The sequence below is a fragment of the Puma concolor genome, chromosome A3 (genome assembly GCF_028749965.1).
Source record: "Puma concolor isolate L17-30 chromosome A3, mPumCon1.1.hap2, whole genome shotgun sequence".
In the NCBI taxonomy this organism is placed as follows: Eukaryota; Metazoa; Chordata; class Mammalia; order Carnivora; family Felidae; genus Puma; species Puma concolor.
Genome location: NC_141669.1, coordinates 131,548,671 through 132,125,386, shown reverse-complemented (window position 1 = coordinate 132,125,386; position 576,716 = coordinate 131,548,671). Strand labels below are relative to the sequence as shown.

Sequence of the window (576,716 nt, the reverse complement as noted above, 5' to 3'; positions counted from 1 at the left end):
AACAAATTTCCACATTTCCCCCTCTGTTGAACATTTAAAAATGTCAAAGTCATTCTAGGTCACGAATCCTACAAAAACAGGTGGTGGGCTGAATCTGTCTCATGGGTCACAACTTAGAACCCTGCTCAAAATCACGTATCTGATATTCATTTGAATCTTCTCTGAAATTCCCATAATGGCGAGTGAGACATAAGAGGACTTATGTCACAGGATGGTTATGAAAAGGAAAACCAGTTGAAACACATTCAGTGCTTACTTAGCACACGACCTGGCACAAAGTAGTTATTCAGTTAACGTCAGTTGTGGTTCTTGTCCTTGTCGTCATCATCAGCTTCTCTCTCAATGAGGTCAATTGGTCACCGAGTACCTTGCCTGGCACACAGTAGGCACTCAACAAATGATGGACGGTGTTTTTACTTCAACTGGTTGGAAAACTGTTTCTCAGCCTTCTTTGCAGATCAGACTCAAGTGGGAGGCTATTTTTAAAAACATATGCTGACTTCCACTTCTGGAAATCGTGATGTCAAAATTTGTCCAAGAAATAATCTGAACACTTGTGTGTATGTGTGTGTGTGTGTGTGCGTGTGTGTGTGTGTGTGTGTGTGTGTGTGTGTTTGTTTTTTGGGTTTTTTTTGGGTAAGTTCTAGGGGTGATTCTGATGATTCTAACCAGAAACCTGTGTCTTCGAGGTCACTTAATCTGGACAACAGAGTCAGAAACTCCAATCCCCAAATGGCCCATCTTCTCTGCCTTATTTTGTGGCCACATACAACAGGGCTAGTGCTCAGTCCCCTTTGGAAAGTCCTATTCCATCAGTCAGTCAACAACTGGGGTTAACTGAGCACCTGTTATGTGCCAGATCTCAAGCTAATTGCTGGGGATACAGCAGTGAAGGAAGCAAAGGCCTACAATACAAGGGCCCCTTCTCCTCATCTACCCTTTTCCATGCTGGGTTTTTCTACTTAGCCCTTACACATTTAAATGTATGTTGGCTCTGCCCCATGAGAGGAGGGACCTGATATATTGTCTCCACTGTCCCCTCCCAGCCTAGAGCTGTGCTTAGCACACAGTGAGTGTGACCAATAAAGATTTATTCTAACAGGCAGAACAGGGAACTCCGCACCTCTTCGAGCGCCAAGCCGATGGCCAACCCAAGGTAGAGCGTGTGCTCAGCCTCCTTGGTGCTGGAGTTAAGGGTGGAGCATATTTTCTTGTCCAGCCCCCTCCTGGCTGTTAAATCTGAAATCCCTGCTTTAAGCCATAGTTGATCCATGTGTTCATTCATGACTGGTAAGAGGTATTAAATAGGATGATGCTCAGTATGAGGATGAGGTTTAACAAGTAGCAGTTCTGTTGCTTCATCACCTGCAAATGACTCAACAGAAGACAGTTCTAGAATGTTCTGACAATTCCTAAGGAGACAGACTGAGTAGCAAGTCACACGCATCTCCTAGTCCTCAAGAGAGGATATGCCTGTGAACGTGCATCTGATTATTGGACAAGTACTTCTTGAGCTTCTAGCATATACTAGACGCAGTGCTGGGGCCTCAGGACATGGGGACGATAAAGCCAGGCCTCTGCCTTCATGGAACTTACCGTCTAGGGGTGGGGGTGGGCAGCACGGAGAGATGGATGAGAATCAAGTAAGCCAAGAATGGTAAAATGTCAATGCTGAAAAGAACAAAGCAGAGATACACGGTACTTTCCGGCCAGTAATGGGGACGGGGGTGGGCTTGATATAATCCGAGGCATCACAGTTTCCCTGAGCAGGTGATACTCAGGCCGAGACCCGAACTACGTGAGGTGTTGGCTAAACTGAGCGGACGGAAGAGCTGGGTGACAAGGAGAACAGGACAAAGCCAGAGCACGGGAGGAGAGAGCACTGAGGGTGTCCTGCCAGAAAGGAGCCAGCCTTCCAGGGCGCTGTAGGCGAACTCTGCTCAGACATAACGCGCTCACAAATCCCCTGGGCATCTTGTTAAAATGCAGTCTCTGAGTCAGCAGGGCTGGGGCAGGGCCTGAGAATTTGCATGTGTCCAGTAAGCTCCCAGGAGACGCCAAGGCCGTCGGCCCCCAGACCGCACCGTGAGTACGAAAGTTTTAGGCCATGACTCGATCCTCGGAGCAGGGGTGAGCTTAGGGGAGGGGGTTTTCCTGATATCCCTCTGGACTCTGTGAAAGCATCTGGCAGCCCGGGAACCCTCTGGAAGCCTGTAAGGTTCAGCTGGTGTCGGTACTCCCTCGCTGAGACTTTGCAGACACCTGTATCAGTCCCAATTCTACGTGGCATCCTCACAGAACAGGCTGTCTCCGCCCGGCACAAACTCCCTCACTTGGGTGTTGCAATTCGGAAACTCTGAGGAGTGACCGCACACATGGATTTTTTTTTTCTTTCAACCAAACTAGGCTTGCCATAAAAACGTATGGATACAGATATACGTATACACACACACACATATACACACACGTCTATAGACAGTCTTTGAAATGTAACCATAGCCACACGAAGGACTGAAATGAAATCTTAAAGACACTAAATCATCTCACATTAAATCATCGGAGGATTATGAGGCTGGGATGCTTTTGTTGTTGCCGCAGGTGCCCGGGCAGACCCAGACTTCTCCCTCCAGAGGCCGTGGGATTAGACATCTCAGGACCGCCGGTCCAGTGGGCAGGCGGATGCTGAACCCACCTGGGGAGGCAAGCCCATGAGCCAGGACGGACGAGGCTGGAGAGGCGAGAACCAGGAAAGCAGCTTCCTGCACGCCACCTTCGATGCTCTCTCCCAGGCCCGCTGACTGTCTTTGCAAGACAATCTGGGTGACAAATGTGGGCCCGAGGAACACTGCCCTTGTAAGCAATCCCAGCTGCTCCGAACGAATGTCCCCAAACAAAGGTTGCACGCCACCCCTCCACCATGCTTGCCGCTCAATTTAATGACTCTCCTCGGCAGCTTTAAATCAAAGGTGGCTCCTATTAAGTATAATTACCTTTGCCAGCAGCTTGTAGAACACAGTAAGTGAGGGGCTACTAAGCAGGATGGTTTCTACAGGACATTATATATGCCTTGGGCTAAATCAACAGCGGCCAGGACCCGTAGCTTCGGATACACGTATAACTCAGCCACGAGCAAATGTGTGCTGCTGGTAGAGCATCACATACTCACATAAACACAGCGATTCCTTCGCCTACGTCAGCAGCCCAGAAACACCGCGATGCAGGAGAATAAAGTAGGAGGAAAGGCTTCTCTGAACCTTGAACGCACAGTGCCTGTTTGTTATGTCAGTTTTTCTGCAAGAAGGCAACTTGCCACCCAACCAGCTAGTCTCTGAACAAGTCCCAAATGCAGTAGAAGAAGGCAGGCAGAGTCTCGCTTTCTCAACCGCAGAATGCCCGCATCTGACTCCCTTTCTTACCCCGGGAAAGCGGGGAAGTGACACTACCCCAGCTGGCTTTGACATAGTCATTTTTCTCCCGTTCAACCTCGCCACATCCTTCATTCCTGACGTACAAAAACATTTTTTTAAAAAAAGAAAATCACGGGCATCTTTATCGTTTCAGGCTCGTCAATTCCCATTTTGCCCAATTAATAAATAAATCAACACCTGAAAGGAAAGGAAAGTTGCCAAGGACTTTTGGCCTTCACCGAAAGGAAGCTATGGTGAGCGAGACTTAACAATGTGGTTCTTTCAGTCCGGGGCCTGAAGCTCACCCCCAACTCCACGTTTATTACACAACGTGCCCGGAAGCACGAACATCTCCAAAGACATTATTCTGGTAGTTCTCACGGTTACCTCCATAACCATCACATTAACGAACATTTATTGAGCACTTACTATGTGCCATGTATGCATGAAACTATATACTCAATCTGTATAACCCCCCTGGCAACCCCACATGGTATCAGGATAATTATTTTCAAAACTGAGAACCTAGTGCTTAGAAGGTTAATAGCTTATCTAAGGTCAGACAGAAAGTAAATAACAGCCTCGATTTGAATCTTCATCTGAGTTCAAGGCCATGGGGTGTAACCCTTCAGAGCATATAGCATGAGGCTCTTGACTCTGTTGGCCCGGCATCCAGTCTCCCTTACTTTGGTAATATCACCTTGATTTTGCTTTGGTGACTGGCCACCAGCTGCTCCTGGCTCCTGCAGCACTGGGGGCCTACATGAGCAAGGCCGGCCAGTCAGAGGCCAGTGATTGGTTGGGGGAAGGCTATGCAAACCCATGTGGGCCAACGTAAACCCTGGAGCCTATTCGCTGGGGGTCCTCTGAAGGAAAGCGTTCTTCTGCCAGAATTGCTAAGTCATACGCTGCCAGGTGACCATTGTGACCATCATGTGTGAAAAGGAAGGAAGAGTCTCAGAGATAGACCTGTCCCAATCCCACCCCTTGGGTCTCTGTACCTATAGGTGCCAAGGCTGAGGCTCAGTTGAGTCATGCAGATGAGGTATAATTTATCACCAGTCCATGATTCATTAAAAATCTGGCTGAGTGCACCCTTAGAGGCAAACACTCCTGGGGTTAAATTCTAGTTGCACTATATATTTGCTATGTTAGTGTATCACGTAATAGCTCTGTGCCTCAGTTTTCATGGAAAATGGGGATATGAGCAGTGTGCCTACCTCCTTAGTTTTAAGAGGAAAGCTGAACGAAGTCAGGTATGTGTAAAGGATCCGGGGCAGTGCCTGGCATGGCTTAGTAAATATTAACGAGTCTGATTCTGATTTTTCAGAGAACAAAGCAGAGAAAAGTTTATGGTGAGGAGTGAAAAAGATCCAGTGTAGCCAACTAGGGAAAATCCAAAAACCTTTACAGAAAGTTATTGCCCTAAGAGCTGGGTAGGGGCGAGGATATGCAGGCAAGAAGGGACCTGGGTTCAGGAATGGTTCCTTGGAAGAGGTTATCCATCCTTGATGGAAGTGCCAGGGGCTGCCTGGGATAAAATCTTGACAGATCAACAATTAGACCCAGAAGTAAACACACACACACACACACACACACACACACACACACAGAGAGAGAGAAATGAGCTTGAATTCCTAGTGAGTCATAGATCATCTCCATCCATCCATCCATCCATCCATCCATCCATCCATCCATCCATCCATTTAAGACTCCCTGGCTTTGTTCTGGGTACTCTATCACTAACCTGTCAACACAGAGGCTATGCCTTCGTTATCCTCATAGTCCTGGCACACAGCACAAGGTCTTGAAAACAATAGAAATTAATAAATATCTGCTGAATGAATAAAATAATGACTCTCAAATACATGTATCCCTTTCATGAACTTATCTTCCACGAATCTGATCGATCCAACCAGCCCTCCTTCCCTCGTGTCGTTTCCATGTCTCTTTCAGGTTATTCCCGGATCGAGGTTCGTGCCCTGGAAGACCTACAGGTGGCATCAATGTCCACCAGCGAAGTTTCACGCTCAAGCCCTCACCCCACAAATTCTCCTTTGCTCCTCTGGAAACAAGAACTGCCTTTTATTTTTACTCCATGTTCCTCCCCTAGAAAATTAAAACATCTCAATCCACAAATGGTTTTGCTGAGTGGTTTATCTGTCACAGCTGTTTTCATGATGCAGGAACTCTAGGAAACCCTTCCCCTTACTTTAATTAATTTTTTTTTTCTTTTCGTAAAGAATGTTGTAAGTTTCCGTCGCTACTGTTTTATCTTGGGGGACTCGCCACTAACTCGCCCAAGTCCTTCTCTACTGCAGGAGAGCAGATCACAGTACGTGCCCCAGCATTCAAACCGAAGTTACAACCAAGTATTTCTGTTTGTTTATCGGAGTGCTGGGGCAGACGCAAAAGTTAAACCAGAGCACAAAACTTTTCTTGCGGAGTGGGTGCCCAGGGGAATACGGTCTAAAATGAAAATAAGATCACTGTTTTAAAAAGAAAAAGGAAAAAAAAAAACCCACCTCATACCGTGCATTGTTACACATTTGAAAACATCTCCATGTTCCTTAAATATTCTGCTTAGAGTACTAACAGGTCAGTCCACAGGAAATGCAAGAATACGTTATATTTTAATCAGGGCACATAAAACACTGTCTAGAATGTTATGTTGCCCAGGGGAATGCCGTGAGCAGGGAACGTTTACAAACTCCAGGTCAGTCCCCCCATTACATCACTGTGAAAAAAAGAAATTTATGAGGTTAAATTATATGGATGTTATATATTGGAACTGTTAGCCCATTCCCAAATGAGAATGTTGGCTGAAATAGCCAGATTCCCTGAGAGAAATTTTTAAGTACTTGTATTGTGGATGTTTTTATGGTAACTTTCTACCAAAAAAAAAAAAAAAAAGTGAAGACATATTCTTTGAAGATCATGAAATGAATAAAAAAAAAAAAAAGAGAGAGAGAGAAGCCTCACAACTAAAAAGTCCAAATTCCAAAAGAGAGGGCACCTAAAAGAGTTACTTATGTTCTGCTTGTCCAAAGATAATAACACAGAAGTTACTTTGTGGAACTTACTCGTGATTTATTTCATCCATTCTTCATCTAAGTGATTGGAAACACAGATGTTGACGCCATAACCTTGCTTCCAGTAAATAATTCCTCAAAGGACACACATTTGCTTAACCGTCGTCACAAGATGATAAAACTTATGAAACATTTATGGAAGCAGCAATGCAGTTTTGTTGGTTTATGGGTTTGGCAAGTTTTGAAACTCGGAGCCCCAAATTTTCCACCTTCCCTTTGCCTCCGTAAAGGGACAGTATCTTTGGGGAGGTTCCCGTACCTGGACTGGAGAGACTGCTCCCCCCCTCCCCACCTCGTTCTTTCTTTCTCCATTTGTGGCTGCAATTTGACAGTAAACAGAAGGGCTGTCGTGCCGATCTCAAAGAACAATAATTAAACCAAAGGGACAGCAGACAAAGTGCTCTGTGGGACCAACAGAGGAAGAATAAAAACCCCGCCAGGGAACTGTTTTCTTACGGTTTCGAGCCTGCTTCAGAGATAAGCAAACGTTCACATGTGCAATGTGTGTGCATTCGCGTATCCATTCAACATTTACTGAGAATCTACTATATTCAGCCCTGTGGGTGCAAATCGTGCAGGTATCTAAATATTCCAAAGGCTCCAGGAACCTTGGATGACTCTTCAATTCACTCATTTAGTCATCCGGGTATTCAACAATAACACCCACTGTAAATGAAATGGTCCCCGTGCAGAGCCTACCTTCCTGCATCAGCTACAACTGATACCCTACAAATTTAGTGCTGATTTTCCTGTGCAGGCAAATAGGTGTAACTATGGTTCTGTTTCTCAGAACCCCCAGGGAATTGTCACAGAGAGACCCCTGGGGAAATACACTGTGATGCTGGCTTCATGTTCACGGGGAAAATCCCGAAGAGCTTTGTGGTTGATTCCATTAATAGGTCAGCCTCGGTGTGAGCGTCTGCATTGACGAGGTCCACCACCAACACAAAACTCATGCATAATAAGGTCCTTCTACACTCGCTCTTTACCCCCAGACACACAAACACTCAAAGCATACGTGATCCTGCCATATGTGAAACATACACCCATGACACACACAAAAGACACACAATCACAACTCACCCCCACAAGAAAACACGCTCACAACACACACTTCGACACATGCTAAGGACGATGCTGATCTTGGTTGTGAAAAGCATCTGGTACCAACATCGACCCTCCAGATCCTGAGGTCCTACCTTATTAATATTTCTCCCCCCGAGGACTGAGCAGCTTGCCTCACTACATGTTTGCTAAACTGCATTAAAGGTCAGTCTGACTGCCTAACATGCCACACGGCCAACTGTTACGTGTGTTACGTAACACACTGTTACGGTTCACCTTGTAACACCTCTAAACAAAATCCCAGGGTCCTTCCTTTCCTAACCCAGCCCACCCATGTTTAACACCCCATGGATTCCAGGATCTGGATGGCAATGGTTGTCCGACTCGAAGCTCCATCGATTACACCCCGAGGACAAATGCAATTTCTTTTATGCTATTCACACTTCCCTTTTAACGTCTCTGTGTTCCCCACTCCACCCCAAGACGACGAATGGTCTCATGCTGGATGTACCTGAGATTCAAGCCATGTTGATGGTTGAGTCTCACGCATTATTGGGATTATTGACGTCTTTTATTTATTCAGTTTACTTGCTTCAAGCAGACATTTCACAAGCGCCTACTAGGTGCAAATGAGCCAGTTAAATTTTTGGTAAGGTAAGTGTATATTTCAGGAAAGACGCCAAGAAGTTTCAAAGTAAGAAATACTAGCTGTTTCCATAATGTTTACTTTTCTCAACTGATTCTCTTGCTAAATGCAGTAAAATTCTCACAACTGTTTTTCTCTGCATCAATTATTTATGTGACAATTGTAAAAATTCTTAAGAATATCCAATACAGGATTGTACGTAATAATGAAAACTTTAAAAATATGCTAAATGTCTATTAACAGAGGAGTTGATAAGTGTGTAAAAATACACATTCTTACGGTAGAATATTATAAAGCATATGAAAAGGAATCCACTGTATTTTTAAATCTATTCTCTCTGTCTCCCTCTTTTTTTCTTTAGCTGCCTATCTACATACTTGGATAGAGTCTACACACAGACTTAAAAATCAATGTGCAATACATAGTGTAAAAAATATTTACATAAAAATATTAAACATATACAGAAGGACAATAATGCCCCTCGCTACATATATATGCAGGCAGAATTAGAAATAATGGAGGATATGCCCACCAAAGTCTGAATAGTGCCTGCCTCTGGGGAGAGAGGGAGGGTGGGGGGAAATACTAGTATCTGCTGAGCACTTACTATCATGGAACACTGTTCTAAGTACTTAACAAGGATCTACTTTTTAAAATCCTCATAATGGTGCTTACAAGTCACTGCTCTCCTTTATGCCTATTTACAGGACTGAGGCACAGAAATTTTAAGATTGGTGTTCAAAAGTGATATAACTTTATCTGTAAAGTTTAACTCCTTTCTATCCGAAATTTACTCATCAGGTGAAAAACGCTCATCTTATTATTGACAGCTCTTCCTTTTATTCTCTACAATTGACTATCCCCATCCAATATTAATAATGAAAATGTTTACATTAAAGACAATAAAAGAATATGATTATTTCATTCCATTACTTACTAAAATAACCTCAAATCAGAGAGCGAGGCAGTTTGCCAAACTGTGTTATTACAAGACTTGCTTCAAAATGCCACCGCATTCAAAAATTAAACAACACCACCAACAAACAGATCCACAAAACCTACAACCAACAACAACTACAAATAATTGTTAGGGGTTTCCTTTTTTTCCCCCTAAGAAAGATCCTATCATGATTTCTGTTGTAAGCAACATTTTCCCTCTGAGACCCAAGCCCCTCGACCTTCACAATCATCTCTTTTTCAGATTCTTCAAAGTAATCATTTAAATGCCACCTATAATTAAATACTTACAAGTAAGAAACACCTTCAGAGACCCTGACCATAAATATTATGAGGAGCGCTAAACGGGAAATCTGGGAGGCCAGCTTTTCATTTGCTAAAATAAATAACGGGCCAGCATCATTGCACGTATTCCACATTTTTGATGGCCAGGAGGAGTCATGGGGCCTACAAGAGATTTATGGAGAACAGATGAGCAGCGTCTGATTTCAGGACACATCCGCAAAGATGCTGTAGGAAGTGGACAAGCAAAATCACTTACTGAGACACCCCAGATGGACCGTGTTCGTGGTTTTCATGTTTCTGTGATCGTGGTTTTCATGTTTTTTTCCTCCTTCTGTTTAATCAAACAGGAATGGACTTACGAAATGCCATTGTGGCATGTGGAAAGCTCAAGAGGTTTCAAAAATCATATATATATATGTGTATATATATATATATTTTTTTTTTCATCTTCATAGGCTCAACTTTTAAAGGTGGCGCTTTGGATTTAGATAAGCAGGATGATGCTCTTTATTTATTTATTTTTTTCTGTGCCACAACTGACTGACTTCAACCTGGAAGAAACCCTAAATTTCAGTTCGCGCCCTTAGTCTGCACGTCTCTCTCCCAGCCTGGGGACGTTTGTTTACGTGATGCTCAGCTATTGAGCATTAACTACTGTGAGAAGCAATGAAACACAGTGTCTGAGTACTCGGCCTTTGGTAGGCAGAGCCGGGTTTCAATGTCTTGTTTGGAAGCTTATGTGATCTTCAAGCTATTTGTCATTCGTAATTCTCTCATCTCTTCAATGGGCCCATAATAACACTATCTGGCCTTCAGGATGTCATCGGGAGAGACTTTATGTAGATGGCCTGCATGAAGTCCATGCTCTGTAAATGTTAACTAGTAAGGGTAGACTTTCTGGTTTGGCATCGTGCGGGTCGACAAGCGGTATTTTATGTTGACGGTATGATGTTGACTAGGTTGACGGTCACTGTTGCATTATGACAGCGACAGTTAGGACTGGCATCATCTTCCTCGTCACCGCCATCATCATTTTGGTCCCATTTGCTCACGGAAGCCCAGATGACAGACAGAAAGGGCTCAGAAATCTCATTGTTGGGAGGAACCAGGAAAGAAAAAAGAGGGAATTGATGAAGGAGAAGAGCCATTGAGGAAAGTAGGAGAAACTATGAAACAGAATGAGATGGTGAAGGAGGCACCAAAGAAAAAAAGCTAGGTTTTCTGCCCTCCCATTCTGTAGCGTTTCGGGAATTTCAGAGACTGTAAGAAACAAAAAAATCAAGCTCTGGGCGATTCCTTGTGTTTCCTTCTTGTCTCTTGACTCTGGTATCTAGGGTGCTGGCCAACTCCCGGGCAGACAGGGCCCCTATTCTATATTGGCTGCGTTGCTTGTCTTTCAACTTAGCTGAAGGATTCTCTGGGCTCTGATGTTCCGTGCTATGACTAGGTAGATAGATGAGCGAATGGATGCATTTCTCTGTTGAAAGGCATCAGGGCAAGTGGTCCCCCCATTTCTAAAAACTAGGCGATTGCCACAAGAGACTGAAAGGAGAGAGTGCTTATATATTTTCTGTTGACTAAAAGCCAAAAGTGGATATGGATCCCCTTGGGTAATTTTTTAAATGTTTTGGCATTCCGAATTGGGAGAGAGAGGGAGGGAGGGAGAGAGAGAAAGAGAGTAGAAAAAGGAAGAGGGGGAAGACAGGATCTGGCTTTGGTTTTTACAGCATCCTTCTGGCTGCCATGTGATGTATTAGAGACCAAGGCTTCAGGCAGTTTGACCACGCAGGAGGCTATCTACTTAGATTCCCGCCCCCCATATCCTGCAATTCAAAGCCATGGTGGGTGCTTCAAATACAGATTCAGGGGCCTCTGCCCCATCCTGTGGAATGAGAACTGCTAGGCCCCGGCCTGGGACTCCGCAAGGTTGCACTTTCGCCGGTTTTCCAAGTGATGACGACACCAAGTAAAGGCGAGAACCACCCCTCTATTCCACATGCCAAACCAGAACGTTATTCCCAATTCCTCCGTATCTGCAAAGTTTCCTTCGCCAGTAAAGGCTCTCCAGTGTTTCTCTCTGATGTTCTGACGGGGGGGGGGGGGGGGGGGGGAGTTCCTTCTGGTGTTCAAAGTGTTTTGAAGTTTTACTGAAAGCCTCTGTCTTCCGGGTGTTCCTTTGACCCAGATGCAACTTGGCAGCCTTTGGGCACATCTGGGTCATGAATCCCCTGCCCTGTCCGGGTCCTGGGCAACCACAGGGTCCTCCCAGCTAGTCATTCTGCCCCATCCTCACAGTCTGTGCAACTCCCTGCCCCCAACTATTGCTTTCTCTATATATTTCCTTACAGCGTCTCCCTCTTTAATGTCCTCATGTAATTTTATTTTATAATGAAAATTTATGTCCCCACAGTCCGTGAAAACCCAGCATCATTTGCCGTTAACGATCAGAAAAGGAAAATCCAAGCGTTACTTGAAAAAGTCTCTGAATTCGAGGTCTACCCTCTCTGATAAAGGGGCATGAGACAGCTGTTTAAGGCAGGCTAACACCAACTAAGACTTGCTTCTTGATTAAATCAGAGGGGTTGAAAACAGTGTTGGAAAAGGAACATCATTTGCACTTAGTGCGTGAGTCCGTGCTGCTTAAAACTATTTACCACCAGTGGTACGGCCGCCCATAACGGAGCAGCTCTGGCTTTAAAAGCCTTCAGGAATAGGCTTGCTTTGCTCACTGAAACCCTGCAGAAAGCTCTGGCAGGCCTGGGCAGAGGAGATGGCCATCTGGAGTGACCACTAGAGGAGGCCATGGTACCAGTCAGGGGTCTTGTTTGGCCCCTCCCCACAGAGACGCAATTTTGTCTCCTGGGGTTTTCTCCCTGTGACTGCCAGTCACCATGCCCCCATCATTCATTCTATCAAATCACACTGATTGAGCACCAACTACGTGCCAGGCTTTGTGGACGGGCGGCAGGTAAGACAGAAGGCAGGTCCCTTCACGGTCATGAGCTCAGACTCGCGGTCATGATTATCGAGCACTTACTATGTGTGAAGCACTGTTCTAACTGCTTTGCAGGGGTTCATACTGTGCTCCCCAACAACCCAAGGGGGAGGTTGTATGACCGCTACGTTACCAATAAGGAAATCAAGGCATGGAGAGGTTTATTAACTTGTTACCATAATGACTAAAATGTATTGACCACTTACCTTGTACAGGGCACTTGTGCTAAGCACGCCCTCTGATTTGTCTCGGTGAATCCTTGTAAAAACCCCATGAGATGAGTTCTTCTATCGGGTCTATTCTGCTAATGAGGAAATTGGAAGTCCGGGAGGTAAAAGTGCCTAAGGTCATACAGGGAGGAAGTGACCCTTTGGAGAGAAATCGACTCCAGGGTCACCCCCTTGCCCTGACACTGTGTCATCTGATGGGTATGTGGAGCTGGGGAAAGGCGATTCCAGGACTCCACGAAATGTGCTTGGAAGAGGGCCCTTTCCCCCTCTACAGTCAATTCTAGAATCAATGCACCTTCAAACGTTTTCCCTCGTTTCCAGTCTGGCTCAGAGAATGATAGACTGACAATTTTCAGTAAGAACCTGGTATATAACTACAGGGGAGAAATAAACGAAGGAATGAGGGAATTAGAGTTAATAGGATAAACCCAGGCCAGTATTTCAGACACACCTCTCAGGATACGCCACGGCCACCTGCCATCCTCTGCACATCTTGTCCGACTTTGGACTGAGTCTCTCACCTTCCCCACCATCGGTCGGGTCCAAGATGGCGGCAGCTTTGGACCGGACTGACACAGGGGCCTCCTACACGTCAACCTGCCTGCAGCCTTGCTCTCTGATACATCACACGGCAGCCAGAAGGACGCTGTAAAAACCCAAGCCAGATCCTGTCTCCCAAGCACGCCCGCCCCCCAGGGCACAGCTCCTTAGAGGTCTGGGGTCCTAGAGGCTTGGCGGTGGCCTGTCCTCCTGTGGGGACCCCACACCATTCCTCTAGGCTCCGCCACCCTGGCCACCTTGCTGCCTGCCGGCCCCCGCCTTGCTCCTGGCCCACAAGGTCACACGTGTCCCCAGTGGGCACGGGGGGGGGGGTGGCACTTCTCTCCCCGCGACGTCCCTCAGAACCCAGCTGCAATGTCACTTGCACTGAGAGGCCTTTTCTGGCCCTCCCATCCAAGACGGCGCCCCCTCCCCTGGTGGCCTACGCCCTGCCCGCCTTTGGGCCTCTCTCGGGCACACGCCACACACCGGCATATGACCCCATGCACCCGCTCACTTGTCTGGGATCTCTGTCTGCCACACTAAATGGAAGCTTCAAGAAGGCAGGCCTCTGCCAACTTCCTTCAAGCCTCCGGTTCCAGCACCTCCCGCGGTGCCTGGTGCATAGCAGACCGTCAGTAACATCGGTTAAATAAAGATTTCAAGGCAGGCGGCCCAAACTCCCACCTGCTCTCGCCACCCAGATCCCAAATCCCTTTGTCCTGAGATACACCTTAACAGGCACCAGCCAGCCTCCCTTCTCCCCTCTCCCAGACGCTAATCTGAAGGTGACAATTAAAAAGTGGAGAAGGCGTTACCAGGAAACAGCCTGTAGCCTTCTCCCATTAGCTTAACAACCCCTAAGCTTTGCCGCCTCTCCTGGGGCCTGAGGGGATGAACACAGGTTTGCCCTGGGGGAGGGGCAGTTGCCCAACCCTGGGAGGCTGCGCACCTGGAGGGCAGAGGGAGAGGTCCAGCTCAGGGGTCAGAAATGAGGATTCCCCAGCCCCTCCACCAACATCAGGGACCCTCCCTCTGAGGGTCTTGGCTTAATGAGGAAGGCTACTAACCCATATCGGCAGCAAGCACTGTGTACGAGATGAATACGTACTGTTTACTGCAAAAAGGCGAAATGCCTGCTCTTCGCGCGAAGGCAGATGATGTCATGATGAGCAAAATGCAAGTTCATTACCAAAATCACTGTCTTTTTGTCATTAGTATTTTTTTAACTGATAAATATTCAGAGTGCCGTTCTGATCATGATTGGTACCTAGGTCTGCCAAAAAAAAAAAAATGTTAGATGTGTAAAAGAGATCCTTCTACTCAAAAGTAATTAATTAGTATACAAAGTAGTACACTAATTAAAGTATTTATTCCTTTATTTACAGCCTCATTTATTCATTCATCGGGAAATATTTATTTAGTGCCTAATAGGTACCAAGGACTAATTCAAGAGCCTAGATTTTTTTTTTCCCCCTAGAATCCCTACAGACAAAAAATAACAACAGGAAGCAGGAGCAACATGAGCGTTTAGGAAAAAGATCTTGTGTGCGTGCCAGGGACTGCACCGAGGGTTTTCTCTACGTCGCATTACCTAACCGTCCTGACCACAACGGGAGGCGAGAGATATCCTGTGCCCACTCGACAGATGAGGACTTGGAGGGCAGCAAGGTTAAAGAGCTTCCCTTCAAACACTGCTGGCCAGTTGAATAGGCAAGCCCTGCGACCCCGTCCCCGATCGGCTTGGCTCTTAACATTTGCTTTTCAACAGCCTCCCCCGTTTGGCTGACCAGGCACCGGGCAATCCCTCCATAAAGGCTGGGTTTGTGCTTTTATCTCCATGTGCTGCCTCCATGGTTCTGACCATCCCACTCACCATCACTGAGGGGCCAGGGGGGCAAACTGAACCCAATCCACTGGCCACAACAAGTGCCTATGTTCTGTTGAACACCCAAATGGATCACATCGCTTCCCTTCTGGAAACCCTCCCTCCCCTCACACTGAGACCCACATAGGGAAAGCCACACCAGACCTGCCCCCGCCCACCTCCCCTGCCTCTTTCCTTATACCTCCTCCCCCATTTTAACCTGCCCTGGCCCCACTGGACCCCTACATATTCCTCAAAGAGGCAAGTCAATTCTGGTCATAAGTGCTTACTGCTTCATTTGCCTGAAACATTTCTCCCAGATCTGTGCTCGGCTGGTTCCTCGCTTTTTGTGCAGGGCTGGTCAAGTGTTGGCACCTGAGGAATACCAGCTCTGACCATCCTGTATAAAAAGGCAACCCTCCCATCCCTCTTCATTCCATTAATGCTAGTGGATTTTTATGAAATGCAGTTAGAACTATTTAATGTTGTATTATATATTTATCTGTGTATTAGCTTTCTGGTCTTAAAAGAATTATATCTGTGGGAGGGCATGGGCTTTTCTGCTGTGATACACCAGCCCCTAGATCAATGCCCGGCAGACAGTAGGTGAGCAGGTCAACATCTGTTGAATGAATGAATGCACAAATGCACATCCATACACAAGAAGGAACCCTCGAGAAAGAACCGACTTCATATATGGGAGAGGGCCCGAGATTCTATTTGGAGATGCCACTGAAGGCAGCATCCTCCGTCAATGTTCTCAGTACCCTCCCCGCAGGCTTAGACTTCACAACAGATGCAGGGAAAGAATAATAGGAACGGGGCCCTTCCTTGGCAAATGACTATAGCTATTCCAGATAAAATATCACAATAGATTAAGTGTATGGGCTTTGGAAGCAGGGAGTTTAAAACCCAGCTTGGCCACTGCATGACCTTGAACGGGCTGCTCTGCAGGTTTCTCAGATCGCCATCAGTAATAGGGATTACACTGGCATCTAATGCATAAGAATGTTAGAAGGATAAAACTTGGCTCAGACGTCCCCCCTGGGACAGGTCTCTCCCCTGGCCATCCACACTTGTATTGCCAAACTCCCACTCTTCAACTTTTGCTTTTTTGAAACCACTGTCATCATGGAGTTTCTTTTCTATATGAAATTTATCTTTTTTTTTTTCTTTGTTAATTTACTTGCATGTTCTCCTGCTTCCCCTTCCTGGAGGGTAAGATCCCCTATTCATCCTATTAACTGCCCCTGCCTCCTTCCCCGGGAGGCAGGTGACCAGAACAGAACCTGGCACGTAGTAGGGACTCACGAAATAACTGCTGTTTAAATAAATGAAATATAAGCACTTGGTAAAGTGCTTGGTATATATAATAAGCACCTCCATAGTGGGAGGTATCGTTATTGCCACTGTTGTTATAGTTGTTGCTGCTAGTGTTATAATTACTATCTATTGGGAAAGAAATATTCTTTTGAGCCGGCACGGGGCTCCAACCATTCCCTCTTCATTCTCAGAAAAGGCTAAAACCCTACTCAGTGACTGGATTTCCAGTTTGAAAAACCAAAATGCACCCATGTCTGACTTCTTTCAAGCCCCGGCCTCCTAGTCTCATGATATTTGTTGGTTGCTCATTTCGTTTCTGGTGTAAATGCTTCATGGTCTGGCTATTCAGGGTGAAGATACACTACTGTCAGGTTTGACCCCTAATAGTTTCAGTGCACTTTCTCAGCCCCAGTCTCATATAATCCTTTCAAAAACCCTGGGCCTTAAGAAGAACTATGATTACCCCCATCTTACAGGTTAAAAAGTGGGGGGGGGGGGGGGGGGGACCGAGATTTGAGCGGCTTGCCCAAATCTATAAGGCAAAGAAAAGGAGTAGACCTAAGGATTTGAACTTGGGTCGTTCTGACTCCTGAACTCACGTTCTTACTCCTGAAGCAAGGTTTCTCTCTCGAGCTTGCTCAGGGCCGCACAATGAGAGTGGGCAAAGCTGGAACCATTACCCAAGTCACTTCCTCCTGTTCTAAGGCCCCATCCACAGTCTCATACCTAACCTCAAGAGGGAAAACAAAAAGAAGCACAAAGCCGTGGACCCAACGTCCTAATAAAGGAAACCAGCCGAAGGCAGCTCTCATATAAAACGAGCTTAGAGCTTTTCATTTTGGAATTTCTTCTGTACCAAACGGTACCGAATCTCCCCCGGCCTACGAGAAAGGGGCTTCTAAATACATAGACAATTCTAAGAATCCGATAAATTCAAGTGATTTAAAGTAAGCCCTTTGCAGTTTGTATAGAAATATTTACATGCCGCTGCTCTGGCTTACCCAAGTCACTTCTCCCTTATAGAACACCTTGACCTTCCGTGTCCTTTTTGAATTGTCCGCGTCACCAGATTTCGTGGATTTTTCGTGATGCAGGAAAGCGTTTGGGAAGTTTCTTCCAAATTCATGACAGACAGAATGGCCGCTGACAAGAGCTTTGATCTCCTTCTGCCCTTTGTAACTATTTTCATTGAAAACAATAACTGTGTTCTGCCCACCTTAATATCTAAACTGGGTAACTTCCATAGAAATGACTTAGATGGAGCTTTAAGAAGAAAGCTCAGGGGTGATTTCAGAGTATTCATTCAGTTCTGAAAGCACTCAACTAATTAAGACCCGTGATCTTAATTTCTGGACTAACAGAAACTGCAGAACGATGTCTTTTTTTTTTTTTTTTTTTTTTTAAATCCACCTTAGCATTACGGCAGCTTTATGGAAACATGAGGCTTTTCCTTTAGCATAAATGGACACTACAGCTTTTCAATTAAATTAGTCTTTGGAGAGAGAGAGAGACAAAAGAGCTAAAAAGCTCCTTAAAAATCTTCCCTGCTCTGCAACTTTTCATGTGCCAAGGGGAGATGTGTAGTTAAAATGCACTGTTATTCTCTTCTTACCCTGCCGAACAAAGTTTTCGATCTTGAACCCTGAGCTAGCTAGAATAACCTGTCGAGATTTTACTATAATTTTGTGTGCCCACGTTTGGGTTTCTAAAGCTATTTTGCAAACAGGGACGTGTGCTACGGTGTCCTGTGTCCTGGTCCATCCAGAGAGAACTTTATTAGGTAGACCCTGTTTAAGGTCGAGGAGCAGGTATGACGATACTGAAACTGTTGTTTTTGTTGTTTTTAAACAACACGGATAGAAAGGGAACTCTTAGAAAAATTCAAGACAAATGCTTTCAAATATCCAGGTTTTTTTTTTTTTTCCTGTGTAATTTCTCTAAATTCATTACCTCTAAAAATACCGATATATTAATAACAGCATTATCTGGCCATGCCTCCTGAATTTTAATTTCTAAAATTTTAACCAATTTTAGGCCTCGCTTTGGCATCATGGCGTACTGGAGGATGCCCAGAGGGCATCTTTTTTTTTTTTTTTTCTTTCTGCAGAGGAAATGCAAAAGGTTCAGAGGCAACACATGAAAATTCTACAGAACCATTTTAATGACTTTCAAGTCTCTTCAAATTATTTTATCACTTCACCCACAGAGTTTGCTTTGGAAACAAACATATCAGCAATTCCCACTTGGCCTCTCAGATTCCTATTCTGTGTGTCTGTGATGCAGACAAAGTCTTCAGAGGGGACCTAAGTCCTACACCCTCATGAAGGCCTCCCTGTTGAAGTGAGGGGGGGAAACCACCCCACTGGGGACACTCCAGACTGGTGTCCAAGTCAGATGCCAAACCATGTGTTTACGGAGGCACTTTCCCGTGAGTTCGCATAGTCCGGAAGTGGATATATGGGCTGTGAAAGGACCGAATTTTTATTACCATTTCTTAGAGACCAGTGTTTCTCGAAACTACCTTTCAATTAGCATTGCAACACCTAAAACAAACGAGTGACTGAAAGGTCAGTAATACCAAAAAAAAAAAAAAAAAAAAAAAAAGAAAGAAATGGTAAATCCAGTGAAAATCGGCTTCTATGATACAGGCCGGTAAATATATGGTGTTTTTTTTGTTTGTTTGTTTTGTTTTGTTTTGTTTTTTCTTACTGCAATATCCAGGCAATCAAGCAAACCCTCTCAATGAGGTTGTTTCTTATGTGGCTAGAATGACTAAGCTCATTTATAATCAAAGAGCTGCTCACCAAAGGTCACCCTAAGGAACAGGAGAATTTCTAACTTGAAATGGAATTTATAAAACTCAAAATAATAAAAAAAACTACAAATTGTTACCAATTACTGAAAAATGGATGTAAAAACATCCAGGATGAACAGGCTCTAAGAAGGCAAGAGAATTGAATCTCCCTGATACAGACGACAGGAAAATATACTATGTATTTGTCACGTTAGAAAATGAAAATAAATTTCTCCCACGTAAATAAAAATAGAAGTGCAGTCTCAACTTGCGAAGCAATAAAATTATTTGTGTGCCAAGCTTCTTTTAATACCACTGTAATTTTTTTTTATAAAAGTCGCTCGATTTGATTGTAATTAAATATGTAATGAAAAAGCAGTGCTTCAGGGAAGCGATACAACCCTCTCTGTTAGTTTAATGTATTTCCAACTGACTTTGCATCAAACAAAAATGATACTCTGTGGATGCCTGGTCTTAATATAGAATTTGTTAGGCCATCCTGTGCTTTTTAAAGGGAACTTGGGTGCATGCAGACACGCCTTTGAAATAGTGGCACAGTCTTCCCAGACCTTGACATACCTAAATAAAATTGATGGTAAGCATACAGTGACGGAAGGGAAGATCTAGTCTGGTCATTTAACTCATGTTAGCTAATTACAGACCCCGCACCAACACGAACAGGTTTTCTTCCTGGCTGATTTTCCTAAGCTGAGCTGCAGAGGAGCAGAAGTGTATCGTTTCAATGGCCTTAAATAATGCCACGCGCAGTGCCCCTTTAAAACCTGCTCAAGTGAGAGAAGAATCCCCCAGCCAGTGGGAAGAGAAATAGATGAACCCAGGTACATTATCCGCTTGGAGAAATTCCGTCAAAGGCGTCACCTGGGATGAAACGAAAGCATAAGCCTCTGTTGGAGAATGTGACAAAAGGCAGGGTGCTCCCAGGCACAGACCTGCTACACAGATGCCTAGGAGGTATTTGTTGGATGTGAAGGTTTCCCAAACGGTAGCAACAGAACCGAGGTGACTGGGAGAAAAATCAGTGTAAGGTGGCAGAAAAATAAATGCATGGTAGTTCCGAGGAACGTTTCTACCCTCCTCAAAAGTAGCCTTCAATCTCCAACCCCCAAGCCTCAAGAAGATTTTCATCCTGCAGAAGTTTCTTCAGAGTCCCCTCCCCCTTCCCTACCTTCCACTAGAACTCCCTGTCACTTGCAATCTGCTGATTAGGGCTAATGTATTGTGTCCTGATATGGCAGATTAAAAATGAAATCAATAAATGCCTAAAACAAATGGGCTTTTGAGATGTCCCATTCAATCTGGGTCTTTAAGGGTGAGGTGAGAAGTGAGAGAAGGAAATCAGGAAGGGAGCTGGGGAAGGGACCACTTAAGTAATCAATTTCCATCCAAAACGCTCCGGTGCAGGATGTGGTTTTCCGTGGGACCTGTCCTTCCTTTTTCAGGGATCTGTCTTAAATAACAAGAAGAGCCAGAACAGTTCGAGCTGCTGCGCCCCTCTGGGGGTGTGTGTGTTTATTTTTTCCATTCATCTGTTAAAAACGTACTGTTTGGGTAAGTGAATGGGGTCTATAGCATGTAGTATTTAAATCTGCAAGACGTGAACTTGTCTTTCTGAAGTATGTTTAAATAAAGTGAGAGTGCCAGGGTCCCGACTCTACCCAGATTCCTATTCCCTGGAATCCCATCCCACTTGCCAGTAAATTAAACGTGAACTTCACCATGAGTGGCCTGCCGCCTCCCCACCCTGCTGGTACAGATTGCTAGGACCTCAGTGGGTTCACCCAGGCACCAGCTCTCAGTAGGCTGAAAAGGCTATCGCTGGGGTCAACTCCTGCTCCACTGCAGGATTCAGAACTGTCCCTGATGAATATGTTTCCCATGTAAATAAGCTATGCCATTAAGGTGCAAATTGTAACTTTTAAGTAATGATTGCTAATAGTCTAATGTTTACTGCCACACAAGGACATTCATGAAAACAAAATCTGCATTATTCATCTCCATATTAAATAAACAAAATAAATTGAGGGAGCCTTCTTCCCTGAGAGACTTTCCTCAGATCTGGATTATCAGATAGTTTAGGAGAGTCAGCAAGAAGGAGACATTTAATCTCTTTGGGCTGAAAGAAGCAGAATCCTGCAACTTACGCGTACATTCGATATTCACAAGCCCCAAAGATCGTGCATTCGACTACAATTGGCTGGCATTATATAAAAACAATAGTTCAGGGTGGTAAAATAAAATATACGTAATACACATGTCTGTGTACAGAGGCTATGACAGATTGTAGAAAATAGAAGGGTTTGCAGCGTAAGTCTGCAATTTAAAATTTTTAACTACGCTGAATTCTGCAAAATACAAACAAATCAAAACACTGCTCTGTTTTATTTTACCTCTCTGCCATCTTCTCTATCTGCCCTAAAATGGAGAGGGGGGAAAGATGCTGATAGAAAATCCCACAATATTCTCAGGTAAAAGTGGATGCATTTTAGTGGTGAGGGAAATATACATCCAAGGAAGCCAGCACACACACTAACACATACACAAACCCCTGGGGTACTATAGGCTGTTTTCTGAACTTTTTTTTTCTTGCCCGAAGTAATAGTATGGTGGAAAAGCATAGCTTTAAAAAGCCAGGAAGAATGACATTTCAGAGGGAAACAGAGGGAAATGTTCTGACTTAGCTGTTTCCTTAAAGAGAACTGCCTACCTCACATCCCTTCTTTTAAGGCGGTGGGGGGGGGGGGGGAGGTGGGGTGGGTAGAACAAAACAAATAAAGACCGAGATTCCCCATCACTTATAATATCATCTTGTTCATTCTATCTGCATACCTGCTTTATTAGAAAGTTCTGTAACTGATTCCCTGAACCATGGAACTTAAAACTAATAATGCAAAGAAACCAAATTGCCTCGAACAGTTCTTGGGAAGGAGTTTCAGCTCTGATTCACTCACAGGCTTTTTCTATCTTACATTATTCATTAATCAAGCTAGAAATCAAGCTTTCAACATCAGTCCATGGGAGTAATTACTTACAGTTGTGCATTGCGTTTAATTTCAGGCAGCGATAAAAGTTAGTACGGCCACAATCCTGGAACCCACCTTGTTCTTTTCCCTTCATGACCAACTACCTAAAGAATCCCAAAGTGGCTAACTTTGCTCATGGATCGCCACCTCAGCTACAACGGAAGACAGCACCGATGACTTTGGAGGAAAGAAACACCGCAAAAAGAAAAATCTGTTTTATTCATATGTGAGCAAATAAATACTGTAAGAAGGGCCTCCTTGCATGCAGTAGGAATGATTCCCTTTCAGCTCGACAAGGGTTTCTGCTTTCTTCAGTGAAAATAATAAAGCCATGAAAACAAACATAAAGACACCAGGAATATAATGGGCTAGTGAACTGAAACTGGAGTCATAACTTTCAAACGCACACACACACTACAGTAAATAGACAAGCCAGTTCCAATAGATACCAGCTTAATGAAAAGGATCTAATTTAAATAATGTGATACAGCATTATGTTACTACACCTGGATCCTCATTGATCAGAGGATAATTATAATCAAAGTAGTGCAATTCTGAGCAATGCACTTTTTGTAATGAGCTAACCAAAGGAGACATGTCCAGTCATTCTGGTAATTTAAATTACTGCCTAGTTGTTGATGGCCTTTACCGGAACAACAAGGGGGGAAAAAAAAAGAGTAATTTTCAGGGCAGTATCACTTCTTGCTGGACTGTTGCCCAGAGTTTTCTTTTGGGACAATAAGGACGTTATCTCTAATCATCTAGCTACACGAAAACTTGGGTTGTTAGAGCTAGAAGGAGCACGCTTACTTTTCCTGGGTCTAGAAGGCCAGTGCACACCCCAATGCTGTCAGATTGCAAAACAATCTTAAGTTTTAACAAATAAGCGGTTGAAATGTAGACACGGACAGGAGCAGGAGGGAGAAACGGTTTTCAAAAGAGGTAGCCAGAGTTGCAGAAAAGAACACCTCACTGACGAGGCAAGCTCTACATATATATGGCACTAAGAATATTGCAATTAGTTTGCTCTTTGGGAAACAGTTGGAAAACACACGAATCAAAGCTTTATAAATGATATTTCCGCACGCAATTTGACCCAATCTACGCGTGGTTACGGAAGCAATTCTGCGCTCTGGAGGGAAGATAGCTGGGGATATTTCAAAGCACATGGACTGCCATTCATGCTGGAACCAAGCCATGGTGGAGGATGAACTTGGTGGTCCAGCCTGTTCAGACGCAAACACCCACTTTGCTCAGATTTGCGACTAACTTTGGATTTATTCTAAGGGTGGCTTTATAAAGTTTACAAAAGTGTTCCACTGAACTTCTTCCTAATGTTTCACTCCCGTTACAACAGAAGGAAATGTGTTTTGGGTCTGCCGAACACCAGCCTTCACTGATGTCCCCTAAAGCATGAAAGTAAAGACAGAGAAGGGGGGGGGGGCGGCGGTAAGAACTTCAGCTTTTTGCTAAAGCCCTGATTCAACAGAAGGACACAAAGAAATAAAAACGCCCACATTAAAAGCCAAACAAGATAATAATTGTGCATGTCTGGCTCTGAATCTAGAGGGCAAGGCTTGCGTCACTGGTACTCTGAGTTACCATGGTGAGTGATTTATTGATATATATCAAGAATGAATAGATCAAAGGCAGCGAGATGACAGGTGATCAATCAAATGTCAAATCAAAACTAGCAATCAAGTGGAAAGCTGATTTTTCAGTGGGTGGGTCTGGCAGGAGAAAAATGAACTTTCATATTACACTTCCGAGAAACAAAACCCCAGCATACTATTAAAAAAGCAATTAAGCAACCCAAAAGGAAAAAAAAAATCCTTTAGAAGGTCTATTGTACTGATCCATTAACCTGTTCCTCTTTTGGGGGGAGGGGAAGGGGTTAGTAAGGAAAGATTCAGATGGGATACCCTACAAATCAATTTACAAAGTTTGCAACTCTCTCTGGGCAAAGAAAATCCTGAGCTGTTTCAATGTTCTATTGGGCATTTTCCCTTTTCTTTTCTTTCTTTCTTTCTTTCTTTTTCTTTCTTTCTTTCTTTCTTTTTTTTTTTTTTTTTAAGAGAAAGAGTGATTAGATTTCCAAGCATATTTAGAAAGCACATTGAAAGGTTCATTCCTTTCCTGGGGTGGGTTTTTTCCACCTTGGCGATCAAAGTTAGTCTCCTTGCTTGCCCCAAAGCCAGCCTGCAGCCCAGGGCTCTGGCATGCCTCACACTTCGGCGCCCCAAACCCCAGCGAGCGCAGACGCTGTCCCTCGAGGCCAGAAGCCACTGGCACTGACCACGCGGAGGGATGCGGGGGTGGACGGACTGTCTCCCTACCCCGCACCCCAAATCCACAACCCAACTTTGGCCGGAGAGGCAAGAAACAGACTGGGAGAAAGTTAGGGGTGGGGTAGAGGGTGGAGGAAAAAAAAAGTTTAAGGAGGGAAGGCTTGGTGGGACAGCTTCCCCCCCACCCAAGCGGAGCCTGCAAAGGGGAGGATTTGGGAGATGGGAGAAGGAGAGAGAGGGGATGGGGTTATTCGCGGGGCAGAGAGGGGCGCCCGGCGCGAACTCCCCCCACAGCTCAGGGGGTGGCGTCCTGGGGCACCCGGGGGCTGGGAGGGCGGGCGAGGAGCTCGGTGCGCCCCGCAGCCCCGAAGCGGAGCCGAGTCTCTTACCTGCCGCCCGCTTGGGTGCCTGCTGTTTCCTCCTTGGCATCGCTCTACTTCGCTCCAGTCCCACTTCTGGCGCCCCAGCCCCGAGCCGCGCGCGGGGGCCCGCTGCTCGCTCGCCTCTCTGGGTGTCCTCCGCCTCCTGCCCGGTGGCTCCTAGGGCGTCACTCGGCCTCTGTCCCCCTGGCGATCCCCCCTGCAACTCCTCCACCACGGGCCAGAGACCCCCCTCTCCGGGCGGCAGACACGGGTGGCTTGTGCCGGCTGGTTTGAAGCAGAGGTTGGTTCTGCCGTGTTTGTTTGTTTGTTTGTTTTGGATTTTGTTTTCCTCTCTCTCTCTCTCTCTCTTTTTGTTTTTGCTTTTTTGGAAATTTTTGGTTTTTGGTTTTTTTTTTCTTTTTCTTTTTTTTTTTTTGGTGACTGTTGAGACACTTGATTTCTTTATTAAACATCCAAGACCGGGTTCGGATGGAAGGGACGAGGGGCGCACACGCGCCACACGCACACGCGCGCGTAAAGATAAGGGGGAAAAAGGCAATCCTGGGAAGGTAGTGGTTTCTTCTTCTTTTTCTTCTTCTTCCTCCTCCTCCTCCTCCTCTCCTCCTCCTCCTCCTCCTCCTCCTCCTCCTCCTCCTCCTCCTCCTCCTCCTCGCCGGTCTCTATGGCGGATTCGCGCTGGGGGAGAGAGATCACTCACTGTAGATTTGCGGCCGCTGTCAGATTCCCGTCGGTGAATGATATGCGAGAGGACAGGATCGGGTTTGGGAAAGACAGAAAATCTGGAATTCACTCACTCACTCACACACACTCACACGCACGCAGACACACACACAGACACACACACGCACACACACGCGCACGCACTCGCGCTTCCTCTCACACACTCACACCCCCCACATATGCGCGCACACACACACACACACACGCACGCTCACACACTCACACACTCACACACACAAGACAGGGCGAGGCGATTCCAGCAAACATCGATCCCGCTGAACAAACTGAACATTAACAAACTCCTCCTCCTCCTCGTCTCCCCGCGACCTGATGACAGGGAGAAATTTACTCCCCAGCCGCAGAGCGCCAGGCAGAGGGAGTCTATTAAAGGGACAGTGTCCCGCCGCGGAGAGGAGCTGGGGGCGGGGACCCCGCGCGCCCGCGGCTCCTCGCGGCGCCCCCTTAGCTGGGGCGAGGACTTGCCCCCCCACCCTGGCGCCGGGGACACCGGCGGGGGAGGGGGCAGGACCCGCAGGGTTGCGGGGAGGAAAGGGGGGCAGGGTGAGGGCCAAACTCCGCAGCTGGGAAGGGAGCCGAGGGGCGGGGGGGGGGGGGGGGGGGGGGGCGGGTTAGCCGACCTGCAGGGCCGTTAACAATACTTATTCGGAAGGTGAGAACTTAGGTCGGCTCTGGGCAGGCGGGGAAGGGGGACGGCGCCTTTTCCAGCAATGACCTCCATCCCCCAAGTCTCTTAATCTGACCGCGAAGATGTACTCCCCACCCCCACCCCAAGTTCAACGCCCCCGCCCCTCCCTTCTATTCCGTGGATGGTCAGAAAAGCAAAAAATCTCCATCTGCCTCCTTGATAATTTAATCCCATATTCTCTTTGTTTTGTTTACATAGTATTTATTGAGCACCTACTATGTGTGTGCCTGTTCTGGAGACACAGAAGCTACAGAGAAAGGGAAGATCCTGGCCTCTTAGTGTTTATATTCTGATGGGGGAGCAGAAATGTCACCCTCAGATGTCCAGTCTTTGCATAAATGTCACCTTCTCCCAGAGGTCCATCTTGAAATTTTCACTTGCACGCACACACACACAGTGTCCCATTTCTCTATTTTATTTTTCTCTACTGGTCATATCAATATCACATACATTATATATAGGTTTCTATTTTGTTTATTGTCCTAGTTCTTTTCTTGGAATATAGGCTCTGTTGGGAAGAGGGACTTTGCCTCTTTTGTTCACTGTTCCATCCCCAGTGACGGGAAGGGACAAGACATAGAGTAGGTTCCCAATATAATATTTGTTGAATGAATGAAAAGCAGGCAAATACACAAGGTAACTGCAGAGCGATAAGCTCCACGGACATGTTTAAGTAGGGTCTGTGACAGTGTCTGAAAGGGAGTAGCTTTAGACTCGATGCGGGAGATGTCACTAGAGCTGAGACAGATTCCAGCCAACATGTGACTGTTGAGCCCAGTGTGGGCCAGGCCCCTGCCTAGGTGCTGAGGACAGGTCTGACCTGGACCCTGCCCTCAAGAACTCTCATTCCCATGGGAGAGACGATTAAAGAGGCAAGTGATGTGTGTGGGGCAGGAGGTATACTTAGGAGGGCAATAGACTTGGACTTGGGGGAAGACAGTTTGCTTATGAGGAAGAGCTTCATGGGGAGAGTTAAGTCTAAGCTGCTTCCTAAATATGAAGGAGCGAGGCAGAGTGGAACTCAGACAGCCAAAGCCTTAGAATAAGAAAGCAGGCATTGTCCAGGGCTTCCCCAGACAGGGCTCTGGCTGCCTGCACCCAAATCCCCTGAGGCCCTTGTTAAGATGCACATTCCTAGGCCTTACCCCAGAAGATGATCTAACCCCAGCTCCATTGACACTCAGGGCCATAATTCTTTGTTGTGGAAGCTGTTCTGTGCGATATCAGCGTTTGGCAGGAACCCCTGCCTTTACCCACTAGATGCCGGACCCTTCCACCCCCGTCCTGCCAACCAAATTGTCTCCAGACCTTGTCCAGTGTTCCCCACCACCGCCCCCCCCCCACCACCAGGGGACAAAATCGCCCCCTGGTTGAGGACCACTGCTCTAGACCCTCTGAATCAGAAACTTCTGGAACAGGGCTTAGGGAATCTGTGTTTTGAACAAGTGATTCTCCTGCTCACTCCAGTTTGAGAACTTCTGCTAAAAATAGCCTTTGTTCTTTTGGAGCCAGACATATACAATATGTTTACAATATTGTACTATACAATTGTATACTGTAACATAATACATTATAGATAATATATGTTACAATATACAAGGACAATTGTATATTGTATATACAACTGTATACTGGAACATATATTATCTATAATGTATTATGTTACAATATACAATACGTATACGATATTATATAACTATAAAGCAAGCTCAGGCTTAGGTATTTTATAACTTAGGATTTTAAGGTGCGGCACCGTTACCGTGGTCACTGTGATGAGGTTTCACCTGGGTCTACTCCTCACTACCCGCCCCCCAACCACATACCCATCTCGATCAAGTATAATAGGGATGCCCAGCCCTTAAACCCATCTACCTACTTTGCCCTCTCTTGTGGGGAATGACCTAGGGTGACCTGTTCCACAGATATTTTTCTGAATGGTTCTTTTAGCGGCTGTAGGAAACATAACTTTCCCCATCCTACTAGTCACATGCCATTGTCCCTCTTTGTAAAGGGCTGATTAATCTTTTTTGTTGTCGAACCATTCTTAACATCCACACTTGGGGGGAGGCACATGCTCATTTATCCCTTTCATGTAGGTGACACAAGGTAACTCGCCTGCCCTAAATCACCCAACTGGCCTCCACCCATGACCAACTGTCACCCAATCCCAGCCTAGCCCTTAGGCAACTGAGGCACAGAAAGTCCTACTGCCTAGTTGACACTGTCAGCAAAAGGGTATTAATGCTAATTCATTCTAATTCCCTCTCACACCTTTAAGGAGTGCGAGGGGCCACAGCTTACTGAGTAAAACCCCCAGTCCCGCTGGCCAGGGGCCACAGTTACAGGATCAGGACATACAGACCTAAGGCCTGAGCAGAAGAAAAGACCGCGGCTTCAGCGAGCTCACCGTGAATCCTCCCTGGAGGAGCCCTATGCCTGCTGACTGGGTGTTGGTACTATGTGCAATCATTTAACCAGCGTCTACTGTGTTAGGTGCCTGGCATTGCACCAGGTACAGGAGAGGCTGGAATGTTTAAGATAGGATCCCTGCCTTCAAAAGGCTTCTGTTAAAATGACCTCCCAAAGACTTGGCGTTGGACCCACCCTTGGAGAGGATGAGGGGGGAAATGGGTCAGAGTAACTGACTTTGGGCTACAGAATCTCTCCCCGCCTCTCTCCAGGGTTCGTCTCTTACATTCTTACTTACGTTCTTACTTTAATTTGTATTTTTCGCCCTACTGCTACTGTTGTAGAGTATTTAGCTTAGTTATCAGCAAGGAAGATTTTGTCTACCCCAGGTGGATGCATAACACAATGGTACCCAGATACTGTTCAGTGGCGTAGACATGACATTGGAAAACGTGAATCGCACAGCGAAAAGGTTATTCCCTTTCGTTTCTCTTTCAATCCGAGAACGTCTCAGTTTGGTGCGAGGTGCAACTTTTATGCCTAACAATTGCTGACTTTTATTTCTCAACCAAGAAACCGCAGATCTCAGGCTTAGAAGCTTGGGAGAGGCAAGAGTTACCTGGCTAGACTCTTAAAAAAGTGGTTTGTTTTTATTGAAGTCACCCTAAGTTTTTACTTCTATCTTAGCGAAAGACACTGCTCTCCATTTATGGTAGCGATCTGAAGTTTGATATAATTTATGGGTTTAAAAAATAAATATAGCTAAGGAATGAGGGAAGAAATAAGGGTTCAAGGGGGTGTGGAGATTGCAAAATGCAAAAAAGGTGGTATAGGCCTGACTAGAATTTGCAAAATACTTTGTTAAACCACAGACTCTGGCACTTTTGGAAACTTCTTCCAAGAGCTGGTGGCTTAGAATAATGCTATGTTTGGGTCTCCAGGGAACGTAGCATCCTCAGATCTAACACTCAGACTCTGGGATGTGTAAAGGCATGAACTGATTGGAATGAGGCAAGCGTATCTTCTAGAACACGGATTCCCACACTGGCTCAATGTCAGAATCACCTGGGGATTTTTTTCTTAAGATGAAGCGGGGGCACCACCCTAGAATTACTGAATTAGATCCCAGGGTGGGGCCCGAAAATCTGAAATTTTAAAAGTTCCCAGGTGATATTGATAAGGTGCCAGGCATGGGTACCTTCCCCTTTGCAGAAGCTGAATTTTGTAACAAGTGAATCAAGTTAGTAGAAGTCATTGCACACAAGGAAGAACCAGGGTGTCTGGTCTTGGATTCACACAAAAGGGCGGCTATGGAGCCCTCTCACTGCACCCGCGGACCCTGTGAACGCCCCCCATTAAAAGCACATTTCTATCCTACTGATTTTTGTTGTTGCTAGTTTGCCTGTCTTATCACTGGACTCCAACCCAATGCAATGAAAACCACCACTTGCCACGCACCTACCTTGAGCTTGGCACTTCCTGAATGAGTGGGCACTGGGGCAGCCCGTGGGATTCTGGAGCGGAGGGAGAATGCCTCAGTTAACGCAACACCTCCTATCCCAGCTCCGGGGCTTTTGCGTCTTCTCTTTCCAGAAAGATCCCTCCCCCAGGTCTGTTTTTCCTCCTTACTCTAAACTCAGAGGTCATCTCCTTTTGCCCCGGCCATCTGTGCCTTTCTTTGTCTTATCTTTCATGGCAGTTATGACCATCTGTATCTTCTTCATATATTTGCCTATGTATTATCTGTCTTTCCTAATTAAAATGTAAGTTCTGTTCACCTCTATATCCTCAAGTCCAGCACAGTATTGGTGCTCAGTGAAAATTTGTGGACCGATTGAATGCCAAGTGGAGCATTCTTGCAAAGAAGGATGCACAGAAAAAAAAAAAAAAAAAAAAAAAAGATTTGGGCCCACTGTAGGGCCTTCATTAGACATGGGTATAGAGCATTTCAGCTTGTGCGCCTCTTTGCCAAGTGATGCTGTCCTCCCTTCCCCAACTTCCCTCCCTTTTTCCCCTTTTCTCTCTCTTGTCTATTACCTCCTTCAGATCCCCCCCTTAAATACCACCTCCTTCAGGCAGGCTTCCCGGGTGGGCTCCAAGTGATTCAAACTTCTCTATCCCTGTCTTCTTAAAACAAAGAGTCATTATAGAGTATGATTCCAAATACATGAGTAGACAAACAGACAGAACCAATCTATGCTTGGATATCAGGGTAGCGTTCACCTATGAAAGTGAGCACGAAGAGGCTACTGGGGGTGGGGTGGGCGCTTTCATTGTTCTTAACCAGGATGATTGTTATTGAGTGTGTCCATTCTGTAAAAATTAATTCAGCTGCATGCTTATGATTTATGTGCTTCTATACATGTACATAATGCTTCAATTAAAAAAAAAAAAAGCAGTGTTCTCAAACTTTGCTGTGTATCACAGTCAACTGGGGTGATTTAAAAAACTCAATGCCTAGGTCTTACCCCAGACTCATTACATCAGTCTGTGGGGGCGGGATCCAGCCATCAGTATTTTTAAAGCCCCCAGATGATTCCAACATGCGGCCAAGTTTGAGAGCCAGTGTACCATACGATTTTGCCCTTGAGGATATAATTCATTGCTTTCCTCTTGTGTCATTTAACTCATTCAGGATATCCCTCTTACCAGTACTGTTTTGTAAAAACTTTAAGGTGGCAGTCTTGGGTTATTTTCTTCCTTCCCACGACACCTGGTAAGGCATCATATTGGTGGGGAGAACCAGACAAGAGGAAGTACCAGATGGATCATGGAAAGCAATGGGAAGAAAATAAGGTAGGGGTGTTGGGACAGAGGGTAAGGGGTTGGGGCAGGACGATTTAGAGTGGGAGTCATGGAGAGCCTTTCTGAGAAGGGAACACTGAAACAGAAATCTGGAATACACAAGGCAGCCAACCAGGAGCCAAGGCCTGAAATCAGAAGAGACTTCTGTGTTTCCAGAACACAAAGGATACAGCGATAGGGGTCCAGATTTTGAAAGCCAGCCAGGGAGAGGGGAGCAGAAAGGATGTAGGAGAAGTGGGGTGTGGCTGGGTCACCGGGGATATCATGGGTCCTAATATCAAGTATGGGTTTTATTCTCTGCCGTTGATAAACGCCCGTTCATTCATTTACATCCCGAAACAGCTAGTCCAGTAGAGTGGATTTGTTCAACCAACACGGAAGAGAATCTGTCTCGTTCTGCTTGGTGGGAATTTGCTCTCTGAAACCTGTCAAGGCCGGTGACAGTAGAGTCTGGAGACAGTCAGGCATTGGCAAGCTTGCTTCTAAGGAAATAGCCTCCAAAAGTTGGTGGGCTCTCGTTTTGAAAACTGTTTGGATTTGGCTGGGCGTAGAATTTCACAACAACGATGAAGCACTGTGTGTTTCTCAGGTGGGCCCATTGCGGAGTGGGCGGGCCGGGAGTACAGGAGCCGGTGCATTGAACAGACATCACATTTCTCCCTTGGACGCGGCTACCTGCAGTGGTGACAGTGTTTTTGCTGGCGCGGAAGGATCCAGACCACGTCGCTGGCCCAGTACTCCATTGCTCGACTTCATTAACCACAGGAAGACATTAAGTGAATGTAAGGACCAGAACAGCCTGGAAACCATGTGAGGAGGAGCCTTTAAGTTCTGGGCTCCGGTATATTTTATGCCACCTCGACTATGCATCAAGCTCTCCTTCCTGGACTCATTAGAACTGTGTGCCCAAAAGTACCCCTCAACTCTCAGAAGCAAATAGAGAATGATATAATTCACTCTGAGAACACCTTTCTGTCTTATCCGGAGCATGTCTTATCTATTATGATTAGGCATTAGGCATCCTATTGTCCTGAAAATTTCATGAGATTCTCCCCTTGCTTGCTAGGATTATGTCAAAGTGACTTGTCCTGGATGCTGTTTTCGCCCATTAATACAACTTGTCTCCTCTCCTTAACCATTGCTGGGAAGGCCAACACAGCGAGGGAACCCACAGGCTTAAAATGGTCAAATAGTTCAAGACTGTTGCAAATCCTCTGCTGAGAAGGCCTGTGTTGTCTTGCTTTGGGTTCCCTGAGAAGCAGACCCTGAGATAAAGATTTGAAAGCGAGTAGTCTGTTTGGTACATGAGCTTAGAAAACTCCAGTAGGAAAGGAGGAAAGTGAACACAGTAAGGCTACCAACATGCAGCGTGTGGTCAAGCAGGTGCTCACTGTGGGTAAGAAACCTTAGTCCTGCTGGGGAGTCAGTGGAGCTTAATGTACTTCTGAGATATCCCTCTCGAAGAGCGAGAGAGCTGGGGTATTTGCCCGTCAGTGCCCGCCAGTCTTAGCATAGATGTTGTTCCTGGCCTTCCCTGCAGGCAAAGAGCCACCGGTGCGGGGGGTTCAATGGGGGTGTGAAGAAATGGGCAGGACACCAGGTGGGCACCCAGGAAGAAAGAGAAGTGTAGATTTGGAATCAGACCTGCACTTGAAAAAAATACTTCTGCTACTTACTTGCTAAGACTACAACCTGGGGCAAGTTGTGTAGCCTCTCTGGGCCTCAGTTTTCCCATGTGTGAAATGGGGACAATTAGATGTGCCACCGATTCCATTCAGGGGCACAGAGAGGAATTTTAAACTAATGTAAAATCCACAGCATGACGCCGGCACATAGATAGGACTCCCAGGTCTGTCGCTTTTTCATTATAAGTATTCGTTGACCGACTATTGTTCACAGAGTGCTTTCGGATATAGATATACCTGAGGTCTAATCTAATCTGTGCTGGGGGATAAAGCGAATATCAACTCAATCGTCTCCACGTGCAAGGGCACCAGTTTACGGAAGCCAGTCAGGGAGGTCGGATCCTTACGTGGTGAAGGCAGCAGACCACAGACCCAAGCCACGGGCAGCGGAAACCTGCAGCCAGTGCCTTCCTCTCCCTCCACCTGAATGTCCCCTCCTCCCACTGACATTCACATAGCACCTGCTCCAGGCGAGGCACTGGGCTGGGTACCGGGGATGCGGCAGGGAACAAGGCACCTGTGTGGCTCCTAAGGAACGTAAGAATCTAGGGCAAGAACAGCAAATTACAGTAACGATCGTAAAAGTTGCTAACACTCAGGAAGCGCGTGGTGCTGGGCCCTGTTCTAGGCACTTTCAAACAGGAACCTCTCAATCCCTTAAAACCATTCCATGAGGCCAAGTGCTTTTGTCGTCCCCATTTTTCGTATGAGAAAACCGAGGCACGGAGAGGACAGGCAACTTATCCAAGGTGGTGGAGGCAGCAGGTGGGGAAGCTGGTTCAGACCCTGCAGGTGTGGCTCCAGCCAAGGGCCACCAATGGCCACGCGTGACTCACTCTCGGTGGTGCTGTGGCCTTGTCACGAGCTGATCGTCTCATTACGTTCCCTGTTCTGCTCTGCAGTTTCAGAATTCTTCGACGTTAGCCTGCGTACTTTTCTCCTGCAGAGTGGAGACAGATTCCTGGGCTCCCTGCAGGATCTTGAGGGATCCTGCGTCAGTAAGTTGGTGGGATCTGAGAAAGTGTATTCCGGACAAGCTCCTAAACGGCACCGATGCCGGAGCTCCACGGACCCCATGTTTTGGGCTGCCCGGTTTCCAACAGGGGTGATGTTTTTTTTCCTCCCAGGGGACATGGGACGATGTCCAGAGGTCGTCACAGTCCGGGGGGCGGCTACTGGCACCTCGTGGGTAGAGGCCAGGAGTGCGGCCACATATTCACAGTGCCAAGGCCCCTCGCAGACAAAGCTGATCCAGCCCCAACGCGTCAACTGGGCCGAGGCCGAGAACGCCGGGGTAGGTAGCCCAGCCTCAGCAATTGGGACCTAAAGAGGAGTCGCCCGGGGGTCTCGCTGAAAACACAGATTCTGATCAAACAGGTCTAGAGCGGCACCTGTGAGTCTGCATTTCCAAAAAGCTCAAACAGACACCGCAGACGCTTCTGATCCAGGGAACATGCTCTGAGCAGCAAAACCCAGGATACACCTTGTATAGGCACAGGTCTGGAATCAAAGCTGAGGACACAGCGAACTCCTAAGAAAGAAACCTGAACGCCATCCTAAATTAGTTTGGAATAAAAGGAACTCTGAGTTTCTTTTTTTTTTTTTTTTTAATTTTTTTTTTCAACGTTTATTTATTTTTTTGGGACAGTGAGAGACAGAGGATGAACGGGGGAGGGGCAGAGAGAGAGGGAGACACAGAATCGGAAACAGGCTCCAGGCTCTGAGCCATCAGCCCAGAGCCTGACGCGGGGCTCGAACTCACAGACCGCGAGATCGTGACCTGGCTGAAGTCGGACGCTTAACCGACTGCGCCACCCAGGCGCCCCGGAACTCTGAGTTTCAATAATCCTCTTAAAACTCCCTCTCCCCCCCCCCCCCCCCCCGCTCCCCATAGCAAGATTTTTGGCCTTTAAAAACCTACACGGAGGCAGAAGGGCTCAGAGGAAGGAAGTCTCCATTCCTCTCTTTGAAGCAGTTAGGGGCTGATTTAAAATGAGGAAGGACAGAGCGTGGTCAGAACTGCCTCGCTTCGGTCCCCAAACATCACATCGAGTCTATTGTTGCCCGGGATCGTGGCTTCTTTCCAAGAGCCGCGTGCTGACGGTGGGGTCTGCCTCTGCCTGACTTTCAGGTCTGCAAATGTGAAATGAGAAAGTGGCTGTTTTCAAAATGGTTGCTCTCTTGGGAAAGGGGTATGGGAGAAAATGGACTCTGTGCGTCCAGCCCTCCAGAGATGGCACCCCGGCCCCTGTGATAAATGGCAGCATTAACAAGGTTTGGTTGAGAGGGGACCCACAGATTTATGACTTCCTGTCTCCGCCAGCAGATGTCATTATGGCTGACAGAACAGAAGGCCTTTCAAGAGCTAGCTGGGGTGGAGCTCGGAGGAGGGGAAAAATAAAATAAAATAAAAGGCAGAAGCCAAAACTAGTGTTTGTTCGGTGGTGCTATTGTTGAGACTGTTATTTTAGGGACACGGGGAAGTTCTACATTGTGCCGCACGCCTTGTAATATCTCTGGGGTCCAGCTTTTGAAGATTTAGGCAGAAACTCTCCCAGGAAGCACAAAGTTTAGCTCCGCTCAAAAAAGAAAACCTTGCAGGGTTTCATTCCCGGCCCGTTTGTACCCTTGGATGAAGCAAACGCTGCAGTGAATAAATGTATATTTTACCCTGGACCATCATTTTGATGGGTGTTTCAATATGTTTGTTTTACAAATTCAGCAGCCTGTTCTGAAATTCGTTGCATATACGTATAGTCTGACCCATCTTAAAATGGTTTCTAGGATGTTTCTAGGTATCTCATGTGCCTCAAATTTTGGCTGTATTGAAAAATGGTAGAATGTTGGCACTTCTCATCGGGCCCCAAACCCATATTAACAGGTACGGTAATTACAGGTCAATTTCACATTTTCTCTTAGTAATCTTCATCTGAAGCTTTGCCTTCTGTAGGTAAAGGAAGCGTTTTTCATTTTTTTGTTTTTTCTGATTGATCGTCTTATTTAAAGGACACTTGAATGTATTCTTTGGGCTCAGGTAATCAGTGCCCTAAACTATGGCCCAGAAGGAACAGCTCGGGTGACAGACACGGGGCTGTCTTTAGTCCTGCCTGCAGCAAATCATTCCCCGTCGTGGCCGCATGACAAGTGTCACTTGGCAGAAGTGTAGAATCACGGAGGACTTCATGGAGGACAACCATGGGGTCTCCTTTGCCCCTGGCCTCTTAAAAAACCAAAAACCCATTTCAAGCAAAAATCTGATCGAGGGTCATCTTCTATAATTAATTAATAGCTATCATCTCAGTGTATATATTATAGGGAATATCTGATTTTCGAAATAACTCTACAGGGATGATAACAGCCACTGCTATAGTTCCTTTCGCAAACTACTTTGGAGTGGCGGTTGGTGATGTGTTTAACTAATCCAGGCTCTGGAGACTCACGCTCTAAATTCTTTTTCTAGCTCTTTTCACTCACTACTTGTGTTGTTCTGGGTAAGTTACTTAAGCTGCTTCCTCACCTATAAAAGGTGGACAATAATAGCCCCATCTCTTAGCAAATTTTTAAATGAGGATTGAATGCAGTGTTTGTGAAGTAATTAGCCAAGGGCCTGGGCCAGGATAGGAGCTCAATAAATTAGCTATTGTTATAATGATTAATGTTAAAATATCTCCACTCTTTACTATTTCACAGGTAGACACACAGAGACATAGACTGATTCATTGGCCACCCAGAAAAGAAATCCAATAATTATAACAACATTAATTGTAGCTGTCATATATTGAGTGCATACTAAGTGCCAGATACTGTGCTAAATGCTTTACATGCAAAATCTACTGAAATTAATCCGTACAAAAACTTTTTGGGGCCAAGTATTATCCCTCCCGTTTTACATATAATGAAATTCCGACTGGATCCTTTAAGCCAATGGTTCTCAAACTGCGGTGTGCATCAGAATCACCCCTGCAGGGCTTGTTAAAACAGATCTTGCTGGGTCCCATCCCCAGGGTCTCTGATTCAGTAGGTCTGGGGCGGTATGGGGGGGAGACCCAATGATTTTTATTGTGACAAGTTCCCTGGGTGATATTATTGTTGCTGGGGGCCATATTTGAGAACCGCTTGTTTCATTAACTTGTTCAGGGTTTCACAATGAGTAGGTGGCAGGGTGAGTTTTCAAATTTAAAAATTTGCATACATGGAAAAATGCACTCTTAACAAATACCCATGTGACTTCAAATTTCCTGTTATCCAACTTTGGAATGCACAGCTGATGTGTGAATTCGTGGTGCACAATGGTTTGGATAGCTACTTGTTTGAGTTAAATATCCTGACCCGTGAGGTTTCGCAGCACAAAGCAGTTCACAATACCCTCGGAGGAGAGGATTTCAGGAACATTTTTAGGAGGAGCACCAAGTACTTATATCATCGCCACTTAACCACCCAGACCCTCAGCACCTCTGCTGGGGTGCAGGAGAATGCGAGGGCTGTGACCCACTCCAGCTGGAGAACTCATTACGAGTTTCAAGATGGAGCCCAGCTGAGTAAGCCACACCTGGATGCCATCTGTGCCTGAGAGGCCCAGTGTCCCCTTGGTCTCTGACCTGAGAGGACTCTCAAAAGACAGCCCACCTGGACATCCGAGGGTCCTGGATATGTCTCCACTGAATGTCTAAGACCCAGCCTTTCCCACTGTATAGGTGAGCCTCTCCCAACCAACCAGCCCAGGAGACCACTGGTACAGGCTCCCATCTAGAATAAGAAGAAGATAAGCTCTGGCTCACATGGTAGGGTTTGGGAACATAGAAGAGACACCTCCAGAAGCATCTGGTGAAAGACGGGAATGGAGGCAGAGGATGCAGGCACAAAACCAAGATAAAGCCCAAAGTCCCTCAGTGGGTAAAGTAATCCAGCAAAGGGTCATGGGTACCTTCCTCATTTAGTTGCAAATGAAAAGAAGTGGAGTTCAAACACACAGGCAAGATTCACATCAAGGAATGTAAACACTCAGGGACTTGAATAAAAGAGGTGAACGGAGGAAAATAAGCGGTACCCCTGATGGAGACGGAAACTGGTTGGTGAAATGTGAATTCCTCTTGCCATGGGGCAGGACGGAGGAACAGAGAACGCACTGGATTTCTATCGGGAGCCTGGAGTTTTAGTGCTCTGTAGAGAATGGCCCTGCCAATCTTTGAGGGCCCTTCCTTTACTGACATGGGAAGATACTATTTCCTCATTCTGTCCACTCCCTCCCTCACTCATTCATTCATTCATTCATTCATTCATTCATTCATTCATTCAGAAAATACTTGCTGAGCACATATCATGGAGCAGGTACCCAAGTACCCTTAGAGATATTGGGGGCAGGGATACACGGATCCAAAACCCTGCTCTCATGAACCCTATTGTCTACGGAGAAGAGCAAGATAAAATAAAGGAAGTTACGGTCTCTAATATATCAATTAGGAGGTGAAAAGTGGTATGGAGAAACATGAAGAGAAGGTGATGTGCGTTGTTTCCATCCCCAACAATAATAGCACCATTGATAAGCATGCTTCGCTCACAAAGGATAGAACATGAAGTCAAACTGGCCTAGAGACAAAAGGAAAAATTTCGACTGCACGCAACTCAGAAGTCCAGGGGTTAAGAGCTGTAATGGGCACTGCTGTTGGTCCTCCGTCATTCGCTCCATTCATCCTTTCGGACACAACCCGACTTCCACACCAGTATCTAACTCTTCCCTGTTTAATCTGTGTATTTCTGGAAAGCAGCCCCCCTCCTCCCTGAAAAGCCAGGGCATGAGCCAGTCAGCACGTTCCATTCTCCCCTGATGACAGTGATTGGTTCTCAGGTGGGCAAAGGGTCCAATGAAGCTGAGTTTCTGAAATTTTGCTTGGGATCTTTCACGTAAGATACCACGAGGGGAGAAATGTTACTGGCAGCCATTGTGTAACCATGAGGAGGCCTGCCTCAGAATGTAGTAGAGAGATGGAAAGAAAAAAGCAAAAACACCTAGGTTCTGGATGATACTGTCCATCCATCGGATAACGCACTCTCAAATGAATTATTCGTGTTTCTAGATTTACAGTTAAAAGAGGCAAAAAAGCCCTTTATGGCTTAGAACCATTTAAGTTGGGTTTTCTGTTCTTTTAAATAGAGAGAGTCCTGGAATTAAAACATCTAGTTCAGAAACAGCTACATCCAAGTGCTCATCAATGACCTCAAAGATCTCTGCACAGTTTTCCTTCTGTGTGGGCTTCCCTCTCAGCCTGGCTCTTCCCATGCTGACCACCAGCAACCTCAGGCCCACGTTGTTTTTTCTGGAAATGCCTGGAAGGTTTTGCCCTCATTCTGGCTGAATTAGCTTAGGACATGTATCGATTTCCAGACCAACCACTAGGCCAGGGGGATGGAATACTGCTGACCCTCTCTCGGGGCCAGGGATGCTACCTGGCTCACTAAAATCACATTGTTTGAGAGAATTGGTTCTTCCAAGAAAAATTAAGAAGTTGTTACCAGAAGGGTGAGGCATGGATGCTGGACAATCAGAAGCCATAAAAATTCACTATAATATCTAACTTTTTAAAAAAATGTTTTAATGTTTATTTTTGAGACAGAGAGAAAGACAGGGGCGGGGAGGGGCAGAGAGAGAGGGAGACACAGAATCCGAAGCAGGCTCCAGGCTCGGTGCTGTCAGCACAGAGCCCAATATGGGCCCCGAACCCACAAACTGCGAGATCATGACCTGAGCCAAAGTTGGTGCTTAACTGACTGAGCCACCCAGGTGCCCCTCTAACTTTGGATTTTTGTGCCTCACTTTCCCCATTGGTAAAATGAAGAGTTGAGAGAAAGTGATAACCCACAATGTTTTTTTTTACCACCAAGAACCCTCTTACTTGCTCTCCTCTGCTGCCCATGGTGGAGACCAAATTAAATAAAATTTAAAAGATTTAGTCTATCATTCATCCGTCATCACTGATACATCCATCCACCATTTGACAAACCTTTGTTGACTATCCACTTGGGATCATATTAATCAAAGAGATGGGAAGATCCACTCTCTTCAATGAAATCTGATGGGGGGGGGGGCGGAGCATGTCTGCTGGTGCTTTTCTTTCTGGGCTAAAAAGCCAGAAGCTCGATAGAAGAATGTTTTGTGTTCATCATGTCTCTTCTCTTCTACTTGGAATGGGGCATGTGATGCCTGGAGTTGATACAAAAAATCTTGCAACCAGGGGGTGATATATATCAAGGGTCAGCAAGCTGAGCACAGGAGGGACAGGAGGGACAGGAGGGACAGGGGGACAGTCACAGCGTGGGGCCACAATGGTTTGCACCATCCCGGGGTCTCTATATCAAACCTAGACTCATATGCGTCCAGGTTTCTTACTAGGTGAGATCATTCAAAGCTTCATTGTTTAAACCACAGTTAAAAGTGCTCTGTTCCTTGCAGTTAAATGTGCTCCTAACTGATACACTCAGATCCAACAGGTGCCCCAAGCAGCTTGTGGTATGAAAATGTCCAGTGAAACAATAATTGCAAGTGTCACATGTGTCCTGAAGAAGGAGCACAGAGGAAGCACAGGAAGCCCGGGGAACTGATCATTCAAAGAAACTGCACTTAACAAGTAATAACGTATTTCTACCATGTTAGAGAATTAGATCAGAGGTTGAAAATTGTTCTTCAAGGACCACACAGTTAATATTTCAGCTTTGCAGCCCTGTAGGCCTCTGTTAGAGCTACTCAGTTCTGCTGGTGTTCTGCGACAGCAGCATAGACAATATGGAAATGAGTGGGCGTGGCTGTGCGCCAACAAAACTTTATTGACAAAAACAAGCAGCTGGCGAGATCGGCCTAAGGGCCACACTTCACTTGTTGACTCCTGAACTAGATATACATATCGAGTATTCGATAAAAATGGGCACTCGACTGTGGCTTGTAATACACTCATTAAAATGTGGAAAATCTCTCAAAAGTCTACTTTACATATTTCCCAATGCCAGGTCTTTAAGCTCACACGTCCTGTGACTCAGCGATTCCTCCATCCCGTCTTCCTTTCCTCCCACAAAAGTGAATTGAGGGGCGGGTCCCCTGGACAGCTGCCCGGGGTGCTAATCTATAAAGAGCTTAACGGGGGAAGTTGGGAAAATAAACATTTGCCTTTCTCTGACAGAAAAATAGACCACTGTACGGTGAAACGGGCAAACACACAAAAATATAACATTTGTTAGCCCTGTAATATTTTTGGTGAGGATTTTTGTAACTAACATACGCTGCGAACATACAAAGTAGTTAAGCTCCAAGATGGCAGTCGTGGTTAGCAGAAATTCCGGAAGCACATAATGTGTGGTGTACTGTGATTTACAAGGGATGTGATTTATATTGCAAATATTAAACCTTTTAATATACCTCCCAAGAAGTTTGCTCAGCTCACAAAAGTCACAATAGAACGCCGAAGAAAAACTGAAACTGCCGAAAAGTTGGATATATTTTGTCTACTTCTTTAAAAAATATATTGATTCTGTTTCCACCAATGCAAGCAAATTGTAAGTAGTTCTGATTCTGGTGGGGGGGGGGGAGTCTTAAAAGAAAATCAGATCTTCTCCACCCTCACTAGCAATATCTTGGACAAATTAAAAAAATGTTTTTTAGCGTTTATTTATTTTTGAGAGAGGGAGAGAGACAGAGCGTGAGCCAGGGAGAAGCAGAGAGAGAGAGGAAGACACAGAATCCGAAGCAGGCTTCAGGCTCTGAACTGTCAGCACAGAGCCCGACGCAGGGCTCGAACCCACGGACTGTGAGATCATGACCTGAGCTGAAGTCAGATGCTCAACCGACTAAGCCCCCCAGGTGCCCCAATCTTGGACAAATTTTAAAAGCACAGAGGGTTGAAAAGTCACTGGATTATTGAGCCCTGTGGCTCTCATTAGATTAAGGCCCACGAACTCAACTGCCCGTTGTATCCAGGAAACTTCCAACATGGAATGGGTTGGATCTAAGGAATGGGGAATGGTGGGACTGAGGCATACTGGAGAGTTTATGCCCTGTCAAGAGGAGGCAACCTCTCTACAAAATCCATATAGGATTCCAGTCTGTTGTTTTCCCTGTTAGGAAAAATCTCTAGATCTTTAGAAAATAATTTTTAAAAAGTGTTCAATTTTATAAATTCTGTGCAAACCAAGTAAAACATGGTTGTAGCTCAATCATGCCTTAGACTGTAAGTCTCTCTCCCTTCACACACACACGCACACACATGCGCGCACACAGGCACATCCAGCCACACTCTCTCTTCCAGGCAAAAACCATACATTCCTTCCACACCGTAGTCAGAAGATGCCGGACAATGTTCAGGTTGAGCCATACATCTTAACTGATCGGATTTCTCAACTCTGCTTTTCCCAGACAAGATGAATTGTTGTAGAACAAGGCATCCCTTCCCGTATCTCACGCTCTGGATCTATTAGTGTCGCTATTTATGGAGAGGAGAGAAGAGAGTGATAATTTATACATACATTTGTTTTGTAAAAATTACACTCCAATCCTCTGATTGGCTTGCGTCCCCCAGAATATCACTTCTCTGTGATAGATGGTGTGGCTGCAAGGGGAAATGCTAAATTGGTTAAGAATTTCAAATTTTTATATTGCCGCTATAGCAAACCGTGTCATCTACTGAGCATGATTTTTTTCCCCTTCCCAAAATGTCACAAAAAGCAAAGCGATCACAACAATTTACACATGCCAAACACATTTGTCTGATCAACAACATAGAAAGAACTGCAAAAGAAATACCCCTCCTGTACAGAAACGCAGGGTTTAATCTGGTTTTAATACTGAAATATCATATTTTGAAACATTTTGTTTAGGCAGGAGACAAAGCTGGTATAAAGGAGAGGAGTGACAACAATCCTACTCCAGGCACTTAAAAAGTTGGGAGTTGTGAAGCACTTTGGGAAGAAAAAAATACTACATTTACTCATGTTAAAGAAATGTTTCTGCATTTAGTGTAAAAAAAAAAAAATGCTTCCAAGATGATAATGAGCAAAGCAAGATTTCTAAGTTAGGTGCAATCCTAAACTGAGCTGCTATATGCTGCAGGAAGATACTTTGGGGCACTAAATCGTAAAACAAAGTAATTGAATTGTTTGGTGTAGTGGACTCCAGTTGTTTTTGCTATCTAACTTCTGTTTGTCTTCCTTATTCAGATAACACCACTTGGAGTTCGATTCTCTCCCATGGTCAGCCATGTTGTTTTTGCAGTATTGACCTTTGCGTCAGCTTATGGGATGGACCCTGACTGGCTAAAGCCAATAGTCCTATCCTATTCTATGCCATCTCATCCTACTGGCTACCATGATTTGGTTCATGATGGCAGAAACCCAGTCAGAACAAACGAAACCTGTGTAGAAGTTTTCCAGGGCTTCTGGGAAAAACTAAGGGTCTCTCTCCCCCTTGAGAGCCACTCCTTCTGTGGTCCGCATAGTGTGAAGATATAAAGATGTGAACAGCCTCTTTACTACTAACATGGAAGGCCTTGGAACTGCCCACAGGAACCTGTGTGAGGCCTGAAGAAGTAGGTGATGGCTTCTACCACGGAAGGTAGAAGGCAGAAGGAAATATGGAGAGGAACAGAGCTGGTCCTTGATGATACTACATCAAAGTGTTCCTGAAGCTAGCATCATCCCTGGCCTTTTCAGTGATGCAAGTTTACACATCACATTATTCTTCCAACCATTTTGAGCGGGATTTCCTGCCATTTTCATTAGAGGGGCTTCTAACTCAAATTTTGGTTTTGTCAAATCGATGACAGGTTACTACCCTCTCAGTGAGTTATCCTGGGAAAATGGGGTCATACCATGGGTTTCTGCTTCACTATTTTATTTAGTGTGTTGTTTTCAAATGGATACCTTACCTTCTTAAATCATTTTCCTACTAGTCTCCCTGTCCACACTTTACAACGCACATCAAGTACCGCCTTCCCTATGTATTAATTACTGAGCAAGAATTATAAACACTGGAGTTTTATCTCTGTTGAGGCTGCCCCAAGTAGTGGCTAAGAGCACATGTGTTACATTACACAGACATGATTTTGAACCCTGGCTTTATAATTTACTAGCTATCTGACTTTGGACGATTTACCTAAACTCTCTAAGACATTTCTCCCAACCTGTAAAAATATTGTTAATAATAACATCTTGTCTTAGGCAACTTTGTGAAGATAGAATGAGATAATTCATGTATAACGTTTATCATGGTGCTTGGCACAGAGTAAATGCTCAATAAATGTTGCTGCTGTTGTTATTAGTGTTATTATACTTATCAAGGAATCTACCATATTGAAAGAGCCCAATAAATCTAATCTTCTGTTATTAGAAGATTACTAATACTGGCTATATGAGTTGTTTAAAAATTGATGAATGGATAGTTGAATGAATACATGGTAAATGAAAACATGAATGAATGAATGAATGAATGAATGGGAGCTGGAAACTGAGAGGCAAGGCCACAAAGTTACAGGGCTGGGCCAGGGGATAAGCAGGAGGAGGACAGAATAGAAAGCCACCCTGTGCTTTATGAGAATGCCCTTCCCATGATCTGTGTCCCCGTCAGGTGGAATGTTCTGCAGGGCTGCTCCCTTCATACTCTCATTACTGCAGGTCATTTGTCAGGAGCTTTTTGATGGGCAGCTTTACAGATAGCCATAAAGCAGCACTTATGGCCAAAGTCATCATACTCTGTTGAGCTCTGTGCTTAGGGTGTCCACATAATTTTCTCTTTTTTCTCTGGGTTCCTAGTCACTCAGTGCACAGATGGAATTTAGTATGGATGGCTTAATTCATTCCAGTGGCCCCCCCATAGCCTCTGGGATAAAATTCAAAGGACCTCAAAACCCAAAAGGCCAGTAAGAATAAGTAGGATAATGTGGGCATTTAATGAGTACTTACTTTAGTACAGGCCTAAGACTTGCCAGGTCAAGATAGCTGGCCACTTTGAATGGACCACCCCATCCAACCTTCACAATTGTATATGGCAGCTACACTCATAAGCTCAACATTGCTGATGAAGAAACAGAGACACGTCAAGGTTACATTGCTTATTCAACTTCGCAGGGCTATGGTGTGGCACCGATAGGATTTTATCCTAGCCAGCCAACAGCTGGAACCTCTGCCCAAAGGGCTTTAGTCTTCACTATCATCTACCTTGTGTTGACTCCTACAGCACTTGAAGCTACAAATGCAACTGTCCCTCTCTTGCCTTTAGAGTCCTCCGAAACAAACCCTACTGAAGTGATTTCTTAAAATTCTTCAAATGTGGTGACATTAGAGTTGCTTTGGGATGATTTAAAGAGCTCATATTTATAGATTTATTCAAAGAAGAGGTTTTTAAAATTTCTCTTCTTAGTCCATTATCCTCAGTAGCCAATAGATGAGCACTTGGACTATAGTCTAGACCTGGAATTCAAGGGACTGCATGGCATTCTCGGTGTTAGGCATCTGAACTACCCACCTGGTTCTCACAGCCAAGCTTGGCCAGGCTGGCTTTAGCTGGAGTTCTCTTTTAGACATCCTTTTGTCTCAAGTTGGCCAAGAAGGTACGTAATTTGCAGGGCCCCACCCCCCTACTCCACAGAGCAGATTTAGGTGAGGGATTTGGAGCTGAGAAACAATAAGTTAATAACTAGCACACTGGCAGCTCACCGAAGTTCTCTTAACTCTGGGAAGGGGCTGCAGTCCACGGGGATGGGCCCTTGGCAGTCACTTTTGTGCTGTGTGTATTTGTCCTCTATTGGACAGAGCAAGAACACATGACTCGAGTCAGCCAATCACATTCTGTCTTCCGGGAACGGTCACAGAACCCGAGTCATGTAACAGCTGGGGAGACCATCTTCCACCAAACAGATGTAGCTCAGAGGAAACTTGTCTTTCATGATTATAGTCTAGAGCAAAGCAAGTGAAGTAGAAAGGAAAGGAAAGGAAAGGAGAGTGAGCGAGAGAGAAAATATACCTCGATGGCTTTCTATTTACTGAACCTGTCTCTTGGGAGGGTTGGCTCACACCCTAGTCTTTTAATGCCCTCTGAGATACCCCTACCCTTGTACAAAAGATAAATGGGCATTTTGCATCAGCTAAATAAATTGATTTCTGTTCTTACCCCCTAAAATCACAGATTAATAAGACAACCAAATCTTTACTGCTCAGAGCAGATTCAAACCCTTTTTGAGACAATGTGTCTTAGAAATAACATAAATAACTCCATGGTCAGAAAGATGGTTGGCCAACTTCCTTGACAAAAGGCAAGAAATAAGAAGAGTTATTTATTCAACGTTTTTAGTGACAAATGACAATAAAAATTTCGAAATTGTCTTTCGGCTTCTCATTTCTTTAAAAAAATTATTGCAACTTATAATTGTTAATTTTAGGAAAAATAATGGTAGTGGTCAAGAAAGTTAGAGGAGGAAGAAGGATAGAGACCACCAGAAAGGGGCACCTGGGTGGCTCAGTCAGTTGCGTGTCTGACTCTTGATTTCAGCTCAGGTCATGATAGCAGGGTTGTGGGATCGAGCCCTGCAATGGGCTCTGCACTGAGTGTGGAGCCTGCTTAAGATTCTCTGTCCCCCTCTACCCCTGTGCCCTGCTGGAGCTCTCTCTCTCTCACCCCCTCTCTAAAATAATGATAAGAAGAAGAAGAAGAAGAAGGAGAAGGAGGAGGAGGAGGAGAAGGAGGAGAAGGAGGAGGAGGAGGAGGAGGAGAAGGAGGAGGAGGAGGAGGAGGAGGAGGAGAAGGAGGAGGAGGAGGAGGAGAAGGAGGAGGAGGAGGAGGAGGAGGAGGAGAAGGAGGAGGAGGAGGAGGAGGAGGAGGAGGAGGAGGAGGAGGAGAAGGAGGAGGAGGAGGAGGAGGAGGAGGAGAAGGAGGAGGAGGAAGAAGAGGAGGAGGAGGAGGAAGAGGAGGAGGAGGAGGAGGAGAAGGAGGAGGAGGAGGAGGAGGAGGAGAAGAAATCACCAGAAAAACTAACTGTAATTCAAGAAGACAAATGACCATTTTGATGGGAGTAAGACACACCCCCAGCAAATGCCTCACCTTGAACAAGATGTAATAATGCTTCCTCTGATGGCGACCTCACCCAACAGCTAAAGAGGGAGGAGGGTACGGAATGGGAGAAGGTGAGGGAGCTCTCTGGTTGTTAGAGAGGAAGAAGCCAAGCTCCAATGAGTTTAACAAAAGGGGAAAGACGAGGCTTTTGCTTTGCTTTTGCATCTGGGAAGAGCATGGCTAGAGCCAGCTTTGGGCATGGCTGGATCCAGGCACTTGAATGATGTCACCAGGAATTGCTCTTTGCACCTCTTGGTCCCATGGTTGCTTGTGCTGGCTTCATTCCCAAGCAGGTTTTCTTATGTTTATTTTTTTAAATATAGGGTTGCTAGGTTCAGCAAATAAAAATATAGGACACTCAGGACACATTTCAACTTCAGATAAACAACAAATAATAAACACTTTTAGTTTATATTCCATGCAATATCTGGGATACGCTTATGCTTTAAAGTTATTAGTTCATTTGTGGTGGGGTATCCTGCATTTCACCTGGCAACCCCATTCACACGAGGTGGGAAAGATGGCTGCCAGCACTCCCAGACTTCGACTCCATTAACGTAGCAGCCTCAGTGTAAAGGGGGCTTATATACGCCCCAGGATTGTGTCCCCCTGGGACAATTTGGGTCATGCGCACATCCATGAACCAACTTTGGCGGCTTAAGAGATGGGATGATCTGACGGGCCAGCCATAGCCTGTGGCATGACAATGAAGATGTGGCAAAATAATATTTGTCCACGAAAAAAAAAATATGTAGACTTGTAAATATCACATAAATGAGGCATGGAAATAATCTCAGTTCAAGCCACTCACTTAGCAGATGCAAAAGTGGAGCCCAAATTGCCCTGTTAATTTCTCTGGAGAGCACAGTCATGGGTGACTTTGGACAGGAATACCTGCGTCTCACCTCCTCACCTCCCAAGGTCTTTCCATGTATCCCCGTGGCCAACGTCATTCTGAGAGCCACTGGATAAATCAATTAGCGCTCATCAGGGTTTTCCCCCAATCTTCTCTGTGTACAAAATGAACAGGTAAAAAGGAAATGCTTGTCAAAACAAATCTCTATTTGGTTTTCTCCATCTATGGGACAATTTCTGTAATGTGTCAATCACTTTGTTGCCAAATAGCCCCTCCAACACACAATCCACATTTCCCGATGACACCAGCCTGTCAGTCTCTCACTAAATCAAAGCCAAATTTCATACCAAGCAAAGACCAGTTTGTCAATCATTTTTCCGCCACACGTCCACCAGAATCACCTGACAGCTACAACTTTCTACTCTCAAGTGGAGCGGGCCTAGTTAAGCCTGTTTGTCTGCCCTAATTGAGTTCCTTTCAGGATTGGTAGCTTAGCAACTAATAAGTTATTTTGCTGAGACAACTGGCCTAAATTTCATAGCTTCCTTGACCATTGCTACTTGTTAGAAAATTGTTTCCCCTCAAGTGGCTAAACAGCAGATGCAAGATTTATTTAATACCTAATTGTTCTATTGTTTCTAATTATAAGCACTCTCCTCCTGCTTAAAAGTAAACACAGGATATGTTGTCAAATAGACATAATTTTAAATAATTATAAAATGCCTTGGAATTTTGTTCTGAAATCTCAAATTCCCCATTATCGGTAGCACTAAATGTTGGAAAAAGGGCCAATAAGATAAACACCCAGCGTTTATTAGGTTGTAAATCACCTCACAAGCACCTGCTATAAGCGAGTCACTATGAGGTTATGCAGAGAATATAACAAGGGTTCTTGTCTTAAAGAATTCAGTCGGGGGAGGGCGCCTGGGTGGCTCAGTTGGTTAAGCGTCCGCTTCAGCTCAGGCCATGATCTCAAGGTTCCTGAGTTCCAGCTCCGCGCAGGGCTCTGTGCTGACAGCTCAGAGCCTGGAGCCGGCTTCAGATTCTGTGTCTCCCTCTCTCTCTACCTCTCCCCCACTCACTCTCGCTCGTAAGCTCTCTCTCTCAAAATTAAACGTTAAAAAAATTTTTTTAAAGAATTTAGTTGGGGGAGAGAGTTGGCAACAAATTCTAGATCCATTTAATGAGAATGAACAATGCCCCTATGACGGAACAGGAGGCAATAATAATGGTATTTTTAAAAAGATACCACAATATAGTCATGGTTGGTATAGGAGACCTTGTCATTTCTTTGGTGGTCCAGCTTCTAATTTTCCTTTCTATATTTGGAGGACTCCTCTGTTGCATGTAGAGTATGGGGGAGATCATGCCCTCACTTCCCACATGGAAGCCATTCACTTCACCACCGGTGAATGGTTCCCACTAAAAGAAGGATGTTAGGACTCTTTCCTCCCAGCTGTTCCTGAGTTCTAACCCGATCCTTCACTCACTTTACCATTTGGGGTCTCTCTGATAGACTTCAGAGGAATTTATTTTTTTTAATTTGAGACATTCAGAATTGATTTCTGCTGTGTGTAACCTATAACCCTGAAGTTTTTAATTGGCATAGGCACGAGCTAAAAAGGGTTCTCTGCTCACTCAGGGGCACAATAATTTTGGAAGTCTCCACAGAGTGTAAGGACAGTAAGTACCCTTTGCAGAGGTAGAGAGCAAGCTGTTTTCCACTGAACCCCTGGTACAGAGAAGCAGAAAAAGATCTCGTATGCTGAAAACAAACTTTAAATTGATTTAAAAAAAAAAAAGGCTTTGCTTATCTTCATCGTTTTATTTTGATGGTGACTGGCTAACAATAGCAGTTATTAAAAGTGCTGAATGAAGGAATAAAGCATGACACTAAAAAAAGAATGTCCAGATGAATTTGGCTCAACTGGAAACTCCTAGTAGGTTGGTAAGAAATGAGGCTCTGACATTAGCTTGGGGATTACTGTAAAGAACCTACAACTGCACAGCAGCTCTTTCTAATTTTTATACCGACTTTCAGATACTGTAATGCAGCACATACCCAATTATGCATAAAGTGTTAAATCGCAGCGTTCCAGACTTCTGCAGAGACAAGGAACACATCCAGAACATCACTGGGTGCGTCATCATTCTTGTGGTCTTGCCCAATGGAAGACAGTCTCAATCTGGAAATTTCTTTCTACTAAAAGAGGACTATAACGCTCCCTTTGACTCCCTTAGGAGAGGCAATTGAGCAGAGAGAAGATGTTCAGGGAGAGAGAGAGAAAGGTGCTCACTTTCTCACAGAAACACAGAGAAAAGCCATTCATGCCATGGTAGGCATTTTGCAGAGCATGTTTCGGGATGACTTTTTTTTTTTCAGTTGCACAGCTGTTCTGGACTTTCATTTAAGGTGTGTCCTTCGAGCAACTGCAGGCAGGGAGTTCCCTGATATTAGTAATTGGTCCTCTGAGATTTCAGTGCGGACTGCTCTGGCACGGCAGAAGGATGACTGGATAATGGAGAATTTAAGCCAAAGAACAGGATAATTCCATTAGATATATTTGGATAGTGGTTTGACCCATTGCTTCATGGGGATGAATTGGAAGTGAATATCAGAACTGCACTCTGTGCTGTTTGTGGCATATCCAACTCTTTATTACATCATTTACTCTGTACTAGGCTTTGTTCTGAGCACTTCACGTGCATCGGCTCAATTAGATCCTTGTAACAACTTGCAAAGGCAGGTGTTGAAAGGGAAGTATTGATCAGAGGAGCGAATCTATTGTTTTGGAGAGGGTATTAGGTCTTATTAGCAAAAGTGGAATGTCTGAAGTCACCAAGACCTTGTGGAGAGAAAGACAAAACAAGGGGGAGAAACTCCACAAGATTTACATTCCAGTGATTGCAAAATGGTTTGAGCCAAGGAAAAAGTATGACAGAATGGAGCCAGAGTTCAAGTAAGGTTGCACTCCCTTGCTCCACTTCCAATATCATTGCCACAGGGCTCCTTCCCTGAGTTAATGACACTGCAATAAGAAACACACACACACACACACACACACACACACACACACACACACGAAGAAAAGAGCAGTAAGAGACAGAGCCACACATGATCTAGTTATTTCCTCATTGGGCAAAGGTCCACAGGTGTTTGGCAAAGTTTTGTGCAAGTAAAAATGGGATGACATCGCAAAGAAAATAATTATGAAAACTTGATGGTAGTATGCTCAAGGGGGCTTCTCCATAATAGAGCTGTTGCTTTCCCCACTGACTCTAATACAAGCCAGGGGTGGTCGTAAAACCAAGCTGTGTGTCCTGTTCTCTCTGTTAGACCCAGGGGCGAGCAACATTGAACGGTCACTCCCTTGGTGATCTGGGATAGGATACAGTTGGAGCAATATATATCCTTGACTGTTTTGATCTCTCTTCCTAAATAGCACTGTTCAGACGTAGGCAGAACTTATAAGAAGGGGGGGGGGTCAAGAGTAGGTATTATTAATCTTATTTTACAGATGAGGAAGCTAAGGCTCAAAAAGGCTAAATAATCCCCAGGAACGCACAGCTAGCAGACAGTGGAGCTGGGAGTTGAAATGAGATCAGTCTGGCTCCACAGCTCAAGGTCTTTTCTGTTGTGATGTATACAAGTTTCCTCCAAGTGGGAACAAGTCCTGTGTGCCACAGAGGCAGGAAGCGAAGCAAAATTATATGATACATAATTCTGGATATAACACTACATACTCTTCCCCATCCCCCCCCCCTTTTTTATGACGATGCAATGCCCAGATTTTAGCGGAGAGCATGATTGCTTAGCTTGAGACCAACCCTAGTAGCGTGGTTGTGGCCACGTGAGTGAATTCTGGCCAGTGGGGTGTGAACGGAGGTGATATGTGCTACCTTCAGCTTATGCGCCCTCCCCCCCCGAAAAAAAAAGAATTGGGTAGAATTTCCCTTTCCCTCTTTCTCCTTTTCTTAATGATTATAGGTGGAGAAGCCAGAGATGATTGCCATATGTTAAATATCACGAGAGAGAGAAATATACTTCTATTCTGAAAAAGCACTATGATTTGGGGGTCTCTTTGTTACAGCAGCTTAGACAATATCCTAACTTATAGATGATATCACGTCTCCTCATGGATTTTTACCATTTCCTGATGAGGAACTACACATTCCTATCAAAGGTCATTTACAACTTTTTATAGTTTGATTTAAATATATATGCATATATTAATTATAGTAATATTTAAGTGAAGGGCTTAGACATTTCTATACAATTTTTTATACATTTACTCTCAATTGCTTATGTCGTTTTAATGAAGATTAGAATTCTAAACTACATAGGGGCGCCTGGGTGGCTCAGTCGGTTGAACGTCCGACTTCGGCTCAGGTCACGATCTCACGATCCGTGAGTTCGAGCCCCGCGTCAGGCTCTGTGCTGACAGCTCGGAGCCTGGAGCCTGCTTCGGATTCTGTGTCTCCCTCTCTCTCTGCCCCTCCCCTGCTCATGCTCTGTCTCTCTCTGTCTCAAAAATAAATAAAAACATTTAAAAATCTTTAAAAGAATTCTAAACTACATATATTGCTCTAAATCATTCACAAATATTGCCTTATCTTTGTCCTGGGTAGATCTAATAGACCAGGGTTCAGCAAACTACACCTGCAAACATGGGTCTAAAAGACCAAGGGTCAGCAAACAAATCTGGCCCACCATACGTTTTTGTAAATAAAGTTTTATTGAAACACAGCCATGCCTATTTGTTTACATACTGTCCATGGCTGTTTTTTGCCCTGAGGGCAGAATTGAGTAGTTGCTACAGAAACGGGATGGTCCACAAAGACTAAACCATTTACTCTCTGGCCCTTTCCAGACAAAGTGCTGAAAACTTGCAATAGACAACTATAGCCAGGAATCTGACGTTTGTAGTGGGAAGTCCAGGTAAGTGGTCCCTCTTGCAGAAAGCCCTGATATTTTCCCATCTAGCTCGGATGCACGTTTCCACAGCACTTATTATATCACTTGCTTAAATGTGAAAATCTATCAAGAATTTGCATAAATGGATTGCTGCTCTTACTTTCTGATTTTCCCTTGGTAAAATATCTCTTGGAGGGATTTGTTACTGTTGACCTCGTGTGAACGAAGAAAGGAGCAGAGAAGCAAGGCAAGATGTAACACCAAATGGGAGCAGTTTTCTCGCTCAGACTGTGGGCGCTGGGATTTCAGATGGAAGAGCCCAGCGGGTTTTATGTGGCAGCCCCAGTCTTTGCCTGTGCACCTGTGGCATAAAGGACCTGTTCTCGTTTGGAGGACGGCCATGATGGAATGCGATTCTGCAGAAGTTTGCGAGCACGAAGGGGGTTCATGACTTCAAACTGCTTTCCCCGGTTGGCACAGATTGCAGTATGTGAAGGGATGCGGGTGTGGAAGAGACTCGGGCTGCACTTTCAGGGGCCTGCGGGGCAGGGAGAGGGGGGCTCGGGGGGCTCCCATCCTTTCCGCACCTGGGCTGTGAATCCGAGAGGGCCTGGCGCTGGGGACGCGAGAGGCAAAAGACTGTAAATATTACTCAAATAGAGAAAGCAGAAGGTCAGAAGCAATGGAGCACTGGAAAAGGTTTTCTTTTTGTCCTTCTGCGAGGCAGGGAAGGAGGAGGGAATGGCCTCCCTATCAGCTTACTGGTCACCGTGTTCGCCTACATGCCCCATCTGTGAAGGGGCGCTTGAGGAGCCAGTGACACAGGACGCTGTGCTCCCAGTGGCTACGACACAGGTTAAGCTCTTGCTCATGCTCTCTATCCACCACAGATCAGCTGCAGCCCCTTCCCACTCCCTTGACTCAGACTGAGGGAGAAGCAGAGGGATACAAGAGCCAGCTCTTCAAAGATGTTGCCCAAGTGACAACTGCCATTTTGGCACACATTTGATTGGACAAAGCAAGTCACTTGACCAAGCCTGACGGGAGAGTAGCAGTTTCTCCCCGGGAAGGGCAACACACACTTTTCCTATCACATCCTCCCCCCAGACCTGGGGAATAAGTGCAGAAGGCATGGTGCAGGGAAGGAAGCCGGCACTCGGATAAAGCCCGCCCGGTCTGACATAAATACCAAGATGGCGCACCTCAAGTTTGAGTTCAGATTTTACTCTCCGTCTCTCCCCAGCATTTTAAAACTACACCCCTCCCCCCGTTTTCACAGGTAGTCGTGAAAGACTGAATTAAAATGTTTACTTACATCCTTCCAAGAATTAACATTGCCCACCTTAAAGAGGCTAAACCAGAAAAGCGTTAGCTCTCTGCATCCTGTTCCCTATATTATTTCCTACAGGTTTGATTATGCATGAGAATAGTCAACGGTTTTGAATAGTGATTTTGTGTATGCCAGGCACCGGGCTTTGCATGCCGAATCGCATCGACTCTGCCAAGTGAACCTGTGAGAAATACATCGTTACCCCAGCTTTGTAGATGTTGAACCTGGAGCCCAGAGAGGTTCAATAACTTGCCAGATACGACCCAGCCATTAATTTGGCTGCAACGTGAGCCCTTATCTGCTCGCCCTTAAAGTTTCCTCCCTTCCCTTCATATGTTCTGGAGGAAATACCTGCTGGTTCCCAGTGTGGGAAGAAGATGGGGACAGGCAGAAGAGACTCTGGATGTCCAGGGTGTGACCTTTATTTGTCGTGTGCATTACCTCTGCCACGAGAGTATGCATTGATTAAAAATACTCGGTAACCCAAACGTCATCAGAAAGGTGCGTTTCCTGGGAAGGATGGGTGGTAACGTCACGGAAATCACTCCCAAACTTAAGAGAAATGAGTTTGGGTTCAAAAATAACTTTAGGGGCTTTGTGCCACTGCTCATTTCCATTAGTAAACATAATAAAATATAGCTGTATACCCCACTCCATGTACTACTGTAGAGAGGATAATTACACATACATAGATAACCCGTGTGTAACCTACTTGAACTTACGTAAACATGCATCCAGATTCACCCGCCTGGAAATGGAGGTCGGCATGTAAATCTTGGGCCACCTTCTCGTCAGGTGGTTGCGACAGTTTTGTGGGTAAGAGTATGCTCTTAAATCTAGACTATAGGACAGTGGGAAGGGCACATCGGATGCGTGACTGAGGGTTGTGAAGGTGTTGTTTTTAAAGAGCAAGGACGGTACAAATCTTTTGATTGGGGTGGTCCAAGGCGGGGACCCCTTCTCTGGGTGATTCTCTCTCCCAGCCACGCAGCCCTCCAAACGCGAAACGTAACGGTTGTCCCAGAAGCTCAACATCGCTTGATCGCCCCGTAAATTTTATGACCTTTGCCTATGCCATTCTCCACGTCTCCCTGGCCGCTCCCTACCCCTTTCTCTTGGCTGATCCCCAATCCCTCTTCAGGAATCTGCCTATATCTTTGTAAAGATTTCTCAGTTGCAGCACTCTTACTGTGCTGAGCTGGACAAATCTTTGTTGTTGGGGCCTGGAGCCGGGGTTGGGGGGGGGGGTTGTTGGGTGGGTAGGGGATGCCTGTGCCTCCCAGGATGCTTAGCAGCTCTCTCAGCCTCCACCCACTAGACGCAGATAGCACTTCTCCTCGTTGTGACAACCAAAAATGTCTCCAGACATTGTCAACTGTCTCCCAGGGAGCAAAATTGCCCCTGGTTGAAAACGACTGGGGTGGGGGGGAAGCACTAGCCTTTCTTGGAAGTCTTGTCTCCCTGACTCTGTAAGCTTCATTCTCGTAGGGGGACCGCCACAGCATTCAGAGCTCGGTCTGAGACGTGGGCGTGCTACCTGGGTCCAGCAGGATCTCAGCAAGCAGTTGGCTGACTGAGGATGAAGCACTCGGAAATTTCCTCTGGCTTGGAAAGCGAGGATAACTTTGCTTCACTGAGAGAGCTAGAAAATTCCTTTATGCCCTTACTTTATGTGAAATGTGATTCTCACAGCGCACATCCCTGCAGTCTGATATGTGAAATCACCCATTAGAGAGTGCAGTCTATACTGCTGTTACAACTCTTGGGCTTTCCAGAAAGAAGCCATGAGTCTTGATTTTTTCTCCCCCTAAGGTCTGGCTGAACACCCAGACACTAGTGCAGGAGCGGCCGTAGCCCACAGATTCATTTCCCCCCTGTTTCACTGCGTATGGCCTTAGAAAAATTATTTTTTGAAAAATGACCTAAAGCTTTCCTCAAATCCTCAGGAATGACACCTGAGGGGAGCATCTGAAAGACTTCACATTCATTAACTAAACCTTCTTGTTAGGTTATGTTCCCTGAAATGCATTTGACAGTTAATGAAGTAGAAAAGATGGCAGTCGGAGAAAAAATAAAATTCTGTCAGATTCTGGCGATAGAACAGGGAGGTGAAAAAGCGGGAACCTGGGGGAGGGATTGATAGATCAGCACCCCACACTGTGAGTATTTTATTGCCAGGGACACTGCCTCGGATCAGAGCTGGCTGCAAAGTTAAATTCATGCCTGGCACTCTGTTCAGATCCTGAGACCATACATAAGTCAGCCAAGCTAGATAAGGTGCTTGTCAAGGCCAGAGCGGTAGGGATACGGGGCTGACTGGCAGATATGTGAAACCGTGATCAGAGAAGACAAAGAAGAAGGAGAGACGTGTTCAAAAATATTTGTACTGCTTTCGACACCTTTTCCTGTTTCAGCCGGATTGCAATTTAGCCCAAACCTTGCTTGAATACTCAGAAGGTAAAACCGGCTTGCAGGCAGTCGAGTGAGCAGGCAGACTTTTCTCTGAAAACATTCAGTTTTAAATGACCTCGTGGGATGTTATTCATTTCCCGTTCCCTTCTCATCTGCCTGTGCCCTCTGCCGGGGTTCAGAAAAGGTGGGGCGGTGGGGGGGGGATGCAGAAAGAATGGCAGCACACTGGGGGTACCCCTCTGCAGTTGCCCAAAGTATTATTTGGTTAATTCAGCACAGTCCAGCCTTCCCGAAGTTGGGAAACCTGTTTTCTTCCCTCTGATGTATCACTTAGAAACACCAACTGCAAGGATTTCTTATGTTCTCACAAAAAAGGGAAGGCACAGCTGGTAAATGTTTCACAGATGGCAAAGCTCTTGGCATCTCTCTCAGGAGAGGGCCACCCATGCAGATGGCTCATTATTTTAACATTTGGATTTTCATCTTATTAAAACATCTTTTTTTTTTCCCCTGGTTTTATTTAGCATCATAAATTCTCTTACACTTTAGAAAGCGCCTAAGCGATTTGAGGACGTGCGCTCCGAGGAACATCCTTTGGCTAAAATATAGATTGGTACCATCATTATTCCCAGCTTTGATCTCAATGTGATGGGTTTCAATCTGATTAAAAATTCCAATGGAAGGGAAAGCTCAGAGTAGTGGATTTATCAAGCAAAAGTCCATGAAGTCCATAGAGTAGCTGAATTATTCAGCAGGACGATAAACCGAGTGAAATTGGGGGAAATAGTTTTATTCGATGCATAAAATCCCTATTACTATGCAATATGCATATATAAAAATAGACAAATGCACAGTGGGTGTAGGCTCATAAACACACCCTTTCTACATATGTAGAGAGGCTTCTGCACCATGAAGTGCCACAGCCAAAATTTAAACCAAGCGATGCCAATTCTTGACGGAGCGGATAGGAAAGGGTCAAGATTTCAGAGAGGAGTTCTCTGCCCACTCAGACTTTGGCAAGACCGACGTGCATCTTCTGTATGTCAAGGACCGGGAAAAGTTTTGGTCATCTCAGCATCCTTAACTGTCGCGCTGGGGTGTGGGGAACCACTGGAGATGCAAATGTAAGTGACAAAGCCACGTAATAAGAACAAACCAATCTATTTAATGTGGGGAGATGCTGGCCTAAATACAGGATCAGTCGCTGTGCTCTTGCAAATGGGCCTCATGGAGCCGGGTCTGCGCATGCCGTGTTGTAAATGTTTATTAGCAATGGTACACAATGCACGTTATGGATCCGTGGAGCTCCAAGCTGCCTCACTTTGGGGGTCAAGTGTAAATCCCCGAAATGCTGAGAAAATGTTAATAGTTGCCAGCACCAAGAATATATCGGTGGAGCGTGTACATAGGTGTCATAAATGGAGGCTCTGTTCATCCACTTGAATCACCTCTGGTACCTCTAGCCTGAAGCATTAGCTTGCGTAATGCATACTGTGGAGCTGCTGGCTTTTCCATCAGATGGAAAGGTGGATGGGAAGTGCAGAGGGTGCAGTTTTCAAAAATAAGAACTGGAAAGTGCAATGCCCATTAGGTACATCCAGGAAGCCAGGAGTGGTGGAGAAATGAGAGAAAATAGTTTCCCCTTAGTTCTCCCGAAGCCGGGTGCTTCTGGGGGTGCCATGTTGCTTCACGGCTCGTGGCATCTGTAATCCCAAGAGCGCACGTCCTTGGGTAGAGCCTCCAGCTGGCAAACGTTACCCTCGGCTCCAGGCTCACCCCCTCCGGTCACTCGAAGGCAGTGGCTCTTCAGAAGCCTCGGTCCCCAGATCGGCAGCATCAGCACCACCTGGGTCGCACCCACACCTGCCGAATCAGAAACTCTGCAGGTGGGGCCACCAGCCGGTGTTTCCACCAACCCTCCAGGTGAGGCTGATACACGCTCAAGTTCGAGAAGCACTGCTCCAAGGCATAATAGTTTGTCACTCCACCAGTGCCCAAGAATCTTTTTGGTGACAGGCGTCAAGTGTGATTCCTGTGAAATCCTGGCAGCAGACTACATTTGTCTATTTAACGGCATGCAAAACGCTTGTCAAGAAGGATTCCGGGGGCTCTTTTTGCAAAGGCTTCCTCTTTCCCGCATATACTCTATCCATCTCTTCGGAGACCGCACATGCCTACGAATCCAAGCTCTGAGGTTACAAGCCGTTTTAAAAGCACCCTCCCCCCCCCACCCCCACTCTTCATCTAATATTGGCAAATAAGACAGAGGAACACGGCGCCCGGTTTTCCGAGTCTAGCTGGAAAGACCGACAGATTTCATGACATTTGTCACAGGGTCTAAAACTCCACGTGGGAGAAAATGAGCCCACTTAGTAAAAACATCTCACTGTATCTTTGAGTCAGAATGGAGAAGCATAAAAAGTATTGTTCCTGGAAAATTACAAGGCATTTGGTGTGTGTTTTCAAAAGTGTGATGACTATTCACCAGTCTCTGGTTTAGGTGGCGGAAAGCCCCTCCCCCCCAAACTACCGAGGGACTAGAATACACGTACATCTCGTACATCTCGTGAAGTGGCATAAGAATCAAAGGGGGAATGAGTTTCCTGTGGTGCCGATGAGCTACTTAAAGTAGCTCCCATCCGAGCGCACCTCCTTTTCCTCGTGTGCTTTGAAAACCATTTGAATAATGCACGCTCTTTCAGTTGCATTGTGTGCTCTGAAAGCCATTTAATGAAGGTAGACAGCCTTCCAGAAAGGTGTATTCTTTGACTGATGTAGATACTCCCGGAAAAAACCTTTCCCCAACACGGAAGGCAAGAGGTACTGAGTGAGTGGAAGAAAGAATAGTATCAGAAAGTCTTGTTTCACTCAATCAAATCAGATGGAAGCAACTTGGCTTAAACTTGATCTCTCCTAGGTGAACTCTGTTCTCTGCAGAATATATACCGAAACGCTGCGAGTCAACCAACTTTTAGCCTCTCAGACCATCTTTCCATTGACTTCCACCATAGTATTGAGGTTGCTTTAGCTCTTTCTCATTGATCATCAATTAACAGTGGCTTCCAGCTCCAACCTTTCTGTTACATAGTTAACGATCCGTAAACTGACAAATGGAGGAGGGGAACTCCTATCTAAATCGAAATTTCTTGAAAAGTTACAGACACTTATTTGTACGGGAATATCTCTATCTATTGTTTTAATAAAATGAGATAAATGTGTCTAGTAAGGTTGGCTCTTCATATGCAATTTATTTGATTAATTGAGCCAAGATTACAGAAAAGGGCATTTTGGGCAAGGGATACTTTAAATGTCATTCATCTTGGTAGTCTGAATTAAGAGGTGGTATAGAGAGGCACCGGGGTGGCTCAACTAGTTGAGCGTATGACTCTTGATTTTAGCTCAGGTCGTGATCCCTGGGTCGTGAGATGGAACCCCGTGTCAGGCTTCACATTGGGCATGGAGCCTCCTTAAGATTCTCTCTCTCTCTCTCTCTCTCTCTCTCTCTCTCTCTCTCTCTCTCTCTACCCCTCTACCCCCTTGCTCTCTGTCTCCCTGTCTCTGTCTCTCTTGCTCGCTTGCTCTCAAGTAAATAAATAAATAAGAGCTGGTATGTTGTGACGTTAACAGTGTGAGCCCAGGAGTCGCACGTGGACCCTGTCTTATTCTGCCACTTTCCAGCTGTGTGGCCGGTCCTCTCTGACCCTCAGTTCCTTTCTTTATGACATGATTCAAATAATTTGTTCCATCCCGCAGGATTGCTGTGAAGAGTAATTCACTGCATATATTGTTAACACAACGCTGGGCACGCGGCAAGCACCTGAATAAATGGCCCCTGGAGCTGTTGCTTTTATGAAAAGGCAAAGTCACAGGTATCATGCCCAGGACAAACACGGAGAGTGTCTATAAATGCCCATCTGGAAAACCACGGAAACAATTTGACACCAGTGCGGTATTTTTAAAAATGCCGTTGTTTATCTCTCTAAAGACGGTGCTCAACAGAGTGAGAACAGCAGCAGCCGAGGTGAAGAAATGCCCGGTCACTGTGACATATAGAGTGACCCCCATTTGCAAAAGCAACTCTTTAGTTTCCAAAATCGTTATTAAGCAATAATAATGATGACAATCACATTAATAGCCACTGGCGCTTACACAGCACTTACTATGTGCTGGGCACTGCTGTGCATTCATTACATGCACTCATTCATTCAAAAGCCACAGCAACTCAGTGAGAGAGATACTTATCATGATTTCCATTTTGCAGAAAAGGAAACTAAGATACGCGGAGAGAGAGAAGGACTCTTCCAAGATCCTGCAGCTGGGAGGATTTGAAGCTAAGCCTAAGAGATACAATCCCTTAAAAAGGCAAGAGGGGGAAGGTGCTGTCAGATTTTACAGATGGAGAAACTGAGGCCAGTACTTAGAAGAGTGCTTATTATTTGGAGTAGGTGCTTTTGTCCGTCTACTTGTGCTGCGGTAACACAACATCCCAGACCTGGGCTGGGGGGGGGGGGGGTGGGGGGGGGGCTTAAACAATGGAAGTCAACTTTTTCACAGTTCCTGAGGCTGGAAGTCCAAGATCAGGATGCCAGCAAGGTGGAGGGTTGGTGAATGTCCTCATTCTGGCTTGTAGAAGTCTGCATTCTTGCTGTGTCCTCTCCTGGTGGGGTGAGGGAGGAAGGGGAAGAAGAGAGATCTGCTTCTCCTTATAAGGCAGCAGTCCTATTGAATTGAGGCCCTACCCTCATGAGCTCATATGACTCTAATTGCCTCCCGAAGACCTGTCCAGATGCAGCCACATAGGAGGTTCGGGCCTCAATGAATCTGGGGGGACCTTTTCCGTTCATAGCAATGCTCAGTAAGTAACGATTGAATGATGAATGGTATCCACAGATGGGCATGTTCCTTACAAGGCTCAGTACCAGCATAGCCAAGAACAGAAAACGGGTCATTCTGATGCGTGGTCTAAACAGGAGGCCACACAGCCGAGACTCCCTGAGACAATCTATTTCCAAGGATCCTCTTTATAGTCCTTGTAAATGTGTTTGCACTTATTCCGTATCTGACTGTCTGGGTGTTTGTTGATATACCCATACCAGAGTGCTCCTCTCCAAAGGGTGAGTGTCTCAGAATGTCCCCTGGGTGGGAAATCTCATTTCTTCTCTCCTTCAGTTCTGTTTTTCTTCTTGAGTTTTTGCTTCTTTTCTGCTCCGTGTGCTTCCTTCTGCATTTGCTCTCACTTTCCATGAGCTAATCCATGTAGCTTGTAGCCCAGGAAATACCTCTTGATTAATAGATCTTTATAGAAGGCATTTAGGGCGAAGGAGTAAAAAAAAAAAAAAAAAAAAAAAAATCATAGACTCTGAATCGGATGGAAACCAGGCTTCAAGTAACAGAAACCCTATCTTAACAGATAGGAACAACCAACAAAAGGACCAAGTTGCTTCTATAACTGAAGTCCCAGGGGCCTCTGGGAAGAGCTTTAACCTGGCGCCCAGTCTTTCCCTCTCTGCCCCTGTGTCCTGTGTGTGTTTCCCTGTTCATAGGCAATCTCTCCCTCACAGTGACGTGTCAACGGGGTCCAGAGCTTCAAGTTTGCTCGTTCCTATCCAGCAGGGGTGAGAGGTCTACTTCAAGATAAATTATCAAGATAAACAAAAAGCCCCGGTTTGGATTTCGCTGGCTGAATTAGCCTGATTTGAGGCCACGGGCTCCTGTGCAAACCCAGCCATACGAAGAGGAAGGTGAGATGCCGCGTTAGGGGTCAAAACGTACGTTCCGTACAAAGCCGGACAATAAATATTTCAGGCTTTGTAGGCCACCCTGTCTCTGTTGAAACTGCACAACATGGCCATTGTGGCCTTTGAAAGCAGCCAAAGGAACTCAAACATGAACGCGTGTGTCCAGATTTGGCTTAAACAGATCAGGTCCTAACACTGGAACGGACGCACTCTTTAATGCCAATGGTGTATTTCATGTAAGCCCAATAAATCTTGGGTCCCAGCTGGCCTAGTCCCTTCGCAGAAGCTTATTCAAAGACGCGCAATGTTGCCACATTAGCGATTTTAAGAATCCGCTCTTTTCTCGGGTCTTTCAAAGACACTAAAGGGTAGGGGCGCCTGGGAAGCTGCCGATTAACCATCCGACTCCTGGTTTCAACTCCGGTCATGATCTCACTGTTCAGTTCTTGAGCCCCGCCTCACGCTCTGCACTGACAGTGAGGAGCCTGCTTGGGATTCTCTGTCTCCTTGTCCCTCTCCCTCCGCCCCTGCCCTGTCTCGAAAAATAAAGAAAGAAGCATTTAAAAAAGAAACAAAAGAACCGCATTCCTCACAGCCAGTCTGTCTGCTCTCCAATTGTCTTGGGCTTCAGAATCGCCTGTTTGACAAACGCCCAGCCTCTTATCACCACCAGCTGTGACTCCTTCCTCCGTTTCTCCCCGGAATTCATTTCTTGCCAGGTCTTTCGTGTGCAACCAGCATCCTCTGTCTCTGCCTCTGTCCCTCGCTTTCCGTCCTCCCCCATTTCTAGTTCCTCTGTCTACTCATTTCTCAGGTCTCATTCACAAGGTCTTTGGAATCTGACTGTCAAAGGATTGGGTGGTGGCACAACCAAATAGGAAACACGACTCTGATATGTGAATACAGCTCTGCCTCGTCAGACTTGCCAAAAGGAAACCCATGCTGGTTTAGCTGAAAACTTCAGGAGAGTGGTGATCTCTTGGGCAAGGTGGGGTGAGAAAGGAATGGGAAGTGGGTTTTTATTTAAATCTGAAAACTGTCGTCTCTTGCAAAAATTAAAATGACATGTGAAGGCCAAAGACAGCGTGATAACATTGTATTTGGCAAGTGGGTACACATCGGTACCTTACTTTCTGTACGTTTTAAGCATCTTCTAGTTAAAGGCTCAACTGATTAAATCAAAACGTTGAAGGAAATCGTGCCTGTGAAGGTCCACCAGACCAGTGGGTGTCAAGCTTTAGCATCATTCTCATTACCTGGAGGCCTTGTAAATGCACAGGTTCCTGAGTGCCACCCCAGAATCGCTCATTCGGTGCACCTGAACGAGCATTTTTGCATTCCAAACAAATTCCTAAGTCACGGTGATGCCACAATTTGGAAATCACTTAAGGAGTCAGTAAACTCCTTGAGGGCAAGGATTCCGGGTGTCTTATCCTACTCCGAGGATCCGGCTTGATTCTGGACACTTGGAAAACATCCAATAGATCACTGACACATGTGAATTACACCCCTGAGCTCTCACGTACGAAAAAAGTGGATGAGGTGCACAGCACCCTTCAGTGAGTAGTAGGAAGGATGCTCTTCCGTATCCTCCGCGGCACGTGTGGGTTCAACGGAGAAGGGCCGAGGTTTCTGGGTGGTGCGAGTAGGAGACAACCGAGGAAGGGAGGTGGCTGCCTTTTCAGGAGGATGAGAGAGCAAAGGAAGGGAGAGATGAGGAGGAAGTGCTGTAGGATCCACTCGGACTTTCTCTCGCCGTCCAGAGAGAGCCTGGGCAATCTCACAACGTATGTTCGCAAGCCCTGCTCTTGTCCTCGGGCACCTGCTCCGCGTCTACACGGTGGCTTCCCCAGCCTTCCCCCAGTCTTGACTCTTACCCCCACGCCTCAACTCAAGCGGTGGTTCTTCCAGAACGCCTTCCTTAGCCCCTTGGGCTAGAAGACACGGGCCACATGTTCACGTGGTACATACTCCTTCCTCACAGCCCTTCACGGTTTGCAATCCTGCTTTCCATTTTTTGTGACGAACGGCCACCTCCCCCGTTTGAGTCCAAGTTCATTGGGAGCCAGGACCACATTTATTTTCTTGCGGTTCTATCCCCATCTGATAGCTCGGTATCTGGCCCGTATCCTGTGCTCCATACATTTCTATTGGACGAGTTAATGAGAAGTGAAAACGGGCTCCTTTTCCCAGCCAACTGGCATTATCATCACGTGAGCAAGGTGACCAAGTACAGGCGCTGTCTTTATTTCCATACCCTCTGATTCTTTCAGTCCGGTTTCCCTTGTAAAATGTGCTCTCATCATTTGAAGTGCCCCTCCTGCTTCAGGTTTCTCGGAGGCCTTTACCTCTTCTGCCCCAAATTCAGAGGTTGATAGTGAAAAACTGGACAAGAGTCCATTTCCCATGGGGAAAAGGAGAAGCGAGAATAACAATGCAGGTAGTTCTGAAAGAGGCAAGTGGGTGAGATCCTACTGGAAATCTCCAAGACAAAGGGAGGATGCATACCCCAGAGTGCTAATAACACTCAGAGGGAAGATTCCAGAGCGAGTGAGGCTTTTTTTTTTTTTTTTTTTTACTGTTGAAATATCGGTTTGCTCGGTGTTCTTTTTGGAGGGGAACCTTAACACTAGCTTGAGGAAGCATGTCTTGAGCACCCGTTAAGCCACAAAGGCTGTTGTGCGGAACCAGGGGCTGACGGATTTGGAACGTCTGATCAGCCTGTCACCTTTAAGCCCAGTGGGTTGGGCTCTTTGGTTTTTTGTTTCGTTTTTTAACCATTGCCCAGCTTATGAGTCATTGTTTCTACTTGCTTTAGAAATAGTCATTCTCGACTTTTCCTTTTCCAGGCTGAGTGTGTGGTGGCTCTTTATACAACCTTCCAGTGTTTTATCTACTTAGTGAACATTAATACATATTTGTTTCAAACAACAATTAACTTATAAAGCAGAAAATAAACATGTTTCTGTTATTCAGATATCCTTTTCCTATATTCTTTTATAATGTTAATGCAGATACAAATCTATTATTATTATTATTATTATCATTACAAACATTGTAACACCAAACACATTGTTCTGAAATTAACTCTTTTTATCTTCACAGGTATTTTCACGATTTCTTGGCTGCTTTTATGGGTAACCTTATTCTGGTTGGCACAGGCCAGGTAATCCGTTCCAGACAGTATTAGATGCTTTTCCTAGAAGTGACAGTGTCCTTCCCTTTAATATGAAGTGCTGATAAACATTTTTGAAAATGTAACTTTGTCCAGCCAACAAGCCTGTCTACCTCCTCTTTATCCGTCTGGAAAGCAATGTGCTTTTGGGGGGCTTCTGGGGGGCTCAGTTAAGCATCTGATTCTTGATTTTGACTCAGGTCATGATCTCACCAGTGTTGAGTTCGAGCCCCACATCCAGCTCTATGCTGACAGCGTGGAGCCTGCTTGGGATTCTCTCTGCCCCTACCCTGTTCCTGTGCTCTCTCTCTCTCTCTCTGTCTCTGTCTCTCTCACAATAAACAAACAAACAAACAAACAAACAAACATTAAAAAAAACCCAGCAATGTGCTTGTTGAACACTAGCTGAAGTCACAGCCAAAGGAAATCTTTTATTGAATAGTTACCACTGGCTCCTTGCATATGGAAAGCCAAGAATCATTCGTTTGTTTGTCTGCTTTTTCATCAGACAGTTAGCTGGTTTCTAAGAAGTGTTGTGTGCCTAAACACAGTGGTAAAATACACAGAAAGACGCCTCTGCTCCTAGGGGTAAGAGAGAAACGGTAACAAACAAAAAAAGATAGAGAATTCTTGTGAAGACAAGATGAAACCATCCACGGGAAATTAAAGGAAGGTTTTCCAAAAGAAAGGAATGGTAGGGTAAAGTCTTTGAGGGGAAATAAACATGACGCATTGAAGGGATAGGGCTGGCATACCATGTGCTCTGCAGAAGCGGTATGAGGTGGGACCTGGGAAGGAGCAAGGGCTAAATCACATAAGGTCTTAATAGGTTATGGGAAGGGGTTGATAGTTTATTCCCATGTTATGGGAAGCCAATGAAGGCTTTAACCAGAGGAGCGACGGTATTGAATGTAGGTTTTAGAAACAATCTCTCTGTTGCTGGGTTGGAGTTATGTGCGGTGGATGGGAGGTCAGCAGGTTGGTGCTGGTGTGCAGGCGAGTCAGCCTCCACAGAGGGCTCCATACACCCAGGCAGTGCAGCTCCGAGGGTCAGAAATAAGTGCCCAAGGGACCCAAAGGGGTAGCAGCCGCAACCCCGGACAGGCTGAAATCAACCAGGTAAAAGAGAACCAGGAAACGAAGACAAAGCAACATCAAAGAGCCAAGAGCCAACATTGCAGAGGATGGGACCCTCCAGGCGGCTGAGTCATTAGGGTCAAAGTACCAAAGCGAGCACGAGTAGGATATTGACTTAACAGAGGTCTCTGACCTTCACTGGTCTTTAATCTCCCGGCAGCAAAGACCCTTGAGGTCGTCCCCCCCCTCTTCGACGCATCTCTCTGGGCTTAAAGAAACAAAGCAGGGATTCACAGTGATCTCTGGCCTCTCTGAGGCAGGAAATAATATTCATAAATCTGAGATATCTATGTTTTCTGGCCAGACTGAAGGTCAGCGCTGGGGTTACATCTTCAAAAGTCTTGCTGGGTCAACCTCATGCTGTTTCCAACGGGGCATCCGACATCTGTACCTCATTGGCTCGACTATCTTGGCACTCGTGCTATGAGCCTGGCACCTGGAAACTTGGGTGAAGGACCCAAGGAGGGCAGAAATAGAGGAACTGCTGCTCCTTATGGGAAAAGCTTATTTATTCATCCACGTCCCACTCCTGGAACTAGTAACACAAGGGCTCAGGATACTTGTGCAGTGATGCCCAGGAGACATTTTTTGAGCGCATTTTCCCAATCTTATATACAACACACTATAAAATTATGCACACGTGTCTGTGTGTGTTAACATAGGTGTGTGCCTAGAAGCGTCTGTAAGCAGCGTTGGGGAAGAGGACTTTCATATTTTGCTTTCTGTAAGTTTGTATTAGGTTGCACCCTGGGAACCTGTCAAGGTCTGTAGGTAGAAAGTGACTCAGGATTGGCAATTTCATATGGTTAATCTGAGCAAAGTTAAAGTTTTTGAGAGGCGGTGGAGGGAGGTTGCTAAAATGACAGGTTCTGGAACCAGGGAGAAGGACCTCGAGAGCCAGCTGGGCTTCTCCCCATCTGTCTCACCTTGGGCAAGTTCCATCACATCTTTGTGCCTCAATTTGTTCATTTGAAAAATGGGTATATTAAGAGAACTTTGCTCAGAGTGCTGCTGTGTGAATTACACCAGCTACATGTAAGTACTTAGAGCCGCAAACCTTTAATAGATGGTAATGACTGCTTTCTCAAAGAGCCTATTAGCTTTGAAAACAATTTAAAAAAAAGAAAAACAAATCTGTCTTTAAAAAAAAAGAAAAAAAAAAGGAAAGGATTTGTCCAGAGTATCCTCGAGGAACTCTTTCCTTCTAGTGATGAGAGAAAATTCCAGGTGGGTCTTCTGACAATTGCCTGCGGTGTAGGAAATGCTTCTGGAACCCTTGGCAGTGCTTGGTGGCAGAACGGTGCTCTGGGCGGGCTGCCGGAAGCCCTCCACTGCCTGAATTCCCTCAGGCTTTTCTCAGGTGAGCTGCCCCCCCTCCTTCCACGTTATCTATTTACATGGCATTTTTCTGCCCTTTTAAGTATATCACCAACATCTTTGTAAAGTCATGCATTCCTGTCCCCTTTTTCATCTCTGGGCGCTGCTCTAAATATAACCGCGGAAACAAAACAATGCAGTTCTACAAACAAAGGAGACCCGGCTGGGTAAGCAGGACCCTTTAGTAGGGCTTGACTCCACTGACATTTCTTGTCTCTGCATGTGTTATAAAATAGCCCGTGGCTCTCACAATGGAAAGGGAGGGAGCCCTGATCGAATGGTATGCGCTACTTTAAAAGGGAATTAAAAGCGATGCAAAGGTTGCACTAAACCGCATTAGGCAAGGATATTCCAGAACAAAGTTGCCTGGGTGGTTTCCAGTCTGAATGCACAGGTTCTGAGTCTGCAGTGACTCACCTGCTCACGGAAGAATCGCTCTCCTGGCTAATTGCTTAATCGGTCAGCCATTTGCCCCCCCCCCCCCCCCCCCCCCCCCCCCCCCCCCGTGGAAGGAGTAACAGGACCATGTTTTCAGGGCTGGGAATGGGGAAGAGTGGAAAGGTAATTAGAGGTATTTGGAGACGAGTGTACAAGCGAGAAATGGAACTTAACAAAGAGGGTTGAAGCACTAAAATCTGTGTAATTTTCCATAGAATCACTAAAAGCGATCACAATAAAAATATTTATTCTAGGGGCGCCTGGGTGGCGCAGTCGGTTAAGCGTCCGACTTCAACCAGGTCACGATCTCGCGGTCCGTGAGTTCGAGCCCCGCGTCGGGCTCTGGGCTGATGGCTCGGAGCCTGGAGCCTGTTTCCGATTCTGTGTCTCCCTCTCTCTCTGCCCCTCCCCCGTTCATGCTCTGTCTCTCTCTGTCCCAAAAATAAATAAAAGACGTTGAAAAAAAAATTAAAAAAAAAAAAAAGAAAGAAAAAAAAATATTTATTCTATTTAGAATAGCTGAAAACAACAACGATAATGTTTACTAAGTGCCTACTATGATGTGCCAAACACTGTTGGAGGCAGGAGTTGACAGAGGCAAACAAGACAGCAGAGCCCCGCCCACCTGGTCTTCCGTTCTCGTGGTGAAAGTAAAAAAAAAAACAAAAACAAACCAAAAAACCCATACAAATAAATGAATAATTACGATCAACTCAGCTTCTGCAAATCCTATGGAGGAAACAATTGGAGGAGAAGGGGGTGGGGCGGCGCATTAGAGGTTAACTGAAGGTCAGGGAAGATCTCTTCAGGAGGTGACATTTGAGCTGAGACCTGGGGGGGTGAGCCAGCAGAGGAAAAGCCAGGGCCAGCTTGCCAAGTCCCTAAGAGATCAAATGGCTTGTAGTGGGGAAAGAGGAAGGAGCCCAGCGGCTAACGCAGGCCATTGCATAGCTTACTAGCAGCTTCCCGATTCTCAGAATGAGAAAGGAATTTGTACAAAACCCAAGGCCGACAAGGACCATTTGCTTGCTTTACATCACCCAAGTCTTGGGCAGCAAAGGTAAGGTGAGAACCCAAGCCTTCCAAATTGCCGGCAAAGGACCTTGTTTCTGTATTGTCAGAGTGGAGCGTGTTGAACACCTATGGTCTATATCGGCAGCTTGTTTCCAGTTGTGCCTGTGTAACTTTTCCAGTACACTGGCCTTGGAATAATTTGGGGTTCAAGAACTGACCAACCCCAACTCTACCTCGTCCTGGATCCTCAATGCATCCCTTATCTTTCCTGGGTCTCATCTAAAGAATGGATTGCTGTTATACACAGGTCATCAGGCAGCGTTTAGACCAGTACCCAGCACCGAGAAAACATGTAAAATGTTGACTATCATCACCATTGTTATCATTATTATTTTGTCAATATCTTCTCTGCCACTGTATTAGCGGTCTCCATTATAACAGATTGTAGTGTACATCATTTTACATTTCATCTACCAATGTACAAGGGACTAGAGCCTAACAAATGACTTTATGATTCAAACATTTCCCCATTCATCACAGCACCAGCTATAGATCAAGTATGGTACCGGGTTTAAGGAAAACAAAAAAATCTTAAAGTGATGATTGATCAGTTGGGTCAGGCTCATTGCCAGAGCCCCGGATCTGTGATGTATTGGCTATGTGAAACCAGCACGTTACTTAACTTCTCAGGGTCTCAGGATTCACATCTGAACAAGGGGGATATCTAGCCCACGGCATGGTTCCGATGACACACATGGAATGGTGCGACTCCTGGAGGCACTGACTCTGGAGCCCACGGTACAGACACAGCTCCAGACTGTCAGTTCCTATCGGCCTCAGCCTTCAGGATGCAATAAGTTGAGGAGGTACGAACAACAGCTAAAGAATTTAAGAAGGTTCATTGTCTGTCAAGCATAGTGTGGATGCTAATTCCTGGAAAAGGATCTCACAGAGATTCTGGGGCTGGTTCTGAACGAATGGATGGGGACTTTTGGGATAGATGGTGGGGAGGCACCCCAGATAGCAAAAACAGCCTGTATGAAGGCATGGAAGCTTGACACAAAACAGTTTATCGGGGAAATGCTAACTAACCCGAGACAGCTGTTTTGTGCATCGGAGGCTAGGATAACGGATATTGAGAAGAAAAGCAGAAAAGATCGTAATTCCTTCCTAAAGAATATGTTCCCCCTTCTTCTCACACTCCCCACATTGTCCTGCAGCAGAATCCAGAGCGCTGTCCAAAAAGATGTCTAACGTCTTCCCCCTCCCTCTACCTATTGCGTCTATCTTCCTACCTTTCCTTTCTGGCAACCGCCAGTCCGTTCTCTGTATTTATGAGCCTGTTTCCGGTTTTTCTGTTTGTTTTGTTATTTAGATTCCACATGTACGTGAAATCATACAATATCTGTCTTTTCCTATCTGACTTATTTCACCTAGCCTAACATCTTCAAGGTCCATCTGCATTGTTGCAAATAACAAGATTTCATTCTTTTTTATGGCCGAGTAATATTTCATTATATATACATATATATGATGTATACACATCTATATCATATACATATATATGTCATATATAATACATATACATATAATATTTATATCACATCTTTATCCATTTGTTATTTAGATTCCACATGTAAGTGAAATCATACAATATTTGTCTTTTCCTATCTGACTTATTTCACCTAGCCTAACATCTTCAAGGTCCATCTGCATCGTTGCAAATAACAAGATTTCATTCTTTTTTATGGCCGAGTAATATTTCATTATATATACATATATATGATGTATACACATCTATATCATATACATCTATATGTCATATATATATATATACACATATACATATAATATTTATATCACATCTTTATCCATTCATCGATTGATGGACACAGGTTGCTTCCATATCCTGGCTATTATAAATAATACTGCAGTGAAAATAAGAGTACATATATCCTTTTGATTAATAGTTTCTTTTTTTCTTTTTATTTTTTGTATAATTACACAGAAGTAGAATTGCTAGATCATAAGGTATTTCTATTTTTAGTCTTTGGAGGAACCTCCATACTGTTTTTTTTACAGTGGCCGCACCAGTTTACGTTCCCCCCAGCAGTGCATATGGGTTCTTCTTTCCCCACATCCTTATCAACACTTGTTATTTCTTGTCTTTTTCATAATAGCCATTCTGGCAGGTGTGAGTTGTTCGCTCATTGTGGCTTTGATTTGCATTTCCCTGATGATCAGTGATGTTGCACATCTTTTCATGTGTCTGCTGGCCATCTGGATGTCTTCTTTGGAAAATTGTTCAGGTTCTTTACCCATTTTTTAATTGGATTGTTTGGGTTTGTCTGTTTGGGTTTTTTTTTTTGTTTTTTTTTTTTTGGTGTTGAATTGTATGAGTTCTTTATATATTTTGAATATTAACTCCTATTGGATATATCATTTGAAATATATTCTCACATTCAGTTTTGCCTTTTCATGTTGTTGATGGTTTCCTCTGCTGTGTAAAAGATTTTTAGCTTGATGTAGTTCCGAGTGTTTATTTTTGCTTTATTTCCTTTGCCAGAGGAGACAGACTCAGAAGAATATCACTGAGGCTGATGTCCAGGAGTTTACCACCTATGTTTTCTTTCAGGATTTTTATGGTTCCAGGTTTTACATTTAGGTCTTTAATCCATTTTGAGTTTATCACTTTTTCTTTATTTTTCGTATGGTGTAAGAAAGTGGTCCAGTTTCATTCTTTTGCAGGTAGCTGTCCAGTTTTTCCAACACCATTTATTGAAGAGACTATCTTTTCACCATTAGATATCCTCACCTTCTTTGTTGTAGATTAACTGACCATATAGATGTGGGTCTGTTTCTTGGCTCTCTATTCTGTTCCATTGATCTAGGTGTCTGTTTTTCTGCCAGTACCATACTGTTTTGATTACCATAGCTCTGTAGTAAAGCTTAAAATCTGGGATTGTGATACCTCTAGCTTTGTTCTTTCTCAAGATTGCTTTGGCTAATCGGGGTGTTTTTCAGTTCCACAAATCTTAGGGTTATTTGTTCTAGTTCTGTGACAAATACGATTGGTATTTTGACAGGTGTTGCATTGAATCTGTAGATTGTTTTGGGTAGTATGGACATTTTAACAATATTAACTCTCCCAATTGATGGGCATGTGATATCTTTCTATTTATTTGTGTCGTCTTCAATTGTTGTCATCAATGTCTTATAGTTTTCATAGTATAGGTCTTTCTCTTCCTTGGTTATATTTATTCCTAGGTATGTTATTCTTTTCAAGGCAATGGTAAATGGGATTGTTTTATTAATTTCTCTTCTGTTGGTTGTTAATGTATAGAAATGCAACAGATTTCTGTGTATTATTTTTGTAACCTGCAACATTACGGAATCATTTATTAGTTCAAATAGATTATTGGTAGTGTCTTCAGGATTTTTCCTATATAGTATCATGTCACCTGAAAACAGCGATAGCTTACTTCTTTCTTACCAATGTGGATGCCTCTTAATTCCCTTATTTTATTCCCTTATTTATTTCTTGTCTGACTGCTGTGGCTAGGACTTCCAATACCAAATTGAACACAAATTATGAAAGTGAATATCCTTGTCTTGTTCCTGATCTTAGAGGGAAAGCTTTAAGCTTTTCACCACTGAGTATGATGTTTGTGGTGGGTTTGTCATATATGGCCTTCATTAATATTGAGGGATGTTTTCTTCAAACGTACTTCGTTGAGGCTTTTTACCATGAATGGATGTTGAATTTTGCCAAATGCTTTTTGTGCATCTATTGAGATGATCCTATGATTTTTATCATTCATTTTGTTAATATGGTATATCACATTGATTGATTTGTGAGTATTGAACAAAGATTTTTAATCTTGAGAAAGCCCTTTTGTTCCTTCCCAACAGTTGATATTGAGACACAAAGGTTGCATGATATACGGCCACTTTTGTGGGTGTCAGGTGTCAAAGACCAAGGCAGCAAGTGAGATTCGATTTCCATACCAATCCAGGGAGTGCCAACTCTGACCAGCCTCCCCATCTCCCTCAATAACATGGTGGCATTCAAATGCATCATGCAATGTTTGATGACTAAAATGCTATTTTGAGGGAATCCCAAGAAAATACAACTGTGTTTATAGCCAAAGAAGAAGGCAGAAGGATGTTTTCAGAAACTAAACTGGAGGAAGTTTATCCTCAGGTATAGAAAGGAGAGTCCATCAGTGTTACCACAATTATTCAGGCATGTCAGAATAAAAAAGAACAAAAAAAAATTCCCCTGAACAAGTAGCAAATGACGACTAACACATCCTCACCATGACATAGGCAGGCATTCGGCTGACATGACCCAGTATCCACATATGACACCCTTCTTGAATTTAATGATCCAGTTTAAGGGCTGACAAACATACTATTTTTCCAAGGGGCTAGCAACGGCCCTCCCTTTTCCTCCACCAAAGTAATTATTCCCCCAACTTGAAGCAATAGTAGTGAAAGCACTTTTTGTTTCTCCAATCCTCCAGTCGAACCCCCAGGCTAAGATTTTTTTGTAAGGCATTGTTCATGCACAGTGGCATAGAATTTCATTTGCCGGATTTCAAGTATTAAGAGCACAACACAAAATCTAAGCAATTTTAGACATGTGTCAATCTCAAATAAAAAAGGCTTTGTGCTGGCACAGGATGTCAATGCTTGAATTAAAGAGATGGAGAATTTCCCTGAGCGAGAGCTGTACATGCTGACACAATACATTGTTAAGATTCTGTGTTACGATACAACCAATATGTTTTAATAATTTATTGGTATTTATTTAACACACAATACTGTCATACCGAATCTAAACCAAGAGGTCTAGGTTCCTCATTGATTCGTGTACATGGTTTTATCAGTATCATTAGATGCTTCCTTAGAAAAATCTCTCGTGGGTGATGGAATTACGAAAGGGTGTTTCCAAAACTTCATTAGGATAGCATTCTGATATCCCCTCCTGGAGACCCTCAATGGGAAATGTTGCTGGAAGGATTTAATTCAGTTTTGTCTTTTTTCCAATCTTTATTTATTGGACTTTATCTCCCGACGAAATCACTGCTCTAAAAGTTAAATCTCATTTGAACACTTAGTCAAAATTTAGCCAGCTAAGAGAGTGCCACCACGAAACCTGCTGGATACAGAATCTAGGCTGAATTTTTCTGGACTGCCTTAATCATTAATTCATCGGCCTGAGGATTCATTCATCTTTACCTCACTGTTACTTAATGAGGATAATGGAGAGCATCAAAATCTAAAGGCTCATCCTTTTTTTAAAAGCGACTATTTGATAATTATTAATTAATAACAATGTCAACAATAACCTTAATTTCCAGGTATTTCCCCAGGAGATTTACATCTTAATTATACTTGCCATAAGGACAAATTAACTCCCCCAGAATTAAGCTTTGGTTTACAGTTTGCAAATCACAGGAGCAAGGAGAGGCTCTCTTCATGTAAAAATAATCAGACTTTTTTTTTTTTTTTTTTGAAAAGCCTCAAATGGCAGAGATGAAGAGAGAATAAATACGGCTGATGAGATTTAGTGTGACATCAGTAATTCTCAAAGGGACTCCCACACCATAGAGTGTGCTGGTGTGGATGCTCATCGCTTTTATGGAGGTGACAGGCCTGACCTGTCGGGTACTAGTAACACCCAGGACAGACTAGAAATGTCACAAACCACTAACAGTTACTACACAAGATATAAAAGCATCTGTCTAAAAGGAGTGGCTCTTCAAAACTGGCCTAAACCTGTTCTGAAATTCCTATTTCTTTAACAAGCCCATTGTCTTTCCTTAGGGAACACAGAATTAATTCACCAAAATTAAAAAAAAAAAAATCTCAGTGGCTAAGGTGCTATATAATCAGGACTGTATTTGTTTCTAAAGCTAGTTTGGGTTGAGTTTCTATCACATCGAGATACGACTAGTAGTTCCTCCTCTCAATGTGATAGAAGCTCAACCCAAACTATCTTTAGTATAAAAAAATGGGGATGTTATTGACTCATACACATGAAAAGTCCAGGTACACAAGCTTCAGGCATAGCTGGATCCAGGCGCTCAAATAAATGGTGCTCAAATGATGCTGAGAACCTGTGTCTGTGTCCCTCAGCTTCTCTGTCCCCTGAATTGGCTCCATTTCCAGGAAAGGTAATTTTTCCCTTTACGGGATTCCGAGGAGCACTGCACCTACCTATTATCAACTTTGAATCCAGTGGAATGAGAGCCTCTCTGTTACCGGCTGAATTATGTTCCCCCCAAATCCATAGGTTGAAATCCTAACCCTCAGTACCTCAAAATATGACCTTATTCATAAACAGAGTCATTGTGGATAGGCATGGCCCCTAATCCAATATGCCTGGTAACTTTATACAAAGGGACAATTTGTATATGGGCAAGTACATAGGGAGAATGTCACGTAAAGACTGAGTCACACACCAAGGAGCTACCCGAAGCTAAGAGAGGGGCCTGGAACAGATCCTTCCCTAGCACTTTCCAGGACAGCATGGCTCTACTAACACCTTGATTCTTGACATCGAGTTTCCAGAACCGTGAGATAATAAATTTCTGTCTGTCGGTTAAGCCACTCTGTTTGTGGCGCTTTCTTACAGCAGCCCTAGGGAACCCATACTTTTCTTCTTTCCACTGGCCCCACACCGTGTCCTGAGATTCATTCTGATTGGTTTGATTTGAGACACATCCATCTGTAGGGCCAGGTGGACCAATGAGCAGATCGGACTCTCGTGCCCACTCCTGGGGCTGGGGATGGAGTCAGTCCCACCCTATGTATATGCACCAAGAGTGGGCAGAGGGCTGCTCTCCAAAGAAAGAGCAAAGTGCTACCACCCGAGCAAGGGAGGCAGGCAAAAACAAAAGGTGTCTTCTATAGATGAGTGTATCAGAAAAGAGAAAAAGTGAGGCTCTTTTAACTCAGACTGCTCTTTGCTGGAATAATCAATGTCTCCTGCTCCATAAGCCTAATAAACAGCTGCTCATCAGTCATGTGCATGGTCATCTCCTCCGTGAAGCCCTTCTTGAATTCCTCTGATGAAATTGAGAATTGCTCTGCACAGACCCCCATCTCATAGCTTGGTATGTTGCAACAGTAACACTGGTGATGCACTTTTACCCAGTGTTTATGATGGGCTTGCCATGGCTCTGAAGTGGTTAACTCATTTGATCCTGATCATAATCCAATGAGGTAAATATTCTATTATCCCAATTTACAGGGGAGGAAATTAAGGATCAGAGAAGTTAAGCAACATTCCTGAAGCTAATTTTCTTAGCTACTAGGTGCTAAGTGCCAGAACTAATATTTGAGTCAAATCAATTTAGCTGCTGAATACGTATTCTTTACCAGTTCATTATACTGTGTTAAGTCATTCATTTTCTTTGTTTCTCTTTATAGCTGTCTCCTATGAGACTAGTGAAATTCGACATGATTTTAGGTTTTAAACATTTAATCTTAAAAAAAACACTATTAATAGTTATATGTTTGTTTTCATGGGTATCTTCTCTTTATAAAAAGAGATGCCTTTTTTTAGGGGCACCTGGGTGGTCCTGTCAGCTAAGTGTCTGACTTTGGTTCAGGTCATGATCTCACAGTCCGTGAGTTGGAATCCCACATCAGGCTCTGTGCTGACAGCTCAGAGCCTGGAGCCCGCTTCAGATTCTGTGTCTCCCTCTCTCTTTGCCCCTCCCCCCGTTTGTGCTCTCTCTTTCTCTTTCAAAAATAAATAAACATTAAAAGATTTTTTGTTAAATAATAAGAGCTTCCTTTTAAAAAATTTTAGAGGTGCCATACAATTTCCTTCTTAAGTCAATTTATTTAAATAAAAGATAATTCAAAATATGGTAAGGCCATTAGAGTACACATAGCATGTAAATATGTCAAAAATGTTGGAAGGAGTGTAGAAATGATTCAAGTTCCTAATGTACTAACTAACTACTTAGACTGTGAGATCTTTGAGGAATATATTATCTGATGCATTCGTAGTGGTAATGCTCCATACAGTGTCCAGCACATATCAGATACTTACTAAACACTTGCAGAAACATTTTGTGTTGATTGGGTTACTGGGCACATACAATACAGGACCGACAGGCCTCAGCTGATTCAGTACATTGAGTTATGTGAACTATCAGGAATATCGATAACTGAAATATTGATCATAACTGAAATTCAGCCAAGCACAGTCATGTTGCCAGGTATCTGTCAGCTGTTAACCTAGATAAAGTACAGTGAAAGTTGGGGTCTCAGTTTAATGTGAAGTCAGCAGACAACTTTATTTCTCAGAAGCACCATATGCCTATGCTATATGTATTTTCTGGAAATGAGAGATTTTACAGACACTGGTTATTGTTCGTGATATTCTTCTTTAAAGGACTAACTCTTCTTTCCTTCTCAGAATAACTTCAGGTGAAAGTGTTCAATGAATATGAAGGAGCTGGAGTATGAAAGCAGAAAATCTTTGCCATGTTTAGAATATTCAGCTTTAGTCTGATAGGACTTAAAAAGCAAAAGGATTATTCTTAAACTTCTCCCACAAATACATCTCTTTTTATAGCCACATCCAAACAAAGGCTGGTAACGTGTAATGGATAAGCATGTGAACTTGGAAAAGTTAATTAACTCCCATGTGTCTCCTTTACTTTTCTGTAAAATGTGGATTATAATGGACTTGTTAAAAGGATAAAATGAGTTAATGTATGTAAAGCACTTAGTTTACTATTGGGTAAGCACTTAGTTATAATAGGTGTTGTTATTATTGCTATTAATACTGTTGATTGAAACTCACGTTTTTCTGAGATGTATTAGAAGATCAACGCCACCTATGATGAGATCCTTTTTAATGTCAGGTACTTTAGGGACATTATTTCATTTAATCCTGTTTCACATCAGGTTCCCCAGGAAGCAGACTTTGAGATTAGTGGGGAGGTTCACTAGGAAGTGCTCTTGATGTTAACATCTACAGGAGAAGGGAGGGGGGTTGGATTGGTTAGACAGAGAGCTTGGGCTGGGTACAGTCACAGCAATGGCCTCCACTGATTCCACAGAATGCTCTGAACTGAGACGGTCTTTCAGGGCCATCGTGCGTTGGGGCAGGAGGGGGCTGGCTTTTTTATGGCCTCATCAAACAGTTATTGGAGTAAGGTTGCTACCTAGGAAAGGAGGTCACCTTGGGAGTTTTCTCTCTTCGCTTGAGGCCAATTCCCAGCAAGAGCTCTGAACTGTGAGGTGTCAACACTCCTTGAAGCTGGTGAAATTGGACCTCCAGTCCTAACTGGGGATTCTAGGTGCTGCTGCATGGTGTCCGCTACAGTCCACCTCTTTAGATCAGGTCCACATCTTTATACAACTTCTGGGAGAAGTAGCTCTAGGATTCTGGTGGGCCTCTTTGCCTTGGAAAAACTTTTAAGAGCCACTTTTTTAAAAAAAAGTTTATTTATTTAAGAGGGTCAAGAGGCGGGGCACCTGGGTGGCTCAGTCGGTTAAGTGCCCGACTTCGGCTGTCATGATCTCACGGTCTGTGAGTTCGAGCCCCGCATCAGGCTCTGTGCTGACAGCTCAGAGCCTGGAGCCCGTTTCAGATTCTGTGTCTTCCTCTCTCTCTGCCCCTCCCCTGTTCATGCTCTGTCTCTCTCTGTCTCAAAAATAAATGTTAAAAAAATTAAAAAAAAAAAAAACAAACAGGGTCAAGAGGGGCAGAGAGAGAGGGAGAGGGAGAAAATCCCAAGCAGGATCCACACTGTCAGCACAGAGCCCACTGCAGGGCTCAAAACCATGAACTGTGAGATCATGACCTGCACCGAAGCCAAGAGTCAGATGCTTAACCGACTGAGCCAGGCATCCCCACTGGAGCTGCTTTTCAAGTCACAACTGATCCTCATTGTTATTATCTGTTCTTAGATTCCCTCACTCTCAGCTAGCATCTCTACCAGTCTAAGTGGCTTATCTAGTGTCATGACTCAGACTTCACATTTGAAGGGTCCAAGCCCATGGTCATCATGACCTTCTCAGCCAGGACAGTGACTCCGCTTTTTCTTGTCAGATCCTTGATATAAGAAGCTCAAAGCGCCCAAGTGGAAATCACAACTTAAAGTTCAAGGGACTCTTGCTATGTCCTCTGGTAGGATTGTGTATCAGTGTATCAAACACCATATAAGCCCTCAGTTAGTGTTCTCGGCTAAGGCCCTGTAGGTGGGAAAGGCAAAACCATAACTGGAATATCTGTCTGCTCTAGTGAAAGTGAAATTTTACTTTACTTTACTTTTATTTTATTTTATTTTATTTTATTTTATTGTTTATAAATAGAGAGAAGGCATGAGTGGGGGATAGGTCAGAGGGAGGTGGGGTGGGGGGGAGAGAGAGAGAGAGAGAGAGAGAGAGAGAATCCCAAGCAGACTCCATGCTCAATGTGAAGGCTGACACAGGGCTTGATCCCATGATCATGAGATCATGACTTCAGCCAAAATCAAGAGTTGGATGCTCAACCAACTGAGCCACCTATGCTCTCCAAAAGTGAATTCTTACACAGGGTAGAAAGGCTCTAACGTAGTCAAATTACCACAAAATGTCCAGTAGACTTCTATAAAAGATGGCTCAGAATTGACCTCTCTTCTTGACAGCTTGGCCATTCAGCAGTGGTAAAGGGTAAATTTGCCTTTGTGAGTAGGAGAACAATAGTTGGCACTATGAATGTTCTCCATCCCTGCCACCATGGCTACTCTGTGCATGAGCTCATGTGTCAGTAGTGGGGCCAGTAACAGGCTGGCAGACATCAAATGGCTGGGGCATTCTCTCTACTTAGTTGTTTAATGCTCCCTCTGTAATGGATGCTCTCTGATGGCTGTTATTATATAGTGGGGGCTCTTAAGCTGGGATGACCCTTCAGAGTTGTAGATGGTGGGGGGGGGTGCTTTATATTCTACATTGAACAAGCATTGGTTTCAAGTTGCCCTCAAAAAGAAAGTGTGACCTTGGGTAAGGTGGTTTCAAGTGGTGAATTGGTAAGTGTTTAGCAATTGACAATCTGCAGATAAGAAAAAGCCTGATGAGTAGTGTTTGCTGACGTTTATGATGTAGATAAGGGGTCGGAGAACTGCAGCCCGCTGGCCCACCAACTGATTTTGTAAATAAAGTTTTATTGGAAGATGGCCACATCCATTTGTTTGCATATTGTCTATTCACTTTTTCTACAGTAGGCAGAGGTGACTAATTGCCACAGAGAGTATTGCAAAGTCAGAAATTATTGCTATCTGCCTCTTAAAAAAATTTGCTGACTCCTTGTGTAAATACTCCCACCATGTTTGATTTCAAGCTACCAACTGAACTCAGAGTTGGGGACTGTTGCCCACCGCTGGCCCTCATGAGCCAACACGAGCCAACTGTAGCACACCGCATTGGCTGAGGTCAGTTCCTGGATAGGGCTGAGAGCTGGAGCTTGAAGCTGGCAGTGTGCCCAGCATTGCATTCATTAAAATTCCTGCAACGTCCTTAAAGGAAGAGGCTCTTATTACGACCATTTTTCAGATCAGAAAACTGAGGTTAAAAGTGTTATATCTATTTTGTCCTAAGTTATGAAGATAACAAGTAGTCAAGCCAATGACCAAACACAGATGTGTCACGGCCCCAAAAGATTCTCTACCCTCCTATTCAGCTGGCTCAATTCTACCGTCTGATGCCATCTGTTCACTCACTCACTCATTCATTCATTCATTCGTTCATTCATTCAACTACTGTTTAGTAAATATCTGCTAGGTGCTCGATATTATGATACAGCAAGAAGTAAGATACAAGGGGAAACCCTCTTCTTAGCCAGTGACATTGGGTTTTTGATGTGTTTGCTTATCTGAATATCTGAATCTGTCATCTGAAAGTTATGGACTATTGTAATTTTCACTGATATCTCTCCTTTCTGATTGACTCCCTATTGTACTAATGATCAGTATTATATAAAATGGTACTTCTTGGTCTCATGATTGCTTTACGTTAAATTCTGCTTTCCAGTCAGTTCATGATCCATTAATAATGGTGGCATTTAAGGGACCAACGAATCATGTCTATCTCCCACCAAACTCACAACCAATTAAGATGTTGACACTAGACTTAGAGACGTGAAGATCATGATAGAATGTATCGAAGAATTTGGTTATAGTTGCAACAACAGGTAATTTGTTCAACTAATAATTACTAAGCACCTACTATTTGACAGGTCTTGTTCTAGAACCTGAGAATACAGGAGTGGAAAAGGGAATAAAACCCTGCCTCCAGGAGCTTATATTCTAATGGAATCTAGATTCTCAATACATCTTCAATCTATAGCTTAGAACCCACCTATACTGGAAAATGGGTTTTTAGTGGAACTCACTCAGCTATCTGAGAGAAAGATTGCCTTGCACCTGTTGAACACCACTGGTGGGGAAAGAAAGATGAGTTTCTAGATCTAACCCCAGAAGGCCAGGCCTACCTCTTTACCCATGGGTAAAAACTTCATGGAAGAGGAGAAAGAAGAGAGTACATCCATCCTGGGGGCTAGTTGGTCTACAATAGAGAAGGATAAAGTATAAGCCACGTTTATGAAGATCTTTACCTTAATTTTAATCAATTTAGATGTTGATATAATTGAAGGCATAGAAAAAGATTCTGGAAACATTATTCTAATACCATTTCTTCCAGGGAACAGTAACTCCCTATGGAGACAAGAAGGGAGGGAATAGATTTTTTTATTTTCTATAAAATGGCAGAAATGACGTCTAGTATTTAAATCAACTGACTTGCCTAGAACAGCTGGGAACATAGTAGGTATTCAATAAAGTCTTGTGGGTTTCTTGATTCCCAACATTCCCATTTGTACTTTGGTAAATTTCAGGACTAAAGAATCATTATAAAGGCCAGGCAAGCCTCTTTCTGTTCTGGGTCAAATATAAGAGTCTCACGCTGGTGCTGCTGCTTCTGTTTCTCCTCATCCTCCTCCTCCTCCCCTCCTCCTCCCCCTCCTCCTCCTCCTTCTTCTTTTTAAATAATTATAGTATCAATAATATCACTTAATATTGTGAAGCAAGTGTTTTGTACTTGCCTGAGTAATACCCACTGTGTGCCTTGCTAAAATTACATGGTTCTTTCTGGATGGAAAACACTCTGTTTATAAAATGTCCTATTATCATGCTCGTGATGAATGAGCTGTGTTTATTTGTTTCTTTCCTGGCTGTCTTTAGGAGATGATCTAAGGTTAATGGTGGAAATGCTACCAAAATAAATGGTTTTGTGTAGTCAAATATTTCATCTGAGAACTCTGTTTCAGGAAACTTAGGAAGAAAACAAATGAGTACTTTTGGAGCATTTGAATTCATTCTTTAACTTCAGTGCTGCTAAGGTTTCCAAGATATGTTTAAAAGTGTATTTTCCAAGTTACCCACAAAGTCTACAATGCTTCCACCAACATGTCAATTAGGACATTATACATATTTTCTTCTGGAAAATCCTCAAAAGGATGTAGAAGATGATTTCTGATGTCTCTGTAAAATTGTCCATTTTCCACATGAAGTGGTTCCATAGAATCATAATCTTTCATGAGAGTGATATTCACCAGACCTGGCTTTAAAATTTTTCTTAAATTGACATCTTGTTCTGAAAATAAGCAGATGTAATATTTGCCACTAATCCTTACAAGTTTGGATGGCTTTGAAAAAAAGATGTGGTCTTGTGGGTAAAATATAGGACTTCAGTGTCATCGATTCTGATGCGGGTCAGACTTAGCGAAGAACCATTTGAGGCTTACATGGGGATTTCTCGCACTCTTGGTCAAAGTTCTACATAAATTGCTGCTCCTAAGTGATGTTGTCAAAGTGACGTCATCATCATTTCTTCCCCCCTGGGCTTTGCGATCCTTCCAAGAGGATCCTTCAGGTCCAGCCAAGTACAAAGGACTATTTCTCAGACATCTCGTTCCTGCAAGGATTTACATATTCAGAAATATTTGCAAATGCCAAAGTCATTTTTTTTTTTTTTTGTCTTGCAGACAATATTACTTTGGAGGTAAACAGAAGTTTAAACTTCAACAGTGGACTTAAAATGGCAGCTTACTAAGAGAAGGAGCCTATACTGTAAGAGATTTCTTTAAGATCAAGATTTTTTAGTTAGAAAAAATAAAAGGAAAGAAAAGAGAAGAGAAGAGAAGAAAAGAAAAAAGAAAAAGATTAATGTATACCAAATCCTGGCACGGCAAAGACAGTGAATTTTTCTTCCAAGTCCTTCTGGTGAACTCCAGCATAAGAGGTTATGCATCTGATTCTTGTAAACATTATTGTCTTTTTCTAAACTTTGAATTATGATACCTTTAGGGGAGGGGTCCAAAAGTGACTTAAAGGGAAGGGAAAGACTCATCATCAAGTGAAATTCCAGTGGCAGAGTTTCCAGTGAAAGGGAATTACTGGCTCCTTCAAGGGCTATATTCTATTTTTGTTCCTTAATTTATTATTATTCATTTAATATAAAATGAATTTAATTGCTTTGCATAATCACAAGAGTAACTTTTGCTCTTCTGAGGGTGGAAAATTTAGGCAACAGAAAAGAGAGGAGAAAATGTTTACAATTCCACCTGCCTGTGGATAAGCAAAATTAATTCAGGGTGTCACTTTGCAGATTTATATTTGTTTATTTAATAAAAGATTGATTGATTCATTGATTTTCTGTGGCAGGTGCATTTCTAGGTGTTGGAGATAGAGGCAACTATAAGATGCTGTCTTCATGGAGCTTACATTCTAGAGACAAAGACCAGCAAACAAGTAAATACTTTGATATATGAAATCGAGGCAGGGAGTGATAAGTGCCATTAAGAAATAGCTCCTGGGGGTGGCTCAGTCAGTCAAGTGTCCAACTCTTGATTTCAGATCAGGTCATGATCTCGTGGTCTTGAGATCGAGCCCCACGTTGGGCTCTGCACTGAACGTGGAGTCCACTTGAGACCCTCTTTCTCCCTCTCCCTCTGCCCCTCCTCCCAGCTCTTTCTCTCTCCCATTCTCTCTTTCTCTCTCTCTCAAAAAAAGTTCATAACATAGAAAATGATGGTAGAGTGGTGGGAGAGCGATTTTCAGCTCGAAAGGACTCTTTTGAAGAGGGGACATTTGAATAGAAACCAGAATAGACGAAGCTCTTAGGCTGTGTCAAGAGCTAGGAAAAGCCACTCTGGCAGACAGCAGGTGAAAAGGCAGTAATAAGGAGATTGCAATGGCAGTTCAAGGAAAAGCAAGACAGCTAGTGTGGGGCACAGAGAGTAGGAAGGGGTGGAGTTAGGTGAGAGTCAGAGGCCAGTTCAGATTGGGTACCACAGGAAGTGGTCTGGATTTTATTCCAATCTGACTTGGATTTTTCCTAGGTTAGTTTGGTTGCTGTGTGAAGACTTTAGAGGAGCCGTAAAGGAAGCGGGAGGACTCGTTAGGGAATGTGTGCAATTGGCCACACAATGGGTACATATGTACGGATTGGGGTGGAAGCAATGGCCACCATGACAAGTGGTCATTTGGTGGATTATTGGAGAGCTCTGGATGACAGGATTTGACGGTGCTTTGAATGTAGGGAAGGAGGTAAAGACATTCATCTATGAAGCTATTATAACATCACTTCCTTTACTGAACAGACTGTAGTCCAGCCAGCAATCGAGGTCTCCCTAAACTTCTTCCCGGCCAGATGGTAGTCAATAAACAGCCATCTCCGAGTTTATTTCTCCAATCTCCAGAAGAGAAAAACTCGGACTGTTTTTTATTTGGAAACACTGAAATGACATTCTCGTACCTATAACTACACATATCTGATCACTTCCAAAAGATGTTGCTGAAAACCGAATTGTTGGATCAAAGAGTTATTCACCTTTAAAATTTGGCACACTACTCGACCCTCCGTTCTCCACTCTAAGGCAATCCTGTGACGTGAACACTCCGTTTCACGTTTTAGCAGCGGATGCAATTTGGGCTTGCCCATTCCACTCCGCAATGGTCTTTCTAGATAAAATGGTGCATTGGTACAGCAGGTAGAAAGAAGGACATTTTCTGAGTGATTGTGGAGAGAAGATGATCTCTGGCTTGGAAGCTTTCCCTCTAGCATAGGAAGCCAGGATTTCCTCACCACCTGACTTTGGGTCACTCTTGGCCGCCAAGCTGCTGCTCAAAGCAAGCGTCCTTGTGCAACACCAGTTTGCGCAGTGGTCCTTGACATAGAATGAGCATCACAGAGGCAGCATCAGTTCCAGCTTAGAAGGACAGGAGGGATTTTTTTTGGGGGAAAATGGGACAAAGGGGTACTCGCAAAGACTCCTTTAAAATTTTTTTTTAATGTTAACTTATTTTTGAGAGAGAGAGACAGAGACAGAGTGTGAGCGGGGAAGGGGCAGAGAGAGAGGGAGAAGCAGAATCCGAAGCGGGCTCCAGGCTCCGAGCTGTCAGCACAGAGCCCGATGTGGGGCTTGAACTCACGAACCGCGAGATCATGACCTGAGCCGAAGCGAGACGCTGAACTCACCAAGCCACCCAGGCGCCCCACAAAAACTCCTTTTAAGTGGTTCTCCAGAATAACTAGTACAGCTAAAGAGAAAGAATGTATGTCTGCATCCAGATCTGAGCACTGGCCCCTTACTAGCTCTGTGCTCTTGTCTAGGTGATTTCACTACTCTGGCCCTCACTCTCATTAGCTAAAAAATGAGACTTTGACTCCTACCTTGTGTGGTTAACCAATATAAGGGTGTTTGTCAAACAAGTTAAACTCAGGACATAGGACATACTTTTTGCCGCAACTGTTTACTGTGCACATGCTATGTGCCAACTTATGTACCCAGTGCTTGATATCTATTATCCGTGATCTCATATATTTCTCATGGTAACATCAGCGTGGATGATAATTTATCTCGTATTTCAGATGAGGAGAGTAAAAGTCACAGGGCTAACAAGCGGTAACTCTGGAGCATGAACTCCGGGTGTCTGATTGCAAAGAACCAACCTGTCCCAAGCACATTCTTGGTACTCAGTCTCAATTCTAGCCTTGATGGACTCTGGCAGGGGACATATTGGAGGCTTATCTTTCATCCGGAACTTGGTAGAAATAGCCACAGAGAAAATTGCCTTTGTCCTTGATTTTACCCAACCGCACTATCTGCTTCCTGCTCAGATGTTCCTGGCTGATGGAACTCAAATTTAAAACGATCAGTTAGAGGTAACCATAAAGTCGTGGCAGGGGGTCTGTATCTGGTGGGAGATTTGAGATAATCCGTTGGATTATGGTCAATGATTCAGAGATGTTTTCTCTTCTCCAGCCTTCCCACTTTGACTCACAGGAAAGGAATTTCAGGCCTTTCGGAAAAGCCAAGAGAGCTTCTGCCCTTTCTTCCATCCCATACACGGAGGGAGCCACTTATCTGAATGGTGTGATTAGAGAAGCACGAGCCACTTCTGAGCTGGTCAGCCTGGACCTTGGAGGGTATAGTCTCTGTTATGTGGACACATCTTCTAAGTAGAAAGCAAACCTGGGATGCATCCAGTCCAGACCGTGAGGCCTGCCCACCTCTGATCTCTTGGACTCACTTAGATGGGCAAGGTGCACGTCAGAACTAGGACTCGACCCTGACACTGGGTCACCGTGTGATTTGCACTTCACCATGACAATGCCATGGAAGTCCCACTTCAAAGCCCAAGAAACTCTCCCCGTATCATTTAACGAGGGTAGATTTAGTGTAAAGGAAAAGCAGATCCACCCTTGTCCTTTCCTTATTAATTTAGTTGCTTTGTCCAACTTATTCTTTTTTATTACTAACCTCCATTGGCTCAGATCTGTCAGCTTTCTTTGGAAACAGGGGACAGAGACATGACAGAGACATTCCAGGAAAGTACCTTTCCCAGGATTACAGACCTAGATGCGTGACCAGAGAGCTGGTCTTTGAGATCTATCCAGCAGTGAGAATTAAATAATACAAGTAGTATTCACAGAGACACCCAAAGAATATTCTAGAACAGAAGTCAGCAAATGATGTACCACGGGCCACACGTAGCCTGCGGCTACCTAGTTCTAGAGAATAATTTGTAGATTTGTCTGCTTATTTCTAAAAACAAACAAACAGACCATGCATGGCTGGGTGAGGTTTTCTTCCTACTTAAAAAACAAAAAAAAAAAAAGATAGGTATTAGCATTACAGACAAGTTTAGAGGATATTAAGTCTTGGCTTACTCACGGGGGAGGGGGGCTCAGAGATACTGCAATCTGGCCTGAGTATAATAAACCCCTTTGTTACATTTAAATACCATCATACTATCTTATATACAGCAAAGCATCGGGATGTTTTATAGTAACAATGCGGCAGCACGAAAACCCCAGACAACTCTAAAAAGGCGCTAATTATTATTATTAGTGTTTTGCGCTAACAATAAATGTCAAACGGAACCCTGAAAACAAATAACTACCTGTCACCAAGTGAATGAAAGGCAATTTTAGTAAAGTGAATTAAAACCCCAAACATCACCAAGCCCAACCGGTGAGCAATGCCAAGGCAGCTTAGCAGATGCCTTGGTGAATGCCTTTTCTGGAGCTGCAGGGATAGGATGTCCTTGGGGCAGAGCACTGGGGACCAGTGCCAGCTCATTAGCACCCAGGGCACCTGGAAAGGGGAGGTGGGCCGGGCTGAGAGGAGGGGGCAAGAGCACGTTCAGGCCTTGCGTCCCCGCAGATGGAAATTGGAGACCATTAGGAAAGAGAGAATCTTTATTTATTGGCCGGGCTGCAGCCTGCTTGAGTGTTATCAGTGAAAAATTAAAGTTGGACAGCAGAGCTCAGATTTGTTTTCCTGACATATTTCCCTTAGATTTTTCAAAGTGCATTCTGGGTGTCTCCCAAAGACTATTTTTTAAAAATAAATCGCACATTTTATTTTTTCAAACTTCATTTATCTTTGATATCTGATTGACATATTCAGGACAGTCTAATCCTTTCTGCTGAAGTGAGCTATGACAGGAGCTGCTACAGCAATCAACATCACAGAGCCCTCCCCAGGAACAGGGCTGTGTCTTCCCTTCTGCCAGGAAGAAGAATCTGGCGGGTTCTCTCTAGATGGCCGTGCAGGTGGTGGGATCCGTCCCTTGGGTAGGCAGAGAGAAGAGGCTTAGAGGCTTGAATCGGCTCTAATTACTGCAGAATCATCAGAGAAACCGGGAGCCTCATGAAAGAAGCAAGAGGCTGCGGCTTGTCTCTCTAATTTCCTTACTTTGTTATAACCACTGGGGAAGTGGGAGATACTTAGCCTTGTTACCATGAGCAGCTTTGTTTATTCGATCTGGTCCAGGACTGACTTCTCTCTCTCTCTCTCTCTTCCTCTCCTGACCTTTTCTTTCTCTTTCTTTCTTCTCAGTGTTGGGATTGATAACACAGCCACCCAGTTGTTCTACACTCAAAGTTGAGTCATTCGGAGCAGAAGGCTTCCTCCCACCTTCCCTCTTGGCTGTCCTGCAACCCCTCTCTCAAATCTCGCGGTCACCGGATATGATTTCCTATGCAAACAAACGCACCCACATCTAAGTGCGTGCATGTACACAAACACTCTTTTTTCTTCTTTTCTACACAAACAGTAACATATCATACACACCGTTTTTCACCTTTTTTTTTTTTTTTAATCCTAAAGTCTTTTATCGTGGAGATCATTCCAGATCAGCTAATAAAGAACTTGGTCTTTCAAAAAAACAAAAACAAATGTAATACGCTCCAGTATGTGGTCACAGCATAAATTATTCATTAAGTTTTCTGAACCTGGAGGCATTTAGGGAATTTCCCAACAACCCTGCACTAAATAACCTTCAATACAAGTCATCCCCCACACGTGGGAGGGTGTCTGTGGAATAAATGCCTAGAAGGGGGCTGGCTGGGGCAAAGGGTCAGTGCATTTATAACTGTGATAAATATTGCCAAATTGTCCTCCATAGAGGTTGCAGAATTTGGATTGCTATCCGTCATAAATGAGAAGGCCTATTACCCATACTCTCACCCCCAGAGGGTTTTATCAAACTCTGTGAGGTGTGCAAACTGGGAAAGGAAAAATGGCGTCCTGGTAAAATTTTAACTTGCGTTCCTCTTGAGTCAGGTATTGAATATCTTGTCATAGATAGAGATGATAGAGATAGAGATAGAGATAGAGATAGAGATAGAGATGATAGAGATATAGAGATATAGAGATATAGAGACAGAGATAGAGATATGTAGATAGAGATATATAGATATAGAGATATAGATATAAATATATAGATAGATATAGATTTAGATTTAGATATAGATTTAGATATAGATATAGATATATCTATCCGGAGGAGGCATATCTGAGTTGGTGACATTCAAGCCAGGATGGGCTGAATAAGAAGAAACAAGGATGCAAAGAGCAGAGCAGAACAGCTCCTTTCCATCTTGAATACAGTAGCCCCCCCATCTGTGGGGGATACGTTCTAAGACCATCATGGATGCCTGAAACCATGGATGGGACCAAACTCTATACATACTAGGTTTTCTCCTACGCCTACATGCCTATGATAAAGTTTAATTTGTAAATCAAGCGCAGTAAGGGCTTAACATCAATAACTAATAATTACAAAATAGAACGATATGCTGTAATAAAAGTTATGTGAATATGGCCTTTCTCTTTGTCTCTCAAAATATCTTATTGTACGGTACTCACCCTTCCTGTGATGCCGGGAGACAGTACAAAGCCTACATGATGAGATGAAGTGAGGATGCATGACAGAGGCATTGTGACGTAGTGTCAGGCTACTGTTGAACTTCTTTTCTCTTTTTTTTAATGTTTATTTATTCGAGAGAGAGAGAGAGTGAGCAGGAGACACAATTTGAGGCAGGCTCCAGGCTCCGAGCTGTCAGCACAGAGCCCAACGCAGGGCACAAACCCATTAACCATGAGATCATGACCTGAGCCGGAGTCAGACGCTTAACTGACTGAGCCACCCAGATGGCCCGCCACTGTTGAACTTCTGACGCTTGGTGGGCCAAATACGGTCTCTGTCCCAACTACTCAGCTTTGCTGTTTTAGGGCCAAAGCACCCATAGAAAATATGTAAACCAAAGGGGAGTGGCTGTGTTTCGGTAAAACTTTATTTATGGACCCTGAAATTTAAACTTTTTATAATTTTATGTATCATGATGTATTATTCTTGTTTTTTAAGTCAAACATGAAAAATATAAACAGTATTCTTAGCTCATGGGTTGAACGAAAGCTGATGGTGGGCTAGATTGGCCCACAGGCCATGGTTGCTGGACCCGCGCCCTCGTCGGAAAGCACATGATATAACTGCTTCACCAATAGTAGGTACTGATTCACCACTGAGAAGAGAAAAGAGGCAAGGGGAGGGATGACAGGAAGAGACAGGAAGGAGAAACAAAGAAAGAAAAAGATGCAAATTGCATTAACTTCTAGCTTCGACTTAGATAACTCTTGGTACAGCTCATCAAGATAACAATTTTCTTATTGTTTATTTATGCTTATTTACGTATTTTGAGAAAGAGAGAGAGTGAGTGGGGTAGAGGCAGAGAGAGGGGGAGGGCAGAGGGAGAATCTCAAGCAGGCTCCGTGCGGTCAGCACAGAACCGGACGCGCAGCTCGAACTCACGAACTGTGAGATCATGACCTGAGCCGAAATCAAGTCAGGCACTTAGCCAGCTGAGCCACCCAGGTGCCCCTCATCAAGATAACAATTTAACAGTATGTATACAACGCATTAATAATGTGCCTCACTTTTCTTAGCAAAAATCCACTTTGAGATGTATCCAGAGCAAACGGGCAAATAAACACCCCAAAGTATATATGCCAGGATGTTCGTATACTTTTATTTACAATAAAACAATTCGCACCCCTAACCATGCAGTGAATAGCAGATTGGTTAGATAATATTACCAGGGAAAATCGTGCATCTTTTAAAAATGATTAGGTAAATGTCTACTTAGCGACACGTAAAGGCACTGATGATATACGAAGGGCAAAATGTAGGTCACAAAATAACAGGTTTCATGCGAGCCCACTTTTGTAATACACATAGTTACGTGCCTAAACACGCAAGAAAGCACCAGAAAGTTGCGTAACAAAATATTTATATTGGTGGCTCCTGGATGAAAAGATTAAGAGGTTTATGCATTTTTCTATATTTGCTAAAATTTATATTATTAGAAGATGTTGCTTTTATCAGCGCAAAAAAATGTAGGTTGTAAAAATAGAATAAACAAAGACAATTTGGGAGGATCTCAGCTTTGTGCCTTGTGTAAAAGATTGTGTCTAAAAATATCTTGAAAATACAACTCCCTTCAGATTCTTAGAGTGTCTGGACGCTCTTGAGCGTCCAGTGTCTCCTGAGCTACATATTGAATCTGTGTTTTCTTCTTGTTGGATGGTTACATCCATAACCTCCCTCCCAGCCTGCCTCAGTAACCTGCCATCTGTCTTCTCCCTGACCTGTTGAGGACTCACAAAAACATCAGTTCTCTCAAAAGCGTGGCACTTGGGAGCAACATAGAGGGAGACATGGAATTTTTATTGCTTTTCTTCTGTTTTCCTTTCTCCGGGTCCTCCTTTTTCTCTCTGCCTCTGCCCCAGTGGGGCCAGTGCACGTATTTCCTCCCACACTCAGCCCCCAGAGCCACGCTCTCAACTGTGACAGTGACGGCAGCCATCCTGGTTGTGATTTATCTTCACAAGTTGCCAAATCGCTCTTGGTAGCGTGTCTGTGCTTGGTGAATAATGAGAAAGACCTACCATCCATCTAAGGACAAAACAATGTGAGCAGTTACATTTAAATTTAGCTATTTCTGCCCCCCCCCCCCCCCAATCTCAGCTTACTTCTTCTTTTCTGATCGAAAAAGGCCCAGTTAAGGGCCTTTGTGGTAAATACCCAAGTAATTGTGTCACAAAGGGGGAGGATCATTTTTCACCAGGGTCAACGATCGCTGTGGATGAGCTGCTATCCTGAAGTTGCAAACTGTGCTCCAAGTCTGGTCTCTTAATAGCAATTGCTCTGGACCTTCAGAGGGGACTCATTTCAATGCCTGCCTATTAACTACTGAAGCTCAGGTTATTGCACCAGTTAATACCGTTTGTAAATTGCAAGAAGACACAACCTCTACGTAAGGCAACACCGGGGAGTTGGATATGTCTCCCTGACAAACAATCAGGAAAGGATGAAACACATAAATATAATCTCCACCTGATGTGACAGCACTGAGGTTTGGGGAGAGGGAGCTCTGGGGACGAGCAGACCTGAGTTTGAATCCCTGCTCAGACACTTATTGTCTAGCTGTTTGACTGTGAGCAAATTATGTATTCTCTGCACCTGCTCCCTCATCTACAAAATGGATTATTCACACCTATTGGAGGGATTTTAGGAAGGTATGGCAGATTGTGTTTTCTGAAGACGGCAGTGAAACGATCTCCCGTGCCGTGATTTCTAGAACATACCCACTGTCTTATCCAGAAGTAGAGTCTAATTTTCCTTCCCTTGAGTCTGGGCAGATTTCCGACTCACTTGTCACCAACGGAATGTGGCAGGAATGAATCCGTATGCCTTTTGAGTATGGGTCATAAAAGTTTGCAGTTTCTGCATCGCACTTGGCGTTCACACCTGGACTCTGAGTAAGAAGTCCAAATACCCTGAGTCTGCCATGCCATGAGGAAGCCCATGCAGCCCTGTGGAGAAGCCACGTGTGGTTGTTACTATCCATAAACCCAGCTGAAGTCCCGGCCAGCAACCAGCATTGACCATCAGCCATGGGAGACAAGACACCCAGATAATTTCAGCTCCTAACCACCAGTCACCCCTAGTGTTCCAGCCTTCCTAGTGGATCCCCTAGGCACTGTGAGACAGAGACTAGTCCCCCCTTGTGCCCTATCCAGCTGCCTCACCCACACTGTCTGAGAGCATAGGAGAATGGTTGTGTTAGGCCACCAAATTTGGGGTGATTCGCTCTGTAGCAAGGGTAACAGGAAAACCAAATCCTATACAGCAGGGAGTACATAGTAGGGCTCTTAATGAAAGGCAATTCTAGTCATTGACATCATTTTCTTCTCTAAATTAAACGTTGGGTATGACAGGAGGGGGTAAAATAGCGCTAAGGGACCTCCACCTCTAGGAGATGGAAGGGAGTAAATGCGTTCAGCTTTCACTCACGCACCCACGCGAGTGACAGCTGGAGGTTTACGAGATAGCGAAGTGCCAGGCATGTGGCTGGGTGCGGGGCGATGCCAACAAAGAGGCACCTGGACTCTCCCCACGAGGCGTCCAGTGGGGCAGAAAGATCAGCAAGTGAAGAAATGAATAAGAAAAGGGCAATTCTGTGAAGAAGCCACCTAGGATCATGGGTTAGGGGGTGGGGAAACGACCAGAAGCTTTGACTAGCCACCGGGAGCGCTTGAGAGCTGGTGCCTGTACCAAGTGTCAAGGAAGCTCAAGAAAACTGCCGATTCCCGTGCCTCGTGTTTGCAAGTTCTGCTTCCCTGGGGCTCATGCAGTGGTCTCTCTGCCACCGTTCTGTCGAGGGTTGCACAGGACTAAAAGCTCTTTGAGGCCGGGGCCCCCACCCCTGCTTGGTCACGGCCATGCCCTGCAGCCCAGGGCAGATTTTGTCCCAGGGTAGACATTCATTTCAACAGTTTCAAATGTACTTTTGAACACTTGTCAAGAATCTTCAGAAATTCCATATGAAGAAATACAGGGACACTGTGTCACATATAAAGCCTATGTGCCTATAACGTGTATTCGATATGTAAAGTATTTAATTTAGGAACTACGTAGGTAACATTAACTCCTTGAATTTGGACTCCTTGAACAGAATTCCTTGAATTTTATAACGGACACGTTTTTGTGCCAGTTAAAAATATTAATTTGTCGTTACATAATAACAAAGGCATAAAATCTCCTACAAAGTATGGTGTCACAGATACAAATGAAATTCCATTTAGCACCTTCCTCTCCATGATGCCTCCCCCTTAGTGTGGTAACCTCTGCATCACTTTGCTTTCTCTTGGGATTTTCTGAAGATTTTCATGTACATGTCTGTGCCCACGGAACACACAAAATACTGTTTTGTGCTTTTAGAACCTTGTGGTGGTTAAAAAAGGCCTCCTTTGGTTAAGTCCTGTTTCTGCAACTTGCTTCTTTTCCCCCTCAAAAATCTGTCTTGAGGACTTGTACATGTGGGCCCACAGGGATCCTTCTTATTCTTTTCTTTTTTTTTTTTCTTTTTTTTTTTTAAATTTTTTTTTTCAACGTTTATTTATTTTTGGGACAGAGAGAGACAGAGCATGAACGGGCGAGGGGCAGAGAGAGAGGGAGACACAGAATCGGAAGCAGGCTCCAGGCTCTGAGCCGTCAGCCCAGAGCCTGACGCGGGGCTCGAACTCACGGACCGCGAGATCGTGACCTGGCTGAAGTCGGACGCTCAACCGACTGCGCCACCCAGGCGCCCCTCTCCTTCATACTTTATATAGCCATCGCTTTCTGATGGACATACGGGTTTCTTCCAGTCACTGTACTTCCCCCGAGGAATGCGACTTACATCCTTACACAGGTGCCCTTGTGCCTTGTGTGAAGGTTTCTCTAGGCTCCAAGCAGAGGAGCGAATGGCTTCGTCAAGATCATAGGTAATTTTATGTTAAAGCAACATCAGTATTCTATCCAGTGCCTGAAAGAGCATTCATTTCTCCATACTTTGCCATCTATTAATTTTTTTTAATCAAAATATTGAATGAATGGATGATTAGCATCACAGAAAAATCTAAAACGTCTCGTATGTGTTACTCATGGTCCTTGTCCTGGGCAAGCGTGTCCCTTTTCTCCAGTAAACTGGGGGACGGTGGCAGGGGTGGGGGGGGGGAGGACAAACAGAACCCTTGCCTCATGGATAGAAATATTTCAGAGAGCCAGAAGAACATTCCAAAAAGTAGAAATAGTGGTGTGGGGGCTGCTGAACTGCACGGCTAAGAGCAGGGGAGCGGCTGGAGGGGAGGCACGGTGCAGAAAATCATGACACAGAAACAGAATTGTTTCCTAATAAAAAATCTCTCAAAGTTTTCCACGAGGCCCTGTCAGCAGGTCTTCAAGCAGCACGGCTTATTTTAAATTTTATTTAAATCAACAAATTGTACACACTTGAACATGGAAACAGAATACAAGGAAAACACAAGCTGCCCTAACAGAGCAATGTCTAATAAACATTATGCTACTCAGAGATATTTGCTGTTTAATCACCCCATGAAAGGATGCATTCAGCCAAAAGATGTCAGATAGCATCTTGCTAAAGGCAATGGTGCCAGCTTTCCTGGCTTCTGAGTTCATGAAGCTAATTTTTTTCTCTCTTCTCCCCATTTGCCTCTTGCTTTTTTAGTTTTTTTTTTAACACCAAGATCTGAGAGGCTCTATCTCTTGGCCATTCAGAGGATAAAACATTTGTGCTTTGAGTAAGAAGAATAATATCCATTTATTCCATAGTTTCTTTTTAAAAAAAAATTTTTTTAAAGTAATCTCTACACCCGGCATGGGACTCTAACTCATGACCCCAAGATCAAGAGTCTTACGATCTACCGACTGAGCCAACCAGGCACACCTACTGAATAGTTTCCTTGTCAGGACTGGCTATATGCTTTGTGGGGCCCGGTGCAAGGGAAAATGTGGTGCCCCTTGATCAAAAATTTCAAAATACTGACAACAGAGCATTAAAACCAAGCGTGGGGCCTTTCTGAGTGTGGGTCCAGTACAGCTGCCCGGGTTATGCACCCAGGAAGCCAGCCTTGATTGGTGGCTATCTGGGGGAAGATATCGTTTCTTAGCAGCAGAGTCCTCCCCTGCTTCTCTGCTCCAAGAAAAGGCAACATGACTGGATCAATGAAACCCCATGAGTATGACGGTGGTTGGCCCCTGAAGGTTTTTGAAGGATGGACCAGCTAACTGCTAAGCTGTTGCTGGCTGTTATGCAAGCTGAGAGCTAGGTTACTAGGGGAAATAGAAAATATTTGAAAGGCAGCATTGGGAATTACATAGGCCAGAAGAAAAGGCCAGGAAGACTAGAAAACATGGTCCCCTGAGTAGAACTTTGAGGAAAGAAAGATTTGAAGAGAGATTTTTAAAATGACGTTTCAGTACATGGTATGTTGATGTGATTCCTTCTTTTCCTTAAAAAGGCTTCAGCAAAAGCTACTTAGTCACTAAAGCAATCAGGAAGAATATGGTAATATGCCATGTATGGTCTTGAGGAGGGTGAAAAGGGGAGATCTGAGGCCACTCACTAGAGTATCACTTTATGTGAGTCCCACATAAATGATTTATTTCTCTCGACAAAGCTATAAGAACTTCATTACATAACTTCATGTGCTCATTTCCTATGAAGTGGCTGATTTTCTGAAAAATACTGATTTACAGGATTTCTTGGTAAGGAAACTTGTCCTTTGTCACATGAGTTACAAATATGTTTCCCATTTGCCTTAGTTTTGTTTTGGGCATCTCTCTCCCCATGCAAATTCTTTATAAATATTTGTATTAGTTTGCTAGGGCTGACGTAACAAATTAACCACAACTGGGTGGCTTCAAACAACAAAATTTATTCCCTTACAGTCTGGAGGGTAGAAGTTCCAAATCAAGATGGTGGCAGGGTCATGCTCTCTCCATTGGCTCTTGGGAAAATCCTCCCTTCTTCTTCCAGCTTCTGATGGTTACCAGCAATCCTTGGCGAACGTTGGTGAGGTAGCATCTCCAATGCCTGACTTTGCCTTCACACAGCCTTCTTCCTTGAGCATCTGTGCATCCAAATTCCCTCTTCTTGCGAGGACACTAGTCATTGAGTTAGGGCCCATCTTAATCTCTCACAACCTCACCTCGATGTGATTACATTGGCCAAGAGCAAGAGATTTTTCATTCTGTGGTGAAAAATTCTTCCATATTTTCTAGGACATAACAGGTTCCACTTAGTAAGTTACATTTAAATGCTTGAACATCTAGTGTAAGTTTTAATGGAGTGAGGTAGGATTCCTTTTGTTTGTTTGTTTTCAAATAGCTATTCAGATGTCTTCGCATCACCTACTGAATAATCAATCTTTTCCAAAATGAAGTTAGTGTCGCTCTTTTACGTCATAAATTTCCATAGCTATTTGTGCCTATTTTCTAACTTTATTCTGTTGCATTGATGTGTTTTTTCTGCACCAGAACCATGGTTTCGTCACTGTAGTGTTAGAATATGTTGCTGAATTTCCCCGACACTTTTTATTTATACGCTTTTTATTGAACTTTACAATTAGATCTTCTAGCTCAAAAAAAAGTGATAGCATTTCTACTGAAGCCATGTTAAATATATAGGTTTGCTTGTGAAAATGAAAATCATGCCAATATCCATTTTTTAAAAGTCTTCTTCTAAGTCCCTTAGAAACAATTTAAAGTCATTTTCTTCAAAGTCTGTCCCACTGCTTTTTAAGTTTAATGCTAGAAGGGATTATCTATCAAGAAAGGATATTGACTTCTATCAAAAGCCTTTCAGCATCTATGGTGACACATTTTTCTTTTGATCTATTAATACAGGTTTTCCTAATACTGAATTGTTCCTGAATGTTAAGAAGTCAGGAACTGAATTCTTCCTACACTTACCAGCTTTGTCTCCTTGTGAAAATTCCTCCGTCTTACAGAGACAGTTTTCCGTAAACTGGAAATAGTTGTAGTGCTATCATTTTTGTCTGCTCAGATTTCTTCTCCTTCGTGAAACCAAAAAGGGTTCATCTTCCTTTGGGAAGTCAGCCTTCCCCACTCGCAGTGCATGTGGCACGAGAGAGGCTGACTCCTTCACCAAGCCCAGGGGTGGGCACTTAACCCAGGCACTTCCCCCACCCCAGTGACATGGATTTGTTTAAGGATAACACAAGCCGGGCCAACGGGAGTAGCTCTGGCCTTTTTCTGGAACTTACAGCTTTCGCTGAGCTTCTAGAGTATGAACATGTTCATGGCTGTCTTGTCAACACTTGGGAGAGGGCTTAAGAAACAGAGGAAGTAAAAGCTGAGAACAAATGAGAGGGTGACAGCAAGAGATTTGATGAAATGCGTTGAACACTCAGAACTATCACTCCTGTTTATCGCCTGAGTTTTTACTCAAGCAAGAAGGGGAAGGAGGAGGAGGAGGGGGAGGTGGTGGGGGAGGAGGAAGAGAGAAGAGGAGGAGGAGAGGGGAGGAGAGGAAGAGGAGGACGAACAATAACTAATAATAGTAATAATAATAATTAATACCATAACAATAACTAACATTTACTGAGCTCTTACTATGCACCAGATACTGTTGTGAGCACTTTTCAGGCATTGACTTTTTAAAAAAGTCTTCAAAATAATACAGTGAGGAGCATGTTCTTAGTATTCCATTTTCAGATGAGAAAACAGAGGTCCGAAGAGTAGGAGTGACTTGTTCCATGTCTCAGGGCTAGTAAGAACAGTGCTGGTATTTAAACCCAGGCTGTCTTGTTGCAGCATCTAAATACAGTCTCCGAATTATGATGGTTTGACTAACAATTTTTCGACCTTACAATGGTGCGAAAGCGATACGCATTCAGCAGAAACCAGTTTTGGGAGTCTGAATTTGGACCTTTCCCTGGGCTAGCGGTATGTGAGCTGATCCTCTCCTGTGATACTGGGCAGTGACAGCTCCCCATCAGCCCCATGGTCCCCGGAGTCAACAACCGATACACCGACAGCCATTCTGCACCCATTCACCATTCTGTCTTTCACTTTCGGTACAGTATTCAGGACATCAAGTGAGACAGTCAACACTTGATTATCAAATAGGCTTTGTGTTAGATGATTTTGCCCAACTGGAGGCTAATGTATGTGTTGCGAGCACATTCAAGGCAGGCTAGGCAGAGCTGAGATGGACGGCAGGTTAAGTGTAGTAAATGCACATTGGCCTGACTACATTTTGAACTTCCGATGGGTTTATCAGGAGGTCACCCCATCAGAAGTTGAGGAAGATCTATACTTGTGCTAATAAAAGAGGTTTCTGCTCCAAGTCTGTTTGAGAAGTGCTTCTGTCATCTGCAACAATAACAATGTAATTTTAATTCCATCATCATGATACTTACTTTGAAAAGTTGTTGAGAGCCTTATGGGATTTTGGCTATGTCACTTCACTTGGTTAGTGCCTGGCACAGAACATGTGTCCCAATATTAGATGCTGCTGCTGCACTTTGTCATGGGGTCTCACTGCCCGATCTTCTCAGAGAAGCATAGAGGAGTAAAGACTAGCCTTTTGGAAACCACTTATATTAGTCTTCTTGCCTGGGTTTACAGAAATTGCTGGAAGTGCTAACCCACATTCTTAGAGGGGCCAGGTTCAGGATTTCTGATTTTTAGTACTACTAATGTCTTGGGACAAGTAAGACTTGTTTGTGGGGCTATGTTGTACATTGTAGGATGTTTAATAGCATCCCTGGCCTCTACCCACTAGATGTCAGTAGTACCCCCCAGAGCCCTATGGGACAATCAAAAATATTTCCAGATGCCTCCAAATGTCCCCCCAAAGGGTGAAGTTGTCCCCAGTTGGAAATTACTGATGTAAATGAATGAGGCCTATACTTAGAGTCTGTGAGCCATGGTGCCTGGTTCACATAGAAGATGTTGCTTCTTCTAAAAGGGGGGGGGGGGGGGGGGGGAGTCTCTACTCACCTCCAGCTGATTGTTGCTAAGGAAGAATATGGACCCATTCCTGTCAGATTGTCAGATCACCCAAATTTTCTAGTTTTGAAATTTGCTAGTCTATATATATATATATATATATATATATATATATATACATGTAAATAAAAATATACAAATATATTTTATATAAAAATAAATAAAAATTATGTATATAACATATATAAAATAAAAATTATATTATATATAATAAAAATTATATATATAATACATATTATATATAAAATAAATAGAAATTATATATATTACATATATATAATTTTTTAAAGATTTTTAAATATTTCTCTACAGGGTTTTCATTTTTCTTACTAGAGAATGATATTAGAAATCAAGAGCTGGATACTTGAAAGACACAAATTACCAACAATGGCATAAAAAGAACTAGAAATTCAAAATAACCCTAAATCTATTTAAAAAAAACTTGATTTTATAATTACAGCTCTTCTCATAAAGTCAATTCCAGGCCCAGATGGTTTCACTCATAAATTCCATAAGATATTTTGAGAATAAATACTACTAATATTATACACGCTCAGAAAACAGAGAACATTTGCTACCTCATTTTTTGAGGACATCAATAACATAATGCCAAGAGCAGACAGAGTTACAACACAAGAAAATAACTACAAACGAATACCTCACGAACACAAGCACAAACATTCTTAACCGGTACTTGTAAATAGAATCCATTGTTAGATGTAAAAGAAGTAAAACATCATGACCAAGGAGCACTTAATCCCAGAAAAGCAAAGTTGGTTTACTATTTGAAAACTGATAGAATTCACCATGTAACCGAATAAAGGGGGGAAATACTTCCAGCAGAACAGATGTAGAAATAGTATTTGACTAAAATCAATACGAGTGCATGATAAACATTTCCAGCAAAATATCAGTAGGAAGAACCTTCTCCACCTGAAAAGGGTACCAAGAACAACCGAAAACTTCCACCGTTCGTGCCAAGTGGGGAAGGGCTGAAAACTTTCCCCCCAAGATCAAGAATAAAGCAATGAGGTCTGTTCTACCAGTTCTGTCCTAGTTGTCCTGGAGTCTTAGTGCAATAAGTCAAAGAAAAGTAATAAAAGCCTTTCCTAGGAAGGACAATTTTGAACTGTCTTTATTTGTAGATGGTATAATCATGAACAGAGAAAATCCTAAGAACTTTACAAAAAAGCTACTAGAACTAATTGATGAATTTATCAATGTCACAGGCAACAAGGTTGATATTCAAAAACAGTTGCATTTCTAGATACGATCAACGCAGAATTGGTAAATGATATTTAAAAGTATGATTTACAATAGCATCACAACCTATGAAATATGTAGGAGTATATTTAAAATAATATTTGCAAGAACTGTATGCTGCAAATACAAAATATTGCAGAGAATATTTTAAAAAAAGACCTAAATACATGGAAAGGCACACGTGATCATGGATTAGATGATTCAATATTGTTAAGATGTTAGTTCTCCCTAAAATGGCCCACAGAGTCGATGCAATCCCATTCACAATCTCACCAGGCTTTTGTAGAAATTGATAAACTGATTTAAAAATCTATATGGAAATATCAGAACAGCCTAAATAACCTAGAATAGCCAAAATAATTTTGAAAATGAAGAACAGGGGTGCTTGGGTGGCTCAGTCGGTTAAGCATCCGGCTCTTGGCTTGGGCTCAGGTCATGATCTCACGGTTTGTGAGATCGAGCCCCACATCGGGCTCTGTGCTGACAGCATGCAGCCTGCTTAGGATTCTCTCTCCCTCTCTCTCTGCCCCTCCCTGGTGCTCTCTCTCTCACTCTCTCTCTCTCTCTCTCTCTCTCACACACACACACACAAACACACACACAAAATAAACAAACTTAAAAAAAAAAGAAAATGAAGAACAAACTTGGAAGTCTTACACTATCTGCTTTGAGGACTGTGTGTACAAGTACTATGATCAAGACAGCATGGTATTCACATAAGAATACACATACAGATCAGATGGACTTAAATGCAATCTGAAACCACAACTCTATAGTGCTGCATCACAAGAATCACTAAAATACAGTGACTGACAACAATAAGTGTTGATAAGGATGTGGAACAATTGGAACTCTCAAATTTTAATGCCAGGAGTTTAAAATGGTGCAACCACTTTGAAGAACGTTTTGGCAATTTCCCATTAAATTTAGCTTAGTAGGTGATCCAGGACTTCTACTTCCAAGTATTTACCTAACAGGGAGGAACGTGTATGTCCATACAAAGATGTATATACAAATGCTCACAGCACCTTTACTTATGATCACCTACAAACTAGAAACAATCCTGCTGTCCATCCACAAATGAATGGATAAAAGCACAGCGGTATATCCACGTAACGAACAAATCCATACCACTCAGGATTAAAAAGGAAGAAACTTATTAGACACGGATAGATCTCAAAAACATTATGCTAAGTGAAAAAGTCAAAACAACAAAAAAATACATGCTGAATGATTCCATGAAGTTAATTTCCAGAACAGATAAAAGTATAGTGACAGAAAGCAGTTCAGTGTTTGCCTAGCGTTGTGGAAAGAGCTCAGAGTAAAGGGAATTAATTATAAAGAGGCACCAGGAATTTCTTGGTGTGCTCCAAGTGTTCTATGCCTTTGCTGTTGCGGAGGCATATACATTCTTGAAAACTCATAAAACTGTACACTTAAAATGGGTACATTTTACTGTATATGTATTATGTCCCAGTAAAGTTGATGTAGAGGGAGAAGGTGCTTCGGAGAGAAGCCAACTTGCTCCGATTTTCTCTGTGTTTTCTCTTGGCACATTATATTTTTAGCTGCTTGAAGAAAATGACCAAGAAAAAGATGTTCCATTAGGATACAACCATATTCAAGAGAATATATAGAACTTGAGGGATGCCTACCCAAGAATATACCAATATGGCACTAAAAGCAAGGGTCGGCTATGATGTCACAAAGGGTCTATTTATTTAAATATAATGTATTGTAAGTTGGCTAACATACAGTGTATAGAGTGTGCTCTTGGTTTGGGGAGGGGTAGATTCCCGTGATTCATCACTTTCGTACAACACCCAGTGCTCATCCCAACAAGTGCCCTCCTCAAAGCCCATCACCCGTTTTCCCCTATCCTCTGCCCCTCCCCCCATCAACCCTCAGTTTGTTCTCTGCCTCTAAGAGTTTCTTATGGTTTGCCTCCCTCTCGGTTTGAAACTATTTTTTCCCTTTCCCTTCCCCCATGGTCTTCTGCTAAGTTTCTCAAGTTCTACATACAAGTGACTACTAGGAATTTACCCAAAGGATACAGGAGTGCTGATGCACAGGGGCACATGCACCACAATGTTTATAGCAGCATTTTCAACAATAGCCAAATTATGGAAAGAGCCCAGATGTCCATCAACTGATGAAAGGATAAAGAAGATGTGGTTAATATATACGATGGGATACTACTTGGCGGTGAGAAAGAATGAAATCTTGCCATTTACAACAATGTGGGTGGAACTGGAGGGTATTATGCTGAGCGAAATAAGTTAGTCGGAGAAAGACAGTATGTCTATTTACTGCAGAGGTCACAAAATCTCTCCCTATGGGCTACAGGTAGGTCCGTGGAAGCCCAGATTGGGTGCCCCTTTTGCTCTTTAGAATCTAAATTTTAAAAAAAGATCGTTGCCAACATTCTAATACTGGGAGATTCACACAAAACTCTGCATTTTGGATTTAGCTGGTACAGTTGAGCCCACGTTCTTTCACGGCACATTGAGCTGAGCTGACTACTTACATTGAGACCCGTGTGCTCCAACATACTGCTGCCCAGGGCCCCATGAGGTGGCATGCCTTATTTGTGTCACCAGACAGACCATGGAGCATGCGAATTTGTGCCCCATAAAATCTTCTTGGTGCCATGCTTGGCCTGACACTCAATAAATGCCGGTGAACGATGTGGCCAGATTCTTGGCTGTCAACACCAATGGAAAGGCCTCAAGTTGGCTCAGGGACTTGGGGCCTTGGTCACATAGTCCTCAAGTCTTCAGAAATGGGAGCAAAACCAGTGACATCGTCTTCATCGTCCTGTTCCCTGCTTCTGTTTCCTTTCTTGTTCTTTTCACTTTGGTCATAATTTGTTTTGCTCTCCCTCCCTTCCTCTACCTCTCTACACCCCCTGCTTCTTTCTTTTTCCACTTTTTTGCACAACTGGGATTATAGCATTTAAGAAACAAAAATAAGAATGTTTAAAATTAGATTTAAAGAATTTATAACGGGAAAACTAAAGATCCAACAGACTCGGCTAAAAAGAGATAAACAGGCATAAGTCATTATCCCATGTGGGTTTGTGTTTCCAGGAAAGTAGATACTTTCATGGTGACTAAGTTTTACTGTAACATTACTGTCCTAGGTTTCTTTGAAACCCGCTGAAATGCCAGGTAGAATTTTGTGGGGTGTGCACTTTCCTTCATAGACTAGCCTTTGTTTTTTGCAGATTCCCAAAATATTCATGACCCCAAAGATACAGAAAACACCTCTTTAGCTATTGCTCTCCTGTCTCCGTAGGACAATAATCACTGGGACTAATTTCAGAGTCCCTAATAACATGACGTGTGGAATTTACACTCAACACTAGGAAAACATCGAGAAAATTGCCTACGTGTGTGGAGCAGACTGTATAACTCCATGCCTTCGGTGAAACAAATCGGTGAGGGCTTTGTACATACCTCAGGTTTATCAATGGCATTTTAATTAATGTATACTGAGGAAATAATCAAGAATGTGTTGAAAGATCTAGCCACAAGAATGTTCATTACTGCATTACTTATAACAATGAAAAACTGAAACCATTTATACGTTCAGCAACAATAGACCGTCTAAAAGAGGATAGTGTGTCAACCCAATGGTATACTGTGGCACCTTTAAAAATGGTGTTGAGGGGCGCCTGGGTGGCTCAGTCGGTTGGGCGTCCGACTTCGGCTCAGGTCATGATCTCACAGTATGTGAGTTCGAGCCCCGCATCGGACTCTGTGCTGACTGCTCAGAGCCTGGAGCCTGTTTCGGATTCTGTGTCTCCCTCTCTGTCTGACCCTCCCCCATTCATGCTCTGTCTCTCTCTGTCTCAAAAATGAATAAACGTTAAAAAAAATTTTTTTTAAATAAAAAAAAAATAAAAATGGTGTTGAAAAATATGAGTGATGAGCAAAAAATATCATCCTGTACCAGGAGTCTGCAAACTATGGCCGTGGGACAGATCCTGCCCCATCACTCGTTTTTGTGAATGATTTGGTTGGAACATGGCCACACCCTTTCATTTTCTTACCGTTGATGGCTGGTTTTATAGAAGAGGCTTGCCAGCCTCTCTTTTATATCATTAAGTGAGAAAATAGTGTTATTTCACAGAGAGAAGGAGGGAGGGAGGGAAGAAGGAAGAGAATAGTCAAAATACACTGAAACGGTAAACAGTAGCTAGCATCGCAGGTAATTGGTGGTTTTATCCCTTTGCTTTTCAGTATTCTTCAAAATTTATATACTATTACTTTTGCCATCGCATACAAACGCACTTTTTTTTTTCTTTTACATTGAAAGAACACCATTTAAAACCCCCACTCCATTTTCTCCAGCCTCCCATCCTTGCCCGGTGGTTACAACGGCAGCAGAAGAGTCCAGTTACTTTGTTGAGTGACTGTGAGGCTACCGATCGCCCTGTAACCAGGTCCTGTTCAGTATTCTACCTGGGAGGATATAAGCAACAGGAGAAGGAGGAACAGGGCACCAGTGCTTGGAGAAAATTAAGATCTGCAGACGTGACATTTCCTAGAAATCAGCCTGTCTTGGGTTCTCCCGTAATTATTCACCATTTTGTTTACAAATGGGAAATAGCATTCTCCTGTTCGGTGTCTTCCAAGAGACTGAAGTTAATTTGAAATCATCCTCCAGCAAAAGCACCAATAAAAGCATCTGGAAGGCCCTGATGCCATCCCCTCTGGCTACTGACACGACATTATTGATACACAAATCAAAGCTGACTGCTCTGGTAACATTGAGTCCCCTGGCAGCAAGAGCTTACAACAGAGAAGGTGTTCTTTCTTAAGACAGGGCCAACTTAATACAAGATCTCATTGTAACAGCCTCAGTTGAGGACATTAAAGGGATCCCAAACAGAAATGTTCAATCTCCTTCCATTGTTTTCTCTTAGATAGAAAGGGCCCAGCGCCCCCCCCCCAATATCATAAATAAATAAAAGAAGAAGAAATTCAAACTATGCAAAGAACAGACTCATGAGACGTAAGGGAGGCTACAAACGTAATGTGATTTGAAGCCTGTCACAAGATTTCACCTGGCAGAGGCTGTGCTGGGAAACTTACGCCTGCCTGAAGTTTTCACCATTAGAGACATTTCGTTGAGACACGGTGTGTTTTAAAAGTCTCTGCTCAAATATAGAATTATTGAACTTCTGGATTTAAAAGGTCCTTAGAGGTCATAAATCCATTCCTGAACTGACATGTGAATCCTCTCCCCAGCATCCCTGCTAAGACATTACCCAGCCTTGGAAAGAACTTCTCCCAAGACAGGGAACTCATTACTTAAAAAAAAAAAAAAAAAACAAAACAAAAAACAGCAGGTACTTCATTTTGAGTGGGCTTTAATTATGTCAAAGTCTTCCTCATGGTGAACTAAAATCTGCTTCTCTGTATTTTTTTTTTAAGTTTATTTATCTTTTGAGATAGAGACAGCGTGAGAAGGGCAGGGGCAGAGAAAGAGAGAGGGAGAGAGAGAATCCCAAGGAGGCTCCACACCATTAGCATAGAGCCTGATGCGGGGCTTGGACCCATGAAACTGTGAGATCGTGAGTTGAGCCGAAACCCAGAGTCAGAAACTTAATGGACTGAGCCACCCACATGCCCCTCCTCTGTAATTTTTTATTCTTTGAGCATTAGTGCTGCTTCATTCACTCCAACAAATATTTAATATACATCCTTTCAGACATGGTCAACATAGTGGCATGCCAGATAATCAAGGTTTTCTCATCTCACAGGGCTTATGTTCAGTGACGAAGACAGCTAACACACGAATAAACCAATAAATAGGCAGGATAGCTTCAGACACGGTCAAGACAAAGTAAAGCAATAATGACCAGAGAAATGTGGGGCGAAGCTACTTTGGATGGAGAGTATTGTGGGTGGAATTGTGTCCCCCTTGAAATGATATTAAGGTCCTAATATAAAGTCCTGGTACCTATGGATATGATCTTATTTGGAATATGGCGTTTGTGGACGTAATCAAGCTAAAAGGATGTTCTTACAGGGATGTGACTGGCATCCTCATAAAAAGAGAAGAGATATTTGCTGAGAGGGGACAATGTGAAGGATGTCAACCACTGAAGCTATGAGAAAGATATGGAATAGATCCTCCCTTAGAGCTTTCAGACAGAGCATGGCCCTGCCAACCCTTTGACTTTGAACTTCTTGTTTCCAGAACTGTGAGAGTTTTAAGCCATCCAGTCTGTGGTACTTTGTTGTGGCCACCCTAAGAAATAAGTACAGGGGGGCCAGGGGGGGCCTCACCAAGAGGCAACATTTTGAGCTGATGAGCCAGCTTTAATCAGGAAGAAGACTCTTCTAAGCACAGGAGCCAGGAAAAGCAAGATCCCTGATGTTGGAATGAGCTTGGACTATTCCAGAAACAAGGCCAACGGGACAAGAGCACTGAACAAACCTCGGCAGGTAGGCTGGTGCCAGATGATGGCAGCAGAGGTTCCCAGCCTTCTGTAGGCAAAAATGCAGATGCCCAGGCCCCCATCCCAGGTATTGGCCCATGATGGGTCCGAGCATCAATATTTTTAAAAGCTCTCCAAGTGATTCTAAGAACCAGATCACCAAGTGATTCTGAGAACTTATATAGAGCTTCGTAGGCCTGGTGGGTAGTTGGGAATGTATTCTTTAAGCAATAGGGAAGCTACTGGGTATCTTAGTTCATGTGGAAGCTCTGCTCCTTCGCAGCCTGCCCTCTCCAGTATTTGAAAGCAGCCATTGTATGCTGCTCCCAGCATCCCCCACTCCTTCCCCCTGTCTTCTCTTCTGAATATCACCAGTCCCTAGTATGGTTTGATAAATATCTACTGCAGACCTAGCAGGAAGCCATGAAAGTAGAACGCAGGTATGCTTTAACATGAAGCACACACTTGTCTGTTAGATTAGCTAGTTCAGTGACCCCTGGCATTTTCTTCTGTCCCAGGACGCTTACATTCCCACCTGTCTTCCATATGCAATGTCAACCCTGGAACAGATTTGAACACCTGCCCCCTTCCCCAGCAGAGCCTCGGTTCTGCTTTCCTCCCAGGGGAGAATAACAGAATGGACCGGTACCGAAGAGACCCAAATGCTCAAGACATTTTGAGGTGGAGAAGACAAGAGTCGCCATGATTCATTCAGCAAATTTTGAGGCTGTCTCATAAGCCTTACCTGTTGAGGTGAGATCTCGTTCTGATTAGCAGGGAGTGTCAGCCACTGCTGTTGCTGGGGATGGGGACTGCTAAGGCAGATGGACGTGGCAGAGTCACTGCAGACACACTTCCTCACGTTCTGCGGGTTGAGAAGCAAATTGACCAAGTGATGTCATTCACACAGTGAAAGGTTTTAAACCTCCACACTGCAATTTAGCCCGAAGGTATTTGTGGAAACCCCTTTTCAAACCTACATGTAAGACCACGTTCAGACTGTATGCTTCTTCATGCTTGGTCCTTTCCAGAAATGGGCAAGAATGCTCAATGAACACACTTAGCAGCTCACCAGGCAACAAATACCAAAAGACCAGAGCAACAAATTGCAAAATTGTGAGAAGATGCACTGGCTGCCTGTCTCTTCACCCTGTCTTCTGTGGACCTTTCTTCTGTGAGAGTCCTTGACCATTCATTGCCCATGTCCACAACAGAACGGATTCCGGACAGAAGTAATATGCTTATTAGAGGAGCGCATACTATCTAAGCAGGGTAGGCATTGGTATGGCTCAGCCACCTGTTTACAGCCTGAGTCTATTCTGATTGAGTGTCGTCTTGAGGTAAATACATGTAATGTTACTACTTTTTTCTCAGGGCTCATACAGAGCCCTAATATAGCAATGGAATAGCTGTTTTAAGACTCACATTCTTGGAGGACAATTATTGGGTTGTCTGCCAGGCTTGTCGTGATCACTGTCCTGGTTACCACCCTACTCTGACCCACACTGCTGGACTCACGGGAACCCCTTTATGCAATGACTTTGGCCTCACCCCCATCCGAGCCCCATTGATGGGTTCAGGAGCCAGGGCTGCTCAAAGTCCTATCTCTAAGAACTAGGTTTGGACCCAAAAGAAATTAAATCTCTCTGTCTCTCTTATTTGGTCTCACTCTGTTTTTTTTTTTTCTTCCCCCCTCTCTCTCTTTCTCTTTCTCTCTTTGTAATGCGAAAACTTGTGCAGCAGCCTCCATATTGTCTGGTCTAGAAATTGGGAAGCTGAACATGGCCGCCTGCAATAAAAGAAAAGAATCTATCTGATGCCATTAAGCTGTCTATAATTTACTCCAAATTATACTGAACCAGATGAAATTGCCAATATTTGACCATTTGAAAATTGACCACACTGGATAAAACTGACATGAAGTATATTTCTAGCTGTGCTATGATTCACGGTGGTGTCATCCTCTTCCGTGTTCTCTGATAATTGATTTGTTTTGTTATTGTTTCTTTTTCCTGCAGAACTAAATATTCCGGTATCGCCACACATACTGTGAATCCTTATGGCATACCTGAGCAAGCGGAAACAACAGTTTGGCCTTGGGAGAGGGCTTTGCTAGCCCACACCTACTCTGTGGTGGTTTAAAACTTTTGTTGTGGGCTACTGAACCTGAAAAGTGGGCCTGAAGGGAGGGCCAAACACATTTTAGGTGAAGATCGAGTAGAAGCCATGCTAAAAGCCAACCTTTAAACCACAGTGTGAGGCCCTTCAGCGTATTTAAGAGTCTCCGTGGCGATAGTTTCTCGGGAGCTGGGTAAAACCGGGAAGGTGACAAACTGGACAGCCACACCAACGGATGGAGATACACTTGCGTGCATGCTTACTGCTTAAGATTCAAAATGGTAGAGACCTCTTTTTGAAGGAAAATATGACAATAAATCTATGACAACAAACGGATACTGGTAGGCAATTGAAAGAGATCTGGACGCTGGCTGGAAGTTGAGGTGGCCTTCAACCATGTTAGAAAGTCATCGTTATGATCAAAGAATGCTCTGGTTTTTACATGGTGGTCTATAGAAAGCATAATGCAGCTCTCCTTTTGAAGGCTCTGTGAAAAATAACCACAGAATCATCTTGTCACAAAGTTTTCCCAAGCTTGATTTGTGACTGGTTCTGGGATCCTGCTGCTTTGACAAACTCTTGATCATGTCACCATCATTAGGAATATGCTGTTAGAGCTACGGTTGGGAAACCTAGCCTACCAGCCAATTTCAGCCCACCACCTGATTTTGCACAGCCCAGGAGCTGAGAATCATTGTTATACTTTTAAGTGGTTGAAAATAATCAAAAGAACAATATTTCTTGACATATGAACATTATATGAAATTACAATTTCAGTTCATAGGTAAAGTGGATTGGAATATGCCAACACTAATTTGTTTACATATTGTCTGTGGCTGCGTTCATTGCTAAGACAGAATTGAGCGGTTACAACAGAGACTGTACTGCTTGCAAAACCTAAGAAACTTACTGGCTCTTTACATTAAAAAAAAAAAAAAAAGTGTGTCCATCTCTGTGCTAGAGTACCATAGCCTTTGAGTACCATAGCCTTTGCTTCTGGAGGACTTTTTGAGCAGGATATGGTGGGGGTAACTCAAAGGAGAATACTGGGTCTTCATCGATAAGGAAGAGGCTATGCCTGTTCTGTGCCTGCTTGTTAAGAAATAAATAACAAAAATCTGGGGTGCTGGGGTGGCTCGGTCAGTTGAGCATACGACTCTTGATTTTGGCATAGGTCATCCATGACTCCAGGATTGTGGGATTGAGCTCGACATTGGGCTCTGTGTTGATGGTGTGGAGCCTGCTTGTGATTTTTCTCTCCCCTTCTGCCCACTCCCCTGCATGTGTGCTCTATCGAAAGAAAGAAAGAAAGAAAGAAAGAAAGAAAAAAAAGAAAAGAAAAGAAAAGAAAAGAAAAGAAAAGAAAAGAAAAGAAAAGAAAAGAAAAGAAAAGAAAGAAAGAAAGAAAGAAAAGAAAAAAGAAATCAAAATCTGGCCTGAGATTCACTTTCATTGGAACCTGATTGTGAATTGTGGGAGAAGACTCAGAGCTAACACATTCCTCTAACTGTTGGGAATTAATGATAATGACTATCAGGACTTAATTGCGGAAAGCCCAATTTGCTTAGACACCTTGTAGCAGATATCCTGAGAGGGGCAAAACTGAGAGCTGGAACAAAATATTCATTGGCATTTTAGCACCTAGTTCCAAACCTATCCCGAGACCCTGTGGCTTTACCACCTTTGCACCCCATCAAACATGGAATATCTTTAAAACGAATCTCTTTGGGGGCACCTGGGTGGCTCAGTTGGTTAAGTATCCAACTTCTGCTCAGGCCATGATCTCACCATTCAGGAGTTCGAGCCCTGCGTCGGGCTCTGTGCTGACGGCTCAGAGCCTGGAGCCCGCTTTGGATTCTGTGTCTCCCTCTCTCTCTGTCCCTCCCCCACTCGTGCTCTGTCTCTCTCTCCCTCTTAAAAATAAAATAAAAACATTAAAGAAAAAAAACGAATCCCTTTTGTTTTGCTTAAGCCACATCCAGCAGATTTTTATCATTTGCAACCAAGTAGAATCCTTATTTATACAGTCCTGATGGTCAACAGAAAGGACAAAGACACAAGAGTTGCAGGCATTCATTTTATGGAGCCATAAGATCTTCCTGAATTATTTAGGTAACCGTCCACCAGCACTTATGACCACGTACCTCTCACACTTAACCCAGAAATCTTCGTTATTAAGGTGATGCTTCATAATCTTTGCATCGGGCAACAACATGGCAAAAATACGGATACACCTTAGGTGAGACTGGGGAGTACATAGTGTGTTGATGGGTAATAAGTAACACACCCCAGCTCTTTTAAAGAGAGCACAAGACAACATACATCTAAGACAAACCAAATGCCTCATCTATTATTCACAGATAGTTCCAAAGATTCAGTAGGTGATCGAACTGATCTTCCAAAGATATATCCCGGGTCAGTGCAAATATCATGTGAGAGCCAGTGGTTCACTTTGACTGTCGTTCATTCTTTGTCATGTGTGCCTTCCTTCCTCTCACACCCCACCATCACTGTCCCCACCTCTACTCTAAAGTCACCCCTTCCGGCTTTCCCACCAGTCTCACTGTTCGGTGACAATATCAGGAACTGAACGATGAGAAGACAGCAGGAATGTACTATCTGCAAGGACACGCAGATCAACAAACACCTCCGTGCAAGCCTGTCCCAGTTAGTGGGTAAATGAGTTCCTGCTTTAATTACTGAACAAGAATTGGCAAGAGTCAACGGATAGGCACTCTGTAAGACATGAAATATTCCTAATACTGAACCGAATTGTGTGTCGCTTTCTTTGGACTCCATCATTTTCATCCTCCCTCCGAACAAATCAGAACGGAAGACAGTCTGCTGACCAACAACATGCCATGGAAGGACCATTTGTGAATTTTCCATTGACACAACATTTTGCTCTTTTGTATCCACTTCCAGGGACATTCATCTTTTGATGAACTCCATGGTTCCTCTTGGTAGGAGCACCTAGGAGCCCAGGGAATTCTTTTTCTAGTCTACTCTAGTGGTAGAAACACATCAGTTTCAAAAAGGCTGTGCTACATCGAGCACTCACTTTCCCTGCACTAATTCCAATAAATCCAGGAGAGAGTGTGGCACGAAATGGATGGACCCAGTCCTGACTCAGTATAATGGAGCTTTTATGCTGACATGCTCCATTAGGGACCACCACACACATCTTACTCAATAAACAAGCTTACTGCTCAAGTAATAAAGTCATTTATGGAGAGAAGTCAGCCTAAAGACCAGGACTTATGGGAGGTTCTTAGGAATCATACCAAGTTGGGTTGAAAGAGAATCCCATATATTCAAATCAAGAGATCATCTTTCAAGTGGGAGCCCTAATTTTTATGGTCCTCACCTTACCTTTTCTTCACGGGTTCAGAAAAGAGGGCTCATGTGTACTGTCCCAAATAGGGAAAGGGAATTTGGTGACTTTAAAGTCAATTAAGCCCATCCTGAATTTTAGAGTAGTTTTCTCTGCTTTTTTTCCAAAACATAAGAATTTCTGATCAAACAAGAACTTTTCCACGTTTAATTAGCCCCTTGTGTTCTGAGAAGAAAAGCAAAGGGGAATGTTAGAAAAAGTCTCTTATTGAAAATCACTGTTGCAAGGATTTTAAATTTTTTAGTTCTACTGATTATTAAAAGATGTCACAAAGAAGTGGGCATTTCCTTTTCTCCGAGTTCCCATATGCTCTGTGGTGGAGACTAATTCTGTGTCTTTATCTAGGACCTTGCAAATCCAGGAGCTACAGGAGATGTGTTGATAAGGGGTAAATGTGAGATCAAAGAGAAACTTCTTTTAGAACATGGCTGCCTGGGAAAGAGATTGGAAGTCCCTAATATGCTTTACTGACCCTCACGACATACCACCGGCTCTTAATAGGATGCAAACATGCATATTAACATTGCTGTGTATTTGCATACATATCTCTTCACATACAGGATATAGGACATATACATATATATGCATAGCTATGTACATAAAAATATATATAAACGTGTCTCTATTTAGCAATCTAAATGAGGGTGTAAAGACCTCCGTACTTTTTTTTTTGGCAATTTTAAATATTTTTCTCCTATATTAAGGGCATCACATACATACAGTAAAGTGAACTTCAGGTGTATAAGGTAATGTTTTAGAAGTCTATGCCTGGCTAACCATCACATAGACTGAGATAGAAAGCGCTCTCAGGGCTGAGAATTAACCCCAATTGAGCAGCTGCATCCCACAGAGAGGAGAGCAGTACCACTAGCACTGAGCAGCGCCCCTAATTTCACACCCTAAATGGTTGGTGTTATTATTACAAATCGCTCTGGGAGGTGGAAAATTCCCAGTGACCAAACGCTGGCAGATGTCAACCCAACCGGTAATTCCACCCCCTGCTTCCTGATGGGAAGGGGTTCCTCCCACAGGAGAGTCTGAAAACACCAGCCAGCCCTTTCCTGGCCTCCTTTGCAGCTAGCCCATGTGACTGTTCCGGCCAATGGGGGCCTTCCTCGCACTTAACTTATGCGACTATGTTCCAGCCAATGGGGGCCCCCTTGCAGCTAGCCATGGGACTATGTTCCCCGCAGTGTGGGCTGAGGGAGGTCTCCCAGAGTCTTCTGGTGAAAGAGAGATGCCTGAAGAGAAAGCTCTGTCTCTCTTCAGCCAGGCATCTGTAGACATGGTGCTTCCAGCTGGGGCAGCTGTTCACGAGGGAAGGCGAGGGCAGTGTGCTGAGGACAGCAGGAAGATGGAGGGCAAGCCCTTGAGGATATGGTCAAATCTTGGAAGCAGGGATCAGGAAACTTGTGTAGTGAAGGGTCAGATAAAAAATATTTGGGGCCACACAGTCTTTATTTCATATTCTCCTCCCCTCTCCTTCTTCGACCATCATTCTTAGTTTGGGGGCTGTACAAAAACAGACGATGGGGTGTATTTGACAAACCAGCCATGGTGTTCTCTTTCTCTAGGCCAACCCAGCAACCACCTATCTCTTGAGTTCTTATTAAGGAATATGATTTACAAGACAAACCTGCTGTTTTTAGGCTACTTTAAGCCGGATATTTTGTTACTAAAAAACACCCCCATGATACTGCAATGGACCTACGTTCTCAGACTTGAAGATGTGGCACCTTAAAGAAAAATGAACAATAGGGGCAGAAGTATCTGAGGGGCCACAGGGGAATGTGCCAAAAGTGTATGAGGACTTTGTTCTCATGCTTATTTCTTTATTTTGAGAGCGAGTGTGTGAGCAGGGCAAGTGCAGAGAGAGAGGGAGGGAGGGAGGGAGGGAGGGAGGGAGGGAGGGAGAGAGAGAGAGAGAGAGAGAATCCCAAGCAGGCTCTGTGCTCAGCACACAGCCCACTACGGGGCTCAATGAACCATGAGATCATGACCTACGCTGAAATCAAGAGCCCGATGCTTAACTACCTGAGCCACCCAGGCGCCCCAAGGAGGTGAGAAACTCTTAAGAGCAGAGCCCAAGTACCAGTATTCCCCACCAGCCGAATGATTTATACGGGTTGCAGCTGGCATCTCACCCCCTTCCACACCGTCAGTTATGGTTAATTTCATGTGTCAGCTTGGTGAGGCTCAAGCAAACACTCATTGAGGGGTTGCTCTGGACATATTCCGTAGGCTGGTTAGTATTTGCAATCAGTTGACTTTAAATGAAAGAGACTATGTGCAATCATGTGGGTGGCCCGCCCCTTATCAGTGGAAAGTCTCCAAGGGCAAAACTTGAGGTTTCCCTAAGGGAAGGAGAAATTCTGCCCCCACACTGCAGCATCTGTTCCTGCCTAAGCTCCAGCCTGCTGGCCTCCCTTCTGAATTGTGACCTTGCTAGCCTCCACAATCACGGGAGCTCATTCCTCGAAAGAAATCATAGAAGTACACTTGAAGCTCATTATTCGTGGGTTCAATATTTACAAGTTTGCCTACTTCCTGAAATGTGTTTGTGACCTCAAACTTAACACTCATGCTGCTTTCAGTCAATCGCGACATGCACAGATGGCAAAAGACTGGAGTCCCCTGATGCACGCGTCCCCAGCTGAGGTCCAACAAGGCGGTGTTCTGCCTTCTTGTTTCATACTTCCCTCGTGCTGGAAATAAGCGTCCTTTGGCAATCTATTCAGTGCCACGCTTTTTGCATGTATTGTGCGTTCTGTAGGCGGCTTCGCTGTTTAAAATGACCCCCAAGCATAGAGCCGAAATGCTGTCTGGTTGTTCCCAAGAGCAAAAAGGCTGTGAGGGGGGCTTGCGGAGAAATTGTGCATGTTAAATAACCTTTGTTTGAGCGTGAATTATAGTGCTCTCGGCCACGATTTCGGTGTTAATGAATCAACAATGTGTTGTAAATAAGGTGCCTTTAAACACAAACACACATAAAACAAGGTTATGTGTTGATCGGTTCATGAAACTATTGCGACCAGAGGTGCACAGGAACCTAACTCTGTATCTCCCCTAGGATCGATGTCACTAATGCAGCGTTTGTGGTAACTTTATAGAATATACCTACCACAAATAGAATCTGAGAAACAAATATATACAGTAGTATATATACTACTCTATACCGCCCCCCGCCCCCCACCGCCACCGCCTTACCCATGGTTGTACTTTCTCATGGTCACCCCTGCTCGGGAACCAGGTGATCCCCTTTCTCCTGTCTTGTCAGAAGATCAGTGGTACCTTAATACAGTGTCACACGCTCATGTCACCCACCTCACTTCATCTTAGCCCTTAGGGCATTGTATCCTCTCATGTCATCAGGGGAAGAAGGGTGAGGACAGTACCCATACGATATTTTGAGGGCGAGAGAGAGAGAGAGAGAGAGAGAGAGACTACATTCACATAACTTTCTTACAGCATGTTGTTATAATTATCCTAGTTTATTATTAGTTATTGTTAATCGGCTACTGTGCCTGATTTCTTTTCTTTTTTAAATTTTTTTAACGTTTATTTATTATGGAGAGAGAGAGAGAGAGAAAGACAGACAGAGGATGAGCAGGGGAGGGGCAGAGAAAGGAGGAGACAGAATCCGAAGCAGACTCCAGGCTCCGAGCTGTCAGCACAGAGCCCGACACAGGGTCTGAACTCACACACCACAAGATCATGGCCTGAGCTGAAGGCGGACGCTCGACCCACTGAGCCACCCAGGCGCCCCTACTCGGCCTGATTTCTAAGTCAAGCCTTAACACAGGGGTGTATGTATAGGAAAACATACAGTATGGATAGGGTCTGGTACCATCAGTGGATTCAGGCATCCACCGGGGGTCTTGGAATATATCCTCGCATATGTCTTATGTACATACACACACGTATTTTTCTGGAGAACCCTGATACACCAGCTCATCAAGTGTGGGCTCCCCAAGGGCAGGTTCATCAGAGAACAATGCATTCCCTCCCTCTCGGGATAAAACCTGAGAAACCACATCATGACAGACCATTGAAGCCAGCGGTGATCTGAGCCCTGCAGACCTACTGAGCCTCTCCTCCCTCTGGCCTGGGTCTGGCCTTCAGCTGACCTCAACCACAGTCCCCGTCCACGTGACCCCATTGTCTTCGCCCGTCTCTTAGTCCCCTGCTTTCTGGCTTTCGACTGTCAAACCTCTACGCGCGGCTTCAGCCACATTCCACAACCGTCTGAGTCTCACTAGCCCTGGGCCAGCATCCCTGGGCCAATATTTCTGCAACCTCAGCCCTGTTCTGGCATCCCTGCCCCCTCAGTCCTGTGCCAGCATCCCTGGTGTCCTATAGCCCAGCCCATCTCGAGACATGTTGGTCCATGGTTCCTCTCCCTAGAATGTTCTCTTACCCCATCTTTTCTAGTTAACACTTACTTTTCTTCCATAACCTGGCTCCCACTTCCTGACTCAAGGAAGACTTCCTTGGCCTCCCTCGCCAGGTTCTCTTTGCTGTTTACCTTTCCTCTACAGTACTTGGCACGACTCTCAGTTTTGTCATCTTCCGTTAGTATTCAGTCAGTTCTTAATAATTTTCTTAACGCTTCTGTTCCATGGATCCTTCTGGCAGTTTGGGAAAACCAGAACACTGTTATCAAGTGCGTGGTATAAAATATAGAAGATCACAAAGAAACTTGCATTTCAATATAATTGGTTATCAAAATATTTTCTTAAATGCCGCATGCTAACAGATGTGCTTTCTTATTAAGACATTAAATAACAAGATCTAGTGGAAGGTCTAATAACCACTGTAATTTTGAGCGGTGATAAATACAAGTGATATTTTATAGCATCTGCAACAATTGTAATAAGATACAAAATATGGAATTTAGGGAGCAAAGTGAACAAAGCCACAGAGATTGCTAACTCTATCAGATTGTTGCTTAAATTCTTAATGGAAAGGAATGGTAAACAGTTTTGAAAGTAAAGATAACATTTATTTTTTTTCTTTTTATCCAGCTTCACAGATTCCCTACCCCCTGCTGAATTCCATCTGTGTTCTCTGGATTAGAAAGTCCAGATTTGTGTCTGAATTCTCTACTGGATCCTGAAGCTCCGAAAGGCAGTCCTGTGTGATTTTGCTTACCATTGTACGCAAGTACTTAGGACATAGTAAACACTTAATAAAAAGCTGCTGGAGGGCAAAATGGAAGGAAGAGAGGGACTCCGCGGTATGCTGGGTATGCTCGGCTGAGCAGCCTTTCAGCCAGTGTTTTACAGCTCAAGTCCATTTTTATCTCTTGCAAACAATCTTCCGTGCTCGCTCTCTGCAAACCCACTGGGTTGGCTGTTCGTCCTCTGAACACTCCTATCATGAAGTACTTCCTTTCCACCTCGCTCTTCCGGAAATTGCTGATTTCATTATCTGTCTTCTCACTCATACCTTTTGAACGGGAGCTTTATCAAGGGTAAGAGTCGTGTCTGATTTCACGCTCTGTGTCACCGGCCTTTTTACCAATGCCGGGATCGGGATGCGGTTTTGTACTCAATGAACTTGTAAAATGAAATCAAATCCGGTTCTCTCCTTTTTTCTCCCCCCATAGAAGTGCCCTCTCTGTTCCTCCTCTCATGTCGCGTGGGACCCAGGCTGCTCTGTGACTCGCTCGCCTTGCCTTCCACAGTCCTGCGATTCCTCCTCCGTGGGCCCACGGGTCACGGGTCAGGCAATCCTACATTCGTGCATTGGACTCAGAAACACACTCCATGAGCGGGAACAATAGTACACATTTCATAAACCACAGAATTTGCTTTCTTTTCATCAGTCACTGGGAAACCAGGGACACGTATGTTCTTTGAAATGTGAATAACTTTCCTAAGAATCCCAAAGCAGCATATCTACTTGTATTTATCCCACCCAGCAGAAGAGAGCCAAGATTCGATGGCCCCCAGAAGTCCCCGGCTTGAATGGCTGGGATCAGCAAGACGGGCACAGCCTCTAACCCCCTGCTCCTTCTGTCGCCCTGGAGTTTGCCAGAGGGATGGACACTGGCCGATTGGGACTTAGGCTTATTCTATTTGTCCACAGATTTGTTTGACGAGTCCCTTCGCTGGCCGGAGGAAGAGGAAGAAGAACAAAATACTTTGGAACACGTCTGAAATTAAAGCAGCTGCTGTGGGCAAAGGGTTGCTTATGGACAGAAGATTTCCCAATCTAAACAAACACAAACCTTGCTCACTCACTTTAATTGCTGCATGAATATACCACTTTGGGTTTATCCATTCCCCCGTGCACAGGCATTTAGGTTTTTCTAGCCTCTCAGTATTACAGACAGAGCATATTCATTTTTGCAAGAGCCTCCTTGGGTACGTTTTTTGAGAATTTCCCTAATGATACACACTAGAATAGAATTTCTAGGTCATGGAGTGTGCATATCTTAAACTGCATCAGAGATAGCCAAATTCTCCTCAAAACGCTTGTACCATTCATTTATGCTTCCTTTAGCAATACAGGAAAAAGTGGCTACTGTTCCAAAATGCGATATTATCGGACTTTTTCATTTGAGCGATTTTAGGGGTGCGAGCTGGTAGACAATTGTAATTTTCATGTGCACGTCTCTGACTGGTATCTTCTGGGAACTGTAGCTACCCACAAGTGCTTCTGATGCATTAAGGACATGGTTGTAATTAATCTAACAGCCCTGTAAGGTAAGTATGACTCTGCCATATTTTACAAATTTGCTTTCAACCCCACAGCTAGAATTCAAATCCCGGCTATTTTATTTACTTATTTTTTTAAATGTTTGTTTGTTTGTTTGTTTGTTTATTTATTTATTTATTTATTTATTTATTTATTTTTGAGAGAGAGAGAGAGAGAGAGAGAGAGAGCGCACGTACAAGTGGGGTAGGGGCAGAGAGAGAGAGGGGGAGATACAGAATCTGAAGCAAGCTGCAGGTTCTGAGCTGTCAGCATAGAGCCTGACGTGGGACTTGAACCCAACAACCGTGGGATCGTGACCTGAGCCAAAGTTGGACACTCAACCGACTGAGCCACCCAGGTGCCCCAAATCCTAGCTATTTTAAAGCATACACTTAACTACCCTGTGTTATAGCCACTCCCTCCCTCTACACCAACATGTAGACAGTCGATCATTGCTAAAGACGGAAACTCAGTATATGCCACTGTGGTTGTCACTTAGCACTTCCTCTCCGTGCCCCATCACTGTCGCTAACTTAAAAACCCAGTGAGCCTCTCTTCACAACCCCAGGGCCAACTACAGGTCTATACACACAGTTGGTTCACAGTCTGTGACTTTTATAACAAAGACAATAATGGTGGTAATAAAACCCCAGTGAATTTCACAGACATGATAAGGTGGTGTGGCTTAAACGCTTTCTCTCTTTGTGGAATTAAGCTCCATACAGGTTAGAATCTTGTGAATGCAATGATTCTCCATTCTCCTAGAGTCTTCCTTGGAAGCTGGGACTCTCTTACCCTTTTCCTCCTCCTTTTCTTCCCCATCCCTCAATCTCAGGCCTTCTCTCTGTCTGTCTCTCCCTGTCTCTCTTGTTGCCTCTCTTCTCTTTCTCGATGTCTGATGGAACTCAACTTTTTTTTTTTGTTTCCTTTTTTTGACCTTCAGGAACGAATTTGCTTTGTATATCACTATTGTGAGGACTGGAGGGGTGATATGAGAGTGTTTCTGATAGAGTGAAGGCAATAACCAGATAGAGTTCCTTGGGGGGGATGATTTCGTCAACTGTATTGACTCATTTTTATTTTAAACTGGACACATCTGCTGAGGGACCCGGCAGGGGGGATGTCTCTTTATCATTCGAGACGATCCACGAGACAGGCTTGCATAGACAGAGCGGGGCTTGATTTAGGGCTGTGTCCCAGTTGCCTGAGTGAGGTCTAGGGAATCAGACTTTCCATAATACACCCCGGATTAGTCATTCGGCAAGCAGGTGAATATTTGCTTTTGCAATTGTGCCTCCCTAAATAATCCAGAGAGATATAAAAACAGTGAATTCAGCTGCTCGTGAATAGTATGGATATGTGAGCTTTTGTGTGGTACCAATCCTTAGCAATATTTTTTTGTATTAAATACTATGAATCTACTTCACCTGTCAGCACTATTCAAAACACAGAATGCTGTATGAATAGAAAGGATGTTCTGGGATCTTGCAGATGATTACTGTTGCTAGGAAAACCACTTCCTGATATCTTTGTGCTTGCTGTATGTGTCTCTCTTTGTGTACAGCTTTGCAGTGACAAGCAAATTCATAGCATGGTATTGGGGAGGGATTGGGAAAGTTTAGAAATGTTTAAAGAACACTGCTTAAAGTTAAAAAGGGGATGTCATCTAAAATAATAGTTAAGAGTTCTGCCTGCTTTCATGTGGAGAATTATAGCTCTCAAAGGAGAGCAATGGGGCTGCATTTGTGCTATGGTGGTGCGGACTTCAGGGCCATTCCAGCCGTCATTTTCTGGAACCTCAGAACTGGGTTATGCTTTTTTGGTGCCTGAGGAAATGACCGTCTTTTTCTCCTTGTGAATATTATGCCAATTATTGTCTCTATAGTGTCAGCTCTGCTTAATGTTGCTATTCTACAAGACCGATGGGAGGGAACCACACGCACTCTCTCTGGGACATAGCTGGGAATGAAATCAGAGCCCAGTAAGATAAGCCCATTCATTCATTTGCTCAGGACGGGCATTCTTCCCAACTCTGCAGCAGAGGTGAGATAGGTATTGCTCGTTCTAGAAACCGGAACTTCCTGGGAGACCCAAAAGCAAATATGGCGTCGGTACCCATGCCGGGCACAAAGCCCTCCCCACAACCCATGTAACACGAATACATAAATCATGGCAGTGACATCACATCAAACATCTGCATTCTCGCAAGAGCCCCTCATCGTTTCTGTAGACCATCCACAAATTGAGGGACCCGGGATCAGGTATTTCACCCCTCTGTCCTCGTCTGTAAGATAGAGATAATGTGCTCATCCATTTAATAAGGCCGATGAGGGGACTCAGTGGCAAATGCATGCAAATAACTCATGACAGTGCCTGAAACATGTGAAAGATTTCATTAAGTGTTGCTTTAAAGACCCAGGAGAGAAATAGCATGCCCTAACATCTAGTCTGTTCCTCATGCCATGCTCACTTATGGATCTCACTCTTCTTCACAGACTGATGTTCCAGATGTTGACTTACCATTGTTTTCTTGAAATAGGTCAAAGAAATAATCTCGCCAGCATGGGTTACTGGGTTTTTTAAACCAGTAATGTAATCATCATCATCATCATCATATTTATTAAAAAAATGTTTATTTACTTTGGAGAGAGCAAGAGAGTGAGCGAGCATGCAGGAGAGGGACAGAAAGAGAGGGGAATAGAGGATCCAAAGCAGGCTCTGTGCTGATAGCAGAGAGCCCAATGTGGGGCTTGAACTCACAAACTGCAAGATCATGGGATGCTTAACCGGCTGAGCCTCCGAGGCGCCTGATCATCACCATCATCATCATCTTAACAATGATAAAGTGAACACTCTTCAATTATTCTCTATTAGCCACCCAACTGCACTTTTGTTCTCTCATTTGAGCCACCCCTGTCCCGTCACCTCGACCACACAGGAGTAGGAAAGGAGACACGGAGGCCCAAATAAAGCTGGTGGGTTGCCGAAGGTCCCGGTGAAAACAGGACGAGGCAGCACCACCAACCCACCCACCAGCTGGTTCCACCATGGAGAGCCACCCACGGAGCCATGAGGGAGAAAACCGAGAGAACGGTGTGGGGGATGCTCATATGTTATTTCAGTGATCAGGACCCTCGTGCCTGTCTCTGAGATTCCATCCTGGTTTGTCATGAAAATTATTTTCATATCTTGACTCCAGGAAAGGTTTGAGATAAACTGCTTCTGAAATTGCAACAGGGAACCAGGACGTGTGAATCGGAGACTTTTCTGTCTATGTTTCAGTCCCACAGAGGCCGTGGAACATTCCCATTCCAAGGCCACTGGGAGCCGGGACAGACCATGACATCAGGCAGACTACAGGGTTTTAGGGATACCAAGAAAATGGACTTCTTTTCTAAGGAGCACCCTCTGTGAGCCCCAGCACAGTGTTTCTGCCTTTATGGAATTGAGAATGAGGCCAAAGCCATCAAGTTACAGTCCTCTCTCAGAGGACCCAATCTCCAGTTGATTGGTTAGAGTAGCCTGATCCCTACAGAATCCCATGCAGAGGAAACATGGTTCTGTTGCATCTGGGGCTGCAGAGGGTCTGGAGTGTGCACTGGGGGTGTTGCGGCGTCGCTGAAGGCAAAGATAGAAAGCGAAACAGGAGATGAAGGATTTGTAGAGATAAACACCTTCCTATTTCACTGGGGGCAAGAGGTGACTCTATTCTCCCTGGATCTGAGATAACGGGGTAGGCAGCTCTTGGAGCGTAGCCTTGGATGACACGTGCCAGATACCCTTACGTCCAAAGTGTCACGTTGGGCGTATTTTCTTTATGACTGCTGGGAGAAGCAAGACAAAGCCACCCCAAGCTTCCAGTCCACTGTCAGCACACACAGAGGTAAACGCAAGGCCTCTCATCCAAAGACTCTGCCCCCCCCCCCCCCCCCCCCCCCCGCCCCGTGACTGCCACCCTGGCACTGAAGATAAACTCTGCATGGCTCTTGATGGATGCATCTGCTTGGGGGTGGGTGGGGTCCAGCGACACCAACAGCTCCTGGGCAGGGGTGGGGCTGTGATGGATGGGATCCAGTTTATCTCCTGGCTTCCACTGATCCAGGCTGCCTGGCGAGCCCTCCCCCAGAGTTAATTTGCAATAAAGAGAACAAGGAGTTCCATTACATTCTGTCAATCGCTCATTTGTATTTACAACTAACATTTTTTGAGGACTTCCTATATGCCAGGCCCTATGCTGTGCCTTTTCTATATGTTATCTCCAGCGTGGAAACTGATTTTCTCTTAATGTGTGAACGTTACAATTTAAATATTTGAAGCAAGCCCTCGTGGTTTATTTTTCTACCGCGCTCCATAAAGGTAGATACTTGATTTTTAAATATCAAAATTAATAAAATGCAACCCTGTAATTCTACTCTCAGGGACTTTTCCTAAGAGAGCAAACAACTGTTAGAAAGACGCATAGGATGAGAACTGCAGCAAAATTTACAATTGAGAAAAATTGAAAAATACCCTAAATGCCCATCAATTAAGGATATGTGGGTATCTGTGCGTGTGGGTAAGGATATGTGGGTATATGTACGTGTCGGTGTGTTTATGTGTGTGTAACCAAGTATGTCTATGTGTGCACGTGTATTTGTAAATACATACACATCTGCATGCACATACGTACACACGTGTATATACACAAGCACATGGGTACAAATGTGTGTGCATGTATCTATATGTTGCCGGAGGTATATTGAACGTATTCAAGATACATTTTCGATGAAAAGGCCAAGTTTATCAAAATGCTAGTTCCATATCCTTACAGTACATACGAATGAAAACCCAAGATGGACATGTATATACATAAATTGCTCACAGTTTTTTGGTTTGTTTTTTTTTCCCCCCGGATGGGGGCAGGGAGGGGAATTTATGGGCAAAGACGTCATCTTTCTACTCTATACATTTCTGTATTTTTTAAAAACTAATAAGCATGTATTGATTGTGTAATCAGCTTCCCCCGGATAAAGTTATTTACACCTGGGAGGGAAAGGGAGGCAAGGCACACCACACACACACGTTGTGCAGCCGCGAGACCTCAGCCGTTTAATTACCACCAATCGCGATGAAATAATTTTATTTTCTTCATTTGCCTGATTAATTATTTTTTATCCAGGGCATTCGACACATCGAAATGGTGATTAAATATATAAAAGGAGTCTCGGAAATAAGAGAGCAAGTGACTGAGGTACAATTAAGTACTTTGAGAGGTCAACACACTCATTTTTATAGGCCAACAGTCTAGAAAGGCGACAGCCTTTGGGTAAACACAGAACTCATTTTGATGAAAACAGGATCAACAAAATCCCCTCTGTGGGGCATCAGGACTCTTCTTGAAAGCTCTTACTTCCCTAAACACGCAAATACCTATAATGGGCATTAGGGGCCAGAAAGCCCCAGAAAGACTAGTATGCAAACTCAGAGCAAAGCTCTCTCGGAGCTTTCGAGGCATAGCGGAAGTATATAGATTTGAGTGTCATTAATACTGGAATCAATCTCAATTCCCCCAAATACAAGTTTTAAAACAAAGGACAGGTGCCTTAATCTCTCTGCAACTCAGTTTCCTTATCTTTTTTTTTTTTTTCAACGTTTATTTATTTTTGGGACAGAGAGAGACAGAGCATGAACGGGGGAGGAGCAGAGAGAGAGGGAGACACAGAATCGGAAACAGGCTCCAGGCTCTGAGCCATCAGCCCAGAGCCCGACGCGGGGCTCGAACTCACGGACCGCGAGATCGTGACCTGGCTGAAGTTGGACGCCCAACCGACTGTGCCACCCAGGTGCCCCATCAGTTTCCTTATCTTCAAAATGGGAACAGTACCCATCTCTCTTGGAATGAGACAAATGCATCATGTTTCATACAATAGGCAAGGAACAACGTTAGCAACTTAGTGGAGCTCATACCAGCTCAACAGACATTTACTAAATAGTTATGTTCGCACCATGAACTTTACCAGGTTTGGGAGGATGAAAGAGTTATAAAAATCCACCTCAGACCTCAAGATCTTATAATGCAGAAGGAGGGATTTATTTTCTTCAGCTATAGTTATTTTCTGAGACATACTACCATAACACATTCATAAAGCCTGTGGCAAATAATGCATTACTGCTACCAAAATCCTGAAGTTTGTACATTTCAAGTTTTACAAATTGTCCGTGTCAATTTTGTATAGTTTGCAATTTTTATAAATTTGAGTTTATAAGTTCATACACATGACATGATCAACTCTTTCTTTACCCTTCCTTCCTCCCTCCTTCTTTCTTTTTCTCTTTCTCTTTCTATTCTTACTTTCCTTTCTTTCTTTTCTCTTTCTTTCTTTCTTTCTTTCCTTTCTTTTCTCTTTCTTTCTTTCTCTTTCTCTCTTTCTCTCTTTCTTTGTCTCTCCCTCTCTTCTTTCCTCCCTCCCTCCCTCTCCTTTTCTTCCTCTCTCTCTCTCTCTCTCTCTCTCACAGCTTTATTGAAATAGAAATCTACATATCATACAATTAGCCCGATACACTTTCTTCATTTGGTAGAAAAGGGTAAGTGGTTAAAGAGCTGGCACAGGGAAATGATTTATGACCCCAAGCCTTCCATGCTTGGGCCGTATCCTTACTTGTTATAATGCACCTTTACAAACACCATGTTTAAAAAAACAGCCTTTTTTATTCAGCTGCAGATTATCTATTTGGGGGAGGGGGAGGGTGGAGGGATGGGCATCAGAAATCAGAGTGTATCACTGTAAACGGACATAATCCATCAGGAGTGCTGGGGTAAGAAAAATGACGATGTGATCCACTTATCTAATGGAGTGCTGCACACAGAGACTTTACAAATAGACTCCTTCTCTCTGGGAGCTCTCAAAGAGCATGGATGGAGACAAATACAAGGATCTAATTTATTTGGTAGATAAGAGAATTAATTGCTGTTATCTGCCATAAACACAAACAGGGGTGTGGGATGGGGAAGGCGGCTGCTGCTTTGCTCCTCTGTTGGGGAAAGACTTCCTGGAAGGGGCAGGGCCTCGGGAACCACGTGACTGATGACAGGGGAAGAGAGTGCCCAGTCTGGAGACACAGGGAATTGGGGGCCTCCGAGGGAGGAGGCCATTTCCCTGCCTGCTCTAATGTGTCTGTGTCAAGACGGACACACTGAACGGTGACAGTGAGTAGAGGTGACACTTCCTCTCCATTGTGTGAACCATTTTCATCAAATGGTTGGGGGGACTCGGAAGCATAAGCACATGTGCGTCTCTCTCTTTGTCACTGTCTCATTCTCCCTTTCCTGTAAGAGGGACGCCTAGTAGACGGATACTCTCAGCCCCAGGTCTGTCTAAGGGAGTGAGCCAATGGAAGGAGGATTCAGATGCAGGAAGATGGCAACAATTAAATCAAAGAGCCAGAACCCCACTGGGCACCTGGCGGTGGATGTGAGCAAATCGCTCCATGCTGTGACCGATGAGGCCATATGTTATCTCCAGAAGTGACCCCTCCTTAACAACCAGTCAGGCGGCCTTATGAACAGATTTCCTGACTCGTGTGGAAGTTACCCGTGTGAAGCCTGATACTGAGGAATACAGCCAGCAGTTTAATTTATTCAGGCTCCCGATCGCTCTCAGAAAGAAACAGGTCCCTATCTCAAGGCGCTGCAGAAGATTCACAACCCATGTGTGAAAGGAATGTTAGGTTTCAATAACAAATTAACTTTTACATCAAGCCTTTTTGCTGCTGGCTGGAAGAATTGTTGTCAGGTCATGGTTCCTCAATCAAGTTATAATCGCGGGTCTACGTTCCGAGATATTCACAGGGCAAAGACACCAGGATGTCTCAGACCTGCGCAGTCTTAAGGCGGTAGCCACTAGCCGTGTGCAGCCACGAAACTGAATTAGAATTAACTGAAATCTGAAATTCAGTTCCTCAGTTGCACGAGCCACGTTTCAGGTGTTCAATAAGCACGTTTGGCCAGTGGTTGTCACACTGGACCACGCAGATATAGAACATTTCCACCATAACATTTGCATGATGGTCTACACCGACATCATCTAGCATCTTAAGAATTTTCTGAGCTGCCCTCACTCTCTGCTTTTCAGCCAACGAGGCTGAGATTCAGAGAGCTTATGGGATTTGCCAATGGTCCCTCAGATTCTAGGTAGCAACACTGCGACTCAAACTTCTTCCTGGGGGACCCATAATTCTTTTGCCAGTCCCTTCTCTTTCCCATCACAAGCCTGGGATGGGGGGAGTCTAAAGCTGATCAGAGAATGAGGTAAACTGCCTCTTGAGCCATGTTTCCCATGAACTAGTTATCACATAAACTTCATGCCATCTTAAATTAAGATTTTCAGATACTCAGGGGCACCTGGGTGACCCGTTTCAGATTCTACGTCTCCCCCTCTCTCTGTACCCCCCATCCGCTTGCACTCTCTCTCTCTCTCTCAAAAATAAATAAACACTAAGGTTTTCAGATACTCAAATGTCTAGAATTGTGAACCTCAAAGATTATTCTCTTTATTTCTCCTATTTTCACATTTCTCTGAGGAGTGACGGCCTCCCCGCCTAGCTTGGCTGAAGATAGAAAGGCAAGGCCCCGAATAAAAAGCACATCAATTAATATAACAAAATATTACCCAGACTCCATAGGTCTAAGTGAGAAGGACTGGGTGGATGAAATTAGGTCTTCACCGACCCCATTGCCTCAAATGAGTTCAGCCCTTCCAGTGTAGACAATCACCTTTAACTCTCAGTGGCTTAACCCATACAGTTCATTTCTTTTTTTAATTTTTTTTTTCAACATTTATTTATTTTTGGGACAGAGAGAGACAGAGCATGAACGGGGGAGGGGCAGAGAGAGAGGGAGACACAGAATCGGAAACAGGCTCCAGGCTCTGAGCCATCAGCCCAGAGCCTGACGCGGGGCTCGAACTCCCGGACCGCGAGATCGTGACCTGGCTGAAGTGGGACGCTTAACCGACTGCGCCACCCAGGCGCCCCATCATTTCTTATTCATACAAAGTCCCCTGAAGGTAGAGCACCTCCCGGCTGTGTGACTCTGTGGGTACAAATCATCCCGACCCTGTGACTCTGGCCACCTAACCCGTGGCCTTTCTGCTCACCATCTAAAGGAACGAGAGAGCGTGGGGAATCCCACAGGGACTTTGCATCTCTCAGTCCAGAGTGACTCCTTGACATGTTTCACTCCCAACAGCAATTTCAGTCATATCATCTGCCTCATTGACAAGGCACAGAGAATGGTAGGGGAGGGAAAGGACTGGTGGGTGGTCATGCTTATCTTTGCCACACTGGTGAGTGCAAAAGGTTGACAATAACAAAAATAGCAATACTTGATTGAGTACGTGCCTGTGATCGAATGCTCTGTGTGTAATATCTCATTTAATTCTTACTACAGATGGGAGGTAAGTGTTACTATTCTCTCTCTTAAAGATGAGCACAGAGGAGCTTAGATGGGTTAAGAGACATGGCTCAGGTCAAGTGCATAGCAGATGGCAAAGCCAGAGATTGAACTCAGGTCTGACCAATATCAAAGCTTTGTTAGGACTGGTTAAACATCAGATTTTATTTTTTTAAGAAAAAACTAAAGTTGCACTCTAGAATGGAACTTCAGTAGAACTTTGTGCAAAGATGGAAATGTCACTGCATCTGTGTGAGCCAATATGGTAGCCAGGAGCCACATGTGGGCACTGAGCACTTGAAATGTGACCAGTGTGACCAAGGGACTAAAATTTTAATTTCAATTTAAGTTGCATGGAGATTTAAAAAAACTGAATTGATAGTATTATAATTTAACTTTCCATGTTTAACTGCTCCTTCTTTAAATATAGAGTGAAGTTCTTTGAGGTCAAAGATCATAATTTACTCATCTCTTTATCTCCTTTACGTTAGGAAGAGTGCTTTGCAGATAAAGATTGCTCAGTAAATATTTATAGATTATTTCTTAAGATTAATCCACTGCAGAACTTTATGGCTTGTTAAGAATGCGGATTTACAGTGACCCACTCTACTTGCTTAGAAAGGGTCAATGGACTTTAAAGCTCTCTCTGACCAGCAACTTGCTTCTTCTTTTCATTTCACCTACAAGATTAGCATCAGCAATGAGACATCTTTTGGTATTTTCAGAAGTTGCTTCCAAGGTTTTAAAAAAAATTACTGTTTTTTTTTGGGGGGGGGGCGGGGAGTACTGAGTCCCTCATTTTCCATACTGATTTTTTTAAAAAGGAAAATGAAGACCTAGTTTTAAGTGCTTCTTTCAGACCAAACAGGAACAGAATGAAACGGAGAAACTTAATGGATCTCTTTCTGTGAACAAAATGACAGATAAAATATCTATTTTGCTCACATATTTTTCATTCACAGACAGTTCATTTCAGTAAATATCTTACCACCTGCGCTTGTCTATTTTCCAAGGTTTGGGGGAAATTTCCAGTAAGTTCAGTGGGACTCTATGGTCGGTATTTATGAGGCTGTGCTTAAAGGGAAATTGCATCAGGGATGTCATCAGCTCACTTTTTTCTGTGTTTTTCTTGAATGTATAGTTGGCAAGCTCTCAAAACCCTTATCAGGTCATGATGCAAAGATACATGTGGCCTCTACAGCTGGGTTAATATTTACAAAGCATTCTCTGCTCCCAGCCTTTTTCTTGTATGTCCCTTTCCCATGGTTCCTGCCTTTTCATAGGTCTGTTATATGGAGATTGGAAGAGGCCACGTCTATACTGACAGAGAGTGTTTTCTGTGGCCTCCCTGCAGAGGAGCTCCTCACTGAATCATTAGGACTCAGATGCCAGGTTTCTAAATGCTCTACACCAGGGTTTCTCAGCCTCAGCAGATTTAGCATTGGGGCCACATAATTGTGTTCAGGGGACTGTCTTGTGCTTTGTAGGATGTTTAGCAGCATCCCCAGCTTTGAGGGGTTAGGATGCCAGGAGCATCCCCCCACCCAGTCATGTCAACCAAAATGTCTTCCGATGTTGCCAAATATCCCCTGGGGGGCAACACTCTCCCTCCGCTTCATCCAGGTGACACCTATTTTAGTTGTCAGGTCACGTGTTATCCCCAGGGGATCAGGACATGGGTCATGTCTGTGGTTGTCGCTCTCTTAGGACCTTTGAAGCATATACTCTCAGTTTGTAGCTACCTGCTCCTTAGTGACCATCGCCCCTGGTCCTGAATTATCACTGTGATGCACATGGCAAGGACCCAGTGAAGGTTTTCCACTAAGTAACTTGCTTTGAGAAGTGCCTTATATTTTCAGAGTTCAGCAATACTTTTTGGGTTAGTTTCCTCTCCTCATCACACACAAAGGGTCCTTAGCTCCTGTGCCTTCATAGAATTCACTTGACCCTGGCGTGAAGTTTTTAATGACAAAGATTAGAGGTGAGATGATCACAAACTTTCCTTAACAGGATGATGGATTTAGTGTCATGGCTCCGACCTCTCTTTATGATAGAAGAATCCATTTTCAGTTTAAAATTAGCTTGCAAATCACATTTTCTAGCAGAAGAGCAAGACTGTGGAGCTGCACAGCAAGGGTAGTGCCCAAATGGTCTGGAAAAGACCTCAGACCCTCTGCTGATTTATGCCTTTAACAGATATTTCATATTTGTTGACTGAATGGACAAGCAATAGGCCAGGTTTTGTTGACTGAATGGATAAGCCATAGGCCAGGTTTTCTGCAAAGCTGGAAATATAATAATGAGCAAAAATAAGTATGGTCCCTGCCATCTTGGAATGTGTCTAACTGTAGGATGACGCTAACTAAATAATTATATCATTGAATGTGTAGCTACAAACTGAGATTATATGCTTCAAAGGTTCTAAGAGAGTGACAACCATGGGACGTGACCCATAGAGAGGGATTATGATAAGTTAAAGATTCTGGGGAAAACCCAAAAGGCAGCGGGTTTGGAACACAGAAAACACAGGGCGGGATGTGCATCGGGAGGCCATGTTGATAAAGTTTACATGCTGTGCGTAGATCCCATGAAGCCGGCTGCTCTTTATCAGCAGAAGCTCATTGCTGAACTTTGAGCAGCCAAGTGAAAGATTATATCTGCCCCGTGCAGAGGTCTCACGCTGCAGTTTGGAGAATGAATTGGGAGGTTGTACGCAATGTGGTGGGAGAGAATAAACTCAGGTGGCTGTCCAGGTTAGAGAGGAAAGAACCCAGGCCAGGAGGGTCTCCTGAAGACTGAGAGAGGTACAAGAAGGAGTGTTACTTGGAAGCTGAACCAAACAGGTAAGGTGAAGGATTTGACCAGTAGGTCCCACTGGGGGCAGACCAGTTACAGCTGGTATCTCTCCTGGTGGGTTGAAGTCCTTGTTGAACTAGTGTTCGACATGCTGCCTCTCATCCCTAGGAGGACCAGAGAGGGAATTCAGGAGGAGAAAATGGTTCAGGCTGCCTCTTAAGGTTTTGGCATACAGTATTGGAAGGTTGGGGTCATTTGTCCAGCGAGTGAACGCTAGGGAAGAAACAAGTTTGTGCTAGGACATCATGAGCTTTGTTGAGGTGCCTTTTCAATATTACGGGAAGAAGAAATCTGGTTTGCTGCCTTGCAAGGGAGGAACTTTCCCAAGGATGAGAGGTATTAACTGGGGGTGGTCATTTTGTAGGACATGCATTAGCCATGTAGTACCTAATGTGATATTTGGACTACTGCTAAGCAGGGGCTGATTAGTATTAGCGAATGGCGACAGAATTGTAAAAATGAAAAAGTGACATTTGTCAACCACAGTTTCCTTCCTCGTCCCCATTTCAGCTAGTCCTTGAAAACCCAAAACACATCCTGTGCACAGCTTGCTGCATGGGCACCTGGTGCAAGGAGAGGATGCTGACAATATTAGGAATGTCCCGTCCACTTCTGGACGGAGACAAGCCACTTGTCATGTTACGGCTCACCCAGGACATCTGTAGGAGAGATTCTCCTTTTCTTCACCTTGCATCTGCTCAGTATCTTAATCCCAAATTGTGGGAGTGAAACTCCGGCAACCTTTAAGGATATAATTTGCTTCCTATTACATTATTTCTTCCCGTACAGGAGAGACCAAGTGTTTGTCATTTACGAGTGTCATGTCATTACATTCCATATTGCAGTGTAATGATGTGAAATGATTAAATGACAAAATGCCAGCTCACTGCCAAAAATTTAAAGTGGCATACTTTTATTTGTAGATTGGAAAGCTATTATTAATTCTTATATTGACTTTGCCAGATGAAATGAAGCAAGCAAAACGGTGCATACAGAATTGGGGTGCCATTAGGTGAGGTCCTGAGCCCCAGGGCCAGTGTAAACAGAAAGAGCTCTCCGGTTCTGGCACCTTCTTCAGGCTACACGTCCAGAGCTAAACGTATTGGTTTAGAACAGTCCTGTCACCTGATGAATGTGGAGTGACAGGCATCAAAATACAACCTGACTGGAGTTTTTATTGGAAGAAAAATGGGAACTGAGAACAGGTGGCTAAGAAAATAAAATGGCCTCTCTGTGTTCTGCCCCCTCTTTCATCACTTTTTCTCCACTGGTGCTTATTGGGAAATTGAGTTTTATCCTTTTTTTCTCTTTTAAGGGGGCGGGGAGAGGGGGGAGAGCCTACAAATAGCGTTTCGTTTCCGTCATCAAATCACCAGAAGACTCTGCAGTTGGTAAAATAACAACGTCTCCTCTTTTCTCCCCCTAGGCTATCAAATCACACACGGAGATCTTTGAAGGAGGGTTAAAAAATCACATGCTCAGAACTATATGTTTTTTAAGCTTTTAGAGTTCAAATCTGTATGACCTCGTGTTTGAGGATCTGTGAAGAAATGTGTTCACACCTGCCAATTCTGTCATTTATGCTCTCATTCTAGGAACCCATTTATCAGGCAACTTCAATAGAATGTTCTTGCAACCATAGTCGAGTGACTGTCTTTTGTTTCCTTTTGTTTTCTCTCCTCTGGGCAATTATATATTCCTAGTCTCTGAGGAGACGAGAGAAAAGCCATAGGTCTCAACCTGGCCACGTGTCCCACTGGGTCTTCTACCTAAGCAATGCTCTTGCCTTAGGAACTCTCTGCCTTGACGTGGCAAATGAAATCAAGGTACACAGTGTTATTTTGCTTCATCTTCTTACTACCTGTGGACACTCGCAAGGCTACTCACCTGTGGCACGATCATTTTAAAACAGGAAGGACACCAAACGCTAATGAGCTCCTAGATTTATAGACAATAACTTCAGGCCTGCCAAGGTGGCCAACAATCTTTGCTGTTGCTCCAATGCAGGGGACATGTCGCCTTGTTTCTGGCACATTGGCAGGGGCACAAAGAACACATTCTTCATGGAAAAGGACTGAAGTGGACAGTGGTTCAGGTAACAAAACTGTCAGGAGGCCATTTGACTTGTGGCAAATACTTAAAGGTTTAGTGATTGGAAAAATATCACTCTGTCGGACAGTCCCCTCTGGAGATAATATGGCTTGCCATTTCATTTGGATTTTCAATGAAAAGCCCTGTGTTGCGTTCATCAAAAAGCGCAAAGTGGGCACAAGCTTGTGCCTACAGCACCGTGCTCAGGAAATGCTACCTCTCCTGATCTTTCTGTCCATTGCTTCTTTTGAGGTTTCGCTTTCTACATCTCTCTGGCACCGGCTCGTATTTGGCAGATAGCGAGAACTGAAGGTTCTCTTGGAAGACAATACACGGAAGAGCACTGGAGGATTTTTTTTCCCCTTTATATATAGATGGCTTTGTCATTCTGCCCTAAATCATGAATGCATAAAATAGCTGCCAAGAACAGCTCAAATGGCTGCATCAAGGACCCTGAAATAATAGGCTGGTACCACCCACATCTGCAAAAGAGATCATATTATGCGTGTTCTGACTGGCACACATAGAAGAATGGGTTAACCTAAGACCTCTGTCACATCTCATGGCTTGTGGGTATTGCATATTTTCATGAAGAAATTCTGTTCTCCAGTAAGTCATTCGCTCTCCCTGAAATCACCGAAAACCCGGGCCTTCTCCCTGATGACACCGGTTTTTTTCATTTTCTCATGTATTCAACACCTGCTTAGTTGTTCGTCAAAGTGCTCTAGGTAAGTGGTGAAAAGGACAGATACTGTCCCTGGGGTCATTGAGCTGAGGTCCCAGGAATGACTGAGAGAAAAGGAGCAAATAAGGAAGACAATTTCAGATGGTGAAAGTGTCATGGGAAGGTGATCACACAGAGCAGTGTAACTGCGAGAGAGTTAGGACTGGGCAAATACAGCTGGTATAGTCACAGAAGGCTTCCAAGAGGAGGTGACATTTCAGTTGAGAATGAACGCTGGAGTGGCAGTCACATTAGTCCAGGGAAGCACCTTCCCGGCCATGGGGATGCAGGCATAAAGAAAGACTGTACATTAGGAATGAGCTTGGGCAGGAGGCAGTCAGTGTGGCAAGATAGCACTGAACTGCAGGAACATAAGAACTGAGACCACAGCAGTCAACAGGGGCCCACTTGTGCAAAGACTTGCAAACTTAGGATGCAACCCCAGGCTTGCCTGGCCTTCCCTGGTCTTTTGTTTGTACATTTTGGTTTTGCGCATATATATCACTCCACTTCCACTTTCTGGACAATAAGAAATACCACCACCAATATAGAAAAGTGGTTCTCCAGTGATGTTCTGGGCATAAATAGGCTGCAAAATGTTGACCAAAGTGTAGAACTGAGCTTTGCTACACCGAGGGATACATATACTTATGGCAAATCTGTCAGCTGCAACAAGGGAGTATAAAGGATGCCCACTATCTAGTGGAACAGAGTACAGTTTACACGGATAATAGGAGAGGCCCTTCTCCCTCCTGCTGCCTTGAATGAGGGTGTGCTGCCTAGGGCCATGGCCACCGTCTTCACATCAAGACTGGTAAAGGGAAGATCATCTCAGAAATTCTGAGCCCAACCCCAGATATCCTTGAATACTGAGCCAGGGTCAGCAACCACCTAGGTCCAGACTTCTTGTCATGTGAGAGGGGGAAATCTGACTTGTTTAAATTAACATGGTAAGGAAGAGCCTAGAATTGAGCTCAGCTTGCCAAAGGAAGAGCAAGTGTTGGTTAAAAATATGAGCACTTTGTCTCATGAGTGTGTGAGAGAGCTCAGTGGGGGCCACAAAGAGCCCTACTCAAGCAATTGTCCAAAATCAAGACGGCCTGAGGGCATGGAGAACAATGGTGGTGAGGTAAGGGACCACTGCAGTGATGGTTTAGTTGTAATTACTACTATTTCAGCACAGCTTAGAGGTTTTGCTTTGTTTTTTTGGTCAAAATACAACCCACATTCCAGTGTGTAAAGAATAACAACAACAACAACAAAAAAGTGTTACCCACTGACACAGCCAGATTAGCAGAGAGGAAAGACACTTCCCAAGAAGCAAAATGATAACCTCTGTCTGGCAGGTGACAGGTATTAGTATCAAGATCCTTCTGGAATCGCCATCCTGCCACTGAGGACAATTTATTCAGCCTGCTTCTGCCTGTCCACTCCTGCCCAGCATCAGTGCCAGGCCCTGGTTTGAGTTCCCTGCCTACATCATGGGACATGCCTTCTATTTCTCAAATCCTACTGTCTTCCTCTCCTTACCTCTACGTCCTCAGATTTGTACTGAGTAGTTTGGAAGGGCTGGCTAAAGATAATGATTTGCAAATATGCATGGGTGGGGGTGAGGGCCGTATGAGAAGCAGATGGCTTTCTTTGAGTAAAATTTTGTAAGGAAACCCACTAGATCATAAGTAAAGTGGAAACATCACAGTGAAAACAAAGTGGTGGTCTTACAGTCCCACGGACCCCATCTCCTGTGCTCTGCCAGCAGTCCTTGAGGACAGTGCCCATGCGGCAGAGATTCACCCGATCAAGAGAACTTTCAGGAAGGAATAAAGAGGCTCAGGAAACACCAAGTATGGGAAGGACAAGATGGGTGGCTTGGAAACACACCTGCAAACACGCCATGGTGGAGAAGGTACCTGGTTCCGATGTGGATTAGGTACTGTCTGTGGAGGGTCCAGGTCTTTAGTATGCATCACCCTCACCTCATCTTCATTATACAATGCTGCCTGAGAGATGGAATCTGGTCCCACAAGGGCTGTGTTCAAAGTCTAGCGTGTCCACTTCCCAGTGGGCCACATTCAGCAATCTGTTCAACCTCTTTTGAGTTTTAGCTCCATATCCATGAGTTGGGAATAATCCCCAAGGATACTCAGAGAGTTTAAACCACCCATTCAAGGTCATTCATCATCCAGGGGCTTTGAGTTTCAAATCCTAAGTCCTCTTATTCTTTAAACGACAACAATATCCTGCTACAGATTCAGAAATGACGTGAGTCTTGAGAAAAAGAGGGAGCGGAGAAGGAAGGCAGGGGAGGAAAGAGGGAGAGGGACCCCAGGGAGATGCAGAAGAGCAGGGGAAAGAGGAGAAGGCAGGGAAAGAGGGAGGGAAGAAACAGTGATTCTGCAACCAGAGACAACTAGGCATTTGCCAAAAAAAAAAAAAAAAAAAAATCTGGAATTGGTTTGAAATTTCCACCATTAGTCATTCATTGGATTAAAACAGCTATTCCTTTCCTTTTCCTGATGGGATAATTCTCTTCACGTTGCCAAACTTTTATGATTACCATGAGGTCGATGCTGTGAAATGAAGCAACTTGCAATACAACGAACATGGCGTCATCAAGCAGCTCCCCAGTTCACAAACAAGCGATTGAGATGATGCGCTGCCTCTTGAGTTGATAGTTGGGCAACACAGATTGGACCTGGAGAGTCCCCATCACTGGATGGATGAGAGCAGGGCAAATGAATTCCAATCATATGGCGGAGACCTGCCCTGTGCCTGGGTGGGGCATGCAGGATAGCCAAGGAAGGGAGTGTTCATAAAACCCTGTCGCCAGTTTGCTGATCAGAGTTAATCGCACCAGAGGGCAAGGTCTTGAGGACATAGGACAAAAGACAAATAAGGAATTGATAGGGGTGGTGAGGGTACGAGGCAAGAAGGTCAGGAAATATTTAAACCACAGAAGACCAGAAGCCAGGTCTGCCTCGCACACAAATGAAGAAACCTTACATTGTTCCCTCTTCTGGCTATAAAATGAACTGGGGCGGGGGGGGGCACCTGGGTGGCTCAGTTGGTTGGCTAAGTGTCCGACTCTTGGTTCTGGCTCAGGTCATGATCTTGCGGTTCGTGGGTTCCAGTCCTAACTCGGGCTCTGCACTGACAGTGCAGAGCCTGCTTGGGATTCTCTCTCTCTCTGTCCCTCCCCCACTCGCACTCATGCGTGCGTGCTCTCTCAATAAACAAACAAACACACTTTAAAAAAACAGAAAAAGAAAAGAAAAAGGGACTGGGAACCCTAACCCAATCTCAACCCTGCACACGTGAACTCCTGTTTGGGATGAAGCTGTCAATGGGATCAACACAAACCTGTCCATTCCCAACCATTTTCCTGCATCAAAGAGTCTCCGCAAAGCAGGAGGCCAGGGACTTACAATCCCTCCTTCATAATGAAAATGCCAGGAAGCGGCTGATTCACAAAACCCTCACCAAGGGATGAAGTTGACATGTATTATCTTAACATCTTCAATTTTCTTTCTAAAGAAGCATGGCTCCCTTCACTTTTGAAAGTCATTTTAATGACTACTCTCCCAAAATACTAGATAGAGCCTGACTTTCCAAAATTTATTTTGGAAGAGAGAGGCCTCAAACAAGTAATTCTCAATATTATTAACATTACCACGTTCAGATAAAGCTGGTGACAATAGAAATACTTTTCTACTGGGAGAAATGTTACGTTAAAACTGGAGCTCACATTTGGCCGACTTCGGTGGGTTGACCAAAAATAGAAATTGGCTTACGTATCTTGCCATTTTTAGGTAAGGTGAAGATATGGATTTAGACACTTGATTTTCTTAGCTTAGGGAACACTGTAGGCTAAACTGCTTTGGCCCCGAGGGACTCTTTGCTATTGGCAGCCGTGGGCAGGGTGAGGTTTTTAAAATTCATTTCTGATATCCAGTTGACATGGATTTTTTTAAGTGTTTAAAATTGTACTGGTCACTACTGCAGCCCTCAAAGAATTCTGCTCTCCCTGCCTCCTAGTTCATGCTCTTCCTTCTCATGTCTCCCTAACTTCACACTGAGTTCTCTTTCCCAAGTTGGATGTTTGGCACTAAGCCTAAGCAGGAAAGAAATATGTGAAAAATCTGGAAACAGGGAAAGCCAGGAGCTAGCTACATACAGACATCCCCTCACACCCAGTGGCCTCCCTGGGAAAGAGAAGGAAATGCGTTTGCAATAATCCAAACAGGGTCCTGCTAGAGAGAGGCACGAGTACCTGATGATGGGTACTGTATGGGGGGTGGGGGCAGCAGGGAACGTGGCTAAGTAATGCGGTCAGTTGGGTCACACCCAGATCTTCATAGAATCAGAATGAGATGGAAGCCGATGTTTCATTTTTCATTTGCAGCTTCATTTTGGGGCTGGCATCCCTGTAAAAGGGAGCATGATGAACAGACTGTGTCTCGTCTCCCACCCTGGACTTTTAAGACCTACACAAAGCAGGAAGGGCTACATAGCTCCTAGAAGCTAAACTTCCACACCCCTTGAAGACAAGCCATTTTATCAGGTTTCAGAATGCATTACTAGGCTAAGAAATTTGCTATTAAGGTGATTATGGAAAGACTGATGTGACTTCTGCTTACACAAAAACCATAGTGAAGGGTATAATGAAAAACTTGCTGGATGAGGAGTTTCAAAAAGGGTGAGTTTCTCTTCCCGGCTCTGCAATTTGCCAGCTGTGTGACCTTAGGCAAGTTGCTTCGCTTCTCTGAATCTCCCTCACACATCTGTGATGCAACAATTACGATTGCCATTCTGCCTACATCACAGAGTTTTTGTGAGGATCCAGTGAATTCATGCATAGGAAATTGTTTTGTGAGTCAAAAAGCATTATACTAACACAAATTATTATCAGTAGCTTATATTTTATTTATTTTTCATTCCTGGCTTCATAATTCCTCAGAGAGGAAGACCACAGGGGAACAAGAATATGTATTGCCTTCACAAAGGAAAGATGGAGGGGTGTTATCCCATCAAGGCTCTCTGCCCCGTTGTCCCCACATCCCCAAATTACCTACCACAGTAGCAAGGCAATGACTTAGGAAAGAGATCGGTTTTCAGGGACAATGAGTGAAAGCTGCTTGGCAAGGGGGTGGGGGGCACCATAACCCCTGAAGTGGTTGGGAGATGGAGGCACTCTTAATATCAAGCACAAATCACTCGTACATGTGAGACACTTAAGACGTGGAACTATAAATACTGACCAAGGATGACCAACAAAACATAGGTGAGACTGTCAACAATTTCCATTCACAGAAGAGAAATCCTTTGTGAGGTTGGGAATTCAAGATATAGAATTATGAATAATTGGTGTGTATATGTATATACACATATATATAGCATAGCATATGTGAGATGGTATATAGGAAACACACACACACACACACACACACATATATATATACACACACATATATGTATACGTATGCATATTTGTCCATGTATATATATCCATTTATATCCAAAAATATATATGTATATTATCTATGTTACATACGTACATATATTTGAATCAACAGTTGCCAGATACAAACTCAAGAGCAGGCAGAAGTCAGCAATGGGTATAGTTTCGATCAAGGGCAATCCAGTGGAATGGTTTTCATATTTCAATGAAAAACATTACAGATGATTATTAAAACTCTGGTATTTCAATTTCAGGTTTTCTGGTCTAAGTCCCACCCAACCAAGCAATCTTATCTAATCTAATCCAATCTGACTATGGATTTTGCTAAACTCACTTAACAAGTCATTTTTTAATTTTTACCAAAAAAAGTGATGACTATTAAAATATTAGCATTTCTATCTGAATAACTGATTTTTTAATGCAGAAGAATGGGAGAAAGAAGTAGTCAACTTGCAAGGAAGCTTCTGCTTAAATAAGTGAAATTGGAAGAACTAATTGTGGAAATCTCACACCTTTCAACACTGTGTGCAAACTGCGTATCAATCCTGTTCTGTTGAGCAGGTGCTGTCTGCAGTTTGGTTGGGAGGGCAATGTAAAAATGAACCTTCTAGCTCTAATTTTCTCAAAGTGTGTTTATTCATCTTTCTGGAATCCAGTTAACAGCTCTTTTAGAAATACTGACACAGCTAATTTTGTCTAACGTCATGGACATCTTACCCTCCACGAATATGGTTTCTCCCCATCCAAGAACCAATGGTTTCTTTCTCTGTGACTTGGCTTTTCATGGACCTTCATGGACAGGGATAGGGAATGGCCCGTGAGTAGGAAATTACTAGGGCTGAGTCGGATTGGAGAACTAGGTCTTCAAGATCCCCACCCCCCCGCCCTTTCCCTCGAGTAGATGGTCTGGGCAGAGGTGCCTCTGGAAAGCCTCTGCTGAAGTCCTTCACTAAAGAGACCTCCAAAGGGAGGCTCCTACACTAGCCATAGAGCCCTGCATGAAAGCATGGCCAGCAGGGGCTGATCCTTTATTGCAACTACCTTCAGAGACTCTAATGCCTTGGCTGTGCCCCAAACCTGGAGTGCAGAGGGCAGCTTCCTCCTCTGAGGTCTGCCAGAAAAAAGCCTTTGTAACTAAGTGTCTACGGTCAGGTCTGAAAGATCACATGTAGGTTTTTAACGAGGATCCAGACTCCAAACAAACCACCCTATATTCTTACTATAAATAAACCCCTCTCTTTATTTCACCCAATAGACTGAGCAATTTCTGTTGCTTGCATCCTAATTAATAAACCAAAAATAGATCCCAAAGTGGACCACTGTCAAACAATGAGAGATGGTGAGGGTTGGTGACAAGGTAAGTATAGACACGGGAAAGATGAGTGCCACTGCCCACAAGAGGACATCTGAAGATATCCTGAAGGCTCAGTGTCGGGACAAGAGTTTGAGCCTGGAAAGTATCACTAGCAAGCCAAAGAGCCCAACACAGGAGTAGGAGCTAGACAACAAGAAAAGTGGGCAGTGTGGTCTACCCCTTAGATAACCCGCTGGCATATTCCCTGCCAGAAATTTCTATCGTGTAACAAGAATGATAACAGGTGGGAAGAGGAAGAAGAGAGGGAAGGCTTTGATTCTCTCTCCAAGTTCATCCCCTCCCCCCCACACCCCCGAGTCTCTTTTTTTCTGTTGCCAGATAAGTCCACACCTTGGGTCCTGTGCCTGAACCGCTCTCCCCTCCAGCCCTTGTGTGACTTACGTCCTCGTTTATTCAAATCTCTGATCAAATATCACCTCTTCCAAGGGGCTTTTCCGATGATCTCATCCAGAATGGCAGCTCTACCACCTTTCACTTCCTAAAACTGTTTGTTTATTTTTTCTCTAAAGCACTTATCACTATCTGACACAAAGATCGATTGACTGAAGTTTCTTTGTCTTCCTGTACCTGCGCCAGAACATGAGGTAAGGACTTTGTTCAGTTCGTGAAGCCCTGCATTCTCAGAGCCTACACTAGCTCCTAGGAAAGAGGGGCTACTCCATAAATATTAACCTCATTAGCGTGTCAATGAACGAATGAGCCAATGAATGAAGAAAAGAGTAATGGAGAAAGAAAAAGAGGAGGGTAGGGGAATAAAATATTTTAGGGTCTCTAATTAAAGGAGCAAAAATGGAGTATAAAAACCGAACATATATTAGAAAAATCTGTGTGCCTTACCTTTAAAGTTGACCTCTTTGGTCTGTTTCATTCACTCACTTATTCCTCTGATAAATATTTATCATCTGAACAACCAGGTCACCTTCAGACGTGACCAGAGAAAGCCGGATCTTAAAGGTGAAGACCCAAAGAGGGGATAGTTAGATCAAAGGAAAAGATCCACAATAGGAATCTATAGAGAGCTTTCACACATCAGGCATGTCTGAGTGCAGCTGGGGTGGGAAACATTTTGTTTCCATGAATCAAAACCTACAGTATATTTTCAGATGCAAGAAATAGAGGAAGGGACGGCCATACCACAGTGGCTTATGTCAAGTAATATTAAGTCTCGGGATGGTATAGACACTGTGGGACACAGGAAGGGTAGTTTCTCAAAAAATCAAAATAGAATTAACATATGACCCAGCAATTCCACTTCTGGGTATGTGTATACCCCCCAAAATTGAAAATTGAGTCTCAGAGAGATGTTTGTACACCCATGTTCATGGCGGCATTACTCACGATACTAACATGTCCGAGCAACCCCAGTGTCCACTGATGGACGAATAGATAAGCAAAAGGTGGTATATCCATGCAATGGAATATTATTCAGCCTTGAAAAGGAAGGAGATTCTGCAACATGCTATGACACCAATGACCCCTGAGGACATTTTGCCAAATGAAATAAGCTGGTCACAAAGAGACAAATACCATAGATTTCTCCTGTATGAGATACTTAGAGTAACCAAATTCACAAATACAGAAGTAGAATGGCGGTTGCCAGGGGCCGGAAAGTGGGAAATTAGTGTTTCATGAGTACGGCGTTTGTTTTACAGATGGAAAGAGCTCTGGAGATGGATGGTGTTGGGTGGATGGTTGCACATCATGAATGTATTTCATACCGCTGAACTGTATGCTTAAAATGGTTAAGATGGTAAATTTCACCAAAATAGGTGTATTTGGCCATAATAAAAAATTTGAAAAAATAATGTCCTGTCTGGTGCTGCCACTTTACCGATTGATGTGAACCAATTTCTTGGAATATTCTATTCCTGTCCTTGTGTGTAGCTTGAGACCTCATGGTTACGAGGTGGCCATTGCCCTTCCGGTAGAGGTGACGTCCAAAATATTCAACAAATGGCACAGGTCTGGAGACCCCTGCTGGCCCAGGCTTTCTCCTTTTGGAACCATAGGGAGGTCCAGTGGGCTTGGGCAATGCACTAGACCAAGGCAGGGGCATGTGGGGACTTAGGAAAGTTGCCATTTACCAACATGGAGTATTTCATGGGAATACTTCATGGGAGGATTTCAGCATCGGCACAGCTGTATCACCGTATCTGTGATAGCAGACAAATATCAGTCCTGCCCCTAGAAATCAGGCAGAAGGAGAGGAAAGCAGAAGGGCATGGGGCCCTCTTTTAGCAGGGCTTTGTGGTTTTCTCATTTGGGAAGGAACATTCTCCCTAGAGACGAATACCCAACTCTCAATGGACAAAAATGAGTCACGTGACCACTACCACGAACCGCAAGGGGCAAATATTTGAGTTTTCCAAACCTCTGTAATCAAGGCAGGCAAGGGAAAAGGGAACTGTGTAAATGACTTCTGGAAAACCAAGTCCCAATTTCTGCCGCAGTTTACCATTATAGCTCAGGAAGAACACCAGAAAGGGCCAATTCATCTATCCTAGAGCTGGACAAATTGAGAAGGAGGATTTCAGAAAGCCAAAAGCCCAACTTGAAGTAATGCATTATATTTTCAACACTGAATGTTTGACAATACATTTCACAGCTCATTTCCTGCTACTTGTGAACGCTAGTAAACACTCAGAGAGCGAATTCACATTTTTCATGTCAAATATCCTTACAGAGCTCCCCTCCTCCAGCTTGTCACCAGTTAAACAGACCCTATGAGGACAGTCTGTTCACACTATAATCTTTTGCGACACTAAACCTTAATCTGTCTTACAACGTCTATTGTTTTCCACTAAAAGGTTATTCCAGAAATATTTTATAGTGCACATTCATTCTCTTGGCCAAGAATAAATTGTATGATCAGAGACACTCTAACCAATGCTGAGTCTCCCTTCCCGGCCCAAATTTAAGAATTGCATGCGGATTACTCATTGCCATCTATCTAGCTAATTCAGTGTCATTATTTTTCTTGGGTCTAGGCAGAATTTACCCTTCCCTGAAATGAGCTTATCTCGTAATAAGATATTGGAGGAAGAAGGACTGAACCGGTGGTGGTGAACTCACTGAGGTCCACACATCCATTCCCAGGCCTGGGATTAAGAGGCTGTCAATACCTTCCATTAGAGGCTGAAATCTGGGTTTTAAAAAAAGGATCGCAACATGCTACTTAATTTTTTTATATCATGCCACTGACTTTGCAAAACATGGCCTTCTCTAAATATTTGGTTTTCCTTTAATTCTATCCCCAACGCCCTCAGCCTGCTCCCAGCCTGAATCTTGCTGACTACCCAGGTCACAGTTGATGTGTCTCTTGCCTTTCTCTGTCCCCAGGACTGAGAAAGGAACTTGAACTGCCTAGCCCTCTACTCACGTTTCTAACCTCCTACCAAGTACGCATCATAATGCATATGAAATGTTGTCCAAAAGTAATAGGATACCAGCCACATACGTAATTTGGAATTTTTTAATAGTAGCCATGTTTATTTAAAAAAAAGTAAAAAGAAACAGACAAGCCTAATTTTAATAATATATTTTACTTAACCAAATATGCCCCAAATACAGTAGTTTCCCCCCCCCCCTTATCTGTGGGAGATACTTTCCAAGATTCCCAGTGGATGCCTGAAACCATGAATAGCACTGAACCCTCTATATACTATGTTTTTATACCCATGAGACAGTTTATTTCATTAATTAGGCACACTAAAGAGATTAATAATAATCGATCATAAAAGAGAACAATTATAATATACTGTAGTAAAAGTTATGCGAATGTGGTCTCTCTCCCTCTCCGTCTCTCTCAATATCTTACTGTACTGTACTCACCCTTCCTGTGATGAAATGTGATGATAAAATGCCTACATGAGGAGACAAAGTGAGGTAAGTGACGTAGGCATGTGCCAGAGCATCAGGCTCACTGACCTTTTGACGCTAGTCAGAAGGGGGATCGTCTGCTTCAGGACCACAGTTGACTATGGGTAACAGAAACCACGGAAAGCAAAACCATGGATAAGGGGGGGGGACTACTGTACTATCCTTTCGACATGCAATCAATATAAAAATATTAGTGGGATGTTATACAGCCTTTATGTAAATTCCATGTGCGTTTCAGACTTATGGCACCACTCAGTTCAGACCAGCCATGTTTCAAGTGCTCTATGGTCACATGTGGCTAAGGATTTCTATGCTGAATGGCACTTTCTACGGTATTTGAATTTGTATGTCCATGTGTGTTTCCTTCACGTTGCGCTCAAGAGTGGGGATTACATTTATCTCTCACCATTGTACTCCTAGTGCCAAGTACATAGTGGAAACCTAATAAATGTGTGATGAAAAATAATTGAACAATCTCATCTGCGCCACTATTTAACTGTGTGACTTTGGGCTAGTTGATTTCTCTGGAGCAGTGATTAAAGAGGAGGATGTCCTTATTAAAGAGGAGGATGTCATATTCCATGATTGCCAAGGTCCCCATAAATGGGAACATTCTAGGTCACTTAATTCAGTACCCGCTCCCCCCCCCCCCCCCCCCGACCTAAAGCATCTAAACATATTCCCTTGATTCTCATGAACAGTGTTTTAATGCCAGGACCCACCCAAATTTACCATGCTCCACTTTTCCATATTTTCCCAATTGGTCCTTGGATCTTAGAGACATTTAGGATTGTGATGCTGTTCCCCTTTAAAAATAGTGTTCAGTGTTTTTCTTTGATTATAAAATAAAATACCTTCATAATAGAAAATGTGTACAATAAAGAAAAGTACGCAGCAAATTGCTTGTGTAGCTACTGCACAGAGATAAACACAGTTAACATTTCTGTGTCTCCCCTTCTGGTGTATTTTCTCTATTTATGAGTAACAGTATGTGTATAAATGCACATTTGGCTCTCCCTTTAGCAAAATGGGGGTCATGATGTGTCCTCTTGTTTCAAGTTACCCTTTGTTATTTAACAATATTTGAGGAACACACCCTCAAGTTATCAAAGGTTATCTTGCTGGATACAACATATAGCATCGTAAGACCACACGAAGCACCACCTTGATGACATGAAGGAGCAAGCCAAGTGGGTATCTGGGAGAAGATTGTTCCCAGCGGAGGAGACAGTAAGCGCAAAATCTCAGAGGTAGGAACAAGTCCCACATGCCAGCGTGACTGAAGATGAATGTGCAAGGCAGAAAAAGGCAGAAAAGGAGGTCGGGGCGATTATGCAGTGACTGTGGGATCTGAGGGGTGAGGGAAGCCACTGTAGGGTTTTCCGTGTCCCAAGTGGTGGTGGTGGGGTGGGAGGGTGGTACTGTTCTCTCATAGACAGAGACCAGGGATGCTGCTAGGTATTTTGCAATGTCACGAAGGGCCCCTAACAACAAAGGACTGTCTGTGCCCAAGTGACAATAGTGTTGAGGTCGAGAAATCTGGCTCTGTAGGAAGACAAGAACAGTAATCAGAAGACCAGACTAAGAAATTGTTGAAAAGAAAAATCTAGGCTTGGAGTGGGGTGCTTTGGACCCAGATGGGAGTGCTAGAGGTGCAGATCAGTAGGCAGATTCTGTCCAGACTCTGAAGATGGGGAGTTGCCATGGTTTGGTGATGGACATGCATGGAGAAAGAGGGGAGTGCCAGGGCTGATGCCAGGGCTCGGGGCCTAAGCAGCTGGCAAGATGGAATTTCCATGAAGCAAGATTGGGGAAGAGCTCAAAAGGAGGTTGCGGAAGAAGGTTAGGAGCCTGGATGGTAGAGATTTTAGAGACAGACTCAAGAGGACTTGAAAGTGAGAAGAAGAGAAGAAAGATCAGTGGGGAATGACCTCAAGTATATGGGCTGTGCCATGGGGCAGATAGTAGAGTCATGAATGGAGACAAGGACAGGGTTTTGTCTGTACCTGGAAGATGGTGGGTTTTGGCTTTGGTCATACTTAGTCGGGGCACATCCAAAGGAAGGACAACATCTATTCCATAACCCTCACCTGTCTCTTTGAGCATCAACTAAAATCATGGAGGAAAACCATATTGAAAAGTTAAAGTCTCTTACATACAAAAGTTATCTTCAAAGTTGTATCAGTTAATACGGCTTTGAGTTCCTCTAGCCAATTTCCTGGGAAGCCATAATGTATGTCCTGTCACATTCTGCCCTTCAAGATTCTGATGAGAGTTGACTCTCGGCCATCAGGTAAAAATGCATATTTACTTAGGGTGTTTAAAAATTAAGTTTACAGCAATCGAACTTCCCTTTATTTGGCTTCAGAGCACATTAACATTCTTTGAACTACATGTTAAGAACATTTTAAGGGTTATTTTTACATCAGTAAAAGGCTTTTGGAGCCAGAGAGCACACAGAATGTATCATTCTCAAGCAAGACCAACCCTAGGTATAATGCGGAGACAATTTTCTTCTAAGTGGTTGATAGAGCTTATTATTAATTTTCATTGAGTCATACTAATAACACCATCCTAGTCAGTCTTCATGTTCCTCATTCCCTCTAATTCTTTCAGAATCCTAGGAGGTATGTTCTGTTATTTCCTGCATTTTGCAGATAAAAAAAAAAATGAAGCTCAGAGAAAGGAATCAGCATACTTGGGGACCACTGGGGAGAACAAAGTCACAACACAGGTACAAGATGGATGATGAAGAGATTTTAGAGGTCATTTGTTCACCTGACCCGCCACTTTACAGATGAGCCAAAGGATGTCCACAAGGCTAGCCATACATGACTTCTATCATCACAAGGCAGAAGAGGCCTCCAGCGCCAGAGGCATAAGATAGAATCTGGTGTCCTTGGAATCCATAAGCAGCTTTCTACCAAAGGACATTCATGGAAGGAAGGGAAAGTCAGTCAAATAATGAGGCTGGAGGGTCTGGAAGATCCCAGATAAGTAAACCATGTAAGGCCTACCTTCAATGGCCTAGACTTCATCCTTCACCCCAGTATCTCAAAGTATGTTCTGCCCACACTAGTTCCTTGGGAATTTGCCAAGTGTTCCTTGAATGTGTACAGTGGTTATGAAGATTCAGAAATGCCGGGAACCCCAGAGCTTGGACCGCTGTGCACATCGGGACTCTCAAGGATTTCATGGAACACACAACAGTTCCCCAAACACACCTGCCCAACGAATCTGTGTCCTCCCACAATGTAGGCGGAACCAACAGCCCAGAGAACACCAGTTCCAGAAGTGCTGCCGTGGGGGGCAGTTTTAAATGATTTGAAATGGGGAGTGAGAAATGATGACAGTCACTTTTAGAAAATAGAATTTGGTATAAAAATCTGATTTTTTGTCAGCAGTTTCCTTTTTTTTTTTTTTTTCTGGGTTGCTGTACTGTTTCACACCTGCTATTTGTGGAAGGTGTCTGATAAGAGGTTGTGTGAAACGGTGGGGGAAGCTTTTCCTCCTTTTCTCCTCTTGCAAAGTTTCAGACATTCCTGTTGAAGTCTGTCGGTCTGCCGGTTTGTTTTCCCAATAGAGAGGCGCCAAAGTAGACTCACACTCATTTCTGGAATCCACTCACTGAGGGCTCCATCACACATGGACCGCACTCTGCTTCCCTTCCTCTGCAGGACCTCAGCGCCTGGGACACGGAAGTGGTCTCCTGTGCCCCACACTGGAAGGGAACGTCTATACTTTTACAGCACTTGGCACGCCCTTTTTACTCCTGCCTCTCTTCCTTCTGTCCCCTGGCAATGTAATGTTGCTAAACTACTTAACCTCACGGTTGACAAATGTGAGCACGCCAATGAAGAACCATGACTTGACATCTCCATGTATCTGGCATCTGGCACAGAGCTGCCCTGAACTTTATTTATCCGATGTCTATTTTTGTGGTGGTTTTTTTGTTTGTTTGTTTTTAATTTTAGCTTTGATGAGCTGTGATCGACCTATAAAAATGGTAAGATATTTAAAGTGCACATTACGGAGATTTGGTACACGTGTACATTGTGGAAGGATTCCCCACATCTAGTGAATTAACACACCCGTCACCTCACATCCTTATCTTTGGGTGTGTGGGAGAGGACACCGAAATTCTACTCTCTTAACAAAGTTTAATTACACAACAAGAGTGTTATCAGCTATAGTGACCATGCTTTACATTAGATCCTCAGACCTTAGTCATCTTAGAGCTGAATGTTGGTGCCCTTTTACCAACCTCCCCTGATTTCCCCTACCCCTTAGCCTTTGGCAACCATTTTTCTACTCTATTTCTATTTCTAGGAGTTTGACTTTGTGTTTGTTTGTTTGTTTGTTTGTTTGTTTAAAGATTCCACATATAACTGATACCACCCAGTATTTGTCTTCCTCTGTCTGGCTTATTTCACTTAGCATAATGCACTCAAGGTTCATCCACGTTGTCACTAATGACAAGATTTCCTTCTTTCTCATGGTTGAATAACATTCCATGGTATATATACACCATAGCTTCTTTGTCCACTCATCCATGGAAGACACAGGTTGTTTCCATACCTCAACTCTTGTGAATAATGCTGCAATAAACACGGGAGTGCAAATATCTCCTCAATATGTTGTTTTCCTTTCCTTTGGCTATATACTCAGAAGTGGGGATTGCTGGACCATAGGGTAGTTCTATTTTCAATTTTTTGAGGAAGCTCCATACTGTTTTCCATAGTGGCTGCACCAATTTACATCCCCACCAACAGTGCCCGAGGGTTCCCCTCTCTCCACATTCCTCATCAACACTTGTTATTTCTTGTCTTTTTGATGATAGCCATTCCAACGGGTGTGAGACAATATCTCATTATGGTTTTGATTTGCATTTCCCTAATGATTACTAACGTTGAGCACCTTTTCATGTTCCTGTTGGCCTCCAATGACTCTTTCTGATCGTCTATTACGTGCCAGGTATTTTGATCACTCTGGGTATCTACTAATGAATAAAACCGACAAAGTAACGGTCCCATGGAAATCAGAGTTGAGTGGAGAGAGAAGTAACAAGCAATGAATGAAACATCATATAATGACAAACTCGGACTAGTGCTATAAAGGAACTAAACAGGACACAGAAGGGGGTTGATAATAAGAAGTCTGACTTTATTTTTGATGTTAGGCCACTGACAGCTTTGAAGCTGCACAATTCTGCTCTCCTCCATTTCTCCCTACCCCACAAAAGCTTGGGATCTCCCTCACTGGGCATAGGCAGGAAGTCCAAACCATGTAAACCCAATCCTGCCCCTAATCACCATAACATCCTACGCCGGTCCCCCCATCTGCTTGCAAGACTCTGCTGCTCTCCCCCAAAACCTCACTGTGTGATGAATAACCCTTTCCATAATGTGTCACAGGTGCACCTGTGTGCCATGGCCAGTCTCTTTATCTGAATCAAATTATGGGTGGCAGTTTCAGCCATTCTGTGAGATGACCACAACGGGATTGTTACATGGATAACATAATCCTAACTAATATACTATACTCTACTGTAATACAATATAATAACACTGTAATACAATACATACAATATATTATATTTATAAATCAGTGGTTTTAATTTGTCCATCCCTCTTACTGTGATGGAATAACTTTTTAAAGAGTTCCAAAAATAAATCTTAGGTAGACTTGACATATATAGATTCATATTTATTATATAAAAGCAATATATTCCATATGGAATATATATCCCATCATATATTATTATTCCATATATACCAAAATCTTCCATATATTGCCTTTGAATATTCAGACAGTATATTCAATTTTGTTCAAACTAGGGTCAGCTCTTCAGATAAATAGGCTGTGTGGTCTGGCATGCAGGTTCTCACAGCCCCAAACTCCTACCCCAGGGATACCCACCATTAGACTCACTGTCAAGGACTTTCTGAAGTCATTTGTGGTTTGTATGTATATATGTATGTATTTGGAAACCATTTGTGTTTTAATCACGGGAAGGCATCAAATGTCCTGCAGAAAGGGCAATCCTGAGGAAAACTATGTTAGGAGCAGTGACATCTGGAAAGAACATTCTACCTGGTGTTAGAAAGCCTGGACCAGGGCGCCTGAGTGGCTCAGTCAGTTAAGCATCCAACTTTGGCTCAGATCATGATCTCATGGTTCATGATTTGGAAGCCCTCATCGGGCTTTGTGCTGACACAAAGAGCTGGCAGCTCAGAGCCTGGAGCCTGCTTTGGATTCTGTGTCTCCCTCTCTCTTTGTCCTTCCCCCACTCACACTCAGCGTCTCTCTCTCTCTCTCTTTCTCTCTCAAAAATAAACATTAAATTTTTTTTAAATAAAGAAAGAAAGAAAGAAAGAAAGAAAGCAAGCCAGCCTGGACCGAGGTCCAAGCTCTACTGGCTTCAACCTGTGAGGCTATGAACACTGTGAGGCTATGTTTCTCATGTTCAAAAATTGTGATTTTCTTCTCAGTTTCTTTTCACTTCTGTTTTAGCCTGCCTCATCTGAGTGAATGTAAAATGTGTGTGATCCTGAAAGATCCGATAGGGAAACAAACTATCTCTTTTGTAATCATTATCTAATGTCCCATCAACAACCAAGTTTTCCTGAGGGGTGAGGCAGACAGGTTAGGAGAGTGTCTGTTGGGGCGTAGGGCTCATGCTGTCAACGGGGCAGGAATTTTGGACTGAGAGACCCAGGGGCCAATGCCTGGCTTTGCCAATTCCTCCTTTTCTTTAGGCATAAAACAGGGATTGTTTTTTAAGTTTATTTATTTATTTTGAGAGAGAGGGAGAGAGAATCCCAAGCAGGCTCTGCACGGACAGTGCCCTGACATGGGGCTCAAACTCCTGAACCGTGAGATCATGACCTGAGCTGAAGCCAAGAGCCAGATGCTCAACCAACTGAGCCACCAGGTGCCCAAATAGGGATCTTAATAGTAACTCCCTGATAGCCTTGCGGTGAGCATCAGGTGAGATATTTCAAGAAAAGCTCTGAGTAAACATTCAGTAAATCTCAACTGTCATTATTATTAGCATTTTTATAATCATTTTGATACTTTCTAGAAGGACGGGGAGACATGAGGGAAGTTTCTAGAAGCAGTCCCTAAAACTAACTGCCCGTTTTCCCCAGATCTGACTATCATCCTAACACTCAAAGGTCTCCATGGTAATTTAGAAATGAACCTGGAGAGAGAAAAGTTATTTCAAAATATTTTCTATGAAGTAGTGATATGAGTGTGCAAGGAAAGATTTACTTGAAGGATATTGTTGACGCTTTTTGTAATTTATTTTTAAACTAGGATAAAGCACTTAGCTAAGCAGAAAAGGACTCTCAACGCCAGATATTTGAGTAGTATCTGTGGCGGAGCGGTTATACGCACGATATACAGTCGCTTCATAGTCATGGACTCTTCACTTGAACAGACTGACGTGTTGCTCGCATGATGGACGTGCTGCATACAATGAGCACCAGACACTGTTATTTCTCCCACCCTCGCACCTCAGAACAGGGCATCCGAAGTGTAGGTGAACACAGACCATTTGGGAAATAACTGGTCCGACCCAGTAGTGAAAGTAGCCATTTTGGCAACAGCGAGAGAGGGGTTACTCAGGTGACAGGAGACAATGAGGCTAAAATGTGAATGTAAGATTTCCCCAGTTGTCAACCTGTCAGCATAGGAAATAAAGAAAAATTACAAACACAATCCCAACCTTTTTGATGCTCATCTTTTCAGATTCAGTTTAAAAAAAAAAAAAAAAAAAGCCTTCTGTCCCATCAGTTTAGCTAGAGTAAAGCAACTGAGTTAGGAAGGTTTCCTCTGTTGTTTTGTTTTGTTTTGTTTTGTTTTCCTTCTGGTTTTATTACGACTATATCAGGGGTTAGCCCATTATGGCCTGTGGGCCAAATCAAGCCTGTTTTTTATAAATCAGGTTTTGGGAACATGCCCAAGCTCATTCTTTTATGTGTTGTCCACACCTGCTTTTGTGCGGCCATGGCGGACTTGAACGGTCGTGCCGAGAACTTAAGACTAACAAAGCCTAACGTGTTTCCGTCTGGCCCTTCAAAGAAAATGTTCACTGGCCCCCGATCTGTTGTCATAGGACAATCAAGGTCATTCCCTTTTCTTTGTATGAAGTCCTTACCTGACATAATGGTGCCTCCGGAATAAGTCTAAATTGTAAGCATGGTCTGAAAGATCTACAAACTATCGTCTCTCTACCAAGTTCACTTCATCATCCCTCTCCCACCCCTTAATGCTTTCTACTCCAGACACACGAGACTTCCAGTTCCTCTGAGAAACCTTCACTCCTGTCCCTTTGTATATGTTCTTTCTTCTACCTAGAACATTCTTCCCCACCTTCCCTCACTTTCTTTACCAAGGTTGCTATGTTTGTTTTGTTTTGTTTTGTTTTTGTTTTCTTGGCTGGCAAGGTCTTAAACTGCTCTATTCCCTCTATTTATTCAGGTATGAGTTCTGCTTGACCCTCTCTTGCGGATTGAACGTTCCTTGAGTGGTGATTGTGGAGCTGTGGATTTATTTTTGGTGAGACTTGGGAGCAGAAGCATTTGGGCAGCTGCTCTTGTGAGCACAGACACCCCATATTTTCCCCTGCTGCTCTGAATCAAGTGCCTCCATTTTCTGCTCTTGGCTGCATGTAGATACCTCCCTGGCTGCTGCCTGGTTCAAAATGGCAGGCTGTACGTACGAGTCAACCATTCTGGCCTGGCATGCCAGTGAATTATCTTTCACTCTCCCACCTCTGCCTTTCCCATCTCGGGGCATGGAGCATTCTAATGGAAATCCAGTACCAAGAACAGACTATTTCTTATCCTTAAGTGAGATTACATAGTCCCTTTCTTAAAAAAAAAAAAAAAAAAAAAAAAAGTTTTCTACCATTTCTAGAAATTTAATGCAGAAAGATAGGGCCTGTAGCATTTCCTCAGCCTGTCAACTTGAAAGAGAAGATATTGTTTATCATGTCTCTCCTGCTAGACTATAACCTCCATAAAGGTGTGAACCACCACATCTGTCCTTTACGCCATTGTAGAGTTGGCAGCTATTACAAAATCTAAAAGATGGCAGGTGCTCAATAAATATTTATTGAATGAAAAAAAAGGAGAGTGGCAGATTATTGGTACCTTGTGTTCATTATCAGAAGAATCAGCCACCCACAACACGACTGAGCCTGGAGCCCAGTTTTACAAGATGAGGAAGGAGCAAAGATTCTTAACCAAAATCTCCTTATGGTTTCAATTCCCCTCCATGTCTATCTTTGTTGTAACAGGAAGAGGGTCTCTGGCTTTTAATAGGTGTTCAAGTACCAGTAAGCAATTGAATGACGATCGTTAGGTAAAATCATGAGGGAAGTAAAGGTATAGTCATGTCCCCCTTTCATGACTTTGCCATGACTTTGTAGTAGTGTGAATATCCTTATGTTGATCCCGTTTCAATCAGTGACAAACCAACTCAACTCTCCCCAAGATACACATTGAAGCCCCAAGGAAGCATGTTAATATTGACAACACTATTTCCCCCCATCTCCACAACCACCCTTCAAAACTTGTCTTGTATTCCATTCTCTTGAGCCTCTGTTCTCAGCTAAATAATCCTCTAACACTAATCTCATGTTTTCCTAGATTGTGAATCAGTGTTGCAACACTGGATGATATCTAGGCAATAAATTTGTGGATGCAATTTACCTTAAAAGGAACACATTTATATGATGACAAAATGCATAACCAGCCGTATCACTGGAGCATCAACCCCTTAAGGTATGGCTTCAAATTCAAGTAAGTTTATTTGATTTAAATGGCCGTAGAAGAAACTTAGACAAAAATATTGAGGGGCGGCTAGTATAAGAGGCATGTGGCTACAGGGAAAAAAAATTGGAAAGTAGTTTTCAAAGGACTGGAGCCTTGGAAATACCTCACTAATCATGTTGCCATAATAAAATGATCTCACCACTTAATGCCATACACTTCCCAACTACAAAGTAATATTTTTTCTCTGGGATGTTTCTAGAGTCCTTGTTTTATCCAAAATATATGACTCTGTCCCATGCAACAGTCAGAGCAAATTCAGATGAGCAGCATTTGCCCCTCTACAGATGGTATTTTTTTTTTCTCTGCAACCTCTTGACTGGCCCGAGGCTGGTATCTTTTCCCAAAATGCCAGGCTCAGGTATAAATCAGCGGGGCTATAAAAGGTCATCAAGTTTGTATCACCTCCCTTCATGCATATTTAAAACCCATCCAGGACACATGATTATCCATTTTCTTCTGAAAGAGCTATGGGTATCGAGATAGGCCCTCTCCCTTGTCATTTCTGTGGCTTTTCAGGACATGCTACCGATCCAACATCTCTGGTGGCACGGGGAAAGGCACTTTATCCCGTGCTAATGAGTGTAAGTTTGTTCTGACAAACCCATATCCTCTTACATGATCTTTTTCATGTTTAGCAAAGCCAAATACTTAAAAAAAGGGGAAAAAAAGCACTCAGCTTGACTCCAGCTTCAGCTTTAATGTGTAAAGAGCTTGGAAATCACCATCCCCACCCTTATGGCAAGAAAGAAATGGACAAATTGAAAACCAACCAATGTTTTGGACCCATCAGAGAACTGAATTCGCAGGGCAAACCTACCACCGTAAGATCTGCAGAGACAGGCAAATGCAGAGTCAAAGACGAGGCCTGCTTACCCCCCAAGCAAAAGCTGTGGGAGCCCCAAACTGGTAGGAAGCCTTCAATGGTACTTTTGATGATTTGCTAGAGGCTGAGTATAGAGGGTGAGACATCGTGGGGTTCCAGCCCTAGCGGGAAGGCCACACTGTCATGGGCTTTACTTCTAAGAACCAAATCAAGATGTCTCCTGGCCCTGGCAAGGGGAAGAGAACAACAATCACCGTGAAACAAGCCCAGGAAGTCCTTCAAAACAATGGCTTTCTCTCCAGGAGAAAAGATTTGCCAGAACCCTGTCCCAGCAAGGGATTGGGAATCCCTCCCGCTTGAGCCTGCTCCAGCCCGCTGACAAAACTGGAATGATTTGAGTGACAAAGTGAGTGAAGTAATATTGGATTATAACCCCAAGGATAAAATAATATCCGTTCTGATAAATACATGATTGGGTGGATTAGTATACACATACATACCCACATCCACACATTCATGGGGAAGAATTAACCTGCCTCGTGTGCAGAACAACTCCAACTCACTTAAGTAGATAGATACTCTGCCCTCAAGGAGGTAAAGCAAACCTCCTCACTCCTTGGGCACGGGCTACGCAGAGCAACTTCTCTCCGAAGAACACAGTATGGAAAGCGGGGAGGGAATAACTTTGGAGCCAAGAGACCTGGCCAACACTACGTCAGCCAAGGGTGCAAGGTTAACATCAGTGGCATTAAGTCAGGCCGGTGGTGCGTACCCTCGACTTGAGATAAATGTAGCACTTCACCTCCGTGGCTCTTCCTCCCCCGCACACAAAACACGTCTCATCCCGAGAAAAACATTAAACAAATCTCAACGGGAGGACATTCTGCAAAGTTACCCAACCCGTCTTTCTCGAAACTGCCAGGGTTATCGACAGCAAGCCAAGTCTGAGAAACTGTCACAGCTAAGAGAAACCTAAGGAGACACGGCAATGAGGTGTACCATGGAATCCCAGCTAGGATTCTGGAGTAGAGAAGGACATTAGGTAAAACACGAAACAAAGCAAAAAAAAAAAAAAAAAACAAGGGAACCTGAATAAGCTGGATAAACTAACAAAACTACAGTATTGTAGTTAACAATACTGTATCAATAACGGTTCATTAATTGTGACAAATACACTAATGTAAGATGATAATAAGAAGAGAAACTGGTGTGGGGTCTATATGGGAACACTCTGTACTATCTTTACAATTTTTCCAGAAAAGTTAATTTTATTCTAAAATAAAAAAGTTTATTTATTATTTATTTATTTATTTATTTATTTATTTATTTATTTATTTTTTAATTTTTTAACGTTTATTTTTGAGACAGAGAGAGACAGAGCATGAACAGGGGAGGGTCAGAGAGAGGGAGACACAGAATCCGAAACAGGCTCCAGGCTCTGAGCTGTCAGCACAGAGCCCGACGCGGGGCTCGAACTCACGGACCGCGAGATCATGACCTGAGCCGAAGTCGGCCGCTTAACCGACTGAGCCACCCAGGCTCCCCAAAAGCTTATTTAAAAAAAAAAAAAAAACACAACATTCCCTTTACCCTAGAATCAGCAGCCAATATCTGATAAAAGCAAGTGTCTTATAGTACCAGGCACAACTGGACTTCTCATCATATCCTACCTCATTGCCCATTTTCTGGTTCTTTCTGCAGACTCCAGCTCCTGACCCTAGTTCTGTCTTTTGTTTATGGTTCAAGGAAGGAGGCCCCTAGGACACACACAAGATTCTACTTCATCTATATTTGGGGATGTCTGGTCTGATGTCTCCCCCCACCTCTCCATCAGAATTCTGTGCGGAAGAAGACACTTAAAATGATTATTAGCACAGTGAGGTAGAGCGTATCTGATTTATTAAGGCTCCAAGTCCAGTAATCCTTCCGAAATGCAGTTTTCCAGTCGAAGCTGTGTTGGGGAGCATGGACATTAGAGGGCCGACTCTCCCAACCCTCAAAAAAAATTGCTGAGGGAAAGGAAGAAAGGAGGGTGGGGGGGGGGGGGGAGGGGAGGGGGAGGGGAGTGGGGAAACCAGTTTCCCGTAAGGCAAGGCTGGTAGTTTCCATGATGGTGTTCTGTGCCCATTTATACTTTGTACATTCTCAACAAAACATAAAAGCCTAAACATGTTTCTTTAGGGCAGAACTTCTCAGATCTTTTGATATGCTGATACAAGGAATATCTAATATGGAGATATAGAAGGCAACAGTTCCTAAACTTATTTAATTATGGATTTTTTTGTTGGTGGAGGTGGGGCGACATACCTATTAGCATCACGAGGTTTAACAAAAAGAGAGTTTCAAAAGCACTGTCTTAGAGGCATAAATGACCCTGTGTCCCAGTTACAACATCATCACCAAATATTTGAATGTAAGTCACATGTAAGACCGTGGCACAGGCGTAAGCCTGCTTCTCAGGAGCTACAGAAGTGGATTCTCCCGCCTTGCTCCAATTCCTCCCACGAAGGGTAGATATTCTAAGGGTCAGGTCAGGCAAAGCCGGTGCACAAATTACTTAGTTGTCTTTACTTCATCACCGAAGTCGGCTGGAGATAGAAAAGGTGCAGTTAAATCCCCGAAAGCACCTTCCTGTCCATTGCTTCAGTTTTCCTAATGCTTCTTGGCCCTTTCCTGTCCAACGTGCAGCTGGCCTCCTCCAACGTGGCCTGGCTCCTCTACTCAGTTCTGTACCTCATTTGCAAGTGGATGTTCCAATATTTACGTCCAAAGCTTAGAGAGGGGACCCACGGCCCGTGAAAGCAGACATGGTTAAGTAGACTGCTGCGAAGCCTCGCCGCGACTGACACCTTTGCTCTCTCGGCTTAGTCAGGGACCAGCTGTACCTCTGATGCCCTTAAGGGCTGCGAACGTAAGACGGCAAATGTTCTGTGATACACCATCTTTCTGCTTGGCCTTCCTCCCCTCGCGCCACCCCCAACCATTTCCAAGGGCTTCTTTTTACTTACATTTACTAAGTTAACTCAATTTGTGCTTCCTAATGGACATTGGAAACTTTGTCTAACAAAGCGATTTCCCTCTTGATTGACAATGCATTCTCAATACTATCTAGGCACAAGAGAGAATAGAAATCCTTCTCTATATTAATAATATAGGGAAATCTAAGGCAGAATCTAGATGTAAACTAATAAATTACTATTTTATTGCATGCCCTTTAAACCCTTTAAAATAAATTGGATTGGAATCTCGTCTTTTAGGACAATAATTATTATTTTCCCCCATTGTGCAGAAGGAAGGGAGTCTACAAAAAGTCTATGAGATTTGCCAGTGCGATCCAGCTGTTTTAGACTTAGGTCATTGAACATCAAAAATGGCTGCCTCCCCAAAACAGTGACTTCAACAAATTGTGCTGGGAAAACTGGATGGCTACCTGTACGAAGATGAAATTGAAAGAAGATGAAACTAGACCACTTTCTTACACCATACACAAAAATAAACTCAAAATGGATCAGAGACCTAAATGTGAGACCTGAAATCATAACATTTCTAGAAGAAAACATAGACAGTAATATCTTTGACACCAGCTGTAGACACATCTTTCTAGATGTGTCTTCTTTAGCAAGGGATACAAAAGCAAATTTAAACTATTGGGACTACAACAAAATAAAAATCATTGCCCTGTGAAGGAAACCATCAACAAAACCAAAAAGACAACCTTCTGAATGAGAGAAGATACCTGCAAATCACATATCTGATAAAGCGTTAATATTCAAAATCTGGAAAGAACTTATACAACTCAACACCAAAAAACCAAATAATCCATTTGAAAAGGGGGCAGAAGACATGAATAGACACTTTTCCAAAGAAGACATCCAGATGGCCAACAGACACATGAAAGGATGCTCAACATCACTCATCATGGGGAAATGCAAATCAAAACAACGAGATACCACCTCACACCTGTCAGAATGGCTATTAGCAAAAAGACAAGAAAGGACAAGTGTTGGTAAGGACGTGGAGAAGAAGGAACCCCGTGTGCTACTGGTGGGAATGCAAGCTGGTGTAGCCACTGTGGGAAACATTATGGAGGTTCCTCAAAAAAATTCAAAATAGAACCATATGATCCAGTAATGTCACTACTGGATATTTACCCAAATAAAACAAACACACTAATTCAAAAAAATACATGCACTCCTATTTTTATTGCAGCCATATTTATAATAGCCAATATATGGAAGCAACCCAAGTGTCCATCAATAGACAAATGGAGGGGCGCCTGGGTGGCGCAGTCGGTTGGCGTCTGACTTCAGCCAGGTCACGATCTCGCGGTCCGTGAGTTCGAGCCCCGCGTCGGGCTCTGGGCTGATGGCTCGGAGCCTGGAGCCTGTTTCCGATTCTGTGTCTCCCTCTCTCTCTGCCCCTCCCCTGTTCATGCTCTGTCTCTCTCTGTCCCAAAAATAAATAAACGTTGAAAAAAAAAATAGACAAATGGATAAGGCAGATAGTGTGTGTGTGTGTGTGCGTGTGCGCGTGTATACTAACACGCGCGCACATACACAATGAAATATTACTCCGCCATGAAAGAGAATGAAATCTTGCCATTTGCAACAACATGGATGGATCTAGAGGCTTTGGTGCTAAGTGAAATCAGTCCATCAGAGAGAGACAAATTATTATTTGATGTCACTCATTTAATACTCATGTATTAACAGTGCACTTTTGATGAGCACTGAGTCACGTTTAGAACTGTTGAATCACTATATTGCACACCTGAAACTAACATACCAGTATATGTTCATTATACCTAAACTTTCAAATTAAAGAACAATTTTTTTTTAAATAGCTGCCTCCCTATAGGTGCTTTTGTATTGCCTCTCTGGGGGTTCTGGCAAACAGCATGCTTCATAGAACAGCCCCTTTCGAACTGGGTGGGGACAATTAATACATATTTTGTGGTTCTTTTTTAAAGGAATATATACTATTTTTTCCCCTTCCCTTCCCCCATGGGCATTGAGGAGGGCACCTGTTGGGGTGAGCACTGGGTGTTGTATGTAAGTGATGAATCATGGGAACCTACCCCCAAAACCAAGAGCACACGTTTATAGACACTGTATGCTAGCTAACTTGATGATCAATTGTATATAAAATAAATAAATAAGAAAATGCATTCAGCTTTAAATGAGAAACATAAATGAGGGAATGCATAAATATCTAAACACTGACAACACGATCACTTTATTACTCTCTGATTTCCAGTGTTCTCAAAGTATGTTGCTGCTGCTTGGGGCTGATTTCTAAGTGACATGCAGGTGACCAATGCAAAATTACAGCACTTCCCTGATTTACTAACGCACATTCAGAGGATTTCTGGCGTCGATTTTCTATGCCCATCAGATCTTCTGGACTACTATCCTCTGAGACTTTGGTTCATGGCCTGCTGCAGAAGGGCTCAAAAGACAGCACATTCTGGAGTTCTGATTTCACTCCAATGGGAAGGATGTGGTAATGAAATCTTTTTCTTTTTTAGTCTCTTCTATGCCCATCATGGGGCTCGAACTCACGACCCCGAGCTCAAGAGTCTCATGCTCTGCCGACTGAGCCAGCCAGGCTCTCCTGCAATCATTGCTGCTAAGATGTTTCAGGTGTATTAAATAAGCATATTGATGAACTCCCGTTTTGTCTGAACGGGGCTTGTCATGGTACACTAATTTCAGGGTCTGTGCATCAGGAAGAACCGAGCTTTCTCAGGATGATTTTAAGAATTAATTATTTAGGTTTTGTTTCTACTTCATAATCTCTACAGATTAGTGCATTAGTGCAGATTTGCAAATGTGTCTAATTATCGTTCTTGGTAACACCAAGCATCACATTCTTCAATGTGTTCATTCCAATCTGTGGGAAGGATTGCTGGGCTAGGGCCTCTGTAGGTAAGAAAAAACTTCGTAGGGCCAATTTACTAATAAAACTTGGCATGATGCTTGCTGCAAAGATGCTTCCTGTCAAGGGCTTAATCAGGGAGAATAATCTTGCTCACTGTTGCATCCGGGAAAGTCATTCCATGTGACTTCAGGGACTACTCTCTGGTTAATTCAAGCTAAGCTGAAAGAGAACCCTTCTAGAAAAGTACTCGAAGGGCTGGGGACTGCTTATTTAGGCTGCTTTTCACTAGTTCCACATCAGTGAAACTTCAAGGCAGAATTATACAAACTGTTCTAGATTGAAGTTTTAGGGGGAGCTGGCTGATCATCTTCAACCTCTCCACATCATCTACACATAGCCCTGACCAGTTCAAACTTCAACCTGAAGGCATAGAGCAGCTGCTGCTATATGGACGCTCAATACTTAATGTGTGGTACTCAGACCAGTAGCATTGGAATCACCTGAAAGCTTGTTAGAAAAACACAATCTCAAACCTCATCCCAGACATACGGAATCAGAATCTACATTTGAACAAGATCTCCATGTTACCATAAGCACGTTAAAACTTGAAAAGCACTAGTTTGGAGCATTTACCCCAAGAGATGTCCAAGAAGATTCACTGGGGAATATAAACAATGTAAGAATGTATTTATCTTTGTAAACTAGTATAACCTCTATTTTGTGAGTTTTAGTAATGTGTGTAATATTGTAGAGTAGAACATGAATTAGCCTCATAAATAACACATATTGGCTCCACATGCTCAAAATTTGCTATTATAATCAAAATGCTTACCTTGTACTAGTCTTCCCTGGAGCGTGGTCTGCAGACTACCTTCCTTCATGAGGATCGTCTGAAGGGTGCAAATCAACCATTTAGATCCCTGGGCTCCAGCTGGACTCACTGAAACTATCTCTGTGGGGTGGGCATCAAAAATCACATTCCAGGGGCCCCTGGGGGTTCAGTTGGTTAAGCATTCGACTTAACCCCACATTGTCCCACATTAGGGAGTGAAGAGCCTTCTTGGGATTCTGCCTCTTACTCTCTGCCCCTCCCCCACTCATGCTCACTCTCAAATTAAAAAAAAAAACTTTAAAAACAAAAACAAAAAATAAAGTTTGAAACAAAATCGCATTCCAAGCAATTTTCACTGACAATTCTACTTTGTACTAAAATCTGAGAACCATCATGATAGACCTCCGTTGGAGTGTGATGTTAGATGATGTTGATTTGCTCCCCAAACTTAATTACCACATCCATTGTTTTTTACTTCACCTGACACCCCACCACCAAGGTTTTAATTATCTTTTTATGACACTTATATCATTTGTATATCTTTATATTGTGTCATTAAGCCATTTAATAAAAAATACTGCTACTATGATCTTAGAATATGTTTTAGGCTCTTTAGATATATGTCATCAACAACAACAACAAAAACCCACAAGAATATCTCTACATACCTTCTTTCTCTAGAATTAGTTGATATCAGCGTTTGTGAACTTTCCTTCCATCCTCCAAGACTGACAGAGACGATAGCCAAGACCGATAGGAACTCAGAAACCAACAGTGGTCAGGAGGTTATTCACACAGGTATCATTTATTAACACTCTTCTCCACTGTAGTGAGGGACCACGTGTGGATTCTACAGGTGTCTTAAATTTGAAGTTAACTCTAACCCCATCCCTTATTTGCAGGGAGGCCCAAGAAATAATTTTAGCCAAAGTCACATACCCCTCAACACACTCCTGATTTTCTCATTTGTTTCCCACAAAATTTAAATTTTTTGAAATCTTTATTCATTTTGAGAGGGGGTGGGGTAGGGGCAGAGAGAGGGAGACACAGAATCTGAAGCAGGATCCAGACTCCAAGCTGTCAGCATACAGCCCAACACAAGGCTCGAACGCACGGACCATGAGATCATGACCCGAGCCGAAGTTGGACGCTTACCCACTGAGCCACCCAGGTGTACCTATTTCCCACCAAATTTAACAAGCATGCATACCGTAAGCCAACTCTTCGTGTGCTCCCACTGTGCACTGGACGCACACAGATAAGTAAGGTGCATTGAAGTGCGGTATGAAAGTCACATAACCAGTTAAATATATTACAATGTGTAAAATGAAAATAAAATGAATTTAAGGCAAAAACCTATGGGAATAGTCAATGAGAGAGGAATTCCTTCTTTCTCGGCAAGGTTGCGGGAGGGGGGGTGGGGAAGGAAGGCCACCCGGCACTTGCTAGGCTAAGCTTGAAGGATGAATGGAATTTCACTGGTAAAGAAAGGAGGAATGAAACAGAAAGGAAATTCATTATTTCTAGCCTCAACTCCTGCTGCTTCTCATATCTGTTTTACATAGTTTTCATACCATGCAGTATGGGTGGGCTCATTCTATTGCCGTCATCATTAACATCTCCCTCAACAATATTGTCCGTTTCTTACTATGTACCTTGCACACATCCTCCTATATGTATTTTCTAGTTTGATCCTCAAAACCACCCTTGGATTATGTTCTATCATCACCCCTATTTTACAGATGGGGAAAGAGAGGAACAGAAGGGTAGGTAACTTGCCCAAGGTCACACAGCCCGTAAGACACATGATGGGATTCAGACCTATGTATGTGGACTCGTGATGTCTCTCAAAATGACTTGTTCTTCCTGAATCACTGGCCCCGTTAACGAGACACACATCTATTGGCAGAGCCAAGGGCCATGGTTGTGACACCAGTCCCTGAACGAACTCTTCGGGTGAAGTTAATTCCATGAACAGCTGCCCCTCGTTGACCAGGTTGAAGCGCTCTTCAGAAAGGCGGCTTGTGCTGTATCATTTTTGTTCCTGAACAAGGTGATTTGTTGCAATGCTGCCAATTGCCTAGCAATCAACCGCCAGCTCTGGAAATAAACCCTGCTATTGTTTGGAGAGCAGTAAAAGGGGAGCCCTTGATGGCTGAGAGTTGACAGGGAAACGTGCATCCACCACCGTCTAAATCCAACCTATGTGAAGTTAATCGTCCTTGTGGTGCCTGGATGTTGACCCATCTGGGCTGCGAATTTGGTCCCTGTCCAATGCACTCCTCGGATTATGGATCTGTGTCTCCAGGACTGTGAATATGGTCCTTTTCCCCAGCACTAAATTTCTCCTAAAATTTATTTTCCAAAACATTATTTTTAATGTTAAACAACCCCAAAATGCATTTTTCATGTTTATTGCCAGTGCATAAAATTACAATGCTGTGAACATTTTTAGCAGCATACCAATATCATGATCCATAATTTAAAAGGTGACTTTAGTACGGCAATAAATTTCACGAGACACGGAACCCTCTGCCGAAAGTATACAAATTAGGGGCCAGCCATTCAGCCAGCATTTAGGGGGATGTGGTTAATTGCTATGTTTCCGCCATTAGAGAAAACTGTGGGAGCGACCATTGCTTGCTCCATGGTAGACCTACAGGAATCATGAGGCACGGGCTCTGCAAACCCTCCTTTAGGAAGATGGCGGTGACGTTCAGTACATGCAGCAAGAGTGCGGAAATCAGGGTAAGAGACATATGCCTTCACAGATTTCCCCCATTAAAAAAAAAATCAGCAAACGTACACAGACACACACCCAGACTCTGTTGCATTTACCAGAAGGTGAATGCTGTGTGTCGGAAATGGGGCTATTAGCTCTCGCTGGCTGAGTTTCACAGTTTGAAATTAATTTTTTTTCTGTATTTTCGCCCTCCTGAGGTCCTGACCAATTGCCACTTTGTCGGTGAGCTTTTTTAATTTTCAAGGAAGGTAGGTGGTGTGTGAAACAAATCAATTGCTCCTTCAGAAACCACATCTGTATGGCTTCCTCACTTGAGCTTCTGCCAAGCTGGAGGCAACTCAGATTTTTTTTTTCTCCGAGAGGTACGAGGCCCAATTAGGAAGCCAAGTGAATATGGAAACTGTTTCATCAGGCAAAGAAAGTGCACAAAGATCACTTTCTTAGCAGAGGGTGGCCACTGATGGAGGCTGGGGTAAGATTCTGGAGGATGAGCCGCGTGCCTTGCAAATGGACACCGAGGTCCCTCGTTCCCTCTGCGTGATCACACGAAGGGGCTCGGTGATGGCAGAAAGGTAATTATCAAGTGCAAGGCTCTAATGAAGCCAAGGAAATTAGCACAACCTTACAAGTTGCAGGGCCCAAGCCATGTGATATGCCCACGCAGCCGCGCACACACATGCCTGCCCCAGATTACGTGTTTAAGAAGACTCCCCACATTGGCATCATTACTCTATTTAGGCTAATGACGCCTGAGATAATCAGAGCTATCACTGCTCTGAAAATGATAAGTACCATATAGAAAGGCCCCCCGGGGAAATTTGGCCTGTTAAGGCTTTTCAGGTCTGATGGATTTTTTTAGTCTATCTGCCAGACTGCTTTGAAAGCTAAATAGATGCCCATCAACAGGCTGTCAATGGTCAACAACTTCACATATTTTGCTTGTGTTGACATTTTTGTTTCAATGTAATGGGTTGTTTGCCAGATGGCTGCTGTCCTCATTAGGGTCTCTTAGCACATCAAGTGAGTATTCTTTGGGCTGATTTATGTACAAAATTGGGTGGCCCTTTGTTTCTATTTTCTTTTAAAAGATCTGAATTAATTCATGGGTGTTTTAAGGGATATCTGTCCATGGCTATCAGGAATGTGTATGAATAAGCATACATGATGGGCATTGGCAATATCTTCTCGTCTACTTAGCTGAGAGTAGAAACTGCTGCATCATTTCTCATAAAAATATAAATTCAGGAAAGTTGAACAGTAGTTAGGACATTATGTAGCTGATGGCAATTGAAAGTTCAAACTGCTTAGAAATACTGCATCAAATACTTTTCAGCATCATGGCTTCTGAGGGCTGTAACATTTCTCTTTAGAGTGTCACATTTGGCACTCAAACGAAAGATATTTTGCAAAGATTTAACCACTTCCTGTGGATGAGAGGCAACCAAAAATGCTTTTTCTCCATGGGACCCTCCAAAATGGGCCCCTCCTCTGCTCTCCCTCACAGCAAAACTTCTCAGTAGCGTTCTATGAGGGCTCCCTCCTTCCTTACCTCCTGTGCAGGCTGTTAGGCTCTTGTAAGCCCTCTCCCCACCTACCCTTCTGTGTTCTCAACTCAACTTTCCACAGAGGCTCCCATTCCTATCACCTGATTAAAGCTGGTTTTCTTTGCTAATTCCCACCATGTTTCAGATCTATTACTCAAATCTCATGTTACTTAACACATCAGTAGCATTGCATATGTTGATGCTCACCCCATCCACCCTCCTAAATCTCTCTTCCTATGGTTCGTGTGGCAGCCTCTGGGCATCTCCATTGTCTCCTGTCTTACTTTTTCAGTCTTTTTTTTTTTTTGCCAGTGTTCCATTATCTACTGACTTTACTATGCTGACTTGTTCCATGGTATGGTTCTCAACTTGTCTACTCTTCCTTAGCTGTACTGTTTCCTTAGGCAGCTTCATCTTGTGTTATGGTTTTAAATATCATCTGTGGTCTATGACTTCAAATTGTATCCCAAGTTTTTATTTTTTTTTTCACTGAGTTCCATTCATATGTCCAGCTACATATTTGAGTTTTCTATCTGGATGATATGCATCTCAATCTTAACATGTCTTCATAAAGACTTTCTAAGTGTTCAGCAAAAATGTTTCTCCTACAGGCTCCCATGTCTTGGTAAATGGCAGCATCATCTAACCAGTTTCCCAAGCTGAAGGACTGTGGGCCATCCCTGAATCGTCTCTTGGCCTCATTCCCCACAAGCCACCCATCTGCAAATCTTGTGCCGACAAAATATCCCTCATCTGTTTACTCCTCTCCATGTGTACTACCACCAGCCAAAATTTCACCGTGGGCTTTTGCCACTGGCCTCCTAACTTATTTCTGTCCTTTTACGCTTGTCCCTCCACAACTCACTCTTCGTAGCATCAAAAGTTATGTTCAAAAAAAAAAAAAATTCAAAATGTGAGAGAGGAAGCCATCAAAACCCTAAAGGAGAACGCAGACAGCAAGCTCTTTGTCCTCGGCCAGAGCAACTTCTTATTAGACACATCTTCAGAGGCAAGGGAAACAAAAGCAAAAATGAACTGTTGGGACCTTATCAAGACAAAAAGCTTCTGCACAGTGAAGGAAACAATCAACAAAACTAAAAGGCAGCCTATGGAATGGGAGAAGATATTTGTAAATGACATCTCTGATAAAGGGTTAGTATCCAAAATCTGTAAAGAACTTACCAAACTCAACACCCAAAAAAACAAAAAATCCAGTGAAGAAATGGGCAGAAGACATGAATAGACACTTGTCCAAAGAAGACACCCAGATGGCCCACAGACACATGGAAAGATGCTCAATATCACTCATCACAGGGAAAGACAAATCAAAACCACCATGAGATACCACCTCACACCTGTCAGAGTAACTAAAATTAACTCAGGAAACAATAGGTAGTGGTAAGGATGTGGAGAAAGAGGAACCCTCTTACACTGTTGGTGGGAATGCAAAATGGTGCAGCCACTCTGGAGAACAATATAGAAGTTCCTCAAAAAGTTAACAATAGAACTACCATATGACCCAGCAATTGCACTATCAGGTATTTTCCCAAAGGATACAAAAATGCTGGCTTGAAGGGGCACATGCACCCTGATGTTTATAGCAGTGTTATCAACAATAGTCAAATTATGGAAAGAGCCCAAAGGTCCATTGACTGATGGATGGATACAGAAGATGTGGTGCATATGTATACAATGGAATAGTAGCCATCATGAAGAATTACATTTTGCCATTTGCAACAAAGTAGATGGAACTAGAGTGTATTATGCTAAGCAAAACAAGTCAGCCAAAGAAAGACAAATACCATATGATTTCACTTATATGTGGAACTTAAGAAATAAACCAGATGAACATAGGGGAAGGGAAAAAAAGAGGGAAGCAAACCATTAGAGACTCTTAACAATAGAGAACAAACCGACGGTTGATGGAGGGACGTGGGTGAGGGATGGGCTAGGTGAGTGATGGATACTAAGGAGAGCGCTTGTGATGAGCACTGGGTATTGTGGGTAAGTGATGCATCACTGGGTTCTACTCCTGAAACCAATATTACACTATATGTTAACTAACTAGAATTGAAATACAAATTTAGAAAAAGAAACAATAGAAAGGAAGATTCTGACTGGTGAATGCTTAGAAAAAGGCAACATAACTGCTTCCAAGGGAGGACAGTGAGGAATGACAGAAAAAAAAAAAAAATAGCAGACCATGTTAATTTCCCATCAAGCCCTATCAATGGCTTCACAACACACAAAGGACAAAACCTCAATTCCTTACCATGTCGCCTTGCAGGACTGGGCCATGCTTACCCCTCCATTTCCACTTCCTATTATTTCCCTTCCCCCACAATGTTCTAGAGATGTCCTAGAGATATTCTAGAACCTGCCCAGATTGTTGCTCGTAAGGGCTCCTGCATTTGCTTCCTTTTTTTTTTTTTTTTTTTTTTTCTTAGCCTGGAATGTTCTGTAAGCAGTCTTTATATATCCTGCTCCTTCTTGTACCTCAAGCTTTACCTCAGAGATTCCTGACTACCCTGTCCAGAGTACCCCAGCCCTAGTCACTATCATGTTACCCTGTTTTGATTTCTTCCATCACTTACCACTGTCTGCAATTGTCCTGTTCATGTATTGCCTTTCTGGTTTACAGTCTTGTCTCTTGGAGCTAAAACGGAAGTTCCACGGACACTGTCTTGCTCACTTCTGTATCTCTGACATGTGGACCGGCAACTAGAAGGCTTAAGTGCTTAACAAATACTTATTTGCTAAAGAAATGGGTATACATGTGCAATTTACTACAGACTTACATACATTCTTTGCCAGTTAAAAGAGTTTCGGGTCTTCCTCAACCAAATTAAAAGCTCTTTGAAGGTAAGGACTCAGATAATTCCTCACTAGGATCATTAAAGTACTAATAAATCCTCATTAATAAAATGATATAGAAATAATACCACCTTTTAAGATATTCTTCCCAAAAGACAGTTATATTTCCTAGCTCTCTTCAGTTATACTCAACAAGAGGCACACTGAAAATAAAAATAAAACTGTGTTTATGGGAGAGCTGATATATATTCAAATACATTGAAAATTTAACAGGGGGATTTGTAGCAAAAGAGAAGAAAACAAAGGAATCTGGGGGAAACCAAACAAATCATCCACCAAACGTAGAAAATGCAATTCTGAAGATCATTGTAAACCAACCCATGAAGTCAGGATTGTTAATTACTTTATTTACTCATTCGGAAAATATACAGAGATGTCAAACCACATGATGGGCTTTATCTGGAGGATAGTGACCTCTTGATGCTATTTATGACCTTGGAGGATGACTGACTAATGAAGGAGACAGACGAGTGTTCAGGTAATTATGATCTGGGATGAACAGTAGTAGGATGGATAACCACAGGGATTGGAGAGCCCCAGAAGGCTTCATCCAGACTTGAGGGTCTAAGAGAGCACCCCAGAAGAAGTGGTTCACCCCATAGTGTTAATGCTGTGCTCACCACATTAATGCACTGAAGAATCACCTAGTCAGCTTATTAAGATGCAGATTTGTAACCCCTCCCCAAGATCTTGATGCAAGTGGTCTATACATCACACTTTAAGGATCTATTCTTAATGAGTAGGATGAAGTTCTTTGACATTAAACACTTTTGGTTTTGAGTCTCATCTCTGCTTGCATACTCTGGATGTATGGTAAAATTTCATTCCCTCTTTTACCTCAACTCCCTGACCTATATAGGAACACTCAGCCAACATTAGCAAGTATCACCATCATCAACGTTATCATTAACCTAACAAAGAAAAGGGGAATGTTACAAGCAGAAGAAACAAAATGTAGAAAAGCCAAAGGCGTGTGATAAAACTTACTGTAACTATGGCTGTAATGACCTACATGAGAGACCAAGAATCCCCGCCATTATATACAGTGTGATGTAGTCTAAGCCAATGGCGGAAATCTGGACCACTGCCTCTTTTTGTAAATAAAGTTTTATTGGCACACAGCCTTGCCCATTCATTTATGTATTGCCTATAACGGCTTTGGCACGACAATGGCAGTTGTCGTACAACAGAGATGAGAAGTTGTGACAGAGACCATATGGCTTGCAAAGCCTGAAATATTTACTATCTGGTCCTTTATAGAAAAAATATGTTGAAGCCTGCTCTAGAGGCAGTATGACATGATGCTTACGGGCATGGGCTCTGGAGCCAGACTTCTTGAGTTTGAATCCCAGCTTTGACACTTACTAACTGTGGGACCCTGGGTAAGTGACTTAACTTCTTTGTGTCACAATTTCTTTTTCTAAAAACTAGGAATAATAAAGATACCTTCCTTGTGGTGGTGTTGTGAGGTTTCTAATTAGTTAACACAGCCAAAGTCCTTAGATGAGAGCCTGGCATAAAATAAGCACTCTATAAATATTAGACAGTATTATTAGTAGTAAAGAGTAGGTCTTTATTGACTGACTTAAAACTGGCTAGAATAGGGTATCTCTAGATATTCTGAGCCAAGAAGATGAAGGTAGGACAGACTGACTAATAGACAAAGTGAAGAACTTAGTAACCTAAACAGCTCTGATTGTGCCCTTCTGAGTATTATTTCATATATATATGCATGGAAAGTCAACTAGACCCTCCACAAAGGTCTGGCAACAGATAAGCAGTCTACCCCAAACATGATCTGATTCCATGTATGTGAAGATACCCTTTTATTTATTTATTTTTTTTCACACATAGAATTTTATTCCGTTGGCCTGGCTACCTCCCTGTCTGTTGCCTCAGCTGTGGTGGCATTCTCTTAATAAGTCCTGTGCAAACTCATTTTTCTTCTCTTGATTCCTTTTATCAGTCCTTTCGCATCTTACAAGTCTGTGTCCTATCTTAACATGGCTCTTTTGGAAGGTGGCGTAAACAGATCTGCTGTATAAGAGATGAACGCAAGCACAGTGCTGAAGTCAGACAGAAAGACCTGGGTTTGAATTCCTTCTCTGCCCCTTTCCTGCAGGCTAACTCTTCTCAGCCCCCGTTTAACCACCTGCAAAATGGGGAGTGGAATGATCCCTGCTTCATAGCGCAACACGGGAAGTCAGTCAGATAACGTATGCGCTACACTTGTCCACATGTAAAGAGTTCTCAATAGGTGAGAACTCCAGTGTTGTTTCGCTTTGTTTTGTTTAGGAAAATGCAATACTTTGAAAAATTGTGGTTGGTGCTTTTGAGTAACACTGCAATGAAATGTCTCATTCTGAGTATTCGGCAAGTGAATAGATTCTGCCCTCTTAGGAACACCATATTTTTTCTTCAGGAACATTTAGGTACTTTCTGACTGTTATTAAATTAAAATGTTTATCCCTCAGGAGAGAAAACAATCAACTCCCACACCAATTCTATTTATGAAACGAAATGCTTTGTTTTTTTTTTTTCTACTCAAATCGTACAGTCTCTTTGAAACGGCAAGGTGTTTAGAATAATCTTCACACACACAATGTGTGTGTGTGCGCGCGTGTGTGTGTGTGTGTGTGTGTGTGTGTGTGTGTGTGTGTGTGTGTGTTTATGTGTTTGTTTCAGGGCTAAGTTGATATTTGGGGCTTGTCTTGAGTGCCATTTTTTATCTGTTCTAGGATAGAAGCCAAGACCATGGTGGCGGGGGTGGGGAGTTCTTGGCAGCAGGAGAGCTTCTGAGCCTTTATGGTGTGGGTGCTACAGAGCTATATGGAAGGTGGAAAGCTCAACAAGAGGCAAATAAGACTCAAATTTTCAGACATTTGTTATCTTTCTTGTGGAAAATCAGACATAACCAGACACCAATATTCTAAAATTCAGCTGAACGCACACATCCTTATGAGGTTATGTTCACATCTGTGTGCAAGCCCATTCCTATTCCATATGTTAAGCTGTCCGTCAGTATAAGGTCAATCCTGGGGAGAACCAAGTATCTTTCTTTACTTCTGTTGATGGAACCCACACTTTATAGTCCAGGTGAATGGAAAGACCATTTATTTGAAATCATGAACCATGAACTCGATCCTATTTCTCCTTCAAGACTGACATCAGAGGTGACTTTCTCTGGAAATGTTCTCACGCCCAATCTCACATATAACCTTCATCAGGGTTAGGTCACTTTGCAATTCAATTGCATGTTGTGATGGACCTATTGCATTCAAGCTTTTACTGTTTTGCTATTGTCTTTGGCAGAAGAGACTCTGTGAATCCCCACTGCCCAGCCAGTGCTCAGGAAAAGCTTGGTGGGTGACTGTGGTATGAGCATCAGAGGAAGAAGGAAAGAGAATGTCAAGCAGAGTTTGAGGCATGATTCCTACTAGCATTTTCTGGATAGGGTGACTAACTCATCTCAGTTTGCCAGGGAATTCCTGTTTTAGCAGTGAAAATCCTTAGGCAAACTGGGATTATTAGTCACCCTACTTCTCGATGAGGAATCTTGCATAAGCTGTCAGATCACTCCAGATAACACTTTCTTCTCTTTTATCATCAGAACCATCATCTTCAGAGCTGTCATTTAGTGCTGCCCAAACAAATGGAGTAGCTGTCTATTGACTGTGTCTGGCCAGTCTTCCATTTTTCCCTTCTGGTAACAGCACCCAGATCTCCTTTAGGGGGCCATTCCTTCTCCAAGCTTAGTCTGAATGGTTGCCTCCACCCTTGACTCTAAGCTTGGACACATAACCCAATGACCAGTTGGAGCCATCTATCCCCTTGGCTGCCACGATTAATTAGTTTGTAGATGATCATGTGACCCAAGTTAGGTCAAGGAGACACAATTCTCAGACTTTTGCTAGAAATTCAAAGGGAGATGTGTTCTCGCTTCATCAGGGCTTTCAGCCTGATAGGCTAGAGGTCTGATGTCATAGGGGACAGCCATGTCAGGGAATGGTCTCCTTGAGTGTGAAACCAACCCAGAGAGAAGCAAATCTGAGAGATGGAGAGACACACATCCTGCCGATATCTTTGAGCCATTGGACCAAGCCCTGGCAGATTAGCCCTGGAGATCTTAGTAATAAACATAGACTCTTGTGTTTCAGTTCATCTGATGTGAAACCAAACTTGGGACCAAGGAGTCCCAACACAGCAAATTCACATCAGTACAAGATATTCAAAATCAGATTTTATATATTTCACTTCCTAGTTTCTGAATCTGCTTTAAATTTCTAATATTAAAAAAATCTTTTCTACCCATGATAATACAGTTTTGCATTTTATACTTAGGAGCCAAATGTAGTATGTTCAACAGGGGATGGTAAAGAGTAGTGTCTGCCCCCATCCCCTTCCCACTGAACCCTTAGGGCAACTAGACACAATGCCACAGGCTTTCTATGTATCACTTCGTGTAGGGGCGCCTGGGTGGCGCAGTCGGTTAAGCGTCCGACTTCAGCCAGGTCACGATCTCGCTGTCCGTTGAGTTCGAGCCCCGCGTCAGGCTCTGGGCTGATGGCTCGGAGCCTGGAGACTGTTTCCGATTCTGTGTCTCCCTCTCTCTCTGCCCCTCCCCCGTTCATGCTCTGTCTCTCTCTGTCCCAAAAATAAATAAACGTTGAAAAAAAAATTTTTTTTTAAATAAAAAAATAAAAAAAAAAGAAGTCAAACAACAGCTCCAGCAGGAGGTATTCTTATTGTCCCCATTTAACAGATGAAAACCAGAAGCTCACTAAGGTGAAGTAACTGAATCACCACTACATAGCCAGCAGTCCCAGAACTATAAAGGGAGAGGAAGCATAAAATAATAAACATGTGTTCTTTTATTTATATATTAAACAAATGTTAGTGTCTGCTCTGTGTCAGAAACAGTTATAATGTGCTGAAAATACTGAGGTGAACAAGATAGTCATGGGGATTTGCGTTCTAATGGGGGGACATAATGCACAAGAAGCCACGGGAATATAATATCTGGCCGTTATAAGAGCCAGGAGGAAAATGAAGGGGATTGTGAGTGTCTGTAGAGGGGCGACCACTTCCAGCAGTTTGTCAGGATAGCCTCTCTTAGAAGGTGATGTGTGTATGGAGACCTGAGTGCTGTGGGAGGACTGAAGCGGGGAGGACTGGGGCGGGGAGGACTGGGGCGGGGAGGACTGAAGCAAGGACGGAGGGGAAGGGTTGTGGAGTGCTCCTGGCAGGGGGGGCATGCTACCTACCTGCAGGGCAGTCTCATGGGGCAAAAGAAAGCCTTTACAGGAAAGCCCTTGGTAAATTACAAATGTTATACAGTTGCTCACTTTTTTTTTAACGTTTATTTATGTTCAAAAGAGAGAGAAAGAGAGGGCACGGGGTGGGGAGGGGCAGAGGGAGATGGAGAGAGAGAATCCCAAGCAGGCTCAGCACTGCCAGGGCAGAGTCCCATGTGAGGCTCAATCACAAACCTTGGGATCATGATGTGAGCCAAAATCAAGAGTCAGATGCCTAATGGACTGAACCACCCAGGTTCCCCATACCATTGCTCATTTTTGATCTTCATTTTGAGTCAAACATCAGTGACCCCCCTGCCCCCATTCCTAAAACTCTACATAGGGCTGAGGCTCCGGAAATAAGGCTTGGCTTGTTTTGAGGTCTTCAAACACCATTTCCTTTTGTTGCATTTGACTTCTGTAAGCCAGTTTCCTCATGGGTAAAGAATGAACATAAAGCACTTTGCATGGTGCCTGCATACAACAAGCACTCCATAAATAATTCTTTGCCATTGTATTTAATTTGGGGAATACATGAAAAGGATTCCTGTGGGGAAATGTTCTTTTCTCTTTAACATTTGTCTGTCTCGATAGGTATATCCGTTAGGATTCTTGTTAAGATTCTTTGGCTGATAACAACAGAAATCCACTTGGCTATGTTAAGCCAGAGAGAGAGAAAGAGAGCAAATTTAATGGAAGAGCTTAGATAATGGGCCACAAAATCAAAAGGCAAGCTGGAGAACCAGGTCTCAGAAAGTATAGGAAAGGGGACTGCTCCATACACCTGCAGAGAAGAGACTGATGCCCTGTAGGGCAGTGCCAGTTAAACCAATATTGGAGTCATTTTTTTTCCAGATTCAAATCACAAGGGAATGAAACCATTTGGTTTAGCTTGGGTCACATGCCTATCTGCTGGCCGAGGCATGCTAGAGAAGTTTGGTTGGCTATCCCTCTAGTTCTGTAATCAAAGGCAAAGGGATGGCATCCCAAATACAGAACAGCAGTAGTTATGATTCTGGGCAGGCAGAAAGCATTAATGGCCACTACAATGGGCAGATGCAAACATCGATGGCCAAGGAAGGAAACCGTTTTAAATTGTAAATAATGTACAAGGGCAGAAAATGAAAAAAATATATACTCTAAATTGGTTTTTAGTATCCTTTGCAGAGGAAGTCCTGTATTATCATGAGGGGCATGAGATCTGGTTTCCAACCATTGGGGTTTGAACCCCAACTCCTCTGCTTGCCAGCTCTGTGAATTTGGGTAAGTGACCTCTCCATATCAGTTCCCAAGGCCTCATCTAATCATCGTACTTGCTTTATAACATTGTTATTAGAATTAAACGAGCTCTTTGGGGCACCTCGGTGCCTCAGTAGGTTAAGTGTCCAGCTTCGGCTCAGATCATGATCTCGTGGTTCACGGGTTCAGGCCCCACGTCGGGCTGTGTGCGAACAGCTCAGGGCCCGGAGCCTGCTTCATGGATTCTGTCTCCCTCTCTCTCCACCCCTCCCCTAATCGTACTCTGTCTCTGTCTCTCTGTCTCTCAAAAATAAATAAAACATTAAAAAAAAAAAGAATTAAATGAGCTCATGTATGCAAAGTTCTGAGGAGATGCCCAACATGTGATAAGAAATCAATAAATTTTAGTTATTCTTACAATAATTGATATTATTGAGTTCTATATTTAATGCAATAGGTAGAATTTTGGCATTGTCAGATTAAAATGTGGTTCTGAAGATTATTGACGTGCAGAGATTTGTGTATATTCTGAGGCACAAACTGGCACCTTCACTGTGGTATGGTTTCCTTGCTCTCTAATCCCAGAAAGCGGTTAAACCTTTGTTTCTTTATGAAAAAGACCATAAGGAGAGTGAAATCTCTAGAAGAACTATAAAAGGTAATTTGGAGTCAGGTTGTCTTCAGGAAGTGGCTCTTGATGGAAGTGCATCAAAGAGAAATCCAGGAGCATGGAAAAAAATTCCATTGTCAAGAATCATTGTTAAAACTTGATTTCGTATAATTTGATCTGCTTAAAAAAGGTGATCATATAGCACAGTTAGGAACAGGAAGTCTACCTTCAGCAAAAACAGAAAATGGAAAATGGAGAAGTCAAGGAAGGAAAAACCTTCCCCTGCACTCCCCTCCAGTTTTTGGTTTGTTTCGTTTTGGTTTTTGGTGTTTTTTTTTTGCGTTTTCACATCTTTAGTGCCCACACTTACCTACATTACAGCTTTTCCAGAATTTCTTCCTAGTAGCTTTTCCAAATCCAGATGAGTCTTGTGCTAATCTGGCTTTGTATCCAGAAGCAGGACGATGGATTAAGGTGAGGTTTTCAGGATTCTAGTTTTGGAAATACACATTCTTCCACTTGGATTCCTTCGTGGCGTCAAATGTGAATTCAACACGGGACTTCTGCGGTCGGTCAGGAAATGAACAAGCTCTGTGAAGTTGGAAGGTACTTAGGGAATAAAGAACAGGACTCCATCCTATGGCAGTCCCCTCTCTCCCTCATCTCTCTTTGTCTGCATTTCCTTTTAACATGCCAGTGGTCAAAGTGAATAATGATGTTTTTGTTGTTGTTTAAGAGAAGCCCTTGAAAGCCATTCTGAGACTGAGGTCCAGAAATCTAATCTTTGTTTGATTCTGTGTTTAGTGGGGATTCAAATCCCAACTTAATTTAATCTTTTGACTTATCCTGCAGGTACTGCCTGATTATATTCCATTGCCACCAGTAATAGGATTGCAGGGACAGAATCTTGCTATTAGCACTTTGAGAAACAAAAGCAGAACAGAAACCTTCGCTGGTATTAGTCAATGAAACCTGCCGTAAATGAATGACTACCTCCCCCAGCATTTTCCCCACTGCCTCATTTTAATAAGCTATTGCAAGGATTCATATAGAAAGTTGCAGATCCCATCGATCTTCAGAAAACCTTGAATTTCAACTAAAATGCAGAACCTGAAATCCTCTGCCAATAGATATGTTAAAACAGGAACCCCCCACAACAGACAGGTTGTAGTAATGATTTGTTAGTAATTTTGATGATCTCCTCATATGTCCGTTCTTCTTAGGGTTTTATGATAGTTGGTGAGTTTTAATCAACAGAGAAATAACATAGAGCCTAGTGAAGTGGAAAAGGTTTCCATCTCTGTAATTAGGCTTTGTGGGTTATAGTCTTCTTGCCAGTTGGTGACCATAGATGAGTTAATAACCCCTCTCTGGTTTAGTTTTCTCATCCATGAAATGGGGACAGTGATACTATCTCTCTCAGGGGATTTTTGAAGGATTAAATGAAATAATGCATGGAAAGCCCTTGGAAAATTTGTTAGCTCATAGAAAATAGACAAGAAATAGTACCTATTATAACGATTAAGAAAAGAAAAAGAAAATTCAGAGACGTGGAAGAAAGAAATGTAACACTCCCTGTCAAAGAGCCATGATCGACCATGTTGTGTGCTCTTCCTTTAAGATTCTCCAACTTCATTTTCTATGAGGAAGGTGGAGCGTGTTCTATGGGGGGGGGGGGGGGGGGAAGCAGAGTGGAAAAGCCAGCTGACAAGGAAACATGTAAAAAGGTTCTTAAACTCAATAGTGATCTTTAAAATTTTTTTCAATGTTTACTTATTCTTGAGAGAGGCAGACAGAGCGTGAATGGGGTTGGGGCAGAGAGAGAGAGAGAGACACACAGAATCTGAAGCAGTGTCCAGGCTCCGAGCTGTCAGCACAGAGCCCAACGCGGGGCTTGGACTCACAAACCACAAGACCACAACCTGAGCCAAAGTGGGACACTTAACCTACTGAGCCACCCAGGCACCCCAACAGTGATCTTTAAAACCAAGGAGTATCAGATTTTTACCCGGCAGATGAACAGAGATGAAAACTATGTCAATACGCGTTGCTGTGGAGGGGTGCTGAGATGATATATTTATAACCATAGGGGCCTTCCTTGCATGTAGCAGTGGCCTATTTCAACTGATTTTAGCAAGACGGTAATTTGTCATAATATTATTGGGTCACTCACAGCATTTCTGGGAAAGCTGGGAATGAAGTCCAGGACTAGTGGCCAGCCACATGGCCTCAGGCGACATACACAAGTAGCCCCCAGCACTAGGTGCTGCCATGTGGCCTGTCAATACTCCATGACATTGAGTGCTGTCTCAGCTCCCTGCCAGTGTCCCTCTAAGAACCTGCTCTGAGGCTCAGAACCCGACAGCTACTGGGAGGATGTCCCTGCAGCATTTTGCTTCTTTGCCTCACCAGCTCCCATTCTAATATTGGGCAGGTCTGGGCATCTCAGTGCAAGAGCTGACACAACACCTTGGCTTCAAAGCAACATGGAGACATAAACACGACCATTTCAGCAGCTATAGGGGAAGGCAGCCTCCACCGCAAAACCGAGGGGATTCTTTCAACATAAAAAAGAGTCTATAGTATAAAGGGGAAAATATATTTGCACCATTGAAGGACAGCGTTTTATATTACCCATGAGAGTATAGCGTGGTTTATTCTTTATCTGAAAGCAATTTTGCAGTATGCTTCAAGAGGCTTAAAATCGTTCAGATCCTTTGACTTTCTAATAATCCCACTTCTGGTCATTTATCCAAAAGAAGTTATCAGAGAAGCAAATACTTATGTACAAGGACATTCCCTTGAGAGCTTCATATCTTGATCCAAACAAGTTGACAATCCCTAAATTTTTTAACAATTAGAGGATGATCCAACAATGTTAGGTCTATCATTTTAAATATTATTTAAACTAAGGGGAAAAGTAGGAACCGGGAAAACTCACATTTCCGAAGCAGTTTTGTGCTGGATGCTGTTTTAAGAGCTCCCCATCGTCCAACCCAATGGCACGTTGTCACCAAACTGGCACGTGTTAAGTGCTATTTTCTGAGGCACAGAAGTTAAGTGCTATTTTCAAAGGGAATTGAAGTAAATCGCCTCAGGGGAAGAGGAGAGAGGAAAGGAAGAGGGCTTGTAGAAGTACCTGTTGAATAGCCGTAGAGTTGTTCAAGGTGGTGGGTACACTTCTCTTTGTTTGAGAATCTCCCCAACATGTACCTTTGTTTCAGCAATAGGAAGCAGATTGTCAGGGTCTACTGCAGTGATGCAGTGACATTTCTTTTTTTATTTTTAAGCTTATTTATTTATTTGTTTATTGAGAGAGACAGAGAGACAGGGACAGAGAGAGAGAGAGAGAGAGAGAGAGAGAGAGAGAGAACGAGTGGGGAAAGGGAGAGAGAATCCCAGGCAGGCTCCACACTGTCAGCACAGAATCTGCTGCAGGACCTGAACTCAAACCATGGGATCATGACCTGAGACAAAATCAGACACTCAACTGAATGAACCACCCAGGTGCCCTCTAAACACTAACATTTCTGATCTCCTTTTTGGAGCTGGACTCTTTCCTTCCCATATGCCAACCAGATAATGTTTCTTTTAATCCCCAGCCTCACTCCTCATTCATCACTCTCTATAAAGATGAACTGTTGTTTGCCTTAAAAAAAAATCTATTTTATTTTAAAATGGTTTTATATTTACAGAACAATTGCAACAACGGTATAGAGTTCCTGTCTACCCCACACCTAGTTGAACACCTGACATTAGAATAGTGCATTTTTCACAATGAATAAACCAATAGCAATACACTATTATTAACTAACGTCAATACTATTATTCAGTTTTCCTTAGCTTTTACCTAATGTCCTTTTTCTGTTCCAGGAGCTAACCCAAGATGTCACATAACACTTAGCCATCATGTCTCCTTGGGCTCCTCCTGGCTGGGATAATCAGTCACTTACCATATTTTTGACAACCAGACAGTTTTGAGGAACACCGGTCAAGTATTTTGTAGAATGTTCCCCAGTGAGGATTTGTCTGATGTTTTTCTCATGATTAGACTAGCGTCGGAGATTTTTGGGAAGAAGACCAAAAAGTGCCATTTTCATCACATAATAGTACATCACACAACTTATCAACACAACTTATCACCATTAATATTAACCTAGATCACCTGGCTCAGGTAGTGTTGGTGAGGTGTTTCCAATACAAAGGGACCCTCCATTTTCTATACTGTGCTCTTTGGAAGGAAGTCACTATGCAGCCCTACATCTGAGAAGAGGGGAGTTATGGCCCCTCTCCTTGAAAGCATAGGATTTACATAAATTATCTGGAGTTCTCTCACATGGGATATTTGTCTATTCTTCCCCATTCATTTGTTTATTCAATCATTTATATCAGCAAGACTCATGAATATTCGTATTACACTTTGGGCCAAAACTACTTTTTTGTTGTTGTTGTTGTTCATATTGTTTGCTCTTAAATATCAGTAACAACACTGGATAAAACCATTGTCCAACCCAAACCCTGAGATACCTGAAGGCAGTTAAGAGTCAATATCCAACAAATATTTATTGAGCACCTACCGTGCACCAAAATCACATGGCTTTCTGCAGCAGATAATAATGCAGTTGACCATCAACCTTTTTATTATTATTATTATCTTTTGTCCAAGATCAGGTCTTTAATCTCAGCACGGAGCCAATCTGTCCAACGACCGGCTTCCGTGGCCCTTCCTTTAAAGGCTTCCTTGGGGAAATGTCTCTAACACACATTCATTCACTGGTGTGTTAGTGGGATCAAAAGCTTTCCCTAGTCTGCCATCCAGTACTCTAGGTCAGCAGCCTCTCTCATTCTTCACCATGCAGATTTCTTATCTTTCACCGGCTCCTTAAATGTCTCCCCATTCAACATTGACATTGTTCTTCTGAATAACGCGTAATTGGAGAGAAGATTCTAACGCGTGGACTCGTTCATCTTTCTTCTCCTTCATTTCCAAACTTACACATACCGACTTCCACCACCACTCTCTTCCATTATGCCTCCCATAATCCCAAGCCAGTTTCCTCACCTCTGTTCTTATTCCTCGCCTATTTCCCTGGAGACTAACTCCATTAAATATCCAATTCCTGTTCTTTTAATCCTCTGTCATTGTCAACCTGCCAACACATCCACCTTCATCATTGTTATCAATGCTAACATTTTTTCAGTTCTTAACTATGTGCCAGATATTGTGATGAGCACTTTATAAGTGTTCCATTTAATCCTAACGTCAACCCCATAATGTAAGCAATATCATTAGCCTCGTTTTACAAAACAGGAACTAGGCTCTATGCGATAAAGGGATTTGACCAATACCTTGTCACTGGAAAGTGGCAAAGCCAAGAAGGACCTTACAGCAAGGTTCTGCAGAAATGCTCTGATCTTCCCATTGACTCAAAGGATTGTTTTCTCTGCCTCTCACTGACTTTGTTCTGAGCAAAATATAAAATACACTTCGCACAATTTTCCCCTCCACCATACCACAAACATACTAATTCGTACCTCTCCTTCAAAGAGTCAATGTTCAAGTAAACTTAAAAACAACCATATTAAATCCTCAATCCTCTCCAGAGGGGACGGCGAGGAGGCAGCAAGAACAACAAATAAACCTTGCAAACAAAAATGTGGATTATCCAAAGTCACCAGGCAGTAAGTTTTAAGCCAGGCTAGGTGGGAGAAAACGGTATGCTTAACACATGCATAATGACAAATATCTCAACAAATGACGTCCTCAGGGGTAAGAGTGTGAAAGGTCAGAGGAGGGAAGATATGTATCTTGGGTCCCCAGGATGAATGCAAAGTTAAGAAAACAGGGCTTTGATGTTAGCCTCAAATGCTTTTGATTTCTTTTCTTACCTTTCTTTTTTTTTCTTTCTTTCTTTCTTTTTTTTTTTTTTTTTTTTTTTTTTTTTTTTAATGGACGAAAGAAGCCTTCTAACCAGCGAGGTAAATAGCTCATGGGTTATTTATTTTATCTCTATTCCTAGTTAAATTGAGTTCAAAATAATTAGATAACCCTGGAAAAGCCGCGACTGGTACTGTTAATTCCACCTAATGATTTTCCCGTGTAGTTGCCCAGCGAAAGGGGTTATCTGTGAAAACAAGCTTTAGACTATTAATAGAGTAAAATTACAACTTCAGCAGCTAACCCCAGGTAACATGGTTGTGGTAGGGTATTAAGACTCCGGGTTGGGGGCCAAGTTGCTCACTTCTCCCAAATGACCTTTCTTTTCTTACGCGGAGTTGACGGTTCCATACCAGACCTCACGGTTAACTTGCTCTCGACACCTTACACTATTTGTGGCCTTCATTGAGGGACCTAAGCAAACAAATTAATCACCCTGGCCCATAAAAATGACAGAATTCATATGGTAGCATTCTTCATTCTCTCCAATTTGTTTTCCTGAAATCCCCGCAGCGATTTATTTGCTGAATATGCGAGTTTTTCCCCCTTATGAAAATTACAAATTGTTGTCAAGGTTAACGAGTTAATATTCTCATTCAATATTTATTTTATGGGGAGACGGCAGAAGCACAACTATTCCTGTACTTCTCTCCACTGCAAAGTCTGGTTTCTTAATCAAAATGACAAGGACACTGTCCTTTGTATGATACTTGGAATCATCGAGACTAAAAAATGAGCTTTATTAATCAACAGACCCTGATTAATTATTATAAAGTGTGGTGCCTACATTTCTGTACATTTTAATAATTCCTGCAGAAGGCTAACAATGTCCCTGGAGGCTTGGAGGCTTTGGAGTTTGAATGTTTCTAAGCAATGTCACAATAAATAGTCGAGAGGAACCGTGTTCTTTCTCTAAGCCACTTTGCTTCAAACCGACAAACCAGGGAAAACCTTCTTTTTCCTATTTCCCATCTATAATTCATCATTTGCATACAAAGTAAGGAGCCAAGAGCCAGCAGCTTCATCAGCTTTCAAAATACCAGGGGACAGAGAGGGTGATTTATCGCAGGCCACGTGATCTAGTTCACATAATCAGAATATTTCTGCAGAAAACATCCTGACATGCTTTCTTGATAAGAGTGACCACACAGAAGATCAACGGGAGAAAAGCCAGGGGTCTGAGAACCTCCTGTGAGCTGTGATTCCCGGACCTCCTTTCCCAGACACGCCCAGTCGGAGTCCCTGTCAATAATGGGACATAGCCCATCCCAAAGGCTGCAGGCATACATGCGGTTTTAAGGCTTCTGAACCACTCCTTTAAAGTATCATGCCAAAAAAAAAAAAAAATTAAAATTAAAATAAATTTGAAATAAACATAAAAATAAAATAAAATAAAAAAGCATGAGAAAATCACCTAAAGCCATGGAGATCTTCTCTGTCTTGACTGTGGGGTTACCTCAGGGCATATGTTAGACAAAAGCATGGGCTCATGCCCTTAAGATCTGTGCATTTCACTGTATATCAATTTGAACTCAGTTTACATGTTGGAAAAAAAGAGCTTAGAGGAAATAAGAAGAGAATTAAAACAGCTATGTATCTATGTCTCTAACATCATTATCATCATCATCGAGATATATGTATATGTAAATATATGTACGTGTGTATATAAAGGTATATATATTTGTATGCATGTGCGTGTGTATACATATACCCACAGTCTATGACCCTCCACATTCTCCTGTTTCTTGTTCTCAAAATGGTTCTCAAAATACACAGCATATAATAAACATGCTGGAGCTCCAGCCATTGCATCAACATTCCAAAGGGGGGAAAGGCCAGGAAGCAGGAGAAAAGCAAAGAAGAGTTAGATGTTCCATTTTCATCTTCCACATACAGACCTGCGCTTTCGGCTCATTGGCCACCAGGTGTTACACGGCCCCTGCTGGGATCCAGTATGGTTGGGAGATGCTGCGTCTTCGCCGGGGGCTCACAATGATTTTGATGATTTTGGATACTGGTATCAAAGGAAGTAAGGGAAGATTAGATGTTAGGAAAGCGATGCGATGTGATGAGCCGAGGAGCCGTCTCCACACCAAGGTTCACAGTAGAAACTAAGTTGACTTCAAGAGCATCAGAGATACTATGTTTCTTCTTGCAAATTTGAATATATGGCCTGAGATCTGCACCAGCTTCATCGTTTTGGTTTTTTTTTTTTTTCATGTTTATTTATTTATTCTGAGAGTGAGAGCACGAGCAGGGGAGGGGCAGAGAGAGAGGGAGACACAGAATCCGAAGCAGGCTCCAGGCTCTGAGCTGTCAGCCCAGAGCCCGACGACGCAGGGGGCTTGAACCCACGAACCGTGAGATCATGACCTGAGCTGAAACTAAGAGCCAGATGCTTAACCGACTGAGCCACCCAGGCCCCTAGCTTCCTCTTTTATAACGTAACTCCTTGAGTGGGAGAGACAAGGATGTGGCCACAGACAGAGCTCATGGATTTGGGAAAAGCACACAGACTTTCTTTTCCATGGTGGAGCCCCAGTAACTATTACAATGTGCCGTTTGCAGTTTCAACAGTTACGAATTACTTTCAAAGTTTACCTCTCAGTAAAACTCTTTTTAGACTTCACCAAAGTCCAAATGCCCCCTCTGGAAATCCTACAGGTGACTCCATCACCCAAACCAGATGTTACCATGGTAAAAAAATTGATCCTGAACACCTGGTCTGCACATTCCAAAGAAACACAAGAGGGGGGAAATGTGATTCTACCTCATGATGTTTCTGGAAGGCAGTCCCTCTTCCTTTTTTAAGTCAGGCGTTTCTATCACATGTATGATAGAATCCTTATAAAACATCTATCGGATACCTCCACGGGACTCAAGCAGTGTGAGTTCAGGACACTTGCAGGTGCCCAGGTCAGAGTTTCATGGCTTTTCCTGCACACTTTTGCGATAGAAGCTCAGTGGGCACATCTCAGGGCTCTGGAATCCTGGGCCTCATCACTGTGCTTCCATTTTACCCCGTAAAGTACAAGTTCAAATCACAGATAAGAAGTAAATGAGATTATGATGTTAGCTTTCTCCAGAGATAACAGCAGTCCAGGTCATAAAACTACCATATGGCAGATTTGGCAGTCTTTCCTGAGTGCCATGGATTAATTATCACATAGACAGACTCCAGTCCCCATTTGCAAGCAGCTTGGTCCCCCTGTGGCAGAGATTGGCAACCCGGTGAAGGCGAGAGCTTGTATTATGTTTGGCAGGGACACGATGTGACCTTACTGTGGCCAGTTCTGTCATCTCTTAACATTTCGCTCATGATTAAGTTTATCATTTCAAATAAACACAAAATGTCAGGTCTCTGGGTCTACTTAACATGGAGAGCCAAAATAGACCTCTCTTTGATTTAAAAGGGTCCAGGCCAAGGAACGATCTGATTAGCTCTCCCATCTGACTTTTATTAGAGCTATCAGATAATACAGTGAGGGCAAAATCCTTGCTCCAACTGGCTAGTTGCCACAAACCAGACCTCCACAGGGTATCTGCCATATTTCCCTTGACATCTCTAGGTTTCTGACTCAAAGCGGTGGTCATTGCATTGATCCTCCTGGAGTTTTGCCTTTCATCTTGGCACCTACTCACCCTGAGTCAATTCTGCCCACGTTTATCCTGGTTCTCCATCCGTGGAGGATGCCTGATTGGCCTGGACCTTTCTTCTGTTCTGACTCTCGCTGATGAGGACAGATCAGAGTGCTTGTCAACCTCTGCCCATCTGGGGCTCCGGTAAATATTCCATTCTCTCAACAGACACCTTGCCACCATTTGCCACTGGACACAGGGTGTTGAATGATTTACTTCTCAAGTGCTTCTTCACTCAACTGAAACCGCCAAGCAGAAGGCTTGAGGGGAAATGCTCGGAGTCCGTTTAGCTCTAAAGACGTTGCTGTAGATGAGAGGCAACCAGTTGACATTTGTAATGAAGGTGCTGGAGACTTCCAACACTTCTGCCTTTGGTCCAGTCTCTGGTTTGTTTTGTGATTACATCATGAATAGCTGTGCTAGTCAATATCATATAACTACAGACTCCGTGCAGCTTTTCAGTCTAGAGCAGAAGTCAAAGCCTCTGACTGCGCTGAGCTCATTCATCCGTTCATTTATTCAGTAAGCATTAAAATGCTTGCTCCGGCTCCATCCTGTCATCGTGCCGCTCTTCCTCTTCGTCCTGCAGTCCAGTGGGCCTTCCCTTTGAGCTTTGGACAAGCTGAGGTCCTTCCTCCCCAGGGAGACTTCTGCCCTGTTTCTTAATTCAATGTTTCCCTTCTCCATTCTATTTGACCATAGCTTGCCTGCTTCCCTTTGATTCGTTTTCACATCTCAACTCAAGGGTCCCTTCCTCAGAAAGTAAAAGGGAAATCCCATGGTCCGCCTTCACAACAAGAAGTAGAAGCAGAGAATAAAAACAATGATCACAGTTGTAATTAATAAACTGTGCTGATGACTTATTAAATATTAACCCCCCTCGCCAGCACGTAAGCTTCGTGAAAGTCATGACTCTGTTTTGATTGATGCTGATCCTCGATGGCTAGCCCAGTGTCTTGCCCGAAGTGATGCTCAATAAATATTTGCTTATTGATACACTGAGCACTTACATGTGTCTCCAGGAGGGCTGCTGCTGAAGTGTTGGGAGAAGTGTTCCTGGAGGAGCTCACAGGTAAGGCATGAAGGGAAAACAAAGGATGGCAATCGGTGTAGAAAATACTATAATACATTGCAGGTCCTGCGATGGGTAAAAAAGGTTGGTATTAAAATACGTAGATTTCCAATACCCTTTACCACATTGCTATAACCCTCACTAACACCTTTGAGGGGAAGGTAGATACAGATACAGATTTTTTTTTAAAGCCAATTTTCAATTCATTGAACTTGTCAAACAAATAATACTGTGAAAGCCTAAGTGCTCTTGATTTTCAAGAACCAGGCTTGGTTCAGAGGAAAAGAAGTGGTTTTATCAGAATTCCAAATATCAGTGGAAGAGCTTAAAAGACTGTGGAAATGCTGTTTCATAAGGAAAGCAAACAAGAGAAGCAGCTATATGATGATGTTGTAGTCTTATTATCACCTGGTAAAGAAATTTTCTTTAAAAAATTACACTGGGTGAGAGAAGAGTTTTGTAGAACAGTATCTAAGAAGCAGCCCCAGCCTTTCTCCCCTCATAAAGAACAACCTTTAGTGGGAGAAGTCGGGTGTCGGACAAATTCTCAGATAGGTTTGGAAAATCCTGGGTCATGAGTACTTGTAAGTCACTTCCTCTGGCATAGCCCAGTCAGCCTGTAAGCCACTTAGAAAAGGTCCTCTCCCATTCAACACACTACTACAAAAACATGGGACCAGCAAAACCAATATGGCACCCATGCAGTCTATTAGCAAGGGCTGAGACATGTGTCCAGATGCAGAGTTCCAAGGACAGTGTCATAGAGCACCGATTGTGCCAGCATGGTAATGAGGAAACCAGCCAAGAGTTCCTGGGCTCCCAAGGAGCACAGGGTATACGCTAAGGTGTAGAGAATGGACAAAGAATGCAGAAATGCTAGCTATGAGAAGGAGATTCCAGAACACGATCCCCAAACACCAGATGAAATAACCTATTAGTAGTGGAGACCAGCAGAGCCAGAGGATGGTATGAGCCCTGGACAGTTTCTTCTTCGATGCCAGGATGACTGTCTCGTCAACAGCAATGCTTCAAAAATTATAAAACCCAGGAAGGAGGAGGATAGGTAGAGAATCTTAGATATTACTGGAAATTATTTTGGTGGTGACAGAGGTGATGAGATTAAGAGTTTTCAGCCATTGGTGGAAATCAAGGCACTTGAGTTAAAATTTTATTTTAGTTATAGGAAGATAAGTCTACATTTCTGCAGCATAGATTATGTGACTGTCAACATGTTGAACCTGCTACAATGCAGGTTGCCGAGAGCTAATGAAAGGAATGACCAGGTCTGTCTGTCAGTGAATAGAGGGAAGGTATTTGAGTTGGGTCATGAAACCTAAGTAAGAATGTATCCACTGAAGGTGGTCGGAAGTGAATTCCAGGCAGAGGGCGTAGCGGGTACTCAGGGAAAGGGGCACAGAAGAACACGGCCCAGTCAGGGAGCAGAAAGAAGGTCAGAGTAGCTAGAAAACATCAGCGTTTCTAAAAGAATGAGTCTGGGAAGTTGGGGTGAAGCTAAGTTAAGGAAAATATGCTCAATCCTGCAGCCTCTGAAAATGGAAGTTTTTAAGAAGAGAACGAAGTTGTCAGAGTTTTCCACAATGGGAGGGAAATGGGAATCACTTCTCTAAAGGATAATTTGGCTTTTTCTCTGTCTTAAATGCACATGACTTTGACCAAGGAATTCTGTTCTAGGAATCTGAATTAGAAATGTTAGCTTGCCCATGTCCACAAAGCTGTGTGTGCCTAAAGATGATTACTGCAACAGTGTTTAAAATAGAAAAAAAAAAAAAAAAAAAGCAGGTAGCCCCAATGTTCATTGTAGGGGACTCTGATATAGTGAATGGTGACATATTATACAAAAGTTAAAAGGCGTAAGACTCATTATTCCTGAAATTGAAAGATATCCAAGGTATAATCAAATTCCAGCTTCATCCCTTTAATAACGTATGTTCTTGAGCAATTACTTTAACCTCTATGTGCCTGTTTTCTCCTGTGCAGAACAGGGATAGGAATATGCATATCTCATAGAGTCATCATGAAGATTAAATGAGTTCATACGTATAAAGGGCTTAGAAAAATATCTAATGAATATTAGACACACTATGCATTATTGTTATTATGTATTAAGATAGAAAAATAGCATAGCACAATATGCATAGTGTCATTTCGTTGGGGGTAAAAAGACATAGGAGGGCACCTGGGTGGGGGCACCTGGGTGGCTCAGTTGGTGAAGCAACCGACTTCAGCTCAGGTCATGATTGCACAGGTAGTGAATTAGAACCTCATATGAGGCTCTCTGCTATCAGCACAGAGCCCGCTTCAGATCCTCTCCCCCCCCCCCCACTCTTTCTGCCCACCCTACATGCACTGTGTCTCCCTCTCAAAATAAATAAACATTTAAAAAAACATATGAAACTTAAGTGACTGAAGTATTTCTAATACCTTTTTTTTTTTAAGTAGGTTTCACACCTAACACAGAGCCCAAGGTGGAGCCTGAATTCACAACTCTGAGATCAAGACCTGAGCTGAGATCAAGAGTCGGATGCTTAACTGACTAAGCCACCCAGATGCCCCTATAATACCTTTCTGAAAGAAGGCCAATGGAACTGTTGGCAGGTGATATATCTAGGAGTTGGAACAGATGCTCAAGACTGGCAGGGGAAGGGGGCCAGTTTATCATTTTATTCCCTCCTGTACTGTTTTTAATTTAAAACACATAATATGGAAGCACCTAGGTGGCTCAGCTGGTTAAGCATCCAGCTTTGTCTCAGGTCATGATCTCACATCTGGTGGGTTCGAGCCCCGTGTTGGGCTCTGTGCTGACAGCTCGGAGCCTGGAGCCTGCTTTGGATTCAGTGTCTCCCTCTCTCTCTCTGTTCCTCCCCTGTTCTCTCTCCCTCTCTCAAAAACAAATAAACATTAAAAAGATTTAAAAAATGTTTTAAACAAATAATATGCTTGCATTACTTGTAAAATGACCAAAAAAAAAAAAAAAAACCAAATTAGGGATGATGTTCAAAATATGTATTTACTAAATCATTTGAGGTAGATCTACATGAGATGATGTCAACAAATACAATATTTAATGGAAAACGGTGGCATACAATAAATGTCCTGATCATTAGGATGCTGTAACAGGTTTGGAAATTCTCAAGCTCAAAAAAAAATGACCACGGCCCTGTGTTCCATTCAAAGTGCCACCTTGGAGGTGGAAAGAAAAGGCTTCCAATTATTATTATCATTACTATCAAATATGAACTATAATTATTAAATATTATGTCAATATAATTATCATTATCATTATTATCTTAGCTTCATAATGTACTAGCATAGTGACCTTGGCAGGTTTTATAACTTCTCTGGCTTCTTTTTCCTTTGAGTATAATAATGGTCCTTGGCCCCAGGTAGCAGTGAGGATTAAATGAGATAATGCATGTAAAGCACTTTGCAAAGTGGTTAGCATAGAGTAAGGGCTCAAAATGCATATTAATAATAATAATAATAATAATAATAATAATAATAATAAATCACCTCTTCTTATATATTTTTTAAATTTTTTTAATGTTTATTTATTTTTGAGAAAGAGAGAGAGACAGAGCACAAACAGAGAGAGAGGGAGACACAGAATCCGAAGCAGGCTCCAGGCTCTGAGCTGTCAGCACAGAGCCTGATGCAGGGCTTGAACTCACAAACCATGAGATCATGACCTGAGCCAAAGTCGGACACTTAACTGACTGAACCACCCAGGCACCCCAACACCTCTTCTTATATTAACCATACTCAAGGTCATTTTCCCCCACTGAGGCCATTCTACTGAACCCCATGCAAAGGAAGAACTGATTCAAAGAAGTTTCTAAGAAATTTGAGCTTCTTTCTTATGGACACCATTCTCTACATGGAGAGCTTAACCCTTCTAATAATGGAGATACCTGATTTAAAAAAGAATAGTTAATGAAAAATTGACCTACCACGTTCTAAGCATTTTGAAGCTCAGAAACTCTGGCAGGTGAATATATTTGGATAAAATTCACTTCCAACTCCTGACAAAAACGAAAGCAAATAAAACGACAACAGTTGCTTTCTCTGCCCAAAAGAAAATGTCCCATGTCCCTGTCCTTTGATGAGATGATATCAAGAAGCCATCATTCAGTGCCAATTCATGAGAATCAGCAATGCACTGTAGTAAGATTAAGTCATGGCAGGGATGCAGGACAAGGGTGTAATTAACACTGATGAGTGCTTGGATTTTTTTAAAACCAACATCAGGAAAACCACACAAAACTACAATGTAATGTACAACATTCTCCTGAGCTGGCAGGGGAGTGGACAGCATGACCCACAGGGTCTCTGTTCCAACTCGAATTGCTATTATTCTCTGGGATGTGATGTCTTAATCAGAAACAATAGCTTGTCTAATTGACTAAGGTTGGGGGGAGCCCTGCTACCTCTCGCAGATATCTCAACAGCGAGCGCAGTAAATGAGTAATGCAGTGAAATTAAGAAAGGACAATTCAGACAGTGAGATCAATTAGATTGTGAACAGTCATACAAGCAGAGGCCCAGAAGCTTCTTCACTTGAAGTGCTTAACACTAGAAAGGTGACACAGAGACACTTTCTGCAGAATTATCTTTTATTTGCAAGATTACATGGGCTATTTTTTTTCAAGAGTAATATTGAAGAATGGCTCACATTTATAATGTGCCTCTCACTTAAGGAGTTTAAAAATATTCACATATATTATGTGTATATCTCTAGTTGCCATCACAAAATAATTTATTATAATCCCAAATTTGCAGATGTGGAAATTAAGACAAGAGTGATCTATTATCTCTAAAATACCATATATATTATCATACATAAAGTAAAATATAATATACGAAGTATCTTAAATGAGAAGTAATAGTCCTGGTACAAAACCCTAATGTTCCCTAATATATATGAGGAATATTGCACATAAACCATATAGCGTAGCTATTTTTGTTCAAACCCTTGCTGGCATGTAGCTGGACAAAAGCAGGAGAATCTTCTCTCTGAAAGTCAGTTTGTTAGAGAGGATTTGCTTATGCAGTTTGAATATGGTTTTTCCATAAGTTTGACTGCCAAGTTAGAATGCAGTTTGAAAGCAAAGGATACGGGACTGAGAGCCAAGAGGCCTGCCACTTCCTGACTAGGCATGTGATTTTTTGGACAGGTCACTAAACATCTCTGGAGTGACATTTCCTTAAAGTTTCCACTGCCAAGGACTCCCTTCCTCTCCCCCCTTTCTCTTCCATCCCAAGAAATTCACACTTATCAATTGCACTGCATTTACTCTGTATCAGACCAACCACCCCAACCCCTTATTTATTATTATTTTATTATTATTATTATTATTATTATTATTATTATTATTGCTATTTGCTCATCACCTGCCAATAAGAACCTGATTAGGAGGCAACCGTTATTATTATACTCAAGTGAACCAACAACTTGATCTGTTGCTTTATTCTGGGTAAGATGTACACTAATACTGTAGAATATTAAAATGGGTCCATGCCTCTCCATTCCTCCCTATAGGTCTTCTACAGGTTCAGGAACCCCAAGTCTGGAGCCACCAGACTAGGTTCCTCCAACTCCAATGAACAAAGAAGAGGTGAGAAAGGACAGGGCTGATCTGAGAGCCTTGGTCCTCTCAACAGCTCAGAGCTATTCTGTTTCACTACAATTGCCATTGGTGTGGGATACCTAGAACCAGATTGAGGACCTTCCAACCTTTAGATAGAAACTGGAAATCCCAGCTTCTATGCAAAACGTCATGTTTAAATGTGGGTTACCCTGTATTCATCAAGTCTCAGATGACATCGTTCAAAATGCATCGTAATTTCTGAGGAATTAAGAGGTAAAAAAAAAAATGTTTTCTAGAAGTTTTTAATCATTTTCTTTTAAAATTAATTTTACTTAGAATTTTGAAATTTAATTTAAAATTTTGTAAGACATAATTTCTATGTAAAAGGATCATGGGGCTGAGTATGACCTTTGGGTCACCAGCTGTTGTTATTGTCGTTGTTGTTGTTTTACTTCCGCCTAGTCTCCATGTTCTCCAGTGTCCCTTCTTGCTCTGTTATTCGACTACTCAGTCAAAACACTGAGACGATCATAAACATAAACCTCTTAAAATATAATCTTCCCCAGGAAAACCAGTATGTGAAACAGATCAATCGAGAACTCAGTGAGTCCTAGATAGACGTATCGAACACATCCCACTTTAAATAAGCTCATATAGAGCTAAATAAGAGTTGGTTACAGCTTGATTCATTGACAAAGCTGAATAATGCATAACATTATTATGCTTCATCTAAAATTGATAAAGGATTTATCTATTGTTATTGAGTTACATTTTATATTTTAAAGCCATGATTTGTATTTTCAGGGCTCAAATATTTTCATAGAGTATCAGAAAACTTTTAGCCCCCCAGCCCTCAGCTTGTGTTGCCTCATAGATGAAATGGCCATATGCAAAACACCGGTCTATTTCATCCTTTAAGTGAGGACCCATTACTTGCCAGGAGAGTGTGTGTGTTACGTCACTTTGTCCTCAAATAACACTTTGAGGTAGGTATTACACACGTAGCTTCAGCTTGCTAAGAAGGAAATTTGGACATGATAAAAAGACTCAGAATCATAGCTGATTATGCTGTCCCTCTCTGGTTCCTTCTATACCAGCCCCTCATTTGCAGTGTCTTGGGAGGCTAAGCAGTATACACTACTATCAAGGGTTCTTCTTCCCAAAGCTTCTGGTTGGATTTGGCCAATAGGGAACACCACCAATAAATTAGAGGGGAAAAAAGAGAGAGTGATCTCAGTGTATTTCCCTTTAGCTCCCTCCCTGTGTGGAGCAGAACCCTCTTGAGATAAGGTGGTCATCTCCACATGGCCCTTGGTCTCTTGAGTCTACCCACCTCTCCTTCCTCTTGCCTCTGAGGCACAAGGGTCACAAAAGGGCCTCTCTGTGAGTATTCCTTGGGTCTCCCTCTATCCTGGAGGCTTCTCTATACCTGCCCACAGTTTTGTAAATAGTCCCTTTATTTGACTCTCTTCAAAAATCTGCTTATTTTTGTGAGTGCCAAGCCCAGACAGCTCCAGGAACCAACCAGAGTTTCAAGCCCAGGTCCTAATAACTCAGAATCAAAAATACTTTCCAGCAAACCACAGAGCTTCCCAAATTATCTCCTTAGGAAAGCTCTGAGCCTGTGGTATTACAAGTCTGTTTTTAAAGGGGGGGTGGGGAGGAAACACTTAATAAGATAGATAATTATTTCCTGTCATGTAACATCTTCTTCACTAATGTCAAATACCATTTCTTTGAGAACCATCTAGTACCTTTGAACTGTTCGGAAGAAAAACGCTATGTAATTCCAAGGTATTAATAGCATATCATTTTTGCCTAGTGATAAAAGCCCCAGCGTCACAAGGCTACTATAGGATAAAACCATTTCAACAGGAGAAAATCTTCAGGAAACAGATTCTACTACAAAGACATTCAGTTTGTTTAAAAAGTATAGGTTTGCTGAACTCACAAAGGTGTTAGAGGATTTGCTAATGCAAGGAGGAACACAAGATTACCTGTACGTGGAGAACGGAATGTTCTGTTTCCCCTGTCACAGTCAGCGGTATCATTAATCGCATAGGTAGTCACCTGGAGCTGCTTAGGTGCACCTCAATGTTTGGTTCCTACCGACATTATAAAACAACTTCTCTCAATGCCAATAATATCCCCCTCTTATTGTTTTCAGCCACACGGTTTCTATTTATATTCTAAGTAACTCACCAGGCAATTCTGGGTTCCGGTTTATTTTTCCGTAAAACGAATGATAATACAGTACAAAGCAAAAGAACAAATGCTTTTCATAAACACTTACTTGGACTGGGCCACCGCTAAACTGTGTCTTTGCATTTTCTCAGTGGGCATATTTTATTCAACTTAATATTTACAACATACTATACCAGTACACTTTATTATCCTCGGGTTACAGATGGGAAAACTGAGGCCCAGTGTGTTTACTTATCTTGCGCAAAGTCAGACAGCTCAGAGACAACAGAACGCAGGCCTGAAATCTCCTGCCAAAACACTCAGTTTTACACGGGGTTACACGGTCAAATGCAAACCGAGACGGGATTGCTGCACAGACTTAATGGAGCCAGCCGGGGAGGATGATAAAACTGGAAAGCAGGTACCCCACCTAAAGGGACAGTCAATGTCCAGCTCCAGCTGACCGATCATTCCCGTAAAGAATGCGGACACAGGCTAGCCATGTCTTTGGCTTTTCAAGGGAAGTGAAAATCCTGAATGTTTCTATGTGAATCTCCTGATTTTTATTTTTTTTTTATTTGTTTATTTTGAAAGAGAGTGTGAGCATGAGCAGGGGAGGTGCAGAGAGAGAGGGAGAGAGAATCCCAAGCAGGCTCTGCGCTGTCAGCCCAGAGCCAGATGCGGGGTTCAATCTCATGAACTGTGAGATCATGACCAGAGCCCAAATCAAGAGTCAGATGCTTAGCTGACTGAGCCCCCCAGGTGCCCCTGAATCTCCTGATTTTTTTTTTTCAACGTTTATTTATTTTTGGGACAGAGAGAGACAGAGCATGAACGGGGGAGGGGCAGAGAGAGAGGGAGACACAGAATCGGAAACAGGCTCCAGGCTCTGAGCCATCAGCCCAGAGCCTGACGCGGGGCTCGAACTCCCGGACCGCGAGATCGTGACCTGGCTGAAGTCGGACGCTTAACCGACTGCGCCACCCAGGCGCCCCCCCCTGATTTTTAAATGCAGGTTATCAGCTCATAAAAATAGTTTAAGTGTTCAAGCTAAGCTCACGGACCACAGGTCTGTGTGCTGTGCCTTTCCCTCGACTTCTTGGTGTGCAAAGCCAGGAAGCTCAGCTCTACAGTACCTTGACCATCTTAGCTACTTTCAAGGCCAGGAGCATCACACAGGTCATGGAGTTGGTCATGAGGGTGACCAAGCCATCCTCATTTGCCTGGAACTTTCCTGCTTTCAAAGCCACAGGACCCTCGCCCCAGGAAACCCCAGCCCCAGACAACGTGGGGCCCTTGGCCACCCGGTTAAAGCAGAGAACTGACTTCTGGCATCTGCAGAACTCCAGAAGGTCAAATAACCTGACCTTTAGAATGTGTCCTTTCTGGGGTATCTCACTCTCCTTGGAGGTGCTAATTTGCTAAAGCTTTTGTGTTTCCACTTCAAAAATTAAGCTGCCTCTGAAGTCAGGGTGGAACATTCCCTAGGACAGCCCCCCAAAGCAAGCTTCCCAGAAACTCTCCGCAAATGAGGAGAGGAGGGCACTGGAAGGCAGGCGACGTCCCCGAGAAGGCTTCTGGTTGTTATTTGTCAGAGCATCCTAATTCGAATCCAAATGGGAGCGTGCCATTATCGGGGATTCACACAGCTCCAGGTAAACAGCTAATGAGCAGGCTGCCAGTTCCATTTTTATCAAGAGCCCTCCGAGACTCAACCGTGCCATTTCATAAAATATGCAGATGATAGTGCGCGGAGAAGAGCAAAGGCTTTGAAAATGATTCACACAACCTAAAAATGATGTTGAAAAGGGAGGAATTAAATATTCACAAAGTGAGAGAAATTAAGGCATATTAACGGTTCGAATGTGGAAATGAAATGAATAACACGCACAGAGTTGATGAGAACGGCGTGATTACAGATCTGCCCAAAGTTTCTAATTCTGACACCGTGCGGTGTGGAGGTGCCCGTGTGGCTGGTAAGGGCAACACATGAGGTATGGGACAAGGCTCACGATGCGGACGGATCAGAAGCAAAGCGAGGAAGACACAGCAGTGATTAACATGAGGCTCCGTTCTGTGCTGAGGGTGAACTCCACGTTCACAAAATGAATACTAATTACGAGCACAAAACAGACTTTAAGTTGGCCAGACGCTTGATGTTGAATGTGGCTATTAAGTCCATAATGAGGAAGGCAAGGGAAGGCGTTAAGTCTGGAGGGGCTACATTCGGTGAGGTCACCCTATCCTCCACTTTGAAAAAGGGGACAGAAAGCCAAAACTGTGGCCCATCCAAACTAGAATTAGCAGTAATTATTATATAATATGTAATGATGAGATTTAAATGGCTAACACATTTTCTCTGCTGAGATCATTTAGACATGATTCATACAAATGATGAAATTAATAGATCTTCCCCTTCCAGACTGCCAGGCACCTCAACTAGATTTTTCAACAGAGACGGATCCTAGTGAAATCATATGAATAGAGAGATTTACAGAAATTGCAGGAGGGATTGGTTCGGTGTAGAAGAACACATTGGGATTTAGAGAAATTCACGCATTCCCGTTGGCGATGAGGGCATAGCTCTTGGTCTTTGCTTTTTCTTTTCTTTTTTTTTAATTTTTAAAAATCTACCTGTAGTTTTAAGAGGGGTTTTAGAGGTAAAGATATGAAACCAACATCCTCCGAATAAAGAGACACCACACCGAAGGCTAAACAAATATTTACAGGGCGACAGAGCTGCCCTTCTTGAGTCAAAAATACAAAAGGACACAGTGTGTATACATACAAATACATTTTAAATAGTGATAGGGAGATGACTCAAGAAATGTAAAATTTAACACCTATGGCAAACAATTTAAGAGATGACAGTATTTGCATAGGAGGTATTTTTGATTTCAGTGCACCTAAAATTTTCAAGAGAAAATTAAGGAAAAGGTAAATAAAAAGGAAAGGAAAAGGTAAATAAAAAGGAAAGAAAAAGAAAGCTCAAAGCCATCTTTGATAAAGCATTTCTTTAGCATTTCTGCTTAAAACCCATCGTTGTTATCAGATTTGGGGATTTTTTTTCCCTCCTGCAGAAGTATAAAGCAGTTACGGGGGACATGAGGACTGCCAGAGATCCGCTGTGTTTTCTGAGGGGACAGTTCCCTACTCCTATTCACTGCACAGCACATGAGCAAATTAACAGGCACTTGGGGAGGAAGCCCACAGCACGAGGCTCAGGCATGTAATAATTAACATAGCCTTGCTACCTCCCTGGCATCTTGGGATGAAAATATTAATCATTCACAGCTGTGATCGCCTCAAAATCTCCTATTTTATGGCTTTGACACATCCATGAATAATGCCATTTACTATAATGTGCAGCATATCAGAAAGAATATTTTTACAGTGTGGCTGCTTCTCCAGAATTCCTGGTAAACCCAAAATGAAACCTTGGTTCCCTTCAGCATCTACAGAAAACAGAATGTGACACGGCACTACCGATATATTCTGCTTTACTGATCACCTACTATGTGCCAGAAATTCGGTGTGTTCTTTGTCTAAGCCTTACAATGGCTCTATGAGGGCAGTGCCGTTATTGTGTCCATCCTGTTCATGATGAAATGGGGGCTTGGCAGGTTGAGGTCAAGCAGCCAAAGACATGGAGGCAGGGTATGAACCTCCATCTGCTTTGCTCCAAAGCCTGTGCTCTTCCCACAGCATGGAGTTCAAAGGCAACTTTCGATATAGCCATGACATTGGTTTCCATCATGTCCCAGGCCCCACTGGGTCTCCGGGGGATCGCCCTGGCAATTAATTCATTTAGGGAACCTGTTTGGAATTTTTTCTACTCTGCTTCATCACTTTGAGGACCTTCTTTTTCACTTTTCCTACCCTTGACTTGAGAACGCAGCTCAAGTGCACGCCCTGGCCAATGCATTCTCCACCCCACAGTTGAGACTGACAATTTCCCAGTGAAAATCGAGCCGGGAGCTCCCTTGTCTAGAATCTTGGTACTTTTTCCCTTACACTGAGGACAGTGGTGGGCAATACAGTGCCTACGATGTCCCACGTGATCTTAAACATCCTGTGCCCTGTGCCCCCAGCTTCATATCCTGCTTTCCTCCTTCAAGGTCTTTCACTAACATCCAGCAAAGAAAAAACCATGGGTCTCATTCCGTCTCCAGCCATCCTACATGCTGAGCTGCCTCTACCCAGAACCCCTTGGCTAATTCCTCCTTGTTCTGTCAATCTTCCTTCCCTTACATTTCACAGAGCTCTCAGAGATGACACTTTTAACTCCCTAGTCTACTTGGAGTTTTCTAGATGTTCTCATAACTCTGTGTTCTCTCTGACCATTGTCACGATTAGGATTGTCTTCTGTATGATTGTTTGTGCCATAATATCTGGTCCCCATGGGAGATTTTTAAATTCCATGATGGCAGAGACTATGTTCTCTGGCTTATGCACATAGTAGGTGCTCAATAAATACGTATGAAAGGGAAAGAGGGAGGGAGCAAGAGAGGGGGGAGGGAGGGAGGACTGGCTGAAGCATCTTCGTTTTAACCAGAATCCTTCCTGCTTCCATTTTCTGTGTTGTCTAAGCCCGCACTGGAAGTCCTTCCTTGTTGATGTTCACAGCACTTAACAACAACCAGCAACTATTGCATCGTGACCACTGTTGTTTTATCAGGAGTGGGGAGGCTGAGCTTGTGTCCTTGGAGAATCATCTGACTGCAGGAGCCTTGACTCCCCTGGGGCCCCCATCCCTTCTCCGCACACCTCTCTCAGAGGCTTGTAACTGTGTGCTGCAATTGCTTATGCGCATGGCTGCCTCCCTCCCTCACCAGACCGCAAGCTCCCCACACTCAAGGACTTACCTGGGGCGTATCTGAGTGCCTTCAGGGTCCAGCACAGGAGATACTAGGTACATGGCTGTTAAAAAAAAAAAAAAAAAAAAACAATTCCCGGCATTAATGACGCAGGGAGTCCTTGAATGAACAACTAGAGGAATTAGTAAATTGGTGAGTTAATAAAATAACTCAACACGAAAAAACAGTTATTCACACAAGTATTTCCTAAAGTGGAGTTATTGCCTACCCCGCTGGTGGTACACAAGATAATGTTTAGGGATACGTAAACTAACGTTTCAATTGTAGTTGCTAAGGGACAAAGAAAGAGATGTGACCAAAAAAAAATTAACCTGCACATTAAATCCCTTATATCATTGATACTATTACTTAGGACGATTTAAGTTAAATAAAAATATTAAGCAAATACAGTGGTATTACAGGTGTAGGATATGGCAAAAATCATGAAAATAGTACATAAATGTGTGAGGTTGGGAGCATATGGTTTGAAAATGAATGGGGAAAAAAAAAACCCTAAGATTTCATGAGCTTTTACTATGCTCCAGGTAGTGTTTTATTGTTGTTGTTGTTTAAGTGTTTACTTATTTTTTTTTTAATTTTTTTCTTCAACGTTTTTTATTTATTTTTGGGACAGAGAGAGCCAGAGCATGAACGGGGGAGGGGCAGAGAGAGAGGGAGACACAGAATCGGAAACAGGTTCCAGGCTCCGAGCCATCAGCCCAGAGCCTGACGCGGGGCTCGAACCCACGGACCGCGGGACCGCGAGATCGCGACCTGGCTGAAGTTGGACGCTTAACCAACTGCGCCACCCAGGTGCCCCAAGTGTTTACTTATTTTTGAAAGAGAGAGAGTGTGTGCACGTGTGCGTAGGGGGTAGGCAGAGAGAGAGGGAGACAGAGGGTCTAAAGCAGGCTCCGCACTGACAGCAGTGAGCCTGATGCAGGGCTTGAACCCACAAACTGCAAGATCATGACCTGAGCTGAAGTCAGATGCTTAACTGGCTGAGCCACCCAGGAGCCCCCGTTCCGGGTGGTGGTTTCAGCATTTGACCTGTATTAAACCTTCATAATAGCCCTCTGAGTAAAAACTGTCCCATTTTACAGGTGAGGATAAGGAAACTGAGCTGTAGAGAGGGGCAATCTTTGCCCAGGGTCGTATCACCGATAAGTGTTTGAACCAGGGTTCAAATCCAGGTGGAGCCTGAGGTCTTACGTGCAGTGCTGCTCAGACTCTGTCAGAGAAGGCAGAAAGGAGCCAATGAGCAAACATGTGGGTCAGTGAGTGAAGCACGGGCTAAGGGGTCACAAGAAAGGGAGTAAGTAACCACTGAGCCAAGTGCCTTTCCTGAGCATGACTCTGAACCGGGAAAGATGCCGCAAGGGACCCCGAGTCACCTTTGCTCTGTTTCTGGCCTTTCCGCAGCCACAGCGGTGCAATAGTCACCCCAGACCTCCACGTGGAGGCCAAGTCCTCCAACTACATCTACTTGTGGCTACGAAAGGGGGAAATGCCCCATTTGTCTCCACTGGTGTCTGAGGCCCCTCCCTCTGAGCTCTGATGTCCAACTAAACAGGCGGATGTGAGGCCGACCCACTTGCTCCTGGACGATCCTGCTCGCACCCGCGTGGGAGGGGATGGGAACGGAGGGATCCTCATGGCAGCCGTCATGGCCCAGGGGATAGGACCCGAGGGCCACCCATGCCCACTCAGAAAAACACGTGTCTCTTCTCACTTAATGATTCTCTTAGAGAGTGCAGCATCCTTCCCCATGCACCAGGATCATATTGCCCATGACTTTTCAAGAATCAACCAACTCCTCTTCCCTTTCCAAATCTTCTTCTCATACTTCTCCTGCACCTCATATGTTCCCCCTATAGCTCTTTATGCAAATCCTAAGTCTGAATTCTATCTAGGCCCCTTATTAGCTGTGCATCACCGGGTACCTGAGTTATGGCTCCCCTCCCCAGGTGTTACATGGAAACAATATCAGCCCCCCCTTATCGGGTCTCTGTGAGAGGTGGAATGATCGAACTTAAGTCACGGAAAACATGGTAACTGGCACGTGTTAACACTCAACATACGGTGACTTGAATCCTATAGTGGGGTTGATGGCAATGCCTATGCTCGCGAGAGCAACATTTACTTTTCCAGCTCTACACTTTATTTCGTTGTCCAGGCTTTTTCCACCAGGTGAAAGAAACTTAATTGATTCAGGCTCTCACCTCCTCCCTCTCCTTGAGGTTGAAACTTAAATTCCAGAGACCGGGTTTCTGGTCCCCGGTCACTGTTACCTGTCTGTATGGATATACAACAATGTGTCCCTATTCAGTCTCGAACAGGAGAGTTAAAATTGCCTCTCCTCAGCACAACGCAAGGCCCCGTCAGCAGTCCCCTGTCACTTCCAGGCCATATTCGGATGGATGTACCTTTCTGATTCTCTCCACTTTGCCCTACAGGAGGGGAGAGCTCTGTAGGCTGCATTAGAACTATCTGCACGTCGGGGCCCCTGGGTGGCTCAGTCGGTTGAGCACTTCTTGGGTTCGAGCCCCGCATCCGGCTCTGTGCTGCCAGCTCAGAGCCTGGAGCCCGCTTTGGATTCTGTGTCTCCCTTTCTCTCTGCCCCTCCCCTGCTCATGCTCTGTCTCCGTCTCTCTCAAAAATAAACATTAAAAAAATAATAATAAGGAACTGTCTGCACATCATCCTGCATCAGTCCAGATTTGGAAGCACAAAATATTAACGCACTGAGGCGCGTAACAGTGGATGGAGGAGCGGAGGGTCACCTTCTAGGAATGAGTCCTGAAAAGGTACTGCGGCCCTGGCCTGCGAACGTCAGGAGTATGGAGAATCAGGAAGCTGCCACCAGAGCTACCGGCTTCAAATCCACTTCTTCAGGATTAAGAAGCTGCTTCACCACGGCCAGCTCGGGAGCCACCCCTGCCGCGTCTGCGGTGGCGACAGCGGAGATGCTCTGCCGTCCGCCTCTGACATCCGCGAAATCAGCATCTGGATAAGGGGGCTGCTTTTAAGACGCGCCTGCAAACGGCAACCTTCCCTGACCGTGCCTTCCAGAAGAAACCGCAGAAGCAGGAGGAAGGTAGCACCTGCCTCTTTCCCACCTTCTGTTTATCAGAAAAATGCGAGGTGGAGCAAGGATAAGGAAAGGTGAACCTGCAGACGACTAGCAAAGAATTGTCCCCCCGCCTCTTCGAGGACAGGCCACTAAGACCCTGGGGATGGGACCCTGTGGTGAGCCAATGCCAGAAGAACCATACGGATGTCACAGCAAGTTCTTCACTGGCGTTGAGCAGCTGCATGAGGACAGAGGGCGACCTGGCACCTTCGGTCTTGTTTCCAGTTTTCACAGACTCTGGGTCCGTGAATTTTGTTATGTAAGCCCTTTCCAGTGCCTTCGGCTCTCCATGTTCCCTTTACAGCCACTCACCTGGTGTCATTAGCCCCCATTTTACAGGTGAGGAAACTGAGGCCAATGCGGATGAAGTATTCAGCATCATGTGGTTTTGTTGATGTTAAAACTTCTTCCATTCGGATCGTCCTTTAAAAAAAGATTTCCAAATTACTGATACAAGATTAGACGAGAAAGTAACTTTATTTGGAATGAGGAAATACAGGCTGCCGAATTATAAATGTTAAAGAGCCAAAATCTGGAAAAATAACTCAATATTTTAGTAACTGCCTGACATCTCTAAAAGATTTTTTCCTACATTTTTTGTGTGTGTCATGTTCTTTGTCTTGTCCTGACAGAGATTTTATAAAATATCTTTCTATAGAGGAAATAGAAAAATAACATCATCCTTCCCCAGCATGGTTGATCACAACCTCTTCTATTATTGGTAGTTTATAAATGTTTATGGGAGTTTTATATCTCAGAGGCAATGTCACATACATTTTTAGAATAGTTCTCAGCTTGGGGAAAGCCTCCGTCAAGTTTCTTTCCTACGTAAGCTGTAGGATGTCAGGGATATTCCAAGTTTTTCATGGAATGACTAACCCTAAACACTCTTTGAGTGAACAACCCTCAGTTACCAATTTGTCACTGATGTCCTTATTTTATGGTGTATTCCATATTTTACTGTCTCTTGTTTATGCTGGTATTCTGTGTCATATTAGTAAGGAATTTAAGCAGTGGCATTATGATAGTTTCTTTTAATTTCCCTTAAAAAACAAAAAACTAATGTATGGTGCAATTAGTTTTTTCTTTATTTTTTAAAATTTATTTTGGGAAAAAGAGAGCACGAGCTGGGGAGGGGCAGAGAGAGAAGGAGAGAAAGAATCCCAAACAGCCTCCGCACTGACACGGGCTTGAACCCACAAACTGAGATCATGACCTGAGCCAAAACCAAGAGCCAACAATGGAACTACACCCAGGATGGTGCGTTTATAATTGTGTCTGCTGAAAGAGTGACTATTTTCCTGAGAGAACAGAACTTCCAAGTAGACCATTGACGAGTATCATATTCTCCACTTACTAGTATACATATCTGATGCTCAGAAGAATTTTCCACAGACTAGCGTTCAACTCCTTACCTTCCTAACCATGTTTGTCTTCTACTGACCATTGGCGGTACAGACACCTTAGGCTATCTTCACATCAGAGCGCTGCCATTGGCTTTGTGCCTTCCCACCACAGCACTGGGTTCATTGACACAGTAAGTGTAGGGGTGTTTCTAGAAGCCACTCCAAACCAGGATACTAGCAGGATCTTGACTGATTGGAGGAGCACAAAAATATATCATACCAACCCCCAAGGAAATCTGTCCTCCAAGCACATTTCCTATTACTAGACCTTAAAATACCAATGGTCATTCTGATGCCACTCAACTCAAAGGTTAAGTATGGCTGAGGCGAAGTTGGAGAGGAAAAAGGCAGCATCTTAACCGATTCTGCCCCGAACATTTTACTTGCACAGATGTTATAGATACATATCGCCATGACAACACATTAGAAGGACCCCTCCCAGGGCCTGAAATGTGAGAGTCTCTGAAGCTCAAGCTTGTTTGGCCTCAAGGTACAGCCAAAAACCCAGACCGGGAGCGTCTTTCCGCCATGCCTAAAGACCTCCCTGTTCCAAGAAGCGTCTGCCTAGTCTGGGGACATCTGCTTGCTCTATATTAGCCACAATTAATAATCAGAAGCAGAGACATAGCCACTTAACGTATATCAACCACTCTTCTGGGAGGGAGCTGTCATCCTCTGGTTCCCTTTTCCCGAGATAGGGAAATTGATAGGTCACTAGTGTCTGTGAATAGCACTCAAAAGGTATCATATTTATTCTAGCTTCAGCTTCAAATCAGTGGCTATCTGCATTATGAAGAACATCATTCTATAAAACACATTTGGTCTTCGTTTCACAAATGCTCCTGAAGGGAACATATGGTAATCTGTTTAACTTTGTATTCCACAGAGATATTTAAGCCCCATCCACCAAACTCTCATGCTATTTTTATTATAAAATTCATGTCCGTTTTATACCCTAAATATCCCCCCTTTCTGCTTAGATGGTGAAAACCACCCGAGGCTACAAAACTACCCTGTTTACCATCAAATTCATGAGTCACGCCCTACGGTCATTAAATGGAACAAAAATATTATTGACAAGGGGGTTGACAAGCACATATGGGTGGAGCCCATATTCTTTTGGGTTTCAGGCATGAATGATGTTGAAGTTATTTGTTTTTTTTTTTTTAATCAGAACCCATGCTAACAAAATCTCTCAATTTGATCTTCTGAATTATTTGTCTCCTGCTGGAAGCTAACTCCTGTAAGTTTTTCTCCATTGTCCATTTGTGAGGCTATATTTCCAAGTCTGATTACTTTCCCAGATAGGAATATTGCTTCTCCTTCTTCTATTTCCCCATCCACAGTGTGGTTTAAAGCACTAATTTCACTTCTTAAATATCCCTAAGCTCACTGCCCTTCCCCGCTCCCAATGAGAGTTCACTGCGGGATAGGACAATGGGAACTCGAGGTTTCCCTTCTAATGAGTCATTGATGTTCAAGCTGTAAAACAGAGCTGGTGCTTAACTGGGAGCTGCTTGTCAATGCAAGGAAGAGAGCAGTGTTCCTAAAATTTGGTCTGGGGGAGAAGTCATTTCTCAAAAAAAAAAAAAAAAAATCGATGCAATTCCTTCTCCCAAAGTAGGGGGGAAGTAGGGGAGGAGGGCAGTTCATATAACACGAAACAGCGGCTTGCCTCTCTGTATGCCCATCACCATTTATGAAACATGGTCTATGACCAGGTGATTCTCAGTGGTCAAACATGTTTGGAAAACAGTTCATTTTAAACCCTCATCGGCTTTCATTGATGCACATTAGCATATTGAAGGCTCCAGAAGTCCTTCACTAAAACAAGCAAAATTTAATTTTTTTGTTGTTAATTTCCCAGTTGCCCTTAATCATGTGACTCTCCAACAAAACTAGCCCTCCACAAATCACACTTTGGGTAATGTTGCCGTAATTAATTTTTTTCTGATTTTTAACGGCATATTATGCCTTTAATGAATAGATTTTATTCAATAGAGGAGAATCTCAATAGGTTTCAGATCATTTGATTCAACTCATTTTTTTAAGACTGAGAAAAATGATAGAAGATATGCTTGCATAAAATAATGTGGAAATTTTACGTAAGCTTCAGAATGAAGTATCAGAATTCAGAGTTTGGGTTCTGAAGACCTTGAGTTGCCTTTCTGTAACATTCCCAAATCATAATTCGTGGGCAATTAGCCAAATACTCATTTACTCATTCATTGTTCACTCGTTCATTCTTTTATTTATTGAGCAACTACAACGTGCTAAGCACTGTCGTAGACCCTGAGAGACCATAGATAACTTGCTCATAGGGAGTTTGTAGCCCATTAGGAAACCACATGACCGTAAAAAATAACACAATATCCGTATTTAGTTTTAATTGATGTAAGTTCTACTATAGAAGAGAAGAAACTAGTGCAGTGATAATATATAACAGGAGAACATGACCCAGTTTGGGGGGAAGAGGAAGATGTCAGGGAGGTCTTCCTGGAGGAAGTAACATTAAGCGATTGCCAGAGAGATGATTGGGGATCAGATCAGGATATTCCAGCCCCCAAAACTAGAATCTGTGGAAAGAAATTTCAATTTCAAAGAAATGGAAGAAGGTCATGTGACTGGAACCCAGAGAGAACAAGAGAGAAAGATGAGATGAAGCTAGAGAGGTAGCTTTTGGGGACAGATCTTCTAAGGCCTGGAAAGCCAGTAAATACATATGAGAATGTCAATTCCAACATCAGTGTGAAGCATTATTGATCAAACCTTTCAGTTTCAAGGTAAGACAAAAGGGGGTTCTCGGTTTGGAAAACAAAATGGATTCTATCCTAATCCCTGTAAGTACTATTTAAGCTTACATGCTTAAAAATTCCACCCAAATAAATGGTAAGAATTAAGCAGCCCAGGGACACCTGGCTGGCTCAGTCAGTGGAGCATGAAACTCTTGATCTTGGGGTTGTGAGTTCGAGTCCCAAGTTGGGTGTAGAGATGAAAGAAAGAAAAGAAAAGAAAAGAAAAGAAAAGAAAAGAAAAGAAAAGAAAAGAAAAGAAAAGAAAAGAAAGGAGAATAAAAAAGAAAAGCGAAAAGGAAAAGAAAAGAAGAGAAGAGAAAAGAAAAGAAAAGAAAAAAGAAAGAAAGAAAGAAAGAATAAAAGAGAAAAGAAAAGAGAAGAGGAAAAGAAAAGAAGAGAAGAGAAAAGAAAAGAAAAGAAAAGAAAAGAAAAGAAAAGAAAAGAAAAGAAAAAACAAGAATTAAGCAGCCCCAAATAAAAGAGATCTGAGCTATGCAAGATGAGCCCAGTCAGTTCAAATCCAAAAATTCGTCATGAGAGGAGAATGTTCTGCTGCCTAAGCAAAGGCTGGATCCCATGGAAAAGCAACTACAAGTTCCATTACCCAGTCCATGTGGACCACGGGGTAGCTGTGTCCCCAAATCTACTTTACCTTTTATCTCTCTTGGCTACATCTGAAATATATCGGCTCTAATCCCAGTGAGTGAATGGGGAGAAAAGGTGGGATTTCCATCTCTTTAGTACAATAATCTTCTCAGAACAAGTCATCCTCATAAATAATTCCATATTATTTACATCCAGTCACACTGTCTGGATATCTGGGACTCATTTAATGAAATGGTTAGCTTTAAATATTTCCGGAAGAAGCCTTTTAAAATTCAGAGCATATGTCTTCAAGACTAGAGGTCAGGGTTTGTGATCAAATATTATGCCCTCAGACTTGAAATACTGTGTATGACCTGTGACCAGAAGAAGGACAGCCTCCCAGAAGTTACTAGCTGGTTCTGGGGAGGCAAATGCCTGCTTGAAATCATTTATGATGGATAACAATACTGATAAAATTGCCTTCATTCTCCAAGCCATTCCACTCGTCTCCTTCATCTCTGCAAAACATCATTTCCAAGATACAAGGCACCCACCCACGGGCAAAACCTTGCCTTTCCTACATGCCTCCTTGTCCATATCTGAGTGCAGACTCGAAGCCTTGTTGGACTTATCCCACAAGGTCTACCCACACGCCTCTCCTTCCCAAGGCCAACCAACCCAGACCAGTTTCCATCGCGTCTCCCCAGAGAGGTAATTTGGATGTCACAGAGAGACATACCTTGTAAAGTGGGTCCATAGCTACTCCTAGGGTAATGATAGGACCATGGGGCTTCTCCACCAGAAAGATAAGGGCTCAGATTCAGGTTAAAATCTCAGAGAAGCAACTGTCCTTCTCCAAGCCTTGTTTTCTCCATCTACAAAATGAGCAGGAAACCAGGTTGGGGCTGTACTAGCAAAGGCAGTTATGAGCCTGGGACGTGGAGGCAGATCTGCCTGAGTTCCATTCATGACTCTCCCATGTGATTTTGGGAAAAAAATTGTTGAACCCCTATATACCTCAGTTTCCTCATCTAGAAAATGGGGATAATAATAGTAGGTTGGTTGTGAGGACATAGTGGCACCATACAGGTAAAATCCTTAGGATGGTGTCCAAGTGAGTGCCCAGTGGTTATTATGAACACCAAGACTACTTTAGGTCCCCCAAGGCTCATCCAGATGGCACCTCAGCAGGGACATTCCGGTCCTGCAGGATCATCTCCTAATGCCATGTGCCTCTTGCAAAGTCATGGTCTAGCCCCTGTCTGCTACAGTTGCTAATAGGTGCATCAGCCCCGTTAGCTCTGAATCTCCTCCCCCATCTTGCAAACCCCTTGCTGTACCTTGAGACAGCCCTTTTCACCCCTTTCCGGGCTTGAGAGCTCTTTAAGTCAGAGATGAGGTCTTGTTTTGCGTACATGTAATTGGCAATGACGATTTCTTGGCAACAAACATACGATGCCTTTGTCATGCTGCCAGGCAAAGCCGCATTCGCACCGGGTCCAATCCTCACGTGAAGGAGTCCCACTGCCCTGCCAGGTGGGGAGCCCTCGCCTCTGCTGCAAACCAGCCCCACGCAGAAGGGTGTCAGCGCTCCCTCCCCCGCAGCGCGAAGACCACGGCACCCAATTTCCCCTGGGCATGTAAAGACTCAGGGTCCTAACTTCCCCAAAGCAATCTAAGAGCTGGGGGTGGGGGTGGGGGTGGGGGTGGGGTGGAATTCACATATTGAGATTTTGCTAGTTTTACTAGGTTCTTTTCTCAGATGTACTGGAGTCATGAAACCAAACAAATCAATTTTTTTTAGTAAAGTCAGGTTCTTGCTTTTTGTTTTATTCTTAAAATTTTTTTAAAAACTTAAAAAAAATTTAAATGTTTTCATATTTTATTTTTGAAAGAGACAGAGCATGGGCAAGGGAGGGGCAGAGAGAGAGGGAGACACAGAACCTGAAGCAGGCTCCATCTAGGCTCTGAGCTGTCAGCGCAGAGCCTGACGTGGGACTCGAACTCACAAACTACGAGAGCATGACCAGAGCTGAAGTCCGATGCTTAACTGACTGAGCCACTCAGGTGCTCCTTAAATTGTTTTAATTTGTAATATTTTCTTTTTTGGTGTGGAAAATACAGTGGAAACATCCTCTTACAATGTTAAGGAGCAAGAATTACACTCCCTGGGTGTCCGTCCCAGATTTTATTAGTAACCTCACTCAGATTACTAATCTCCCAAGTTCTTTTCTCGTCTATAAATTGGGTGATAATATTAATTTTTCATAAAATTGTTAATACACACAAATGGTTAGAATACTGCCTGGCACAGGACATTCATCAATTAGTGTGACCTACTAGTACTTGTTACTAGTAACCACGTTACTCTAGAGTTACTAGAGTAACCACGTCTCAAATTAGATCCCCAGCCCCCCCCCCCCACCCGCCAACTTGTTTAAATCACCACTAAGTACGTTCTTGTAAGTTTCCTTTATTGGCTTTGCGCGCCCACGGGCTCGCGTGCGTGCGTGTGTGCGTGTGTGTGCGTGCGTGTGTGTGTGTGTGTGTGTGTGTGTGTGTGTGACCTGCTAGGTGCCAGGCACTGTTCTACCAGGTTGGGAGAGAGATGTAAAGACAGGTCAGATGCCTGTTTTTCTGCAAGGCAAGAAAAAACAGAAAACAAATATATAAACAAGATGATTTGATTTATAGTTACCATGAAGCTCAAAATGCAGGATGAAGTGACGGAAAACCAATAGACGGACAATTTTTGATCATGAAGGGGGGTTCTTTGAGAAGGTGACTTTTACACTGAGATCTGAATAGAACAAAGGAATTCTCATGCAAAACAAAACAAAACAAAAAACACGGGAATAGAAGACAGATGGAAAAAATATGAGTCATCAAGTACTTATCAGAATAATGTCTATCCCACTAATGTAGACCAGAGAGTGGGACGGTGGCCTGTTTCGGTAAATAAGGGTTATTGGGACACAGACGCATCCATGTTTTTATGGGTCATCTACACCACACACATGCTCCAGCTGCACAGTCGAGTAGTTGTGACAGAACCCAGATGGCCCCCCAATCTAAAGGATTCACAATCAGGCATTTATAGCAAAGTGTACTGATCCCTGGTCTAGATTATAAGACCCATGAGAGTAAGCACCACATTCTGCCTGCCTTGCCGCTTTCTTCCCCCCTAGTTGTATCTCACCAGCAGATCCCAGAAAATAGCGGGACAGGCAATAAACGCAGGACATTTTTGTACCCGCATGAATTTTTTCAGAACTCTATTTTAAATGAAATCTCTTGAAATGATAGCTTCAGAGCACACCGTTTTCCTTCGGGAGAACATCGCTGGCTCCCATGTGTCCAGAGAAACAGTAACGAGCCAGTGGCTCAGACAAGAGCCACGCGTTTTATTTCCCCCGATGAATTTCCTGCAAGGTGCTCCCACCGAGACGGGTTCCAGGCTGACGCGGCAGCAGTTCCGTAGAATGTCAGCCGAGCTGGCGAGGATGAGGTGCAAGGAAGTTGCCCTCTTCGCCAGCTTTGCAGGTAACGCACCCTGTGCACGATGTAAATTCAAACCAGCATCCCCCCCTGGTCTCTTCCCACTGGATGATGGTAGCTCCCGTCCTCCGGATTTGACAATGACATCTCCAGACAATGCCAAATGGCCCCAGAGGGTTACGGGGGGGATGGAGTGAGTAAAATCTGCCTCAGCTGAGAAGTACTGGCATCCATTGAAAGTGTCCTCCTCTTTCTATGGGAACTTTTAGACTTTGATAGCAAATCTTCTCAAAAATGCACGCGCAGAGAACCGTAATATTCGATGTTCGATGTTCAGCTTTTCAATTCAAGCCACCTGTGTGCTTTCACATTCACCTAGGTGGGGCGTGGGTGCTAGTTAAAAATGACAATGTTGGGGCGTGCCCGGGTGGCTCAATCAGTTAAGCATCTGAATCTTGATCTCAACTCAGGTCATGATCTCACAGGTTCATGAGTTCAAGCCCTGCATCAGGCTGTATCGGTGCGAAACCTGCTTGGGATTCTCCCTCTCCCTCTCTCTCTGTCCCTCCCCTGCTCACACACACACTCACACTCTCTCTCTCTCTCTCGAATAAATACACTTAAAAAAATGCTTTTTAAATGACAATGTTGGTAATTCACAAAAACTTTATGGAGAATAATTTTCTCTACTAGGGGCATAAATGTTTTTTAATTGTTAAATTTAATCTGAGACGGAGAGTCGCATGTCCTCTTTGGAGATGAGGCGGTGTTGTGGCGGTTGTTTTAAAAACTCTCGTGGATAAATGCAATTGGAGTGCTGTGATTCCCTTCGCGGCTCCTAGATCAGGCATGATAAGAAATCCTTAAATTCTCTCTCTGCTTCTCATAAAACCTGAACTAAATCTACGTGCCGGCCTGCGGCTAGTGCTCCACAAGCTCCAACACCAAGGACAGCTGCACACAGGGACGACCCAGGAGGTGAGCCCAGAAGATGCGCACAGGGACGACCCAGGAGGTGAGCCCAGAAGGGAAGAGAAGAACAGGGAAGTAGAGAGGGTGTTATCTAGGTGGATTCTGCTTTTGTTTTGTTTTGTTTTTCCAACAAAAAAAGCAAACAGCATTAATATGACCTCCTGGGGAAGGAAAATTCAGACCGGGGCCATCTTGGTCTAATAGGACAATGAGCCTAAGCATTCATGGTTGTTTAGGATGTTGTATATTCCCAAAATCAGTAGAATTTTTGATATGGTACACTTCATTATTATATATCAAATAATTTCTGCAATGATCTCCTAATGAAGAATCAATCATAGCTTGTAACCCAGCAACCTATAAATATATATTGTATATATGTATACAGCATATACATATACAAAAACACATATACATAGGCATATATTTCACTCATATCTTGGTTTTAGCTGTGAATCATCAACTTTTTAAAAAAGAGAAGCTTCTCAGGGCACCTGGGTGGCTCAGTCGGTTAAGCATCCAACTCTTGAGTTCGGCTCAGGTCATGATCCCAGGGTCGTGGGATTGAGCCCTGCATCAGGCTTCCTGCTAAGTGTGGAACCTGCTTGGGATTCTCTCTCTCCCTCCCTTTGCCCCTCTCCCTCACTCTTGCTCTAACTAACTAACTAAATAAATAAATAAATAAATAAATAAATAAATGGAAACTTCTCATGAAAAAAGATTTAGATCGCTGGCTTCTCTTCAAAAGATAAAAGATACCACACCCACCTCCTTGAATGCTGACAATCCACGGGAGGTCAACAGCATGGCGTGTGCTCAGCAGTTTGCCACACTCCTCACCACCCCCCAGTATAGATCCTTGCCCATTTCACACACTCAGGTTGGCTACCTGGAACCTGTGGGCAGTTTTGCTTTGCAGCTGCAAGTATAGATTCATTTTATCTTTTTCTTTGGCCTCTTCCTGCAGCCAGGCCAAGTCTCTTTTTACTTTCAAACACGTTTTCTCCAAATGCATTGCTCTCAGAAACATCTGCCCAACTAATCTTACCCAAATTTCTTAGGCCAGCCATTTTCTCCACTCGAACGTATCACATGTCACTTACAGCAGCATTTCCCAAAATGTACACCGTGAAACAATCTGTATTGTGTAGAGAAGATAGAAGAATACTATGATTGAATGAATTAAGCAAATGCAGTAGTATACAATGTTAAGAATCTCTGCAGCTGTACTTTTCAGAGCCTATAAAATGCAAATGTGCTCTATGAGTTTCCAAGGTGGGGCAGGTATGTGAGCAAGTCCTCGTTTGCCACGGAACTCTGGAAAGCTGTGCTCTATTGTCATATTTGCTTGTCTTTAAAAAACTGCATATTCATAGCGTCGAATATTTTTTGCTACTTGTTTTCAACCACAGAGAAATTGCAGAGAAGGGAGGTCTGGACCCCTTGCAAGAGGGGGCAACTTTTTCTCTTGCACGCTAAGATCATGAAAAAGTAAAATGTAACCATCATCAACAGAAACACCTTTGCACAGAAGAGAAATCATTTTAATCACCCCCAAAATAGGAAAAACGGTATCTCCATAAAGGACCACCCTTTTTAAACTGAATATATTTGGCTCACAAAATGTGTGCGATGTTTTTCTTATTTCCTTTATTTCATTGAAGATCTGCAAAAACTTTGTCACCGACTGTCACCAATGTGCAAAACTGAATTTGGGAAACATTGGTCTACATTACATTAAATCTGGCAACAACACCATCTCGAAAGCCACAGTGAAAATAGTTCACACATGAGAGGAGAGAGAGTCAGCTTCCAAGGCAGGGTTTGCTGTGCGGATGTGGAAACACTGAAGCAGGAGGCAGAGAAAACAAGCAGGAGAGCAGGGTGGACTTGGCCTTGGAGTGGCTTTTGCGGATGCCTTTTGCTGACCTGATCTCATGTCGGAATTGCACCGGGGAGGTTTCACAATCTCGCCTCCACTGCAGGGGCTGCCCTTTGTGGCCTGGCATTGGTGGGAATGGGGCAATGCTCAGGATGTCAAGTGAATGACCTTAACAGTTGGGGTCAGAACAAAGAGAAACAGAAGTGGTACTTCACGTGATGAGCCAGTGTAGTCTACAACCTTGAAAACAGGGTATTTAAATCATTTCAAGATGCAAGAAGTTGATGATGCTTATGGTGATTTTAAGGAGTAGCTGTGTAAGACAGCAATACGTCCCAGTTACCCATCGTGTGCATAGGTTTCGCCCTACGACTGGTGGGTTGTTACTTCTTGCTGGAGCACATTTCTTGAATTGTTCAAAGTAGGAACTTTAGGAAAGTCCTAATGTATTTTATAAAGTCGTTATTTTTTTTTTGGTGCCATTGGACCCTTAGCCAGTTGATTAGGATGATAAAACATGGAGCCTCCAAATAATCCATTTCTATTTTTAAGGACTTTTTTTTTCCTTTTTATTGTTTTACAGATTGGTTTCTCCTCAAGAGATTAATAAATCCTTGACGGCAGGAATGGAAACACACATTTTAGGATCCTCACCGCCTGATGCCTACTCAGTCCTCAAACGTCTTTGTGAAAAACAGATGAATGCGAAACTAGGTATCCGATGACGACCAGAAGACCGCATATTCCATTTTATTTTCATTTGGCCCTTTTATTTTGAGGTAATTGCGGACTCCCAGGCAGTTGTAAGAAGTAATTCAGAGAGCTCCCGTGCACCCTTAACCCAGTCTCCCCTAATGGGCACATCTTGCCAAACTGTGGCACAATATCACAATTGACATTGACACTGGCATTGATGCCCTCGACTAGAGAATGTTCCCATGTTCTCAACATTCCAAGGATTCCTCATGTGGCCACTTCTTTTCTGCCTCCAGGGAGAGGTCCAGATTCCCCATTCAGCCTCTGATGACACCAGCACAGGAGGACTAAGATCCTTCATTCCTTCTGGATGAGGGGATTTCTAGCTCCCTACTGGCCTCTGATGATGACACCACAGGGCGAGGGGAGGGACTGATACTGGGGGGCGGTGGTGGTCGTCCTGTCTCTCCCTGGTGTGTCCTCTGATACCAATCAGGTGGGAGTCCTGGGGCACCTCGTTACAGCCTCCTGAAAGGGAAGGATCAGCTTCCCATTAGCCTTTCCCGGTGGGAGTGAGGTTGGAGCCATATTTCTTTCTCTGGCTATTTAAGCGTTTTCTTTCGTCTTAGGCTGCCCTTTTTTTTTTTTTTTTGATCCGTGGGCTAGAGAGAACAGGTTTTTGTTGGGGCACTTTTCTGTGCACCTGTTGGTGTTGCTGGGTTTCTGGCTTCTTTGGCTCCCAGTGTGGGTTGTAGGATGTAAAAAGAAACCCCAGGGAAATCACCACCACGTCGTCCTTGAGCCCAGAGACTCGTGCTGCTCTGCCTCCTTCTCTTTGCTTTCTTCTCTTCAACTCTTAGTGTCTTCTTAATTTGGTTATATATACAATACCCAGGATCTTTACTTGGAATAGGGAAAATTACATATACTCTATCCTTCTGGAAATGAAAGCCTTCACTTTACATTTAAAAAGGGAAATTAAAAAAAAAATTCCTTGACTTATAATACATTTCACTGTTATTCTTAAAGACTGTGTGTATGTTTTATGTAAATGGGCACTTATTCAAATATTATTTTGCTACTCATCCATCTACAAGCAGTTCCAATCAAAATCTAACTGTGAGTCAGGGGAACCCCATAGTCAATTTAATACATAATATAACTTCTATTTCAAAACAAATTCCTACCCATCCTGACTTTCTCACTTGTGTGCATAAGATGTACATATTTACATTTTGATGTATTACTTTTCCAATACCTAGTACCCCTTCTTAGAGACAAATAATTTACTTTGAACTAACTTTCCAGAACATAAAAAAAGAAAGGTCAAAAACCTATAGTTAGACCTGTCTGGATTTGACTTCCACTCTGTTTAGCCACAGTTAACAAAACAAAATCCCCATGGAATACATTTTCTCTAATTTCTCCTGTGAAAACATGCTTTGTCGTTTTCTTTTCCTTTCCTTTCCTTTCCTTTCCTTTCCTTTCCTTTCCTTTCCTTTCCTTTTCTCTTTAAAAGAGAGTTCACAAATGTAAGAAATCACTGAAGCCCTTTCAAAATCAGGAAGGGATTTTCCAAACAGATCCATAGTGATGCTCTCTCATGTAGGAAATAATTTTATTTGAGCCCACAGGGGAGAAACAATCATGGTGAAGGAACCCCTACACTGAAGGTGTTTTGATCACCTCTGCTCCTAGCCAGGACCTGGACTTGACCATTCCTCTGGCTGTTGAAAGGGCAGGGTCTACTGACTGTCAGAGAAAAATACAGAGCTCAAAATATGAGACCTAGAAGGTCATTAATGCCGAGAAACTTACATAGCAGCCTCAGAATGTGGCAGACAAAAAGTGAGGCCCAAGGGTTAAGACAGGAAATTGGGGGCTGAAAATCCCCAATTAATCATAATCATAAAAATTGCAGTTTAAATCCCCAAATACTAGAAACCTAGCTTTTAGTGTCATCAGAGTAAGCAGAAACAGCATATTTTCCCCTATAACACACGCACACATATATACATCATTCATATTATTTTTTTTAACTTCTAAGACACATCCTAGGTCAACATAATTCATAGCTCACTCTTCTCCCTGTTCTTCTTGTCTCTCCATTCACCGTCTTAAATAATAGTCCAACGGATACCCTTAGTGATATCTACAGGAAAGTCAAAATCATCATCCAAGATCACATTCCCTGCTACAGACTGTCTTTACCAAGGTTCCCAGGAAGGACCTGTTATATTTTGAAGGATGGTTCCTAAGAGTTGAAATCAAACTGACAATCCTCTTCCAAGGAACCCTCTCTAACTTGTCATCTCCACTGTCCTACTATGTGCCACAGATTAACTTGTACACACATGTCTCATAGAATTTATTACTTGAGTTGCTTTTGGGCAGGGGGAGACTCTCACGCTTGATGTGATATCTACAAAACCTAACACACTGCCCGACCTATTGTTAGTATATAATATTGCAAGAAACAAAGGAACCTTCTATCAACCGGTATCATTTAGAAAAAACAAAAACAAAAACAAACAAACAATAAAAAAAAAAAACCCAGAAACAGAAAACCTTTAAGAGGCAACACCCTGAAATCATATGACCAAAGTGAAGAATGACAGGCCAGCCACAGTTGCCATGTGTTTCCAAATAGATTCTGGAAAGTTAGAAACAAACTGAACCGTCAACAGGGGAATAGACAAATTAAATGTAGGATATTTATCAGTTTAAAAGGAATGGGCAAGATCAATATGTATCGACGTGGGGGGAGATCTGTGAAAGACAGTTAGTTGAACGAAACAAGCAAGTTGCAGAATGGTTTGTGCATTGTGATACTTTTTATAAAAGTAAAAGAACTTCAGGCGATTCTGTGTGTCTTGTGTAAAAATAACCAATTCTATGTATTTTCTCAGGGAATATAACATAGACATAATTGATTTAAAAACAAAAAATGGTCAAAGGCCATATTTCAAACTCGTTAACGGTGGTTTCTTTGGAGGGAAGGAGGATGGGGATGGGATCAAAGGGGACTGATAATATTCACATTGTTCATTTCTGTTTAGAAGGACAGTTCTTTAATTACATGTATTCCTTGCATATGTAAAATTTTTGCCTCCTATACACTCAAAGTTGGTACCTTGCTGTGCTTAAAACGTTTGCAAATTGTGACCCCCGTGCTCCAGAATATCTTGGTAGGGTTTGTGGATTTTCCCCCCTTCTCTTTCTTCATTAAAAGCTGAGAAAAACATTTGTGAAGGATACTGCTTAGGCCAATCCTCCTCATTCTGGAACAATCTTATTGTTTGTCAACTGCCAGCTTTGACATTCTCTCTCACTTCCCACGGTCTGGCAGCCGAGAAGGAATCTGGAGCCAATTCGATTCTCCCCCTCTGAAGAAACAGCTTAGCAGTCTGCACTGTGTTTGGAGAGAACTAGTGAAATGTGCATTTTTCCCCCTCTATTCTGAATGCCCAAGTGTCTTTGGGAAGATGGGGAAAATCTGCCTCATGGCAGAAATGTGCTATCAGATCTGTAGGAAGGATTAATTTTTGATAAGTCTTGGTATTTGATGGGAGGTATAATGGTACGGCAAAATAGATTCCTGTCTTCACTCCTTACTTCCAAAGTCTGCCATCAAAACCAGGCAACACGGACACAAATATTTCATGACAAATATTGATTGAGTGTTTTATTTCTCAACAATCCTATGAACTAAGTCCTATTATTATCATCCTCACTTTACAGATTAGTAAACTGAGGTTAAGTGAATTGCAGAGGGCTATAAACTTACTATGTGACTGAGTTACAATTCAAACCCTGGCCTTTGGCCTTCTAGCTTAAGAGAGGCTCAGCCCCTTTTCACCACATTTCTATACTGCCTCATGTCAAAGTCTCTCCATGTTAGTGGTTGGCCAACAGAAGATTCTCAATGAACACTTCTTCAATGAATTAATGACTACGTTCCACCTGACAGACACTTGATTCAAGGACATTGTGCAAAACCAAGGGCATGGCCAACCACTCTATGTATATTGACAATAAGTTGGTATTACATTATCTGAAAAAAAATCATCATGGGATTTGGAGACGTAGATACAATCCTAGCCCACTTCACAAACTTTGACAAGTTTCTTAGTCGTTATAAGCCTCAATGTCCATATTTGTAAAAGAGGTGAAGTATGGTCAGCAGGACCCTAAGATGACCCCCAAGATTCCTACCTGCTGGTGTTACCTACCCTGTATCATTCCGTTTCCTGGACTGTGAATGAACCTGTAAACATGATGGGATTTCACTCCTATAATTAGGTCACTAATCAGCTGACTTGGAGTTAATCAGATGGAGATTATCCTGGGGGGGGGGGGGGCTGACCTAACCAGAGGAGCCTTCACAAGAGGATGAAGCTTCAGAGGGATGAGTTCCTACTGGCCCAGAAGTAAGAAAACTGCCATGTTGTGAACAGCCTCTGGGACCCATGTGGAAAGGAACTCCGGGTGACTTCTAGATGACAGAGACAGTAGTCTCTGGATGACAGCTAGCAAGAAAAGGGGAGCATCAGTCATACAACCACAAGGAAATCAACTATACCAACAACCAGTGGGCTTGGATGACCCGGGGACTTGGATGAGAGTCACAGCCTCCACCAACACGTGATTTCAGCCTGCTGAGACCCTGAGCACAAGACCCAGCCAGTCCAAACCCTGGCTCCTGACCCACGGAACTGTGAGATAATAAATGTGTGTTGTTTTAAACTACAGAGTTTGTGTTAATTTTTTATGTAGCAATAGAAAACTAATATAGGCAGTGATACATCACATAATGACATGAAAATTAAATAATATAGGAGAACTGCCTAGCACATATGTGATCACAGTAAATTTGGGCCCCCTTCCCTCTTGGGCAATGTGAGACTGCCTGTTTACTATCCTGAAAGTGAGCATGACAGCCAGAGTTCCAACAACCATCTTGGCGCATGAGGACAAGAACCATATTGGAGATGACGAGCAGAAGTCGAAGGGACCCCGGAGTCACTGCCCCTCACAGAACAACCGTGTTGACCTGGACTTACATGTAGAAAGCACCACCTCTCACAAAGCAGTTTACTCTTTTGGAGTTTCCCGATTACTGCCAGCCCAACCCAATGTGGTTAACAGGTTCTTATCACTGAGGTACGTGACTCAATGTACGGACTCAATCAGACTGTCACCCGAAAAAAAATAGACAGTGCTGACCTTATTGGCAGGAGCAGGATACCCTGGACTTTCTAGAGCAGAGAAACCCAAGTGATGCCAAAGGACGGGGTTGGAGGGGGGAAGCTTATTCCACTTATTGGCCAAGAGAAAAGAGATTTCATCTTTAATTAGAGGAGGTGGGAGTAAAAAATAGGAGAGAAAGAAAGGGAGAGGAGAAAGGCACACAGCACTCCTCGGTACAGCTGCATTCCTCAGGGCCCCCAACCTACTTAAGAACCATCCTTCATCAGTATCATCATTATCTACTCCATCAGGAAGGGGGGCGTCAGCAAAGGAGGATCAGACTCTCTCACGGAGCTCATTTCAATGCTTACATCGCAGGCCTCTCCTTTGCTGGAGAGAATTCCTATTTTATCATTAAAACCGCTGATTGTAACCCTGCTAATATATGAATATTGCTCACACACACAGAAAAGGAGCTAATGCAATCAAACGCAACACTAATATTAAATTACTGTAACTCATTTACCTTGCCCGCGCATCATGATCTCCCCCTCCCCTTGGCAAGAGCTTGTACATGCACACAAAATCTATAAACTCTTTCCAGGAATACAAAAGCATCCTCTATGATGTTGATAAGAAACAGGACAGTCACTCTCTCCTGACATATTTGTTCTTTAAAAACAAATCAATGGCACCGGGATTTGGCACCTGAATGCAGAACAACGACTTGATGAGGCAAAGATTGTCTTCATTAAGGACATTAATATTCATAGGGAGTAGAAAATCTGACACAAGAGAGGACTCACTAACCTTTTCTCATATTAGATTTTTACTTCTTAACACAATTACAGTCCGGCAATGACTTAATTAATGCTGCTTTTCGTCAGCCGCCTTTAAAGAGCTGTCAATTTGGTCCTGCAGAGGCTGTCAGCGAAACAGAAAGACAGTCATCTCGGTGAAAAAGACACAGGAAGAAATTCAAACACTTAATAGTATTCAAAGTGCTAAGCAAAGTCACATATCAACCAGGATTAAGGAGAATTTTTGTCTTTTCTTTCCATCTTGTTTAAGTGAGTCTTGGCAATGGGGCATTGGATCTTGACTGTTGGGTTTGGAAGGTGCAGAGAAAGACAGAGCAAAGGGGTGCAGGTGGAAAGCGAGAACCTTCCTGACTTAAAAATGTGGCACATTCAAGACCTACAGTCGAGGATGAGCTGGGCGATCTGCCCTTTGCCGTCACAGAACGTAGCAAAAGCATATTGTCCAAACACCTCAGTCCCATGTATCTTTGACCCAGATGTCGCAAACAGAAGCTCTACACACCAAACTCTCCCCTGCGTTTTTTCTTGCATCGCACAGTGTTAGACATCATTAAAATAAATCATTGCCCAAGATGTAACATTTCAGGACGCTGGCTTTTCTGCAAAACTTAGGATGTTTAGCGACCCTGTTGGCCGTGACTATGGTGGCCCTCTCCAGCGTTCCCACCACTGCCTCCTCAGGCTGACACCTGTCTCATTCTTCCCTGTCCTTACCACCTGACCCCTCAGGGCACAAGCAGTGGACTCTCTCCCTTTATCCAGTGTGGCTTCGGCTGCTCTCCAAACACAACCTCCATCTTCCCAGACGTCACCGCCTCCGTTCAACCTCAGGATCGTCCGTTTGAACAAATGGTGCTGCTTCTGAGGGTGTTTTCCTCCGGTTATTTCTTGGCCGATATCGTACTCTTGTGACGTGACTGGAGTATACCTCCCAGCTGTGAGCCTATGACTCAGTCACAGCACTATTGACATCTGGAGCCAGAGAATTCTCTACTGCAGGGTCTGTGCTGTTCGTTGGAGGATGGTTAGCAGTGTCCCTGGGCTCCATCCATGAAATGCTAGTAGTAACCTCCCCATCTCCTCAACGTGCCAACCCAAAATGGCTCCAGATGTTGTCCAGGGTCCCCAAGGGGACAAAGTCACCCTCAGCGAAGAATCACTGGCCTACCTGGTCCCTTCTGTATCTTCAGCTTCAAGGCCCCATCCTGAGTGAAGACGGCCCAGATTACTCTAACCCACACTCCCCTCATTATCTGCTAGAGCTATACCTTTGCCTTTCACACACGGCAGGCTGTACTTTCCCTTTGTTGTTGTTCAGTGTCTAGACTAAAAGCAGCATGAGAAGAAAGACTACTACAGGGGCACCTGGGTGGCTCAGTCGGTTGAGTCCAACTTCGGCTCAGGTCATGATCTCACAGTTCGTGGGTTCAAGCCCCACATTGGACTCGCTGCTGTCAGCACAGAGCCCACTTTGGATCCTCTGTCCCCCTCCCTTTCTGCCCTGTCTTGCTTGTGCTCTCTCTCTCTCTCTCAAAAATAAACAAACATTGTTCTTTGTTAAAAAAAAAAAAGACTACTATAAATGTTATTGGAATAACTGGTTCAACATTTCACAATCCACTGTCAGGTTAGTTATGCCTCGTCAGCAATGAATTGTTAGGACAGCCTCCTGGACGGCTTTGGGAGAAAAGGCACAACGTCACTATTCCTTCCCGGAGAAGCTCTCAGTGCGCAGGTCACACCTGCATGACAAGCAGGCGTCCTTGCTTAGGGCTGTGCCGGCCCGCTCTCGGAACAATTAAGTCCCACTTGCTACATCCTGGACCTTGACTTCCAGTTTGGAAAAGGTGAACAATCATGTCGAGGGATGACAGTGTCGTGATGCCTTGATTTTTTCCTCGCCCCAGAGGCTACCAGTATGGGTCTCTAAGAAGACGCAGAAGGAAACTTGCAGAGCTTCTTTACTCTGGGAAGAGTTACTGGAGGCTACAGCCCAGCAGACAGTCCCTGGCCCAGGGGAAAAGATGCGATGGGACTGTGTGGGGCGGCCGCTCCCAGTGCCCTTTGCCGTCAGCGCTGGTTTCTCAAGAACGTGTGGGGAATTTACACAAGGAACAAGGTATCTGACGCAAAGAAATTTCCTGACCCCTTTCCTTTGGTGACTCACTGTTTTTAGACCCTCTGATTCACTGAGATCTTCTTTTTATTAAAATTTATTATTTTTTTTAATTTGAGTATAGTTAACGCACATGTTACATTAGTTTTAGGTGTACCATCTAGCGATTCAACTTCTCTCTACTTAAGCTGTGCTCCCTGAAAGCATAGCCTCCATCTGTCGCCATACAACGCTGTTGCGATAACATTGACTATGTTCCCTACACCACAGCTTTCATTCCCGTGACTCATTTATGCCATAACTGGAAGCCTGTATCTCCCTCTCCCCTTTTTGCCTGTCCCCCAAGCCCTCTTCCCTCTGGCAGCCATCAGTTTGCTCTCTGCATTTCCAGGTCTGATTCTGATTTTTGTTTGTTTATTCATTTGTTTTGTTTTTTACGTTCCATGTCTGAGGGAGATCATAGAGTATTTGTCTTTCTCAGTATGACTTGTTTCTTTTTTTTATTTTTTTAATGCTTACTTATTTTTGAGAGAGAGAGAGAGAGAGAGAGAGCGCGCGCGCTAGCAGGGAAGGGGCAGAGAGAGAGGGAGACACAGAATCCGAAGCAGGCTCCAGGCTCTGAGCTGTCAACACAGAGCCCAAAACAAAGCTCAAACCCATGAGCCATGAGATCATTACCTGAGCCAAAGTCAGACACTTAACCGACTGAGCCACCTACTTGTCTCATGTACCACAATACACTCTAGGTCCACCCAGGTTGTGGCAAAAGGCAAGATCTCATCCTTTTTATGGTGGCATAATATTCCATTATATATATCAATCACATCTTCCTTATCTATTTGTCTATCAATGGGCACTTAGGTTACTTCCATATCTGGACTATTGTAAATAATTCTTCAATAAACATAAGGGTGCATATATCTTTTCGAGTTAGTTTTCTTTGGGTAAATACTCTCACTGAGACATTCTTGTTTGTGATCTCTTGATTGGCCCCAAAGTGGGGGCTCACTGAGAGAGAAGGTCATCCTGGCTGGTGACCCAGAGTCAACATGAGTCCCTAAAAGTCTGATGGAGAAACATCCAGGGCATACCATGGGATTAAGGCTGGAGAGGCCTTGGATCCTATCATTCTGACACAGTAGGGATACTTTACAGAAATCGTGGAGCAAACACTTGAAACCCAAGAGGGCTAAGCCATTGGATTCTGTGGCCCCACAGTACCAACATGGCTGAACTGGCATGAGGTTACTGCTCTTCTCCTTCGTCATACTTGAACCCGGGGAAATCGCATGCACAGGTGGCCCAGAAGATGCGCAGAGGGTGACCTGACCCATATTTATCATTGAAAGAATTCACTCATCTCGGAGGACTTTGTGTTTTCTGGGACTCACACCTGTCATGGGGAAGACTGAGAACACCTTTCAAAGAAAACCTAATTTACTTAAAGAAAAGTGTGTGTGCCCCTTCAACAATCTTTTTGTGTACTATTCCATGGACAGGATGATGGAACAGACAATTTCAGGCCAAGGCACTTTCCTAAGACACCTGTCTGCAGATAACTGATCATGACATACAAGTGTCTCGAACGCCTGGGAAGAGGGATTACAGGCACGCACTGTGATAGGCTGGGGCAGAGATGGATGTTCGCACACCTGTGTTAGGCAAATTCCCCCCTCCTCAAGGAATAAAGAAAGGTTGTCAGATCAAAAAAAGAGAGTCATCTTCCTTCTGGACTCTCCTTACCTTCCCCAACACGGAAGCTGAATCTTACGTCAGGTAAATGGGAAAGAGAATTCTCATTCTATAGAATGGGTTTAAGAAAATGTGGGGAGAGAAATCAATATAAATAGTCATGGGCAATCTCCTGGGTTTGGAGAAATCACTATGAATATCGTAGGCAGTACGCTGGTTTTTGAATGCAGGTAGAATGGAAGAAACTTAAAACGTGGATCTTACTACTAGTTTCATAACCATTAACAATTATTCAGATTGATGCATATCTCTGCAAAGTCAACCGAAAAAGCATTTTACATATCGAATGGTTACAACATCCTAAATTATTTACACATCCTGTCTTACATAGTCCTGCCAATAATCCAACGTGGAAGGAACGACGATTTGCATTTTGTGGGTAGGGAAACTGAGACCCGTTCTCTCTGGCTTTATACTCGCAATAGGTTTATGCGCTTACATTTATGCGATATAATCTCATTTTGCATACACACGAAGGTGCCTACACATGTATGCCTGTATTCACGCTCCCAGATCCTCATGTAGGTTTGCAGATCGCACCCTGGGAGGTCCCAGATAAGGCAGAAAGGCTGGGACTGAATAGTTGAACACTGTGATAATCCTCAGGGTGGCTGCCAACAAGCCTTGATTTAAAAATAAACAAAGCAAAACAAAACACGCAAATACGGTAATGGCAGAATTCTGCATTTATCCCCCCGTCTCCTTCAGAAATTTGGAATCTCGAAACAGAGCCGGGTTTGGCGCTTGGGTGTGTACGATCCTCATCAAAATGCTTAACACAATTCTGTATCAAAAGCAGTCTGCGACAGGATGCATTACATTTAGCTGCACCCGTTCAGGACACTCATCTGAAGCAGTTATTGGAGGCAGAGATAAAAATGAACTTTTCCGGATCAACTTGTGCTAACTCTTACATTCACTTTTAATGAACAGGTCGTACGTGGTTCTAAGGGTGTCTGCATTTTTCTTTAGACCTCATTTCTTCCCTTTGGCTGTAATGAGAAGGGAAGAGAGAAGCAGAGATCAGCTCCGAGTCCTGCAATAGTTCATAAATATCTCTTTAAATATGAAACTGTCTAAACCCTCGGTGGCCATTACTTATTTATCAAGCTTCCGATCCAAACTTCTCTCCATATCATGACCACTGTCTGAACTCACATAATGGTCTTTCAATATGTCAAACACTGAACCATGCTCCTCCGGTCTCCCCACCCTCTCTCGCCCCTTAGCCATCACCTTTCGGTTCGCCCACCTTCTATGTCATATTATGAGCTGGTGCCGTGTTCAATTGCCATTAATTCTGCTCTCATCTGCCCTGGAATCACGGATGGACACAGCAAACCGTCCGTGGAACACGCACACATTCTCAGACTGACAGGCTTTTATCCAAATAGAACCACAAGTATATGATCTGGCATCCGTGAATCAAATAATTGTTTAAAATCATTTTTTTGAAACACGGAAACCTGCGAGGAAGAACATTCTGAAATCATGACGAACACTCTCACCCCAAAATGGCAATGTTAAATATTTTGGTGTGTTTCTTGATGGTCTTTGTCTATGCAGTCTTTTGCACAGTTTAGATTATACAATAGGTAATATTTGAATACCCCCTCTTAGCGGTAAAATAGAAGCTTTCCACATACGAGTAAAAATGTTTCCTACTCTTCGTGAAAGAAAGGGCACAATGAAGATGTACTTCTTAAAATACAAACAAAATAACAGAATTGGGTGGAGTTCTCCTCCCAAAGCTTCATCTTGTGTACTCCAGCTTAATCACAGGTCAGATAACATTCTTCCTACTCTCAGATACAAATATCTGGTATGTTCTGGATTGCCTGTATAGCTGAGGATTGTCCTGATTATTCATTCACATGTAGTATCTCCGATTAACAATCTCTATCAATATTTTGCCTAACTATAAATTCCATGAGGAAAGGGACCACGTTTTTCTTACTTCCCCAGAATATTCTGGGCCTAGCGTGGTACCAGGAATACGGTAGAAGTTTAGGAAGTGTATGTCGAATGAATAGATGATTTGTCTCCTTTTCGTGTCAACTCCTCAGGTGAGAATTAGATGCCAATTAAGGGGCATTTGTGCTAAACTGGGAGAACAGGAGAACAAGGATGTTCCATTTTGTAGTCAACATAGCAAGAGAAAAAAGGAGCTCCTACCTAATGCAGTACTGTTGTTTTTTAATTATTCTGTCTGTTTAGAGAAATAAATTCCAACCCTTTTGTGGGTGGCAATATATTTAATCTCTGAAAGATTGGCTCTACTCACGGAGCCCTTATAAACATGGAAAGCTTTCTCAGTTGTCTTTTGGACAATTCTAAGACATCTTCACGTTGGGTCAATGGTAATATCATCCCAATCATACACCTTTATTCCACAAAGAAGACAGGAAGAAGCCTTATAAAAACAGAAAGGAGAATTAGGTGACATCATGAAATGCTAGACACTCCGTTGAATTCTGTGAGGCGCTTAATAAATCTTTGTGCACGACAAAGATTTTATGCACAGGACTCCAAATGTGGAAAGAAACGTGGGTCTTTCCAAGACATGTTTACCAATGGTGCTTTATTTTCCCCTCTAAAAATAGGGATAAGAATAGTACCTACTCATAGAGTTACTGTGGTGGCAGGTAAATGAACTAATTTCTTAAAGCACTAAGAACACTGCCTGGTACAGAGTAAGTGCCCCAAAATATCAAGCTCCTAACAGACAGTGTCCTTCTTTGTATACATATTTTATCTCTCACTATAAAAGTGAAAATATTTTTATTATAGAAATTTTGGAAAAAACAGAGAAGAGCAAAAAAAAAAAAAAAATCACATTTAACCCTTCACTAAGGGATAACCACTGCTAAGCCCTTTTTATTTCTATACACATAAAATGAGATTCATTGCTTTGAAAGATGGAGCCTGATCTCCTCAGCTGGAATGAGGATGAGAGAGAGATTCGTAGAGATTCGTTTCCAGTGAGCACAAAGTGGAGGAAGTGATGATGGGTGACGTCAGAAGCCGGCTAAGTCGTAAAAGGCATGGCTCCCACAGCATTGGCTCGTTTGGATTGTCACCCTGGGGGAAATAGGTCCCTGTATGGTGAGGACGCTCAGGCAGCTTATGGAGAGGCCCATGGAGGAGGAGCTGAGGTCTCCAACGAGCAACCAGAACCAACCTGCCAGCCGTGGGAGTGACCCTCCTTCCACGACTGACCCCCACCTACTCCCTGACTGTAAGTTCACGAGAGGCTCTGGGCTGAAACCTCTCAGCTGAGCTGTCTACAAGCTCCTGACCCACAAGACCATGGGGTAATAATAAATGTTTATTTTTTTAAGCCACTGCATTTTGGAGCAACTTATAACACAGCATTAGATCGCTTACGCAATGACTATATATGGCCATGTATAATGTCTAGAATTTCTGTTAGTTCTTTTCTTTCCAACCAGCTTCATTCTTCTTTCATAACCTCTCATTATAAATTATATATGTGGCTTTATCATTTTGGATATTTTAACGTATTATTTAAAAATCACTTAGATTGTTCTATTATCTGTAGTTATCGGGAACAAATTCTGTCACTTTTTGTGTGTTGACCTCATGGTGGTTCACATCTTTGTGTTCTTTGGAATTTCTGACTCTGAACCCACTTGGAAGTGAGTGCACAAGGCTCTTTAGTTCCTGGATGTCTCCCTGTGAGTGGATCTCCATGGGGTTCTGTTGGGACCTAACAGCTTCGATCAATTCAGATGTTAATTTCTAGTTTCTGTGTCACGTATTCAACAGACTGTGTGACCAGGGACTCCATATCCATGCACAATGCAGCCTTGGGATTCAGATTTCTCACGGATGACTCAATCTACCTATGACACTGGGTAAATAAAAAGTTTCCTTAAAGTGACCTTGGAAGGTAGGGTAGTTTCTTAAGTTGACTTGTCACTGATGGGTGGCTTCCAACTTAATGCAGGAGGCTCATTTCAGTCTCCTGCCCACCACAAGATCATGAAGCCTCGCTTTCCATTCCCACACGGACATGCAAATCCAAGCATCAGCGTCTTTCCTAGAACGTCCTTGAGGTCACTGCCCCTCCAGACACACAAACACATAACTGTTCTATTCTGTGTTCTCTGAACACCACCTCAGTGGTTCTTCTTAGTGAGCCCACCTTAGCTTCTCCTATCAGAGCACCACAGCGATAGCCTCTTCCCCTTTAAAGTCCTGCCTTTCAAAATATGACACGCACTGACACAACTTCATTTGATTCTATTGATTCAGTCCATTGTATTTAAGCCAAATATAAGCATTCCCAAACATATGTGCTCGCTCTCCAAGGTCTATCCCCCCCCCCAACACTATTTAACTTTCTTCTTTGTCACTTTGCGATGATCGCTACCTAGAATATGGTATATTTTGTTAACATATTAATAACCAAACATTGTGTCGTACATTCTTTACTATTGACCTGGATGCCCTGGTGGATAAGATGACAATGCCATATGTCACGAATTGTGGTTTACCGTTCAACGTAGATTTTAATAATCTACTTCTGGTCCAAGGTGTTTGTGGCAACACCGGGTCGCCTTTCTTTCTTCTTTGGATAAAATGATACTTAGCCCACTCCCAGACATCTCCCGACATGCCAGCTTCCTCCCTGAAGCGCTGCCCCCACAGATGTGCTGTGGGTCTACACTGCATGCAGGAGCACACAATGCGCACGGTGTTCCATTTTCATTGAGAACAGCTGCTCATTTGCTGTGGCGAGGAGAGGCCTCAGGGTTAGAAGGGACCAAACTGCTCAGCCTTTAATGTTTTTGCAAAATTATCTTGTTGACAAGTGCAGCATTATAAATTTGAATCCATTAGCTAAGAGGAGCCATAAATATTTGAATAATGGCCTTCTCAGAGTTTTACCAGTCTATCAAACTTGTCACATGTCCGCTTTTTACATTTTTCCTACTGTCGAAAAGGGCTGAACCGCATCTTCTAGATGGGTTTCTAGACGTGGGCATTTTATCCCTGCTTTCAAAATAGAAACACCTTGCCAAGCAGAAGCTGATTAACAAAACCACGCTAGTATCTGGTGGTGGAGGCAGAGGGCATACCGTCTACGAAAAGTTGCTCTTTCTTGCTGTGCGGTGCTGTCTGGCCCACCAGGGCTCTGTTTCCTCCACTGGCATCCAGGAATGGCTAGATGACACGCTCTAGCCAAGGAAATGTGAGCAGATGTGACGTGAGTCACATCCAGAGAGGGGTTTTTTGTGGCCCATATGTCTTCTCTGTTGTCTTTTTTTTTTTTTTTTCTCGCTAGAAACTGAGGCCCCTGAGGCAGTGAATGATAGAGCCGTAAGCCAGAAGGAACCCTGGATCCCAAACTACTTCCTGGAATAAAGTAATCCGCATGCTGACCAGGAATGCTAACATTAGTCTGCTGCAAGCATAAAAATCCACTGCTGCGGGTGCCTGGGTGACTCAGCGGGTTAAGCATCCGACTTCGGCTCAGGTCATGATCCTGCACTTCCTGAGTTCAAGCCCCGCATTGGGCTCTGTGCTGACAGCTCGGAGCCTGGAGCCTACTTAGGATTCTGTGTCTCCTTCTCTCTCTCTGTCCTTCCCCGGCTCGCACTCTGTCTCTTAAAAATAAATACACATTAAAAAAATTGTAATGCGCTTCTGCCCTAAGCCACAGAAATTTTGAAGTTGGTTTTAACAGCTAGTGATATCCCAACTAATAAAGTGATCTACTAGAAGTTAAAATAGCAAAACTGTTGATTTTTTGTGTGTGCTTCGGAGTTCTAGATTTCTTTGCTGTTGTTGTGTTCAAAAGAGATCTCCTAAATTGTGAAGTAGTGACCCCTGCACATGTTTCCAAAAGGTGGAACCCAGCTTGGCTCTGTGTTGTTTGTAGTCGATCATGAGTCTACCAAGACTATTTGTGTGAACATCATGGCGCCTGGCAAAGGCACCAGGCGGATAGGTATTTAATACGTCGTTCTACCACCAGCTTGTTTGATTTCTAGAAAATTCAGCACAACTCTCAATCACTAGCTCCCAATAATAGCCCTTTAAGGAGTTGTACCTTACACTGTCACACTGGTGGGATTTATGGCAGGTCATTATGTGCATTTCATGGACATTTCTAGGCGTTCTTAAGTCTATCACTAGATTAAACAGCTCACAACAGAACTCCATCCCAAACCCCTCCCAGCCATCACCACTTTAGATAATAACACTTTATTGCTACCCTCTTTACCCGTTTTAAAGTCTAACATTCACTGAGCTTTTACAATGTGCCAAGCACCGTGTTACATGTTCTATAAACATTATTCCTGCTAATCCTTCTAACAACCCTGTAGGATTTATATAATTATCTCCAGGACGCTGAGACTTAGAGAGGTTAACTCACTTGCCAAAAATGACACAGCTGGTAAGTGGCGGAACGTGGATTTCAACCCAGATCTGCCTTGTTCCAAATCCCTGTGTTGTGGGAATCTCATAGAGAACATTTATGAACATCCATATACAAAATTGATTTTATGACCCAGGGTTTCTCAACCTTCGCTTGTTGAACTCTGGGGCCAGATAATTCTTTGTCATAGGGGGCCAGCTTGTGCATTAAAGGATGGTTGACAGCATTCCTGGCCTCTGTCCACTAGAAGCCAGTAGCATCCTCTTCATGTGACAACCATACATTGCCAAATGTCCCTGGGAAACAGTATCCCCCACACTTGAGACCCAGCAGCATAAGCTAGTGTGAGAAATAAATTTTTATCCCCAAAGACAGCGATCCAGTCCCTCTTTTCTGATAAAGAAAATTATGTAAGTGATCATGCCTCCGTCTATGCTGTGGCTTCCAAGAAGTTCAAAGTCAAATTTAAGTTTCAACCACAGCAAATAGGTATTCCCCAAGTCCTGAGCAATCTCCATTCTCATTTTCTGATTCTTGACCTACTCTGTCCTTTCCCCTGTCTTCTTTATTTCTCAACTTCTTTTTCTTCCCCCATCTAGGATGTCTTTCTCTATTTCAAGTTATTGGAAATACTTCACAGAAGATCCAAGGTATAAATTTAAAAAAATGTTACACTGATTTTGAAATCAACTTGCTTAATTATTTGATCCAAACTGAATCTTTCTCGGAATGATAAATATTCTTTTCTTTTTAAATCTTTTCAAGAATTCTCTCTGATATTAAAAAGTCAAAGTTAGAGTAAGAGATTGAACTTTACTGAAACTTTCTAGGTCCCAGAATCATATTTTAAAACAGGTTCAGTCATTATAAAATCATAAAAAGAACAATAGAAGAGCTTTGGAAATATTTTTTTTCAAGTTTTCCCATTGCAAATGCTGAAAATCATTATTCCGTTAAAGCATTTTTATTACTAAGTTAATAAAGAGAAGATATAATAAAATAGATACATTTCTAAGATGCTTTCTGAAATTTTGGTATCACTCATGCTCTAAATTGATGCACAAAGACAGGCTTAGCTAGTTGAGAGGCTCTGCTTTTAGAATTCTACCACATGTTTTTCACAAATGAATTTTCCAGTCTGTCAATTACTGGGGAGATAAAAATTGGGTCCAGAACAAAGGGTGACTCAGAGGCTCATTTGGAAATTTGGGATTTCTGGTTCTGCCTTGACAGATTTGGAAGAAGAGGCAAAACATTTCCTGTAAATACCATCGCTGGGATGGATTTTCACTCTCTCATCCCCCCATCAAACAGAAACCTACATTGTGCCTTGAGTTGAGCCCCAGAGAAATTATCAATATTCACACATCTGGCACAAATCTGTTGGAAGGGGGAAAAAAAACATTATGCCATCTGTATTTCTTTAATCGTTTCATGCAGTAATATTGTCACACAGTCTTGTAAATATAAAGTTATATTACTTCGTGGCTTGTCTGAGGACACTGTTCATCATAAGGGGAGGATGAGGAGATGATGTCACTGCCAGGAAAGAAAAAAAAGAAAGAAAGAAAACTCGCCTTTCCCAATCCCCCACCTTCCCTGCAGTATGGAGGAGCCAAATTTCATCAAATTTGGCACAGTTGTAGGAATTAACATGACTGAAATGTATGCCAGATTTCAAAACAATTTCTAACAGTTTCTGTGAGACCGTGTAAGCAACTGAAAATTGACATGTTGTGTTGTGCCCGAGTCAGCCAACTGCTGTCACTGCATAATTAGATTTTCCTGCATGAGAGGAGAGTTTCCTCTAAAAAATTATGAAATAGGCAGAAGCTAATATAAAGTAGAAGTGGGTCTGTTGCTCACAAAAAGGTAGCCTTCCGCCAAAGAATGACTTTGGGCACGCGCGCGCACAGTCAGGAGAGGCCAGTGGTCCTGGCTTCCTGTGCTTCACATGCATGAAATGCTCTTTGCAAAGGAAGTCGATTTACAGCACAGGCCAGATGGAAGTGCGCCCACTTGGCTACCCAAGGAATGGCTGGAACCCAGAACCCAGAACAGAGTTGGAGCTAATGCATGTGTGGTTACTTCCTTCCGGTACAAAATAATAGATGTGGCAGAGGAAGCCGGGTGTCCCCAGTACTTACTTTACCCTTCTTCAATAGTGAGAGTAGTTTTTGTTTGACAAGGCCACCCAGGTAAAGACTACATTGCCCAGGATCCCTTGCACCCGAGGGTAATCATATAACTAGGTTTGAGTCAATGAGACAAGAGCAGAATGAAAGTCTCCAAACTCTATGTGGTGCCCATAATAGGAAAGGCGGGTTCCCTCTTTCTGCTCCCTTCTTGACGGCAGGGGCATAGGAACAATCATAAGCCATCTTTGACCACAAGGGTGAAATCTATGCCGCATAAAAGAAAGCTACACTTGATGTGCCAGAGCAATGAGATAAAAAGAGCCACATCCCGGGTGCCTGGGTGGCGCAGTCGGTTAAGCGTCCGACTTCAGCCAGGTCACGATCTCGCGGTCCGTGAGTTCGAGCCCCGCGTCGGGCTCTGGGCTGATGGCTCGGAGCCTGGAGACTGTTTCCGATTCTGTGTCTCCCTCTCTCTCTGCCCCTCCCCCGTTCATGCTCTGTCTCTCTCTGTCCCAAAAATAAAAAAATAAAAAAAAAAAAACGTTGAAAAAAAAAAAAGAGCCACATCCCTGATACCTTTGAATCAACACAGAGACCCTGCATGGTCTTCTGGAATGTTCCATGAGAGAGAGAGGCCAGTTACTGCTTTAAGCCATTGTAATTTTTAATCTGTGCTAGGAGCAGACTTTTCTGTATCCTAACCAAGACTGTGCACTTGGAAATGACCTTCAGCGTTCAGAGCTAGGCCCTTGCAGGCAGGAAAGGGTTTGCACTCCTGGACACACGTACCTTTGTGTCCTAATCATCCCCTTCAAAGTAGGTACCTTTCCCCAGATGATCTTATCTCTCTGAAAGGCAAAGTATGACTCAAAATATCATTAATTCATTCATTCATCCGTGATGAGGTGATCACAACCATTATTTTCATTTTACAAAGGAAGAAACGGTGGCACAGGGAATTGAAAGGGCTTCCTCCAAATCAATCGCAGTGTTTACACATCACGTGCTCAAGTGGAACGAGGTCCTAGCATACAAAAAGCATACACAAGGTTTATTAAATGACTAAATCAATGAGTGCCTCCTTAAATAAAGGAGTGGAACCAAGGCTAAAACTCAGCTATGCTGACATCAAAGCTGGTGATTTTAGGTTCGCTTTGCTCCTCGACTATGTGTTGTATGAGGCTTCTTTGAACTGGATTTATGAGGGAGTTTCGGTGATTTTGTGAAGGTACATTAATTAACTTAAAATTTAAGAATCTCACATCAAGATTTACTTATTTCCTGTGGCCAGTAACACAAACCCTTAACTTGAACTGGCTTAATTATTCGTGGGCCTTACTGGCTTACATAACTGGGAAGCCCACCCCCAGCACTCGTGTAGCTCTGGCTGGATCTGAGGCTGGAGTGGAGTCCTCAAATCATGATTCTTGCCATCCCTCAACACAGCTTTTCTCCAAGCTGGCTTCACTCCCAGGTTCCATATGCTGTCACATCCTATGTCTCATCCTGTTTAATTACAACAGAAAGAGCCCCACACGACTTGGTTTGATTGGTTTGATGGGCCTGTTGATCAACCAACAGCTATGTCTATCACCCGATCAACCAGGGCTCTGATTGGCTGGGGCATGGATCTCCGCCTAAATCCCAACCAGGCTGCAGACGCAAAGAGGAGACAAAACATGGTTCTCGAGAGGCCAAAAAGAGTGCTATCCCAAAAGAACAGGAAATGGATATTGGATAAGCAAAAACAAAACTCACTGCAAGTCTTTTACATACTCAAAGCTGTCCCATTATAGGAATCTAAGCTTAGGTTTATTATCCCCTCCCAGCATTGGTCTACTGTTATTTCTCCACCGTATCCATTACTGATTTCTATCTAGTCTTATACCCATACTCAGAAGTAGGTATACACAAACAGTACACACACACACACACACACACACACACACACACACACACACTCCACTCTTTCTTCTGCCCAGTGCTGTTCCAATTCCCCTAAACATCTTTTGTCTTCTGGAGACAGCAGCACTCTCCTTGGTGATCCTGCACCATAATGCTACAGTCAACATCACCAGCATCTACATACCAGGTCTGCCAAAAATTGGTTGTATACTCTCAGCTAAGTAACTTATCCTTTGTAAGCCCTGATATCCTCATCTGAAAATGGAATCACAATCATTCCTACCTCACAGAGTTGCTGTAAGGATTAGACAAGGGGTGCATATAACACTCTTAGCATGGAGTCTAAACTCACAATATATGCTGGTTATTAGAGATGGTAGGTCACAGAGCCCCCTCCCTCCCCCTGCTTAGCCCTCCTTCCTCTAGAAAGTCTTATATCTCTGAACAATCTGGCCTAAAGTGACCCTATTTGAACTCCCATCATATTCACAATTGCCACGTTGGTTATTGGTTCTGAGACAAATACCATCTACACTGGTTATGTCTTCTCAACATCTTAACCCCTGTGCCAGAGGCTGCCCCCATTCTCACACTGGGATTTTCACTTCCTACTGAAGACTGACTTTCACAGTGTATCTGGAGTCAGGCAGACCAGGGTTGAAGTCCCAGCTTTACCCTTTACTAGCTGTGAGATCATGGAGAAATTATTTCACTTAAAAGAACCTCAGTTTTCTCTTCTGCAAAATACAGTTGATGTCAAACATCACAAGGCAATATATACACACTACCGTAGAATGATTCTAGACACACAGTGGGTGCTTAAAAACTGTTATTTTATATTACATGTATTCCTAACCTGCTTCAATGCTTCAATAGCCTACCCTAATCGTCCTAAGAAATAGTCATGAAATGAGTCTATTTGATCAAAATTCCTACTTCTCTTATGTATGATAGGATCAATACTCAGACGTAGTTTGTAGTCTACATGGTCATATTAGCACAGAAGGCACACTCAGATCCTTAACTAAAAAAAAAAAAAAATTACAGCAGTCAAGTTCAGAGCAAGGAAAATGCCAGGGAACTACGAAGGATTGAATTCCTGTTATGAACTTAAAATGCACTGGACATTAATTTCATTATTTCATTTGATCTCCCAAGAATCCTGGAAAACCAACCACCCCAAAAAGGAGTGGCTAAAACAACACTGTGATGTTTTTACAATTTGGTACGTTGCTGTAGTTTCTCTGGTGGTTTTATCTGGCATTCATACAACTGCAGTCAACTAGATGGGAAGGTCTATTGTACTGTTCAAAATGGTTCTACTCAAATGTCCAGCAGGTGCTTCTGACTATCAGCTAGAGAATCTTGGTTCACCTCCTTGTGTTTGCTTGTATAAGCCAGATGGCTTTCTTGTAGTATGGTGGTCTCAGGGTAGAACTCCAACAGGGCAAGTCCCAATGGGCTGGTGCTTACCAAGCCTCAGCTTGCCCAACCCATCACAACGAACAGTGATGTTCCACTAACCAGAGAACATCACATGGCCAAGGCCAGACTTAATCTGGACAGGGATTTTTATTCTGTCTCTTTTTTTTTTTTTTTTTTTTAATTTTCTTTTTTCAACGTTTATTTATTTTTGGGACAGAGAGAGACAGAGCATGAACGGGCGAGGGGCAGAGAGAGAGGGAGACACAGAATCGGAAACAGGCTCCAGGCTCTGAGCCATCAGCCCAGAGCCCGACGCGGGGCTCAAACTCACGGACCGCGAGATCGTGACCGGCTGAAGTCAGACGCTTAACCGACTGCGCCACCCAGGCGCCCCTTATTCTGTCTCTTAATGTGAGGTGTGGCAAATAATCTGAGGCCATTTGGAATCTGTCATGGGGTTCAAACAAAATAGTATGTGGCAACCAAGTGGCAGAGTTTAGAATCAAATTCAGGTCTGAATATGCCTATACTCCTTCTAACATACCGCAATGTCTTGGAATAGGCTGAGAATGATGATTTTCCAGGATAACTGAGATTTATACTTTCCTTACACATATTACATTCCCTGCCATGTAACGGGCATTATTCCAGCTCTGGGGTGGCACAGATATCCAAAAACCTGCCTTCAAAAAGCTAAGATCATGTGACAACATCAGATTAATGGGATGAGGGGAAATTTTAGATTGATGAGTCAGGATAGGCCTCTCATAGCAGGGCTGGAACAAGAATGGAGACATGAAAACAGCCATGGAAAGAGTGCTCAGGAAGGTGATGTTCTCAAGGCAGAAAGAAGCTTGGTGTTGGAAGGACAGAACTGAATGAAACAAAGTGGCTAGAACAGACAGAGCGAGAGGGGGACAGTTGGGAGGAGTTTCGACAGGTGGAAGCAGAGTAGAGCTTCTGACCTCTTGGAGGCCACCGAAAGGAGTTTGGATCTTATTGAATTGGAACAGGAAGCAGTTGGAGCATCAGGAGCAGAGGGTTGATGTGATCTGGTTTACACCTGATCTAGGCAACACTTGATAAGATGCCACGGTTGTGGCTGCTATACAGTGTGTAGATTGCAGAGCAGCAAGGGGGGAAGCAGAGCTCAGTCAGAAGGTTCCATGCAGACGGGGGCAACGAACAGGGAAAGAAGAGGAAGCTCTAGAATATGCTTTGCTATGAGGGTTTATAAGACCTCATGATGAATTATCTTACGGGACGGTGGTAAGTAAAGATAGAGTAAATAAGTAAAGATAAGTAAAATAGAGTTGAAGATGTCGGCAAATGTCATCCACTGGGGCCACAGGCACTGAAGCAAGGGGGAGTCTACTTAATTGTGAAACTGAATGTCTTTCTTTCCTCTTGCCCTCAGAAAGCATGGATGGGAGTCCTTTTGATTACTTTCAAGTTCATACGGACATGGTAAGTAAAAAGGACAAAGCGCTTTGGCGATGTGCAAAGGGAGGAAAGGGGGGCTGGAAATGCACACTTTGGTTGCTGAGAACACTTTGCATCCATTATTCCTAACTATGTTCTCTGACTGGAGCATAGGCATTCACCTGTAAACTGAAAGGTAGTCAGATCTAATGATGAGAAAACAAGAGAGGAACATCACACAAAATTCGTTCTGCTGTTTATACGGACACTTACTGCGTGATCCATCCAAACACAGCACAATAATCACGGCCACTGTACTACTTCTGAATAGAACGGAGACATGTTAGCCTTCCCCTAATCTACCCCGTGATCCCTATAGCTCCCCAAACCTCGATTCAGCCTTTTCTAATTCACAAAGTCTAAAGTTGTCCTTGGCGCCGATGCGAGTGGAGTGAACATCTATCCTTTTATATATATATCTTTTAGCCTCAAAATACCTAAATCAACCCATATCGTTTGGGAGGCAATTGCGCCTTGTCAAGGCAGAAGGCCTGGATCCCCTTCTGGTCTAATAAATTACTTCCTGAGACTTAATTCCCTGTTGCCTGTATATTTTTCCTGCATAAAGCCCCCCAAACGATAAATCGTCTTTCTGTCTTGTCCATCATGTCTGGGCTCATTACTTCACACATCCTAATTACCATCAGCGCACAAAACTCAAGGAAAAAAGATCTGAACAGTGAAATGATATTTTTTTCCCCTAACATGAGTGCAACTTCCTGTGATTAAAGACTATCATAATATAAATGGGTGCTTTGGATGATTTCCATGTAGCTATTTTACATCTTGCAGATATTCTTTTTTTAAAATTTTTTTTTCAATATTTATTTATTTTAGGGACAGAGAGAGACAGAGCATGAACGGGGGAGGAGCAGAGAGAGAGGGAGACACAGAATTGGAAACAGGCTCCAGGCTCTGAGCCATCAGCCCAGAGCCTGACGGGATCTTGCAGATATTCTTAATAGGTCCGGCTACCTAAGGAGGTGGTGGGGGGGGGGGGAGCTCTTTTTGCCTTTAAGACTTCGAAGTCTGATTTTTTAAGTGCACAGATAACTCGAATACCTAAATTGAAAAATGAGAAGACTATCCGTAGGGAAAAATGAGCTTATTTCTGCCTCCCTGAAGTTCATCAAATGTTGTCACATATTTCTCTAACATTTTTGACTTGGTTAAGTGCAAATTTAGGTGAACACACTCTTTTTCCCAGGGTTCATGGCAACAGGAATATAATATGTATTTTTCTCATTAATGAGTGCAGCTCTACAGTGTGAGGGATCTCAGGCAAATTGCGCTTTCTTGAGGCGGAGGACTGGACAGAATGACCTTGCATGTCCATTATTTCATGACTTAGTTTTTTGCTAAGCGGTTAAGCACTCACTTCCCACTCCTTCTTAGGTGTATTTGTGGCATGGAGTAACTTGAAGTCTCCATTCTCAGAATCCAAATCCTCAATCACGGTGCATCTGAATTTCCCCCTAACGATGGGGAAACCCCAAATTAGGAATTAAGCAAGTGGACGAACATTAATAAAGCTCACCTTTAGTTTCACCAATTCAAGTTATGATATCGGAAGATCCAGGAATTATAGTTCACATGATTATTGAAACCTTGCTGTGCATCGAAGTCCAAATCCTTGTTTAGTGTGTGATTTGGGGCAGCAACGTCTAATTTGCCGATAATAGACCAGATCCCTTTGCCAATCTCACTTTTTCTTTCGTGGTTATCACTGATGCCCTATCGTATGGCTTGTGGTTATCAGGGAAAAATTCACAGTAACCCTTAGGCCAAACTGTGAAATAGAAAATCTTTCCCTGAATCTTTGTCTCCGGTCGGCTAGGTGGCCTTGAGCATGAACCTTAACCACTCTGTGCCTCAATTAACTTATCTGGTAAATTATGGAGCTGTAGTAAGGAACGCTTGTAGTAAAATGCTTAGGGAAATACTTGGTAAGTATTAAACATTAGTGCTGTTGGGGCTGCTATTATTATCTCTTTGTTTAGCAAACCTTTTTATCCTTCCTGATTTAGCCAAACCTTGATTTATCCTTCCTGATCCAGCTGTGTAAGCCCTTGACTCCCGTGGGCAAAGGCACTCATTTCTTCTTCTCTACTTCCATCCTTCTCTGAATCCTCAGGTAATTTTGACCATAATTATTTGCTCTCACATCCATCTTCCCCACTGGCCCCTGTCTCCCCGTTCGGTTGGTTTCCTTCCAGTGCAGAAATAGGGTCTTCTGCGCACCCAGCCAAGGTACTAGCAGAAGTCCTTGCACATTTGAAAGAAGGGATGAATTTGCTCTTGGAAAACCTATGGGTTCTAGATATAAATACAAAAATAATAGGGCAGTTTTCTTCGGCTTAACATTTTTCAAGGTTCATTTAGATTAAAACATTCCGTTTTACAAGAATGAGAAAATGAATCCCTTCAATGGTCATCAATGACTGCTCTATTAGGAAAAAAAAAATAGACCCAACTGTACGTCATGTGTCTCCTGATACATGTAATGGATCTTACCTCTAGAATGGTCCTGCACTTTATAAAGAAAGCAAGCCCAGATTACAGCAAGCCTCTATCTATCAATCAACTTATGGAAAATGCAGTGGGCAGAGGAGAGTGTCGTACGATACTATGTTGGTGAAAATAGTAAAATCCAGACTGTGAGGAATTCTACGGGGAAAACTCCACAAGATAAATGACCATATGCATGTTGGGGGGGGAAAAAAAGAAAAGGACAAAGCTGCAGATTTAAAGAGAGTTAAGAGACAAGTCAGGAAATTGCGATATGAATTTTTGAATCCAGACTCAAGTAAATTCTAAAAGCAAATTGAACACTGACTGGATGCATGATAATATAAAGGAATTATTAATTACTTTAAGTGTAATATGGCTATTTTAAGAGCCCCCTTTGTTTTTATTAATTTATGCTGAAATATTTACAGATGAAATAGAAATGTGCCTGGGATTTTCTCCAAAATAATCAGATGGGTGGAAATTCAGATAAAACAAGACAGAGTAAGAAGTGAAGTTTGTTGAAATCGGGTGATAGATGCGTGGAAATTTATGGTCCCATTCTACTCTGTGTTTACACTTCTTACTCATAAAAATAAACTTAAAGAGTAATAATTCCCTGTATGATAAAAGCAGCTTTTACGTTTCTTCTATTTCACCTACGTTGCAAACTCTGACAGTGTTTTTGCTACCCAGGAGACTAGATGCACTTCTTTTCATAGCAGAAGTGTCCAACCGTTATTTATTAGATTGGATTTTCTCGTTTGTGAATCCTCTGGTCATAACATATATTTTCAGCCATGGCTAGATCACCCGAACCACAAAGAGTTATTGTTATAAATTCAGTAGTAAATGTAACACCAATAATTACGTGAACAACAGCTAATAGTGAATGAATGCTTACTCTTTGTCACTCTGGATGTCAATTTACATGGAGTTATCTCACTGACTTCTTGGAGAACTTTATGAGGTGTGGCACATGTCATAGGACACCATGGTGATGGAATTACCAACACAGAAACCGAAGCTTTGTGGGGGTAAAGCTACCCGAAGCCATAATTGCACGGTAAATGTCAGAGCCAAGCCCACACCAGACCTCCCATACCTCAACACCTAAGTCCTTGACCTCTCCTATCTGACATCTTTCCTTCTGCATCTAGTGGGACAGGTGACTCAAAGATAGGAATAAATGATGATCCCTTTTCATAAGAGGCTTTATAGACAGCTGATCTCAAGTCAAGTGGCTGCAGAGAAACAGACAGAAGGGAACATTTTCCTAGATGATTTGAGATGAGCACTAGAGAAGGTGGCTAAGTGCAGACAAGGACAAGAATAACGGGTCTAAGATAGGAAAACAAGACATCCAAAAGCCTAGATCAAAGATTCCCAAGCAGTGGTCCAGCCAAGCTTTTTGTGTGGTCTGCACAAGGTTTAAAGTTTTTTGGACTGACTTTCCAACTTTCAAAGATTTCACATGTAAATCTACACTTCTGGGCTTAAAAAAAAAAGAAAAATCAAGTTTGCTGGGCCCATGTTTCCCCATAGTCATTACAAGTCCTGAAGCAGGGGGGAGAGTTGCTCAAAGTAACGTGTCAGGGAGTAGCATAGAGACGACATTTTAGGGAGAAGATGCTAGAATCAGAAATTATTTTTAGGTCTGGTCAGAAATCATGAGATCCTGGCCAACTTAGAGGTAGAGGGAATCGAAACAAGGCAGGGGGTGGAAATCCATGAAGAGAAGTGGTGACAGGACTTGGAGACAGAATGCCCTAAGAGGCAGAGGTATGTGACTTATACCAAGTCATAACGGGTGCCAGTGTATCCCATCCCCGTGACTGGAACGAATGAGGTCGTAGGAGGGAATTCTGCCACGTCGGGACCATTACATTTTGTGTTAGCATCTGTCAGATGGCGACACAAGAGATCAGCATGGAAACTAAACAATGCAGTATCCGCACTGACATCTTGTAGATCTTAGAAATATGGAAACAGGATTTGAGTAAGAGGCAGGAGATGCAGACTTTGGGACATTGTTCAGTCCTGTACTGACTACTTCAAAAGACACAGACCAAGAGAAGGTCTTCCACTGAAGAGCTCTTACAGTGAGGTCAGAGGAAAGAGATAAATAGCCAGTAGTTAGATGTTCATGACAGCGTACATGTGATGAAGCCCACACAAAGGAATGACTGTGTGTTCGGGGAAAATCTCTTGGAAGTTGCCCTTCTTCTTGAACCTTATCGCAAAGAAAGACTAGATACAGAGCACAAGGATGTGGGATCCATGTAATAAAGTTTGCACTGACTGAACCAACATCTGTTGAGAATATTTGTTGCCCGCTAAGTAAAATACACACACGACGTACCTCTCCATCTGCCTTATTCTTCCTCACGATACTCGGGGATGCTAGGTATCACCTTCTGTACCGCCTATGTGCTTCCTGGCTCGATTCTTGCCTATTTCCCCTGAAAAATACAAGCTCCATGAAAGCAAGGACTTCATCTCTTGTTTCTCAGGCTCTCCTCCAAGCTTAGGATAGCTCTTGAGACACAGTAGGTTCGCAATAAGTAGCATTTGAGAGTGTCCATTTTCACAGAGCCTGAGTTGGACAGAAAATTGAGCAAGTTTGCAAGATGGTGCAACCAGTGTGAGAAGATCAGGGGGCTCGGCAGAGCACGGAGGTGGAGTCCTGATACATCAACTGAAAGAAAAAGCTGCTGTAAGATCTCTACCTCACTGTAAGAGAAACAGGAGAGTTACTCTCTTTGCATGTTTATTAGAGGTCGTACTCAAAGACACACAATCCAAAGCTAAAACAATGATGAAGTTGTGTCCACTTTTTTTTTTTACTTCTATCTCCAGCTAACACACGCCTTATACAAAAAAAAAAAAAAAAACTTGGGGCACCTGGGTGGCTCAGTCGGTTAAGCGTCTGACTTCGGCTCAGGTCATGATCTCACGGTTCGTGAGTTCGAGCCCCGCGTCAGGCTCTGTGCTGACAGCTCAGAGCCTGGAGCCTGCGTCCGATTCTGTGTCTCCCTCTCCTTCTGCCCCTCCCCTGCTCACACACTCTCTCACTCAAAAATAAACAAACATGAAAAAAAAATTTTTTTAAGTTGAAAATTTCCTTTAAAAAAAACTGCCACCCATGATTCTGTCATTCTATTTACTTGTCCCTGATGCCACTTAAATTGGGGTGTGGGGACACAAGCTGGAGACAAGTGCTTATGTCACTGATGAGCTGTACTGAATCATCTCAGCCTTGGTGGAGTTAATTTAAGGCCCAGGATGAAATGTGTGGCGTGTGTGTGTGTGTGTGTGTGTGTGTGTGTGTGTGTTCAGCGGGAGCCCATTCTCACCCTTCTGACGGAGGGCAGTGTCTAGCTAGTTTGCCCTCCCCGAGGGCAGGAAAGCCTTTCCCCTCTCACCTCTGCTAGCCAGTCTGGACATCAGGGCAAACACCCAGAACCCATCTTATCAAACTGCTTCCGTCGCGAAGCAGCAAGAAATTGTCAGATTTAGATGGTGATGCTGACTTCTCAATAGGGGAAAAAAAGGACCTAAATTAGACTTCTATAAAAAGAATATTGCATATTTATTTCCACAATAACACCCAGGAAAAACGTTAGTCAAGAAGCAAGCAATTGGGTGAATAAATAAGCTTGTCTTTGTTCTCATCAATTAAGTTATTACATCAGTTGGAAAACCAGTGAATTATAATACAGATGTTTAATGAAACACTGCTGAGCCTATAAGTCAAACTCCTATTTTGTGGTGTGATTTTGGCTGCATAGTTTTGTGTGTGTTAAACCGTATTTATTAGCTGATACCCATTATTATTTTGAGCAAGGTATAATTCAGTTGTCAGGCTCCATCGCAGGCAAGGAGATTTAATCAGTGAGAGCCGCTTTGCTACTGAGTATAAAACAATGTGGGTTTCATGAAGCAATCACGGCAGTGTGAAAAAATGGGATTAATTAGTATTGTATAAGAACAGGCAGCATGCTCATTAAAACCTTGTGAGGTGGCTCTTGATAAACTACCACTTGATAGGACCGCATTAATGTGACAAGGCAAAGACTTCATTCCCAAATCCTTTCTGATTGTATCTTGCTTTTAAGTTACCTGGAATGACCCTCCTCGGCGGCGGGAATACAAAGATCAAAATGACTGACAGGGATCCTGGAACCACCTGGACCCGGGAAGCCACGCATCGAGGGGGGAAGCTTCAAAGACAACTTTTTTTGAACTCGCAGTCAAACATGAATCAATAGTTGTAAATGAAGCTGCACCCATGGGGGTGGCGGATTTGCATTCGCGCTCGGCAGGTCGGCAGAAACTAATTTGACGATTGGTAACCCGCCCTAATGAAGGCCACGTACAAACCCTCTGCCTGTTTGTTTACGGGGGTGTGGGCGGGCAGTGGCTGGAAATGCATCCGGCCTGAGGAAGGTGGCAGGGGCTCCAGGGAGCCCTGGGGGCCCGGCCAGAGGAAAGGAAGGGGACAGAGAACCTGTTCTTTGCGGCGCCTATTAGTGCCATTGTCTCATTATTTGGATTTCCAAGATGCCTCTCTCAGTTCCTAGAACGAATAGTTATTTTTTGTTGTGTTTTGTTTTCACAGTGAAAGCATCTGCACATGAAAAAAAGCCCTGTGAGAACAATCTGCTTTGGGTAAGGAATACTTTTTTGATGTGCTTTAGACTCGGCTTCTTCTTTGGGCATCCAATTTGATTCTCTTCCAAACGTGGACCAGTTTGGGTTGTATCATCATGCTGCAGTTGGGGTTTTTTTTTTGGGGGGGGGGAATGGGGGCGGGAGGGGTTCTTGAGGCGATGTCCAAGGGTATGCTTTCTCAATAGCTCACCAGATCTATAGTCTCCTCAAAGGATCTTCTCTTAACTGCACCCCCTCCCACCCACCCCCCCGCTCCCATTTTCCCAGTGGCTTTAGCTAACTCTGCCTGCGAGGCGACTCTACACAGAACAGGTATCTGTTGGATGTACTTCCAGACCTGAAAATGCCACTCAGAAACCTCAGCGTCCCTTTTCCTTGCCCTCCCCGACTATTTTATATATATAAAACCTTGTTAAATCTCACCAGCACATTAAATTAATGTTTGCTACCATGAAGCTCAAGTACTCAGCTCACAATTATAGGTTGTTTGCAATTGAACTTGGGCAATTCCACTGCAATCTGCAGATTCAAGGCGCTGGGCAAAAGTCAGGCTACCTGAGCCGCCTAGATGGGATTAAGCACACTGCTTTATCAAGTGATGTGTTGCAATATTATTAATTTAAACCTTAACATCTCATTGTTGTGATCCAAGCTGCATGATGTAATGCAATATGACAGCCATTAAATTAATAGAAAATAGAATTCATCTCTCAAAATTTCACACAAAATAAAGGCACAGAGACAGACAAAAATAAAGGAAGAAAGACAGACAGATAAATACCTTTAATATATATATTTTTTCTGTTTCCAACTGAGTCTGCCTCTACCTGGCAGTGTTAGGAGGACCACAGAGCATCAGCCGTTTGCACAGAGATCCCCGCCATCTTATTTATTCCTCTGGGAGGCAAAGCAGTGAATATATTCCTATTTTGTTCCTTTTCTTTCCAAGAGTGGATCGCGTAGACATAATATGCTGTAGGTGAGAGGGCACGCATCACCGTTTACGCGTGACACAGTAATAGGAAATTTCCGGCCCCTCTTAGCTTGAGGAGGACCTCCCGCAAAGACCCTACGACTCCTTCAGGTAGTAGCCACCTACTTGATTTATAATCCTACAGCGGCGGAAGAGGTTAGCTGAGTAATTTGAATCACTAGATTTTGCTAATGAACTCGGGCCAGAGAGAGAAAGCACTTTACGTGGCAAAGGCTCCATTTCACCTTCCTGACGCTCCACATACTTTATCTCCAAATTTTTACATTATTTATATAGAAAGGGAAATGGTTCTCTCAGAGGAGAATGGGTGGGCAAAGCATCTCTGCTGATAGACTATCTTCTACGATTCACGGCCGCGAGGACGCCCTGTCTCCGTGGGACCAAAATAGGGCTGCCGGATTTAGCAGAGAGACATACAGAAGGCCCAGTTCAATTTGACTGTTTGGTAAACAACAAACAATGCGATATTTTGGACGCACTTCTATGAAAAGTCGCTTGCTGCCTCTCTGCAATTCAACTTGAACGGCGCATCCCGCGTGTTAGCTGGGAGTCTGAACTGAAAGGAGGTGTATTTGCCCCAGCGAGGGCATTGCGGGAACGTCAGGAGAGAATGCCCTACAGAGCTTGGGAAAACTGAACGTATGGAGCAGTCTTCTGGCGTCTGTGGTTCTCAGTGGAGCATTTTTATTTAGCAGATTACTATAGGCTTCACTGAGCTTTGAAATAAACTCTTGAGGGGCGCCTGGGTGGCGCACTCGGTTAAGCGTCCGACTTCAGCCAGGTCACGATCTCGCGGTCCGTGAGTTCGAGCCCCGCGTCAGGCTCTGGGCTGATGGCTCAGAGCCTGGAGCCTGTTTCCGATTCTGTGTCTCCCTCTCTCTCTGCCCCTCCCCCGTTCATGCTCTGTCTCTCTCTGTTCCAAAAATAAATAAACGTTAAAAAAAAAATTAAAAAAAAAAAATGAAATAAACTCTTGGTCACTTTTTTCCCACATGGATAAACAAGCTTTAAATGATGTCGCCTTCATATTAACCTCAAAGAGACTTTCCTACTGTTGCATTTTGTATAAAGGAAATACATAGTGGTTCGCACACCTGGGAGTTCCTGGGACCTTCCCACCAACACCACTGGGTATCTTCATTTATCTCCATAGACCACAGTTTCAAAAGCACTGACCTTGTATATAGCCACAAGAATGGAACACAAGTATTCAAATATCTGTACAAACAGATAGCTGTACGTGTATATGATGCAGTCAAACAATATAGGTACCTTCCTGTCCCCAGCAGCACTATTCGTCACAACCAAAAGGTAGAAACCACCAAAGGGGTCATCAGCTGACGAATGGATAACTAAATTGTGGTCTTTACTTACAACTGAATAGCATTCAACCATTAAAAGGAATGAAGTGCCGATACATGTTATAACGTTGGCTGAGCACTGAAAACATTATGCTAGGTGTTAAGCCAGACATCGAAGGTCACACATATCGTAGGATTTATATGAAACATCCAGAACAGGTAAACCTGTGGAAACACAGGCAGACTAGTTGTCGCCAAGAGCCAGGAAGGAGGTTTGGGGGACAGGGAGAAGGGGCACGGGGTACTGCTAACCTGGGGCACAGGTTTCCTTTCAGGGTGATAAAAATGTTTTCGGATTAAATGTGCTGGTTCGACAACACTGTCACTGTATTAAATGCCACTAAATTGAACAAGCTGAGGGCTGTCGGAGGGGTGTCGAGTGGGAGGATGGGCCAAATGGGGGGTGGGCACGGAGGAGGGCACTTGTTGGGATGAGCACCGGGTGTTGGATGGAAGTGACGAACCGCTAAGTTCTACTCCTGAAACCGATATTGCACCGGATGTTAACTAACTCGGATTTAATGAAAATTTAAACATTTTTAAAACATAAAAAATAAAATGCTTGGTTTTATATTACAGGAATGCCGTCTCAATGAAAATAAGCAAATAATCAAAACATCATTGACTAACAAGAAAATGGGATTTTCTATTTCTGCCTTTTGAACTTCTTACCAGCTACAAAACAAAAAACAAAAACCTTCTCATTTTCCATAAAACTTATTAAATGGAAGACATTTCCACACAAGGTATTAACTAAACTAATATGAACTGAGCCCCTCATAAAAGGGTTACTGGTAGGAGCACCTGGGTGACTCAGTCAGACGTCCAACTCTTGATTTCAGCTCTGTGCGTCATCTCACGGTTCGTGAGTTTGAGCCCTGCGTCGGGCTTTGTGCTGATGGTGCAGAGCCTGCTTCGGATTCTCTCTCTCCCTCTCTCTCTGACCCTTGTACTCTCTCTCTCTCTCTCTCAAAATAAATAAATAAACTTAAAACAAAACAGGTGCTCCATTCTGGGCCTGCTTACTGAGCTGAGCCCTGCTCACCACCCGGGCAGGACACCTACCTGCAGTCCCTTTCGTCACTGTCATACACAGCACCTTTTGCCTATGACAGGCCACGTGCTGTATGGTACTGGGACTGTAATGAATCTCAAGTAATCGTGGGGACAGGATAAATCTCAAGGGGCTTAGAAAACAGCATAACATAGTAACTCAATACACATGCTTCGAGAGCCAGACTCATCGGGTCCCTCGTCGGCTGTGTGACCTCAGGCAATTCCTGAACCCCTGTGACCTCAGTTTCCTTATTTGTAAAACGGGGGGAAATAAGAACATCTACCTCCCAGAGCTGGTAAGGGTGGGGGTGGGGGAGCCGAATCAGTTTAAAGCGTTCCAAACAGTGCCTGGCACTCAACCAGAATGGCTAAAATTACCAACCGGCGCTACTAAATCCTGGTGAGGTTACACAACCAGGATTTTCACACATTCCGGACGGCTGTGTCACACGCACTCTGTCACCGCTGTGGAAAACCATTTAGCGCTTTCTTATGAACTAAATCCACCTACTCTGTGATTCAGCAATTCCACTCCTAGGTCTTCACCCAAAAGAAATGAAAACCCATGTTTATAAAAAGATTTGTACAAGAATGTTCACTGCAGCTTATTCATACTGAAAAAAGGAAAACAACACAGAGACAACTCAAGTGTCCATCAGCAGAAGATTGGACACACAGGGTCTGTGGTCGTATAATGGAATAATACTTAGCACTAAAAAGGAATGAACTAGTGATACACCAAGGAACACAGCGTATTTCCAGACCGTTATGTTCAATGAAAGAATCCAGTCCCTGAAGAGGACATATGCTACATGATTCCATTTTTGTGAACTTCAAAAAACAGTCACGGGGCACCCGGGTGTCTCAGTCAGTTAAGCATCCGACTCTTGATTTCAGCTTAGGTCATAATCTCACAGTTCGTGAGTTCAAGCCCCGCATCGGGCTCTGTGCTAATAGGAGCCTGCTTGGGATTCTCTCTCTCCCTCTCACTCTCTCTCTCTCAGAAATAAATAAAAGCAAAAAGAAACAGCCAAACTAGTCTATGGGGATAGAAATCAGAGTAGTCTTTGCCACTGCACGGCAGAACATGAGGGAACTTTCTAGGGTGATGGTAGTATGTGGTAGGAGGTAGAAAACGTTTTCTGTAAAGGGCCAGAGAGTAAATGTTTTAGCCTTTGAGGTCTACATACAGTCTTTATTGCATATTCTTCTTCTTTTTAAAATAATCCTTTAAAAATGTAAAAATCCCTTCTTAACTGAGAGGCCACACAGAAACACTCCGCCGGCTAGATTTGGCCGCGGGATTGCAGTTTGCTAAATTCTGGTCTATTCGGGGTGTTTGTTACACGGACGTACACATCTGTCAGACTCACTGAGCAGTACGGTTAAGACCTATGCGTTTTCCTATATGTATTCAGCAAAACAGAGAGCAGTGTCCAGAAGTTGAGCTAACATTCACACACTGGCTAATATTATTTCAGCTTCACGTTAAACGATATACTTACTTGTTTTTAATTAGAACAAGAAAACATCGTTCTTCCACTCTGTGAAATCAATTCGAGCAATATATTTAAGGCATCCGTTGTGATTCCCTCAACTGCCTAGACACACGGATCCATCCCCTTCCTACAAAGAGAATTTTATTTATAAGGGCAGTACCTTAAGCCCTGGAACATTCCAACGCAGAGGATATGGTCTCGCATCTCTAGGGGTCTTTGAACCCTTGTCAGGGAAACGGGCATCTGTCATGGACCAAACTGTCTGTCCCACCTGATGCCTACTTGAGAACCACCAGTCCTTCCACAGGACAGCTTCCTACCCAGTTAGAGTCCTTACCAGTGTCAGGGCTGAGGACAGAACGCTTCTGAAGAATTCCCTGTAGTTAAGATCTCCCAGGTAACAATTTGAAGCATTTCCAAAGGCTAAGACACCACCTTGAGAGTATTTTCTATACATTCACACGTCGCTTTTTGCTCCTTGCTGAAGAACGCTCTCTATGGGATCCACCATTCCAAACTGCTGAGCCAAGCAGGATTAGCGACTGTCACAAAGCAAGTTCCACGTGGAGTGGAGAGTCCTCATCTGTTTCCAGCAGCAGAAGTTCTGGTATTGGTGGCAGCGAGAAATAAAAAAGCACTTTGCCAGATGAAGCGTTAAGAAGACACTGGAGCGTGGGCCCACAAAATAAATTATTGCACTTTTTCTTAAAATTCCTATCAGAACCAAAGTTGAACTTGGTGGGGGGAGGGGGGTGGGCTACTGTTAACAATTGGGATGAAGAAGAAATAAACTCCTTCATTAGTGGAGTTAGTTTAATTAAATAATGTTTAAGCATTTGTTATGATAAATACTAATCATCTTTTTTTTATTTTTTAATACTAATCACCTTTTATTTATTTTTTATTTTTTTTTAATACTAATCATCTTTTAACATCGCCACGTGCGATTTGAAGAAAGAGGGGCTGACTGCTGTCCTCGGGGAGCCCACAGTGCCGTGCACAGATGAGGTGGGCACTCTCACCACCATCGTCCCGTCTGTCACCGTCTTGGTGATAAATATTATTTACTTATTATTACATGAAATACTATTTATTTATGCTTGGCCTTGCACTAAACCCTTGAGACACGCTGACCCATTTAACCCTCTCCATAAATAACCCTGGGAAATAGATCCCATTAGTACACCCATTCTACAGATGCACAACTGAGGCTGCTCAGAAAATAAATAGCTTGGGGCACTTGGGTGGCCCTGTCGGTTAAGCGGCCGACTTCGGCCCAGGTCATGATCTCACAGTTCGTGAGTTTGAGCCCCATGTCAGGCTCTATGCTGACAGCTCAGAGCCTGGAGCCTGCTTTGGATTCTGTGTCTCCCTCTCTCTCTGCCCCTCTCCTGCTTGTGCATGCCCTCTCCCTCTCTCTCTCTCTCTCTCTCTGTCAAAAAAAAATTAACATTAAAAAAATTAAAAATAAAAAAAAAATTAAAAATAAAAAGAAGGTAAGGAACTTGGCCAACCTCTGACCCCAGACAGTGATAGAACTTGCCTCAGAACCCAGTTCTAAAACTCCAAACTCTATGCTCTTAACGCATGTCTCTTTCCTGCATCTCCAAAGACAACTGAAAACATAAGCAATGATGGACCAGGAAGTAGTCTCTAAAAGTTCAGAGAAGCATCCAAGAGGACCAAGCACTAGAATGGAAAAACTGTGTGAAGTCAGACCTTGGTTTCACTTGGAAATAGGAGTCATTCCTGAGCAGGCAAAAGTGGGTGAGGCTGGCGTTTCATCAGGAGACCCCCACTTCGCTGGGATAGACTCCTGGAAATGTCAATTAAAAAAACATTAAACTCTCACAAGGGAACTTCAGTCCAATTAAAACAGCTTCAATTCATTTGCTGTCAAGTATTATCTTTTTACAGATACCATGATCTGTTCAAATTGATCAGAACATGATGAATATTTCAAGAAATCACTCTTCCCCGCGGTGGGAACAGCGATATATCATAGAACTTTGGTCAACGACTCATACCACCGTACGGCAAGGGGACACTATGATTTTGCCTGTACATGAAGGCGGGGTACTGTGGCTCAGACACAGGGTGCTGTGTCTTTTATGTGCACGGAGACTGACGGGGAGAGAAAGGGGCAGCAGCAATGAGGAAATGATTCCAAAGGAATAGATCCACTCTAGAAACATCGAACTGGCAACTGCTTGGCAACTGAGGACTGGGTAACCTTCCTGAGCTGCTGTAAGGTGTGTCGTTGGCAAACGAGCTGAGTGCTGGGGCAAGACCCTGCCGGCCCCACCGCTGGGAGGACCGTGGCGGCCGAGGGGCGTCTCCACAGCCTTCCCTGGAGAGAGGGACTCTGGTGAGCGGGAGGAGGAGCGGTTCTCCTTGGCCTCTGTTACTATGGCAACCTTCCCCTTTGTTTCCCTGGATCCAGAGCTGCTGCCTCATTTAGAGACTGGCATCAGGTGAGGCAGCTGCGTGATGACATTAGGAAAATGAGGAAGTGGAAAAACAGCGCTGCTTGAGCAAACGCACATGCACACATCCTGGCACCGGGAAGGCATGGTCAGGACGAGTTTCCAGACCTCTTGCCACTTTCTTTTGAGCCAATCAGCAGCATATGATTGCAATTGCGGCTGAATGATATGCTCGGGGAATTTTCGCTTTATTCTGGCTGTCATTTGGACGGTTGCCTTGGACGCGTTCTTCTGTTGCCCACAATACTTTGCTCTTTCTTACCCCATGGAGGGGTGTCAGTGTCAAGGTCACATCCCCTAACAGGCTTTCCCTGAGCACGCCCCACCCTCTGCCAATGTTCTCTCTCGGCATCCCGAGCAGTGAGCACGGTTCACAAGCCTTTCACTGATGCTCTGTGCGCATCAGTTTTTGCTCTGTCTCCTCGGCTAGATTACAAGCTCCGCGAGGGCAAGGAGGCCGCCATTCTCGCACAAAGTGCCGTCAGACGAAATGCGCCGGGCAAGTGGCCGTGAATGAATATTTGTGAAATAAGTGAAGAATCCACTAACTCCGAAAATGTGATTTCGGATGCTGACATACTAAGAGCTGCGGTAGTGACTTGGAGGCTCTCCATTTGTTTTTCTCTTCAACGAACAATCAACAAGAATCATATTAAGACCAGAGACCATGACCTGAGTTGCGAATCTATTTACTCTCACTGCTGTGTCTGCCTTCACTGCAGAATTTCCCCATGTCTTGAGGCAGCCTGGTTATATATGTACAATGGAATAGTGTAGGGGATGAGAGCATGTAAATTCAAGGGATGGGGGCAGAATGCCTATCAGGTCTTTCTCCACTGGCTTGTGGCCACAAGAAAGGCAGCATCTCGGGACAGAAGCATTCAGAATGCTCAAAGGGTGAGTCCAAGGAAGGAATCTCCACCGTAGGGAGAGAGAGAAGAAAGAAGGGGGGCATAGGTGAGACAGAGAAGAAAACAAGTTCCGCAAATGCACCGCGTCCTTCCCCGATGCACTCACTCTTAGGACCCCCATGGGACCAGTGGCATTTGCCGTCTCCCTGTATAAAAAGTTGATGATGAAATCTATTGGTTGCGGGATGAGTGGGGGCGTGGCATTCCTCCAACTCCATAATGCAATATCGTTCCCAATGTATAATGCACATGAATGAGAAATTGGATGAGTTTTACCAAAAAAAAAAAAGTATATTTCAGTCAACTTTGATGAAACTTACTCTTTCCAAAATAGTGAAGCATTCCGTGAAATAAAACGATTCGGGAAGAATGTATGATAGTTCACACATATGCAAAATCAGTAGCACCACACAAACAGAAACCAAATTAAACAAACAACTAACAAAAGCTAGATGAAAGTATCTGTCAGTTCCACAACAGTGACGTAAAGTTAAGGGATGAACTTCATAGAGAAGCAGAGTATCCTACCTCCCTATGTCTAAAGAATAATTCCTGAAAGGTAGAGGCCATGAGCCATCGGATTCCTGCTAATTTGTCAGTGATTATACTAATGACAAAACCAAAATTATTTCAACGAGTGGAAGACAGGTCTGCCTTACCTGAGAACCCAAAAATGATCTCAAGTAAGATTCTCTACCTCACTGGCTAATGCAGCCAAGGGTCTACACTGTTCCTCTTTGCAAGAGTTTGGGCTCAAAGGTCTGAGATGACTGTGATTAGCCAAGTCCAGGTTTTGAGCCAACAATACTAGGTCTTTGTCCTTGCTCCTGGCCCACAGCTGTTAAATCCTTGGAATTTCATAAGTGATAAGAGTAGTTATAAAGGTGAAAGAGAATCTTTTGTTATTCATAACAAGCCCCTTCCAACCACGCCTGAGTTTATGTTGATGAGGTGACTTTTGGAAAACGCTTAAGGATGGGGGCACCAGTTGCCAGGGGAACCAGCCCTAGTTTAGAGGGTTGAAAGTTTTTGTCCCATCCTCCAACCTTCAGGGGAGGGGAGAGGGGCTGGAGATTGAGTTCAATCTCAATGATTTAATCAATCTCACATACATAATGAAGCCTCCACAAAAACCCTAACTGAAGGTTGGGAAACATGGAGATGCTGGGAAGGTCGAGTGCCCGGAGAAGGCATGGAATCTCCGTCCTCCTTCCCCCACACCTGCCCAATGCATGGCTTCCATTTGGCTATTCCTGTGTTATATTACTTTATTTCACCAAAATCCTGTTCTTTGGGGACAGCTGTCTTCACCCTACAAATAGATCGTACTCAAGTCATATGGTGGCAGCGGGGCAGGAGGTGGGGGGTACGGTTCTCTTTGTTTCAAAGATGGGTGGCCCAGGTCACAGTAAATAGAATTTTCTTCCCCTCTGGCCACAAAGAATATTTTTCAATAGGCACAAGACCCAAGCTGAGTTCTCCTTGAGACTTTTGGCTAGCAAAAGAGACTTCAATCAAAATAATCTGTAGGGTCCAAATCCAGGAATTAATAAAAATGCTATTAATAAATAAGTCATCAAACCTATAGAGCTGTGGTTTTCAACCAGGCATATCTGGGCGGTTTTTGTTGTTTTAAGCACACACCTGGTCTACTCCAAACAAATCAAATGAATCAGTAACTCAAGAAGAGTCTGATGTATCTCTCTAATTAAGAACCTGTTTTATAGAAATACTAGGTTCTTATGAGCAATTAAACAGTTTTTACATTTTATACAGATCCCCAACAATGAATATGTAGAATAAAATGTCAGAATATTCATTTAAGCTTAAATTGCTTAAAAGACATTTGCTAGAGTAAAACTTTATATCACAGAGCTGTTGGTTAGAGGAGCAGGTTAAAGTTAAGAATGTAGGAAAAACTGGGGCGCCTGGGTGGCTCAGTCGGTTAAGCGTCCGACTTCGGCTCACGTCATGATCTCATGGTTTGTGAGTTCAAGCCCCACGTCGGGCTCTGTGCTGACAGCTCAGAGCCTGGAGCCTGCTTCGGATTCTGTCTCCCTCTCTCTCTGCCCCTCCCCAGCTCACACTCTGTCTGTCTACCTCTCTCTCAAAAATGAATATTGAAAAAAAGAGAGAAAGAGAGAACATCTTTTCCTTGAGCTCTGACAAAAATCCTTGTGAGAACTCTTACTGGCCAAACCTGGATCATGTGTCCATCTCTAAAACAATCACTGTGGCCAGAGAATGGATATTCTGACCAGTTTGTGCAGGATATTCACTTCTGGAGGTTTTGGTGCAGGGGTAAAGGTTGGATGAATGGTATAAACTCTACCCAAACCAGATGGGATGGGTTCTCCACTGGACAGAGGGATTCTATTGTCAAAAGGGAAAGAATATTGAGCAGGTAAAACAAAACAGCTGTCTACTAAAACTCAAGTGTGTAATATCCAAAGGGGTTTGTACGAGAATAAGTGTTATTTAGAATACACTGTTGGGGCGCCTGGGTGGCTTAGTGTCTGACTTAGGCTCAGGTCATGAGCTCGCAGTCTGAGTTCGGGTCCCATGTCAAGCTCTGTGCTGACAGCTCAGAGCCTGGAGCCTGCTTCCGATTCTGTGTCTCCCTCTCTCTCTGCTCCTCCCCTGTTCATGCTCTGTCTCTCAGTAATAAATAAAAAACGTTAAAAAAAAAATAATGTAGGAAATAGCCATATTAGCCAGGATTCTTTTGGTTGTAAATGGCAGAAAACCCAAATCAAAGGACTGAGTTTAAAAGGGGAGGACTGATTGACTCATATAGTTGGGAAGTCCAGGGGCAGAGTTAATTTCGGGTACAGCTGGTCCAGAAGTTCAAATGATGGTATCTGGGCTCCCTCTTTTTCTCCATTTTAGCCCTACTTAGTTTTGCTTGGATGGTAGAGGAGATGACCCCACACCCCTTCCTCCCCAGGATCCCTGGCTTGAAGCTCAGAGACCCCCATGGAAAGCAGACCTCTTCTCTTCAATGTCTACTTGCCGTTTCCAGAAAAGACCCTTAGCGGCTCAACTAGTTAACATGATGCCTGGACAAGCAGAGTGATGCAGATAATGAGTCCCCTATTATGAGAGGCCCAATCTGGGTCCCGTGTCACAGAGTGGACAATCATAATTAAAGGCTTAGAGGAATACCTAGCATGAGGAAAGAGAGGCCAACCTACTCCCCGCCTAACGATGCAATGGGATGGTAAGAAAATGAAAGTCAACACATGACTGCGACACTCATACCTAGACTGAGCTCACATTGTTGACATCCCCTCATTCTTCATTATGACCTACCAATGACTTTCCAAATGTCTGAAGTCAATAAGAAATAAATGAATACAATACTTGGCAACAATAACAAAACCTTACTATTGTTCAAGTGCAAATCAACGAGCATGCTACTGGCTTAGAGGGCTGTCTAGGAGAGCTCAGATCCACAAGAACCCTTCCTCAATTAGAAGCGAGTCTTGGAGCATCTGGGTGGCTCAGTCACTTAGATGTCTAACTCTTGATTTTGGCTCAGGTCATGACCTCAGTTCATGAGTTCGAGCCCCCATCAGGCAGTCAGATGACAGTCCAGAACCTGCTCGGGATTCTCTCTCTCCCTCCCTGTCTCTCTCCCTCTCTCTCTCTCTCTCTCGCTCTGCCTCCCCTACTCATGCACACTCTATCAAAATAAGTAAATAAACATTAGAAAAAATATTTTTATTTTTTTAACGTTTATTTATTTTTGAGACAGACAGAGACAGAGCATGAACAGGGGAGGGTCAGAGAGAGAGAGGGAGACACAGAATCTGAAACGGGCTCCAGGCTCCGAGCTGTCAGCACAGAGCCCGACGCGGGGCTCGAACTCACGAACCGCGAGATCATGACTTGAGCCGAAGTTGGACGCTTAACCGACTGAGCCACCCAGGCGCCCCAGGAAAAAATATTTTTTAAAAAGGAAGTGAGTCTTAGAGGGCAGCAAAATTCTCTCCTTCCATTCTAGTGAAGCTACTTTTCTTAATGGTGAACCGAATCAAAGAAAAGGGAGGCATCTCGCTATATCTCAAGTGATTTCTGCCGAATCCAAAATTCTTCGGTGACACCTAGAAGAGTCCGGTAAACCCGCTCTGAAAAAAAATGTCAAATGCTGGTTTCTAAACCAGCTCACACATGGCAATAACATAATTAGTACAAATAGCTACATTTCCATGAAGATTTCCAGTCAAGGAGCTTCGCAAATTAATTCCACTGGAATGATACCCCTTCAAACAACTCCGTCTGTCTTCCATAATCACTACACATACACGGGAAGTGTAACTGGAAAACCACACAATAAGAGTTCCGGATGTACCAGGATTAGGAATAAAGAATACGTCTGAGGGGCACCTGGGTGGCCGGGTCGGTTAAGTGTCTGACTTCAGCTCAGGTCGTGATCTCACAGTTTGTGAGTTCGAGCCTTGCATCGGGCTCTGTGCTGACCGCTCAGAGCCTGGAGCCTGCTTCAGATTCTGGTCTCTCCGTCTCTCACCCTTCCCGGCTCACACTCTATCCCTGTCTCTGTTTTTCTCTCTCTCAAAAATACATAAAAAAAAAAAAAAAAAAAAAAAAAAAAAAAAAAAAAAAAAGAATATGTCTGAAACTGTGGGAAGAATTTTAATATCTCAAACTGTCAGAAAACAGAACCATTTCATCTGATAGGCTATGTTAGGACCTACGGTTGAACATAAGGACAGAAGGACATAAGGCTGACCTGGTATGCAGACAACAATGAAATGGAACTCTTTAGGGGCAGTGGCTCGGTTGGTTAAGCGTCTGACTTTGGCTCAGGTCACGATCCCAGGGTTTGTGAGTTTGAGCCCCGCATCGGGCTGTCAGTGCAAAGTCTGCTTCAGATTCTCTCTCCTTCTCTCTCTGCCCTTCCCCGGCTCGTGCCCACTCTTTCTCTCTCTCTCTCTCTCTCTCTCTCTCAAAAATAAACAAACATTAAAAAAAAAAAAAAAGAAATGGAACTCTTTAGTAAGTGAGCCAACCAGAACTCACACCCTTTATATGAATAAAGTTCCATGAGCTATGGAGCTTTAAATTTCCATGGGCTATAATATTTGCATGAAATCCATGAAACAATGTGTTATGGATTGAAGCTTTCAAAACTGATTCAATCTGATCGGAGGGAAATCTGAATTAAAGGTTTGAACCAGACCGTAAGGCAAACCCCAAATTAATTCAGGGTATGTTAATGCCAACATTTTGTTTTACAAATAAACCAAAGATCTGAATTTTTAAAAGTTAAGTTATTTGCTTTGTAATTCACAACAAGAGAGTACAGTAGCACAACCACCACTTAACAGAGACATTTGGTTGATTTATTCAGCAGGTATTTATTGAACACCTAATATGTACTAGCCTTTCTGTGCTCAGGAGATAGTGACGACCTCAGTAGATTACACCACTGGCCTCAGGAATCCCAAATTCTAATGGAGGGAAACATAAAAATCTGGAAAATAAATAAACGCACACAAAAACTTCAGACTTTAGTTTCTCTGAAAGCAGGGGTTGGCAAACAATGGCCCGCAGACTGTTCCGGTAAATAAAGTTTTATTAGAACACGGTTTATGCATCATCCGTGCTGCTTTTGTGGCACCGTGGAGTGCTGACTAGTTAAGACATACACTGTGTGCTCCACAAAGCCTAAACTATTTGCTGTGTGACCTGTTACAGAAAAAGTTGGCCAGCTCTGTAAAAAAACAGAAAGGGTGCCCTGTAAGGTGACTGGGATGGAACGCGAGTATAAGGTCTGGAAAGGACTCACCCAGGCAGTGGCATCTGAGTCGAGAGCTGAGGAATGGGAAGAAAACAGGGTTTTAGACAAACAGAACAGTATGGAGGTGTGGTAGGTGTTCTTGTTTTATTTTTAGTGAAGTATTTTGCCTTAAAGGTGATGAACATGTCACCGGACGGTAGCTTTAAGAAAATCTCAAATGGTAAAATAAACAAACCCAACACTTTCCACTTGTGCCTTGTGCAAGGTGATAAAAGCATTTTCAAGTTGTCTCTGGATTTGCATTCAAAAGAGGGAAGGGGTCCACAGAGTTCAACAAGCACCTCTGGGAAGAAGGAACTCATTGGTGCCCTCTCCATAACTGCCTCGCCTTGATTTCTGTGGATGAAGGGTCGAGCCTAAACGCATTTCTTCACAAAGTCTTTCTCCTTGCTCGGCCTTGTCTCCAACTGTGATTTCCCTCACCTCCACGTCTTTGTGCTGATAGAACACATCTGCTTAGAACATTGCTGGGCATAGCTTTTCCCAGAAAAGGTATTCCGATATCATCTGGGGAGAAGCAGAGAGTCGAGACCAGGGACTCAGAGTGAGTAAGATAATGAGGGAATCCAGACGTCTACGCGAAAGCTCTTGTTTATTTCCACCCACACGTAAGTGGCCCTTGTCGTGGGAGCATCGGATGCCTTGCTGGCCAGAGATGATTGTTCTCCTTCCGTGATGCTCCACGTCTCCAGGTGGGGCCCTTCTCCGTAAGGTTAAAAAGACCCACTTTACCTTTTGCGTGGTATCTTACACCAACGTCTCTTTAAGTCTCAATTCTCACATTATATTGGAAACTGTTTCAGATGAAAATCCGTACTTAGCAAGCGTGTCCTTGCCTCTGTTAAAAACCTCATGCTCCATTTTCATGATACTTGTGGTGGTTTGGGGTGGATAAATTAAATCTGCTTTTCTCCTGATTGCCGTGCTGGCCTTCTTTGTAACTTCACTTTGTATTCCTTTCTGTTCAATACTTTTCAAAGTACTGAGAGTTTAAAGAGGTACAATAAATCCCAGATCAGTTTTTAATGACCACGGTAAGCCTGCTTGTAATATGTCAGTAAGCTGAACCTAAGAGCCAATGGGGAATAGGCTATTTCTGCCTTAGTAATTGCCTCCACAGAAAGATTTATAATGTCATTATCTGAATCTACAAGAAATAACTCATAGAGCTGAAATACCCTAAAAAAATATTACAATTCTCTTAAAATCTAGTCATTCATAAATGCTAAATCATAAAACTTTTTTCAAGATGTTTTATGTTAAAAGTAAAACCCAGTAAAAATATAAATGCTCGTTTCTTAATCAGATTCCTCATTCTTTATGTATCTGTTTGGAGCTTTGCAGTTTTCTGGGCTATATTTACAAACCTAACATTTGGCTGCCAGAATCTCCAACCACTACGAGAAGCCATGGTGTCTGAAAAGGCATTTCTCGTCACCTTTTTATCTCTGTGTGATAGCAAGGAGGAAGGAGGAAGAGGGTTAGTTAGTGCGGCAATAAAATTAATTTCAGCAATAAAAGTCACCTTTTCCCCTAATTTCCCCATGAAAAAAACCCACACTAAACTTCCTGCCAAATGCACCCCAGAGCTGTGTTAAGCCGTTTCTGCAGCTTTCCTTCCGCGACCTCCTCAACGTTTCCAAATCAAAACAAGATCAGTCATTTCTTTCAAATAGCAGGAAACATCCTCCCCAATTTGTCCAGAGTTGAATAAAAAGCTGGTAGCCACATTTCCTCGTCTCCCTATGCCATAAAATAGAGCAACATTTATACTAATTTCTGCAGTGCAAAAATGTTCTTTGCAGGAGAGAATCTATTACGGTTTTAAAAGGACACTTAAGGTGTTTTTCATAATTTGGAAAATCATATTTTCTCCCTTTAAATACAGTAATTTGGCGCAAACATGAACAGTGAATCGGGCTTTTTTCAGAAATTCCTTCTTTCCTCCCGTTGCCTACTCAAGATTGGGATTTTATTCACATGTTTAATATCTAGAATTGCAGCTAGGCCTTTGAGGGGGGTGGGGATGGAGAGAGAGGGTTATTTACAAGCACATGGGGAAGAAAAAAAACCTTACATCTTTTCTTTGCCATTCTTGTTGCTGCCCCTTGGAGCTGACCACCATTATGCCATTCCTTGGTTATTATTTCCAATTCAACATCTCCGTAAATGGGAAATCAAGCGTCTCGAGGTATCTTTTTTTTTTTAATTTTTTCTATGTTTATTTATTTTTGAGAGAGAGAGAGAGAGACAGAGTGTGAGCGGGGGAGGAGCAGAGAGACAGGGAGACGCAGAATCCGAAGCAGGCTCCAGGCTCCGAGCTGTTAGCACAGAGCCCGACGCGGGGCTCGAACCCACGAACCGCGAGATCCTGACCTGAGCCAAAGTCAGACACTTAACCGACTGAGCCACCCAGGTGCCCCTCTCGAGGTACCTTGATTCAACATATCCCAAATTGAACTAACCTTCTTTCCAGGAAAGTGCCAATCTTAGCCAATGACACTACCTGTCCATCTGTTTCCTAGGAACCATAAACTGAGGCCGAAAGACAAGACCTCTGGTCTTCTATCTCTCACCTCACGCATCCAGATAATTATGGAGAAAATGTCTACCTCCAAATATCTCCCAAATATGAGTATTTTCTTCTACCACCACTACCTTACTAATTTCTCACCTGGGCAACTGCAGCTACCCGCCAACTCATCACCCTGCACGTCACTCCCTTTGGTGTCCACAAGCCACACAAAGGCCAAAGAGGTCTGCGGAAAACTCAGATCTGACCACAAGCCTCTTCAATGGCTTTTTAATACTCTGGGTAAAATCTAAAGTTCTTTTCATGGTTTCCTTCAGAACTTGGTGACTGATGGCCTCTATGACTTCATGACATTGCTTTCTCCACCCTGGAACCCTGCCAGAAGCTGGAATCCTGGCCACTTTTTGGTTCTTGGGGTACATCCATGGTGTCTTATCCTGCTGCCCCACACATGCTATTCCTTTTACCTGGAGTAGCCTTCTCTTAGCCCACCTCCTTCCTCACCAAACTGCTCAGAATGTGGGTCTCGGAGAAGTCTTCCACACTCCATGGTCTAGAAGAGCTTCCCTTGTTGTACATTGTCTTAGCCACCTGCGTCTTTTCTCCTATAGCATTCGCCGCATTTGACGTCATTTGCTAAATGATGGCCCCCTTACCTGGAGGCGCCATGGTGGCAGGGAATATCTCTTTTCTTTAGCACTGTATCCTCAGCCACTAGCAAAGAATACCTTGATAAATATGGGATGGATGAATTAATGTTATTCCATAATTCATCTTTCTATGTCGATCTCTACCCCATCCATTCATCCCCTCAACAAATATTTATTGTAACTTACTTATGCCACGCACCATACTAAGCATTAGGATGAGCGCATAATATACTAGGATAATCAAGACAGAGTTCCTAGTGGAGAAGCAAATTAATTAATTGACTAATTAAATTACATAGTATACATATTACATAAACAATATATATAAATATATATATAATATATATGGTAATTTTAGACAGTTTTGAGAGCTGTGAAAAATATACCAGAATCAAACCACAACACTTCAAGGAGGGGAAATGTGGAGAAGGAATTGGCCACAGACGAATCCAGAGGAGGGAAAGTCCAAGCCAGAGGCTTAGCAAGTAGAGGGTTCCTTGGTAGAAATAAGATTTATGGGATCAAGCAGGACAGTGTGGCTGGGACATTGTAATCTGGGGGCACAGATGCCTAAAATGAGGTGGGGCCAGATCACACAAGACCATGGAAGCTGCGGTGTGGAATGTGGATTTTATTTAAGTGCCACAGGAAACCATCTGGCAGAAGGAAGGAATGACGGGGTTGGATTTTTGTTTCAGAAGAATAAGTCTGTTTCTGCTTTTTGGAATGGGGATTAGATGGGGGCCATGAGTGAAAGCGAAGGTATTCAAGAAGTGGTTTTAATTTGGATGCAAGCTTCAAGACTTCCCATTGTCTATGGGATAAAGCTCCAATTCCATCACGATGGAATGAGATTTTAGGTTCCTTGAGGCCTGGCCCCTGCTACCCCTGTAGGCTTACCTCTACCCACTCCTTGGTGGCCCCTGCACTGTCGCTGGTCAGCACACGGCACCTTGAACCCCCCTTCATATTTTCCCTTTAGCATTTGACATATACCGACTTTTCTTTTTCTAATTTCCCCATAGCATGTGTTTTCTCCCTCAAACCTCATCTTCTACCTGGAGACATCAAAACACTCTTGAAGACCAGAGCAAATTTTCTTCTTCCTGAACAATGGGCCATATCTTTAAAAAAAAAAAAATGTGTATATACTGCTTGCCACTTCTTGGATTATTGCTTTCCAGTATCGTTTACCTCTTGTTTAGTTATCTCACCTTCCCTGTGGGTGCCTATATCCCATTTCCTCAAGCACAGTGCAAAACCCCCAAGGGCAAAGACTTTCCTTATGTTTCTGCAGAAACCTCCCCACAATGGCTGCCATGGCGTCATACCCACAACATGGCACTGTCTGCTGATCTGCTGTGGAGGCAGCGCTAAATGCCCTTGTAAGAACTGAGGGACACATCAAGTTGCCTCATGACTAGGTAAGTAAAGGAGCTGGAAGTTGCAGAGATACACTTCAACAACAACAACAACAACAACAACAACAACTCTGCTTTTCAACAGCTTCTTTCCTGGAAGCCTCTTTCCTATAAAAACCGCCAGCTTTGAGTAGAAAATCGGATATGGAATATGAAAGAAGCTTGATGCGCTGTTGATCATTAGCTCTGAAATTCTAATCTGGCTTGAGATCAGAGATTTGGAACTAAGCCCCACGGAAGGAGCAGCTCAGAGAAGCCCACTAAGGAAAGGTTGCCATGGCCCTGGATAAATTCGGTGCTCACACGATGTGAGATTTGAGGGTGGACTGTGGAGAACAGAACTGAGGCCAGAGGAAGGTAAACCCTGTTGAAAAGAGAGCCATCAACATAGCCCGGCTGTGCTGCATGTCAGAACCGTGAATTAGGTTTGGGGAGAACGGGCCTCTGGCTTCTCATTTCTTGCCATGTGTCTTCACCTACTCAAGCAGGCATTTCACTGACAGGTTAAGACATTTAACACAAAATAACAGAAGGACAAAGGAGCATGGCTGACTGAATCACAGCAGTGGTATTTCTGTTCTCCAAATGTAGTTTCCTGCGTTTGCCATGCTGAAAGTCTGTAAATGGGACCCTGGAAACTCATGGAGAGGAAGGATGAGAGAGATCTAATCAACTGTATGTAGAACAAGGAACTGGTGGCTACTGGGAAAATCTCACTTATTTTCCAAGACTTTTTTCTTTTCTTTTTTTTTTTTTAATTTTTTAACGTTTATTTTTGAGAGAGACAGAGCGTGAGTGGGGAGAGGCAGAGAGAGTGGGGGACACAGCATCCAAAGCAGGCTCCAGGCTCTGAGCTGGCAGCACAGAGCCCGATGCGGGGCTCAAACCCACAAACTGTGAGATCATGACCTGAGCTGAAGTTGGATGCTTAACCGACTGAGCCACCCAGGTGCCCCCCAAGACTTTTTCTAAGAGAAAGAAGAAGGTAATTCAGGAAACATGGATGGAAGGAGGTAGTCACAAACCGCTCCCCTGGGATTAAGAAAGCTAGAAACCCTGGTGACATCCTCTAAATCTAGAGACTTAGAAGACTCTATTAATTGTGCAAACTCCAGAACAATTCACTTGATCTTGACAATATCAACATTGGGGGCTGGATTATCCTACATCGGGGGGGGGGGGCTATCTTGTGCAACATAGGATGTAGGCATCCCTGGTCTCCACTCACTAGAGGCTTGGAGCCCATCCCCAACCAGCTGTGACCAAAAATCTCTCCAGACATTGCAAAGTGCGCCCTGGAGGGGAGGGAGGTGCAAAATCACCTCCCGTTAAAAATCCCTGAGCTACCGTCAGACAGACTTGGGTTTCAGTTTCAAATTTGCCATTTCCGCGTCTGTAAGATGGGAATAAATATCAGCCGCCTTAAAAAGCTGTAGGGAATAGTTAATGGATGAGGTATGTAAACCATGAGCACAGTCAGGCACGTAGTAAGTGCTCAACAAATATCAGCCATCGCTATTCTTGTTACTATTATTTATTGGTCATGGCCCAGGAAGAGAATTCCACACTCTTAACATTAGTTTTGGCTCCTTTAAGCGATGGAAAGAAAAGGGAATTGTTTTTCATGTGATATTACTTCTCGTGCCTGCTAATGAAGAATCATATATATCTCACCATGTAATTTCTCACAGGTGAGCTCAAGGCCCCTGAATTCTCTTAATCTCACACTACAAATAACTTGGGCATCAAGGAAATCTTCCAGTATTTGCCATCAAGGAAAGAAAGAAAGGGTTCATTTTTTTTTCTCATTCAAGTCAATTTCCAAAATGAAACAGTAGACGAAAGTCACGCACACCAATTACCTAATTGTGAAACTGATCTTCACTTAAAGCATCCCTGTTTTTGACATAAATAGTCGTGAAGTGGTAAGTTTTCAGCATGATTGTTAGGCTGATTGCTGAGTGCCAGATATCGGAGGCTAAAGAGGTTTTAGCCTGAAGAATTACTCTAGCATCTTTCGGTTGAGGGAAAATCACTTTAAGTAAATTAAAATAAGCTACGTCCTCTATGTCGGCCCTAGTAATGTCCCACTTGGGTGTGAGAATTTGTGGTCTCGTGGAGGACCAGAAATGGGGGACGAGATGTGGTACAGAGAAGAATCATTTGTTCTTTAGTTCTCCCGTGATTGATTGTGTTTTGTTTTGTTTTTAAACTGAGAAGAGATATGAGTAGAAGAGTAGGAAAGGGTCTCTAACTTTGTAAACAGAGCTTTCTCTTGTATGTGACCTTCACAGTTAAGCCGGCGAACAAGTGGTAAAATGATTCAGGTAAGCCGTGTTTCCATGGAAAACAACTAGATGTATGGAAATTCTACAATGCTTACCAAAAATAATGTATCTGTTCATCAACGTTGTTCATTGGATTGGTAGACTTGTTCTGTAAAGGACCAGACAATAAATATTTTAGATGCTGGGGGCATATACAGTCTCTCTTGCAACTGCCAAATTCTGCTATTACAGCACAAAAGCAGCTATAAAAAAATATGTAAACCATTGTATACAAAAATGTATATAAAATATGTAAAGTGAGGTTGTGTTCCAATAAAACTTTATTTACAGAAACAGGCAGCAGGCTGCATTTGGCCCACAGGCCCTTGTTTGCTGACCCCTGCTGAAGGTAAAACTCCAGAGAATGGCCAACCCCAATGCCACTGGCCTTTGTTATTATATCTGTCCTTTCAGTGCATTTATGACCCTTTTTGTGCAAATACCCTCAGGGAAATGATAAATACACGGCAGCCTTTTCATTTTTGTGTGACTGGACAGAATGATCGAGAAGGCTGCTCATTTTAACAGAATTATTCCAATGTCTTTGCAGACTAAATAAGCCTAGTATGGAACAGCACATTTAATTTAATTTTTCCCCTCCAAAAATAAAAAGCAGTCATATTAAGAAATCCCATCACTCAACACTGAGAGGAAGCTCCTTCAAGTCTTCAGAGCTAAGGTAATTACTGGCAAAGAACCCCTGATGAGAGATCCTTGAGAAATGGAAAATGTACCCAAAGAACTAATAAAACCCCAGTCAACTGCTGTTAGATACCTCTAAACAGAATGCAGGGAGGAGATAAGGGCTACAGGGTTATAGGGTTGCGGGCATCCAGCTCAAACAGAAAGTCAGAGGGAAGGACTTCAAGAGAGTGTTGTGGACAAAGAGCTGGGGGCACAGGAGGGAATTTGCAATTTCCCCCAGGATAGAGGCCTAGAATACAGTTCATAGCCCCAGTGTATGTAGGTTACTGGTACGGGTCAAGAGAGTAGGAGGGCAAGTAAGGGGGAAAATACCATCATCTTGGAATTAGCTATATATGTGGAAATAATTGACAATTTAAAACAGTGTATGGGAAGGAAGGAAGGAAGGAAGGAAGGAAGGAAGGAAGGAAGGCAGGCAGGCAGAGAAAGACAGGAAAGAGGGAAGGAGGGAGGAAAGAAAACAGAGACCAGCAGATGAGCAGCCCATGAAATCAGAACATACAATGGAGAAAAAGTGAACCTAATTAATATGGAAGAATACCGGAAGTCTCCGGGCCCCTGTCCATAAAAGGAAGTAGTTGGGTGCAGGGCTAAATTCACCCTCCAGTAGGAGACCCAGACAGCAGCTCTGTGTGTGGCAGAAATGGGACAATGAGTGATGAGCAGGTCACACACCTGCTACATCAGAAGGGAAACCCTCTAGGTGACATCACGGAGCCTCCTGACTGTCAGAGAAGATAGGAGATTCCCAGATTTTCTCTCAGGAGCATCTCTAGGTGGATCTGTGAGTTTGTCTTTTTTTTCTTTTATTTTTTTTAATGTTTATTTATTTTTGGGAGAGAGAGAGAGAGAAAGAGTGTGAGTTGGGGAGTGGCAGAGAGAGAGGGAGACGCAGAATCCGAAGCAGGCTCCAGGCTCTGAGCTGTCAGCACAGAGCCCGACGCGGGGCTCGACCCCACGATCCGCGAGATCATGACCTGAGCTGAAGTCGGACGCTTAACCGACTGAGCCACCCAGGGGCCCCCCGCCTTTTTTTTTTTAAAGTCAATTTTTATACATAGCCTTTATTCTGACTCGAGACTGTGAAACCCAGAAACCACTGAAGTTCTCAAGAAAGTGTCTGTGGTGGAAGGTGAGATTGTTCACCGGGTACCGGCGTGATCCTTGACACACCCCAGCCTCTTCTGCAGTTAGCTTGGGGCCATGGGACTGTGCTAAGGCCAGTGGATTCTCCTGAAAAGGATGGAAACTGCGTTGAGGTCTGGCACTTTAAAATGAACCATCTGCCCTCTATTGCTCTCTCTTTCCTTGCAATGGTGCCCTCAGAGGATGTGTGTTCCAGATGCATAGCTGAAACATGGAAGCAGCCCAAACCTTGAATCGATATTTGGGGAACATCCATGTAGGCGACTCACTCAACCCCCAACAGACTGTGACACGAGAAAGACACCTTTTTTGTTATTAAGCTACTGAATTTTCAAGGTTATTTGTCACCTTAGCATTGGCAGGCATGCCCCTGATGTCATCCCACTTTGACTAATTGATTGGATCCCAGATGTAGATGACAAAAAGCCCAACTCAGAATGGCTTGAGTCAAAAAAGAATTCAGGCACACCTGACCCAGAGCTTAAACAATGTAAGTAAGAATCACATTCTCCCCAACTCTCGGCTCACCTTTTGGGGTCAGAAGCCTTTGGCTCTCCCCGGCACCTTCAGATCCAATCTCCCCATGGAAACATCTAGAAGAGTAAAGAGTCTCTTTTCTTGTGATACCCACAATGACCTCAGGATTTACCAGCTCAGCTCGCCCTGGACTTGAACTCATCCTTGTGGCTATGAGAATGCAATGTCACAGTCAGCTTAGGCCTGGTGCGTATGCTCTGCCCCTGGAATGAGGGAAGAGCCTGTACCAGGAGGGGGGAGTTTCCCCAAATGTAACACCCCTGTTGCCAGGAGAAAAGGGAAGGAGATATGGAGAGTAAAAATGCAGTCTCCAGTGACCCGAAGAGGGAGGTAGTTGTCACGACTTTTGTATTCAGCGGGAGCCCAAAAGTGCCATTCTCTAACCCCCGTGAGAACATTTAGCTCTCTAAATTTGAAGACTGGGGGATTCCAGTGGCTAGATGATGTTATTTTTAAGGTTATATTAAAAATGTCCCGCAGTATCGGGTGCCTGGGTGGCTCAGCTGGTTAAGTGTCCAACTCTTGATTTCGGCTCAGGTCCCGATCTCACGGTTCATGAGGTCGAGCCCCTCATCAGGCACTTACAGTGTGGAGCCTGCTTGGGATTCTCTCCCTCCCTCTCTCTGCCCCACCCCTGCTCATGCTTTCTCTCTCTCTTTCAAAAGACTAAATTTAACACTTTTTTTAATTAAAAATGTGCACAGCATGACTCACAGGAGCAATGTTATTGTATACCTCAACACTCCTGTTTATCCAAGCATGCCAGCTGATACTCACATCCTCAGTTCTTTAAAACTGCTAGGAATGAGTACTTGAAGGGGGTGCTTGGGTGGCTCAGTCGGTTAAGCGTCTGACTCTTGATTTCGGCTCGGGTCATGATCGCAAGGTTTGTGAATTCAAGCCCCACTTCGGTAATCCCATGCCTGGGATTCTCTGTCTCCCTCGCTACCTCTCTCTCTCAAACATAAATAAACATTAAAAAAAACCCACAAAGAGTAGTTGAGAAACACAGGCTATGATTCAGAGAGATTTTTCTACATCTTAATTCTACCTTTACTGGGCTTTACCTATATGATCTTGGGCACTCTATCAAAATCTCAGAGCCTTCCCTGTCGAGTGGACAGAAGAATGTCTATTGTGCATGGATACTATAAGGATTTAGAATAATGTGTGCAAAGAGCCTGGCAAGGGGCCTGATAAGGTCCCTGCATGAGCAGGGGTGCGGCAGAGATACTGATAAGGTAGTCGATAAAAATTAGTTTTCTTCATGTCTTAGCGTTACCATTATTCTACTTCCATGGTGTCTTGTATGCTATAAACTCTCAATCAATGAACCAGGTATTCCGTTAGTTACTGTTAGTTCTATAAATGTTTGCATTTAGAGAAAACAATTAGTAAACAGATAGAAGAAAATACAAGGAAGGAAGGGAGGGTGCAAAGAAGGGAGAACAGGGAAGAGGAAAGAAAGTGAACAGGTTTCATTCATTCATTAAACATTCTTGAAGGACTACAATGTGCTAGTCGTCATGAAAGCTATACATCGATAACATAGACTTAATCCCTCCCTCCCTGGGGTCTACAGTCTAGCAAGGAAAAAGAGATAATCAGCAATTATACATCAAAATAACAGGGTGTGTATGCATTGAAAAAAGTAAATATTAAGGCGACCAAAAGGATGCAGGATTAGGTAACAGTCGATATGCTTGAGTTCGAATGGTCAAGGAAACTCCTCTAAACAGGTGAAATGAAGCCAAGATCTGAAGATTCAAATTGTAGCAGTTATTATTAGTACTGCTGACACCATTGTTCACTAAACCAAGGGTAAAATCATAGGTACCTAATTCAAAAATATTTGTAAACCTCAATGATATTATTCTGAATTTGTAAACCTCAATGATATTATTCTGAATTAAAATTCAGCTCAGTAATATTTACGCATTCAGTAAGCATTCACCGTGCACCAGTGTGAATAGATTCAGCCACCCGATGGCTGCAACCAACATGAAACAATTCTTATCAACCTCCACAGAAGAACGAATACATGTGCAAACAGTGTAAATCTCTTTATATCTCTGTTATCACCCTCTAAGTTTGTTTCAACCAGACTTCCTTGTTAACATTAAAGTCATTCCTGTCCATCAACAAATGATCATGGAATGATGTCTTTATTTTGTGCATTTTCTGATTCCCTCTGCTAGAATATAAGCTCTCAAAGGGCAATGTGATTTTCCGCATGTTTCCCTACTACATCCCCTGAACCTAGGAAGGCACTTGACACGCGCTAGGCACTCAATAAATTGCTGTTGAGTGAATGAATCAATGCATAGATAACTGTGTTTGCATTTCCCCAAATATATTTGCATTACAACTTGTAATTTCACACTGGGCTTAGTCAATGTCTTTTAACACACTGACACTTACAATCAAGCCTCAGAGTCTTACTTATGCTAACAAATGCTGATTCTTCCTAATATACAGTATTGCTTTTCCCAGCTCTGAATATTAGCTTCTCATTCAATCATTATGACAGATATTTCTGAATAAATAAATAGGGTCCCATGTGTAGCGGCGTCTATTGTAAAACTGATCACTTTGATTCTATTTCATTAGGGGCTGGATACAGGATTAGAAACCTTCTGGGAAATAAAGAGCCATCACAAAAGCATACAAATAATTGTAGGAGTAGAACCACACTCTGACAATGGACATGGGTCTCCCCAGCGCGAAAGCCCCGAAAGGGTCAAAAAAGGAGGGCGTCAGAAGTAGAAAGTGTGCTCAGGACACTTGAGTGGGGGGTCTCTGGAGTGGTGAATGCCCTTAAAGAACCAATCACAGTTGAATTGGCATGTTTAAGTCATTTTGGCAACAAGAACTGCAACCCTGTCTCCTGAATAAGATACTGCTGCTCTAGCAGAACAAAAGAACCATTAATGCCACCAACTAACCCGTGTAATTCTCATTTACACCTCTTTATTACCTTCCATATACTTCGTGAGAAGCATTACACATTCCATTAATTGTTAACATACACGCAAGTCAAGATCTTTTATTATGCGAGGTCATCAGTCAACGATAACAGAGATATTGATGTATTAGGCTCCTCATCAGAAGTTGAGCAACATTTCCGTTCAAGATGATACATGGACCTTTAAAACGTACTCAATAATATTGAGTCTCAGTATTCCATTGCTTTTCTCTGGATGTGCATTTAGACCTTATACATCTATCTACCCACCCATCCCTTCATTACACATTAGGTATTAATTTTCTACTCTTGGGGCCAGGATCATGCCTGTCTTGTTCACTTCTGTGTCCCGAGGGCTAGAACACAGTAGGAGCTCAATAGACTGTTAGGCTTGCAAATAAGTGAGTGAGGATGTGGTTGGCAGAATTCTAAGTCCCCATGACCTGGTGTTACTCCTGTGGTAATGTCCACTTACGTGGCAAAAGAATTTTGCAGGTGTCATTAAGGCTAATCCTCAGTCAATCTTAAGAAGGAGACTTAATCTAATTACATGAGAGTTTTCTATGGCTGAGAATGGAATGGGAAGTCAGTATTTCAAAGCACACTTACTGAGTTTTTTTAAAAGAAAAACAACTATACTGAGTTATAATCAATATACAAAGAACTGCACAAATTCATGTGTACAATTTGATATGTTTGAACATAAGCAAACACCCACAATTCCATCACCACAATCAATCATCAATGACAGACATATCTAATACCTCCTAGAATTCCCTGTGTCCCTCTGTTTTTTTTTTGTTTTTTTTTTTTCTATTTGTAAAAAACACTTAACGGGAGATCTACCCTTTTAACAATACTGTGCTGTTACCTCCAGGCACAGCCTTGTACAGCAGATCTCCAGAACTTCCTCACCCAGCAGAACTGGAACTTTATGTCCATGGAATAACAACTCCTCACTCCCCCCAGCCCCCAGCTTCTGGCAATCACTATTGTAACCTCCACTTTGTCGTGACTTTGACTACTTTAGATACCTCATGTAAGTGCAATAATGCCGTATCTGTCCGGGGACTGGCTTCTTTCATTTAGCGTAATATCCTCCACGTTCATCCATGCTGCAAATGACAAGATTTCCTTCTTTTCATGGCTGAATAATATTCTACTATATCTGTACACTGATGGAGGAAGCAAAGAGAGGACCAGAGAGAGAACCTGGGACTCAGGGTGACCTCTGGCTGAGAGCCAACAAGAAGGCACTACAACCAGTCCTAAAACCCCAAGAAACTGAATTCTGTCACCTACCTGAATCAGCTCTTAAGAGGATTCTCCCCCTGCCCCCCCACCCAGGGCTCCAGAATAAGACCCCAGCCCAGGGCACACCTTGATTCCAATCTTATAAAACCCTAATCGAAGAACCCAGTTGAGCCCATCCAGACTTTTGACTTACAGACCTGTGAAGATAATGCACAGGTGTTCTTTTAAGCCACATTTGTGGTAACTTGTTACACACCACAGATCTCTACTACTGGAGAAATTGGGGGAAAATAATGGTAGTATAACAACATAGTATTTTGATCTCTTGAAAGCTTTACATAAAAATAAATAGAGGGGCACCTGGGTGGCTTAGTCAGTTAAGTGTCTGACTTCGGCTCAGGTCATGACCTCGCAGTTCATGGGTTCCAGCCCTGTGTCGGGCTCTGTGCTGACATCTCAGAGCCTGGAGCCTGTTTCAGATTCTGTGTCTCCCTCTCTCTCTGCCCCTCCCCAACTCATACTCTCTCTCTCTCTCTCTCAAAAATAAATAAACTTTAAAAAACTTTTAATTAAAAATAAAAATGAATCAGACTATAGAAATCACGTATCAGAGTTGGTCAACTGGGAAAGAAAGAAACAAACAAACAAAGAAAAGAAAAAGAAAAGAAAAAAGAAAAGAAATTACCCAAATAGCAAAACCATGAACCACATATACAACAAAAGCAGGTAACAAGGCATTTTAGAAACCCCAAATTTCAAGTAGGAGGGTGGGGACAAGAGCCCTGAGTCTTTGGCGGGTCAGACTCTGCAGAGAAGAAGCAGAGGAAAGAAATGTGGTGTCCGCAGACCTCAGAACAGGAGAAACTCTAGAGAGCCAACAGGAGCTCACTGGAAAGCACAGTGGGCCAGTGTGGGGCAGCAGGCAAAACCGGGAATGCCATGATCCCTCTGAGAGCCAGTGAGTGCCAGAGGCCAGTGTGAGCTCAGAGAGGGAGGTTACCCAGGCCACATGAACCCTCAGTGGCAACCAGCCAAAATCCCCTTCCAGGATTGGGCCCCACCTCAAGGAGAGTCTACTGGGAAGAGGATCAAAACTGAAGGTTCAGATAAAAGTGAGTGTGGGGGAAGGAGGGAGGTTGCAAGAAGAGCCAGAAAAATCTCAGAAAGGAAGCCACCCTACTTACAATGTACCTAAAAACACAGATGGGGAGGCTCTGTGGGATTGGAAAAACTATCCCAAACCACATTTCCTTCTCAAAGTTCAGGACAATTAATTTCATATAAACGTGACAACAGAAAAGTATGGAGGTCAGATCCCTTGCAACATTACAAGAGGGAAAAAAAGAGAACCAAGAACCAGTAACGTTCTTACAGAGATGTGACAATACCAGAAAGAAACGCCCACAAAACGGACCAAACCACAGCCTGCTACACTATACAATAAAATTATACAGTATCTGAGGGGGAAAAAAAACCAACACAGCACAAATCCGAATTAGATAACTCAGAAATGAGGTAAAAGAACACAAACAGTACTTATAAATAAAAAATATCATTTTAGAAAATGAAAACCGAGATATAAAAATATGGAAGATTAGAACAATGAGCACAAAATTTAGCACAATATGTAATGCCTTAAGACAAACAAAAGGCTGAAAAAGAAATTTTTAAAAATTAAAAAGAAACAAAAGGAGATAAAACGTTTAAAAGAGAGGACAAATATTAAAGACAAGCAGAGAAGAAAAAAAAAAAAGGAATGGGAAAGGGGATCCCTGAAGGAGAAAACCAATGTAATAAACAAAACAAATTCCAAAATATATAAGAAAAGCTTCCTAAATTTAAACACCATAGATATTTGAAACTAATTATTGAAGAGGTGCACCATGTACCTGAGAAATAGCGAACTGAAAATCTCCAAGATATACTCAAATAAAATCTGTCGGGCTTTCAAGCAAAAGGAATATCGTTAGAACATTTTAAGCAAAAAAGGAAAGTTATTTACAAAGGACAGAAAATCACTGTCATCAGATTTTTTGACAGTAACACTTAATGCCAGAAGAAAATGAAGTACCATATTTAAGATACTTTAAGGAAAGAAAATGTAAGCTAAAGATTTTATATCTAGCAAAACTGACTTCCACATAGGAAGGGCACAAACTATCATCATGCAGGAACTCGCAGCAAAAATCAGAACCTCTACAAACCACAGAGTTCCAGTGCTTCCCTGTGTGGGGACAAGAGCCACAGTCCTGAGTGGATCGGACTCTGTAGGGAAGAGGCAGAGGAGAGAAATGGGGTGTCTGATGGACGTGAGAATAGAAGAAACCCTTAGTGCTACTTGAAAAATCTAGCAGAAAATGAGCTTCAGACAATCAAAATGACTAGAGGCATCTACAAGAGGACTGGATGGGGATATGAAACATACAATTGCCTGTAGGTTTGAAGATAAAGGAGGGTTAAGGGGTGGAATGTAGTACGCAGAGAACATGTGCTCAGACCCTATGGATATAATATAATAATAATACAAAATAGGTGGGGATATTAAATGGGGAAAACATGTGAAAAATAATTTTAACAGTTTTAAGGAATCATATTGGTTATAGTGGTTTAGTACCGTTATTCCAAGATTGTTGTGTAATCGGACATAAGGAAATGAGTAATTATGAGATATTATCATTTCATCACCCCCTACATCTTTGAGAACCAAAATTCTCCACAAGGAAGAGGAAACGCAGATATAACATAGAAGAGGTTCAGCAAAATCCTGTAGTGCTGAATCTGAATTGGAAGTATCAGTAGAAACTCATATGGTATTTTATCTTCTTCTTGGTTCTTTATTCTGTGAACACCTAACACCAATGACCAGCCAAATAGAAGAAGCATCCCTAGCACACAGGTTGTGGTCTTGAAATACCACTTTTAGAGAGCTGGGGCGGGGAGTAGGGGGTATGGAGGATAGAAGGAAGGCTTCTTCCAGATCTGGAGCAGAAAATGTAGGTGAGTTGAGAACCTCTTACGCCAGAAAGTGAAGGACCTATCAGGGTCACATCAGAAGGACTCAGGACCCGACTGGAAAAGTCTCCCACGGGCAAAAAAGGAATAATTTGAGCTTCATTAAGATAATTGCAAAGGATTGAAACCCATCATATCCCTCATTGTGACATAATGACATTAGTAATAATATAATAGTAATACTAATAATAAAACTAAATGGTCTCCTAACTAAAGGGAGGATGATGGAGAACCTATTTATTATGCCAGAAACTGATAAAGAAGAAGAACGGCACATTCATCTGCCTTTTCTATATAAACTCGCAGTAGCTTCTAGGAACTCAAGTGGAAGATGAGACAAAGTATCTCTTTTTAAAAGTTTTTCAAGTTTTATATATATATATTTATATTTAATATATATATTAAAATATATATACATATAAATAAAATTATATATATACACATACATACATATATATACATATAAATAAGTTATATATATGTATATATACATTATATATGTATGTATGTATGTAAACAAATCAGCATTTTATAAGCCACAGTGAAAAATCCGATGTAAGCATCATTCTTTAGGCTGTGTCAACAGCTGTGACACTAAAGGAAAGATGATGATCACACATTTCATGCCGCCTGATGAATGGACACACCACCCACCAAAAGCCTTGCCAGAGACACCGGACCCAAATCTGACCAAGTCTCTAGATTTAAATGTCAATTTTCAGGAAATACAGTGGACACAGGAACATTCTCAGCTGCACCAAGAAGATGCAATCACAAAATCCAGACTGTGGGAAACTGCAGGTTAAATGGCCTGGGTCCTCCACGAATAAACTGCAGTGAAAATAAAGAAATAGAGAGGGAACCCGTAGATTCAAAGAAACTTAAAAGACATTATGGCACCAACACAAAAAGAGGCAAGGCCTAGGGATAAACACTTGAGTGATAAAAATAATATAAAAACTCAAGGAGATTACCACTGTGAAAGCCAAGATTAGGAATCAGCAAGTTTTCCTGCAGTAAATATTTTTTAGGCATTGAGGGCCGGACAGCCTCTGTTGCCACCCCTCAACCGTGCCTTTATGACGCAAAAGCAGCCAAAGATAGAAAGTAAATGAATGGGCATGACTGTGTTCTAATAAAACTTTATTTACAAAACAGGTGCAGGCCGATCCCTGTTCAAGATCATAGTTACTGTGGGTCAGAGAGAGGGAGTTTGAACTGGGATACAATACATGTATGGGCTTCTGGGGTGACCGGCAGAGTTTTATTTCATGAGCTGAGTGGTTGTTTATTATAAATGTGTTTAGCTTACATTATTGCATTATGCTATATAATTCTTACGTGTGGTTTTGAGTATGTGTTTTATTTTAAAATAAAAAGTAAAATCAAGTGACTCATGTAGACAGTGACTAAAAATCTGCTATTCAGGTTTCCAGTGAAAGATGACAATTACTTGCCCTCCGCGTAATATTTTCTCTTCAAAGAGGCCGAGTGAGCTAATGGTGGCCGAGGTAAAGTGTCTGGGCTGCAGTGACATCGCTAGGATTCGATCCCAGTTTCACTAGGACTGACTGTGATGGTTACGTAGGTGTCACCTTGACTAGGCCACAATACCCAGGTATCTGGTCAAATGCCAGTTTAAATAAATGTCACTGTGGGGCTCCTGGGTGGCTCAGTCGTTTAAGCATCCAACTTCAGCTCAGGTTATGGTCTCACGGTTTGTGAGTTCAAGCCCCACGTCGGGCTCTGTGCTGGCAGCTCAGAGCCTGGAGCCTGCTTTGGATTCTGTGTCTTCCTCTCTCTCTGCCCCTCCCCCATCCATTCTCTCTCTCTCTCTCTCTCTCTCTCTCTCTCTCTCTCTCTCTCTCTCAAATAATAAACATTAAAAAAAATTTTTTTGGGGCGCCTGGGTGGTGCAGTCGGTTAAGCGTCCGACTTCAGCCAGGTCACGATCTTGCAGTCCGTGAGTTCGAGCCCCGCGTCAGGCTCTGGGCTGATGGCTCAGAGCCTGGAGCCTGTTTCCGATTCTGTGTCTCCCTCTCTCTCTGCCCCTCCCCCGTTCATGCTCTGTCTCTCTCTGTCCCAAAAATAAAAAATAAAAATGTTGAAAAAAAAATTAAAAAAAAAAATTTTTTTAATGTCCCTGTGAAGGTATCTTTTAGGTATGCTTAACATTTAAAGCAGTAGACTGAGTAAAGCTGATTACTCTCCATTTGTGGATGGGCCTCACCCAATCAGTTGAAGACCTTAAGAACGAAGACTGAAGTCACCCGAGGCAGAGGGGATTCTTCCTTCAGGTGGCCATCGGACTCCAGCTACAGCATCACCTCTTCCCTGGGCCTGCAGCCTGCCAGCCTGCTCTATCTGTTTCAGACTCAGCCCCACAATCTCTTGGGCTAATTCCTTAAAAATACACTTCCTGTTGGTTCTGTTTCTCTGGAAAGCCATGACTAACACACCGAACTGGGTAACCCTGAATGAGTTACCTACCTCCTCTGTGCTCTGGGTGCTTCATTGCTAAAGTGGGACAATAACTGCAACAAATACCAAACTGTAAAAGGTAGTTTCTTGCCCCACGTGGGAGGAAGACAATTGATATCCCCCCCCCCCCGCCCCGTCCTGACATAATAAAGGGATGCCGGGAGGGGTAGCAGCCACCTCGACCATGAAGATGAAAGCCACATGCTGAGGCGTTGCAGACAAGCAGAAGGAAAGGACCCCGGGACTCTGATGTCACCACTTACCCATCACACCTGGTTGTGGGAGAAAACCGCTAGGTTGAGCCAGAAAACCACAATGGTTCAACTTAACACAGCCAACCCTACCCTTCACCTTTGTAGTCAAGCAGGAAACAACAGACAGAATAATGAGCTAGCATGTTGTATTTAGAGCAAATGCCTAGTCATCATTACCATTCTGGGCCGTCCCTCCATGTTGGACATCCTATCAGGGCTCAGTGACGCTGCAGCCATTCCTCCAGATAATCATCTCAGCCTCAAGTCTAGAGGAACGAAAGCATGTCTCTCCCACAGGCAGCCAACAAAAGTCTCAGTCTTGGTCCTCAATCGTCATAGGAAATGCTGCTCTAGCTTAGACCAGTTAGTGCCCAGGCCTGATGCTGATGGTTGGGGTCAGGGTTGCCTGATTTAGCAAATAAAAACACAGGCTGCCCAGTGAAATGTGAATTTCACATACACAATGAATTGTTTTTAATATAATATGTCCCACGCAGTATTTGGGAGACAGCTGTACTAAAAAATTATGTGCTGTTTATCTGAAATGCAGATTTCACCGGGTATCCCATATTTTCGGATGTCCCTAATTGAGGCCCATCACATCTAAATACTTGAACTGGGAGCTGTGATTCATTCAATGAGATTCTGGGGCTGTCTTACTGAAAGCAGGTGACAGGGCAGAAAACACACACACACACACACACACACACACACACACACACACACACACTCATAGGTGTCCTCTCTAAACATCTCGTGTTTCTAAACAAAACAACTTATAGGAACCACAAGCTGAATATCTATAACCTATAGATCTGGGGAGAGAGGGAGGGCCTGAAAAAGAAGGATGTAAAGCATAAAAAAAAAAAATCCTGCTTGTATCTAAGGTAGATATGATCCAACCACACCGATGTTTATGACAAAAATTTTCTATTTCTTTTCCTCCAGTCATTCAATTGCTGGATGAAACCCCCAATAAGACAGAAAGGAAATCATAGCACAGAGCATAAAGATTCAGAAAGAATATAATTATATGATAGGTGTGTGTGCTGTAAGCTTGCTCATATCTATCTTTCTTAAAAATAGATTGCATAAAGAAAATCTCTGATTTCATTGAAAACAATAATTATGTCAGTTATACCAAGAAAAGGATTACAATACTTAGAATTTGGAATACTCAGTAACTCACAGCTTGGTAGTCTGCATATTTGTTGCAAACCGGAATATTCTGGTATGATAAACAGCAATGTGTATATGTGTGTATGTGTTTGTGTGTGCACATTTATGTACATATATGCATATGGCCTTCGCCTGTGATCCAGTTGGATCTAGAAAAATCCATTTCTGAGATATGATAGGAATGAACAATATCATGTGAGTTTCAATGGTCTGAAATTAGACAGCTCTTAGGATGCCAGGATTCAAGTCCTTTGATTTTATGTAACTGACACCTTCCTCGCAGTACTTTAGTCAAGCAGGCTCTACAACAATTAAATACGAACAAAAGGCACCTAGTACTGACATTACGGCAAATATATATAGGATGTACGCTTATTGTCTCCGCCTGTATAAATTCCACTAACAGCCTAAGCAGAGCCTCAATTCTCTTGTCCTTTGTGCAGACTCAAGCTCTGTGATCACGGGGAGATTAGATGCAGCTCTTTCAAAAATGTGCTGTTTCAAAATGGACAAAAGAATTTGATATATGACAACTGAAAACTGTTTTTGTTCTAAAAAGAAGCTCGAAGGAAATCTGTTTTCAAAACCACCTCATTGAATGGGGAAGATGGCATTATTCACGTATTTCTTCTATGCTTCCATTCATTTATCCTATGTTAACTGAGCAGCTATTTTGCGCCAAGCACTAAGCACTGGGGACACGGGACGGTGTGGGGCATGCTGGCTACCCTTCTGAGAAGAGACGACCCCACCCCAATCTTCCAGGCTGGTCACTTCCACAGCCCCTGAGGTGTTTCACATGTTTTGGCCTCCCGTTCACTGAAAAATGCTAAGAGGAACTTCTTGGAGTGAGGTATGTTTTGCCTTTGTTGTCCAAATGCTAGTATGGTCCCCTCTTGTACACAGCATTATTTTAGATGAGACGCAGGTTCACATTTTAAAAATTTCATTAGCTAGGGGCGCCTGGGTGGCTTGGTCGGTTAGGCGTCCGACTTCAGCTCAGGTCCCGATCTCGCGGGATCTCGCGATCTCGCAGGATCTCGCGATCTCGCGGTCCGTGAGTCCGAGCCCCGCGTCGGGCTCTGGGCTGACGGCTCGGAGCCTGGAGCCTGCTTCGGATTCTGTGTCTCCCTCTCTCTCTGCTCCTCCCCTGTTCATGCTCTGTCTCTCTCTGTCTCAAAAATAAATAAACGTTAAAAATTTCATTAGCTAGATCTAGTTTGTATCGGTGCGTACCTTTTATACCTGTTGCCATTTCTATTTCCTTTTACAATAGATTTCCGTGATTCAAGACAGGGTTAGAGACCAAGGTGAAGTAAAAGATAACACAGGGGGCACGCGGATGGGCAGCCTGACTTTCAGGGACTCACGAGCGGGAAACGCTGTCTTATGTAACTCTGGGGACCCCTGAGAGAATCCTGCTGGAATTTCTCCTGGTGTGTCTGCTGGTGCCGAGATGCCTTTCATTTGCGGACAAAGTCACAAGGTCCTTTGGCAGATATTGCAAGGTAAGATGCAAGGGCGAATACCCCTGGGAGGAAGAGCACATGACGCTTAGAGGACAGCATAAAACTGGGCGACGCCAGGCTTCCTGATGTTTTTAGGGGATGCCACCGGAGACCTGAAAGGTGTCTGGGAAGGGGTGAAAGGGCAAAGAGAAGCAATGGGCAGGTGAGCCCTGGTGAGCACTGAGTGCAATCTTACAGTGATGCTTAGAGCGACCAAAAGGATCTAGAACGTTCTTGATGCTTTATGGAGAGCAAAGTGCTTCGCACACTTCCTTCAATCTCCCTAAATGATAAAACCATGAAGCGGTCGGTACATTGTACATTTGAGGACATATATGACCAGAGTCGTTTAGTAACTTGCCCCAAATCACTCAGCCACGCCAACTTGAATCCAAAAGTCAGTTCTCTAATTACCTAGTCTGTCTTACAGTAAAGGATGTAAAGGAACGTGATTCATCTACTTGATGGACCACTGCAGCCCTTTGCCACTCTCCCGTGCGCCACAGACCAGCAACAGTGGTGTCACCTGGGAGCTTATTAGAAATGCGGCATCTCAGGCCCCACGCCAGACCTGCTGAATCAAAATCCGCATTTCACAGAGCTCCCAGGTGGTCCATGTGCACGTTAAAGTCTGAGAAGCACTGCTGAAACCTTTCCTCCATTCATCCAAGATAGGAAATTGACTTAAAAAAAAAATAACAAAATCAAGAATAAAATCACAGACAGGACGGGTACGAACCTCCACGGACAAGGGCGGGAAGAAGGAGGGAGGGAAGAAACAGAGGGAGGGAAGAAAAGAATGAAAGGACTAATCACCTAGCAATCTGGAAAATATAGACCGTACTTCAGAAAACACTGTGGAAATATCCTCTTCCTCTCCTCATTTTGAGCACCGATGTTTCGTATTTCTCAGGAAAGGGGGCAAAAAGCCAGAGCACACATACACCGTATAGGTGCAGTTTGAATGTGCCACAGAGCCCCCAGCGCCTAATGAAAGCCTTTTAAGTAAATCTCACGGAGCTCTAATCTCGCGGAGCCCATCCGTGTTCTTCTCTGCTGTTCTTATTTAATTTTTAATAAGAACACTTCCATGCGGCTCGAAAGCACGGCTCAATTAAGAAATATTCCTACCAGGCATCTTTGAAATCTTACGGCATTCTCTTCCTTCTGTTTCTTGATGACCCTCGGTTTGGTTGCGGAGGGTGGTTTATGGGGGGGGGGGGGGAGCAACGAAAGCTTATTTTTTAATTGCAAGTTCAATTTCACACTGTTCTTTGTGGGATGGCAAGACTGATTTTCAAAGACAGAACCGCAACTTGTTCATCTGCTGCCAGAAGGCTACAGAGGAATATCTTAGGATTGTATTTTGAAATTTCGAGTGGCATTTTTGATCTGATTCCTTAGGTATTAGATGCCCTTGAAGTTATGTCGAGGTCATGAGAAATAATTCTAAATGAAACAATTGTTTCTGAATCCTATAACCCCAACTACAAGTATCTTAAAGTAATCTAAATTTGAGTCTCTTATAATGCTTAAGGTTTATAACAGAAGAAATACCTGCCTGGGTCTTCCTGGCAAAATTTACCTAGCATTAACGTTTGCTTTCTAAAGACCGGTTTCTAAAGATTTAAATCTAGCCACACATTTTCACTATATGCTCATATTTTTCAGCTGAGAATTCACGGTCTCATCTATATCAGTGTATTTATACATCAAGCACATACACGCATGCACGTGTGTGCGTGCACACAGCAACGATAAATGGTACTGCCCGCGTTGGTTAGTTTCGAAAGCACAAAAGAATAATGTTTAATGTACATAATTATGTATTCATTATTTTCATCTGTAATCCATTCTCTGCCTGACATGTAAGCAATCTTACTAAACTAGGCTTAATATAAATGGGACGATTATATATAGAATCATGAGGGGAGAAAACCAGGTAAAATAGCATTAAGACAGACATCACCATACATCAGAGCTATTGCTCCACTGACCATCAATTTTGACTTTGTCTATCCTCATGGCAAAGACAAAAAGAAAACATACTTTACTCTATGTCTCATACTTCATCATAGGAAAAACCGTACAAATGCATCACAAGTAAAATGTTTTCACGCCCAAAGGAAATTTTCACATGGATCTATATTTTCGGGGCCTCAAGCAACCTAACAGCCAATGTCTTCAAATTCGGCTGCACGAAAGACAAAATACAGCAATAAGGATTTCTGTTTGGACAATCCTTGTAAGAATATCTCACAGAAAAAGGGGATTTCTGTAGGTAGATGAGGTAATGCTATCCAAAGTTTATATAATGGGGAGATGTCACTGATTTTGGAGTAGATCTTACAAAATATTGAATCCTCCCTTCAAACACCAGGGGTACCTGGTAAATTCATCAAGGCCACTTCCCAGTTTAGCGAAAGCGCTAACATTCCAGTTGACTTTGCCAGAGACTCAGTGTCTTTAGGAAGCAAATATTTCAAATGCATGATTAAGCTTCCTGCAGGAAGAATTTAGGAGCTCGAAAGATCATTTAACTCAGACACAAAGCATCTTTTTAAATTTTTTTTTTCAACGTTTATTTATTTTTGGGACAGAGAGAGACAGAGCATGAACGGGGGAGGGGCAGAGAGAGAGGAAGACACAGAATCGGAAACAGGCTCCAGGCTCTGAGCCATCAGCCCAGAGCCCGACGCGGGGCTCGAACTCACGGACCGCGAGATTGTGACCTGGCTGAAGTCGGACGCTTAACCGACTGCGCCACCCAGGCGCCCCACAAAGCATCTTTTTAAAAATAAGTTTACTGACAATGTTTATTACATAAAATTTACCCACTTCAATGATTTTTAGTAAATTTACCAAATTGTGCAACTATCACCATAATCCAGTGACAGAATGTTCATCACCCCAAAAAGATCCCTCATGCGCACGTACAGTTCATCTCTACTCCCTCCCCCTATCCTAGGCAATTGCTAACCTACTTTCTGCCTTTTTTTAATTTGCTCTTTTGGATATTGCATATAAATGAAATCATACAACATGTAGCCCCTCGTGGCTGACTTCCTTCGCTTTGCATGATGTTTTTGAGATTCGACCAAGTCCTAGCATGCATCAGGACTTACTTCCTTTTTACTGCCAGATGATATTCCACTGTGTGGATATACCACATTGTCTCCATTCACCAGTTGCTGGACATCCGGGTTGTTTCTAACTTTAGCCATAGTGACGCTTCCCAGTTTCCAGAGTCGTGCGACATGCCAGAGATAAATTAGGAACAAGTTTTGCCAAGTCATAAATTGTCTTCTGCACACCCCCTGTTTTCCCTCTGCCCCTTAGCTAATGTTTAATCATTGCAAGAGCTGATACTTATTCAAGCCTTAGGATATTTGAAGCTTATTATGAGTTCACACCTGAACCCTTTGGCAATTAATTACTCAAGATCGTGCAGCTGGAGCGCGTAATAGAAGGGCTCGAAACTTAGCCGTTGGACTCTCGAGGCTGCATGTGGTCATGGCACGCCACTGCCTCTTCATATCTCCATGTTGACCTCCCTTCCTCAGGGAAAGTCTCTTCCTGTTCCCCAAACAGCTTAGACTCCTGCTAAAAGTCACGTACACCTCTGTGCTTCTACAGGACATCCTGGTAATTAACATTTCACGGCCCTATTTCCTTCCAGGCTGTAGGTTCCAGGAAGACAGGGACTTAGACTCAGCTCCTTTTTTTCCCCTCTGTTTTACCCTAGCCTTATTCGGGTCCATATAGGCATTCAACAAACATGTGTGAAACAAATGAGTCATTTTTTATTAGCATAACCTCCTAAAGTTCACACCAGGATAAGTTCGATAGTTGCCAAGCATTTCCAAAAAAACAGTATGAGATTTCTACTTTAGTTAGATCATTGAGCATAAGCACTTAAATATTGGAACACATCTGCCACATACAAAACTTTGATTTTGGTATATTTTGAGGATAAGCAGAGCCCTTTAAAGTGAATTAACCAATGGGTTGGTTTCCTTTAATGGGGTTGAAACACCAAAACCATGCCATGATCTTAAGAGAGGATGCTGTCTTTCCTGGTTATCAATAAGAAATGCTTTTCCTATACTCCTCAGTTTTGTGCTATTTGGGCCCCATCATACTTTGTTGGGGGATGGGGGGAACCTGTCCTGTACATTGTATAACACTTAGCAGCATCTCTGGTCTTTACCCACTAGATGCCCGTAGCACCTGCCCTTCACCCCCACCCCAGGTGACAATCAAGAATGTCTGCAGATATTTGCCACATGTCTCCCGGAGGGCAGACTTGCCTCAGTCGGGAACCACCAGTCTTGGCATTTTTCCGAGTATATCACATGTATTAGCTCATCGACTCCTAACAACCCCATGAGGTAGGTATCATCATCATCCCCATTTCAGAGAGTAAAACAAAACAAAACAAAACCAACTTTGCCACTGCAACTTTAAGGAAATTACCCAAGGTCACAGAATTCACTCTCTACTCTACTGCCTGTTGCTGGTTAGAGGGGAACCCTGTGGTCACTCGTAGCTGCATGAAGGCAGGGGACAGCAATAACACATCTGGCTGATTCTAATCCCACTCCATTGCCTTCATATAGTAAATGAGTACATCCATGTTACTGGCTTAGAACATGCCTGGGACACAGTAAGAGCCAGCTCAGTGACAGCTGTTGTAAACATTATTATTCCCTGGGTCTGAGCACGTTGCCGCTCAAATGAAACCTGGGTTTATTAACAAGAGAGAAGCTGGGGCTAGATGTCATTCTAGAACATATTCTATAATAGCATGTGACACTGTCAGCAGCACCCCCATTTTCTAAAGCCAGGGGATCAATTTCATATAATAGCTCTACTAAGATATTGAAACATAAGTAAAATAGGAAGGCAGTTAATAGCCCTCTCATATCTTATATCATTTCAAACTGGAAATCCATCCATCATAAGAACTTAACTGTTTACTGTGAGTTTAGAAGTAATAAAATGTCACAGGCTTTAGGAAGCATTAAAAGCTTGTGCTTTATTCAAAGAATATTCAACATACTTCATCCATTCCTTCTGTTCACGAAGCCAAAAACCGAGGAGAAAATCATGATGCAGATAGAAACAGATGCTATCTCTCCCTAACCACTGGCCCACTAGAGTAAGGACTAGGGACTGAAAATTGTGCCCAAACCAATGAACAAGAATTTACTTATTCATTTAACTACATACATGTATGCAGTTGTCTATACATTGGAATATGTGCGTGTGTGGGTTGAGCTCACACTCTGAATCAGACAGAGTTCAAGATACTGAGGGTAGAGCGGTAAGAAAACCAGGCAAAATTGCCTCCCCTCATGGAGTTTACATAGTAGTGAGAGACAGAAAATGCACAAGATAAGTATAACCACCTAGGTTTTGAACTTGGATGGAAAGAGCCCATTATATTCTGGCTTCCTTCCTTAAATGATATGGAAACAAAAGCTTAGCTGAGGTTAATGAAGGCTGGGAGAATGTTACAGACAACATCAAGCCAAAAAATGCTGATGAACCCCTCATCTTATAAATAAGAAAACTGAGGGGCGCCTGGGTGGCGCAGTCGGTTAAGCGTCCGACTTCAGCCAGGTCACGATCTCGCGATCCGTGAGTTCGAGCCCCGCGTCGGGCTCTGGGCTGATGGCTCAGAGCCTGGAGCCTGTTTCCGATTCTGTGTCTCCCTCTCTCTGCCCCTCCCCCGTTCATGCTCTGTCTCTCTCTGTCCCAAAAATAAATAAACGTTGAAAAAAAATTTTTTTTTAATAAATAAATAAAATAAATAAATAAATAAATAAGAAAACTGAGCCCAAGACAAAAGTGCTTTGCCCACGGTTACCGCGTAGGAACCAGAAATCTTTCTGACACAAAAAACCAAAAACGATGGAAATACTCCAATTGAACTCATTTAAACCAAAAGGAGAGTAATTTGGCTCCTACAGCTGGCATGTCCAATGGGTAAATCTGGGTTTCAGGTAAAATCCAGGGCTTCAGATTATATTGTTGGGACCCTGACTCTCCACACATCTCTCAGTTCTGTTTCCTTCTCTGATGGTTTCACTCTCACCGAAGCTCACCCTGGAAGTTTACAAAAATGACCCCTGGCAGTTCCTGACCACCAGGCAATGTAACATAGTCTCCAAGAGTTCAGCTCGGCAGCTGACAAATTTCAGATCCCAGCTCTATCATTTGCAAGCTGTGTGACCTCACGCATATTCCTTTACCTCCCGGGGCCTCAGTGTTTCCATCTGCGAAATGGGGACAAATATGAGTACATACAAGACAGGGTTGTCGTAAAGACTGAAGGTTGTTGTATGTGAAACTATTCACATAATAGTGCGTTCTTCAAGCAGTGCCTGGCAGACGGTAAGTACTCAGGCATCTATTACTGTTGACAGTTTATCAGTTCCAGTGGGAAGAGCTTCTCCTTTCTCAGTAACTCATACTAGGCAGGAAAGGGAATTCTTCCTGCCCGGGGTTGTGTGCTTGTTCCTGAGCCACTGGAGCTGAGGTGGTAGGACACTCCCACTGGCCAGGCCCGGGTCATGGTCCACACTGCAGCCATGGATGTAGGAAGATGAATGAGTCCTGTAGAATCCCACAAATTGCAAATGGGGGGAAATGGATTCCCCCGAAGAACAGGGGGATGCTAGGCTGACAGGCAAAAGAGCTATTCATTCCAGAGGGCGTTGGACACGTAGGGGACTGAGACATGGGGGGGGGGGGGGGGCGGTGACATGCCAGAAGTTACCAGTGAAAATACACTTCATGTCAATACAAGGATGGATGCCCTGGGAAACAAAACCAAGTTTAACTAACGTTTCCTCTGACGTCGTTGTTTTGGAGGCAACATTTTGGCGGGAGGTGCTAGGGTGTTGACTTTGTGGTTACGTTTCTTTCGGAGAGCTGGCTATTATTTTGCCCATTTTCTCTGTCCAAACTTTTGGGGGGAATTCCTGAAACTTGATTTTATAGCTAACGTGACAAACTGGTTTTTACGTGGGACAAAACTGACTCTCAGATGGCCTCATTTCACCCCACAAATTTTGCCAAAGTGAAAATAAGTTGTCCAGTGTTTAAGAATAGACTTCTGGGGCACCTGGGTGGCTCAGTTGGTCAAGCGTGTGTTTGACTCTTACTTTGGCTCAGGTCATGATCTCACAGTTCATGAGATTTGAGCCCCACGCCGTCAGTGTGGACCCTGCTTGGGATTCTCTCTCTCTCTTCTCTTTGTCTTTCTCTCTTTGCCTCCCTCCCTCCCCCACCTCTCTCCCTGTCTCTCTCAAAATAAATTTTTACAAAAGGATAAAGAGACTTCAAATTAATCACAAATTTCTGGTTCCTCCCTTGACCAATTTAGACACTTGTGCACATTGGGACTGAATTCCCACACGGACATGGATGGAGTTGAGTTGCTCCTTTGGACAAAGTCGGTATATTCTAGTGTCTTGCTGCTCAAAGCGTGACCCATGGGAACTTGTTAGAAAGGCACAATCTCGGGCCCCCATTCTGGATCAGCACGAACAACATCAGGGTAGTTGAAGGCACACTCGAGTGTGGCAAGCACTGTACTGTCTGCATTTGGGCCTCACCCACTTCCCTCATTGACGGTCATGACCAAGAGAGTGGTGGGGCAAGAGGAGGGATGGAGGGCATGAAATGTAAGAAGGCCTCGTTCTCAGGCTCAGGCCAATGCCCCACCTCACGGTGTCCAAACGCAACATTAGCTCACACACCCTGAGAGTGCACATCGCCTTCAGTTGTGTGCCTTAGACACATGTCTTGCCTGACTCCAGTCCAGGCCCCGTAGAGGGCCTTTAACTTAACTGTCAATGGCCTATTTCCATAGTGCTAGGAACAGAAGGCGACACGGAAACATCTAGCACAACTCCATATTTTTGTAATTGGAAAACCTAATGCTGAAAAAACCTGATACCTCGGGGATGCAAATGGCCCCGAGTTGAGCGTCTGATCCATGTCAGAGGAGAAAACCCAGGGGTCCTGTCATTGGGGCCACTTCCTACCACGCCCAGCGGCCCCTCTCCCCTGCTGGCCGCAGCTTCTGGATCCGCTTGTAGAAAAGTGACAAGGTCCTGGAAGTAGGTTAAGGATTGTGAAAGTACCATGGTTATTCCTTAACCAACAGATCATTACAAATGGTTGCTTGTTGATCAATAACCTGGTGGCCTAAGTAACACGAATATCCTTAAAGGAACTTGAGAGGGTATTTTCTTTTACTTGATGAGAAAGTCAATTTTTAAAATAATCAAAGGCAAAGATTTCCTGGGTTCCACACCAAATCCATACAGGGGGTCGGGGGGGGGGGGAATGATAAATTGGCCTTGATCAAAATTAAGCAAGATGCTATGAGGAGAATAAAAAGACAAGCTTTTGACAGAAAAGAAATACTTGGAAATCATGTATCCGATGAAAGGCTTGTATCCAGAGTCCATGAAGAATACCCAAAATGCAATCATCAGAAGGCAGACTAACACAAAAAGTGGGCAAACGATTTCAAGAACTGCTTCACCAAGAAGACATATGGAAGGATTGCAAATCAACATGTGAAAAGTTGTGCTGGTCATTAGGGACCAGAAATTAAAATTTCAAAGAAGTACACAACTGTTTAAATATCTAAAATTATCAAGCTGGCCAAACTAAGTGTTGTTAATGGACTCACACTACGGCTGGTGGGAATACAAAATAACTGAATATCAACTACACCTCAATTTTGAAAAAATATATATACTAAGAGAACAATAACAACAAATATTCTTTACTTTTTTTTTAAATTTTTTAATGCTTACTTATTTTTGAGAGAGACAGACAGACAGACAGAGCATGAGCAGGGGAGGGCCAGAGAGAGGGAGGCACAGAATCTGAAGCAGGCTCCAGGCTCTGAGCTGTCAGCACAGAGCCCGATGTGGGGTTCGAACCCACAAACCACGAGATTGTGACCCGAGCCAGTTGGACGCTTAACCGACTGAGCCACCCAGGCGCCCCATGGCTGTTTTTTAAACACAACATACCACGTATCTACTGCCCAGAGATTTCACATTCACTGTTCCCTCTGCCTGTAATGCTTTTCCCCAGAGATTCGAAAAGCTTGTTTCTCAATACCTTGTCTGTCTTTGCTCAAATGTCACATTCTTTACATATGAGCTTACTTCATCCCTTCCCCAGAGCTCCCTTTTGCTATCCCCAGCTGTATCTTCCTGCTCCCCACTTCGTATCTGGCACCCTATCTATTTTGTGTCTTTATCTACTTAAACACCTGCCTCTGCCCTCAGAATGTAAGCTCTCTGGGAGCCGGGAACTGTTGACTGTTTTTATTCAGGGCTCTATTTCCAGCGCCTGGAATGATGCCCAGCAGGTATTAGAAGCTCAATAGTATTCGCCGAATATTGATCCAGTTAGGTCTTTACCTTTCAGGGGCTCACAGGCACCTTACACTGGCATTTTTGCACCTCCCCGGCAGGTATATATTCTGAGACTCCACTATGAAAAAAAGTCACCGACCGAAATTCTTTTTGAGTTACCAGTTCACACAACGTTCGAAACCCCAGAGTAAATATGTGAGAATAGATGCAACAGCATTTTATAAGCCGCAAATCACTGCATTATTGTTTTAAGTGATCTCTACGTCCAGTGTGGGCCTCAAACTCATGACCTCGAGATCATGACGGAGGTCATGACGGAGCCAGCCAGGTGCCCCAGAACCACACTACATCATTATTAATAACAAGACTTATGTGACTTTTCTGAGTCTGGGGTGACTTAATTCTGAGCAAGTCACTCCTACGTGTCTGGACCTCACTGAACCCACCTGTAAAATAGCAGTTTAAACTCAACAATGTCTAGAATCTTTAGGGCAGTTCAGCTGAGTGCCAGAGGACATAGATGGTTACCAGACAGACCTGGGCTCAAGTCTTGGCCATGCCCAAAACCCCCCACAGGGGCGCCTGGGTGGCGCAGTCGGTTAAGCGTCCGACTTCAGCCAGGTCACGATCTCGCGGTTGGTGAGTTCGAGCCCCGCGTCAGGCTCTGGGCTGATGGCTCAGAGCCTGGAGCCTGTTTCCGATTCTGTGTCTCCCTCTCTCTCTGCCCCTCCCCCGTTCATGCTCTGTCTCTGTCCCAAAAATAAAAATAACAAAAAAAAAAAAAACAAAAAAACAAAAAAACCCCCACAGATCTTGGGAAGTCACTTAACTTCTCTCGGCCTCACTCTCTACATCTGTAAAATGGGGGCCAAAAAAAAAATGTCCCTGCCTCTTTGGAAACCATTAAGAATAAAATGAGAGGGGCTCCTGGGTGACTCAGTTGGTTAAGCATCCGACTCTTGAGTTTGACTCACAGTTCCTGAGATCTAGCCAGTGTCAGGCTCCGCGCTGTTAAAGCGTTAACAGCCTGCTTGGGATTCTCCCTCTCCCTCTCTCTCTGCCCCTTCCCCAATCCCTCACTCTCTCTCTCTCTCTCAAAATAAATAAACTTAAAAAAAAAAAAGAATAAAATGAGATAGTACCTGAAAACCACCAGGCATACCGTAAGTATCCAAAAAGTGATATGTATTATAGCATTGTATTTTCCCTTTTTTCCCATCTTTAACACAATGTCACTTTTATTGGATATTCCAGTCCCTTCTACCTTCTACGAGAATTTTATTTCAATTTTAATTCAAATACTTCTAAATCTTGAAAGGGAATGAATTAAAGCTGCTAGCCAGTAAAACTCAATTCAGTCTAAATGCTCCCAGGTAGAAAGTTTCCAAAAACCATTGAGCCCCACCCACCCATCTGGGCCTGGAGAGTCAGAAAGTTGAACCACATTACATACTGCTCTATTTTAAATGCCACAATGAACGGTACAGGCTTAACTGCAATTAAATAGTCCCTGCTGACCACTGAATATATAGTACATCATGTTCAAGAGAGGCAAAACTGTCAGATTAGTGGAAATTCATTTTGGGATTGCTGGGTAATTTCAAGAGCTGACAGCCAAAGAAAAATCCATGATCCCCTGTGTGTACCAGCATATATCACTCTTTAACAGCAGCTGTTTGGGAACTCATAATGCAGCAGTCTTCCTGATTCCAAAGTTCACTTCCAGAACAAAGTTGGAAAAAAAAATGTGAGTGATGAGATCATTGTTTTAAATGGTAAAAAAAAAGGAGAGAGAGACCCTTCTTGTACCAATCTTAGCTAAACAAATTGGAAGTGGGCTTCTAAAGCTGGCATAGGCTTTGGAAGCCAGTCACTTCTGAGCTGAGGACTGGGGGCTCTCGCCCAGGTAACCGTTCTGGACATTAGTTCCGGACAAGGGTTCTGGACATTGGTTCAGAACTCTAAATGGGACCTAGTTGTTTGGAGTCCTTTACCTGAACGTACATTTTTTTCGGATAGTTTTCTCAAAGTCACTTGGCCCTAGATAGGAGTCTTCAAACTCTCCCCAAGAAGATACTTCCTAGGTGAGAATTTTTTGATGGGCAAAAAACATTTCACTTAGTCGATAAGCCCTGGAGGGCTAACTAACATGTATGAACTGTTCGCTGTGTCCCAGGCACGGTGCTAAAGGCTGTAGCCCTACGGCATTCTTCTAACGCTTCGTTGGAGCTTCTGAAGTCTGCGTTCTTGTACCCACTATGCAGACGAAGAAGCTAAGGCTTGGAGAACATGGCAATAGGACTGTGATCCTAGCACCAGTACACTAGATTGGATTCTAGGCCATCTACTCTAGAGGAGAAGTCCCCAACAGGGGTCATTTCACACACACACACACACACACACACGCCCCAGAGGACATCAGGCAACGTCTGGTCGTTGCAACTGCACGTTGCAAACAAAGGCTGCTGAACATCCTATAATGTGATGGAGAATCATCCAGCCCCGTATCTCAACAGTTCTGGGAAACGTTGCTCTAAGACAGTGATTCTGATGTGTGGCCCCTGGACCATCAGTATGAGCATCGCCTGGGATTTTGCTACAAATGCAAAATATAGGGCTCCACCCCCAGATCCAGTGAGTGGGTTAGCGGCAGCCACTTGCGTTTTCTCGAGCCCTCCAGGCGATTCTGATGTAGACCAAAGTCGAAGAAAACCCCTATTTTAGGGCCATCTGAACATGTGGACTGAGCTCCGCTGCTCACCCTAAAAGCTTACAAAACCTGAAAACCAAACCACAATGACCATCAAGGCCTTTGGTTTGTCGAATGCTACCCCATCAGAATTCTAGATCAGCCAGACCCCCTTCCTTGTTTCTGAGGCTACTATAAGAATGCCACTAGCCTGTCCAGGAGCTTCCCGGTGATGTGCAGAAACCAGACAGAATGCTGGTGAGTTCTTCGGGAGCATCTAGAGTCCCCTTCTCAATGCTTCTCAGGTCACTAAGATACTCTTTTCAGCAACATATCAGTGAACATATATCGGCCCCCCACTTAAGGCAGGTCCTGGGAGAAGTGCTCATACATGCAACGTCTCAATTATTATCGCTAAAAGGGACAATGATGAATACCATTTCTGGAGGACTTTTCATGTGCGAGACACTTTACCTACATGATTTCATTCCTCACTATGGCCTGGAGGTTAGGTTTTATAATCACGCCCATTTTAGAGATGAAGAAACTGAGGCTTATGTTAGGGATGTTCTATTAGATACAGACATGCTCTAACGACAGCTTCTTCCTTGTTCGTAAAATGGAACGTTTAAATTAAAGCAACGCTAACTTCCTTCCACATCTAACCAGTTACGAATCGTGGTGGTAAGAATTGCTCTGTTTTCTCGGGATCAGTGCAATGAACACTGTAACTGTTGCCATTGATGCTTACATTGATTTCATTACCTTGTACTGATATCAATTTCATTGATACAGCATCAGAAACTTTTCCTCGTGCTTTTCCAACCATGATCTCCATCCACTTCACCACTGTTTTGTGAGGGACGTGGAAGACATGTTGACTTCGTGTGATATTTGGCCACTAGAATGGCATGTGGGTAGCGAACATTTATTGTATCTTTGCCACGTGCCTGGCAAGTGCTAAATGCTTTATAATCCTTCTCCTTTACCCTCAGGGTGACCCTCTGAGACGAGCATGACTCTCCCCACTTCGTAGATGAGAAAACCAAGGCGCTGAGAGAAGTCAGGACCCAGGAAGAAAAGCCATCAGTGCTGGACCCGTGTTTGACCCAACACCTGACCACCCCCAAGCCCAAGATCTTAGCCTCAGAGGCACAGAGAGAGCTGGGACATCCCTAATGAAATTTATCACGATGGAGCCTAGAATGAAGTCCAAGCCCCTGCCTCCCATCCTGTGGTCCTGCTTCTAGAGCATAAGTAGACTCCAATCTTTTATTCTGGGGCTGTGGGTGGGCATGGAATCAGGGGCCGGATCATCCTTGCCAGGACGGCAAAGACGCTCACCTCCACCCTGCTCTCTGTGTGGGGGCGGGGCGGGGGCGGATCTGCACGGCGCTTGCTCCCTTTAAACGGATGCACGAGCCCCTTGGGAGATGAAGCTCGTTGGTTCTGTCACTCGTGAGTAATGCACCATAGCTCCCTGGTGGGGAAAATGCCAGATTATACAATAGCATGCTTTGGTGTGCAGCTGTCTTTAGAATAACAAATCCCCTCTTCTGCTTGTGAGCATTACGCTTTAATAAAAACCAAAATAGTGGCCACAAATCCCAGCTCTAGCTAAAGGGCATGCCTTGTAAATTCATGTTGGTTACACCCCTCACCACGCCCCGCCCCCAAAAACATACACCTTTCACAATTCACAGGGAACGGCCCAGCCTGTGGCTTTATTCACCTTTGGTTTTTGGAGGGGTCTATATAAAAGGGAGCAACGTTTCTCAGCCTCAGCACTAATGACAGGTGCTGGATAATTCTTTGTTGGGGTGCTGGGGATGGGAAGACTGGCCTGTTCATTGTAGGATGTTCACCAGCCTCCGTGACCTCCACCCAGCAGGTGAAAGAAGCCCCCGACTCCAGTTGTGACAACCAAAAACATCTCCAGACATTGCCAACTGTCCCCGGGGTGGGGGTGGGGGGGGGCAAAACTGCCCACCCTTTGAGGGACCCCCCCCCCATGTCAACGAGAAAACAATTCGCGAACAGTGTCGTGCGTGGGCGTTAGGAGACTTCATGCCTCACAGGTGAAACCCTCCTTTCCTAAAGAAAAGCACCAATATATTCATCCCCGGAAGAAAGCACTGGGTCCCAACCGTGTGCGACATAAAACAGATCTCCTTCTGCAGTGATCCGAGCTCAGCGGAGCCCTTTCCAACCACCGGCCTTTTGGGAGAGCTGCGGGTTCCGCACACTCCCGGCAAAGCTGGGCCGGAAGGCGGCAGTGGAGACTGCCGGAGGCGAGGCCCTTCTCCCCGAGCTCACGTCCCCACTGCGCTCACGCCAACTTCACACGTTCCAAACTTAGAGGTGAAAGCTCGCAGGTGAGACAGGCGAGTGGCGCGACAGGTTGGAAATAGCACGCTCAGGGGAGGCAGAGAGGATGCGTTTCCTCCCTGCCTGCCTTGGGTGGGGGCATGGTGGCAACAAATGGGGGCACTTTTCTTCGCAAGGGGACACTAAATCGGTGCTCACCTCCGGGCACCCTATTTCAGAGGCTCAGTAACCCGCCCTCCCCGCCCCCCGAAAGGCAGTGTCTGTCCACAGAGGTTTTAAAAATGTGGGGTCTTGGGGCGCCTGGGTGGCGCAGTCGGTTAAGCGTCCGACTTCAGCCAGGTCACGATCTCGCGGTCCGTGAGTTCGAGCCCCGCGTCGGGCTCTGGGCTGATGGCTCAGAGCCTGGAGCCTGTTTCCGATTCTGTGTCTCCCTCTCTCTCTGCCCCTCCCCCGTTCATGCTGTGTCTCTCTCTGTCCCAAAAATAAATAAACGTTGAAAAAAAAATTTTTTTTTTTTAAAAATAAAAAATAAATAAAAAATAAAAAAAAAAAAATGTGGGGTCTTGCCAACATTGAAAAACTGCGGTATTGCTTGTAAAAATGCAGGTGTCAGACTTCTCAAAAAAATAGGCAGTTCCGGGTGCCTTAGGCCGGCAAGTCTGCAGGGCAACCGTGATGAGCTGGGGCTGGGTGGTGGCGCCTCCTGTCGGCAGGGAAAGCATGTGGCAGTTCACCGCAGAAGGGCGGACCCACTCTTCATTTTAAGGTTTTTGTTTGTTTGTTTGTTTGTTTAATGTTTATTTATTCTGAGAGAGAGACAGAGCGCTAGCCGGGGAGGGTCAGAGAGAGAGAGAGAGAGAGAGCGAGACACAGGATCTGAAGCAGAGTCAAGGCACAGAGCCTGACCCGGGGCTCGAACCCACAAAGCACGAGGTCATGCCCTGAGCCCAAGTCAGCAGGCTACTCGTCACTTTACACCTGTCTGATGGGATTCCGCAGACGACTGATTTAAGTGCCCCTCCTCTTTCTATTTACTCATTTTTAATTTTTTTTAACGTTTTTTATTGTATTTTTGAGAGAGACAGAACGTAGTGGGGGAGGGGCAGAGAGCGAGGGAGACACAGAATCCGAAGCAGGTTCCAGGCTCCACGCTGTCAGCACAGAGCGGGACCGAACTCACAACTGTGAGCTCATGACCGGAGCCCAAGTCAGTCGCTTAACTGACTGAGCCACCCAGGCTCAGTTAAGCGCCCCAGCCCTCCTCTTTGTTTTTAACATGTGCTGTAGTAGACGGTGTTGGATATGTTAAAATACATTCAACGCATATATAATTTAGGAAGCATAACAAAACCAGCATCCATGAATCTGCCACCTAAATTTAAAACAGAACATTACCTTGAATATGCTCATTATTTTCTCTCCCCCTCTCAGGTACACGTTATTCTGAATGTTGCGTTTGTCACTCTTCTATCTTTTTTGTATTTCGTTGCATCACGCACGGAGGCATCTCTAAATGATACGAGACTCAGTCTTGCTTGTGTCTGAGCTTTATAAAAACAGCACCGTAGGGTGTGTAGTCTTAGGTAACTTGTTTTTATGCCTCCCCTGTTTGCTTCTAAGACGCATCCACATCGTTGCACGAGGCTGTGGCTCTTTCATTCTTCACTGCCGTATAAGCCTCCACCACTCTGGGATTTACTTATTCCTTGCTTCCTGTGGTTCCTGGCCCCTGCATTTCGCCTGACTCGCTCCTTCCCAGGGATCAGCTTTAGAATGACGCTTTCTCGGACGGTCTCAGCTGCCATCCATCAAAAAGGATATGCTTTTGGGGCGCCTGGGTGGCTCAGTTGGTTTAGCATCCGACTTCAGTTCAGGTCATGATCTCATGTTTCGTGAGTTCAAGCCCCACATGGGGCTCTGTGCTGACAGCCTGGAGCCTGTTTGGGATTCTGTGTCTCCCTCTCTCTCTGCCCCTCCCCCGCTCATGCTCTGTCTCTCTCTCTCTCTCTGTGTCAAAAATAAACACTAAAAAAAATTAACAAAAAGTTTTTGTGCCCTTGACACAAAAAAAGGATATGCTTTCTTGTTCTTTTTTTTTTTTTCCTTAACTTTAATTCCAGTATAGTTTACGGTGTTCTGTTCGTTTCAGGCGTACAACATAGTGATTCAACAATTCCATGCATCACCCAGAGCTCATCACAAGTGCCCTCCCGCATCCCCATCACCTATGTCGCCCACCTCCCTCCCGTCTGGTGACCGTCCGTGTGTCCTCTGTAGGTACGACTCTGTTTCTTGGTTTCTCTCACTCTCGCTCTCTCCTTTTTCCTTTGTTCATCCGTTTTGTTTCTTCCATTCCCCATATGAGCGCAATCACACGGCACTCGTCTTTCTCTGGCTGACTCTGACTTGCCTTAGCGTACTACTCTCTACCTCCATCATGTTGTTGCAAATGGCAAGGTTTCATTCTTATTTACGGCTGAGGAGGAGTCCAGTGGACACATAGAGCACATCTTCTGTGTCCATTCTTCAATCAGCGGACACTTGGGCTGTTTCCGTAATTTGGCTCTTGTCAATAATGCTGCTGTAAACATAGGGGTGCATGTCACACGTTGCATCGGCAATCTTGTATTTTTTAGGCAAATACCCAGTGGTGCGATTGCTGGGTCAGAGGGTATTTGAACTTTTTGAGGAAGCTCCATACTGCTTTCCACAGGGTCTGTGCAAGCTTGGATTCCCACCGGCATGGCCCGAGGTTTCCTTTTCCTCCACGTCCTTGCTGACACTTGTTGTTTTGCTTTCTGGTTATCTTCTATAGAGACATTTAGATTTTGTTGCTTTCAAGATGCTTGCCACCATTTGTAGTCACTTTTTCAGTCTGCTCATTTTCTTGCTCATTGCTGATTGTCAGGAGCCTCTATGTTCCGTGAGGGGAGGACCTTGTCCGCTCTAACTCTTGCTGTCACTTCTGTACTCAATTCTCCATGAATACATGTCATTTTTTTTTTTCCAAAATGTGATGAATATTCACTGGCAAGGAATTGTGATCACACCCCTGAAAAACACTACCTGGCCCGCTACACTGGACAGAGAAATCCAGTATTCCTTATTCACGGTGCCTGGAACCGAGGTGCTTGGTCAACATTTGTTACGGGCTGTGAGTAGAAGTGACGTCTTCAAATTCTAGGTCATGCCCTTGACACAGAAAGCTCTGCCTGTGGCTCTCCATTTATGTCTCCCCACTTAGCGGAAGTGTAGACACAGTGGTAAGCTATTTTGAGCCAGGCAGACAAGGAAGTCGTCCCAGGCATGAAGGAGCAACAAAGAAGAAGGTGTCCGGGGACAGATACCGTGGGACCGTCACACCAGCCCCAGGCTTAGAGGGAAAATGAACTGTTCTCGTGTTTAACCAAAGCCATTCTGGGTTCCTACCATGGTAGTCAGAGCACTATGCTGATGGACCCAGTGTCAGACACTCCTGGGAGGGGATTCTTCTCCCCCAACGAGACATATCCAACCACCGAGCCATACTCTGACTCTGTCCTCCTCTTGTCACCCATAGAGGTGACAAGTGGGCCCCCAAGATCCAGGGATCCTCTCTGAAGCACCACCTCCTTCCCTTCCTCCAAGCTTCTCCACTCTGATACTTTCCTTGTTAACAGTACTTCATTATTTTTTTCATTTTGATCTATTTTTGAGAGAGAGAGCACAAGTGGGAAAGGGGTACAGAGAAAGGGAAACAGAAGATCCGAAGAGGGCTCCATGCTGACAGTGGAGAGCCCGAAACGGGGCTCGAACCCACAGACCGTGAGATCATGACCTGAACTGAAGTGGGACACTTAACCGACTGAGCCCCCCCCAGGCACCCCCCCCCCGCTTATTAATAGTACTTTAAAATTATCTCTCATCCCCATAGGTTTATCTACAATGCTTGGGATTGGACTTCATTCTCCAAATAGCAGAGGGGCTGAGAGGAAAACAATGAGACGGCAGCAACAAGAAGATTCTATGACAATCAGTTTCCATGGCCAGAATTCCCAGACTTTCCCCAGAAACCTGTCTTGAATCTGCCCCCGACACAAACTAGATAGTCAAGACCCGACAGCATCCAGCATTCCCCAAATCTTTATGGCCTGAAAATGTCTAGGCAGGCATCACCAGGTGCCCTCCTCCGCCAAAATGAAGTCCTAATAAAACCTGTAGCTACAGCCGTGCAACTTCTCGGAGAACCCGCCCAAACCAACCATTTGGGAAATCCACACCAGAGAAACTAAAGGAAGTGACTTCTCGTATGAAATCGTTACTTATAAACCAGGAAAATGCTGAGGAGCATCTGCCAAAAACAATAGTTTGAGAAGAGCGGGTCGGCTGCTGACCCATCTGACGATAATTAACTGGCAGGAGCTGTTGTCTATTCAGGCCGCTCCAGGGTGGATCTGATGAAGTCAGACCGTTTGGGGAATAAGAAAAGGCTTATTTTTCAGTCCCCTGTTATCCCCGGGGTTGGCCCACAGCTCATTTAATAATAGTATCAATGCACAGAGAAACAAGACATCACGGTAACAAGAAATGGCAGCCATGTTTTGAGTGCTTCCTACACAGCCAGGTAATAAGCCATGCGTTCTAAACATTGTCTCATTACAGTTGCGTAACAAACAAACTATCACGTAGGTCTTTTCCCCACGTCTATCCCCATGTTTATCTAGGGGAGAACCAAGGTTTGGAAAAGCTAAACTATCATGTAGGTCCTATCCCCACGTCTATCTGGGGGAGAACCAAGGTTTGGAAAAGCTAAACTATCACGTAGGTCCTATCCCCACGTCTATCTGGGAGAGAACCAAGGTTTGGAAAAGCTAAACAACGTGCCGAAGCCCACCCTACCAGTGAGGCGTAAATTCAGGATTCAAACTGCTTGCATCCTTCTTCTTAACAGTCATGACACTATTCCCCAAACTCTAGCCGTTTCTGTATCTCATACACAATTTTTGCCATATCTGTGTAACAACGGTCATAACGATAGGAAATACTTTTCTTTCAGTCAGCTTTCCTTTTATTTTTACTTAGCTGAATTTATTTAAATGGAAATGTTATATGAAAACCATAAATGTAAAACACCAAGAATCATTTACCTTAAGTAGATAACCACCTTGAATATACCACAATATAAACATTAAAAAATGCTATTAAATTCTACCTAGACTTAGCTGCTGAAGGATCTGAGCCTGAAGTTTGTTCTTGCTTTGTTAGGTGGGGAGGTTAACACATGAGAAAGTGATGATAAACACTATACTAGCATCAAGTAAGCCTTGCTCCCCAACCCAGACAGAAGGACCCAAAGAGAATTCAACGGGCAACTCCTTTCCACTGTGTAGGAATGTGTCAGTGTTATTTAATGATGAGTGAATGTGCTCCCAAACCATACCGAGTATCCTATTTTCTGTTTAAAGAAATACCATATTATTCTCTGCTCTCATCCAAGAGAAATATGCTGGAAACAGAGACTTACACTCATGGACATTTTTAAGAGTCTACATCAATTATGGAGAAACAATGTGAAGCTTGCTCCTCTTGAAGCCCACTGCTAATGCCTGCTTACGGACTAAAAATCTGAGAAAAGTGGTAAAAGTCAACATTAATCTATTTTTCTTCAAAAAGGATTTATCCATGAATTCCACTGGTTCATTCATTCAGTGAGTACTCACTGAGGGCTCTAAGCGCTGGGAATAAAGTGATAAGCAATTCAGACGTTGTCCTGCCCTCACATGGCTTATGAAACATGAAAATGGTGTCATAGTAGCCTGACTAGATGGCAACATTTATCTAACAGCAATGGAACAATCCTATACAGAGCCTTCCTGCTCCTTAAGTAGAACACTGGACTAAGAAATTAGACTGGCAGATAGGGGGGCAGGAGGGATCATAATCTGGCCTCTTCACTCCTTAAAACAGTGTTTAACTGGGAGTGAAAACAGTCAGTTAACTGTCCTTGGTTTACTGGTTGGAAAGGAGCCAGCCTCCCAAATGTCTAGGACCTGAATTTCACTACTCAATTTACTCACTGTGTTTCTTCCTCAACATAGAGAGTCACAGAACCCTCTCGCGTCGCCAAGAAAACAGTGGTGATCAACCAGTCGGTGTCTGGGAATCAGAAAGACCTAGCCTCAGGAGGAGCCAAGATGGCAGACCAGCATGGAAGTTTCCTGTGTGTCTCACATCCATGAAATACAGCCAGACCAACACTAAGCTATCCTGCACACCTAGAAAACGGATCTGAGGATTAACACAACAATCCGCACAACCTGAACCACAGAACTCAGCAGGTACGCGACGCAGAGGGGTGAACTGGGGGAGGAAGCTGCGGAGGGCAGGGAGGTGCTTTTGTGTGGGGAGAGAGGACGGAGATGGGGGGGTGGGTAGAATATGAGAAAAGCACCCCCCCACAAAGCAGCGGGAGAGAAAGTGGCAAACTGGAAACAGCCGCAGGGACTGAACTAAAAAGGGAGAAAGGAGAAAGGAGAGGGTTTAAATTCCATTAAGACTGTAAACAGGGGACGCTCAGAGTCTGAAAGTCTGCAGCTCGATACCTGGCGGTGCTCTGGTGGGAAGGGCAAATCCCCAGGAGCAGAGTGGGGTCCTGGGTTCTTCCGGCCACATGGGGAGAGGTGGTTCCCCCGCTGGGCGGACATCTGGTAGAGGCTGTGCGGCCCCCGGACAGGCAAAGGCCCCAGTGGACCCTGGAGACCAACCACATTTGCTGGCGCTGGAACAGGTCACTGGTGGTGAAGCCCGGGGCTAGACGTCTGCATGTTGGGATTTGCCACAATCCCTGAAACGCGGCTGCCACACGATCCATGAACTTTTTCAGGGGCGGCCAAGCACCCAGCCGCAGTCTCTGGGCACCGGCAGCAGCACGGTCGGGCGAACATTCCTGAGTGCGGCCGGCATTCAGCCATCGCTCCGTGAGACCGGCTGCAGAGGGGCGGGAGGAGGTCAAAGCCGCGATGCCCCAGAAGTAAGGGGTCGGGAAAAACAGCCACATCAGAGAGAAAACTCAGGAGGGAGGCACTGCCTGGGGCTTGGTCACAGACAGCGGAAAAGCGGGGAGTGGACGGAAGCCGAAGACAAAGACGGGTGCGCGACTGCTGGTCGGGGAGAACAGAGTTCCATACTAGAGACTGGGTAGCCGGGTGACGCCATTGTCACTGGTCCCCGGCGCATGCGCAGAGGCACCTACAAGCGCCACAACAACCCACCCCAGGAAGCTAAGCAGCGCCATCTAGTGGAGAGCGGAGCCGTTACACTAAGCCCCGCCCAACTGGGCCAACCTCGCTCTTGAGGAACACAAGTCTCTCCACCTGCTTAGTTTATGGGCTATAAAACACTTCATAGTTTTACTTCTAGCGGAAAACGAAGTAATTTCAGTCATATTTCAGTCTGTTCGCCAGTCCATCTATTCATTTTTCTTTTTTTTTTCTTTTTTCTCTTTTTCATTTCTTTTCTTTCTCTTGAATACAGAAAGGGAAAAAATCCACTTTTACTTCCAATTTTTTTAAAAAATATTTTCCTTTAATTTTTTCTACTCTATTTTTTACTTTTGTGTATAAATTTTTTCAAATTCTATTTTACTTCCATCATTTCATTTTAGTCTACTTCAGTGTATTCATTTTTTCAAAGCTTCAAATAATTTCCTTTTTTTTCCCTTGTTCTTTCCCCCTTTGTCTCTAATCTATCAAGCCCCTTTCAACACCCAGAACAAAACACACCTAGGATCTAGCATCATTTATTCGATTTTGTGTGCGTGTGTGTGTTTGTTTTCAATTTTTTAATTTTAATATTTTTTTAATTTTAATTTTAATATTTTTTTAATTTTAATTTTAATATTTTTTTAATTTGAATTTTTTCCCTCATTAATTACTTTTCTCCCTTCAAAATGACAAACGAAAAATTCACCCCAAAAGAAAGAGCAGGAAGAAACGACAGCCAGGGGACTTAACCAACACAGATACGAGCAAGATGTCTGAACCAGAGTTTAGAATCATGATAAGAGTACTAGCTGGAGTCAAAAATAGATTAGAATTCCTTTCTGTGGAGATAAAAGAAGTGAGAGCTGGTCAGGATGAAATAAAAAATGCTATAACTGAGCTACAATCTCGAATGGATGCCATGGCCGCAAAAATGGATGACACAGAACAGAGAATCAATGATATAGAGGACAAAGTTATGGAGAATAATATAAAGCAGAGGGAGATTAAGGCAAAAGAGCACGATTTAAGAATTAGGGGAATCGGTGACTCATTAAAAAGGAACAACATCAGAATCATAGGGGTCCCAGAAGAGGAAGAGAGAGAGAGAGAGGGGTAGAAGGGTTATGTGAGCAAATCATACCAGAAAACTTTCCTAACCCGGGGAAAGACACAGACATCAAAATCCAGGAAGCACAGAGGACTCCCATTAGGTTCAACAAAAACCGACCACCAACAAGACATATCATAGTCAAATTCACAAAATACTCAGGCAAGGAGAGAATCATGAAAGCAGCAAGGGGAAAAAAAGTCCTTAATCTACAAGGGAAGACAGATCAGGTTTGCAGCAGACCTATCCACAGAAACTTGGCAGGCCAGAAGGAGTGGCAGGATATATTTAATGTACTGAATCAGAAAATATGCAGCTAAGAATTCTTTATCCACCAGGGCTGTCATTCAAAACAGAAGGAGAGATAAAAAGTTTCCCAAACAAACAAAAATTAAAGGAGTTTGTGACCGTTAAACCAGCCCTGAAAGAAATTTTAAGGGGGACTATCTGAGGGGAGGAAAAAATGAAAAAACGTAAACAAAAACAAAACAACAACAACAAAAAACAAATCAATAAAGACCAAAAGCAACAAAGACTAGAAAGGACCAGAGAACACCACCAGAAACTCCAACTCTACAAGCAACATGATGGCAATAAATTCATATCTTTCAGTACTCACTCTAAACATCAATGGACTAAATGCTCCAATCAAGACATAGAGTAACAGAATGAATAAGAAAACAAGATCCATCTATATGCTGTTTACAAGAGACCCACCTTAGACCTAAAGACACCTTCAGATTGAAAGTAAGGGGATGGAGAACCATCTATTATGCTAATGGTCAACAAAAGAAAGCCAGAGTAGCCATACCTATATCAGACAATCTAGACTTTAAAATAAAGACTGTATCAAGAGATGCAGAAGGGCATTATATCATAATCAAGGGGTCTAACCACCAAGAAGACCTAACAATTGTAAACATTTATGCTCCAAATGTGACAACACCCAGATATATAAATCAATTAATCACAAACATAAAGAAACTCATTGATAATAATACCATAATAGTAGGGGACTTCCAACACCCCACTTGCAGCAATGGACAGATCATCTAATCAAAAAATGAACGAGGAAACAATGGCTTTAAATGACACACTGGACCAGATGGACTTAACAGATATATTCAGAACATTTCATGCTAAAGCAGCGGAATATACATTCTTCTCCAGTGCACATGGAACATTCTGAGACACATTATCAGCCCTCAAGAAGTACAAAAAGATCAAGATCATACCATGCATATTTTCCAACCACAATGCTATGAAACTTGAAATCAACCACAAGAAAAAAATTGGAAAGGTAACAAATACTTGGAGATTCTACTAAAGAATGAATGGTCTAACCAAGAAGTTAAAGAGGAAATTAAAAAGTTCATGGAAGCCAATGAAAATGATAACACCACAACCCAAAATCTCTGGGATGCAGGAAAGGCAGTCATAAGAGGAAAGTATATAGCAATCCAGGCCTTCCTAAAGAAGGAAGAAAGGTCTCAGATATACAACCTAACATAACACCTTAAAGAGCTGGAAAAAGAATAGCAAATGAAACCCCAAAACAGCAGAAGACAGGAAATAATAAAGATTAGGGCAGAAATTAATGCTATCAAAACCAAACCAAACCAAACCAAACAGTAGAACAGATCAATGAAACCAGAAGCTTGTTCTTTGAAAGAATTAACAAAATTGATAAGCCACCAGCCAGTTTGATCAAAAAGAAAAAGGAAAGGACCCAAATAAATAAAATCAAGAATGAAACAGGAGAGATCACAACCAATACAGCAGAAATAAAAACAATAATGAGAATATTATGAGCAATTATATGTCAACAAAATGGGCAATATGGAAGAAATGGACAAATTCCTAGAAACATATACACTACCAAAACTGAGACAGGAAGAAATAGAAAATTTGAACAGACCCATAACCAGTAAAGAAATCGAATTAGTATTCAAAAATCTCCCAAAAAACAAGAGTCCAGGGCCAGATGGCTTTCCAGGGGAATGCCACCAAACATTTAAGGAAGAATTAATACCTATTCTCTTGAAGCTGTTCCAAAAAATAGAAATGGGAGGAAAACTTCCAAAATCTTTCTTAAAGCCAGCATTACCTTGATTCCAAAACCAGACAGAGACCCCACTGAAAAGGAGACCAATTTCCCTGATGAACTTGGATGCAAAAATCCTCCACAAGATATTTGCCAACTGGATCCAACAATACCTTAAAAAAATTATTCACCACAACCCAGTGGGATTTATATCTGGGATGCAGGGCTGGTTCAATATTTGCAAAATAATCAATGTGATTCATCACATCAGTAAAAGAAAGGACGAGAACCATATGATCCTCTCAATAGATGCAGAGAAAGCACTTAACAAAATACAGCATCCTTTCTTGATAAAAACCCTGAAGAAAGTTGGGATAGAAGGATCATACCTCAACCTCATAAAAGCCATATATGAAAAACCCAACACTAATATCATCCACAATAGGGAAAAACAGAGCTTTCCCCCTAAGGTTAGGAACAAGACAGGGATGTCCACTCTCGCCACTGTTATTCAACATAGTATTGGAAGTCTTAGCCTCGGCAATCAGACAACACAAAGAAATAAAAGGCATCCAAATCGGCCAGGAGGAGGTCAAACTTTCACTCTTCACAGATGACATGATACTCTATATGGAAAACCCAAAAGATTCCACCAAAAAACTGCTAGAACTGATTCATGAATTCAGCAAAGTGGCAAAATATAAAATCAATGCACAGAAATCGGTTGCATTCCTATTCACCAACAATGAAGCAACGGAAAGAGAAATCAAGGAATTGATCCCATTTACAATTGCACCAAAAACCATAAAATACCTAGGAATAAATCTAACCAAGGAGGTGAAAATCTATACACTGAAAACTATACAAAGCTTATGAAAGAAATTGAAGAAGACACAAAAAAATGGAAAAAGATTCCATGCTCCTGGATAGGAAGAACAAATATTGTTAAAATGTCAATACTACCCAAAGCAATCTACATATTCAATGCAATCCCTATCAAAATAACACCAGCATTCCTCACAGAGCTAGAACAAATAATCCTAAAATTTGTATGGAACCAGAAATGACCCCGAATAGCCAAAGCAATCTTGAAAAAGAAAACCAAAGCCGGAGGCATCACAATTCCGGACTTCAAGCTGTACTACAAAGCAGTAATCACCAAGACAGTATGGTACCGGCACGAAAACAGACACTCAGATCAATGGAACAGAATAGAGAACCCAGAAATGGACCCACAATCATATGGCCAACTCATCTTTGACAAAGCAGGCAAGAATATCCAATGGAATAAAGACAGTCTCTTCAGCAAGTGGTGCAGGGAAAATGAGACAGCAACATGCACAAGAATGAACCTGGACCACTTTCTTACACCAGACACAAAAATAAACTCAAAATGGATAGAAGACCTAAATGTAAGACAGGAAGCCATCAAAATCCTGGAGGAGATAGCAGGCAAAAACCTCTTTGACCTCGGCCACAGCAACTTCTTACTCAACATGTCTCTGCAGGCAAGGGAAACAAAAGCAAAAATGAACTTTTGGGACCTCATCAAAATAAAAAGCTTCTGCACAGCGAAGGAAACAATCGGCAAAACTAAAAGGCGACCGACAGAATGGGAGAAGATACTTGCAAATGACATATCAGATAAAGGGTGAGTATCCAAAATCTATAAAGAACTTATCAAACTCAACACCCAAAAAACAAATAATCCAGTGAAGAAATGGGCAAAAGACGTGAATAGACATTTCTCCAAAGAAGACATCCAGATGGCCAACCGACACATGAAAAAATGCTCAACATCACTCATCATCAGGGAAATACAAATCAAAACCACAATGAGATACCACCTCCCACCTGTCAGAAGGGCTAACACTAACAACTCAGGCAACAACAGATGTTGGCGAGGATGTGGAGAGAGAGGATCTCTTTTGCACTGCTGGTGGGAGTGCAAACTGGTGCAGCCACTCTGGAAAACAGTACGGAGGTTCCTCAAAAAATTAAAAACAGAACTACCCTATGACCCAGCATTTTCACTACTACGTATTTATCCAAGGGATACTGGTGTGCTGTTCTGAAGGGATACATGCACCCCAATGTTTATAGCAGCACTATCGACAATAGCCAAAGTATGGAAAAAGCCCAAATGTGCACCGATGGTTGAATGGATAAAGATGTGGTATATATATCCAATGGAGTATTACTCGGCCATCAAACCGAATGAAATCTTGCCATTTGCAACTACGTGGATGGAACTAGAGGGCATTATGCTAAGCGAAATTAGTCAGAGAAAGACAAATATCATATGACGTCACTCATATGAGGACTTTAAGACACAGAACAGGTGAACATAAGGGAAGGGAAGCAAAAAGAATATAAAAACAGAGAGAAAGGCAAAACATAAGAGACTCTTAAACGTGGAGAACAAATAGAGGGTTGCTGGAGGGGCTGTGGGAGGGCGGATGGACTAAATATGTAAGGGGCACTAAGGAATCTACTCCTGAAATCATTGTTGCACTAGATACTAATTTGGATGTAAATTGAAAAAATAAAATTAAAAAAATAATAAAATAAGATAAAAAAAAAAAAGACTTAGCCTCAAGACTTGGCTCCGTGACCTCCTATCTATGTGACTTATGTGGCTTTCCTCTCTAAGTTTCTTTATGGAATAGAACCATCATAATAATTATACTGTGGTTACTGGAAAGATTGAACGAAGCGATACACTGAGATATGATCGCCCCTACAAGATTTTATTGCAGCTTGAAACACCACCCATGTAGAAATGAATGTGCCAAGGCTCTGAGTTTCTTCAGGCATAAAAGGTGAAAGGAAAAAGACCCACTGGGATTCTTGCCTCAGGGGCTGTGAAATGCCTTGCTCTTGGAGAAGAATCATGGAACCCACTGAGCATGCTCCTGGCACTCTTGTCATGCAGGGAGGTGCCGCTATGGTCATGCTTCCTGTATTGATGCAGGTGCCACTTGTCATTCACTACAGCAGTGGTTCTCAAATAGGGACCATTTTGGCCCCAGAGGACATTTGACAATGTCTGGAGATATTTTCGTTTGTCACGCCGGGTGGGTTGTGGGTAGAGGACAGGGACACTGCTGAACAGCCTACGATGCACAGGACAGCCTCCACCACAGGAAATTATCACGGTCAAAACATCAATAGCGCTCCTGTTCTGGAATAAGGCGAACCTCACCAAACCAGTGCCTGGTGGTAAAGTAAACCCTTGTATTTCTAAGTCAGGACACCTGTGCCCTAAAGAAACCAGCTGATGCAAATGGATAAAACAAGGATATTTCAAAGGGAAAGAAGAGTCAGATGTGGGAAAGCTTGGTGAGAGTGAAGACGTGGGGCTTGGAGGAGGAGCGTTTACTCTCTGGAGTGTTCCCTCCACCAGTCTAAAGAGCAGAAGACAAGGATCCAGGTATTAGATTGTTTGGCAGTGAGTCCCTCCCTTCTGTGAAGAAGCACACCGGGACCCAAACTGCCGGGGGTTACATATAACCAGAGATGTTAATGAGTAACCCTAAAATGTGATTCAGTAAAATTGCCCAATTTTTAAAGTTTATTTATTTGGAGGAGGGAGTACGGACAGAGAGAGGGAGAGAGAGAATCCCAAACGGAGCCCGATGTAGGACTGGACCCCACAAACCCTGAGATCACGACCTGAGCCAAAACCAAGAGTCAGATGCTTAACCGACTGAGCCACCCAGGCACCCCTAAAATTTCACAGGTTTTAAGGAGCTTGCAAGGGAAGTCGGTTGTGGGCCAAATATGGCTCATGCTCATCTGAATGACCTTGGAGGGTGAATCAATTCAACACAACGAGATAAGTACAAAGTAGAAGTGAGTACCAAGGTGGAGAGGCAGCCCGGAGCTTGGCTGTGTCACCCTCCACCCAGATAAATGGAGAGGCCTTGGAAGGCAACAGGCACAGCAGCAAAGAACCTGGGCTGCAGAAGAAGTCCTGGCCACCATCACTCAGCTGGAGAAGTTCCTCCTGTCTCTAAGTATCTATAAGATGCTAAGCACGTCCCCTTGTGATGCTGGTCTCAGGCGGGGTGAGATAAGACATGCGCAGTATGTGATAAGGACACCGTTAAAGGCAGCCGTGACAGTGGCTTGTTCTGCAAAGTCCCAACTTGGTTTTGAAATAGGCCCTGTGATGAAACCACAGTAGAACAAAGACTGTCAGCTTGCAGCATTACTTCTGGTCTGACAGGTAAGTGGGCTTCCATTTGGGTCTTATGCTCTGTATTTGAGCACTCTAATTGGGGGAATGAGGTCCAAGTCAGGATAAATCACAGATATGCAAACTTTCTATTTTGTGTATAATTCACAAGCCAGAATTTCCAGCGAAGCTTTGGAGCTTATCCTTTTTTTTTTCCTTTTTTTTTTTTTTTTTAGGATAAGAAATGTTCTTGAAACAGAAGACATTGTAGACAGCTCTCACTGCCTTCTGGGTAATCATGTCTTTAAAGTAAGCTCCTGAGGCTTATTATGAAACAAATTGCATCTTACTCACGTCCTTGGAGAGACGGTTTAGATGGATGGGTGTTGGAGTGGAAGCTTCCAGAAGCCGATCTTGTTTCCAAGGAAAAGAATATGCTTTCACTTTTTCATGGTATACAGTGGATTGTTTCTATGCCCATTCCTGAGTCTTCCACAGGAACACATAATGGCTATCTGCTGCCACAACGGTGAAGGAATTTTCCACTCTGATAACTGTGATGCTGTCTCATCTTTATGAGGTGCAGAGGGAACGAGTGTTTGCCTGGAATTAGCAACTGTTAACCCATCTTCTCCTGGGAGCTTAAGACTCAACAGCAGCCGTTAGCTGACATTTACCGAACCCCTCCTATGTGTGTGCAGCGCTGTTCTAGAACCTAGAGCTTCGGGGCTGTGGAAGTCACAGTTATGTAGTCACGGTCACTGGAGTGGCCCCTGGGGAAGGTGGCAGGGACCAGGGCCAGGAGCAAGGCTGAGTCAGGGTCTCAGCAAGAGAGGGGTGCACGCTCCCAACTGTGTGGTGTAAGAAGCACTTAATAAAGGGACTGTCTACACAGACTGAGGCAGTGTCTGGGCGAAGCAATAAGTACATCTAGAACAGTGACAGTGGCAACCATTAACACCCCCAGGCCTGACGGGACAAGAAGAGAAAGTGCCACCAGAACCGAGAAAGGTAACTGCATGGAGAGGAATACCAAGGGGACCTGTGGCCTGTTTTACAGTGACAACCATCCCATGGACATGCAGAGGGGAGGGAGGTGGGGGAAATACCCCAAACTCTTTCTCTCCCACCCTCAATCTTCTTTGGTGCCCTTACTGGCCAAGCCCAACAGGAAACTGGAAGGCAGGAGCCCATCGCTGCAGACCCCATGGTCAGCCTCCCAGGACACGGAGCAGGCTGATGGGGATGTGGACCTAGACAGACCAGTGAAAGGGATCCAACACGTTGTCTAGCATCTGTGATGTTTGACTTTGTACAAGGAAAATGCATTCAAGTGAAGAAGGTGAAGGACGCGAGGGAGAAAGAGGAAAAAGGAAGAAAAGGCAGGAACAGGTGAAGAAAGGGAAGTCAACAGGCAATGAAGTTCAGAGGAGGTGTGTCCTTGAGTAAACACCAGTTGCTATGGGAACACCAGGAGGAGTCCCTACCTTGGACTTGGGGAGTCAGGGAGGGCCTCCTGAGGAAGGAACCCCTGGATTGACACTTGAAGAGCTGGTAAGAATTTGCCAGGTCAGAAGGTAGAGAATGGCACTGACAGAGGTCCACGAGTGAACCAAGGTTCTTGGAGGTCAAAGCTAAGTTTAGGGAGAAGCAAGAAGTAAGACTAGTGGAGGAAACAGAGCATCCGAAAGACCGTTGGATGTAACAACAAGGAGCTTCATGCTAAAGCAAATGGGAGACGTGGAAATGAGGGACAAGAGTAAATCGGCACTTTCATTTTTTTCCTCCAGCTTTACTCCCAGGAAGTACATTTAATGCTGCCAACCTTTTGGCAAACACATACCTGTTTGTCCCTGTACTTGACAAAAGGAAAGCATGCGTGGGAGATTGGTTTGTCTGTTTAATCCATGGCCAAGATCCAAAGGGCCCAGAAAAACAACACAGGTGGTTCTTTGGTTGGCTGAATGTTTCCATGAGAAAAGAAACTGCTGTCTACTATCCACGGCACACCTGAGTAGAGATACCAACATTTCGAAAGGCAATCCGACACACCTTTGGCATTTAAGAACCGAAGTCTTCAGCCTCGGCATGGTGAGCCGAGCCCAGATTAATGACCTTTCAGACTATAGGCTCAAGGAATTCGAAATAGGTCAGCCTTGCAAAGAATTTTAAGAAATCGTTGAACCACAGCAAATCAGACTTCTCATTGGTTCCATCCACCCTTAAGCAAGTGGCCCTCCCCATATCCTCGGAGACTCCATTTCCTCTGCTCCCTCCACTTGGAGGTTGGGAGAACAAACATAGACTGCCTGCAAAGGCACTACCTTTGGTACAAAACAAAGGATGTACATAAATAGAAGCCTGGTAACTCCTCATTGGGTTCATCATTTCCAGGCCACCAGTTCATGGAGGAGGGCCAATTTTCATAACTCATGTGAGTGTTCTTTGCATATTTGCTTTCTTTATGAGATGTGTTTTGCAATAGATGAATCATGCAATATAGTGATCTGACCGATAAAATTCCCAGGTCATGGTCTGTTTTTGTCTTTATCTTGGTAACATGCATTCTGCAATTATGAGTTTGGAAATAGAAACTATCTTATCACCTCCCCCACCCCCGGCACTGATAACCACTGGCAGGATCCCCAAAATCCTAAAACAAACATGAACATGATCCACTGGTTTAGTCTATATGTTCTTCAAAGGACGTGGGGGGGTGGGGTTCTACGGATTTTACCTTTTTTCTGTATTTCCAAATCTTGTAGGATATTAACATCAGCACTTACCTGATGCCCTTTCTTAACAGATCTTCTCAAACAACACTTCTCTCACAACACTAATCTTTGCCAACATGGAGGTTCACATTTCTGCAAAGGACAGTTCTGGGGGGGGGGGGGCATGGCTTTGTTATAAGGGTTCTACCCAGGACAGCTACCCCTTCTTGGGGCCAATGGTTCCTCCCCTACTCTTCCAACTTGTTCTGGGGATGGCTCTTAGTCACATAAGTCCCTTCCCCTTCCTAAACACGTGAATGAACACAGTCTGGGCCAATGATCCCATCATATCCCCTGGCCACAGTGGTCGGTCCAGGGATGGCGTAAGTCTAAGGCCAAGGCCAGTCAGAGAAGCAGGGATAAGACTAATAGTGAAACTTCAGACTCAGTCAACGCCCTTGATCCACGTATGCCTGAAACTAGCTGCTCCATCCTGCCCATGGTTTGCTTCAAGAAGGCAATAAATGTCCCTCTTTTGCTTAAGATAGTTTGATTTTTCTATAACCTGTAAGTGAATGAGTCCTGATGAATATATCATGCTTGTCATGCTTTTTAGAAAATAAAATGATTGGGGCGCCTGGGTGGCGCAGTCGGTTAAGCGTCCGACTTCAGCCAGGTCACGATCTTGCGGTCCGTGAGTTCGAGCCCCGCGTTGGGCTCTGGGCTGATGGCTCAGAGCCTGGAGCCTGTTTCCGATTCTGTGTCTCCCTCTCTCTCTGCCCCTCCCCCGTTCATGCTCTGTCTCTCTCTGTCCCAAAAATAAATAAATGTTGAAAAAAAAAAAAAAAAGAAAGAAGAAAAGAAAACGATCAATTTTCTTTCTATATTAAATTTCTTTACCCATAAAATGCTAACAGAATATCACAGGTCCCTGGTATGGCTGTGACCTGTGCACCCCCGCTCCCGGCCCGCTGGGACCACCCCCACTTGATCAACGCCCTGCTGCTGCAATCTTGACATTTTACGTTTTTTTGTTTTTTTTTTTTTTTTTAATTTTTTTTGGGACAGAGAGAGACAGAGCATGAACGGGGGAGGGGCAGAGAGAGAGGGAGACACAGAATCGGAAACAGGCTCCAGGCTCCGAGCCATCGGCCCAGAGCCCGACGCGGGGCTCGAACTCAGGGACCGCGAGATCGTGACCTGGCTGAAGTCGGACGCTTAACCGACTGCGCCACCCAGGCGCCCCTTGACATTTTAATCATGTTTACTGTTTGAAGGAAAAGCCCCACAAATTAGGTAGCTGGTCCAGAGAGAACCCAGCACTTGGTGACATCACAGAGGTACTAAGGGAGGGGTTCACACACAAAGGGCACCCATACCTCAGAGTGGAATCATTCTTTCCACTGATGGTATAATGAGCAGACGCTAATGAGGGGGGGGAAGGGGAAGACCGTGGGGGGCGGCTGCTGATGGAATTGGCCATGACCTCCAGAAAGGCATTTTTGGTGGGTCCCTAGGAAGCACTGGGGAGAGACCCCCTGGGGTGGGGTAGGAAGGGCAAACTCTGATCATATGTTCAAGTCAGTGGGAGACGTTCTAAATGAAGGAAGAAAATAAACACTCCTCATTAGGAAAAAAAAAAAAAAAAAAAAAAAGTCATTAGGGCCAGACTGCCTGGGACAGGCAGATTAGGAATCAGATTGCCGGGGTCTGATTTCTGCTACTGCCTAGCTGTGTGACCTTGGCCAAGTTACCTAACCTCCCTGTATCTCATTTTCCTCATCTGTACAATAAAACTAAGAATTGTACCCATCTCATCATGTTTTGTCAAAATCATATTAGGTAACATATGCAAAGCAGACAGCACAGTGTCTGGCACAAAACAAATCTTCAATAAAATTCGATGACGATGATGATGATCGTTATGCATAATTTAGGAATAAGCAGTGTAGTTCTGTGAATAGATAATTAAAGAGTTAGGGACAAGATATCTTTTACTGGGTGAGAAGCAGTGTTCTAAGCCAGAAATTCTCAAATGTTAGGTCTCAGGAAGCCTTTACACTTTCACAAATTATTTAGCTTCCCAAAGAGCTTTTGTCTGTATGGCGTAGAGCGATCAATATTTACCACAAGAGGAGTTCAAACCAGGAAAGTTTCCAAATATATATTTACCAATTCGTGTTAAAACCATAATATATTAATAATAATACATAACAGAAATAAATAATAGCAAACCCATTCCATGTTAATATAAACACCCTATGCTTATAAAAATGTAACTATAGTTCCGAAAACATTTGTGTAGTGAGAGGCACATTTTTAAAGTGTGGTTTCAGACTCTGGCTACATTGTCCTTCCCACCCCCCACCCCCGTACTCAGTCTGTGGTGATATCTTGTTCTGGTTGAAATAAGTATACGAGGAAAATCCAGTCGGACACAAGTATGTGGTTCGAAAAGAGAAGACTACTTTAAGATTTTCAGATAAGAATGGATGCTCTCCTCTGATACTACACCAAAACTCAACAGGTAATAAAGTCGATTGCAATGTGAAATCAAAAAGCGTTTCAGATTAACAGGAAAATCCATTTGCTCTATCTTGCAATTTGAATGGATCTTTTACACATGCCTGATTTTCTAATAGCAGAGACTGGTCACCTAGAAAACACGGACTTACCAAGTTGTAAAGTTATTCCAGATACTGGTGCGTTTCCTACCCTACCATCTCATCAGAAGTTGGTTAAGCGTCTGCCTCTTGATTTCAGCTAAGGGCATGATCTCACGGTTGGTGAGTCTGAGCCCGTCGCTGGGTTGTGCACTGACAGCACAAAGCCTGCTAGGGATCTCTGTATCCCTCTCTCTCTCTCTCTCTGCCCCTCCTCTGCTCTCTCTTTCTCTCTCTCAAAAATAAATAAATAAATGTTTTGTTTTGTTTTTAAGTACTGAAGTATGAGAATGCTGTCGAGCTCAGAGTGGTGGCTTCGAGTTTTCCAAAATTCTAATTTTTGCTCAAAAATAAAAATGTTATCCTTGGCCACAAATATCACTAGTTGCTGTCCTTGCAAGGACGGTTCCTTTTGTTCATTAAAAAAAAAAAAAAAAAAAAATCTGCCAGATCCTGAGGTCTGAGTCACCATAAATTGTCATTCATTCTTCCAGGTAAATATGGTGTTTCCTGGAAACAATGGTGACTTCATCTCCCACCTCAATCAAACAAGGGTTTTCTCTTAAAGATACCATCCTAATTCTTACACAGCAGCAGTTCTTTATATATACCTTCCATTTCATCAGACAGAATATTAAAAATGTCAAGATTTAATAAAATTAAGACATGTTACTACTTCAAGGGCGCTATTGATTGATTGATTGATTTTTGAGAGACAGAGAGAGACAGAGCACAAGCGGGGGAGGGGCAGAGAGAGGGAGACACAGAATCCGAAGCAGATTCCAGGCTCCGAGCTGTCAGCCCAGAGCCCGACGCGGGGCTCGCACTCACAAACCGTGAGATGGTGATCTGAGCCGAAGTCGGACGCTCAACCGACGGAGCCCCCCAGGCGCCCCTTCAAGGGCGCTCTTAAGTGAAACTGGCATCCATTTTTTTCCCTGCAAGTACATTCTGGTGAAGACCAGGCTATGGCTCCTGGTCCAGATATACCACCACCTTGAGTCACACTGAGCCTCCGGAAGATCTACCCATCACTGCTCTTGAACCATCAGCCCAGTTCAGTGAGAAAGGCAGCCTCTTTGGCATCATTGCAAAAATACTTTCGCCTTTGTGGATCCTAGTCTCTGGGATCAAATCACACTTTGAGAACTGCTCCTCTAACCTACCCCCCCACCCACCCACCTACTCCCCCCCCCCCACACTCAATCATTGCAAGAACTCTGGGACATGGATGTTATTATCCCCATTTGCCAGAGAAGAAAACTGAGGCAAAGTGAGGCTTGCTTCTGACCATCAGCCACTGAGAGGAAGGGGCAAAAATCCGGCTGAAGCATGGGCTCCCAGCCACTAGGGTGAAAAGAGGGTATGATTTCATCTGCATATTATTTCCAGCTCTTTGAGACAGATATGCTACAGTAATGAGGGCAAAAGGGAAAGGAATGTAAAGTCAGACCAAAGAATAAAAAGAAAGATCAAAGAGAGGAAATTAGCTTGGACGAAAGATTACCATTTATCCACGAAAGTAAGATATCTTCCCCCACAAAGCCAGAACACAGCACATTTAAAACTGCACTGATGTAAAGGACAATTTAGATTTTTTAAAAATCGAGTAATAGAATAATGACAAGTATAAACTGAAAGCCTGGGATGGCACACTTGGGTCAACATCAGAGTTCAAGGAGAAGGGGCTGAGGGCTGAGCCAGGCTCTCAGAGAGCAGTACATGCCTTTTTCTTTAAGAGCAATTTACCAGGACTTATCCAAGCCTGTAAGAGCAATCCCTTAAGACCATCCAATTTCCTTTCTTTCTAATTCCGTACTTAGCAGAGCAACCTTCTGATAATTAATTTGGTTTCTCAGGTAAGTCAATACCGGGAAAGAGACTGGTTGAATTATTGTGCCAGCTGTATGGGCCTGCTCTAAATGAATAAATTGGTTTGTGGATTTATCAGTCCACTCCCCAAGAGTTCAGTTTGCAAATACCACTTTTCCTGGGGCGTGCTGACATTCGACTTGTCGACTTGCAATGCTGCGTGACCAAAGCGAGCGGGGCTGTTTTAAGACTTTCATAACCCTGGGCACTCATCATGGGGGTTCACCCTGCTGTGTTATATCAACTGTATTAAAATGCACACACATTCCCCGGGCTGCCATATTGCACAACACCAGTTGTGAATGGAGCTCCAGGAATTGTGACAATAAGTGGCCCCACTTCTACTCTACATTAAATGTCATTCGTTGTGTTAAAAATAAGTGGAAAGAATTTTTGTAAGGTTGCCTGTTTCGCTGTAAGTCACTCATTTGATTTACTTGTGGCCACAAGATCCCGGCAATCGTTATGTATGGCAGGAAATGCTAATCGCCCCCGGGATCCATTCTCTATTTCTTCATTTAGCTGAAGGCTTTCCTGTATCTCTAAACGTGGCCGTGTCTTTAAGTCCGGCCAGTTGGGTATGAGTAGGCATTACGTGGGTGACTTCCAGATCACATTCCTTACAACAGAAATGAGTTCATTTCTTTTATCCTCATTCCTTCTTGTAGTAACTTGGAACTGCTTGGTCAAGGTCAACAAGGACAAGACTTCAAAGGCTGGTAAAGCAAGGAAGGAATCCGGGCCCCTGGGTGGCATCATGGAACAGATTTGCCTCTGTCCGTGGACCACCTACCCACCTTCACACTATTGGACAGGAGACAAGTAAACTACCATGGTTTTGTTTTATATTGGGGGTCTCTCTATTACGTAGGCTTATCTTATACCCTGGCTGATAGCAGGGGTTGTAGTAAAGTGAGAGAATCAAATTATACATTTTTGTAATGAAGATTTTTATGATTGTTAAATTAAAGCCAGCATCCTTCCTACTATCTAGCAGCCCTAAACTACCTGGCTCCGGCTCCTCTCTGACCTCATTTCTTCTTAATACCCCCCCCCCCACCCAACACACACACACACACACACACACACACACACACACACACCAACACACACTCTCAGACTCTCTGGACTCCTTGTTTCTCATCACATCAGACATCCCCTTGCCTCAGGATCTTTGCACTTACTGTCCCTTTCACATGAATACCCTACCCCGTAACGCTTTATGGCAAATCCCCCCACCTGCTTCAGGCCTTTGTTCAAATGTCACCTTCTCAGGGAAGCCTTCCTTGACCACCTGACTTACAAGTACACTTACCCTGCCTCTCCCCAGGCCACCATGCACCCAATGACTCCCCCTCTGCCTTATTTCTTCTATGGGACTTATGAACATAAGACACATTTATCTCATGTACTGTCTTTCTCCTTTCATCACAAGGGCAGGTATTTTTGTGTTTTGGTCGCTGTAATATACCCAGAACCCAAGGGAACCTAATACATGCTTAGTAAATATTTGTTGAATAAATAGGTTAATCATTTTCAAATTAATTTTTTTCTTTATATGTTAAACTGATTTTTTTTTTTTTTTTTTTTTTTTTTTTTGCTTTCAGGTTTCAAATATTTTGGAGGCCCCTAAAAGGTGTATAGGCTGTAGGCACTGGGCATAGAGTGCCTAATGCATGCCGTAGACCAGAATGTGTGAGGGACAAGGATGCCCCCCACCCCCCCCGCCCCCACTCCCATCTTGCCGACACAGAGCCCTCGGCACAAGACAGCAGACACTGAGCACTTCTCACGGCCCCGGAACCCTAATCATACTCTGTCCGTGTGCCCTGCCCCCATCCTTCCTGGCCCCCCAGTTTCTGCCATTGGGCTTTTGGGGCTGTTTTTGCCACATGCAAGAGAACTAGGTCCTGGGAGTTTATGCCCTTTCTACCTGGCTCTTAGCCAGCGACCAACTGGAAAGGAATACTAAGGCCCAAGCCTTTTGCCACCAGTTGGGAAAGGCTCTGAGGTGTGGTTTCTACTCCAGAGCCTCCTTCCCCCATCAGGCAGATCAGGAGGAGGCTGGGATTTGCCTGAGGTCACACATTGCTTGCCTTCTTTCTCTTCCCTGTCCTGCTCCCCTCCCCTGCTCCCCTGGGATCCTTTTATCCCATTCTTCTGGGAACATTTTCTCAATAAATCCCTTGCACATGAATCCTTGTCTCAGCTCCTGCTTCTAAGGAATCTGACCTAAGACGCCCAAAACAGCATCCCCCCGGCCACACTCGGCTGCCTGACTTTGCCAAGAGATAAAAGCCACATTGGCCGTGGCTGCCAGTGGCTGCCGTCCCCCCAACCGAGGCTGAAGTAGCACACGGGACACTTTGCTGTGCTCCTCACGGCACCGACGGCCGGCACAGCCACCACCACGTAGATCCCCCGGGAGGAGGAAGAAACTACTGGATGAAGCAGGGAAAGAAAACGACCGCACGATGCTCAGAAGCACAAAGGTTGGAGAAGAGTGCCAAACTACTGAGAAGTGGGTTCGAGCTCAACTCACCTACAGATTTGTTATAGGACCCAGATGGGCCTCCATGTGACAAATTCCGGCGAGGCCACCCTCCAGTGCCAAGACAGGGTTGAGCTTTTGATTCTTCCAGAGAAAATGTACCACAGCAGCACTCTTGTTTCCAGCCTGCTTGTTTGAATTAGAGCTTTGCAGCATTTTAGCTATGGTATCTCTGGGGAGGAGTGAATATGTCAGTGTAATTAACTCATCTGATGAGAGAGGTCTTGTTTATTTCCCCTACAAAATAACAGGTGGTGGCTGAGCTCCGATACATTATGGTGATACGAAATGCATTTAGCATAAATCATATTAAATAAATAGGGAGACAAAATGATTTCAAGGTACATTTTTTATTGTTTTAAATTAAGTTTTGCAAGGGAACAGCTGCATACCAAAAAGCCACAAAGCTGCTCCCCACCTCCAATCTGCTCTTCTGAGAAAGAGTTAAGGACACGCTCAAGTTCCACCCACCAGGACTAATAGAAACTTGAGTATTGTTTTCAAATTAGGAACCAAACAATCGCTGGCTTTCTGAGCACCCTCTTTGCGCACGGCAAAGAGCGGTCTAATCAATTTGGGTAATCAGTTAAAACAACCTTACACAATTCATTTCACAAAATCCACAGTGACATTCATTTAATAAACACGTGGAAACAACACCATGTGCTGGGCATTAAGTAAATAAAGACAAATAAGACAGAGTCTTTGCCACCGAGGGCTCAGAGCCTAAGAAGGATAGTAGACAATGAGGTGCTTTCAGGGATTATAATGGCAAAGCATATCCTTTCTCTCTACGAAAACTTCAGAAATTTCCAAACGTGACTTTTTTTTTTATTTGCAGTTAAATGAAACCCAATCCTGGAAAGTAGAAAAAGTAGTGTCGGTCAACAGGAAATGCTGCAGAACTCCGGACGTGTTGGATTTGCTCTGAGCATCAGGGACGGCAGGTGGGAGGAAATGGGGAAGGGAAGGAGGAGGGCGTGTGCAGGGAGCAGCAAAGACAACTCCAGCCTCAAAGTCTGCAACTAGTAACAGCCGAGAGGCCTGAAATGTGCTGAGTACTGGCCCCAAACATACTAGTCCCTCGTCCCTGGAACCTGTCCCTGGTGCCTTATGGGGGAAAGAAAAATGCACAGAATGCAGACAGGGTTAAATTGATGGAGAGATTATCTGGGATTATCCCCCCGGCCCTAATGCCATCAAAGTGTCCTTATAAGAAAGAGGCAGAGAGAGCTCGCCCACACAGAAAAGAAGACAGTGTGACCCCAGAGGCCAACACTAGAGAACATAGACTCACAATTTCTATTATTCCTCAAGAAGGAATTCTAGACAGAGAAATTATAAAACTAATAATAACAATACAACACAATCTCCTGGAGCTGAAGAAGGAAAAAAATTCTTTAAATTGAATAGGACTTTGAACATCAAGCAAGACAAAAACTCATAATAATAAAATAAAAGCCCTCCCCTATCCACTTATGTGGAAATTTCAGGACAAAAGATACAAGTATAGGAAGTTGAAAACAGACCATAGAGCTAAAATAGCTTACCTAAATTATTAAAATTCTGGTTCTCATTGGATGTCACAGCTAACATTGTCAACAGCATCTGGTGCCCAAGGCGTGAGTTCAAATTCTGCTAACACCATCGACAACCTGGTGGGCAGCATAGCACAGAACCAAGAGCTTAAGGGTCTGTTCTCACCAGCATTCAATGCTCAGTCTGCTCTGAGGCCAGCTATCCAAAACCAGGTAGGTTCGTTAATAAACCTAAGTAAACTTCCTTACCATTAGTTACGGCAAGCCTCAACTCTACAGCGCCCCGCGTGGTCATCATCCCTGAGAGCACATGAAGGCAGCGTGATAAACACAGGAAGTGCACAAGTGTCCTTGTAAACCATGAGTTGCAAACCAGAGAGCTTGAATTTGATCTGGTACAAAGACCTATTTTATTGCTCAGGAGTGAAAAGAAATTAAAACTCAGAATGTCCAGAATAACCCAGATTCCCTAGTTCGCTTAAGGAAATCTGTCAAAGCCGGGACCACGTGCCAGCAGGACAACGGGCTGGCTTTGGCCATCTCTGTAGACTCCGACTTGGCTCCACAGGCTGGGAGGGTGTGGCTTGTCAAAGTCCCCTCCGGTCTCCGCTCTCAAACACCTGCCTGATTCACCGGCTGGCATCAGCTGACTGACCCAGGAACGTATTTGATTGTGCAAACTCTGCCATGAACAAGGGACTTCCAAGTAGCCAGTTCAGGGCTTGCAGGAGTGAGGTTTCTCCTCTCCACCCAGTTGGAACTCCCGGGGCTCAAGAGACCACGGTCCTCAGTCCATAATGGGCACGTCATATAATCACACTGTAGCGCATTATCATTTCATTTAAAAGGAGTGACTGCTGAAATTACATTTCCCATGTAAAACAATAACACGATTCCCAGTTGATCAGCAAATAAATAAGAGAAAACAGCTTTGTAATTATTTCAACAGTGGTCTGATTCAAAAAAAAAAAAAAAAAAAAACCAAAGCAAAACCCATCAAATGCCATGTCAAGGGAGAGAACTAAGCAGCAAGCACTGGGCAAACATTTTATCTGAGTTGAGTCCAGCACCTGCTACTCTGAGGATGACTTCTATAATGAAAAGCTGTCGTGTGCAAATGACTCATCACACGAAAATTCCGCTGTAGATGTCGCAGGTGCACGTGGTGCGTGTGAGAAAGAAATTAATCAATACGAAGATGAACACCAGCAATCTATCGCAACCACGCTGTTTGACAATAATGCAACGGAGGGCGAGGGGACAGACAGGGCTCAGGAAACTCACAAAAGTGCAGGAAACGCCAGCGGTAATCATGAATTAGTAACTCTGGCTAGAAATGGGAAAAACAAGAGTATGCAGAGGAAAAAAATATCGTCAGCAAACGCCCATCCCTATGTCGCTAGTCGAAGCCACCAATATCTCTCCCCTGAATTATGACAGCGAACGGCTCGCTGGCCTGTTCCCCACCATACGTGACCCTCACAGCAGCCAGAACTGTCCCGTTACAACACAATTCACATCGAGCGACCTACGCCTCTAATCGGACTCTTCTGTTGGCATCCCTGTCACTTGTTCATAAAAGCCCCAGTCCCCACGTGACCTATGGAACCTGAATGGCTGGATCCCCCATTCCCTGTCTTTCCTTCACGTCCTCCAGGCATGTCAACTAGACGCAGTTTTCAAAACCTGCCAGGCGTGAAAGGTGCCGTTCTGTCCTTCTGCAATTGGCTTCTCTCAGACAACCCAGAGCTTGCTCCTCAGGAGGTCTTTTAAAGGCCTCCTCCCCATGCAGCTCTCCCTGGCCAGTCTATCTGACAGCCATGACCACTCCCTTCCCTGTCTTCTTAGCGTGTGACCCTCTCAATTACAGACATTTGAGTCAAGCGTCGGGTGTACTGTCTGTCTCCCCAGTTAGACCACAGACTCCAGGAGATGGGAAAGGTGTGCCTGTTTTGTTCTCTGTGGTAGCCCACGTACCAGGAGAGTGTCTGGGATGTAGAAGGTGCTCAACAAAGATTTGTTGAATTCATGACGGCAATTCAGAGATAAACAGGAAAACAATGATAATAACATGCAAAGAGGATTGGGTAAATTTACCATCCCCCAAACGGCCCCCTCCCCCTCCAAGAGGATCTGTACTAATCTCCTCCTAATGGAACAGATCAACTGGAGGTTCTGGAAAGAGGAGCTCCAAAAACTGTGCGTGGAATGGTGACCCTCTCTCCCCCTTCTCCTGTGGAGTATCTGTATGGTGCACCCTAGCCTAAAACCACCAGTCTCTCTCTCTCTTCCTCCTTCATCAAGAATGAAAATGGTTTGATTTGTAATTCCGTTTGACAAACACTTATTTGCTGAATTGAATTTGCAAGGACGCTCAGGCTTCAGTGTGGCAGAAAGAGAAAATTATTATTTAGTCTTAGAAGGAGTTTTTACTCCACTCATTTGTGAAGATTAACAATAAATATTAGGCAGCAATCTGATTGCATCGTATTTGCACACATCTTCTATAAAAACCATTGATGGTGGAGCGTCTGGGAGACTCAGTCGTTAAGCGTTCGACTTCGGCTCAGGTTATGATCTCATCGTTTGTGGGTTCGAGCCCCATGTAGGACTCTGCTGTAACACAGAACCCACTTCAGATCCTCTGTCTCTGTCTCTCTCTTCCCTTCTCTCTCTCTCTCTCTCTCTCTCAAAAAAAAGAAAAAAAAACTGATGGTAATTTGACAATATGTGATGCTCTTCTGCAAAACTGCAGCACGATCAAGAGTTAAGAACCAGAAAACGGTGCATTTCCAAGAAGCCCATTCTCCCAATGCAGTGTCTGCTTTGGGGCAAGTCCTCCTCCTCTATGTGGAAAAACAAGCCTCTTCCAGAGCAGATCACTGCTGCAAGACAGGTACATGAACCGAAGGAGGGGCCACATGAGCTGATTCACCTGAGAAAGCCATACGAAATTGGTAAGCATAATCTGCATTATCCTTTCTCCTTCCTTCAGTCTATCAGAGGTATCTTAAAAGGTTGAGGAAGCCTGCCTCATAAATAATCATGCTTATGACTAAGCACATTGTGTTTGCAATTTCTCAACTGCAGCACTGTTGAAATTTGGGACTGGGAAATTCTTTGCTGTGTGTGTTGGGCAGGGGAGGGGGGCGGGTTGTCTCTGTTCATTGTAAGATGTTCAGCATCATCCATGACCTCTACCCATTCGATGCTAGTAGCACTACCTTCCACGGAATCAGAAATGTCTCCAGACATTGCCAAATGGTCCCTGGAGGGCAGAATCATCCTCAGTTGAGCACTACGGTTGTCGAATGATCTTTCCACAAACTGAATTATATTTTCATCACCTACGGTTAAAAATAATACATGATGAGGTCCTGTAAATGTATTACCATGGTATGTTTTATGGCCATTTCTTTTTCTCCTTCTGTATTACTTCCACCATATTTCAGGCTCTTAGGAGCTCGGTCTTAATCAGGGAGAAAATTTGATTGCAAGGAATAGAAATCCAACCCACTTTGACCAAGTAAAAAAAAAGTATAGGTCTGAAGTATGCAGAAAAATTTCTAGACCAAAGAAAGCACAGGGAGGATTTCCAAGATACACAGGTGGTCGATCGCTTTCCCTCCTCCTCTCCTTGTTCTTCATCCCTCCCGCCAACACATTTGCCTTCCGCACAGCAGCAGGAGAGAGTCCTTGAAAACCTCGTGCCTCATGGCTCTTGCACTCGTTCCTCTGCCTACAGTGTCCTTTCTCCCAGATGTCCATGTGGCTTGTTCCTTCACTTCATTCAAGTTCCTGCTCAGGTGGGACCTTTCAGAGAGGCCTTCCTTGGCTAATCTATCTACAATAGCAAGACTCCCTCCAATTATTCCCTGTGTCCTTATTCTGTTACCCTTTCTTCATAGCTCTTAACTCTACAACATAATTTCAAGCAGTGTTATGTACTGTCTCTCTCCCACTTCTATACAGCAAATGCCAGGAGGTGAGGCCATGTCACTCCCGCATCCTCAAAGCCTAGAATCCTCAGAGGTTGGACTTGCTGAATCAATACTTGTTCCCAATCAGTATTTGTCAAATGAGTGGATAGATTCTTCCGTCTCTGAAGACAGACTCCTTTGTTCAGCACCCTTCCAGGTAGATCTTCAAGGATATCCCAGAGTGTATGACCCCAACTTAGTAAGAGTTGGGTTCCAGTTTGGGTTCTACACCAGTTAACTAATCCAGTCTCTGTGTCATTCTGAATTGGGGAAGAAAAAACTACCTGATCTGATTATCTTGTTTGGGTGCTCCCTCCTTGTCCAACCACGGGTGGTAAGGAGTCAGGCTTCTAGGGATAAATCCTCTAAGCCACGCATATAAACAGATTATCTAAGAAAGGGGTGTGAATTGGTCAAGATTATGTAATTGTAGGTATGAGAGATTTCAGTGATGTCATGACTCCAAGAGCTTCCTGACTTTCTGGGGGATCCAGAGGACGAAGCTCTTGCACACAGCCTAAAACTCAAGTCGTGTTCGCAAAAGGCAGAAAGGCTAAAGTAATACACAGGCCAAAGACCATGGCAAGTGGGTGCTAACTACCACCACCACCTCTGGATCGTTTTTTTTTTTTTTTTTAATGTTTATCTTTATTTTTGAGACAGAGAGAGACAGAGCATGAGCGGGGGAGAGGCAGAGAGAGAGAGAGGGAGATCCAGAATCCGAAGTAGGCTCCAGACTCTGAGCCATCAGCACAGAGCCCGACGCGGGGCTCGAACTCGTCAACTGCAAGATCATGATCTGAGCTGAAGTCGGACGCTCCACCGACGGAGCCACCCAGGCGCCCCACCCCTGGATCATTAATAGGAGTTTTAATCAGGAGATCAAAGAAAGGTTCCAAGACGAAAGTCGAAAGAGTCTAATTAAGGAGGAGAATGTAAATTATTCCCAAATTGCAAGCAAGCAAGTAGAAAGTATGTCCAAACTTGAAATCAGACATGGTCTAGGCTGCAGTGTGGTTGGGTATACACCTGGGAATGGGCTGTGGGGAGGGAAGGGAATATTGACCCGCCAAGACCCAAGACAGAAAGAAAGACTTAGGCATGTGGGTTGAGCACAAAGAAATTGATAAGAGATGAAATTATTCCCTATTATTTGATAGGAGAGTCTTTCACAAGAGAGTAGGCAGAACAGGGTACGTTGGCCACAATTTAACAAGGATCTGCCTTTGAGCCCTGGAGAGGATGTCTGCAGCGATCTTATATACCTTTTCTGAGAAAGGATGAAAAGGTATGCGATGTCTCTTGAACAAAAGGCCGATCTCAGCAGGAGGTGGTGATGTAGCTGGGCACAAGCCCAGGGGATTTCTCACGGTCCTAATAACCAGCTCCCATCACGAGCCAATCCATCATATACACTATTTCCACATTAATGTTATTAAAATGACACTTACAGCATGTCACTCCTTCGTTCAGAAGCCATCGATGACTCACTGATGCCTACTGGATGAAGTACAAATGACTCGACCCTGGCACTTACAATCTTCCATGATTTACACTAAAGAGTTTGTTGTCCAAGAGCCAATGAGTGCAAGACTGAGTGTTATGGGTTAAATTGTGTCTCCCCCAAAAGATATGTGGAAGTCTCAAACCTCAGTACCTCCGAACTTGACCTTACTTGGCAATAAGGTCTTTGCAGATTTAACCAAGTTAAGATGAGGTCATCAAGAGTGGGCACTACTCCAGTACAACTGGTATCCTTATAAAAAAGGCAAATTTGGGCACCATGCAAAGGGAAAACTAGGTAAAGACACATGGGGAGAAGAGGGCCATGTGGTAACAGAGGCAAAAGTTGGACTGATGTACCTGCCAAGCCAGGGAGCACCAAGGATCATCAGAAGCTAGAAGAGGCAAGGAAGTATTCTCTCCCGGCGTCATCTGAGGGAGCCTGGCCTGGCTAACACCTTCATTTCATACTCACAGTCTCCAGAGGGGTGATAGAATTCATTTCTGTTGGTTTAAGTCACCCAGCTTATACTACTTTGTAACAATAACCATAGAAAACTAACAGCCTGGGGGAAATGGTGAGATAGGAGTTTTGCTTAATGGCACATGACAAGAGGGTGACCAGTTCTCCCATTTTTCCCAGCATGGAGGATCTTTCACAGGGACTTTAAATACTAAAACTGGGAAAGTCTGAGCACACTGGAATGAATTGGTCACCTTCTACTGCAGCTCCCTCAGTAGGGCAGAACCCCAGGGAAGAAGTAGACCAGTGCATAAAGAACCAGGAACTTCCTTTTGAGAGTCGAGTTAGAGAGGACGGTCAATGCAGAACCTAGTGGCTTCAACCAAGGCACAGTGGCAAAAAGAAGGGGGGGAGGGGGGCAAAGAGACACAAAAGTTAAATTTAACATGAAGGTCCTACAAATTAAGATCAGAAAACTCATCCCCACAGGAGCCGAACCAGGAGAGAGATCAGGAAAATGGTGAGAAACAGAAAGTGCTCGTAACTGACTTCCCTGGGACAGATTCACCACACCTTCCCCAACACTGACTATTTTTTTTCAATTTATACTTGTTTATAATTAGGAGGAAAGAGATCATGTTTTATTTATTTTTTAAATATAATTTATTGTCAAATTAGCTAACATACAGCGTGTAAAGTGTGCTCTTGGTTTTTGGGGTAGATTCCCGTGGTTCATTACTTACATACAACACCCAGCGCCCATCCCAACAAGTGCCCTCCTCGATGCCCATCACCCACTTACCCCTCTCCCCCACTCCCCACTCCCCCATCCACCCTCAGTTTGTCCCCTGTATTTAAGAGTCTCTGATGGTTTGCCTCCCTCCCTCTCTGTTTGTAACTATCCCCCCCCCTTTTCCCTCCCCCATGGTCTTCTGTTAAGTTTCTCAAGATCCACATAGGAGTGAGAACAAATGATATCTGTCCTTCTCTGGCTGACTGATTTCACTCAGCATAATACCTTCCAGTTCCATCCACGTTGCTGCAAATGGCGTGATTTCATTCTTTCTCATTACCAGGTAGTATTCCATTGTATATCTAAACCACATCTTCTCTATCCATTCGTCAGTTGATGAACTCTTTCCATAATTTGGCTATTGTCGATAGCACTGCTATAAACATTGGGGTGCATGTGCCCCTATGCATCAGCCCTCCTGTATCCTTTGGATAAATTCCTAGTAGTGCTATTGCTGGGTCATCGGGTACTTCTATTTTTAATTTTTTGAGGAGCCTCCACACTGTTTTCCAGAGTGGCTGCACCAGTTTGCATTCCCATCAACAGTGCAAGAAGGTTCCCATTTCTGTTTTAATATGAAGTTTTCTTATTATGGTTGAACACTATGAAATGTTTATTAGCCTTTTGTATTTCCTCTTATATAAATGGAATTTTTGGTCTTTTGCTCACTTTTCTCCCTAGACCTTAGTCCCTAAAAATTGGTTTTCATGAATTCTTCAACAGTAAATATATTTACACCTTTTGAGCCATATATGTGGCACATATATACCCATGCTTATAGTGTGCCTTTTAATAGGCTTTATGTTACTTTCTAAAGTATAGAAATTTTGCAGGGGGGCCTGGGTGGCTCAGTCAGTTAAGTGACTGACTCTTGCTTTCTGGTCAGGTCATGATCTCAGGGTTCGTGGGATTGGGCCCCACATGAACCTCTGCGCTGACAGCACAGAGCCTGCTTGGGATTCTCTCTCTCTCCTCTCTCTCTGCCCCTCCCCTGCTCCTGCTATGAATGAATGAATAAATAAATAAATAAAATATTTAAAAAATAAAATACAGACATATTATTTAAATTGTTAATGGATTCTTTGTGATGTCAATAATTTTTTTTAAGGTTTAGATTGTCCTTGCCCACACAGAGAACAAATTAAAGTTGTTTTTAATTTTTTAATAGAAAATGTTAATATTTTATCTCTAGAAATAGGGACCCATTGGGTTAAAATACTCATCTTTCCATTTCACTATAAAAAGTCACATCACCTTTGCTTGTTCTATTAAATGGCTCTCCTTCATCCTTCCTGGGTCTGCCGAAACACAAACCAGGGCCCAGAATACAGCACAGAGTTTAAGAAGGCCTCGCTCTCAGCACTTGGAAGGATAGAAGGATCACCTAGTGAAGTAACTAACTAGCATATTTGAAAATATGAAAGTGACCCTGAAAACCCAAAGAACAGCAGAGAGACTAGAGGATGGAATGTTGGGAAAAATAAGGAATGGAGTAAGATAAGGAACCGACTTCCAGAAAACATATCAGAGATAAAAGGAGAAGGGATCTTCGAGAATTATGAGGATGAATTGGAACGCTGTCATTTCCTTGCAAAACATACTGGAGATCATATTAAATAGTGCTTGCTTATCATTCTGTACTTCTAGAACTAACTTTTAAGGATGTATTTCATGTGAAGCCATGTTTCACTTTTTCTTAAATTTTTTTAAATTTCTTTTGAGAAAGAGAGAGAGTGTGAGTGGGGGAGGGTCAGAGAGAGACAGAGAGAGAGAGAGAGAGAGAGAGAGAGAGAGCGAGCATCCCAAGCAGGCTCCGAGCTGTCAGCACAGAGCCTTATGTAGGACTCGAACTCAGGAACCATGAGATCATGACCTGAGCTGAAATCAAGAGTCAGATGCTTGGGGCGCCTGGGTGGCGCAGTCGGTTAAGCGTCCGACTTCAGCCAGGTCACGATCTCGCGGTCTGTGAGTTCGAGCCCCGCGTCAGGCTCTGGGCTGATGGCTCAGAGCCTGGAGCTTGTTTCCGATTCTGTGTCTCCCTCTCTCTGCCCCTCCCCCATTCATGCTCTGTCTCTCTCTGTCCCAAAAATAAACAAACGTTGAAAAAAAAAAATATTTAAAAGAGTCAGATGCTTAAAAGACTGAGCCACCCAGGCGCCCCCATATTTCACACTTTTGGTAAGTGATATCTCTAACTAGAGAGTGCAGCCATGGTGTCTCGAAATGCAGAAAGCCAAGCTTCATCATGGCATACTGTCCATACTTTGTCCCTTCCTTACTGACTTGAAGTATGTTGATGAGGCAACAAAAATTCAAGCCTCCTGTGGACTGCAGCTGCCTTCTGTCCTTCTGCACCTAGTCTCTGGGCGACATGGGTTTGAGAAACAGGCTGTGAGTTTCTCTTCCACTCTTCCTCTATTTGCATAATTTCCTCCTCCCTTGCATGGCTTCTGCCTTTGATGTTAGAGCTTAAGGGCTCCTGAGACTTGCCCCACCCTGAAAGTTCACCTTTTAAAAAAGGGATGATGAGGGGGTGCCTGGGTGGCTCAATCGGTTAAGTGTCCGATTTCTGCTCAGGTCATCTCACAGTTCATGAGTTCGAATCCCACGTCAGGCTCTGTGCTGACAGCTCAGAGTCTGGAGCCTGCTTCGAATTCTGTGCCCCCCTCTCTCTGCCCCTCCCCTGCTCACACTCTGTCTCTCAAAAATAAATAAATGTTAAAAAGTAAATAAAGAATGAGTATATAACATCTTTTAATTTTCACTATTTATATAATTTAAGTATTATTTACATGTATAAGACAGTATTCATGAGTTATATGTGTTATATGTGTTATATGTTCAAGATCTAGGAATGTGGCTCATGTTCTTTTATTTCTTATTAAATTCACCTGTAAATAACTCTTGTGTTACATTTTACAATTTTTTTTTCTCAACAAGTTGTGTTTTCTTCTTACACACGCTCAGCATCTATCAGGGACTAAATAATGAATACCCATTATAAAACTTCTTTCTTTACTATAAATAGCCTTGTCTTGTAATACAACTCTAACATGAAAGATCAAATCCCTCTCTTGTTTATCTCTCTATAACATGACCTTGGCATGCATGGAAATCTCATATATTTATGGAGCAATCTATACCAGTACTGTTAGGCGCTGGGAAGTTGGGTTCATACGATGGCCGTGGTCTTTAGCATCAGGAAGCTCAGTTTGGAATGGGTTTTAAGGAACCTTCCCTTTTCTGGCCTAGCAGTCCTGCCTAACTGCACTGCAGTCCTTAGTTTAGGGACAGGAATGGCCCACAGGCTCCTAGAAAATTTGGTGTTGGAAAAAAAAAAATCTCACCCCTATTGTTTCCTGGCAGGAAGGCGTGGTGTAGAATAACTCCACACTCCGTAAGCAACAGTTTCCAAGAAAGATGCAAAACTTTGCTGATATTGTCAACATCTTGTTGATTAACTTTCTTTGGAAGAAGCATCTATAACAACTAATCAATAACAGGGCCAAATCTTCTCCTGCTACTGACCCTTCAGTTGATTGAAGCTTAAAAAAAAAAAAAAAAAAAAAAGCAACTTATGTTTATGTAATTTTTAACAACTACCAGAACAAATCCTGAGTCAGTGTTTGACAATCCAAAGCCCTTTAAAGGCCTCATAGGGATTGCAAGTTGTTTATTGATCAAATCCTTGTGTTTGGCAAATTACTTTCTCTATGCAATTGGGGGAAGGTAGTCCAACAGTATGAACGAGTTAGTTTTTTTCTTCCAAGACCAATCACAAAAAAATTTACACGGAAGAATTATATGTGAATCAGCAAGCAACGCTGTGAGACTTATCTTCAGAGGAGAAAATCCAAATATTTGTCCAATTGAAAATAGTCACACTTGTCTCCTATCTGTTAAGGAAAAAGGTAAAAAGCGACACACTACATTAATCCTTAAAAAGGATGGCTTGAAAAAGAAGATTTAAAATAGTATCCAAGAAAAGGAAAATATGAAGTTTTTCAAAAGATTTTTTAATGTTTATTTATTTTGAGAGTAAGAGAGAGAGAGCAAGAGTGGAGGGGCGGGGGGGGGGGGGGGGAGAGAGAATCCCAAGCAGGCTCTGTGTTGTCAGTGCAGAGCCCAACGCAAGGCTTGAACTCACAAACCGTGAGCTCATGGCCTGAGCCCAAATCAAGGGTTGGACATTTAAATGACTGAGCCACCCAGGTGCCCCCAAAATATGAAGATTTTTACCTATCTTTTCTTTAAACTGATAACATACAGTGAAATTTCACATTTGTAGACATTTACAACGTGAACAATTGGACAATTCTTCACTGTATTTTGTTCTTTCACTATGATTTTTAGGAAAAAACAATACCAAGATAATCAACAACGTACGTAGCACCAACACCAACCAATCAGAACAGACATGCCCTTGTGTAGACGTTAGCCCTTTAGCTGCTTAACCACTAGGGAGCCCTAGGGTCGAGCCTTAGGTGGCCAGGAAAGGGTAGGGGCACTTAAAGGGGCTTAGAGAACTAGATGGATCCAGATACAAACTGATCTGGCAATGCAATCATCTCTGTTGACTATCAACTCTAAGTTCAAGGTCAAACCCCGTTACAAAGAATGTTACAGAACCATCCCAATTCTTTGGCTGTGACATTTTGTCATAAGAGATTCCATTATTACCATAACCCTACTTACACACTTTTGGTTTAAAGAGGACAGAAAGGAAACAACTGGGGTGCAATCCCTGTAAGTGTCAATGAGGAAATGCAAAGATCTTAGCAAACTGGAGAGGAGGTTTAATATTTTGTAGTTGTCAGTCCCCCCATCTCTTCTGTTCTCAAAATCTTAAACGTTTTGGTGTGCTGCATTTGGTTTGGGTGGTGCATTTGGTCAGGGATCTTCAGAGAAACAGAACCAGTGGGATATAAACAAAGAGAGAACTCTATTTTCAGAAATTTGCTCACATGAGAGTAGGGGCTGGCAATTCCAGTTGTAGAGCAGGCTTGCAGGCAATTCAGGTAAGAGTTGATGTTGTAGCCTGAAGTCTGACTCTTAAGGGCATGCCAGCAGGCAGAAAAACTCAGGTAGGGTTTCTATGTGGCAGTCTACATTCAGAATGACTTCTCCCTTGAGAAACTTCCGTCTTGGCTTTTAAGGCCTTCGACTGATTGGATGAGGCCCACCAACATGATAAAAGGTAATCTGCTTTACTTAAAGTCAACTGATTATAAGTGTTAACCACATCCACAAACACAGGTGCTAGGAATTCACATCAACAGCCGAACTAGTATTTGACCCAACAACTGGGCACCATAACCTAGCGAAGTTGGCACACAAAATTGACCGTCACAGGTGGCTATTTTGGAAGCTCAACAGTAGGCAGGGTGACGGAGAGGCTACCCTATGGCAAAATCAAAAGGCCAAGGCTAATTCAGTATCTTTAAGCACGTGCTCTCTTCCAGGCCCTGTGCCAAGGACATGTCTCATTTATACCTCACAACTGCCCGATGGGATCAATATCTTTATTATTCTACTTTGCACATGATCAAACAATGCTTTAGACAGATCAGGTTGCTTGCTGCATTCATTTATTATTATTGCTGTAACAAATTAATACAAACTTAATGGCTTAAAACAATACAAATTTATCTTACAGTTCTGGGAGCCAAGAGTCTGAAATGGGTCACTCTAGGCCACAATCAATATGTCAGCAGGGCTCCACTCAGGCTCTGGGAGAGAATCTGTTTCTTACCTCGCCCACCTTCTGGCCCTGTGTGTACCCCTTAGCTTGTGGCCTCTTCTTCCGTCCTCAAGGCCAACAACATAGCATCTTCCGGTCTCTCTCTCTCTATGACCCCCTTCTTGTGATGATATTGGGCCCACCCGGGTAATCCAGGATCATATTCCACCTCACGATCCTTAATCATACCTGCAAAGTCCATTTTGCCAGGTAAGGGACGTGTTTATAAGGTTCAGAGATCAGAGCACCAGCATCTTTGGGGCAGCCATTTTTCTGTCTCCACACTTGCTCAATCTCACAAAGCTAATAGTGCTGGAGACTGGATTCAAAACCAGTTCTATCCGACCCCAGAGCCTACACTCTGGACTATGGGGGCACTTCAACTCTCAAAAATAGCACACAAACAGAATTCAAGTCATCAGGGTGATTGTTTACTTCATGACCAGAAGCAGGGACCAACAAAAGCATTGGTCATAGAGAGTTGTAGGCAGGTTAACAAAGTACCGCTCAAGAAGTTATTCAAAGGCACATGGAAATGCTTTGTTTTAAAGAATGCTTCGGTACCATGGGATTACACTTTCATGACCAATTGAAAAAGGTGAATTCTACAGGCTTTCAACATTAAACTGAAGCTTCTCTGATCACATAGCTTAGCTATAAAGCCAAATTTGGAAGAAGTTGAATTAAAAAGTGTTTTTGCCAGAAGAGAGAAAGGAGACAGATAAGGACACGTTAATGCCACAGCGATGGCTATTGTCCTCACACAAAACACCCCAAAATCTCAAGGATCAGTTTTCAAACTTGACCGACTCTAAGAAGCCACAGGGATAAAAATGGGCTTTGGAGGACTTGAAAAATAAAGCTTGGAATCTCCAGGCTTGTGACAGAAAGAAGAGGGATTTATTCCCTTGGGTGAGGGGGAGTTCAAAACAGAACTCTAAAACACCATGAATAAAATAGCCCAAGGAAACAGAAACTAAGACAACAAACAGCTCCATACAAACTCACTGTGTACTCCCATCTGATGGTCTTTTCCCAAATTGCTCAGCTAATCAAGCTGCGAGGCAACATTTAAACACCATGACCTTGGAAGCAGTCTGCCCAAAGGGCATGAAACACAGTACAGGGCACAAGAATGCCTATCCCACAACTCAGAGGCACAAAAAAATCTAACTTTTCAATTACTTCATTCCTCCCGCCATTTTCTCTGCCCTGAAGGGTATTTGGCTACTGATTTATAGATATGATGGGCTCCAAAATACTACTTCTCTTCTTATTTTGGGGGAAGGAAGATTAAGCAATAGAGAAGAAAGGAATTTTCACCTGTGTTCTACGTCCACCTCCCAAGAAATATGACTCCTTTATTACAGACAGTGGGGGTTCTCTCCTGGGACCATTCGCCCCTCCGTGGAACTCTAGCCATGTCTGGAGGCCCTTTGTGTTGTCACAACTCAGAAGGTGGGAATAGAGGAGGGGGAGGTGCCATTGGCTTTCAGCAGGGATATTGCTAACCATCCTACAAAGCCCAGAACAGCACATGTCACAGAATTATCCAGCTCAGAGAATCAATATTGACAGAGTTGAGGAACCCTGATGTACGCAGTGTAGCAGAGAAGGACAGGGCTCTGGAACCAGAAAGCTTGTGTTCAAATCCTGGCTCTGCCACAGCCTGGCTAACAAACCTTGACATGTGTTTCCTCGTCTCCAAACTCAACAATGAAAGCACCCACCTTGTGGGGGATTTGTGGGGATCAAACAAATTAACCTAAGTGAGTACTTGGGGTACAGCCTAGCACAAATGATACACATATTGCTAAATATATCATACTATAATACTAGAACCACTGGCTCAAAACTATTTGTTACCTGCCCCACTAACTTGTGAATATCATGAGGGCAGAACTTGACCTTAATCATCCACATCATCTCAGCACCAACCCATGACCTACATAGACTTAAAACAGACCAGAAGCCAAAGGCTCAGGGGCGCCTGGGTGGCTCAGTTGGTGAAGCGTCCACTGCAGCTCAAGTCATGATCTCACGTTTCGTGAGTTCGAGCCCTGTGTCAGGCTCTGTGCTGACAACTTGGAGCTTGCTTCAGATTCTGTGTCTCCCTCTCTCTCTACCCTTTCCCCGTTCCCACTCTCTCGCGCGCACTCTCAAAAATAAATAAACATTTAAAAAAAAAATTTGTTTTTAAAGAAGCCAAAGAGGGGCGCCTGGGTGGCTCAGTCGGTTAAGCGTCCGACTTCAGCTCAGGTCACGATCTCGCGGTCCGCGAGTTCGAGCCCCGCGTCGGGCTCTGGGCTGATGGCTCGGAGCCTGGAGCCTGCTTCCGATTCTGTGTCTCCCTCTCTCTCCTCCCCTCCCCCGTTCATGCTGTGTCTCTCTCTGTCTCAAAAATAAGTAAAACGTTAAAAAAAATTTTTTTTTTTTTTTTAAAATAAAGAAGCCAAAGACTCAACCCACTGATAGAACTCTGAGCCACTGTCGTCGGTACCCACCATAGCTGTTCAGCCCTTGCCACGTCCGGGCACACTGCCCTGATGCCCTGTGTGCCAGGGCTTTCTCTGACTTCCAGGTGCACCCTCGCCACAACCTGGCAGGCCCGATGTGCCAGAGAATGGACGCCTCTGGCCTCAGCCCTCAACCAGTGACTGATGGAAACATGTCCGAACACCCAGCTCCTTTGCCTATGGCACGGATAACTCAGAACTGTTACTCTGTCTTCTTCTACTCAGTCTCGAGGGTCCCTGGCAGGAGTGAGCTTCCTGGACAACACGCCTTCCCATCCTTGGCTCACTTTCCCATCTCAGGGGGGGGCCCTGGGGGGAGCTCCAACCGACACAGGAGCGACAGGCGCACAATGGACCAAATGGTGGGGCAGGTGATGTCCCTGCCTTCAATATTTTTGCGTATCCGTAGCGCTCAGGTTTTACTCGCGCTCACTTCTCATTTCTCAGGCCTTGTGTCTCCGGCCTCAAGATGGCAGGGAATGGGAAACGGATGGATAATCCATTCTCAGCGCGATGAAATAAATAATTCGTCTCCAGGTGTGAGGCTGGTGTTGAATGAAACTTGAGATGATCTCCGGAGCAGAGCTTGGGGGCACCTGTGACTTGTAAATGGAGCTCCTCTGTTTCTAGGGAAATACAGACTTTTAAAATGAAGCTCGAGGCTAAAAGCTTCCAACAATAAATCTCCCTGAGGCACACTCCCCTAGGGACAAATATACGGGGAAATTTTCAAAGAGGGCGCTTGGTTTATCACTTGGTGACTCTTTTTCACTGAGGAAGGAAGTCCCTTTGTTTCCACTGAGAAACCAAGTCCACCTGGACCTCTTCAGGAGTTTTTCAGTTATCCCCACTCCAACCCCCTTGAAGACCTTAACTCAGCGGCTTTTGAAAGTAACCTTTGGGGAGCTGAAACAGAGAGTATGTTAGTAATCACCGCTGTTCCTCATGCCCTTTCCTCATGACCTGAAGAAGAAGAAAAAAAAAAAAAATCCAACAAATGATAACAAAAGCCATCCTGCTGTGTAACCAAAATACAACCTCACATCTGTTCACTTATCCTTCATAGAGAACCGCGTGGGGTAACAGTAACAAAAATTTGTTGAGGGCTTTCTGTGTTCCGATGCTTACTGTCCCACTGGACGGCTCCGTAAGTAACATCGTGCCCATTTTACAGATAGAAAGTAAAGCTCAAAACATTGACCAAGGTCATGTCACCACAGCTCATAGATCGCAGGGCTGGGATTTTTAATCTAGGAGAGTCGGACTGCAGAATTCTACACTCAGTGATTACTTCATGTGAAACTGCGGTGCGATTTAACTGATAAACATCATCTGAGTAAAGCTGATAATGATTCCACTCAAAATCAGGCATGAAGACAGAGAACATATAAAAACTGATAGTCATCAGACGGAAAAGTCCGCTGAACAGGGAAGAATTGTTAACAGAGTGCCAGCGAGTTTTCCATGTAAGATTCTACCATTGTAAACTTAATTTCTCGTATGGATGTCAAACGTGCGGGCACCCACAACAGAAGCTTGGAGGCATCTAATCTGTGGAAAGATAAAATGAGAGCCAGGAGTAATTGAATAAATACAAAAATGAGACTCTCTCTCCGTAACGGAAGAGACCCGGGCCCCACTGCAGTGAGGCTGACACAGGAATTGTAAGACCTCACAGATTGCCAGAAGTGAATGTGCTAAACCCTCCCCACATTCCCCATCTGCCTCTCACTCTGAGCCTGGTGTCAGACTGCCTGAGATCGACTCGAGTGACAACACTCACTCGCTGTAGGTACTGGAGAAGTTCCCTCAATCTTTTGTAAGCCTCTGTTTTCTCACTAAAATATGACCAGGGATAACGCCTCAAATTGTTGTGAAGATTGCATGAGAAACTCATGCAAAAGGCATGACTGGATGGTGGCACATAATAAGCACTCAATAAATATTCAGGAGTATCCTTCTGCCTCCACGAAAGCCTGGCACACAGTCACCTCTGGCCCCAAGCACTACGCAGATGCCTTGGTGCTTGGCCTTCCCTCACGGCCCAGAACAAAGACGAGAAACCCGTGTTCTGGGACCCGGCATTGAGCTCCCGGCAGGGACTATCCCATGAGCGGTACAACCATTCACAGGACTCTAAGCTCAGAGGACTCCCCTCTTTGGTTCCCAGCCTCCCTGGGATGGGACCTTAGAACGAAAATCCGAGAAGACAATCCAGCTGTGGGTAGACGAGTCCTCATGGTGCTTCGGGGCCTCTTGAGCAGAAAGAGAATGCTAAAAACCAGGAGAAGGTATATTCAGGTCAGAATCTGAGAGAATGATAGATGGCCCAGAGCATGGATTTTTTTTTTTTTTTCCTCCAGAGGCTCATAAAAATATTCATTGACCAAAGATCCTTTACAGAAACTATTCCTGGTCCTCATCACAAGTTAAATAAAGTGCTACCCGTATGCCAGATTTACAGATTGGACTGATCTCCAGGTTCAACTAATCCACCACAGTGCCCTAGTTGGGAAGAGATGCATTTGGGATATGAATTCGGACATCCTGGTCCAGAAGCCTACGGTGCCTCTCCTTCCTCTTCTGTGTCTCTATAGATCTATCCACAAACAGTGTGTGGGAGACACAGAGAGGCACCCCCCAAACCCCCCTTCAGGGTTAAGACTCCCTGCCGTCTGTCTATTCTTGAATTCAGGGGCTGCCACAGCCGGGAAGTGCCCGCTGGCCCCAGGTCATGCCCTTGGAGCAGCTGGTGCAGTGACAAAGTAACGTGGGGGCATGGAGGTCTGGCCATCTCTGCCCAATGTGGGACACCATGATGGACAGTGCTGGCCCCGGAGCTCCCCACAGGGCTGGCCAAGGCTCTACTGAGCCTGCACTTGAGCTTGACTTCTGCTTCTGCGCAGTCCTGCCTCTTCCCCTTCTTTTTACAGGCATCAAATACCAATAAACATCTTAAACCTCCAATTCAGCTTCCAAAGAGCTCAACCTGCCTTTTAAGTGAGGCCTCTTAAGCCACAGAAAGCGTAGGCTCAAATAATTAGGTTTTAGGGCAAAAGACTCAGTTGGAGCCCAGCTCATGCACTTTGTGTCCCTGTGTTGGGCAAACCAGGTAAAACCTACTGAACTGACATAAAAACAAAGACTAGTATTACTTCACGGAAACAGTCAAGACACTGTGAATAAAAATCACAGCATATCCTATAATGATCGTCCCTGATCCTGAAAGGACCCCTCACTCCAACACAGATGAGTAAGAAAGATTCTTTTGTGGCATGGGAAAATGCCCCTTCGCCCCCCCCCCCCCCGCCCCGTGACTCCAGGCCCCTCTCTCTAACGGACAGCAAGTGTCATTCTTTCCCAAAAGTGTCCAAAGTCAGCATCCCCAGTAGCGGTAGAAAGTAAGGAACATTGTTATTCTTGTAACACCAGAGCTGCAGCATGTAATTAAATCATTAAGAGGCAAATTAACTCCTCTAGCGATACTCTTCTAAGTATTTGTGGGCAAACCCATTAGCATTGTGCCAGTAAATCCTGAAATTTCTTTGCAGGCAGACTGAGTAAGCGCAGCATCAAAGGCAAGGGGTGGGCTGGGGAGTGTGGCCCACAGGTGGTTTGACCTCCCACGGAGATGGGCGGGGTTGGGGAGGGTGGGGAACGGATAGGACGCATAGGACGTTAATGGCATGTTGTGACTGTATTTCACAAACCCTTTGAAAATACAACTGCCGAATTTCCCCTGCTCAGAGCCAATGATACCTCTAGTCCTTCCCCAGGAAAACCAATGAAGAGCTTTTTCTCCTTAATTCTGCTGGATTCATTCAGTTTGGATTCTTTGGTTTTCGGAAGGGCACAGCTGGGGAGGAGGGCTACTGGGGAGTTAGAAAGGCCATCTTCCAGTGGTATACTTTGTAGCTATTTTATTTAGCCATGTTTTCAGAATAACGAATGTGAAGTTGGCTTCGATTCGGTAGCCAAATATATATTTACGCTATTGACTCAAATTCAAGCTGGCCAATCTGGTTGGCTGGCTGTGGCCTTCCATTCATCCAGGCTTGAGTATTTCAGTCAATATGTTGATCATTTATATGATGACCCTGTTTAAACCATTTAAGAAAATGTAAACAACATGGAAGTGTATTGAAGTCAACATAACTCATTATTGCCGCTTATACACTCATCAAAATCCCGAGGGGGGTGCCTGACCTGATTGGAGGTTTCCTCCAGAGTCATACAATAATTTTAGCTGTGAAAGGAAATTTTATGGCATGTAAGATTAGCCCACACTAATGCAAGGTCAAAAATAATAGAATCAATAGGCAAACTCAATACTGTTAACATTTTGAGAAAATTACTCCCAGAAAACAATGTCAACAACAGATTGAAATGGGTCTCCAAAGTCGTCCCATTGATTTCCTTTCACTTTGGTGGCAATCTCTTTCTTTTATGCAATATGGAATTTTCTTAGTCTTTTTTTTTTCAGCTCTGCTTTAAACATGGAATATTTCTGTTGTATTTTTTTATCGACTGATGTCAAGTATTACACGTGTCAAAAAAACTCGTGCAGTTGTTCATATTGAAGAGAACAGAATATGGAGACTCCTTTCATCATGTAAAGCCTTTGGTGGGTCTTTAATTCAGGGCTCACGTGATAAATTTGGGAGTTATTTTCATTATAGCAAGGTGTCCAAGTGTAAAGGTCAACAGAGTCATTAATAAATTAGTAACTAAATAAAAACCTTATACTAGAAACACACGGCCTTGGAAATGGTTTTATATGAGACATGCCATGTTCATGGTCATTATCTTGATGTTAGAGGGGCAGATTGTGGTTGGACACACCCAGGTTCTTTAGTGTTATCAGTAAGTGGCCAAGCATTAGCAGTAATATAGCAACCCAAACCCACCCCAAATTCCTCTGCTCCAGACTTCCTACTTTAGTCAATGACTTCCTCACGCTCACTACCCCAATGACTGACTTATTCAATCCAAAGCCTTGGGAATTACCAATTTTTTCTTTCCCACAGCCAATCCATGTGGCAACTGTACCTCCAAATTATATCCAGAAACCACTCACTTCATGCCATCTCTGCTTATTCATGGCCATAGCCTCTTTCCTGTTCTCCCAGGTTCCATTTTCCATCCAACAGGCCATAGTGATAACTTTATTTTTTTTTTTTATTCATTTTGAGAGAGAGGGAGCATGAGTTAGGGAGGGGCAGAGAGAGAGAAGGAGAGAGAGAATCCCAAGCAGGTTCTGTGCTGTCAGTGCAGAGCCTGATGTGGGGCTTGAACCAACGAACCATGAGATCGTGATCTGAGCTGAAATCAAGAGTCATCTGCTTAACTGACTGAGCCACCCAGGTGCCACCATAACGATCACTTTAGACACAAACTAAATCCATGGACTCATCCTTGAAACTCTCTCAGTGGTGCCCACTGCACTTACAATAAAATCCAGACCTCCTTCCTGTGGCCTGCCAGGCCCTACATGGTCTAGTCCCTGCCCACCTCTCCCTCCTCACTCATCTTCAGCCTCTCCTGCCCTGACCTTCTAAGCACCAGCCCCACGGGCCCCCTTTCATGACCTAAAACATGTCAAGCATAATCACACGTCAAGGCCTTTGCCTGGGCTGTTCCTTCTTCCCGGCCCACCTACCTCCCAATTTTTCCATCGTGGCTCCTCCTCTTCAACCAAGACTCAGTTTTCCTGGCACAGCCTCCTCTGAACATGTTGTCAAAGGATGCTCTTGGCCTCACCCTCATCTTCCTAATTACTTTTATCACCTGCATCATTTCTACAAAGTTGACATTTACTACAATGACTGAAGTGTGTAAAAAAGTGGCGGTGAAGCCGAGTATATAAATCATTTTGCCTAACATATAATGCTTCTGTTCTTAAATTTCATTACTACTGACAGCAGAAATCCCTTCATTTATCACTCAAGGGCATCATGCCTCTTTTTGTTCCATTTTCTTTTGAGTTATCTTCCGACCTTTCAAAGTTCTCTCTCGTTTCGGGGTTCTCGCCCGCTCTCCAAAACGCATTAGGGTACCATGGAAAGGTTATGTCCTCATAGCTCTGGGAAGGTGTGTCTGGCCCACCAGGCCCCCTTCCACACTGGCTCCTTGTGTTTATGGTCTTCAGGCATCACACTCGCCATCCTTACTGCAACTGCTGTCGCGTAGTGTGGCCCCCCTGCTCAGTGGGCCCTCTGGGCTGGTGTCTACCAAGATGGAGCTCAACCCATGTACTCTTTTAAAGGGTTCTGTGTTGGCACCCGGTGTTAAAGACCACGGATCTCACCACTGCCTCTGGGCATAAAGTCCTAGCCCCCTAAACTTCCTTTTCCCAAACCCAGTCTTCTTCCAGGCCAAATGGTCCATACAACTCTTCCACATCCCCTTCGGTACTGTAGCTGATTGTCCCCCCCACCCCCACCCCCACCCATGCTGGGGTTTCCCAGGCTGCCCAATGGTATTCTCCTGCCGTAAGCCAAGTCAGAGGTACCCTTGTGCCCAATACAGTGCTGCCCTGAAGGGCTTATGATTTCTCCAAACTTTGAACTAAAGAGTTGTCTAGACCCAAAGTTCTAGACAGCCTCAGACCCAGAACCAAGATGTTCCTCTCAGAATTCCTGCCTTCCTCTCTTCCTGTCACATTTCTGGGCTCCTCCTTCTGGCCCCCAAGGGCTTTTTCCATCCTATGGGATCAGAAATTCCTCTGAATTCCTAGCCTCACCTTTGCCACTCAAAGTTGCACTTTGTGGTCTGCCCACCAAGCCTAGGCTCCCGAGAGGTAAAAGCCCAGTTTGGGAAATATCAAGAGTAACAGTGATTTCCTGTCAATGCCTAGCTTTTAAGACTATGGCCTTACTAAATATCTATTTTGAAATTCAAAGCTAAGAATTGTAATTAAGATAATTATTCAATAAGTGTTGTCTGAGTATGTATATATTTTTTTATTTTGAGGCCATCTCAAAAGTGCAGAGAAGATGGGGCACCTGGGTGGCTTAGTTGGTTAAGCGTCCAACTTCGGCTCAGGTCATGATCTCACGGTTCGTGGGTTTGAGCCCCACGTCAAGCTCTGTGCTGACAGCTCAGAGCCTACAGCCTGCTTCAGATTCTGTGTCTCTCTCTCTCTGCTCCTCCCCCACTCATGCTCTGTTTCTCTCCGTCTTAAAAATAAAAATTAACATTAAAAAAAATTTTTTTAAAGAATTATAAAAAAAAAAAAGCACAGAGAAGTTGCAAGTAATAAAAAAGAATCATTTCCCCCTGATCTCTAAGAGGAAATTGCTGACCTACTGCCCTAAACCCTTCAGTGTATATCTCCTACAAGGATATTCTCTGACATGACCACAATCGACCATCAAAATCAGGAAACTAACATGATATATTCCTACCACCTAATTCTCAGACCCCATTCATGTGTCCCCAACTGTCCTAACAATGCCTTTTGTAGTAAAAGGATCAAGTTCAGAATCACCTGTTGCATTTGGTTCTTATGCTTCTATCCTCCTCGGTCTGGAAAGTCGCTCTGGTCTTTCCTTGACTTTCATAACCTTGACACTGGCAGTAGATAAGGCAGTAATTTTATAGACTTCCTGTGGCCCTTCAGCTGCTGTCCACTTCTCTTGTGTGTAAGATGTTATAGCGTGATCTGAAGCTAGAAGTAAGAAGACAGTGTCTAACACTTCTGGGATCACATTCTATCTCCAGCACTCCTGACTGTATGGTCACGTGCAATTTACATAAAACCCTGTGCCTCAGTTTCCTTGCCAGTAGAATGAAATTAACCACCATGCTTATTTCCTGTGGCTGTTGAGAGCAGTTGGCCTGTTGAGTCAAGAATGGGTAGCATACAGACTGGCTCAGAAGCTGCTCGAGTTGTCCAGGTAAGACCACGTGGGCAGAGAAATGATTGTACACAAAATCTATCTGGAGGGGTAGTCTGCAGGAACGGCTTCTAAATTTTTTTTAAATTTTTTAAATATTTACTTATATTAGAGAGAGTATGTGGGCATGAGCAAGGGAGGGGCACAGAGAGAGGGAGACACAGAATCCAAAGCAGCTCCAGGCTCTGAGCTGTTAGCACAGAGCCTAACGTGGGGCTCCAACTCACGAACCATGAGATCATGACCTGAACCCAAATCCGACGCTCAACTGACAGAACCACCCAGGGGCCCTGGACTGACTTCTAAGTAGGATAGAGGGAATAAGGGAAAGAGACAACTCAAGGATGAATTCTTAGATGTATGCAAATGATTTCACATGAGAAGCAAAATAGCACTTTAGCTATGGAGAGCTGATATTCTTAGAATCTCCGTTAATAACACGACACATCGTCGGTAACAAGGACTGAAGACGCACAATAGAATTTAATCGCTGGTACCACAATCTCACAATAGGAAATTACAATGCCTCAAATTTAATGGGTTTCATTTTTCAAAGTGAATATTTTGCTTTTACAATCTCTCACCGCCAAGGATGCTCTCCGATTAGAACCAACCAGAGGCTCCTTTTATCTAGAAACAAGGCTCTTGGCTATTTACACAGACTGGTTAGCTTTGTCCAACTGAAACAAAGACCCCTGGCATTCCTCTTTCTTCTTTATGGTCTAATCCCTTTGATTACTTTAGAAAGGGCTGCGAATTTCTTTTCATCTTAGCAAGACAGTGATGGTAGGGTGAGAAAACACATGAAAGATCTGAGTTCTAGTCCACCAACCCCAGAAATTGCGTGGGTCACCCGAAATCTGATCCCCAGCCTCCTCCATGGACTTAATATTGCATCCTGCATATATTTATTAAGCATGCACTAATTATCAGGCTCAGTTATATATTGAGGATACAGGAGTGCAAATAAGCATCCTGGTCCCTGACCTCACAGACCTCATAGGAGATAGACGTCCCCTCCCCATCCACAAACAAAACGGATGACCTTGAGATAAATGTTTTGTAAAATTACATTTACAGGAAAATGTAAATATTATTAGCATTTGTGTAAGTTCTCTATCTGTAGTCTCTTAAATGTTTCCACGAAATTTCCAACATTATCAATTATAACTCAAATGCTTTTCTTATGTATTCTGAAGAAACGGTCATGTAGGGTTGTCCAGGTCTATAATCCTCTCTCTTAGGGCCAATATATCTCAAATTCAGGTATTACTGGACCTCAGGGCCAATATATCTCAAATTCAGGTATTACTGGATCTCAGGTGATTTGGTGGAGATTTATTAAGTTAACACTCCCAGATGGGACTGGGACAGATCACTGTAATCAAACCCAATATTTCTGCAGTAAAACATATGAGTATTCCCATCCAGCAGGATGATTTTCTAAAGAAATATATAAATATATATGTATATCTATACACATATCTATACATAGGTAATATATACATATATAATATTTATAAATAAATATACATATATAAAAATATATAGATATTATATATGTATATATGTGTATAGAGATAGAGATAGAGATAGAGATAGAGATAGAGATAGAGATAGAGATAGAGATAGAGACAGATGAGGCTAGTTCATGTGGTTGTTTTGGATTTCAAAATTGCATTCAAGGAATTGTGATCATAGAGCACATACTGTCTGAAATAAGTAGGACATGTATTGGGCCTTAAAACCCAAATTTATCAAAGACATTCATTACAACTGCATTCGCTACAATGGTATTTGACCCATAGATAACCTAGCTTTATAAATACATTTAAAGCACCTCCAGGTCCATTAATATTTCATTGATCCATAAACTACTTCCAAGTACTTATATTTATCAGCCTCATAGAAAGCTGTATCTGATGTAGAAACTACACACACACACGTGCACACACACACACACACACACACACACACATACACACACACACAGGGACAACTTCAGACTCTGCTGCTATTTTCACATGATCTTCTCCCTGAGTATCTCTTTGCCTTTTACAAGGATGTCAATCATATGGGATTAAAGATTCACCCTACTCCAGTATGACCACATCCTAACTAATTGTATATGGAACAACGTTATGCTCAAATAAGGTCATATTTTAGAGATTCTAGGTGTTAGGATTTCAACATATCCTTTTTGGGGACACAATTCAATCCACAACAACTGGTATAGTCATAATTAAACATATGGGTCTTTGAAGACAGAATGAGTGAAATTCGATCATATCGGTTTAGATAAAAGAGGAGAACGGATAGGTTTACATACCTGGGCATAGAAGAGTAAATGTAGCTTCAGAAATAGCTGGATCCAGGAGCCAAAGGCCGTCCCACAGGTTTCATCGCTATAGGTCTCTAAGCTCTCATTTCCATTGTGTTTGGCTTCATTTTTTGATGAGTTTTCTCTGCGTGGTAGCCCCTAGAAATTATAGAATTGCATTACCTAGAAATTCTATTAAGTGCAAGTATAGCAGATCAGGACTTGTCTTCCTCTGGTTCCTACCAAGTGTAAGACTGAATATTAATGTAATACTTTGGGTCAGATGACCACCTGAACCTGTTGCTGTGCTAATTTGCTCAGCCTAGACACATGCCCACCCCTGGAGTTGGAAACAGAAGCCGGGTCAGCCCTGTCTACAACTCACAGTGTGAGAATGCAGAAAAACAATGATAGCACAGAAACTCATAACCAGCAGTGTTGGGATAGAAAACACAGTGGATATTTAATACAGATAATGTTCCATTCTTTTTTATGGCTGAGTAATATTCAATTGTATAAATACACCACATCTTTATCCATTCATTTATTGATGAACGTTTTTGTTGCTTCCATATCTATTCTAAATAATGCCGCTATAAACGTAGAGGTACATGTATCTGTTTGAATTAGTACTTTCATTTTCTTTGGGTAAATACCCAGGAATGGAATTATGGAATCATATGATAATTCCATTTTTAACTTTTTTTTTTTTTCAACGTTTTTATTTATTTTTTTGGGACAGAGAGAGACAGAGCATGAACGGGGGAGGGGCAGAGAGAGAGGGAGACACAGAATCGGAAACAGGCTCCAGGCTCTGAGCCACCAGCCCAGAGCCCGACGCGGGGCTCGAACTCACAGACCGCGAGATCGTGACCTGGCTGAAGTCGGACGCTTAACCGACTGCGCCACCCAGGCGCCCCTCCATTTTTAACTTTTTGAGGAACCTCCATACCGTCTTCCACAGTGGCTACCCCCGCTTGCATTCCCACCAACAGTGCACGAGGGTTCCTTTTTTTTCCACGTCCTCGCCAACACTCATTGTTTCTTGTGGTTTTCATTTTAGCCATTCTGACAGGTGGGGAGGCTTGTTGTTTTGATTTGCGTTTCTCCAACGAGTGATGTTGAGCATCTTCTTTATGTGTGTGTTGGCCATCTGGATGTCTTCTTCGGAAAAAGGTCTATCCGTGTTCTCTGCCCACGTTTTAACTGGATTACGTGTTTTTTTGAGTTTGTATAAGTTGAGTTGTATAAGTTCTTTATATATTTTGGACATTAACCTCTGATTGAGTACATCATGTGCAAATATCTTCTCCCATTTAGTGGATTGTCTCTTCATTTTGTTGACGGTTTCCTTTGCTGGGCAGAAGAGTTTCACTTTGTTGCAGTTCCGATCCCTCCTTTCTTGTGATCCAAGTGTCGTGCATGGTCCCCAAGCACATCTCTCTTCTCTCTTTCTCTTCTCTTTTTGCAAAAGTATGATCATACCGTTGGTGGACAAAAAATTATTAGGTCAAGCTACCTGGCTGCTACTATTCTAATGACAACGTTTAAATTGCCCACATTTCACCCAGGGCCCCAGCAACAGCCTCAGAAAGGATGTGGTTTCCAAGGAAGAAGGGTATGCTCAAAAAATTCCAACCATTCGTTTTCTGCCATTCTAATGTCACTTGACGAAAGATGCTGCTCAAAGAATATGTCGATAGCAGCTGGGTTCACCAGCTTTTGCCAACACATTGTAGAAGAGTTTGTGATTTTAATCAAAATTTGTCATCCACCCAGAACTTAAGAAACGAATTTTCATCAAAGGGAAATTTAAGCTTCGGAAAGTTACCTAGCCCCAGAGCCACAAGGGTGAACTCTAGGTCCAAAAAGAAAATAAAAATCAATCGTGACAATTATTTTGCCAAATGATCTTAAACTGTCGTGCATGGAGAAGGCTTCCATAAATGTCAGCCGCCACACCAACAGGCGGCGCTGTCCCCATACTGGCCTTTTTCTTGTTAAAAATGCACATCAATATGCAAAATGGAAGCGTCCCGGATCAATGCCAAGCACACTCTCCATTTCTAGAGGCTCCCAAAATAATCTGCAGAAAGTGGAACTCAAGGGAAAATTTTGTTTTGCTGGAGGCATGTACAAAGAACCTTTAAGAACCATCTTATCTGAGGATCTGTGCTTACTCTTATTTCAACGGATTCAGACCTGAACTTCCTTCAAAATAAGACGCAGGTGAGTGGGATAGCAAAACATTCTGCAATATCTCAATCACACAGAGGTCACTTCGCTGCCAACTTCCATCACCTAGAGTAAAACCCCAGAAAAACCCAACAAAATGCAAAAGAAATGGTCTTCAGCGTAGCCCAAATAGATGTTGCCAAATCCAACCATTTTGCTAATGAGAGAGCAACACTCAGAATCTATGGACTCTTATGCAACTATTCGTAAAAATCTAACCGTCTCGATGTATCAGTCAAGAGCCCATCAGAAATGAGACGGCATTCTCCAATTAGGATAACTCACGGAGAACTTAGTAAAGGCAACGTTTACAAAGGAGCTTGGTGTAGGGAAGTTGAAGGAGGTGTTCCCACCGCTAGGCCTGGACTAGGGAAGGAGACATTTCCAGAATCAGGAAGAAGTTGTATGGAAAAGGCTACCTTGAAAGGAACAGTGGCCATCGAGGAAGCAACCAGCTGAGACAACCCCACAGGAAGGCCCCTAGGAAATCAATATGGCGGCCGTACTCTCTTCCTTCCTATCTCTTGTCAGGCTGGCCCAACTGAAAGCTGGAGAGGAAAGAAACCCGTTGATGCCGCCCCTAAAGGTCGGGCGTGGAGAGCAGATCTACAGGAGCAAACTGATATCTAGCACGCTTGATGGATAACTGTGGGTTTCTCAGTCCACGGCGACGTGGGGAAACCAGAAGTGGCTACGTTAGATACAGCACGTGGCTATTCCCGGAGGAATACAACAGTGAAGGGAAAACAACACGTACAGCAGGCACCAAGACATTCCCATATGTGGATGGCTCATTCCAAGAGTACAAGTTGTCTCCCCAAAGGACTTCAAGTCAAAATCATTACAAATGGGAAAACTTAGGGGAGGCGCCCGGTTCTCCAGGGCGTCATCACCATAGTATAGATGCCTCAATAATTTAATAACAAGTAGCCCAGGAAAGTTTATGAAGAATTCCATGAACTCATCTTAGGCAAGCAGAGATCTGCTCGGGACATGTTGTAAGGTTTCTGCCCAAAGTGGTTGAAATTGCTTTGCTAATTCATGAGAGGCACAATCATAACTGACATTTTACTGAGCTCTTACTACGCACTGGGAACTTCACATGCAAACGCCATTTCGGCCTCACACCAGCCTCAGGAGCTAATGTGATCATTCCCTTCACATTTCCCACAGGGCAGTTGAGTAAGTAATTGTCCAAGATCCCAAAGCCAGGGAGAAATGGTGCCAGTTTGAAACCCAGGCACTCTGGCCCCAGAGCCTGAGATTCTAACCAAACTCAGAACATCCCCCACACACACTAGCCCACACTTCCAGCATATGCTATCTCCACAGCACAATGCAAAGGAGATGATTTAAAAAAGAGAGAGACAGAAGAGAAGAGGAGAAGGAAGGAAGGAGGGAGGGAGGGAGGGAGCGAGGGAGGGAAGGAAGGAAGGAAGGAAGGAAGGAGTGAAGGAAGGAAGGAACGAGGGAGGATGGGAGGGAGGGAGGGAGAGAAGGATGGAAAGAGGGAAGGAAAGAGGGGAGGGAGAAGTGAGGGAGGGAGGGAGGGAGGGAGGGAGGGAAGGAAGGAAGGAAGGAAGGAAGGAAGGAAGGAAGGAAGGAGGAAGGGAGGAAGGAAAGAGGGAAGGAAGGAGGGGAGGGAGAAGTGACGGAAGGAGGGAGGGAGGGAGGGGGAGGGAGGGAGGGAGGGAGGAAGGAAGGAAGGAAGGAAGGAAGGAAGGAAGGAAGGAAGGAAGACGGGTAGTAATTCAGCGAGTCTGCAGTATAGAAAAGGAACACCTGGAATATTGATTTTATATTGTTAGGTGACACCTTACCAACATTTTAGCAGCTTACAACCCCACCCAGTTAGCAGCCATCGGTTCTGTAGGCCAGAAGTACGGACACGGCATGGCTGGCATTTCTGCTCAGGAGCATAAGAAGCTGAAACCCAGGGGTCAGCTGAGTGGCACTCATACCTGGAGGCTCTGGGGAAGGATCTATTTCCTAGCTCATTCAGGTTGTTGACATATTTCAGTTCCTTAAGATTGGAGGATCTCTCGGGGCGCCCGGGGGGCTCAGTCAGTTGAGCGTCCGACTTCGGCTCAGGTCATGATCTTGTGGTTCGTGAGTTCGAGCCCCGTGTCGGGCTCTGGGCTGACAGCTCAGAGCCTGGAGCCTGCTTTGGATTCTTTGTCTCCCCCTCTCTCTCTGCCCCTCCCCATGCTCATGCTGTCTCTCTCTCTCTCAAAAATAAATTAAAAAAACGTTAAAAAAAAAAAAAAAAAAGATCGGAGGATCGCAAGTCCTGTTTCTTCCTGGCTGTTGGCAGGGACCGCTCCCAGCTCATCAAGGCCTCCCACGCTCCCTGCCCTGTGGCCCTTTCCATCTTCATGGCTGTCATCGGAGACACTCCCTCATGTGGAATTGTTTCATTCTTGGAATCTCTCCCTTCAGTCTTTTTCAAGGACTCACCTGATTAGATCAGGCCCACCCAGGACAATCTCCCTATCATAAGGTCAACTGACTACGCATCTTCATTTACACTGGCAAAATCCTTTTTTCCACCGGAGTGATCTTTCACCGTATTCATAAATTCCTCCCACACTCAAGGAACAGGGATTCCCCAGGGCAAGCATCACTGAGAGCCCTATTAGCATTCTGCCTGTCATCCCTGGCATCAGCATAGAGCGATCTCAAAGCTGGAGCTGGCTCCCCCCACTTCTAATACTGCACACGGAGACAACGTTAGCTCTGCAACCCTGGACTACACCTGTCGTCCGTAAACCCAGCCCCTTTTTTGTCGAGGTGGTACTTTCTCTGAACCTCAGAGAAGTTTCTTCTGCTGATGTCAGAAACCCAACAGCGTGTACCTCGTAGGCTGGCGGTGCAGAGCGAGAAGTAAATCCACGTGACTACCTAGCCCAGCACCTGGCAAGGAGCAGGCCCTGCGTTCCTCTCAGCTATCAGAATTAGCACTAGCGTTGCCATTAAGATCTTCATCGCTATTCAGTTTTGAATGATTTCACCAGCATTGAGAGGGGGCCCGGGGTTGAGTTCATAGCACAGCTGAGGAATCTCCGTTGTGGCTGGTGTGTTTTCACATGGATCCTGGGAACAATAAGCCTGGTCACTGATGCATCAACTCAGGAATAAAAGCAAGTGGCCCCTGGCAAGAAAGGAACAAGAATATCTCACATTCCAGCTCCATTTACAAGACGGCTTATCGCCCTTTGCAGATTCCTCAGACAACAAGAGCACAAAGGCTTCCAGGGAGGAAAGCCTGAGATATTCTAATATCTGGACAAAAACGTTTGTAAGATTCTTCAGAGCACATGGTCTCCGCCCAACGCAGACCAGCAACTGAAACCTGCCCCTCCCCACTCCCCCACCCCCCTCCCCGCCATCCATTTACTAGCAAAAGCTTCTCTTTTGCATCCGCTTTAGTTTAAGCAGCATTGACTGTCAGGCTACTTCCTTCTAGACACAACTTATTCCAGCTCCTTCTGCATCTTTGCTCAAGGGAAGACACTAAAGGAGATAAGGCGTGGGGCTGTTCACTACTGGGGACTGTGTCCTTTGTGGAAGCATCGCCCTCTTTAATGGGTGAGGGGCAAGGAAGCATCTTCTGATTGTGTCTGGAGCACTGGCCTCCAAAATGGAAGACAGGCAGAAAAAAAAGACAACATTAGACTTTCTATTCATACTTGTTGTCATACTAAAAACAACAACAACAACAACAAATTGTGCTTTGTTGTATTTTAATAAAACAGCTTGACACTTGCCTCACTCGGTCTGTGTCGGTTGCATAGGGTGTTACAGGAATCCTGGAAGAAAACAGGGGGGTTGGGGGCGAAGGGACAGTGGAGTTCTGATTGTCTCTAGGCTATAGCTTCTCGAGGCTTCTTGCAATGGACGTGTGCCCAGTAATGTGAATTCGCATATGCCATTGTCTACTCTTCACTACAGCACCTCTCACAGAAAGTACCAGTGGCTTTAAAATTCCTGCCAAGAAACCTGAATTGAAGAAAGTTCCAACAATGCAAGCATCTGCATACAACCAGGAAGGGGCTAAGCTGTGGCTTCTATCCCCAGGATGAAATTTTCTGTTACCGTGTTGGCAGGAAACAGAACAAAACAAAAACGAAAACAAAAACAAACAACAGTGATGTTGAGCTCAGATCTGTCGAGAAATCGAAGCAAAACCCCATAAAGTTATCAAGAAGACTATTTAAAATATAGATTCACATTTGAGGCGCCTGAGTGACTCATTCAGTTAAGCGTCCGACTCTTGGTTTCAGCTCAGGTCATGATCTCATGGGTCCTTGGTTCGATCCCAGCCTCAGGCTCCAGGCTGCTGCTGCGGAGCCTGCTTGGGATTCTTTGTCTCTCTCCCTCTCTCTCTGCCCCTCCCCTGCTTGCTCTCTCTCTCTAAAATAAATAAACTTAAAATAAAATAAAATAAAATAAAATAAAATAAAATACTAGATTTACTTTTAGATCCATGGTCCAATATTTTCTGTACTAGAATATAGGCTCCAGAAGGGTCAGGACATCATTTCTTCCAACACTCCTCCATATTCTTAGCCTGACACATAGTAGGTGTTCTATAAATATCTATTCTTCAATGACTGAATCTTTAATGATGAGTGGGGCAGATTATATTTTCCAGCAATATCCCTGACAACATCTCCCACCCACATGCCGGTCCACAATACAGTGCCACAATTTGCTCGTTAAGAGGCATGGTCTAATTCTCCACTTCTTGAATGTGGGCAGGCTTAGCACCACTTTGATGGACAGTTTATGGAGGAAGAAATGCTGTGTGACTTTGGAGACTAAGTCAAGCAAAGCCAGGCAGCTTCCCCATTGGGTTCTCTTGGGATGCCTGTTCTAAGAAGCAAGCTGTCAGGTAAGAAATCCAGCTACACTGAGACCATCATAGTGGAGAGACCATATGACTGTGCTCTGCTCAATGGCCCCATCCGAGCCCCAGGGTCCCTGTGGATGTCCATATGACCACCTCCTCAGCCAGCAATGGACTGCACCACATGGCGGGCTCCAAACGAGGACCACTGAGTTGAGCCCTTTCCTAATTCCTGCCCCAGAAATCGTGACAAAATAAAACTGTTGGTTTAAACCACTAAATGTGGGGATAGTTGGGTACACAGCAGTAGATGTCCAGAACAATGGACTTCATCCCAAGTACATGTTAGGTCTTGGTGTTTTTAAATAGTGGTATAAAACCATCACAAGGGGCACCTGGGTGTCTCAATCGGTTGAGCATCCAACTTTGGCTCAGGTCGTGATCTCGTGGTTCGAGAGTTTGAGCCCAGCATCAGACTTGATTCTGTCAGTGTGGAGCCCACTTAGGATTCTCTGCCCCTCCCCAGCTCACCCTCTCTGTGTTTCTCAAAATTAAATAAACATTAAAAAAAAATCACAAGTCATCCAACATGTAAAACTAAGCATGTAGTTCATTGCTAATACTAATTTTCTTTAGTGAGAACAAAGAGGTCCCTGCCCTATTAATGAATAATTCGATTATAGATCATTTCAGTTTTAACTTATTTAAAACTCTTTTTATATATGCTTTACAGTAGATAATAAGATATCAGTACCTTAGTGCAAATATATAATTTGTAAATAAATATACAAAATATTGGTGGAGCATGCTCAAAGTATATTAAAATTGGGGTACATGATCAACTTACCAGCCACTGAGAAATTAACAAAACAAATTAAACCTAGCGCAACTCTCTGCATAAAATTTCAGAATCTTCCTGGACTTCTCTCACCCTGGCCTGAGCCTTGCTTTAAGAAATCCCATCTTACCAAAAACAATAAGATACCTAGGAATAATCCTAACCAAAGAGGTAAAAGATCTTTACTCTGAAAACCACAGAACACATATGGAAAAAATCCAAGAGGACACAAAGAAATGGAAACATATTCCATGTTCATGGATGGGAAGAACAAACTTTGCTAAAATGTCGATACTACCCAAAGCAATCTATACAGTTAATGCAACCCCTATAAAAATACCACCAGAATTTTTCACAGAGCTAAAACAAACAATCCTAAAATTTGTTTGGAACCACAAAAGACCTCGGATAGACAAAGCAACCCAGAAAGCAAAGTTGGAGGCATCACAATTCTGGATTTCAAGCTATGTTACAAGGATGTAATGATCAAGACAGTGTGGTGTCAGCACGAAAACAGACACATAGATCAATGGAACAAAATAGGAAACCCAGAAATGGGCCCACAACTTTTGTTGTCAAACAATCTTTGACAAAGCAGGAAAGAATAGCCAATGGAAAAAAGGCAGTTCCTTCAACAAATGGTGTGGAGAAGACTGGATGGTAACATGCAAAAGAATAAAATCGGACCAGTTTCTTACACCATACACAAAACCAAATTCAAAATGGATGAAAGACCTAAATGTGAGACAGGAAACCATCAAAATCCTGGAGGAGAACGCAGGCAGCAACCTCTTTGACATCAGCTGTAGCAACTTCCCACTAGACACGTCGCCGGAGGGAAGGGAAACAAAAGCAAAAATGAACTACTGAGACCTCATAAAGATAAAAAGCTTCTGCACAGCGAAAGAAACATTCAACAAAACTAAAAGGCAGCCTATGCTATAGGAGAGGATATTTGTAAATGATATATCCAAAACCTACAAAGAATTTATCAATCTCAACACCCCTCCCCGAAAAAACAAACCATCCAGCAAAGAAATGGGCAGAAGACATGAATAGACACTTTTCCAAAGAAAACATCCAGATGGCTAACAGACACAGGTGGAGATGCTCAACATCATTCATCATCAGGGAAAGACAAATCAAAACCACAATGAGATACCACCTCACACCTGTCAGAAGGGCTAACATTCACAAGACACGAGACGACAGGTTTTGGCGAGGATGCAGAGAAAGAGGAACTCTCTTGCACTGTTGGTGGGAATGCATACTGGAGCAGCCACTCTGGAAAACAGTGTGGAGTTTCCTCAAAACATTAAAAACAGAACTATCCTATGATCCAGCAATTGTACTACTAGGTATTTACCCAAAGGATATAAAAATACAGATTCAAAGGGGCACGTGCACCCCGATGTTTATGGCAGCCCTTTCATCCGTGGCCAGACTATGGAAAGAGCCCAAATGTTCATCAACTGATGAAAAAGGAAGACATGATGTGTGTGTGTGTGTGTGTGTGTGTGTGTACACACACACACACACACACACACACACACACACAATGGAATATTACTCAGCCATCAGAAAGAATGAAATCTCGCCATTTGCAACGACGTGGACAAAGCTAGAGTATATTATGCTAAGCGAAATTACTCAGAGAAAGACAAATACCATATGATTTCATTCATATATGGAATTTAAGAGACAAAACAGATGAACATATGGGAAGGGGGAAAAAGAGAGGTAAACAAACCATTAGAGACTCTTAACTATAGAGAACAAACTGAGGGTTGATGGAGGAAGGTGGGAGGGGGATGGGCTGGATGGGTGGCGGGGATAAAGGAGGATGCTGGTTGTGGTGAGGACTGGGTGTTGTATGTAAGTGACGATGACTGAATTCTACTCCTGAACCAATATTGCACTGTATGTAAACTAAATGGAATTTAAATAAAAGTTAAAAAAAAAAAAAAAAGAAATCTCATCCTGGGTACTTAGAAAAGCAACGTGTGTTACAGTTGCCAGACTTCTCGGGTTCAAATCTCTGTTCTGTTCCTTACTAGCTCCGTGTGTTTGGGCAAATCACTCTACCCTTTCTGAGCCTGCTCCCTAATTTGTAAAAGAGGGGATTAGAAGACTAGCTACTTCATAGGATTGCTGTGAAAATCCGAGAAAATAATTTCCATGAAGAACCTACCTGGCATGGCGTGTGGGTGTTGGAATCACCACGAGCCACACCTAATAAATATCAGCTGCCATTATCATTTGGGAAACCTCCAGAAAACCACGTGAAATGGGACTGTGTATTAGACTCTAAGGGGTATTTCCAGAAAGACTCATATGGGGAAGGTGCTCAGTCCTATAAAGAAAACAATAATTTCTCTGCAAAAGGTCTCTGAACATATTAGCTGTCCCAGGATTCAGTGCCCAACACCAAAGCAAAGGGGTGGCAGGGTAGAGAGAGAAGAGAAGGAAGGCTTATTCCGAGCTCGGGACACATTCAAAATGACGCTCACGTTTTATATCTGGAGTTTGAGAAAATGATTCCTCAGACTCTGTTTGGACAGGAATCGTGAACCCACCACCAGGAACCCCGGGAATGCCTAAAAGGACCTGCATACACGGTCCTTTCCCTGCCTACCTTCGAACCTCTGCCCTCCACGGGCAACCTGCTGCCATCTCTTGACCGAGTAAATAATGTTGTGGGATCTTTTTTCGGAAGATATAATACCACAGTGGGTAGAGGAGTGGAATTTCTAAGAGAAAGGTTTTAATTGGGGGAAAAAAAGAATTTGTTTATGAGTTTTCCCTTTAAAGGCTGTTTGACTCCAGTGACTGGGGGAAATCATGGTGGCGACAAGTCACGTCACAGTGGCATCCTCTTCCTTCCAATAGGAGGAGGATTGGTTCAAATATTGCCAACCAGCAATGAAGAAGACACAATAATAATTTTTTTAAATATCTATTTATTTATTTTGGAAAGACAGAAGAGAGGGAGAGCAGGGGAGGGCCAGAGAGAGAGGGAGAGAGAGAAGCCCAAGCAATCTCTGTGTTGTCAGCACAGAGCCCAACTCGGGGCTCAGTCTCACAAACCGTGAGGTCACGACCTGAGGCGAAATCGAGAGTCGGATGCTTAACTGACTGTGTCACTCAGGTGCCCCAGGAGTCACAATAATAAAGCTTTGTTGTCACATCAATTCTACTGGGATGGAGTGGGTGTCTGTCATTTGCAACTGCTTCTCCATAAGCATGGCAACTTTTCTCTAGAACTTTCTGTGAGACATGTGACAATCAGTAGTCTCACTGTAACTCTTAAAGTGCCCTAAATCCTTCCCCTAGTTCCTAACCCACAGGAATGGGAAGTGCTTACCCCATTTTAACAAAGGTCTTAAATCACAGAAAAAGGTAAACACGTTGTTTTGCAAAAAGAAAAAAAAACACCATAAATCAAGTGGGAAGGTAACAATAGACAAGAATGCTTGCAACACGTTTGGCAATCCTTAATCCTTAAAATGCAAAGAGTTCCTACAAATAAATAAGTAAAAGGGCCAACAATACATCAGCTAAATAGACAATTACAGGACAGGAAATCTAAATGATCATAAAACCTCAACAAAAACAACAACAACAAAAATTTTTAAATGAAATAACTAAATAAATAACAAAGACAACAACAACAACAACAACAACAACAAAAGACCTGTTTCACCCATTAAACTGACAGATGGTACCAAATGCAAAAACGTCCTTGGCTGGCAGTGGTTTGGGGCACAGACTGGTAAGAAAGTGAAGCCCCGCAAACTTTCTGGAAAATAATCCTCTCTGTTTACTTAAGTTAAAATTACACATACTCTTTGACCCAGCGGTCCTACGTTTGAATAAGCCCAAAAGCAACAGCGTGCAGGAGAATGCAAATTGACAGGTATGTGTATGCACACGTGCACACACACGCACGTGCTCCTATCTGGTTATCAAGCTACAGGAAAAGGAATAGAACGCGCATTAGGCTGTTAAGATCAGTAATTTAATAGAGACAACATTGAAGGGGAATAGAGAAAAAAATCCTATGCACTACATTGCTGCGCTTATTATAATGCATTGGTATTTGTTTTGTAATTTTTTTTAAGCAAAAAAGAGATATCATATAACTTCACTGTGTGATCTTAAAACAAGTCAGGCGTGAGTCACGCCCTTCCTTCTCATGGAGAAGAGTGTGCAGTCTTTAAAAGCCAGAGATCCACCTGGCGGATCCCCCTGACGGCTGGGGACAGGAGGGGGAAGTGTGACAGGGGAGGAGGCGAGAGGGAAGAAGGTTATGAAAACAGTAAAACTCTTGGAATTTTGTACTTCAAAGCCATGCTAAATAAACCAAATAGGCAAGAAAGGATGATGAGAACTCCTTCTCACATGAAATATCTTTTTATACCCCACAAATTAGAAATGTATGTGCAACTGGCCAAGTACATATTGTCCGGGACTTAACAAAAAGAAAGTGCACAATTTAGGTAAAGGCCCGGAGCAGTTTTTAAGCCCCTACTGTCAGTCAGTCACCCTCCAGCTGCTTTCAAATATTGATTTAATCTCCAAAACATACCAATGGTGACTCAATGCTCCCAGTGATTCACACCTTAGTTTGAAATACCATTAGGAGCCAATCCAGTTTCTGATGGAAATTTTTCCGGAACACAAGGGAGTTTTGCCTGAAGGAGATGTTTCACTTTGGAGAATTTGGGCGGAAAGTGTCACAAACCTAATTTAATCTCACTTAAGCAAACAGGAGCCTTCATTTTTTTTTTTTTTTTTTACATACCGTAGAAGTTTAAGTGACATATCATCTACCTTCAGGTAAGGCTAGATCCAGCAATTTCAAGATCTCATCAAGACTTTTTCTCTCTTGATTTCTCATCTGTTTCCATTAACGTTGGCTTTATTGTCTGGCTGACTTTCCCCTCGGAGTAACAAAGCACCAGGCTTCCATCTATGGATTTTGTGGTCCTGGTGAAAAGGTGGCTTTTGGCTCCCAAAAGACCTCATTCAAGTGCCTGGCATCACTATCATTGGCCACCCTGGGATCACTTGTCACACCCGGAGCAGAAAGAGGACTCACACCTCTCCAGACTTTATGGACTGAGATGAGGGACAGCAGAGTCCCCAGAAGGAAATCTGAGGACTGGACTTGGGGCAAGCAATATAACAGATGTCTATCTCAGGGGAGACAGAGAAGGAGTGATTTAAGCCACGGAGCTCTCCAAACTCTCAGGTGTCATCCTGGAGCACACAGCCTGCCATGTGGAGAATATTAAAATGAATGAGAAATCAAGAAACGCCAGGAAGCCGGGAGGTCACATCAGGATAGTGGAAACATCTGACTCGCTGCTTCAGAATGACCGGTGATACTTACACACTTTAGCAGTCGAGAGCCCTGGGATCCGAATTCAGTTCAAAAGCACACCCCACTGCATCTGCCCACAAACCTGTGGGCTGTGTGCCTGTGTGGAACGCTTTAACTTCTCTGCATTTTCATTTCCTCATCAGGATTATGGAGCTGATTACAGTACCCACCACCCGAACTTCTGGCCAGCATTAAATGAGAATACATTGGGGCGCCTGGGTGGCTCAGTCGGTTGAGCGTCCGACTTCGGCTCAGGTCACGATCTCACGGGCCATGAGTTCAAGCCCCGCGTCGGGCTCTGGGCTGACGGCTCAGAGCCTGGAGCCTGCTTCCGATTCTGTGTCTCCCTCTCTCTCTGCCCCTCCCCCGTTCATGCTCTGTGTCTCTCTGTCCCAAAAATAAATAAACGTTAAAAAAATAAAATAAATAAATGAGAATACGTTTTCTTCAACTGGTGCATCATGGAGCAGTTCAGGAGGGGTGGGGGGCATGGAATCCGACTGCCTGAGAGGAGTCTCCATGCTCCTGCTCACCGGCTGAGTGAACCTGGGCCATTTATTTCACTGCTCTGAAATATGTCCTTGTGAGAAAGAAGCAAAATTAATAATTTACTTGTCGCCTGTATTTTTTTTTGGGTGTGGGACTGACCACACAGGTGTTGAGCACAGTTCTTGGCAACACTAAACACTCAACATGCAACAGATGTTGGTCTTATGGGGCTCACTCCCATGGGTGAGCCCTTGTTGGTCTCACTCCCATGCCTTCATTGCCGCTGTTAGAACAGAGCCTGGCACGTAACAGATGTTCAATAAACACTTGTTAAATGACCAGTTGAGTACGGTACCTGAGCCCTCAGCCTTCTCATCTACAGCTTACCACATTCCCTGCATTTTCTGATTGAGATTTATATTCAATAAATTATTATCGAGCACGTCTTTGGTTTAAGATACTGCCCTATACTGGCAATAGAGCAGGAAACAACATGTGCACAGCGACTGCTGGGAGTTTACCACAGAGAGAGGAAGGGGGACTATACTTCAGGAGGACATAAGGTCTGTGAAAGAAATAAAGTCCAGGGGCACCTGGATGGCTCAGTCGGTTAAGCATCTGACTCTTGGTTTGGGCTCAGGTCATGATCTCATGGTTCGTGGGATCGAGCCCCACGTTGGGTTCTGTGCTGACAGCATGGAGCCTGCTTGAGATTCTCTGTCTCCCTCTCTCCCTGCCCCTCCCCACTCACACTCTCTCTTTCTCTCTCTCTCCCAAAATAAATAAACATTAAAAGAAGAAGAAACAAATCCAGTGATCACAAAGAGCTGGGGAGGGGGGTAGTTCAGAGGGTAGGAAGGCTCCTGAGAAGGTACCCTTTGAGCTGACCCCTAAAGATGGGAAGGAGCCAGCCATGGAAGGAGCTAATAGAAGAGGGTCCAAGGTAGAACTTGCGGGGTGGTGTGATGGGTTGCATTACTTCCACCAAAAGATATGCTGAAGCCCTCACTCCTTGTACCCATGAATATGATTTTTTTGGAAATCCGGTCTTTGAAGATGTAACCAGGTTAAGATGCGGTTGTATGCAATGACTGGTGGTCTTATAAAAAGAAGAGAAGAGCCACAGAGGCACAGGGAGATGGCCACGTGACAGCAGAGGCAGAGACGGCAGTGATGTGCCAACAAGCTGAGGATGCCTGGTGCACCAGAAGCTTGGAGAAAGGCATGGACTCGACTGTCCCCTAGAGCCTTCAGAAGGAGCACGGTCCCGCCCACTCGGCGATCTCAGACCCCTAGCCTCCCGAACTATGAGAGAACAGATAGCTGTTGTTTTTAGCCACCCTGTTTGTAGGACTCGGTTAGGGCAGCTGAGGAAATGCACACAGTGAGAATGAAAGGCAGGTTCAGGGTGGGGCGCCTGGGTGGCTCAGTCGGTTGGGCATCTGACTCTTGGTTTCGGATCAGGTCGGGATCTCACGGCTCCTGAGTTCGAGCCCCATGTCAGGTTCTGTGCTGACAGGGCAGCGCCTGCTTGGAGTTCTCTCTCTCTCCCTCCTCCTCTCTCTCTCTGCCCCTCCCCCAGTGCCTGTCTGTCTCTCTCTCTCTCTCTCTCTCTCTCTCTCTCTCTGAATAAACAAACTTTCAAAAAAGAAAGGCATGCTCAGAAAAGAAGAGGAGGGATGCTGGTCTGCAGGGGAAAGAATATGAAAAGGGCTCAGGGTTGGGAGTGGCAGGTGCAGGGGGACCTTGAGGACCACGGTAGGAACACTGCTCGCTACGAGTGGAGACCAGGGAAGGACTGCGTGGGACTTGCATTTTTCAAAAGATCACTCAGGCATCTACGATACGGGGATGCCTGATGAAGTGGGAGGCCCAGTGCAACCAGAAATAGTTACCCCTGATAAGAGCTCGGGGTGGCTTTTAATAACCTCAATTGGCAGCATCATTTACATACTGAAACGAGGGACCATTCACGGAGTTCAGTGAGCCCAGAAGAATCCTGCAGAACCAGGAGTTGGTCAGAAAATACGACAGATGCTAAATTTTGCCCTGCACCTTCAGATCCTTCTACCTCAAACCATAAGCTGCCATCATGCTTCCACACTAAATTCACTCTGTCCCAGAAGCGAGGAATATATCTTCTATGAATATAGACATATGCATATATGGAAACATACACATTGTGCACATGGTCCTAAATCAATGGGTGGGGCGTACTTAAGAGATAAACAGGCACCGGTTCTCGCTACCTATGGTCAAACCTATGTGGTTGTCTTCCTTCCTTTCTCTCTAGGCGGAAAAATAATGCATTTTGTATGCTTTTCCCCCACTGTGATCATTCTGGTTTTGTGACTGTGTATTAGTTCTGTGTATTAGTTACCCTGGCAACATGGTCGACTTGGATCTGATTGGCCAGGTTGTCAGTTCATTGTCAGAGCCTCGGGCCCGGTTTTGAGCAGAAGATGTGGGTGCGTTAACCTGAGCTACACAGGCAGGCTTGGCCAGGAAAACCTGATCCAGCAGAACCTTCGCATCCTCTCTGCCTGCCAAAAGGACCTTTCCTCCACCTGCTGTGAATGTCCCTCATCTTGCTTTTGGGAAGGTGCAAGCACTCCTCTGTATCTTTGAAATATCTGTTAGGAAATGTGCTCAGCATTGCTATGTTCAGCCCTTGGTGCAGAACGTATTTATTTATAACGAGAAATTAATTCTCGGGAAAGCAGAGGGAGGACGGTCCAATTGCTGGACCACGGGATTAGAGCCCGTTACACAGCCTGAATTCAGACGTGCTGCGCAAAAGGAAGAAGGCCCAGACTCAGCCAAATGCTTCCTTTTCTGTAAATACTTGTCATTCATAAAGAGCCTTACCTCAAGAATGAGGTCCTGGGGCTCCTGGGTGGCTCAGTCAGTTGAGCGTTTGACTTTGGCTCAGGTCGTGATCTCATAGTTCTGAAGTTCGAGCCCCGCATCAGGCTCTGCACTGACAATGAGAAGCCTTCTTGGGATTCTCTTTCTCTCCCTCTGTCTCTGCCCCTCCCCTATTTGCGCGCGCTCTCTCCCTCTCTTTCTCTTTCTCTCAAAATAAATAAATAAACTTAAAAAAAGAGAGAGAGAATGAGGTCCTAGGACCAGAGTATGCTAAGGATTTAAACCGGGATAAAAATCACAGCCCAGGTTACGCCAACAGTATTGAACCATTTATTTATTCAATGTAGGAGATGTGTCATTTACTCATTAGAGGCTGGTTCTTTCACTTACCAATTATGCAGGGAAAAAAGCAAAGCCCCACTGAGAGCCAAAAATCTTTCTGAGCCAATGAACAAAAAATCCCACACAGAGTAAAGTTATACAGACTGATGCCTAAAAAAAAAATAGCTATATTTTTCTTATTTGCACAAATTTCTAAGTAGCCCTACCTGACTCACTGTTCAAAATCCTTGTGTTTTCAAAGGAAGCATATCATTGACGCCTGGACCTACACGCTCTCTGAACAGATTATATTTAACCACACTACATAACCAGCATGGTCTTAATATAGATGTAAAAGTCATTGGCAAGCAGTCATTTTTTACCTGGGTTAAGTGTTACAGTATGTTCAGTAAAGTTAACATTTAGGCTGTCCAATTTCAAAGAAAAAAAAGAAACTGAAGGGAAAAGAGACAAGAAGCACGTTCTAAATAGTCTTCCCAAAGAGATGATTACATAGTAATAATTAATTCCTCTGCTAAAGTTACATGGGGGGGAGGGGGGGATGCCTTGTAGAACTTACATTTTTCCCCCACTGAGAACAAATGCCTTGTTAATCATGCACAGAGCAAGGAGAGAACCAGGATGTGATCAGGGAATCAACCAACTCCTTCAGGACTTAGGCAATAAACCAAGTGACATGAGCTTTCGAACATCGCATGCCTTCTAAGGTATCATCTTGTGTGGTTGGATTTGGTTAGTGACTCTTGTCTGCGAGGCTATCGATAGTGCACATGCCGAGTCAACACGGTTTCTAAATCCTCCAGTGACACAATGGTACAGCCTTGGATTTGTGCAAGGAGTGTTCCTTTGCTAAGCATACATATTTAAAATATATCGCAATTTGTATCATTCTCCTTTCTGGTATGTTTTTATTGGGATCCCCCAGAATGGAACTGGTCGGGGCCTCTCAACCCCTGAGAGGTCTGCTTGCTCTGGGATTTGTGCCCAGGGAAAGTTCCCAGGGAACGATCCTCCCTTGGTTGGGGGAGGGAAGGGGCTTTGGTAAGTGGAAGCTTCCCCATCCAGCCTCAGCTTGAGTAAAGGAAGCCACCCTCCCCGACTTCTCGCGTCCCACGACTCCAGACCACAGACAAGTGCCCAGAACATCACATGCAGATTTCCGGAGAAGACACAACCCAGCCAGGAAATGAAAAACACGATGCGAGTTTGTGGGGCTGGCATTCGTTGAAAGGAAAAAAAAAAACCAAAAAAAAAAAAAAACCAGAGTGGGGAAGAGAGGTGGAAAGCAACAACGAAATTTGGAGCCAACAGAGATAATTTGAGGGAAACCAAAGAATGGAGCCCAAACGGAAGATTCCATGAAAATCCAGGCAGAAGACGCAGTGACGAGCGAGGAGACAAAAAGACACGGGCACTAATAAAGCAGAGGGAAAGCGAAAACGCAACACAAAGGCCTGTGGTTCTACATACCAGCCAAGGTATATACACACGCCAATAAAAGCAGGAAAGTGGGGAACAAAGGATGTCATAGCAACCTCAACAAGCCCCGTCGTGCTACCAACTGCCGTGCTCTTGGTCATCCATCAAGGAGCCTCCGAGATCCAAACACGGCATTCACACGGGGAGGGCCGTGGCCGCCCCAGTGGGAGGTGTCTGAGCCTCTGCGACACAGCCTGGCCACTCTTTCTCCCTTCCTCCCCACCTAACATCCAAGCTAGGTGCGTGCCAAGCCGCTGTCTTTCTCGCCGAGATGCAGGGAAACAATCTGGACGCGGGATCCCGATACACTCATGCCCCCAGATTATGCTTCCCAAATTGTTTCGGATCTGTGCTTCTCGAAAACTCCCCTGACCTTTGAAAACAAAGGCAAGATAATAACAAAAGGGGTGTTAAAGCACACCGATGCATTTTGCTTGATCTTGCAAAAGCCAAGCACCCCGCCGCTCAGATTCATTTGGGATTGCGGATTTCCAGAGGGATATAAAGCTCATTTACCTGCGCCTAATTCAAAAGAGAAATGCTCATGTCCTTCCACCTCAATCTTCTACTTAAATTATAGGCCTCTTCTTTATTAATAGACCATCGCCTCTTTCTACTTTCTTCTGGTTTGAGTGGGGGAAATACTGTGACTTCGGGGGCGGGGGGGGCGCGGGGGGAAGGACAGGTAAGTGTTTCACCAGCAAAACTTGGAAGGCTGCAGAAAAGTAAGAGAACTTTTACAGGAAGCTAATGGAGATATTGACATGTGTGTCTGGAAATCTAAACTTAGCAAAGTGTAAGGCAAGAACAGGCTTCCTCACTTTATTTCTGTATCTGGAAAGTTTCAGCGGCTGGTCCCACATGAATATTTATTAATGCATTGTGAATCAGAACCTGTGATTATTACTTAAACTATCTTTTTACCTTACAAGCTTCAACTCAGAAGAATAAAAACACATCTGCTTTTGCTCTTCCCATATTTTATTCAATGTTTTAACAGCTTTGCTGTAAATATCTCATCCATTACGATTCAGTTGTGACTATATCGGCTCCACATCTTCTGCTTTATTACTGTCATCACGGTTAAACAACACACGGTTAATTCTGTTAACTAACAAGCTCATTGTTCCAGCTAGTCAGCGATCTCCCGTTTGTTGGGTCCACGTGTTAGGAGACTAGGTTATAAATCAAAGAAGGGCCTGAGTGAGGTGTATTCCCTTTGCGAAGACGAGCGGGCTATTATTTGAGATGGTCATTTAACACGTAGCTGTGGAAGAAGTGAGTCAATCTGAAGATAGGGCCAGATCCAATCCTGTTAGATGACGAGATTGCACAATGCTCGAAGAATCCAGCTCTGGAATATGCAAGAGCTTCAGATTCTCTGCATGAAACCTGCACTCCTTTATAGCCCCCATCCCATGTGGACCTTGGAAACCTGGCTTCTTCTGGGATCTTCCCAGCAGAAACATGCTTGCATTTCCCCCCCCTCTAGATATGATTTAGTTTGCCTGTCAGTGTAGTCTGACAGTCAGGAATGTGGGTTTTGACGTCCAGCAGATCCAGATTGCTTCCCGGCTCTGACATTTGCCAGTTGTGTGGACTTGGATGATGCACTCGCCATCTATGACTGCCATCCATAAAATGGGAGCAGTAATCACACCTACCCGTCAGGTGGTTCTGACATTTGAAAGAGCAAATGCGCATAAGGTTCTATATCAGTGAAGATTCGAGGCAGGAAATAGAACTCACTAGAGCTATTTCAAGCATGAAATGAGTTAATTTGGGTATTAGGTATGCTCTCCGTTATTATGATAATGTCAAAACACATACATTGGCTTGAGACAAAGAGCATTTATTCAAGTCATGGGTCTGTGGATCAGAGATTCGGGCTTAGCTTGGCTGAGCGGTTCTCTTGGCCATGATAGGCTCAGTCCATGTCTTGGTGCTGTTGGCTGGTGCATCTCGGTCAAATGTGTCATTCACCAGCAGGACGACCCAGGCCACTCCCCGGGCAGAAGAGCAAAAGAACTTCTTGGGTAACGTTTGCTAGCATCCCATTGGCAAAGCCAGCTACATGGTCAGCCCACAGGCAAGGGTGGGGGTAGATAGACAGTCCCACCCAGGGCGGCTACATGTGAGGGTGACCAACCATTCTGGTTTTCCAGAGCCTAAGGGGTTTCCGAGGATTACAGGAGTTTTAGTGTTAAAACTGGGACAGTCCTGGGTCCCCACAGGATGTATTGGTCGCTGTGTTGGCCCATTTATGGGGCAAGAACATGGACACGAGGAGGGTTCGGAATGGAAGACTTATGCAAGGGACTTAGGAGTTGCCCATCAAATCGTTGGAAGGCTTGGAGAAAGAACTATTGGTCTGAAGGTCACGGCATTGGTTTTGGTGCTAGGACAGCCTCCACTATGAGCCCTGCCACCTAGCAACCAGACGCTGGAACAGGGCAACAGGCCGCCAGGGGATCACCACGCAGTGCTTACTTGTCAGGTATCAGAGTCCCAGACCTCATGGTCACTCCTACCTTCCAGACTCCCCTAGGACAACCGATGAACAGTACCTAACGCTCACACGGAGTCCCAACTACAGGAGAACCTGGGAGTTATGCTATGGAGCTTTCCAACCTTCTGGAGGAGGGGCAAGAAACGGAGCACGAGTGGCTGGGTCCACAAAGGCTCACATGAACATCAGGCGTTCTCGAAGAACGTTACCCGCTGTTGTTGTGGTCAGATTCATTCAGGTTGAGTCGTTGACAGGATCTGCTACTAATCCCCAGGTCTGCAACCCTCTGTGGGGTTTCGCTAAAATTACAGGCCAACAGGGTTATCTTCTAAGATACCTGATTCCCACAAGGCTAACTTCAAATCGGCAGAATCATTACAAAGAAAATGGTTTTTATAGCATCTCAACTCCCAAGGACAATGGGGGAATTGTTAAGAAGGCACATGCCTTTTTTCACCTTGTTTTGCTTTAGGTATGATTGGAATTTCTTTTTCTGTTTTTTTGGGGGGGTTTTTTTTTTCCTAATTCTTCTGAAAACTATCTGGGTATTCTCAGAATCTGAAAGGTTTTGTTCAGATTCTGGGAGAAGACTTACATCAGTTCCCATCACTTTAGCCCAGCTGACTTCTTTGTAATCACACATAGTTGCAAAATAAATAAGAAAGAAAGAAAGAAAAAAAAAGAATGAATTCTGAAGGCGTCTGAAATGAACATCATAGATCGTGGCCTATATCTGACCTATTCTTAAGAAAGAAAGAAACAACACACCTATCTTAAGAAGGTCACTTGAGTCTACTGATTTCAAAGCACAAATAAGCTGAATTTATTAGGGAAAATTCCGGTTCATTAGAGATAATTTCTCTAAGACACAGTTCCTTAAGGAAAACATACCTTCGCTGTGATTCTAAATCTGTCTCCTGAGAAATCTCAGATGCCTGCTGATCAGTTTGAATTCTTTGCTGCTCTTAACTTTCTGGCTGCATGTTAGAAATCATTTTAAATGAATTGAATAAAATTCACAAGTGTTATATGCCAGCAAATGATGAACTCACAGGAAATATGACTCAAATCCACTTTTTTCATTTTTGGTTTTTTCCCCTCATAATAAATAGAAATGAACAAATGTGGCTTTAATGACATCTCGGAGTGAGAGCTTTTATTGATATATTATCAGTTGGAAGCGTGTAATGCTTGGGTGAAGTAAACTCCATTCCGCATATTTATAACCAGATTGAAAAAGGTGTGTTTGTTATTTTGTGTGACACTTCCTAATGATACTGAAGTTTTGTATATGAAGATATACATGCACCATCATAAAAATGAACAATATTTCAGCTTACAAAATGTTTCTTTGATTGAAGATGTTTTTGTGCTTACTTAGTTTCCAATTACTTTCTTTAACCTGTGCTCACAAACTCACAAATGCCTCTTCCTCACTCCCGTAAAGCTGTAAACAGACACTGCAAAGAGGGTCAGTTGAAACAAAATGGGAATTGCCTGCTCCAGAGTCACAAGTCCTTCTCCTCCGGACAGCTGAGGTTCTGGTCATGAGCTTATTATGATCTGTACCAGGTCAAACTCTTTCGGTTATTAAACACAGAAACAGGCTTAAGAAAAAAGGGAGTCTATGGCTTACGTGTAGAGGGCTGGCCTCAGTCACCGTGGGATAAAGGTGTTTGATGATGTCACCAGAGCCTGATATCTCATCACCTCTCAGCTTTGGTTTCTGATTTGTGCTAGACTTAAACAAGGGTTTCTCCACCAAGTCTCAAAATGATAGCAATAGCCCCAGAACACATATTGTCTCTCTGTCTCTGTCTCTGTCTCTCTCCCCTCTCATCTCCAAGCAAGCGAAGAAAAACTAAGAGTCTGCCTACAATTGCCTAGAACTGCTCACGTGCACACTTCTGAACCAACTGTTGTTACCAGGAGTGTATTAGCTACCTATTGCTGTGTAACAAATTATGTCTGAAAGCTTAGCAAAAAAAAAAAAAAAACATTCATTTAGTACTTCAAAGTCTCAGTGGAATCCAAGCATGGCTTAACCAAGTCCTCCAACTCCAGAGTCTCCAACGGGCTGCAGTCAAGGTGTTGGCCAGTTGTCTCAAGGTTCAACTGGGGCCAGATCCACTTCCAAATTCACTCAGGGGGGTGGGCAGAATATGGCATATTGGGATTGAGGGCCTTAGTCCTTCCTTGGCTGTTGGACAGAGGCCATTGTCTGCTCTTTGCCACATGTGTCTCTCTGGCTTTATCAGAAAGAGCAAATGAGAGAGAGAGAGAGAGAGAGAGAGAGGGAAAGAGAGAGAGACAAAGAACAGAGAGATGGAATTCAGTTTTCAATCCCAGTCTTGGAAGTAATATTCCATCACTTTTGCCATATTTTATTCATTTAGGAACAAGTAAATTAGGAGCTAGCTCACTCTCACGAGGAAGGAATTACACCAAGGAGTGAATATCAAGAGATGAGATCATGACAGCCATTCTGGAAGCTGCCTAACACAAGGATAATGAAATGTGCTGATTGGTTTAATATCAATTTTCCATGTTAAGATACAGACCTTATTAACAATTGCTTTTGTCTGTATAATAATTTATTGAGTGGATCCATCAAAGTTTATTCAACTTTTTTTCAATTTATTAAACTGAGTTATTTATGGGTCTTAAAATTTTTCTCTGGTATTACAGATAAGAGTGTGGCACTTCTTTCTTTAAAAATCATTTGATGGGGCGCCTGGGTGGCGCAGTCGGTTAAGCGTCCGACTTCAGCCAGGTCACGATCTCGCAGTCCCGGAGTTCGAGCCCCGCGTCAGGCTCTGGGCTGATGGCTCAGAGCCTGGAGCCTGTTTCCGATTCTGTGTCTCCCTCTCTCTCTGCCCCTCCCCCGTTCATGCTCTGTCTCTCTCTGTCCCAAAAAAAATAAATAAACGTTGAAAAAAAAAATTTTTTTTAAAATAAAAATCATTTGATCATCATATCCAGGATATCCGAATTCAAATGCTTATAGGGACATGTAAATGGCCCTCTAAAGGGACAGTGGTCACTGATGTCCAGCTTCCTGCCAGCATGTGGGAACATGAACCCTTATTTCCCGGTTCTTCAAGAAAAATAGGAAATTCATACTTATATGCAAACTGTTTTATTGGCTCCACTAAAAATCAAATACACTTAAACAAGCGTGCTGGCCAAAGCAAACTGATCTGTGGGCTAGATTTGATACACTGACTACCATTGGAGGCTGATGACCTAATGGCTGTACTTCTGAAATCAACCAAAAGGGGAAAAAAAAAAACCAAACAGGAAATGGCAAAACTATGGGGACATTAAAAATATCAATGGTTCCCAGGGGTTAGGGGAGAGAGTGATGAACAGGCAGAGCACTGAGGATTTTTAGGGCAGTGAAACTATCTTCATGATACTCTAATGGTAGATACATGTCCTTATACGTTTGTCAAAATATATAGGGTGCACAACACCAAGAGTGAACCCTGATGTAAACCATTCACTTTGGGTGACAATGATGTGTCCATGTGGGTTCATTGGTTGTCGTAGATGTACCACTCTGGTGTGGGGTGCTGATGTGGGGGGTGGGGGAGGCTCTGAGTGTGTGGGGGCAGGAGGGGCTCTATGGGAACTCTCTGTACCTTCTGCCTAATTTTGCTATAAATCTAAAACTGCTCTAAAAATAAAGCATATTAAGAGGTACCTGGGTGGCTCAGTCAGTTAAGTGTCCAACTTTGGCTCAGGTCATGGTCTCGCTATTTGTGGGTTCGAGCCCCGTGTTGGGCTCTGTGCTGACAGCTCAGAGCCTGCAGCCTGCTTCAGATTCTGTGTCTCCCTCTCTTTCTACTCCTCTCCCCCTCATGCTTGCCCTCTCTCTCTCTCTCTCTCTCTCTGTCCCTCAAAAATAAATAAACATTAATACAAATAAAGCATATTTAAGGGGCGCCTGGGTGGCTCAGTCGGTTAAGTGTCCGACTTCAGCTCAGGTCATGATCTCACGGTTTGTGAGTTCCAGCCCTGCATCGGGCTCTGTACTGACAGCTCGGAGCCTGGAGCCTGCTTCATATTCTGTGTCTCCTTCTCTCTCTGCCCCTCCCCAACATGTGCTCTGTCTCTTTATGTCTCTCAAAAAAATAAATAAATGTAAAAAAAAAATCAAATAAAGCGTATTAAAAAGCCTGAAAATAAAGGAGTGGGGTTATGTGTATTTTTTTTTCCTCTCTAATTTTCCACCGATTCTTCAACAAGCAAATTGTACGGGCAGGCTTCACTTTGCAGAGTAATGTGGGACTATAAAAATGACTTTACAGGCTGAAACTGTGCAAAACGATATTAATAATCAGTGGTAAAAATTCCAATCGTTCCGTGACCTTTAAAATGTTTGCCAAAACATTAAAACTGCCTTACTGTTGCTTATAAATGCATACAAAAATGTTAAAAAGAAATAGCAAAGCTAAAATTTATTTCATACACTATACTTTAATCATTAGAAACACTGAGAATGAATGTGTGTATTTCTTTGTGAACACATCAAGTTGTTTGAATACGGCTGGTTGGTCGTCTTCTCATTATAGACCCTAGGATATAAAAAAGAGCTTCTTTTCCGTGCCTCGGTGAATCGTCATGCTTAATTTCAAGTTCAGATCAGCTTCCAACACCTTGATCTCCTTGCTTTCAGTGTCATGAGCTATCTCTGCGATTCCTAAATGTGAAGCTTTGGTCAGTGTCACTTTCTCCTTGTCACGAACACTTCCCTTGTTTCCTGACACGTTTGTCCCCACTAAGTTCCTCCAGCTGCACATTTAGAGCCTCTCCGGCACTGGCGGTGGCCACACTCCCGTGGACAGCTGTCCCTCCGATAACGTTTCACTCCCAGAGTCAATTTTCATTTCTTTGCTGTACTTTTAAGTTAGTTGGACGGTGCCCTCCTTTGACTGGTCAGTTGCATAAAATGCCACGAGGGTTTTCCACTGGGAGGCAAGGAGGCGACACGGCCACACGCTTTGCTGTCTGTGTGTGGACTGCACACAGATGCGCAGAAACCAGTCGCCGACAGACCAAGGAAGGGATGAGATGGGACCCTCCTCAGGGAGCCCCTCTGCTCCCCGAATGTGGTGATTCGTGGCCTGAAGGGCTGGCGGTGAAGTTTGTATTTCGTGCAACTGCTCACACTTAATATATGGTGACAACTCAAAACTGAATCATGTTGCTGAAAGGACTGGTGTGAGTTAACCATAACAGGGTAACTGACGTTTGTGCATGGCAGAGCCATGCAAAGCAAGGACAGCCAGTATTTAGCATTGGAAAAAATAAACTTTATTATAAAGGAAAATGATTCTCTGGTTCTCTTTTGGTCATAGGCGGACTCAAGGACTAAAGATAGCCTATTGAAGAAGACACACTGCTGGTTGAGTTCAGTTGATTTATGACCCTGGAGACCTCACGGAATATTCCGTAATGCTATTTTGTTCAGACTCCCTGTGAATATGTACATCTGGAGACATATATATTTATGGAAAATGATAAATATGTTTTCTCCCTTACCTTCTGTCTAAGTAGGTCAGGTTGGCAATATTTTCAGTAGTTATTGCATTTCAGCCAATGTCTTTCCAAGAGCATGTAGAATGTAGCTGTAAGGTACACATGGGTGGTAACAGTGTGTATAGGACTTCAAAGTCCTATAAATACGATTGTTTTATGAGAGCTAAACTGGGAAACTAGAACATCGTGGATCAAAGCAGAGAAACGCAAAGTCAACTTAGAAATATGATTTTAAACACTACACGATGCCCTTAATAGAGGCAAAACGGATAAGAGTCAACAATCCTTCAGGTTTTTTTTTTTTTTTAAATAAGAGGAACTTAGCAAAACAGCAGTAAAGAGGAAATTCCTTAACAGGGTAAACACCTACAGCAAATGTTACTCTTAATGTTGAAAATTCAGAAGAGTTGCTATTAAATCTAGCAACACAACAAACATGCCCCATCACTGATGCTGGACAACAGAGTTCTGAAGGTCCCGGCCAACAAATTAAGAAAAGCAAAGCAAATAGAAGGATAAGGATTAGAAAGGAAGCAATTGGGGTGTCTGGGTGGCTCAGTCGGTTAAGTTGACTTCTGCTCAGGTCATGATCTCGTGGTCCATGAGTTCGAACTCCGTGTCGGGCTCTGGGCTGACAGCTCAGAGCCTGGAGCCTGTTTCAGCTTCTCTCTCTCTCTCTCTCTCTCTCTCTCTCTCTCTCTCTCTCTCTCTCTCTCTCTGCTCCTCCCTGGCTCCCACTGTCTCTTTCTCAAAAATAAATAATTAGAAAGATATAATCAATTAGAAAATTTAAGGAAGTGTGAAGGTGAACCCTAAGCTTGCAAAGCTGGAGGTAACCAGGTTGAAGGTATTAATGCAGATAAGCAATCCTGCGGATACTCAGTGTACTAAGTAAGTCATGAACTTGGAGACAATTCCCATTGTCACAGAGGACAACATGAGTGAATCCCAGGGCAACCCTATCTTCAAATGCAGATATCTGATATAACTGTCAAATATGCCAATAGTAGGAAACCAGTTAGTACCTGAAGCCATTACATTTCCTAGTCATATATAACTAAATCACCTGAGGCCACCCCATTTTTTAAGATTTCAACAAATTTACATCATGTCCATTGTTTACCAGTCCTTGGGAGTCCAACTCTGCCCGGTGATTTATCAAGTTCAACCAATGGTGGTCCACAGGCTGAATCAGAGGTTTTGAGCCCACTAGCAAAGAATCATACCTTTCCAGGAAGGCAGCCTTACCCAGGGCCCAAATCCTTTCCTTTTCCTGAAAGTCAAGAATAAGATGTTCATGGATTCCCTATGTATTGCTTGCGGCAAATTCTTTTGAGATAATTGGACCATTTGGGCCATATCCCCTCCCCCCAGGAAAAAAAAATCCATATTCATGAAAATCATGTATGTATTTCCAGGGGGTTCACAGGCCTCCTGAAGCCTATTCAAGAGACTGTAGGCCAAGCATCCACGCTCTGTGATATGTGGTCGGTCTCCTCCTAGATGCATCAATGTTCACGACAGTGGTTCAAAATAAGGAAGCCCTTCCCATCGGTTGCCCGGGTTTGTATCTCAGCTTGGTCCTTAAACACCTGTGTGACCTTCATTGCATTACTTAAACTCTCTGGGCCTCAGTGTTACTATTTGCAAGGGGGATCATATTAATTCCTACTCTATGGGGTAGTTACGAGGATGAAATAAGAAAAGGCAGGGAAAGGTGTTGGCACACTGCCTGTCACATAATAAATTATCAACAATAAATCAGTTATTACTACTTATCTTATTTTATAACTATCCTACGACTGCTTTGTCTTTTATTTTGTTTTAGCTTTTTAAGAGAAATATACGTTATAATCCATACCAGAATTTTTAAAAATGTTTATATTTTTGAAAGAGAGACAAAGCGTGAGCAGGGGAGGGGCAGACAGAGAGAGAGAGACACAGAATCCAAAGCAGGCTCCGGGGTCCGAGCTGTCAGCACAGAGCCCAACGCAGAGCTCGAACTCATGGACTGTGAGATCATGACCCGAGCTGAAGTCGGAAGCTTGACCGGCTGAGCCCCCACAGGAGCCCCTATCCCAGAGTGTTTAACCTTGGCACTATTGATATTTGGGGCCAGATAATTCTTTGTTGTGGGGGCTGTCCTGTTCGTTGAAGGATATTTGGCAGTATCCCTGGCTCCACCCACTAGATGCCAGGAGCACCCCCACATTGGTGGCAGACAGTTACCTATGTCACTCGGTGGGTAGAATCACCCTTGATGGGGAATCACTGGTCTATGCTGATTACATGGATATTTTGAGAGGCAAAAGTAACCATCATATTTAAAATGTTACCACTGCTCATAAAAAGACAGTAAGGCTACAAAATGCGCTCAAAAATGGAGGGAAAAAAGGACTCTGAGCAAGGAAGAGGAAATGATTGTGTGAATGAGGTCGGGGAGTCCCAAGGCTCAGCACATGCATGTGGGCAAAGGGGATTAATGTGAGGCACAGGGGTTGTGAAAGATGCAGAGGAAAAACAGACTTGGGCAGTGGAATGAATACATTGGAAACTCTTTTGGGAAAAAAAATATATATATAGGTTAGCCTAGAGAATACACAACATGAATAACACCTGGTAGGAGTCAAGAGAAACTGGACAGAAAAAACAGAGAGAGGAAATGAGGAAAATGGCTCTGAGGAGTCCATGAGAGGTCAGCACCACTGATTCGTGAGAAGACAGGATCGTTTGATACAGAATGAAAGAGCAGAGCCCAGGGGTAAGAAATCCTTGGAAGAGGACCAAGGCTAATGTTGGGATGAGACCCTGAGTCTCAGCCTTTTAAGAGACTACCATGGGGTACTAATTCCTGAGACAAAATTAATATTTCGTGTATACGCGGTCCACATACTGACGTAAAGATGGCTGTTTTACATTCTGAGTAAATAAGTTTATGGGGGCCCAAAGTTTATGGGCGCTCAGAAAAGGGCAGCTCAGAGAAGTTGGAAGTCAGCCCTGGCCATCCATAAGGGGCATAGCCTGTGAATAAGACAACATGTCCGGGCTCTTGGGTGGTAGCCGCGAAAACTCAATTGTCGCTTCGGTGTTGATGTTGGTAATGTGAATCTACTGAGCGCTTTCAATCACTGTTGCATACGTCCAGCTGAATTTTTCACTTGTCTCTTCCCAATTAATCCCCACAACAACCTTTCGAGATAGCAACCGTTATGATCCCCACTCTACAGTTGAGGAAACCAAGGTTTTGAGGGGTTAAATGCTCCAAGGCTGCACAACTGGGAAGCAAGGATTTAATGTCTAGCAGATAGTCCCCAACATTCTTCTTTTGGTTCCTGTACTGTATTCTCTCTTTTTTTTTTAGTTTATTTTAGAGAGAAAGTGTGTGTTAAGTGGGGGAGAGGGGCAAAGGGAGAGAGAGATAATGAGAGAGAGAGAGGGACAGAGGGACAGAGGGACAGAGAGAGAGAGAGAATCCCAAGCAGATTCCATGCTCAGCAAAGAGCTCAACTCGGGGCTCCATCCCACAACCCTGGGATCATGACCTGAGCTGAAATTGAGAATCAGTGCTCAACTGACTAAGCCACCCAGACGCCCTGGTTCCTGTATTGTATATTCTCTGAGCACACGTGAGGAGGGATGGGGTCCTGAATGCACTTCATCCCAATATGCTCAACAGACTAAGGGCTAAACAGACTAAGAACACTCTATGTGGCTCTGCTCTATGGGGAATTTATTTTTATTGCATTAATATTGCCCTGGGCTATGAATGGGACCCACACATGTCAGTTGTGTCCCAGAAGGCAATGGGGTGGAGAAAGCGGGGAAAGAATCCAACTAGGAGGAAGACTGCTGATCTCCGTCATCAGCTCACTCTATAATGACGCACACCAACCCACAGAATATTTACTGACTGTGTACTATCCCCTATTCCAGCTATTCCCATGAAGGCTGTTTTCCTCACACTGACATTTCAAAACAATTTCTGGGTCCCTGGGTGGCTCCGTCATTAAGCATCTGACTTCAGCTCAGGTCATGATCTCACAGTTTGTTGAGTTCGAGCCCCGCATTGGGTGAGAAGCCTTGCTTCTCTCTCTCTCTCTCTCTCTCTCTCTCTCTCTCTCTCTCTCTCTGCCCCTTGTCGGATTCTACGCCTCCTCTCTTTATTTCTCTCTGCCCCTGGCTCACTTGCACCCTCTCAATAAATACATACATACATACATACATACATACATACATACATACATACATACATACAATTTCCAAATTGGCATCATTATCCCCATTGTTCAAAGTTTAAATCAAAGTAACCTAGCCATCCAGAGGAAGAGAGCTAAGACTCAAACCAAGCTCCATCTGACTCTAGACTCTCAGGTTTTCTCATCAAAACAAACACATTAAAATCTGGAATCTTATGCTCTGACCTCTTTTCCAGGTCTCCAAATTTTTTGCCATGTGTGACCAATCAGCACAGTTGGCTTCAACATAGCGCTAATGAGGCCAAGGTCAGGGGTAAAATTCCCTCATGGGCTGAAACTCTATACTTCCCAGAGTCACAGGCTATGGCTTGTGCCACAGCTGGTCCCCTCCCAGGAGCATCACACTGGTCCTCAGTGCAGTTGAGAAACCCTCGATGAATCACAGGAACTCTATCCATACCGTCGGATCACTTCAGAACACGTGCCATACTGACAGTGTGACCGTTCACCGAGATAGAGACCAATGTTGTTATGAGTTGCATAAATTAACAACTTTTGCCTACGTTCAGTAAAATTTAATTTCACTCGTTACAGATCAAAGGAGCTGTGACTTTACTTTTAAAAACTCATGTACATTAAGAAAGATGCTAAAATTTTGAGATATTGAATGACATGTGCAGTAATTCCTCAATTACTTAAACTCATGAGGAAATGAGTTATTTTGTATATGTAAATTACATTAAGCTAATGGAAGTGTCTCTTTAGTACCAAGACATTCTCGTGTTACAAATTTTGATGGAAATCTTTCTAAATGGAATTCATATCTTCCTGCCTTCTCAAATTGGAGCGATAGAACATAATTTATCCTAGATATGTTATTTACAAGAAATACAATTTAAACAAAGTGATTCTTTCTAATTAAAAAATGAAGGGATGGGAAAACATATACCAACCAGGAAAATCAAAGTTAACACCAGACAAGGTGGAATTTAAGGTTAAAGTAAGAACAGGTTCAGAGGAATATAATGTCGTGATAGAAGATGTTTTTCCAAAGAAAATGCAATAATCAAAAACCTATGTGCACCAAATAATACAACATCTTCACTGAGTCCCAGCTTTCTGTGCCTTCTTGCCATTCCTTAAATAAAGCCAAAGTGGTCTCTGACTCAGAGCCTTTGCGGCTTTGTGGCCAAAGTAAATTCTTGTCTGGAACTGCATGGCTACCTTATTGTGTTCTCTGCCCAAATATCACCCACCTACTGAGGACTGACCACTTCCCCTGATTTGTCATCCATGATCCTAAGATTTAGAGTTGTTCAATAGCTGATCCCCTATGTATCTGAGGTTATACTCCTGTGAGAAAAATTCAAGATACCCCAAGCCCTGAATCTACCTATGCTCAATTGCATTACGTCCCTAAGAAATGCCTACTCATCTCAGAGTCTTCTAAGCGAAACTACTCTTCGTTCCCAGCCAAGACTTTAGATCTAAAACCCCATAGAAGGAAAAAGCCCACAGACTCTCCCTTGACCCTCTTCTCAGTAGCCAATCCTGCCCAAGTTCTTATCACCCTAAGCATGAGAAAGGTCACAGAAAAGAATGAATGCAATGAAAAAATCATAATACTCGCTGTATTACTTTCCTGTGGCACTTGTAACAAATCGCCACAAACTTGATGGCTTAAGACAACAGAACCTGATTCTCCTACAGTTCCAGAGGCCAAAAATGTGAAATCGAGGTGTCAGCAGGGCCATGGTGGCCCTAGGTGACAGTCCTCCAGAGGCCCTAAGTGACAGCCTGTTCCTTTACCTCTCACAGCACCTTCTGGCTGCCAGCAATTCCATAGGTTGTAACTACACAACCTCAATCTCTGCCTCCATCTTCATGGTGTGTGTGTGTGTGTGTGTGTGTGTGTGTGTGTGTGTGTGTGTGTGTAATTCCCTCCATCCCTCTCTTCCAAGGACACTTGTGAGAGCCCACAAGTGAATAACCCAGAATGATCTCACCTCAAGACCCTTAACTGAATCACATCTGCAAAGACCCTTTTTTCCAAATAAGGTCATGTTTACGGGTTCCAGGAATTTGAACTTGATCCTTTGGTGCCCCCATTCAGTTCACTACACCTTCTAAGTCCAGGTGCATATTTGCATGGATTTTTCTCCTTGAACTCTACTGTCTTCTAGGTTTTCCAATGGTAGGAAGTTCCTCTATAAATGGTAGTCATTCCCAAGTCCATCCATGCATGATAACCATGTGGTATTCCAGGCAAGAGAAGTAATGGAAGGAAGTTAATAAAAGATAAAAGGAGGATCCCAAAAGAGTAAGCCCTGGAAGGAGAAACAATAGTTAAAAAGTCTTTTTTCATCACTTGCTCGTCCCCCAAGAAAACTCCAGTCTCGCCACACCAGAGCCTTGTCTGATAGGAGAGATACGAGATATGAGAAAACATCCCCTTCAGGATTGATCCAACAGGGCACTACCTCAAATCTTCTAATGAAGTCTGGTGTCCTATTCAGCAGAGCCTGAATGCAGCCTCGGGATCCTGCTCAACACTAAGCTCTGAGGGCAGCCCCATCCATCAAAACTGTCACATGCAATGAAATGCCTTTGCCACAGCCATTTTGGAAATTATCGTCTGTGACTGCCCACATCCCTGATACACCCTTTATTAATTCACTCCTTCAGCAGATACTTATAAACCACCAACTATGGGTAAGTATTATGTAAGTGCTAAGGACACAGTGATGGGCAGAACAGGGCTTAGTCCCTGCCCTCCTGGACTTATCATCTAGCAGGGAAGAGATATTCATTAAAAAGTAGCAAATGTCAGTTTTAAGATGGCAACCATGACAATCGCTCCAAACGGACCCTCTGTAGTAAGAGCGGGGGATTTGAACCACTTGGGAAGTCAAGAGAAGAGTTGTGTGGGAAGTGATGGTTTGCAGGAATGGACAGGAATGCACCAGGTGGAAGTGACAGAGGTAGAGGTAGTGATCCTACCACAGGAGGAAGCCCAGAGAGAGAGAGAGAGAGAGAGAGAGAGAGAGAGAGTGTGTGTGTGTGTGTGTGTGATAGCACAGTGGGAGACCCAAGATGAAGCCGGAGAGAGAAGTCTTCTTAGCCATTTGTAAAGTCGTTCAGTTGTTTGGTTTATAACCTTCAGAGCACTGAGGAGCCACCCCAGGATTTGCATAGGGACCTGGCATGATTAGATCTGTATTTCACAAAGAATACCCTGGACTCTCTGTAGAGAGTGGTTTCAAAGGGAGCCAGGGGTAAAACGAATGGGCCTCTGGAGGTTCTCAGAGTTCAAGATGTCGGTCATGGTACCTTGGACCAGACAAATGGAGGCGGGAGAGATGGAAACAACAAATGGATGTCAAAGATATTCAAAACCTAAAAAAGGCAGGAGGCCATGAACCGGGGAAAGGGGTGGCCAAAAGATATGTACCAAGGATGAGCCCTAGACCTGCAGGTTTTCAAATAGGTTATTTCCCTTCCTCGAGAGAAAACACGGACAGAACTCTATGTTGGGGGAATGGGGAAGGGGGCACCGTGTTATGAGACCGACTTTGGACATACTGGGTTTGGAGATGTCTCTGACATTCCATGTACCTCAAAGCTGAGGTCAAGGTGATTGAATGTGAATCTAGCACTCAAAGGGGCTCACAGGATAGGTCTAGTCTAGAGCAATCAGTGCATGAGTCATCTGGGCATGGGAAGGTCCTGCCTACATGGGGCCTGAAGTTTATACAATTTGGAGTAGTTTGCTAACTACGAACAACAATGCAAGAATGTAAAATCAGGTACAGAAGTGAATATTTATGAAATAAGAAACCACAAATTTTCGAAAGCTAAAAATACCACATGCCTCACAAGATCCAGAAAAAACACACAACAGTTCTTATTTTTTTTTTTTTTCAACGTTTATTTATTTTGGGGACAGAGAGAGACAGAGCATGAACGGGGGAGGGGCAGAGAGAGAGGGAGACACAGAATCGGAAACAGGCTCCAGGCTCCGAGCCATCAGCCCAGAGCCCGACGCGGGGCTCGAACTCACGGACCGCGAGATCGTGACCTGGCTGAAGTCGGACGCTTAACCGACTGCGCCACCCAGGCGCCCCTCAACAGTTCTTATTAATTCACTGCCTGATATACCTCTATAATACATCTCTTTTCCACATTTTACACTGTATACTACCATTTGATAGCCTTTTTTATAACAATAATTTTTCAATATTTTCCATTAAGAAGTCACGTCATTCAGACCTGTCTCTACCGGTTAATTGAAATTGGTTGCATGTTATTAGATAATTGGGACACACAACACATGTGACTCCACATATAAGATGTACTTGCCTTCTTACTACTGGTACAGGTTTATGCCTTACAATTCAAGAACTCTTGGTAAGTTTTATTTGACATCGCTTTTTAAAAATAATAAAAATCTACGGTGCTTTTAAAATTGTATACAATGTACTATCAAGTTTATTTCCGGCAGGAAAGAAATTCTGCTTTGGCATGGCATCATGACAACGAAATTAATCCTCTGCTTCAATTTATACATTTAATGGCTGCAGAAATTTCACACGGCTGGTTTCTGGCTCCATATGTCTTAAACCTGTATCTTCTCCACTACCCACATACATCAAGTGCTGGGTGCCTAGGAAATACTCATATCTCTATAGAACCTCTAGCCTATACCTTTGTGTCTCCGTCCTGGAGAAGATGGCAAAGCGGGCATTAGGAATATTCTGGAAGCCATCCCAGAATGTTGAGCTACGGGCAGTACAGTGAGTAGCAACTTAACTATACAGATGGTGACCTAGAACCACACATGCAGATTCCACTAAACCCAGATTAAATGAATTCCCAGGTCTTTCCCTTAGCCAAATCCAAAACCTGCCAATAGCCGCCTACAGTTGCAAATTGGACAAAAATACATGGTGAGTGTATTGCTATGGTACCTCTGAGAGGCTTTAGGTCTATCGGCGTCACAGAAAATGTATCTCCCTTTCTAGGTTTGTGTGAGATACCTCTAGAGGAGGGCCTTTCTACTTGGGCACTATTGACATTTGGGGCTGGATAATTCTTTGCTGGGGGGTGGGGTGGTTCTGTGCACTGTAGGGTGTTTAGCAGTATCCCTGGCCTCTACCTCCCTGGTAGCACCCTACCTTCACCCCACTTGGGATACCCAAAATGTCTCCAGACATTGCAAAATACACCCTGAGGGGCAACACTGCCCCCTGTTGAAAACCACTGGTCTAGAGAAAAGAGTTCAAGAGAGAGAGAGGAATTCATTTATTTAGTGGACGTTTGCTAGATACCTGCTACACTTAAAGCCCCATGGAAAGTCGCTTTGCATAAGCCCATGATGCAGGTGGAAAGGCAGATAACGAACAATGCGTTTGGGTAGAATGGGGAAGTGCCACGTAAGGAAGATCTTAAGGACTGGCAATCCAAGACAAAGCTCCTCCCTACTTCTCAAGCCTAGTTGGGGGGGGGGGGCGGGGATCACGAGGATTATAAAAGATGAGATTATCCTGAAGCTATTCCACCAAAGCAATTCTTTACGTTGGCATGATAGAAGCTGAACGTCTATGGGGAATTACAGGAAACGCTTCAATTAGCCATGACAGTCACTATTTACAAACCTTGGTCAAGAATCATTGAGAAAGTGTGTTAATCATAATCAGGTGGAGGAATCCACCTGCTTTTCTTATATTCTGGCAGTTATTTTCCTTATACTATGCCAGCCACACTCATATTTGAAGTCTACAGATATCATAGATTGAGTCACTCCTAGGAGATGTTGACAATTTTATTCATAGAAGATTTGCCACGAGGGTTTATCCCAGCTGAATGGAGGGGGTGGTGGGGAGAGGCTAAATCAATAAGAATTTAGCTTGTGAACTGCACTACATATAAATTAAAACAGAATACTCACCTCGTTTGACACAGATCATTCCTCTAGAACTCTTGAGATAACCCTGGTATTGTTCTTACCCTATTGTGTCTTCCCCCCCCCAATCAATTACAAAACCTATTGACAACAAAATAAAAGAACTCCAGGGTACATCAGAAATCAGCACCTGCTTCACTCGGGGCGTCATCTCACTATCCAAGGCATTTGTTCATGGAAAGCCCCGGAACAGACTATATGTCCCTTTGCTGAGCTGTTTGTGTTTCTATAAAATTAGTAATTGGAGAGGGAATGTCACTAATTCCCATTTCTCTGTTTGAAAGTTACTGCAGACTCCTTTATCAAATTGAACGCTATGTAACTGGGCTCGGCAGAAATGAGCTAACCCACTAGCTCTCCTTTGATTGCACATATTCACAGGAGCCCCTTAAAAGCGTGTTCCTTTAATCTGTTACTTTATCATCTCTCTTTATTTTGCTGATCTTACCTTAATGTGGCCATTCAAACCTCTACTAGAGGGTGCTCCGTGGCCCTCGCATGGATTAATGAATCCATTATTGCAATAATTTCCACTTATATAGTGCTTGATCATTAAAAATCCATTTTGATATTGGCAAGAAGGAATTCCACATCGTGGGTTTAAGGTGGTGTTTCCCCAAAGTTTACTAGAAAAATAACATATGCTATTGCACCGAACCCATAATTCCAGGATCTCAAAGGCTGAGGTCAAATTTATTTAAATTTTTTTTAAATCAGGAAAATAATAATGCAAATGTCTGGTGGGAGCAAAAATCATTGAGGAGGGTATGGAGCAAGGACATTTCAGAGATCCCAGCTAACAGCCAGGTCTCTGGGGCTGAGAAGCCTGGGCTGGGACCGGCTCCTCTTACCTACAAGGCTCAGAGCCCTTGTCTACGAAATGGGACTAATCCCATCCACAGTGTCGTAGTGAGGAATAAAGTGGATAATTTGTGCAGAGACTTCAAAGCTGTGACTGACCCACAACCACACTGGAAACTTCAGGTCAAGGAAAAAGTTATTAGTTTGCCAGGTAACACTGTGCGCACGCACACACGCACACGCACAGCTGTGCACACACATGCACATTGTCATTGCCACTGTAACTGAACAGAGAGACTGGTTCTATATGATAACCAACTCAACAGGCTTTCCCACCCACAAATTGACCGATTATTAATTCGGGGGAAACGTCGCCATCAATCCAGTCAAAACAGGTCCACAGCATTAGCTGGTTGGTTAGTTAACTGATTAGTTATTTAGTTCATTAGCTAATTAATTACTTTGTAGGAGACTTGTTTCTCTGTATCTTCTGGTTCAGGCTCTAAAAATCTCAACACTACTGATATTGGGGACCAGATAACTCTTTGCTATGCGGCAGCTCCTGTGAATTGCAAGACGTTAGCAGAATCCCTGGCCTCCTGCTCCATAGTAGCACCCCCCGCCCCATTGTGACAACAAAAAATCTCTCCAGATATTGTCATGTGTCTTCGAGGTTGAGAATCACTGCTCTAGTCCAAACCTCCAAATGGCCTATATTAACATTAATCTAATTGGGCCACCTTGGGGAAAAGGACTTTTAGGAACTTGTGTGGATGGCACATTGAGTAAATTCAGCTGTTAGATAGTCCCTTCAAGGTCACCTGAAGCAAGGATTTTCACAATTCCTCAAGGTCTACAGTCATGTTTATGTTCTGCTTCGTTTTGATTTGGTCTGTTGATGGCTATTGGGGTCTCAAGGCTTCCCTCCTATATCTGGCCTTCAACAGACCCTAGAATCCTAACATCCATAATGGCAAATTCCAGTAGTACATTCACTACTGAGCTTATAAGTTTAAGTTTCAGGACCCAGGGCCTACACAGGCCCCTTCTGAGGCCTTTAATTTTGTGTACGTAATTTAATGTTCTCTTCCAAAAGAGAGCCCTCCAAACGGAAGGGTTTAATCCCCATAAAATCTGGCTCTCCCCTTAATGGACACCATACACCTTCTGTTCTCCACTGTACCCTCAGCACCTCCACAGTATCTGGAATATAATAGAGATACAATGATGTTTGCTGAGTGACTGAGTGACTGACTCGGTGAATGAACGAAGGCAACAGTGATTTACACACTTCAGAAAGCATAAAAGGCCGCCATAAATTCAAGGGCATGATCTATTGTCTGCTGGTTTAGACAGACAGTGAAGGCCACTGGAGTTCAAATGAGAGCTATCACTTCAGCTGTGATGGAAAGGAGATATTACAAGCCAATCATAGACTCACAGAGTTGATGTAATGAACCACAGTAGCTGACCCTATGAGACTGACTCAGAGTTTAGGTTCTGAGCCTCAGCCCCACCTCCACTGCTTACCAGGTGGATATCGCCCAGCCACTCTGTCTAAAATGGGCACAAAAATAGTATCTATAGCTTGAGGTGGTTGTGACGATTAGAGATATGCCACCTGCAAAGCATAGGGGGCCAGCATTTGGCAGATTCTCAGTAAATGTTAGCTAATAATGTTACTGATTGGTTCCAATAGGCCGAGCATTGTGCTAAATGTTTTCCAGACCTTGGAGGGGAAAAGTCACGAGGAAAAGTGATCATTTATTGAGTACCCTTGCTGTTCATCAAGGTTCAAGGCAATTCACTATGTTCTCCATTTAATATTCACTGCAACTCAGTAGGTTAGTGTTACTCCAATTTTGTAAGTGTGAACTCGAACCGAGAGATCTTAGCTATATATAAAGAAGTTAAGTGAGAGAGCTGAGAGGGACCACAAGCTACCAAATGCCAAGACCAATACTTCTGCCAGTTTGATTCCAACCCACCAACTAAGAGCTCAGGGATCAGATGGAAGGGTCCAAATCCTGGATCAGCCCTGCTCAGACCATAGCAACTCATCCAACCTTTAAAATCTCAGTTTCCTTATCTGCAAAACAGAGATGACAATTGTACCTATGTCATTAAGTTATAGAAAAGGCTAAGTGACATGGTGCATGTGAATGACTCAACTCAGTGCCTGGTACATGAAAAATGCACAAATCTTCTATTGCTATTGTCCAAAATTATGAAAAAAGTAAAAAGCGCCATATTTATCCACTTTCAAAATCCCTGTTTTACGTGTGGGATGCTCTAAAGGAGTGTCCTAAGAAGACTTTAAGTTTCAGACTCCAATTATGCCCAAGCAAATAAACTGAAAAAGTCTGGCTCCCTTACACGGAAGTGTCAGCCATGGCTGATCCACCAAGACCAACATGCTGGGGGCAAAGTGGGAAAAGTCCATGAGGACCAAGATCAGGAGAACATCGAATCCCATCAAGTTTAGAAGCAGATGCCCTGATTCCCATGCCACTGGGCCACACGACTCAAGGTATTTGAGGAGTAAATTATAGGTCTTGACATAGGTGACCTTCAATCACGTTGAGGACGTGTAGCTTCCGGGATAGCAACAGTGGTCTCCAGAAAGATAGCAGCCAAATCTTTAGTTTTGAAAGTTATTAATCTTTACATAAAATTCCTAGTCAGTGGCAGGGGGAATATTAGTATTATTTCATTTCATTCAAATTACACTACAAAAAAACAATTAAGGGGAATAATTATGAAAGGAAGGTCAACTCGATTTTCTATAATAATGTTTCTTGTTACCAGGCTCATTATTGCTAATTCCTTTCATAATCTTTGCCATCTAACCTCATTTGTTTCCTTTATAAGTGGCAAGAAATGCACACCATTGAACGGCAATGAAATCAAGACAGCAGCATGTCACTTGGGCGATTTCTGGAGAAAGTAATTATTGTCTCTAGTTAACCTTTTAGGGAGAAACCCGTCCGCATATTCCCAAAGTAGGTGTTAGATTTGGTTCCCTCTTCCAATTTTTTAGTCATACATCCTGGCTTGAGAAGGTAGAGGCTTGCCAAAAGTTGAACTTTTATCCTGCTGTTCTGAACACTTACAAACCAAATGAAAAAGCACTCAAGTAGATTTTAAATGGGCTTTTAGTGGAACCTAAAACACACACACACACACACACACACCACACATACACACGCACATTTTAATTTTTAAATATGCAAAAATTCATCTTGCTTATTCTACTCTTTAAAAAAAAAAAAGATCTTTCATGTTCATTGCCAAGACGCTCATATTTGAGATCCTCGGGCTTTAACTTGCCCCCCTTACTGTACTTTGAACCCGTAAGGTTTGGCTTTAGGAAGAATCTCAGGATTTTTACCAACAAAGCTCTGATCTACTTTAAACACCTCATGTCATAGAATTGCCATTCCAGTGCTAGAAGCTTCCTCTAACTCTGAGGTGGGCAAACTTGTGAATGATCAACAGCCCTGCCATGGTGGTTTGCAAATATTTTGAATATCATTCATTTTGCGGATCACTCAGGAAACATTCAAGAACAAACACACAGATTCCCTGTGATCGTAGACCCCATAACATATAATTTTAATACACATACAAATAAATAAAAGTGTAATTACCAATCACGGTAAGTAGAGTCAAAGCAACGGACAGGGTCTCACTCAGCTCAGGCTGCCCTCACAAATTACCACAGATGGGGAGGGGGGGCTTAAATGACACATCTTACGTCTCACTGTTCTGGAGGCTGACAGTCTAAGAGCAAGGTGCCAACATGGCAGGTTCTGGTAAGAGCCCTCTTCCTGGATTCAGTTGGCCTCTTCCTTGCTGTTCCCTCACAGGGTGGAGAGAAGGGGGGGGGGGGGTTCTGGTCTCTCCCTCCTCTTCTCAAGGCCCTAATCCTATCATAGGGGCTGAGCTAAACCTAATCACCTCCTAAGGGCCTCATCTCCAAAGATCATCACTTTAGGGATTAAAGCTTCAACATATGGATTTGAGGGGCACACAAACATTCAGACCACAGCAGCCAGGTTAAAGGAATAGAGAAAAAGTGAGGCATTTAGAGGCCGGTCAGCAGCCACCGTGTTCTCTTGGTCCACTCATAATGCCGCCTGCAGCCTGGTGGGCAATTCCCTCATACACCAAGGACTTCCTACCTCTAGCACCTGCCTCTCTTTGTCGTAGGGCTTCCTCCAGGGTGGCCTCGTGCCCAGCGCCGTGGCAGCAGAGGCCAGAAGTGCTAGATAATTAACACCTCCAGGAGTGACCCTCGGCAGAGGAGGAATGCACCAGTGGATAACTATCCTGGCCCCCAGGCCCCATTATGGGGACAACTTTAAGGAGGTCCTACACAGTCTCCCAGAGACTCCCCAGCAGATTGACTTGCCTATAGTAGTAAATTTCTCGTTAATATCACCTGTAATCGACTCCCCCCTTTCCTTATTCCTCTCCTGGGACTGATTCCTGGAGTCCCCTCCCAAAGAAACTACTCAGGTCTGCCTCTGGGGAACCTATGCTTTCATGAGGATCTCCTGCGAGAAGGTAAGCTTCCTTCTCCTTCCTGGTCCATGAGGGAAGAGAAGCAGCCCTCCCTGTGAGCATCTGGGGGGGAAAGTATTTCACGGAGGAGGAAGCAGCAACACAAGCAAAGGCCGGGAGGGCGGAAGGAGCTGTTTCACGCGAGCACCTGAAAGAGGCCAACAGGGTAGAATTACAGCGCTCAGCGTGACAGGGGCTGAAGCCCAGGCAGAGAGCAGACCAAGCAGAACCTGGTGAGCCAGAAGGAGTTAGGATTGTGCTCCTCCGTAAAAAAAAAAAAAAAAAAAAGTTTATTTATTTATTTATTTATTTTGACAGAGAGAGAGAGAGAGAGAGAGAGCAAGTGGGGGATGGGCAGAGAGGGAGAGGAGACAGAGAATCCCAAGCAGGCTCCATGCTGTCAGTGCAGAGCCCGATGCGGGACTAGAACTCCCAAACCGTGAGATCATGCCCTACGCCGAAATCGAGTCCGCCACTTAACCGACTGAGCCGGCCAGGCACCCCAGGGTTGTGTTCTAAATATGCCTCCATTTGGCAAGGGAGAAACTGAAGGTTAGACACATTATGATAAATAAGCGAATGGCGAATGTATGTTTGAGCGAGAATCTGAACGCAGGGAGATTTGAATGCAGAGCCGACATTTTCAACCACTTTTGTGCTAAAGCTGATGCTAAAACAGTTTCCACCGGTGGGTCCCTCTTGCTTTACACCTTGCTGGCTACCCTTTCTCTTTTCACACCTTCCTGGCCACGGTCTCTCCTTAGTCCCACTACCAATATGACAGATAATGAACTCCGTTTTGCATACCAGCTAGAAGAGTGGGACACCTGCATTCCTAGTCAGTTTCTGGCAAATCCTTTTGCAACATCAAGATATATGGACTCCGTAAATTTTCAGAGACATATTAACGTTCACCTCCATAATGCCTTAATTGTACAGAAACCATTAGACAAGAGTGTTAAGGTGACAAAAGGACCCATGCAAATGGTAAAGAAAGAGAGCAAGATGCCTAAATTAAAAGGGGTGAAGGGTCCAGGACAGTCTTTCATGGCGGAAAAGATTCATGGAGATTCGCTGTCTTAACAAGAATGGACTGCCTCATAAATTATCTCCATATGATGCCAGTAAGTCAAGGGGAACTTTTTTAAAGTATGAATTTGCGAAAGGTTAAATTAAAATGAAGGCTGAACAATTATTTTTGTCCCTCCTGCCTGGCAGGGCTTCTGCTAATGTTTGTGTACAGAAGTGATAACGGCAGGGTACTTCAAAGCCTTTTCAGGGAAAATCATATCATTGGTGAGAAAGGATTTGATTTTGTAAAAAGCTTATATTGTAAGTGATATTGAAAATAAAGAGACAAGATGGCATGAGCTAAGTGCTTTATTTTTGTTGGTGCTGGTGGGGTTCCACAGAGCCTCGTCGTGCCTGTAATTGGGGTTTTAAAAGTGGGAACAGAGAAGCAAGTGTTTTCCATTGTCTTTGAAGATGGCGGTCCCGACCCAACAGTGGAGGGCCAGGCACTTTAAATGCTGTTTCCCGACAATGAGAACTATTGGCTCCAAAGGCTCCATGATTCTCTCGGCAAGGCCACAGCATGTGACCAGGGAGGGGCCGCACTGGTGGACTTTGTCTTCGTGGCTTTCTTGATCCACTCCCCAGAGATGCTTTGACCTTGCGGAGAGCAAGGAGTTGAATAAACTGAGAAAAATAACAACTTCCACCCTAGTAGACTGTAGGCATCACATGAGCAGAAGGCATATATCCAATTCATTTCTTATCCTGAGGGCCTGGCTCAGGGCCCATGGCAAATAGGAGTTGCATTCACTGCAAGTAACACGAAACCCCACTGTAACTTGAATATGGGAAGTAATTTTCCCATACAGCTAGAAATCTAGAGGTGGGTCACTTTTGGAGTCATTAATGTCCTCTGTGACAGCATGCAAGAACCCAAGCTACTTTAACATTGCTTTCACATGAGCTAGGTCTACAGGAGAGCTTCCTTAAGGTTTTAGGAGGTCTCCTAATTATATATATTTTTCAAGCACAAGAACAGCTTCTCTGGAAGCTTCCTAGAGACTTCACATTCCATTGCCCAAAATGTTGCTTACGTCGCAACATTTAAGTCGCATAGCGAAACGGACAGGGCTAACATGACAGACAATCAGGATCTGCCCCTGGGTTAGGAGACACCGCAGCCTTCTCTCAAGCACATGGCCCTTTAAAGGGGGTGGATCTTTGGACAAAGTCAGTGACTCTGTGAGGAAGAAGAAACAGACGGTGGGGGTAGATATTGGCAATTGTCAGTCTCTGCTAAAATAAGAAGTTTCAGTAAATGCCTATTAAAGAAAGCACTGAAGGAACAACTGAATCTCTCTCATGTCATTCATTATTTTCTTCCTTGGGGTGTGGATTCCATTGTTTCCAGGGAGTGTTGGTTCTTTTTGCCTTTCCAGAGTTTACTTTCCTTTTCCCCTCAAAGATCCACAGACTCCATCATCAGTCCATATGGTTTGATTGGCGCTAACGTCTTCCCAGGTGCATAGAGACACGTGTCCCAAATCTGTCCTGTCAGTATCTTCCATTCCTGTTGCCATGCTGGTTGGTTCACATGAAAAATTCAACCACTGGCAGTTAATTCAAAGGAACTATGGAGAAGGTGAATGTCTCTTCCTGCTAGAGTGACATAGGAGTTTGGAGCTTCCATCATGGAATCCTGGATAGTATTTGTCTACACTGCAGTGACACACACAGAGAGTGAATCCAACACAGAGGAAAGCAAAATCAGGAAATGGGGACAGACTAAATTTTGATGAGACAACTTAGACTTTGGATCTAGGCACACACGAGTGAGCTAAGTAAATTCGTACTTCTGAACTTTTCGGTCAAATAACCTAGCTCATTCCTTCTTGGGCAGTTTGAATTGAATTTCTGTTGCTTGTAACCAAAGGCGTCCTGTCTACTATATTCCTTTATCCCTACTATGTTATGAATTTCCGAAGAATTTAGGCTCTGACATGTTCATCTCGTAATTTCTATAGTCCTGTACCATAGGACTCCATAGTCCATACCTAGAAGAGCGTTCCCGATGTTTTTTGATCACATGAGATACGATATCATATGAGTTTATGGCTCACTAAGGCCTTCACCTACATTTAAAGATGGTCGTATACGATGGGAAAACATGTGATCTATTTCCTAAGACAAATTTGCATCCACACGGGGACCTGTGGTAACTGCCCAAGGAAATCCACAGACCGGACTCCTCCATGTGATCAGAAGTGCCAGGCTAGGCGTGGAGAAAATCAGGCTTACGCCCTAAAAAATTAAAAAGAGGCATGACTCAATCATTCTGTCAAGGCTACTGAATGCCTCCTCTCAGGAATCCCTTTCAAAGGAGAAAGTAATAGAAAATATCCATTAAAAGCCAGAGGACATAGAACTGACAGAAATACTCCGGTGAATGTTAAGGTTTTGTTAAGGAGGAATCAATTCGAGGGGCAAGACTTTAGGTGTTGAGGACAGAGCCTCTGAGAACCACTGCCGTAACTACTTTTTAATAATTCCTACTGTTCGTTCTGAGAAAACACAGCCTAATTATACAAATATATCCCAGGGTAACAAGACCTCTCCAAGATACAGAAACCTAGAGATAAGGTCCCAATATGTTCACTTCGTACAAATTGCCCGTCTGCCCTGCCCCTGGTGTCCTAACTCTTCGCAGTTTATTTGTGGGGGGGGGGGGGGAGGGGTGTGTCGCCGTTGCTCCCCTCACCCCACGTCGCTGTCACCGCACAGAAGCTGAGATTTGGACCCAGGGAAATTCTCTTATCGGTGCCACCCCCTTATCACGTGATCGGCTCAGCTTCGCTCCTACGAGAGGGAAGCTCAGGACATTTGCTCAGTGGCCCAGAGAAGGGATTCTCTCGCCCTCACTGGATATGAATAAGGAAGCAGGCAGTGTCAGTTTCCAAGGGCAACTTGGAAGGAATCCAGGTTCAGGAGAAAGCCAACCTAGGTAGGAGGGTAGAATGAAGACACTCTCAAAGAAAAGAAACTGCGGTTCTGAATTCGCTCGGCTTGAAGCCTGCACTACCTCTAAATTTTTTCAACTATGTGAGTCAATAAATCCTCTTTTTGTTTAAGCCAGAGGTCAGCAAACTACTGGCTGTGGGTCAGATCCAGCCGGCTATACGTGTTTGCATGGCCTGCCAGGGAAGAATGGTTTTTACAAATGAATATTTGCGATCACTTTCATGATTGTGAACACACTAACTCTGAATCCCAATTGAAGAAAACGTTATCCCCTGCAAAGTAAGAATTCTTTTTCTCTCATTAATTGACCCATCCCCTGCAAAGTAAGAATTCTTTTTCTCTCATTAATAGACCCGTTTTACAAAACCTTGAACTCGAGCATTATTACTGTATTTTCAATTTCATCAAGAAAAATTTCATGGAAATTTGTTTTCTCTATTGCTACCTCAGTACCCACATACTGTCCTCTATTTTGCCTCTTGGCCCATGAAGCCTAAAATATTTGGTCCGTGTCCCTTTATAGAAACAGTGTGCTGACCCCTAAGCCATTACATTTTGGGTTTTGTTTGTTTTTTTTTTTTTTTTTCTGCAATGTGCAAATAAAGCCACTGTAAGTAGCACACTGTTGTTTTATGGGCAGAAATGAAATGTGACCATATTAGCTTCTGAAGTTTTCTGTTACGTGAAAACTCAATCAGAAGAGCCAAATCGAGGGGCCAAAAAGCCTCCACCCCAGTCCCTCCCAGTTCTCCTCATCCTGCAACATGTAAACATTGCCTTCTTCTAGAATATTTTCTTTTTTTTTTTAATTTTTTTTAATGTTTATTTATTTTTGAGAGAGAAAGAAAGACAGAGTATGAGCGGGGTAGGGGCAGAGAGACAGAGAGGAAGACACAGAACCGAAGCAGGCTCCAGGCTCTGAGCTGTCAGCACCAACCCGTGCTCGAACCCACCAACCCGTGCGATCATGACCTGAGCCAAAGTCGGACGGCCAACCGACTGAGCCACCCAGGTGCCCCTTCTAGAATATTTTCTATCCTTTGAACCCTGATCATGTGCCCCTCTGTCATCTCCCATAATTCTACTGGGAAACAAACCAAAAACTGCAGATGAGATGATTAATACATTTTAAAATAATTATTTCAGGGGCGCCTGGGTGGCGCAGTCAGTTAAGCGTCCGACTTCAGCCAGGTCACGATCTCGCGGTCCGGGAGTTCGAGCCCCGCGTCGGGCTCTGGGCTGATGGCTCAGAGCCTGGAGCCTGTTTCCGATTCTGTGTCTCCCTCTCTCTCTGCCCCTCCCCCGTTCATGCTCTGTCTCTCTCTGTCCCCAAAATAAATAAACGTTGAAAAAAAAAATTTAAAAAAAAAAATTTAGAAGAAAAAAAAAATAATTATTTCATGGTTCCTAGGAACTTCACTCCCTTTCTGCATCTCAGCATCCCCAATAATAGTAAAACATTCATGACATGGTTTACTTGAAATGAACTGGAACGAGATTATTTTTTCTTGGAAGACAGCACTTGTTCTCAGAGGAAGGCAGTACTAGTCAGAAGGTATGGGTGTGGATTTCTACAGCACTGATTTGTTGGGTAAAAGAACATTAGTTTTTCTTGGAGAACAACCACACCCTGTTTTCTTTCCCTCCTAGCCACTGACTGGGCGCAGCCTTCCTGGTGGCGGTGGGGCCCAAGAGTAGCCAGATATAGGGGTCTGGGCACAGCGACTGGTTCAAAGATGGGCACATGACCCAACCAGAGCCAATCATATCGCATCTTAGGACTGGAGTCCAAGGTGAGCACATGACCCAGTCAGAGCCAATCAGATCGCATCTTAGAATTTGATCTGGAGTCCAAGATGGGCACATGACCCATCCACAGCCAATCAGATCTCGTCTCAGGACTTTGCCGGAGTTCTCCGAAAGGAGTCGCTCCCTTTCCCTCCGGCATTAAATCTATGGCTACCGCAAAGCTCCCCTTCCGGAGAAAGAAGTCAATGCAGAGGAGAGCAGAGCAGAGAGAAGGAAAGAGAGAAATCAAGGGCTGGTAACATCGTTTAAAGGAGTAGGTCCAATGGTGCCTGAAGTTGGAGCTATTAGCCTGGACTGTTCAATTACACGAGCCGATAAATTCTTTTTCTGCTTGAGCCAGTTTAAGTTGGGGTTTCTGTCACTTGCAATGGAAATAGACAACCACTCTCTAGTGCGGTGGCTGCCTTGGGTTGGGTTCTCCCAAAACGAAGCCCTAAGACAAAGACAGGAGTGCAGGGACCTCCTTCTGGACCTGCTCCCAGGAAGAGCCGGTAGTCGGCGAGGAATGAAGACGGGAGGGAAGGCCCGCTGGTCTGTGTGCCATCACGCGTGCTGACCCCGAGGGCGACTGGGGCCCAGTCGGGCCGGGGAACTAAGAGACGGGGAGGAAGAAGCAAGGAAGCTGGAGTATTTATCCCCCGACTCACATCCATCGCTGACTGAGAGGCTGTTTTTAGGGGCATGAATGAATGCCTCCTCCGTTTCCAGCCGGCCTCTTGCCTGAGAAGGCTCTCCGGAGAGGAGTTGACAGAATTCTGGGGCCTGTACCAGAATGCTGACAGGTGAGGGGAAGTGAGCAAGGCACTCATCAGCTCTGGTTCCCCGTGTCCCACACCATGCCACAGTAATGACAGAGCTGCTTTGGGGACGATCAGCGATCAGCGCAGAGTAGGAGTTCCGCCCACCTCTGTCATGTTAACTCTGGCTGCAAAAATGCCGCGCAGCCTCAAAGCGCGGAGACTTTGATCAACAAGGAAATATTCTCCCGGGCCTCGGCGGGCTGACGGGGGTGGCTGCAGTCGTGCGGCGGGTCCTCGGAGCAGCTGGGGGAGGGACCCATGTGTGAACCCCAGGGTGAAGGGTGAAGGGGCAGCAGCCACCCTGAGGAGGCTCTCCGCACAGCCCTGTGACCCCCTCCGTTTTGGAGTCAAGGAACTGCTTGTAACGTGAGGGTGCATGAAATATATCCCCCTGAAAGGTAATGGCACATGTGCTAAACTCTAAATCAGCCATCAACGACTACGATCGTAGTATCGTCTACGGATTATAAAAACGATGGCTTTGAAGAATGCCTTCGCCTTGCCAGAATTATGATTTGTTATTCATCTTGTGGATTTTTAAACAGCACCTTGTACTTAGTATTCAAATTAATGACTCCAATGTATTTGCCTGGATTTAAAAAAAAGGCGGGGGTGGGGGGGACCGTTTTGCACAATACACATAATAGTTACATTTCTATGATAAACTTACTTGGTAAAAGCTTTCTCCGTTTTATCATGGAGACAAGTAGATATCAGTAAATCAGACTCGAAAGCCAGAATGGTGGAGGGGGAGAGAGGCTTGCACACCAGGGTATGAGGCAAGCCTTCAGTTCACTAAGGACAGTGGCAGGAAACACGAAGGAGGGAAAGACTAAACCAATACGGAGGAACATAAGAATGTCTCCCCCCCCCCCCCAAATCACCTCCAGTCAGCAACTCTTGGCAATCTCCTGCTCTGATTCATTAAGAACGTGGACGGCCAAAAACCATGTGATGAAGTACAGCGTCACTAGTGGAAAGAGCAAAAACTTCTAACCTAGTTTAGGCTTAAATTCTGGCTCCGTCGCTTCTCAGCTGTGCAGCCCGAGAAAAAGACAACTAAAATTTCCTATACCTCAATTGCATCACCAGCAAAATGGGAGAGAACGTCAGCGGGCACAAATAGGGTCCTACCTCATAAAGTTGTGACGTTAGGAAAAAAGATCGCACGCGCGTCCTTCGTCCCAAATACCAGTGAATAGACCCGTGATGGTCTCTGAAAATGTTTTCATGGGCCCACTATTGAACAAGAAGAATCCTGTTCCATGGGTTGAACTGTGTTCCCCCAGAAGATTATGTTGTGGCTGTACCCACGGCTGTCTATGAATGTGACCTTATTCGGAAATGAGGACTTTGCAGATATAATCAAGTTAAGATGAGGTCACTAGGGCGAGCCCTAATCCACTATGATGGCATCACCGGAAGAGGAGAAAACTGCGAAGACAGAGGCGAAAGAGAAGGGCCATGTGATGATCTGTATAAAGTCGGAGAAAGACACTGGAGCCAGGCAGCTGTGAACCAAGGCTCAATGACCACCGCCAGGAAGAGGCAAGGAACGATTCTATCCAGAGTTTCAAAGGGCCCCCGGCACTGCCCCCTTGATTTCACTCTTCTGGCCTCCAGAACTGTGAGTCAATACAGTTGTGTTGTTTTAAGCCACTCGGTGTGTGTTACCGTGTTATGGCAAACCTAGAAAATGAATATATGTGATAACAGTGCATTCTTAGTTAAACGAAATTAAAAGAATGGCCCTTTCTAAATGGTTATTTTATTCCATTATTCTCAGGGGAGCAAAGAGTGTGGAGACAGGCAGCTCCAGGCTGATGTGGCCTCTCCCTCTGTGCCCCGCCCCCCCTCAGTAGCCTGATGTTGGTCCTTGTCTGCTCCTCCTCCAGGCCATGAGTTTGCAAAATAGGCAGGAAAAAAGGAGGGGGGCAGATTGCGAAGAGGTGCAGATAGCCACCTCTTTCTAAACTTTTAATACCTTAAACTAATGAGGTTTAGAGAAAAATTGAAAAGATATTGCAGAGAATTCCCATATACCTTGCATCCAGTTTTCTCTCTTATTAACATCTCACATTTGTATGTTACATTTGTTATGATTAATAAAGCAATATTGCTGTGTTATTGTAGACTAAAGTCTGTACTTAATTCACATTTTCTTATTTTTTATCTCACGTCCTCTCTGCGTTCCAAGGTCCCGTCTAGGATACCACATTACAGTTAGTTATAATGTCTCCTTCGGAGCTTCCTGGCTGTGACGGTTTCTCGGACTTCCATTGTTTTTGATGACCTTGACAATACTGAGGACTATGGGTCAGCTATTTTGTAGGGCGCATCTCTATTTTTAGTTTTAAGGTAAAATGTACATTACCTAAAATGAACCATTGTGAAGTGTTCAGTTTAGGGGCATTTAGCACATTCACAAATTTGTGCAACCATCATATCTGTCTACTCCAAAAATTTTCACCATCCCCAAAGGACACCCATACCCATTAGCAAGTCATTTCCCGGTGCCCACTGCCCCCCCGCCCCCAGCCTCTGGAAACCTCTAATCTCCCTTCTGCCTCTATGGATTTGCCTCTTCTGGGTATTTCATATAAATAGAAGCATGCAAAATGTGACCCATCATGTCTGGCTTCTTTCAGTTAGCATAGTATTTTCACGGTTCAACCAGATCATGGCCAGTGTCAGAACTTCATTCTTTTTTATGGTTGCATAGTACTCCTTGGTATGGATATGACATATTTTCCTTATTTATTCATCTGTCAATAACCATTTGGGTGTTTTCCACCTTTGGGTTATTGTGAATAACGCTGCTATGAATACACAAGTATTTGTTTGAATACCTGTTTCCAATATTTTATTTATTTATTTGTTTGCATTTATACCTACGGGTGGAATTGCTGAGTCATATGATTCTATCCTCAGCATTCTGGGTACCTGCCAAACTGTTTTTACAAAGCAGCTACACTATCTTACAGCATTGCTTTAAATTAATAGGCTTTATTTTTTCTTAGGCCAGTCCTAGGTTTATAGAAAGATGGAAAAGTACAGAGAATTCTCACATTCCCCTCTTTCCGTGCATATAATTTCCCTACTATCTACATCTTGAATTAGGGTGGTACATTTGCAGAATGGCTTTTTCCCCTGAACCCTTGTCAGAATTTTGTTTTTTCAGAATGGCTTTTTTCTTAATGTTTTATTTATTTTTGGGAGAGAGAGAGAGAGAGAGAGAGAGAGAGAGAATGGGGCAGGGGCAGAGAGAGAGAGGAAGACAGAATCTGAAGCAGGGTCCAGGCTGTGGGCTGACAGCAGAGAGCCCGATGCGGGGCTCGAACTCGTGAACCGTGAGATCGTGACCTGAGCCGAAGTCGGTTGCTTAACCGACTGAGCCACCCAGGTGCCCCTGGGAATGGCTTTTTTAAGTGAGGCATTTTTCCTATTTTTAAATGAAATTACCATGGTGTTGGATGATAGGTGCGTGCGTGTGTGTGTGTGTGTGTGTGTGTATGCGCACGCGATCTTACATGACAACCCAATTGAGTACACTGTTTTTGTTCTAATAGTGTATGGAAAAAATAGTAACTGAAACACTGGGGAACCACTGGCAAAGAGAAAACAAGCAAATCCAAGCCTGACACGCAGTACTCTCAATGGTGATGCCGGGTTCCCTTGGCGATCCAGGCGTGGTCAGACTCCAGGGGGCCGCGTTTGGTTACTTGCCGCGTTTCTACGAACTTCGGGCCAGACAGGAAACTGTACATCCTCCAGCCCCCGCCCCTCTCTTCTTCTGAGGTCAGCCGCCCACGCTGGCGCTCCTGCTGTATCTCCAGGATCCCTCCTTCCCGTCACTTTCTCTTGCTCGGGGCACGTGTTTGCGTCCAAGGCAACAGGGAGTTTTGAGATTCAGCAGCCCTGAGTCTGGCGCACTTCAGGGAAAGTCAATCAAGGCTTATCTCTCCCGCAGGGAAGGAGAAAGCCCCATATTTTAAAATGTGCTGTCTCCACCTCGCCAGAATGTTCAGAGGACTTAAGAAACGGATGGCTGCGGAGAAGCCAGATGACCTCTTGGAATTTGTTTGCACTTTCTAGAGGGATGAAAGCGCTTAATGCTGGTACAAACGCATTCCCATTTTTCACTGAAACTCTTGGCATGCAACGTTTTTGTAACCTGAATCCTTTAGTGCCGGGGGTTCGTTAGATCTTTCCGCTCCTTCTTCAAGTTCAGGGACCAGAATGATGGTCCAACCAATTCTTCACTGAGCTTCGAGAAGCATAAACTTTTGTGTTCCGGTAACTGCTTTTTTACACTATGGCCTTAGTCCTTCCACAAATGAATCCCTGCATATTATTAGACAGTGAAAACAGAAAAGTATATTTAGGTGGCACGTGGCTGGATTTATTTTCTCTTGGAAAAGACCCTTCATCACAACCTAAGCTGTTTCGTTATTAGTTTTTTAACTTTGCTTATTATGTCTGGTTCAGTGTAATCCCCGTGAAGGCTCGACAGCCGTTTTCATTTTGGAAATATCTTTCAGCCGTTTAGTTCACGCAATCTAAATGTCCAAGCAGGCTGAGCTCCTCGTTCAGATAAAGCCAGTGGAAATGTAAGAGGCTGAAACTACAGAAATAAACTTCCTCCCTTTCACTTTTCCTGCCTCTCCTAACGTTTTCATTCGTGCCCACCACGGTGTCATTGCTTGAAAATTTAGACAAGGCTACAATCAACCAGGACAGGCCATTTCTCCCGTTTTCTTTTTTAATTTTTTTTACCATTTATTTATTTTTGAGAGAGAGAGAGAGAGAGAGCATGAGCAGAGGAGGGGCAGAGAGAGGAGACACAGAATCCCAAGCAGGCTCCAGGCTCCGAGCGGTCAGCACAGGGTCCGACGCAGGGCTCAAACTCACGACCTATGAGATCATGACCTGAGCCGAAGTCGGACGCTCATCCGACTGAGCCACCCAGGCGCCCCTCCCTTTCGATGTAAGTATTCTACTTGGTCATTGTCTTTTTTACCTTCTGTTGGAACACACATGTACCGCTTCTGATGAGCACACACAACGATGTGGGAATTACCCATGTGCCCCTACGGGCCTAATCCATGCACCCGTGCAGCTCTTCTTTCTTTGGTTTGATAGAGATCTTTTTTTCCTGCTTATTCGTGACTCTTAAAAATGTGCTAAACAACCTTTGAGTTACCTTGAAATCCACTGCTATGGGTGTTTAACTGAGTGCAGAAGAGAGAAACTTAAAATAATCAATGAATGTAGTTTGCTGCCTGGTCAGTGTCATCAGCATTTAATTTACTCCTTCCCTCAAGTGATTAAAGTTAGCTTCCCTCTTTCCACTACTAGTTAGATGTAATGAAATTATCTTCTTCCTACCCCTTCCTACTGGAAGCTGGGATGGCTTAGCCACAGAAGGATCTTTACCTTTTCATGTCAAAAAAGAAAGAAAGAAAGAAAGAAAGAGAGAGAGAGAGAGAGAGAGAGAAAGAAAGAAAGAAAGAAAGAAAGAAAGAAAGAAAGAAAGAAAGAAAGAAAGAAAAGGAAGGAAGAGAGAAAGGAGGGAGGGAGGGAGGGAGGGAAGGAAGGAAGGAAAGGGAGGAAGGAAGGAAGGAAGGAAGGAAGGAAGGAAGGGAGGAAGGAAGGGAGGAAGAGAAAGAAAGAAAGAAAGAAAGAAAGAAAGAAAGAAAGAAAGGAAGAAAGAAAGAAAAAGAAAGGAAGGAAGGAAGGAAGGAAGGAAGGAAGGAAGGAAGGAAGGAAGAAAAAGAAAGAAAGAAGGAAGAGAGGGGGGAGGGAAGAAGGAAAGAAGGAAGGGAGGAAGGGAAGAAAGAAAGCTTGACTCTTAATTAAATTTTCTTAAATAACAAATAATCTAATTTTGAAAATGTTTCCCTTGTTACCTTAAACTTGGTTGCAAATCAGAAGTGGTTCTAAATCAAAAGCATATATGACAGATTCCAACTACAAGCACCTGGGTCTCCTTGCAACAGGGTTTTGGAAGCCACCAGAACCTATCAGCCCCTTACATGGGGCAGGTGGATATACTGGCAACCCAATACTTCTTGGGAGCAGCTCTCAACCAATAACAAATGGGCTTGGTGGGTAATACTCCATTTCCACTGCCCCTCTGTTGGAATAACTCTGCTCTGTGCTGTCCCCCCGTTGTCCGGTGGAGGAACGCTGGTGACCCACAGTCACGGCCTGTTAGACAGATGACCCCCCTTGATTTGTTGTCTTCCCTTCCCCGTCCTATCTCTCTACTCTCCTACCAGTGCTTTTTGGGATCACCTTCCACACAAACTACTTGCACTCAAATCCTTGTCTGAGAAGCTGTAGGGTTTTTTTTTTTTTAAGTTTGTTTATTTATTTTGAGAGAGAGAAGGAGTGGGGGAGGGGCTGAGAGAGAAGGAGAGAGAGAGAATCCCAAGCAGGCTCCATGCTGGCAGCACGGAGTCCAACATGGGGCTCGAGCCCACGAACCGTGAGATCATGACCTGAGCCGACGTCGGACGCTTAACCGACTGAGCCACCCAGGTGCCCCGTTCAAAAGTGTCCTCAGTTTGAGACTGAAGGCCATTTGCAGGTTCCAGAAGGACTGGTTCTGAGAAACAGAAAGTTCAGTTTATTGCCATAGACACTGGAACTGGTCTCACTGCAGAGGTTTTCGTAATGATTACTGTTAATACCATCACAATTTGCCCAGTGGCACCCGAATAAGAGAAAGATGTTTCTATACATCTTCCTCAATTCCTAAAGTTCAATTAGAAAACACAGGGGTGCCTGGGTGGCTCAGTCGGTTGAGTGTCCAACTTCAGCTCAGGTCATGATCTTGTGGCTCATGAGTTCAAACGCCACATCGGGCTCTCTGCTGTCAGCCGCTGTCAGTATGGAGGACCCGCTTGGGACCCTCTGTCCCTATCATCCCCTCTGCCCCTCCCCAGCTCACGCTTTCTCTAAAATATATATATATATAATTTAAAAACAGAAAATACAATCCCCAGATGAATCAAGCTTAAAATACCTTTGTCCTTCGATGATGTAGAAATCACTTTTAAACCTGATTTCTTTCCAAGTTTGGTTAACAGACCTTTACCAATCATTGACTATAGGCCAGGCACAGCCAGCTCCTGAGAATACCAAGAAGAAATTCTCCTTGCCTGGTGCAACAGAAAGAGTTGTAGTTTTAAATCTAACATGACCATGAAAGACTTTTAAATGGCTTTTGTGTGAGTTGCTAAAAATAACCAAGAGTAGGCGCACCCTTTGATCCTTTTATAAGGTACTGAGCCTATAAAGACATTAAACTTATGTTTGATTTTATATTTCAGTTTATTATAAAGAACACCTGATCTTAGATTTTATTTGACTAAAAAGAACATTATTGGGAAGATCTGAGAGAAGTCTGTATATTAGCAGTAGTAGGTGACTTTTACTTTTCTAATGATGATTATTATAAGAGAATAAGAGAATGTGGCTTTTTGGAAATACACACTGAAGTATTTCGGGATAAAGGGACATCATCTCTGCACCTTACTACTCAATAGTTCTGGAAAAAATATATATATATTTATATAAATTTATAACATAAATTTATAATATATATAATTTTGTATGATATATGTGCATACACACATATCTAGCTATACATTTGTCTAGACTGATAATATAGATATATACATAGGCTGTATGTCTACAACATATAAATATAGATTTGGATTCAGGCATAGATGCATATAAAGATATATTAGAGAGAGCACATGAAAAGGAAGAAGGAAATATAGTAAAATATTAATATTTGGGGAATCTCAGTAACCTATAACTAGGGATACTTTGCACTATTCTTGCTTCATTTCTTTAAGTCAGAAATCATGTCACAATAAGTTCTTTACAAAGACACTCAGCCTTACCTAATTCCCTTTTAACTAGCAATACCTATATTCACCATGTACGACTGGTCATATATTCTGCGTGATACTTCTTGGGTATAACTCATGACCATTTAAGCTCCTTTGGCTAAACAATGAGATGGCTCACATTTTTGTTGGGAAAAACTTCCTTTATCTTGCATCTCAGAGCCTACCCAACATTTGGATTGTGGAAGTAAGTGTACGATTCCACAACTTTACTAAAAAAAAAAATCAATGAATTGTACATTTAAATGGGTGAATTCTTTGGTAGGTAAATTTCACCTCAATAAAGCTGTGAAAATTCAAAAGAAATCCCAAATACCAGGTTGCCCAAAAAGGATTATGTTTCTCCAAAGAGAAACCTCTCATATTTAAGCAGGTAGAAACCAGGATAAACAATGAATAATAACCCCTGTTTGGAGCACCCCACAGTAGTTACTCTGTATGCTTTGTTCCAGAGAATCCTCATATCTAACCTGCAAAATCTTAGATGCTACTGTCTCTAGAAAATTTACAGGCAAGAAAGCTGAGACTCTGAGAGGCCAAGAGAGATGCCCAAGTTTACCCAGCAAGACAGTGGCAGGGCTAAGATTCCAATCTGGCAAGGGCTGAGCCATCATTTTATTCTCTCCTTTAAAGACACCTCCTGGGTACGTGCTCTGGACATATTTGTAGCCTCCTCTGATCTACAACGAGGACTTGTACATCACCTCACAACACATCGGTAAATGGGAAAGAGATACAAGCACACTCGTTTAATTGACAGAATTTAATCCATCTTATAAAAGTGAACGTATATAATGCTCTTTCTGATTTAAGAGACAACCAAAAAGCCTCCTGTAGGTTGCGTCTTTGTGAGTTATAAAAACAAAATCCATTTACCTATCTTTGACATTCTAATAAAAAGATAAGATTATGATCCTTGAGAATTATGTAGATGACAAACACACAAAAAAGCTGAAAGACAGGGAAAACGCAATAAATAAAATACCACATTGCCAAAAGCCAGGACAATCAGCATGGCTAACAAGAGGTAAATAAATTATGGTATATCCATAAAATCAAATAGACTGTAGCCTTGAAAAATCATGTTTTCAAAGAATATTTAATGACATAGGAAAATGTTTAGGATATAATTTAGTGAGACATTCAGGAGAGAAAACTCCACAAAAAAATATAACACCAAATTTGTCAAAAATAATTTCAGTATACACACACACACACACATATATATATACACAAATAAATATGCACATTTATTTGCACTATTTGCATATATGCATGTTATTTGCAAATATGCATATTTATTTCCACAAAAAAATATAACACCAAATTTGTCAAAAATAATTTCGGTATACACACACACGCACACACACACACATATATATATACAAATAAATATGCATATATGTATATATATACACAAATGACACATATACGATGTGTCTGTGTGTCCGGAAGAAAAATGTACCAAAAATAATATTCACATTGGCTATCTCTGCATGGTGGGATAATTCATAAATTTTATTTTCTTGCTTACCTTTTTCTATATTTTGCAAGTTAACATGATTTCCTTTTTTTAAAAAATGTTTATTTATTTTTGACAGAGAGAGAGAGTAAGTGGAGGGGGGGCAGAGAGAGAGGGAGACACAGAATCCAAAGCAGGCTCCAGGCTCTGAGCTGTCAGCACAGAGCCCGACGCGGGGCTCGAACCCACAAACCGTGAGATCATGACCTGAGCCGAAGTCAGACACTTAACCGACTGAGCCACCCCAGTGCCCCTGATTTCCTTCAAAAATGAGATAAAACTACATCGAGAGATATTTTTAAGGAAACCATATTCATTAGAAACACAAACTTTTACCTAAAACCTTGCTCTGTAAAGAAGCTATTGCCTAACTGTGATACTGATGGGTGTTATGTGTGACATTTTACGTGGAGAATTGATATCTACCTTCCAGAATGAATTTTTTTCCTCTGTTCCATTTGAAACCAATTTGGGAGGCTCTCCCAGGATGCCACCTCTCCTATCCCAGCAGGATCCTCACTGCCAGCCCCAGATAACTCTGTTCAGATGAAACGGGGACCTTTTTGGTGTCCACTCCCTGACAGCTTTGAAAATCATTTAGCTTCTATCATGATGGATACTCCCTGCCTAAAATGATGGATGGGCAGCATCTGAAAAAGGATGACATAAAATTTGAAAAATGATATGAGTGCTGGTGGACGGACGTTTTTTTTTTTTAAAAGAAAAGTTGACATAAGTTTGAAATATAGCATGGAGGACTGTTCTCTCATTTTTCTCTCTCAGAAGAAATCAGTAGCTGTTCTTTATCAATATGCTCTTTGGGGAAGAAAACCTATATTCAAGTTAAAATGAATTCTTTTCCCCTCCTTAAAAAGCACGTGGGTAAGGCTTAGGAGTGAATTCCTTCATTCACTCCCTCAACAATTTATTGAGCGCCTATTATATGGAGGTTATTGGTTAGAGGCTGGGGATATAAAGATGAATTAGACACAGGCCCTGCCTCCCAGGATCCCAGAGCCCAGCAAAGTGACAGATGGGTAAACAGATCATTATAATCCAATGCAGTGTGAAGGAGGATAGAAGATGGCAAAGGATAGTAGGGATGGAAGTCAGTCTTGAAGGGCAAAGAAGGGTATCCAAGCAGCCTTCCTTGAGAAGATGACGTATAAAATGAGTCCCTTCCGATGCTTGAATATTTCTAATATTGTCTTGGCTAGATCTTGATTATCTGCTCATGAATCATCGACCTACTGACTCAGAGGCACACTTTTTCTCATGAGCCATTGTACTTCTTCAACAATTCAAGACCACCTCCCGATGGTGGGTTGGCCTGCGCCCAGAGAATCCCAGTTCCTTCAACAGATTAACTTTCAAATGTTTCATCAACTTCAACAAAGCAAGGATTTGCCCCAAAGGTGAGATAATGTCTCCCCTCTTTCCTCTCTGCCCTCCCCACAATTATATAATGTGCATGGATGTTATCAAGGTATCTATTTTCCCAGCTGGGAGGGACAGGCTCATGCTCATGTTACCTCAGGTGTTAGGGTTTATCATAAGACTACAAAGGGAATTAAGGAAAACAGGACTCGCCTCACACCCAGGCCCCAAGGACATACAGTGCATCCAACAGGAGCCATGCAGAAGCCATCATGGCCTCTGGGAGCTGGGTCCTCTGAAGCTGGCATTCTCCTGGCTCTAGCCTGTGGTCTGACATCGTAATGCCTCGGCTACTGTCAGCCTCTACAGACGACTCTGCACTTTCTACCCTTTGAGTCACCAACTCCAGGCCTCCAAGCACCATAATACCCGCCAGCCAGCTCCCTTATCTCTGTGCCCATTTGCTGGCCTAATTCAAGTTCAGAGTACCTCTAGTCTTGCAGCTGGAAGAGCTCAACTAGAAGAACATGCTAACACAATACAATCTATCTTTCTATATTGATGTTTAAAGTATTTTTATTTTCTAAAGAATGCGTATATACACAAAATACAAAGGTTTTGAAACTCTAACATGCTATAGGCCTAAAACAGCCTATGTAGCATGGAGGAAATATTCTTAGGGAGGTAGCTAACTTTGTTTAAGGAAATGCTCTGATTCAAGGGTGTGAGTGGCCATAGTAGGTCAAACAAAAGATAGAGCTAAAACTTCATGTCTTAGAAAGAAACGGGATGTCCTGGGGCACCTGGGTGTTGAGCGTCCGACTTCAGCTCAGGTCACGATCTCACAGTTTGTGAGTTCGAGCCCCGTGTCGGGCTCTGTGCTGACGGCTCAGAGCCTGGAGCCTGCTTCGGATTCTGTCTCCTTCTCTCTCTGCCCCTCCCCACTTGTGCTCTGTCTCTCCGTCTCTCAAATGTAAAAAAATTTTAGAAAGAAGAAAGAAAGAAAGAAAGAAAGAAAGGAAGGAAGGAAGGAAGGAAGGAAGGAAGGAAGGAAGGAAGGAAGGAAGGAAAGGAAGGAAGGAAGGAAGGAAGGAAGGAAGGAAGGAAGGAAGGAAGGAAGGAAGGAAGAAAGAAAGAAAGAAAGAAAGAAAGAAAGAAAGAAAGAAAGAAAGAAAGAAAGAAAGAAAGAAAGAAAGAAACAGGATGTCCTGTAACGAGCAAGACGGCTCCCACTGAACCAAAAATGATCTGACCCCCGGCGTTAGTGCTGCAGTTGAGAAATCATCCTCTGTTATAATGGGCATGACACGATTCATGTTTTGATTTGCCCTACCAGGCTGTGAACTCCCGGAGAGCTGGGGTCATGTCTTACGCACCCTTGCACCCCCATTCCTCGGCACAGAGCAGGTCTCAATACACATTTGCACAGAAGAATCACGACACATTAGTGAACAAAGAAGCTCCTGCTGGCTTTCCCCCGAGGACACCGCATGGAGTTGCCCAGGGTGCAGCAACTCAACTGAAGGTCAATCCCTGGATTCCAAACATCTGTCCTTGTGACCTCTGGTTGGGGCTCACCCTGAAAGCATCATTGGTTACTCTGACCGTGTTATCCTGATACGTTCCATCTCTCCTAGTTGATGGTCACATGAGCCCCCTGTTGGACCTGTCGTGGCCACCCTGCAACATCACCGGGTTTCTTCCTGAAGTCCCCCACCCAGCCACCACCACAAAGTGAATTTTACCGACTCTACAGAAACCCCAATATCCCAAACTGCCCTCTAAATTTAGTGATGCTCTATTATTATTTGATGTCGTAAGCAGAAGATAGAAAACCCAGTTGCCTTCTCCAGATTAAACGATTTGGGATGCCAAGCAAGAAGCCATTGAGAAAGAACAATTTTTTGTTTAATTATACAGGGGAAGAAAGTGAAAGAGAAAAGAAAAAAGGAAAAGAAGTGGAAAGAGGAGGCACAGGGGAGACAACACAGAACTGATCCTCCCAGCTACGATCTCAGCCATGTCCAGTCTTTGGGGTTCCGGGAGCAACCCTGGATGGGTCTTTGGACATGTTTGGGTCTCACGATTAAATAGATCTCACTATAACACAGGCACTTACTTCATGGAGGACCAAATGGAGAAATGCATACAAAATGCTTTGAGGGCACCTAGCACATAATAAATGCCCCACAGATATTAATCACTGCTGTCCTTCTTACTACCACTTAAGAACAGCCAAGGATTTGTTACTGACATTTTTTTCCTGACCACAATATGGAATTTCCATCTTGAGACGATTGAGGAAAATTTTAAAATCCTCCTGGTGCTTCTCTCCCAAAGCTGAAGTGTCCCCCAAGGGTAATGTTTAGAACTGGGGATGGGGTACTTTGATTTGTCACTGTGACGACGCATCACTCAGCATGAAATACTGGGGGCCTGGGGATGCTAACCATCGTGCCGTGCACAGGACAGTCCCACAGAGAGGAGAACTGGCCTGCTCCACGTGCCAGGCGCGCTCCCACTATGAGAAACCCTGAGCCAAATGTCCCTCAAAACCGTCTGAAGTCCGCCATATGCTCTGTGAGCTGCCAGCTTTCCAAACGGTGTCACGTCAAATGTTAGCTGTTGGATGTAGCAGGCTCTCCTGTGGGTGGCAATCCACTTAGCTAGGAACGCCAGGGTGAAAAGAAATTCGCAAGAAGAGGAAGGGGATTGAAAGTGAGTACAATTAAAAATAGCCTCCCGTTTTTATAGGACCCTGATTGGATTTCTCCCTCATAGTACAACAGGCACTATAAATTAGGATTGCCAAGGCTGGCCCAAGCTTGGAGACACTCCTGTCTCCCAGTCCATTTTCGGCTTGGTGTAGCACCATTTAGAAATGAAAGCAACAGGATTTATGTCTCATTGCATTCTGTAAAGACAAAAAATAGTTCCCAGCATGAAGAGGCAGAGGGATGCCAAATTTCAGTCTCAAATAAAATTTCGTTCCTTGCTAAAATTCACTGCAAATGGCCATCTATCTTGGAAACTGTAATTTACACTTCACTATGGATGTGACAGAAGAAACCTAAAATGATTTTTGGAAAAGACAGCAGATGAGGGGGCAAAAAAAAAAAAAAGAGAGAGAGAGAGAGAAACCACACTGATTCTATTTTTCCTCCTGCTTCTTATTTGTCTTCTCTTTTCCTATTTTTTTCTGTAGCCAAAATGCTCAAATATTTCTTTTAAAAAATTGAATGGATCAGAGAAACCATCATCCTATTTTGTCTTACGATCCATTCCTGCCTTTTATTCTTTCTCCATCTGCCTCCCAGTGAAGGGCACTATTTTTTTAATTCCTTTTTTTTTTTTAAGTTTATTTATTTATTTTGAGAGAGAGAGAGAGGACACATGCAGGAGAGAGAGAGAGGGAGAGAGAGAATCCCAAGCAGGCTCCACACTGTCAGTGCCGAGCCCGACATGGGGATCAGGCTCACGGAACTGTGAGATCATGGCCCGAGCCAAAACCAGGAGCCAGACGCTTCACCGACTGAGCCATCCAGGCGCCCCCAAGGGCAGCATCTTAATCCTACGGGCCAAGGTTTGTGAGAGTTGCTATACTTCAGTCAACTGCTACATATTAAATTAACATCCATGTTATGCCAACAAGGCGAACGTTCCCGCTAGAACATACTTAACCAGAAACGGAGGATACACAACCGTCCTTCCAGACTTCGCGATCCAGTATAAAGCATGAAGATATACCTACAAGGCCACACATGCCCACTCAACAAAGATCCAGCGTGCTGTTGTGCTGGACCCTAGGCCTATTGAGTCCAAGAGGCATTTTGTCTTGTCTTCATGGAGCCTACAATCTCGATGGGGAAACAGATCGGCACTAAGTGGACAAACCACTGAACAATGTGAGCAGAGAGATGAAGGAGACAGTTGTCGTAACAGAGAATTAAAGAACGACGGGGGATGAATTTATCTGAGGTGCTAACACTGAAGAGCGGATTTCCTACTTAAAGAACAAAGGCAAGGGCGCCTGGGTGGCTCAGTCAGTTAGGCGTCCGACTTCAGCTCAGGTCATGATCTCACAGTTTGCGAGTTGGAGCCCCGCGTCGGGCTCTGTGCTGACAGCTCAGAGCCTGGAGCCTGCTTCGGATCCTGTGTCTCCCTCTCTCTCTGCCCCTCCCCTGCTCGTGCTCTCTCTCTCAAAAATAAACATTAAAAATTAAAAAAAAAAAAAGGAAAGAACAAAAGCAGGTAAGAGTCAGGGCCTGGGAGTTCTAGGCGGACAGGAATGCTGGTCTGAAGGTTCTAAATGAGAAGAGAATTCTCCTGGTTCAGAGGGAGGCCTGTGAGGCAGAGACAAGGGCCTGAGACAAGGTCACGGAGGAGGCAGGAGTCAGACAGAGTGCAATAGGAAGCCAGTGACAGTGACAAGGGGGGCTAAGAGCCCCACAGGGGTTGGCGTGTGTTTTATGAAGGCGTCTGCTCCCACGCAGAACGCAGAAGAGAGGGTGTTGGGAGCGTTGGCAGGAACCGGCTCTCCGGCAATCCGGGACAGAGATAACAGCAGCACTCCCCAGCTCCTAGAAGGTAAAGCGAAGAAGTGTGGGCCCGCAGGAGATGTATTTGCTCCCAGGGAGCAAAGACAGGAGTCGTGTGGCAAGAGGAGCAGTCCAAAGCAGCTCTGGGGTTTCTGACTCCAGGAAGCACTGGCAAAGCTGAGATCCTGAGGCACAAGTTGGGGAGTTCACACTGGGAAGAGGACAGTGTTGCCAATATTTGGGGGCTGGAAGGGTCAGGCAAGGTCAGGAGACGCATGCGGTGTGGGGAACCCCGTCACGGCACGTTGGGGGGGCTTCTGAGGTGGGCAGGCAGGACCGGAGACTGGGACAAGCACTCACAGGGCACGGAAACGGTCTCCCAAAGGCCAGCCGCCACATTTCAGTCAACTCAACCGGCTGCGCACACTCAGGCTGAGTCGTAGCAACGCCACACCTGACAGTTAAGAGCATGGGCTCTGGAGTGAAGCGTGAACCCTGTCGAAGTTCTATCACCTAGTGGCTGTGCTGAACCTCTCCGTGCCTCGGTTTCTTTGTCCGCACGACACGGGCGATGACAAATTTGTTATCTGCCGCACAGAAAAGCACGCAGGATCATATGTGATAACGTGTGACATGGGCTTAACCTGGTGATTAGCACACAGAAAGAATTCAGTAAACCTTAGTGGCCATTACTAGGCTTTTATTATTTTTACAAATACCGCCCCTTTCAAAGGGCCAAATCTGTTTTTTCACGGTTGGAATCTGTCAGGGCTTATTCCGAAGAACCTTGAGTATCAGGGACTCACTAATGTTTTACGATATTTTACCTCACTTTATGGTAGTCATTTATGACAAGACCAGTATGACATAAACTGCCATAAAGCAAAGGAGAGCAATCCCACAAATGACTATAAATCAAGGGACGCAACCGAAAGGGGTCATAAAGGAAAGGAAATTGAGGGAAACGGGAACGAGGGAGAGTGTGAAATTGGGAGCTGGCCGCACAAACTTTGAGAGAGTAGAATTTCAATTGAGAACTAACAAAAAAAAAAAAAAAATCGATGTTTGTCTTCCGGGGTTGTTTAAATTTCGCACACACGTTTCTAGACAAATATGGTGTACTTTCATGGTTTCAAAGAGAAATACATTATTTCATGCCCTACTGTTACGCATTCTTTATCGAGAACGCTATTTCTAACCCTATCAGTGTGTTTGGGATCCATATTGGACTTCAGAGATTTTTAGAATTCACAAGACGAGGAAGTAGTTTTGCAGTTAAGGAACTATTGATGTCCCCAGATTCTGTGGGAGCCCCACTGGCTAAAAGGGATTTCTTAATAAGTACAACTTTTGCTTTTCCAGGTATGTGTGTGTGTGTGTGTGTGTATAGTTTTTTGTTTGTTTGTTTTGTTTTTTTTTTGGTGGAGCTTACCATAATGAGTGGAGACTCAGAGACAGTATATAGATGCAGCACGCTTAGAATAATTTCACTCCGGTATGTGCGGATAAACAGGAGGGATGGAAAGATCAAGTAACACCGTTTTCAACCCTTGTTGAGTAGACTTTGCTCAACTTTTTTAAAAAAATGTTCTATTTATTTTTGAGAGAGCACACTGGGGGCGGGGCAGAGTGAGAGGGACAGAGGATCCGAGGCGGGCTCTGTGCTGACAGCAGGGAGCCTCATACGGGGCTTGAACACACAAACCAAGAGATCACGACTTGAGCCGAAGCCGGACACTCAACCTACTGAGCCACCCAGGAGCCCCTGCTTTGTTCAACCTTTAAACAGAATCACAAGACCAAACTAGGGCAACAGGTTTGGACCAACTTCTGATTATATCTTTCCTCACTGTGTGAAGAAAAGTCAAGCAATAAATGGAAACTGGATGGAAAAGCAACATAAACATACAAAATATTACCTTCCATTTTTGTGACAGAAAATACATGCGACCAAGAGCCACCGCCACCCCAAGTAGCGTCTTTGAAAGTACCTGCAATAAATGATTCAAGTGATTTTGAAATCAAATCTTCTTTCCAATGTGTTGAAGTTTTGCCTCAGTACAAGAATGCCCCACTTTATTTTTGTTATATTAAATATAATTTATTGTCAAATTGGTTTCCATACAACACCCGGTGCTCGTCCCAACTTTAAGTGCCCTCACTTTAAAGGTCCTTAAATTGAAGGATCCCTTTATAACATAATCACTCTCCCTCCCAATGTGTGCAGTTTATTCAAATGACAAAGTATGTATTTGGACTTTTCACAAAGCACAGCCCCTCCGCTTTTCAAGGTGCATTGACCTTCTGGAGCGGGGTCTGTCCTGTGTTCCAGTGGAGACTTTACACACAAATGCCAGGTTCCTCCCAGGAACTACCCCTCTGCCAGTGCGTGGGCTGGCGCGCAAGACGAGTTTGTATCAGGAAGTCTAGACGATGCAGTAAATACACAGGGAATTCTGTGCCTGCCTCACAGACGTCAGAAATCCGGAGCAAAGAGGCAATTCTGCCATCAGCTTCGCCCTCTGCATTTGTAGATGCCTCTTTTAAAAGAAGTGGTGGGTTTTTTTTTTTCCTTTGCTTTTGCCATCTTTAGGTACTGCCTCTTATATTTTTTATTCTCGTTCTCACATAAGAACTTTCCGATACTGCAGGTCTTGGGGTTTTGTTGTTTGCTCGCTTACTTTATTTGGTTTATTTCTTTGATACCTAATTAGCCACGATGGTCTCCCTTCTCTCTGGTTAAAAAATGGCATCTCTTGGCTCCGATGTGGCCATCTATCTTAGGGAAATATTTGGACAACTAGGCAAAATTGACTAATAATTACCAAAAAAAAAAAAAAAAAAAAAAAGTGGACATGTACCAAATGTCCGCTGAAAGGGAATCTTAATTTAATCATGGTATATCCATTCAGTAGAATATTATGCTAAAGTTTAGAGGATATAAAAGAATGGGGGACTGGATGGCTCAGTTGGTTAAGTGGCCAACTCTTGATTTCGGCTCAGGTCATGATCTCACAGTGCATGAGTTCAAGCCCTGAATTGGGTTCTGTGCTCACAGCTTGGAGCCAGCTTCAGATCCTCTGTCTCCCTCTCTCTGCCCCTCCCCCACTTGCTTGCTTGCTCTCTCTGTCTCTCTCTCTCTCTCTCTCAAAAATAAATGTTAAAAAAATGAAAGGCTATAAAAGAATAGCATGCATTGATATTTACATAGAAAGATACATAACCACACACCCATAGCTTGAAAATCTGGTAGTATATATATCAATCTGGGATCAATGGTTATCTCTGAAGTGTAGGCATTTCTTTTTTTTTTTTTTTTTTTGTAACATTTATTTTTAAGAGAGGGAGAGATAGAGCATGAGCAGGGGAGGGGCAGTGAGACAGAGGGGGACACAGAATGCAAAGCAGGCTCCAGGCTCCGAGCTGTCAGCACAGAGCCTGACGCGGGGCTCGAAGACACGAACCGTTGAGATCATAACCTGACCCGAGGTTGGATGCTCAACCGACTGAGCCACCCAGGCGCCCCAGAAGGGTGGGCATTTCTGAGAAAAGCTTCATTTCCCATTCTTTATACTCCTTCACACAATGGATATGTATCATGGGTTTTAAAAAATACTATTATTTTGGAAAATGTGTTGAATAACATCTCAGTTTTATTTGCACACACAAACATGAGCATAGAAAATATTAATGGCAGTTGTCTCCAAGAGGTGAGAATATTTGGGATTTTCTTTTCATGATTTTTTTTTCTATTCTCAAGTTTCCTCCAGTGAACATATTATTAATTTGATAATAAGGGGAATTTAAAGTTTTTAGAAATGCCCTCAAAATAAGGCATAAAATAAGTCATGAGAGGTGTGCCCCTGTCCTCCCCAGCCCCAGCACATGACCCGGGAAGGGGCCTCTCGCACACTGGAGCAGACATGCGGAACAAAGAGAGCCTAGACACAATGTGGCCCCAGAAGGAATAAAACAGTGGCTTTATATGTAACAGAAGAGCACTTTCTGGCTCCAGATCCCAGGAGGGATTGCCATTTCCAATTACGGGCTCCTTTAGGCTTTCAGGGAAATACCCTCACTGGCATAGGCTTTGGAGAGCTTCTGTTCTAGAAACTGCCTCTAAAAATGTGAGTCGCACAGCATCTTGTCCATCGCCGGGTCCCCAGTTTCTAGAGCAGTGCCTAATACTTGCTACACATTTGTCAGATGAGCTAATGAATTCAAGGACTAATGCAAATAAAGTGGGGCGGGGCCTTGGGCAAAGAGAGAGAGAGAGAGAGAGAGGTGGCATTTTTGAAAAGAAAATCCACCAGATGACGGCATACAAACGGCGGACACGTCTCTCCAATTCGGGTACGTGTGATTGCAGCGCAAAACATTCCCGAAAAACTGAACTCAGTTTTCCAACCTTCGTGACTGACATCACCTAGCCCTACGTGACAGCCTCCCTCATGCACGTGGGGGGAGCCGGCGAGGGGACACCTGAAGGAGCTTGTGCTGGCCAACGCTGGGAGGCAGAGAGAGGCCTCGAATCGGGCGTGTGATATCCAAACACACAAGCGCTCCGCGAGCCCATGTATATGCAACGAGGCTGAGAGCTACTCTTTTTTCAATGAAGTAGGTTACATTACCCAAGAAGCAGAGCCTCAAATGATTTCTTGAAGGAGCAAAAAAAAAAATAGGACGTGCTCCAAGAGTACGGCAGTTGAACCCACTCCAACAGATAAAACCTCAAAAAAAAAAAAAAAAAAAAAAAACTGACTTATCTTTCCTCCTATAGCCTGGTAGGTATGTTAGAGATGATCCAATTTTATGGGGAACAGCCATAATCGAGAAGAAACATAAAGGTAGGAGTCCAGGGCGGAATTCTATCAGTTGCCTTGACAGGCAAGAAAGAAAGAAAGAATCGATAGCAGCATGCAACATTAGAGAGACTGTTTTACATCTGTTTTGCATAATGCTCTTCCGTCCTTTCTTCCCTGGCCACGAAGATTTTTTCTTTCTTTTTTTTTTTTTTTTTTCTGGATCTTTCCAAATAAATTCGAGGGAAGAAAGGCCAGGTGTGGAGAATAAGGAAAACACAACCCATTCTCTATCTTGTAACTTGGCTCAACCAGTAAGAATCATTTTCTGAGACAGAAGGAGCCTTGATGAGGATGATGCGTTTGTGGCTACACTGCCTAAGAAAGTAAAATAAATTAACAGAAGGATGGCGGAGGGGAGGAGAAGCTGATATCCGGGTGTTCGATGCAGCCACCGCGTTCCCATTATTACGCTGTCTTTTTGTATTACTTTTGATTTATAACGTAATTGAAGAACTATAGAAATGTTCGTGGCGGCGGCACAGCTTTAAAGATGACAAAATTGTTTGCTAATTATTGTCTTTAAATTCGGTGAATGATTGAAGTGTTCATTCTCTGGGTTCCTTTCAGGTGGGACCACCGTCGGAGGAGGGCCCCGGGCGAAATGTATTGTCGAGTCAGAAAGGCGAGTTTCATAATTTTGTTGTATTTCCCCCCTTGGTTGACCTTTTAAAGGAAGAGATAGACGGTAAATTAAAATTCTGTGCACTAGGGCTGGATAGCAAACCTTAAGGTGAGTCACTGCATTTTGTTTTGTATTTAGATGAGAAATCGTTGCTTGTGTTTACACATTTTTTTCTTTCCAGCGTGCGCTGCTCATTATCTTAAGGGAAAGAATATTGCCATGATTATTAGTAAGGCTGGTGATGAGGTTACTGAACCATTTGGAGTTGACTTTCCTTTTGTAATGCATAATTACAGGGGTTTATTTACAGTCTTTGTGGGGTTTTTTTTTTTCCTGCTTTTTAATGATTCACATTTTTATTCTTTGTTCTCTCCCCTGTGAAGGGGAGGATTTCTCCTTTTTTAGGATAAATTATTATTTGGAGTGCTACATTATTCCCTGGAATGCTAGAATTAAAGAAAAATTTTCAAAACTAAATAAATAAAGAGCTAACCTCACTACAGTAATGTTCTCAAGATCTGGAAAAAGCAGACCAAAAAAAAAAAAAAAAAAAAAAAACCAAAAACCAAAAAATGCAGGCACAGAGCCATTATTCAACTAACACGTTTCCCACTTGTATGGCAATCCTGGGGCATATTATGTTGTAAAACATCTTATTCCCCTTCTAATTCCTTAGATTGTTCCAGATGCTCTTTAACCATAAAGAAATGTGATGATAATTTTTTTTAAAGCTGCATCATCTGTTTCTATATCTGACTTCCCTGAGATGTGCCCGTTAGTTTGGGAAGTTCAAATCAGAAGCAAGTTCATGTGTATGGTTCATTTGCACATAAATGGGGATGAAAGGGCACAAAATAAGTGCTTAGTGAATGTAAACTACTATTTCCTAAAGTTTGCTACTCATGCCTTTGGTGGACAGAAGGTGGGTTGGCATGATTCATACCAAAATTTTTATTTTAATATTTAATGTGTATCAATAAGGATGCCCTTGGCTATGAAAAGTAGAGACTATTTGTGAATAGTCATTTTCAGCCAATACAAACTTTAAAATAAAAATTGCCTTAAAACAAGGGTTGGCCAAACTATAGCCCACAAGTCAAATGTGAACCATCGTCTGTTTTTTGTATGGTCTGCAAATCAAGAACAGTTCTGAATATTTGCAAACAATTTGGTGATGATGCACACTAAAAAAAACAAAAAGAGGAAAAAAAGAATCCCATTCTTCTCATTAGTAAACCTTTGCTATAAAAAATTATACCCTATTAATTATATTTTGAATTTCATCAACAAATAATTGGTAGAAATTTGTTTTGCCTGTCAGTCGGTAAGTACCTCTATAATATTCTTGATTTTTGCCTCTCGGCCTGTAAAGCCTAAAATATTTACTATCTGGCCCTTCACTATTGTCCCATAGAGCACGAGGCCCAGACATAGAGCAACTCTCCGCCGGTTAAGAGAGTGGTTCTAGAGGCGCCTGGGTGGCTCAGTTGGTTAAGCATCCAACTTCGGCTCAGGTCGTGATCTCGCAGTTTGTGGGTTTGAGCCCCGTGTCGGGCTCTGTGCTGACAGCTCAGAGCCAGGAGCCTGCTTTGGATTCTATGTCTCCCTCTCTCTCTGCACCTCCCCCCCTCCTCTCTCTAAGATGAATAAACACACACACACATACACACACACAAAGGCGGGGGGGGGGGGAGAGAGAGAGAGAGAGAGAGATTCTATGATTCATCAACACAGAGATTCTTTCCACGTGTCCACACTGCCATCCATCCTTATAGTGTGAGCTTTACCTACAGGCTAGTTTCTTTCATGGTCATAAGATGAGTTTCTTTAGCTCCAGAGATGTAGAAATATCACCCTCCAAATAAGAAAACCTTTTCCAGAAATATGCCAGTGGACCTCTCCTTACCTCTCATTGGCCAGAACTGGGTCATACGACTGTGCCCAAACCAATCACTGAAGAAGGGAATAAAGTTTTGATGACTGGCTTAGACTGGTTAGGTTCTACCTTCTGGAATTGGAAAGGTGGTCAGCTTTCCTTGAAGCATGCTATTGCATGGAGAGAGGAAGGTTGGATAACCCAAAATACTGGGGTTCTGTTAAAGAGAGGGAAGAGGGGACATGGACAGTGGATAGCAATCTATGTCATGTTTGCGTACTAGGAAAATCTAACATTAGCACATTGAACCATGCTTTCATAGCTCTTATTACTCAGGATAAGGCTAATTTTACAAAGACTATTTAAATAAAAATATTAAATAGTAAGAAAAGGTCATGGCAAAAATTAGGGTACACAAAAGGTTAAATTACAAAATGACAGAGATTTAGACACTGCTACATGTTGGCCATTGTTTAGGCTATGCTGTGCTCTTTGCTTAGGAACTCCTATTCATTCTTCAAAGCCCATAGCAACTGTTGGTGCAGGGATCTGAGCTGATTTCCTCCTTTTATGCTCCTGGAGGATTAGTTTCTCCCAGAGCACCGACTTTCTCTTACATCTCTTCTAACAAGGACCAGGTTGTGTTATTTACATACCCACTTCGGACTGGGAATACCCTATGTATCATTTCACCATTCATCGAACATTTGTTGAGTACCATCTACATGACTCACAGACAACATTTTTATGTTCATTTCTAACCCTGGCAACTAAGGCAGGACATATGTGACCTGCTTATGTGTTTGTACAAATGAAGAAATGATCAAATAATTTCATGAATTGACGGTATCTTTGCAAGTTTGACAAAAGGAGAAAATACATTTTGAATACCTTCCACTCTAGCAAACTCTTATTGAATCCAAAGTGAAACCAATCAATCTCATTAAATCTCTGAAATTTGAGTTACTTTTAGAAATAGGCTCAGACTAAAACGTCTCTGGGGCAGGACTGGATTAGTGCATGGATTATGGGAGGTAAGGCCTTTCGCTCCACACCATTAGCTCTTTATCATTTTACTCTAGGAGCATCTGTAACTAACTTTCCCTCTTGTAAGGGAGTCCCCTCCAAAAAAACAAACAAACAAACAACAAGAAACAAAACAAAACAAAACAAAAAAAAACAATAACTAAAACACTAAAAATGGGCTCCTGTCACCGTCTAAGAATAATTTTATTTCTAATTTACTTGAATTAATTTGTTTCATGTTTATGCATTTTTGAGAGAGAGCACATGAGCCAGGTAAGGACAGAAAGAGAGGGGGACAGAGGGCCCAAAGGAGGCTTTGAGCTGTCAGCACAGAGCCCGACAATGGGGCCTGAACTCACAAACTGCGAGATGGTGACCTGAGCTGAAGTTGGACACTCAACTGACTGAGCCACCCAGTTGCCCCTTGAATAAAACTTAAATTTAAAACTTTATCACCTTACTACCTTACTCGGAATGCTTTAATGACATCTCATGCCTCTCAGGATAAAGGAAAAAGCCTTCAGGATGCTTTACAGACCCAGTTAACTTCACCCAGACCTTTCTTTCTTTCCAGTCTCACACTGCTCCCTCTCTTCTCTGTGGCTCTGTCACAGCCACACTGGTTTGCTTGCTGTATTTCCCACATGAAGCTTCTCCTACCTCAGGACCTTTGCTCATGCTTTCCCTTTGCTCCCAGTGCTCTCCAACTCCAGAGAGGTCTCAGATTATGCGTTACTTCCCCAGGGAAGCCTTCCTGGTCCCTCCAAACTAGCCTGGGCTCCCATATCACATGTTCTCATGGTCCTTTGTTGTTTTGTTTTGTTTTTTTTCTGCAAAACAGTTATCTTTTAATTAAATTCATCCCTCGTATAATTATGTGTTTGATTTCTGTTTTCCCCATGAAAAGGCAGGGTCCGTGAGGTTAGGGAACTGTGCATCATAAACTGCTGTATTTGCACTTGGAATAGGGTCTGGCACATAGGAGGTCTTCAACAAAGATTGGTTGAATAAACTAATAAATGAGCCTGTCCTCACAGCAATAAGGTCACTGCCTGGGCCAACTTCTATTGGCCAATCTTCCAGAATCACAGGAATTCCAAAGTCATTTTCTCTTGAGAACAAATACTCTTTTCTGCATTCACCCAAGCAAGATTTATTGAGTGCCTGCTGTGGGCCGGGATTCTAGCAGTTCGCTGAAGATACAACCATGAACGAAACGACCAAGACCCAGGCCTCACGGAGCTCATGTTCTAGCTGTGAGACCAGAAATGAACAAGTAAGCATGTAAACCATCACGAAATGTCAAACAGCAACACAGACTATAAAGAAAGCACCTGAATTCTCTTTGAAAATATGCTTTCGTGGTGGTGGTGGTGCCCTTTTCCAAAAATTGCCCTTCCGTGCTAGGAAAAGGCACAGTCACCATCAATTTCGCAAGGATCTGAGCGCAGCTCACCCTTCACCCCAGCGAGTAAGGGTCTGTTTACATGAGGATCTCCTTCCTGAGTAGGAAACAGACAGCAAATAATATATTTCAGGGTTAATTTAACTTTTCAAATTACGAATTCATCTAAAGCACCATCCACTGCCAGGCGATAACTCAGGTGCTGCCAGCTTTTAAGTACTGTGGCGACGGGCTGGTGTTCAACTCCTAACACACTTCTTAAAAGATGGCCACCCTGGGGTTTAGATCAAGCCTACATAATCATATATTGAGGCTTGCCTTATTTATTTCCATGTTTCTGAAGCACCATTAATCATTTTTCTAAGATGGCCGACGTGTTACATAATTAATAAAACACAGGGGCTTAGGAAGAGAGCCCAGAGCAAGAGAGAGAGAGAGAGATCCAGCCAAACACTGAGAAACGGAGTCATCTTTTGGTACCCATGAAGAGCTCAGTCTTCAGAAGATCAAGTCTTCACTGGAGAAATAGGAAGCAACCATTTTTCTTTCTTTTTTCTTTTTCAGCCCTCTCTTCCCTTTTTGTGTTTGCCCAACCTAGAGACTGGTCAGTGCTATTTTTTTTTTAAGTCCAGAAAAAAAAAAAAAAAAAAAAAACACTGGGAGGGAGGGATGAGGGACAGTGAATAAAATCATTAATTCAATTTCGCACCGTTTTGCCTCTGGTGATTGCTGTTCCTGTGGGTAATAGCTTGTCTGTGGTTCTGACCCAATTCTTAAACCCCTCTTATGGTACTCGACCAATTAATCTAATGGTTCATTAATTGCAAACATCTGAAATCGTTAGAACCTGATTGAGCACAGAAGCATCAAACCTTCCAAAGCTGTAACTGCTTAACCAGCAAATGGGCTCATTGCAAAGGAATGTCGATGTTTATAGTAGATGTAACCCAAACTCGGGTGTTCATTGACACATTGTTCCATTTGTACACAACCACCCTGGCATCTATCTGTTCAAGAGAGCATGATTTATCCAGTGCTATATCCCGGAACTGACAGGCCAAAGATTAGAGCCTACCCCAGATGAAAGCCGGGGCTGTGTGTATTCCTAAAACAAATATTTAGTATCTGACAAGCTCTGGTTAATATTAATTCGTGATAGAAAGCAGTCAGTTTAAGCTTAGTTCATGCCAGAATCTATTTAGGTTTTGTAAATCATTTTTCAGGATTATAGAGTAGAAAAATCAGACACACACACACACACACACACACACGAGACTTCCCTAAAATTAGACATGTGCTCTGGTCAGAGCTTTCAAGGAGACATCCAGCCCAGAGTTACACATGGGCAGCCCACAAGCATAAAATCCTCCTATAAACGTTTCTCTTTGACTAGCAGAGTGCTTTAAAATAATCGTTTTTAATTATTTGCCAAGTCTGAATTTCTGACTTTTCTTGCAGATCTGGTAATACTTGGTCCAGATTCCCACAAGGCAACAGCTAGGGCAGAGCTGAGGCTGTCCCTGTGGAAGACACACACGCTTGCCATGTGGCCAGAGCTCCCCCCACCCCACCCCACCACCTCCCTGCTACTCATACTATTCCACTTACACCTGCCTATTGCTCATCTGATACACATGAGGACACTGATGTCTAGAAAAGGAGAAGAATAGTCCAAGGACATGCATTTGGTTGGTGTCAAAGCTGGGACAAGAACCCCAGGCTCCTGATTCTACTTTATTGCTTATTTAGTAGGAATCACTCAGTGACATTCCACACTGATAGGTGCATGGCTTTCGGAAGAAAAACTTAATCCTGGTGTTTAGGGAGATTTCAAAGGTGACAGAGTGTGCCTGGGTCACTAGCATGATCCTGATCGGTCTTCATTATGGCCCACGCATGCTGTTACTTCTAGGAGATCTGAATAAGCGTCGTTTTGCAAAACTGCAACATCCATTAAGACAGTCCCAACCTTGCACACATCTAAATGTGGGTGCGCTGTGACTTTCTGCATTAGGATACCGACATCCTTCCCCACCTCACGCCAATTCTGTAATAATACATACAGCTACCGTTTATTAGATACGTCCTGTGTTCCAAACTGTGTCTATACCCTTTTCTCCTTAGTTTTCAGAGCAATCCTCAAAGATAAGTTTATTGTTCTCATTTTACAGATGAAAAATCGGGGGCTCAGTTGGACTGAGCAGCCAGGTCAGGATTACACAGCTAGTGAATGACAGAACTGGGATTTGAACCCAGACACGTGAGACTCAAGTCCCTTGCCTCGCTGCTGTATCCCACACTGGCTGGCTGCTGTGAGGTTAAGCTTTTGCCCTCCCGGCATACACAAAAATGATGCTCGCGTGTTCTGTGTGGCTCAGAGTAAGGAGGCAAACAAATACAGGAAAGACATACAGTCGAGAATGGGTTAAATTTCCTGATAACATCAGTTTAAAAGATGAATTCTTGGCACTTTTTAAAATGTGGGTTGGAAGCATATTTCTCTGTGTGCAACAAAAACATTTAGGCTCCCCTGTCATTTGGGTGAATTTTGTTTGCATGCTCTCTTTGTGGAATACTGATGTTAATTTTTGGTTAAGTTGAATCTTACCAAGTATAAAGCAATTTGATAGAATAAGTAACCTTTCATTAAAGTTCAATACCGTACTTAAGGAAAATGGGACCGTGTGCATTAATTGATAGTTGACAGCTATTATTGCCATGAAAACCTTTTATAGTAAAATTTCTATTTGATGGATTGGAATTTATGAAATTTGCATTTCACTGAGCTGGATTCAACTGGAAAGTACTGGGGATGTATTTCTTCGTCAAACAACATCCCATCTTTACATTTTTATTAAACATTTACTAATGGATGGAACCTTAATTTAAAGAGTAGAGCACCGAGTTTATTTAATAACTCAGGTTTATTAGTGCATGAACACAAGAATTTGCACTGTATTTGACTTTGATAAAACATGACTATTTATGAATATATTTATCCATGGAGGCTTAATTAGTATGGTTGAGTTTGGGACAAATTGCTTAATAAGGAATTCTATTTTATTTTACTTTATTTTTATTTTTTTTAACTCCACAATAAATTACATGAATCTCACTGGGAAGTTTTCTTCCAGTCAGCAGCTTAGAAGGAAGTAATATGATCTTGGATTTGGCGGATTTGATTGGAATTAGGAAAACGTGGAATGGAATTCTAATTCTATTCCGATTTTGCCCCACCCTACCTCTTCACAAATCTGAGGATGCTTGAGTGACCATTAAGATTCTTTTGGCACCGTTATGCAAGACTTTCATAGATGAGATGACACTAACATGAAAGCTATTTTTCTCCCATTAATTCTGATCAAAAATATGAACAGGATTTCCCACGGTTTTCTGCAAAGCATTCACGTCAAAGTTGTCCTTGCCGCTTAGGAGATGGAAACGCTGAGGCCAGGAATAGTGAAGTCATTTGAAATTCAACCAATTCAAGAATACGTCGAGATCAGAATTCAGGGTCTACTTCCAAATCGCAGCCACCAGATTCCCCTCAAAAATTTTTTCCCCTCAAAAAAATTAAATTAAAATAAAATAAAAGCCTTCTCCTCATGCTGCTCCCTCTACCCAGAATGTAGGTTCCTTCTCCCAGGTAGACCCAGTTCTCTGGTGTTTTTCAGGGTTTAGGTGACGTCCTCAGACACAGCATCCTGAACCACTCTGTGCAGCTAAGGGATCCCTCCTGTATCACAGGTGACAATTACACAGTTACCTGAGTACTTTCTTTGCGGTATATCTCCCTCCATTAGATTTTGCATCTCCATGAAGTCAGGGATGTTGTCTAATTTTCCCGCCCCTCTACATACTCAGTGTGAGGTACAGAGAAGGTTCTCGGTGGATTGTTGAGTGAATGGATAGACAGAGACCCTTAAAACTCAGAACTCAAAATTAATTTCTGCAACCACAAACTCAGTCTTCCGTGAGACCAAGGATTCCTAGGTTGTAGGATAAGGCACGGTTTCTTCCTGTCTTCCCAAAACTGGAAGAGAGAAATTGCAGCCAGCAATTTCTAGGAGCTCCTTCAAAGTCCTTATGATAGGATACAAATTAGGAACTTGGGTGACTCTTCTCAGAAGGTTCATTCGACAGCCCCTGATGGGGTCCTGGCCACGCATTCAAACCTACGGGGCCAAAGGAGCCTGGTTTTAAACGCTGTTTCTTTCCCCCCTCAGTGGCACTGCTACCCCAAAACTGATTCAACCGTGCGACTCACTAGACATGACAAAAGATACAGTAACATCCCATAATGTGTCATTTATTCCTAGGAGGACAACTGGATACTCCATGAAGAGAACGTGACAAATTTTCACAAGAAAATGGGGCCACTATGTAATTTCCACAAGAACTACTCATTTAAGGGCCAGGAAAGCTGAAGGCCAATTAAATTTCTGTGAGCTACAAATTCCTCTATTTTCAGGAAATTTCCTGCTTTTTCTGCTCCCTGTGAATAAAACAGTTGGTGAACTCTTTTGACATCTTTTCAATGGTATTATTAATGTAAAGATATAGTATGTCCCCTTATGAAATGGAAAAAAGAAGAACTTAGTAAGATGGACAAAAAAAAAAAAAAAAAACTACTCTGAGTTCCTGTAGTTCTTACAGATGTAACCTTGTCATCAGGTTAGGGGTCAACACATTTTTTTTTTTTTAAGAGCCAGATACTAACTATATTTTAGCCTCTGCAGGCCATTCAGTGTCTGTCACAACCACTCAATTCTGCCCTGGTAACATTGAAGGAGGTACAGACAATGCATAAACAAACAGATCCAACTAGGTGCTAATAAAGCTTTATTTCTAAAACCAGGTGGCTGGCCCAGGGGGCACAGTTTGCCAACCTCCGTTGTGGGCTACATTTTTTGGATAAAGCCATGTTTTCTAGTAAGGAATAGGAACTGCAAACGTTAAAAATAAAAATAGCATGTGATCCAACAATTCCTGTTGAGTATTTGCGCAAAGGAAATGAAAACACTAATTCCAAAAGATATATGCACCCCTATATTTATTGTGGCATGATTTACAAAGGTCAAGGTATGGAGGCCGCCCAAGGATCCATCCATAGATGAAGGGATAAAGGAGATGTGGTCTGTATACACAACAGAATATTATTCAGCCATAAAAAAAAAAAGAAGGAAATCTTGCCATTTGCAACAAAATGGATGGGCCTAGAGGGAATTATGCTAAGTAAGACAAGTCAGACAGAGAAGGACAAACACTATATGCTTTCACGTACATGTAGAATCTAGAACACACACACAAAAACTAGAGTCTTAAGTACAGAGGATTGGTGGTTGCCAGAAAGGAGGTTGAGGGAGAGGGATGTGTGAAGCAGGTAAAGGGGTCGAAGGGTTACAAACTTCAGGTATAAAATAACTAAGTCAGGGGCGCCTGGGTGGCGCAGTCGGTTAAGCGTCCGACTTCAGCCAGGTCACGATCTCGCGGGATCTCGCGATCTCGCGGTCCGTGAGTTCGAGCCCCGCGTCAGGCTCTGGGCTGATGGCTCGGAGCCTGGAGCCTGTTTCCGATTCTGTGTCTCCCTCTCTCTCTGCCCCTCCCCCGTTCATGCTCTGTCTCTCTCTGTCCCAAAAATAAATAAACGTTGAAAAAAAAAATTTAAAAAAAAAAAAAAATAAAATAAAATAACTAAGTCATGGAGATGAAAAGGACAGCATAAGAAACAGAGTCAACAATATTGCAGTCGTGTTCTATGGTGACAGATGGTGACCCCACAAAGCACGGTGAGCACTGAATAATGCACAGAATTGCACAATCACTATGTTGCACGCCTGAAACTAATATAAGGTTGCACGTCAACTACACTTCAATAATCAACTTCAAAAGTAAGCACTCACATCTGGGAAGGTCTAGATTCCCCCAAAATGCTCCGTTCCACTGCTCCCACCCATTGATGGATGCCAGAAATCACACCTTCAAGGTTTCAACTCTTTTCCTTGTTAATATACGTTAATAGGTATGCACCTGTGAAGGGGAAAGTGTTGTGTAGCCAAATACGGTTTGAGATGCTGGATCAACAAATTTAAGCAGGTTTATTTATTGAAGAACTTTTTAGAGCTTTTAATATGCTAATGTGCCTTGAAAAACAAGGGAAGGCAGAGCATAAGCATTTCCTAAATGTATTTGACTACAGAATTCTTTTGTGCAGGCATTTGCAGGACTGTTTCCCACCAAACACATCTTGGGAAATGCTATTTTAAGATCAAGATGCCGTTGGGAAGGAGTAATAAATAATGATAGTTATCATTTATTGAGTCCTTACCGTATATGATTACACATGCATTATTTCATTTAATCAACCACCCTGTGAATTACATCTCCCTTTGTAATTAGGAATATTGACAGGTAAACAGGATAAGAAATCCACTTTTGGTTATATAACTGTAAGAGGCAGATCCAGGTTTCAAATGTGTGTGTGTGTCTGTCTGACTTTAAAACTCAATCTCTTGGGGCACTTCGGTGGCTCGGTTGGTTGAGTGTCCAACTCTTGATTTTCGCTCAGATCATGATCTCACGGTTCGTGAGTTTGAGCCCTACATGGGGTTCTTTGCTGACAGTGCGGAGCCTGCTTGCGATTCTCTCTCTCTCCCTTTTCCTCTCTTTCTGCCCCTTCCCCATCTCTCTCTCTCTCTCTCTCTCTCAAAAAACTAAGCTTAAAAAGGGAAAACCTCAAAGCACCTGGGGGGGTCCATTGGCTAAGCATTCGACTCTTGATTTTGGCTCAGGTCATGATCTCAGTGTTCATGAGTTTGAGCCCTGCATTGGGCTCCATGCTGACAGTGCAGAGCTTGCTCGGGATGCTCTGTCTCCCTCTCTCTCTGCCCCTCCACGGCTCACTCCCTCTCTCGCTCTCAAAATAAATCAGTAAACATTTTTAATAAACCCAGTGTAAAAAAAAATAATAAACCTCAATCTCATAACCGCTATTAAATCTTGAAGTCCGTAACACTTCACTTGGAAATAAGTACTTCCCAGAATCGAGAATTTTAGACCAAGGGGGGCCATAAGAGATAGAGTTTAATCCACTTACAGAGAAATGAATTTATTCCCTAAAAGAGAAGATCAAAGCCCAGGAAGAGGACAGGACTGGTCCAAGGACACTTAGTCCTCAAACTGCAGGATTACACATTAAAAATTAAATATTAATTAAATTACATTAAATTAAAATTAAATTAAATTAAAAATTAAATATTTTGTTTTTATCTCAGCGCAATTGCTTTCCAAAGAAGCCTTTGCTGAGCTTTGCTCAGCAGAAAGAGGTTGTACGAATCAGGGCCATCTCACTTGCAACCATCAGAAAACTGCTCATACTGATTCAAGCCAAAGAAGAATTTGTTGGCTCATGTAACTAAAAGATAGCGATGTAGCTGTCCTCAGGGACGAGTTAGCCCAAGAGTTAAACAATTTTACCCAGACCTGACTCTTTCCATATCCCTGTGCTGTCAGCAAGGTTTTCTTCTCCCGGCTTTGTGGGGTAGCAACATGGCCACTAGCATCAATAGGGTGAGATTCTCCCATGGTCAAAGCCAGCAGTAAAATAAAATGTCTCTCCCTCCAACAATTGAGATGAAAGTTCTGGGGCTGACTCTCATGGGATCAGACTAGGTCATGTGACCACTACTGACTAAAACTGTGGCCAGAGGAATAACAGACACTTGGGGCTCAAACATAAGAAAACCTTCTGCGATGCCAAATACACCAGCTGCCATACATCAGTTGCATAGAAAAAAAAAAAAAAAATAGAAAAAAGAATTTAACTTCTATGAAAATAATGAATACTACATATATTAATACTTACCTGGAAGGATTGTGTTAAGGATTTTAAAAGAACCAAAGTACAGTCCGTTAAGCGTCTGACTCTTAATTTCGGCTCAGGTCATGATCTCATGGTTCATGGGATTGAGCCCCATGAATGGCTCTGTGCTGACGGCATGGAGCCTGCTTGGGATTCTCTCTCTTCTTCTTTCTCTGCCCCTCCCCCACTTGCGCTCACTTTCTCTCTCTCTCAAAATAAATTAACTTAAAAAAAAAAAGAAAAAGAAGAAGAAGAAAAGGGGGCAGCTGGTGGCTCAATTGGCTAAGCATCCAAATTTGGCTCAGGTCATGATCTCGCACTTCATGAGTTCAAGCCCCACGGCCGGCTCTGTGCTGACAGCTCAGAACCTGGAGCTGCTTCGGATTCTGGGTCTCCCTCTCTCTTTGCCCCTCCCCCACTCATGCTATCTCTCTCTCTCTCTCTCTCTCTCTCTCTCAAAAATAAACATTAAAAAATTTTTTAAAAAGAAGAAAGTATGTAAAGGGTCTACTATGACACCTGACAGATGGTAGGTTGTCAATATCAGTTATTTTCTCTATGACTTTGCTACCATCAGAGATTGAATACTAATAGAATTCTCTTGCTATCCAATTCTGCTGTCATCAAAGTGGCAGGTTGTTCATGGTGCCTCTAAGAACGAAGGGATCCAATAACAGCCAATAGATGTTGTGCCCAACAAGAAAACCGTGACAATGGGTTTGAGTTGGCAACGAGATTATTCTCAGAACTGTTTCATCAAAATAAGAAAGTCTTCCCCTCCTCCCCACCATATATAATAGTTTTCACATGATGGTCATGTCTTCTGGAAATGTCAAGGCTATATACCAACCTGTAAGAGCCCCAAACCCAGACACTAAAGTGAAAGTTCTAGCAAGCTTCTGCAAAATGCCAACAACATTACTCAGGGAGTGGAAGGAGAAAGGAGAGATCCTAGAGGTACATGAACCCAAATTTACCTGTAGCAATTTCACCTTTTTTTCAGCTAGAAGTTTCTAGAGAACTCAACTAAATCAATAAGTGGCCAAATTAAACCACAACATCATTTAGTAACTGTTATGTCTTAGTGATACCTCTAAATGTGACTTAGAGGCTACACATTTTTCACTACCATCATCACCACTGTTTAGCACGAGCGGGACAGGAACTTCAGCTTCTGGAAGAAGTAACACATTTCCCCCGCTTAATGAAAACAGCTCACCAGAAACCGTAAGGAAATCTTGAAAGCACCTGAGAAAAACATGTGACATCCAAAGGAACAAAGATGAGACCAACTACTAACTTCCCAAAAGAAATATGGAAGCCGGAAGATACTGGAATGACATATCCAAAATGCGGAGGGAGGCTCAGTTAACCGAGACTTCTACATGCAGGAAATCTAGCTCCTCACTCCTCACGTGTAGGCTGTGCACAATGACTTATTTCCAAAGTATAAAGTATGGAATTGGAGGGGTATCTTTATAGTGAAGAACCCTGACAAACACCACCCCAACCAGGTGATCAAGACTGACATCAACAGCTGTCAACCATGGGTATCATATACCCTTGATATATTGTGAAAACTATACTTTGTCACTGTCATCTTTCTCTGAGTAACCCATAATCCCAGTCTTATCATGAGAAAAACACAAGACACATTCCAATAAAGGGACATCCTACAAAGTATCTGACCAGTACTCCTCAAAATTTTTAAGGTCATGAAAAATAAGGAAAGTCCAAGAAACTAGCACAGCCAAGAAGAGCCTAGCAGACAGGATAACTAAGTGTAATGTGGCATCTTGGATGGGGTCCTGGAACAGAAAAGGAACAACAGATAAAAACAAAGGGAATCTAAATAAACTACGGACTTTAGTTAACAATAACGTATCAATATTTGTTCACTGACGGTAACGATCATACCATACTAATATACGACGGTAATAATAGGATAGGGGTAACTGGGTGTAAGGGATATGAGAACTCTCTGTCTGATCTCCATTTTTCTGTAAATCTAAAACTATTTTTAAAAAGCCTATTTTTTAAAGTCTCAAGAAATTTAAGAAATTAAATCCACGCAAAATATGTACTCTGACCGTAACCGAATTAAATCAGAAATCAATAATGAAACACAACATATCAAAATTGGGGGGACGCCGCTATGGCAGGGCTCAGAGGGAAATCTGTAGTCCTCCCTGCTGACATCAAAAAAGAAGAAAGGTCTAAAATCAGTGACCTAAGTTTTGCCTTAAGGAACTAGAAAAAGCCGAGCAAATTAAACTCCAAGTAAGTACAAGAAAGAAAAAAATAAAGTACTAGAGAAAAATAGTTGCAAAACATACACCTTGCAAAGGACCCGTGTCCAGAATATGCAAACAATGTCTCAATAAAAAGAAAACAAACAGGTGGAAAAACAAACAGGTGAAAGAGTTGAGCAGACCCTTCATGAAAACAAAACATAGAAATAATCAAGGAATACACGAAAATGTATGTAACATCCTTGGTCATTACCAAAATGCAAATCAAAATCACAAAGGATAGACACTCCTATAAATACACCAAAATAACTAAAATATAAATGTTTGGCAATACCAAGAATTGGTAAGCATGGAGAGCACCTAGAACCCTCAAATACCACTGGTAGAAAGGTAAAATGACACAGTCACTTTAGAAAACAGACCTATAGTTTCTCAACAAGTTAAGAATACATACACTTATCATATAATCCAGCAAATCCCCTCTAAGGAAAAATGAAAACCTATGGCGATATGATTTACAATAGCCAAAAAATGAGAACAACCCAAATGCACATCAACGGGTGAATGGAAAAACAAAATGTGGTGTTATCCACACAGCAGAAAGAGTACAATAAAAAAGAATGAACTATTTATTGATACATGCACCTGCTCTGAAAAACAAAAAATCTTGGCACAAGCGATTCAAATTAAAATATACTTTCACAGAAAGGCAATAAATAGTATTGAAAATAAGCACTGACTGAGACCATGTCTGCTTTCAAGGCATGTGATGTAATTCATCCCTAGGAAGGTCCCTTCCCTCTTTTTTTTAACCTAGGAAACTTCTTTGGTAGGATACTTTGAGCATAAACCTGGGACCTTTCAGGTCATAGTATGGAAGTCTGGAGTAAACCATAGGAAGGGATAAATACTTTAATATAAAAAAGAAGATGAACAAGGATGACCCTTTGCTGGCAAATCTAGAGTCTGTGAGGTGAGGAGTCTGGAATGAAAAGAAAAGATATAATGTAAAGAAAAGGAGAATGGAAGGAGATTCCAGAAAACATGCGAGGCATTCAGGAGGTGTCAGCCTGCGGGAAATTCCACGCGACAGGAAAAGATCTAAAAATGTCCAGGATAGGGGCACCTGGGTGCCTCCGTCAGTTAAGCATCTGACTTCGGTTCAGGTCATGATCTCACAGCTTGTGGGTTCGAGCCCCGCTTTGGGCTCTGTGCTGACAGCTCGGAGCCTGGAGCCTGCTTTGGATTCTGTCTTCCTCTCTCTCTCTCTGCCCCTCCCCCACACACACTCTGTGTCTCTCTCTCTCTCTCTCAAAAAAAAAAAAAAAATAAACATTAAAAAAAATTTTTTTTAATGTCCAGGATAATGTGAACGCTTTCATTCACCAAATAGTTACTGAGCCCCTGTTCTGTGCCATACCCTGTTCTGGGCACCAGAGACACAACAGTTAAGTCAATAAAAATAACAAATTACCCAAAGTATACACTCAACGGTTTGAGGCCGTTTGCTACCCTGGGTTGTAACTTCCCTTGACTGCCCCCCAAACCAGCAATAAAACTCCGCTACAAACAAAAACGTTGCTTGAATGGTGCACTGGGGGAACAAGGGACCACAGATGTTGTCCAATGTGAGTTAAAATACCACCAGTAAGATTAGATGACAATCACAGGAAGGAAGAGCAATGACTAAACACAGGTCGTGTCAGACAAATGGACTGGAGCAAAGGCTGACTCGGGAAGCCTCGGAGATATCAAGAGGTGGTCGTAGGGCTGCGGAAAGGTATGGCAGTGTGGGAATATCGAGGGCTACTCACCAATGCATCAGTGCCCCACCTTTCAGGAAAATGGTAGAAGTGCCTAATTTCGCCTCCTCCAAGTTCAGCATGGTCCCAACACTCGCTTTTGCCAATGGAATACGAACGGACGTGGCCTCCGTCCCTTTTCTGGTGATGCCTTTTGAATAATATGAATAAACACCCATGTTCTTTTGTTCCCCTGGCCTCACAACCAAAAACCATGCGGGTAATAAAGGCTCTGTCTGGAGGCTCTCTCAGTGAGGAGATTTAAGAACGAGCCCCCAGCTCACTTGAAATAGGCATGAGGCTTCAGCAAGAAATCAACATTTCTTGTTCTTAGGTCACTAACATTGGGGGCTGGTTTATGATCGGAGTGCTACCTTGCTTATTCTAGCTGATACAGGCAGGTCGCCAGTCCGCGTGGCCATGGGAGGAACCATCTGGTAGGGCACGGGGATGTGAGAGACTTCTGCAGATCTTTTTAAATAACAGAGTCCTCTGAAGGACCTAGAGAGAGGGTGTGCTTTCAGATGCCAGATTGAAACAGATGCGAACAGAAAAGCAGTAAATTCAGCCCTAAGGATTCTAGAAGGTAAGGCAAGCATCCTGACAGGTATACTTGTCTTTTTCTGACAGGAAAAAGTATACACCTTCGTTCAGAGACAATACTTTTGATCCCCCTAGAACTAAATTCAAGCTGGATGTGTCCTCTGGGGATTTGTTTAAAGGATGAGCAGCAGCGTGAACATCTCCAGCCACGAGATCGCAGAAAACACTGGCAAACCGGACAGTCCCTTCAGTGACCCCATCGAGACTGAAAAGGGCATAACTTAAAATGGTGAGGCGGAGCGATTTGCTACGAAAATTTGAGAGAAGTCGGACCGAGCGAGTTACTTGGTCTTAACCCCGACCTAAGTCAAGGTTATCCAAACTGCAGGCATCTGTAAAACACACCATAAGCTCCCCCCACACACACCGCTCCCCAAGACCCCCTGCTCTCCATTGAGTTACTTCCCATTTTATTTAAGTTGATTACCATTTATTTGCTTAGATTTACTTTTAAAGAAAAAAAAATGTGTTTGAATAGGAGAAATTGAAAATCAGTATCATCAGCCATAAATGGAGATGCACTGAAATCCCCCAGGATGATAAATACCCATGAAAACAAAACAGCGAATACAAGTATTCAGTGTTATCTGGATACTGTAACTTGCTAAAGTTTATAAGCCTGAGGCTTGCCTATTGCTAAAAAGGGGGGGGGGATTAAAAACGATAACATCCACCTGAGTCTTTCTCCTGCATGTACCAGAATGAATGAGAATTATCAAAAGAATAATCTGAATACCAAACAATTCAACGCACTACCTAAAACTGTTTCAAGTACTCTCTGTGGTAGGTGTTCCACAGCCGGGGGAGCACCGATCACGGTGGCCGTGAAGTCAGGCCTCTCAGACAGTGGGGCACAAGCCCAGACCCTGTGCTCTGACCCGCCACCACGTTCTCACAGAGGCCACGCTTCCCGCAGGCTGCTCCCAGCCGTGACTGAGGCAGCAGGGTACTGAGGCCAGGAGACTGGTCCTCGCCCACCAGGCCGCTGCGGCTCATCAGCCTTGTCGAATGTTCTCAGAACTGCGCTACTCACTAGAAGGTTCCGTCCCACCTCTCTTCACCTGAATCAGACCCTTCCCGCAGGCTGGTGGCTCTCCCCGCATCTCTCCAGGACCCTCCTGTTGTCCTCTGTAGGTATTTCCCCCAGTGAACTCATGTGTGTCCACCCTGCCCCACGTCTGCCTCTCAGGTAACCCAGGCTCGTAGGTTGACATGCCTAACACATCTTTTGGAGACACGACAGCCAGGCAGGAAAGTGCCCCACCGGGTTGTTCTGTCCACGCATCAGAGGTCTGAAATGAACCTCTGGTTGGGGGAATCTCTGTCTCATCGTCTCCAAGTCACACGCCACAGACGGTCTACAGTGTTGCCGGCGGTGAAATCCACAAGATCTCGGTGAAATCCACAAGATCTCGGTGAAATCCACAAGATCTGGGTAGAGGGACTGAGGAAGGCAAAGCCGACACTGTGCGGTAAAAGTTTAAGAGCTGCGTTAGATTCTTCTGCCAAACCCTGGGCAAATGGCTCCTCGGTTCAGAGACTCCGTCCAAACTCCACCTGCTCTGAGACGTCTTCCCCAGGCTGACCAGGGGCCACGGGTCTGCAGGCGTGTGTCAGCACAGGCCTTCCCAAAAACATCCACCACGCTGCCCTGTGACAAAGGTGGAGTCACATCTTCAGAGAATCAGGTTGGAAAATCAGCCTGGAGCAAAGATTATGTAAGGAGAAAATAGCTTTCAAAATCCCTTACGAAGGTCCCGTGATACAGAGGGACAGACAGTCTCACCCAGACCGTCACAGCTAGTTTTTCCTCCCGTGGTGGGAAAAAAACCACTGTGCCTTCAGTTAGGCCCCTCATAAAGTAGTTGGCTCGCGTTTAAAGACCACATTGCAAGAAAAACAGAAGCATGTTGGATCTTTAGATGTGAGAAATCGCACTCAACAGGAGATGTTCTCTGAGAGGTACACACAACCCGAGGCTTCCTGAGAAAACCCCAGCTTCCTCTTCCCACCTCATATTCCAGCTAGGGTCTGCATTTATGAGTGGAATAACAGCCACTGAAATCATTATTTCTGTCTCTTACTTTTCATACTTCGTGTTCGTTGAATTCCCAAAGGTTGAACTCGGTATCTACTATCCCATCTGTCTCTCTCACTAGCGTCTACTTGACTGGAAGCTTCCTAGCCTCCACCAACACTGCGCACACAGCTGGTATTAAAAATAGGAGGGCAGCTGCAAAAAGAGAAGGGGGGAGGCAAACCATAAGAGACTCTTAAATACAGAGAACAAACAGGGTTGATGGGGGGTGGGGGGAGAGGGGAAAGTGGGTGATGGGCATGGAGGAGGGCACCTGTTGGGATGAGCACTGGGTGTTGTATGGAAGCCAATTTGACAATAAATTATATTTTTAAAAAATTCTAAAAATATGAGGGGGAGGGATGCCTGAGTGGCTCGGAGGGTTAAGTCTCCCACTCTTGATATCAGCTCAGGTTGTGATATCTCAAGGTCGTGGGATCAAGCCCTGCATCGGGCTCTGTGCTAACAGCACGGAGCATACTTAGGATTCTCTCTCTCCCACTCTCTCTTCCCCTCCTCCACTCATGCTGTCTTTGTCTCTCTCTCTCTCTCTCTCTCTCTCCAAAAATATAAATAAACATTTTTTAAAATAATAAAAATACGAGGGGAGAAAGAGGAAAGGAGGGATGGATGCAAAAAATGGACACCAGACAAATGCATTCCTGGAAGTTATCTTAGGTTGGTTTCCCCAGAAAGACAAGGACTGGAGGGTGATCCCAGGATCATGATGAAGGGGAATATGAGGCAGTGAACAAAGGGTAGGAGCCCTTCCAGAAAGGATGAATGAATGAGCGATGCTATGAGCAACTGGGGTTCATTCCTACTGAGGGCTTTGGGAAGACTTATGGCACACAACCCAGAAGTCCCCTACATAAGGGCAAGAAGGCTCAGATATTTATGTACCAATTGTGCCCACAAGCACGGGCTCACATTCCTGTGGTGAGAGTGATCCCTCAGGCTGAGACTTAAAGCTTCTCAGAGGGAGCCACCGGCGTGTAGGAGATGGGAATTCCAAGGGAACAAGGGTGAACACAGGCACCCACTTGTCACAGAGGGAATGACATTCTGCTACTTTTATTTCAGTCCATGCCCACTCTCTTCCCAATTAAAAACAAAAAACCTGCTCTAATTTGTCTCCCCAGCGAGCACTGTCGATTGCAGCAAGGATGCCAGAATTTGAACATCTTGCGATTCTGATATTTTTTTCCTCCTGCCAAATACTTCTTTGTTGTGATTGCATTTTAACCATGAGCCTATACATGTCACCTGTGTCTCTCTCATGAGCGCTCTCTCTGTAATTTTTTTTTCTTAACGTTTATTTATTTTTGAGACAGAGAGAGACAGAGCATGAACGGGGGAGGGGCAGAGAGACAGGGAGATACAGAATCTGAAACAGGCTCCAGGCTCCGAGCTGTCAGCACAGAGCCCAACGCGGGGCTCGAACTCACGGACCACGAGATCGTGACCTGAGCCGAAGTCGGACGCTTAACCGACTGAGCCACCCAGGTGCCCCTCTCTCTGTAATTTTTGTATAAAGGAGTGCCTTGGTTTTAAAGCAATTTTTGAAATAAAAAGTCTACTTGTAACAGTATTCTGTAACAGTAACTAACTTCATTCATGTTTTAAATGTGCAGAAATGTACGAAATCTATAAATCTGTATAATGTTTCCAGCAACTAGTTGCACAGTATCCTTGACTACTAACATCATTCACATTTAAATGTTTATACGAAGCAGAATTTTTTATTAGTTAAAACAAACCTATAGGGTGAAATTAAGATTTTTACAGTCTTGGAAAGAATTCTCCCTCGTTGTCCATTAAGAAGTTATCAGGATGAAATGTTTGTTAAATTTAAAGGTTAAAATTAAAGATCACAGGATCATGAAGCAAACAGCCTTTCCTTTAAATTTGCACACACGTGCCAACGCTTGACTGGAGAGGTGAGGACCTAAGAGGACCTAAGTTATATAATTCTGATTCAGTGCCCTGGATCGGGGCAACGTGGTCTGAAATTACGAAAACCGAAATGGAGGTTCTTTTTCCACAGACGATGGGATACGAATTTAGAACATCTATGGTCTTGCTGCATTCTGAGGATCAGTATTTCTACCCTGCCCATTGGCCTAAGCCCCAAATAAATTTCTGTCCTGTAAGGTTCAATGCAGATTGCGCCCTGGAACACCAAGCCTCCTCATGGAAATCCCAGTCCGTGTCCGTGTCCGACGAATGTGTTGCAACAGTCAAAAAGGTACACCTTCCTTTAAGCAAAAGCTGTGTATGAATCCCAGATCTGTTTATTCTTGCTGTTGAGAAGGGAATGGTGAGCTCACTCTCCGCGGATCGATGTCTCGACCTTCATCAGCCTTCCATGACTCATCCCTTCAATCTCTGCCATTGAGCTCCAGACCCCTGCCCTGAACCCTCACCACTGCCCCCATGAACCCCTCCTTGAATAAATAACACCAATGTTCAAACCTCCCAGATGTCTTTGTTATCTTAGGGAGTGCTGTGGTGCATTTTGTGGTAAGGACCAGACCTGCTTCTATTGTGGCCACTCCACAGAAACAGGATGGACGCTCACCTAAAATCTGGTTCAAATGTCAAGACTGACGACACTGCATACGTACCAGGCGCGTATGAAAAGGTTTGCTACTTGCATAATAAGGCTCTCTGGGTGAGCAGGGGAGGCTTCGGAGCAGGTCCAAAAGGCCTCGGGAGAACAAAGAAAGGAGCGTGACTTGGGGTTTTTATGGTGGTTTAGAGGTGATCTCCACGAGGGTTTCCATGTGTGGTCGAAAATTCCTGCCGGCAACCAAGTAGGAATCGCCTGGGCTTTCTTATCCGCTTGCCCAGATGTGGGGCAGGAGAAAAAGGCTGCGTGAGTTTTAAAAGTTGTCAGCCGTCAAGCATCCAGGAAAGGGAACCAGACTCTTTATGACAGCTTCTCAATTCAGTCGTATCTTCCGATAATGAAATCATGATCGATACATAATGAGACGGACGGCTAACTTGGGCATTTGCAACATGCCAGACGTCCACTATTTACAACACATTGTTTCTCTGAATTCTCCTAACCCACCTAAAAGCTGGTGCCTTTGTTCGGGTTCTTCCCGAAGGGGAACTCGAAGGATTTGGAAAGAAGGCATTTATTTGAGAAGTTAGGGCGGGAATCTAGCGAAGGCTTGGGAGGGGGACTTGCGGACGGGAGGAAAGCCATAAAGGGTGCTATAATAAGCTGGTTGCCACCTGGGGTGTCTGGAGCCGAATCTAACTCAGGATCCCCCCCCCCCCGAGAGATGTGTGGGACAAAGTGTCATCCCCCTGGGGGGGGGGGGTGAGGATGTGGGATGTTTATCCATCAATTCCCACCCCCATGAGTTAGAGGTCGCGCCTGGGGGCATCACCTCCAGCACTGCCAGCTGGGCAGAGAGAACTTCCAGGCAGAGATGCCGATGCTTGAAAGAAGAAGCTACCAGCGGGCCCGAGAGTCTCCTCTCAAACAGCAAAGTGCTTCCAAGGTGAGCCCTGGAGACACCAGGGAGGCAGCTCCTACCTACCGCAGATAGTCCCCGTTATTATCCTCATGTCACAGGTGAAGAAATGAAAGCTCCGAGAAGATAAATACTCTTTTCCAAGATCACACATAGAATAATTAAAGAGCAGGAGCTAACAGCCAAGACCATCTGACCCCTGAGCCACACTGGCAAGCGAGGCACGGGGACTTAAGAAGCTCTCCCACCTTCGGCGAGGGGCACTGAAACCGAGGCAGCGGGGCAGAGGGGTAACAAGATGCGCTCTGAGGCCAGACTGTATCGTTTCAAATCGTAACACTGCCGCGTGGGAGCTTGGTGACCTTGGGCAAGTCTTTTAACCTCTGTGCCTTGGTTTGGCCACCTGCACAATGGGGATAACACCAGCCCGTTCATCACACGGTTGTTACAGAGACGTTATGTAGCGCCTGGTAAATGCCGTCATTCATTTTACAGGTCTGTCATTTAGTTTGGCAGGTTTCCTGCTACCTGGGTTTCATTCCAAACCTGTAGTTTTAGAAAATAATTCATCTGACCTGGTTGACTTTTTGGAAACCGTTTCATACGTTTCCCTCCCTTTTCTGCGTCCTCTTCTCAAACCTCTCACTATGTTCCCTGCCCTAACAGCAAAAATCAACGATTGCTTTTCAAATCCTTCAAATTCTCCTTTTTAGGGGAACCTAAATGGGTAGGAGACAGAAAATTCTATTTTTTAATAGTTATGAAAAATTGTTTAAATATTTTTTTAAATCTGTAAATAGGCACCATATGTAGCTATGGAGTGAGAAGATCAGTCACATCCAGGTTCTGGTTTACTGTTTATCGCAGACCCCTCTACGCGTTGGATTTACAAGACTTGTCTTTCTGAGAGTCAACCTTTATATCCGCATCTGCAGGACCCTACCCCAAATACCGCTCCCTCCCAGGCTTTGATTAGGCCATTCATTATGTTCAAGGAGAGCAGGTAAAAAAGACAGGTCACATAAAACCCAGGTTTCCTGGCCATTCAGTGTCTGGAGATTGATTCCCTGGCCCCTTTATGTGCACACAGCACCCAAGAAAAAGCCTATCTGGGAGGTGATGAGCAGGGCAAATGTTCTGGCCACATTGCCTCTGGACCATTCTTCATCCCTGTCCACCCTCCTCTCTCTGCTGACTCTAGTGACCCTAATAAGAGTCAGTACTTACTGGGAATTTTCATATGCCTGATATTATTCGAAGCACTTTACATGTATTCCCGCATTTAACGCTTACGACACCGAGGAGGTAGTTGCTGATCATTATTATTGTATATTTGCAGAAACTAAGACATACCAGGAGTTGGGCTGACTGCTATCAAATTTCAGGAACTTCTTTCAATGGTTCCTTCGGCCGTCTGCGTCATGGGTAGCCAACCCAATGAGAACTGACATTTCAAGACCAGGCTTGAAACAGCAAATTTGAGATGTCTCCTAAATTTGCCCCGTCCATTCATTCACCCACAAAAACTCACTGCAACCCTGATTCAAAACACTTACTTAAACACAAACCCACCCACCCCCCAAAAAAAAAAAGCTTTGGAAAAGTTCTGTCTGACCCCACAGAGATATCTTTGGATATTCAAGCAAAGAGAAAGAAAGTGAGGCAGAATAATCAAGAAGAAAAAAGCCCTCTAGTCTGCTGGCTAAAACACTCACTCCACAAACTGCTTATCAGGTGCTTTTTTTTTAATCAAGAAAATCTTGAGAGATTTCAGCATAAAAATAAAATTCTTTCGTTGGAGGCTATTTTCATATTCCTTTAACACCGAGTAACACCCTCACCTTGTAGCTTTTGATTTCTTTTTTTAACAGATTCTGCCATAAGTCAGTCCACGATGAGTGTTATCATACTACCCTGGATAAGATACTCTGAGCTGAGTTCAGCATCTTGAGGAATAGAGGTATGCCCCGGAGGAATGCTCTGGATGCTATGGTTAATTAACTAATTTACTCAATCAAGTTTAACAGTGGTTTTAACTTTAATGAGACCATTACATTTTAATATGGAAATAACAGCCTTGTATCCTTAATAATCCCCACCGCCCGAAAATCCACCTCCCTCTTCCGTCCACCTCACACAAGGATTGATGTGGATTCTTGACCCTGAACGCTCAGTGAGTGTAATACCCAGAACTTGTAATGCACGAGTGCGGGGCCCCTTACAGACCCAGCCCGTGTAAATACCGTTCTGCCTCCTGGTCGCCCCCGATGGACGCTCCAAACGCACCCAGCAGTTGTCAATGGTGAGAGCCAAGCACTGTCACTTTGGTAAGAGCCAAAGCCCTATCATGGGCAGAGTCCTTTCTAGATGAACGTGCAGTGGGGGCTTCTGATACTGAAAACTCATGTGAGTGAGGAAGGAAGGCAAGGCCACGCCAGAAGGTCCGAAAGGAGAGAAACAGAAGGAAGCGCCCACGCGGGCAACCCGGGTTTCAATTTCCTCGGGGGGCCCACCCCTTGGGCTACCTGTCCCCAAACTGGGTTGCATTTCATCAGGCTCCTCTACAGACCAGCAAATCGCTAATATAACAGCCTTCCATGCTCTTCCTGAGAACTTTTATTATTCCAGATACAGTACTTTGGAGATTAACTGCGCAAAGTTTTACAAGACCATGAAGGTAATGAATCATGAATCCTGTAAGGGTAAACCCAACACGCAGAAACCAAGTACAGCTGTCTTATATTTGCTCTGTGTGCATTTTGCTACCCGTAATTTTGTCATCAATTTTCATCTTTTGTTTAAACATATTTGTCTTTTGGACAAGATAGGTCATATTTCATAGGTTTGATGAATTTTCTCCTTGGTCCAGTTTTACAGAATTTGCACTTAATTAATTGCCCAACCTTTAATTCGACAGACTGTTTTTAATGGCTATGTAGTTTCAAAAGCATATACACAGTGGAATTTCTAAAAAGTAATTGTTTTTGTGTCACTTCCAAAGAAAGTCGCAATTATTAAAATGTGTAAAGAATTTGTCAAATGTGCAATGGGCAATAATTAGGAAGATATCAAATAAACCTTTAATGGATATTTTTAATTTGGTGTTCAGCAGGAATATTTAAATAATGCAACAAAATATGTCATTTCTCGCCTCAGGACTATAGAAGCCAAATCCCAATGTGAAAATGCACCTTTCAATTGCATAGACTGGGTCGTTCTGGAGGTGACACTCATAAAAGATTTTTCTAGGTCTTAGCAGAGCCGTAAAGCAGGAGCCCCTCATCCGGCAGACAGCACAGAATCCAAAAATCTGCCTATCAAAAGCATCATCCAAGCCACAGGGCTCTTCTGTGCCTGGTAAAAAGCAGGCAGAAAAAGAGAAGACAAAGGTCAGCCCTTGTCAATTCTTTATAAATGTGATGGTGCTGGGTGTTCGCAGGGAACTGCTATGTTTCCCTAGCAACTTTGTGTGTGTGCAGATGCGTTTAGTACATTTTTTCCCCTTGTTATTTTCAGACCGTCTTCTTGTACTGCGGAGGATTCTGAATGTATTCTCTCGGTTACACGGGCCTTTTTATTAAGGGGATTAAGAGCTGACATTTTGGGGAAGGGAAGTTTGCTGAACTGGGGGCGGTCAAAAGTCATCTGTTCCTTTTCCTTGTTTATTAGGGGCAGGGAAGGGACATGAGGAAATAACGTGCCCCACACTCGGCTCTTGGTTCATTCGCCTGCCACGTTTATTGGGCGCTTATGCATTACCCAGCACGGTGCTGGGCACACAGCAGGGGTGTGCAAACTTTGTCTGCAAAGCTCCAGACAGGAAACATTTTAGGCTCCGTGGCAGCCAGACCGTCTCTATCACAAGTCCTCACCTCTGCGTCTGTGTGTTGCAGCAGCTGCAGACAATCCATAAATGAATGGGCGTGGCGGGGTGCCAGTAAAGCTTTCCATATGGACACTGAAACCTGAATTTCGCATAAGTTTCACAGGTCACGAAATACTGTCCTTTTGATGGTTTTTTTTTTCCAACCATTTAAAAATATATAAAATGTATTCTTAGCTTCTGGGCCACACAAAACAGGCAGCAGGCCGGATACGGCCCGCGGGCCATGGTTTGCTGACCCCGTGTGCAGAACTGGGGGCGGGGGGGGGGGTGTGCTCTCACGGGAGTGACAATATGGACACAGGCAGTAGAGAATGCATCAACAAGATGACATCAGGCTCCTGTAAGGGACATGAAGGAATTAAGACCGGAAGATGTACTGAAGAGTGTCTGAGAGGTGGAGGTTACTTGAGATGGGGCCGGCAGGAAGGCCTCGCTGGGACCTAACCAAGAGCCTCGCTCGCCTAGGCATCGCTGCGCAAACCGCTAACTCCCTAAGTCAGCTGCACTTGACATTAATTCATAGACTCACGCTGCAAAACACAGAAAACAGAAAACAAAGCAAGCGACTCACTCGACCCTGTTTTCAAAATTGTGGAAGGTAGGCATATGCTGGCAAGAATAATCAAACCTGTTAACATTACAGATTTCCAGGGGCTGTGCGGAACACTTAATCCCCAGGCACTAGGAGATAGGAGTTTTAAATGTGCAGCACCCTTTTTCGAAGCAGCGGGGGGTTCTCTCACTGGAAATAGTGCCATGACCTCAGGTCAGTTGTCGCCTCTTTTCACTACTCATAGAGTTGAAACCATGGCGCCCTCTCGACTTCCAAAAACTTGAAGTGACTGGGCCCCCTTTATCTACATCTTCTTGAACTACGCAAACCTTCTTTTTCAAGGCTGCTAAAATGTTTTTTTTCAACAGAGATGAATTATCTTCATGAAAGTTCTCCTGGAGAAAACAGAATCATAAAGGGACTTGGCACTCAATTCATCTTTTGGGGACAGGCCAAAGGTGAACAACATTTCTCCTCGTTTCCTAATTTGCTAGCTAATTTCAGACACAACGTCAAAGGATTTGATGGTAGTTTTTATGTTACTCGAACGGTTTCACAGTAGACCATCCGACAGTTGTGAGACAGGAAGCTGGTGCCAGGGTGGCTATTAGGAGGTGAATTTTTTTTTAATTTTTTTTAATGTTTTTTTATTTATTTTTGAGACAGAGAGAGACAGAGCATGAGCAGGGGAGGGGCAGAGAGAGAGGGAGACACAGAATCTGAAGCAGGCTCCGGGCTCTGAGCTGTCAGCACAGAGCCCGACGCGGGGCTCGAACTCACAGACGGTGAGATCATGACCTGAGCCGAAGTCAGACGCTCAACTGACTGAGCCACCCAGGCGCCCCAGGAGGTGAATTTTAACTCCAGGGTTCTCACTTGGAATTGCCTTTTTGGGGCGACAGGGCTTAAAGAGTAATTTGATTGGTTTGGTGGGTTGGTTCCTTGGTTGGTTTTAATTCAGCAACCATCGGTGGTCCTTTTAAAGGGCTTTGCTGTCTCCTACACAGAACTTATATTTCCACTCCTGTGCTCTTTTCCAAAATCAACATTACCTGTGTAAGGGTGTGCATGCGCACACACACACACACACACACAAATACACCTGCAGTACACCTGGAGAATCTCCAGATTCTCTTGAGAATCTATGGCCATGAGACTTTCTAGAACCCACTTGACACTTTCCTCCTTTTCAAAGTATTTCCACTACTGTTAGTGGAAACCATAAGAATTCTTAAGACCTGCATCCTCAGCCTGGCACCTCACTGAAGGTGGGACCTCAGAGAAGTTACTCCATCTCACAAAGCTGTTGTTAGAATCAAACAAAATGACCTATGTGAAAACAACAGGAAAACTACAAAATGGTAAAATGTTTGTAGGTATTCTCGTTGCTACCCCTATTGTGATATTAGCAACACTTGAGGCTCCCGTTTGAATGAGACCATGTTTGTGTGTGTGTGTGTGTGTGTGTGTGTGTGTGTGTGTGTGTGTGTGTGTGTACGTGTTGACCTGTTGCCTTTAACCAAGTTCAAATTCATCTGTAAATCCCCCAAGAATACAGAATTAGGTTTGTCACTTTGTCCCTGTACTGTGCACAGAGGAGCCTCCAAAATGGGTTCCTTAACTGAGACACCACTCACAGCCAAAGAACTTTCTCACTCATGAGTGCCGTGCATCCCTACGCATAACGCTTGCCAGCAGTGAAAGAGGGTGACTCCCCAGATTCCTGCTTTGAAATAGGGCTCCCACCAGGATATCACTCCGAACCCAAGTCCCAGAGATGTTTTGTGAAGTGTGTCCGTGGCCAAACAACAGGAAGTGGCAGCCTTATGGGACCGCTTTTACACAGTCATGGGGTGTGGGGTAAGCCACTGGGTCACAGAACTTCTGCTAAAGGTAAACATCTTCTTTCACTCTGGGGTCTCACAAATCCACTTGAACAACGATGCTGGCTTTCCACTAGCAACTATTTACATCCCTGCCCAACTATCTCTTCAAAGTCGCGTTGGAAAACACTCAGGAAGAGTGTCCTATAAACTAGGGTTCATCAAGTCCATTCACTGGACTACCACAGGGATCAGCAAACTCCGACCCAGGGGCCAAATCCAGCCCACTGTCTGTTCCCTACGGCCTACAAGTTAAGGATGGTGGCTATTTTTTCAGTCGTTTTAAACTTTATTGACATATAGAATAAGGTTTACGTAGCTTCAAAAAGTTAAATAAAATGTTTCATGCCCATTAATGTTAGTATTTTTAATACTCACTAATTTTTTGCATTGGCTTTATAATTTTCGTAGACAATGTTGAATATTTCAGAAAAAAATAATGCTTTGAAAACACAGAATCTAATTTCCATCCACATTTCCGTGGATTTTTACATTAATTTTTTTTTTCAATCGCAGTATGGTTGACATGCAATGTTACATTAGTTTCAGGTGCACAACGCATCACGAGGGGAGCCGCCATCTGTCCCCATACGACACCGTTACGATACCATTGGCCCTGGTCCCCATAAGCTACCTCTCTTCCCCCTGACTCGTTCTTGCCGTAAGTGGAAGCCTATGTCTCCCATTTTACTTGACCCATCTTGCCCGCCCCCCCCCACTCAAGAACAATTGTTATATTTGTCAATGGTTGAAAAAAATCAAAAGAAGAGTCCTATTTCGTGACGCACACAAGAAAAACACATGAAATTCAAATTTCAGTGCCCATAAGCAAAGTCTTTTGGGGGACACAGTCATGCTCATCTGATTGTGCGGTCTATGATCCCTTCACTCTACAGTGGCAGAGTTGAGTGGTTGGGAGTTAGTCCTCAAAGCCAAAAATACTTACTATCCGGCCTTTTACAGGAAAAAGTTTGCCAACTTCTGGTCTAGAGCACTACTTTTTAAAAATGACAGAGAAAGGGGGCACCTGGGTAGCTCAGTCGGTTGGGCGGCCGACTTTGGCCTGGGCCATGATCTCAGGGTTTGTGGGTTTGAGCCCTGCATGAGGCTCTGTGCTGACGGCTCAGAGCCTAGAGCCTGCTTCGGATTCTGCGTCTCCCTCTGTCTCTGCCCCTAGTCTGCTCATTCTCTCTCTCTAAAAAATACACATTAAAAATTTTTTTTTAATGACAGAGAAAGGAATTGAAAATACCAGAGTGTATCCCATGTGGGAAGGAGAACTAGCATTCTGTGGAACATTCACTTCAACACAATGTATGTATATTATGTATGTGCGCACATGCTGGGTCACAATATTGTATCCCTCACTATGAATCACAGTGCAAAAATTTTTTTTCAATGATACTGGAAGCAGATTATAACCTGCCTATGTCTTATGCTTACAACTCAAAGAGGTCTGGTACCATTACGTAAGGTAGCTAGATGGTGAGCAGGGAAGAGTAGAAAAGCAAGTCTGACTAGCAAATTCGTGTAGGGGCACCTGGGTGGCTCAGTTGGTTAAGCAGCCAGCTCTTGATTTCAGCTCCAGTCATGATGTCATGCTCATGAGATTGAGCCCCACACCAGGCTCTATGCTGTGTGTGGAGCCTGCTTGGGACTCTCTTTCTCCCTCTCTCTTTTCCCCTCCCTCACCCATGCATTCTCATTCTCTCTCTCTCTCTCTCTCTCACACTCTCTCTCTCACTCAAAAATAAATAAACGTTTAAAAAATTCAGTATTCCACTAGCTATGTCTACACAAAGCATCTCATTTCAGATTCTTTCCCATTAAGGAACAGATGATATTTGCCAAAAAAGCATTATCAGTGATCTATAGAATATTCTCCCATACACTAGGACGGTTTATCAAAGACTACTTACACACAATCAGTGTATATTGTTATGGTTTCTTTAAGCTCAGAGAGGGCTCCATTCCTAAAGTAACTTTCCATCCACCCATCGAACACACAGTCATCAAATCAGAAAGACGAGGAGCAGAGAGATGCGGGTAACCTGCGTAAAACCACCCCAGTAACGATTATACTAAGTAATAATTATTGTAATAACTAAAATGATATTTATTCAACACGTGCTGTCAGGGATTGTACCAAGACAATTCAGCCCTCGAAACAATGGTATTATATGGGGTAGTTAGCACCCCCATTCTCCAGATAAAGATACTAAGGCACAGGGAGTTATTCGGCCGCCCAGGAATAACTCGCGAAGGCTGCCCAGGAAGTAAGAAAATGACATGGAATTTGAATTCTGGCAACAGGATCCTCAAACCTGCCCTGTTGACCATTTCATTATACTTTCGTGCCACTCTTACATCCCATCAATTCATGTCTGCTGGAAAAAAATGAACCAGTTGAGCAATAGAGCCACAGAATGTACATTTTACTATGGAAATTGTTCTATAGAGATAATGCTACAACAATCAAAATAATAAACACCACCGCTGATGTTAACGGGAATTCGACCGTACTGATGCTGAACTATCCCCAAATTTGAATTAGAGAGGCAGAACTCAAATTATCCCTTTTGCCTGGTACGTAGCCCGAACGACATATTTTTCTGAGAAACATTTTGTGCTTCCTAGCCTCCTCATGCCCACATGCTGCCAGGTGAGAGCTATAGCCTTGCTAACGTGATCCATCAGAAAAATCAAGGGGGAAAATAGTCATGATCTGATATACTGGGCACTCTTAAATTACAGCACAGCCACCCCCCGTATAGTGCAGGGGAAGACAGAAATGCGGTGACTAAGCACATGGCAGGCTGTCACGAATGTGAACTGGGGAGCGGGGCGGGTCACTGAATCATGTCCTAGCACCTCCGCACATCCATCGAGACACAAGGTAGCCAAGCCGGCTTGCCCGAGATGAAAGTCTGAGTAATCCGGAGGAGGCTGTAATTCTTTATAAAACATACACTAAGTAGTTTTGTTGACGCTTACATGACATTTCCAAGGTGGTTGGGAAACCAGACCATTTGTTACACAGAATCTAGATCAATAGAGTGTGTGGAGGAAGACGAGCAATGCTTAAAAAATAATAATAATGATTTAATTGAACAAGGGTAGCATAATTCCAGGCCTCCAACGTCTCCAATTTTATGTTTTAAATTCGAGATCGAAAAGAATGGAAAAAAAATCACAGCAATATGGCACGGCACCCAGAGCCCAATTCTCTCCTTCGATACCATTTAAAGAAGAGAAGAAGGTATTTTCGTCCCATTAGATAAATATATATATATAAAATACAGAAATGGTCAACTGCTTTTATCCCTGCTCTTTTCTTTTTCTTTTCTTTTTTTTTTTTTTTTTTTTTTTTTAGGGGCTGTCGTCAGCGTCACTCTGACAGAAGCCTGAAAAATTAACACATCACTAGGACTTACCATGTAAGATTTAACTTTTGATAAACAACAAAGTGGGTTACTGCTGTGCTAGCTATTTTTAATCCACCTTGTGAGTGTGCTTTTTTTATTGCTTTATACAGCATATCTGATTCCCTCTAAAGCACCAACTAAAAAATCTATCCAGCTGTCATTTGCTGCCCGGTAACATCTATCATCACACAGCCTGGCAGGTCTAGTCTATGAGGCAGAGGGGAGAGGAGACAGGAGGCAGAGTCAAGGACTGTCACATGGGATGGGAAAAAAAACTTGTCACAATTATTTATGGCTCTTGCTGGGGCACATCATAGGACACATAAGCCTGTTTCAGTTTCAAGCACCCCTGCACGGCTGTTCCCTTGTCGAAGTTGGACGCAGGCAGGTCTGCTTTACACATACAATTTCCTGAACAATGCCAAGCACTTGGGAAGTGACAGTGACAAATACTGGGGTTGGTGGCTGTAGCTCTGCGGGCTGCTATGAGCACGCGGGTGTCAGTAATCAGGAGAAGTACCACGTGAAGGCCCAGGGCCTCCACTCCCCTATTCCACTCTTCCTGGTGAAAGACTTCCTTCCTCCTCATTGCTTTTAACTGCTGGGCACACGTGTTTAGACAAACAGGAGACGGTGTGTTGCAGCCGTATTTTATTATTCGAGGCCGTATTCATCCGAGGGCTTCCATATTCACCTGTTCCTTCCCTGACCCATCCCCACACACCCAGAGGGAGAAACCAATCCCAGGGGTTCATCCCAGACGGTTTCACGTCCGCTAAATACCCAGGCTCCTGAGCAGTTGGTTCAATTGAGGTTCTGCCTCCGGATGTTTTCTCAACAGCAAAGGCCGGATCCGATGGTAATTTTGTCCGGTTCTGTCACCTAAGTCCTGCCGTAAGACCTTTTGGTCTTTGTAGCCTTATTCGGGTCTACCCTTTGGCCCTCTGGAGGGACTCAAAGGCGACTCCATCAACATTCTCTCTACCCAACAGACCCTGGCAAACCTAAGAGCTGAGCTTGCAACGTTTAAGATAATTAAACATAAAATGGGGGTCCGGTCCAATGAGTGACTCTTGCACACTTTATGACTCCAGCACGGCCCGACATTAACCTAGGTGCCCACACAGAGCCCTCGGGCACCTTGGCATCGCCTGCCCGGCCCCTGCTGATGAAAAATGGCAAAGACCCTAATTAAAGATAATAGGGGCAGAATGGCCCTGGCAGCCAAATCAGAAATTAATAGGGGAAGAAGAAAACCTGTGAATAGAAGTATCCAGGAACAGTGGAATTGGTCCAAGTATCTGTTCAGAAATTGCTAAACCCAGGTCACCGGAGAACTTCACGTTCCCTCTCTCACACCCAGCTCAACTCACGGGGCAATACCTATCATTAGGATGCAGACTTCACTCAAACATGTACAACTTCTATCCCTGGCATTTTTAGAGGGGAAAACAAAACATGTATTCAATCGATATTTTTTGAGTAATGATGGGCCAGGTGTGGGGATAGAGCGGGGAACACGAACAACATAATTTCTGTTTTCATGCAGGTTTTTCCATGATGCCCCTCTCGTTTACAGAAGTGAGCGGTGCATGGCAAAGCAAATACAGGGTGTAACAGAAAACACACTTCACGCAGAGACCTGCCCCGGTCTGCAGGATAAGGGGTCCCTCTTGGGAAATGGCGACGAAATAGATCTTTGAGGATGCATAGGTGGTATCCGGGGTGGCGACTTGAATGAGTTACTTAGTGTCTCCACTGGGAAGATGAAAGGAACTCAGGTAGGTAAGGAAGCACCACCTAACCTATGAAAGGGTCAGGTTGTTGCCAAAAGGAGAAAGGGGACAGATACCCTAAATGTCACCAGAGGGGCAGATCAAAGGCTGTGGAGTCAGACAGTTCAAGTCCTGACTCTGTCACTCACTCCCAGTGGGTGCTGGGCCACGATTGAACCTTTGTCCATTTCCATTGCTTTGCCATTAAAATTGAGATAATAGCACCTGATTAATCAACCAGGATGACACATGTCAACCCTCTGACCCCCTTACAACTCTCCCTGGCAGATATGCAAAAGCTCTCGGTGAATCCAAGTTTGCTCTTCATCGTTACAAAGAAGAATGGAAGGCGGGGCGGGGGGGAAACAGTGTGTAATTAAGAATCATCGACAGAGAACCATCCAGAATTGCAACATAAAATGGATAAGCGTACCTTGTTATTTGAGCAGCACCGACGGCTCAGTAAACATTCCCACATTCTTGATCTCATTCAGTCCAGCAGCAACCTCCTTAAGCGAGAAAGATGGGCGCTTCCATTTTCATCTAATAAATGACAAACCATGAATCAAAAAGTGACCTATTCAAGATCTTCCAAATGCTGGAAACAGGTCTGGCCTGCTCTCCAACCATGAAGTCAAGGCACCGTGGACCGCAGGCTGCGCAGACCCTTCTTTGGATAGGGATCGGACTGCTTAATCCATAGCCAGGGACAGAAAACTGTGGCTCAAGGGCCAAATCCTTTTGTTGTAAATAACATTTAATTGGAACACAGCCATGCCCATAAATTTACATATTGTCTATGGCTGCTTTTACTTACAATGGCAGAGTTGAGTAGCCATAACAGAGATCAACCAGATGGACAGCAACACTGAAAATGTTTATTATCTGGGTCCTTTACAGAAGCATCTTGCCAAGGCTGATCTACACCACGTGTAATATGACAATTCCAGAGCATGTGTTGCCAAAATCAGGGTGGAAATGTGCTCGCTTCGGCAGCACATATACAAAATCAGGGTGGAATTGGGTACTTAATATGAATTACCAGTGTAACAATTCATCGAAACAGGTTTATTACCAAAGGCAAGGTTTTCTGATAGTTTTAAATGCCTATACTATCGAGGGATGCCTAGGTGGCTCAGTCAGTTAAGCATCCTACTTTGGCTCAGGCCATGATCTCTCGGTTTATGAGTTCGAGCCCCGCGTCGGGCTCTGTGCTGACAGTTCGGAGCCCAGAACCTGCTTCGGATTCTGTGTCTCCCTCTCTCTCTGCCCCTCCCCCACTGGCGCTCTGTCTCTTTCTCTCAAAAATAAACATTTAAAAAAATTTAAATGTCCCTACTATTTAAAAGGGACTTACAACTGAGTTTTGTGGTATTAAAAGTTATTACTAATTTGTGGTTACATTTTTTTTACAATTTTACTCTATAAAGATATATACATATATTGAATAATTTACAATGAAAATAGACAACGCCTGGGATTTGCTTTAAAATACACCAGGAAGGGGCGTATGGGTAGCTCAGTCGGTTCAGCCTCCAACTTTGGCTCAGGTCACGACCTCATGGTTCGTGAGTTTGAGCCCCACGTGGGGCTCTGTACTGACAGCTCAGAGCCTGGAGCCTGCTTCAGATTCTGTCTCTCTCACTCTCTCTCTCTCTCCCAAGATAAATAAAAAACACATTAGGGGCGCCTGGGTGGCGCAGTCGGTTAAGCGTCCGACTTCAGCCAGGTCACGATCTCGCGCTCCGTGAGTTCGAGCCCCGCGTCGGGCTCTGGGCTGATGGCTCGGAGCCTGGAGCCTGTTTCCAATTCTGTGTCTCCCTCTCTCTCTGCCCCTCCCCCGTTCATGCTCTGTCTCCCTCTGTCCCAAAAATAAATAAACGTTGAAAAAAAAAATTAAAAAAAAAAAAAAACACATTAAAAATTTTTTAAAATACACCACGTAAAAAAGGCAGATGGGGCTGGGGATTAGTGAGGTGAAGATGGAATAAAGGTGGAAAAATGTCAGTAACGGTTGGAGCTGATTGATGAGGTACAAAAGGGGATCATTCTACTTTTCTCCTTACTTAATATGTGTTTGATAATTTCCATAATAAAAAGTTAATATTTAAACAGGGACTTTCAAAAGGCCAGATTAACCCTTTTTTAAAAAAAATCTCATCTGACTATAACAATGCATATTTTTATTATTGCAGAATAATGTTTATTATCTGCAGATATGGCCCAAATAATCAGCCACGTGATTTGCTTTCCCAGCAAAAGGAGACCCAGTGAACATTCTACAAAGAGCCCATTGTTCGTCCTTCATCTGTGATGTTCTTCCCTCCCAGCTTCTAACCTGCTCTCTGCTCTTACATTTGTACATTTTTCAACATGATATTAAATATTTAAAGAGTCATTTAGGGAACTAAAGTTCACTGTGGTTTGATGTCTTGTAACCACAAAATAACGTTGTTCTACGTGATCTTTCGCGTCAACAGAGACCAAAGTACTTTCGTCTACACGTGGAAGGTGTAACCCTATCTAAGTCACACGGTTCAGGTGAGAGTACATTGGGCTTATGAGCCATTGAACAGAGTGAAATTAAAGTCGCAGCTGCAATTTTCTGTACATTAAGTATTAGATTCTGCACACGTACATCAATTTTGTTGACTGATGGAAAGAATATTGTCTTACGCTTGAGATTTTCCCCCTTTTTGTCAGTGTGGGAAACCCTACAATAATAAGCATTCGCCTAAGGAAACTGAATATGGTTAAAATCTTCAAATCATCATCATTTATCATCATCTTTATCATCATCTTCTTCTTCATCATCTTTACCATCACCTCCTGTATCATTCACATGGGATTAGCAATCTGCCAATCACACATGATTTCTTTTATTCCTCACCACTCCTTGCGATAAACTGGCGTTGCATCATATGTGAATTCAACCAAGTTAATAGGGAGAAAAAAGCAAAAAATACAAATAGCAATCTAATAGCATATCTGACATACTATAAAATTATATTTTGCATGTGTGCTGTCTCTTTTATAGTGTACTTTATTTTATGCATTGCTATACATTTACAAACACCTAACCTATACTGTGTAATTGTATACATAAAACCAACAGTACTCTATTTAATAGGTGATAGGGGAGTTCTCAAATAATAACATTAACTATATCCAATTTATAGCTTCTGAGTTAATTTAAAATCTGAACTCTGGGTAAGCTGTGACTTCACCGTTTTATTACACCTATTGTATAGATACGGAAAATGGAGTTTAAACAGCTAAGTATCTGGCACAAAAACAGACACTCAGATCGATGGAACAGAACAGAGACCCCAGAAACAGACCTACAAACATATGGCCAACTAATCTTTGACAAAGCAAGAAAGAATATCCAATGGAATAAAGACAGTCTCTTCAGCAAATGGTGCTGGGAAAACTGGACAGCGACATGCAGAAGAATGAACCTGGACCACATTCTTACACCAGACACAAAAATAAACTCAAAATGGTTGAAAGATCTAAACATACGACAGGAAGCCATCAAAATCCTCGAGGAGAAAACAGGCAAAAACCTCTCTGACCTCAGCCACAGCAACTTCTTACTCAACATGTCTCTGGAGGCAAGGGGAAACAAAAGCAAAAATGAACTTTTGGGACCTCATCAAAATAAAAAGCTTCTGCACAGCAAAGGAAACAATCGGCAAAACTAAAAGGCAACCGACAGAATGGGAGGAGATACTTGCAAATGACATATCAGATAAAGGGTGAGTACCCAAAATCTATAAAGAACTTCTCAAGCTCAACACCTGAAAAACAAACAATCCAGTGAAGAAATGGGCAAAAGACATGAATAGACATCTCTCCAAAGAAGACATCCAGATGGCCAACCGACACGTGAAAAACGGCTCCACATCACTCATCATCAGGGAAAGACAAATCAAAACCACAATGAGATACCACCTCACACCTGTCAGAATGGCTCACATTAACAACTCAGGCAACAACAGATGCTGGTGAGGATGGGGAGAAAGAGGATCTCTTTTGCACTGCTGGTGGGAACGCAAACTGGTGCAGCCACTCTGGAAGACAATATGGAGGTTCCTCAAAAAATTAAAAATAGAACTACCCTATGATTCAGGAATTGCACTACTAGGGATACTGTATCCAAGGGATACAGGAGTGCTGTTTCAAAGGGGCACATGCACCCCCATGTTTATAGCAGCGCTATCAACAATAGCCAAAGTATGGAAAGAGCCCAAATGTCCATCAATGGATGAATGGATAAAGAAGATTTGGTGTGTGTACATATGTATATATATATGATGGAGTATTACTCGGCAATCAAAAAGAATGAAATCTCGCCATTTGCAACTATGTGGATGGAACTAGAGGGTATTCTGCTAAGCGAAATTAGTCAGAGAAAGACAAATATTATGTGACTTCACTCATATGAGGACTTTAAGAGACCAAACAGATGAACATAAGGGAAGGAAAGCAGAAATAATCTAAAAACAGGGAGGGGGACAAAACAGAAGAGACTCATAAATATGGAGAACAAACAGGGTTGCTGGAGGGGTTGTTGGGGGGGGATGGGCTCCATGGGTCAGGGGCATTAAGGAATCTACTTGTGAACTCATTGTTGCACCGTATGCTAACTAACTTGGATGGAAATTAAATAATAAATTAAAAAATGATAAATGAAATGTAAAATAAATAAATAACTTTAAAATAAACAAACAGCTAAGTAGCTCCTGTGAACATTTAGACATAATAATGGACAGATTGTGAAGTGGTCCTAAATCTGTCTGAGAACAAACCTTTGCTGGCAATCACTACACTCTCTTCTGAGAGTAGTTCACGCTGATAAAATACAGAGAGAGAGAGAGAGAGAGAGAGAGAGAGAGAGAGAGAGAGAGAAGCTAGGACTTTAACACCCTGTGTTTTGTTTGGTTTCAGTTAGCAAACAATAAGATAGGGAAGAGGGTAGGAGCAAAATCAGACAAACTAAAATAGGAAGAGTGGCGTTTCATGGGTGAAACATCTCAATTTGCTTTTCCACACTGTGCTGGCAGAAAGATGTCCAGTGATGAGGCGGTCCTTCTAAAGGAGTTCTGAACCTCTAATCAGTAGCAAAGCAGAACTGATTAAGACAACAGTTGAGAAGCTCCCCTACTCCTAATTCAGCCTCTGCCCAGAAGCCATCTTCCTTGTTTTTCCAATTTCTACGTTGCCACCTGCTTGTCTTCCTGTCATAGCAGAAAATTGTCACGTGAACTAGGCGAAAAGTGGAGAAAATACAGTCTAGTCAACATAACAGGACAGTCTGCTTAGAATTGTAATGTTCCTTTAAAAGAGAAATCGTTGGGGTGCCTGGGTGGCGCAGTCGGTTAAGCGTCCGACTTCAGCCAGGTCACGATCTCACGGTCTGTGAGTTCGAGCCCCGCGTCGGGCTCTGGGCTGATGGCTCGGAGCCTGGAGCCTGTTTCCGATTCTGTGTCTCCCTCTCTCTCTGCCCCTCCCCCGTTCATGCTCTGTCTCTCTCTGTCCCAAAAATAAATAAACGTTGAAAAAAAAAAAATTTTAAAAGAGAAATCGTGCCCAGGCTGCGCCGCGTGTAGAATGTAGAGCTTTCCTGAGGTCTGTGATCTCCTGGTATCAGAAACCTGGAGGACGTGTTCACTGAGTCAGTATTTCCAGAATTGGGCAAATAAGAAAGTCGCCTGCAGAAAGACCCTCCACTGCATCAATGAAAGCGACAGTTCTGGAAGGAAACAAGTTGTAGGTTTGGCAGTAAATAATAAGCTTCGTGCCCTTAAATAGAACTTGGAATCATGTCTTCCCAAAGGGTCCTCTTGGGGCTTTGGTGTTTTAGTGACAGTTCAAGTTCACTCCTTTGAAAAGTTCCAGTGCAACCCCCAAGTCCACGATATCCCCTTTGAAATAGTATACCAAATTTAAACATGTGTGAATTATTCACTCTCTTCAGGCCCCAGTATCGAAACATTTTTATTTAGAAAAAGAAAGAAACAGAGCTCAAATAAAATGAAGAGGAGTAATACAAGGAGAGCAGTAAAATTTGTCATTAAAGGAAGAACAGACAAGGCTCTAAATTTTCAAAGGACACAAAACACTCAACCTTTAATTTACTCATCGACCATGTATTTCCTCAGTGTCTACTATATAGAAAAGAACCGTGTCTGTGACCTCACGTACATACTAAAAAAGTTTCTCATATGCTTTTAATTTTCTTAAGTTCATCGGTAGGTGCTCAGAACAAAAGGCAGTGTCAGTATGGAATATTCCACCAATAGGATACCAAAGGAGCATATGCCCAGAAGTGTGAGGTAAAAGATACGAACCTCCTGTATATTGTAGGGGAAGGGTCTCTATTTTCCTCTTGGTATGAGCGACCCTCGATTTCATTGAATAAGGATGCATATCTGTGGTTCAAATAATGAAACAGCAATTGTTTTCATTGCCAGGGGTAAAACTGGCTATGCTGGACTTATTGAGGGTTGATAAAGGTCTGAAATCGATGGGAGAGTTGAGGAATCCTCAGGTGTCACTAGAAGCAACTTAAGTTTTATTATTAGCAGCTGTCGCCTTACAGATCAGTAACATATACCTAAGTGATTTTACTGTCTAGGAACAAATCTCCTGACTCCTGATAAAATTCAGAGCTAAATGGATGAAATAACAATTAAAAGAAAGAAAAGTAAATCTATTTACAATTTTTGAAGGCCATGAAGAAAAGAAGACTCTGCATATATTCCTAACTCTGACCATTGAAAGGACCAAGAGGCAGACATGACTCAGTAGCAATGAGCACACTGGGCACCAAATCTTGGTTTCTAAATGCCGTTCTCTAATAAAAGAAACCAGGAACCCTTGGAGAAATGGCTGATTCCGGAGCTGTGCAAGCAAAGTAACAGAGGATCCTGGAACATCCAATGGTACCAACACACCAACATGTCAAAAGGACCCAGGAGTCATCCTTAAATGATTCCCAGGTGCCGGATCTCAAATACTTTGAGCGTCAAAATAATATTTGTATTATTCAGTAAAGTATATATATACATAACAGTAAAATCTGTTGAATAAAATAGAAAACCACATGAGTCTGTAATGATTAAAAAAAAAAAAAGTAGATGCAGGGGCTGAAATTTTCGGAAGAATGGAATTGTACTAAGCAAAATAATGGTCCCAAAGATATCTATGTCCTAATCTCTGGAACCTGTGAATCTGTTGTGTTACTTAGCAAGGGGTAATTTGAATTGCAGAGCTTCCAGAAAGAAACATTGTCCTACCAACACCTTCATTTTAGCCCTGTACAACCCATTTCAGCATCTGTTCTAACGTACAGTATTGTATAAATCCCTGTCGTCTGAAGTCACCAAATTTGTGGTAATTTGTTAAGGCAGGAATTGGAAACTAATACAGAATATTTATACAGTTTCAGAGTCCCTCCTTATGGGATGTTTGTAAAGGAAAAATAGAGGGACACCTGGGTGGCTCAGTCAGTTAAGTGTCTGACTCTTGGTCTTGGCTCAGGTCACAATCTCACTGTTTGTGAGTTTGAGCCCCGCTGAGAGCACAGAGGCTGCTTGGGATTCTCAGTCTCCCCTCTCTCTCTCTGTCTCTACCCCACTCACACGCTGTCTCTCTCTCTCTCTCTCTCTCTCTCTCTCTCTCCAAATAAATTAATAAACTTAAAAAAATTTTAAAGGAAAAATAGTAACATTTTGGTGGTTAAACCTGGAAGACACCGCTTTAACTGAGTGATCACAGTTAATATCGCTAATGGTAACACGTGTTGACATCGTGTACCTCCTGAAGTGATGCACTGGGAAAGACAGAGCACCATTCCGGTGGAATCCTCCCCAATGCTGCACCACACTGGTCTACCCAAGACAAACCTTCAGACAAACCCAAGTTGCAGGGCATTCTACAAAATAACCATCTGGTACTCTTCAAATACGAAAGACAGTCGGAAAAAGTAACCCAGATCCAATGAGTCTAGAGGATAGAGCACACTAAATGCAATGTGGGATCTTGGATTCTATCTTGAGCCAGAAAAGGGGCCTCAGTAAGGCAGTCTGGAATTTCAAATAAGATCTGTAGGTTAGTACTGAATCAGTTTTAATTTTTGGTTTAGATTATTATACTGTTGTTTATGTAAGGTGTTAGCATTTGGAGAATCTGAGTAAAACAAAGGTGCCTTCTGGGAAATCCGTGTGCTATTTTTGTGATATATTAAGTCAAACCTTTTCTAAATAAAAAGGTTTTTTAAAAAAAATGTGGTAGCAATATTATGCTAATACGGTCTGGGTGTTCCAACTACCTTTTATTTTTTATTTAATTTTTTTAAACATGTATTCATTTTTGAGAGACAGAGAGAGACAGAGTGTGAGCAGGGGAGGGGCAGAGAGAGAGAGGGAGACACAGAATCCGAATCAGGCTCCAGGCGCTGAGCTGTCAGCACAGAGCCCAATGAGGGGCTCGAACTCATGAACTGTGAGATCATGACCTGAGCCAAAGTCGGACACTTAACCAACTGCCCCCCAACTACCTTTTACAGAACCCGTTCATTTCCCTCTTTAGAGAAGTCACTTCAGTGGGTGTCCACGTGTCTTTAAGTTTTGGTGATCTCTTTCAACCAGTCACCCAGGACTCAGCAAAGTGTTCTCAAGTATTATGACAAAAAGCAAATATTTGCGAAATCTGGGTACTTCACATGTATTAAAGTAAAAAAGCAAATATTTGTAGCATTCGCATGGAAGTCTTGGTTCTAGAGAGGTTTTCCCTAAAGAACAAATAAATGAGAAATACTCAACCAAGAATAAAAAAAAACGTGTGTGTGTGTGTGTTTGTCTCACACACACACATATATCCTTCCACTCCTGCCCTCTTCTAGGCCATTCTTCATATAAATTTTGAACCCTCAAATTTTGTCATATCACTCCATGAGTTTAAAACTTCTTGGTTTCTGGGGCCCCTGGGTGGCTCGGTCAGTTAAGCCTCCAACCTCGGCTCAGGTCATGATCTCACGGTTTGTTGAGTTTGAGCCCCGTGTCAGGCTCTGTGCTCACAGCTCAGACAGAGCCTGGAGCCTACTTCAGATTCTGTGTCTCCCTCTCTCTCTGCCTCACTCTCTCTCTCTCTCTCTCTCAAAATTAAATAAACATTAAAAAAAAAATTTAACCTTCTTGGTTTTTTCCATGGAGCACAAGGCCCCACAGGGCCATGCCCTGGTTGCATCTCTGTCTCACCGTCTACTATCTACACCCTCACCCACTAAGTCCCAGCACACGGGCCTTTGTTCTGTCCTTTCAGTGGGCCAAGTTCTTTCCCACCTTCATACTCCACACATACATTTCTTCTGCCTACAATGTTCTTCTTCTCCTAACCTAAGTAAATAAATTGCTTAAGGGCAGACAACTAACAGACAACAAAGTCAGGATTCCCATGCCCTGTTAATAAATCGTGGTTATTTCCAAAGAATGAATTATTAGCATTAAAAAGTATCACGTAGATCTATAATACTGATAAGGAACATAGTCTTCCAAAAAGATTTATATACACACCTGCATACACAATTAAAGCTTTTTTAACATATGAATTATATAGTTATCTATTACATACAAAAAAAAAAACCCAAAACATTTTGGAAAGATATATTCAATGGCATTACCAATGGTTAATTTGGGGTCAGCTTTACATTTCAACTTAAGAAATATTATGGCAATGATCTTAAACTGTGGCTAAAATGCCTTGTAAATGTTGAACTAGACTTGCCATTGAATTCGTCAACCTACCATCACCAGAAACAGCGGATGTGAATCAGCCATTGGATTCCATGTAGCTCTTTGCTACAGAGATGAAGGTGGGCGGGGGGGGGGGGGGGGGGGGGGGTCTCTTATGCTTCATGCTTTCATAGCAATGATGTATGAAGGCCATCAACATCTCCTACTGAGGGACCACCCAGAACACCACAAGGACTAGATGTGATCCCGTCAGGGAAGGCTGTCAGCCTCATCTGATTCTGAGATCCCAGAGCCGTCATGAATGTCCGTATTGTCCTCCTAACATAGTGAGCTCTTCCTCACCAGCCTTCACGGTGGTTGTTCTGACCAAACTATGTCTTTACATATCTCGGAAGAGTTGGTTCCTTCTCATCCTTCATCCTGCAGGTGATGTACTGCCCTTGAAAAGATACAGTCCACAACAAACCACATTCATTTTCTCTGGGAGCCCTCTGTTAGCACATGCATTCAACTTTAACCCAAATGAAAGTTAATCTTTACGAATGTAACTATTTAGTACCTTCTACTCGGGTGTGATGCTTAGACTTTAGGCCAGATGTCAGCCAATGCCATGCCTGCCATGTAAGAAACTATAACAATACATGACGGAGGCACCTGGGTGGCTCAGTCGGTTGAGTGTCCGACTTCGGCTCAGGTCACGATCTCGCATTCTGTGAGTTCAAGCCCCACATCGAGCTCTGTGCTGACAGCTCAAAGCCTGGAGTCTGCTTCAGATTCTGTCTCCCTCTCTCACTACCCCTCCCCCACTCACGTTCTGTCTCTCTCGGTCTCTCTCTCAAAAATAAACACTAAAAAAAATACATGATGTAACTAACGACATATAAGACCCTTTTTTATTTCAAAATCGTATCTTGCGTTGGGGATGGAACGGAAAAGAGGCTCTCACATCACAGGGCACACTTTCAGGGACTTGCACCAACTTTTTTGTTCCAAATAAAGTAACTGTCCAAAATAGGTTCTGCCATCTTCTGGCAAGGCACTATCAGATCATTCTGTTAAATTCCTCCCTAGCATTTATCACTGCCTGAAATTATCTTGTTTTTGTATTTGTATAAAAGTTGCTACTCAGTAGATATGTATGGGAAGGAAGGAAGGAAGGAAGGAAGGAGGGAGGGAAGGAAGGAAGGAAGGAAGGAAGGAAGGAAGGAAGGAAGGAAGGAAGGAAGGAAGGAAGGAGGGAGGGAAGGAGGGAAGGAAGGAAGGAGGGAAGGAAGGAAGGAAGGAAGGAAGGAAGGAAGGAAGGAAGGAAGGAGGAGGGAATGGAGGAAGGAAGGAAGGAAGGGGGGAGGGAGGGAGGGAGGGAAAAAGGGAGGAAGGGATTATAAACTGTGTGTAGGTTCCAGTTAAAGTAATTAAATTCAACAGACCACCAGGGAAAAGAGGAGTGACAGTACATATTGCCTTTTCTCTTTCATCTAGGAGTTTAAAATCTTTTCTTTTGGGGCGCCTGGGTGGCTCAGTAGGTTAAGCGTCCAACTTCAGTTCAGGTCATGATCTCACAGGTTCGTGAGTTCGAGCCCCACGTCAGGCTCTGTGCTGATGGCTCAAAGCCTGGAGCCTGCTTCGGATTCTGTGTCTCCCTCTCTCTCGGCCCTTCCCCCGCTCACACTCGCTCTCAAAAATAAACATTAAAAAAATAAATAAAATCTTTTCTTTGCTCTTCAGTGTGAATCATTTGCATTTTTTATATACATTTAAAAAATAGCTCTTTCACCTGGAAACCTTTAACAACTACTCCAATACTTTTCTCATTTTTTTTTTTTTTTTTTAGCCATGGATTCCTGTCTCTACACACAAAAAAAATTGTAGAAGTCCTATAAATAAAACAGATGACCCACAGCTGTTTTGGCCAAAGCCTGGGGTGAAAGTCTGGACATCCAAACCACTCAGCAGTCCCTGGGTTCCTGAATGCCTCCAGCATCCACACCTACCACTTGAATCCACAGAACAGTCTGGAAATCACTGAAAGCTGAAATGTAGAACTTTACTTTCAAAATACAAAAGAGCCTTAATTAAAATCGCTGTATCAGCAGTTCCACATTAAGCTTCCATTTTATTCCAAATGGTTATGATTTGATTATGAGCCCACTCAATCGGGTGGCTACGCTATGCTTTTTTTATAATTAGATAACAGAAGGTCTGAACACCAACAATATCCGTCTTAGCCATCGGTTTTGTACAATCTTTCTAGGCGGCACCCTGATACCACTGAAGTATGCTGACTTTTTTTTTTAACTTTTATGCAGATTGCATGTATAATAAATCCATGATACGCCTTAGCATTAGTTCTTCAATTTGAGGAAATGCTGATTTAAAACATAATTTAACAAATTATTCAGTCAAGCATAAGAAGGACAAAATTCTTCCTCCCATAAAATTTTCAGGGACATTTGGACAACAACAGCAAGAGTTTAGTGAAATTTGCTGGAAATCCTCTGGCTCTATTTTTTTTTTTTTTTCTCTCCCAAATATACCATTATGAAGTACAGACGCCCAAGCAGAGACTGTCCATTAAAAAGCATCTCTCTAATGCAATCTTTAACAAACTTTTCTGGAGCTACAATTATTACCTCAGAACCCACAGCATGAATTTTTTACAACAAATTTGATGCTATGTAAGAGGGATTGACAGGCCTGGAGACTGAAGTCTTCTGTTTAACCACAGGCCCGGGTGAAACACAGACAGAGGCAGAGAAAAATCTTCCCTGCTGCCCCGCCTCTGCTCCTCAGCCTTCCAGAGGAGACACTAGTAGGGAACAAGGGGCCGCGGTGGCTCACGCTGGGTTTCATCACTGCCATTTCATGGGCCCACTTTGCAAGGATGTAAGTTCCTATCCACGTGAGGGAAAGACCAGGGATCTCCCCACACCGACGCCCTTCCACAGACCAAATCAAAACCAATTGCTCAGAGCCCTGTGCCAACCCAAAGTGGCGTGTCACCAAACACAAAGAGAGAACCCAGAGCGGATGAGGACAGGACGCGTCCACGTCACTCCCGTGGAAGACAGTGCTAGAAATGAGCCTTCACGTTGATAGTGGAGCCTTGGGCGTTCTAACAGAAAAACTTGTTTCTAACCCCGAGGACTTGAGATGACCAAGTCCTGTGAATAAAATCTCAAACTTACCAACAGTTGGAGTCGAGACCTCTCCACAGGATTCCTCAGTCTCGCTCTATTGACTGGATTAGCTCCTTACTGGGGCAGGCAGGCTGTTGTATGTATTGTGGGAAGTTTATTTAGCAGCACCCCTGGCCTCCGGAGGAAGCCAAGAGCACCTGCCCCACTGTGGCAACCACAAGTGTCTCCAGACGTGGCCAGACGTCCCCTAGCACTTGAAACCGTGCCCCACTGAACCTCTGCTCCTGTATATTCCGGAACCAGTTCCATTTCTTCAACCCCGAGATAGGCACAGCTGCACAAAGGTCTCATTTATTTTTACGTTCTCTTCTTTTAACCGTAGCCCTAGGAGGAGAGTTCCAAACACATCGTGTGACAGACATGGTATTCTACACATAGCTGGGCTGGGCAGAATTTGGCAACGAGCCGTGGGCTCTGGGCTGTCTTCTGCCCTTTGTCGGGGGTGTCTTGCTGTTTTACAGTTGGTTGAATTATGCTTGGGTTCCCAGGCGGAGCGGCTGGAGGAGATCTGATGAAAACCACATTGTTTGGTTCACGGAATGTGATTTACACCCCCTAGATACTGGATTTTAATTTGTTATATATGTCTATTAAACTCTGCCTTCCTCCTCCCCTTTCTTAGGATGAAAAGCAGATTATTTAGTGCACAATCTAAAAATCGGCCGGTTATTAAATTTTCCTTTTCGTTTAGTTTTGAAGCTTTTATGCCTCTGAAACTTATTTACATGCTGTATATATTAAATAAAGTGTAATCCATAGTACTCATAGGATTCAAAAAATGATGAGGTACTCTTCCGTGGTCTCCAAGCAGCGTCTACCTGACTCCTCAAAAGAGGGAGACATTTATGGCATTGATCTACAACTCAGGGATCACTTCCCCCAAAGTGGCAACTTACACCCATATTAGGGAAGGACACAGAGGCAGAAACAGAAATGGTCCATATCTTCTAAATCACCCATGGCCATACTGACCTCTAACACAATAAAATATAGCCCTAGGAGATGCTAATAAGCAAAACGCAAGTACTTGTATATTATTGCATATATCATATATTACATATTTTATGTTTTATTCAGCAGCATGCTTAGGAAGCAAAGAGAAAAAAAAGACAGGAAAAGCCACAATACTACATTTTCAGTTATAGTTTCCTTGCAAAAATTAAGTCAACCTTTAGCATTCTTAAAAATAAAATGCACTAATTTGCATAATCATTAATAAAGTACCGGACTGCTTTGGTAAATATGACTGCCATATATTTAGTACCTACTATTACGGGAGGCATATGACATGTTTATTTATTTATTTATTTTTAACATTTATTCACTTTTGAGAGTGAGAGAGACAGAGCATGAGCAGGGGAGGGGCAGAGACAGAGGGAGACACAGAATCCGAAGCAGGCTCCAGGCTCCGAGCTGTCGTCACCGAGCCCGACGCGGGGCTCGAACTCACGGAGTGTGAGATCATGACCTGAGCTGAAGTCAGACGCTTAACCGACTGAGCCACGCAGGCGCCCCACGTGTTTATTTTTTTAATTCAATGCTCACAATGCCTTGGAATAGTAGGTATATTTAATCCTATTTTGCAGAGGAGAATAAAGGTTCAGAGAGGTTCACTAATTTTCCTCAGGTCACACCGCTAGCAAGGACCAGAGCTGGGATTTGAATCCAGTCTGGGTGACCCTATTGTGCAAGCTGGATCTACCTCATTAACCCACCTCCTTTTCTGATCAACTCTCTGAGGCATGAAGTTGCTTGAAACAAAGCCAGTATCTCGGGGAAAAGACCAGGTAAACCGCGTGCTTAGGATCTTGGGAAAATGCCATCTAAACAGACTCATTAGCATTTTTTTTTTATTTTTAAAAAGGTCCTGTTCTCAGATTCATAGAAATTAATAATGACATACACTATTTTGGTTTGCAAAACAGCAGAGTGCAAAACATTCCTGGTAATCTTGCTCCTCTGCTGCCTTCTGGGCGCTCGTCTTTCCACGGCTCCCCCTTGTAGTCCCGTCCAAGTTCACACGCATGTCCGCCCCTCCCCCCCCACCTCTCCCTCACCCAACCTCAAACGCCATGATGCAGCCTCACTGAAGCACTTGCAGTTCCCATAGCATCCTGGGCCTCTTTCGGCCGGTATCATGCTCACGCATTCATTGTTCAATTTGTGTATCTGATGCCTGTGCCACGGTCAGTGCTGGGGACACAGAGGTGAGGAGGACAAAGGTACTGCCCTCGCGAAGCTTACGGTCTATCTTGGAAGAGACAGACAATGAATGAAGAAACCAGTAGAACATTCAGCACGTCATAGAGTGGTAAAGACTTTGGTAGAAAAACAAAGCTGGGAACAGGATCAGTGAGTGCTGGAAGGCAGAGAGTTCCCATAAATTTTAAAAAGGAAAGCCAGGGGCGCCTGGGTGGCGCAGTCGGTTAAGCGTCCGACTTCAGCCAGGTCACGATCTCGCGGTCCGTGAGTTCGAGCCCCGCGTCGGGCTCTGGGCTGATGGCTCAGAGCCTGGAGCCTGTTTCCGATTCTGTGTCTCCCTCTCTCTCTGCCCCTCCCCCGTTCATGCTCTGTCTCTCTCTGTCCCAAAAATAAATAAACGTTGAAAAAAAAAATTAAAAAAAAATAAATAAAAAATAAATAAATAAATAAATAAATAAATAAATAAAAAGGAGAGCCAGAGAAAAGGATCCTGACGAGGTGGCCTTTAAGAAAAAAAAAAAAAAAACAGAAAGAGGTGAGGGAGTGTCACCGACTCCAGGGGCAAGGGGGCCCATGAGGCTGGCGTGGAGTGAGCCAAGCAAAAAGCACTAGATAATGTAGTAAGGGCTGGGGGACAAAGGTGCCACATAAGGGTTTGACAGCCTTTATGAGGGCTGTGACACTTACTCTGAGTGGCATAAAGGATCTCTCCATGTTCTGTGCCTTTGGTACCTTGGCAGCTATGATCTATCCGTAGCATCTGAAACCATCTTACATGCTCATCGCTTTTTACGCAGGGGTTGAAAACTCTGTCTGGGGGACCAGAAGCTACTAGTAATACAAAAGGGGATTAGAGGGGGCTGCTTGGTCTAAACAGGGTTCCAGTGACCGCTGTTGTATAAAACATGGTCCTAGGCCCAAACATCACCCCTGTCTGGGCCTGCTGTGCCTCGTGGGTCACCAGGGTGGCCTCTGTTGTTGCCCAGCATCCGTTTCGTGAACAGGTAAGATGCTGCAGTGTGGCCTTTTTGAGAAATGTTGCGAACGGCAAGAATATTCTAGAAATTCAGTATCAACCTACATGAAGGCTTCTGTTATAGGCGGAATGTGTCCCCTCAACATTCCTACGTTGAAATCTGCCCCCCGGTGCGATGGTGTTTGGAGGTAGGGCCTTTGGGGGGAAATTGAGTCGGGAGCACGGTGTCCCCAGGAATAGGATTGATGACCTTAGGAGAAAAGGCAGAGAGCTGGCTGTCTCTGGCCCCTGCCATGTGAGGATACAATGAGAAGATGGCCATCTGCAAATCGGGAAGCGGGCTCTCACCAGAACCAAATCTGCCAGCACCTTGATCTTGGCCTTCCAGCCTCCAGAACTGTGACAAATAAATTTCTGGGGTTATAGGCCCTCCCAGTCAGTGATTTTCTGTCGTATCTGCCCAAAGTGACTGAAACCCCTTCTATCTCACTGATGGATCAAAAGTCTAAGAGTATTTTCTCTAATGTACTATAGCCTAGCGTGTTTTGAAAAATGATGCTTCCTACATCCGGTTTCCCAGAGATGACTGCATTGTCCTAAGGTTAATGAGACACTGCCTTCCTCTGAAACACCTCCCAGGCTTCTGCAAGAGCTGCTCCCTTAATGGAGCAGGAGGAAACCTATACATTAAATTCACTTAATTGTCACTAGAAAGGATTGCTATCTTTAAATGCAGCTGTAAACAAAACAACAACAACAAAAAAAGAACTTTGTTTAAAAATGAGCCGAGTTAAGCTTAAGTATGGAGAAGATTTTCTGTTGGCTTTAACTGGGGAAATGCTGAATATGCAGAGATTTTTTTTTACATTAATAATAATAGGAAACGGTAGATAGTGGCACCTCAGCACAATTTTAATTTAATGAGAAACAATAAAATAGTTTTCCAAAGGGGCCTATTTAGGTCCAAGAAAGGGGGATATTAAAGTTCCAAGATTTATTCTACTTACGTTAAGGTATGCTGATACACATTTTCTCAGGCTATATTCTACTCACTGATTAGATCTCCCTCTTTATAATTTTCTTACTTGTAAGGGAATTAGATTGGTATTTTCCAGGCCAAATAACTTTTAGACAAAATATTTAAACGGAATCAATTCATTTCCAGCACAAGTGAGGTTGATCAAAATCCTATATCACTCAGAGAGCTCCATGAGGCATATTTTTAATATATTTAGGTATCATTAAGTGCAAAACCATGGGAATCAACTCTTACAAAATGGTTTTTAGAAAAGAATTGAATATGCATAAAACTTCAGGCAAAGTACGATCTTTGAAGTAAGCTCCCCCCACCTTCCTGGTGTTTTTCAGATTGATTGCTCTCACTAACCAACAGGCATTAGTCATTGCGACGTTCACGCAGTATGCCATGTGAGGATGGTGATGATAATGCTGGTAACAAAGGTGGTGATAGCTGACATTAATTGAGCCCTTCCTACTTGCCAGACACTGAGCAAAGCACATTGTGTCCCTTGCTTAGCTTGATCTTAACATTCATTATGTGCTCAGATCTGCATTAAACGTGTAAAGGATCTTCCAATGCCTTGCAAGTTACACTGTAATCTCATTTGACAGATGGGGAAACTGACACCATGAGAAGCTGAACAACTAAGAATCACCGAACAGGATTAGACTATCCTTAGGGAGAGGTGCTCACCAACTCTCCGGGTTGGGGGTGGGGGGACCTTGGAACAAACAGATTGGATTTGATTTCGAAGAACAAAGGCTTGTGACGCTCTTGTATAGTCATGATGTAAATTCACACTGTTTAAACGTTCTCTCTGCCTTCCAGAAACACGAACTCTTAACATCAATGCTGGGAGAAGGGAGTAGCACAGAGGAGACACATCGTGAGATGAAGACACAGAAACAGCCAGCCCTCCACCAGGGAACAAAAAAGGCCAGTGTTCAGTCCTTTGTTGGGCTGAAGTACAAGCTCTTTTCCAGAGCTCACAATGCCAGGAGGTAAGGTCTGCTCTTCATTCAATAAGGAGCCACTGAGGTTTCTAAGTCAAGGCACGGTATGGCCCGAGCCACCCCATGAAGGGTTCGATTTAGAGCTGTTCATAAGTTAGCACTGAAGAGGACAGACTGAAAGTGTAGAGATCCCACTGGAAGATGTCACGGAAACCCCACGGACCTGGAACATAAGGAGCGGCAGCAAGAAAAGAGGCAACACAAAGAACAAACTTCAGAAGACGCAGGGCCAGATTCTAGAAAGTTGTGTATTTTCCCTGATGGATTTTAGGGTCAGGGCCAGAGGCTGTAGAAAGTCTGCAGAAACCAGGGTGAATCCCAGCTCTGCCACTCTCTAGCCACGGGGCCTTGGTTGGGCAACTGCTCAACCTCTCTGAGCATCTGTTTCTTTATCTGCAAAATAAAAGTAACTGTGTCCTCACTTCTTCGGGCTGTTATTAAGTTTAGCTAAGTACATAAAGCATTTGGCACACTGCACAAATGTGAAGCAAGCACTCGCTAAAGTCCTCCTACTAATGTCAGCAATGGTTTTGTTTCTGTCAATACAAATAAAAATATTTCTACATTCTTTTGAACAATCCCTGCTTACTAGTTAGCAGAGAAAGGAGGGCAAGAAATCAACAAGAGCTCCAAGGAAAAACCCACAAGGAATCTTCCTTTTCATTCCCTTGCACTTAAAATGTCCTGCGTGAAGGCACCAGGTGGGGTCCACTTTGGTGGCCGGACAAGAGCCCCTGATCAGAGCAAATGAATAAATAAATGAGTGCACTACAGTTTAAGGCTTAAATGTGGTTTATAATCTGGCCAGCTCTCATCCCTGTGAGATAAGTGTCAAGCTGATATCTATCTAACCCCAACTAAGTTTCAAAAGCTGGAGATAGCGACTGATTTTAAACAATCTTCAGCAACATGGTTGAGCTCTACTATGACGCCCTCGTCCATGACGCCGTGGTTGTGTGACCCGTCCAATGCCATCACTACGTCAGTGATGTTTCCTGAGACCCGTGTCCAAAAAACTCCAATAATAGTTAGCATTTATCCGGTGCTTACAGTGTGCCAGACATGGTACTAATTGGTTCACACACAGCTTTTCCCTTGAGCAAATCCAAGTCAAAACATAAGCTGTAAAATCAAAGTCTTCTGTTTCTCTTTCTCCATCTCTTCCTGCTCTAGGACAACCAGGTCCTTCCGGGAAACTCCAATACAGCTTCTTGCTAAACAGACGGGGCTGACCACCGGCTTAAACCTCAGATAACTGTCATTACATTTACAATGGAATCTAAATTTGTTACAATGGTCCCGAGACCCTACGTGATTTAGATCCCACCTGGCACTCCTATCTGCTAATGTTTTGCATTTGCAACATGCCCACTCTGCCTGGAGAGCTCTCCCGCTGGACCTTCCTCCCCGTGGCTAGCCCCTTCCTTGCCCTTCACAGTTTCGCTCTCAAATGTCACTTTCTCAAAGAGACCTTGCCTCCTTGCCCACTTTTGAAACTACTGTAACACATTCCCAGAGGTGCCTGGGGGATGGCTCATACCGTGGGCCTCTGTTTCCAACTGCTCAGCATGTGCTAGCTGGAGATCAGCCATTGTGGAGGTATTTACAACACCAAGGAAATCGACCAACACTACAAATCAGGGCTTCTTCCTCCCGGAGAACCACTTGTCGAACGTTTCCCGGCGCACCACTACCTACTTCTGTTCTCTGTTACTATTTAACACGTGGCTTCTCAGTTTCTTTCTAGCAGGCGCCACTCGGAAATCATCTTTGCCATGTGTTATTTACTTTCTTGTTAACTTTTCCAGCCATAATTTCAAGAGGGCAAAGACATTATCCAAATTGTTCATTGCCATATCCCTAACACTCAGATGCCTGCGTACAAAACGTTATTTTCTTATTGAAGGAATGAACTGATTCCATGCGCGTTCTTTGTCTTATCTGACCCACTATCTTTAAGATTTCGGGATTTCCTAATGGGTCTTTCACGGTTACGGTATTTTCAACCCAGAATCTTCCCGTAGCTACAATGGAAGGATGATTTAAAACATCATTTGCTAGTTTTCCTACTCTGTAATATCTGTTTGGAAATTGTGAAGAGTTCACCCCTGTCTCCTTTCATTCCATAGTTCTATGTAGGAAAAATGTCTCCCTTCTGAAGGGCACTTACTGTATAGTCCCTTTGTTAGGATAACAAGACCATCTGGCCCCATCCGTCTTGTTGCAACTTGATCCTGGGTTAATTGTACCCTGTCACTAGCCAAGATTGACACTGTATGTTTTCTCTCTTCACTAAGTCTAGTTCATTATGGAGACAGCTTTGTGAAGACTCAAATTCTTGAGGACTTTTTCACAGCGGCGTGAATGGGACCAAGGACTTCCGCTGGGGTTTTCCAGGTGGCCCAAAGACTCAGTGAGTCATCAAAAGTAAGATATGAGAAGAGACGTCGGCCACAAGAGGAAAGAAGAGATCAGGCCTTTGGAAGGTTGACAAGCAGTATCTAATGGGCAAAGGGGGAGAGGAACAATTAAGCAATCACTGTAATTGATTATCAAAGCATGCCAGATGATGTCAATGGGAAATACCATTTAACAAAATGATGGCATATTGAAGCGTGTACACACGGGGCCCCAAATTCCAATGCCTGGAGGAGCTAAGCAGGTAAAGTAGATATTGAGGCACATAGGGTATAAAATAATACTGTGGCAAACTGAATACTCCCCATCCCTCTAAAGGGGGCAACACATACCCAGCTCCAGCCAACTTCTGCCGAGAGGCAGCACGGAACCTATAATGTCAAGTTGTTATGGATGCTGTTGACTGCCTCCCAGTTCCCACCCTCTCCTTCTTTGCACATGTAAGCCCGTCCCCCTACGTGACTCAGGGAAAGGTCATCCTATTCTCATTGTTCCTCCAGGTCTAGAACCATACTGGTCAAAGCCAGTTAGGAAAGTTCTGTTTCCTTTTTCGGTGATTAGCATAAGAACGGATGTGTGACACAATTCTAGGGGATGAGACTTAAGGGAATTAATGCTGGGAGCTCCAAAGAAACAAGAAGGGATAGTCTCTCTTCCACCGGACAGACTTGTGTCTCGCTATAATGCCAGAAACTTCTGTTGCCGTCTCGCCCCGCAGAGCCCCGGGGGCATCTGGGGCAGATCCCTGAAACGCCACACCTGGAGCTTATTTCATCTGAGGTAACAAATTCTTATGGTGTAAACCAGTCTAAGTTAGGTTTTATTTGTTACCTGCGGCCCAAAGTACCTCCGGGTGATATGCCAATCGTCCAACTTTTCCAGAGAAATAACAAATCTCATGTTTTGTAATTCCATGTTTTAAACTGTGGCTGTGAATTTTTAATATTGTACAGGAGATTTCCCTCCCGGCCCCCTGATTAAAACAACACAAAACAGAACAAATTTCAGTAGGGGTGGGGGTGGGGCATTTGTTCTCAACTCGTGGCCTAGCTTGACACCTGCTCCCCCAGTTCTTGGTGGAATCTACCCCACATGGCACATCCCAGGGTGATTTTCGGTTCCTGGAGCCTTACGTGTTCCCTCACCACGGATCAAGAGAACCCTCAGCCCTGCATCTCCGAGCTTCCCTGTCTGCGTGATTTAGATAGAATATCAATATCCAAATACACCATAGTGTGGTGCTCAGCAAAACTGATGTGGGGCTGTTGGAGAGAAGACCTCCAAGAAACGGAAAGGTTTGTTAATTAAGTTTCTTTGCCAGAAAAAGGTCATGAAAATGAGAAAATACTTACCTTATTAAAGTCCAGCAAAACCAATAAACTTGAATTACTATGTATATTAACATGGTTAGTTCTGCAAATATGATCCGTTCTTGTCTTCTGAGCTCCGCTTATGCCTTGCTCCCTCTTGATAAATACTCTCTCCCATCCCCTCTGTCCGTCCAGGGCTCAGCTAGATTTTAAGACCCAGTGCTCAAACCCACAAACCGTGAGATGATGACCTGAGCCAAAACCGAGAGTCGGATGCTTAACCAACTGAGCCACCCAGGCTCCCATATTCTTACTCCCATATTCTATATGCATATTCTTACCCATATTCTATACTCCCATATTCTTATTTATCCTCTCTGAGATACATTTTCCTCATTGGGAAAATGCAGATTTATAGTTTGGGGGTCTTTTTGAGGATTAAGTGAGGTAATAAGAAATTTCAAATATATTGAATCCTAACTATGTAGTAAGACACAGTTCTAAGCCTTAGGTACCTTATTTCATTTAACCTTCCAAACAACCCCGCCGGGAGGTACGATCCTCCTCTGCCAGGCTAAGGAGGAGACCGAGCCCCTGAGAAGGTAGGAAATCCAGAATAGTTCACAGCGCCAGTAAGGGTGGAGCCAGATTTCGAAGCTACATTCCTCCGGCCCAAAAGTCTGTGTTTTTGCTCCTATTCCGATTCTGTACAAATATCAATTACTGGTGATATGCAAGTTCTGGGATATAGTAAAAGCCCAAAATGTGCTAGCACACGGCCAGAGGCAAGGCATGTTAAAACATCCAGCCTAGACCTTGGAGCTACAGAAAAATTGCTTTCCTCTTCTTGTATCAATAATGATCAACCCTGGGGCGCATGGGTGGCTCAGTCCGTCGAGCATCCGACTTTGGCTCAGGTCACGATCTCATGGTTCATGAGTTCAAGCCCCGCATCGGGCTCTGTGCTGACGGCTCAGAGCCTGGAGCCTGCTTCCGATTCTGTGTCTCCCTCTCTTTCTGTCCCTCCCCTGCTTTCTTTTTCTAAGAAAGAAAGGAAGGAAGGAAGGAAGGAAGGAAGGAAGGAAGGAAGGAAGGAAGGAAGGAAGGAAGGAAGGAAGAAAATCAACCCTGTATTAGCATCAGAACTTACGCTAAGGACACTGAAATGAGTCCCACCTCAGAGGCTCCTGGGCCCTCATAGCAGAAATTCAGGGAAAACAGCAGCTCCAGATGGAAAACCCACCAGATTGGAAGCAGCCCCTAGAGTCATAGCAACATCCGGGGCAGGAGGGACACCTGGCACCTCCACTCGTCCATGGCAGTGTTCTCAAACCTGGCCACCTCTAAGAATCACCGGGGACACCGTTTTCTAACTAACACAGATACCAGGGCCCCAGTCACAGAGATTTTGATTTCATCATTCTGGGGTGCACCCGCGTGATTCCGACAGGCCCCCAGGCTGAGAAATCCACCTGACCACAGACTTGGCCTCAGTGCACTCTGACCCCTTTGTGGCCTGCCCTGCGGACCTTCGGCGCATCCTTTTTTCTCATCCCAAATGCGGCCCCAGCGGCACCTGGCACTGAGCAGGCCCTGCAGAAATATTTGCTGAAAAAAATGATCAGTGAATGTTGAAGCTTGCTCACCTGAAGTGCCTCATTTACCGTCGTCTATCCCCTAAGAATCTTCCACTCGCCTCTGATGATCAATAGTTCCCTTGCCTCCCTCTGGAAGTCTAAACACTCAGAAAAACTGCAACACCATTATTTAACCTGGCCTGGAACGATGTCAACTCATAAAAGCGCTAATAGAGTTTAGGGTTCACTAACTCAGTCCTCTTCGGGGAGACAGTTCTCCATAGGTTCCTCATGTTTCATGTTTCTGCACGTCCAGTGAGCAGAGGCCCTAACAGCTTTTGTTCTGGACTATCCTTTCCAGGATGTTCATAGAGCACACAGCCTTGAAAGACAGAAATAGTAGCACCCTCCGGGCAGAAGGCAGATTTGTTTCCTGGCCAGTCTAATAAAGATAATGCCCTTCTCTGGGGCACCTGGGTGGCTCGGTTGGTTAAGCGTCTGACTTCAGTTCAGGTCATGAGCTCATAGTTGGCGACTTCGAGCCCCGCGTCGGGCTCTGTGCGGACGGCTCGGAGCCTGGAGCCTGCTTCGGATTCTGTGTCTCCCTCTGTCTCTGCCCCTCCCCTGCCTGTGCTTTGCCTATCTCTCAAAAATAAACAAACATTAAAAAATTAAAAAAAAAAAAGATAATGTCCTTCTCCAGGGCAAAAATGAAAGTTTGCTAGCAGCTCCCTTATAAAAGATCAGCTTTCCTAAGCTGTGGGCCCCTTAGCTGCATTGCAAACCCTATACATGTAGCATCTACCTGGGCCATTCCATTGGGCCCCCGGGGACCTCGGAAACAAGGGGAACCAATGCAAACACACAGCTCATACAGTCGGCTGTGCTGAGTAATAAAGTCCATTGTCTCTGACTCCAGGACAGAAAAGACCAGACCCTTCACCGTCCTTGACAAACTGCTCCACATCTTTCAAGATGCCCCTCTGTGAGGCTCCTTCAACTCATCAGACTACGCCCTCCCTGTGCTCCCCAGAGTTGGCGCTGAGCTTTTTCCCTGGGCACACTGGTTAGAATTACCAGATTATAGGTTTGTCTTCCTCACTAGACTCAAAGTCACCCTAAAATAGACACCAATAGTATTTACGAACAGACCTGATGCCAGTAGAATAAGGTCCTTAGTACATGACCTGCTTGTCCCCATCCCCCATCACTCTCCGCCTCCCTCACTCTGCAGCACACTAGCCTCGTAGCCCCAGAGCTTTGTCCCTGCTGTTCCTCCAGCCCAGAATGTCCTTCCTCCTGATTTGCACATAGCTCACTCCTCCGCTTCATTCAGATCTCTGTTTCCCACCACTGTTTAAGCTCCATGAGGGGCTTTGTCTGTTTCACTCACTGTCATAACCTCACACAAAGCACCTTTCTAAGAACAGCTTCTGACACAAAACAGATACTTGATAAATAGTCTTTGAACAGACAAATGAATTAAAGGAGAAAAACATCTAGTGCAACACTTTGCATATAATGCCCCTTCTGGAAAAGTAGCTTCCATTAATGTAACTCTTGTAGACATACAAATTTTAGTCACTAACGGCCAATACACAAGATGTGATATTTCTATATTTCTCAAGATTAAGCTTAATCCGCTTCAAACGCCCTCTGTTAGGCAGGTGAGAAACCCAATCTTCATTATCAGGAGGGGCTCTCGAACCCTCTCTGGGATCAAGCAAGGACCCCAGGAAATGGACACAGCTCCAAACATTCAGAACATTCAGAAAAGGGATTTTTGGGTTTTAGATGATAGCTGTCACTAGTGATACATGCTGTGCCCCCCCAAAACACACACACACTCTTCCAAAAGTATCATATCTGTAGAGCACCCCAGATATCCCCTCTAAGATTTATCCACCTCCTGGGGGGCACTGAAAAAGCGGGACCTGACCCATCCGATGGCAAAAATGCAAAGGCAAATCCCCTCCACCAGCTCCGAGGCTGCTCCCCAACCTCTCTTTCTTCCATCTGCTCCCGAAAGTTCTGGTCTCTACCTCCTCCAGTGCAATACCCTTCAAACAACTGTAGATTTTCCAAAATTTAAGCTTGGAAATTTTTGCCTTTGGCCCTACAGCACACAAGCTGCTGTAAAATGCTAAATGAGGCATTTAAACAGACTTGTTGAAATTCAACCAGGCAAATTCACAGTCTCAGTTTCCCTTCTTCACATGGCAGGGGAAATATATCAGAGAGACTAAAATACACAGTGAGACCCAATAAATTGCCTCCCACATTACAGTCAGTGTGTGTGTGTGTGTGTGTGTGTGTGTGTGTGTGTGTGTGTGTCCCAGCGTTTAGCACAGTGCCTGGCCTACAGGTATTAAATAAATGTGAAATTCACCACTGAATGAATGAATTTAATTTATCTAAAATAAATAAATTGACCTAAACAAATGACCTTTGGGGAAGACATTTCCCTAGAGATGGTTTAATCTTCTAGATTCTCTCTCTACTCTTCTCCACTCTTCTCTGGGCTCCAGGAGACTGACCTCTGCCTTCTGGTTGGATTTGCTTAAAGGGAGATGAAGGCAGGATATCTCAGCAAGGGAGAAGAGTAAGATCGAGGTACTAATTCTTCCCACCCCTGGTCAGTGTCAGTGACGTCACCAAGAGCTGGTTTCCCTGGTTCAGTCACTGTTTGTTAGGGCCTGATTATTTGCATACACCCTCAAAATTCCTATGTGGAAACCCTAATCCTGACGTGATGGTGTTTGGAGATGATTAGGTCATGAGAGAAAGCCCTCACGAATGGGATTAGTGCCCTTATAAGAAGAGGCCAGTGGCGCCCGGGTGGCTCAGTCAGTTAAGCATCCAATTCTTGATTTCAGCTCAGGTCATGATCTCACGGATCGTGGGTTCGAGCCCCACATTGGGCTCTGGTAGTGCAGAGCCTGCTTGGGATTCTGTCTCCCTCTCTCTCTGCCCCTCCCCAGCTCCCTCTCTCTCAAAATAAATAAACTTACATCAGGTGCTGGAGTCTGAGGTCCATAGGGCAGGCGGTCAGGAGGAAGATGGATGGAAAGTGGGGAAGACAGAAAACAAACTGAAACCCACGAGGATGAGCTGCGGCTCAGACAGAGAGACCGAAGCCTGCACGGCCTCTTGTCTGTGACGAGGTTGACCACAGTGACAAGGATGCTTGGTGGCCGTACGCCCTGCGTCCCAGAGCTGGACACTCACCTGGCCTGGGAGCCCAGAAACTGGAAGAGACCCCCAGAGAAGGGAGCGATGACAGGCCCAGCTGCTGTCTCCAGGCCAAGGGAGTGAGTCAGCAGACCAGCCACAGTGGCTCCAAATCCCACAGCAGATTCTCGGGGGCCCTCCCTGACCGCACAGCTCCACAGAAGGGGATTCTGGGAGACGTGGTTCAGCCGGGCCGTGCTAACACATCCGAAGCCAGCACCTTCCTCAAGGAAAGCTCACGGCGGGGCGGGAGCCCTACCCTCCCAGCCAGAGGTTGTCTTGCAGGATCTCCCTCCATCTGCCCACCCCAAGACATTGGCCCGTCCCCTGTGGTGTCCACACGAGCCACCCAGGCTGCCGGCAAGACAGCCTTCTTCTGTACATTCTCCTCCAATTTCCCAGCTGGAGCACACCGTCTGTTTCCTGCTGGGATCCTGATGGAGAGTACACCCACCCTTGGTGCAGACGAACAAATAGAACATGAATTGGTTGATTTATTTGTCGCCTTTCCCTGCTGGAGATACATCTGTCTAAAGATATTAACTGGGCATCTACAAACAGAACATGAACATGCCAGACAAAAGTGCTAGGGATGCAGAGGTGGACGGGAGACCCGGGTGCCTACCCTCCCGCGGACGGTGTGGAACGTACCTACCTCTGCTTCCCTTCCTACAGCCTCATGGGGTAGACGCGGAACCTGGGGATATTCGTGAAGTTTCCAGAACCTTTAGAAGAAAGGCTAATGGTGGTTTATGAAACAGGGTTATTGTATTACTGCATCTCCAAAGATATAGTTTATTTTGCCTCACTTTTAAGTACAAAAGAAAGGGGCTGGGGTTGTTAGCATGAACCCAGGTGAAATGGCTGACTGTGTGCAAGGCTCTTTCCACAGAATATCTGGTTTAACCCCCATGCAATGTCACAAAAAATAGTGAGCAGAAATTGTTAACTCTACTAGGGTCAGTGGAGAAACTTAAGACGGGAGAGGTAAAGTGACCCACCCAAGGTGACACAGCTAACAAGGGATGTAAATGGGATGTGTATTTTTGATCTGGGCTCTACACATGGGAGGAATCATGCTGGATGCTTTATTTTTGCAAACCTCACAATGAGCCTCATAAGATAGGTTTTATTACTACCCCTCTTTTTTTTTAAGTTTATTTATTTTGAGAGAGAGAATGAATGAATGAATGAATGAATGAATGAATCCCTAGCAGGCTCTGCTCTGGCAGTGCAGACATGGGGCTCGAACTCATGAACCGTGAGATCATGACCTGAGCCAAAACCAAGAGTCGGGTGCTTAACCGATTGAGCCACCCAGGCGCCCCATTACCCCTCTTTTTGCGCAAGAGGCAGCTTCCGGGCAGAGAGGACACACAGATCCTGGGTGGAGGAGTCAGGAACTGAACCCAGTTCAGCCTGATCACAGAGCCCATCATCCCGTTACCCAGCAGAACCCATAAAACACAGCTGACATGGCATTTGTTAAGGCTGTGTTTCATCCCGGAATATCTTTCTCCATAAATACACAGAGAGATCTACATATCTGCAGAGATATAGCCCCACATATCCATTACGTTCCATTCAACACATAATACCGATACTCCATCTCACGGTGCAAGCTGTTCTATTTCTAGCATTGAATTATTTGCTTCTCCCAACCTCCATTAACCAAGTTTGGGGAGAAAAAGCTAGCTGCCACATAAGTCTTGATGAGAATAAAGTCTCTTTATTACTATTATTATTCCCCTAATGGTCTGTGCCGTATCGTACATAACTTTTTAGGCCTTCATAAAATCCCGTTGATAAACATTTGACAACTTGTTACGATTTTAAAACTTTCATTGCCAGATCTGTGCCGGCACCACCGGAACCTAACAACGTGATATGAAGGCAGCTTTCGGCGGTGCAATAAAGAATTTTGCAGCCACTCTCGGCTCCTAATTTATGACATGTGCGCTGATGAATGATCAAGATTCACTATTTGCCATTATAAGAAACAGGCCAACCAATTCATAATTTTCAGGAAAGCTGGTTTTAACAGCCCTATTAGTTTCACAATTCCGACTTTTGTAAGCTTCAATTTGTTATGTTTAAGTTATTTGCTCTGAGGAGTTTGAGTGCTCTTACTGGGGTCTTAAGGTCTATTTTTTCCAAACAGAGTTTGCAGAGAAAGACAATGGCAGCGCTGAAAAGTTCAATTAAGATAAACTCTACAAGTCAAAGGAAAAAGCTGTGGATGTTCGTTCAAGTTGAAAATACACAGAGCCTTTCTGCCCCTCTTCTGTTTATTAAAATAAATAAATAAATAAATAAATTATATATATATATGTATATAATATATATATATTTATATGACTGGAGAATATATATATATATATATATATATATATATATATATACACACACACATATGACTGGAGATTATTTGTGTTGTAGTCTATGAGCCACATTAGAGTTTTTAGACATTTGCTAACCCAGATTCTGTTTCCGAACTTCATGGTATTAATCCCTCTGTCTAGTGAGGGATGCTTAAAATATTGAAAACAGCAAGGTAGACGTATTCGAAACTCACATTTGATCTGGGTCCATATCTGTTCCAACACATAAGCTAAAAAATAGGTTTTTAAAAAAAATTTTTTTAACATTTTATTTATTTTTGAGACAGAGAGAGACAGAGCATGAACGGGGCAGGGGCAGAGAGAGAGGGAGACACAGAATTGGAAACAGGCTCCAGGCTCTGAGCCATCAGCCCAGAGCCCGACGCGGGGCTCGAACTCAGGGACCGCGAGATCGTGACCTGAGCTGAAGTCGGACGCTTTAACCGACTGAGCCACCCAGGTGCCCCTAAAAAATAGGTTTTAATATGTGCCTTAAATATGCATTAATATGTACAGAGCCCATCCACAGTCGTGCGTTCGTTCACAAAACAAGTGATTTTTAAACACCCAGTACAGTTGGTGACAGACTAGAGGCTGCAGGCCTAATTCAGCCCTCTGCCTGTTTTTGTAAGGCCTGGAAGCTCAGAAGGATTTTCACATTTTTTAATAAAAAAAGCAGCATGTTCTGACCTGGCAAGAGGATATTAAATTCAAATTTCAGTGCCTCTAAATAAAGTTTTATTGAAACACAGACACACACACTTATTTACATGTTGTTGTGGCTGTTTTCACACTACAGTGTCCAAGGTCAGTCGACTCAACAGAGTCACATGGCCCAGAACGCCTAAACTATTTACTACTCGGCCCTGATCCGTTTTATTCCAGGAACTGGAGACGAAAAAAAACAAAAACAAAAAGAATGGTAAAATAGAGCCAGCTCTTCCTTCATTCAGGGCAGCAGTAAATACATCAAATGATTATAAGTGCTATGGAGAAAAGCAAATCAATAAAAAGTAAATCAAATACAGACTGATAAGGTGGGTCGAACAGGTGACCAAGGTGTCATTGCCATCAGGGACATGATTTTTGAAACAGTGAATAACTGCTGGTGAATTTCCAAACAAAACAGAGTACAATTCTCCTTCCATCTATGCAGTGTGTATTAAAAGTATACAAAGAACACTTTGTGCTATATATAAAGCAGAATTTGGTTCTAGGTCAAGATCATTATAATCGTGTTTTTTAACTACCCAACTTTCTGACATGAGGCTAAAAAGTCATGTGGGATGTGAAACAATCCTTCGCTCTGCTGGACCCTCTCTCACATGGCAGGATGTTGAGTAACCCTGGCCCTCACCCACTAATTCAACATAGACATCTCTGAGAGTGTTGTCAGGCTTGGAAGGGAAAAAGAAGGTTGCAATCCGTGAGCCAAGTTTTCAACAAATGAGGAAGGTGGCCAGGAAATCACAAAGACATGATCAGCGATATGCTGGTAAATATTTAATAACTAGCTCTGGTTGGTAGCCTTTGCCAATTTCCATGGTGTAAATACTCCCACCGTGGTCAGTTTCAAGCTAGCAGCATGACATCACTGAATACAGAAGGTGGGAAAAGTTGATCCCCATTAGCCCTGCGGAGCCAGTACAAGCCAGCTCCAACAAACCCTGGGATGGGTAGAGGTTGACACAGGTAAAGGGAATGAACCTCAAATGAACAGAAAGTGTGACATGAGGGAGTAGGAAAAACCATCTGAAAGATACATCAGTGAGTGAGATATCACCCACCTACCTTCCCAACCAAGAACGATATGGAGGAGACAGAGATAACACCTCCCCCCGACCAAGTGGTGACCTCGGGTATTCAACCGAGGTGAGAAAGGAAGAAAACAATTCTCAAAGCTGGTAAAAATTTAGCAGAATCTGTTTGCCGGGAAACAGAATTCTGGAAGAAAAAACTGTGGGGAGACTCTGGGGACAAGGTAGCAGACAGAGGGAGGCTGGGTAAGGAAATTTCCAGGCCAGAATACATTCTGGCTGTGACCACGGGTGACAGAGAGCCTGTTTGCATCCCAAACCAAAGATGACAGCCACCGAGGAGGCCGTATTTCAGCAAATTCATCTTGCACACAGTCATCAAATTATTATAATTTAGTTTCAGCAACTACAGTAGCTGCTCAAAAAACACATTACTACAGTAGAGCTCGGGAAAATATTTCGCACACACAGCAAACGTGGCACATTTTGCCACTTCATTGACTTTGTAAAACTGAAAGATCTCCCCCTTTGTCTTGTATAGTTTCACTAATTACATCATTAGCAGAAGGCCATTTGACCGACATGGAGGAGATACAAACTACTTTTTCTACACTTAAATGGAAATGTACGTTAAAATACAGAAATAGTCATGCCTATGTGATACAAAATCCACAGGAGACAAGAGAGTCAACTGATGATAGAGACGTCATCTTCAAAAAAAAAAAAAAAGGCAAAAGAATTGACATCTGTTATGTACAATTGCTGTGATTATACAAACAATCCCCGTTTCTCAATCTTCGTAATGCAGACATTCTCTGATGAAGACAGAAAGGCGGGGTGAATGCAAAAGTTTCAGCATAAGAAGGGCCTGAATAGAAAGGGATGGGGTAAGAGAGCAAATAAATGAAGGCAGAGTTCTTGACACTGGCCATGGGAGACATGAGGACACAACTAGAACACGGTCCTCAAAGGTCGATCTACTGGTAGTCAATGACAATGCATGAGGTGCCGGGCCTGAGGGTAGTAATGAATTCAAATTCCCTTGAGAGCGACACCCCCCCCCCCCCCCCACACACACACACACACGGTTAACCAACGCTCTACCTGACTGCCCAAAATTTCACTCTACACATATACGGGAACAAAGAGCCACATATGAGGCATTAAAAAAATCTTGTCTGGGGGCGCCTGGGTGGCGCAGTCGGTTAAGCGTCCGACTTCAGCCAGGTCACGATCTCGCGGTCCGTGAGTTCGAGCCCCACGTCAGGCTCTGGGCTGATGGCTCAGAGCCTGGAGCCTGTTTCCGATTCTGTGTCTCCCTCTCTCTCTGCCCCTCCCCCGTTCATGCTCTGTCTCTCTCTGTCCCAAAAAAAATAAATAAACGTTGAAAAAAAAATTTTTTTTTTTTTTTTAAATCTTGTCTGGAAAACCTATGCATGGAGTTATATTAAGAGGACCTATGAGTTGGACCTACACGTCTGCTCCAATTAGGGCCATGAGCATCAGCATTTAGTATCTGGAAATGTGACTCAACCAGCGCCAGTCAACTCTTTGGCCAAGTTACATATGCGGACTCAGCTATGGAGAGCCACGTGGGTCACCTAGCAAGAAGGCACCGGAAGAAGTTTAACAGGGGAACCTCAGGGGGCAGCATACAGACTTGAAGTCAGACCCGAGCTTGAATTCTGACATCTCCTACCACCTCGTAGCGTAAAACTGGGCAAGTCCATGAAGCTTTCCGAGCCCCGGTCTCCTCGTCGGTAAAATGGAGATTAAATAGTACCTACCTCCTAGAGTTAATACAGGGAGTGAACTAGACAACGCATTGACGTGGCTAACATGGTGACTGGCATCTATGTGGTATGCAATAAATGTTGGTTAATAACCGCAATTATAATAGATATAAGACTGTTGTAAGACTTGTTTATGCTACGGAGAGACAAAGCTAAAATACGAGTCATGAAGACCAGAGAACGGGTTAACAAGCCAGAGGCTGATAGTCAATTCTAAACATTTCTTTGGTTAAGTAAATTTCATCTGTGCCTGAGGTATGTGTTTTCAAAACGTGTAACTCGGGGCGCCTGGGGGGCTCAGTCGGTTGAGTGTCCGGCTTCGGCTCAGGTCATGATCTCACGGTTTGTGAGTTCAAGCCCCGCGTCAGGCTCTGTGCTGACAGCTCGGAGCCTGGAGCCTGTTTCGGATTCTGTGTCTCTCTCTCTGCTCCTTCCCTGCTCATGCTTTGTCTCTGTCTCTCAAAATTAGTAAATAAACATTAAAAAAACAAACACAAAAAAATGTGTAACTCAAGTGCTGACTACACCTGTCCCAGGCACTGACCTAGGTGTTGGGAATACAGCGAATTCAAGAGATTAAAATCCTTGCCACCACACAGCTTGCATTCCAGCGGGGAGAGGCAGACAATGAATAAAAAGAAATAGTACCATAGAACCACTGGATCCCAAAGCATGGCCCATGGGTCAACCACATTAGCGTCCCCTGGGCACGTTTTCAGAAATGCCACATCTGGGCCTTCCCTCCCGTCCTAATGAATCACGCACTCAGAAGGGGAAGCCCAGAAATGTGCGGTCTGAGAAACCTTCCGGGTGATTCTGACACAAGTCAAAGTTAGAGAATCACCGAGAAGCTGCCCTTCTCACAAACTGCCAGGGGGTGCTGACGTGCGATCTGAAGACCACACAAAACGACTGAGACAAAGAAGTCAGTGATGAGTGCTACGGACAAAACAGAGCAGGACAAAGGATGTCATTAGCTGAGTTCCCGCAGAAGCAGACCCTGAGATGAGGATTTTAAGTGTAAGCAGGTTGTTTGGGAGGGGGGAAGCACAGGAGGGGAGTGAGAAGGTGAGACTGTCAAGGGAAGGCGGCCAATATGGTTGTAAGCAAGTGGGACTCATGGCCCGCTGGGCCCTCTGGGCCACTATACACAGCATGCCTCGGTCATCCTGCCCCAGAAGTGAAGGAGCCTATGGTACTTATCCACACCACTTCATCAGCCACTGGCTATGGTTGCTCTCAGAGCTGTTAACTCCCCCAGAACGTCTGCCCTATCCCTCACAGAGGGGAAGAAAAATCCCTTAGGTCAAGAAAAGGCGGCTCTCGCATTAGGAAGCAGTTCCCAGAGGTCTAGGCATGTGGGGCAACAGGGAAGGCAGAGAGGAGCTCATGGAGAAAAAGCCTCAGGGGAACAAAGCTCAGAAGGACAAGAGGGAGCAAGCCCAGCCTGTAACTGGGGGTGGGGGTGAGGGGGAATTCCCGGGCAAAAGGAACAGTAGGAGCAAATGCCCTGAGGCAGGAACATGCAGAGCCTGTGAGAGAACAGTAAGGAGACCACTGTGTCTGGAGCAGAAGAGGGAGGGAAGGTGTTAGGAAGTGAGGTCATAGTCACAAAGGGAAGGCAGGTGGAGGGCCTCAGGGACCACTGCAAGGACTGAAGCCAGAGGGGAGAGGAAAGGCCACTGGAGGTTTTGAGTACAACACCTGACTTGGGTTCCAAAGGATTCGGGAGGCTGTTTGGATCTATATTATGAACATTCGGCAGATAGGCAGACAGGTGGACGTAGAGTTACAGAGACATGGAGGCAAGAAGACAGGGACACCAGGGAGGAGGCCACTATAAACTTGAGGCAGAAATGTCCATGGCTTGGACCAAGATATGGTGACGCCCTGACGATGTCATGAGCAGTCCATTTGCTCTGCTTTCTCTGTATTGGCTTCACAGTCCCAAGAGGAGGCAAAACTATCAGAAGCAATCCTAGGATTCCACACTCAACCAACCAAACAACCCCAGAAGGACGAGCAGTCTCTTCACCACTAGTTGGAGGGAGGACGCAGGACCGAACCTCTTTGGCCCCACTTGGGTTGCCCGGACAACTGTAAACTAACCTCTGCAGTCACGGTGATGGGGTGCCTGGACGGACCAAGTGGGTCACTTGCCCACTGCTGGAAACCAGAGGTAGGAATGGCCCCACACCAACCACATACTCTGGGAGAGTCGGGGAAGCAGTTTTCCCCAAGGAAGTCTGAGAGCAATGACACACGACACTCTCCAACCTGCCTTCCATAGTCATAGGCTTTCTAGCCGAACACGTGGCCACACGAAGTCCCTATTCCCCAGTCTTGCCTGCAGGTGGTTGGGGCCACGTGATTAACTAATGTGTCAACAGAAGTGATCATGTACAAGTAGCATATCGTGCCCTTAAAAGGAAGGGAGGGCCACCCCCTTTCTCCCTCCCTCCTGGCTGGAATACAGCCGCAACGCTGGCGATCTCGGGTCCTGCGGACAATAGAGCATCATCATAATAGAAAGCAATGGGACGGAAGGACCCAAGGTTCCTAACAGAGCAGGATCACCCTATCGGTTTGGGCTTTTATTTCTGTGAAGCCGAAATAAAATTCCGTTTTTTTAAGTTACCATTTTGAGGGGCCTGGGCAAAGCAGACCATAATCCTAACTTACGCAGAGAGTGGGTTTTATTACCACAAGGGGGAATGGAGACGGAAAGGAAAAAAAACAAACACCAAACAGCGACGGTCTTCGTAGTCAACACACAGTAGGGCTGTTAATTCCAGGACCGTAACAGTCACCGATGGGGGGTTTTTTCACAGCAATTTTGCAGTGCTGCTAGAATTCCAGCTCACCTAAGATCTATTGCTTCAATTTATTCAAACAAAGCTCTGAGCCTTTCTCATTTACAAATGTAACCAACCTTGCTTAATCTCGGTGTTCTGCCTTCACTGTTGAACTTGTCAGCGCGGTCCTCGAGAACCCCTCTGAGATCCAAAAGACACCAAATCACCGGGTTAAACAGACCCCGTGCAGTCGGGGTGGAGCCCAACACATCCCCAGAATAGATCGTCTTCTACAAATCTGTTCGTTGGGTCTCTTCCTGAAAGATGTTACCCGAGGGCAAGAGAGAAGATTCTTGCTGCTCTGACGGGGCCGAAAAATGCACACAGGACACAAACAAATGTATTTTTGCCCTGCGATCGAGGAGGCAAGGATGGTCCTCAAACCCAGAGGAATAAAATTTTTATCTGTATTATCTACGGCGTAGATAAAACTGCCCTTTTTGTCACGAACATCATCCCAGCGTGTTTGTTCCTACATAGAAGCAAATGAAGACTCCATTTCTTTTTGTGATATTACTTAATATTACACCTTTTCATTCCATATTATATGGAATATTGTTACTGTGTGAATGGTGACAACTAACCTTTATTAAGTGCCCCCTAAGTGCCTCCAGTCCATTTTTTTGCGCCATGTTTTCAAATTACCTTGCTAGGTGGGTATCATTAACACCATAATATGGATAAGAACACTGACCCGCGAAGAAGACAAATAACCAGGCAGGGTCACTCATTCGAGGAGTGACTGGCCCAGAAATCAAAGCTAGAAAGTCAGCCTCTAGAGACTACGTCACCGAACAGTGTTATTCTCCTTGCCTCTTCGGCACCTATGGCGGACACAGAGACGTCCCACCCAGATTTCCCTTCACCGAAGGATTCGCCGCCCAGCTTCAGGAGTGCGGTCACCAGAGAGCCAGAGAGCTGCTCCTTCAGGGTCTACGTGTGCAGAAAGCTGTCTCCTCGAGGTCATGCCCTGCCCGGGCAGCCTGCTAGCAGTGACCAAGCAAGGCGTTGCCATAAATCCCCACCATTTTGGCCCAACGCATGATTCTCCGAGGGACGACGCATGCTCCGGAGCTCCCCACACAGTTGGCCAGGTCTTTGTAAACTGACCTCACAACTCCACTACGTCCAAACGTGCTTCCCACTCTCCCCTTAGCAGATGTTGCTTCCAAATAAACATCTCGAACCCTAAACTCTGTCTCAGTGCCTGTATCTGTCCCCTGTGCCACCAACTTTACTAACAGAGATGTCTATTGAATGAATGAATGAACGAACATGTGGATAGAAGATGAATACAGGGGCACCTGGGTGGCTCCAACAGGTAAGCTTCTGACGCTTCTTGATTTCGGCGCAGGTCATGATCTTACGGTTGGCAGGAGCAAACTCCTCATCAGGCTCTGCACTGACAGAGCCTCTGCGCGCTCTCTCTCTCTCTCTCTCTCTCTCTCTCTCTTTGTCTCTTTCTAAGAAAAAATAAAGAAATGCAAGATGCAGGGAAACATAAGGTAAACATCAGTAGGGGAATAGAGAGCCCCTCCCCCCCAACACATGACTTGCGACTCTTTGATGATTTTATGCTACAGATTCAGAGTCTGCACGTGAAGATCTTACCAGTTTTAAGGAAACTACTGGACACCCTTCTATCAATCTCGTTTCTTTAAAGATAAGAACCAGGCTCAAGTGACTGTAAGTGTAATGTTGCAGAAGAATCCAGAACACCAAGCCATTTCTCCTCATACCATTTAAATATTCAAATAAAACTTTGTACAGTTTACATTTTGCATTTCGATGCTAAGAATACAGACTCGTGTGTGTGTGTGTGTGTGTGTGTGTGTGTGTGTGAAGAGAGAGCACTCTGAACGTATCAAGACTTTTCTTTCTAAACACAGTCATCTTCACAAACAACTTTGACAATACACTTTCATTTTGTCAGAGTTGCTGGGGATGAAATTCGCTCAGCCATTAAAAGGTGGGAAAGTGTCCTGCTGCTGTGTATATGAGAGAAGGGCCACTGTTTTGTCATATGTCAGCCACCCATCAGTCGAGGCAGAGAAAGCGATTGGTACGTGATGGGGTCGGCAAGAAGCCCTCCAAACCTTAATTATCGGAGTGCCCCCCAGTTTCACTGGGCTTGTCAGTGACTCCTGACAAGCTCAGAGGCAGATGAAAAGAGAGTACATCGCCAACTGGTTAATTAGCAGCAAGCAACCCAAATTACAAGCCCAAGAAAATATGCCACCGACTTGTGTTTTGTACGTTGGATTTAAGCAACACACGCAAGGAGGAAATGGTGGCGTTTTCACATGCCGAAAAGTATCTCGGTTGTTCTTGGGGATCGGGCCGGGAAAGGGGGTCACTCCTTTCTATGCCTCAAAGAGTCACGGAGAACCTACTTGCGTCTCTGGTCCTGAGTCCAAGAAGAGGAATTGAGGGTGGCTGATCGATTTGCTCCTTCTTTCGCGCATTCCCTCGACAAACACGTATTGTTGTCTGCTGTCACCCGCTAGAATCCGAGCACTCCGCTAGATCCCAGGTATGTGGTTATAAAAAAACGAAGGCACGTTCTGATGCAGGCGACAACACGGATGAACCTGGAAGGCGTTAACGCTCAACGAGATAAGCCAGTCGCAAAAGGGCAAATACTGTGTGATTCCACTCATAAGTGGCACCTACAGCACTCAAGTTCACAGGACGGGCGACAGAAGGGTGGTTGCCAGGGGCCGGGGGGGGGGGGGGGGACACAGGAATGGGAGTTACTGTTTCAGGGGGCAGAGCCTCAGTGTGAGAAGATGAAAACACTCTGGGGGTAGACAGTGGTGACACTTGTCTTAACGGGCTTAATGCCACTGAACTGTATGCTTAAAAATGGTTCGCGCGGCAGGGGCGCCTGGGTGGCTCCGTCGGTTGAGCGTCCGACTCTTGATTTCAGTTCAGGCCATGATCCCAGGGTTGGGGGTTCGAGTCCCGCGTCGCGCTCTGTGCTCCGCACTGAGCGTGGAGCCTGCTTGGGATTCTCTCTCTCCCTCTAACCCTCCCCCTCCCCCGCCGCCACCGTGTGTGTCTCTCTCTCTCTCTAAAAAATAAATAAATAATTTTTTTTTAATGGCTAACATGGTAAATTTGATGTTACAGATATTTTACCACACGTTTAAATTTTTTTTTTTAAGAATAACAATTAAAACAAGAGAGAGAAAAAATAAAAAGACAAAAAAAAAAAAAAAAAAAAAAACACCCAAAGGCGGGATTCCTGCTCTGAGAGAAATGACAGCCCGGTGGGAAGACAGACATGAAATAAAGTGAAAAATTAATATACAACCATGCATAGACTTGTTATGAAGGAGAACGGGTCCCTCCCACCAGGGTCAATGTGCCGAATTCTCCTAAATGCAGTAACCACCTCGATTATTTGCTTTATTAAAGCATTCCTCGCTTCACAAGCAGATCTCTCTGAACGTGGAACCCCTGAGTACGTCGAAGGTTTACAGATAAATCATTCACCACATAACTAAGGCCCACAGGCAGAGAATTGTCAAGATAAAGTGTTATGAGGCTGTGCCAATTGAAGATCAATCAGAAATTACAATAAGCATCTTGGTAATTACAACAGAAACTAGTGGGGAAAAAATGATCCGACTCGTAAAAGTTGACTATATACCCAGCCTTACACACTTACCCCTATAAAATGCTGCAATGAAAAAATCCATACGATGCTGCCTGGTTTGCATATTTAATAGATTCAGTGATTGCCTGCGAGCGAAATATTCCATATTTACTTGTCCAATATCCCTGCTCCTGCTGATTATGTGAGCACTGGTGTTTTTCAAAATATAAAAACAGCATGTCACTTCATACACACTGCTATTGTGCAAAGGGTTTAAACTTTTGTGCCTTTGTTTAAAAAAAAAAAATCCTGAGCAAAGGCTTCTCATTAAAATGTAGAGAAGATAAGCATCCAAAAATTTAACTTGGAACTTGCATTGAGAGAAAAAAAAAAGGAAAAAACTACACAAAGCCTTTGGATTGAACATCGCGCTTTTATCCTCTGACAATGTGGCAAACTTTCAGCATTTCCTGGAATATTTTCCAGCTCCTTTAAACACCTGAAGGGTTTCTTGCGTGTTGGGCTGGTTGGCAGGGAGGGTGTGAGCAAAGAGAAAATAGAACAGAAGAGAGGGGAAAAAAAAAAGGGAAAGGGTACCTTTCGGATTCACCCACCAAATAATCACATCCCTTAACAGTGACTTTATCGGGTCTAAAGCAAAGAAAATGCTGCCAGGGTAATTAACAATTCTGGTTTTAAAAAGCTGAAGGTGATTATCTGAAAGGCAGGCCGCTCTTTAAATTAAAGATGATATCTAAGGCATTTACAGCAGTATATATTACAGCCACCAATATTACACATACATATATAGAGGTCAGGGGTCCTCTCCCAACTGTCCAGAAGAGGCAGGCAGGTAAAACAATGCCTGGGTGGGGACAGAAGTGAACTGGAGAGACCATAAAATGAGTGGGTGTTTCTCTGCCGACTGTGGCCAGAGAAATATGGCCCTGTATGGCCAGAGCCTCCAAATCTCAGAAGCCAGGAATCTGAATCTTTACATAAAACTTTCCATTTTGGGGGCTCCTGGGTGGCTCAGTCGGTTAAGCGTCTGACTTCGGCTCAGGTCACGATCTCCTGGTTCGTGAGTTTGAGCCCCGTGTCGGGCTCTGTGCTGACAGCTCAGAGCCTGGAGCCTGCTGCGGATTCTGTGTCTCCCTCCCTCTCTCTCTCTCAAAGATAAATAAATATTTTAAAAAATTTAATAACAACATTTTTTCCACTTTTATTTGTGGACACATATGCAATTTGTAAATATACATAACTTTATAATTGCTACACAGGCCAATTAAAATGGATCTGCAAGCTGAATTTACTGGGGGTCACCTATTTTGACCTATGTCCTGGTTCTTCCCAGTTCCCAAACATTGTGACGGGAGAATATTCTGGCTGCTCGGCCCCACCAAGGCGTGTGCAGGCAGGTCTCATGTGGAGAACAGAAGCAGCCCTGAGTCCTCGTGAGAGACCGTCTCACCACGCAAGGCCTTGGGGAATGCTCTGCTAGGCAAGAGATTTCATAACCTTGACCTTGGATGCCCTTGGTGACGTCAAGGAACCGCCCTTCAGTGAGAAGCGTGGCCTTTCTTCGAGTCTTGGCTTGCAGACCGGCCAGCAAGAGCTCCCTCCACACCTCAGACACGGGCAGAACACAATCTGGGTTTTGCATAAGTACCTCTCCATTTCTTCCTTGCTCTCCCCAGCCCCGTACTAAAACCCAGGAAACTTGTGCCTAGGCTCCTTTCCAGAAGTCACGAATGGCTTTCTGCGTGAAGACTTGGGTCCGTGAAGACAAGAAGAGAATTACGAACGAAATCTCAACATCTATCTCTGGCAAAGAAGTAAAGGGAGCTCCTCTAGCTAGTTCTTGCCCCAGTCTCAAGTGGACACATTCCTTCTGTCATTCCCCCAAATAACTACCTAGTCAAGGAGGGTAGGAGAGAGAGCTGATGTACTACAGATACTTTTTTTTTTCTTTTTCTTTAATGTTTTTATTTATTTTTGAAGGAGAGAGAGAGACAGAGCATGAGCAGGGGAGGGGCAGAGAGAGAGGGAGACACAGAATCGGAAGCAGGCTCCAGGCTCGGAGGCATCAGCACAGAGCCCGACGCGGGGCTCGAACCCACGAACTGTGAGACCATGACCTGCGCTGAAGTCGGCCGCTTAACCGACTGAGCCACCCAGGCGCCCCTCTACAGATATGTTTTTAGAAGCCAAACAAAACAAAACAAAACAAAACTTCCCTTTGATACGCCCAACTCTTCCCAGTTCTAGTACCAGATTCCCAAACCAGCAGGTCTCGGGGAGAATCTGCCCTTGAAATGGGTTCGTTGGACTGGTATGGGTTCACGTGTCATTTTGTTCCTAATGTTTCTAATTTAGTGATATGCCCCACCCCCCCCCCACTTGACTTAAACCCAACTTGTTTTTTTTTTTTTTTAGAAAGAGGAGAAATGTGGACACTCTTCTACTCAAATAATGTCTGCCCGTCAGCTGACCCACTTCTCAAAAACAAGAGGTATCCGTGACAGTATAAATAAAGACGTGGAACACGATGGGAGGGCGAATACCAAATTCTTTTACCTGTCCCCCCCAAAATAGGCCCATGCCCCGTGATTTTTGTCCCTTTCGGTAAGTGGCAACTTCATCCTTCTCGTTGTTTGGAACGTGGTGCCGTCCATGACTTCTTTCTCTCAGGGTTCACCACGCAATCAGCAGCAAATTCTGTTCGCTCTACTTTGAAACATATCATAAGCCTACCCCCTTCTCACCATTTCACTGCCACAGTGCTACCCCCAGCCACCACGATACCTGACCTGGTTTTCTACTTCTGCCTTACCCCCCTCAATGATCTACATTTTACCCAGTTTTCAGACGAATCCTATGAAAACCAAATTGCTGGGGCACCTGGATGGCTCAGTAGGTTAAGCGTCTGACTCTTGATCTCAGCTCAGGTCATGATATCACGGTTCATGAGTTTGGGTCCCTCATCCAGCTCTGCACAGACATCATGGAACCTACTTGCAATTCTGTCTCTCTCTCTCTCTCTCTCTGTCCCTTCTCCCTTGCTCTCTCTCTCTCTCTCTCTCTCAAAATTAGTAAATACATGTTTCATATTCTGTGTCTCCCTCTCTCTCTCTGACCCACCCCTGTTCATGCTCTGTCTCTCTCTGTCTCAAAAATCAATAAACGTTAAAAAAAAATTTTTAAAAAAAAGGGGTGCCTGGGTGGCTCAGTCGGTTAAGCGTCTGACTTCAGCTCAGGTCATGATCTCACAGTTCGTGGGATCGAGCCCCGCATCGGGCTCTGTGCTGACAGCTCAGAGCCTGGAGCCTGTTTCATATTCCGTGTCTCCCTCTCTCTCTCTGACCCACCCCTGTTCATGCTCTGTCTCTCTCTGTCTCAAAAATCAATAAACGTTAAAAAAAATTTTTTTTTTAATTAGTAAATACACTTAAAAAAGAAAAGAAAAGAGAAACAATTGCTACCACAGCCTCCTTTTGTTCAACACTTTCCAATGACTCCCACCTCACTCAGAGTAAAAGCCTACATCCTTGTAATGGCTCACCAGGTTTCCTGTTCTCCCCTTCGTTCACTTGAATCTAGCACCCCTATATCCTTGCTTTTCTTCCAACATGCCACACACATGCCCATTCCAGAGTTTTCTCCCCTCGCTGCTCTTCTGCCTGGACTGCTCTTCCTGGAGAGCCCACTGGCTTGCTGTCACTTCACATCTGGGCTCAGGGACGCCCTTATCACGGAGGCCTTTTCTGAAATCCTTACATAAGAGAGAAACCCAAGCTCCACGGATTCCCCTCCAGTCTTTACCCTGGTTCGTCCAACTCCACAGCACTTTCCACAATCTGACAAACTACAGTTAGTTCTTCTCAGATTCCGTCTAGTGGAGGCGAGGGTCAGAATTTTATTTTGTCCGCTATTTTACCGTCAACTCTTACAAAGTGCCAAGCACATATTAAGTATGCAACGTGTGTGTGTGTGTGTGTGTGTGTGTGTGTACAAATATTGGAACCGGACGAATCTGCATTTCAATTCCAACTCTGGTACTTATTAGCTGTGTGACCCTGGAGGGGTCACATTACCTCTCTGAACCTGTTAAACGTGACAATAATCTTCTCCCTGCAAGGTATAGAGGTAATGCACTCTAAGTGCCCACCTTGATCAATGGAAGCTGTTATCATCACAGACACTGCGTATCTCCCACCTCTCTGACATCTCTGTTCACCCGGAACCAGCCACACTAGCCTGAGCGCTCTGGCTGAAACACGCCAGGAGAGTTCCCACGTGACCTGTGCACCTGGCGCTCCATTTGCCGGCAACACTGGTCCCCGGGTGTGCGCGTCACAAGCTTCTTCTCATCACTCAGGTTGCAGCCATGATGGGACCACCTTGCAGAAGATGTCCCTCGCCACCCTGCCTCAAGTGCCCCGTCGGCGACACCCAATTACAGCATCAGGGTGTTTCCTCGACAGATTTCACACCCTGTTATTCGTTCGATTGCTCGCCCTTTGCGATGGCTGCCCCCACGAGGAGACAAGCTCATCAGTCACGTTCACCGGCACTTCCGTAACACCTGGCATGTTATACACACTTAATAAATATCCGTTGGATCCACACGCGAGAGACTTAATGGCGGAAACACACACAGAGAACGATGCATGTGCGTAACAATGCGTTTTTATGATTGGCAGGTTAGAATCTTAGTGCCGTATGGATTGAGAATCAGGCCGTGAAGGAAGAGGGAAAAGCAAAATATGGCAAGGCACTTTTGAAGGATTCTACAGCCCAAAGAAAGAAACCTGGAAAAACAAAAAAAAAATTTTTTGAAAGAGTAAAGCTAGCGTGTCGTTCGAAGAAGATAACTAAAATTGAAACATCGTCAGTCTTACCCAGATGACACCAAAGACCTGGGAAACGAAGGAATCATAGCTGGAATCATGGAATTCCTTAGGAAACTAAGGAGTTGGCTGGAATCGTAGCTGCAGTATTTACAGAGGACTGGCAGAGGAGGCAAGCTAGGGACCCTCCCCTCCCATCTGTGTCTGAGCGGACGCAGCAAAGCATGGGTAGTTGGGGAGTAATTAAGGCTGGGTAATTCCGGGCCGGCTCATCTTCATTCCGCTCCTGCGTGGAGACAGTTGTGCCCTTTGGGCATAGATATCGAAATGCCTCCTCCCCTCTGGGATTCAAAACAGAAATGAAAAACATCCCTCTAAAAAAGGTCACGACTCAGGTTTGGGAGATTTACCAGCGCCACCCGGAAGCAGACGTCAAAAAAATAAAAATACCGCTTCGGTGTCTGTGACCGCTTGACATATCCCTGAGTGTCTAAATGGAATCTGCAGCACGGTAAGACAGTGACATGGCCAACGTGGCGGGAGGGGACACGGCCAAACTCAGTCACGCAGAGTTCAAGGAGCTGCTTTCACTTCGAAAGTTGTTTCAGAGATGCTATTTACCATCACTTGGAAGAATGGGGAGTGAAACATCAGCGTGTTGCCTGTGATCAGGTGCCTAAGCATATAGAAAGTACGAGGCAAACTGGCAAGTTTTGTCTTTACACTTGTGCAAATTCAAGGCAGATACTGAAGGTGAATATCCCGTTCAGGACAATCAGCGAAAATTCATTTCTCTCTTTCCGTTAGTGTTCCCCATAACTCACTCTGATCATGGTGTATAGGCAGCAAGAAATGCCTGTAAAAAAGGGCTTTTAAACTCTTAGTTGTTTGCAGAATATTAGTAACACTATAAAAAGTTTATGTTAATTAATGCTGCATTTTAATAGATTTCCTGGAAGTTTGTAACTGCATACTATAAAGGCTTTCAAGATAATGTATTATACTGTGGTTATCATAAACTCCAAAGCAGTTCAGATATTCCTTTTATGTCTCAATAACTTTCCCCCAAAAGTTACAGTATTTAAAAGATTCAAATGCAGAAATAAAAAGAAAAATTTTCCCCACCAGGGGATATTTTAAATTTTTATTTCTCTCATCACGATCAATCTCATTTCTCGGCAACGCTGTACTTCAGCTCCCTTGTTAAGTGAAGAGCCATCCACAAGTTCCATCAGTTCTATGAGGATGGAATGTCCCCCACCTACTGTGGGACAGGTTTTCTAGAGGTCAGGCAGGTCAGACACCTCACAACATCCCTGTTCTTCCATTCTGGGACTTTCTATTGATGGGCACCCCTTGTCACTGCTTCTCTCTCTGAGTTTGGGCACAAAGACTCCTTGTCCAGAGAAGCACCACTTTTCATGTTCAGCAGTCAGACCAAAGGGAGCATTTTATTGGAAGAGTTTCAAGAGAGAGCAAACCCAAATTACACTTCCACACGTGGGTTGGGGATCCTGAACTGAACCCCCAAATGCAAGACCTTTGAGGATTTTTGCAGGCAAAGGAAATGTTTGTCTCTCTTGCACTCTGAAGGCTGGAAACACCTCATTCCAATCAATACAAATCGCCATTTCTCATGAAGGTAAACAATAGAGATTTTCTTGTGACTTTCAAAAAAGAAAAATAGTAAAGCGTTGCCAAAGGTAGAGGTTTGTTTTTTGTTTTTGTTTTTTTTAAGAATGCAAACAACTTGAATAGTGGCAGCAGTGGGCACGCTTTGGAACAGAAAGCTGAAATTAGTTACACAAATGAGGTTCCATTTCACTCTCTTGTAAGGTGAATGAATTATCAACAAGACCACCATAAATCCGATTGGACCCTCTGAAAAATATACAATGCCAATACACACACAAATATCTCACCTTCCTCCTGCCAAATTATACATCCAGTATTATGAGTGCTTTGCGGCTCTCAACGAAGGCCTTGGAAGCGATGTATCTCTTACTTTACTCCGTTCCCTAAGTCCCTGTTATAAAACATTTGTCATCTGGGCTCTGCATCCAACAGCATCTGCATTATATTATGTTTAATCTCAACCCCAGGAAAGGAATACATTTCCTGAATTTCTGAGCACTAGTATGATTTTTCCATCAAAATTCTAAGCCCTCACGGTGACCTGAATCGAAGATTCTTGCTAGAATCTCAAACTGACCAAAATACATACGTATGTGTATTTAAGTGTGTGTGCGGCATAGCACGCGCACCAACTCTGCTAGTTAATAAAGCCAAAAAGTGAACAATCCAAGGTTGCAAGTATTGAAGAGAATTAACAACGGCCAAAAACTCACGCAACGTGGGCGGGAACCACCGACATCAAGTACGGGTGACCGACTGACCCTCGTAGTTCGCCTGGGAGGCGAGGGTTCCCACGACCCGTGATCTTCAGTTCAGAAACCAGGACAGTTCTGGGCAAAGTACACAGCCGGTCACTCTAAACACTGTATGATGAAATTGGCGATGGAGTTTTTTTTAAAGGTCAAAAAAGCTCCACGTTCCTCTTAGAACCTATGCTCCTACCAGGAGGGGGGGGAAATGTATGCTTTGCGATAATCAATCCTTTATTGTTATCTTTCTGGAATGCTTATCTCCAGTATAAACCCCCTTAGACCACTCAGTTCTCCCTCCCTCCCTTCTTCTGTCTCTCTCTCTCTCTCTCTCTCTCCCTGTATTTCTCACAAAAAAAGTCAAATTTTACAAATACCACTTTGCACGATACTTCAGAGACTTCATCTAAATATTTGTCAATAACGCTCTTCCCGCCCCCACCCCGTCCCGCCTCTCACCCCCCAATCGTGTAAATACCATTTGCTAATTGAAAGCACATGTCTCGTTTTGTGCCTCAGCTGAGCTCTCAGTTATGGGGGCCGTCCTGTGCGAGTCGCTCATGCGTGGTCCTCAAGGAAGAGCCAAAAGATGGAAGGGAAATACAGCCCGAGGAAAAAGTCTATAAAGATTTCTCGCTTTCCTAATCCCTTTTCTCTAATGTTTCTTTGTAAATTTGTCAGATGGGAATGAAATTGGCTCATAACTCTCCAGACGTGAAGAGCATCTCTGAAGAAAATTACGTACTTGTCAAAGCAAGGGGGGATTTATGTTGGTGTTCCTGAGATGTGATTTTATTCCATCTATTTCCTTTGTGCACATCAGAGCAACTACAGAGACAAAAAAACAACACGTTTATGGATAGTTTTTTCACTCTGGTGCATTTTTTGCTTCTATTTTTCCCTTTTGTTTTCTTATTCCCCCCCCCCTTCATCTATGTTTATTGCCAGTGACAGTAAACTCCCATACAACAATCCTGTGATGATAGTGGCAATGATTTCCACCAGTATAAGGCAGTTCAAACAGGCACAAAGATGATTTCCCCATGGACAGTTCCGGAAGGTGCCGGTTACATTTTTGAGTCCTACCCGACGCTGGCCAGGGACGATCTGGGTACAACAGTCTTGTTAATGTTCCTTCCAGGCAGTGGCATGCTTCCTGAAATTAAATTCTTTTCCCTGGACTGCAGGTTATGGCTTGCACTCCCTGACTTTTGTTTTTTGAAGTTACAAGCTGCAGAGCCTTGCTGGCTTGGTGGGTCCTCTGTAAATGACACACAGTCAACCAGCAGGGAATGTCAAGGCAGGTGTGCCTGGGTTCAGATCCCAGCTCTGCCAGTAGCTGGCCGGGCAAAACGCTCACTTTTCGTGAGCCTGTGAGATTTTCTCAGTCACTCAGTAAGGAACGCCTACTTCGTGGGACCTTCGTAAGGATAAAAGGAGAAAGTTTCCAGGCAGGGAGAAGCTGGGTAGCTCTGCAGTAGGGACTCTGAACCTTTTTTTTTTTTTAAGATTTATTTATAAGAGAGAGAGCGCAAGCAGGAAGGGGAAGGGGGCAGAGGGCGGGAGGAAGAAGCCCCAAAGCAGGCTCTGCCCTGACAGCACAGAGCCGGATGGCAAGCTTGAACTCATGAGCCGTGAGATCATGACCCCTGCGGAAGTCGGATACCCAGCCAACTGAGCCACCAGGGAACCCTGGGTATCTGAACCTTTGAGTCAGACAGCCTGTGTTATATTCCAGCTCCTCCACTTCCTGGCCACGTGACCTTGGCCAAATTACTCAACCACTCTGACGCCTCAGTTTCTCCACCTGTGAAGCAGGCGTGGTAATAACACTGCCTCCCAGAGCTGTGATGAGGAGCAGACAAGTCAACAGAACACTTAAGAGTCCGTCTGGCATTTTGTAGCTGTTTGCTGTTTCATTATAACATACGCCAGGGGCCTGGCACAAAGTAGTTGTTCAATAAATATCTTCCCTTGTCCTCCTCTCCGTAAACTCCCTAACTTGAAAGCCTGTTTTCATTCACTGCGTTTCTTCAACACCCTGCACGAGGCCTAACTCACCGCAGGTGTTCAAGAAATGGAGCATTCATTACTGTCAAGAGGCCTGGTCATTGATGACGTCCTATATATATATTTTCCCTTTTTGCCTTGCAATACTTTTTAAATATTGAGAATAAGGAAAAGAGTCTTCTTTCAATGTTCAAGCGTACCAAAAATGGTTCACTGAAAACTGAGTAAGATATTTTAGGGAAAGGGATGTATAAGGCACAATGCAGCATATTTTCAAACAAGCCAGGATTCTACAGGGGAACCATAAGAGGTATTTCAAATCTTCCTGGAAGTTGATTCCCACTAACTAAAAAGTAAGAAAAATACAACATGGATGTTTTAGGGGCTAGTAAGATTTTTCCAGAGGAGTTCCTCAAGGAAACATTAACTGGGAATCAGGGCAATTACCTACCTTATGTAAGTAATGGCTAAGGAACTCCAGAGCTCCGGCGACTGGCTGATGGGACTTCTCCTCCGGGAATAACCACACTCCGTGGGAGAGAAGCTACGTCCGCGCTCCTCCGCCTTCAAAGTTTCGCCCCCCGGCACATCTGAAATTCAGCCAGAGCACAGAGGTTGGAAACACACAAGGGGAAGTTCTCACCGGACCCCAGGCCTTACACCTGGAGAATCTTAACAATAAATTACTGGTCTTGCGCATGCTCTAATTAACCTAGCATACACGAAATTCAGTCATTTCAGAACGCAGTGAGCCTGGTTAAGTGTTTTAGGGAATAGTTCCATGCCTTCAAAATGCCAACTAAGGGGAAAGCGGGTCTCCCAAAGATTGGGACGCAAATGTAATTCTGTTTTCCTTCTGTTAGATAATGTTCAACCATTAAAGTAATTATAAGGTTTCAGGGAAGCCCGGCCTTCCCCCCCCAACCCCCAAGTCTATTTCCTCTGCTCTTCTGATCAGAACATGCATTGTTTATTACCCCCTCGTTTACCAGCCCCCAAATATCATTACAACGTCTGTGCCATGATATATGTATGGTTGTTACCCTTTTAATGGATAAAAAAAGATTTAAGTACTTCATTCTGTTGCATTTTGACAGCTGTTAGCCATCATTTTTCCATTCACCTGCATTTAGCAATCCCATAAAGGAAGGCAATCTCAGAAGGAACACGCGCCGGGCACTGCAAGGTGATAATTCTGTATCACTCCGGCCTATAAATACCTGCCAAGCTTTTGCTGAGTCAGCAGTCTGTGACAGAGTGGTGGCCATGCCCTTTTATCTGTGTGAGTGTCTCACAGCAATTGGACCACCAGCCCCTGCAGTGAAAATCCATAGTATCGATCAGGCCATTTCTCCACTGTAATTCTTTTGTAGGAAATCCCTGATGACAAATTTTATCTGCACCATTTTTTGATCGCTGGTTTGATGTAAAGGATCTCCAAGGGCAGAGTTAAGCGCTGGGCCGTTCCACGTTATCAAGCAGCCGTTTTATTTACTGAAACTACAATTGTGGTCACACACACGCACAAAGAGAGAGAGAGAGAGAAACACAGAGTCCCAGCAGGAAAAAAAAAAAAAAAAAAGATGGAACCAAATAATATTTCAAAGGGAACAGAAGGCACGAGGTGCTGGGGGAGGGGTGTATCAGGAACGCGATCAAACACGGGTGGTCAAAGCTGTTCCCTTTTGCAACCATGTAAACAGTGGAAATGGTGTTTTGATAATGATGTTGAGGTGATAAAGGGCCGTGTATGGAAACTGAGTTGGTCTGTTTTTCTCCCCAAGTCGCCGGTAGTCTTCCCTCCTCACCAGACCTGTTAAACTTCTGCACTGTCTGTCCTCAACGCGTTAGGAGAATCTCTTTATCTGATGGTGTTCATCAGAGATTAGGATCAGGTACGAATCTGAGACCCAGGTGAACTTCTGTAAAGTACCCAAACCCCCAAAGAAAGAAGGGAACGGTTCCATAAGAACCTACATCCTCACAGTATTGCTGGTCTTGCCATTTCTGGGCACAAGTGCAACATGGGATGGAGAGAAAATGTCCCTCCATAGAGTCTGAATACTGACCCATGCCCAGATGTGAATTTAAGACGAGTCCCATGAACCCCCAGGTGCCTGGGCTGCGTAGGGAAGGCTCTCCTGGACTGTTTAGGTGAGCGTATATATTCACTCCTACTATGGCCAGGTTTCTCCGCCTCCGGAGTGTGAACATTGGGGACCAGAGAATTCTTTGCTGTGGGGGGCTCTGCTGCACATTGCAGGATGTTCAGTGGCATCTCTGGCTTCTACCCATCATGCATGCTTCAGTTGTGGCAACCACACGTGTCTCCAGACATTGCTAAATGTTGCCGGGGGGCGGGGGGGGGGGTGGTCACCTTGGCTGAGAAGCAGTGGTCTACAGGGCACTTGTGGGGGTGAGAGATTAGGGCTGAAGAGAGAACGAGAGAGGCATCCAAGGAGCGGTAAACGCACAGAGGTGAAATACATAATCACTAGTACCATAAACCAAACAGTAACTAAGCTAATTTGTCCATTGGGATCGTTACAGACTAGATCCTCTTAGCCGCAGAAGAGGTTAACTTGGCCAACAACCTTCATCACTGAACTTCAGCTCTAGGTGCCCACCCACCCCCATGACCTTAAACTTGGCTCTCACAGTGAGGTTACCCCCTGGTCTTGGAGGCATCTGTGCCCTCATTTAGCCTCATGGTGATATTTCCAGTACAGCGGTTCTCTACTAGGTGAGAATCTGTCTCCCAGGTGACATTTAGAAATATGGGCACGTGTTTTTGGTTGTCACACTGGGGTGAGTGGGGAGTGGGAGGGACCGGGATCTGGGAGGTGAGGGTCAGAGATGCTGCTGAACATCCTTCATTGTTCAGGACAGCCCCCGATGCCAAAAAAGTATCCAACCCCAAGGCCAATGGTGCCAAGGTTGAGACACCTGTTCTAGCTAATCTCTGCTCTCCTGCTCAGGCCTGCATGTTTCCCCTTGCTGGAAGCCAGAGAGAGAATAGAATCTTCAGTCCGTGTGCAGAGCAGTCCTGTTAGAGGTACCTACCTCTCTCTTCCATCAAACAGAGACATAAGTAGAGATCCTTGTCAAGGTCTCGCAACCTGATGTAAGGAAAACATCACCATCCTTCGTGTCCTGGTCCTAAAAAAATGGCTGCTGTTTCCACAGGGATGTTTTCAGACCTGGTTCTCTATCTGAAAACACTCCAGCGACGGCGAGAGAAAGACAAAGGCTCACCGAGTGCTGGGGGTTCATCTCACTTCGCTCACACACATAAGCACCTGCCCAGGGGACTCGCCCAGCGGTGCTGAGCCAGCGTTAGAGATTTTATTTATTCCTTGCACCTGTTCCACCACACCTAGGCAGAGAAGGCCCCCAAGCTTGAAGAAAGTTCGTTAAACAGCTAAAAACTGCACTTCAGTGACCACACTTCCGTGCAGCTTGTCAGAGATTACCTCTGCCTGGAATTTTAGCTCCATAGCCTAGAGTCATGCCTGGTCTGAACCGCTGACCACAGAAGTCAAGTGGGATGACAGACCAGTAAAGCTGGTGTGGGGGGCAGGGAGGGCTTGCCAGATAAAACACAGGATGCCCAGCTACATTTGAATTTCAGACAAACAAAGCATTTTTAATATTTCAGGAGAAATCTTTAAGTAATAAGTTTTTTAGCGTAAATATGTCTCAAATGTCGCATGGGATATACTTACACTAAAAAATTCTTCAGTTATCTGATCTCCAAATGTAACTGGTGTTCTGTATTTTTAATTTCAAAATCTGACAGCCATGGTCTGGGGTGAACCGGGGAGAATTCATTTCATCTAAAGAAATCTACTGGTTGGCAGATCTGGCCAAATGTGACCACCAAGCAGGTCGCCAGATCTTCTGATTTTTGTAGGTTTTTTTTTTTTAATGTGCAACCTGGTGATTTTACAATTCTGGCAACTAATTTCTTGTTTTAATCTAACAACGCCCCATGGAAGGAAGCAAGCAGACCTGTGGGCTACCTTCAGCCTGGGGGCACAGGCTTACACCTTGGCTATAGAAGGACTTGATTTCTTGACTTTATCACAAGCTAAGCACTGGCTGGGAGAAGGGGCCCACTCGTAACTCACTAAGTCCTCCCAGCAATGGAAGGCATGAAGGGTCATCATCATCACCATGGAGAACATCAGGAAAGCAAGGTCCAGAGAGCGGAAGTATTCTGGCCCAGTTGGTGACATAAGTGGCACAGTTGGGGGTTGAAATCAGGCAGCCTTCGCCAGCACCCTTGTGAATACCCACCACCCTGCACCCCTTCTCAGGAGAAAACACCTAACAGATAGCTTCCCGGAGAGCACAATAATAGGAATAAAGTTGGTTCCAGGTACCTCCTTCCAAACGCAATTATGCCACCTCAGCCGGGACTGGAGCAGTAACAGACCATGTGCCGAGCCGTATTGGAGCCAAAGACTAAAGGAAAAATCTGCCGTACTGACCCTGCCTTTATTTAAAATGTTGCCATTTTGGGGCGCCTGGGTGGAGCAGTCGGTTAAGCATCCGACTTCAGCCAGGTCATGATCTCGCGGTCCGTGAGTTCGAGCCCCGCGTCAGGCTCTGGGCTGATGGCTCGGAGCCTGGAGCCTGTTTCCGATTCTGTGTCTCCCTCTCTCTCTGCCCCTCCCCCGTTCATGCTCTGTCTCTCTCTGTCCCAAAAATAAATAAACGTTGAAAAAAAAAATTAAAAAAAAAAAATGTTGCCATTTTGTGCTCGCTTCGGCAGCACATATACTAAAATGTTGCCATTTTGTTCATCATGGACTTTGAGCATTCATTTAGATTTCATTTCCAAATATTGCACCGAAATACTATTTTTTTTCTCAGTAACTAAGACTTTGGGGTGCCCCCAAAGCAAGTGTCTGTCTCACTGACCTCAGCTGCCCCTTTAACAGAACAGTATTTGTAGGTTTCTTGAAAACTTTTCAGAGTTTTGAAGTTTCACATGTTTCACACTCAAAGGCGTCCATTACCTCTTTGTTTAAAACAGTGAAAGTCTGGGGCGCCTGGGTGGCGCAGTCGGTTAAGCGTCCGACTTCAGCCAGGTCACGATCTCGCGGTCCGTGAGTTCGAGCCCCGCGTCAGGCTCTGGGCTGATGGCTCGGAGCCTGGAGCCTGTTTCCGATTCTGTGTCTCCCTCTCTCTCTGCCCCTCCCCCGTTCATGCTCTGTCTCTCTCTGTCCCAAAAAATAAATAAACGTTGAAAAAAAAAAAAAAACAGTGAAAGTCTAGCAATAACTGAAATGTTCGACAGAGGGGAGTTGGTGAAAGAAGTTGCAATATACCAAATGAAAAAATAGTACACACCATGAAAGGGATACTCACAAAGAGGTTTGGGCATGGGTCGGGGAAGGTCATCAAAAAGTCGTGACCACCCGGTGACCCGTGCGCCGGTCCCAGGGAACTCGGGGGCTCCTCGGCCCCTCCCCTGTCCTTGGAATACGGGTTCTGCTTGCCGTCCCTGCTCCCAGGGTCTGCTCCAAGGACATAACCGTGAGATAGTGATGTGATAGTGAGAACACAGGCACGTGACTGAGCCCAGTCAGGGCCTCTTTATAAACTTTTTAGATTTGGCTGGCAGGTGCAACGATCCATTTATCTTGCTACCATTTGTCTCGCCTAACACACGCCTCATGTGTAAAAGTTCCCTCTGCTGGTTAAAACTGCCACCTATCAACCTGGAGTTGCCTGCCTCTTTTTTCGGTCTCTCCAGGGCCTCGGAATACAAAGGCCAGTCTCAGACGATACCTGGCAAGCTCCCGGGAGGGTCACCAACCAACAAATGACAAATAATCATGTAGAGTGAAAAACAACAAGGAAATAAAATTATACTTTGCAGCAGGATCTCAACCAGGCTTTAAAAAATAGAAGGAAACACAGAAAACCTTGGCGGGGAGGGAAAAACAGCAAAAAAGTAACCCGGGTTTTCCCTGAGGGAGACTGCAGGTGATTATTTTTTCTGTCTTCTTAAGGGTAGTGTAGTACCCTGGGAAACTCAAATGGGAGTTTTGCAATCAGACAACTATGTTTGAATTCCACCTCCAATATACTTTGGGCAATAGCCTCAAATTTTTTCTGCCTCCAACTAGCTACCTTGACAATTTGTCATGAGTCTTTAGGATTGCGTGTGTGTGTGTGTGTGTGTGAGATGTAAATGCACATGCATGCACACACACACACACACATAAAATGACTTGCACAGTGCTGAATAAAAGAGACAATAAATGGTAGTTTGTCAAACATACTTTTCCAGTAGTTGCCAAATTTTCATAAGAAACAAATATAGGTATTATAATCAGAAGAAAATAAATATGAAAATATTTGGAAAGCCTCTGGTAAAAGAAAAATGCCCTTGGTCATGTTAGGTTGGCTCGTGTTAGGTATCGTTCAGCCTTTTCACAGGCTACACATTCTGGAGAGAATGGGCCACATTTGAGGAGCTTCCAGGGACCATGAACAGAAGAAAACGAGGCTGAAAGCAAGAAAGAACCCAGCAAGCCTGCGGCCCAGCTCTTCTTTACAAGAAATGTTACCTCATTCTGTTTCACAGCAAGTAGGTGCTTTGCTCCCGCCCCCACCCTCACCCCCACCCCACACATACACACATCAATCTAGGTGATGCTTTCTACTGAACTACCAGAATAATCCAAAATAGAATTCACCTGCTCATCTCACGCCAGCTGCTCTTTCAACATATAGGTCCCTGAGCCACAGGAGGAAAGAAGAAAGACGGAGCATTTAGAAATTTAAAATGAGGATGGAGGGGTGCCCGGGTGGCGCAGTGGGTTGAGCGTCCCACTTCGGCTCAGGTCATGATCTCACAGTTCGTGAATTCGAGTCCCGCGTCAGGCTCTGTGCTGACAGCTCAGAGCCTGCTTTGCATTCTGTGTGTGTGTGTCTCTCTGCTCCTTCCCTGCTCACACACTGCCTCTCTCTCTCAAAAATAAATAAAGATTTTTAAAAATTAAAAAAAAAATTTTAAACGAGGATGGAAATGAGAACTCACCAGAAAATGACATTTTCCCATTATTAGGAGAGTTCCACTACGCCCACACCCAATGATGACCAAGGGGTCAGTAGACCAGGAATCACAAATGACAGGCTGAGACCCAAATCCAGCTCACTGCCTATTCTTCTTGTAAATAAAGTTTTATTGGAACACAACCACGACCACTCACTTACTTACTGCCTAGAGCTGCTTTCTCTCTATGCTGGCAGAGCTGAGTCATGGCAACAGAGACAGAGCAACCTTCAAAGCCAAAAAATATTTACTATCTGGCCCTTTATAGAAAATGTTTGCTGACCCCTACACTAAACCAATGAATGAATTCACAAAGCATACTGTAAATGCTTTCATTATTTGGTGGCTTAGCAATAAACTGAACGCATCAAGAAATCCATCCCTCCTGAAAAGATTGGAGAGGTCAAGAAAACACGAAGGACCAGACCAGAGGGGTAGACGAAATGACAATGGAGGGTGAGGTTTCATGGGGGAAAATGAGAATCCAGGTGTTAAGCATCCTAATCTCAACATACAGGACCCAGCTGACCATAAGGAGAAATCTCTCCTAGAGAGTTAAACTTTTTATTTTTAAAGGATTCCTAGGCTCTCGTTAACTTGGACACATCTTTCTTTTTTTTTTTTTTTTTTTTTTAAATGCATGTTTGTTTTTTTTTTTTTTTTTTCAACGTTTATTTATTTTTGGGACAGAGAGAGACAGAGCATGAACGGGGGAGGGGCAGAGAGAGAGGGAGACACAGAATCGGAAACAGGCTCCAGGCTCTGAGCCATCAGCCCAGAGCCCGACGCGGGGCTCGAACTCACGGACCGCGAGATCGTGACCTGGCTGAAGTCGGACGCTTAACCGACTGCGCCACCCAGGCGCCCCTGACATCTTTCATGTAGTGATTCACAGCGAATGAAATTGGAGAAAACCGGTATTCAGATACATTTTTACAATGTTTCAGACAAACACTATAGATCATTCTCTGTTCATCCTTCTTCTTTATATCGATCACAAATTCATTTCTGCACTCAGAATGTTCTTACTTTGCTTGGAAGCATTCATAATATTTGTGCACTATCAGTGTTTCTCTTATATTCAAATATTTGACTTTTTGCACTATATTTCAAACACTGCATCCAAATGAACTACTTTAATTTTCTCAATGGTCAGCTAAAATCAAGTCACTTTCCCCTTTTTTCTGGACCCTGAACTTGCCTTCGAAGTCAAAGGTGTCGACTTCTCACTGTCAAAGCTGAATTCCTTCAAAGTGGAATTTAGACTTATTTCTTGGTGTTAAGAAAAAGAAATCTTATTAGGGCAAACTTATTTATTCTGATGCAGGGGTAAGTATTTTGACACGCTGAGTGAGGTGTGTTTAATTCCTGGCAATTTATTCCCATCTCATGGCTTTTCTCCATTCAAAGTTTATTCTTTTCATAAATAAAAAGATTTAACTTGGCATATCTTGAGATACGCATGGAGATGGGCAGATCTTGCCCCCAGCTAGGTTTATAGTAGAGGGTCTGAAGGGCAAAGGTGTCAAGGTCCAGAAAAGAAAGAAAGTTTGTTAAAAAATTACAAAAGAGGGGCGCCTGGGTGGCGCAGTCGGTTAAGCGTCCGACTTCAGCCAGGTCACCATCTCGCAGTCTGTGAGTTCAAGCCCCGCGTCAGGCTCTGGGCTGATGGCTCAGAGCCTGGAGCCTGTTTCTGATTCTGTGTCTCCCTCTCTCTCTGCCCCTCCCCCGTTCACGCTCTGTCTCTCTCTGTCCCAAAAATAAATTAAAAAAAAATAATAATAATAAAAAATAAAAAAAATTAAAAATTACAAAAGAATATATGGTTAGGTAGAGCAAGTTTTCCCCACCCAATTAGATAGGTGGAGGAGAAAGAGCCAAGGCAAACAGATTTAGATGCTTGTGAAACTGTAGGTCTCTAGAAAGGAGCCTCAAATCCTAGGCCCACATACAGATCCCAGAATAGCCCCCAAGTGGAGGGAAATGATAGAAACCCTAGAGAATTTTGAGGGATCCAAAAGGAGAGGGGACCGGGCTTTGTCACTGGGTGAAATCCGAAGGGTTTAAGGTTTGTGGAGAGAGTTCAGTTGGTGTGAAAGCAGTGGAAAAATGACTAGGCAAATCCCCAATCAGATGGGCCTGGGAAGGCTCTCATTCTGCTTCTTCACGCCGGTGTGCCCAGGATGGTTTGCTTTTCCTCCGTGGGGCCAGGAATGATGCAGATATAGCCAACAGAGCTGTCTGGGTCAGGACAAGCAACGTAGGAGTAATATGTGTGGACCACACAACACTAAACACTCCATCAGTGGACCGTAAAGTCAACGCGCTGACCCCACCCCAACCATCCACTGACTCTCTAGTCCTACTTAAGTGCCTTTAGAATGTACATTTCCAGGATTTATGGGGTCGCATTCATATGTCAAAGTTCTAATGCCCAGCCCCTCAGAATGTGACTATATTGGAAATAGGGTTCTTTAAAGTAGTGATTAAGTTAAAATGGGGCTTAAGTGATTAAGTTGGGCGGGCCCTAATCCAAAACCATCGCTTTCTTTATTTTAAAAAAAAAAATTTTTTTTTGGACACACAGAGAGACACTGGGGACACATGAATAGAGAAAAGACCATGTCGGACCACAGGGAGAAGGCGGCCGTCTGCACACCAAGCGGGGAGAGGCCTCAGAAGAAACCGAACCTGGAGACATCTTGATCTTGGACTTCCAGCCTCCATAATTGTGAGAAAATTAAGAAACAAAAGTTTCTTTCCTGCTCATGAAAAACCAAGTACATGTCCAGGCAACCCCCTGAGGCAGAAGACCCCCATGTGGTAACCTGGCATTCAAGGTACTTCAGTTTTGTGGCATTTATGTAACAACCTATCCCTCCACGATTGAAAGAAGAGAAAGAAAGAACACGACAACTGCACAGAAACTCCTAAATGCTTCTTCCCAGAAGTGACCGGTTCCTGCTCCCATTTCATTGGCCAAAAACAGTCCTCTGGTCACACCTACCTTCAAGGAGGTGGGGAGGTGCTGTTCTCCTGTTCACTCAGAAGGAGAGAAGTGGAGTAGTGGTAAGAAATAACATCTGCCATAAATGTGTTGGCCTACATTGCCTGGAATCAACCAAAAATTAAGTAACTAATTGCCCGCCTCATGATGGAACAGGGGCTCGGAAGAGGAAATCAATTCAGTCCAGAAAAAATAAAGCAACGGTTACGTTCACACCTGAATCTGCTACCTGTGAATTCAGGATTGCTAATAAGAGATGAAAGCGAAGACCTTTAGAATTGCAGAATTACAAAATTTTGATTTCGAACCACTATTGCCTTGGTAGTTCTATATAACAAAAAGCCACAAAGCCCAGTGGCTGAAAGCAGTACCCATTTGCGTCCACTCACAAGTCTGTAGGTTGGCTTAGTGTATCTTCTGGATGGGCCAGGCCCACCTAATGACACCTGAGCTCACTTATTCCTCTTGGGAAGCTAGCAGATTGCTTGGGGCTGGCGGGTCTAGGACAGCCTCTGGAGAAATGGCTCCGCTCTCCTCTGTGTGGATTTTCATCCTCGGGCAGGTCAGTCCAGGCTTGTCTCATGGTTGGGTTCTGAGAAATTGGAAAAAGAGACGAGAGAGAGAGAGCGAGGGGGGACCAGCTGACTTGGAAACCGCATCCCATCAGTTGTGCCACATTCTCAAACCCACATCTGTAATTGGTTCCCAGGTCAAATTCATGTTGATGCTGCTGGTCTGAGGGGACTTTGAGAAGTCCTACGATCGCCTCCCTTGTGACCTAGGACAAGCTGAAGCCAGGAAAGAATTACCTAGCTTACATATCACGTCTGGGCCGGGGCACGAATCTAGTCTCCCTCTCCAGCCGGGGCTTTCTTGCCCTGACACCTTGCTCAACTCTGTGAGTAACCACCCTGCCTTTGTCCGCCTCTGCCTCGAATACTGTCATCATTTTTATTATCATCATTAGTAATGATTAAGTGGACTGAGGCATGACAAGGTGTTTAATGTTCTGTCCGAGGCATGTTAAAAGCTCTGGGCCCGTCTGAGAGGCAAAGTCTCAGTCATAGGCAGACAGGCAGTACTTGGGCTGAGAAACCCCCATAATGCAACTCTGAAATTAAGCAGTCCCTGTCAACTAAACCATTAATCTACACAAGAGGTCAAATGTGTCCCCATGAATCACACGTAAGCCCAGTGTTCCCAGGTGAGAACTCAGCCAGTCCATCCACACAGTCCCCAATCTAGACAGATGGTTTTTATTATGCCTCTTGTTGGCCACCACAAGGGACAATCTCTCTAAAAGTGACATGATATTCATTTCTCCACGTACCCATGCTACATAGCAGATTCTCCTAATTATTCCCTCTGTGTGTACGCCTTATTCTCAGACCATGCTACCTTTATGGAAACCCCTCACTGAGCACATTCATGTTGTGGCCTTGGCTTTTCTTGAATGATGCTACCAGGTATAATCCCATGAAAATCACCACCCTGTTTGTTACTTTAATTCGTCGATCGCCCCCATTCCCTTACGTGAGATGCCTTCCCAAATTAAGGTTTATGAAATGCTTTGCATCTCCTGTGGACTGACAATACTTTGGGTTTTCTTAGAATGAGCCTTTTTTTCTTTGGCTACCAGGAAGCTCAGAGCCAAATATAAAACACCATTGCAGCTGAGCTTGGCAACATGCTTCCTACATATACTTCTTTAATATGTTCTTGATTTAATATTTGCTATTTTCCCTGACCCTGAATTTCTGTGTTTACAGCCTTTTATGACTTCATTTTATTCACTACTTTGTGTGTGCAATATGTGGTAATATACAACATATTCCTTTTAGGACAAAGCAGGTTACAAGTAGTAAATTTCCCCTATTCCCAATAAATCAGGCATTGGTTAGATACCACCTAGCAAACTTAAACTCACAATTAAATTTCTTGGTATGTGTAGAAGCACAGAGGAAGGAGTGTGGGAGGAAATAAGAGACAGCTCTGTTTGGGGGAAGGAAAAAAAAATCTCAAGAAATAAAGTTTTATTGCAGCGGACGCAGAAAGTTTAGAAAAGCAAGAAATCAGAATGGGAAGTAACGTGGTGTGGCTTTGAAGCCCCACTCTGCGACAGAGAACTCACTGGTAACGCTCCAGAAATTCCAGCCGGTCCCGGCAGGCTTTGCCCCAGCCAGGGCTCAGCGCTTTCTACGTTCCCCAGCACTGCCCCTTCCTGTAATTCAGTGCCAGATCCACCCAAAAAACAAAATGTTCTGGTTAAAAAGCACTGTGCAGTGTTATATTACCCAGGTGCAAGATTTATGAAGTGCTTATGAGGTTAATCGGGAACAGATTCAGAGGAAAAAGGAAAGAAGTTAAAAAACAAACACCTTTATTCTCACTTTAACAAAATCCAAAGAAGAATGAGAGGGTTTTTTTTTTGTTTGTTTTTTTGGTCAAAATAATACCTTAGATGATTTTGCATGGACAAAGGGAGTATTTTAAGCACTGGATGATCATATGCCGGTTCCCTTTTACGTGCAAACAGTGACCACACATCCAGAAGGTCGAGTAGCCCATGATTGGGGAATCATCTAAAACTACTTATGCGCTTCTTGGACCATTCAGTATGCAGACCTTTCGGACATGTTTCTTCCTAACCCTCACTCTGCTGCTATTTCCCGGAAGATGGGTGGATGATGACAGTCATAAAGTGATGTCACCAGCGTGGGGCGTCTCTCAAGGCTCTGGAAAGAACACAAGTGCAAGCTGGAGGCTAGAGGAGGAGCGGGGAGGCCAGGTCATCCTTTCAGTGGGAAGAGTGAGTACAAACACACCCAGGGCTGGTCAGCCAACTTCTTCCTTGTCATGTTCCAATCCCTTTCGGCTCATCCCGGCTCGGGGGACGCAGAATCACCGAACAAGAAGCGATCGGCTTTCCCTTTCTGATTGAAAAGTCATTTTTGAAGCATTTCATTAAGAAATGGTAGAGGAAACCTCAACTCTCATGAAACAGGACAGCAAGGGCTTAAGACCTTCTCATCATGAGAAACGCTGCGGCCAGAGTCACTCAGATGTAAACTTAAAGGTCAGTTCTTCACCAAGGAGGCTTTGTAACAGTTTGGAAAAACGTGACCGTGACGCTGCCCGAAGCCAGCTCGGGATCCTCGCTGCTTGGTCAGCAGCTTCTGTAGCTCTCGGCTTCAGGTAAGAGAGTGGCATTTCTTGGGACAAACGCCTCTCTTCGTCCTCACGGTTTAGACTCTTTCCACACTTCATACCAGAAAAGGGTTAACTCTATCTTCCCCTCCACCGGAGCCCCAGGTTCATCTAAGCCCAACAGGCCCAGGTTGGCTAATTCCTAGAGGCGCCTTCCAAGCACAACCCCTCCCAGGAGCTTTCTCAAATGCCCTCTTCATCTCTCCCCACAGGCTGCCAGGAGCCATTTCTCCCCTGTCTGGGTTGTTAAGCCCCAACCTGCCTGTAACACTCGCTTGATGTGCCGGTATGTTGTCTGCGTGTGCGGGTACAGAGGAGAGGAAGTGGGTGCAGGCAAGCAAGGGCGAAGGCGGGTGCCAGTCTTGCCTCCAAATATTTACAACACATAATGATAGTTATTGACTTAATATTGAACATTTATGCTGACACCTAAGAGCTGAGGACACCGGTGCAGAAGCCAAGAAGTCTGCTCTTGGAGGCTTATAAAACTATCAGAGGGGGGTAGGCATTAAATCAAGTACTCAATATGTTATTTGCAAGTGTAAGAAGTGTTTTTCAGGAAGAACAAAACCCTGGAGAATGTGTCACAGAAGCTGATCTAGTCTTCCGATGGAGGTCAAAGAAGACCGCCTTCAGGAAGTACTAGATGAACAGGTGTTGGGTGGTCAAGGGAGAGAAAGGAATGTTTGCGAGAGCAAAGTAGCATGCACAAAGGCCCTGAGGCAGGCAGCATGGAGACGGATTTTTTTTTTTTTTAAGACTTCAAAGACCAGCAGCACTGAAGCAAAGAGAAACCAGTAGAGGCTACATCGAGGTTCCAGATTCATGCAACACATTTCTCAAAAGCAATTGGGAGTCACAGAAAGTTTTGATAACTGATGTGGTGTGATTACTGATAAGAAAACCAACTGCAGGATTTTATTTGTTTTTTTTCATGTTTATTTATTTTTGAGAGAGAGAGAGAGAGACAAAGTGGAAGCAGGGAAGGGGCTAAGAGAGAGGGAGACACAGAATCCAAAGCAGGTTCCAGGCTGTGAGCTGTCAGCACAGAGCCCAAAAGGGGACTCGAACTCACGAACTGTGAGAAGTCTGATGCTTAACAGACTGAGCCACTCAGGTGCCCCTCAACTGCAGGATTTTAAATGGCATTGAACCCAATCTATAGAGATACTCACTTCCTATTTCCTATTCTTCACCTTGCTTTATGTGCCTGGGAGTTCTCTCCCCTTCCTGCTATTAGAGTATATATTCATTAGTTTATCACTTATATTTGTCTTACTAGAATCTGAGCCCCAAAAGGTGGGCCCCTTGTCTTGTTCCCTGCTTTAACACCAGTGCCCCAAGTCCTGGCCCCCAGTGGGCACTCAGTGACAATGGGTTGCAAACAAATTAGTAGAGAATAGGTCAAATGGAGAATAGGTTGAATTCAGGACATCCATTCAGGAGGTGATATGTACTGAGTCAAACAGGATTTGATTTTTTAAAAAAGATGATTCATATGACAAACTTCAGTCTTACTTTACCGTGTGCCAAGTACAGGGCTGGGACCTAGAGATGAAGCGAATTTTTTAAAAAATAAGATTCCTGGGACGCCTGGGTACCTCAGTCAGTTGAGCATCTGACTCTTGATTTCGGCTCAGGTCATGATGTCACAGTTCGTGGGACTGAGCCCCGCATCAGGCTCCGTACCGAGCATGGAGCCTGCTTAAGATTCTTTCTCTCACTCTGCCCCTTTCCCCCACTCACACACACTCTGTGTGTGTGTATGTGTGTGTGTATGTGTATATATATATATATATATATATATATATATATATATATATAATTTTTAAAAATAAAAATAGGGGCACCTGGGGAGCTCAGTCAGTTAAGCATCAGACTTTTGGTTTTGGCTCAGGTCATGATCTCACAGTTCGCGGGTTCAAGCCCTGCATTGGGCTCTGGGCTCTGCCCGGACAGCGTAGAGCCTGCTGGGAGTTCTCTCTCTCCCTCTCTCAATGCCCCCCCCCAACTTGTGCATGTGCTCACTCTCTCTCTGTCTCTCTCAAGATAAATAAACTTTAAAAAATAATAAATATAAAAATAACAAGTAAGATTCCCGTTACAACAGAGTTTGCAACCTAGGAATTTATTACCTGATGTAATAGGACAAATGACAGGAAATGACAGCTTCCATTAACTGAATACCAGACACAGGCCATGCTGTCACACACATTTACCCCTTTAACACGATGCATATATCAGTTTCATCTCGACTTTACAGGAGGAGAAACGAAAGCACGAAGGGGAGGGCCCCTGCATGATGGCGAGGGGACTTGGCGTTAGGATCATATGGTTCCAGAAGCCATGCCGTCACCCCTGACCTCTTCCTGCCTCCCCAATGCCATCACTAGAGTATCTAGCATTAACCAGGCACCTGTTGGCCCAGCACTTCATATGGATTGTCTCATTTAATTTTCCCCAAAACTTCAATCCCAAAGTATAACTATTACTATATCAGTAAGGATTCTTTTTTTTTTTTTTTTTTTTTTTGGTCAGATTTAAAGGACTGAACTTCAATTTAAACTGGATTACTGAAAAGAAAACTTAAGGAAATGCTTTAAGAATGACTTTCAAAGAGAAATTACTGGTTTAAAAAACTGGAAAGTCCCCACATACCACAGGCTTCAGGCAGGGATGGACAGAGAATCTCAAACAGGGTGAAGACTCTGTCCGCCTCTCGATCAGCCTTCGGCAATACTGGCTGCCCTCTTGGCCACGCTCCGTCCACTTGGTGCTCCCAGCAGGTCTTGGGTTACAGAAGGCCCATCCACTTCAGGTTCAGTGGGAAGATGGGTCTCCTTTCTTGTCAACATCGGGATGAAAGTTCCAGAGTCGTATCCCGCTGTCCCAGCTCGGTTCGCGTACACACACCTCTAAACCGGTCACTGAGATGGACCGGTTGGTCAGGCCTGGATGCAGGTGATAACAACACATCACAGTGACCAGGGGGGGAGCTGATGATCTCATCCCCCCAGGTCCCAAGAGCCCTGGAACAGGGATGGCGTCCGTCCCAGCCAAACCACAGAGAGAAGAGGGAAGAGCCGTTCCAGGAGAAAACGGACTTTGTCACCTCCTGAAGGGGACAGGATATATGGGTCAGGTAAAAGCAACAGAGGCCTCTTGCACATACTGTCCCATTTCACGAATGAGGAATACAGAACTCCTAAAGGAGTCAGTTTGCTTGACGCCACATAGGTAACAAGCGGCTATGGAAATCCAAGTGGCCGAAGCCCAGATATAGGTCACTTCATCCTCTACATACCTGCCTACCCAGGTATCTCTGTGTCTAGCAGATTTGTTACGAAAGAAAGTAACCTCTATGATTGCTTAAAAGATCAGAAAATCACCAAATATTAGAGCAAGCAGTAATCTTTTAAGTCACCTGGTTTAGAGTTTCAAAGATGAATGAGGCCCAGAGATGTTAAGTAACTCACTTAAGGACATACTGTGACCTAGACTTGAATATAGGTTATTTTTTCAACCCTTTATTCAGCAAATACTTACTGTATGCCTGTGTTTTCCCATCACTAGGCTATGTGCTAAGGACACAGACTTAAGTAAAGCATCTTTGCTGTTAGAAAGTTTACAGTCTTGCGGGTCAACTGAACCTTTTCTCAAAGCTCTTTATCTGTGACATCGAAGTCTCCCTTGAACTACAGTGGTTCTATTCCTACTAGCGATGGTAAATAATAATACTAATTGCTTCATTTGTCACGAATTTACTATGTTTCAAACACTGTCCTGAGTATATGGCATAAGTTAAGCAATTTCATGCCGTTGGGATGCCTTTAAAGACCAAAAAGTGAAACACAACATTGCCAGGCACGGAACTTAGGCACTTTGTAAATTGGGAAACTGATCTGGCTGACATAACAAAGACAAAAATAATAATAACATAAAGAAAAAAAAAGGCTTGGTTTTTTTTTTTTTCCATGAAACAGCCCAAGCACCAGCATGAGGCCAGATATGGTCGCTCCATGGTAGGAACACAGTCTCCCGTATTTTGTCGATTGTCTTTCTCGACACACAACTTCTCACTGGCTAAGATGGCTGATCCAATTCCCACCACTTCCTTCCACATCTCAACCAGCAGGAAGGGGAAGAAAACCAGAGGAAATGCCCCCACTCTTTAAAGGTTTGATTACCACTTCTGCTCACTTTCTCTTGGCCAGTGCCCAGTGCAAAGGAGGCTGGGAAATGTAGTCTTTAGCTAGACTGCCATGTTCCCAGATGAAATCAAGGATCCCACTACTAGCGGGGCAAGGGAACAACTGACACTGGGGACAACTAGGTCCCTCTGGCTGAGACAGAATGACAGGCAGCAGACATCATGGTCATAAGACTAGATACTCATGGAGGGTAAGGACAAAGCTTTACTTATCCCCACAGCCTCAGGGCCTTATACTATGGGTGCCTCTCACATAATAGGTGCCCCGCATAAAGTGAGAAAACAAAGCAAATGGAGAATTTACACATTTGTTTAAGAAATTAGCCCACACAATGTCTTTCCCCTTACAAGACAGCAGAGCATTCATTACCCAATAGGCATTAGTATAATACAGTCATTTCTTTTTTTTTTTTTTTTTTTTTAATTTTTTTTTTTCAACGTTTATTTATTTTTGGGACAGAGAGAGACAGAGCATGAATGGGGGAGGGGCAGAGAGAGAGGGAGACACAGAATCGGAAACAGGCTCCAGGCTCTGAGCCATCAGCCCAGAGCCCGACGCGGGGCTCGAACTCACGGACCGCGAGATCGTGACCTGGCTGAAGTCGGACGCTTAACCGACTGCGCCACCCAGGCGCCCCAATACAGTCATTTCTTGATAAAACTACTCCTTGGACCTGATTGCCTATGTCAAGGACTCCTAGGTGGGGAGATGAATACCTACAAGAGTGTTAGAAAATGTCCAGATTAGATACATGTAGACACACAATGGTAGAGAAATCCCTAAATCATCCTTAGCTGTTTATAAAGAGTATGATCTTGGGAAATAGTCTGAGTTTGTTTTTTCTGAAAACTCGTTTGGTCAATTATAGAAATGGTGAAATTCATAAATTAGCACCTACCTCACATCGTTATTAGTAAGGTTACATTAGAAGTTTTACGTAACATATTTGGCATCATCTCGGGTACATATCTCTACTTATTGAGCTCTCCATTTGTTTAATGCTTGTCATTAACAACAGCAATACTAATCAGCAGGGTGCTAAAAAGACCATATACGATAAGAATAGAAAACCAACATTTTTCAGCACTTCCTGTGTGCCAGGCACGTTGCAAAGGACTGCACGAGAAACTGCCTCATTTAATTCGACCCTCGTGAACTAGGTCTTGTCATTTCTCTCATTTTGTGAATAAGAAAACTGAGACAGAAAGGTGTGGCAGGCCACCTCCAAGATGGCCCTACTTCCCGCTACTCATGGGCTGTGTAATTCCCTCCATGAAGTAACTTGCTTCTAGCAGGAGAATAGGGAAGCACTGAAGAGAAGTGACTAACCTCTGTGATTCCATTACTTAAAGACTCCAACTTCCTTCTTGAGAGCAAACTCCCCCTGCCTTGATGAAGGCGATAAAGTAAGCGGCCATTTTGGAGAGGCCCACGTGGCAAGAAACTAAGGCAGCCTCCAGCCAACAAAGAAGAGAGACCTCAGTGTCACAACCCTAAAGGAACTGAATTCTGCCAAGGATCATACGAGCGAGTTTGGAAATGGGTCCTGCCCAACTAAGCCTTCAGGTAAGACTTCAGCCCTGACACCCGTATTACAACCTCATGACAAACCAACGAAGCTGCACCCAGGTTCCTGACTCACAGAAACTCCGCGATAACCGCGTGTTGTTTTAAGCTGCTCAATGTAGCGGTAATCTGTTATAGAGTAGTAGATAACACAAGAGGATCTAAAGCTTGCCTAAAATAAAAGGAAAAAACACTAGCCCGCAAGGCAAGAGGCCCACTAGATAGCAAATCCTTACACGAGCAGGCGTGAACCCTCAGCATTTAGCGCAATGCAGGGAAGGATGGGGAAAACATCTGGGGGCAAAGAGACAGCATGGAAAAAGGCTCCAAGATAAAAGAAGGACATTGAGTCTGCTTTCAAAAGTCCTTCTCAAATTTTTATTGTGCACATGATCACCGGAGATAATCTTTAAGATGCTGATTTTGATTCAATAGGTCTCGGGTGGGGCCTGAGAGTGTGCATTTTTCCAGCTTAAGTACTACCCAGGCCCAACCCTGCTTAGTTTCCGAGATCAGACAAGACCAGGCACATTCAGGGTGGTACGGCCGTAGACCAGATTTTGCGTTTCTGACGAGCTCCCAGGGTATGCCCGTGCAGCTGGTCCAAGGACCACGCTTTGAGTAGCAGGGGCTCAAACCATAGGGATATTTATTGCTTCCTTAACAAAAGAACTGCCAAGTGAGTGGTCCAGAGATAATCAAGCCACTAGGACTTTTGGCCCAGGGTCTGACATTTGGGAGGACTTGACATAGGTCAACATATGTATATTCCACAATATAATACAGTGTCACGCGATATAAAATGATCTACGTAACTTATATTTTCTTCACATTTGTTTTTGCATTTCCTTATATTTTCTCACATATGGATATACGTTAACATAACAGCTTGTAATTATTCTATATGTATGGTGTACAGGTTTTAGCAACTGGCACTGCATGGTCACTGATCGGTCCAAAGGGATGAAAGGTGTGAACGGCAGGTACTAACATTTACGTATACGTGTGCGTACACGGGCCCATATGCATGAATTCACACATCAGTGTATACGCAGGAGTGCCTGTGTGTGAGAGAGAGAGAACAAGAGCCCAAGAAGACAAGCGTGTTTCAACTCTAATTTCTTAGGAGCAAAGGAGTTGGGACACTCACACACACATCGCATGTACAAGTTTTCCATCTCTGGCCAAGGCACCAGAGCCCCAGCCCACCGTGACTCCTCCTTATTCACCAGAGAAAGAGTGAAAACCAATGTTGCAAGCCAGATCAGTCCCCAAAATGAGATTGGTTTGGCCTCAGCTCTGTTTTCAATTTGCGCCAAGAGTCACTGCCTTTTTTATTTTGGTTTTGTTTATTCATTTTTGAGAAAGAGTGAGACAGGGAGCGAGCAGGGGAGGGGCAGAGAGAGAGACACACACACAGCATCCGAAGCAGGCTCCGGGCTCTGAGCCGTCGGCAGAGAGACGACGCGGGGCTCGACCCCACGAGCCGTGAGATCATGATCCGAGCCCAAGTCGGGCACTTAACTGCCGAGCCACCCAGGCGCCCCTCCTTGTCATTATTTTCATAAAGAAATTTAGCATGAAAATCCAGGCTTCGGGTGTCTCAAAACAAAACAAAACAAAAAACAAAAAAACAAAAACAAGAAAAGAAACCAGGATCTCGGGGAAGGCTGAACCCACATCCCACACGGCAGCCGCTGGCTTGAGCTGCAGGCCTGTCCCATTCAGAGGCTACGGGACACCAGCTGGCCTGCCTTGACCCCTGGGAGCTTTGGAGCCTGAAACTCCTGCTTTAAAGCTCCTGTCCGTTTGGGGCTGTGGCTCTTCCACAGGCTGTGTAGGGGACAGAAAAGTTCGAGCTCCCTTAGCGGGGCTTTGAGTGGCGACTGCCCAGTACCTCTCCCGTAAGAAGGACCAGCTTCTTTCCACCCTTCCATGCCTGTCTTGGGGGACAGCGGCAGACACCGCGCCCGTACCCCAGATCCCAATACCCTGTGCTGTGTACCGGATGAGGCCCTGCCGTTCTTGGTCACCCCTGACACTGTCTGGTACTCCGCTGACCTTCCCGGCCCCCGCGCCACACAACCATCTTTAAGAAGCCTCCGTGCGTGCGCACAGAACCATTGAATGGAGGCACTGCCCTTCTCTCCCTTCTCTCCTCCCTTCTCTCCTCTTAATGTTGACAGAGGTTGACCGAAGAACTAACCCCCAGGGGCCGGGCTGTCCTGCTCTGTGTCGATATCTTTACAATACCAGGCCTGGGTGTCAAAACACACACATTCGCCTTTTCATTGTAATCCACCGTAACCCACGTTGAAATGGCTCTTAACTGCTACCTGCAAACACACAGACGCTTGAGATAAAGCAGCGCTAGTTAAAATGCTTATAAATTACACACGAGGTTAAGCCAGGGCCCACGGGTAAAGTGACAGATATAGATACAAGTTAGGCATCTGGGGGATGCTTCCAGGTCCTAGTGCATCAGTTCTAAAGAGTTTCCCAAACTTACCGGGTAGGAAGGGTCAGCCAGAGTGCTCGTTAAAAATATATATTCCCAAAGGCCCTCCTTTGGAGACTGTCATAAATAGAGAATGGAGCCTGGGCGCTTCTGCTTCTAAAAACTTGCCCCAGGTGATTCTGATCATCAGGTAAGGCTGGGAAATATGCACACGAGGCAATGACCCCATTGCTGGCTGAGCCTCAGAATCACCTGGGATGCTTTTTCAGACGTTCAGATGATCGGCACATTTGGAGGCCATCCAATGATGGCCGAGCCTCTCAGACTTGAATGGACAGGAATCATCCGGGGGTCTTGTAAAAATGCAGATTCTGAGTCAGCAGGTCTGGGGTGGGGTCTGAGATTCTCCCAGGTGATGCTACTGTTGACAGCCAGGACCAGCTACACAACTGGTAAAGCCAAGTGCAAAATGAGAATGCAGGGCCCCTTGTACACAAAGGGGGGAAAAATGTTTCCTTCCTTCCTTTCTTCCCTAGTCCGTCTTTCCATTTGTCAGGGTGGTTTCTGATTTGCTTCTTGGCACTCCCTTGAGCGTGGGGATCAGAGCCAAGGGCAGCAGCTGTCCCTGGGCAGCGTGGGGGAGGAGGCTGGGAAAACCCAGGGAGCCAGGCAGGCAGCGGAAGGGAGGATGTAGTGTGAGCTAAGGCCCCAAGTCCCTGGCACAAATGATGTCCCGTCGGACTTACAAAACAAAAATGTTACGGTAAAATTAATGAATGATTTCAAGGTGGCAACCAAGAACATTCAACCCCAAACATAGGTTCCGCACTCCCCCACACCCCGCTCCTGAGTGCAGGATCCTGTGGCTCCGAGCTGGTCATGTGCCCATGAAGTGACCCCCAAACTGTTAGCATCCGTAAAGACAGGGTGTCCCCTTCTTTGGTTACTGACCCAGCAAGGGACACTTTGAGAAGTCAAAAATACCGTTTTTGGTAAAGGAGTCTTTAATAGGCGCATAAAGACATCAAAAGGCTGGACTGGTTTTCTTACCAAGCAAAGCACGAATTCCACCAAGACTAAAGGAGTCAGTAGAGATAATGGCTTAATGTACTGAACCCAGAGCCAGATGGGCTGGGTTCACACCCTCTCCCTACCACTTATTAGCAGGGTGACCTTGGCAAAATTACTTAATTTCCCTGTCCCTCAACTTCCTCGTTAGTAAAGATGCATGATAAAGCTATCAACATACCTACCGTGTAAGATCCTTGTTAGAGTTAATAAGCTAATTCCCATAAGAAACTGAAAACAAGGACTGACTCTGAGCCTTATTACAATAAAGAGGCAAAGCAAAGTTGGCAAACTATGGGCCCATGGCCCACCACCCATTCTGTAAGTAAAGCTGTATTGGAACATCTCTATGCCCATTTGTGTCCATTTTCATGCTACAGTGAGAGAGTCGAATAGAAGCAGGGCTGGAACACATATTCTCTGGCCCCTTACATGCAAAGTTTGCTGGCCCCAGAGGGAGAGTGCAGCAACACGGCTTTCAAGATCCGGTCTCCGGGAGTCAAGCTTTCACAGAGTGGATTCAGCCTTCATTGTGTTTAAACTGCACCTAAGTCCTTTTAAAACTATGAAGAGCAAACACACACTCTCAAATGTGTTGTAGATCATCCTGTGATACCACTGAGGCCACCGTCATTCTGATTCCAACAGCCAGATCAACTCACTTTTGTGCAGAGCTCAGAATAAATCTCCTGACTCTGGGAACATATTTGAAGTACTTGTAAAGCATCACTGCTTGAGAAGCCTGTAACTCTGCCCTGGTCTTTTTCCGAAGTTCTAGGCCATGCATATCTACTCCTGTAAATTCATACATGCGAACGTATGGGGACAGCACACGCAAGACATCAGCAGTGAAAGGCCAGCCTCAGCGCGGACATAAAGGGACAGACAAGAAGTCATTCCGGAGGAATATTGTTACCCAGCTGTTGTAGCTAATGTGAACATCAGACCACCATCAGTTTGATAAAATAAATATTATTACAATTCTCATTTTACACGTGAGGGAACTAAAGGTCAAAGAGGTTATGTAACTTGCCCAAGGTCACAGAACTGGTGAGTGGTGAAGCCAGGATCTGAATAGGCAGTCTGGCTCCAGGCAAAACCCTCTAACCCCAGGGCTGGCAGATGTTTCCGGTAAGGGACCATCAGATAGTTAATATTTTCCGCTTTGCAGCCCAGATGGTCTCTATCACAACTGCTCAACTCTGCTGTGGTAGCAGAAAGCAGTCATAGACAACTTGTAAATAGATAGACGTGGCTGTATTCCAATAAAACTTTATTGACAAAAACAGGTGGCAGGCTGGATTTGGCCCCTGGGTGCGGTTTGCCTACTCCTAAACATGACGTTTACTGCTTCTAATACATGTATCTGGTGCCTATAAAATATGCCTGACCACCCAATAGAAATGGAACAAATAATCATTAATATTATTTGGACTGCCATTATGAAAATAAGCACAACTTTCTGGCTGTGCGTTACACAGCCAACTCAAGCTGTCCTTTTTTTTCCCTCCCAGAGCTACATTCATTTCTGAGCTGAAAGGCTTCTTTATGTAATTTCATCTTGCCGCCATCCAAGAGAGGGACGCTGCGTCAGAATCCTCTCCGGTGGGATTCAGTCAATCACATCTACAATACAGCTTGACCTCGGCTTTCAACGAGGGCAGCCCGGACACATGCTACTGCTCCTGGGTCACGGCACAGCGAGCTGCTGCTATGCCAAGGCAGTAATCAGCTCACGGGTTTCTGCCCGACTCCTGGGGGCCGGGGATGCCAAAATGTGCCCCAAACTACCTGTCAGTAATTAGGAGCCCAGGAAACAGGGATCAGGCTTGCCGGATAGGGAGACGTTTTAAGCATCAGAAAGGCGAGCAAACGTCACACGATGGTGGTCCTGGCGTGGGGGTGGCAGAGAGCGACTCCCAGCCATCAAACGGCAGAGCCCAATTCACTCCGTTATGAAGATGCAACGCACCCTTTGATAAAGAGGACCGTACGTAACAGAAGCCGACAGAACTGGAGAAAAACTCATTTTTAGATTCAAAAGCAGTGATCGGTCTCGACAGGCTTCGTTCTACTCGTCTCTACCCCCTGCACTCTCCGGAAGCCAACGCCAGCCAGGAGTATGTATTCTCCTTCCCCCAAAGTTCAAAGGGTGAGTTGTGAACACAGGCAATAAAAAGCCCTGAATGTCCGTGGCTTGTAGGGGTCGTAATTCTTCCCCACAAAGTTACCTTTCCTGTTTCTATGAATTACTCTTACATTCTTGTAAGAGATATGGTTTGAGGTATTTATGGTGCATTCAATTCTGCTATCATTGATTTATTGAACGAAACCAGCTCAGGGATATGATGGAAAGGCCCTAATTCCAAAAACTCTTACGTCTCGGCACGAAGAGCATTTTCTGCCCTGTTGGCCTCCCGCAGATGACCAGCCGAGATAAACAGAGGGCACTCCACTCTCTGTTGCAACGTGCGTGGTGATGTGAAGGAATCAATCAGACAAAAGCAGATTATTACAGTGTCTGAGAGAGATCAAACAGTACTGGCATCCGCACCCACACATGCCTGATTTACAGGCGAGCTGATAAAGTGCTACAGCTCACTGTCAGGAGAACATGACAACTCCTTGAGCTCTGTGGATAAATTATTGCTGAAGCCCATGATAACATTTCTCCACCTAGCAACCAAACATAACAGGATGTGGCTTTGAGTACTAGAAGCCAAATGATACAAAGACAAGACGCCAGGAGCTCCCTGAGCTCTGAAGGCATAGTCTAAGAGGGAATAGTGAAATAGCAGCCTGGTGAAACAGACATGAAATCTATGAGTAATTATAATGCAGCCGAGGAGCCCCAGACCTTTCCTACCCATGAAGGTGCACAGCAGAACGTGTGCTATTTGATGGTGAGTATTACTGTAGCCAAAAGTACCTCCGATGAGCATTTTCCCCGTGCCAGGAACTGTGCTAAGCGCATTACTGGGTCAGATCTGAGTGGCATCTCCAGTGGAGGAACCTGTTGATAAATGAAGTCAACTTGGACAACAGAATTAAACGACACCGAATCGCACATGGAGAAAAGCTCTCTCTTTTCTGGGTCTTTATTGATTTTCCCAGTTATACCAAGGAGAAAGCCTCAGTGTGCCACCAGTCAGTCCAAAGCACCCCTAACAGTTGAAAATCTCCCTTTTAAACAAAGAAAGGGCAAAGCTATCTAGCCGGACTCTGTGAGGCCAACGTTGTTTTGCTTTTACGACTTTCATTTTTTTAATGACCTTTTTTTTTCAGGTTATATTGGTTTTCAATTGACAGCGAGTGTCTTTGGTATCTTTTTTTTCATTTGAGTGCTTTTAGTCAAAATGCATATAATAGTTCCATTATATTATTTTTTCAATATAATTTCTTGTCAAGTTGGCTAACATACAGTGTATGAAGTGCGCTCTTGGTTTTGGGGGAGATTCCTGTGGTTCATCACTTACACACAACACCCAGTGCTCATCCCAACAAGTGCCCTCCTCCATGCCCATCACCCACTCTCCCCTCTTCCCCACCCTCCCCCCCATCAATCCTCAGTTTGTTTTCTGTATTTAAGAGTCCCTGATGGTTTGCCTCCTTCCCTCTCTGTAACTATTTTTTCCCCTTCCTTTCCCCAATGGCCTTCTGTTAAGTTTCTCAAGATCCACATAGGAGTGAGAACATATGACATCTGTCCTTCTCTGGAACGGGAGTGAGCATCTTTTGAAGAGAAATGTGACACAGCAGCTCTGCGGAGGCACAGGGTTTTGTCTTACTCGTTCACTGCCGTGTCCCTAAACTTCAACAGTGCCTAGACAAGTAGATGGTCGGCAAATACTTGGTTAAGGAAATTAATTAAAGTATTAAGTAGATGATATAAGCAGTATCATGTAGGTATAAGCAGTACCTAAATATGAAAAAATTTGTGATAAGTGTGCATGATGAAGTGGAGATACAACAAAATATGTGAATGCTGTACCAAAGGACTAGGTTTAAGGAAGCTGGCAACTCACTGCAATTCACAAGACAGGAACTGCCTTGAATGAAGAAATGGTGTTCAAAGACATTAGGCAACATGCAAAAACCACAGGCCTAAATGTCGGTCTCAGAGGTGAGCTCCAAGTTACCCCATTCAACTTCCTCTCTCTTGCTTAAAAAACTACATTCTGAAGTGGCTGCTTGTTATCTCCTTTTTCATATGAAAGAAAAAATAATTTCAATGAACCTGCCCAAGGCCATGGAATGCTCAGCACAGCAAGATTGGGATTCAAACCCCCAGGCAACCTGCCTCCAAAGAAACTTGCTCCAAATGATTGTGCAAACTGGCATCATCTGATTCTGGCAATCAGATTTTAAATGGTAGCTAATTAAAACTGGGGTCGCACTTGCCCTAGATGCTCTACGTGTATTCCAGAGAATAGAGCCATCGTGTTGTCCGTAAAAACAGGAAATTAGCTCAGCACCAAAATGCATTTGAAACATCACTTACGGTCACCAAGGACAGTGGCCAAAGGTTGAGAACAATAGCCTCCGTAGCGTCTAATTTAGAAACATACAAACAGCCAGTTGCACAAATGGAAAAATTGAGTCCTTTCCTCACCTTTTTCCCACAGGTATCAAGATAAGCAACTGTTAATGGTAATAAGGAATCATGTCACACCTCCTCCAGAGGGGAAAAATGAACAAAAGGGCTAAGAATCCTATTAAATTCTAATCTTCAAAAAGTTGAAAGCATGGCTCATGTACAAATATAGAATGAATTTGTGTCAAAATGTTTATTCAACTCATTAATAAATGAGGGAACCAATATGATGGCAAGGGAGACTCAAAGCAGAAGTCAGAACGCAAATTCAGAAGTTGGACAAAAGGAAGCTGAAATGAATTTGTTAAGAGATTCAAAAGCAGGCAATGTCCTGCAGAATCACTCAATAGTAACCATTGGGGGTTATTTCTCCCCCACACATACACAGAAATCTACAAGTTGAACACAGATGCATTCTCCTAGATATTAAATAACCCTTGCGTGAGTCTGTTCAACATTCACAGTAAAACAGAACAAAGGAAAAACACAGTCATCCTTAGCTTTATTGGCAAGTTTTGGATAATTTTTATTTTTTTTTTAATTTTGTTTACTGTTTTTATTTATTTTTGAGACAGAGAGAGACAGAGCATGAGCAGGGGAAGGGGCAGAGAGAGAGGGAGACACAGAATCTGAAGCAGGCTCCAGGCTCGGAGCTGCCAGCACAGAGCCCGACACGGGGCTCGAACTCACGGACTGGGGCTCGAACTTTCGGACTGTGAGCCGGACGCCACCCAGGTGCCCCTGGATAATTTTTCTTTACAAAATCTCATCAAGCTGATGGTGTTATTTCCAATGCCTTTGTGTGTGTGTAAGAACGCAGATGCCCCACTCAAATTTGAATTCAATATGTTTGCGGGGGGGGGGGGGGGGGGGGGCAGACTGTGTGCTTTAAGAAACAGCCCCCAAAGATTCTAGTACTGATAGGCCACAACCATTTATTAAGAAATGACCAGTGTAACTAATTCCAACCATAGCTTTGGGGAGGTGTTTCCGTTAAAGATGCTTTCACTTGCAATGCAAAGTTGCGCTGAAGCGTTTCAAGAATGAAGACGTTTTATCAACAAAAAGGTAAGAGGTAATGTGGGTCCCAGGGTGGGTTGAGTCAGTAGCTCAGTGATGTCTGTATTAGAGAAGGAGGATCTGCGTCCATCTCTCATTTCTTTGCATCCCAGTGGTGCTATGGACAAAGGTGACTCAATGGCACGTGTCACCTCCTTGCCCAACGCAGAGAGAAATAGGACTTCTTTGCCTGCGAAGCGTCTCTTCCCTGGGACTGAAGAACCCTTTAACAGAAGCCTCCTCCCCTCCCGCCCCAGCAGGCCTCCCTCTGCAACTTATTGGCCAGAACGACATCAAGTGATCATGCATGAGCCAATCACTGCCAAGCATAATTTGAATGGGAATGCCTTAGACCAATCAGGTGTAAAGCTGGCCGCCCTCAGCCCCGGATTGAATGGGAAGGAGGGGCTGTCTGAACGCCAGGATTCTATCAGGAGGGAAGTAGGGGGAGGGGGCGCCTGGGTGGCTCCATGGGCTCAGCCCCAGACCCTTGATTTTGGCTCTGGTCATGATCTCACGGTTGATCCAGTGCAGCCCCAGGTCAGGCTCTGTGCATTGCAGAGCTTGCTTGGGATTCTCTCTATCCCTCTCTCTCTCTCCCTCTGCCCCTCCCTCTCAAGCTCGCTCTCTCTCTCTCTCTCTCAATAAATAAACTTAAAAAAAAAAAAAAAAGAAGTATGCCGACGTGGGAGCGGGGAGGAAATTAGATCAGCAACCAACATTAGGTGACTTAAAAACGAGTTACAAGCAGCGTCTTTAAATTAGGCTGCAAAGATGCGTGGGAAATTACTTTAATGCAATGGTTGCCCCCCAAACACATTACCAGATCCCAGAAGTCACACCACAGAAGGGTTCACAGACCAAATGAAGATGCTTGAATCAAGTCTAACAAATCAGTTTAAACACCTATCAAGAATGGGGAAGGGGAGTGGGGGCAGATGGATGAATAAGCAGAGGATTGGGGGGACAGTGAAAATACTTCGTAGGACGCTAATAATGATGGATAGGGGTTGTCATACATTCATCTAAGCCCACAGAATATACACCACCAAAAGTGAACCCTAATGTAGACTATGAATTCTGGATGAAAGTGGTGTGCCCATAACAAATACCCCAGGCTGGTGGGAGATGTTGATGATGGGGGAGGCTATGCATGCACAGGGGCAAGGGGGGTAGGAAATCTCCATACCTTCCTTTCAATATTGCTATGAGCCTAACACTTCTCAGAAAAACTGAAGTCTTTTTTTTTTTTTTAAGTGTATTTACTTATTTTGAGAGAGAGCAAGCATGAATGGGGAAGGGGCAGAGAGAGAGGGAGAGAGAATCCCAAGCAGGCTCTGTGCTATCAGCACAGAGCCCAACACAGGGCTCAGTCTCACAAACCGGCCAAACTAAAGGCTTTAAAATAGTGTTTAAAATTATAAAGGAAGAAGGGCGCCTGGGTGGCTCACTTGGTTGAGCATCAGAGTTTTAATTTCAGTTCAGGTCATGATCTCCGGATTGTGGGTTCGAGCCCCACACCGAGCTCTGTGTTGAACATGGAGTCTGCTTGAGATTCTCGGTCTCTCTCTCTCTCTCTCTCCCTCTGGTCCTCTCCCCCACTCACGTGCGCTCTCTCTCTCTCTAAAATAAAAAAAGTTTTAAAGATAAAGAAAAAATTTTTTGATTATAAAAGAAGAGAGACACCTGGGTGGCTCAGTCAGCTGAGCGTCCGACTTCAGCTCAGGTCATGATCTCACAGTGCGTGAGTTCGAGCCCCGCATCAGGCTTTGTGTTGACAGCTGGGAGCCTGCTTCAAATTCTGTGTTTCCCTGGCTCTCTGCCCCTCCCCCACTCACACTCTGTCTCTCTCTGTCTCGAAAATAAATATTTTTTTTAAAAAAAACTTTTTTAAAGAAGAAGCAAGGAGAAAGAGAAGGACGGTTAACACACTTTGGATACAGCACAAGCAAGTGGAAGGATCCCAGGACTTGAGTTGTGGAATTAGAAACATTCATGCGTCCACTCTCGTTAGCACCTACTCCCCAACCCTAGAGAGGAGTTGCAAGGAACAGAGCTGTGGTTTGAGCAAGGGGGCCACAGATGGAAGATGCTTAGGACCAGTGACACACGACTCATTCTCTCCGAGCAATGCCGCCTGTCCACAGCTGTCATTAGCCAACTACCCTGATGAGCAGCGATGGGTTTTATCTGTGTGTCTTGAGTGGGGCACAGGCAAGGACAGAAGAGGACTACACTGGGTGTCTGCTGTGGGGGCTGATTTAGGGATGACAGAGCTGTCAGCCCAGAAGTGTCATGATCATTCATTCTGACTTGGGCTTTGCATCTCTATTTACTTGTAAGATTCTTATGGGTCCCACTGAATATCCCACTTATTCTGCCTTTATCATTCTTGTAAGTTACCAGCTTACACTGCATATTTAACATGTCTCATGAATTCCACCTACATCCCATAAGGTTCTTCCTTAGTCATTGTTTATTCTTAACATAGATTGTCACTTGTACCTCATAAGCCACTAGTTTGATGCTTAAAACTTAGGGATTTCATCCATCCCATTTGCTTTCTTGTCTTGTCTAGATTTTCATATACTCAAATAACATAGCAAAGCCACATTATAAAAGACCTAAAACGTCATGATGAAGGGGAAAGAAAGAGGCAGGAATAACTAATAGATTAAAAGAGATTGAAAAGAAATGTTAATCCAATACAGTGTTTAAAAACTATTTGAAACAATTGAGGGACGTGAACTGTGGCTGGATAGATACCCGATGATCTCAAGACATTGTCATATATCTTAGATGCAAATGTTATATTTTTAAGTGTGAAAAAATGAAGAGTTTTTATGTTTTTGAAATTCATACCGAAGTATTTACAGACCAAATTGCATGATGTCTGAAGTTTGCTTCAAAATAACCAATGCTTTTCAACTCACATCAACAAATAGTTCTTCAGCTTACGCTAAGTAGAGCTTTATAAACCGAAAATCATGACTCATTAGGAGATAAATTGATCTGCGGACTTTGGCCAGCACACGTTTCATGACAAACAGAATAGAATGGAATAGAAAACATCAGAGTGAATGGCATTCTATCATCGTAAATTTGGTTCCATGAAACTTTTGTTTCGTGTGTGTGTGTGTGTGTGTGTGTGTGTGTTATGAGCATGTAGTAAATCACAGTGTAAAATGTAATTCATATCATGAGTAGCCATTAATGAAGTTTGAAGATCACAGTTGAAAGCAGAATCCTGATCACCGAGGAGCACAGCAGATACAAGAAGACATGTCTCCACTTTCTGGAAGAGACAGACACAAAGAGGCAAATCGTGTGGAATGCTACGAGCTCTGTCAGATTCAAGGACCGTGAGAAGACAAAAGAGGTGCTGAGTAACTCTGGCATGAGCTTCACAGAGCAGGTAATACGTGAGATGTGTGTCGAAGGATGGAAGGAATGGACAAGGGTGAAAAGCCCATCTCTCAGGGAGGGAATAATTGGCACGAAGGTGTCAACACGGATGTGGTACATTGAGGCACGTAGTTGGACGAGGCTGTGATCCAGCTGAGAAATAATGATGGCTTGGAGTACAGCAGCGGTGAAGGAGGGGATTTTAGGGTGTTTCATGCTTCCTAAAACTCGGGTGCTTGTGAGTCATCATCCCCCCCCCCCCCCCGCCCAGCTCCCCTCCCAAATTCCTTTCTCTACTAATGAGACGTCCATTTGTCAGATCACAGAGGAGAGCACTCAGATCGCCTCGAGGCCTTATTTTTCGTGGTGGACACTGTCCGCACTCCACACAGATGCCCTCGGGCCCCTTTGACCATCTCCGTGAACATGCCTTCTGGATTATGGGTGCTTTAGCTTTTAGACCGTCCCCTGCTACCCTCTTTGGAAGACTGCTCTCTAAGGAAAGCAGGATGTTCTGGAAGGTACATCCCACACGACAGCCCTGAGCCAATGACTGTCTGGTTCAGGAGTCAGAAAGCCCAGCTCGCTTCGCTCAAATGGGGATCAACTTGGAGGTGTAACTTCTATCCCAGGGATCCTCTGTGGGGTCAGACTTCAGCTACCCTCCGGGAACTTTGCCTGAAATCACGCGTTTACTGGTTCCTCCTGGGAGCCCATGCCTCCTAAGTCACTTTTACATGAACTCTCATCTCAGGGTTCTGCTTTGGCGGAAGTGGGACTAATACATGTACGTCCCGTGTAGAAAGAGTCACACAGTTCCTCTGACCCGCCAGTTTCTAATTACAGCAACCCATATTAGATATATATGTAAATAGTTATTACATTTTAGTTTGTACTTTTAAATTAGTATTATAATCATCTATATTAAATTTATTGATATAAGTTATTATCATTAATAATATAAATATTATTTTATAATTATTGATAGTTATAGTTTTATATGTATCATACTACTGTGTCTCTGCTATAATCCAGGCACTGCTGTGTTCGGCTTAAAGTCGTCCTCCATTAACTTGTCTTGAAACACCATTTTTACGAGGTCACCTTGTTGATCAAAACCTTCCAGTGGCTCCCAATCACATAAAGGAGTTTTTCCTTAGGCTTGAGTAGTTTCCTTTGTAAGGGAAATATATATATACACACATACACATACATATATATATGCATATGTAACATACATATATATGTATACACACACACACACACATATATATATGTATTCTCATGGACTCTCATTATAATTTAATTTCATACGTATAAACATAAACCTAGTGAGAAACTCCTTAAACTGACAGCTTTGATATGACTACAAATCCAGAATAAATTTTCAAATGATATTCAAGTACAACCACAAAACCAATAAAATTTAAATTCCCAGCATTAATTTAATGTGACAGATGATGTTATTTGGCTGGAACAAAATCTCTGATATTTGGTTGAATACAAGAGGGATGTAACCTCAGGGTTGTTTACTTAATCTGTTTCTGTATTTCAACTTCAATAATACCAACGCAAGGAAGAGCCGTGGTCAGAAGCGTGTGTCTAAAATTGTATTAATCACGGACATTTTTTATTTCTAGTTCAGGATCACCGGAACCAAAAGTCTGCCGAAGAGTAATCCTTGTATGCCAGTTATATTGAGGCGTAGATTAAGAACTCCGCAGAACTGTTTTGTTCAGTTACAGATAATGTGAGCACTGTGTTGGAATGGAAATAGTCATGAAATGCTTCGGGATCAGGATCAGGCTAGGTTCTCTCAAAAGCAAACCTGAGACAAAGATTTGGAAGCGATCTTAGTAAGCCCTGGTAAGCAATGTAGGGTGATGGTACAGAAGGAAGGGAGGCCAATACACCATACACTGATAAGCAGGTTACTGTGATAGGCGAATAGAGCTCAGGGCCCCTGGAACCACAGAATTAACCCCCCCCCCAGGAGGTAGAGGAGACGGGCTATTTATCCCCCAATGCCCTTTGTCATTGGTGGATGGCTGCTTCTCACATTAACTCCCCAACACATCCGGTCTGCCCCAAGCACACAGGTGCCAAGAGAAAGCTCCTAGGGAAAGACTCAGAGGTACCTGTAGCTGAATACCTAGGCACACGCAAGAACACTAAGTGACATTCGGATGTGAATGGGACACCAACAGCATCTGCCTCCAGAGCTGATAATTTCTTCATTGGGTGTTAATAAATAGCTCTACTTTCCAATACCGAAGGGTTTCACGTTGGCAAGTTTCGTAACGGGATCGGCTCAGCTGGGTAGGAGGCTCACTCTGTAAGGGAAGTCTGGTACGTCCAGCCTACTGGATGCTGTGTGCAGATTCAATTTCCAAAACCTTCCTCAATGCAACAACTGCGAGATTTTGATGCGTTTCAGCAGCTGTGCTATTATCTGGCCTCCATGTGACAAGACCATCACAAGATAGTATGTATACACTGATTGGGCTGGTTTTCCATCATATGCTCACGATTTTTTTCTAATTATCACCAAGATTTAGAAAATAAAAAATGAACTATCCTGGAGAACTTCAAAACCCCTGAAAATAAGAGCAAGGAACCCCAAGGTGGTGTGGGAGGAGGGATGGAAAGACAGTCCACTGACCGTGGTAAGAGCAAAACTGACCTACTGAATGAAAGTCTAGAGAGCCTGAAATTTATGACCTGTTGAAGTCTATCTTTCAGCTTCCTTCATAAAACCTTCCGTAGTCAAACGAGCTACTAACAACGCAACGAGCATACCTTATGCTTATCACCTACAAGACTCATAGCTTTCAGCCTTCCTAGAATTCATCTGGACCTATGTCCTACATAAAGGCGAGGCCTTCCCAGGTCGCCCTGCCTCACAACAAACTCACGACTCCTAGCTCTCACTTGCCGGTCAACCACGGGCTGCATTCTCATATTGCACGCTAAAATGTGTTTTTATTTGTTAACACTTCATGTTAACATTTCCTACCGCATATCCCCAACTAGGCTCTGCTGTCTACCGTGAGCCTGAGCCAACATGGCTCCATGGAAGGACGTAGATTCCGTAATTTACTCTCCTGCTCATGGATGTGGGCTCCGCTATGTAAGTCGTGACCTTGAGCCTCTCTTTCTCCATCAGCAAAGGAGAGACCCAGCACCTTCCTCACAGTGTTGTTGCGTGGTAAATATACGAAAGCACTGTGCAGAGCGCTTAAATACAGCAGGTGCCCAATAAACAGGAGTTCCCTTTCTTACTTCGCAAACTTTTATTTTCATGGCACAGTTCTTTCCAACAGCCTTGCAAAACCCCCAGCATCGTCCTGAAGTTCTGGCCCTCGCGATGAGTTGAGAGACCGTCAGCTCCGCTGTGATTTGCTAATAATCCAAACAGCCTGAAAACACATTTTTATAAGACACTATTCTGGGGAGAGAACATCTGGATCTCTCTCATCTGTCTCTTAAAAATTATCCTGCCTGTGCCCATAGAAAGCTAAGGAATTGATAAGGAGATTCTCATGGCCATAGTTACATTTTGTTTATAAGAAACATCTTTATTTGGCTGAAACAGATGTTCCACTAAGAAATTTTTGCCAGTGCACACCCTATCCCAGAAGCATGTTATTGATTTACATGGAGACAGTGGCCATGTAGCCAAGGACTGTGCAAACCTTGGTCTTTCCTCTTCATGGGAAAGTAGAATTAAGAAATTTGATTTCCACGACCCTGACAACCAATGGCACGTAAGGATTCTATGAAGCACAGTAATCACTCATGCTTTCTTTGATTTGTTTTCCTTTGTTACCCAATGTAGATTGTTGAGTTTTGCCTCATTTTAGCCTTATGTCTTTTTTGTTTTCTCCCAATGTTTACTTATTTTTGAGAGAGAGAATGAGGGATGGATAGAGACAGGGGAAGACAGAGGATCTGAAGAGGGTTCCATGCTGACAGCAGAGAACCATTGCGGGGCTCAAACTCACAAACCATGAGATCAGGACCTGAGCCAAAGTCAGACGCTCAACAGACTGAACCACCCAGCTGCCGCATAGCCTTATTTCTACAAGACCCGGCCCCAGGGTGGTATCCCAAACAACCCACTCCTCCTCACACTGAGGTACACTGAAGGCAAACATTTAAAGCTCATTTGTGTTGGGGCACCTGGGCGGCTCAGTTGGTTGAGCATCCGACTCTTGATTTCGGCTCAAGTCATTGGCTCAAGTCCCGCATCAGTTTCTGCACTGAGCATGGAGCCTGCTTAAGATTCTCTCTCCCACTGCCCCTCTCCCCTGCTCGCGCTCTCTCATGCTCTCTCTCTACAAAAATAAAAACTAAAATGTCATTTGTGTTCCTTGAAGGAACGATAATAAAATCACAATTAATATCAGTCAACTTTTAAGAGAAAGTTTCTCCTTGCACAAGTGAGGTTTTAAATCTGCAATACACGACGGTCTCCTATTTTTGTGTGTGTGACGAAAACCAGCAGCAGCAAGAGAAGTCTACAGGTCACTGAGCATTTATATCATTTGAGTTACAAAAAGTAAAATAAAATAATAAAAGAAATGAATAGAATAGAATAGAATAGAATAGAATAGAATAGAATAGAATAGAATAGAATAGAATAGAATAGAATATCCTTTTCAGTGGGATAAACTTTTGAAACTGGGGTTATTAGGACTTGCAGGTGAACCGTCCGTACGATCAGCAATGCAAGTCCATTCGTGAAACACTAAGTATGAAGCATCATGTTAACACGGCCACTTCGTCTTGAGCCAGCAACTGAAAAGCATCTAAGCACTAAACACTAGAGATGAATGTTTGTTTTAGAATAATGGCATGGATACCGAGGGCTCCTTCTATTCGGGACACTTTCCCAATGTCCTGTCCCAATGTTCTCCCGAGCCCAGACAAACCATTTTCCAAGGATATGTACTTTGAAAATACGTGGGCTTACACAGTCACCTTTGTTACTGTTTCTGACAGAGTTGGTTCCACCCTGTGGCAGCAACTGTCTCGCTTTTATTTTTAAATAATGCCTGCACATTTCTTAGAAAAGTGACGGCAGGTAACAAAATACTCAACACGTAGGTCTATTTGTTTATAGTAACAGAAATTCAGAGGGAGCAGCTCCACCTGTATGCGTCTATCAGCCAGGATCAAGGCTTTGTCTACACCTTGCTTCTTCATTTTTGGAGTACGTGCTTTATCCTCTTGATCATAACATGGCTGCTGAAGCTGCAGGCATCACGTCTGTGTCCCAGGTAGAGAACAGAGGCAAGAGGCCATAAAGAAAGTGCCAGTCCAGTCTAAATCTTTTTGCAAACTCTCTCCCAGAAACCCTAGTATTTATATCTCATTAGATAAAACTGGGTCAGTTGCCATCCTAGCTGCAAGAGTCTTGGATATGAATGTTCTCAATGGACATATTTCCCCCCCAAAGAAAATCAGAGTTTTATTGGTACCATAAGAAGAGACCAACAAACAACTAGCAGTGTCTATTATATCAGGGTTTATGCATAAGAGTCATCTCTTAGTAGAAAATCACTTCCATTAAAAACACTAAAACTACCTTTTTTTTCTTTCTTTCTTTCTTTTTTTTTTTTGAGACATGTCTACTCCCAACAGCATCATAAGCAGAGTTAGCCAAAACATCAAAACGGGGATACTAACTTGATTGAATCGGCAAGCCTCAAACATCAGTGAAATGAACTTTGAATTGCATTGCCTTTCCTAGAGTTATAAATATATCTCTGAAAATATTTAATTTAAATTTTAATAGGTCTTTTCCATCATAGGGCAAGTTCATTCTAGAACCATGTGCATTAAAACCAAATCCTCCATTACATCTTATGATCACACTGTCTTTCATTTTAAAATGAGAGCTCTATTTGTCTAAAATGAATGTGGGCTGCCTAAAATCACATCCAAGGAAACAGCCAACTTCAAGTCACGCCATTTTTCCTGTTTTCCCCAACTAGATTATTCAATCCATTAGGGAAAGAACCACATCTACTTTGTTCACTGGGGTATCCCAGACACTCAACACAGGATCTGAAGTGTACAAGACAGTCAGTACGTATTTTATTTTAAAAATTGATGTATTTAAAAGAAAAGTATTGCTTTCCTAAAAGCATCATTATTGGAGCTCAAAATAAATTTAAGATACCAATATAAACAAGAAAACCACCATAATCTTAATCCTCTTAATCTGAAAACAGTAGATAACATTCAAGGCTAATTTCTGAATGAACAATGACAAATTCTTCATAAACTTGAGGTCCAGGTAAACTTCGGAAACACAAGAAGAATATCTATCTCAAATCAATAGATTGGATCATGCTTTAAAGACTGTAACAACAGTCCCATTAAAACCAGAAGCAGGATAGATAAATAAATGAAGCCTTTGCCTTTGCCAATATTATTAGACTTTTTTTTCAACCTGGCTAATAAAATCAGACTTGAAAATAATCATAAGTACAATTACTGGAAATGATAAGGTGAAAGTATTGGACAATTATATGAGAGACTTTTCTAGAAAACTCAAGAGAATCCATTGCAAAGCCATTAGAAATAAAGTTTAATTAAGTAGGTCAGTTATAGAATTAATGTTGAGAATATGCCAGCACTAATCAGAAGATATTGGTGATATAATGTTGATGAATAATGCAGACTTTAACACATATGTACACACACACAGGTCTATCTCAACCTTGAAGTAAGAGTGGAAATAGGTTTATAGAGGTAGATGTTAAGGAAATTATTTCATCTCACTAATGTTAGCCAAACAGCATTAAATTAAGAAATCCCTGCTGCTTTTCACCGGGAGCAGTCTGTAGAGTAGCCCATGTGAGAAAACGTCATCAGAATAATCAAGATGGCGTGTGCACGATTGGCATCTGCGGCCCAGGGGCCCCTGTTTGAAGCCACCAGTTTCCTTTGCCCATGGTACCTTAATACATATGCATTTCAGTCTGCGCTCACGCCCATCACACATTCTACCTTAGTTTCTCTTCTCCTAAACAATGACCATAGGCTTTGTCAAGTTGTCCTTCCAAAGTGGATTTTGTAAATGGCACATACCCTTATTCTACGGGAGGTCATCCTAAATCCACCCTCTAAATCAGGTTTAAATCAATCCAGACCAAGAGTCAAAAAGTTAACTTTATTTTCATCGATATATCAAAGCTTGAGAGGAAATACACTAAAACATTTATAATGGGATTAGAGCTTTTTGTTGGTTTTTATGCTTTTATATTATCAAATTTTTTACAACGAACAGGCATGACTTCTAGAATTTTTCTTTTTTTAATCTTGATCCATCCTCTTCCCTTGTCCTTCATTTCTTATCTCTCAGTCGATCGTGCCAGGGTGCGTGTCAAATCCCAAATCTTCCAAATAACGTCTCACGTCTGTCTGGCACTTTGCAGCTACCAACCTGGTCCAAGGCCCTGTCGTTTCCTTCCAGGCTAACGCTAATAAATTCTTGATTCACCTCCCAAGCAATCTAGTCCTTCAGCCAATATAGGTCAAAGGAGACCTTACAAGGGATCTCGGTGCGAACGACAGGAAGTAGGCACAGAGTAAGTGGACAGAGCGATGAGCAGAGGAAGGGCCGTCAGCTCCACCATGAGACGGACTGTGAGACCAGGAGAGCGGCCAAGACCTATTCAGTCCCAAGGCCGAGCCACATTCATTGTCCTAATTAATTCCCTCTTTCCTAGCTTAATTTCAATACATCTCTGAGCCCAGTGAAAAGAATCTGGAAGAATTAGGCAATGAGCAAGGACCAGACATCCTTGAAATAAAACAGTAATAAGTGAGCACCAAGACTAAAATGTGGTGACAGTTTACTACTGGATCTGAACAGACATGCCATCAACAACTGTAACATATATAAGAATTTAGTGTACAATTAGGCAAGGTCCAAGGCCCTTGGACCAAGGCGTCAATCAGTGTGACGTTATAAACTATCCAATAAATGTGGCTAAGTAAATTGGAGACAGGAAGAAATTTCAAGTTAAGTCCACTCAATAAAACCAGTCTGAGATTTTTTTTTAACTTCCCATTTAATTGATTGCATTTATTATTAAATGCATAATTGTCTGACTTAATTAATTAAAATGATACATGTTAAAAACTGCCATAATTAAAATTAAAGGCAAAGTGCCAGGTATTAAGTGGCGTTGCAAGAGATATCATAATGGTTCTGATCTTAACAGAAAGCATACTCTTATCATCAGCAAGAAAAAGAATGCATCCCTTTGGAAAAGGAGCAAAGAACATGAACAGGCAACTCACAAAAGAAAAAAACGTATGTGGCAAATAAACATGAAAAAAGCTCAACTTTAACTGTAGTTGGTAATTGCTAAGATCAAAGAAGGTGAATAAAAATAGGCAAATATGAGCAAAAAAGCTGATATTTATTGCTATGGAGCATGCCACCCTGAGACAAATATTCACGCTCTGTTAGTAGAAGCATGAACTGAAACTATAATTCACTATCCCTGTTCTTAAAACATACTAAAATATTTACATCCTAGAAACTTATGTGTGTGCAACACACAGAAGGACTTATTTACAAGGACATGTATTACTTATAATAGTAAGAACCTGGCAACAATCAACAAATTAGTTAATGACAACATTTGAAATATCCTGTCTAGATACCATATGGTTTCACTCTTATGTGGATCCTGAGAAACTTAACAGAAACCCATGGGGGAGGGGAAGGAAAAAAAAAAAAAGAGGTTAGAGTGGAAGAGAGCCAAAGCATAAGAGACTCTTAAAAACTGAGAACAGGGGCGCCTGGGTGGCACAGTCGGTTAAGCGTCCGACTTCAGCCAGGTCACGATCTCGCGGTCCGTGAGTTCGAGCCCCGCGTCAGGCTCTGGGCTGATGGCTCAGAGCCTGGAGCCTGTTTCTGATTCTGTGTCTCCCTCTCTCTCTGCCCCTCCCCCGTTCATGCTCTGTCTCTCTCTGTCCCAAAAATAAATAAAAAAACGTTGAAAAAAAAATCTAAAAAAAAAAACAAAAAACTGAGAACAAACTGAGGGTTGATGGGGGGTGGGAGGGAGGGGAGGGGAGGGGAGGGGAGGGGAGGGTGGGGGATGGGTATTGAGGAGGGCACCTTTTGGGATGAGCACTGGGTGTTGTATGGAAACCAATTTGACAATAAACTTCATATATTGAAAAAAAAATGAAATATCCCGTCTATTTAATGACACTGGAAAATTATTATAAGTTGCTAAATTTTAAAAACAGTTCATAAAATAACAAAGTTAACATGATGCCAATCCCATTAAATTTTATGCATTTCCATGAAGACAGACAAGCACCTGGCTAGAAATACAATATTAATAATGGCTATTTGGTGGTATTATGAGTGAAAATCATTGCATTCTTCCTGGTTTTTTTCTGTTTTCCTAATTTTTCATAAAACCACTGCATGCTCATAGTAAGCTAGAAAAAAGCACTATTACTACACACATGTATGTATATATGTATGTACGTGGGTGGGTGGTGTCCTAAAAACTAATAAAAAGGATTGTCAATAATGGTTTCATAGAGAATAATAATGGTATTTTTTTAAAAATCAGGTTTGTTAAAACTCCCTCCCACAGTCTGCCTTCTCTTATTTTAAAATAAATTCTGGGGGAGGGGGAGCGCCTGGGTGGCTCAGTCAGTTGAGTGTCTGACTTCAGCTCAGGTCATGATCTCACGGTTTGTGAGTTCAAGCCCCACATCGGGCTCTGAGCTGACATCTCAGAGCCTGGAACCTGCTTCGGATTCTGTGTCTCCTTCTATATACATTCCTCCCCCGCTCCTGCTCTGTCTTTCAAAAATAAATAAAAACTTTTAAAAATACAAAAAAAAAAAAACCAGGGCACCTGGGTGGCTCAGTCCGTTAAGCATCCAACCTCATCTCAGGTCATGATCTAATGGTTCATGGGTTTGAGCCCACACTGGGCTCCATGCTGACAATGCAAAGCCTGCTTGGGATTCTCTCTCTCTCTCTCTCTCTCTCTCTGGAGTACACACACACTCTCTCTCTTTCAAAATAAATAAACTTTTTAAAAAAGTTCTGCTCTAATTATTTCAATTGTGGAAAGTCATATTGGGTCATCTGTCTGCATACTCCTGCGTGCACTGCCTGGCACATAGTGGGTCCTCATAAGTACTCACAGTAGGAATGAATGGCTGCCACAGTACAAATGAGGACAGGGTCTTCCAACCTTTTAATGATCTTTTTCTTGACACAATTTAGAATCCATCTAAATAAACTATCGGTCTTGCTGTTTAACTACTTTTAGAAGTGTCTTAATATTAACTACTCTAAAAACAAAAATCATTATTTTTGACAGATGCTCTCTAAAATTTAATTGGTTTAACACCTATAATCCCATATAGCAAGTTAATTTACTTAGCTACTTGGGGGCACATTTTGCAATTAATTCTTTCCAGTGAGTTCACCATGATGTCATTGCTTGAATCTAGATGATTCATAAGAGCATCGCTGAGATTTTCTACAGCTGCACTGGGTGAAAGTAACACCTATGGTGAAGCTTGTCCAAAATTACCTTGGCCCTGCTCTATAAAGTGGCAATTTCAGGAATTAATTGATCAATCATTTATTTGTAGAGATGGTACCAGAAATTATTTTTCTCTTATGGTTTCTGGATTAAAAACCTCTGCTCCCAAGCCAAGGTTACGAACCAATTTTTCTTTCTTTTTCTATTTCTTTCTTTCTTGCTTTCTTTCTTTCCTTCCTTCCTTCTCTTTCTTGCTTGTTTTATTTCAAATTTAAATGTTTACATTATTTGTAATCTCCAATGGTGTACAAATTTGAGGTATAAATCCAATTAAATGTTTCCTTCAAAGCCCCCATACCATTGTTGAATAGTTTCAACTTCCCACCCCACTCCCATCTGAGATCACATTCTACTAACCTAGAATACAATTTCCCCCATCCCCCTGTAACAGCCTGTGAGGCTAAATGAATGAATGGTAGTTATCAACCACTTTTTTTTTTTTCAACGTTTATTTATTTTTGGGACAGAGAGAGACAGAGCATGAACGGGGGAGGGGCAGAGAGAGAGGGAGACACAGAATCGGAAACAGGCTCCAGGCTCCGAGCCATCAGCCCAGAGCCCGACGCGGGGCTCGAACCCACGGAGCGCGAGATCGTGACCTGGCTGAAGTCGGACGCTTAACCGACTGCGCCACCCAGGCGCCCCTCAACCACTTTTAAAACATGCTCAGAATGTAACAAAGCTGCAACGTGTGCTTTAGGAGAGGAGCTGGCAAAGCAGATCCGGCCCACCACCCGTTTTTGCAAAGAAAGTTTTGCTGGAACATAGCCACACCCACTCATTTCTGTCTTCCGCACACTGAAGGCAGCGGTGAGTAGTTTCAACAGAGACCACACAACCTGCAAAGCCTCAAACGTTTACCACCTGACCCTCTTCAGAAAAAGTTTTCCAGCTCCTGCTTTGAAATTTGCAGAGCACTTGAACGTGCGTTAACTCCACAAAAGCCACAATCATCTCATGAGTGTATTATCCCCCATTTCAGCCGTAAAGAGCACAAGACTTGGGAGGATAAGCAGCTAGTGAGGGGCAGACCCAGGGTCCAGCCCAAGTCCGGTGAGCAACTGTCTACAGATGTCTCTTCTACCATTTACACTACGTTTCGTAGTTTCCAAAGCCTTTTCACATACCTGCGTTCTCTGGATATTTCCAATAATTCTGTGAAGAAAAGCTGCGTCCCCTTTTATAGATGTCAAAACTGAGTTCCAGAGAGGGCAAATAAAATCCTGAAGTGCTCGTCGCTCTTAGTATCCGAACCTCGGTCTCGACAAAAAAGATCGACTGTCTCTACAATAGCTCGTGGCTGCCAATCTCAAGGCAAATCCTGGCTGCACCACCCAGAACACCCCAAGCATCCAGCTACTCTTTAGCGAGGGCTCATATCGCTATCTTTTTTTAATGTTGATGATGTATCAAAAGAAAACAAAATTAAGCCTAAGAAAGGGAGAAGGAAAACAGGAGGAGGGACGGGAGATCCTCAAGGTCAGATTTTTAAATACGATTAAATTAAATACATACGTACTCTTCACAGCAGAGAGGAATCTTTTGAAAGGAAGAATTGAAGAGTGGCACTGAATTTCTCCCAGCTTGGGATGCCCACTAGCGCTGATGTAAATCCCTCCCTAGTAAATTCCAGCTAAATTACACAAGCGTGTTGCACCCATTTGCTGAGTTCACTTTCCCAAGGCAATGCCTGTCTTTTGCAGGAACCAGGAGGGCTCACACAGAGAGCAGAAAGAGGGATATTAAGTGTATTTTTTAAAGCCAACTTTTTAATAAATTATATCCATAATCTCTAAGCAACTCACACTATTCTCCCACAGACTTCATCTCACTCCACCGGCCCCACTGGCTCAATAAAGTCACCTCTTTCTGTTATTAATAAGGAAGTTCACCTCAGGTACTTCTTTAATTTCCTGTATTTTTTCCAACACAAAGTTAATTTACTTTATCCCTTATCCCAAAAATGATAACAGGGTTTCTATAAAAGTGAACATCCATGATCAAAGAGAATCTTGTATTATAAACAAATGAGTGCAACTGGGCTCCCTTTGAAATATTTTAACTTAATTAAGCTCACACACTTTTGGCAAAGGCTTAAAAACTTGAGAGTAATTGAAGAGCCATCCCAGTTTGGCTGGATTTTCCTTTGAATGTTGGAACAGGGGGAGGATGGTTCACAGGCTTTGCGCCTAAAATGTTGCCCTGGTATTATTTTTTTAGCTGCTACTTTGTTAAACAAAAGATATTAGGCAAAAGTGACTCTGTTTGGGCAAAGAGGGAATTGTTACATAGCTCGGATACAGTGGTAATGACGGGACCCTATACATTGGTGAAAACACACAGAGAACTGTGTACCCCCAGGAGCTGAATTTTACTATTTGTACGTCGCATCTCTGTGAACCTGACTTTCAAAATGTTGGATTCTGACTACGCAGGTGAGTTGAAAATATTCTCAAATGTTTTTTGAAGCGTTGTCTGTAATGACCAAAACGGGGGAAAAAAAAAAAAAAGTAACTAGAAGCTACATAAATGTTGATAAGTAGAGAATTTGGTTGATAAAAAAAAAAAATGACTTCCTATCTGAATATATTCACCTGGAACACTCCGTAAAATAGTGTTAAATTGGGGGAGGGGAGCAAACTGCAGAGTAATGTCCCAGTAAGACCAGTACCAGCAGCCCCTAAAGGAGTGGCTCTCATTTAATAAATAATTGTAGAGACGCCTGACTGGCTCAGTCAGGAGAGCATGTGACTCTTGGATCTCGGGGTTGTGAGTTCGAACCTCACGGTGAGTGTAGAGATTACTTCAAAATAAAAATACCTTTAGAAATAACGAGGAAAGAAAGAAAAAGAAAGGAAGGAACTAAGGGAGGGAGGGAGGGAGAAGCCGGGGCACAGGGATGCAAGACGAGGGTCCAGCCCCTCTCCGCTGATGAAATCCAAAGGCAGAGAGACAAGCGGTAATGAAGCGAGAAAGGAACTCATTTCGTGAGGCCAGTTCCAGGAAAACCGCAAAGCAGTGGCTCAAAGACTGCCTCCAAAGGGCGGAAAATACGTCCAGGTTTATATAAGGAAAACGGGGGGCAAAGGCGGGTGGGTACGTGCAGGGAAGCAGTGCAAGTCACACCAAACATTGTCTTAGAGTCAATCACTGTCAGGGTCTTGCTGGCTCAGGGCAGACCCTTTTGCTTGAGGGGGTAGTTTCGGTTCCCATCAGGGGAAGCTTTGCCCTCAGGATCTCCCTGCGGGGCCAAGAGACGAGCTGGAAAGAAGAACCCAACCAGAAAGTTGGAGATCAAAATGGAGGCAAAGTCCTATTTCATAAATGGGGGGGCGGGGGGGGGGGGGGAGGGGGGAGGGGAATCTTGGTAAGATTGACAGTAACTGACATTTACTGACCACTTCAATGTGCCAGGCCTGATTCTAAGCATTTTACAAGTATTATCTCATTTAGTTATCATAAAATCTCTATGAAGTAGGTAGGACAGGTCCACTGTCTCTCATTCAGGTTTTGTTTTTACCTGAATCTTTCAGGGCCAGAAATGTTTTGAAAATCAGATTACTTTAAATCTTAGAAAAAAAGAAAATGCGGGTCTGTATTGGCTATTTATGGCTGTGTAACAAAATACCCAAAACTTAGTGGCTTTAAAACAGAAAACAGGGGCGCCTGGGTGGCGCAGTCGGTTAAGCGTCCGACTTCAGCCAGGTCACGATCTCGCGGTCCGTGAGTTCGAGCCCCGCGTCGGGCTCTGGGCTGATGGCTTGGAGCCTGGAGCCTGTTTCCGATTCTGTGTCTCCCTCTCTCTCTGCCCCTTCCCCGTTCATGCTCTGTCTCTCTCTGTCCCAAAAATAAATAAACGTTGAAAAAAACAATTTAAAAAAAAAAAAAAAAAAAAAACAGAAAACATTTGGGGTGCCCGGGTTGCTCAGTTGGTTAAGCATCCAGCTCTTAATTTCAGCTCAGGTCATGATCTCTCGGTCATGGGATTGACCCCTGCATCAGGCTCCACATTGAGCATGGAGCTTGCTTAAGGTTCTCTCCCTCCTTTTCCCTCTGCCCCTCCCCTGCTTGTGCTCTCTAAAAGAAAAAAGAAAAAAAAAGAAAACATTTATTCTCTCACACATCTTAAGGTCCACGAATCAGAGTGTGGCTTAGCTGGTGTCTGTGCCTCTTGGTTACGCTCAGGATGTCGGCCAAGGCTGTGGTCTCATCCGAAGGCTTGACCAGAGGTAATAGGGAATCTGCTTCAGCCCCACCCACACAGTCGTGGCTTGCCTCAGTTCCTCACCACTTGAATTTTTCTACCAAGATACCTCACAACACGGCAGCCAACTACCCCCCCCCCCAGGGCAGGTGATCCTAGAGAGAACACCCAAGACGGAAGTGACATTTGAATGTCAGTTTAGGTCAGATTTGCTTCCAAATGAGTTATGAAAATCTTTAGGTTTTCAGAGCCTTTTGGGTTCAGAATTATGGGAGAGAGCCTGGATATCAGTGCTATGGCCCTTCTGCTTTACAGATGATGACACCAAGACCCGGGGAGGTTAAGCAGGTGTATATACGTTTGCGTAGCTTTGTATGAGCCCAGACAATAGACTCATGTACATCAATCACTTAGTGTTCTCAGAACAATGAGAATAATGAGTACAGGGGCTTTTATACATGTCTCCGTGACTTTCCTTTTTACAAAATCATTCAGTTAGTACTCTTAATTTTTAAATGAATAGAATAGATTAATTTTTAGAAGAATAAAATAGCATCTCTCCCATAAGGTAAGGAATTTACGTGTTACAAGAGTCAAAGATTTTATGCCGTGTTATGCTGGATTCTAATGCGCCGGGCTGTTTGCGCCCTGTGATATCGCAAAAAGGAAAGAATTAAAGAAAAAAGTGAGAATAACAGAACAAGACGAACAAAAAGGGTAATAAATTAGATGAATTTCTTCAGCTTACCTATAGATGGCAGTAGTCGGAGGACACACATAAGCCTGCAGTTTTAGAAAATGCCTTGATATATATGTGAGTGTATGAGGGAGAATTCCGGTTTGATACGATTTTGGTGTAAGTTAATGAAAACCACTGCATCATTTAAAGGTTGGCCAACCTTGACTAGAACACAAATGCCAGTCAGGCTGAAACTTTATTTCTGCCTCTTAACTCATTCTCTCTCCTGGTTTGCACTGATTCCTAATCAGAATTTTGAGCATGCATTAAATATTGTGGGGGGGGGGGGGGGGGGGTAGCCCTTTACTTTAGACTCTGCGTTTTTTTGCGACCTGTTTAAACAGATAAAAACTGACTTTAATAACTGCAAGCAATATCAGATATACTAAACGGCCCTGCTTCTGATTCTGTATATGTTTAACAAATTAAACATTTTGTCTTTATGACCAAAAGTAAAGTGCTTAGCAAGGCAAGCTGAGAAATTCATACGCTCTCCTTTAAGGGGTATGAATAAGCCAAAACGTCACTGGCTTCTGCTGTAATATTGTAACTTTCATTGTAAAACTTCGATTCCAAATGCATTCGTGTCAGAATCCGAAATGGCTTTGAGACTATGACACGGGGGAAAAAATGTTTTAAGCACATTAAGGAGCAGAGACAGAAAAGGGAACCCATAGCAATTCCAAAAGGGCAGCCTACACTGTCCTGTCATGACTCAGCCTCCCACTAGGTGGCGATGCTTTTCAACTGCTATCCGAGATATAGATGGATGGATGGATGGATAGATAGATAGATAGATAGATAGATAGATAGATAGACAGACAGACTTCATATATATATATGAAGTAAAATAGGCTTTTCCTGACATTGACGATATGGCTGTTGTTGACCTCAAAGAGCTCATTAGTCCTAACCATCATGAACCACTTCTTTTCCCAAGGGGGAAGGATTCCTGGCTTGGTTCACTTTTAGCAGTCCATTCTTTTTTTTTTTTTTTTTTTTTTTTCAACGTTTTTTATTTATTTTTGGGACAGAGAGAGGCAGAGCATGAACGGGGGAGGGGCAGAGAGAGAGGGAGACACAGAATCGGAAACAGGCTCCAGGCTCTGAGCCATCAGCCCAGAGCCCGACGCAGGGCTCGAACTCACGGACCGCGAGATCGTGACCTGGCTGAAGTCGGACGCTTAACCGACTGCGCCACCCAGGCGCCCCTTAGCAGTCCATTCTTAAGTGTTACATGGGAGGAGATTAACAGTAAGAGCCAACAATTTACTGAGATGGTGTGGGGATGGTGTGGTGGAAAGAATGTAGATTCTAGACCCAGACCGCCTGGGTTCAAATTCCAACTCTGCTACTTATGGCTGTGTTAGTTACCTGGGGGCAAATTACTTGACCTCTCTGTGTCTCCATTCCCTCATCGATAAAACAGAGGCAGTCACAGTACCTAACTCCAAGATCTGATGGGAAGCTTAAATGGATTGGTCTAAGTAAGGTCCTCAGAAGGGTGCCTAGCACAAAGCAAGCAGTACTTAAGAGGCGGCTACCAACCCTATGAACACCCCGAGAATGCATGCCTGCCGTATTTGACTGAATCTGATCAACAATACTGAGAGTAGTTTGATCTATCAGACCCATTTTACAGACAAGGAAACCAATTCCAAGTAAGTGAAATGAATTTCCCAAGGTCTAAATTAATGGCAGGGCTAGAACATGAATCCACACCTACCTACCTCTAAATCCATGCTCCTAACTGCTAGAATATATCATACCGGCCAAATATTGTAAGCAATAAAAAGCAAAAAAAAAAAAAAAAAATGTATACAGTTCAAACTAAGAGATAATAGCAACTGTTCTCCCAAAAAACATGTTTTTCTCTTTGTCTTCCCCTCTCCAACATAATCCTATTTCCTTTCCTTTACATGATTAACCCCCCCCAAAAGTAAACTTTTGCCTTTACATTTATTTCTAAACCAGCAGGCAGTATCTATAACCTAAATCTTTAAAAATTCTTGAGATACGGTTTTGAGATGAACTTAAAAGATCCCACTAAAAAAGGTTAGATTATTTAAAAGTGGAGAAAAGATGATTCCGCAATTCTGCACCAGGATAAAAATAGAATTCGAAGTTCTCTACCCAAAAAACTCTACCAACCTTCCAACTGCTGGTTTTTTCCCTGTCTGTCCTTGAAATGACCTTGGTTTAATTACCTGCATCTCAATGAATGAATCTACATAGAAAGTGAAGGTTAATTAATGAAGGATCGTTTCTTTTGCTAAGCCCACCAGGCAGTGGCTGACAGCAAGAGCCGACCACGCGGTATTATCCTATATCTCATTAGAAATGGTCAGATTGATGTGCTCACTCTGCACCAGGAAAACAAATGACAATAGTTGACCAACAATGGCCAATTGCGCTGAGCAATCACAGAGCTTCCTGCCTGTACCTCTAACCTTAAGTAACACCGCTCTTGAACTCACAGAATCCAAAATACCAGAAATGCAGAGATCACATTCTAATGAGGCTTAGAGATTTGCATGCCAGTTGCACAGTAATATTCACATAACTTCTATACCATAATATTTCATACATTCCTTGTTTTCATGTATTTTTTTTTAAAACTGGGTCGTTCTTGGGGCGCCTGGGTGGCTCAGTCGGTTAAGCGTCCAACTTCAGCTCAGGTCATGATCTCACGGTTGGTGAGTTCCAGCCCTGCGTCGGGCTCTGTGCTGACAGCTCGGAGCCTGGAGCCTGCTTCGGATTCTGTGTCTCCCTCTCTGCCCTGCTCATGCTCTGTCTCACTCTGTCTCTGTCTCTCAATAATAAATAAAAAGTTAAAAAAAATAAAAAATTAAAAAACTGGATCATTCTAGAACAGGGTTTATGAAGCTCAGCACTAATCACTTTTTGAATTAGATAAATTTTTGGTATAAGCAGCTGTCCTGTGCAAGGTGGGATATTTAGAATGTCCCTGACTTCTATCCACTGGATTCAGTAGCACCCCTCCCCCAGTTGTGACAACCAAAATTGTCTCCAGACATTGCCAAATGTCCCTACAAAACTTCCCAGGTGCAAAACTGTCCCTACTGAGAACCACTGATCAAGAAAAAATATAGTTTTGGGGGCACCTGGGTGGCTCAGTTGGTTGAGCATCCAACTCTTGATTTTAGCTCGGGTCATGATCCCAGGGTCATGGGATTGAGCCCTGAGTCAGGGATTCTGACTGTTTGGGATTCTCTCTCTCTCTCTCTCTCTTTCTTTCTTTCTCTCTCTCTCTCTTTCTCTCTCTCTCTCTCTCTCTCTCTCTCCAAAAAAGGAAAGAAAAGAAAAAACATAGTTTTAGACTTTGAGGCTTCTCATGTTGAAATAATTTCAGACTTATGGGGGGTGGGGGGAGTTGCAAAAATAGTATACCTGTATCCTCTTTACCCAGACTCTTCAAATGTTTCCATTTTACACAACCATAGTCCAATTACGAAAAGCAGGAAATCAATGTTGATATAATAGTATTAAGTAGTTTATAGGTCTTACTCAGATATCGCCCGTGTCTCACCAATGTCCTTTTCCTGATCACAAATTGCATGTAATCGTCATGGTACCTACAGTTTCCTCAAATCTGTGACGGCTCCTAGGTCTTTCTTTCATGACCTTGATATGTTTGATGAGCACTGATGAGTTATTTTTGTAAAACCTTCCTCAGTGTAGCTTTGTCTCATGTGCTTTCATGACTAGATCGGAGTTATGCCTTTTTGCCACGAATGCCACGTTAGTGTTGTGGCCTTCCCAGTGTGTCATGTCATGAGGTACCTGATGTGCTATTAATTTGGATCGCTTGGTGAGGCAGAGCCTGCAATTTCTGCACTGTCAAGTTACTCTTTCCTCCTTTGTATGTCGTAAGGGTCTTGTGGGGAAATTCCCTGAAACTGTGTAAATATCCTCCTCCTCCCCTTAATTTCATCCACAAATGTTAGCATCCGTTGACGCTTCTTGCCTGCGATAATTATTACGGTGGTGTTTGCCAAATGGCGATTTGCTATTTTTGTCATTCGACATTCATCATTGGAGTTCCATTGTATGCAGTAGCTGTTTCTTTTCCCCCACTTTTTAGTTATTTTTAAAGGAAGTTTTGTCTTACTACCATAACTGAAAAATCAGAATTACAAGTGTTGTGAGGCTAAAAAATAACAGTACAAAATAAATTCAGTGAAAACCATTTATATCAGTTTCTAACTGGGTGTTGCAGCTTTTCAAGGCTGATGTCTTGTGTCTTTCTGTTAAAGAGCTTACTAGGCGTTAGAAAAGTATTACAAACATACTGGAGTCAAACTGACTCTCTCTATATAAGCAGAAGGATTGGAAGACAATCAGAAAAGGAATCGCTACATGGTTCGATATTACACGAGGTCAGATCTAAATAATATCTGAGATTTCGTCTTTCTCCAGTGGTCTGTGTCCTGCATTTTGAAAAACACTAGCCAGCTTCTCGCATTTTCTAAAGTGACCGAGGCCCAGAGAAAGTAAATAACCTCTTCCATATTCACTGTTAGAGGATCTTTGCAATAAGGAACAGTAATAACTCAGACAAGCCTAAGAGTACGATGCTGGACGTAAGATGGGCTGGTAGGTGGAGACTGATTATCAGGGTGCCACAGTGTCTCAGAAAACCCAAGGGTAAGAATGCAGCCAGACCAAGAATGGACAGGAACCTGGGAAACGAGAATAAGCAGGTCCCATCTCTCATTTCTATTTTCCTCTGTACATACACCTGTGTTATTTTTCTCTCCCTGTCTCCCTCTCTTCATCTCACAGCTACCTCTGCTTTTCCATCCAGACAGAAAAATGCAGGAGCCCCAGAACGACCAAGTCTACTGTCGAAACCATGCTCGGAAGCCCTCTGGGTCTCCCTGGCTCCCAATTCTCAACTCCCAAAAGAAGAATCTGATTGGCCCAGCTTAAGGGAGGGGCACGTTCTCAATCCAATCAGTTCGATGAGGGGCAACATCTCGTAATTCAAAAGGGGGGGTAGCCATCATCGGTTATCCTAAGCAAGTACCACAGGGCAAGCACCTGGATCCAAAGGTCTAGAAAACTGGCTTCTCAATGGCCAATCCAGGTCCTCAAAATAGTGGTTCCCAACATCAGCCATTAATATACTAGGCATCCAAATACCACGTGTCGTATTTTTTTCTTCACACCATTTCTTGAATCGATGCAATGTTTTGTCTTAAAAAAAATAGCATTGAGTCAGGAAACTTATGATAGTATGAGCCTAATTAGGAAAATCAGATATTTTTCTAATACTGATTTAAATCCACTTAAATTTAAATTTAAATCCACTTAAACCAAGAGTGCACATCCTGTGCCATAGAAAAGCCTCAGTCTTATACACACCCCTTACTTGGGTAAGAACTGGGTCCTCTGTACTTTGGAGTCTCTTCCCTGTTTTCTCTGTCCCCTGCAGCGAGATATTCTATGTTCAAATTGTTCAGACAGTTTTCAATCCATTCCTGCTTTATTCTTCCTAAAATTAAATTATTCTGACTTGAAGAGTTGCACATCATTGAGAAATTGGCTTTTGATGTTTCCCTGAGCCCTTCACACCAACTTTTAAAAAAATAAAGCCTTCTCAGTTTTTTACTCATTTATACCAGTATTGACTTAGTGGGAGATAATCTCAAGAGTAGATTTGGTTCATGTTTCAACCTTGCTTTTAAAGGTCAATGCAGATAAATGCCTAATACAAACTTTAGAAGATCTTACGTTCTGGGGATACAAAGATGAGAAGCCCCTGAATCTCGAGGGGGGCTCTCGTATCTCGAGGGGGAACAGAAACCTAAATAAACAATCACAGTGAACAGGATAAGTGTCCCGCATGGGCCCACCAGGCACCCTGCACCCCTCGCCCCCCCCCCCCCCCCCCGCCCCAGAAGATGCAGAGTGAAAGGTATGGAAGGGGTGCTGAGTCCATGAAGGGACTGGAAAAACGAGGCACGTTGGGGAAACCACTCGAATCAGAGGAAAGAGGAAGCACAAAAGTCTTCAGGCAGGAGCTTGCTTGGAATACCCCAAGAAAGCTAGGAACTGTCTGTAGCTGGAATAGAGTGAGCGAGGGAGAGAGTGATAAGAGGATGGAATCCGGGAAGCAGTTGGGGGATGGGATGCAGGTCAGGTGGGACCTTACGGACGACTTTGGCTTTTCCTTGGCCTGAGATGGGAGCTGCTGGGGTTTCTAGACAGAGGAGTGACCTACATTTTAAAAGGCGTTCTTGGGATGCTGTGCAAAGAACAGAGCATAGGGGCCAGCGGTGAAGACAGGAAGCCATTAGATCCTGAAGAATAGACTAGCTGAGTAGTAATGGCGGCTTGGCCTCTGGCTCTATTTTGCAGGTAGCACCGAGAGAATTTCAGAAGACTAGACCTGGGGTGTGAGAGAAGGCATGAAGTCAGGCTGCATGTAAAGTTATGACTTGAGATACTGAATGGGTAGAGTTTGTAGCCACTGGAGCTGGCTGGTGGGAGGCTGGCAACCAGGGGTTTCATTCTGGACAGGTCACGTTCGAGGGGCCAATGAAATGCATCCACGTGGGGATATCAAGAGGCCAGTTGGAAACACGATGCTGGCATTCAGGAGAAAGCTCCACACCAGATCTACTGGGCAGGGTAGACGCAATTAGTTCAATACCTGGCATATAGTAGGAATGCAATAAATGGCAAATGCATGAACCCCATGGCTTACATCAGCCCAAACATCTGTGTACCACTGGGAAAGAGCTAGGCCTTCACACCCTCCTAATGATGGGTCACTAAGAGTTTCACATGAGAAGAAAAGCATTTTTTTTTCTTACCCCAAACGATCTGCAAAATTACGCAGTGTGGTTTCACTTAGGTTGTTTTCTATCTCCAACATAACATTAATAAACAAATTTGAAATCATACAAGTATGAACGTAAATTATTTACAGTGTGCTTGAAGAGCTCAGAAGGGCTTTGTAAGCTAAATAATTTATAAACTCATAGAAGGAGTTTCTTTTTTCACTAATTAAGGGTGAAAATTCTCCCAATAAATCACGAGAGGTTTCGGGAAGTACTCAGAGTGGAGATCAATCCAGGACAACAAACATTTACTGAAAAACTACTATGTCCCAGGCATTTAGCTAGAGACGAGTTGTTCAAAGATCTGCATGATGGTGTTTGCACTTTGAAGGAGATGCCTGTGCCCTGGGGGAAATGGCATCCTTAGGGCCAAGCGTCGGGACTACAGCAGACAATGGTGCTGCCCACCGCGGAGTTCAGATGCTCACTTCGCAGGTGCACAGTAAGATGGCAATTCCCCACCCCCTCGAGGAAAGGCGTGACCCTGTGGCTTGCTTTAGCCAATGAAATGTCAACAAAAGCTACCTGTGTTACTCCCAGGTGGAAGCCTTAAGAGGCGGTAAGTGATTTGCCATTGCTATGGGCTAAATGTTGGGGCTCCCCAAAATTCATATATTGAAATTCACATATTGAAACGTATTCTCCAACATTATCGCATATGAAGAGGTGTAGCCATTGGGAGGTGAGTAGGTCATGGGGGTGGTGGCCTCCCAAATACAATTAGTGCCTTTATAAGAAGAGGCCAGAGCTATAGCTCACTCTCTTTCCACCACATGAGACCATGAGAAGTCTGCAGCCTGCAACCCAGAAGACTCTGGCTCTCACCAGAACTCGACCATCCTGGCACCCTGATCTCAGACATCCAGCCTCCAGAACCATGAGACATAAGCGTCCTGACTGTGCCTGAACTAACAAAGACAGCAATGTTCTGGTCCACTGTTGCAGTGACACGGGTCAGTGTGGAAGGATCGCTTCCTTCAGCCCCGGGGGCCCATTGGTGACTGCTGTGAGCAGATCGTCCCCACCCCACGGAGATGCCCTGCTGGAGGTCTAGCATGAATAGGAAATAACCTTGTGTGTGCTGAGCCACTGATATTGAGGGATTGTTAGCTACTACACTGACTATCCCATCCTAAATGATACCAGCCCTATTTTGACAAAGGATACCGCCTTTGTGAATTTCCAAGTTCCAGATATTCCCTTAACTCCCATGCTTCGGGTTATCCACCTGCATTTTAAAATATAATGTCTGGACTTATGGAGGAGGAAGATGGCGGCGTAGGAGGACGCTGGGCTCACCGCGCGTCCTGCTGATCACTTAGATTCCACCTACACCTGCCTAAATAACCCAGAAAACCACCAGAGGATTAGCAGAACGGAGTCGCCGGAGCCAAGCGCAGACGAGAGGCCCACGGAAGAGGGTAGGAAGGGCGGCGAGGCGGTGCGCGCTCCACGGACTGGCGGGAGGGAGCCGGGGCGGAGGGGCGGCTCGCCGGCCAAGCAGAGCCCCCGAATCCGGCTTACAAAAAGCGGAGGGGCCTGACGGACTGTGTTCCCACAGCAATCGGGACTTAGCGTCTGGGAGGTCATAAGTTAACAGCTCTGCTCAGAAAGCGGGAAGGCTGGAGGACAAAGGGAAGGAGAGCTGCTGAGCCCCTGGACGATAGAGCTCAGTTTGGTGGGGAACAAAGGCGCTCGCCAGCGCCATCTTCCCCGCCCATCCCCCCAGCCAAAATCCCAAAGAGAACCAGTTCCTGCCAGGGAACTTGCTCGCTCCGCGCAAACACCCAACTCTGCGCTTCTGCGGAGCCAAACCTCCGGCAGCGGATCTGACTCCCTCCTGCTGCCACAGGGCCCCTCCTGAAGTGGATCACCTAAGGAGAAGCAAGCTAAGCCTGCCCCTCCTGCCCCTGTGCACCTTGCCTACCCACCCCAGCTAAGACGCCAGATCCCCAGCATCACAAGCCTGGCAGTGTGCAAGTAGCCCGGACAGACCACCCCACCCCACAGTGAATACCGCCCCTAGGAGAGGGGAAGAGAAGGCACGCACCAGTCTGACTGTGGCCACAGCGGTGGGCTGGGAGCAGACATCAGGTCTGACTGCGGCTCCGCCCACCAACTCCAGTTATACACCACAGCACAGGGGAAGTGCCCTGCAGGTCCTCACCACGCCAGGGACTATCCAAAATGACCAAGCGGAAGAATTCCCCTCAGAAGAATCTCCAGGAAATAACAACAGCTAATGAGCTGATCAAAAAGGATTTAAATAATATAACAGAAAGTGAATTTAGAATAATAGTCATAAAATTAATCGCTGGGCTTGAAAACAGTATAGCTGACAGCAGAGAATCTCTTGCTACAGAGATCAAGGGACTAAGGAACAGTCACGAGGAGCTGAAAAACGCTTTAAACGAAATGCATAACAAAATGGAAACCACCACGGCTCGGATTGAAGAGGCAGAGGAGAGAATAGGTGAACTAGAAGATAAAGTTATGGAAAAAGAGGAAGCTGAGAAAAAGAGGGATAAAAAAATCCAGGAATATGAGGGGAAAATTAGAGAACTAAGTGATACACTAAAAAGAAATAATATACGCATCATTGGTATCCCAGAGGAGGAAGAGAGAGGGAAAGGTGCTGAAGGGGTACTTGAAGAAATAATAGCTGAGAACTTCCCTGAACTAGGGAAGGAAAAAGGCATTGAAATCCAAGAGGCACAGAGAACTCCCTTCAGACGTAACTTGAATCGATCTTCTGCACGACATATCATAGTGAAACTGGCAAAATACAAGGATAAAGAGAAAATTCTGAAAGCAGCAAGGGGTAAACGTGCCCTCACATATAAAGGGAGACCTATAAGACTCGTGACTGATCTCTCTTTTGAAACTTGGCAGGCCAGAAAGAATTGGCACGAGATTTTCAGTGTGCTAGACAGAAAAAATATGCAGCCGAGAATCCTTTATCCAGCAAGTCTGTCATTTAGAATCGAAGGAGAGATAAAGGTCTTCCCAAACAAACAAAAACTGAAGGAATTTGTCACCACTAAACCAGCCCTACAAGAGATCCTAAGGGGGACCCTGTGAGACAAAGTACCAGAGACATCACTACAAGCATAAAACATACAGACATCACAATGACTCTAAACCCATATCTTTCTATAATAACACTGAATGTAAATGGATTAAATGCGCCAACCAAAAGACATAAGGTATCAGAATGGATAAAAAAGCAAGACCCATCTATTTGCTGTCTACAAGAGACTCATTTTAGACCTGAGGACACCTTTAGATTGAGAGTGAGGGGATGGAGAACTATTTATCATGCTACTGGAAGCCAAAAGAAAGCTGGAGTAGCCATCCTTATATCAGACAAACTAGACTTTAAATTAAAGGCTGTAACAAGAGATGAAGAAGGACATTATATAATAGTGACAGGGTCTATCCATCAGGAAGAGCTAACAATTATAAATGTCTATGCGCCGAATACCGGAGCGCCCAAATATATAAAACAATTACTCATAAACACAAGCAACCTTATTGATAAGAATGTGGTAATTGCAGGGGACTTTAACACCCCACTTACAGAAATGGATAGATCATCTAGACACACGATCAATAAAGAAACAAGGGCCCTGAATGAGACATTGGATCAGATGGACTTGACAGATATATTTAGAACTCTGCATCCCAAAGCAACAGAATATACTTTCTTCTCGAGTGCACATGGAACATTCTCCAAGATAGATCATATACTGGGTCACAAAACAGCCCTTCATAAGTTTACAAGAATTGAAATCATACCATGCATACTTTCAGACCACAACGCTATGAAGCTTGAAATCAACCACAGAAAAAAGTCTGGAAAACCTCCAAAAGCATGGAGGTTAAAGAACACCCTACTCACGAATGAGTGGGTCAACCAGGCAATTAGAGAAGAAATTAAAAAAATATATGGAAACAAACGAAAATGAAAATACAACAATCCAAACGCTTTGGGACGCAGCGAAGGCAGTCCTGAGAGGAAAATACATTGCAATCCAGGCCTATCTCCAGAAACAAGAAAAATCCCAAATACAAAATCTAACAGCACACCTAAAGGAAATAGAAGCAGAACAGCAAAGGCAGCCTAAACCCAGCAGAAGAAGAGAAATAATAAAGATCAGAGCAGAAATAAACAATATAGAATCTAAAAAAACTGTAGAGCAGATCAACGAAACCAAGAGTTGGTTTTTTGAAAAAATAAACAAAATTGACAAACCTCTAGCCAGGCTTCTCAAAAAGAAAAGGGAGATGACCCAAATAGATAAAATCATGAATGAAAATGGAATTATTACAACCAATCCCTCAGAGATACAAACAATTATCAGGGAATACTATGAAAAATTATATGCCAACAAATTGGACAACCTAGAAGAAATGGACAAATTCCTGAACACCCACACTCTTCCAAAACTCAATCAGGAGGAAATAGAAAGCTTGAACAGACCCATCACCAGCGAAGAAATTGAATCGGTTATCAAAAATCTCCCAACAAATAAGAGTCCAGGACCAGATGGCTTCCCAGGGGAGTTCTACCAGACGTTTAAAGCAGAGATAATACCTATCCTTCTCAAGCTATTCCAAGAAAAAGAAAGGGAAGGAAAACTTCCAGACTCATTCTATGAAGCCAGTATTACTTTGATTCCTAAACCAGACAGAGACCCAGTAAAAAAAGAGAACTACCGGCCAATATCCCTGATGAATATGGATGCAAAAATTCTCAATAAGATACTAGCAAATCGAATTCAACGGCATATAAAAAGAATTATTCACCATGATCAAGTGGGATTCATTCCTGGGATGCAGGGCTGGTTCAACATTCGCAAATCAATCAACGTGATACATCACATTAACAAAAAAAAAGAGAAAAACCATATGATCCTGTCAATCGATGCAGAAAAGGCCTTTGACAAAATCCAGCACCCTTTCTTAATAAAAACCCTTGAGAAAGTCGGGATAGAAGGAACATACTTAAAGATCATAAAAGCCATTTATGAAAAGCCCACAGCTAACATCATCCTCAACGGGGAAAAACTGAGAGCTTTTTCCCTGAGATCAGGAACACGACAGGGATGCCCACTCTCACCGCTGTTGTTTAACATAGTGCTGGAAGTTCTAGCATCAGCAATCAGACAACAAAAGGAAATCAAAGGAGTCAAAATTGGCAAAGATGAAGTCAAGCTTTCGCTCTTTGCAGATGACATGATATTATACATGGAAAATCCGATAGACTCCACCAAAAGTCTGCTAGAACTGATCCATGAATTCAGCAAAGTTGCAGGATACAAAATCAATGTACAGAAATCAGTTGCATTCTTATACACTAACAATGAAGCAACAGAAAGACAAATAAAGAAACTGATCCCATTCACAATTGCACCAAGAAGCATAAAATACCTAGGAATCAATCTAACCAAAGATGTAAAGGATCTGTATGCTGAAAACTATAGAAAGCTTATGAAGGTAATTGAAGAAGATTTAAAGAAATGGAAAGACATTCCCTGCTCATGGATTGGAAGAATAAATATTGTCAAAATGTCAATACTACCCAAAGCTATCTACACATTCAATGCAATCCCAATCAAAATTGCACCAGCATTCTTCTCGAAACTAGAACAAGCAATCCTAAAATTCATATGGAACCACAAAAGGCCCCGAATAGCCAAAGTAATTTTGAAGAAGAAGACCAAAGCAGGAGGCATCACAATCCCAGACTTTAGCCTCTACTACAAAGCTGTCATCATCAAGACAGCATGGTATTGGCACCAAAACAGACACATAGACCAATGGAATAGAATAGAAACCCCGGAACTAGACCCACAAACGTACGGCCAACTCATCTTTGACAAAGCAGGAAAGAACATCCAATGGAAAAAAGACAGTCTCTTTAACAAATGGTGCTGGGAGAACTGGACAGCAACATGCAGAAGGTTGAAACTAGACCACTTTCTCACACCATTCACAAAAATAAACTCAAAATGGATAAAGGACCTGAATGTGAGACAGGAAACCATCAAAACCTTAGAGGAGAAAGCAGGAAAAGACCTCTCTGACCTCAGCCGTAGCAATCTCTTACTCGACACATCCCCAAAGGCAAGGGAATTAAAAGCAAAAGTGAATTCCTGGGACCTTATGAAGATAAAAAGCTTCTGCACAGCAAAGGAAACAACCAACAAAACTAAAAGGCAACCAACGGAATGGGAAAAGATATTTGCAAATGACATATCGGACAAAGGGCTAGTATCCAAAATCTATAAAGAGCTCACCAAACTCCACACCCGAAAAGCAAATAACCCAGTGAAGAAATGGGCAGAAAACATGAATAGACACTTCTCTAAAGAAGACATCCGGATGGCCAACAGGCACATGAAAAGATGTTCAGCGTCGCTCCTTATCAGGGAAATACAAATCAAAACCACACTCAGATATCACCTCACGCCAGTCAGAGTGGCCAAAATGAACAAATCAGGAGACTATAGATGCTGGAGAGGATGTGGAGAAACGGGAACCCTCTTGCACTGTTGGTGGGAATGCAAATTGGTGCAGCCGCTCTGGAAAGCAGTGTGGAGGTTCCTCAGAAAATTAAAAATAGACCTACCCTATGACCCAGCAATAGCACTGCTAGGAATTTATCCAAGGGACACAGGAGTACTGATGCATAGGGGCACTTGTACCCCAATGTTCATAGCAGCACTCTCAACAATAGCCAAATTATGGAAAGAGCCTAAATGTCCATCAACTGATGAATGGATAAAGAAATTGTGGTTTATATACACAATGGAGTACTACGTGGCAATGAGAAAAAATGAAATATGGCCTTTTGTAGCAACGTGGATGGAACTGGAGAGTGTGATGCTAAGTGAAATAAGCCATACAGAGAAAGACAGATACCATATGGTTTCACTCTTATGTGGATCCTGAGAAACTTAAGAGAAACCCATGGGGGAGGGGAAAAAAAAAAAAAAAAAAAAAAAGAGGTTAGAGTGGGAGAGAGCCAAAGCATAAGAGACTGTTGAGAACTGAGAACAAACTAAGGGTTGATGGGGGGTGGGAGGGAGGAGAGGGTGGGTGATGGGTACTGAGGAGGGCACCTTTTGGGATGAGCACTGGGTGTTGTATGGAAACCAATTTGACAATAAATTTCATATATAAATAAAAAAAAAAAAAAAAAAAAAAAAAAAAAAAAAAAAAATAAAATATAATGTCTGCCCTGTGTTTCCCAAATCACTTTTCTATGTTCCTTTATAGAAACAAAGCCAGAGACCCAAGACCATCAAACACTTTTCTCCATTCCTCAATCTATTTAAAAATTCCACTTTCTAGTTAGAATCGTATCCTTCTATCCCCAATTGCCCTCCTCCTTCCTTCACCTCTACGCTTTTCTGTGCAAGCCATGGTCATCACCAGAAGCAAATCTGTACTTGTTGTTAACTTCACAAGCGTTTCCAGGTAGGTGAGAAGAGCGGAGGCCAAGAGAGTCCCGTAAACCCCTCACTGCAGTTGACGAGCACGCCGAGACCGGACCTCGGCAAAGGTTATGAACGCCTATGCGCTAAGGGCCTTCCAAGGACAAGCAAGTTAGCAAAAACCGTGAAAACCACACGGTCTCTGTGTGTTTTGTTGCCCGCGATCTTTCCAGTGCCTAGAAAATGAGCAGCACAGAGCATCTGTGATGGAAGAGAAGGAAGGACGCACGGAAGACAGGGACGGAGGAAAAGAGGGAGAAATAAAGAAGTGCAAGGGCAAAGGCGAGCACGAGGCGAGGGTGCCCTGTGGGTACCGGGAGGAAAGGCAGGAAGCGCAGAGGGGAAGAGATACAAGATGTGAAGTCTTCCCGGAGAACAGAATAAAACAAAAGCCGCCACGTACTTTTCGTAAACAGTTCCGGGAAAGTTCCACCATCGTTAATTTCAGACCGTAAGGAGAATTTCTGTGCAGGTCAGCAGTTGTTCTAATGGTTTGGAAAATCTACACTGGATCAAGGGCAAATGCTACCTACAGCAAAGGTTCTGGATGTTTCCTTAAGAGCAACCAAGTGCCATTTCAACTGTTATGGTAGACTGAGTCGGGAAAGGTCAAGGGGAAGAGAAAATGTGCTTGCAGCAGTGGAGGGGCCAAGATGGGATGGGGGAGGGGGGCTGTGGAGGGCTTGAGCCTGCCTCCAACCAGATGAAACCCATTATCCTGAAAAGTCAGCGCAAAGAAGCAGTAGCATAATATCTTTGTCTTTATTAATTGACATCTTCTCGATCTTACGAAAATATGACTAGCGGCTATTTACTTTTCAAAACAGCTATTTATATCGATCTGTAATGCAACCTGAACAACGGTGTTCTTTCTACAAGAGTCCAGCTTCGGGACAAATTCCATCACCACTTAACCAGGTCGCTCTGGTACTGAATTTTGGAACAGACCTCGGCTAGGGGTGAATCATTTGTTTTCAGCATCACCACCAACAAAAGACAGGGGTCCCGGCCTCAGCTGCCCACTCCCCCAGCTCCAACATGGGAGCTGTTCTTATTTGCTGAGTTTGACCACTGGCTTGTGCATTTGCTGATTACAACACACAATACCAGTTTTCACATACCCACCTGGAGACAGGAGAAACCCAGTCTTCGTTAAGATGAGTTTTGACTGTAAGAATAGGAAATCCAAAATAGCACTGAGGGAAAGTTCTTAAGTCTGGTGCTCAGAAGCAGAGGGTTGACACGGAAGCTACAGAGTGGCAAGATTCCAGGCTCCCTCTGTCTTCTTTCTCCCCCATGCACAGTTCCTATTCCCATGACCACTTCTTGCTCCAAGATGGTTGCTGGAGCTCCAGCCGTTACATCCACCTTCCAGCCATCGGGAAGGAATACGGCGGCGAAGGCGAAGAAGTACCCACCACCTCCTTTTACATACATTTCTCAGAAGTTGCCACTGACTCTTACAACTAATTGGACAAGAAGTCGGGTTCACGGTCCCACTTAGGAGCAAGGGAATCTGGAAAATCTTGCTTTATGTGGGGCTTCCACGAGCCCCTCAACAATTAAAGGTCAACTACTAGGGAGTAAGGGGCGATGAGCACTGAGGGATAATCGGCACTTGCACCTATTCCAATATGGTTTATGCCAGATTTTAATTTGTCTTACTCTGCCTCTTCTCAAGTGCTAAGAAAAATAATGAGATATATAAAGTTTTCCGAAACCATGAAACCGAACTCATTTACCTTTATAATTTTCTATTAATCTGCTACCAGAATTCATTTTACATTTAATTCCAGCCTCGAACACTTTAATGTCATCTCTTTAGTCTTCACACATTAGTGGTCTCAGCCTTGTCAGACTTTTTCATCTCCTTTATGTTCATTTATTTTAACTTTTAGTGGTCTTCTAGCCAATCCTTTATCCTTTTTATTACAAGAGCATGAAATTTTATAATCCCCTAGAGCTTTGTTAGTCAGCTGCTACAAGGTTCTAAACCTCCACTAATTTATTCCCTCATTTTTGACTTTCAGATCTGAAGCATGCCTTAATATTTTGTTTTTGAATACGAAAGTAACTTTTATTAAGTGGGTTTATTGCATTAATAGATTTTTATTTCAGTTTTTACAGTTATATTTAAGTTCTCTGCTAGTTATGCCGCAGATCGCTTTAATAACAATTTATAATGCTATGTAATATAATTTATACTTTAATATCGTAAAAATGTACGTAATATAATAAAGCAAAGAGCAATTTTATAAAACTTTACCTGGAAATCGTTTCAAATAAGCATGTATTTTTTAACTCCCAAATAAACAACTTTATTGATATTTATTATAATAGAAAACTCCCTAAAACAAGAATAGCTTCTCTTGTTAAGAAAAAATAATAATAAAGACAGTGCCCCTTAAAACACCACATATGTTTTGATTTTTTATTTGCCTCATCCTTCCTTCTGTTTTGGTTTCTCAAAGGCAGAGAGGGGATTGTTTTTCTTTCTTCATACAATTACATGAATGATCAATACCCAGCTGTGAACGTTTCTAATTCACGTTACAACAGCAAGAACAATCATGTCGGCATTAACTGAGATATATATGTGACAATAAAATAATACTAATAATTATAAAACACTCTCTCCTCCTCCATTGCAAATCTGGCAGGGATTATAGAAAGACTGATCAAAATGCAAATGTTGGGCATATATTTGCACAGCAGGGGAAGGAAAACCCAGAGCATGAACTTGAGGACCTTAAACCTTCCAGGCTTTACAGTGAGACCAATACAAGGGGGAAAAAATTGGTCACCAGAGTGTTGGACTCTTAAAATTTTTTTTTTCAACGTTTTTTATTTATTTTTGGGACAGAGAGAGACAGAGAATGAACGGGGGAGGGGCAGAGAGAGAGGGAGACACAGAATCAGAAACAGGCTCCAGGCTCCGAGCCATCAGCCCAGAGCCTGACGCGGGGCTCGAACTCACGGACCGCAAGATCGTGACCTGGCTGAAGTCGGACGCTTAACCGACTGCGCCACCCAGGCACCCCGAGAGTGTTGGACTCTTATAGTACTGCCCTGCAGGCAAGAACCTATAACTGTATCAGTGAATGTACATAACAACACCCTCCTCCCCCACCGAAAAACAAACAAACAAACAAACATCGCAGTGACTTAAAACAAGAACTTTATTTTGCTCTTGAGTCTACAAATTAGCAGTTGGGGGTGGGAGGGTCTGCAGATCCGGGCCAAGCCTGTTTGACCTTGACCGGGATTCACTGGCGACATTTGATTGGTTTCTGAGTGGGCTGGGGGGTCTGGCTGGCTGCTGGAAAGCACCCCTCAGCTCTCGTCCACGTGGTCTCTCCCCACCACCCCTCTCCGCCCCACCCCCCTCCGCAGTCTAGCTCAGCCTGGCTCAAAGGGCAACAGAGTTCAAGAGCAGCAAGAAAACAAGCCCGATACATGGATGCTTTCCAAGCTCCTACCTGGGTACTGCTTGCTGATGTCCCACTGTCTAAATGAGGTCAAGTTCCCAACCCAGATGCGAGTGCGGAGTGGGGAAAGAGACTGCACCTCTTTACGGGAGGAGTGGACAATTGTGAACATTCCATAATCATCTTATAAACACATCACACACAGGATTATCCACGACGTTTGCTCTCAGTTCTTAAATTCCTACAGCCGATTAAACATGCCATTCACTCAGTGGATGCCTGTTCCTTTGTGCCAAGCCCTGTTGTAGAAGTAGTGACCAAAATAAAAACTCTGGCCTCCTGAAGCTTACATTCTGGTGGGGCCTCGTGTTTTTTAACCAATATTTTTGACCACAGCCAGTGTCTCTTCCTCCTATAGCCAAAAATAGACCTCTGTGGGTTTTCCCCATTTAATATTACTTCCGTTCTCTTCAGGCAATAGCTTCCTCCCTTTCCCTTTGGGAATTTCCCCTTCTGCCTCCCAGGGGACTGTCAAACGTGGAGCCCCTCCTGCCAGACACATGGCCATGAGATCCAGTCTGGCCAATCGGAATACCTCCTTCCGGGCACAATTGGTCCAGGATTGGGCAAATGAGCCAGGCAGGACCCAGCAGAGACATTCTCAGGCATTGCTAGGAAGCTGCTTAAGAAAATATAGGATCTTGGGGTGAGCACTGAGTGCTGTACCTAAGGGATGAATCACGGGAATCTACCCCCCAAACCAAGAGCACACTGTATACACTGTATGTTAGCCAACTTGACAATAAATTATATTTTTTAAAAAATGAACTGTCAAAAATATTTTTTTAACTGAGATTAAAAAAAAGAAAATCTAGAATCTTTATCTACCGATACAGTGTAAGCTAGCAATGCCAATAATCTTAGACACCCCACGAGAATAAATCAACTAGAGGAAATAAAGAGAGAAATAAATCAATGAGAGAAAGTAAAGAGAGAAAGAATCCCAGTGACGTCATTGGAGCTCCTGGAAACAGCCATGCCTAAAGCCATTTCTACGTCACCTCCTGGTTATATAAATCAATGGCTTATCAAGTAGGAGTTGGGTTTTTGTCATCCGCAACCAAATGAGTTGTAAGTAATTCGACCTTCCAGAATTTAACACAGCTGTCCCAACCTCCCAAAGCCAGCTAGAGCCCCTGAAAGCCACGTGTACTGTTTACAGAACACCATGAAATACAGGAATCCACCAGAGAGCAATCAATTAGGCAGAAAATAACTACATGCTACAACTACATTATAACACCATAAATGGAATATTCTTTTATTTAAAAAAATGTAATATTCTTTTATTTAAAAAAATGTAATATTCTTTATTTTAAAAAATGTAATATTCTTTTATTTTAAAAAAATGTAATATTCTTTTATTTAAAAAATGTAATATCTTTTATTTTAAAACGTAATATTTTTATTTTAAAAATGTAATATTTTTTATTTAAAAAGTGTAATATTTTTATTTTAAAAAAATGTAATATTTTTATTTAAAAATATTAAATAAGGTCTGCCATTCACAATTTTTTTTTTTAACAATCATTTGATTCTCGCTTATCCATTGGGTCACTTAAAGCTGGTACTCACAGACAGACTCAAGAAAGAGTAACAGGAAGGAAAATAAAATGGAACAAAACTATCTGGTGGGTCATTTTATTCCTACAAAGTCAAAAAAGATTAGCTTCTGCCCAGGTCATGGAAAACTCCAATGATCTTTTGGACCACTGACTAAAATCTTTTTCTAAAGTAATATTGGAGATTCTATTAAAATAACCATCCTTGGGGCGCCTGGGTGGCGCAGTCGGTTAAGCGTCCGACTTCAGCTCAGGTCACGATCTCGCGGTCCGTGAGTTCGAGCCCCGCGTCAGGCTCTGGGCTGATGGCTCGGAGCCTGGAGCCTGTTTCTGATTCTGTGTCTCCCTCTCTCTCTGCCCCTCCCCCGTTCATGCTCTGTCTCTCTCTGTCCCAAAAAAAATAAATAAACGTTGAAAAAAAAAATAAAATAAAATAACCATCCTAAGTTCCACTCTTCTCTAGCTGCCTTGCCAAGGAACACCCAGACATTCGAATGGCAGCCCTCTGGAGTATATTCCCCAAATTATTACCCAACCCAGCCTTTCTCAGATGTGACCTATGAAATGTAACACACAGACACACACAGACACACACACACACACACACACACACACACACACACACACACAGGTTAAAGGCTCTGGAAAGGAGGCTGTTTAACTTTGTCCGACCTAGCATTTCCCAAACTTATTTAACCCCAGAACATTTTTTTTTTTTTTTACCATGTCATACTTAATGTTCATGAAAACAGTTATCCATGGAGTAGATACTAGTCTACCACCTAAACTAGGGGTCGACAAACTTTTTCTGTGCAGGACTGAAGAATAAATAGTGTAGGCTTTGCAGGCCATGCTGTGTCTGTCTCAACTATTCGGCTTGGTCATTGCAGTGGTAAAGCAGCCATAGACAATACGTAAACAATGGGTATGGCTATGTTTCAATAAAACTTTATTTATAAAAACAGATGGAGGACGAGATTTGGCCTGTGGGACATCGTTTGTTGGCCTATGTCTAACCCAAGGGGAGATATCAAGCCTGGAAGAGAGTGAATAAGACCATGGACTTAGAACCAATGTTGGGGGGCGCCTGGGTGGCTCAATTGGTTCAATGGCCGGCTTCGGTTCAGGTCATGATCTCACAGTTTGTGAGCTCGAGCCCTGCGTGGGGCTCTGTGGCGGACAGCTCAGAACCTGGAGCCTGCTCGCATTCTGTGTGTGTGTGTGTGTGTGTGTGTGTGTGTGTGCGCGCGCGCGTGTGTGTGTGTCTCTCTCTCTGCTCCTCCCCTGCTCACACTCTGTCTCTCCCTCTCTCAAAATAATAAATAAACATTAAAAAATTTAAAAAAAGGAACCAATGTTGGGGTCCCAGCTCCATGCACAAGCTGCATAGCCTTGAGCCACTCAACTTTCTCGAAAACCTGTTTCAAAGTATAAAATGAAGAGTAGGTGTACTTCATACACCTATTGAATTTGTATTTCTATGCAATTTCTCCGAGTGGATGATGTGCAAATTACACGTATGTGTAATTTTAACACCTGGGCCACCAGCAAGGTGGGAGAGTGGAAAGACTCGTAAGCCCAAGTCATGCAGCAAACACAGCCCTCAGATCCAAAAGTGGTAGAGTTTAAAAAAATAAGCCTCCTAGGAATTTCGTGAAGTTTGGGGAGACTGTTCTGAACCTCCATTGTATGCAGTGAGGCTCCAGCCTATCTTATCTAACATCCAAGGGCCAGGGCCAGAGAGACCCAGTTAATGTCTTGTTTCCATGCACCTACCAGAAGCCACATTTGGGTTCATATCGCGTCTAAAGAGCCAAGAGAAAGCTGCCATCCAGCTCACTCGCAAACACGTATTTTTGCGTTTTAATTTTCAACTGGAGCCTCTGCTGAGCAGGTAACCAGCAGAAAGTTCTGTTTTCCTGGTCTTGGTAGGACAGAATGAAGACTTGTGCTTTGTTTCTAAATGATTGGAATTTGTAACCCAAATGTTTGCCTTCACAAAGTTTTCTTCGCACTCATCCTGGCAGAATTATATTTTTATTTTGCCACATGAACTGTGTTCATAATTTCGATTTTTACTGCATAATGTAGAGAGATCTTCTCCATTCATTCAATTTTTTTTTTTTTAAATGCAGAGATGACAGAAGAAAAGAGATAAAATGCTCAAATCCCTCCAGAATTCCCCTTTGGTTCCATGGGGACCTAACATTTATCATGATTAATTTTTTTCCTTAAAAAAGAGAGAGAGAGAGAGAGAGAGAGAGAGAAATGAACATTTCTTTGTCAGGTAGAGGCTTTTAGTCATCCTGACACCAGGCTTTCACGCAGCAAAAATATTACTAATACTATTTTCCCTCTGAAGTGCATTTGTTATCAATATGCACTTAAACTGGTGATCAAGTCTGCTAGGAGAGACACCTGCTCTGCATTTTGTATCTGTTTAATACCTTAGGGATACATCACTTAATAATTTAGTGCTAAACCATTTAGCATTTTAGCCCATCATTGCTTATATTACACACAGGATTTCAGTAATGTCTGATAAAATTATGTGTTAGCTGCCTTATGTGTGTGTAAAACTTAATAAGTCTTCTTTACCCCCTCAAGTTTAATAACTGATTTTCTTACATTTATGGATGTGAAATTTTATTGCTCATGGATATAGTTTGAACCTAAATCTTCATATCTTATAAATTGATTTTTAGTTTCCTTTTTGACCTTATGAATTTCAATCAGACATTGACCTCTTGTTGCTCATGAATCTGACTGATTTAATGCCTTATAACAATAATAGTGGAGAAAAGCATTATCATAAGAGCCCACAGGGTTTGCAGAAACCCATAACTGGATCTTGGAGGCTTCAAGCAATAATAATTCTTGACCTAAGACCATTCTCTAAAGCCGGCATTCTTTACCACACTGGCCCATTGTTGTTGCTGCTTAACTAGGGAGAGCAGTGAACAAGTCTCAGAAGAAGACTGGCTAGAATTGTTTCAAAGACACAGCCTTGAATATAAACCAGTAATAGGAAAGGTGCAAAAAGCTAATTTTATCTCAGTTTTATCATGAACGGAAAGAAAAGAGAAACAACATACTGGAACTGTCTATTGGGGCAGAGGGAGGCATTTTAAATATTTTAACTTGATAAAAACATGAAAAATCACCATGAATGGTCTTAACAGACCCTATTGTTACTGCTCTGCCTCATATTGTGACTGCTGAGTCTATAGTATAAATGCAACAGTTGAAGGATTGTTCCTTCGTTTCCCTGGCTGTGCTAATTTAATTTAATTGGTCTACTGAATAACTGGGTGTTGATGTTCATCATTCCTTATTAAGAAAGACTCTTAAACCCAAAACAAAAGCAGCTCTCTTTTTCTTGTTCTTTCTTTTCATTAGGAGCACAAGGGTCCAACTTCTTCCTGCGTGGGGGATCACCACTTCCCAAAGGATGCAGGCTTACCCCAGAGCTTCCCCTCCATGATTCGTTCTCTCAAAAACCTAAAAATCCTCCAAATTGCTACAACAGAATGCAGGCAGTGGAATGCTGACTAAAACGGAAAATTACTTGGGGAGAATAAATCTTTTCTGCCGAGACAACTGAAGTAGGTGCCCTATTTAGCGCACTTGCTCTGTAGGTAACTGTTAAAAAAGAAAAAGAAAAGCAGACCTTTGAATATCTTCCTCTGAATGAGCCCCACCTCAAATCCTAGAGGGAGTCCAACTATTGAGATTTTAAAGTACCTAAGACACTAATACTCATATCCCTGTTCGCCCACCGTCATACTAGAGACTCAGAATGACGGTCCTTGATTCTGCTCACCAAGATTTCCAATTCTGCCAAGCACTGGACAGGATTATACTTTCCCACCCGTGTGGCTGCTCTGACCAATGAGATTTGAGCAAATGCATTTACAAGTCAATGGTCAGTTAATTCCGCAGTGTCCTCTCCTGCTACCTGGACACGGCTGCAGGAACCTCTTTTCCCCAGATTCAGAGCAGGGTCATTGAATGCTACCTCGAAAAGTTGTGCAAACCATCGCAGATTTTACAGGAACAAGAAATTAATATCTAATCCAAGGAGATCTTGGCATTGAAGCCTGTTGTGACCACCCCATCTACCCTTTCTTCATCTTCATTCCGGGGAGAAGATATCCTCGGGATAAGGGAAACAAGGAGTGGGATGCATGGAATGACTACCCAATCCAAAATAGCAACCCGATGGGTGACCCATCTTTCAGCTAAAACGTCCCTGCAAAAAGATCCTATGGGAGCAAAATGCAAAGATAAATAAATATTTACAATCAGTCATCATTAACACATCAGAGTGCATTAGCAAATCTTTTCTACCAAAAGGGTTGGGGCCCTAAGGTGAAAAAGAGCGAAGGAAGGTCATCAGGTCAGAAGCTGAGGAACCGTATTTCTAAGAAAACCAGGGGAAGCCGTAAGGAAAACGAGAAGGAATGGAAACGAAACGAAAGCTGATGTAATTTATTTCACCATTTCATCCACCTAACTCTTGAACTGGTTTTCCAGCATCTTCGGTGGTGAATGCAGAGTTAAAGGTTACCACAGGCCCCCTGAACGAACCCGAGCAGTCGGTGGCTCACTTAGCCCTTGAACCCATGTTTTTGTACCATGACTGAGGGCCACACACCTTCACATGGCGCCATCAGGGCTCTCCCACTGCCACTGGCCTCCGGCCTCCCATCACGGGAACACATCAGGCGGAGGAGTCCGCTCCCAAGTGTGAATAGCAACACGTAACCTCATCCCAGGGTGTCTGGTACAACCTGAGAGCATGTCCCGCCCCTGTTCTCTCTTCACTGTGATATGACAGACCAGGAGGCTCTGGACTGACCCCTGCTCCTTCAGAGGGGGTTAGGTTAGTGGGGGAAACAACTCCACAAGAAGAAACCGTTGTTTTCAGAAAGGGAGATGGCCCAGAGCCACCAGAAACTATGAATGCCACTCCAGCCTCAAAACTCTTCACATCAGTAGGGATAAAGGACGATTTCTTCTACGTTTTACTTTTGCTTTTTAATGGCTTAAATGTTTCAAAAACACACGCAGCCTTTGACAGGACATAAAAAGACAAAAATCACATTACTTTCTTTCCGTGCCAATTGTTTTCATCCCTAAGGTTATATTCTAAGCTAAAAAAAAAAAAAAAATCTCAAAATCAGATATTGTCAAATCGGTGGCTTGACATCTTGAAATGTGACCGTCTATTCCAAAGTTATGTGAATGCTTCTGCAGTAATATCCTGGGGGGGGGGGGGGGGGAGAGTCAATGACTTTTCTAAACTACAACAATTTATTTTCAGAAGATGAGACACAAATTATGAATCAATCGATCAATATTAGTTTCTCCTGATCATCTAAGGGCCTCTCCTGGTTCTATTTTCTAGGATTCATTGGAAATAAGTTCTTTGGGGGAAAACTCATGGTTTCCTCGGATCTTGTTTGTTTCATTTCCTTTCCTGTTAAGCCGTATTACTCATAATAGCAGAGCGCTACCTGACGACACAAATGTGCCCCTCTCTGTGTATCCTGTAGTTTCCTGTCAAAGCGAATCAGCCTGCTTTGCATTAGAGCTTGGAGATTAAATTGCAGGAGAGGAAGTCCCTCCAGTGAAGGTAAACCAGAGTGGTGGCTTCATACCCAAAGGAGCGCGCAGCCAGGACACCTGCATCCGTGACAATTAGGCAACCACAGGGTGGGAAGGAAAACATTTTCGAAAGTGCATTTCTATAGCCAGCCCGTTTTCGCCAACATAAAAACATCCGCTTTTTAAAGATCTTACCTTATGAAGGTCGAGACGGTAACAGTTAATTCTCACCGATGCCGTTAACATAACTAAGGAGGAAAAGTCATTTCCCTCGTAGCTTCCTCTACCGCAGGGTCATAATCTTAAATGGAACTCAAATTGCTAAGAGATTCTCTCTTAAAACAGAGAAGGTACAGAAATCCACTTCCCACATTTCCCAGAATACTTTACATTCATCTCGGGTTAATAGTAATAAATATTATTGAGCGCCTGTTACGAACCATAAATTGCTGGGCCCTGGATATGCATTATCTCTCTTCAATCCAGACAACTCCAAGAGCTACACGTTTTTGTGCTAATTTTACAGATATCACAACTGAGATTCAATTAAGTAATTTGCCAATTGCAATTCATTATTTTTTCCAAGTTCACATTAAAACACACGCATAACTCTTAAACTTAAAAAATATACACATTTCATACGTGCACTATGTAAAAATTTCTCTCTCATGCTACCTGTTACCTATGCACCCCGGTACGGAAAACTCAAGGGGAAGAAAACAGAAAACATCTGCCGAACACCTCAACATGCCAAGCCCAGTGTTTGTGCTTTCCAGATTGTCTGTTGGGACTGCGCAAACACAGGCTGCATTATCACACTCGAGGCAGAGCTAGGACTAGAGCTCAGGTCTCTCTGAGAAGGGTCTGTGGGGGGACCAAGGTCACCTCCACGCTCTGAACTCGGCCGTGTAAACTACAGTCCCAGCCCTTCCGCTCTCTAGCTGTGTGGCCTTAGACAAATTAGTGAAACGGATTCGTTTACATTTCTCATAATAATAGACCCCACCTTGCCCTGTCGCTGTTACCCTGAGAATCAAATGAGGAAGCACACGTGTCTGACGCAGAGCAAGCGCTTATGGTGAGTAGCCTCCAGGACAACCCCAAGGATGCCGGCCTCCTGATGTCACCAGCAGAGGGGGATATATGCCACTGTCACGTGAAATGTCATGGGAAATGTATAGTTTTGTGGAAGTAACTGTGTGTAGTTTCGGAGACTGGGTCACACAAGACGTCGTACCTCCTGCCTTACCCTCAGCTCACTCTGGGAGAAGCTATCCATTCTGCTGTGAAGACACTCAGGCAGCCTTCTGGAAGGGCCAGAGGGACAGGAGCTGAGGCCTCCTGCCAAGAGCCAGCACCAGCTTGCTGGCCCCCTGCGTGGACCCCCTTGGAAGCGGATGCTCTTGTCCACTAGACTCAAGCCTTCAGACTGCGGTCTTGGGAGAGACGTCAAGCCAGACTGACCATTTAATCCGCTTCTGAATTCCTAACCCAAAGAAACCATGAGGTCATAAGTGTTCATTGTTGTTTTAAGCTACTGAGGTCCGGAGTGATTCGTTCTGCAGCAACAGATAACTGTTACAGCGCTCCAGAAACCTCAAGCCCTTCGCGGAAACCAAAGCTCATGTTCATTCTGCTTCACCAAGAAACCTCCTTCCCTGAAGGAAAGACGGACTACTTTTGCGAGGCGTTTTAAGCCCTCCAGCACAGGGTTGGAGATGTAAGTAAGGGGCTGGGGATTGTAGGGATGGGGCTCTGCATGGCGCTATTCAGGTGACCACATGCCTATTCACATGCACACAGGATCGTAGTTACTGGGAAGTTCAGAACCCCCTTACTGCCACCACCAGCCGGGGACACCTGCCCCAACACTGCCACAAATCAGTAGGCTACTTTGCATTCTCTAGACCTATTTGCTCAGACCCCAGATATGCCATCTGTCCCCACAGTTCTGGCTGCTCACTGCCTTGTTTCTTTTCCTCTGATTTCTCCCGGCCACACAAAACAGTGAAAGAGAAGCACGCAAAGCAATATTTCTAGTAAAGAATCCTGTTTTCCTGTACGGTGGATCTCTCCCATCGGAGGCACGCGGGGAGCAGGAACCGGCTTAATGTTTTTGCGCTAACAAGACTCGTGGTGGTAACATCCCTGTGCAGCCCTCACAGCCACATCAAAATGAATCACCACCTCATCAACCCACCCAAGCACTCCAGGTTCTGTTGCCCTGTACAAAACTCCCCGTCTATTGTTCCAGAAAATTTCAGAACTGTAAAAAAAAAAAAAGAAGAAGAAAAAAAAAAGAGTCCCTAGTCTTTCTCCCCAGGTCCTAGTGATAAATGGATTGACTTCTCTCCTGTCCTGCTCTAAATGTAAGGACACGTAGGTGAATAGGTGGTCAAAAATCTGGCATCCACTCTCTCTATGGCATCCACTGGTGATGAGACCATAAGTGACCAAGTTAGAGCTGGTTTCGTGACACAATGATTTTTCATCAAGAGCTAACGTCACAGCAACTTTAGACCCTGGCGCACATGTCAGATGCAATGTCACTGTGAGGTAGAAGGTCGGGAAAGCAATACCAGGGGCAAGAGAGGAGAGGCGATGGGAGTGCCAACGTGGTGCCAATTTAGGGACAGGGAGCCCCACTCTTGTCAACGAGGCAAATATGTGTTGAGCACCTACTGTGTGCCAGGCTCTGGGCTGGGTTCCTCTTGCCTAGGCTACTCTCCCCTCCGTCCCCAGAGCAAACCAATCCATTAGCAGCTGTCGTGTTCACAGAACGGCAGAAAACCAGGGGTGGGCAAAGAGCTTCCTGTTTTGTAAACAGGTTGTAATGGAACAGGGCCGTGCCCACTTGTGTCCGCGCTGTGTGTGGCTGTCCTCCCACTACAACAGCCCCGTTGAGGGGCGGCAACAGAGACTGGATGGTCCATCCCACTGCCTGAAGTGTGTCCCCTCAAAATTCTTCTGTTAAAAGTGCTAGCCCTCCAGCGTGATTGTAGCTGGGGAAAATATACTGAGGACATCAGTAAGGTTAAATGAAGTCCTCGGAGTGGAGCCCTGGAAGAAAAGGAAGAGGTCTTTCCCTGTCGGTCCTTCTCAGTCCCCAACCCCCACGCCCAGGTGAGGACCCAGTGAGAAGGCAGTCATCCCCAAGCCAGGAAGAGGGCCCTCGCCAGAACCCCAGCAGGCTGGCACCTTGACCTCACTTCCAGCCTCCACAGCTGAGAGAAAATTAATTTCTGGGGTTGAAGCCCTGCTCTGGTCTACGGTGCTTCGTTATGGCGGCCTGAGGTGACTAATACGGCCCACGGAACCTAAAATATTTGCTACCTAGACCTTTACCGAAAAGGTTCGCAGGCCTAGGGAAACCTTCGAGGCAAGACAGAAAACCCCGAGAATCTTCTCCACACTCTCCGTTTATGGCAGGGAAATCTGTCGTTCTCTCCCAGGAGGATGGTCTGGTCTGAGGAACCAGATCCGTGCTTATGCAACTTTCCCCTGCTTCTGTCCTGAGTCCCCAGCGGTTCCCAAAACGTGGTGAGGAATCTGCAACATAACACTTCCAGAACTGAGCTCCAGGTTCACGGCCCCTTCCCAAACCTGCTCCCCCACCTCAGCCACCCCATCCATCTCTCCAGTTCTCGCGCTGAAACCCCTGGCGTCTTCCAGACTCCTCTTTCTCGTTCAACCTCCCACCATCCAACCCACCAGCAGCCAAGCCTCCCTCCGAAGTCAGTCCAGAATCCAACCCCCGCCACCCGGCCATGGCCCTGCCACCAGTCTGTCTCCACCTGGGCTCTGCATCCACCCTTGACCCTCTCAGCCCGGGCTTCACAGGCAGCTGTTAAACCGGAAGCCAGATGGTGCCCCCGTTCTCCTCAAACCTTCCACAAGATGCGGGACATTCTCCAAGCGACAAGCCAGAGCTGGGCCCCACCCGCCCCCTCCGCTCCCCTCTCCCACAGCAGCTCCCGCTAGTCTCCCTTACACTCGCTCTGCTGACCTCTCACTGTTCCTCAGACGTGTGGCGCACCACCTTCCTTCTGCGACAATGCTTGTCCCTCCCTGCCTCAAGTCTCCATCACCTTCTCCGTGACTTCTCCCACCAGGATCCTATGTACAGCCACAGACTCCCCCACGAGCCCATCACCCTGAACTACGGAGGGAATGTAAGAAACTCGTCCAAGCTCTCAAACTCCCACCTACGAAGTGAAAGAGCGAACAACAAGAATGCAGCATTACTTTGGGGAATAAATAAGATAATGTGTGCACAGATTTTCTGTCAACTATAAATCTCTAAACCAGGAACTGGCAAGTGTTCTTCACAAAGGGCCAGATAGTAAGTATTTCTAGGTTTCTTGGGTCATATAGTTTGTCCCAACTATGCAATTCTGATAATGTGGTACAAAAACAGCCAGAGACAATACCTACAAAATGGGTGTGGCTATTTACCAATAAACCT

At 43.8% G+C, this 576,716-nt stretch overlaps 1 protein-coding gene and 3 long non-coding RNA genes across 10 annotated transcripts in view; 2 read left to right on the top strand and 2 right to left on the bottom strand.

Annotated features, from left to right (window-relative positions):
- The window catches only part of TSHZ2 (teashirt zinc finger homeobox 2), a 458,377-nt gene extending 433,324 nt beyond the window's left edge, over window positions 1–25,053 (bottom strand). For all 6 annotated transcript variants that reach the window (XM_086702509.1, XM_086702513.1, XM_086702510.1 and 3 more), the window contains exon 1: window positions 24,920–25,053. In XM_086702509.1, coding sequence (XP_086558635.1) covers window positions 24,920–24,959 — 40 coding nt within the window. In that variant the 5' untranslated portion in view covers window positions 24,960–25,053. The remainder of the gene's footprint in view (window positions 1–24,919) is intronic.
- Window positions 25,054–25,064: 11 nt separating this feature from the next.
- On the top strand, window positions 25,065–46,594 carry LOC147582814 (uncharacterized). The gene is made up of 2 exons (XR_015249543.1): window positions 25,065–25,193; window positions 43,436–46,594. It is a non-coding gene; the product is annotated as an uncharacterized LOC147582814 (long non-coding RNA).
- A 61,916-nt stretch (window positions 46,595–108,510) lies between these two features.
- LOC147582813 (uncharacterized) lies at window positions 108,511–502,548 on the bottom strand. Of its 2 annotated transcripts, XR_015248788.1 has the most exons (8): window positions 501,241–502,548; window positions 500,472–500,610; window positions 452,117–452,226; window positions 348,227–348,376; window positions 204,619–204,729; window positions 201,183–201,237; window positions 178,249–178,469; window positions 175,485–175,563 (listed from the first exon to the last, which is right to left on the bottom strand). It is a non-coding gene; the product is annotated as an uncharacterized LOC147582813 (long non-coding RNA). The 2 variants fall into 2 exon arrangements; XR_015248789.1 differs by lacking the exons at window positions 175,485–175,563; window positions 178,249–178,469; window positions 500,472–500,610; window positions 501,241–502,548 and adding exons at window positions 108,511–109,032; window positions 464,630–465,211.
- LOC112869365 (uncharacterized) lies at window positions 132,482–134,306 on the top strand. Its single transcript, XR_003224384.2, has 2 exons — window positions 132,482–132,654; window positions 134,094–134,306. It is a non-coding gene; the product is annotated as an uncharacterized LOC112869365 (long non-coding RNA).
- Window positions 502,549–576,716: the final 74,168 nt, after the last annotated feature.